The 526,148-nt window shown below is 46.1% G+C and overlaps 3 protein-coding genes and 3 long non-coding RNA genes across 24 annotated transcripts; 3 read left to right on the top strand and 3 right to left on the bottom strand.

Moving 5' to 3' along the window:
• Positions 1-13,327: 13,327 nt before the first annotated feature.
• On the bottom strand, positions 13,328-62,740 carry MALT1 (MALT1 paracaspase). Of its 4 annotated transcripts, none has more exons than XM_077346887.1 (17): positions 62,404-62,740; positions 57,477-57,643; positions 56,240-56,361; positions 52,137-52,287; positions 45,305-45,483; positions 43,628-43,724; positions 41,263-41,295; positions 40,890-40,916; positions 39,335-39,370; positions 33,315-33,518; positions 30,339-30,516; positions 25,662-25,736; positions 25,008-25,135; positions 21,990-22,139; positions 20,607-20,764; positions 19,083-19,208; positions 13,328-17,718 (listed from the first exon to the last, which is right to left on the bottom strand). In XM_077346887.1, the coding sequence occupies exons 1-17, from the start codon at positions 62,556-62,558 to the stop codon at positions 17,260-17,262; spliced, it is 2,445 nt and encodes an 814-aa protein (XP_077203002.1). In that variant the 5' UTR covers positions 62,559-62,740; the 3' UTR covers positions 13,328-17,259. The 4 variants fall into 4 exon arrangements, with proteins under 4 accessions (XP_077203002.1, XP_077203003.1, XP_077203004.1 ...); XM_077346888.1 differs by having other exon boundaries at positions 39,335-39,367; positions 62,404-62,725; XM_077346889.1 differs by lacking the exon at positions 41,263-41,295.
• Positions 62,741-82,842: 20,102 nt separating this feature from the next.
• On the top strand, positions 82,843-133,059 carry ALPK2 (alpha kinase 2). 2 transcript variants are annotated; one of them, XM_077346885.1, is made up of 10 exons: positions 82,846-84,964; positions 106,814-109,676; positions 110,815-110,962; positions 113,031-113,158; positions 113,360-113,395; positions 117,032-117,306; positions 117,852-117,940; positions 120,034-120,251; positions 121,903-121,951; positions 131,512-133,059. In XM_077346885.1, the coding sequence occupies exons 1-10, from the start codon at positions 83,552-83,554 to the stop codon at positions 131,729-131,731; spliced, it is 5,439 nt and encodes a 1,812-aa protein (XP_077203000.1). In that variant the 5' UTR covers positions 82,846-83,551; the 3' UTR covers positions 131,732-133,059. The 2 variants fall into 2 exon arrangements, 1 of the variants encoding a protein (XP_077203000.1); XR_013232989.1 differs by lacking the exons at positions 117,852-117,940; positions 120,034-120,251; positions 121,903-121,951; positions 131,512-133,059 and having other exon boundaries at positions 82,843-84,964; positions 113,036-113,158; positions 117,032-117,127.
• A 10,263-nt stretch (positions 133,060-143,322) lies between these two features.
• LOC143842127 (uncharacterized) lies at positions 143,323-156,700 on the bottom strand. 2 transcript variants are annotated; one of them, XR_013232991.1, is made up of 3 exons: positions 156,166-156,700; positions 147,676-147,873; positions 143,323-146,053 (listed from the first exon to the last, which is right to left on the bottom strand). It is a non-coding gene; the product is annotated as an uncharacterized LOC143842127 (long non-coding RNA). The 2 variants fall into 2 exon arrangements; XR_013232990.1 differs by lacking the exon at positions 156,166-156,700 and adding an exon at positions 148,847-151,465.
• Positions 154,720-177,827, top strand: LOC143842128 (uncharacterized). Its single transcript, XR_013232992.1, has 3 exons — positions 154,720-154,842; positions 157,600-157,669; positions 177,180-177,827. It is a non-coding gene; the product is annotated as an uncharacterized LOC143842128 (long non-coding RNA).
• A 6,491-nt stretch (positions 177,828-184,318) lies between these two features.
• Positions 184,319-496,570, bottom strand: NEDD4L (NEDD4 like E3 ubiquitin protein ligase). Of its 14 annotated transcripts, none has more exons than XM_077346870.1 (32): positions 496,130-496,570; positions 403,809-403,882; positions 364,523-364,604; positions 360,550-360,588; positions 352,216-352,269; positions 284,334-284,384; positions 272,243-272,304; positions 271,998-272,097; positions 268,850-269,016; positions 263,418-263,550; positions 261,435-261,611; positions 254,390-254,464; positions 251,407-251,466; positions 244,495-244,626; positions 241,286-241,405; positions 236,992-237,189; positions 233,482-233,559; positions 229,422-229,476; positions 229,272-229,328; positions 225,492-225,550; positions 223,538-223,603; positions 221,732-221,961; positions 215,933-216,054; positions 213,719-213,789; positions 211,943-212,038; positions 205,915-205,988; positions 204,645-204,705; positions 204,256-204,315; positions 203,083-203,190; positions 202,153-202,249; positions 201,122-201,194; positions 184,319-199,303 (listed from the first exon to the last, which is right to left on the bottom strand). In XM_077346870.1, the coding sequence occupies exons 1-32, from the start codon at positions 496,175-496,177 to the stop codon at positions 199,201-199,203; spliced, it is 2,982 nt and encodes a 993-aa protein (XP_077202985.1). In that variant the 5' UTR covers positions 496,178-496,570; the 3' UTR covers positions 184,319-199,200. The 14 variants fall into 14 exon arrangements, with proteins under 14 accessions (XP_077202985.1, XP_077202990.1, XP_077202989.1 ...); XM_077346875.1 differs by lacking the exon at positions 496,130-496,570 and adding an exon at positions 472,436-472,631; XM_077346874.1 differs by lacking the exon at positions 496,130-496,570 and adding an exon at positions 415,770-415,858.
• On the top strand, positions 219,524-237,066 carry LOC143842124 (uncharacterized). The gene is made up of 3 exons (XR_013232988.1): positions 219,524-219,683; positions 232,537-232,652; positions 236,951-237,066. It is a non-coding gene; the product is annotated as an uncharacterized LOC143842124 (long non-coding RNA).
• Positions 496,571-526,148: the final 29,578 nt, after the last annotated feature.

The following is a 526,148-nucleotide window of genomic DNA, read 5'->3' as shown; positions in this document are numbered from 1 at the left end:
CCCTTGGTCTGCAGTTTACGGAGGGGCAAAAGTTAAGGCGTGTTCAAGTGTTTCGGCCAATCATTACACTTCTGTGGTAGCGTTATCTTGTGTTAAAATTGCAGTGTTAAAATTGCAGCATGATAAGGCTGTCTTTGTTTCAGGGACAATTCATGTGGTTGCATAAAGCCAAAGGCCTTTTAAACATTGTCTTCTGTTCATGCTGATATTTTATAACTCTGCTCTGTGGAGAGAACAGAACAGTTTTAACTTTCATTTTGCATTCCTCTCCCGGTTCAGTTACTCCTATGATAAACTTATCTTTTGAAAAGAATATTCCTGCATGCTAACGGACACAACTGCATTCATGTGTTCATTACAAACTCTCTCTGCATGGTTACTGTTAACTCAGACAACAAATCTTTTTGGACCAGAGATTACATTGCCAATTTTAGAATGCTCAATAGGCCACTGGAAAAATTGCATAGGCAATACTCTCATCCCATACCACACAAAGGCCTTTGTCCAGGATTCATCTGCATTCTTGTGGATTCACATTCTTAATTATTCCCCAACTGGTTCTCACCTGCAGGAAATGACGTGTCAGATTGCTGAGATGGCAGAGTGGATTTTATCTCCTTGGACTGCCAGCGTAGGATCACATTTTGCAATGCTCCTCTGTGTCCCCTGCCAGTAGACATCCAGCACATCAGGCAAGCAGAACTTATTTTCCTGCATTCTTGAGGGTCCATTGCACCACCTCAGAGCTCTGCCACCTCACTTTCTCTGCATATGTGAATCAGGCCTTACCCCTGGGTGCCTAATTTTGTCACCTTCATTTCATGCCATGTGATCAGACTTCTGATCATGTGCCAGGGAGGACAGGACAAAGATCTCATCAAGTTAGCCATTTTACAAATGTGCACATGGTTTGTGGTAAATTCTTCCATCTGATACAGCTGACCATGTTACTCAAAGCATGTTCTCTGTCGTTTGTATATAAGGATGAGTAACTGGCTTAATATTCAGGAATACATTGTGGTAATTCCTCACTTGATAAAAGAGCACATGTATTTATCCTCAGCCACAAAAGTATGCACAGTCTTGTTATCCTCGCATTAAAGATGTATACAGCCCTTGGATTACGGACACGTCCACAAGTGAATGTCTACCTTCAACGGGCAGCAACAGGCCGAACCATAAAAGGGCTTATATTTTTCAGAGAGGTGGAAAGGGAGTCTGGAGAATGAGAAGAAGCATTTCCCAGAAACTTCACTGTTGTCATGGCTTCCCTCTCCTTCATCTCAAGTCTGTTGTCCTGTGGCAAAAGCCAGGAGGTAAATATAGCCACAGGAGTAGCGACAAAACTCTTCAGCCGTATCCATTTCTGAACAGAACATCAATATAAGCCTTGTGTATGTTCCACAAAAGAGAGATATTTTCTTCACTCCCTCAGCTTGTTGAAAGCCTGTTCTCCATTTATTAGGCCTCCTCTTTCTCTTCCAAGACTTTCAAAACCCAGTTTGTTCGCAGATTTACTACGATAGCCTGATTTTACCTGTTTCTTGACAACTGCCAGATTATGCACAGTCTCAGTACTCTTGGAGAGCAAATCAGGGTACATGGCTGGCTTCTCCCATCTTGTGCCCAATCTGATGAAAAAGGAAATGTCTTGACTGTCTCCAAAACTAGCACATGCTTTTGAAAGTCGAAGATGTCTTATTACAAGAATATGTCAACTTTGCTGTTAGTATGTACGTTTATTTAAATTGGTTGACAGCCTTAGAAAGATCAGAAGCACATAATCCTTCAAATAGTGGCTTTTCTGCACCTTTGACGGTTGTTTCTCTCTTCTGCCACTTATAATTTTATTTTTTTTTAAGTACTGGCCTGCTTCTGTGCATTTAACATTTATTTTACCTGTGGAGATGAGAAGGGACTGATGTCCAGGGCCTAGCAATAGATCATGGGATCAAACTGTGGCTTCCCAGAGGTTAATGGACTACAATTCCCATGAGCCCCTCCCAGCATGGCAGGGGCTCATGGGAATTGTAGTCAATGGATCTCTGGACAGCCACAGTTTGGCCACCCCTGCAGAAATCAAGCCCTGGTTGAGGACCCAACTACAAGGCCCAGTTGCAACCTGACTCTCACCACAAACTGATGAATATGTGTTCATTTGTTTGTCTGGATAAGGTGCCATCAAGTCACAGCTGCCTAATGGTGACCCTGTAGCGAATGCTGGCAAGGGCTTCTGGGAATTGTAGTTCATGGACATCTGGAGGGCCGCAGTTTGACTACCCCTGCCCTGTAGGGTTTTCAAGGCTAGAGTCTAACACAGGTGATTTGCTGTGGCCTTCCTCTGCGTAGCAACCCTGGATTTCCGTGGTGGTCCCTGTGCAGTTACTAACTGGGCCCAACCATGCTTAGCATTAGAGGTCTGACGAGATGAGCCTAGCCTGGGCCATACAGATCAAGACATTCAATTGCATGCTAACCCCTTATTCCCAGGAAGTCGATATGCTTTATAAACATGGCCTGATTTGTTTCTATGCGTACATCCAGAGTTTGTGCACGGGCAGTATTGGAAAGTTCTTCTCTAAATGGAACCAGTAGCCACAGATATTTCCCTGTCGCCTGCCTGTCTGCCATTTCCGCGGAGTATGCTTTAAAATGTGCATTTACCTGTGTCTTAGTGGCTTTGTCCTGATTCTTCCTCTGCTTTCTTTCTCTCTAGCTATCTCCTTTGTTGTTTCATCACCCACAGCCCCTCATTAGTCCAAGGGGCCACCTGGGCTCAAACTCTTGGACATGTACTTACAAGCAACCAGGTTAGCTGCCCAGCTCACTTCCTCATTCCAGCCAAGAACACCAGGCATTTCAACAAGAATCCACGTAATTGAATCAATATTCATTCATTCATTCATCCATTCATCCATTCATCCATTTTCTATTTTTATACCACCGCTCTCGAAAATCAAACAGCGGTTTACAAGTATAAAATACTATCTCTCTATCTATCTACCTATCCCTTTCCCTATCCCTATACATCTATATACATCTCTCTCTCTCGTTTCTCTCTCTAATTTTACGGTCAATCTAAACACAAAATCAGCTTCATTACCCTTCCATTCCAGGCTTACCTTGCAGGACGAAGAAATACTTGCAGAATTACAGGTATCTGATTGACAGCAGATTCTCGGTATTAATTGTATTGCACAAAGATAGTTCCCCCCGCCACCACTATCCCATTGCTGGGCCGACTTAAAATTGTAAGTTTAATTAAAGATCTTCGACCTGGAAGTCAAAATTCATTTAAAGATCTGTCAACTTTAAAACTTTTATTAAAAAAGCAGGAGACTTCGGAAGGTTAATTGCTGTCTCTAGGCTTGTTCCCAAAGCAATTGGTATTGGGTTGTTTATTTACAAAGGATTTGGTACCTGTTTTGAGTTATTTTCTAAGATTTCAATATCTGTAAATAATAAGCTGAAAGTTGTTTGATGAGTATTCATTTCTGAATGTTCAAAGTTTGGATGGCCATCTTGAAGTCAACAGGAAGGGAAAGTACAGATGATTCCCTTTATCATATTTCAACCCAATGTGACCTCCAGGGCAGAATGTACATGGAGTATGAATGTTTGATGGTGGAGATGTGGGGCAACATCAACTGCATTGCTACATCATATAGTAACTCTAGGAATATCTGGAAACTCTATGGTTTTACCATAGAAGTGCTGTCATGATTGAGCCGATGTTTTTAAAGAAACAAATACAAAACAAATGTACATTAGCAGTTATCAACTGCTACTGAATATATTGTCTATATTGACAAACGTTGTACTATTGAAAGCAAATATTGATTAGCCCAGGAAATTGCCGAGAACTCTGGATGAGGAAGAAGGCCTTGTAGAAACATAAGCTAAACTCTGATGTTTCCCAGACCTTTGTTCCTTTGGGGAGGACCAAGGGCCCTGCCTAGGAAATGAGGGATACAGCTCCCGGACCTGTAAATTCAGGTTGTATCAAGGGAAGCATGATTTCTTAAGTCTGGTTGCTGCAGGCTGACCCTTAAAGACTTAGCAGTCTGTTGGTCCCATCATCTTACTAAATCCAAACATTTACAGTGAGAAGTAAGGAAAATGTGATAACTAACAAAACAATAGAGGAAGAAGAAGAGTTGGTTCTTATATGCCGCTTTTCCCTACCCGGAGGCTCAAAGCGGCTCACAGTCGCCTTCCCTTTCCTCTCCCCACAACAGACACCCTGTGAGGTGGGTGAGGCTGAGAGAGCCCTGATATCACTGTTCAGTCAGAACAGTTTTATCAGTGCCGTGGCAATCCCACGTTCACCTAGCTGTCTGCATGTGGGGGAGTGCAGAATCGAACCAGGCATGCCAGATGGGAAGTCTGCACTCCTAACCACTACACCAAACTAGCACTCCAAACCACTACACCAAATATGCCGTTTAAAAGTCTTGTTAGCCTTGATGCAGTCACCAGGAACAGTGTGCAGGGCTACCTGTAGGCTTACAAACTGACAGGGATCATAGTAGGGATGGGAACCCCCCAGGTGGGACTTGGGGATCCCCCAGAATTACAATTCATTACCAGTTTCTCTGGAAAAAACAGCTGCTTCAGAGGATGGGCACCAAGGCATTGTACCCCACTGAGGTCCCTGTCCCCCCCCCCCAAGCTCTATCTATCTCCAAATCTCCAGGTGTTTCTTAACCTGTATTTAGCAACCCTACCTCACATCCCCTCTCCAGTGGCTAGGGGGGACCCGGGAATTCCAGATCACAGTGGTGATGATAGATCTGTGTTTCCAGAAGAGGTTAAGACACCGTGTGTGCTCTTGGAACCAGCTTTGCTATTTGAAATGTAAGTTGGAGAAGTGGCTAGGAGAGCCTTCTGTATATTGTACCTGGTTCACCAACTTTCTAAGACGCCTGTGTTCCTTTTTTGTCCCCAGTGGACAGCAGTAAGGTACTCCATGTTGGGCTTCATGCCTGCTCTATTCAGACTGGTTTGGTTGGGAAAATAAAGTTTTAAATTCTGTTTAAAACTAAACAGAATAAACAAAACTAAACAGAATAAAACTAAACGAAAATAGAGTTTGAAACCCCCTCCCCGCACCCATGCCCCCTTTGTTATGGCAGATGTATGGTTTTGCCGCTCTTAATGTGTTTCAAAGATATGCCGATCATCGCTGAATTATTCATTGCACACAAGCCTGATTAGATAGCAGCTCGCACTGATTAATAAGCATATTGCTGGCGTTCTCCGGAAGGGGCTGTCAGCAGCTACTTAAGCATTGTATGCTCACCTGCATGGAAATGTCCATGTGGAAGGGCCTGGCATGGAATATCGCCTACAAGTTGCTATACAGATTATTAATTTAATGAGCTGTCACCTCTCCCCTGTCGGGCCTGCAAGGAAAGATGCATTGCTGGCAGTTTTGCTAGGACAGAATAATAGAAGACTAAAGTCCTCAGGCCAAAGTGACCCATATCCCTGTTTTTAAAATTGAGAAACCCCAGAAGTGGTGCAATTGTGCAGAATATGGTTGGCAAGCAGAGCTGTGTACACAATCACCCAGCCCCCCCTTCCCATCCCCTCCCCTCCAGGCCCATCATTGGCAATTTTGGGAGGGAGGGGAAGGTCAACATGACCATATATGGGTATATCACCGGATATAAATGTTTAACAAATTTTTAAAACATATATTAAAAAACTAACCCCCCACCCATTTGGGAAACCTTCCAGGGCCGTCAAGAAACCCCAGGGTTTCCCAAACTAGAATTAGACTGGAGATCCATTTGAACAGCCAGTGTAGCACACTGGTTAAGAGTGTCAGACTGGTATTTGGGAAACCCAGATTCAGATCCCCACTCCGCCATGGAAGCTCACTAGATGACTTTCAGCCATTCACACACACTCAGCCTCACCTACCTTACAGGGTTGTTGTGAGGACAAAATGGAGGAGAGAAGGATGATGTAATCTGTTTTGGTCTCCCATTTGGGGAGGAAGGTGGGATAAAAATAAACAGCCTACTTTTGTGCAAAGCAAAGGAGGGAGGAAACAGAGGTGGCTAGGAGGCATTTACGTATTTAATGTAGTAAGGATTCTCTCCAAATGGCTTAGAAAGCCCACAGTGAGTAAATATTTGAGAGTTCTGTTTCTATCCTCTTGGGCTTATGAGAGCAATAAGATGGAAGTTTATCAGAACAGGATGTTTATGGTAACTGGAAAAGGTCTTTGGAATGATGCAGAACAGTGCCATCTAGCAGAGAGAAACTTAACTACATTCAAGTTCAATGAGCATCTCCAATCTTTACCTGCAATGTATTGAATTGTTATTATCGGGCAAGGAAGCAATGATACATTCACTATTTTTAAGAGACCCTCTTACTGAAAAAGTCTTTTGATCTTTATAAAATGTTGGGAACACTTCAATCATTTGGAATGAGGAGAACCATGTAAAATTTCTCAAATACTGTTCCACAAATACTTGTGCAGAGCAAAGAACAGTGTGTATATCCCATTCTCCAACTAAAACACTCCCAAAATGTTTTACATTTTTTTTAAAATCTGCTAAAACTTCCTCAGACCTCCCCCCCCCTAAAAAAAAAAAGCTTACAATTTGAACCAAAATGATGCGCCAGTAAAATAGTAAAATGGGCTCCCACAAATATCGTTGAAGAAAACGTCTTCACCCATTTTGCACAAAAAAAGTCAAGTAAGATGGGAGGAGACTTCATGGAGCAAGGGCATTCTGCAACACTGAGGCTGCCACCCAAAAGACCCCGCTCTTAAATTGATGTTCCACACACCAACAAAACCAGTGAAAACCTGTCAGGCTAAGCAACACATAGTAGCAGAAACATTGGGTATAGTTTCAGGTACCAGGGCAAAATGTATATTTTTGTTCAGGCTTTTAATTAAGAGGTTCTGTCTTTTTGGCTTGGGGGGGGGGTCTGTTTCTGATCTGATGTCTGTTTTAGGCTGTTTTTATGTCCCTGTCTTATGTTTAATGGCTTGTTTTGTTTTTATACTGAAAATTTCGGATAATTTTAAATGATATTTTCACTCACAAGGCCCTTCAGCAGGCTTCTAGAAAGACGGTATAAACATTTCCTCAACCAACAACTTCATCAGCTACATATAGTTCATACATCCTGTATAGCCCTTTCATGGGGCTCTGCCACAATTTCATTTTTGTGGTTTGTATGCTCCTATTACTTTTTGGGGGGAGTGGGTCCTTTTCCACATGTGTTTTTGTGGGGAGGGGGTCCTTTTCCATGTGTTTTGCCCCCTCTAGTGGTCAACTTGATATTACATTTCTGTAATTTCAGCTCTTTGCTCTGGGCGTACTAATCCATTGGAGGTTCCTGGTCCTAAGGAAGTATGCCTCGCTTCGACTAGGGCTAGGGCTTTTCTGGTCCTGGCCACAACCTTGTGGAATGAGCTCCTGGGAGAGCTTAGGGCCCTGACGGAGCTATCACAGTTCTGGAGGGCCTGGAAAACAAAGCTCTTTCACCAGGTCCAGGGTGAGGCCAGAGCCAAGATCGACATGACCCCTCCTCACGCTGGGCATTTACATCTCTGCATCCCACCCTTGGGAAGTAGAGGATATTTTGGCTGCCAATCTTGGAGGGTTTGTTGAGAGTTTAAATTATGTTTTATTGATATATGAAATTTTATAATTGTAAGCCACGATAAAAGTGGTGGGATATAAATCTATAAACAAATAGTGATATAATATTGTCGACCACTAGAGGGGGCAAAACATGCGGAAAAGTATTTCCTCCCCCCTGGAAAGCAATTGGGACATACAAGCCACGAAAATGAAAGTGCAGAAATGCCCATACTCTCAGCATACACATTATCAATTTCCCTGCAAGGTAAAAAACTGCAATCACAAATTCCGATCTAGGAATGAAAGGTTGTAAACATTCCACTTGATATCCTTTACCTGATAAACCTGAGAGGCCTACAGAGTTTGACTTGCCACATAAACTATCGAAGACAGCTAATAGAATATGAACAAGTTTTGACAGCAGACTTGTTCTTTAGATGGGGCAAAATACTAACTCCCAAATGTGATTGTGGTGCAGCTCACCATACTATTTTCCATCTGTCACAGGAATGTGAGTGTTGTCCTTTCCAAGGAGATGTGACAGAGCTCTTTGTACTCTCCCCAGTTGCAATTGACTGGATCGAAAATTTAGACATTAGAATTTAGGGGGATTTCATAACCATTATTCCTACTTGGCTACATAATTTCATAGAATCATAGAATCATAGAGTTGGAAGGGGCCACACAGGCCATCTAGTCCAACCCCCTGCTCAACGCAGGATCAGCCCTAAGCATCCTAAAGCATCCAAGAAAAGTGTGTATCCAACCTTTGCTTGACGACTGCCAGTGAGGGGGAGCTCACCACCTCCTTAGGCAGCCTATTCCACTGCTGAACTACTCTGACTGTGAAAAACTTTTCCCTGATATCTAGCCTATATCGTTGTACTTGAAGTTTAAACCCATTACTGCGTGTCCTCTCCTCAACCCATTATGCACGGGGGTTTTAGCGCACATTCGGGGTGGAATGGCAGCGACTAAAATCACGGATAACGCACGGAGGCGGCTGCAATCGGCTGCAGCTTCGGTGCATGCCGCTGAAAAAGCCGTGTCAGTGAAACGCGGAAGAAAGCGCAGCTTCCGCGTGAGCGGGGCGCGACCAGAAGCGGCGCCCGGATCGGCGCATGCATAATCGGTTACTCTGGGTTTTGCCGCCGTCGCGCCCCGCCCCGTGTATAACCGGTATGCGTCGCGTCTTCCCCCTCCGCGTTTTCCATGTGACCCGAAATCGCCGTTTCGGCGGCCGTGCATAATGGGCCCTCTGCAGCCAGCAGAAACAGCCTCCTGCCCTCCTCCAACTGACAACCTTTCAAATACTTAAAGAGGGCTATCATGTCCCCTCTCAACCTCCTTTTCTCCAGGCTGAACATTCCCAAGTCCCTCAACCTATCTTCATAGGGCTTGGTCCCTTGGCCCCAGATCATCCTCGTCGCTCTCCTCTGTACCCTTTCAATTTTATCTACGTCCTTCTTGAAGTGAGGCCTCCAGAACTGCACACAGTACTCCAGGTGTGGTCTGACCAGTGCCGTATACAATGGGACTATGACATCTTGTGATTTTGATGTGATGCACCTGTTGTTGTTGTTGTTATGTGCGAAGTTGTGTGCGACCCATCGCGACCCCATGGACAATGATCCTCCAGGCCTTCCTGTCCTCTACCATTCCCCGGAGTCCATTTAAGTTTGCACCTACTGCTTCAGTGACTCCATCCAGCCACCTCATTCTCTGTCGTCCCCTTCTTCTTTTGCCCTCGATCGCTCCCAGCATTAGGCTCTTCTCCAGGGAGTCCTTCCTTCTCATGAGGTGGCCAAAGTATTTGAGTTTCATCTTCAGGATCTGGCCTTCTAAAGAGCCGTCAGGGTTGATCTCCTCTAGGACTGACCGGTTTGTTCGCCTTGCAGTCCAAGGGACTCACAAGAGTCTTCTCCAGCACCAGAGTTCAAAAGGTTCAATTCTTTGACGCTCGGCCTTCCTTATGGTCCAACTCTCGCAGCCATACATTGCAACTGGGAAGACCATAGCCTTGACTAAACGCACTTTTGTTGGCAGGGTGATGTCTCTGCTTTTTAGGATGCTGTCTAGATTTGCCATAGCTTTCCTCCCCAGGAGCAAGCGTCTTTTAATTTCTTTGCTGCAGTCCCCATCTGCAGTGATCTTGGAGCCCAGGAAAATAAAATCTGTCACTATCTCCATTTCTTCCCCATCTATTTGCCAGGAATTGAGAGGGCCGGATGCCATGATCTTTGTTTTCTTGATGTTGAGTTTCAAGCCAACTTTTGCACTCTCCTCCTTCACCCGCATCAACAGGCTCTTTAGTTCCTCTTCACTTTCTGCCATTAGAGTGGCACCTGTTGATACAGCTCAAAATGGCATTTACCTTTTTTACCGCTGCATCACACTGCCTGCTCATGTTATGAGCAGAAATTTATATGCTTTCTGTTTGATAAATAAATGTACTTAAAGGCACTTTTAAGCACAGTTTATAGTGATACTGTTCTTTAGTAAAAGTATACTTATCGTTTCAAAACATGAGAACCTTTAATTTATGGCTTTTGCAGTATATTTTTAAGAGTTTCGAAGGACAGGCATCAATTACTGCAGAAAGTTAGAATTGCCTGCCCTCTAGTGAAAGACTCAGGAAATGCAACTATCAATGACTATTTTGCTATACTGTGTCCAGAAATAGTATTCATTTTGTTTCATTCCTGTGCACAGATATATCCAAAGTTGTTTATTTAAAATGTTAGGGTTTTTAAAAAAAATTATACATATAACCCCCTGATACTTTCTCCAACATGCATATTGAGCCATGGATCTACTAAAGCTTGATCCATTCATCACCTCTGACATATCATTTTGTTCAGGACTGCACCCAAATAATCCATCTAGGTTTTAAATAGGCTATTTGACTAGGAAAAAAGAGCAATATAACAAAAAGTGATTGCTGTTCAATACTCATTAAAAACGAAGTGTTTATTTGCAGCAACTGTATCTTTACACACATCCAATGTTATACCAAAATCCAGGGCTAGTTCTGCACTTACTTCCCCCCCCCCCAAGGTAAATCCTACCAAATTCTGTTCAGTTTGAACCTGCATCCACAGCCTTCCCACGTGATTGGGGGTGGGGGGTCAGGTAAAGCTCCAGCCGCCATTAAAGGAGCACAAGGCTGGAGAGTGCTTTATTTCCTGCCTTTTGACTTCCACCGATATAGCCAGAGCAAGCTGGGGGAAGAGCAAGTGGAGCACGAGGCTGCTTGTTTATCTTTCTTCTCCTGCAGAAGCAGGGTGGGAAGGGGAGGCAGCAGCCTCTCAGAGAACGAGAAGGGGAAAGTAAATCCAAGAAGCAAAACTTCTCTGTTGCTATGCCTATGCATATAATCATAGATGCATAGTGCATAGTTTAGCCAGCCGGTTATGAAAGTTTGACACTTGCAGATAAATAGAAGTTAGTTTTTCCAGATCTTTTTTTTTGGGGGGGGGGGGGTGTTGAGAGGCATGCTTTGTGCGCCAACTGCTGGGTAAGAATTTTTTTTTGTTCTGCCTCTATGGACCAACACATATTCGTTGGTCCAGGCAGTTTACAAAAGCCCCGTTTGGGTAGAAGGGAGAGGGAGGCGGGCTTGGGGGACGGAGACTGCGCTACTTTGCCCACATTGGTTATGCACATGTCCTTAGTGTGTGGCTTGCTGCTTGCTCTCCTCCCGCTAGCGCTAGATGGTTGGGAGTAATCCACTTTTTGGGATCCCCCAACTATCACTTTAAAATGGAGGATTTAGCTGCCGGTTTGCTGCTGGGACGCGCTGGGTGCAGACGATGTCGTGTAAAACGTAAAACAAAATGCGGCTGCATAAGGTTAGGTTTTCACATTTTAACTCCGGTGTGGAATGGCCCTGAATGTTCCTCCCTACCAAACAATAATAAAACCCAGCACATAGAAAACTAGCCGCAGTCCTAGCCTGGCTTTCTCCCTGGCCTGATTTTCTAAGAAAAAGGATTTTTTGTGTGTGTGCTTGGAAATGTTTTCAGGCGTCTACCTGCAGCTTGACGTGTTGAAGGCCACGCAAGTTTACCAGCTCAGTGTACACTAAGCTTGAGACTGAACAGGCTTGGTATCCATGTTTTACTTTTGACAGTGGCCTGGGGAGGGGAAGGGGGATTGAATTCAGAAAGTTTTGGGCCACCAACCTGTTTCGAGAACAAGAAAGTAGAATGATGCCTTTATGTTCAGCTTGGCAAACCCATGAGCGATTTGAGCATCTTTCATATAACACACGGCAAACAGTGCGGCTTGTAGGATTCTTGGGGATCTCCCTCTCTTCACTTTAATCCCAATGGGCTTCATTTTGCCACGAGCTGAACAGTGCTCAGATATCTTAGATCTGATCTAATTGTAGGAGGCAGTCAAACAAAGGCTTCCCAAGCACCAAAGGTATGTAGGTAAAAGCACACAGGTTACCATGGCAATGCAAGCTCCACATTAATTGCTGCCCTTGCAAACCACACAGGTGGAAAAGCACTTGAAAAGCTACTGTATCGCCCTTAAGGGAAAGCACAGCATAACCAAAGGGATGCTGTGATATTACGTGGAAGCTTTCTAGCATCACACAGTCCATTTGCAATTAGAAAAGGACAAATATGATTTCCAGAATCACATTTCTCATTTCACCTCTCCTCACAAATAGGAATGACAAGAGGGTGCCCTTTTAAACTAATGACAACGAGATTTTTGTCATTCTGAAGACTTCAGGAGATTCGACGGCAGACCTTCAGAGCCCAGAATTGTAGCCGTGAATTCTCTGAGAAAGCTTAGGGCTAATTCACATCCCAAATATGTGTTCTGGAGCTCCCTGCCTATGAGGGATATGTTGGCTGATTTAGTTTGTGACCACAGCACTAGTTTGCTGTGTAAACTTTAGAATCATAGAATTGGAAGGGACCCCCAGGGTCATCTAGTCCAAACCCCCTGCACAGTGCAGGAACTTACAACTACCTGCTCACCCACAGTGGCCCCAACTTCATGCCCAAGAGATCCTTTGTACTGGACAGTCTGTGTACCACCTGGAGGTTGGCAACTCTCCCCCTGGGGGAATCACAGAATAATAGAGTTGGAAGGGACCTCATGGGTCATCTAGTCCAACCCCCTGCACTATGCAGGGCACTCACATCCCAATTGCTCATCTACTGTAATCTGCCACCCTTTTGCCTTCACAGAATCAGCCTCTCCGTCAGATAGCTGTGTAGACTCTGTTTAAAAATTTCCACCACCTCCCACCTCCCGAGGAAGCCTGTTCCACTGAGAAATCACTGTCAGGAACTTCTTCCGGATGTTTAGATAGAATTTCTGTTGAAATCTTACACCCCCCTTCTCCCCACATATTGTGGCCTGGAACCATATTGCTTCACATGTACCCCAGAGGAAGGGAACATGTCTTCGTAACACATCAATTGGCCCATTTTAAAATGTTCTCTATTCAAGTGCCTGAAAAACCCACACTCCTCATAATTTTGCGGGTTGCCAGGCCATGCAAATTCCATGGAACCTCTGGCGGTACCTTTTACTTGAACCAGTTACTGAAAGTGAAAAACAATTAGTGCTAATTGCAACTTGTTTGCCGCATGGACCCCTGACACAATAACCATTCTTTATGGCACACTAGTAGAAAGGAACAGGAGTTATATTTACCAAAGATGCTCGACTGGCATGACAAGATCTTAAGGATCACTGGAAAAATATCAAATTTATTCACAATCTGGTTGAACAGTATACCACTATTTACAAAGCTCTTTGATTGCACTGTGTGTGAAATGAACAAATGCTAATCCCCTTGGAGCGATGGAAAAAGACTAACATGTATTTGATTGCCCTCTGAGAGCAAAAGCTAGGGATAAATTCGTTTTCCATCTGGATTCTCTCAATTTTGATTCTGCTGAGTGGCGAGGTTTATTGCAACTTTGTTCTGATCATATAAGTTTCTCTGGTTTCTCCTCAGATTGCATGTAGGTTTTGGTTGCTGTTTTTTCTTTTTTTTTGTCAGCCCATGGGGCTTTTTAACAGAAGCAAAGAAAGGAAAAGACTAGCACCTAGCGAGTGGACCCCCAAGTGCAAAATTTTAAAGCCCACATGGAAGACTTGAACCCTACATGCTAAGAACACAGTTTCCCAGGTTCAGACATGATAAAAGGATTCTGAACAAAAATAGAAAAAGGATGGGCCTTAACAGACAGCATCATCTTCAGGGCTGCAGTTCCTGCCATATACTTAACCAGCCCTCTTATTTAACCCCACACAGAAGTCCACTTGTCACATAGCTACAGCTCCCCACAAAACTACTGAGGAAAGGAGGGCCAGAATTATGGCAAACAAATAAAGGTCCCTATAATGGTCACCTCTACACACTTCCCTCTCTGAGGTAAATTTCCCTCCAAAATGAAATGTTGTTCCCTCACAGACTGCGTAGCCCTTGTAGGGTGATTTCTTTACTATAAAATGATGCTGACTTTCCCCACCCTGTCACAGTTAGATCTTGTGGCTTTACTCAGTTCTGGAACTTCTGGGGAAGTTGTAGAGTCCCTTTTCTTATAAGACCTCTTGTCCGAATGGCACTGAGGCATTTTTAACAACAGACCTATAGAAGGTTTTTTTTTTGACAAAGAGGGAAGGGGTAGTTGGAATGAAGAATCCAGTTTTTCGTATGAATCAGTCCTTTTACAGTTTAAGATCTTAGTTACATGCTGAACTGCCCGCTGAACAGTCTGAAGCACTTTTTCCACACAAATATGTGGAAATGCACCAGATTTCCCCTTTCTAAATAGGCAGAAATTCTCCTTCTCTCCTCAGGATTCTCCTTTCAATTTGGCTGAATTTGGAAGTGAACCCCTCACTGCTCAAATTACCACTGCCAAATATCTGTCCAGACACCGTGTAGATTAGCTACCAGTAGTAACCTCAGCTTAGCTATCAGTAGTAACAAGGCAGCAGACATGCAGTCTGAAAGCTCTGCCCATGAGGCTGGGAGTTCGATCCCAGCAGTCGACTCAGCCTTCCATCCTTCCGAGGTCGGTAAAATGAGTACCCAGCTTGCTGGGGGGTAAACGGTAATGACTGGGGAAGGCACTGGCAAACCACCCCGTATTGAGTCTGCCATGAAAACGCTAGAGGGCGTCACCCCAAGGGTCAGACATGACCCAGTGCTTGCACAGAGGATACCTTTACCTTTACCTAGTAACCTCAGCAGTCTAACTAGAATTTCTCCTCAGAGTAGATGGTCAAATAAGGTTCCATCGGAATCGAACCAAAACGCATCTCTCCTCAGCATGCAGCCACGTATTAATCCCCCCTCAGCTGCTGGCCTGTTGCTCTGGCTTTATCTGCTTCGTGCAGATTTTTATTTGTTTATTTAGGGACTTTTATCCTACCCTGTTCCCTTCACTCTTATTGTTTTTACCTCACTGTCTTTACTTTTTTTTTAGTCTGAGGAAGAGTGCATGCCCTCAAAAGCTCACGCCTTGAATAACTTTTTGTTGGTCTCAAAGGTGCTATTGGACTCAATTTTTGTTGTACTTTTACCTCAGCACTTTGAACATTATATTTTTAATGTTATCCACCAGGAGAGGGAGAAAGCCTTTGGCTCCCTGCTTATTCACTCCTCTTGACAGTATCTCTAGGTGCCTTGTTTCTCTTCCCTCCCTCAGTGGCAGTGACTGCTTAAACCAGGGGTAGTCAAACTGCGGCCCTCCAGATGTCCAAGGACTACAATTCCCATGAGCCCCTGCCAGCATTTGCTGGCAGGGGCTCAGGGGAATTGTAGTCCGTGGACATCTGGAGGGCCGCAGTTTGACTACCCCTGGCTTAAACTCTTGCTTCCTACTGTCCTTACACAACCTTATCCTGAATTCTTCCCCATGGCCCCCTCTCCCCCTTTGGACCCTCAGATTCCCTTGCCAGCTCTCCCTTTCACTTCCGGTGGACATGTCTGCCACTACCCCCTTGCTTCTCTTGGCTAGAGCACCTGAGGTCCCACATCAAATAGGCCCAGAAGTGCCAGAACTGAGATTTAAAGTTGGTTTGGGAGGTGTCTCTTTCCTCAAAAATGGAGACAGAAGAGAGATTAGGTTATAAATATAGAGAATAGAGTGCAGATCTGAAACCAGAGCCCCAGGTTGGGATCCCTAGGTTGAGAACCGCTGCTCTATATAAAAAAAAGTCTTCCACATTTTTAGGTCAGGATTGGCCTATAATTTAGCATGTGAAAATGGATCGAACTGATATTGTCATGATATTATCCACCGGTATCTATAGAAACTACAGGGGGTACAGGATCTACTCAAGTATAAATAGACCCTGATACATTCCACTTAGAGAGGGGCACCAAACAAGATGAATACTCCAACCACAAAAGGTCACCCAATCATTAGTACAAATGAAGAAGTGTGCCTGATGATATAAACTGAGATCAAATTCTTCACCTTTGGAGGCACCTTTGGATCCTAATTCAGGATGGTGGGTGCAACCACAAAATGGCTGCCACGGGAGGCGTACCCAGAGGAAGCTCAAGCCCAGGGGACAAGCAGAATAATTTTTTAAAATACATAGAAATAGGCAGTGAGAGGTAGAATAAAATGAACTCGGGGGGGGGGGGGCAACTCCCCCCAAAACAGTGAAGGTGAAAGCAGCTGTGCCCTTGCTAGCGATGAACCAGGTTCAGGTCCCCTGACCACACACACACAATCACCGCATGTGTCACTTGTGCAAGTCTGGATTCTGAGCAAACTATGGCTTTTGACTGATCACGTTTCCAAAGACGTTGTCCTTAACAGTGGATCGTTTGTCCGGCACCCAGTACAGGAAGACAGAAGGAAGATGCCAGCAGAACTAAAATCCTTGGTGAGCCAAGCAGAGGAACCATGTAGGGCAAGGGCCGTGGCTCAGTGGCAGAGCATCTGCTTGGCATGCCGGAGGTCCCAGGTTCAATCCCCAGCATCACTGGTTAAAAGGACCAATTAATGGGTGATGTGAAAGACCTTTGCCTGAAACCCTGGAAAGTAGCTGCCAGTCTGAGTTGACAAGACTGACTTTGGTGGACAAAGGGTCTGATTCCGTATAAGGAGCTTCATATCTTCATCTGATGAGCAATAGGGTTGTGAGTGTCCTGCATGGTGCAGGGGGTTGGACTAGATGACCAATGGGATCCCTTCCAACTCTATGATTCTATGATGTCCAGCGACCATTTCTGACATATTCCGTCCAGATGTTCAAACAGGTCAGCATGCTAAGCAACAGCTGGGCGTTCATCACCTGTATTTGGAACATATCCTCAAAATTTGAAAATGCTTATCTTCTACCTGTACTGCACCTAGGTTTGCTATGTTCCTCTTGCTAGATTCCTCCGTACGTTCTCAACAGATCATTCCTTATCAACGTCTTTCCAGGTGACCTTCTCCAACCCTCTGCCGGCAAGGGAGGTTATCTAGGAATGGCACCTAAGAGATTCATAGAAATGCTAATGCCCTTCTCTCAAGCCACGAGAGATATCCAAAGCAGAGCTGCCGTTCACTTCCTGAGTAGCGCTGGCCAGCAAAATCGTGGCTTTGTGCAAAGTTTGTGGCTACTGGGGCTGAGACAACCTAGAACCATAGAGTTGGACCTAGAACCTTAAACTTCCTGACAAATGGGAGCCTAGTTCTTCACTCATATCATCCGTCGTCTCCACAGGTACATTGCTTGGATATGAGCTGCAAGGATGCATCCAGGGTGACTGCCAAGCCATTAACCGGTCCGGAGTTACACCACAGTGGCATTTCAGTGGCTGCTTAGTATTTCCTGTCTGAGCAGGGCTGAGTTGGCAAAAGCCCATGTAAGGGTGTGGCAGAAGGTGCTGACTGGAAGGGGGGCAGTGTTTGGCCGCCCCTGCAACGGGGGCCTGGGAAAGACAAGGCCCGTAGGGGGCGCAACATCTCTGAAAGCAGCTGTCCTTCCGGAACCCTTGATGTATGCGCAGTTTGGCAATCAGCGGCTTGCCGATGTTCACCAACTTCCTCTCGTCCACGACGTCGTCTATCCCAGTGTATTCGTAGTGTAGGCACACCGTAAACGTTAAGTCTTCCTGTGAAATTAGGTGAGGGTGGGGAAGGGAGAGGAAGAAATGGGTATAAATAAATGGCCATTCTTCCTGCCCAGCCAAACTAAAGCAGCCAATCAAGTCAAAAATGTGGTATTAATTGTGGCCAAATAGGTTTTGTTTTTAGCCCTGGTAGAATACTCTCGCCCGGCAAGAACAGGGCCCTGCAGGATCTTAAGAAGTTCCGCAGAGCCTGCAAGACAGAGCCCTTCCGCCAAGCCTATAGCAGAAGTGCGGAAATGACATCAAATGCCTGCTGACCTCCCTGTCCAATATTTATTTGTTTGTTTCTTGCATTTATCCACCTTATTTCACCATCATATTACAAGCCCCTCTTTTTTTTCTCCCGGAAGAAGGAGGCAGTGGCATTGAGTAAATTAGCTCTTAATTTTCAGATTTTTAGAATTTCAAAATGTAAATGTAATATTTTCTAAATCCTTTTTTTCTTTCAGATTTTATTTGAAATCTAATTCAAGTTGTCAAAGCTACAAAAAAAAAAGCAAAGGGGGAGAACAGTTGTGTTGTTGGGTTTTTTTGCTAAGTCACGACATCCTAACACAAAATACCACTACTGCCAGCAGATACCTAAAACAAAATACCACTACTGCCAGCAACAAGTCACACACATTCCTGATGAATTTTCTAAACACAAATTTTCATCATGGGAAGTAGCCACAATGATGGTAGCCACAATGAAGGTATTTTCTAAATTCTTACTGTGTATATTTATGTTGTACTAGCTTCAAAGCCCGTTCCTAAGAACTGGCTTTGAAAGGGCCCCCTCCCCTGGCCAGGCAGCTTAAGGTGGCTTTGGGCTGCAGCTCACAGCCAGATCAAGTGGGGTGGGTGGGGGCTGGGCAGCTTGTTAGCAATAAGCTAGTCAGCTGACTATGTCCTTAGCAGTCCATAACAAGCAGTCAGCAGGCCGGGAGGCCCTCGTTAGCAGGCCCAGAGGCCCTCGTTAGGGGGCCCTCCACCACGATCCTTTGCCCAGGGCCTTACCTGCCCTTATCTGCTGCTGGCTCCAGGCACTAAAGTGTCTGAGAGCAAAGAGGCGAGATTCCAGGGATGGAGAGTGGGAGCTGCAGGGGCAGTGCCAATCAGGGCAATGCTGGCTGCACCCTGATTGGCCCTATTCCAACTTGGACAGCCGGACACGTCCCACCCCCTAGGCTGTTTCATAAATATATAGAGGAACAACAATGGATAAGGATGTTTGTAATTCATGTGATCTGCCCTCAGCCTCCAGGGAAGAGTGGGAAATAAACAAACAAATGTTTTGTATTGTTCCTTCGGTGGAGGTAACAAACGACATGAAGTGATTCTGCCAGACAAAAACACAAAGTAACCTTTAGCTTCTGTAGTGAAGTTATTCTTGTATAAAGGCAATGTTGGGGCAAGTCTTTGGAAAGCAAATAGCTGCCTGTTTCCTCAGGGGTCCCCTTGTTTGACTCCTTAGGATCCACATCCAAGTCCTGTCAAATTAAAGCAAGGAAAACATTCCACTGTGGGTTCAACAGTCATAAGAGCTATGAAGGGTTAAAATCAGTATTTTCACAACATGGCCTGTACAAACACAGACTCATTAAAATACAAAGAAGAGGAACCTTTTGAAAGAGCAACAGTATTTTTAAAGAGTCATTCCAGTTTATCATGGTGCTGATTCACATAGGTTCACATGGTGCTGATTCACATATGCAAGATGTGTAACATATAATATATGTGAACTTGGTTGGGCAATGTAATAATTAATAGCCATTCATGGACCTTAACTCTATATCTTTATCCAATCCCCTCTTGAAGTTTTCTATGCTCATAGCTGCCATAATACTAATGTAATATGTAAATTGCTCTTTGCCATCATGGGAGGGCTGCATAGAAATATAATAGTTCAGCCAAGAGCTTGCAAGGAGAACTTGCTCAAGTCACTCTCAAGTCGCTGAGGTGTAAACATGGTTCTTCTAACAAGCTTCCTTCTGCACTGCTGGAGATATGAATGACCTAAGCTGTGAGTGGCCAAACTGTGACTCTCCAGGTGTCCACAGACTACAATTCCCATGAGCCCCTGCCAGCCTGTTCTCATGGGAACTGTAGTCCATGGACATCTGGACAGCCACAGTTTGGTCAACCCTGACCTAAGCCTTTTAAGTAACTGAACTGCATCTTGAAGAAGAGGCACCAAAAATCTGCAAGGCTTCACATGTGCAGAAGTTACCCAACTCCCCACAACCCAAATCAGAGTTCAAGCAGCATTTTAGGTTGCTAAAGAAACTTTAAAATGCCACCTGAAGACATTGCCAGAAGCAAATGAAGAAGGGGAAACACATCTCATGATCCTGGAGAAGGAGAGGTAAGCAAACATGTAGGAGAGGGTCTGAAAACCTAAATACAGGGAGAAAGGGAAGAGTAGGTCATGGGGGGAGGAGACATAGACAAAGGGAAGCCAGAACCGGTAGCAAAGGCAAGGAGAAGACTCTTCCCCTGCAAGTCTTTGAAGTTCTTTGGGTTTTTCCACATATCTTATTTTCGTCATTTGTGTACCTGTTACATTTTATTTCCTGTATGTGTTTTGTCTCCTCTTGCGGCTGCTTCAGTATTTCATTGCTATATTGCCAGTTGATTTGCACACATTTGCATACTTGTAAACAAACCAGAGATAAGCAATGAAATATCGAAGCGACCACCAGAGGGAGCAAAACACGCACAGAAAAGCCTCCTCTCTCGCATAATGAATTATTTTTAAACTATGTAAGTACATCATTTCATGAGAGATGCTAGCCATCAGATCATACCATTTGCGATTAACAGGGAACACGCACAGGTCAAACTGTTAGCCAAGTGCCAGCCCCAGCCCACTGCACACGTGAACTTACAAGTGGAAAATCTGTGACGTAGGCTTTGCAGACTGTTATTTCAGGAGGTTTCTTTACTATCCTTGTGTAGACAATCATGACGTTGGAAAATTCGGCAGCAAAACCAAGCTGAATCTGAACACCACATGTAAACTCAAGGCACATGCTTTCTGGAAGCTCTAGAAATAAACATATTTAAAAAAAAATCAATAGCAAGTTAACAGACCTCCCTTACACATGACTAATCACTAGAATGTCAGGATTTATTTCAGTAAACCAAGTGGATATTTGGCTTTCAGTCTGTCTTCAAGATTTCATTGACTGGCCCTTCCTGCAATTTAAGAACATTAAGAAGCACCCTACTTAATCAGACCAATGGTCCATCAAGTCCAGTATCCTGTCTCACACAACATCCAACCAGTTCCTCTGGAGGTCCAACAAGAGGGTGTAGGGACTGAAGCTTACTCCTGATGTTATCTCCTGGTTCTGGGATTCAGAGGTTGATTAACCTCTTGAAAGATGGTCCCATCTACGTTCACTACCCAAACTGCACTTCAAGTGAACAACGAAGTCTCATTAGCATAAGAGCAACAAGTAGTAAAGGTGAAGGTGAACAGAGAATTGTGGTGTTGTGTCTTCTTTTGAAACATCAATGTGGGTCATCCATCTTAATATTAGCTATGTTCCAGTGGCCCATCCCTGGAACCAGAAGGATAAAACTGGGATGAGAACGCCTGAAGCATTTGCAGCTGGTCCTCCCCCAATTTGGTACTTTCCTGTAACACAGCTGCAGAATCATCATTTGTTAGGGGAACTAAATATATACGTCACCACCCTTGGCAATGTTTAACCTTTGATGGCAAACATTCTGAGACAGAACAAGGCTGTTCAATGCAATTAATACTCATATATTTGTCAAGATATTTGTATCCCACTGTCCCCTTGATGAGGACTCAAAATTATAACATCTTTCTCCCCCTACTTTGTTTCATCCTGTGAAGTATCTCCAGTTTAAAAGGACCAGGAAGTAGATGGTGTAAAAGACCCTGAAGAGCTGCTGCCAAGTCTGAGTTGACGAGACTGACCTTGATGGATCAAAGATCTGATCCAGTATAACGCAGCTTTGTGGACAAGAGACCATTTTGAGAGCAGCCTAAGCTGTGGACGACCAGTGGCCATGTGCTAGAATACGTAAGGGAGTCGGATGAGCAGACAGTCGCATGTCCTCTTGGGTTTCTGTTCCCCTTTCTTCCTGCCACCATTTCTTCTATGCTGATCATGTGTTAAGCTAACGCTTGAGAACGCTAACGCAATAATTCAATGCAAGGGCAACATGGTTGTTCACTCCACGGAAAGGAAGGGGTTATACATTAACGAAACATAGAGTGCCCGCATTTACCATACCATGCGCCTTGGCCCACTGGAGATTCCTTGCCAGCGCCTCTGCGGAGGTCTCCGTTTGCTGAATGGGATCTGTTAGTGCTCTCTTCTCAGATAAACTGCTGCGGATCTCCAAGGCCTGCTTGCCTTTGGTAAGGTGGCACTTGCCCATATCTAAAAATAAGACACAAATCATTTTCTAGGAATCAAAGCTGCTGCAAATTCTAATTAAAGCACCCACGTTTCAATAGCGTCGCCACGATTCCAGTTGTGTCAGCATTCCTGTGATGGACACGATTCAAGGTTCAAGGGGGTGGCAGGTTACAATGGATGATTGATAGGGTTGTGAGTGTCCTGCATAGTGCAGGGGGTTGGACTAGATGACCCAGGAGGTCCCTTCCAGCTCTATGATTCTATGATTCAAAGGGACTTTCAGAGCCTGACTGTTCCAAAACTCAGTATCCAAAGGGACAGGCTGTGCAAGATCTCTCACTAAGAAGACCTTTACTACACTGGTGGTGGAAGCATCCAGTGTGACCCAAACACTCCTTCAACATGCCTTCATGCCTCTTATTCATTGTTTTTCATCTTCCCATGGGTAGATGCACTCTCTCTAGTTCTCATAAACCTTCTCAAGTTATACAGTCTGGTATTCCTGTTCTGCCCTTTCACTAGCAAGAATGCATATTCTCACTGCCTTGTATTACGGATAAACCAGGTTGTAATTCTTTCCAACAGAGAGCCAGTGGTTAAGAGCGGCAGACTCTAATCCAGAGAGCTGGGTTTGATTCCCCACTCTTTCTCCACGTGAAGCCTGCTGGGTGTCCTGGGGGCAGTCCCAGTTCTCTCAGAGCTTTCCCAGCCCCACCTGCCTCACAAGGTGCCTGTTGTAGAAAGAGGGGTATATGATTGTAAGCGGCTTTGAAACTCTTTGGTATAGGAAAAGTGGGATTAAAATACTCTTCTAAAAGTATCTCTTGAAATTTGGGGAAATCCATACACCTTTACAGTCTCAGAAATGGTTTTCTTTAATAATGCAGATTATTTTTTGTGATAAATTCTGCTCCTCAGATAGCTCTTACAAATTTACTGCAATATTTTGACACCAAACATCCTTATACAGCTGCCTTTTGTGTAAAAACAAAAGAGATGGCTATTTGGATGCACACTGACCAACTTTTTTCACTTGATACGTGAGAAGCTACCACAGACTGACCAATAACCCGCCTAGCTCAGCTTGCTCTAGCTGGACACACAACCGCTCCCCAGGTTAACAACTCTTTCTCCATGACACACAAGCTGTGCGTGAGTGGGCCAGCCATGGAATATGCCCTTTTGAGTCACAAGAGGAAGGGGGAAGATGTATCTCCGCTCCAATGATCCACCACAAGAGCCTCACTACTCCTGCGACAGAGATTTCAACACAAAAGGGAGACACGCAATATGTGGCAAAACCCCTGACGTCATTGCTGTGGCCTCTCCAATTCCACATGGGAGATTAGTCAGATCATTTGAACAGGCTCGTCCCCCTCTGCGTCTCTTCTAAGGCTGACACGTAATGACTGGGCAGATGTTCTCTCTCCTATCATTTACGACAGTCAAAAACGGATGTCTCCACTGGTTCTCTTTCACAAAACTGAGGGACAGTGTCTGTAGTGTTTAGAGTGCTGGATTAGGCTCTGGGAGACCTCCTCTGACTTACTGACATACCCAAAAGTCCCTGTTTGATACAGAAGGCTACAAGATTACGGTCCACGAGAGAGGAACTCAGAATACCATGCTTTGGATAGGAAGCAGATAACGTCAATGCCTAACGACAGCCATCCTTCTTTAGCGGCTCACTCAAAAGTCTCACATCCTCATTTGTGGACACCAGGATAAGGTCATCCCGTCTTAGCAACTGGAAGTGGTTCCAATGGGATTACTCAAACAGAAAGCCGGATCCGTTCGGTTCCTTGGTCTGAGCCTCTGCCCTGCCCTGCAACAGGATAATCGACTTCCCTTTTCTTTATCTTCTTGTAGATTTCTCGGTAGCTTTAGAGATATGGTTTGGTGATTGTTTCTTGAATTTGTTTTAGATGTATTTTCTGGACCATTCTAGGAAACACTGTGCGTGTGTGTGGCAGGCAGAGGCTGCCTCTGTAATTCAGTCTTTGCTGTAGGTTAAGCCAGGGATAGTCAACCTGTGGTCCTCCAGATGTTCATGAACTGCAATTCCCATGAGTGTCTGCTGGCAGGGGCTCATAGGAATTGTAGTCCATGAACATCTGGAGGACCACAGGTTGACTACCCCTGATCTATGGGACCGCCTCTTCTCTTACACCCCCCCCACGAGTGTTAGGACTGATGGACCAAAATCTGCTTAGGATCCCCAGCCCCAAAAGAGGCGAAATTGGCTTTTTTTGGCCTTGTCCCCAGCCTGGTGGAATTGTCTGTCAAAAAAGATCAAGGCCCTCCAGGAGTTTAACCAGTTCTGCAGGGCCTGCAAGACAGAGCTGTTCCACCAAGCCCTGAGGGGCCATCAAGAAGTTCTGGCATCACGGCTGGAATGGAGGAAAGACTGCTCCAAAAACTCTGACTCCCCAACCTGGTCAAAACTACTGAGGGAATTAAAATGGTTTTATGATTTTATTGACTGTTATGTTGTTACCTGCCCTGAGCTGCATAGGGAGGGCGGGTCTCTAAGAATAAAGATGTATTTATTTTATTTATTTAGTTTACACCTGCCAGACAAGTGCTCTGTTCTCAAGTTATCGCCCCTTGCTGGTTTAGCTCTACTTCTGTTTCAGAGAAGATCTTGCGTGACCCCTTAGTTTTTATCAGGAAAATTTTTTTCACAGTCAATAGTAGTTCAGCAGTGGAATAGGCTGCCTAAGGAGGTGGTGAGCTCCCCCTCACTGGCAGTCTTCAAGCAAAGGTTGGATACACACTATTTTCCTGGATGCTTTAGGATGCTTTGGGCTGATCCTGCGTTGAGCAGGGGGTTGGACTAGATGGCCTGTATGGCCCCTTCCAACTCTATGATTCTATGATTTTTCTCACCTTCTGCCACCCCGTCCAGCAACACAGTGATCTTCTTGTCTTCCAATAAGCGTTCTTTCAAAAACTTCATGAAGATTCCATTGGCCAGCTCAGATTGTTGGATTTCAAAAGCTTCTGCACCTTGACAACTTTAAAACACAGGACAGTAAGTATGAGAAAAAGCAAACAAACATGAAAGAGGCAAGAACGTGTATTGGAAAAGAAGGAAATATGAAAATGCAGCATTCTGAAAAGAGTACAGCAGTGGTCCCCAATGGGTGCAACATGGAACCGTAGAAAAATGAAACATTAACTCATACAGATAGCAGTAACTCATACTGATAGCCCAGTGGGAAGCAATGGTTTAGGTCGACCTCAACCAAATGCCTGGTGGAGGAGCTCCCTTTTGCAGGCCCTGCCGAACTGTCCGAGTTCCGTCAGGGCCCTAATCTCCTCTGGGAGCTCGTTCCATCAGGTGGGGACCAGCATGGAGAAAGCTCTGGCCCTGGGGGAGGCCAAGCAAGCTTTCCTGGGGCCAGGGATCACCAGGAAGTTGAAAGTTTAAAAAAGGTCGAGAGAATCTTGCTGCAGAAGTTTCGACCACATTACCCGTTATTTCTGATTCTTTTGAAGGTAACCAAATTAAATCTATGTGTTGAAAATAACGACCCTTACGTGGCATATCCAAAAACAATGTTAGCTGTGACCTTCAGGGCATCCAAGATGAGAATGGTGTTGTCATACTCGTTCCTTCAGTAAGCAAAAGAACACAAATGTTAGAAGAACAATCACCTGGAATCAGACCAAACCACCAACATTTTTTATCCCCATACAGTTTCAGCAACCCTGAACTGGTCAGCCCAGGCTAATCCAACCTCATCGGATCTGGGAATCAAAATAGGGTCGGCCACCAAGGAAGACCAGGGTTGCTACGCAGAGGCAGGCGATGGGGAAAGGCCTCTGTCTATCTGCTCCAACGTGTATGGCCCAGGCTAGCTGATCTTGTAAGCTAAGCAGGGTCAGACCTGGTTAGTACTCTAATACAGGGGTAGTCAACCTGTGGTCCTCCAGATGTTCACTGACTACAATTCCCATGAGCCCCTGCCATCGTTTGCTGGCAGGGACTCATAGGAATTGTAGTCCATGAACATCTGGAGGATCACAGGTTGACTACCCCTGCTCTAATGGAGACCACCAAGGCCCAGGGCTGCAGGTGAGATGCAGAGGCAACCAATGGCAAGCCACCTCTGCATGCCTGTATCTCTCTTGAAATCCCCACCAGGGGGCACCATAAGTGTTGTTCTTGCTGCATCCTTGAAGCATCAGCCAATAAACAGCTTAATAAGGCTAATTCGAGTATATTTATTACAAACCGCTTGCCTCCTGTGAAGCCAGGACAAGAGAGGCATCATGTAATGTTTGAAAGGGACCCCTCTGGTTCGTGCAGCCCAAGATTTTATTTGCTTGAAGCTTTCAGGGTTTCCTGGGTTAAGTTTCTATTGCATATTTTAAGTGCAGATTCAAATGGGTAGCCATGTTGGTCTGGAGTAGCACAATAAAACCAGACTCCAGGAGCACCTTTAAGACCAACAAAGATTTATTCAAGGCGTGAGCTTTTGAGTGCAAGCACTCGAGTGCAAGAGTGCTTGCACTCGAAAGCTCACGCCTTGAATAAATCTTTGTTGGTCTTAAAGATATTTTAAGCATGTTATTTTATTCTTTTTGAACTGCTTTTTTAAAAGCCTTAGGTGCTCCCAGGGAGCTGAAGTGCAATCAAATTCAAGGAGCAAGCTAAATGAATATCTGGCATGTAAAGTGGAGTCAACCTGGAGCCAATTTGCACTGCAGATAATAATGATCCAAGGCCTCCTTCCTTAAGAGGAGAGGCTGAGACACCTGGAACAATGAGTCAGCTTTAAGACCAAGAAAGTTTTACTCTCTTGTGTGCATGCACACTTCTTCAGAATAAGGATGGAAGCCACTTTGGGTTCCCATTGGAAAGAAATCCAGGATATAAATGAAGCAGCTAAAATCTTGCCACTTGCTCAGGCTTCTCTTGGCAGTACCCCCAAATTCCACCCTCTCACCTTGCTTGTGTCTTGCAATACTGATCACCAACCATCCTGAGTCATAGGAAGAGCAGTTCAGACCCCCTAGTCTGCCTTGTTCAACTCCTGACTATTCTTCCCTTCCTTGAAAGCTTCCGTGAACAACTCGCTCAGCTGCCCTTGCAAATTACGATGGGTGCTGTTGTTTTCTGCTGAAGTCTCACCAGCCTCACTGCAATTTAGCTCAGGATTCTCTCTTTAGAGCACGCATTTCTCCTCCTCTTCCCCTTCCCGTGCCCTTCTGGCATACATAAACAACTGTTAACATACCCCACCACTTCCCCCAGAGAGTTTAAAATGTTGCCACTTAATCTAGATGTATATTTAGTCCTGGAAAGGTTTTCACAAATAAAACCTGACCTTGTGGCAGAGGGGTTTGCCAGGGAATGTACCACAAACTGCCAAGGATGATGAGCCCTGGCAACCAGGGCATCTCTCCCATGGTGTCCCCTCCCTATCTGACTTCTTGGGACTTAGCAGGAAGACACCTGGAGCCCACCTTTAAAAAGCACTCCTGGAAGTCAGAACCCATTGACTCTAAGGGCAATGACCAGGACAGAGATTACTCCTTACTACAGTCTGAAACTCTCTTGTTGCTCTCTGTATTGTCTTCTACAGAAGCCCAGGCAAGCCCGATCATCCCGTCAGATCTTGGAAGCTAAGCAGGGCTGACCTGGGCTAGTACTTGGATGGGAGACCTCCGTGGATATGGATGGAGCTTTGGATTTCCTATAGACACCGTGTGATAAATAATATACAAGGTGCTGCTCAGTGTATTTCTAGAATACACAATAGAATCAGCAAGCGGTCCAGTGGGCCAGAACAAGGGACTGTGTAGTCCAGCACTAGGAGTAAAAAAGCTCAAGTACGACTGGGAATTGCTCTCTGTAGCGAGCTGCTTGGATTGCCTCTGGTACAGAGCCAGCTTGGTGTAATGGTTCGGAGCGCAGACTTCTAACCTGGCGAGCCGGGTTTGATTCCCCGCTCCTCCACATGCAAGCAGCTGGGTGACCTTCAGCTCACCACAGCACTGATAACTGTCCTGACCGAGCAGTGATATCAGGGCTCTCTCAGCCTCCCTCACAGGGGGTCTGTTGTGGGGAGAGGAAAGAGAAGGTGATTGGAAGCCGCTTTGAGACTCCTTCAGGTAGAGAAAAGCGGCATATAAGAACCAAATCTTCTTCTTCAGTAATCTCAGGGCTCTCTCAGCCTCACCTCCCTCACAGGGTGTCTGTTGTGGGGAGAGGAAAGGGAAGGTGATTGGAAGCCGCTTTGAGCCTCCTTTGGGTAAAGAAAAGCGGCGTATAAGAACCAACTCTTCTTCCTCTTCCTCTTCCTCTACAGTGATAAACAGCTAAGACCATCCAGTCCAGAGGCTTCACAATGAAGACTTCCTCCGAAACTCTTTCATTAAAATGTCACAAGGCTGGCAGGCTGCATGTTCCCACAGACCACTGTCTGAGTATGACCATTTCTTAATGTCCCTTATACACCCAGTCACTCCTGATCTGTCTGGCCCCTGTAAATGGCAGAAAGGAGCAGCTGACAGGGAGCGACAAAACAAACTGGCTGAGTTTGACAGCACCTTAAAGCTTCCTTCACTTTTCACGTATCTGTGGTTTGATTTTGAAATGCCAGGGGCAAAACTTTGGGGGAGGATGCTTGTTGGAAAGCAGCAATCAAAGGGACTGCTCTTTTGTCACTCCATCTCTGGGCCATTCCACACAACAGGCAATATTGCTAAATCTGAGCGCTATTGAAAAGCGCTGCAATCGGTAACACACACAGCCGTTTTTATTGGGAAAAAAGGCTCTCCCACTAGTGCTGCTCTCGTAATGCACAAGTTTCCAGTCTCACCGGAATCACAACAAAAGAGGTGATATTTTTCCGCGCTTTCTCCCGCCCCTGGCCATCAATCAACCAGAACAGCCAATTAATTAACCTTTAAAAACTGTCTTTTAAAAACCCGAAAACACCTGTAGCACACATATTTGTTCATTCGATGTATCAGAAAGTCCTTTTTCACTGGCATAGGAGCTGGCGCTTAAACGTTTACAGACTCTTAAAGTTTAAACCCACCCCCATGCAATTTCTGGCCAAAATTACGGGCAGTGTCGAAAAGGGGGCCAGGGCTGTATTGTGCTTGGAAACTTTACAGACAATTGCTTGTGGAGGGATTTCAGCCAAAGAAGCATCGCTTATTCATTGCTTTTGCCGTTTAAGGGGGAAAAAATGGTGATCGCAATGCCGGAAGCTCGAGTGCGAGAGCTTAGGGAGGGACATGCTTGCTACCACTACATTGAGAATGCACATGTCTTTTTCAGATGTGTTGCAGGTTGTTCTCAAGAGTCTAGCGTTTTTTTTAGGGGGAATGCACTTTTGTGGATTCCCAAAAAAGTGCTACAATGAAGCGATTTTTGCGGGAGTGTTGCAGGAGTGTTGCAGATTGTGTACGACGTCGTGTGTAACGTAAAATAAATTGTGTTACACAATGGTAAGACTTCTGCAACATTAATACTGTGCGGAATGGCCCTCAGGTTATTGTGCTGTTGCTCTGAACGCTCATTTGGCATAAACAGGCATTCTCCTTTCCCTTATTCTGTGTGGCTCCTCCCATGGAACCAACACAGCTATACATCTTGACCTGTCCTTTATTTATTCACTGCATTCATTTATGAAGTAGAAGAAGAGTTGGTTCTTATATGTCGCTTTTCTGTACCAGAAGGAGTCTCAAAGTGGCTTCCAATCCCCTTCCCTTTCCTCTCCCCACAACAGGCACCTTGTGAGGTGGGTGAGGCTGAGAGAGCCCTGATATTCCTGCTCGGTCAGAACAGCTTGATCAGTACTGTGCCAAGCCCAGGGTCCTGCCTCTTATGTCCTGCCTTTCTTCTCTGGGGACCCAAAGCAGCTTACATCGTTCTCCCCTCCTCCGTTTTATCCTCACAACAACCCTGAAAGGCAGGTTAGGCTGCGCAAATGTGACTGCCCCCAGCAAGCTCCTTAAATGGAATTTCAAGAAGAAGAGTTGGGGTTTGTGTCCTGCTTGTTACTCCCCAAAAAAGCGGCTTACAATCACCTTCCGTTCCTCGGCCCACAGCAGACACCGTTGTGACACAGGTGGGGCAGAGAGAGCTCTAACAGAACTGCTATGTGAGTACAGTTCCAACAGGACTGTGACTAGCCCAAGATCAAAGGAACCTTTTAACCCATACAGCTCTTAACAGAAGAAATTAGGATTAAATACCTTTTCCGGCACATATCCAGGAGAAACACGTTGAGGCCAGTCTCCTTCGCCTGCATCCGCTTGAGAATATTTTGCACGCAGAGACAGTTGGCGGCCCGGTAGGGATTTGGGGCGTCGATAGGAACCATGAAACTGTTGCCGTAGTTTTCATAGCCGTGGCCGGCATAATATAATAAGCCTGGGAGGATAAATGGGAAAGCTCAGTGAAACCGCGACATTTGGCAAAATCGCTCCTTTAATCGTAAACAACAAAATCCACATAGGCTGCGCTCTCCCTGCATTTATCTGCCTTGGCAGGGAAAGTGGAGGCAACATGAACAGCTAAAGATGCTCCCATCAAAAAGTACCACCGAAGGAAAAACGTTTGTCTGTGGGGAATCACTTTTCTGCCTTCTTCCACCTACTCCCTCCTAAAACGGCCACTGATGGGCCTGGAGGGGGTGGGAAGGGCAGGGTCCTGGGTGGGCCGGGACACGGCCACTGATGGGCCTGGAGGGGGTGGGAAGGGCAGGGTCCTGGGTGGGCCGGGACACAGCTCTGCTTCCCAACCATATTCTGCATGATCACACCACTTCCGGGGTTTCTGGAAGGCTGAAGAGGGTTTCAGGGGTTTCTAAACAGCAAAAAAGTTGAGAAAGGCTGGTCTGCTCTCTACTCCATGCATATTTTTTATTACGAACAATGGAAATTTCCAGGAAAAGATAGCATGCCAGTTTTAGAAAAAATCATGGACATAGCTTGACTTATGCAATTTTAGCTGCAGGGGGAGCATTGGGATTCCGATGACTCCTCATCAGTTGTTAACCACAGACAGATTTTTAATGGCAGAAAGGTTGGGCACTGCACGCAGTTCGACACAGCTATTCAATTTGATTCCCTGGCCACAGCAAGGACATTGCAGCCATGGGTTTAAATGCAGCTAGCAGCAGCAGCCAAGAAAAGGGAACGAGGAAGCATGAAGTCAGAAGGTCTGTGTGCACTCTTCCTGCCCCAATAAATCTCCCTGTCATGGTGACCCTTGGCTCAATAGTGGGAAGGGCAAGCCCTTCTGAAAGTCACATCACCCACCATTAAAAAACCGAAGGTACTTAATCAAAGGGAAAGTCCTATTGTGTGATAACTTGACCCTGGCACCTCTTGCAAAAGAGGCAATCACTACAGGAATATTGCTTGAACGCCCTGCCCCCTCCCCACTTAACCTCTTGAAACATTGTAGGAAGTTGCCTTGTACCAAATCAGACCTGTGGTCCATCACTGCATTGATCAGACCCCACATGGAGTCCTGTGTGTGACTCGGGAGGCCTCACTTCAAAAAGGATGTGAACAAAACTGAGAGCGATGAGGATGGTCCAGGGCCTGGGGACCGAGCCCTAGGAGGAAAGGCTGAGGGACTTGGGAATGTTCAGCCTGGAGAATAGGAGGTGGAGAGGGGACAGGTCTATGGTTGAGGCCAGCACGCTAAGGGAGATCTGGACCTCCCTCCTGGACCATTCTACTGGCGACTGGAGATCTTTCTCCTATGTCCACTCCCAGAGGCGTTATTTTAAGGGGGGGTTCTTAGTTGTTTTTACACTACCGTATTACATATCATATATTATATATGCTATTATATCTTGGACTGTATAGGAGATTTTGGATTGCATATCTTAAGGGAATTTTATCCGGGGTTTTTATCAGTTGTAACCCGCCATGAGCCTTGTGGGAGTGGCGGGCTAAAAATCAAATAAACTAAACTAAACTCTCTTTAGGTATTTGAAAGGTTGTGACTTGGAGGAGTGCAGGAAAGGTTTCCTGTTAGCTGTAGAGGAGAGGACGCAAAGTAATGGCTTTAAACTACATGCAGGATGATAGTGGCCAGACATCTGGGGGAAAAGTTTCATAGTCAGAGTAGTTCAGCAGTGGCATTAGCTTCGAAGGAACCCTCTCACTGGCGGTCATTAAGCAGCAGCTGGACAGATACTTATCCTGGGCTAGTTCTGCATTTACTTTTTTTTCCCTGTTGTCAATCCTGCTGAATTCAGATCAATTCGAACCCGGGACTTCCTCCTTCCGGAATTGAAACAGACTGTGTTCTACACTTAATTGTGTGGCTGCTCTCTCCTTCCCGCTTGATTGGGGAAGCTAAGAGGGGAGAGGGGAGCAGTGGTCGTGAAGCTCCTGGCAGCACTGAAGGAGCACAAGGCTGGAGAGGGGTTTATTTCCTGCCGTTCTACAGCCAAAGCAAGCGGGGGTGGTGGGGGGGGGAATGGAGCACGAGGCTGCTTGTTTATTTTTCTTTTCCTGAGCAAGTGAGGTGGGGGGGAAGAATGGGAAGAAAAGACAATCTGAAAGGCAAATCTCGGCATATAGACTTGCGGGCTTGAAGCACAGTCACTTTAGAGATGAGGGCAAAAATAAGTTTTTTACTATTTGCACAGGATAGAGTTCAATTAAGTGGAATTTGTGGAGGCTGTTGAGAACAGACAGTTGGCACTGCCACAAAATGGCTGCCATGGGAGTGGAGGCCAATCCCAAAATGTCCTATGCCAAGCATCCTCCTAGGATGGAGTCTGCTATTGATGAATGGGTACGCCCTACACACCAACGTATGACACTTCCTGGGGTCTTCTGAAGCACTTCCTGTTCCAGTGAAATGAAGAAAAGACAGGATTGGCTCTGTGCTTTAGGGAAGAAATGTTTTGGGGAAGCAGGTGCCGCGAAACTCAGTGGAAGGTGTCACCTTGGGAATCACTAATGCAAAACAAGGCCATTCCTCACAACAGGGGTGAGCAAACATTTGGCTCTCCAGATGTCCATGGACTACAATTCCCATGAGCCCCTAGCAGGGGCTCATGGGAATTGTAGTCCATGGACATCTGGAGGGCCACAGTTTACCCACCCCTGCCTCACAACAAGCCCCCCCCCCAAAAAAACAGCAGGGTATACAAGGCAGTAAATGTTACCAAACAGATCTACTTTTGCGTCATTTGTTCTTACCGTATACTCCTTTGTCCAGAAGCAGCAAGAATTCATCAACTGCGTTCCGCATCTCTGGTTCAGTGAGGTCCAGGAGGGAAACCACTTTGAAGTCCAGCTGCCTCAGGAGGTTGGTTAATTCGTAGACATCCATCAAAGGAGCCTTCAGCTTCGGGTGTCTACAGTAACTCATGTTGCCCATCAGCAAGGCCACCTTGTCTACCGCTGGAAAAGCAAAGAACACGTTGGCAGAGATGTCCATCTCCAGGCATTGGCCTTGGGGAAATAAACATGGTGCCCCATTTCCTGCCGCTGGGAATTCTGGGGGAAATGCAAATTAGATCAAGTGCCCCACCCTGAACATGGAGGGATTACGAGAGATTATGGACGCCATTCTGACTGTTATTTTAATGGAGATTTTATTGGGATTTTATTGTTCTAGAATTTCATGTGTAAACCGCCGCGAGGCTACGGCAAGCGGTGGTATAGAAATCGAATGAATGAATGAATGAATGAATGAATGAATGAATGAATGAATGAATGAATGAATGAATGAATGAATAAATAAAAAATGTATGTCCTTCTTGGTTTTCAAGTTTATCATTATTTTAAAATTTTAATTCATTCGTTTGTATGCCACCCCTTTCAGACTCGTCTTGGGACGGTTAGCCTCATAATCAAGATTACCATTCATAATAGTCTAAAATCCATGAGGTTGTTGAAAAAGTGCACTTAAAATAGCTGTCAGCATCACTGATACATAGTATTTGCATTATCGCTATACAACGAGAAAGTATGAGGGGTCAGGAGGAAGGGGACAGGGGAGAAGAGGAGAGCCCCATGGTTGGTCTAATGTAGGTTCTAATGCCTTAAGGGTAGGCCTGGTGGAAGAACTCCATCTTGCAGGCCCTGCAACACTTGGCCAGTTATGTCAGGGCTCTGATCTCCCTGGAGAACTTGTTCCACCAGGCAGAAACCAGGGCCAAGAACGGCCCAGGCTCTAGTTGAGGTCAAACTGACTTTAGAGTCAGGGATCCTCAGCTGGTTGGTGTGACTAGATTGAAGTGCTCTCTGGAGAACATACTCAGAAAGGCAGTTCCTCAGATATGCAGGGACCAGACTGCGTAAGCCCTCTTACAACTTAGTTAACATGTGCTCTATTTGGCATATTTATGAAATTTAATCTATGAGTGGCTGTAAAAGTTAGACGATGAAAAAAGCTGACAGGAAGAAAGTTGATTCATTTGAAATGTGCTATTGGAGGAGAGTTTTCTAGATACCATGGATCACCAAGAAGACCAATAAGTGGACTCCAGATCAAATCAAGACTGAGCTCTCCCTCGAAGCTAAACTGAGGCTATTGTACTTAGTCTGTGTTATGAGAAAACAACAGTCACTGGAAATACCATAATGCTAGGAACAGCTAAAGGCAGCAGGAAAAGAAAACCCAGCACAAGATGGACTAATTTGATAAAGGAAGCCATGGCCTTCAGATTGCAAGATCTGGGCAAGGTTGTTAACGATATGTCATTTTGGAGGACATATGGACCACCAAAAGTCAGAAGCACCATGACAGCACCTGTCACACACAAGAAATTTACTCCTGTGAGTAAAACTGCATCCCCATCCAATATGAGTTCTGCAAACTGCTACATAATGTCTAAGTTTTTGTTAGCTTGAAGGCCATCTACTACACCATCAGTGGTGGCCAAACTGGTTCTCCAGATGTTCATAGACTACTATGCTGATAGGGTCTCATGGCAATTGTAATCCACTCCTCATAGTGAAACTTCCTAAACCACAGTCACGGATAGTATCTCAACTGAATTTTAGTGTTTATTCTTTAAAACATTTTCTCTCTGTAACTCCTCTGCTACTGTATAGTTTGCTCTTCTGTTCTAAAATACCAATAGAGAAATTTGTAAAAAGAATAAACAGGCTTCAGTTTCAAAAGCAGAATAAGGAGATCTGACAGGTTTCCCGGACGCAATCACGGCTGGACCTCTTTGCCTCGGACTTAATTCACTGCGTGCACTTGAGGCTTTAGAAATAAACAGATCATTTGTAGATGAAATACAATCTGCCAGGCTCCGCCACAATGAAAGCCATTTTACAGAGACAGTTACAAATGATTACAACACTCTCCCCGTTTCAATGGCCACCTGTTTAGATGGTTTGTGCAATAGAGTCATTAATACAGGCCTGTTTACACTGACAGCATAATATCTCTGAGCCCCGCTTATCCCAAGAGAAACTGTAAATTAGTAAGCACAATTTACAAACTCCCGGGCTTCATAGAAATGAAAGACAGCATGTATTCCATTTCACTTTTGAGAATTCAGTCCTGAAAAATACAAAGGCGTCAGATTTTTGCATCATTTATCAAACTCTTGGGTAGAAACTCCAATATCCAGACTCTGCTTTGGTCCAGGAAGGTCAAGGCCCTTTTTAATCTCCAAGATACCTGTCATATTAAAATGGATTGCAGATGTCCATGGGCTCTGACCTGACAGTATAAAACCTGCACTTTGAATGACGGCTACCTATGCCAACATGCTGGCTCACTAATTCAACACTAAATGGAATGAACGCCCTTCCAAGCCCATCGGCTTCCACACAGGGGACGTCATAATGGCTTACAAAATTAGGCATGGGGAAAGATAAGAAGCCCACCTCCAGTGAATCAACGGATCGAAAATCTTAGAATGTTAAGAGCCAGCATGGTTGCAGTGGTTAAGGTTCGTGGCCTCCAATCTGAAGGATCAGGTTTGATTCCTCATATCTCCACATGCAGCCAGCTGCGTGACCATAGGCCAGTATAGTTCTCTCAGAGCTCTCTCAGCCCCACCCACCTCACAGGGTTGTGAGGAGAGGAAATTAATTCAAAAGAAATTCCATCTAAACACCCAGAAGAAGTTCCTGACTGTTAGAGCAGTTTCTCAGTAGAACAGGCTTCCTCGGGAGGTGGTGGGTTCTCCATCTTTGGAGATTTTTAAACAAAGGCTGGATAGCCATCTGACGGAGAGGCTGATTCTGTGAAGGTTCAACGAGGTGGCAGGTTACAGTGGATGAGCGATAGGGTTGTGAGTGTCCTGCATAGTGCAGGGGGTTGGACTAGATGACCCAGGAGGTCCCTTCCAACTCTATTATTCTATGATTCTAGGGTACAATGTCATGGGAGGACAGGTATCTCAGTAGGGTACAATGTCATGTCCTCCATGGAAACTGATTTCATCTGTAGTCTGGAGATGAGCTGTAATTCCGGGGATCCCCAGGTCCCACCCGGAAGCTGGCTACCTTATAGGGAAGAAACAAATATCCTTGAATATAGTCAGAGAAAAGGCTAGGACGGAATCTTTCTCCTCCACGCTCTGGTGTTCTGGATGGGTTTTTATTTGATTTGTTCTTAAATATGGCGGGAAGTGTGATTATACCAGCACCTGCTAGTAGCAACACTGAAGTAACGCAATCCGCCCACAGTGCTGTCATCCGACAGGTTGGCTGCTTAGGATAGCCTCGAGAAGAAGGAGGAGTCTCAAAGCGGCTTATAATCGCCTTCCCTTCCTCGCCCCACAACAGTCACCCTAAGGGGTAGGTGGAGCTAAGAGATCTCTGACAGGGCAGCTTGCTCAAACCAGCACTATCAGGACTGTGACTAGCCCAAGTTCACCCAGCCGTTTGCATGTGGAGGAGCGGGGAATCTCAACCAGATGAGAAGCCACAACTCTTAACTACTATACCAAACTGCTCAATCTTCTGTTGCATACACACACACACACACACACACACACGCACACGCACACGCACCCCTTTCAGCACGCAAATAGCTTGTTCATGTCTGGCCACAGGGCTTAATTAGGAACACGGAAGTCAAAGCCGTTGTCCAGGAAGCTCTCTCTTCCCCTTTCCCCTTGAGCAGCAAAACAACCTGCAAAGACGATAATGCCAGTGCACAGCTCCTGGCTGGCCTTTGCAGCACCAAAAACCAGCTTGACGGTGGAACCCTAAACCGAGCGGCACCCTTCCAAGGCCACAAAGTCAATGGGATTGGGGAAGGGAGGGGGTCACTTTGCTCACGATTGCTGGGCGAAAGGTCATTTCCACACCCAGCTGACTGATCCAATCTGGACCTGAAGAAGTGTGCATGCACACAAAAGCTTATACCTTGCATATATATTTAAAATAAATCCTCTACTTCTTCTTAAGTCCGCCACTGCTTAGCTTTTCGGTAGCGCCTGTCAGCCGATGCAGTGGCTGCATGTAGCATCATTACTGCATTAACTTCATTTATTTCCAAAATTTATACGCCCTGCGTCAATCCAAGCAGCTCCAAGGCAGCTAATAACTAAGATGAAGAAGAAGAAGAAGAAGAAGAAGAAGAAGAAGAAGAAGAAGAAGAAGAAGAAGAAGAAGAAGAAGAAGAAGAAGAAGAGTTGGTTCTTATACGCCGCTTTTCCCTACCCGAAGGAGGCTCAAAGTGGCTTACAGTCGCCTTCCCATTCCTCTCCCCACAACAGACACCTTGTGCGTTGGGTGAGGCTGAGAGAGCCCTGATATCACTGCCCGGTCAGAACAGTTTTATCAGTGCTGTGATGAGCCCAAGGTCACCCAGCTGGTTGCATGTGGGGGAGCGCAGAATCGAACCTGGCATGCCAGATTAGAAGTCCGCACTCCTAACCACCAAACTGGCTCTCTTAAAAGTAGCAATTAAAAGTAAAACATTATAAAATATAAAACGTACCATGAAATCAATTAAAACCAAAATTAGACACCTATGAAAAAACAAAAATTAAAAGAAAGGGCAGGAAACAAAGGTCACTTCCTTCCTTTTCAACCCTGGCTCTGACCTATTGTAATGAGTTACCTGTTGAAATCAGGACTCTGAGAGAGCTGTCAAAGATTTGCAGGGCCTGCAAACCGATTCTCCTCCGCCTGGCTTATATTGAGGCCGTGGCTCTGAAGAAATTATATGGACTTCCTTCCCCTTGTCTCCCCCCACCCCCCTTATTTTGGACCATTCCCAATCTGATTAGCCCAGGGGAGGGGAGGGTATTTAAGAGTGTAAGGGGAGGGGGGACTGGTTTTAATTTTATTACTATTACTGTAAACCACCCTGAGCCCACTTGTAGGGACGGATGGTTCAGAAACCAATCAACCAAATAAAAGCCCACCAGACCCAGGATGTCCCATAAAAGCTTTCTGGCCCATAAAACATGCATAATAAAAAAACTTGCTAATCTTAGTTAATTTAGAATGTCTATAGCCAGGCTATTTAAAATAAATTCTACTTCTTTTTAAGGTGCTGAACGTTCTTTTAAAAAATGTATTTCAGTTATTGTTACATTATTTTGTAATGTGCTATGTAGCCTTTTTTTAATCAACAAATAACACAAATAGCAGCATACAATAATTTAAAAACCCATTGTGGCATACAGTATTTTTTTTAATCAATGTAAAAAAATCAGTAAAACCAAAACCCATAAATAATCAGAAAAGGAAAGACCACAAAATCACAAAGGCAAAGAACTCCAGCACTGCTCTTTAAGAACTGTTTTATTCACAGAGATGTCCAACTTCCTTAAACAGCACAAGTTTAAGTCCAATGACAAGACCTGCGCATGCACATGAAAGCTTAAACCCCAAATTAAACTTTGTTGGTCTTTAATCTTGTACTGCTGCTTCCTTAAACAGCATTTAAAGAACAGCATTCTCTCTCCCTACAGACCAAATACACTAGGGATCAAAAGCCAAGACTACAAGGAAACTATGGTGATGGGAAAATCTAAAGAAAATCAAATCCTACAAACATCTATACCAGCTTATATACAATATGAAACAAGCTCCACTGATTTAAAAAGGGCACGAAGACGATCTAAAACCAAAGGGCATATAGCCATGTACCTAATCTTGTGTGTTAATTGTTAATGACTTTTATGCAATTTTATGTTCTTAGCATGGTTTACTACCTAAGCCACCTCCAGCAGGTTCTCTAGAGAAGGCAGTGCAAGCACTTTTTTAAACGATGCAAATAAAATACTCACCAAAATGCCGTTCAGTCGACTGTTCCATAAGACCTGCTTTTTTTGGGGGGAAAGAGGGGGTTACAAATGTGGATTCACTACTGCCAACAACATCTACAAATTTTCAAAGATTGTTTTCGACCTTCACTGGTTCTGATGCTCCTCACATTTCAGTTTCATTAAGGCCGTGCTGTACCTTTAGGGAACCATGTCTACAAACCAAGTTTGTCACGAGCTCACTTCTCACGTCTCTCACCAAGAATTTTTGTCAAACACAGGATGTTATCAATGCACGCACGTAGGTTAAACAGAGTTTTCACACTAACTAGGATCTCTAACCTAGATTACACTACACAGAAGTTTAGTGGCTCCTTGAGGAATAACAATAGTATTTATTTCAGCATGAACTTTTGTGAGGCAGAATTCGCTTCTTTTCGGGTACAGTATTCTCACAAAACAACCTGGTATAATATTAGTGGGTAGTCGTGTTGGTCTGAAGTGGCACAACAAAAACTGAGTCCAATAGCACCTTTAAGACCAACATAGATTAATTCAAGGCGTGAGCTTTCGTGTGAAGGCATACTTCCCCAGACAAAATGGGACAAGAATCAAGAGAGTACAGATATATAGAAAAGGTAAATCAGAGGCAAATTACTAAACTGCATCATAGCATCCAAATTATGCCATCTGGTGCCATATAATTCTTTGCTAAAACAGCTAATCAGTCCTTTTGAGCTCAGTTGTAGTTCACAAAAAGATTGGAGAAATAAAACTATCCCTGTTAGTAATGTGCCTGCCATTAATTACTAACATAGTTTGATACCTGGACCTGATACACCTCCTAGCAGCAGCTACTGAGCAATTGAAAATTCTGCGCAGATTAGGAAATAACTCACCATCCAGTGTCACTGCATCTTAGGAAAACAACATAGAGGGAAGGAGGGAGCCCTCCACCCCCCCACCCCCCCACCCCCCCCAGCTGCAGTTCAGAGCCAACGGGCTATCTCTGATTTTTAAAGAGACGTTCCCTGCAGCTGCTGTGAGTCAACTGTTGTTGATTTAAATGCAGCATCTCATTGGGCCCTGTGCAAAGACCCAAGGCAGGCTGTTCAGGAACACAGAAGATTCGCTATCCAAAAAAATTCCATTACTATAAACATACTGCTTGCATCGCCAAGGCCCAGATAACATCTGTTCTCTGCTGAGAAGGTACATGACATTTTTTTTTTATTTTCACCACTACGTGTGCAGCGGTCCACAGGACAGGATATTTTGGACCCCACAGTTGCACTTGTCAGAAAAGCAAACATTAACTGCTGCAGCCAGGGAAGGATTGGCGTGACCTTCAGGCAGGCATTTTGGGGAATAAATTGTCTGGCATAAACCCCAATGAAGTAATTGTTTGATGCCACGGCTCTTCCAGACTCAGAATATCCAATCTGTTTCCCTCCTGGAATTATCATCTCTTTTACATGCAGCCACTGATGTTTATAACTGCGCTTTCTTTGCAATAAAGCACTGGAGACTCAATTCTGTATTATGCAAAGACGGTTTTATGAACTGATGCGGTGCTTACCGGGCCCTCCAATGCTGGTTAAATCTTCTGAAAGGGAAAACAGAAAACTGAGTAACCGTGCATTTGACAGACACATTTAAAAGGACGTTCATAAACAGATCTGAGAGAAAGCTAAAGAGGGAAAGAAGGTTGTGTTTAACGATTGTGGTTTACGATGGCGTGTTAGATATGGCACATTCAGTGGCAAAGGAAAGTGACATTTTAAAATCATTAATAGTAAGTACAAATGGAGGAAAAAGAACGTGAGGTTGTAGATGGACACAGTACACAGCACAAAGGCCCAAGACAACCTACAGATCCTGTTGTAATTAATTGTAATTCCCAGCATGCAGAATTCACCAAAGAGGTCTACCACATCAAAGGCTAACTTTACCTTCAGTGCATTCTACTGCAATAGACTTTCCACCTTGGGTTTCAAGAAAACAAAAAGAAAAGTTCTTGATTTCAGTCGGACATAGATTAAATCAGCCTCTCTCAACTTGTTTGCCACTGAGAAACCCCTGAAACATTCTTCAGGCTCCGAGAAGCCCTACAAGTGGCGTGATCGTGCAGAAGATGGTTGGGAAGCAGAGCTATGTACATGTTCCCTTCCCACCCCCTCCAGGCCAATCTCTGGCCATTTTGGGAGGGGAAAGGGGTCAACATGAACATATATGGTTATCACCTGATACATTTAGAATCATAGAATCATAGAGTTGGAAGGGGCCATACAGGCCATCTAGTCCAACCCCCTGCTCAAGTCAGGATCAGCCCTAAGCACCCTAAAGCATCCAAGAAAAGTGTGCATCCAACCTTTGCTTGAAGACTGCCAGTGAGGGGGAGCTCACCACCTCCTTAGGCAGCCTATTCCACTGCTGAACTACTCTGACTGTGAAACATTTTTTCCTAATATCAAGCCTATATCGTTGTACTTGAAGTTTAAACCCATTACTGCGTGTCCTCTCAAATACAAATATTAAATATATATATATATTTAATTAATTAATTCCCACCCATTAATTAATTCCCACCCATTTGGGAAACCCTTCCAGGGCCATTAAGATACCCTGGTTGAGAAAGCCTGGATTAAATAAAAGTAGAAGATAATCTAGGGAAATTTCACTTCTTAAAAAGTTGATTATGAGCTGGTAGTGAGTGTGTCGTGGAGTGGTCAGACGAAAGACAAGTGATGCTTTTCATCCGGAAGTGTGCCCTACTTATTTTGGCTTCTTCACCTGAACCATTTGCTGATTATCTGACTGCTACCTTTCTGCAATGCCTCCTCTTACAGAGGATTGTCTGACCTTGTCGGGACTGTTCAACGCTCGCTCACCTCTGCAGTACTTAGACTCCCCGGCAGCATCATGCGCATAAGAGAAACCTGACCCCAGACATCAGCAGATAAGCCCTCTGAATCACTGAGCAAATTTCTAAATATGCTCCTGTATAATGAGAACTCCCCGGTTCCCATATTGAAGAAGAAGAGGAGTTGGTTCTTACATGCCGCTTTTCTCTACCCAAAGGAGTCTCAAAGCGGCTTACAGTTTCCTTCCCATTCCTCTCCCCACAACAGACACCCTGTGAGGGAGGGGAGGCTGAGAGAGCCCTGAGATTACTGAAGAAGAGTTGGTTCTTATATGCCGCTTTTCTCTACCCGAAGGAGTCTCAAAGCAGCTTACAATTGCCTTCCCTTTCCTCTCCCCAGACACCCTGTGAGGGAGGTGAGGCGGAGAGAGCCCTGATATTACTGAAGAAGACAAAGAGTTGGCTCTTCTATGCTGCTTTTCTGTACCTGAAGGAGTCTCACAGGGGCTTACAGTCGCCTTCCCATTCCTCTCCCCACAACAGACACCCTGTGAGGTGGGTGAGGCTGAGAGACCCCTGAATTACTGCTTGGTCAGAACAGTTTTATCAGTGCTGTGGCAAAACCAAGGTCACCATGTGAAGGAACAGGGAATCGGACCTGGCATGCCAGATTAGAAGTCTGCACTCCTAACCACTACACCAAATTGGTAGGTGTAGCTTCCCCCCCCCCCATGGTGTTTTGACCCCGAGTAATCAAAAGGCTAATTCTGAATTAATTTTCTCTGCAGAAGATGCATACATGGAACATCACTTACAATGTGACATTAAGAGCTAGATTCGAGTCTAGTCCCATTTTAGAGACCCACAAGACTTTCGGGGCATAAGGTGCGATCGTGCACGAGAGTCACAGTTCCCTTCGTTAGGTGAAATTAAGTGAGACTAAAGTCTGGGGAGGGGAAGAAATATAACCAGAACAGGGGGAGGGAGGAAGGAACAAAAAGAGGAACAAGATGGTAGGGGACAGGAGAAAAGGCCTGAAGGGGGGTATAAATGGAATAAATAGAATTCCCCTCCCCTGCAAGCTTCTGTGGGTGCCTTGCTAGTTTGATATAGGCCGGATTGGGAACGTGAAGCTCTCTGTTGCAGGGAAAACTCTTCTTTAAAGGTTCTCCATAACCAGTGATTGCACCTTATTGGCTTCTGATGGATTTAGTGAATGAAATTATTTACTGAACTCCTGAAGGTCTTATGGGCTGAAACGTTTTCTTCCATGCACTCTTAGAATCTTCATGTAATAAATAAGAAATGGAGAACTCAACTAGTTGTTTTATAATAATCTTCAATTGCCTTACACATTTCCCCCCTCCCCCATTGTTTGTGACCTAATTTCCCAGCAGTCATTGCTGTTTTTCATATGCAGGATTCTCCTTATTACACCGACTACGGTTTCTTACCTACAGTCACTTCTGCCTTCTTACTTGCTTGAACCTCTTGGTCGTTGTATACCCGGCACCAGTATGCGCCTTGATGTTCAACGTCCACATAGGAAATCTAGGAAAACACCAGAGCATCTCCGAATATGAAACAGGCAGCTTCAAGAGGGGATTGGATGAACATAAAGAGCAGAGGTCCTTGAGTGGCTATTAGCCACCAGGGCTCATTCTGCATGTGTAGGATAATGCACTTTTAGTGTGCTTTTGCAGCTGGGTTTTCCAGTGCATAACAGGAAAATCTACTTCTAAAGTGCACTGAAAGTGCATTATCTATTGTGTGCGGAATGGGCCAAGGTATAGGTGGGACACTCTGTCTGGGGCAGTGATGCTCTGTATTCATAGCACTTGGGGGGGGCAACAAAGGGAGCGCTTCTAGAGTTCTGGCCTCACAGGGGGACCTCCAGATGGCACCTGAAATTTGACTACTCTCCAACACCGAGTTGGACTGATTGGCTCACTGGCCTGATCTAACATGGCTTCTCTTATGTTTTGAATTATCATTTTTTTTAAAAAAACACACCTAAAAACAGAGATACTCAAAATTTCACTAAACAGACTGATTTTAATTTTTAAAATTCTTGACCCAAGGATCTTGGGGTTCTCCTCTCTTCCATTTAACCCTGTGAGGTAGGTAAAGCCGAAAAAGACAGGGAGAGGACTGGATCAAGGTCGTCCAGAGAACTTCATAGCCGAATTGGAACTTTAATCCAGGTCTCTCTGCTCCTAATCTGAGGGACTCTATTTCATCCCTCTGGCTCTCATACCTATGCAGATTTTTCCTCTTTATGGAACTTAATATGGGCTGCCCTGAGGCTCCGTCAGGTTCTGGAAAAACCGGTTCACTGATTTTGTCAACCCGAGGTGTAGAAATGCACCATTTCATGAAAATAAGACATCAGTACCCCGGAACAGACAAACATTTCCCGAACCTCCTTGATGGCTTTCAATAGGCTGACGTGTGAGAGAGAAGCATCTAGCTCTACATCCTGCTTCCGGGAACAATTAAAAACCTTTTGCACCACCTCCACCCGCCCATCTCAAGCATTTGGAAACAGGACACAACGCCATTAAACTCACTTCAGAGTTCGGTCTTCTGAAGGGATCCAAGCAAGTTTCACCAGCGTGCGAAAGACCGAGCGCCAGGAAGTTAAAGGAACATGTCACTTTATAGAGCAGTGGTTCTCAACGTTCCTAATGCCGCGACCCTTTAATGCAGTTCCCCATGTTGTGGTGACCCCCGGTCATAAAACTATGCAAGGGTTCTTTCGCAGAAATTAAACTGAAACTGGCCAATGGTGTGAAGATCCATGGTTCATGATTGTATATAAATTGTTTTTTTCCTGGGGTTTCTCAGTTCAGTTCTGCCTCTTGTCCCACCATGCCGATCTCGCTCTTTTCCGCTGCTCCAGAGAGACCCCTGCAGGAGAAGCAGCAACAGTGGCAGCACCCCCCCCCCCCCCGGCCAAGCTGCTCGCCATGCTGCAACCCCTGTGAAAGGGTCAATCGACCCCCAAAGGGGTCCCGACCCCCAGGTTGAGAACCACTGTTATAAATGCAAGGCTTTCAGGAATACAGTTGAAAATAATTCTCGGGAGGCTTGGGATTTACATTTGATGGAATAAAAATAAGAACACTCACCACATAGGCCTTTTTATCCCCATTAGCTAGTGGGGATTCATTCTTGAACCACTGGTATTTTGGTGCGGGAGTCCCAACAGCTCCACACTGAAGCACCAGCGTTTCCCCGACGATCAGATTTTGGGACTGCGGATGGGTGCAAATATAAAGCGTTTTTTCAGGCAGGTCAAGAGAGCTTCCTGAAATGGGCAGCAGGGGAGACAAAGAGAAAGAATCGAGATTTTAGCCACTTGCTCCCACCAGTCCTCTCAAACTCCGTACAGTTTACTGGAAGGAACACACCCAAGTCTTTCCCACCCCCTACTTCCTGATGCATTTAGCAGGAGATGTTAGGGATTGAACCAGGGACCTTCCACTTGCAAAGCAGATGCTTTGCCACTGAGCCACACGTAGTCCGGGAATGCAGGTGCTCTTTCTCTGCTGCCTGTCTTTCTCATTTATATGTATGAACACAGAGGTGTTTCCAAGGATGTGTTGTTGTCACGCCGAGTGGGGAAAGTGTTGATGGGGGCAGACACACAGTATTTTTCCAGGATAGATTCCAGTGGGTAGCCATGTTGGTCTGAAGTAGCACACAAAAAAATCAGAGCCCAATTGCACCTTTAAGTCTAACAAAAGATTTATTCAAGATGTGAGATTTCAAGTGCATGCCCTCGAAAGCTCACGCCTTGAATAAATCTTTGTTGGTCTTAAAGGTGCTAGTAATATTTTCCAGGGGAAAGCTCCAGATTGGGGTAAATAACCTGCCCCTCCCTCCTATATCTGAGGGACCGTTTCTCCCATCATAGAACCATCAGGGGCCATCCAGGCCTTCTAGTCCAACCCTTGCTCAATGCAGGATCGGCCTAAAGCATCCATGTCCAGCTGCTGCTTAAAGACCACCAATGAGAGGGAGCTTGCCAGCTCCTTAGAACTGACTGGAGTTTCCCCCCTGATATCTATCCGATACCTGTCTACATGTAGTTTAAAGCCATTACTGTTGGTCCGCTCCCTGCCCTCCTCCTCCTTCAAGTGTCAATTTGTCAGTAATCCCTGGCCTCAAAGATATCCACCTGGCCTTGACCTCAAGTCAATAGAAGTGGCTGGTTTCTTGCCTTCACGGCAATGCCGAAACAGCTTGTGGCCGAGTCCATTAAGACAAGATACAGGGAAGGCCAGGAAGCCCCTGGGGTGCTCTCACAGAGCCCCAGGACTCCAGGGAGCCCTGGATGGGAATCTCTGCTGTAGGGTTTCCAAGTCTAGGGACATTCAGAGGTGGCTTGCCATTGCCTGCCTCTGCACAGCAAGCCCACGACAGCCTTGGTGGTCTCCCATCCACATACAAACCAGGATCAACCCTGCTTAGCTTCCAAGCTCTAGCCCAGGGGTAGTCAAACTGCGGCCCTCCAGATGTCCATGGACTACAATTCCCAGGAGCCCCTGCCAGCGCCATCATTCCCTCCCCCCCCCTTGAGTGCGCATGCCCTTCTAGATGCATACACGGGGAGAGCTGCTCCTGAGCGTCAGGAATGAGATTTATCACCAGCGTCACACAATAGGAACTGGATACGACCGACCTCCTTTACTGATACGAATGCCTGAGACATTTTAATTAAATAGGTGGGGCTATGGCCTTACAGTCATCGCTACAATGCTCCCCCCATACACCACAGCCAGCCAACCGTAACTCTTTGTATCTGTGATAAAACTGGACTCGTGCATACATTTCCCCCATAGGAATTAACGTAAAGAAGATATAATTGCAATGACAATGCCAAGCAAGTTCCCAAGAGAATTGCAAAGTACGCAGGAATAGTTGACACATAGGCGCACTCCTGGCCCCACTGTGTGAACAATTCCCCAAGGCAGAAATAGATTTACGGCCTAGGCTCGTGCCATTCCGCCTCCATATTTGTTTCCAGGCGGCACAAACTGACCTTACCCGAAAATGCATTTATCCCCCTGCAGCCGCATTTCCTTAGGGAGGGGGTCAGGACTATTTTCCACCCTGAGAATCCCGTTTTACAAGACTCCAAGCGCTTCTAGAATGTCTGGAACCGGAGCGCGCTTGGTCTCACCTGCTACGTAATATTTAAAATCAATTAATTCACGCTCTTAACTGCATTTAAAATAAAAACAACTACGCCACCGGGGCTGAACATTTCCAATGCACACGCTACATTAGCAGGGCTTCAGGCTTGCCTGGAATGTGCGAGGAGCGCATTGAACAATTACGGGTGGGAAGGACCCATGGCGAGTTTTAAACTCAGCTGGTGCGGTCAATCACCTCAACGGCCTGGGGATTAGAAGGCTAAGACAATCCAGACGCATACAGCCGATGGCACCCAGCCCTGCCAGGGACCTGGGGATTAAAGGTTTGACAATGGACATGTACTGTGTGCTTGGACACCTTCCAGTCTCCCCCCTGTCCCAGATCCTCTTGTTTTATAGGTCACGTACAAGCCGGAGCCTACATTGTAGAGAGACCAACAACAGATGCCTCTCACTCCTGGGCCCATTCTACACACGTTGGATAATGCTCTTTCAATGTTTTTGCAGCTGTCTTGTCCTGTGGAGACCAGGGCCCATTCTGCACACGTTGGATAATGCACTTCCAATGCACTTTAGAAGTAGATTATCCTGGGCCCATTCCGCACACATAGGATAATGCACTTTCAATGTGCTTTGGCAGCTGGATTGCAGAACAGCGAAATCTACTTCTAAAGTGCATCGAAAGTGCATTATCCAATGTGTGCAGAATAGGGGGAAATCGACTTCCAAAGTGCATTGAAAGTGCATTATCTAATGTGAACGGAATGGGCCCTAGATTAGTTTTGCTGGTGGCAGAAAGAGCCTTCCAGTCACAGCCAACTAATGGCAGCCCCATAGAATTTTCAAGGCAAGAGATGCACAGAGGTGGACTTCCTTGGGGGTCTCCCATCCAAGTACTAACCAGGACTAACCCTGCATAGCTTCTGAGATCTGATGATCTTAGGCTAGCTTGGCCCATCCAGGTGTCAACGTTTACTCTCCTGGTTCTCTCTGTAATGGGTTCGTTGTGTGCTCTGTTCAAGCATTCATGTTTGGAAATTTCATGGCTGTTATTCTCTAGAAGAAGAGTTGGTTTTTAACCGCTGCTTTTCACTGTCCAAAGGAATCTCAAAGCAGTTTACAATTGCCTTCCCTTCCTCGCCCCACAATGAGCCTCTTGTGGCGCAGAGTGGTAAGGCAGCGATATGCTGTCTGAATCTGTCTGCCCATGAGGTTGGGAGTTCAATCCCAGCAGCCGGCTCGAGGTTGACTCAGCCTTCCATCCTTCCGAGGTCGGTAAAATGAGTACCCAGCTTGCTGGGGGGTAAACGGTAATGACTGGGGAAGGCACTGGCAAACCACCCCGTATTGAGTCTGCCAAGAAAACGCTAGAGGGCGTCACCCCAAGGGTCAGACATGACTCGGTGCTTGCACAGGGGATACCTTTACCTTTACCTTTACCTCGCCCCACAAAAGACACCCTGTAACAGTGGGGGGGGGGTGAGCACAAAATGGCGGCTGCAAGAGGCGGAGCCAGCCAAAAAATGGGTGCTGCAGCAAAGACCTTTGTGCTTGTTGTGGGAGCTGCTGGCAAAGTAACATCATTAAAAATCTGCACATCCAATCTAATCTCCAATGGCCAATCAGAAGCCCTACTTGGCCCCACCCGCATTCTAAAAACGCTTGGTGGGTGCCAGGCACCATGTCCAAAACCTGTTTTAGGTAGATCGCAGACGTGAAGAGCAAGCGTTTACAAAAGACCTGCCTCTCCAGTCTGCGTAAGTGAAGAGACAAGAATAATATACACTGCTTTATTTCTGCTAACCAAAAGATATGACGATCACACAGAACCTTTCAGGTGTTTTCGATTTTTCCCATGTAACCTTATAATATTAATCCGTTTTCCCTGCATGCTTACCTCCCTGGTGTCAATTTACCCAGAGAACATTACCGTTGCATTCTGCAAGTACTTTGCTGAACGGTCATATGATTATATATAGTTTTCTCTTTGGGGATTCAGAATTGCTTAGTGGCTCACGCCTGCTCAGAGTTCTATTATGTCTCATTAAAATTCCAAACCACAACGAGTCGAGAGTTACAAAACAGTTGACGTTTGGTGTTATCAGTATGATGGCATGCCAACAAATTAAAGCGGAAGATTTCTAGAATTCTGCGAATTAGGAAGTCGCTCAGCGGGGGGCCAGGGGAGAATTACGAAATCAAGCATCGTCTGTGAAAAAGAGGATGCTGGCCGAAGGTAATGCAAGCAGCTTCTATGAGTATTACTCACCATCTTTAGGAAAACCTAGAAATTGCTCACAAAAAGGCTCCCTACAGGTTCTTCCCCCCTTCAAGAATCGCTGCCTTGCCGTGGCAAGGGGGCTTGTGTAGCTCAGTGAAGCTATGAGCTATGCCGTGCAGGGCCACCCAAGACGGACCGGTCATAGCTGAGAGCTCTGACAAAAGGTGATCCACTGGAGAAGGAAATGTCCTTCCAAACAGTTTTTCTTCAGCCATTAATGCCACTTTGCTGTTCTTTCGGTAAAGAAATAACATAACGCTTACAGTCCAGGGACTTCTGCTGCGGATGAGCTGTATTTTCCTGTCTGTACATTTTGCTCCAGGGAAATGCAATTCTCTCCAACCACCTGGGTAGCACTCACTGGCTGCTGGAATTGTCATGTGAACGTGGCTTCCAAGCACTGTGGACTTTTCTTTGTCTATGAGGACACCATCACTCCACCGTTGGCAGGGGTATGAAATACCATCAAATCACACCGGACAATGCAACCCTGTAGGGCAGGCTTTCTCATCCAGGGTTTCATGAAGCCCTGGGGTTTCTTGATGGCCTTGGAAGGCTATATTTTTATACATTTAAATTGGTTAAACATTTATCAGTAATTTGAGGTCAAGGGAGGGAGAAATTTTGGTGAAAACTCGCATATCTGCACCACTTTTCCTTCACAACCCTAGTTGGCTGCTTTAATAATATCAAATGCACTACTTATAGAATCGTACTATAGTGACTTGTACTATTTTGGCATATTTACAAATGCAGTACGCTACAATCCTAAACAGAATTGTCCCCTTTCTATGTGCATTGATTATCAATATACCCAGTACTTGAGGATGATATACCCAGTACCTGGGCATTGGATTAGATGACCCTGAAGGTCCCTTCCAACTCTATGATTTTATAACGCAACTACTATGCCTTATATTATATTTTAGCAATTGCATCTTAGGCTTGTTTTTTAGGGGAGAGAGGGTTCTTTGACAAGACAGAGAAGAAATGGAATGGAAAGGAAAACACAAAATTTTGTTTCTGTAGGATATTACTAGTAGAGAGTCAGCCTCATACGCTGTCAACAGCGGATTTCAGGATCAAGTTCAACGTCATCTGTGAAAAACCTGAACTTTTCAATCGTCTTTTATCATCAAGCAAATGTTAGCACGTTTACTGTGGACAAAATAAGTCACATTTCACCAATGCAGAGATTTCTGAAAATACATTGCACCTCTAGGGAGTCAGGGAACGCCCCTCACGGGCAGTCTTCAAGCAGTAGCCAGACAAATACTTGTCAGGGCTACTTTAGGCTGATCCTGCATTGAGTAGGGAGGTTGGACTAGATGGCTTCTATGACCCCTTCTATAGATTCTACCCCAGGCTTTCTCAACCAGGGTCTCATGAAACCCTGGGTTTTCCTGAAGGCCCTGGAAGAGTTTCCTGAATGAATGAGCTCCCCAAAGAGATCAGGGCCCTGCCGGAACTTCCACAATTCCACCGCGACTGCAAAAGGGAGCTCCTCCACCAGGAATTTGGTGGGGCCGACTGACCCATAACATCTACAGGTCCTCCCCGCCCCGGACTGAGAGATCGAACCTGCCGAGGGAGTGTCAAAGTTATTGGTGAAGTGTTGTTCTAGTTGGTGTGTTGTTGTTATTGTTATACTGCTATATTGATTTTGATAGTGTTCTAGGTAAATGCTCCAAAATGTGTTATGTAAACCGCCCAGAGCCATAGGGAAGGGGGGGGGGATAAATAAATAAATAAATAAATAAATAAATAAATAAGTTAAGCATTTATTAAGTGATATGACCATATATGTCAAGTGCCCAGTGATGGGTCTGAAGGGGGTGGGAAGGGGCCCCAGATGGGCATGTACAGAGCTATGCTTCTCAACTAAATTTAGTTATTTTATTTATTCATTCAATTTATATACCGCCCTTCAGTCTACGTGATCCTGCCACTTCAGGGGTTTCTTGAAGCTTGAAGAATGTTTCAGGGGGTTTTCTCAACAGTAGAAAAGCTGAGAAAGGCTGTTCTACCCTATATACAAAAACCCTTGTTCTCTAGTTTTGTAAGCAGCCTGGAACAAAAAAAAAAAAAAGCATGCCAACAATGTCTTTAAAAGCATTCCAAAAGTGAAAACATTTCAATCGCTAGAGTCCTCCCACGTTGTTTCATGGGAAACTTCCGTGGGGGGCAGGGGGAAGTGTGTGAAGAAGAACGTGTCCTGTGCTTATCTACATACCTGTGTCTGTGGGTGGCCCATTGAACAAAAGACAAAGAGAGCCCGAACGTCCTGGAAGCGAATTCCGTTCGTTCAACAGTGGCTGTCGCCTGAGCCACTGACGTTTCTCACCTAGCAACGTGCTACATAAATCAAGGCTCACCATAGCACCACCGCAAACTGTGTTCCCCTATGTACTACACCGTGTCCAATGGAAGCTTCTCCTGACACTCTTGGCTCCGAAGCACTTCCTGACCCCGATCACAATGGTGATCCCTCGCTGTTATGCGCACTGCTTTGGGACTCACCCGGGCAAGCTGTTTGGAGATCGCAAACCGTCAGCTGTGCCCACTGGCTGAAGGAGAAGGAAAAGCCGCTGTTCACTCGGCATATGTAGAAGCCAGAATCGTCTGGATTTATTGGGTCAAACACCAGCTCTGGAGAATTCCCGTGTGAAATCTATGTTGCGTGGGACAGAGAAGAAGAGAAAAAGAGTTCAGTGCAAACAATATAATACTAAATAAAGCACAAAGACTTTTCTGTATGAAGAAGAGGAATTGGTTTTCTTTTTGATAACCCTCTTTTCTACAACCCGAAGGAGTCTCAAAGTGGCTTACAATCGCCTTCAATTCCTCTCCCCACAACGGACAGGTCAGTCTGACAGAGTTCTGAGGGAACGCCGACTGGCCCAAGGTCACCCAGCAAGCCTCATGTGGCTCAAAGCATTTTACCCTTCCCCTCCTCTCCCCACAACACTCTGTGAGGTAGGTGAGGCTGAGAGAGCTCTGAGAGAACTGTGGATAACCCCAGGTCACCCAGCAAGCCTCGTATGTCTCAAAACAGCTTCCAATCACCTTCTCTTCATCTCCTCACAACAGACACCCTGTGGGGTAGGTAAGGCTGAGAGAGCTCCGAGAGAACTGGGACTGGCCAAGGCTGGCTGCATGTGGAGGAGTAGGGAATCAAACCCAGTTCTCCAGATTAGAGGTCGCTGTTCTTAACCACTGTCTCAAGGTGGCTCTCTGAGAGCTGTAGTCAAATCCTCTCTGAGAGCTGTAGTTACTCCGTCTTGGGGGTAGGTCTGTGGTTCACTAGCACAGCATCCATTTCAAATGCAGAACGTACCAGGTTCAATCCCTGATATCTCCAGATAAGAATCCGCTAGTAGGTGATGTGTAAGTCTTCTTAGACATGAGACCCTGGAGAGCTGCTTTCAGTCAAGGTACACAATACAGGCCTTGACAGACCAAGGATTTGGTTTGGGCCAGGGGTAGTTAAACTGCGGCCCTCCAGATGTCCATGGACTACAATCCCCATGTGCCCCTGCCAGCATATGAGTGTGCAGGTAAGTTTATGCTGTGAGACACTGCTTTGATGCAGGTCATCCACTGAAATTCGAGGCTGAGAAGAGTTTTGAAACAATTTGGATGTTGTAGGCATGAGAAGGTGGGGGGGCAGCTAAGAAATTTCTAAAACAAGTTCTCTGACTTAATGTAGTTTAGTACACATTTTTGTATTACCATTGCTCAGTACTTGTGATTACTTAAACCTGGGCCTGACCTCTCTGTGCTACCAGCTTTACCCCATTTTGTGAGATTGTAGTGGCATAACTGCTGAGGTTCTTCATCCTGCATACCAGCATAGCCTTTCTTGCCAGATTTTTTAAAATGCTGCAGTAATGATAATCTCTAAAGCCCCTAAATAAAACTGAGCTCAGGGTATCGAGGGAAACGGCTGTGACTCAGTAAAAGAACTCTGCTTTCCTTGCAGAATGTCCCGGGTTCGGTTCCTGGCATCTACAGTTTAAAGTCTTTTAAGTCTTTTACTGGGATTTTAAGTCTTTAATGGGAGTTTTAATGGGGTTTTAAGACATTGTGACCTGCCACGAGCCGCTTAGGGAGTAGTGGGAAATAAATCAAAATCATCATCATCATAATCATCAAAGGAGCAGGAAGGTAAAAGGTAAAGGTATCCCCTGTGCAAGCACCGAGTCATGTCTGACCCTTGGGGTGACGCCCTCCAGCGTTTTCATGGCAGACTCAATACGGGGTGGTTTACCAGTGCCTTCCCCAGTCATGACCGTTTACCCCCCAGCAAGCTGGGTACTCATTTTACCGACCTCGGAAGGATGGAAGGCTGAGTCAACCTTGAGCTGGCTGCTGGGATTGAACTCCCAGCCTCATGGGCAAAGCTTTCAGACGGCTGCCTTACCACTCTGCGCCACAAGAGGCTCAAGCAGGAAGGGGGTTATGGTAAAAGACTTTCACCAGAGACCCTGGAAAGCAGCTGCCAGCCTGAGCAGACAATTCCAATCTTGTTGGAATTCTGTGTAAAGGTAAAGGTAAAGGTATCCCCTGTGCAAGCACCGGGTCATGTCTGACCCTTGGGGTGACGCCCTCTAGCGTTTTCTTGGCAGACTCAATACGGGGTGGTTTGCCAGTGCCTTCCCCAGTCATTGCCGTTTACCCCCCCCCCCCAACAAGCTGGGTACTCATTTTACCGACCTCGGAAGGATGGAAGGCTGAGTCAACCTTGAGCCGGCTGCTGGGATCGAACTCCCAGTCTCATGGGCAAAGCTTCAGACTGCATGTCACTGCCTTACCACTCTGCGCCACAAGAGGCTCTTAGGAATTCTGTATAAGGTAGCTAAATGGGTATATTTCAGGACATTCTCCACAATTCCCCTCCCTCAGCAATAAATTATTCCCGCAGGTTTCTAATACTGATGATTAATAAAGGGGGAGAAATAGCGACTGTGTTGCATCTTTTGTAAAGGACTCCACACGGCCAGTCTACTTGTTCAGGAACTGTCCCCTCGTTGACTGATCCTTGTAAAGATTTCCTGGACATTTTATTAGAAACACAGCCAGAAAAGTAATTCAGCATGTTGACTGAAGGTTAACACCCAGTTAAACTCATCTGTAAAAACTGCTCTAAACAATAGCTACGGTCATCATTTTCTAAGAAAGGGATAATCACGTTTCAGCACAACAGGCCTTGGAAAAAGCAAGGCAGAAATGCCAGCAGAGCTGGGAACAGAAGAGCGATTGACTTAGATCTTAAAGCAAATCAGGTTTCGGGAGGGCAGGCTGCAGAAAATTGCTTTTTAAAAGCCTTAACTAACTAGAGGACACATTCCAATCTCTGGATCTGCCAAAACATCTGGATGTTAGTGATTTATAGCCCACGTTCGGATGGCCTTCTATTCGGTCGCAATTTACCAGCCAGAAAGCCGCTCGCCCCCGAGTAAAAACGGATAAGCACATTTTTAATACTTACTCTCTCCTTGGAAAGCAGACCATAAGCTGCCAAAACGACGGAGGGAAGTGATTTCAAAAAGAAATTTGTGAGCACTCTCTGTTTAAAGAGACAAAGTACATTTTCGAAGTGGCCTATTCTGAGTTTTCAGCCAAAAGCAGCTATAGGAAACAAGGCAGGGGGGAAAAAACGCATTACACTGTTTGGAGGAGAGTTTGGCAGATCCCATGGATCACAAAAAACAGGGATAGTCAACCTGTGGTCCTCCAGATGTCCATGGACTACAATTCCCATGAGCCCCTGACTACCTCTGACATAAAAGACAAATCAGTGGGTCCCAGACCAAATGAAGCCTGAACTCCTTCTAGAACAGGAATTCCCAACCAGGGGTCCACAGGAGTTACGAAGGGATCTACGGGAGTCTGCTGGGGGAGTCTGGGCTGTCTTCTCAGCTCCTGCTCTTCTTTCTGGCCTACATGAGGCAGAGACGCCATGGCAGTAGCAAAGGCAGGGGGAAGGAGGAAAAGGAGGGCAAAGGGTACAGGTAGTGATGTCACTTCTGGGGGTGGGGCAGGGGGGCGAGGCCAGCTGACATCACTTCCGGGGCACCTCAAAGTCTGAAAAATTATTTCAGGCCCCCCCCATGGTAAAAATGTTGGAAAAGGCTACTCTAGAAGCTAAGCAGACTAAACTGAGGCCATTGTACTTTGGTCTGAACGACTGTAATAAAGTTTGAAGCTTGAAGGCCATATTATGAGAGGACAAGAGTCCCTGGAAAAGGCAATAATGCTAGGAAAGCAGGAAGACCCAACATGAGATGGGTCGATGCAATTGAGGAAGCCACGGTTTGCAAGACCTGAACAATATTTTTAATAACAGGGCATTCTGGAGGTCCTTAATTCATAGGGCCACCATTAGCTAGCAGCAGAACCCGCACACAGAACCCACACACTCTTCTCATGCAGAATGTTGCCAGCAATTCTCCTCAATCAAAGGAACTGCTATGGTTCAGAAGATGGACATCTCAGAACGTCCATACGCTTTCAGAAGCATCTTCCTCCCTCTGGGTTTAGTCCCCATTCTGAAAGGTACAAGTCTGCTTCAGCCTTGATCAGCACATCAAGGCCGCTTCGAGAACTCTTGCTGTGATTACCTCTTTTTCTTGCTTAAACCACTGATAATGTAGAGCCGGGTGCCCGATCGCCAGGCAGTTCAGCTTCACTGCCTGCCCAGAAAACGCCGCCTGAGATTCTGGTTCGACCACTATCCTTATGCCTGCAAAAGAAGGGAAGGGAGAAAAGGAGCTGGGTCATAACGAACGATGAAAGCCTGCGTACTTGGGGGTTCTTTGCTATTAGAAGAAGAGCTGGTTCTTATATGCCGCTTTTCTCTGCCCAAAGGAGACTCAAAGCGGCTTACAATCACCTTCTCTTCCTCTCCCCACAACAGACACCCTGTAAGGGAGGTGAGGCTGAGAGAGCCCTGATATTACTGCTCGGTCAGAACAGCTTCCTCAGTGCTGTGGCAAGCCCAAGGTCACCCAGCTGGCTGCATGTGGGGAGCGGGCAATCAAACCCGGCTCGCCAGATTAGAAGTCCACACTCCTAACCGTTAGAATGACATGTCAATGTGACGTATTCAATACTTGAGTTCGATGGCAATAAGCAAAGAAGAAGGGAGGCTTCCAAATATATTTTCAATAAATAAAAATATAAAAGATGGTTTCAGACGGTCGCTGTGTGCCTATGGGCAGTGAATGTCTGGACGTCAGTATTGCTAATGCAGCCAATTCATTACTCATGTTTTTATTTTGTCTTACACTGTCAATATTGACATACTGGTTTTTAATTCACTGTTACTTTTAACCCATTTGGACACTGCCCTGAGCCATGATAGGGCAATATAAAAATTTATTTAATGAATTAGATGATGATGATAAATCTAGCTTTTCTTTCAGTCCTTGGAACCTCCTAGGCCCCATAAATCAACTCATGGAATGAAGAATCCCAATATACCTGCCTTGGAACCTCTCATTCCATGTTTACTTTCTATAAACTTTTGCAGTTTATAGTGCAGGGGGTTGAACTAGATGACCCAGGAGGCCCCTTCCTACTCTTGATTCTATGGTTCAAATTCGTCACATCATTATGCCCTGCTTCTCTATATGATCCTCACAACAACCACCCTGTGAGGTAGGCTAGGCTCAGAGCACGTGGCTGGCCCAAGGTCACCCAACAAACATCTGTGGCAGAGCGGGGATTCGATCCTGGCTCTCCCAGAATCTAGTTGACTGCTTCACCCACTATACCAAGCGTAGCACAGCCCACCATAAAGAGAAAGTTCCGCCCAAGACACAGCGAAGTGGTTTATTCCGAAAAGTCAAAACTTACTTGGAGGACTGAGGCACTGGAGAGCCTCCTTGTGTTCAAGCGCCTGTAGCAGCTCTCTGAGGTCCAGCACAGAACAGCCCCTTTCAGCCAAGAGCTGAAGGAGGCTCCTGCTGGGACTTCCGTCAGGTTCCAGCACTTGCAAGGAACATTGCTCCAGCTCCATGCGGCTGCAAAAACAGCATAATTCTTCAGGTCGGAATAAAGAAAACTTGAGAAGTACGTTTTGATATCAAGATAAACACCGATGAATGAGCCTCTTGTGGCGCAGAGTGGTAAGGCAGCAGACATGCAGTCTGAAAGCTCTGCCCATGAGGCTGGGAGTTCGACCCCAGCAGCCGGCTTAAGGTTGACTCAGCCTTCCATCCTTCCGAGGTCGGTAAAATGGGTACCCAGCTTGCTTACTGGGGGGTGAAACGGTAATGACTGGGGAAAGCACTGGCAAACCACCCCGTATTGAGTCTGCCATGAAAACGCTGGAGGGCATCACCCCAAGGGTCAGACATGACTCGGTGCTTGCACAGGGGATACCTTTATCTTTAAACACCAATAAATTACGGAAATAAAAAACAATTCTCTTTGAGCAACAGACTTCCCAAAAAAGTGCTCCTTTGCCAAGAAATACCACCGAAGGAAGCACACCACTGTGGGTTTCAGGGCTATTTATACCAAAAATTTCCTCCGTGCAACTTCTTGTTTCCTTTTAACAGCACGATAATTGAACAAGGGGGGGGGGGGGTCTCTGGAATTAATGAATCACAGGGAATAAGAAAACCTCTGCCCCTGGACCCTGATGGAGTACTGGAGAACGCAAAAGGTTACACCCTGTATTCTGTAACTCGCTCTACGCAGGCCTGCCCTTAACCTTGATCCAGAAACTACAGCTGGTCCAGAATGCAGTGGCCATGGTCCTTACAGCAACACCATGGAGGTCCCACGTTTGGCCCATCCTCCAACAGCTTGACCTCAACCAGGGCCAGAGCTTTCTCCATGCTGGCCCCCACCTGGTGGAACGAGCTCCCAGAGGAGATCAGGGCCCTGACGGAACAGTTTGGCAGGGCCTGCAAAAGGGAGCTCTTCCACCAGGTATTTGATTGAGGTCGACCTAAACCAATCACCTTCCATTGGCCCCCAAGTCTCCCTCCTATGGGAACCACTGCCAATTCGTCCAAACCTACTGGGGTGTCAGTATGCAATAGTTGATTTAATGTTCTACTGTTCTATTATACTGTCTGTTATTACCTCTGTATTATTATTGTTTGGCATCCGGCCCTCTCAATTCCTGGCAAATAGATGGGGAAGAAATGGAGATAGTGACAGATTTTATTTTCCTGGGCTCAAAGATCACTGTAGATGAGGACTGCAGCAAAGAAATTAAAAGACGCTTGCTCCTGGGGAGGAAAGCTATGGCAAATCTAGACAGCATCCTAAAAAGCAGAGACATCACCCTGCCAACAAAAGTGCGTCTAGTCAAGGCTATGGTCTTCCCAGTTGCAATGTATGGCTGTGAAAGTTGGACCATAAGGAAGGCCGAGCATCAAAGAATTGAGGCTTTTGAACTTTGGTGCTGGAGAAGACTCTTGCGAGTCCCTTGGACTGCAAGGCGAACAAACCGGTCAGTCCTAGAGGAGATCAGCCCGGACTGCTCCTTAGAAGGCCAGATCCTGAAGATGAAACTCAAATACTTTGGCCACCTCATGAGAAGGAAGGACTCCCTTGAGAAGAGCCTAATGCTGGGAGCGACTGAGGGCAAAAGAAGAAGGGGACGACAGAGAATGAGGTGGCTGGATGGGGTCACTGAAGCAGTAGGTGCAAACTTAAATGGACTCCGGGGAATGGTAGAGGACAGGAAGGCCTGGAGAATCATTGTCCATGGGGTCGCGATGGGTCGGACACGACTTCGCACCTAACAACAACACATTATTATTGTTTCAACTGCTGAGTGTATTGTTCCCTGTCTTATGTAAACCAACCTGAGCCTTAGGGGAGGACGATATATAAACTGAATGAATGAATGAATGAATGAATGAATGAATGAATGAATGAATGAATGAATGAATGAATGAATGAATGAATGAATGAGGTTTTCAGTTGGTTTTCGTAAATATTATTGCAAGGATTTCGTGACAGATAAATGCATTCGTCCTCAGGGCAGTTCCAGTGAGTCATCGCCCCCATCTATTTACCAGCCTATTTTCCTGCTCCACCACCAAATACCCCCCACCACAGCAGCATTAGTCACTATTATAGGGAGGGTAACTTTGCAATCCCACCTACGCACCTACTCAGAAGGATGCTCTGCTGGATCTTCCCAGGTTAAAACGGGATTGATCCAGAAGACAACTGGAAACGCTGCATGGGCTGAAGAGAGTCAACAAAGATAACTTTTTCGCTCTCTCCCAAAATGCTAGAACTCAAGGGCATCCAATGGAACGGATGGGCAGTAGGATCAGGAAAAGTTTCCCAAAGCTGCCTTCAGAAAGGATTTGCTGGCAGGGGCTCATGGGAATTGTAGTCCATGGACATCTGGAGGACCACAGGTTGACTAACCCTGACCTAGGGAATCGTTGCCTGTTTCACCGTTGATACTCACTTTCATTGAGCTAACCGCTACAAGATCTTTTCCCCTCTCAGTCTCAAAAAATCCAAATCCCATGAGCCAGCCAGCTTATTCTAGCATAAATTTTTGTGGGCTTGTCCAGATACAATAAGCAAATCTTCACTGAGCCACTGCTTCATTTAAGGGGGCATGGAATTAAAAATAAGGATCCACAGAAAGCAAGAAAGTGAGTGTGAAACACAACGGCATACGTTAACCATCTAACAACAAAAGAAAATGCCGAAGCCATTCACAACTTGAACAAAATTGAAACCCAGTGGCACTTTTAAGAACAACTAAGTTTGTGTGCCTGCACACAAAAGTTTAGACCAGCGGTTCTCAACCTGGGGGTCGGCACCCCTTTGGGGGTCGAACGACCCTTTCACAGGGGTCGTGGCAGTGCAAGCAGACAACAGCCTTGCAGGGTAGATCAAGATACAGTGTTCGTTTGTCTGGAGCAACAGAAAAGAATAAGATCGGCATGGTGGGACAAGAGGCAGAACTGAACTGAGAACCCCCGGGAAAAAAACAATTTATATACAATCATGAACCATGGATCTTCACGCCATTGGTCAGTTTTGGTTTAATTTCTGTGAAAAAACACTTGCATAATTCTATGGTTGGGGGTCACCACAGCATGAGGAACTGTATTAAAGGGTCGCAGCATTAGGAAGGTTGAGAACCACTGGCTTAGACCCTGAATAAAACTTTGTTGGTCTTAAAACTTTCCCCACCTGAATCTTGCTTAGACTCAAACTTTATCCGCCTGAATCTGTAATAGTTAACCTCTGTAATAGGTGGGAAGTGCAGGTGTGTTAAGATAGTATCTGCTATGAATGAGAAACCACAAGCCCTTGTTAAAGATAGAAGGGTGGTTGTGGGGAATTGACCGCCTTGGTCAGACCCCAGCTGGAGTGCTGTGTGCAGTTCTGGAGGCCTCACTTCAAAAAGGACGTGGACAAAATCAAAGAAGGGGCAGAGGAGAGCAACGAGGGTGATCCGGGGCCTGGGGACCAAGCCCTAGGAGGAAAGGCTGAGGGACTTGGGAACGTTCAGCTTGGAGAAGAGGAGGCTGAGAGGGGGCGGATGGCTCTCTTGAAGGATTTGAAAGGTTGTCACTTGGAGGAGGGCAGGGAGCGGTTACTGTTGGCAGCAGAGGATAAGACCTGCAGAAACGGGTTTAAACTACATGTAGAACAGTACCGGCTAGATAGCAGGGGGGAAAGTTTCATAGTCAGAGAGGTTCAGCAATGGAATAGGCTGCCTAAGGAGGTGGTGAGCTCCCCCTCACTGGCAGTCTTCAAGCAGTGGCTGAACCTTATCCTGGATACTTTAGGCTGATCCTGCACTGAACAGGGGGTTGGACTAGATGGCCTTCATGATCCCTTCCAATTCTGTTATTCTAATTAAATTGATCCTTCCTGGCGGGATTTTTATTTTGCTTTATTAAGAACAGAGCTGCCACCTTGTTTCTCTGGCAAGCCTCTTGTGCCTCTGGATCATCAGCAAAATCCCTCACCCCAGGTAGATAAAGCTTCACCTGTGGAATTTCTGCCTTGTAAGGCAGAAGAATCCTGGCCTAGTAGAATCAAAAGTTTCTTAACCAATCCTAATTTAATAGATTCCTTCTGTTTGTTTGTTTTTTAAAGAACAACAGGGTTTCCACCTTGTTTTCCGCCACAGCTCTCGTGGCTCCAGGCAAATTCCTTCGCCTCAGGCAGATGAAGCTTCGCCTGTTGAATTTCTGCTCTACAACTGTTCCAGAGGGAGAGGAAACCACGGCCAAGTGAAGTTGAAGGCATCGAATTTAAACCTTCCAATGAATACTTTAAACTTACTCATGGCCATGCAAGTTTTCACTGCTACAGACGTGGTTGCCAACTTCCAGATGGGGCCTGGAGAGCTCCTGGATTTACAACTGACCTTCAGGCATCGTAGAAAAAAATTACTTCGACCGGTCGGTTTCACTGCATTAAACTCTGGCAAGGTTTCCCCCTTCTCCAATCCAGAGTTGGCAATGAGGTTGCCACCTCCCTCCTGGCCACCGGCGGGGGATGGGGAGGTGGAGGTTGCCAGATTCCGGTTGTCAATCTCCTGGAGATTTGGGGATGGAGCCCGGGGGAAAGACAGGCACCCCAATGGGGCATAAAGCCATACAGCTCCCCCATAGAGCCTGGGAAGGAGCCTTAATCCCAGGCAGGCCCCAGGGCCCAACTGGAAGCTGCCACCTGCAGATGCCGCGACGGCGGCGAAGAACCCTGCGGCGCCCGAAAGACGCCCGCGTCCCGCCCGGGAGCCCCCAGCCAGCCAGCCAGCCTGCCGGCCGCTCACCTCAGCCTGACCCTGCCGTGGCTCACGGCCAGATCCGCCAAGGCGCGCCAGCCCCGGCCCGGCACCGCCCGGTCCAACAGGTCGCTCAGCTTGCGCAGCAGGGGCTCGCCCAGGCGGCCGATCGGCGACGGGGCGCCCGCCTGCACCCCCGCCATGCTGCCCAAGGCCGGCTCGCCGCTCACGGCCGCGGAAGAGGCGCTGCTCCGCGCGGCGGGGGCGGGACGGGGCGGCCGGCAGCTCCAGGAAGCCGAGCGGGCGGGGAGAGCCCCGGCTTGCAGGGCGGGCCCCGGCGAGGAGCCGCGCCCCGCGGAGGAGGAGTGCCCGTCGCCCGCGGGGAGACGCCTCTGCACCCCTTTGCAAGGGGACGCCTTTGCCAGGCTCAGGGCTGGGGCTTGCCTACCTCCAGGTGGCGCCTGGAGACCTCCCGGGGCCGTAGGGCTGCCAGCCCTGGGCATGCAGTCTACGGGAAGCATTCTTAGGGCCGGGATTAGGGCAGGACATTGGGGGGGGGGGTGGATCTCCGCAGGGATTAATGCCATACAGTTCTCCCTCCAAGAGAGCCAGCTTGGTGTGGTGGTAAAGAGCCACTGGCTGTGATCTGGAGAGCTGGATTTGATGCCCTGCTCCTCCACCTGCAGCCACTGGGTGACCTTGGGCTCGCCACAGCCCTGATAGAGCTGGTTTTTCAGAGCAGTTCTATCAGAGCTCTCTCAGCCCCACCTACCTCACAGGGTTTCTGTTGTGGGGAGAGGAAGGGAAGGCGAATGTAAGTGTCTTTGAGACTCCTTTGAGTAGTGAAAAGCACTCCTTCTTCAAAGCTGCCGTTATCTCCAGGGAAACTGTGCTAGGTCAGGCCTGGAGTTTGACAACCTTAGCCAGGGGGTTAAAATTCTCAGGCGTCCCAAAGTCCTCTCCCACCGAATAGGTTTTAAGGAGCTATACAAGGAGTAAGCCTTAACCAGTCTATTCAAGAGTAACTCTTATATTATTCAACAGAAATCCCCACAAGAAAAAGGGATAACTGGATAGGTCTCAAAGGATCATCCAAGTTGTGGGGTGAGGGGTAGGTTTTAAGTAGAGAATTTAGAAGCTTGACCGAGCTCCTCTCTAATTAAGAGAATGTCTTAATTAGAAACTTGCTTTCTCAAAGGTAGCTAAGAAAGGACCAGAGGGAATATCCAAGTAGCTGTGTTGTTTTTTTCGTAGTGTAGTTTCTAAGTCTGAATCATATATCATGCTGAGATATTGCTAACCCCTTTTAGGTAAAGGTAAAGGTATCCCCTGTGCAAGCACTGGGTCTTATCTGACCCTTGGGGTGACGCCCTCTAGCGTTTTCATGGCAGACTCAATACGGGGTGGTTTGCCAGTGCCTTCCCCCATTTACCCCCCAGCAGCAAGCTGGGTACTCATTTTACCGACCTCGGAAGGATGGAAGGCTGAGTCAACCTTGAGCCGGCTGCTGGGATCGAACTCCCAGCCTCATGGGCAGAGCTTTCAGACTGCATGTCTGCTGCCTTACCACTCTGCGCCACAAGAGGCCCCTTTTGTCTAACCCTAAATAGTCAACTTTTTTCACTTAACCACCCTTTGGTTATTTGTACATGCGAGCCCGTGGAACTCTGGAGGCCTAGATGTCCAGCTCCCTGACAGAACTAAACAAACAAATATCCTATTTGGTGCATTTTTACTCCACTCCTCCTCCGAGGAGCGCCTGGCACAATATTTACCTCCTCCCTTTTATCCTCTCAACAACCCTGCAAGGTAGGTTAAACAGGGGGAGGGGAGAATGACTGGCTCAAGAACACCCCCCAGGTTCCATGGCTACCAAGGACCTGAACCTGGGCCTAATCCGACACTAATCACCGCTTTAAGCCAGTTCTCGTGTTTCTTCTCCTTCCACCTACTCCTGCTCCCCGGCAAGCTTTAAAGCCCTTTCCCTTCTACTCAGAGGATCACATATATAAAATTACCACACTGCCTACTGCTCAATGGCACATATGTGCAAATATCCTCACAGGCTCTGTTCCATCTTACACTTATTCACGGCCCACGCATACAGGCAATGTATACTGTCAAGCTGGAATTGTCATGTGGCTTTCTGTCACCTGTTTGCAAAGACATTTGGTACCACCCCAGCTGATTCCATCCCCCCCCCCCACACACAACTTGGTCCTCCTTCAGGTCTAAATTTAGAAATGCTGTGTCTTAGGCTGGCCTACATCCAGTCTTCTGACCTGGGAGACCTTTAAGCTGTCCTAGAAGGGGTGTGTGCTGGATTAGGGACTCGGCCGTGAAGGAAAAGCACTTTTTGCGGGCTCAGAGACACTGGCTTCTTATTTCATATGTTCCAATGCTGAGAGAGGTAGAGAGATTCGCTCCTAAGCTGTCTCCTCAGAGATGGTCTTCAGCTGTCTTCATTTTTCACAGACTCTGTTCAAATCTCCATCTCCGCTCCCTTCAGCTGTTCCTAAAAGTTCTGATATGATTTAGCAGCTCCAGTTTTCCTTTTATCGACCTCATTAGCTGAGTAGTAATGGTGTGCTGTCATTGTAGCTGATTCATGTGGTTTTGGCTAGAAGAGTTGGTTTTTATACTCTGCTGTAATAATCAAAACAGCTTAAAATCGCCTTTCCTTCCACAACAGACACCCTGTGAGGTGGGTGAGGCTGAGAGAGCCCTGATATCACTGCTCGGTCAGGACAGCTTTATCAGTGCCGTGGCGAGTCCAAGGTCACCCAGCTGGCTGCATGTGGGGGAGCACAGAATCGAACCCGGCTTGCCAAATTAGAAGTCTGCACTCCTACCCACTACAACAAACTGATGTTTCATAAATTTCTGATTGGTGGTTTGATATTTGGTGCAGCGGTTAAGAGCAGCAGCTTCCTATCTGGCAAGCTGGGTTTGATTCCCCACTCCTCCCCATGTAGTCAGCTGGGTGACCTTGAGCTTGTCCTAGTCCTAGAGATGTTCTCGCAGAGCAGTTCTGTCAAGGCTCTCTCAGCCCCACTTACCTCACAGGGTGTCTGTTGTGGGGAGAGGAAGGGAAGGTGATTGTAAGCTGCTTTGAGACCCTTTCAGATAGTAAAAAGTGGGTTATAAAAACCAATTCTTCATAGTTATTAACTGCCTGGAAAGTTTTTTTTTTTTTTTTAGCTCTAATGTGGAATGCAAATATTTCAATACATAAGGCTGCTCTGATGTCCTTAGAAGAAGGGTGGGAGGAAAATATAATGAAAGTTCCTTGATAAGGGAGAGGAAACGGAAGGCGAATGTAAGCCACTTTCAGACTCCTTCAGGTAGAGAAAAGCGGCATATAAGAACCAACTCTTCTTCTTCTTCTTCTTCTTCTTCTTCTTCCATTTAACGATCTACACAATACAGTCTTGACACATGCCTACGCTCATGTATATCCCATTGAGTTTGAGAGAGGCTTATTCCACAGTAAGTGCACTTGCTTCACCAGCTGCAGACAGAGGGTTTTGTCAGTTATAGACGTCTTTGTGACATTTGCTTTCTGTTGTGCAATAAAAGGTACAATAAAGGATTCCTAGAGATGCATCTGCACGCTCACCACATGCCAGCACAGAAAGAGTGTGTGACATGTGCTGGGAGACAGTCTAGCTCCCTAAGCCCCTCTCACCCAGAAACGCCCCCCATCCCAGCATAAAGTTACGCCACCCAAAAATGTGACATGATAGGATCGCCTGTATCCTACTCTTTTAATAAAGGTAAAGTAAAGGTATCCCCTGTGCAAGCACCGAGTCATGTCTGACCCTTGGGGTGACGCCCTCTAGCGTTTTCTTGGCAGACTCAATACGGGGTGGTTTGCCAGTGCCTTCCCCAGTCATTTCCGTTTACCCCCCCAGCAAGCTGGGTACTCATTTTACCGACATCGGAAGGATGGAAGGCTGAGTCAACCTTGAGCCGGCTGCTGGGATTGAACTCCCAGCCTTATGGGCAAAGCTGTCAGACGGCTGCCTTACCACTCTGCGCCACAAGAGGCTCTTTTAATAGAGGCTTCAAATGCAGAGATGGGCATGGAGGTAAAGAGCTTCACATGGTAAGTAATAATTGTTAGATCTGTGGGTTCAGGAGCACACAGACACTGGAATCTTTGCAGCTCTTTATTGCTGAAGACACATGATACAAGCAGTACTGGCAGTCACTGGCAGTCTTCAAGCAAAGGTTGGATACACACTTTTCTTGGATGCTTTAGGATGCTTAGGGCTGATCCTGCGTTGAGCAGGGGGTTGGTCTAGATGGCCTGTGTGGCCCCTTCCAACTCTATGATTCTATGATTCTCCAGAATAATTGCTGATAACCCTCCCAATTTATGCAATAGTGGAACCATCAATCTACCTGCAGCTGCAGGTGATTGGACACCCTAGTTTGAATTGATTGGATCACTGGAGGAACCTGCCATGGGCTGACCAACCAGGCTTCGACTAACTCGTTTGAATCCACTGGTTTCCACAGGGAAGCCAACTAGCTGGGAGCCAATCAGAGGCTGCGAAACTCGATCCTGCCTTGGATCTCAGTCTTTGTTCTGTTGCTTCAGACCAACACAACTACCTGCCTGAATCTATCTTGATCCCCCCCCAAAGATTAATTGGAACCATAGGTCCTATTAATATGCAATAGCTTGAAACATGTATGACTGAATGAAAAACACGTTGTTTGAGACATTCATTCATTCATTCATTCATTCATTCATTCATTCATTCATTCATTCATTCATTCATTCATTCACTGCTTTTCCTTGCAGCTCCGTTTACAATGAAGATTCGTAGTACAAATACAGAACAAGCATTATAATTATGAACTTATAACCTCTCTAACATTATAACTTGGAACTTCGTAACTGCATAACTGTGGTTCACTTTTCTGAACATGTTGCCGGGTCAGGACGGAGCTACTGCTGGGCGCAGTTGAAGAAGAGCTGGTTCTTATATGCCGCTTTTCTCTACCCGAAGTCTCAAAGCGGCTTACAGTCGTCTTCCCTTTCCTCTTGTAGTCTATGGCCACCTGGAGAGCCACAGTCTGGCCTATGGTGAAGATATGCTACAGCCTGTGTGTTCTTGCATTTGAACCGGCATCTGTCTAATGTCTTACATTAATAATATTTCCTCACTTGTTCCCATCTGTCTCAAATGGGAGCCTCTGCTGAGCTACTAAGGACAACTGGGGACGTTGAGGGAATTAATCACTTGTGGATTTCACTCAAGAAAGTGGGTCTACAGTTAAATACATGCCTAGGAGTTAAAACTGCACTATTTGCCTCAAAGTCTCAAAGCAGCTTACAGTTGCCTTCCCTTTCCTCTCCCCACAACGGTCATCCTGTGAGGCATTGTAGTCCCATTGTATACGGCACTGATCAGACCACACCTGGAGTACTGTGTGCAGTTCTGGAGGCCTCACTTCAAGAAGGACGTGGATAAAATTGAAAGGGTACAGAGGAGAGCGACGAAGATGATCTGGGGCCAAGGGACCAAGCCCTATGAAGATAGGTTGAGGGACTTGGGAATGTTCAGCCTGGAGAAAAGGAGGTTGAGAGGGGACATGATAGCCCTCTTTAAGTATTTGAAAGGTTGTCACTTGGAGGAGGGCAAGATGCTGTTTCTGTTGGTTGCAGAGGAAAGGACACGCAGTAATGGGTTTAAACTTCAAGTACAACGATATAGGCTAGATATCAGGAAAAAATGTTCACAGTCAGAGTAGTTCAGCAGTGGAATAGGCTGCCTAAGGAGGTGGTGAGCTCCCCCTCACTGGCAGTCTTCAAGCAAAGGTTGGATGCACACTTTTCTTGGATGCTTTAGGATGCTTTGGGCTGATCCTGCGTTGAGCAGGGGGTTGGGCTAGATGGCCTGTATGGCCCCTTCCAATTCTATGTTCCTATGATTCTTAAATAGAACCGCCTTCGCACCAGAAGATTTTTCTCAATCAGAAGAAAAAGAGCTGTTCTTTTAGACCTCACTTTTCACTACCTGAAAGAGTCCCAAGGCAGTTTACAAACGCTTTCCTCGTCCTCTCCCCACAAAAGACAACCACGACAGAGATAGATAGCCTTCTAAGAGAACTGTTCTGCAAGAACCGCTCTAAGAGGACTAGCCCAAGGTCACCTAGCTGGCTGCATGCGGAGGAGGAGGAGTGGGGAATCACACCCAGTTATCCCGATTCGAATCTGCTGTCCTTTAATCACTGCCTCTCTGGGTGATGTGATCTGAAAGCCAGGCCCAGACGTTTCCCATCGCGCTGTCCTTGGGAAGAGGCACCTGCTACGGCGTGATGAAATAACTATCCTTACCAGAGATACAGTGATACCCTGAGCCCCTGCAAAACAACACCGATCTTGTCAGCCACGCCGGCCACAAGTGGGTAGACCTCTTTTGCCAAAGAGCCACACTACAAAAAGCCATCACCCTTTTCTACGTCAAAGCAGCCAGCTGTTCCATTAAGAGCATTCCACTGTGAGTATATTTATATATGTATCTACAAGCGTTCCAAGAAAAGTTTTTGTTCCGCTTTCTTAAGATGGCATGTAAACAGGCCTCTCTCTGTCTCTCTCTGTCTCTCTCCCTCTCTCTCTCTGTCTCTCTCTCTCATCTTTTCTAGAGTACTTTAAACAGCATGATGAACAAATACAGTTATTCATTATTTAAGCTGCACCAGTGATCAATCATGCATATTTATGAATACTAAAGCTTTGCTAGCATCCTTGTTTTGGGTAGTATTCAAAACTGCCTTTGATGTCCCTTAGTTTTTTTTTTACATGAATGTGTCATATGAAGCAGATAACAAGCCAGGTCCCTACATGAAAGACATCTCTGATCTATATAATCGGTATTCCTAAGGGCACCCAGGCCTTAAAGCATAGTTTATCTGCCTGTTTATAGGAAATGTCTGAGAAATGAGCATATTTCCCTGCTGATATGCACTGCTGGTCTAAAATATATCAATAATATAGAATGCATACATACCCAAAACACAGGCTGGAGAAACTGCGCACGTTGAATAGATCTGTTACTTGATGAACATTTAAAAATAGATTATGTCAAGATCAGCATGTGCCCAGTTTTCATTAGCTCCACTTTTTAATTAAAAGCAACAGCCACGGAATACCTTTCTTTAGACTCTGCAAAGTGAGCAAATGGTCCTCCGAGTTTCTCAACAGAATTATTGGGGGAGAGGGGGGATGCAAAGGTTATTAGCTTGTGATCCTTTTTGCTAGTTCTAATAGAAGTCTTATATGGCTGATACATTTAGATCTCCCCCTCTCAAACCAGCATGGTAAGCAACTGCTGTGTTGTAAAAGTGTGCGTAGTTTTTACTCAAGACTTAATCGTTACCTTTCATCATGACTGGGCAGGGGGAGGATAATTGTATTTAGTTTAAACCATACTGAGCAATAAGGGATTGTAGTAAAATTCCACTGGCCTGGCTAATGCACAGAGAGATACCCTTGTAACTTCAATGGGCTTAGAATGGTATGACTGAGTTTATGATTGTAAAACCGGGAGTACTGTGTGCAGTTCTGGAGGCCTCACTTCAAGAAGGACGTAGATAAAATTGAAAGGGTACAGAGGAGAGCGACGAAGATGATCTGGGGCCAAGGGACCAAGCCCTATGAAGAGAGGTTGAGGGACTTGGGAATGTTCAGCCTGGAGAAAAGGAGGTTGAGAGGGGACATGATAGCCCTCTTTAATTATTTGAAAGGTTGTCACTTGGAGGAGGGCAGGATGCTGTTTCTGCTGGCTGCAGAGGAGAGGACACTCAGTAATGGGTTTAAACTTCAAGTACAACGATATAGGCTAGATATCAGGAAAAAAATGTTCACAGTCAGAGTAGTTCAGCAGTGGAATAGGCTGCCTAAGGAGGTGGTGAGCTCCCCCTCACTGGCAGTCTTCAAGCAAAGGTTGGATGCACACTTTTCTTGGATGCTTTAGGATGCTTAGGGCTGATCCTGCATTGAGCAGGGGGTTGGACTAGATGGCCTGTGTGGCCCCTTCCAACTCTATGATTCTATGATTCTAAAACACCTTCACATCCCATTTCTGTCTACCACCAAGAGCCGAGGGAATCTAGAGAGGAGAGAGGACTCCAGAAGGGGGTTGCCCTCTAAAATGTAGCCTTGCAGAGCAGTTGTATTGCTGGTTTTAGGGCTTTTATTGTTTTAATTGAGCATGATTTATCACCTTATGCATGTTCTGAAGAACAGCCTCTAACTCCATGAAACAAATAAATTAAGGGGTGGCGTGAATTTGATTGAAGCAGCCTGCAATCACTTTTCTGATCAAAACCCCTCTACTCCCCAGCTTCTGTATGGGAAAATCCCAAACTAGACCCAACAGTGCTCATTGCTGCAAGAGATAAGTATGTGTTTGCCTCTGACTCGAAGAGGCCCCTATTGGACAGCGCTCGTGGCACCATGTTCAGCGCAGGTTTGACCTGACTTTAAATAGCTTTTAAAAGTAATTTTGTAATTACAAAGTAATGGCATGACTGAGTATCTTTATAAGTCTCCCTTTAAAAAAACAGAAGGGGTAATCTCAACAATGCCTTATTATTCAAGGAAGCAGTTTCAAGCACTACCCTCCATTGGTAGCACAAGAAGAATGTCTGCTTTATAACAAAATTTGAATCCATTGGCACCGTTAAGACCAACAAAGATCTATTCGAGGCGTGAGCTTTTGTGTGCATGCACACTTCCTCAGACAACGGAACAGGGGTTGTAAGAGCACAGATATAAGGAGAAAGTAAATTAGTAGCAATGTATTTATTTATTTTTGGTTTTATATCCCGCCATTCCCAGAGAGCTCATGGCGGGTCACGAAACCCGTCACTAAATTCCAATATAACCCAATAATAACCCTGCAGTGGTGATAATAACCTCTTCCTTCACCCTCTAGCCAGCCCCAAGATGGTGGTGCCTTGAGGACATGGGGGTGGACCAGATGTTAAAGGTCAGCCTTGGGGGGAGGGGCCCTGAAATCTTCCTGGCCCTGGCCTCAACCAAAGACCTGGTGGAAGAGCTCCATTTTACAGACTCTACAGAAATGTGAAAGCGCCTTTAGGGCCCGAAGTTCTCCTGGGAGCTCATTCCACCAAGTCGGGGCCAGGACCAAAGAGGCCCTAGCCCTGGTCGAGGCCAGGCACGCTTTTCTAGGGCACTTCAAATACATTCACACCTGCAGAGTGCAATGCCATGTGGGGAGCATAAGGAGACAAGAGGTCTCTTAGGCCACCTATAGCCTTAAAGATTAATACCAAAACCTTGAACCTGATCTGGGCTGCAACTGGCAACCAATGCAGCTGCCTCAGGACTGTCTGGATATGGGTCCTCCAGGATGTAGAAGAAGAAGAAGAAGAAGAAGAAGAGTTGGTTCTTATATGCTGCTTTTCCCTACCCGAAGGAGGCTCAAAGCGGCTTACAGTCGCCTTCCCTTTCCTCTCCCCACAACAGACACCCTGTGAGGGAGGTGAGGCTGAGAGAGCCCTGATATCGCTGCTCAGTCAGAACAGTTTTATCAGCGCTGTCGTGAGCCCAAGGCCACCCAGCTGGTTGCATGTGGGGGAGCGCAGAATCAAACCGGCTCTCCAGATTAGAAGTTCATGCTCCTAACCGCTACACCAAGCTGGCTCTCGCCAAGGTGCTCCTGGATTCATATTATATAGACCAAGAGAGCTATTCACCTGAAACAATCCTCTGAAGTAGATTAAGCTGAGAGTTCCCAGCCAAAGACTACTTGAAAACCGAGAATTATATAGAATCATAGAATCTTGGAGTTGGAAGGGACCTCCAGGGTCATCTAGTCCAACACCTTGCACAATGCAGGAAACTCACAACTACCTGCTCACCCACAGTGACCCCATATCTGTGTAAACCTTTTAACAGGACCCGCCAAATCGACCTCAGAACATTCTGCAAGATTTGGAGACGAACACGACTTTTCATCAGGCTGGTTGTTACAAAATTTAAAATGATAGAAAGGTGGGAAAGTCTGAACTGGGGATGTTCAATTCTATTATTAGCAGTTTTATCAGTGCCCTAGAGAGGCCAAGGTCACCCAGCTGGTTGCATGTGGGGGAGCGCAGAATCGAACCTGGCATGCCAGATTAGAAGTCTGCGCTCCTAACCACTACACCAAACTGGCTCTCATCCATCACTCATAGAGTGATGTACTAGTGAGGACCCTAGCTGCTGCATTTTGCACCTGCTGCAGTTTCCGGGTCAGGGACAAGGATAGGCGCATGTAGAACGAGTTACAGAAGTCTAGCCTAGAGGTGACAGTTGCATGGATCACTGTGGCCAGGCAGTCCCATGGCAGGTAGGACGCTAGCAGCCTGGCTTGGCGCAGATGGAAAAACACCATACAGGCAGCTCCTAGGACCTGGGCCTCCAACAACAAGGAGGTATCCAAGGTCACATCCATGTTCCTGGCTGAGGCCAAGATGTTAAGTTGCACTCCGGCCAGGGTGGGCAGGTGCACTTCCTCTGCCCTGCTGCTTTTCTACCTAGCCAACAGGCCTCCATCTTAGAGGGGTTGAGTTTCAGGTAACTCTGCTCTAACCATGCAGCTACAGTTTCCAAACAAGAGGCAAATGGATCTGGGGGGGAGTCTAGCCAGCCTATAGCTCCGGATCAGCTGGGCCAGAGGGCGCATAAAGATAATGTAGTGGAAAGCACTGCCCCCTGTGGGGCTCCACAGGAAGTTGGCGGAGACGTTACAGCTATTCCCCTACAGCAACCCCGATTCCAGAGAAAGGATTGCAACCACTGAATGGCTGTCCCCCAAATCCCGGCCCCAGCGAGACGGCAGGCCAACAGCTCGTGGTCGACCACATCAAATGTGGCCGAATTAGTAAACAGCACCACAACATCTATCAAGAGCCTCTTGTGGTGCAGAATGGTAAGGCAGCCGTCTGAAAGCTCTGCCCATAAGGCTGGGAGTTCGATCCCAGCAGCCGGCTCAAGGTTGACTCAGCCTTCCATCCTTCCGAGGTCGGTAAAATGAGTACCCAGCTTGCTTGCTGGGGGGTAAACGGTAATGACTGGGGAAGGCACTGGCAAACCACCCCGTATTGAGTCTGCCATGAAAACGCTGGAGGGCGTCACCCCAAGGGTCAGGCATTACTCGGTGCTTGCACAGGGGATACCTTTTCCTTTACCTTTTACCTTTACCACAACATCCAAAATACGCAGCATGATCATTCTTTGCTAGATAAGCAAATCAGTCCTCAGCGTTCAGTTGTCGTTCACAAAAACACTGGGGCAATAAAAATGCTAAGGTTAGCTCTATCAGGACTGTGACCAGCCCAAGGTCACCCAGTGCTGAATGTGGAGGAACGGAGAATGTTAAATGTTTCTTAATACATAAATGAAATGTACAAAGCATCTATCTTTATCATTAGTCTGGAAGTTCAAAAGCAGCCAGAATTTGATTAAAACAGCAGCCCAAAACCTGGTGAGAACAAAGTAGCAGCTGGCGCAAACACATATATCCAAAATATGGCCTTATTGTCTCCCCCTTGCAGGTACTATGGCTATTATATAGCTGTGTTATCATGGCCCCTGCCTCCTACTTCAAAGGACAGTGGTTGCCTGGGTTACTGTGATCATTCCCTCTGTTAAATATGGAGTTTGCCATTCTTCTGTTACAGAAGCTGCCACAGATGGTTCTCCCTCTTGCAGTTTTAGTGCTTGGCTCCTTCGGCATTTCCCAGATGGGAATGTTTCCTGATTTGAACGTTCTTTCGGTGCCAGGCGTGGCAATTCTGACTGCCATGCATTCATTTGCATTAATGGCGCCATCTGATCTCCTTGGCTGTGCTGATTACCAGCCACTCGAATGCTGCAAAGGGAGGAAGTAGCTTCATTGAGTAATCGGGAACCTAATTTAAGCAACTGAGGCAGTGACTTGCATATGGCATGCAAAGACGTGAAGCCCTGGCTAGTTTTCGTTTTCAAACGGAGAGCAACCATGAGAAGGCGAGACTTTTAAATGGAAAAGTGCCATGTTTATTTTAATTTCTGCCCAATGGAGACCCAAAGCAGCTTGGATCATCCTCCTGTTCTCCACAGTCACCCATTGAACTTCCATGGCACAAATGGGGATTCGAACCCTTGTATGGTCTGCACTCACTTTCTCCCCCTGCTCTCGATCCTGCCGAATTCTGATTCATCTGAATCTGGCTCTTGCGATGCATCTATTGTTCCTTTTTTTCTGACTCAAAGCAGCTTTCACTAAGATGCTGTCTTCTGCACTTAAATCGTTCCGATTGTCCGTCTCCTCTCTCTTTCCTGCTTGACTGGGTAGGGGGTGGCCATGTGCCAGTACCCATAGGCCCCTTTTCCATGTCCAGATGATGCCCCCCAGAATCCCAGGCCTAGAAGAAATTTGCCTTCTGATCCCAAAGTGGTGATGGGCATTTCCCTGGGCATACAAGCAAGGACCACAAGAGCCAAGCACCGACACAATCCCTTCTGCCCACCCACTCACCATCTGCCTAAGTTCAAACCACTTCCTGCTCCTTTGAGCACACTGCCTCCCTGCTTGCCTCCAGAACAGACAGAATGAATGACAGAACAGGTCAGATAGACCAGGGGTAGTCAAGCTGTGGTCCTCCAGATGTCCATGGACTACAATTCCCATGAGCCCCTGCCAGCATTTGCTGGTAGGGGCTCATGGGAATTGTAGTCCATGAACATCTGGAGGACCACAGGTTGACTACCCCTGAGATAGACAATTAGGAATCTCTTTCTTTCTTGATACAAAGTTGTTTCTGTTTGATTATTTTTAGCAGCCAGTGCTTTAACCCTCTTTGCATATTTAAACTCTACCTAAAGTTTATTCCTTTACCTTATGGCGTTTTTTTCCCCTGCTCTAAATTGCTCCCCCTTGAGGGGGGGAGGGAGTGGTCCAGTACGATGAAATGGCTTGCAGCCTTTTTGGCTTGACAGATGAGAGGCTTGCAAAGACAGGTTTATTATATTCTTAAATTCTTAAAGCTTTAGGGGGTTTTCTGAACAATGCCGAACTCAGGACCGTCTGCCGAGAAGAGCTCTCCTTACTTCCTGTCCAGTTTGTCTTCAGAATCTGTGCCGGAACATGGAGATGCCACATTCACGTGCAAGATAACTGGTACGTGTAACTATCTCATGTTCCAATCTATGTGTTTTTCATAGGTTTTAATGTTTTTAGCCATTATCTGATTGGTTTAGGGCAGGGGTGGTCAACCTGTGGTCCTCCAGATATTCATGGACTACAATTCCCATGAGAACCTGCCAGCAAACGCTGGCAGGGGCTCATGGGAATTGCAGTCCATGGACATCTGGAGGACCACAGGTTGACTACCCTTAGTTTAGGGAACACAAATCTGGCCCTCTAGTGGGCAGTCTTGACCTGGCTAGCCCAGGCTAGCACAATCCCATCTAATCCTGGAAGCTAAGATGGGTCGGTCCTGACTGGCATTTGGATGGGAGACTTCGAAAGAAGACCAGAGTGGTAATGCGTTGGCAGGCCATGGCAAACCCCCTCTGAAGGTCTCTTGCCTTGACAACCCTCTGAGGTCACCATAAACCATCTGTGACTTGAGGGTGCTTTCCATCACCAGTTTGGATTATACCAAACTAGCTCAGAAAGGCAATGAAACCTAGGAATTATAGAACTGAAAGGTCCTCTACTCCAACCCCCTAGAATCATAGAATCGTAGACCAGCCTGAAGCATTCAGGATAAGCATCTGTCCAGCTGCTGTTTAGAATAAGAGAAGACTAGAGTTGGAAGGGGCCAGACTGGCCATCTAGTCCCACCCCATGCTCAATGCAGGACCAGCCTAAAGCATCCAGGATAAGGATCTGTCCAGCTGCTGCTTAGAATCCTAGAGTTGGAAGGGGCCAGACAGGCCATCTAGCTCAATGCAGGATCAGCCTAACATCCAGGATAAGTCTCTCCAACTTCTGCTTGAAGACTGTCAGTGAGGGGAGCTCACCACCTCTAAAAGTAAGTCACAAAGTCTTTGAAGATGGGCCACAGACCACCTGATCTCTAATGGCTGCTCCAGACTTTTGGATTGGTCTTTCTTTTCCTTCCTAGCAGCTTCTTACATTCTCATTTCCCCCTCAGTTTGTTTCTTTTTGCAATAAAACTCTCTTATTCTTTTAAGCCTCTGGTGTTTTGCCCTCTTTCATATTTAAACTCTATCAACGCATCATCACCCATGTGTTTAGCTTCCTAGTGTCAATGGGGTAGTGCATACAGGTATTTCTCATAGGCAGTTCTTCTGGACTGCTACAGCAGTTGTGCAAACAGCCATTGCTGTTGGAGAATGGGCATGAATGTGGTGCACGTGGAGAAAAGGTTTGCGAGAAGGAGATGGGATCACAGTCAGGTGAAAACACACTCATGTGGTGGGATGGAAAGGAAGATGTTATTGCTCCTAAAGATATAGCAGGAGTGATAATGGGAAATGTCGTAAATGCCGGGATATAAATGCATAATTTTATCATTTGTGGTGGACTTGTCAAATGGAAAAGAAATATTGGATTATGATTCATTATTCAAAATATATTGAAAATTAAACTTGTATTAGATCCAAGATGTATGTTATTAAATATGGTGCCAAATAGTATTAGAATATATATGTACTAGTAAAAAAGCCCATTGTATGAAGAAGACAATGGGCGCTAGCAGGTGGGGACCAGAGCGAGCGGCAGGCGAGGGACAGAGCGAGGGACAGGCTACCTGAAAGAGGAGGCGGGAGTCCCAGGTGTGGTGCGCTGGGCTGTGGCGGCTCCTCTGCATTTTTTTGTTCTTCTGCGGCTTTCCCGGCGGCTCCATTGTGTTCTGGGGCCATGAGGGCAGGGAGCACCCAGCAGCTGTGCTGTGGGCGGCTGCCGGGGCTCCCAGGGCGCCGGCTTGAAGCGGCGAAAGGCTCCTACAGGGTTTTTTTCCTGCTGGCTCTCGGCTTGGAGCTGCGAAAGGCTCCTACAGGGTTTTTTTTTCTGCTGGCTCTCGGCTTGGGGCTGCGAAAGGCTCCTACAGGGTTTTTTTTTCTGCTGGCTCTCGGCTTGGAGCTGCGAAAGGCTCCTACAGGGTTAATGTTTTTCTGCTGGCTCTCGTGGGCGTGGCGGCTTGGGGCTGCGAAAGGCTCCTACAGGGTTTTTTTTCTGCTGGCTCTCGGCTTGGAGCTGCGAAAGGCTCCTACAGGGTTTTTTTTCTGCTGGCTCTCGGCTTGGAGCTGCGAAAGGCTCCTACAGGGTTTTTTTTTTCTGCTGGCTCTCGGCTTGGGGCTGCGAAAGGCTCCTACAGGGTTTTTTTTTCTGCTGGCTCTCGGCTTGGGGCTGCGAAAGGCTCCTACAGGGTTTTTTTTTCTGCTGGCTCTCGGCTTGGGGCTGCGAAAGGCTCCTACAGGGTTTTTTTCCTGCTGGCTCTCGGCTTGGGGCTGCGAAAGGCTCCTACAGGGTTTTTTTTCTGCTGGCTCTCGGCTTGGGGCTGCGAAAGGCTCCTACAGGATTGTTTTTTCTGCTGGCTCTCGGCTTGGGGCTGCGAAAGGCTCCTACAGGGTTTTTTTTTCTGCTGGCTCTCGGCTTGGGGCTGCGAAAGGCTCCTACAGGGTTTTTTTTTCTGCTGGCTCTCTGCTTGGGGCTGCGAAAGGCTCCTACAGGGTTTTTTTCCTGCTGGCTCTCGGCTTGGGGCTGCGAAAGGCTCCTACAGGGTTTTTTTTCTGCTGGCTCTCGGCTTGGAGCTACGAAAGGCTCCTACAGGGTTTTTTTTCTGCTGGCTCTCGGCTTGGGGCTGCGAAAGGCTCCTACAGGGTTTTTTTTCTGCTGGCTCTCGGCTTGGAGCTGCGAAAGGCTCCTACAGGGTTTTTTTTCTGCTGGCTCTCGGCTTGGGGCTGCGAAAGGCTCCTACAGGGTTAATGTTTTTCTGCTGGCTCTCGTGGGCGTGCCAGCTTGGAGCTGCGAAAGGCTCCTACAGGGTTTTTTTCTCTGCTGGCTCTCGGCTTGGGGCTGCGAAAGGCTCCTACAGGGTTTTTTTCTCTGCTGGCTCTCGGCTTGGGGCTGCGAAAGGCTCCTACAGGGTTTTTTTCTCTGCTGGGTCTCGGCTTGGAGCTGCGAAAGGCTCCTACAGGGGTGTTTTTTTTTTCTCTTCAGCTTCTCGCCGGCTGGAGTCTCGTCAGGCCGGGAGCAACTGCGAGCCGCGCTGCGCGCGGCTCGCAGTTGCTGGGGCTGGGAATCCGAGGCTTCCCTTCCCCCCCCCCCACCCATCCACCCCCCCGAGACTCTCTGGAGCCTTCTGCCGCCGGCCGCAGCGGGCTCACAGCGTCTACGACGCTGTGAGCCCGCTGCGGCCGGCGGCAGAAGGCTTCCCTTCCCCCCCACCACCCATCCACCCCCCCGAGGCTCTCTGGAGCCTTCTCTCGGCCGGCGGAGCGGGCTCGCAGCGTCCACAACGCTGCGAGGCCGCTCCGCCGGCCGAGAGAAGGCTTCCCGGCCCACCCCCCAGCCGAGGCTCTCACCAGGCGGGCCGCCATTTTCCGAGCGAGTGAAGCAGGCAATGGGGAGCCGCGCTTCGCGCGGCTCCCCATTGTCTGCTTGGGGCGGGATTGACACTCGGAAAGGGGCCAATCAGTAAAATGATTGGAAAGAAACAACTGAGTTATAAACTATATAAAGTGTAAATGTATATGTTGGAAAACATGTAGAATGTAATATGTGATGTGATATTATGAGGATGTAATTTTATTGGTCTTCCGTCTTCTTTTTTCTTAAAAGTTATGTTCCAGAAAAAGATTATTATTTTTTCTTTCTTGTATTATAAAATAGCAGCTTAATGCTTTTAAGAATAGGATTTCTATACCACTCCTCTTGGCATTTCTGGCTCAGGACGATTTGCAACATTTATAAATATAACTTATAATAAGATTATAAACAATTTAAAAAGTACCCCTATCAGCCACCATCCCCCATAGGTTTTGCCTTCTGCCTTCCCTTCTTTCATTCAGGGGGGAGGGTTATGTAGAGAGGGCCCATTCTAATGATGTCATTGTCAGTCGTTCACTGACCCCAACAAAAAACCTGGCGGAAGAGCTTTGTCTTGTAGGCTCTTTGGAACTGGGGAAGTCCCTGTAGTTCCTGCAGTTCTTCTGGGAGCTTGTCCCACCAGGCAGGGGCCAGAACCAAAAAGGCCCTGGCCCTAGTGGAGGCCATACGTATATCTCTATGGCCAGGGATCACCAGCTGGTTGTTGCTTGAGCCTCTTTAGTATGTCAGTGCCTTGTTTTTCAGTGTACAAGAATCATATACTAGTGTACAATAATAATTTTCTTCTCTATGTGCTTCTAGGTAACCCCAAACCAGAGATCACCTGGCGTAGGAATGGACGAGATATAAAAGAACTGGAGGACTTTTCCAACCATGAAATAACAGATGAGGACCCGATCCATACTTTGCGTCTGTTTGGGTAAGCCTTTATCGCCTGCTTTGTAATGCACAGCCTATTCCGCGCCACTTCTTCAATTCCTCAGACACTTCCAGGGAGAGCAGGGTTTGCAGGCCGTGACCCTGTGGCTAGCAGTACCATCCTCAGCAGGGTTACAGCTTTCTAAGGGCCTAACGGCACGTTTGAGTTTTGAATGAGTTGGGTCACAGTTCCCCAGACACAAATCAGGTTCTTCATAGTCACACAACAGCTACGGATAATGGCCTTTTTAAAATAAGGTGCCCAGAGCAACTTGGAACACCATGGGGGAGAAATAAGCTCTTACCCCCACATAGTATCATAGAGTTGGAAGGAGCCATCCAGGCCATCTAGTCCAACTCCCTGCTCAATGCAGGATCAGCCTCAAACACCCAGGATAATTCACTGCCAGAGAGGGGGAGCTCACCACCTCCTTAGGCGATTCCACTGCTGAACTACTCTGACAATTCCCCCCCCCCCCCCCGGTATCTAGTACCAGTCTACACGCAATTTAAAGCCATGACTGCAGGTCCTATCCTCTGGTGCCCTCCTCCGAATGACGACCGTTCAAATACTTCAAGACAGCAATCCTGTCCCCTCTCAACCTCTTCTTCTCTAGGCGGAACATTCCCAACATTCTCTCAGTTGCTCCCCGTGTAGAGACAGTGCCGGAGGAGGTTACATCATTGCTTTTGCTGGCCCAGGTGCACAGAATATTCCACAGGGAGAAGAAAAGGGAGAAGATAACTCCCCCCGATGGTGTTTCCATGCAGGGAACAGTCGAGTGTGCAGGGAAGCCCTTCCCCTCTCCCACTTGATTTTGTTCCGTGTCCTTTGGAGTTCTCTATTATTTTGAAAAGCATTCCCTGCATGGCTTTGGAGAACCACTAGATGGATTCAGGCAACCCCCAACCCAACTCATTAGTTTGGGCCTAAATCCACTGAAGCTAAGGGTCTAACTCTGTTTAGGATGGCACGATACATAGGAACATAAGAAGGAATAGTGGTCTATCTAGTCCACCATTCTGTCTCACACAGAGGTCCAACCAGTTCCTCTGGAGGTCATAGAGACTGAGGACTTCATAGCATGCGTGCTGAAAGAGCCTGCACAATCTTTGTTATAAGAACATAAGAGAAGCCATAAAGAATCAGACCAATGGCCCATCCAGTCCAACACACAGTGGCCCTAACCCAGGTGCCATCAGGAGGTTCACCAGCAGGGCCAGAACTGCAGAAGCCCTCCCACTGTTGCCCTCCAAGCACTAAGAATACAGAACTTCACTGCCCCAGACAGAATATCATAAGAGAAGCCATGCAGGATTAGACCAATGGCCCACCCAGTCCAACACTCTGTGTCATACAATGGCCAAAACCCAGGTGCCACCAGGAGGTCCATCAGCAGGGCCAAAAAATAGAATTGTTAGGATCACACTGATAACGTGAGGGAAAGTTCTGAGCCAAAGATATGACATACGGTTAAGAGTATCTCTCTACTTGGATTTTTTCCTTGTCCTGTGTGATTTGGATTCCTTGCCATGCTGAAAACCTTTCCTTCACAAATAGCAGTCATGCAGTTCCAGGAACTTGGTAATTATGGTGTTCTGTTGTGTTAAGTGGGAAGGAAGGCCGCATGGCGTAGTCCAGGGATGGCCAAATTGACCAGATATCCATGGACTACAATTACCATGAGCCCCTGCCTGCTTTTGGTGGAATCTCAGAAGCCAATTAACCAAAAAAGGAAACTGCAACCAAGGAATCAAAGGGAGATTGAGCTAGACAAGAGACTTACATGTAGGGACGTGATGCCGAAGAACAAAACATTACTACCTAGGGATGTGAAAGCTAAACAGTGAAGAAACCTGGCAGGAAGAAAGTTGGTTCATTTTAATGTGGTATCGGAGGAGAGTTTTACAGGGACCGTAGATCACCAAAAAGACAAATAAGTGGATTTGAGATCAAGCCTGAACTCTTCTTAAAAGCTAAAAACATTTCACTGAGGCTGTTGTACTTTGGTCACATTATGAGGAGACAAGAGTCACCGGAAAAGATAATAATGCTAGGAAAAGTTGAAAGCGGCAGGAAAAGAGGAAGCTCCAATATGAGAAAGACCTACTGAATCAAGGAAGCCACATGGGTTTGCAAGAACTGAGCAAGGCTGTGAAGGATAGGACATTTTGGAGGTCATTAATTCATAGGACCACCGTGAAGAAGAAGAAGAAGAAGCAGAAGAAGAAGAAGAAGAAGAAGCAGAAGAAGAAGAAGCAGAAGAAGAAGAAGAAGAAGAAGCAGAAGAAGAGTTGGTTCTTATATGCCGCTTTTCCCTACCCAAAGGAGGCTCAAAGCGGCTTACAATCGCCTTCCCATTCCTCTCCCCACAACAGACAGCCTGTGGGGTGGGTGAGGCTGAGAGAGCCCTGATATCACTGCCCCCGTCAGAACAGTTTTATCAGTGCCGTGGCGAGCCCAAGGTCACCCAGCTGGTTTCATGTGGGGGAGCGCAGAATCGAACCTGGCATGCCAGATTAGAAGTCCGCACTCGTAACCACTACACCAAAAGTCAGAAGCAGCTTGACATCAATTCTCACATACACAAACACAGACAAGCTGGGCTGGTATTTAGGATGGGAGACTCCCGAGGAAAGCTCTGCAGAGGAAGACCATGACAAACTTTCTCCGCTTCTCCCTTGCCTTGGAAACCTCATGCTAGGGATGCCATAGACAGGGTACAACTTCCCAGCATGTATGTTCATATGTTGTATTGACTAGTTTTGGAACTCAAAAGTTGAGCTGAACAATAAAAATAATGCAAAACTTGTTGGTTGTTTATTATGGGGCACAATTAAAAACAGAATAAAAACTTCTTAAAAACTATACCGAACTAGCAGCAACCAAGGACCAAACGCATTTCGACCCTTCCGGGTCTTCCTCAGTGGTCAAGATTATGATAATACACTCTCTATATAAATATAGAACTCTCTATAATGTATAGCTCAATGGTTGAGTGGGATCTGTAATGTGTAAATTTTATCCTTTTTGGAGACAAATTCCTAAAGTCACCACTCTTCGCTATCATTAAGTTCAGTACTCAGAGTGTAATCTCATGTGCGTCCGAAAGACCATTTATGCACTGGGAACATCATTGCCCCAGCTCCCGTGCAGGAGCACAAATAGGAGGCGGATGAGGTGCACCAGGCCAAATGCTCCCCCATGTGGGTGCAGGAAGAGGTGGGGCAACCTGCCACAACTAAAACTCCAGCCTGCAGCACAGCGTGAAACCTCCAGTGCATAAACGGTCAAAAAGCTTTGTAAAGGTTTAATAGGAGTGTCTCTTTGTTTTTAATTTCACAGATGTTCAGAGGGACAAGCTGGGGTTTATCGAATTGTCGCTAGTAATTGCTTTGGAAGAGTCCAGTCTTCAGCTTTCCTTAAAGTGACACCCGGTGCAAAATCTGAAGTGTATAATTCATGGCACTATAATTCTAAAAACACCGTAAGAACTCGCAGAGCAAATGACATTACTGCGTGTCATTTGGAAAGTTCTAATCAGGCTACAGAGAATAAAGATTTAGTGGACAAGAATGATTCAACCCAGGAGTGTTTTTTACCTTTAGAATCACCAGAACCTCTAGCATCAGAATTCAATCGTTTGCCCTCGAAGCAAGCCCAAACGGAGCATGGCGTTTGCCCTCCAATGGAAAATCAGTGCAAAAAACCCCATTGTTTGGGAGACAGTACGTGTGCTACAAATGTGCTCAGTCCAGAGGCAAATAATAGTAGCATTTTGGACATGACTCAAAATACAGCTGATCTCTGTATTTACGAAGGCCTTGAAATGCCTGGGGAGTGTACCGAGGGAGAAATGTCTGGGGATCACGCTGAGAGAGAGGTGGATACAGCCAACAGCTCTCAAGTGGATTCCAAACCAGCAAGTCAAATCGATGATCCTATAAGCAGCTGTTCCCTTAATGCTGAAGACTTAGCTGCTTGTCAGGCAAGCGAAGACGCCAAGGCCCGTGAAGAGATTTGCCTCAGTGAAGTTCTGAGCAATGAGGCACTGTCCCTGAGTCATATAACTGCACCTCTAGAAAGCCAGACCTGCGGTCTCAAGGATTCTTCTGAAAATGCCAACAATGATTCTGAGATTCTTCCGGGCAGAACTTTCATTACAGCGGATGACTCTTACGTCGATGATTGTCTTCAAGTCCTTGAATGTTCCGACGTGATGACAGAGGAGTCGTATCAACAGCGGCAAAGGGAGCTGAAGTTTCTTCTGGAAAGCGATGATGATGATGAGTTAACTCTGGGCAAAGTTTGTGACGGGTGTGCTTACTTCCTCGGCGAAATGCCTCGCCTGTGTCCAGTGTCAGATAACACCCAGCCTATGGATGCCTCTATTGGCTTCTGTGGTCATCCGTCAAAACCCAAAGAGGTAGCTGTCAGGAGCAGCCTCGCCGCATGCAATCCATCACTCTTACCAACAGGCATGACCCTGACTGTTGGGCACCAGCAAAGTGAAGCTCCCACCCTGAAAGACAAAGAGAAGCGCCAGCAGCCCGTGGCTTCCATGGCTATCGAAAATGATTACCCCAGAATCAAAGAGGAAAACAAGAGCCACGGTCAATCCGCTGAAGATTCTCCTGTCGACGGATCGCGAGGCATGGAAAGTCAGCTCTTGGGGATGGAGCCCTCTTCTTGCAGCTTAAGCGGTTCTTCTGTAGTCGCAGAGAAACCGAAAACGGAGAGAAACTCCTCGAGGACAAAGTCGCACAAATTTGCAAAGGGAAGGGAGAAAGGGACCAAAGGAGGAGGCAGAGATGATGCCGCTGGTCCAGCAAAGGCATCAAAGAGCCTTCTAAATAAGCTGCACTCCCGAGACCGTCATGTTGATGAAAGGCGCACAATCCACGGGGAAAGAAGTTGCTTGGATTCGGCTGAGCTGCTTCGTGGATGTAACTGCAGCGATCCGAATGGAGTGGGCCAGGATACCTCCAAGTCTCCAACCCATTATGGCTCATCGCATGGCAAAACCAGCTTGCGGCGAGGCGAACGGATTAGCAGTCTGTCTGGGGGAAACCAGTTGCCAAACGAAAATGGGGCACTTACGGTAAGGGACATTATTTTACCATTAAGTTACAGGCTCGAATGTACCCGATTCCTGCTTGCCATGAGAGAATGCGAATCCTAAAAGACGTTTTTCATTCAGGCCTTCGTGATTGACGGCTACTGCTGTTAAGGAAGTCTGGTTTTGAAAAAAGGCCCAGATAAACCTTAAGCCAACCTAATTATAGAGAGAGAGAAAGAGGTGGGGTGTGTGCGTATGGGGGGGAGGTCCTGATAATAGTAAATAGTGCTAACGGGACAGCTGGAAAAAGAAATCTGATCCCGAATTTGCTCCATGCTTCTTAGTCAAGCAGTGCCTGGCTTTCTTCTTGGTGCTGGTCAAAGATTCACAAGCTCAGATGGATCAAAGGAGGAGATGGTTGGAGAATATTGGAGATAGAGGAGCAATTTGGGAAAGGGTTTTTTTTTCAGATCTCAGGTTATCCTGATTGCATATCTGTGGGACACTAATCTTCTCCTTATGTCCCCGTGTTTGATGTATTTATCGTCTCTATGCCTCACTCTTGTTTTTAAGTGTCTGTAATTACATAATTGTAGCACAGGGTGGTAAGGCAGCCAACATGCAGTCTGAAGCTCTGACCATGAGGCTGGGAGTTTGATCCCAGCAGCCGGCTCAAGGTTGACTCAGTCCTCCATCCTGAGGTCAGAGCTTGCTTGCTTGAGGGTAAAACGGTAATGACTGGAGAAGGGAATGACAAACCACCCTGTATTGAGTCTGCCAAGAGGGCGTCACCCCAAGGGTCAGACATAACTCGGTGCTTGCACAAGGGATACCTTTACCTTTACCTTTAATGACATAATGGGCTCCCAATCATCTACCTGCACACTGATTTTTTATACCATCCTAGTTTCACCATGGTTATAAAAATTCAGTGCTTATAGACCAATCAACTGAACTATGTGCTATTTTCTCTTTGATTTATTCTCTGACTTTCCTAACCCTGAAAAGTTTTATCTCCCTCCGCTTTTACACATTTATACAGATATCACTGGACTGCATTTGGCATGCATTTTTTTGGGGGGGGGGGTGGTTCTGTTTCAGTGACAGAGCATCAGCTTTGCATGGAGAAGGTTGCGGGTTCAATCCCCGACATCTCCAATTAGAAGAATCACGTTGCAAGGAATGTGAAAGACCCTCTGCCTAAGACTTTGGAGAATCACTGTGCAACAAGAAGTTCCAATCCCACATCCAATTAGAGAATCGGCAGGACTTGCCCATATTAGCTGTATGGGGACAGCAGGTCAGGATATCGTATCTGTTATGCTTTAGTTAGTTTTAGCGTACAGCAACTAATAAAGGAAATGACTTATCAACCCACTGCAATTATATTGCTTCTTCTGAGACTTCCATCCAGAGAAATCTGATTTGCTTAACACAATGGTGTCTATTTCCGGAAAAAATATCGATACTATCAATATTTATCTCTAAATCTTTTCTATCAATCATGTGACTTATCTCGATGCGACTGATCCTTAGCTAAATTCGAGAGGATCAACACAAGGATGGACTAGCCAATCAGCATGCGCATATGAGTTACATCCGATGGAGCAAGATAAGAAGGCCAATCTCAACACTTAACCTCTGTTAAAAAGCAATTAATCAGACTTTTCTGTAACTGTTTCAATTAAGTGTCCAAATAACTTTGAGCAGAGTTCACTGACAGCTGAAGAGTGCTTTGTTAGCTTGCGATTACAGCAGGAAAAAATGATGTCAGAGCTACCGCTACAGCTGTCTCTCACAATAGACAAGACTAGATTTAAATGGGTAGCCGTGTTGGTCTGAAGTAGCACAATAAAATCAGGGTCCAGTAGCACCTTTAAGACCAACAAAGATTTATTTGAGGCGTGAGCTTTCGAGTGCAAGCACTCTTCGTCAGCCTGGGGAAGAGTGCTTGCACTCGAAGGCTCACGCCTTGAATAAATAGACGAGACTGTCCTTGATAAAGCAATGGGAGATGACGACTTTATGTGTTTTATGTTTAAAAGGGTAAAGGTAAAGGTATCCCCTGTGCAAGCACCGAGTCATGTCTGACCCTTGGGGTGACGCCCTCCAGCGTTTTCATGGCAGACTCAATACGGGGTGGTTTGCCAGTGCCTTCCCCAGTCGTGACCGTTTACCCCCCCAGCAAGCAAGCTGGGTACTCATTTTACTGACCTCGGAAGGATGGAAGGCTGAGTCAACCTTGAGCCGGCTGCTGGGATTGAACTCCCAGCCTCATGGGCAAAGCTTTCAGACAGCTGCCTTACCACTCTGCGCCACAAGAGGCTCTTCTATGTTTAATCCACTACAAAAGTGTCCTGGTCTGATTCAGGGTGCTTTCCATACTTTACAAACAGAAAGTTCTTCATTAAGGAGATCCTTTATTCCCTTGGTGGTGATTTGAAGTTGACTTTACTAATAGGTGTAATGATAGCTGTCATCTCTCTTGGGCTGATCCTGCTCTTCTGCGTGGAGGAACATCAGTGAGAAAGGGCAATTGCTCCTTTTCCTTCTCCTGAAAGCGTCACTGGTGAGAGACCGGCATCCTAACCCAGTCCCGCAATCACTCAAGCATGGCACTATGACATCTGGAAACAACTTGGCTGACATGTTCTCTTGCATGGCACACTTAGGATTCACTCATACTGTTGTGTATCTGATGCTGTTGGATCTTAAGAACTGCTAACGAAGTGTTCTCCAAGGACCAGTTCAAACAAAATCTTCTGTGGCCATAAAGTTTCGGAATTATTTCCATGGAGACAGATAGTAGTAAAAATGTTTTCTTGAAACATGCGAATTGAGGGGCTCTGTCTCAGTGATAGAGCATCAGCTTGGCATGCAGAAGGTCTCGGGTTCGGTCCCTGCCATGTTCAGTTTGGCTGGTGGTAGGTGATGCGGAAGATTTCATCAAGACTCTGGAGAGCTGCTACCAGTCTGAGTATCCAGTACAGATTTCAGTGGACTAATAGTCCATTTCAGTATAAGGCAGCTACATGTATTCATGTGCGCTCAGCTGACTCAAAGGAAACATCATGTTGTGAATGACAGGGGCAGTTTGAATGCTATACCATCTCTCCATAGTGAGGATTGGGGAGGGGGGCACCTTATTCCCTCCTCACCTGGTGAACTTCCTCCCCATCTAATGATGTAATATCCCCCTTGGTCAAATCCAGTCCTCTGGTTCTGGGTAATAGTAGAAACCATAGATTATATACAGAACTTGGGCAAGTTTCAGAGGGTATGTAGTAGAAACACTAGATTTGAGTCCAGTAGGGAGATGGACAAGATTTTTCAGCACAGGAACTTTTGAAAGTCTAAGATCTTCTTGTCAGAGCTTGTGCAGTGGCATTCTTCCCTCTTGTGCTGATTTTAGATAGGATTGGTATATCATCCAAATAGATTCTGTTTTTTTAATTCATCCTAACTCCCATAGTCATCTTACATGGATGAGCCATTCCGTTCAAATGCTTTTGTGAGTAGGCATTCCTTTAAAAGTATTTTGGCATTCCATTAACACCCAGTCGTTGCGGTTGTGACAGAAATGATAAGGCTACGGAGAAGCAATTGGTGAAATGGCTACAATGGACCATCCACTTACGCAGGTTGTCAGCTGACTGGAGAAAAACTGTCCTGTCTTTTAAGAGATGCTTGGTGTGTATAAACAGGCAGGTGAAGCTTTTCATGGCACAGAGTTCAATTCATCACCTTGCAAAATACTAGGGATAGGCACGGATTGGCTCACAAACAAAAGTTCGTGGTGAATTTTGTCCAGCCTGTGGTTCACCAACTGAAGTTGATGGCAGCTCAACTGGTACGAACTTTGCATGAACTTTCAAGCAGTTTGTGGCAGTTCGGTTTGGGAATAGATACATTTCCAGACAAACTGGACTCAATGTTTACCAAATATCAAAGGCATTGTGCAGTCCCTTATGTGTTTGATGTGTGAAGTTAGCAGGGGGTCCGTTCTATACACTTTTGCGAGAATCACAGGAATTTTCTGTACACTGAAAATACAAGTGAAAAAAGAAGTCTGTTTACTATTGGAATTAGCTGCCAGAGAGCATTCAGGCCCAGACGGAACTAGCACAGTTCCGCAGGGCTTGTAAGACACCGCTCTTCCACCAGGCTTTTGGTTGGGGCCAGTGAATCAGATAACATCTATGCCCCCCCCCCCGAGAGCCAGCTTGGTGTAGTGGTTAGGAGTGTGGACTTCTAATCTGACGAGCCAAGTTTGAATCTGTGCTCCCCCACATGCAACCAGCTAGATGGCCTTGGGCTCGCCACGGCACTGAGAAAGCTGCTCTGACCAAGCAGGAATATCAGGGCTCTCTCAGCCTCACCCACCTCACAGGGTGTCTATTGTGGGGAGAGGAAAGGGACAGTGAGTGTAAGCCACTTTGAGACTCCTTTAGGTAGAGAAAAGCAGTATATAAGAACCAACTCTTTCTTCTTCTTCTTCTTCTTCTTCTTCTTCTTCTTCTTCTTCTTCTTCTTCTTCTTCTTCTTCTTCTTCTTCTTCTTCTTCTTCTTCTTCAAGAGCTGAGCAATGTAACATCCAATTGGTCAAAGTTAACACTGTTGCACACTTTAATTTTAGTTGAAATCTTCTTTTATTATATGTTTTTGATTAATGTCATTATGCTTACATGTTGTACACTGCCCTGAGCTAGCCTGCTTTAGGAATATAATAATAATAATAATAATAATAATAATAATAATAATAATAATAATAATAATAATAATAAATTCAGTGCAGCTCTCATCTGAGACAGATTGTGGGAATAGTGACAAATAAATAGCCAGTCTTTCTACTTCCTTCCACATTGTTCAAAACCTAACCGTTGGGGGCAAGCTTGCTATAATAACGCTGGTTCCCATTGCTACGGGAAATAAATGTTTTCGCAAAGCTTTTTCCCAGAACATTGAGTATAATCAGCTTTGTTTATCCCCAGCACAGCAAACTTTCCTGAGCCTCAGGGGAGGGTGGTATATAAATACAAGAAATAAATAATAAATAAAATCTAGCAGTATGGTCTGATTCCCCTCTTGCTCTAATCCCGTTTTGGCATCCCACGCTGAGATTTAAACGGCAAGCTATAGAACGCACCGAGTGGAACACGAGAGGGAAGACCGAACGAATTCACAGCAGCAACAAAAACGATTTTTTAAACGCTCTTCAGAAGCACGTCAGTCAGTCAGTCAGTCGGAGCTCTTAAAAGTCAATTGGGCTGGAGGCCGGCAAGTCCGTAGCACTTCTAAAGCGAGCGTGCTTCAGAATCATAACATATTTGCACGGAGGGTTGAGAGGCAGCTGTAGGCCCACTTGGCGTTGCCACAGCAACTTTGGTGACAGGCCCAACATGACCAATTGCCATTTTTCAAGCTTGTCAGAAGGTCAGGGATGTCAGTGAAGTTCAGCTTCAGCTGGTTAGGGTCATTCCGCCATAGCAAGCTCCCAGTTGTCTTGGGGAAGACTACTGCATAAGTGATTTGAGGACCTGATGAGATCAGGATGCTTGTTAATTTAGGCAGGGCTGCGTTTAATGCACTTGTATTGCGCTAGAGGGGGGAAATGCAAGTATATTTAGGTTTTGATCTTCAGAAGATGTATATCAGGAATATTTCCAGCGAAGAAGGTTTGATAAGTACTTAGCAAGCCTCCCAAGGAGAGCAGATGGCATGGTTTAGTGCTGGGGTAGGCAAACTGTGGCCCTCCAGATGTCCGTGGAGGGGCTCATGGGAATTGTAGTCCATGGACATCTGGAGGGCCACAGTTTGCCTACCCCTGGTTTAGTTAGATCTCATCAGATCTCAAGAAGAAGAAGAATTGGTTATTATACCCCACTTTTCACTACCTGAAGGAGTCGCAAAAGCAGCTTGCAATCGGCTTCCCTTCCTTTCCCCTCAACAGGCACCCTATGACGTAAACGAGGCCGAGAGAGCCCTGACAGAACTGTTCTGTGAGAACAGCTCTGTCAGGACTGTGTCTAACCCAAGGTCACCCAGCTAGCTGCATTTGGAGGAGTAGGGAATCGAACTCGTCTCACCAGATTAGAAGCTGCTGCTCTTAACCCCTACGTCAAGCTAGCTCAGCGGCTAAAGTAGGGTTGGTACTAGGGATGCCAGCCTCCAAGTGGGATCTGGGGATGCCCTGGAATCACAGCTCATCTGCAAGCTACATTGATCGCTTCTGCTGAAAGAAATGGACACTATGGAATTGGACCCCTCTGAGATTGGTTTTCCCCAGGCTCCAACCCCAAATCTGCAGGAGTTTCCCAACCTGGAGTTGGCAGCCCTTCTCCCCTGGCCCTCAGCAGTCGTCAGGGAGATTTGGCAACCCTAGTTGGTACTAGGATGGGAGACCACCAAGGAAGACTCTGCAGAAGAAGGCGAGCTCGGAGTTCTCTGAGCCCCACCTACCCCACAAGGTGCCTCTTATGGGAGAGAGAGAGGGAAGGGAATTGTAATAGTGACTTCTTCAGAATGTTTCACATTGGTATGGAGACAGATGGGGCCAGCAGCAAACGGTGTGGTGGGAGCCATTGATCATCTCCTATGTTTTTGTTAACTACAACTGAATTCGAAGGGATTGATTGGCTGTTTTGGCAAAGAATTATCCTATGGCTGTATTTGGATGCGTGACACAGTTTACTAATTTAGCAGAATTGATTTTCGCTTCACATTGCCACTGTCATGATGGAAGTTCATAGTCTGAGGAAGAGTACTTGCACGCGAAAGCTCACGCCTTAAATAAATCTTTGTTGGTCTTAAAGGTGCTACTGGACTCTAATTTTATCCTTCAGATAGTGAACAGTAGGGTATAAAAAACAACTCTTCTTCTTCTTCTTCTTCTTCTTCTTCTTGCCCTCAACAATGGAAATGTTTAAACAGAGGCTAGATAGCCATCTGACAGAGAGGAGGCAAAGGGGTGGCAGGTTACAGTAGATGAGTGATAGGGATGTGACTGTCCTGCATAGTGCAGCGGGCTGGACTAGATGACCCATGAGGTCCCTTCCAACTCTGTTATTCTATAATTCTATGATACTATGATTCAACAGTACACCTTCCCAAAAACATTTGTTTGTTTCTCCGTGTGGTTCCATGTCCCTGGGAGTGGTCCTTGGTCATTCCAGTGGTTCAAGAAATCTTGTGTGTGTAATCTGCTCTAGAGCTGCAGAATGCCGATGAAGGGATTCTAGTGCAACCAATGAGTGACTTGTCTTAGGACACTGTTATGGGCCAATCAGAAGGCTCCATCAAGGGCCAATCGAATGTCTTGGTGGTCCAGCTCAAATGTATATAAGTTCCAAGAGTTCACGTGTTTGCTGTTCAGTGTTCCAGTTGGCCTTGGTGTTGACTAAAGAGCTGTCCGATTTGAAGTAACTGCATCTGTGTCTTGCCGAACCCAGAGCCTTAATCAGAAATGTTCAGCGATTCAAGTGGTTTGCCCGTTTCACGGTTCATTCCCAGCCATCGTGTGGAAAGATGGCTGGCTCAGGGCAGAGAGGAATAACTTCAATTTTCAAACAGAGACCACAGTGAATGTGGCATCTGCTTGGAAGGAAAACAAGCCACCTGACCCCCAGGGAGTCAAATGCAAACTAATTAATCATTTTGTGCAGCTGAACGAACAACTGGAAAAGGCAGCCGTGTCATATTAATTTAGCCCCCTTGAATCAAGAAATTATTATGCAAGGCGAATTCGAGGTCTCTTAGCTCAGGTTTTCCTGAAAGGATGTCGTTGGTTTTTCTTGAGGAACGCATTCCACGCTCCTGAAACGGATTGTGTGATCTTTTCAGGGGGCTTTCAGATACCCTTTGAAGAGTCTGCAGTTGTCTGGGCACAGCTGACAAACAGCTGGTCATGTTGTATGAGAAAAGGGTTACAAAACAGTGAAAAACTTGACCACACACTCAGGATGAAAAGCCTGTTATTTTTCTTTTCTTTCATTGCAAAGAATGTTTACCTTGCTCTCCTACGCTATTCACTTGAAATGTTACATCCCATTTAGTTTTTTCATTGTTTGGAGGCGCATCCTTTCCCACAGTTTAAATTTATAAGAAGAATCATAGAATCGTAGAGTTGGAAGGGACCTCCAGGGTCATCTAGCCCAACCCCCTGCAGAATGCAGGAAATTCACAACTACCTGCCCACCTACAGTGATGCCCTCCCCCCAAAAAAACAGAGAGCCTGGAAGGTCTTCCTGTCTATGGATAAATTTTCAAGTGGGAGGCCAGTATCTCACAACATCCCTGTGAGGTAGGCGAGGTTGAGAGAGCTATGAGAGAACTGCGACTGGCCCAAGGTCACCCAGCAGGCTTCAGGAGGAGTAGGGAATCAAACTTGGTTCTCCAGTTAGAGGCTGCTGCTCTTAATCACTACACCAAGCTGGCTCTCATAATAAATTAGAAGAACTGATTTTTGGATCCCGATATTTATTATTTTGAGGAGTTTCCTTCCCCTCCCCACAACCTGTGAGGTAAGTGAGGCTGAGAGAGCTCTGAGAGAACTGACTGGCCCAAGGTCACCCAGCTGGCTGCATGTGATAAATCGTGTCATGAAACAGCTTTGTGAGATGACTTGATTGAGGTGGAATGTGCTGTCAAGTCTAGGGTTGCCAACTCAAGGTTCAGAAATACCTGGAGATTTGAGGGTGAAGCCAGGGAGAGTTGCTTATAGGGAGAGTTTGGTAGGGTCGAGTGCCATGCAGACCCGTTTCCAAAGCAGCCGTATCTCCAGGAGAAGTGGAACAAATGTTTTAAATAAATAAGTTACAAATGATGCACGTAGCCTGGGGTTCCGTTGAAATTCCTTGAGATCTCCAGCCCCACATGGACTTTGGCAGGCCTGGGGACTACAGCCAATTTATGGTGACCCAGTAGGGTTTCCAAGTCCAGAGACAACCAGAGGTGTTTTGACATTACCTGCTTCTGCGTGGCAACCCTGGACTTTTCTCGGTGTTTTCCCATTCAGGCACTAACAAGGGTGGACCCTGCTTAGCACTTGACAGCCATACACCTGAAGCCAACAAACACCGTCAAATACCTAAACAGTTCTATTTGGCAGGAAAATAATCAGTCACACTGTATCGAGAGCCAGTTTGGTGAGAGAGCCAGTTTGGTGTAGTGGTAAGGAGTGTGGACTTCTAATCTGGCATGCCAGATTCGATGCTGCACTCCCCCACATGCAACCAGCTGGGTGACATTGGGCTCGCCACAGCACTGATAAAGCAGGAATCTGTTCTGACCAAGCAGGAATCTCAGGGCTCTCTCAGCCTCACCCATCTCACAGGGTGTCTGTTGTGGGGAGAGGAATGGGAAGGTGACTGTAAGCCGCTTTGAGCCTCCTTCAGGTAGAGAAAAGCAGCATATAAGAACCAACTCTTCTTCTTCTTCAGTGATATCAGGGCTCTCTCAGCCTCACCCACCTCACAGGGTGTCTTTTGTGGGGAGAGGAAAGGGAAGGTGAATGTAAGCCGCTTTGAGACTCCTTCAGGTACAGAAAAGCAGCATATAAGAACCAACTCTTCTTCTTCTTCAGTAATCTCAGGGCTCTCTCAGCCTCACCCACCTCACAGGGTGTCTTTTGTGGGGAGAGGAAAGGGAAGGCGACTGTAAGCCACTTTGAGCCTCCTTCGGGTAGGGAAAAGTGGCATATAAGAACCAACTCTTCTTCTTCTTCTTCTTCTTCTTCTTCTTCTTCTTCTTCTTCTTCTTCTTCTTCTTCTTCTTCTTCTTCTTCGTTATCAAATGCACCGAGCGCCTCTTAATTTTCCTACATGGGCTCCCCAATTATATCCTCAAGTCCCAAAAGATTATTAAAGTGCGCCGTGCATCAAACGGAATTGGAAAGTTCGCAGAGGGTTAAAAAAAAAAAAAGGCAAGCAGCAAAGTTATCCTGCTAAGTCAACTCTTATCAATATTTTCATCCTTAATTTTTTTTATTTTAAATGATAAGCAAACAGATAAAGAAGTAAGAAAAGGGGGGGGGGGAAATCAAAATATTTTCAAAACACTTCCCGTTGGGTAGGTTTTCCTTTTGACGGCGGACAAGATTGGGGTGGAAAGATTTACGTACACCAGTTTAACATCTGGGCTAGAGCAAGGCTATAGGAAATTCATGAACTCAGAATGACTGTAGAGCAGGGGTAGTCAAACTGCGGCCCTCCAGATGTCCATGGACTACAATTCCCAGGAGCCCCTGCCAGCATTTGCTGGCAGGGGCTCCTGGGAATTGTAGTCCATGGACATCTGGAGGGCCGCAGTTTGACTACCCCTGCTCTACAGTCTCTTTGTTATGGTTTCGGTTATTTTGCAGTCCTGACGACCGGAGAAAGCCCTTTAATGATTTAACCAGCATTTCTCCTTCATCCCTGCAGAGAAACGGTGGTGTGTACAGATACTGATTTATTATAGCTAATCCTGGACAGGTGTTCCATTAGAAGCAGAGTTTTATTTTAAGGGCCATTTAAGCTGCAGGGGGCTTGGCTGGTATTGAAGGAGGTTGGAAGCCAGAGATGGGTGTGCAGGCCCTAGTAATGGGCTTTTACTGGACATACGGATCCTTTCTAATGGAGCGAATTTTTCGTTCTCCCATCTCACACAAACACCCCGGGGCCCTGAAGTTTCTCATCAAGCTCTGATTTTGGGTGAGAGGCCATTCAAGAGTTATTTGTTTGAGTTAGGCATTATCACTCACTCGGCCAGTGTCTGACCAAACAACAGCTGAAGTGTTAGAGCCGGACCAAGGAGGCTGGGGTTCAAATCCCAAGTCAGCTGTACAAATTACAAGCCAAAGAGTGGAGGGAGAAGTTTGCCTTGCTTTCCCTTGCAGCCTCATCAGGATGCAAAAGGCCATGATGTGACAGAGGGAAAACGTGGGAGGGGTCTCCCGTGAGGAGGGCTGCAAACGTGAGGCTTATCATCCTGCGTTTGCTAGCAGGAAGCCACTCATGTTTTACCCCTCAGTGCGGAAACGGTCTAAGAATTTTAAAGGTTCTCACTTGGAGGGCAAGGAGCAGTCCTTGTTGGCAGCAGCGGACAGAACCAGCAGTAATGGCTTTAAACTACATGTAGAACAGTACTGGCTAGATATCAGGAAAAAAATTGTTCACAGAGTAGTTCAGCAATGGAACTGGCTGCCTAAGGAGGTGGTTGTTAAGTGCTGACAAAACTCACAACAAAACTTCTATGGAAAGAAAGCTTTAATGGAAGTTAGCTCTAGTCACTATAACTCAAGAAGTCAAATCTGCCAAACAGCAAAACAGCAAGCACTTATCAATACAATTCTTCTGCCCAAAACTTGAGTGTTCCCAGGGGAGGGGTGCCCCCTCTCCCAGGTGCCATCCCAGACTTCCTGCCAGAGGTGTTGAAATTCGTGCGGCCTTGAGCCAGCCGGCGCCAGCTAGTTTGCAGGCACCGCAGGGTCCTTGTTACAATGTTTCTCAGAGAGGGGGGAAAATATGCAAAGTGAACAGCTAGAGATCAAAGCAAACAAATCAAAGCAGGCAACTACAAAGCATGGTTACATGGGAACATGGGTTACAAGGACGAGGCACAATATGCAATAGGCAAGATGGAGTCACCCCGGCCCATTGAACAGTGATCTTGGCAGAGAACAGGAACTGATCCTGACAGTGGTGAGCTCTCCCTCACTGGAGGTCTTCAAGCAACGGTCGGACAGATCCTTCTCCGGAATGCTTTAGGCTGATCCTACATTGAGCAAGGGTTTGGACTAGATAGCCTGTCTGGCCCCTTCCAACTCTAGGATTATGTGATTCTAAGCAGCAGCTGGACAGATCCTTATCCTGGGCCCATTCTGCACACATAGGATAATGCACTTTCAATGTTCTTTGGCAGCTGGATTTTCCTGTGCGGAACAGGAAAATCTACTTCTAAAGTGCATTGAAAGTGCATTATCTATTGTGTGCAGACTAGGCCCTGTATGCTTGAGGCTGATCCTGTATGGCCCTTTCCAACTCTATGATTGTGCGTGGGAATGGTGGTAAAGCTGTTCTGACCAAGCAGGAATATCAGGGCTCACTCAGCCCTCCCCTCTCTCACAGGGTGTCTGTTGTGGGGAGAGGGAAAGGAACTAGAAGCCGCTTTGAGACTCCTTCGGGTAGAGAAAAGTGGCATATAAGAACCAACTCTTCTTCAGTAATCTCAGGGCTCTCTCAGCCTCACCTCCCTCACAGGAGAGGAAAGGGAAGGCGGATATAAGCCTCTTTGAGACTCATTCGGGTAGAGAAAAGCGGCATATAAAAACCAACTCTTCTTCTTCTTCCTACAATGGTGAGAGGAAGTCTCCTTAGGCTAGAAGAAGACTTCAAACCTGAACCCAAAGGAAAGGTAGGGCGTACATATTTTCATGAACTTCGAGTCCAGTTGCACCTTTAAAACCAACAGTGTATTGTATACACTGTATTTATTCAGTGTATAAGCTTTTATTCCCATGAGAGATTATATACCCAGAATAAATTGTGTGGGTCCATAAAGGTGTCACTGGAAAGACACTTTGTCTTGTTCAGACCAACACAGCTACCAACTGAAATATCTGTTCCACACAATATATGGAGGAATATATTATGGGTTGGGTCCAATGGAAGAGTTCAAAGGGCACAACAGCCTTTGCCCAAGAGGAACTTCTAAATCGACTCCTCGCTGCCCAGTGGCGCGGAGTAAAAGCAGTTGTCTCTCCGCTAACTTTTCTGTGCCGCAACACAGAGCCCAAGGGATTCCTCCTGATACAATTTCAAAACCAAATTAAAAGAAATCACACAGGCCATCTGTTGTACATCCCATTGCTCTGCAGGCACATTGTTATTCGTTGAAAAATTATATTAAAGCATATTGAGTTGCTGTGTCTGTTGTGCTACTGCTGCCACAAGCAGAAATGTGCTATGTACCATGTGCTTTCAGCTATTGCATCACCACATCCAACCCTCTTGTTAGAGTGCCTGAAGAAGAGTTGGTTTCTATACCCCTCCTCCTCCTCCTTCCTCTTCTCCTTCTTCTCCTTCTCCTCCTTCTCCTCCTTCTCCTCCTTCTCCTTCTCCTTCTCCTTCTCCTTCTCCTTCTCCTTCTCCTTCTCCTTCTCCTTCTTCCAGCTCCAATGCCAAACCAGAGCAAAAACCTCTTTGCAGAACCGCTGCACGCTGCCCATATTGTGGTCCTCACACAGTCTATACCTGCCTCTTCATTCCGCTGTCTTGCTCGACATTTCTGATCTTCATTGCCCTTCCCTTTCCCTTAAGTCTTCCTGATCTTTGCTGAATTTATTGCTCCAGCCCCTCCCCTCCTTGCTCTTCCCTCATGGCTGATGCACTTTCTTCAACCTGTCCTTCCACACCCTTGATATTTAAGTTGTACCAACTTACACGGGCTTAGCAGCGTGTATCGCATGCCGCTATGCACGTCACTCTTGAGCGTGGGCCAGAGTTTATATTGGGACGTTCTGTGTGGTGTTCAAGTGGCTACTGTAAGAAAAATAACGGTGCTGTATTGAGAATTCTGGTGGACACCAATGGGTCGACCAAGCATCTCCCTAGATACGGAGTTTAATTTGTTGTGTCCATTGGATATAGCTGAAGGAAGACGGTCAGCTGATCTCATGCACACCGTTACCTAGCAAGTAGTAAACATCACAAGGATTGTAAAGTAGGTCAAAGGCTAAGCCAAGCCAAGAGGTTGAGCCAAGACAGGCCATCCTTCTTCTTCCTTCTTCTGGCACTTCTTCTTTCCTGAAGTCCAGTCAAGGTTCACCAATACAAACAGTTGATACATAGAACCATAAAGTTGAAAGAGGCCGTTCAGGTCAACTAGTCCAACCCCAACTCAGGATCAGCCTAAAGCAACTTTGATAAGTATCTGACCAGCCCCTGCTTAAAGACTGCCAGTGAGGGGAGCTCACCACCTCCCTTGGCAGCCAATTCCACTGCTGAGCTACTCTGACTGTGAATCTCCCCCCCCCCCCCCGTTATCTAGCCAGTACTGTTATATACCAAATTTAAACCTATCACTGCGATTCCTGTCTTCTGGTGCCAACAGAAACCATTCCCTGCTCTCTCCCAGGTGATACCCTTCTAAATACTTAGACAGCGATCCTGTCCCCTTTCAACCTGCCCTTCTCCAGGTTGAACACTCCCAAGTCCCTCAGCCTTTCCTCCTAGGGCTTGGTCTATTCTATTTGATGCACCCAAGCTAATCTCCCCCTGCCAAGGAAATCCTGGCAAAATATAGGCATTGTTTTCATTGTATATCATTCGTTCTCCCAGCTGCTGCTTCTCAGCTCCATTTTTGTCGTCTTTGCCCTCACACAGTCCTCATTTGCCCTCACTGCATTTTAATCCAATTGGTTGTGTCCTGTGAGGTGGATTATGGGTGCCCATGACAAAATCATATGAGGCAAAATCATATGAGGCAAGAATTATGTGTTCTAAGACAGGGAGGAAAAGGCTGATTCCTACCCTAATAGTGAGTCCATGTTGGCTCTCAGGTGTCCCCTAGACCAGGGGTAGTCAACCTGTGGTCCTCCAGATGTCCATGGATTACAATTCCCATGAGTCCCTTCCAGAAAATTCTGGCAGGGGCTCATGGGAATTGTAGTCCATGGACATCTGGAGGACCACAGGTTGACTACCCCTGCCCTAGACATTTGAATGAGCAGAAATTCCTCAAGAACAGTAAGGTCTCCTTTTAAAAACACCATCAAGCCTTCTCTTCCTACGCTCTTCTTCTGATTGCATTGAGATGAAGATGTTATTGGAGTGAGTAATTCAATTTCCCCACAGAGCAGCCTCCCAGATTAACTCCGGATCACTGAGTGTTGTTGAAAGCTGCTTGCAATGATGGAAAAAGTCATGCCGCAAACATGTTCGGTCCAGAGGACACGTTTCCAGAATGATTAAGCTGTAACAGGATAGTCTGTTTTCTTCTGGACTCCGTCTGGTAGAGCAAGGCCTTAAAGCCTTTTTGGTTAATCCTCAGAGGAGCTAACTGGGCAGCAATAGGAGGCTAGAAAAGAAATGGATAGGGTTTTGTTCATGTACCAGCTTATGGAGATTTTGGAGCACATTTAGGGAAAAAGAAGCTGCTTTTGAAACTAATTTTCACAGTTTGCATCCCCAGCCTCACAATACAGTCTTGGAATTATAATCATATGCGAGCATAAGAAAATAAGAAGAGCCTGATTGGATAAGACAAATGGTCTATCTGGTCTAATATCATGCCTCACACAGTGGTCAACCACTTCCTCTGTAGGGTGAAATCTGCACAGGGCTTTTTACCCACCCCCAGTTCGAATGAATCCCTCCTGTCTACACTGAATTCAGTTTCCATTTTGATTTTGGGCGCTTTAAATTTTCCCTCTGCAACATGCATGATTGATCCAGAGTGACCCTACCTATCCCATGCAATATCTAGAAGTTGATATAACCCTCAATATTTGAAAAATTGCCATCAATAAGAGTACAGATTTTTGCTTTTTTCGAATTAACTCTCTTTTCTGTGCCTCATAACAGAGCAGTCTTCCCTGATTTGCCAAGACGTCAGTTCAAAGACTTTCTCCTTCCCGACTGCAAGACTTGTTTTAAAGTGACTGCGCTCCAGAAGCCCTAACTTTTCTCAGCAGAGATTTGCCTCTTGTTATTTCCCTCTCCTCTGCTGTCTCCAATCCTCTCCCCGCCCCCTCGTTCAAGAAAAGATAGAGACTCCTACTGTGCTTGGCTCCCCTCCCCGCACTGAGCTTCCCCAATCAAGCACAGAACACTTTCTGTTTCAATTGGAGGGGGGGAGTAGAGGAAGACCTGAGTTCAAATCGATCTGAATTCAGCAGGATCCACGCTGGAAAAAACACAGTAAATGGGGAATCATTCCAGGTCCAGCAAAAAAAAAAACCCTCTCCAGTGAGTGAGATCATGCAATAAGACCTTGCAAGATCTTTTGGTGCCATTTTGGATTGCCAAGACAACGGGGAGGGAGAGCTGTGGAGTAGGTGGGGAGAAAGGAGGGGAAGGGAAATCGATCCAACCATGGAATGGTGTCAGTGGGAGGGAATGGGATTTCCTCACCCTGTGGGTTTGGTAGGAAGGAAAGCAAAGCCAGGGGGTGACCACAAACAGCACAGGAAGCAGGGATGTTCTCCAAGGCTGAAACATGAGAGTCCCATAGGCCTGTCTGTGGTATTACGGCATTGCCATCCTTCTGTCTGTCTACTAGATCTTTAGCCTGACTTTCCTCCATTGAGCTCATCGGCTCCCTTGTTGCTAAAGTTGACCCCTCCCAGCTTGCAGCGTTACTCACTTTAACAGGAGTTATGCTTGACTCCTTTCCATGAACATCAAAAAAACCCAGCTCATGTGTACAAAACTATGCGTAATAATATAATAATATGTAAATTAAAAATGATGAGTCTTGTTTATTTTCCAGTTCCTGGAAGCCAAGTGAGGAATTCTCTATAGTGCACGCTGAACAGGATTCTGATAACAGGTTTGTTTCATAACTTTCTTCAGTAACATTAGCCAAATATCAGGACACAAGCTCTCAATGGCATTTGGCTCACAGTGGCTTGGGTCTCACCTCTTAACTGAGTGACTGCAGGAGGTGTTTTCCTTGTATCTACTGATCATAGAATCATAGAGTTGGAAGGGACCTTCAGGGTCATCTAGTCTGACCCCCTGCAGAATGCAGGAAATTCACAGCTATGCAGGAAATTCACAGTGACTGCAATTCCATGCCCAGATGATGCCTCTCTCAAACCAGAATCCCTGGCCAGTCTGGTCTGGAGGTAATTTGCCTCTCGACCCCAAGTGGTGATCCCCATTAGCTTGGGCACGCAAGGAAGGGCCGCAAGAGCCAAGCATGGACAGATCCTCCTTGTAGATACAAGAAAAATACCTCCTGCAGTCTCTCAACTAAGAGGTGAGCTAAGTCCCATTGACAGTTTATGCCCTGATATATGGCTAATGCTGCTGAAGAAAGTTATGAAACAGGCTTTTTTGTACCAGAATTCTGTTCAGCATGCATTAAAGAGAATGTTTGGTTTCCAAGGACTGGAAAATAAACAGTACTCATAATTTTGATTTACACATTATTGTATTATTGCACATATTTTTGTACACACAAACTGTTTTTTTTTTGCTGTTGTCATCTTTGTGTGCTCCTGTTGTTTGAGGCAGTTACTTTCCATGGGCACCCTTCTCACCAGAAACGACAGACTGCCTGCACAACCACTGTTCTATTATGTTGCTTCGGACCAGTACGACCAACCTCCGGCATCTTTCCAGCTAGATGTTAACAGAGTTCACTTTCTGCCTTGCCCTCTTTCCAAGCTCTGGGCCCATTCCGCTGGAACCTTAATCATTAAGATCCTAAAGACCCTCCTGGTTGTCCAGTGCTGATGGTTATACCCTCCCCATGCACCCACCTTCCGTCTGCTGAGTAGGATACAATGTCGGTACAGTACAAATCAGGCAGGCGGAACAGAGCGTGTGGTTCTTTCTCACCACATCCTTCCTGCTTACACAGGAACCTCAGCTTTAACATGACAAGCACACCTCCGACACTGTACAGGCCTCCAAAAAAAAGAAGCTAAGTACTGCTAGAAGCGCATAACTCAACATAGACTGTAACCTCTCCTAATAATCGGTTGTTTGATTTAACAGTTTGTTTTATCAGCTGTCTGCCTTCAGGTTTCATGCTACTCCTTCATGCGATATAGGGAGCCTGATCATATGATATTTGTTTAGTAAAAGGTTAGGGTGTAATTTAGGTACAGGTTGCAGTGAGCAAGCAGAAAGGAAGCTGACTTTTCAGAAGGCTAACCTTAAAATCAAGACGAATAGGGCAGTGATCTCGTTTCTTTTACATATTTCTTTTCACAACTGGGAAAGTGTCTGCCATTAATTACTATCCTTGACATTTTATTCTTCCAATCTTTTTGTGAACTACAACTGAACCCAAAAGACTGATTCGTTTTTAGCAAAGAATTGTCATACTGCATTTGGGTGTGACACAGTTTACACATTTGCCACTAATTTACTTTCGCCTTATATCTGTACTCTTATAATTTTTGTTCTATTATCTGAGGAAGCGTGCTTGTGCTTGAAAGCTCACGCCTTGAATAAATCTTTGTTGGTCTTCAAGATGCCATTGGACTCAATTTTTGTGGTGCTGCTTCAGACCAACAGGTCTACCCACTTGAATCTTAAAATGGAAGTGGCGGTCGATGGTGGGGCTTTTTCTCAGTCCCTCCTGGCAGCCGAAATTGTTTGGACTTCAATGACTTGTAAGCAAGCACAAGTTTTTGAAATGAATTTTGCTTACTGGAATATATGTAAATGGATGACTTGGAGCTATACTCAGTTTTTGCATTGTTTTCTGTAATCAAATAGGAAAATCCCTTGCAGCTACCAATCAGTCACATTCACAAGCTTCCCAATTCCTCTTTTGCTTTTCATCACATTATGGCCTTTCTATGTCGATACAGAAAAAGAAATTGATGTATGTCTTTAAATTTTGCTTTGTACTTCAAAAAACCCAGCATAAATTATCTTCAAGGTAGAGGCCTTCTTCTTCTTCCTCTTCCTCTTCTTCTTCCTCTTCTTCTTCTTCTTCTTCTTCTTCCTCTTCTTCTTCTTCGGTATTTCTTGTCCATTTTAATGAGTTTTTAATGGGAGTTTTAACTGGACTTCTGTAACCTGCCACATACCTGCTGGGGAGTGGTGGGAAACAAATTTAATAATAATAATAATAATAATAATAATAATAATAATAATAATAATAATAATAATAATAATAATAATAATAATAATAATAAAACAGTGCAGGAATTTAATAGTAGATTCATACATATAGTGACAGATAGTACTAAGGATGCCAGCCCCCCAGGTGGGGCCTGGGGATCCCCCAAAATTACAGCTCCTCTCCAGTCTACAGAGTTCAATTCCTCTGGAGAAAATGGTTCAGAAGGAGGTGCTGGTGGCATATTTTGAATGAAGGTTGGCTCATGATTATAAGATACTCAACACTGGAAGGGCTTTCCTTGACCAGGGCCTGCTTTTGAAACATCAGAGGCCTCAAATAGTGTTATCTGGCCTTCTGGTCCACAGAACTGACTATAAGTCCATAGTCTGGAATATATCTTTTTATGTACAGGATCCAATTGGCTATAACAATTCTTGTATGTATTGTATTTTATGTATGCTGGTTTTATTTGATGCCCGGCCATTGATAAAGTTGGTAATGTCGAAACGTGTCTGATTAGAGGGGGCATCAGTATGCATTGATTTTATTGAGGCTATGCTATAAGCCTTGGGTTTTTAACTTGATTCATAAATATTAGTACTATATTTTAAAAATTGTGTTCAACCCTACATAGGCTTAAATTCATTTCCTTCCTTTTGACCTTTTTAGGTTCAAGATAACAGAGTTGCCAGCCTAGGGTTGGGAAATACCAGGAAATTTTGAGGCAGGAGATTGAGAAGGGACCTTAGTAGGGTCCAATGTTACAGAGTCCTCCCTACAATGCAGCCATTTTATCCAGGGAATCTCCATTGTCTGGAAAGAAGATGTAACAGTGGGAGATCTCCAGGCCCCGCCTGGAGGTTGGCAACCCTAGCAAGCTATTATGTGATACTTATGATGATGGAAGGGTGCATTGAGCAGAGTATGGGAAAGATGAACTTCTCTGCATAGCTAGATTCAAGTCCTGTAGTGCCTTCGCAACCAACAAGATCCTCAGTGTACAGATTTGCAGATCAAAGCTCCTGTCATCAGGTATCCTGGATAAAGAGGTTCTTTTGCAATCTAGTTCTTTGATGATTTAACACCTCTTGACTGGACATGTTCTGGTGGGCTTGAACCTCAGGCTGGCCAAGGCCCTAGGAACCCCCATGGGGAGGGGTCTGAAAAGAAGAGCGATTCCTTTGTTGGGTGGTTGCATTTTTGGTTGAGGGTGTTGGGGGAGCATGCTCATTTCTGTGCCTGTCACGGTGAGGGATAATGGAGGGGAACTGGCAGTCTTCAAGCAAAGGTTGGATGCACACTTTTCTTGGATGCTTTAGGATGCTTTGGGCTGATCCTTTGTTGAGCAGGGGGTTGGACTAGATGGCCTGTATGGCCCCTTCCAACTCTATGATTCTATGATTCACAATGCAAAGAGATGCAGAGACCAGATGCTGAAAGTCTGTAAGCATATGGCCAGTAACTTTTCTTTCTATTGGCTCACCTGAGGTTGTGCCTTGTATAAGAAGGTTGCCCTGACCTGCATGGCTCAGGTTAACCCAATCTCGTAGGGACAGGTTTTACCCCGAGGCAGTGGCGTGCTATCAGAGAGGGGCAATTATTGACATTCTGTCCCAGCTACCTGACTGGGCCATGACCTGGCAGGGGAAGTGTGGGGAGAAAGTTCCTTGGCATGTATAGGGCGGTAAGCTTGCCCCGCCACAGAGAATCTGCTCTCTCTGCCCCCTCCACAACCCCAGAAGCGATTTGTCCTCTTCTATATTGGAAAAATTGGTGATATGCTTCAGCTGTCCCCCTGGTAGATATACCCAATTATCTGCTTCCATTAATGGGCTTCTCTGTTCGCCTTGGAGGAAAACTTCCTTTTGTGCACGTGGAACATCCTCCTTAAGCTTAGGGGAACTCCACGGGTGCATTGAAGGTCCTGCTGTCACTCGTTTGGAATGAATGAGTTGAATGACTCACCCTGGATGTTAAGGACTCACTCGGATTCCAGCCCTCATTACAAAACATGGCAAGATGAGCAGCTTATCTATACCCGTTCCCTAGTAGAATCATGGAATCAGAGAGTTGGAAGGTACCATAGAGGCCATCTAGTCCAACCCCCTGCTCAATGCAGGATCAGCCCAAAGCATCCAGGATAAGGATCTGTCCAGCCGCTGCTTGAAGACTGCCAGGGAGGGGGAGCTCACCACCTCTTTAGGTAGCCTGTTCCACTGCTGAACTAGTCTGACTGTGAATTTCCCCCCTGATATCTAGGCAGATGTATTTCATGGAAACATAGAATCATAGAGTTGGAAGGGACCTCCAGGGTCATCTAGTCCAACCCCCTGCTTGCTTTCTTGGTTTTTCTTTTCCTCATTGAAATTATTGGATTAAAAAGTGCTTACCTTTGTTTGGATGATCCCTTGTATTCACCCTGTTAAACTAAATTCGCGCAAAGGCCTCCGTGTCTTGAAACAGTGGTTAAGTATTGGACTAGTACCTGGGAGTTCAAAGTTTGACCCCCCAGTCATGCCATGGAAATTTAGTGGGTGACTTTGGGCCATTCGCATTCTCTTGGCCTTACCTACATCACAGGGTTGTTGTGAGGAAAAAGTGGAGGAGAGGAAATTGATGTAAGTCGCCTTGGGTCTCCGCTGGGGAGAAAGGTGGGGTATAAATGAATTAATTAAGCTGTTTCTCGTTAGACTTTGAAGGAATGTCTATGGGTGCTTTCCTTCATCCCGAGACAGCATTCTTGGTGTATTAGTTAAGAGGAACAGTCTTTAATCTGGTGAGCCAGGTTTGATTCCCCCACTCCTCCACATGTCGCCATCTGGGTGACCTTGGGCTAGTCATAGCCCTGATAGCGCTGTTCTCACAGTGCAGTCCTGTCAGGGCTCTTCCAGCCCCACCTACCTCACAGGTTGTCGGTTATGGGGAGAGGAAGGGAAGGTGCTTGTAAGCGGCTTTGAGACTCCATTGGGTAGTATAAAGTGGGGTATAAAAAACAAGTCTTCTTTCATACCATAGGAACCATCACAAACAGTGAATTCAGTCATAAACATTTTTGTGTCTAACACACTGGCCTCTGACTTATTTCTTTCTCTCTGCCCTCCCTTCTAGGCGAAGCGACAAGAAATGGAGGCTGAAACCTCAGTGCATATGGACAATGAACTGTTTATAGCAGAACCCAAGACAGAGGATGGATTAGTTCCCGCGTCTTCTTCCCCTGCAAAGAATCTCTTAGAGCTTGCTGAAATCCCCGCTCTGGAGGAAGCCACTGGCGAAAAAGACCTTCAAGCCAACTGTGAAGTGTTGGAAAACTCCATAAACCTTTATCTACCAACTCACGCGCCTGACAAAGGGGAGCCAAACTGGACTGAAACACACCAAGCCACTATTATGGACAATACTGTAAGTCCTGATGTATTTCTTCCTCGCCTAGATCACACTCCTTCCATTTCTCATCCAGAAGCCTTCTGTGACATTCTGACTCCTGAGGCTGTTCCTGACAGGCCAATGGAAAGAGGGACAGTGTGCAGCGTTAAGCCCCATGAGATCAACGAGGTAAAAACAACCGATGACTCCCTCTGCGCGGAACATCTATCCAAAGTGGCTTTCCAGACCGCCTTGGAATGCTCCGAACCTGCGGCTAAAGAAGCGGATTTATCCCTGGTGCATGAGCAGTTGCAGAGGCTTCTTTATGACGAAGGGTGGGGCTATGACTTCACTCCTGCCGGCGGGGAGGTTAAGAGTTTAGCGGCTGGTTCTGACCCTGCCAAGGAGCCCGAAGGACTGAACGTTACTGGAGATGCAAGCGCTGGCCGGCTGCCCGTGCCAGGACATTTGACAGAAGATAATCAGCTTGTCACCGAATTGGCAACTGCACTCGGCACGGTAACAGAAGCCTACAGGGACAGCGACGGCCTGCTGGGAACAGATGAAACGTGCAGCAGTGCATCTTTGAGCACGAGCTCTCTTGCGCTACCTGTAGAAGCAGATGTCTCTGGTCCTATTGCTGTCTTTGGACACAGCTCAGAAGAGCCATCTGGCCGTCGTTTACGCAGCAGTCTCTCTGGCACAGAAGTATACCTGGACGATGACCAGCGGCAGGCACAGTCAGGCGACAGGGGACCTGTTCAAACATCTGCCTCTCTGGAAGGGAAGATTACGACGGAGAATGCATCCGCATCTCTCGTTGCAGAATCTCCATTTGGGCTTGCAGAAGCCCAGAGAAGCCCTTTGAAACGTGGCCAAGTCGTACAGGTAGAGGGATTTGCTCTTTACCTTGGCCAGTCACTTTACACCAAACCGGATATTCATGGCGAAGGTGATGCCATGGCAAAGCAAGCGGACGAGACCCCTGCTAAAAACTCTCACGTCAGGCTGTGCCAATCGAGGATAAAAGACGGCGCTAATCTCCCCGAGCTTTCGCCGAAAGAAGAGCCGTCCAATAATTTTTCTGGCAAAAACGCGGATCAGTTTACATGTGAAGGACGTTCTTCAGTTACGGGAGTCGATGAGAAATGTCCGGAGAAAGGAACGGAGTTAGACGTGGATCCCCAAAGTGATATTTATTGTGGCAGCGATCATGTTTTGACAGGAGGTAGTAGCGTTGATTTCCACACTACACCTGATGCAGGGAATTATACCTATCATATGCAGGAACATAATTCAATGACAGTCATTGCCTCTATAGCCAACTGGGATGGGCCGGAAGATGCTGAGATCAAGGAGGTGGTGTTCAAAGCATCGCACAAAAGTAAACACCTTTCCCAAGTCCCATTAGGAAGCGACAAGAACGAGGAAAGCCCTGTAAACCATGAAAGAACGGATTGTAGTGTGATTGCAGAATTAAATGTTCCAAAATCAGAATCAGAGATACCATTGCCAGACTCCCAACAAAGGATATCAGGGGGGAAGTCTAAAATCACTGCTGGTGTTTGTGCGATTGAGAAAGAAGTCGAAATGCACATTACGGGCTTGACACCAGATTCTGGGACTACAGCAGCCAGTATGATGGGAAATGAGCGTAGCAACTCAGGCCAGGACAGTCAAGGTGCTGGCAGAATAGTAGGCATGGTAGAGAGGAATCAAGAAGATCTAGGGGTAGAGTACAGTACAAAAGCCATGGTGGTAGGATCTTTTAGGACTGAATCCGTGCACAGCAAGGCTGAGAAGGACTTGAGTGAACAAACATCTCAGCAGAGGCCAGATCTGTACCAAAGGCTGGAAGAAGACGAAAAGGGAGGCCATATCCCCCAGTATGAGGGCGATCCAGGTCAAAGAGAAATACCTGTTGCTCATGAGTATGAATATGCTGAAGTGGAGACTTACATGAGAGCCCTACTAGATTTCAGGGAACCAATACATTCTTGGCTCGAGAGCAGTGAACCGGAGACGAAAGAGCACCGAAAACCGAAAGGAGAAAAGCAGACCCAGGTATCCTCCTGTGAGGAAAGGGATAACAGGGAACATCAAGCGGCCCTCAAGTGTCACCTAGAGGAAGTGGAAGTTGAGCCTTATATGAGGGCACTCATGACTTCAGAAGAGAATCATTCCTGGCATGAAAGCATAAACTATGTATATCCTTCCAGGGGGGAAACTGGGGTGATTATAAGGGCATGCACAGGGGCATCTGCAAGCCACAGTCGATCCAGCATATTTACAGCAGAGGAGAGTAAAAATCTAAAGAGGTTGGAGAACAATATGGAGGCCTCGGTCAACGTTGTATCCTACTCCTCGGAGAAATCCAAACTCTCCAGGGCAGCCTGGGCTCCCAGCAGCCCCGAGGACGTGAAGCATAAGCAAGAAACCGTGAAGAAGAAGATGGTGTCAAAGGGGCAGGTGAAGAAGCCACGCCTTGAAACCAAAGAAAAGGCTCTCAACAGCACCAGTAGTCTTAAAAAAGCCTCCAAAGTGGAGACAGGCCAGAAGGAAGAGAAGAGAGTGCAAAGGAAACCACCTTCAGAAAAAGACAGCAAAGGTACGCTCAGAAATAGTTATTCCAGTTAGAAACTTGTCCGGAGGCACAGGACTCCCCAGCCTTGCTGGAGAGCTGTTCCAAGGCAGAAGAGTTTTAAGACCAACCAAGTTTTATTCAAGGTATAAGCTTTAGTGGGCATGCACCCTTCCTCAGATACAATGATACCAGTCCATGCGTGAGCAGCACATTTACCTAAGAGCATAATGAAATTGTTGAACAGATTCCAGAATCGAACAGGGATAACAAACAAGAAAGTTACCATTTGTTTGGGTTTAATCCCAGGGGGAAACACAGTGAAGGAAATAAATATGCCAAAATGGGAGAGTTACAGGCAGACATCTTTTTAATTGTGCAACGCGGAGAGCTTTCCCCCAGCAAGGATTCTTCCTGGCTATTGGAGATTTGATTGGTCCTGCAGATTAAAAAAAAAAAAAGATTAGCAGCTGTCTCCACAACACAACGGTCTTCATTGTAACTGAACATAAGCTGCAGCAGCCATTTTGTAGCTGTTTCCCGCCTCCTGAAGCAGCCATTTTGTGCTGGATCAACAATGTGGCATTGATATTCCAAAGGTCCATACAGGCTCAACAAGGTTGGAGAACGCTGGCATAGAGAAAGGACAGAGAAACCAATGAATAAAGGGGGGGTGGGACATGAGGAAACAGGGTAAAAAACGGATGCAAATTGGCACAAAGACCATGGGGGAAAATTTGGGGGTGGCAGGCATCCCTTAAGGCAGAGGTAATCAACCTGTGGTCCTCCAGATGTCCATGGACTACAATTCCCATGAGCCCCTGCCAGCAAATGCTAGCAGGGGATCATGGGAATTGTAGTCCATGGACGTCTGGAGGACCACAGGTTGACTACCCCTGCCTTAAGCCCCCTGTTCCTTCTTCAGTCTAAGAAAAAGTGAAGAGCTGGCTTATTTTTAATCAACACAATTAACACCACCACTGAAACCTGAACATCCTCATGTTTCACAGTGATGACAAGGAACGTGCATCGTTCCTCATTTCCAAATTTAAGATTTATCAATTGGCCTACCGGAGCAACTCCTTTAAAAATGCCATCTCTAAATTGCTCTTGAGGATCCGCTGTGTTCTCACTAAATTGCGTGTGTGTTTGTTTTCATTTCAAGCCCCCAAGCTGCTGAAAAAAATCCAAGCAGAATTGTTCCCTGATTTCTCCGGAAATATCAAATTATGCTGTCAGTTCATTGAAATTCACGAAGACGCAATTATTACATGGACTAAAGACTCTCAGCTACTTGCACGAGTGCAAAGAAGGTAACAATAAATGCAAGAAACTTTAAAAAAAAATTATTTGCCAACAGGTTGCATTTACCAAGCAACAATGTTCCCCTTATGCCTGGAGGCAAAGGAGGGCAGAGATTAAAAGAGAGAGTATGTTTTTTAAAAGGGAGAGGAAGGTCACAAGAGCCTCTTGTGGCGCAGAGTGGTAAGCGGCAGAAGTGCTGTCTGAAGCTGTCTGCCCATGAGGTTGGGAGTTCGATCCCAGCAACCGGCTCAAGGTTGACTCAGCCTTCCATCCTTCTGAGGTCGGTAAAATGAGTACCCAGCTTGCTTGCTGGGGGGTAAACGGTAATGACTGGGGAAGGCACTGGCAAACCACCCCGTATTGAGTCTGCCATGAAAACGCTACAGGGCGTCACCCCAAGGGTCAGACATGACTCGGTGCTTGCACAGGGGATACCTTTACCTTTACCTTCAGGTCATATATTCTTCGGTCATTTTTTTAACGGAGAGAGATTGTATATATTCTGCATTCAGAAGCCTGTGATGTGAATGATGTCTTAAGAATCCCAGAAGCATGAAGGTAGTTCGGTTAGTTTTATTACGGTCATAGACCAGCATAAGATGATACAGAAACATCCATTAAAACCAGGAATTAAAACATCTTAAAATATAGCAATAGGAAATAGAAAAGGTAGATAAACACAGCTGTCCAGTTCACTTAAAACAGACCATTCTATTACGAATTTTGATCGCTGCTGCGCAGAACTTGGCAACTCTATAAGTTGTGTTATTTTCTATATCTGCAAGCGGCAGAGAAATGTAAAATTCTCCTGAGCGCCCTGGGAATCTGCCTAGCAGCGGAAGAATTAGGCATGAAGGTATATTATCCACATCCTGAAAATTCTCCTGACTTATTGGAAGACAAGTTGAATGGAAACGGAAACATGGAAACTGGGGATGCTTGCTCCTGGGGAGGAAAGCTATGGCAAATCTAGACAGCATCCTAAAAAGCAGAGACATCACCCTGCCAACAGAAGTGTGTCTGGTCAAGGCTATGGTATTCCCAGTTGCAATGTATGGCTACGAAAGTTGGACCATAAGGAAGGCCGAGCGTCAAAGAATTGAGGCTTTTGAACTCTGGTGCTGGAGAAGACTCTTGCGAGTCCCTTGGACTGCAAGGCGAACAAACCGGTCAGTCCTAGAGGAGATCAGCCCTGACTGCTCCTTAGAAGGCCAGATCCTGAAGATGAAACTCAAATACTTTGGCCACCTCATGAGAAGGAAGGACTCCCTGGAGAAGAGCCTAATGCTGGGAGCGATCGAGGGCAGAAGAAGAAGGGGACGACAGAGAATGAGGTGGCTGGATGGAGTCACTGAAGCAGTCGGTGTAAACTTAAATGGACTCCGGGGAATGGTAGAGGACAGGAAGGCCTGGAGGATCATTGTCCATGGGGTTGCGATGGGTCGGACACGACTTCGCACCTAACAACAACAACATTCAGCCATTGGTGGGTTGAGGTTACTTTATGACCAGTGTGTTTGGATGCCAGCCATGCTGTCAGTCAGTTGATCAATCAATCAATCAATCATCAATCAATCATTTACCATTTTGATTGGGGAAAAAGAGACGAGACCTGCGGTTCAACAGGGGAAAAGGGCTCAAGTGACATCTAGTGATGTCAGCAGCCACCTGAACTTCTGGGAAAGGCCAAGTAATTCTGGCTGGAAATCCCTGCTCTAAAACATCCATTTTCTCCAGGGGATCTGATCTCTGCAGTCTGGAGATGAGCTCTAATTCCAGGGCCTCCCCAAGGCCCCTCTGCAGGCTGGCATCCCTCTTGCCGTCTCATGCGAATTGGACAATATGTGGATTTTCCCTGAGCATAGAGTTTCCAGTTGCATGAACCGAACATCTGAAAAATCAGGGTTCGGGTTCGTGTGAATGGAACGCGAATGAGCACAAGGCCTGATTCACATGAGAACCACCTGCTAACAGGTGCCTGGTTCACGTGGACAGAATGGGTTGTGCAATGTCTTCAGGGGGCTGTGTCCTTTCTAACGCTTCACAGACCTTTCCAAATGCAAACTTCTCTTCTAGTGCAGGAGACGAGTTTCCTGTATCCTTGGCAATAGTCCAAGCTGGTAAGAAAGATCAAGGGCTGTATTGCTGCTGCGTGAAGAACAGGTTTGGGAAGGCCACCGCGGATTTCAACCTGACCCCAGAAGGTAATGGCTAATGTCTTGTCTCTTCACTGCCAAGAGCTACTGGGCATGCTCGTTACAATGGATGAATGATTGGATTGTGAGTGTCCTGCATTGAGCAGGGGGTTGGACTCGATGACCCAGGAGGTCCCTTCCAACTCTATGATTCTATGATTCTATGCTGTTGACTGAATCGTTACCATATTGCTTTCCATCTCTTCACAGTCCTGGAACATCTTGCAAGTTTTCAAGACGTTGAGGGTAAGTCCGTTCAGCATTTCCCAAGGTGGATTGTGCAAAGTCATAATCACACCAAAAGAAGCCACGAAAAGTGAGCTATTAGAGACATGCCATTAAAACAAGTCTCGGAGAACGAGCCACAAAACAGCCCTGTGGGTTGGAAACGGATTGTGAAGCAGCTTTTAAGACGAAGGAATCCCTTAGTATGAAGCCTGGGTAAAATGAAATGTTTTGGCCTGGAGAATCAGAGAGACACCAAGCGACCTTCAAAGGAGAGAAGGGAGGGCACTGGAGTGGGGTATAAGACCATAAAGTCCACCTTCCGAAGCAGCCATTTTCTCCAGCAGAACTGATCTCAGTCATCTGCAGATCGGTTGAAATCCCAGGAGATCTCCAGCAACTTGGGACTCATAGTAGAGCTGTGGTGTGTAGAGATTCCATCTGCTATTGTGGGCCATTCATGCACATTCCATCTATCCTGCAATGCTTCTGAAACTTACTGTGCATTAGTGTTTTTGGAAAGATGGCAGTCAAACTGGGGCAAATGCTGTGTGGGCAGGAAAACACAGATTCCTCCCCCCCAGTCCTGGCAACGTTGCTAACATTTTCCTTACCCCAGTCCCCCACATGGCTGCCATTTCCCCAGGATCTTGGAGGGCCTTTTCAGGGTCCCGCTCCTTTATTTGGTAGTTGACATATTCCTATAGCATTATAATGCTACAGCAAATGTCTGTGAAGACCCTCTGGTGGCCCAGGGGAGAATGGTAGTCATAAAAAGAAGAATTGTTTTTTATACTCTGAATTTCTCTACCCGAAGGAGACTCCAAGTGCCTTACATTCACCTTCGTTTTCCTCTCCCCACAACAGATACCCTGTGAGGTGGGTGAGGCTGAGAGAGCCCTGATATTACTGAAGAAGAAGAAGAGTTGGTTCTTATATGCTGCTTTTCTCTACCCAAAGGAGTCTCAAAGTGGCTTCCAATCGCCTTCCCTTTCCTCTCCCCACAACAGACACCCTGTGAGGGAGGTGAGGCTGAGAGAGCCCTGATATTACTGCTCAGCCCGAACAGCTTTATCAGTGCTATGGTGAGCCCAAGCTCACCCAGCTGGTTGCATGTGGAGGAGCAGGAGATCAAATCCATCTCAGCAAATCAGAAGTCCACACTCCTAACCACCACACCAAGCTGGCTCTTTAAATAATTAGAATCACAGATATTGATGGACAGTTTCTTCTAATGGATTAAGGCAGTGGTCCCCAACCTGCGGGCCGCGGCCCGGTGCCGGGCCGCAAAGGCCATGGCACCGGGCCGCGGCTCCCTCTCCCCGCCCCGCCCCCGCAGTAAAAAACTTCCCAGGCCGCAAGCTTGCGGCCCGGGAAGCTTCTTACTGCGGGAGGCGGGGAGAGGGAATCAGGGCCGGGCCGCGCCTGTGCGGGCCACGCCCGCTCGGCCCGATCCGTGGGCGCGGCCCGGGCGCGGCTCGCGGGCGCGGCTCGGGTGCGGCCCGATCCGCGGGCGCGGCGTGGGCGCGGCCCGCGGGCGCGGCCCGATCCGCGGGCGTGGCCTGCACGGGCGCGGTCCGCGGGGGCGCGGCCCGATGCCCTGCCGGTCCCCAGCCTCGGAAAGGTTGGGGACCACTGGATTAAGGGGTGACCCAGTGTGGTTTTTACCGTACGGTTTTGTTCTGGTTGCTCTAATGCAACATCGCAGCATAAATTAAGTAGGGGCGAGTGGGGAAGGAGTGCTGAAGAAGAGGTTGTCATTTCCTTCACAGCCTTGAGCCTTAAACCAGTAAGAGCTTCATGCCTCAAATGACAATCCGGGTTTTCTGTTTTGTGAAATATTTATTTCACGGCCATTAATCAGCAATTGCTTTTAATGACAAAATCCCGACAGATTAGCCGCTGAGCTCCCTGAGGTTTTTAAGACACCCTCAACCCCACCCCCCTTCCCTGGCCCAGCATGCTTTTAGGCAGATTACACGCCCCGTTTCTCCTGTCATTTAGTTACGCTGGTATTTGATACACTCAGCTGAACAACAATGGTCTAAATAGCAGAATTACCATTATCTTCCTCTGCTTATGAGAGGTGCGGGAACAATCTAGCTACCGGGACCTCCTCTAATCATTGTACTAGCTTCGCAAACAACTGTGTCTCTGAATATAATTTGCTCCTCAAGGAACACTGGAGGGTTTAATATGAATAACAAAGCCAGCAAAAGAGAGCTCTGGTTCATGACTACAGTTGGGGTTACCCACTCCAGGGCCCATTCTGCACATGTTGGATACTGCACTTTCAATGCACTTTAGAAGTAGACTATCCTGTTCCGCACTGGAAAATTCAGCAGCAAAAGCACATTGAAAGTGCATTATCTGACATGTGCAGAATGGGCCCAGGTTGGGAAATACGTGGAGATTTGGGGGGAGGAACCTGAGGATGGCAGGGTCAGGGGAGAGGAGGGGCTTCAATGGATGTAATACCATAGAGCCTACCTTCCATAGTGGCTAGTTATCCAGGTGAACAGCTCTCTGTCACCTGGAGATCAGTTAGAACTCCAGGCACCACCAACTGGAGACTGGCAACCATAACTGAGGGTAGTGATGCTAGACTACTGCCAGGGCTAGGGGAACCCCCACTTTGATCCCTAGAGAAAATGGCTACTTTGGAGGGTTGGTTCTGGCGTTATATCCTGCTGAGGTTTCCATACACCACAAGCGCTGCCTCCAAAATTCTCAGGTATTTCCCAACTCAGATCTGGTAGTGTTATTGAATATGAAGGTTCTCAGTCACCATGACTTGTAGGCCATTGATAGAGCAGTGCTCCCATGTACTGGGAATGTTCAGCCTTGAGAAGAGGAAGTTGAGTGGGTCCTGATTGTTCTTTTTAAATATTTGAAAGGTTGTCACTTAGAGGAAGGCAGGAAATGGTTCCTGTTAGCAGTAGAGGAAAGGACCCAAAGTAATGGCTAGGACAGTAGAAGAAGAGGAAGAAGAGTTGGTTCTTATATGCCGCTTTTCCCTACCCGAAGGAGGCTCAAAGCGGTTTACAGTCGCCTTCCCTTTCCTCTCCCCACAACAGACACCCTGTGGGGTGGGTGAGGCTGAGAGAGCTCTGATATCACTGCTCGGTCAGAACAGTTTTATCAGTGCCATGGCGAGCCCAAGGTCACCCAGCTGGTTGCATGTGGGGGAGCGCAGAATCGAACCCGGCATGCCAGATTAGAAGTCCGCACTCCTAACCACTACACCAAACTGGCTCTCCAGTACCAGCTAGATAGCAGAAGAATGTTTTTCACAGAGTATTTCAGCAGTGGAATGGGCTGCCTAAGGAGGTGGTGAGCTCCTCTCACTGCCTGTCTTTAAGCAGCGGATGGACAAATACTTATCAAGGGTGCTTTAGGCTGATCCTGCATATTCTCCCTTTCCAACTTCATGATTCTACGATTCCATCTAATCCCCCTTTTAAAGCTGTTTATTCCTGTGACCATCACTACATCCTCCGGCAGCAAATTCCATATCACAACGTAGTTTGTTGCTTCCCTCCCCCTTTTCTTCCGCTTTATAACAGATCTAATTCAGGTATGCCTATTTTTACCAAACCTCCCCTGAGCAGAATGTTGTCCCTTTGGGATTTTTATATATATAACACATCTTTGTAGGGTTGGAAGAAATTGAATTCTTGCAGCTGATGTTCCGAGAAGACTTCATCTGCGATAGCTACTTCGGGAGCAGCCTGCAGGGGAGGATCACAACGGAAGAGTTGCATTTTGGGGAAGGCGTGCACCGGAAGGCGTTTCGGAGCAAAGTCATGCAGGGCTTGGTGCCAGTGTTCAGCCCCGGTCACCCCTGTGTCCTGAAAGTGCACAACGCCATCGCCTATGGGACCAAGAACAACGACGAACTCGTCAAAAAGAATTACAAATTGGCGATGCAGGTAAAGGCAGGCTGGACCGCTTGCTGAACAAGACTCAGGGGGAGCTTGGTCTGTTTAGCTTGGAGAGGAGACGACTGAGAGGGGATCTGATAACCATCTTCACGTATTTAAAAGGGTGCCATATGGAGGATGGAGCAGAATTGTTCTCTCTTGCCCCGGAGGGACGGACCAGAACCAATGGGAGGAAATTAATTCAAAAGAAATTCCGTCTAAACATCCGGAAGAGGTTCCTGACAGTTAGAGCGGTTCCTCAGTGGAACAGGCTTCCTCGGGAGTTGGTGGGTTCTCCATCTTTGGAGATTTCTAAGCAGAGGCTGGATAGCCATCTGACGGAGAGGCTGATTCTGTGAAGGCTCAAGGGGGTGGCAGGTTACAGTGGAGGAGCGAGAGGGTTGTGAGTGTCCTGCACAGTGCAGGGGGTTGGACTATATGACCCAGGAGGTCCCTTCCAATTATGATTCTATAATTCTATGGGTGCAAGCTGCCTTTTGAACACTGATACCACCTGCAGTGGTTTTTCATTTCTTGCCGTTCCTTTTATACAGGAGTGTTGCATTCAGAACACGGCAAGAGAATATGCCAAGATATATGCGTCTGAAGCCGAACAATTCGAAGGCTTCGGGGAGGTGCCGGAGTGAGTGGATGTTTTAATTTTGTGATGCGGAGGCTGTCAGGCTAGTGTGGTGACGATGTTTGAAACTTAGTGCCGCCAAACTGTGCTGCAAGGGGGGGTATTGAACATTAAGTTCTTGGGGGGCGGGGGGTTCAGCATTCCTCCAAGAAGCTCGAAGGCAGCATAGATTGTTCTCCCAACTTCAAGAGTGGATTGGCCATTATGGCCAACAGGAAAAGTTCAAGTTGGCTTATGGTCTGGCAGTAGGGTTGCCAACTTCCAGGTAGTAACGCAACAATCCAAAAATCCCTGAATTCTGCGGAGCAGTACCCGTAAAGTTACAAAATTGTCGTTCTAGAATTTACCCCAGGCCATTCCTACATATCTAGGAGAATATTTAATCTAATATTTTGTACAAGAATTTTGTTTGTGTATGGATTCAGCATATAGGGCTTCCTTGCACAGGAAGACAGGGAAACCCCACAGTTTAGAACATCTCTCTCTGGCTGATGAACCATATCTACGGTTTAGTACACCTGCTCCATAACTGTGTGTCTCTTGTTACTAGATGGCGTCAACTGCATTATAGAGTTTGTTCATATCAACATACAAAGCTGCCTTATACTGAACCAGCCATTGTTCCCATTCATGATAGTCGTCCATGACTGACAAGGGCTTTCTGTATCTTAGTCAGATAAAAGATTTTCCTTTCCTCTGCTACCCTAAGATCCTTAACTGAACAGTTCCACAGCAAGAGGAATGGGAAGGCGACTGTAAGCCGCTTTGAGCCTCCTTCGGGTAGGGAAAAGCGGCATATAAGAACCAACTCTTCTTCTTCTTCTTCTTCTTCTTCTTCTTCTTCTTCTTCTTCTTCTTCTTCTTCTTCTTCTTCTTCTTCTTCTTCTTCTTCTTCTTCTTCTTCTTCTTCAACTGAGGGACAGCTGAGGGGTTGTAACAGTGCTTCCCCCCCACAGGGAAACTCAAAATACAAAATTGCCCAGCTCTACCTGCTTACCTGTGACTCTCTCTCCTCCAAGGTTTTACTTCACATCTCACAAACAATTCATGCTTCCAGGCTATAGAGGTGTGCTGATTGGGCTTGCCCACCTGGTCTTCCTTGCTGCTTCAGCTGCGGTGGCTTCTTCACTGGAGAGTGTCTCTCCTGCCTGGGCACTCACTTGATATCTTGCCTGGGCACCCTTTTGGTATTTTTGCTGCCTCAATGATAGCAAAGGGAGAGACTCAACTGCTCAGCCACCTGTTTTGCCTTCCCAATGGTGGCCTCAGTTCCCCTTCCTGCGAGGTATGGTGGAGCTTTGTCTGCACTTGCACAAACAACACTGCTCTAGTGAGGGATTTAAATCAGCCCTCCACTAAAAAAAAAAAAAAGCTTTAGGATCTTTATGCAAACCTGGTGGGTTCCCCAAGTTTTCAGAAAAATCTGTTTAGTGTCAGCGTGACTCCAATCTGTGGGTTTAGATATCCGCAGATGGAGACTAGGCTTTGCTGTTAAATACAGAGATAAAAAGTTAATAGGGAAAAACTCCTTCAGAATTTCTATTTGTTCTCTCCCCCCCCAGTTTAAAACTAGTTCAGCACATGAAGGGTGAATTTAAAGGACTGTATCCCCCCCCCCCAAAGGGCTTTGTATAAAAGCTGAACTCCTGTCTGTGAAGAAGTTTCCAGAAAACCCTTGGTGGTGCCACAGAACTGACAGTTGCTGTGGGAATTTGTTAAAAACATTGTGAGTAACTGGTTGAATAAAATGCCGTAGGGTTCCCAGGTCCAGGTTGGGGACTTCCTAGAGACTTGGGAGTGGGAGGGCCGAGTTTGATGAAAGGGGGGACATCACCTGGGTACAATCTCCAAGCGTCCTGTCTCCAAAGGAGCTATTCCCCCAGAAACACTGATCTCTGCCATCTAAAGACCAGTTGTCGTTCCAGGAGATCTCTGGGCTCTGCAGGGAGGTTAGCAACCCTAGTTCCACCACTACACCCGCTTGGAAACCTCCCCCCCCCAGCCACAAATCTTTCCACTAGAGTCTATTTATTATATATATCTTCAGATTATTAAGGCTTTAGGACACTCTTTTGTTGTTGTTTTTTTAATTTCAGAATCATCCCAATTTTCCTGATCCATCGGCCCAAGAGTAACATCCCTTACGCTACCGTGGAAGAGGAGCTCATCGGAGAATTTGTGAAGTACTCTGTCAGGGATGGGAAAGAAATCAACTTCACGAGGAAAGACTCGGAAGCCGGCCAGAAGTGCTGCACTTTCCAGCACTGGGTGTTCGAAAGAACCAGCGGCAGCCTGCTCATCACCGACATGCAAGGTGTGTCGCCGTTGGTTTCGCGGCATGTGATACTAGCCCAAGGTCACCTGACTGGCTGCATGTGGATAAGCAGGGAATCAAATCTGCCCAGCCAGATTAGAAGCCACTGCTCTTATCCACTGCGCCAGGGGTAGTCAAACTGCGGCCCTCCAGATGTCCATGGACTACAATTCCCAGAAGCCCAGAAAGCTTCTGGGAATTGTAGTCCATGGACATCTGGAGGGCCGCAGTTTGACTACCCCTGCACTACGCCATGCCGGCTCCTTGTCCAGTTCCAGCTGCAAAGAAGTGAAAAGAAAACCCAAGCTAGAAAGCAGGTGAGGTAAATTGGATGTTTAAGAAACCCCACCCCCCACCCCCCAAAAAAGATTGTCCTAATAAAAACATAAATAAAACCTCAAAAATTCAATTTTCATTAATCTCTCTGTAAAACACGTCAAAAATAATATAATTCGGTATGTCCTCTAAAACAGGGGTAGTCAACCTGTGGTCCTCCAGATGTCCATGGACTACAATTCCCATGAGCCCCTGCCAGCAAATGCTGGCAGGAGCTCATGGGAATTGTAGTCCATGGACATCTGGAGGACCACGGGTTGACTACCCCTGCTCTAAAACCTGGGACCCAGTGTTAGCCAGCAGTAGCAGAATGAGATTCAAGATATCTGACAGGGGGAGCTTTGACTGGCCTTCTGCTCCGGAAATCTTGTTAGTCCTCAAGGCGCTCTTAGACTCTGTACTTATTCTGATTTGCCTTAGGTCTTATCTAAGCCACAAAATGATCAGATAATAAGGGGCTGACTCGGGGATTCCCAATCCTGGGTTCCAGGAAACCCTGTGCTTATGCAAGAGCTTGGTAGGTGTTACTCAGCCTTCCCAAGAATTTCGGGTGGCTGCTAACATTTCATTTCATTTATCTATTATATTTTTATACTGCCACTCCCAGCACAACTGGCTTGTGGTGACTTACAACCAATAAAATACAACCCATCTGCAAAACATCATAAAACCATCATAAAACATACTATAAGCCCAACATTTCAAGATGACAATAAAAATTCAACACTCCTCCCCAACGAGTCAATGCCCCGGCATCAACATATTATGTCCTCACTATCATCTGATGTCACCCAGGGGAGTAGATTACCCAATAGTCCTGGTTCAGGAAAACCAAAGGGAAAACCCAAAAGAGGGGACAGCAACCCGATCTTATAACTCCGAACACTTCACCCGACCTCAATCAAACACCTGGTAGAAGAGTTCCATCTTGCAGGCCCTGAGGAGCCCAGAAAGCTTCACTAGAAGTCACTGGAGTCCAGTTCTCCTATTGCTCTACAGGCCTAGGCTGATTCTGCACTTACTTTGTTTATTCCATTGTGGATCCTGCTGAATTCAGATCGATTTGAACTGGGATCCTCCTCTATCCCCCCCCTTCCCATTGAAACAGAAAAGTGCTCTGCACTTGATTAGGGAAGCTCAGAAGGGGGAGGAGCAAAATGCAGCAGGAGTCTATTTCTTTCTTTTTGGATGATTGTTGGATGATATCTGTTCCAAGCAGCGACATGGATGAAAACTGCTTTGATATTAGCTATCCGTCTTTCCTATACCTGAATATTTGTGTGTAACATTGCCTTATTGTTTTTTTTTTAAATAGGTGTTGGAATGAAATTAACTGATGTCGGCATAGCAACGCTGGCCAAAGGGTGAGTGAAAAACATGTTTCTTATTGGGCTAAATGATTTTTTTAAAACATCCTTTACCTTAGAAGCACAGAAGCTTTACCTAGTATTCCCAATCCTTCACATTTCTCAGTTAAGGGACAAATGCTGTTCAAACAAATTACAAAGGTGATCTGACTCCAATGGTGACAAGAGAAAGAAATTTTACTTTTCAAAAATAGAAGCATATCTTACATGATAGATTTATATAGGTACATTTAGCTCCTTGTAAACAGATTAACTTCAGAAAAGGTTACCTTGCTACAGCTCCAAGACCATTATGAGAGAAGTGAAGTCCTATATAAGATGAAGCAGAAGGGCCACAGAAAGGGCCGGATTTACATGAAAAGAGGCCCTAGGCTATTCCACTTATGTGGCCCTTTCACCTCCCATTTTTAAGTTTGTACATGATAATAAAATACATCATTACTGTGATATATATCAACTAGAAATTAAGCCCATTTTATATGTGAATAAAATGGGCGCTAGGCTTCCTGGGGGCTGGGACGCTGCGGCCAGCGGGGCGTGACCACGGGCTGCTCCTGGAACCGGGAGAAGGCTGCTTCCCCCCCTCCGGGCCCCAGGAGCAGCCTCGCCACGTCTGCGACGCGGCGAGGCTGCTCCTGGGGCCGGGAGAAGTCCCCCACCTACTGCGGCCCCCCCAGTGACAAGGGACCCGGGGCGGGAAAGGAGCAGGGACTCCCCTTCTTCAACGTAGCGTCCCTGCTCGTTTCCGGAGGTGGAGGAGAACCCTGACTGGAGGACTCAGCATGCGGGCTGGCTGGTCTGTCTGCGCGGCGAGTCCCCAGCCGGGCCAGGCGAGGCCGGGCCAAGCAACCAATGGGTGCAAGGCAAAGGACTCCTCTGTAGGAATAGAAGACACCGAATAATAATTTTATTTATGCATTCATTTACATTACAGTCTGCCTTTCTCACTGGGATTCAAGGCAGATTACACAAAGCTGAGTCAATGCGGTAATAAGATTAGGGTTACAGAATCAAGCAGAAGTCTAAAGCCAGTTTGGTGCAGTGGTTAGGATTGCGGACTTCTAATCTGGCGAGCTGGGTTCGATTCTGTGCTCCCTCACATGCATCCAGCTGGGTGACCTTGGGCTCTGATAAAGCTGTTCTGACTGAGCAGTGATGTCAGGGCTCTCTCAGCCTCACCCACTTCACAGTGTCTGTTGTGGAGAAAGGAAGGGAGGATGAATATAAGCCACTTTGAGACTCCTCCTCCTTCTAAAAGTAGAACTGAAGCAAGGTATAAATGCTAACATGACACATTAAATGATGCAACATTCCACAGCAAAATTCTCATTTCAATGTTATTAATTTATCACCTTTCCACATAATAATGCTCGGTATGCTTGTTCCTGATGCGCTTGCCACCTGATTGGCCCTCGGGGACATCATTTGCCCACAGGGGGACAAATAAAGCAGGGGACACCCCGCCCCCCAACATCCTCCACCCAACCAGTTTTGACCTAATGGCAGTTGGCCCCAATGTCAAGGTAGGCATGATGTTGGCACTATGGTTAGCATGGGAAAGGGAAGAGATGAGGAATTTGGAGAGCACAAGGATGATAAAGGGAGGAAGAAAGACAGGGAAAGGAACACATGAAGCCAGAGGGCCTTCTTAGTCTCCTAACCATAGTGAAGTTCTTTGTAACCCGCTATGACCCGTTCTTGGAAGTGGCGGGAAATAAAATTTAATATTATTGATATTGATATTGATATTGTATCAATATCAATATTGATGATGATAATAATAATTATGATGATGATGATGATAATGATGATGATGATGATGATGATGATAATAATAATAATAATAATAATTCTGACACTCTATGTCAGGGCCAAACTGTGGCTCTCCAGATGTCCATGTACTACAATTCCCATGTGCCCCCGCCACCCGTGCTCTTTGTTAAGAACAGATTCAGCATCTTTAAAAAGAAATTAATCCCATAAAGCCTGGTGAGTTGACATCCTTGGGCTGTTCTTGCAGCTCTTGGCTGCCCTCTGTTCTTGTCTAACAGTCAGCCGTGGAGCAGCGGTGGAATTCCCCTGAGCATTGAGACAACAGATCTAGAGATGATCAATCAAAGAGATATGAAAAGAAAATGGGTGGGAGTAATTTCCTTTTAAATTGTTCAAACATGCTCGCTGGTCTAGGGTGAGAAATGTTTGGAGACCACATTTCTCAACAAAGTTCATTTTAGAACTGATCTGCAGGCAACAGAATCCATTTCCCTCGAGTAAATAGCTACTCTGGCAGGTAGAGTCTGGTAGGACACCCTGCAGACGTCTGTCCCCTCCTCAAACCCTGCTCTCCCCAGGCTCCATTCCCAAAAACTACATGTATTTCCCAACTTGGAGTTAGCTATTCTGCTCTAAAGCTTTGCACAATCATCATTCGCCAACGAACATCCTTCAGGGGTGAATATTTGTAATATACGCATTATTACATTTCCTAGCCGTCTAGCGCAGAGACTTTAAGACAGTGATTAGTGAATTTTAATAGCTCGCCTCCAACTCTTGCTCTAATTGAGTGAGCAGAAAGGATACCCAAATGCCTTGCTGCAAGTCATTATTCGCAGGCTTATAAAAAGCCGCAAAGGCAAAGCGATATGAATAATTCATGACCCTGAATCCCTCCCCTGATATTATATGTTTTTAATGAGGATACCAAGGCACGTTGCAAAAGGTTGTTCTGATCACTGTTCTGCATAGCATTACCAGCGGTGGCAAAAATCCATTAATTTTTTTTTCTCCCTTAAGCTAGCGTCGGGCTGGGAGGGAAAGCGGCACGGCACGGCCCGATCTCATCAGATCTCAGAAGCTGTGCAGGGCCGGTCCTTGGAAAGGAGACATCCAAGAAAGAGTCTGCTGAGGAAGGCCATAGCAAGCCGCCTCTGCTCCACACTGGCCTCAAAATCCATTTCCTGGTTTTAGCAGAAGTCAGTAATGCGACTTGATGGCACAGTGCATATTTCCATTGCAATAGAAACAAACGGGAAAATAGTGCTGCTCAGGAGTCATAATTCTTATGATTTCTCTGTAGTTTCTTTTCTCTTTCACGTGTTGACATAAAACAAGATCCAGCAGAACTCCCAAAGAATAAATTGTCCAGAGTTGGAGGAGGGTGGAGCTTGCATTTCTGATGTGGAAACATCGTACATGACAGCCATAGGGAAAATCTTTAAGATATGCAACGGAAATGCAACAGAAAACTGTTACAGAAGTCATTGTCAGCCAGCAAAAGGTAAAGGACATGGAGGCATTCAGTATAAACAGCCAGGACACCAGGCATGAGTTGCACACGTCACTAGGACTCTGTGCAGTATGGCCACAGGTAGCAAGCATAATGCTCCAGCGTTGTGTAGTAATATTCATGCTTTAGGATGCTCTTGGCTGATCCTGCGTTGAGCAGGGGGTTGGACTAGATGGCCTGTGTGGCCCCTTCCAACTCTAAGATTCTATGATTCTAATATCTCCATTATTTTTCAGATATTTCAAAACTTTAAAAACCAATGGTTCTGTCTCATCAACCTCTATAATTTGACATAAAAGTGATGCGACATATGAAAAAAAAAATGAAAAACAGAAATTCTGTGAAATAATGTTTGATGTTTTCCTATACATCTTATGTGGCAATCCGATTCTTGCAACTTTTTGAAATACTTTATATTTTCCCTCACTAGAGGGCACACTTTATCCTTTAAAGGGGGGCGGAAGGAGCCTTCCGTCCTTTGGAGAAAATCGGGAAATTAACCTCTGTAAACAAAATATTTAATCAACTCCACTCTGCTAAACCCAAACAACAAAAAAAGCACGGCCATTGGGCAGCTCTGCAAGAGCTGAACCCAAACAGGCTGAACATGAAAAGAACCAGATCCATCGAATAACATTTCCCTCGTAAAAAACAGGAACAGAAAGGACGCATGTTCGCCTTTGAGGCTTTTGGTGACTCCATCACTATGTGGCTCTGCTGGTTTCGGGTGGTGTTTTCAAAGCGTCATGGCTTATGGACGGCCTCTTCTCACATTTCACTGGTGAGATTTTTCTGAAAACCAAGAATGGGATCTGCTCTCATAGAATCATAGAATCATAGAGTTGGAAGGGGCCATACAGGCCATCTAGTCCAACCCCCTGCTCAACGCAGCTAATCCTACCTCCTACCTACCAGGGCTCCCTTTTCACAGGGCATTCGCAGCATGGGAGAACTGTAGCCTGACTTTCTCGTGCACTGTGGAGGGAATACCAGTAGCCTACAAAATGGAGCCGACATGGTGCTGCAGCCAAAATCGCATCAGATGCAGAGATATTCCCATGGCCTGGAGCCCTGGTGGTGCCTTCAAGGTCCGGGGTATGCAGAGACAGAGGCTTTGAGCAGCCCCACGAGCCAGTCCACGAATGGTGTCTGTGGGGCCAGAGGAGTTCGGCAGCTAGGACTCTGGAAACAGGCACAGGAAGGAATGGTCTGCAGTGTCCGTCATACTGTGGATATGCCAGAATTGTGTGTGAATACAGATAGGTTTGTTTCTCAGGTTGGCAAAAGTTCAGCTAATGATTAAGGCTACAGTGTGTGTGTGTGTGTGTGTGTGTGTGGAAAGTGCCATCAAGTGGCAGCCAACTTATGGCAACCCCATGGGGTTTTCACGGCAAGAGACTAACAGAGGTGGTTTGCCATTGCCTGCCTCCGTGTCGTGACTGGTCCTCCATCCTAATACCAACCAGGATCAACCTTGATTAGTCACCTTTGAATCCTCATGTTTGGAGGCAACATCAGGGGAAGACCTTGGCCTCTATGCCCTGTTATGGGCGTTCCAGAGGAACTGGTTGCTGAGCTAGATGGACCATTGATCTGATCTAGCAGGGCTCTTCTTATGTTCTTTGAAGGCCTCAACCTCTGTGCCCAGTTGTTGTCCTTCCAGAGGAACTGGTTGACCACTGTGTGAGACAGGATGCTGGACTAGATGGGCCACTGGTCTGATCCAGCAGATCATGTTTTTATAATCTGACGAGACTGGGTTAGCTTAGGTCATCCAGGTGAGGGCTAAAAGTAGGAAGATACAAGTAAAGGTAAAGGTATCCCCTGTGCAAGCACCGAGTCATGTCTGACCCTTGGGGTGATGCCCTCTAGCGTTTTCATGGCAGACTCAATATGGGGTGGTTTGCCAGTGCCTTCCCCAGTCATTTCCGTTTACCCCCTAGCAAGCTGGGTACTCATTTTACCGACCTCGGAAGGATGGAAGGCTGAGTCAACCTTGAGCCGGCTGCTGGGATCGAACTCCCAGCCTCATGGTCAGAGCTTCAGACAGCATGTCGCTGCCTTACCACTCTGCGCCACAAGAGGCTCTTAGATACAAGTAGGGTGACCCTTAATTTCTCCGCAATTTGCGGATGTGATGTCCAGACTTTGTCCCCTCTAGTTGCGGTAACAACAGAAGAATCAAAGTTCACAACCCATGTGCATATGTTCAGGAAGAGATACTCCCATCGGCGTTCAAGATAGAACAATGCCTTCTAAAACAAATTGCCTGGAAAGGCCCTTCGAAAAAACATTTGGATTTCTGTGATTCATCACAGGGCCACTTTCAATTCCAAAAGTGGAATTGCATGTTCCATCACGATCTGGCATCAGGAAGGTGGCTCTTTATCGCCCGATATTATCGATGCTCCCCAAGCAGTGCCTGATACTGCGGCCTTTCTATCAGCCTGCGTCTGGCAGAAGGAGAGTGGAAGAAATGCAGAATCACGCACTGCTTCAGAGCTGGAAATAAAGTTTAAAGAGGCTGGCTGTTGGAATTGGGTCTCTCGCTCCCTGTATGTGTGTGTGTGTCTGGTTCTTACATCCCTGGCTTACCTACTGGAGAGAATTTCTGCACAGAATATTCAGAATGATAGCAATGTCCCTTTGACAGAGCAATGTAGTTGCTTTTTTTCTTGGAAAAAGATGGATTTTGCACAGCCGTTGATAGCAGGCAAAGCCAGTAATTTGAGTGGGGGACTTCAGTCATGCTATACAGATCCCTCCACATTGCTTCATTTGATTATCTAGGACAGTGGTCCCCAACCTTTTTATCACCGGGGACCACTCAACGCCTTTTATTCAGGCCCGGTGGGGGGGGGGTGTAGTTTACTCATCTACTCTCAACCACTGCCCTAACGCTCTCTGATCGCTATGGTAATGTTTAAACATCCCTTCAAAATAAGATACAGACACGTCACAACAATGAACATAAGGAACATTTTATTTTCATGGAAATTTTAACTCATGACAATGACAAATCAATGGGAACCCTGAGCTTGTTTCTCTGCAACGAGATAGTCCCATCTGGGAGTGATGGGAGACAATGACACCCAAAGTGTGTTGTAAAGGGCTGGGGGGGGGGGGAGAGAAGGCGTCCTTCGGGACCCACCTCCAATTAGTCGAAGGACCACATGTGGTCCGCAGCCCACAGGTTGGGGATCGCTAATCTAGGAGAGATGGGGAACAAAACAAGAAGATGGGGACTAATATTGAAGACTGTTGAGAGGAGGATTTGTGATCAAATTTGTGGGTGCGTATTTTCCTTGCAAATAGCAGCCAGGGGGGGAAGATGTTCCCTCTCCATACACAGCCTCCACAGCATCCTTGAATTCCTCCCAGTTATCTGGACTTAAGGAGAAATATTGAAGCCACGTAAGTGTCGGAGCCATATAAGTTAAGCCTGGATTCATCGAATCGCATTGCTGAAAGGGACCAACCTCTCTCTAGGCAGCCGATTCCACTAGTATGACGGTAATACTCTGACTGTAATTTAAACCCATTATTGCTAGTCCCATCCCCCGCTGCCCACAGGAGCCGCTCCCTGCCCTGCTGTAAGTGACGATCTTTCAGATCCTTAAAGTAGCGACCCCCAACCTGTGAGCCGCGGACCACATGTGGTCCTTCGACTAATTGGAGGTAGGCCCCGAAGAACGCCTTCTCCCCCCCCCTGGCCCTTTACTTCATCCCCCCCAGCCCTTTACAACAGGGATCCTCAACCTGTGGTCCTCCAGATGTTCATGGACTACAATTCCCATGAGCCCATGCCAGCATTTGCTGGCAGGGGCTCATGGGAATTGTAGTCCATGAACATCTGGTGGACCACAGGTTGAGGATCCCTGCTTTACAACACACTTCATTGTTGTGGCGTGTCTGTATCTTATTTTGAAGGGATGTTTAAACATTACCATAGCGATCAGAGAGCGTTAGGGCAGTGGTTGAGAGTAGAGGAGTAAACTACCCCCCCCACCAGGCCTCGGTAAAAGGCGTTGAGTGGTCCCTGGTGAGTGGTCCCCGGCGTTGAGTGGTCCCCGGTGATAAAAAGGTTGGGGACCACCACCTTAAAGAAAGCAATCATGTTCCCCCCTTAGCCTCCTCTTCTACAGACTGAACATTCCCAAGTGCCTCAGCCTTTCCTCCTAGGGCCAGGAAAACTACCTAGATCCTCTGTTTACAAAGGTGGGAACATGCTGGATGGTTTTCCGCTGTCTCCTCTGGACTGGCCCTTAATCATTTCATGCTTCTATTAATTCCACGGTGACCTTTTTCTCCCTACCAGGTACGGATTTAAAAGCATACTGTCTATTTTGATTTCTTTTACTACCAGTGCAATCCTAAGCAGAGCTACACTGTTCTAAGGCCACCAACTGTGACCATAGAAAAATGCATTTCTGCTTAGCATTACACTGTACGTACTGCTTCGTTTTCTTGGGAACTGTGCTTGGAAAATGGTTTTGCTGGAGTTGTTTGGTGAAGAAAGCTGAGTCAATTCACACATGACAAAGAACGTAGGCTGAGTCCAGGATCTCTACCCTGTGTCTCGTGTAACAGACAGTTTTCTGGTCCTTTCTTTCTCTAAAACATTTCAAAGCTATCTTTCCACCCAGCGTAGGGCGCCCAAGACAACAAACACTGATTAGGAAAATTTATATCAACACAAGATCAGCTCTGAAGAATAAGCAAACAATAAATCGTGACAATGTGACAAGAATAAAACAATGAAGAGAGAGAAAGAGGTGGGGGACAATACAAGTAAAAAGCTCCTCCAGCAGGCACTCAATTGTTATTGGGACTCAATCAATGACAAGTAGGGGTATGCAATTTTTTTCTTTGTGCTTTTCAATTCAGGCTTACTGGACCTGAACAAATTTTGGGCTGCTTGGGGCGGGGGGGCAGCAGATCCTAATACGGTAAAGTATTTGGATCCACAATTTTAAAGAAATACTGACATTTTTTGTTTTCAATAGGCCCGAACTTAAAAATACACAAAGAAACAGCTGCAAAGCTGCAAAAAACAGCTGAGATGCGGCTCAGCCGGCACTTTTGGGGGCAGTCTCTTTAAACTAGGCAACTCATCTGAGCCTGCCAAACAGCTGATCTTGCAGAGAGAACACTTCAGGGGCTCTGTTCAGCAGTCAGTGGAATAGCCCAAAATAACCCCTGCTGAGCCAGCTGGGAGAGAACCATCCTTGGCTGTTTTGTGGGCTGTCTTCTACAGTCCCTTTAAACACCCCCTGTTTAAAGAGACTGCAGAAGAAAACTTACAAAACAGCTCCTCAGTTGTTTTTCAGGTTTGCCAATGATTCATGAATATATCAGGGATTTTTTCTGTTTTTTTCTTCAGTTCGGAAAAATCCTAGAAACATTTGGGATGCCAAAATATATCTCAGAATACTGATAAGGTGTTTTTCGGGTATATTTTTTGTTTGGGTAGACCCAGCAGCACACCTTTAGTGACGATAAACATTAAAACGAGCAAAAACACACGCACACATAATTCAAAACAATCATTTCAACAGTTTATTATGGTAGACCAGCAGAGTAAAACATCCACTCGTGTAAGATATATATGTATATATAACCTTGCATTAAGAAGTATAAAAATAGCATATATATTACTAAATCAGCACATTACCTCGGTAGACTATGGCAGCTACACAGAATCTTTCCAAGGTCCCAGATTCAAGGTCTACTTGTAGAAAGGAGAGATACTAATAAATATGTAACTAAGAATGAAAAGCAATGAAAACAAATCATAAATACATAAACCCATGAATGGGAAGTACGATTAATGAGAATCACTAGACAAAACAAGTCTTTACTTTGATGGTGGAAGACCATGATTAGAAAGGGACAGATGAATCTCATTGTGGAGGGAATTCCATGATTTTGGTGCCACAACCAAGAAGACCCTTTTGTAGGTTGCCACTTGCCACAGAAGGCCGGGCCACTGGGAGCACAACCTCCAAAGAGGACGGTAGTGATAAGGAAGGGTCATATGAAAGTGACGGTTCTTAAGATAGGTTGTAAATTGCAGGTATATGGTATAAATTGTAGGTTTCCTGCAGGCTGTGTATCTGGTAGGTATCTGGTAGGTATCTACTTCCCCTTCCATGCCATTTTCCCAAGTCAAAACTGTCCTGCATGTCTCACTGGGAAAAGGCATCTTCCCCAAAAATGTGTTTTGGTTTCTCAACCAAACAGCTGTTTCTGTCCTTCTGTTCTTCTGCAGGTACAAAGGTTTCAAAGGCAACTGCTCTATCTCCTTTATTGATCAATTTAAGGCTCTCCACCAGTGTAATAAATACTGTGAGATGCTAGGACTGAGAGCCCTTCAATCCAGTGGCCAGAAACTGAGAAAACCGCCAGTGCCCAAACCCAAGACACAACAGCCAAGTTCAAGTACTGTAAAGAAAACTGGAGTTGTTGCACAGGTTGCAAAGAAAACATAGGAGATTTCTTACCTTCTGAAAAAAAGAAAGGATATATGATCATCGTAACCCCTGCAGTACACTCTGTGGTCTCCCTAATACCAATCACGCAGTTGTCTGCCCAGCATTCAACATTATACGAGCAGCCACAACTCTCGCAAAGGAAGTTGCAGAGTGGGTAGATTAGTAGGGCCAAACAGACTGCCCAAAATGGAACATTGGGGGGGAGGGGGGAATCAACATCTCAATGCCAAGTGTGGTCAACAGAGTCTTGTGTGTAAGATGAGGAGGGTTTTTTTTTTTTTTTTTTACCCAGTGTCACTCGGAGATCATGCAGAATCAGGGTCTTTTGGGAGATCATATTGCCCATATTGTTCAGCTGCTGAACGGATACATAGAAGTGAGCAGACACATCCCACATCTTAATCTGTCCAGAGGACGGTGTGTGAATCTGCTACGCCTGCACCTATACTCAAAAGGAAAAGATTACTCCTGCTCCTTCTAGAAGTTTCCGAATGTTCGCTTCTCCAGCCGGCGCGCGAGATAACGGATGGGACGAGTCAACGAGAGACTCGCTGGAAATGGGAACTATTGTGCACCATAAATCAGCCTTCTGTGCAGTACTGCACTGATATTCAAGACTGACATTGATCGTTGAAGATGTGGTAGAGCATAGAACACTGGAATTGCCAGATTATCTGGGGGCTGGGGGCCTTGCGTGTGACCCTCTATCCTTTCGTGGTCCCGTCTTTACAATATTGTCACCACCACTTGTAGAAAAGCAAGGCTTGCCTTAGTCCCGTACGCATCGCTGTTCTTGGATGCTAATCTCATCTAAAGCTTGTGGAAGAGAGGTAGATCGGCATGGGGATTGGGGCACCCCTTGGCATCAGCCTCAAGAGAAAGGGATGCCGATGGGTGGATTGAGCGTAGTATTGATGACATCATGGCCAGAAGGGTTGGGTTTAGCTCTTTGGGACAGATTGTCTCATGTGGGACCCTGCAGGGGCATGTGGCTGTTAGAAATTTGACACTGCTTTTCAAGGAGAACGCTGACTAGCAAGAGCCACTGTTTTGTATGCACTTCCACCCCTGCTAGACATTTCCTATATCTCAATTACCCCTTAACAGTCTCCAGGTCAAGAACACTGTAATGGTTTTCGATCTTCATTATTTGCACAGTATTAATAATCTTTATTTTATGCACTTCTTGTAGCACCCCCCCCCCTTTTTTTTTGTATTCTTGCAGAAAACAAGATGTAGAAGGGTGAACCTTTAGATATTTTCTGTGGAGCCATAAAGAGGAGTAGCTTCCCTCTCTGGTTTTCCCCATAATAGGCATTAATGCAGCACTGTCAGTTTGCCTTTGTATTTATAGCAGTCACTTCCTCTCCAAGGTCTGGCTTCTGTTAAGGAAAATGTTCAACCTCTTTAAAAAAACGTCAGGCACATTATGCTGTTGGATTCGTGCCTTATGAAGCTGGAGATGGACAGTAGTTTTTAAGGGAGCAGACAGGGTATTGTTACCTGCTTGGACATCCTGTATTTCTTTATTGTGTCCCATGGTCATCTATGTTGAAACAGGTTTTTCAGGTTTGGGGAAACCTGTCGAACTTGTTTATCAGAGACAACAGTGGGCAGAGTTTACATATCATGTGTACAGAACATTCCCCCCCCCCCCAACCGCAGCCTTGAACTTTCTACAACAGCCTTTCTCAGTCTTTCGACCATGGAGGCACACCTGAAAATGTTTTCAAGCTTTGAGGCATACAGAACGTGTATACTGGCCACACCTCCCTGCTGACCCCACACCCCAGAAGTGACATGTCCTCCGGAAGTGATGTCACACAAATGGAACCATTGCTTCATAAGCAAGTTTTTACTCTGCTCTGGTTCGGCCTCACTTGGAGTTCTGTGTTCAGTTTTGGGCACCCTAGTTGAAAAGGGATGTTGACAAACTGGAGCATGTCCAGAGGAGGGCAACAAAGATGGTGAGGGGTTTTGAGACCAAGGCATACGAAGAAAGATTGGGGAAGCTTGGTCTGTTTAGCCTAGAGAGGAGATGACTGAGAGGGCATCTGATAACCATCTTCAAGTATTTAAAAGGGTGCCATATGGAGGATGGAGCAGAATTGTTCTCTCTTGCCTCAGAGGGACAGACCAGAATGAATGGGATGAAATTAATTCAACAGAAATTCCATCTAAACATCCGGAAGAAGTTCCTGACAGTCACAGCAGTTTCTCAGTGGAACAGGCTTCCTCAGGAGGTGGTGGGTTCTCCATCATAGGAAATTTTTAAACAGAGGCTGGATAGCCATCTGACGGAGAGGGTGATTCTGTGAAGGCTCAAGGGGGTGGCAGGTTACAGTGGATGAGCGATAGGGTTGTGTGTGTCCTGCATGGTGCAGGGGGTTGGACTAGATGACCCAGTAAGTCCCTTCCAACTCTATGATTCTATGATATGATTCTATAGGTTTTCTGCCGCAGATGAAGCACAACAGAATAGGACACCTGAGATCACCAGTCCATGTGAAACCCACTGATAAGTAGCTTTCATTATAAAGACAGGCGTTTTTGGAGTCTTCGAAGACCCCTCTTCCCACCACCCTAGCCTAGGGGCCTTCTGCTGCAGGCAGGTGCTAGGTCACACAAGGCCCCTCTACCTGCCACCCAAGGTCCAGAGCTCATAGAAGACTCCTCTGCCACCCCCTCATGTCGAACCACCACCCTCTGAGATACCCACAATAGAGGCAAGGAGGGAGCATCTCCAGGGCAGACCCTGATGCTGTGAGTGGTCATCCTTGTGGAGCACGAGGGTAGACAGGACTGCCACATTGCACTCGAGAGATGATTTGCCTCCCCCACAGATAATTTTTAAGGTGAATCCCAGGTAACACACTCAATGCCCCATCACCATGGATGTCATAGGCAACCATCTAGTACTGCTTAGTTGGTGGGCTGACCCTGTTTAGTATTGTCTGCTCTGACTTGGAGTAGTTCTCTCTGACCACAACTTTCAACACAATATACACCCATCACGCACGAAGGCCAGCAAGAGAATACTGCATTAAAAGTCAGCAGGCAGCATATGGAGGCTTGCCTCCCTGTGCTCTGGCATCTCTCCTGAAGTCCTCTGGTATCTCGCTTCTGTTATGAGCCCATAAATTCTCCATATCCACTGCCTCCGCTTTCTCCTCCTCATGCTCACCTTCTGTGGGCTGTGGGAGTGAAAATATTGTGTATAAGCAAGGAACCGTTTGCAGAGCGCCGATTATTCATCGCTGCTCAGGTGGCCATCTTGTGTATGTACCACAAGCTGTTTCGGTTTTCCATCGGAGAGAAAACTGGGATTCCTCTGGAGCAGGGGTAGTCAAACTGCGGCCCTCCAGATGTCCATGGACTACAATTCCCAGGAGCCCCCTGCCAGCAAATGCTGGCAGGGGGCTCCTGGGAATTGTAGTTCATGGACATCTGGAGGGCTGCAGTTTGACTACCCCTGCTCTGGAGGGTACCGATGTTCCTGAGGTACTACTAGCACCAGGGTGGCCAAACTGTGGCTCTCCAAATGTCTGTGGACTACAGTTCCCATGAGCCCCTGCCAGCATGTGCTGGCAGGGGCTCATGGGAACTGTAGTCCTTAGACATCTGGAGATGTGGACTGCAATTCCCACGAGCCCCTGCCAGCATGTGCTGGCAGGGGCTTGTGGGTATTGTAGTCCTTAGACATCTGGATAGATGGCCACCCCTGTGCCATTCAATTGGCTATAACATGAAATGAATATAGACTGAGTGTATGCATACCTGACCGAGAAACGATCTCCAAGGCTGACGATGAAACCTCCTGCGTTATGGCAGGATCTCCCATTGTACCAAGCCCTATGAAGAGAGGTTGAGGGACTTGGGAATGTTCAGCCTGGAGAAAAGGAGGTTGAGAGGGGACATGATAGCCCTCTTTAAGTATTTAAAGCCCTCTTTAAGTATTTAAGTATTTGAAAGGTTGTCATTTGGAGGAGGGCAGGATGCTGTTCCCATTGGCTGCAGAAGAAAGGACGCGCAGTAATGGGTTTAAACTTCAAGTACAACGATATAGGCTAGATATCAGGAAAAAAAATTCACAGTCAGAGTAGTTCAGCAGTGGAATAGGCTGCCTAAGGAGGTGGTGAGCTCCCCCTCACTGGCAGTCTTCAAGCAAAGGTTGGATACACACTTTTCTTGGATGCTTTAGGATGCTTTGGGCTGATCCTGCGTAGAGCAGGGGGTTGGACTAGATGGCCTGTATGGCCCCTTCCAACTCTATGATTCTATGATTCTACCCAAGACATCCCTACCAGATATACCATGAGGGTTGGTCTGTGGTTGTTTGTAAAATGAGACTTTTCATAGTTTGTCTCTTTATGATGGATCCCGACAACACCTGAGCCTGACCAGATCCTTTGCTGGAACAGGAGCCCCTGTGGGTGGGGGTCAGTTGCAGAAAGAGGGCAAATTTGGGTTCGCGAATCCCAATCTTAGCGAGTGTCATTATCGACAAGCGCCGCAATCAGTTGCCATGGCAGTAGGCAGAACGATAACGATTATCCAGGCACAGCAATAATAATTCTTTTTAAGAAGCAGACACACACACACAGCTGCAAGAACTCACTGGCCTGGATCAGGCTGCCTCGCATCTTGGGAGGGAGCCATGCAAATTCCAAACAAACTTCCAGAGCAAAATGGAAATTGCATTTTTCATCCTCCTGAGATGTGTCGCACTTCTGTGAGGGTACACATGGCTCCGGAGCTCTGTGTGGGTCTTTGGAAAGTATCCAGAATGATTCAGCCTGGGGACGGGGCTCACTGGCGGAGCATCTGCTTGGCATGCAGAAGGCCCAAGGCCTGATCCCCAGCCAGATAGAAGGATCAGGTAGGAGTGGCTAGGAAGGACCTCAGCCTGAGACCTTGGAGAGCTGCTGCTGGTCTCAGTAGGTGATATTGACTTTGACCAAATTAGATTCAGGAAGAAGTCTGCCAGTGGCTAGCAGCTATGGTTACTACGATTAGCTATGAAGAAGAGTAGAATTTTCTCTATCCTAAGGAGTCCCATGAAGCTCAAATACTTTGGCCACCTCATGAGAAGGAAGGACTCCCTGGAGAAGAGCCTAATGCTGGGAGCGATCAAGGGCAAAAGAAGAAGGGGACGACAGAGAATGAGGTGGCTGGATGGAGTCACTGAAGCAGTCGGTGTGAACTTAAATGGACTTTGAGGAATGGTAGAGGACAGGAAGGCCTGGAAGATCATTGTCCATGGGGTCGCGATGGGTCAGACACGACTTCGCACCTAACAACAACAACAAGGAGTCCCAAAGTGGCATACAATTGTATTTGCTTCCTCTCCCCACCACAGGCAGGTGGAGCTGAGGCAGTTTTGAGGGAACTGACTGGCCGAAAGTCATCTCATGTGGAGAAGGGGTGGAGAAACAAACCCAGGTTTGGTCTGCCATTTTTAACCACTACAACACACTGGCTGAGATAACTGAAGGGAGCTTCCACGTGCAAATTCCTGGATATTTGGGAGTGAAGTCCGGGAGGGTGGGGTTTGGAGAAGGGAAAGACCTTGGCTTGGTATAATCCCCATTCCTTCTCCACATGCAGCCAGCTCCGTGAATTTGGGCCAGTCACAATTCCCTCAGAACTCTGTGTGTTTCCTTGGGCAACACTCATCAAGCTCTGTGGAATTTAATCTCTTTCAGCCTCACCTGCCTCACAAGGTGTCTGTTATTGGGGGGGGGGGGGGAGAGAGAGAAAAGAGAATGGGATTGTAAGCCACTTTGAAACTCCTTGAAAAAAGTGGGGTATAAAAGCCTCTTCTTCTTCATAGAATCATAGAATCATAGAGTTGGATATAGCTAGGTAGGGTTTGGAGAACAGAGATCAGTTCCTGAGGTGAAAGTGGCCACTTTGCAAAGTGGATCTGCATGGTGTCGTGGTTAAGAGCAGTGGAGTTTAATCTGGAGAACTTCTGTTTGATTCCCCACTATTTCACATGGAGCCGGATGGGGGACCTTGGGCCATTCACAGTTCTCCCAGAACTCTCTAACCCCACCTTCTTCATAAGCTGCCTGTTGTGCAGAGAGGAAGGGAAGGCGATTGTAAATTGCTTTGAGATTCTTTAAGGAAGAGAAAATCAGGGTATAAAAACCAGCCCTTCTTCTTAGTCTCTTGGCTGTTATCCTGTGGTAATTCCCAAGTACTCATACTTTAGGGATACAGCAGCAGTGAAGGTTTAGCCTTACATATTTTATTTTATACCTGAATAAGCAGAGAATGCAATTGTATCTCATCCTTAAAGAATAAGGAAATGGTTATGGAATGCTTTGTCAATTAAGGCCTAGGTTGGTTTAGGATACCAGTTAGCAGCTGCAGAGGTGATGAGCCAGCTCGGTGTAGTGGCTAAGAGCAGCAGATTCTAACCTAGCAAGCCAGGTTTGATTCCCGCTCCTCCACATGGAGCCAGCTGGGTGACCCTGGGCTCATCACAGTCCTGTTAGAGCTGATCTCACAGAGCAGTCCTGTCAGAGCTCTCTCAGCCCCACCTACCTCACAGGGTGTCTGTTGTGGGGAGAAGAAGGGAAGGCAGTTGTCAGCTGCTTTGAGATTCTCTCAAGTAGTGAAAAGCAGGGTGCAAAGACCAACACTACTTCTTTATGATATTTAGTGCAATAATATGCAGGATTCCTCTGGTAAGCCTCCTTGCAAGATCTCATGCCTTGAAAACCATATGGAGGTCATCATAAGTTGGCAGCAACTTAATGGCATAAAAGGGGGGGGTGTTTAAATAAAGTTCTGGCGAAACGGATGGACAAGCTGAACAAGGAAAAGGCAAGGAGAAAGACGTGAAGTTAATGATAATAGTTACGTGCAGTATCTCTCCAAAAAGGTTTTTCTTCTTTCAAATCCCCTTTAAAACTTAGCAGCTGTCATAACAGCTGTAGTTTGCAGTCCACCTACTCCAAAGCGCTTAGAAACCACAAACTCCAAAGCGCTTAGAAACCACAAACAACCAGAACGACAAAATACAGATTCTTGCTTCTCCGCACAGCCCTTATTCCATAGTGCCAGCAAAAAAAGGGCATTTCTCTTTTCCCTTTTATTAGCTGTTGAGTGTGGTAGGAGCTTCAGAGAAAGAGAATTCTCCCAGGAGTCAACAGCTCTGTTCTCTAAAGGGGTAATTAGCAAAAACAAAGTCCCGTCCCTGGATCGCTTTTTGCAAAATCTTGACAAATCTCTTAACATATTCCCCGTATGTATTCTGGCAGGGCACGGCAAGACGCTGAACGTATTATGCAACACCCCCTCCCCAGTCCCTTCACCTTATGCATCGAAGCAGGCCTAACTCTTGTGTGGGTGCCGCAAAGATTACCCTGCAGTTCAAGAAAAAGCCACAATAAATTAGCGTTCATTCCAAGAAGGCACAATAGTCTTATTTTGTTTCTAAACAAGCTTTTAGAGGAGGTGGAAATTAACCTATGCTACAAGAATGGAATCCTGCTTTGCCTTCAAGCTGCCTTGAAGTATTTTTAAAACAGCTTTCCTTTCCCTTCTGAGGGACCACCTCTCCCAATATTAATTAATTAATTACAGTTCTATTCCTCCCTGCCCCTATATGCTCCCCGGAGAACCTCGCTCTTTCAATTTGTTGATAATCTCTGGCTCCAACATTGTTCCTCTGGTCTTGACCAGAGGCAGGGCCTTTTCAACCCTGGCCCCAGCCAGAAGGAAGGAGTTGCCAGCTCAGATCCATGCCCTGACGGAGCTGTCAAAGTTCTGCAGGGCCTGCAAAACAGCACTCTTCCATCAGGCCTGCAGTTGAGGCCGTGGCTGCCTGAAGTTATACGGACCTCCCTCCTTCTCCTTAGCCCTCCCTCCTATTTTAGACCCTCTCCTGTTTTATACCGTCCCAATCCAGGTAACCGATGGAGGGTTTAAGAAGGTAAACCGGCTCAAGCCCGCTTGCAGGGAGGGGTGGTAAAGCGGTTGGTTGGTTGGTTGGTTGGTTGGTTGGTTGGTTGGTTGGTTGGTTGGTTGAATGAATGAATGAATGAATGAATGAATGAATGAATGAATGATACAGATCTGAATGGAAAGTGAACAGACATCTGTCATTTCTAGTGGCCAATCACAGCCTTCCAAAAGGGGAACCAGTGGTCTGGTTTCAGCGTCTCCGTGGCAACAGCACCCCTAACCACAAAGGACCACTGGACCTGGCTGGAGGAATTGTGGCTCAGTGGCAGAGCATTTGCTTGGCCCGCAGAAGCTCCCGGGTTCGATCCCTAGCATCTCCAGTTTAAAGGTCCATGATGTAAATTACGTGAGAGACCTCTGCAGAGCCCCTGCCCATCAGAGTAAATAAATAAATTGATGGACAAATGACCTGATTCACTATAAGGCGGCTTCCCATGAGATTTGCAGAGTGAAATTTGAGCGCCACCAAAAAAATAGAAAGTAATAGGGGTGAAGAGGTGGAGAGCCAGCATGCTGTAGTGGTTAACATGGAGGACTTTACACTGGAGAGCCAGGTTTGATTCCCCACTCCTCCATATACAGCCAGCTGCCTGACCTTGTACCTAGTCATAGTTCTCTTAGGGCTCTTTTCACAGAGCAGTTCTCTTAGAGCTCTCTCAGCTCCACCTATCTCACAGGATGTCTGTTGTGGGGGAGAGGAAAGGAAAGATACTTGTAAGCTCCTTTGGGGATTGAAAAGCAGGGTACAAAAAAAAAACGAGTTCTTCCTCTTTCTCTTATTCCTTCTGGCAGTTTATTTCTCCCTCTGACTCTACCCATCTGTACATTTCTGCGAAATGTTTGTTTCCAAGTATTAAAACATCATTGGGATAGCCCACAGTCTTGTTGTTCATCCCATTCGCTTCTAGGAAAAAAAGCCTTTTTGAAACGCATACCCTACATTTTCTGCCGCTATAGTGAATTAAGCTTTTAGATTTCTTTTCATTATGTACAATATTGTAGGTTGATAATCATTGTGATTAGAGAGATTGGGGAGATGGTGGTGGAACGTACAGTGGCTCAGAGAACCTACCACTTCCCTAACTGCTTGTTACTGTTGAACGAGAAATAATTGCAGCGGGATGGAGCCAAGCTTGATTTCTGTGCAGTAGCTGGAGCCAGGAAGTCATTATGGGTTGCAACGCAAAATGTGGGGGGGGAAGCAGCCCTGTAATGTAAGCTTGTTTTCTGTGCTTGGGTTCCCTAGAGAGTGCAAAGGGGACCTCTGAGCATATGCCAAGAACGAGACAATGTAAAAATAAGCCGACATTTTTAATTAAAACACAAACAAACAAATCAAGGAATATTAAACGGCCCTGAAAAGAACCCAGTTGACGATTGTGTCTGAAAGTAATTAATTAATTCGAACATGTGGAGTTGTGGTTAGAGAAAGCTTGGGTTTCATGAAATGCTAAGGTTTCTTGATGGCCCTGGAAGGGTTTCCCAAATGGGGGGGAGAGTTAATTTTTAACATATTTTTAAAATATGTCAAACATTTATCAGATGATGTGACCGTTTATGGTCATGTTGACCTGCCCCACCCCTACTCAAATGGCCAATGATGGGCCTGGAGGGGGCAGGAAGGGGAGGGCCCCCAGGTAAGCGTGTTCCCAGCTCTGCTTCCCAACCATATTCTGCATGATCGCATCAGTTCTGGAGTTTCTTGAAGCCTGTAGAATGTTTCAGGGGTTTCTCAATGGTAAAAAAAAAAGTTGAGAAAAGCTGATCTCTGCAAAGCTCTCCTTTTCATGCTGGCCCTTCTACATGATTAGGCTCTCTGCAAAAAGCAGCATTTTGAAGTCTTAGCTTATCTTCAGTTAAAGACACAGAAGGCAGGGGTAGGGGCCTTTGGGTATGATCCATCCCCCCTCGACGTACTCATGACTGAACACCTGTCCAGGCTGAAGCCTGTCTGTCTTTGTACAAGAATGAACTGGGGCAAAGTTTGTATTCCAGGCCTGTTGGGATAAAGCTATTCTTCCCAATTGATTTTCATGTATCTTTCATTTTATGAAGCTGCCTAGAGTCAGGCTGCCAAGTTGCCCTCTGTTGCAAGAGACCTGTAGGCAGGCCATGTTGCCCCATCGCCACCAGAGATGCAGCAGGAGAACACTAAAACAGCCACATCGCAAGTGTATGACATCACTTCCAGGAAAAACTGGAAGTGACATCATGGCACTTGTGACACCAGCTGTCAGCCCAGGAACCTGCCCCTAAGCTCCTGCTGGTCACTAGGTATGGACCGGCAACCCTAGCTTAGAGTCCCAGTATAGGAGGGGGGAAAAGGATAAAAATTTAAATAAAAATTTAAATAAATAAATGACACCATGCGAATAATAAACCTTTAGACTTCGTCAGGCAGTTAGTTTCCATGTCACACTGTCCTCCTGCCCAGAAAGAACATTCCGGAATGTTTTGGCCATTTCAGTTATCAGCCAAGTGAGCTGTGACCTTATGTGCATATTGACTGGCCAAACAGAAATCCTTCATTTCACAAGCCCCCGCCCCCCATGCCCCCGGGGAAAATGCCTGTTCTGCAATTGTCAAAGGAAGGGTGGGGGGTCTCCTCGACTAGAATCTCTGGATTATTTCACTAGACAGCAAAAACGGTTCCTTTTAGACTTCTTTCTGTTGTTATAGCAACCGATGCACGTTGTGCATTAAGACGCTGGAAACCGGATTTAAATCTGCCACTGAACATCGGCTCTTTTCGTTCATGGATATCGTACTGTGACAAGACTGAAGTTTCTACTAACCACAACGCCACCCTGCTCCCCCCATAAGAAAGAAGACTTGACCCACAGCACCGATTATATCAGAAATAAACTGCCGTAAGTGTTGTGCTTTTGAGGGGAGTGTCCCAGTCTAGGTATGCCCAGTACTGTACTGCAGTGGCCCCCAACCTTTTTATCACCAGGGACCACTCAGCACCGGGGACCACTCAACACCTTTTACTGAGGCCTGGTGGGGGGGGGTAGTTTACTCCTCTACTCTCAACCACTGCCCTAGCGCTGTCTGATCGCTATGGTAATGTTTAAACATCCCTTCAAAATAAGATGCAGACACACCACAACAATGAAGTGTGTTGTAAAGGGCCGGGGGGGGGGGGGATGAAGTAAAGGGCTGGGGGGGGGGGAGAAGGCGTCCTTCGGGGCCCACCTCCAATTAGTCGAAGGACCACACGTGGTCCTCAGCCCACAGGTTGGGGATCGCTACTGTACTGGATTCCCTCAGTTGGGTTCCAAGTCAATCAAGATGGACGCAAGAACAGCACTACGAGCTGTAACTGAATAGAAGTGCTGTCAAGATGTAGCCAACCTATGGCTGTTTACAAGGCAAGAGGCTTCTGGGGTGGCTGGCCATTGGCATAGCAGCCCTGGACTGACTTGGTGGTCTCCCCTCCAAACGCTAACCTTGGCTTCTGATGAGACTGGGATTGCTTGAGCCATTCACAAGAAGGAAAACCTGCCAATAAAGGCAAAAGCCTCCTTTCCTGCTTCCCCCCCTGAGGACTTGGCATGGGTTTCTGTATTTCATCAAGGGGGTTTCTTTGTGGAGGAAAGCAGAATCAATCCAATCCAATATCTTTATTTACGGTCATTTAGACCAACATTTTAGAAGCACTACTATACAATAGCAGTTTGTAAAAAGGAAAGTAATACATTAAAAGGTTAAAAATGCATCAACAATAAAACTTAAAAACTTCTCCACCGTAAAAGTCAATGCAGGATCAACGCATGTGCTATTTAAATGGTTTTCAGAGTGTTATCCTCCACGTATCCTGTTCTAGACCACCCTTGCATGGATTAGGGTTGCCAACTTCCAAATCTCCTCCAAGACTGCCAGGACCTGGTCCACAGTGGCCCTTTCAACTACCTTTCCCAGGGACACAAGATGAGATACTGGGCAGTAGATGGCAGGGTCCCAGTGTTGTTTTTTTCAGTAAGGGATGAACCATCGCCTCCTTCAGTGCCTCTGGGAAGTCCCTGGTAGGCAGGGAGAGATTGACAATATCCCTCAGAGGGCTTCTGGTCACTTGTCTTGAGCAGCCAAGATGGATTGGGGGCAAGGGGGCAAGTGGTCATCCCCACTATCTCCAGCAACTTATCCACTTTCGTTTCTGAGAGCCCAAATCCATCAAACATATCCCCTCCCTCCAGACTGCCAAGGAGCCTCCAGTTCCCTTTCTGTACCAATCGTGTCTGGAAGGTGGAGGCAAAGAGAGAAGACTTAATGAGTCAATCCACTTCACACTTCAGTTAGACCGTTTATGCACTGGGAACTTCACTGCCCCAGCTCCCATGCAGGAGCACAGATTGGGGGAGGATGAGGCACACCAGGCCAAATGCTCCCCCATGTGGGTGCAGGAAGAGGTGGAGCAACCTGCTATGACTAAAATTCCAGCCTGTAGCCTGGCATGAAACCTCCAGTGCGTAAATGGTCTTATTGAGTCAATCCTCTTTTCCTGCTGTCTTCAGCTATTCATCCACAAGGGATTAAGGTTGTCCTCCACTTTGAAGAGGACAATAGGTTCTTGGACCCCCAGCTCATTTCCTATTTATTTGTAGGGTCTGAGATCTACAGGGTTGCACCATTTACACCTAATCTCAGTGTAGACCTCTGTTCTATGAACCTCGATTTCCCAACTTTCTTTTGCTCTGATGATCAGCTTTGTCTTCCGTGGACTCCAAAACCACGTTCTTGAAGCTTGCCAAGAGTGGAGTGCGGTGGACTTACCACAATTCTCCTGGGAGCTTATTGAAACTATTGGTGTGCTTGGGTTGAATGTGACATATCACCCTAGTTGGCTCTCTCTACTCTGTTAGGAGTGGACCAGATGGGCCCAATCATGGGAATTTCCATGTGGCCTGGCAACTCATGCTGAAACTATACACCAGGGGTAGTCAAACTGCGGCCCTCCAGATGTCCATGGACTACAATTCCCACGAGCCCCTGCCAGCAAATGCTGGCAGGGGCTTGTGGGAATTGTAGTCCATGGACATCTGGAGGGCCGCAGTTTGACTACCCCTGCTATACACTAAGTATTTTATGGCCCAAAGCACTTCCTGGATCTAAAAACATCAGCCTAGGAACTATATACAACTTCACACACAATCCCCAAGTCAGAACCTTAAAGAACACAAAATATACAGCAAGCACTACAGTCTAAAGAACTGCGATTTTTTTTTGCTTTCATGCCAAACGTTCATTTAATTAAGGCAAATATTAAGATACTTTAAGAACCATTTCACACATTGAGCTTTACATACCGTGAAAAGCATAAAGTGTGAATATGATAAATTCATATTTGCAAACACACCTCCTGTACAGGTACACTCATCCCTGCACAGCCATGCCCACTACTCAGTGGAAAACTTTGCAGCTGCAGAACAGAGGAAAAACTGATCTGTAATGAAGTAGGTAAGTAATGAAGAGGTAAGCTATTGGTTGGGAACGGAGATCTATAATGCCCTCTCAAGAAGAAACTGGAAGCTTCACAGATTCCCAGCCCCCAAAGTCAAGTTTTCCGTGTTGATTTTTCATCTGATCTCCATACCTATGGAATATTTATATAGCAATTATGGAAACGGATCATGATTGCTTTTCTTGCCAATAGCCAGGCAGCATGACAGGTTGGCAGAAATTTCTCTCGGTCTTTGGCGGAATGATGAATGTATACACAGCTGAGCTGTACACAGCAGAGAGCCAAGAATGGAATTTTGCCTGGGTTCTCAAACTCATTCGTCAAAAGTCAACACAACCAAGGAGCACCAGTTCCAGATTAAAATAGATGTGATTATTAACTTGTTAATAACCTGAATACGTACTTGCCATTCTGGGTTTTTTTTTTTAGACGGCTGTGTAGGCCGATGGTTGTAATGCAATATCAAATCGGCATAATTGCTCGAGTTGATCACTGAAACATCTTTGCAATGCATTGAACACAAACGTGACTCATGCGCATCTCAGGAAAACAAGCAGGATCATAATGTGCACTTTTGAGAAAGGCCTTTGCGCAAGCCATTTTATTTATCGCATGATGCACGAAGGATGAGAAGCAAGGAGTCGTTTTGACATGTTGTTCTGTCGCTCCCTCCTGTCTTGCCGGGAAATGTACTGCGGGACTCATTTGCCTCCCGTCCTTTGCTCAACTGACGAGTTATCGAACAGGAGCTATTTAGTGTGATAATGGCGTTTTACAGATCAGATACAAACACCATTGTCACACTCCATGGCTCCAGCAGGAAAAAGGCCTTCGGGGAAAGAGTGAGGTTCCGTTCCAGGAGTGACAACCACAGAGACCTGAAATGAGCAGAGAAGAAATCACAACATTGACCTAGAATTAAAGAAGGAATTTGTATAATGCTGCAGGGACAAATTGCATTCTCAGTGCAAACAGAAGCTGTTACCTGAGGACCATCTAGAGTTGCTCTTCAGCCACAACCTTCGGGCTGGTATCATTTTAGCTACTCCGGCTTCACGGACTCCCAAATTCTAGCAGTTCCCACACAAAGGATCAGACAAAGGGACTAGGCATGCTAGTCAACTAGAGTCACCCACCCCTAGGAGCACCATTCCAGTTCCTAAATAGGCATAAGAATTGAGGCATTCATTCTCAAAATTTTCCCAAGAATTCCCAATGGAAAGTTTCCATAAGAATTCTGGTAGATGTTTGCACAGTATCCCGTATTACCTGTTTTCAAGAAAATTCTTCACCAGAATCAACATCCAAAAGCTCATTGGGAAACATTGTTCTTCCACAGTGCTCAGTTCTTGTGCCTATTTAGAAGCAGGGGTGATACTCCAGGATGAGTCTCTGCTAGTTCTGTTGATTACGATTTTTGACTTTGGTTGGTGTTTTTGGAAAGGAGAGCATTAAATATTCATTATTACTTTTTTCCTCTCACAGTTTGCCATATCTTTCACCCACACCATGTGGCCCATCCTTTCTGCACCTCTAGGTGGGGCCTGAAGATCTCCCGTAATGTCAACCAACCTCTAGAGTGACAAGATTAGTTTTCCTAGAGAAAATGGCTGCTTTGACAGGTAGACCCTGCTGAAGTATCTCCCCTGCCCAAACACCACCCTCTCTAGAGTCCACCCCCAAATGTCCAGGAATTTCCAAACTCGGATCTGACAACCCTACATCAACAGTACAGCTCAGATGAGTGTTCATTTAGTCTACCTTTCTCACTGAAACTCAAGGCCAATGTCAGGGTAAAGCAGAGCAGTCAAAACAGCATAAGACAACCGATGAATGCTTATAAATTGAAACCAGAGCTACCATTAAGGATGAAAACTGATGCCCTGAATTGGCTGGCCTTCTGCACACATTGGATAATGCACTTTCAATATGCTTTTGCATCTGGATTTTCCAGTGCAGAACAGGATAATCTACTTCTAAAGTGCACTGAAAGTGCATTATCCAATGTGTGCGGAATGGGCCCAGGTTGGGCCAATCTCGCAGCTCTTGGAAGCTGAGCAGGGTCATCTCTGGTTAGTATTTGAAAGGGAGACCTCCAAGAAAGTCAAGTCATTACACAGAGGCAGGCAATGGTTAACTACTTCTTGCTCTGAGCAGGATAGCCCAGGCTAGCCTGATCTCATCAGATGTTGGAAGCTAAGTAGGTTTGGTATTTGGATGGGAGACCACACAGGAAGTCAAGGGTTGTGATGCAGAACCATGCAATAGCAAACCACCTCTGAACATCTCTTGCCTTAAAGCCCCACAAAGTTGTAATAATTCAGCTGTCACTTAATGGTGGGGAAATCAACCTCATCTCTGAGGCCCTAAGAGCCAATCCAGCTCTGGTTTCATGCCAGAAGAGTATTCAGTTTTTAGCCACTGTTTTTGGGAAGAGCTAAGGAGGGGAACACAAAAATAATGAGTGTTAACACAAGCCTGTATCTCCTTCTACAATTACCTTGAAGAGCAGATGTCTGGATGTAGGACTTTTGTAGAGGAGGACAACTAGACGGGAAGTACTGCTTGTTGAGTGTTGGATCTTAGTAGCCATGCATATATGATGCATAAATCACAGGGGCATTGTGCGATTTCTCTTGGCTTTCCTAGTCGATTGGTCTCAGGAAACCATCCTAGGTTGGTGTCCAATTAATGCTGTCTTGAAACAAGGGAAGGGAATGAAGATTGCAGGTTAGAGATATGAACTCTAGGCATTTCCCTCCCTTCTATTCCTCTTCAAACTAATTTCAAAAGGCTCCTTTTTTAGAGAGAGAGAGAGAGAGAGAGAGAGAGAGAGAGAGAGAGAGAGAGAGAGAGAAGGGAGCGGAGAACAACCTTCAGCCAGGCTCATCCGAGAAGCATTGTGGATTCAGGCCATTTTGCAATATGATTAGTTTTTAGCAGGAACAGCCATTTCATTTTACTAAGTGCACACTTTATATTGCTTAATGAAAGAAAGCAATAAAAAGAGAGCTTTGTCAGCCCTTTGATTAATGAAATGGAGAAAGCTGTTGAGGAAGTGGAAGGTAATATGGTGATATGGTGTTAATATATAGTATGATTGGCCCACAGGGGGAAGACATTTCAAGTTCTCAGTGTCGTTTTTTTAATGGCATTCGGAATGAGAGAAGGGAATAGAGTTGTGCCATGGGTGCATTCAATAGGCCTTCCTTTGGTGATAGAATTAGAACAGAAGAACAAAAGGAAAGCCATGTTGGATCAGGCCAATGGCCCATCCAGTCCAACACTCTGTGTCACACAGTGCCCCAAACCCAGGGGCCATCAGGAGGTCAAACAGTGGGGCCAAACCCCCCCACCCCAGGCACCAAAAATAAACAGACCATCCCTGTCCGAGACACTGTTCCATCTATATCTGGTGGCTAAGAACCACTCATGGACCTCTGCTCTTAAGAACATAAGAGAAGCCATGTTGCGTCAAGCCAATGGCCCATCTACTCCAATACACTGTGTTGCTGACTGGCCAAAACCCAGGTCCCAATACAAACTTTGGTTTGCTTGCAAGGTTTGAGCTTCTGTGCAAGCCCATGCACAGTTACTCCCTTCTACATCCACTAAGGCATGGAGGTTCTGTTTGACCATCATGGATCTGATGATGCAGAATGGGGAGGTACCGGGGTGGAGGAGGTGGTTGAATTCTCTCTGCACCCATCCTTTACTGTGAACATTAGACTTGAACAAGGCAAATACATGAAAAGCGAACCCGGCTGCCTCTTCTGTAGCTAGTTTGGTCTTGCTGGTTTGCTGAAATTCATTTTTATGAATTCAGATGATCGGAATAAAGGCCAAAATAAACTCTGAAGTTTTAAAAGACTGGGTCTGAATTACTGCTGGTCACCCCTGCTGCCTGCCATTGCTCAACTGGCCAACAAGAGAAAACTAACTAGGAAATTGACCATCAGCATGACATTGTGACATCACTTCTGGGAGGAACCTGGAAGTGACATCACTCAACTCTGGGTTGCTGTAAACTCTGTGGTTTTGCCATTGATTCCAGTGATACAAAGAGCAGCATGATGATACTTCTGTGTTTTCCCTGGAAGTGACATAACACTGTTGCACTGACAGCATTCCCCCATGTCCTGCTTCCCCCTGGCTGGCAACTCTAGGCATTCACATTGTTTCAGCCTACCCTGTTGGGATATGCAAGGTCTATAGTGTGCATGATTCCAAAGGATATGAAGAATATCCTACAGGGGGCATCAGGGGAGATATGTAATTGGCATATTGGCTCTTCCTCATATTTTATTTCAAATAATATCCTCCTGTGTCCTGATTGGCTCAATTGGAAACCTCCATATATCCTGCCGAGACCCCCAAACCCATCCTCCCCAGGCTCTGCCCCCCAACTCTCCAGATGGTTCCTCACCCAGAGATGGCAACCTCAGGTATGCCTCTTAGTGATTTATTTCCAGGAGGCAACATCCAAAGGTGCTCTTGGTGGACTTTTGGAAAAACCAGGTGATACTGACTGGGGACTTGGAGTAGTTCTGGCTACTCACAAGTAAGGCTGCCCACAAGGTAGGGGACAAAATGCCCTGCTTATTTGCCAGGTGGTGTTTACCTTCAGGAAAGGCATCAGCTGCCCATACTCTAGGGTTGCCAGTAGGCTTGTAGACTGGGATTTGGGGAGAGACTATACCACCAGCTACAGCATCACGTCCCTTCAGGTAAAAAACCATAGATTCCTAGTGTGACCATAGATTCCTAGATTCTCTAGATTCCCAGAGTGATCATAGAGTTTCTGGTGATTCCTAGAGCTACCTTATGGCACTTCTGCTTTTTTATCAGAAGTGTCATGGTATTGCCAATTAGGTGGGTTTAAAAATTTTTTCTCTCCCAGTAGCAAGCAATGGAAGCAGGTGGTAGGGCATCCCTCATTCCCACTGGGGGAACGGGATCCTTACCATTTCCATGCAATCTGCCTCTATTAAAGGGCAGGCCAATATATACATCAGTTTGTTGGTAAGGTTGGGTTTTTTTAAAACTTGTGTTTTTTAAAAGTGATATCTTCAATGGTTTTAAGTCGCTGGCAGTCTTCAAGCAGCAGCTGGACAGATCCTTCTCCTGGATGCTTTAGGCTGATCCTGCACTGAGCAGGGGGTTGGACTAGATGGCCTGGAGGGCCCCTTCCCACTCTAGAATTCTATGATTCTAAGCAGAAGCTGGACAGATCCTTCTCCTGGATACTTTAGGTTAATCCTGCACTGAGCAGGGGGTTGGGCTAGATGGCCTGGATGGCCCCTTCCCACTCTAGAATTCTATGATTCTAAGCAGTAGCTGGACAGATCCTTATCCTGGATACTTTAGGTTAATCCTGCACTGAGCAGGGGGTTGGACTAGATGGCCTGGAGGGCCCCTTCCCACTCTAGAATTCTATGATTCTAAGCAGAAGCTGGACAGATCCTTCTCCTGGATACTTTAGGTTAATCCTGCACTGAGCAGGGGGTTGGGCTAGATGGCCTGGATGGCCCCTTCCCACTCTAGAATTCTATGATTCTAAGCAGTAGCTGGACAGATCCTTATCCTGGATACTTTAGGTTAATCCTGCACTGAGCAGGGGGTTGGGCTAGATGGCCTGGAGGGCCCCTTCCCACTCTAGAATTCTATGATTCTAAGCAGAAGCTGGACAGATCCTTCTCCTGGATACTTTAGGTTAATCCTGCACTGAGCAGGGGGTTGGGCTAGATGGCCTGGATGGCCCCTTCCCACTCTAGAATTCTATGATTCTAAGCAGAAGCTGGACAGATCCTTCTCCTGGATACTTTAGGTTAATCCTGCACTGAGCAGGGGGTTGGGCTAGATGGCCTGGATGGCCCCTTCCCACTCTAGAATTCTATGATTCTAAGCAGAAGCTGGACAGATCCTTCTCCTGGATACTTTAGGTTAATCCTGCACTGAGCAGGGGGTTGGGCTAGATGGCCTGGATGGCCCCTTCCCACTCTAGAATTCTATGATTCTAAGCAGAAGCTGGACAGATCCTTCTCCTGGATGCTTTAGGTTAATCCTGCACTGAGCAGGGGGTTGGACTAGATGGCCTGGATGGCCCCTTCCCACTCTAGAATTCTATGATTCTAAGCAGAAGCTGGACAGATCCTTATCCTGGATACTTTAGGTTAATCCTGCACTGAGCAGGGGGTTGGACTAGATGGCCTGGATGGCCCCTTCCCACTCTAGAATTCTATGATTCTAAGCAGAAGCTGGACAGAGCCTCATCCTGGATAGGTAAAGGTAAAGGTATCCCCTGTGCAAGCACCGAGTCATGTCTGACCCTTGGGGTGATGCCCTCTAGCGTTTTCATGGCAGACTCAATATGGGGTGGTTTGCCAGTGCCTTCCACAGTCATGACCGTTTACCCCCCAGCAAGCTGGGTACTCATTTTACCGACCTCGGAAGGATGGAAGGCTGAGTCAACCTTGAGCCGGCTGCTGGGATAGAACTCCCAGCCTCATGGGCAAAGTTTTCAGACGGCTGCCTTACCACTCTGCGCCACAAGAGGCTCTGTATTATCCTGGATACTTTAGGTTAATCCTGCACTGAGCAGGGGGTTGGACTAGATGGCCTGGATGGCCCCTTCCCACTCTAGAATTCTATGATTCTAAGCAGAAGCTGGACAGATCCTTCTCCTGGATACTTTAGGTTAATCCTGCACTGAGCAGGGGGTTGGACTAGATGGCCTGGATGGCCCCTTCCCACTCTAGAATTATATGATTCTAAGCAGAAGCTGGACAGAGCCTCATCCTGGATAGGTAAAGGTAAAGGTATCCCCTGTGCAAGCACCGAGTCATGTCTGACCCTTGGGGTGACGCCCTCCAGTGTTTTCATGGCAGACTCAATACGGGGTGGTTTGCCAGTGCCTTCCCCAGTCATTACCGTTTACCCCCCAGCAAGCTGGGTACTCATTTTACCGACCTCGGAAGGATGGAAGGCTGAGTCAACCTTGAGCCGGCTGCTGGGATAGAACTCCCAGCCTCATGGGCAAAGTTTTCAGACGGCTGCCTTACCACTCTGCGCCACAAGAGGCTCTGTATTATCCTGGATACTTTAGGTTAATCCTGCACTGAGCAGGGGGTTGGACTAGATGGCCTGGATGGCCCCTTCCCACACTGGGAGTCTATGATTCTAAGCAACCTTGTTGCTAGCCTCTTGCATGGATGCTGAAGCAAGATGTTCTTTGCAAAATAAGTCCCGTAAACACAGGGGAATCAACAATGAAAGATGACTAAGAGCCAGAGAATGAAGACATATGAAGGAAACTGACAGAACTCTAAATGAAATTCAAAGGAAACGATCGGGTGATCAGTGGAGATAAATCAGATAATTATTTTTTTATTGGTGGAACAGGCTGACTTCAGTGCCTTCAAGCAAAGTGCCTAAAAGCAAAGAAGAGGATGTATTTATCGACAGACTAATTCAGCCAACTGATTACTGTGACAAGCCCCATTTTAAATATCCCCTGCTAGTTAAGGCTGAAGCTTGCCTCCCCTGGGGGAATCAAGGCCAAAACAGACTCAGCCTCCCAGCCCCAAAAGAGGACATATTCATCAGTATTTTAAAAAAGAGCCCAAAAGAGGTCAAAGACCAAAAAAAAAGAAGGAATGTCCTCTAAAACAGGGGTAGTCAACCTGTGGTCCTCCAGATGTTCATGGACTACAATTCCCATGAGCCCCTGCCAGCGTTTGCTGGCAGGGGCTCATGGGAATTGTAGTCCATGAACATCTGGAGGACCACAGGTTGACTACCCCTGCTCTAAAAAGAGAACATCTGATAACCCTGAGTAAGTCTTCCTAATGCATGAGAAGGTCAAAGAGGCAGGAGATTCATTTCCCAAGGCAGCCATGATTTGAACAACTGAACTGGGACTCCTTGAAGCCTGACAAATCTATTGGAAAAGAACCTTTAATGAGCCAGAATCTCTGAAGGGTGGAGATCCGTTGTAATTTTGGGTGCTCTCCAGGCCCCACCTGGAGGCTGGCATCTTGCTAAAATTGAAGGTGCTGCTCTTCACCTGCTTAAATTCCGTGAAACAGGTTGCCCTGGCTGGCACTCAAGAATACATGCATAGAATCATAGAATCATAGAGTTGGAAGGGGCCATACAGGCCATCTAGTCCAACCCCCTGCTCAACGCAGGATCAGCCCTAAGCAGAACACAGATATCTAAGTTCCTGGACCAAAGTGGTTACGAGTTTCCTAAGAGTAGAAAGTAAAGTTGCCAAGCTCCAGATGTGGCCTGTAGATCTCCTGGATTTACAGCTGATCTCCAGCTAATAGCGATCAATTCCCCTGGAGAAAATAGCTGCCCTGGAGAATGGGTTTTATGGTCTTATACTTTGCTGAGACCCCCGCCCTCCCCAAATTTCCAGGACTGTTTCCAACCTGGAATTGGCAACAGGGATGCCAGATTCCCCCTGGACACCAGCAGGAGACAGGGGGTAGTAAAGTTGCCAGCTGCAGGTTGGGAAACTCCTGAAGATTTGAGGATGGAGACTGGGGAAGACAGGGACCTCAGTGGGATACAATGCCATAGATTTCACCCTTCAACGCATCTCTTTTCTCCGGGGGGAATTAATTGCTGCAGTCTGGAGGTAAGCTGTTATTCCTGGGGGTCCCCAGACTGGCATCCTGGGTTGGCAGCCCTAAAGTTCAAACACAGTTGCACGGAAAGAGTCAGGATTTCACAGTCAACAAGGGGGTCCTTATGTTCCCAGTAATAAAACAGCAATCCACAGTCCATATCAAACATGCCCTGGTCCTCTGTGCACCCACTGAGCATATACATTTATCATCCTTGTTAAGCAGGTACCACTGGGCGTTATCCAGCTGTGTGCTGCTGGCTGCTGCTAGTCATCTCAATAAAAAATGCTAATCCTATACATGAGAGAGGGGAGAGAGAGACAGAAAATGAAAGGGATTGAGGAATATTAGTTCCCCTGAAATGGAGTCCTTTCCAAATTGACTGATTATGAGATCTGCTGGAAGAGAGAAGAGGGTTTCACGCTAGCCGAAGGGAGCAGAGGACTGCTAATTGCTGCAGGTTACCCCCTAGCACAGGGGTAGTCAAACTGCGGCCCTCCAGATGTCCATGGACTACAATTCCCAGGAGCCTCCTGCCAGTTCGCTGGCAGGAGGCTCCTGGGAATTGTAGTCCATGGACATCTGGAGGGCCGCAGTTTGACTACCCCTGCCCTAGCAATTCAACCCCTTCTTCCCGTATTCCGGGCTTCCCTGCAGGTGGCTTTTTGGATGAAAGAAATGTGTAGGGGGGAAATATACGGTATTATTAGAACCAGCACGGGAAAATATCAATGAACAGCACTTGGGTAGTTGTGTTCCACAGAGAGAAATGTGGTTTTTTTAAAAAGTCTGCTTTCATTTTATATAAATCTAATACGCTCCCTGATAAAAATCCAATCAAGTGTACATTTACCGTTATTTTCTCAATTAGCTTATCGCTTTGCTCCCACAGTCTGCTGCCGTTAACTACAGTAACGACTCCTTCATACGAATTGTACACAGAAAATTTGTGTCAACAATATGCTGGCAGCCAGTTTGAAGAGTTAATTCCCACAAAACCATGTCCTCTACCCTGAACCGGGAAACCCACAATGGTGAGTTTCAAGTTGGCATGAAAGGATTTGCAACCTAGCTTTCAGTGGTGGCTCTGGATGTTACATTTCTTTTCTCTGGTGCATTAGAACATAAGAATACGCAAAGAGCCGTGCTGGATCAGACCAGTGGTCCATCTAGTCCAGTATCCTGTCTCACCCAGTGGCCAACCACTTCTTCTGGAGGTGCAACAACAAGGCTCAGAGGCTGAGGCCTTCCCCTGATGTTGCCTCCTGACCCTGGGATTCAGAGATTTAGTGCTTCTAAATGTGGAGGTTCTAGTAGCCAAGGATAGACTCTAATGCTCCTTTAAAGCTCTCTGTGCCTATGGCCACTAGTACATTCTCTGGCAGCAAATTCCATGTTTTAGTCACTCGCTGTGTAAAGAGAGAGCCTCTTGTGACGCAGAGTGGTAAGGCAGCAGACATGCGGTCTGAAAACTCTGCCCATGAGGCTGGGAATTCAATCCTAGCAGCTGGCTCAGGGTTGACTCAGCCTTCCATCCTTCCGAGGTCGGTAAAATGAGTACCCAGCTTGCTGCTGGGGGGTAAACGGTAATGACTAGGGAAGGGAATGGCAAACCACCCCATATTGAGTCTGCCAAGAAAAACGCTAGAGGGCGTCACCCCAAGGGTCAGACATGACTCGGTGCTTGCACAAGGGATACCTTTACCTTTACCCGTGTAAAGAGATTGTGGCAACAATATGCTAAGGGCCAGTCGGAGGTGTCAGCAACCCATGAAGTCCCAGAGAACTATATTCTCTTCCCAGCCAAGCCCAACAGACTGGGCAAGACCGTGGAGAACTGCCGCTACCTCTGCGTGAGCTGAACTCAGAGCCACTTAGCTTTGACCAGGCCTGCAGGGATAAGACAGGGTCTCCAACTGCAGACTGGGAAATCCCTAGAGATTTGGGAGGACTGTTGGTGGAGAGAGTCTGACCTCAGGTCTTTCCCTGAGGTCTATCATATACCATAGAGTCTGCCCTCCAAACCTGCCACTCCCTCCAGGGGAGCTGGCCACTGTTATCTGGAGATCACTTGTAGTCCCAAGAAAACTCCAACCCTGTGATAAGCGTATTGCTTGCTGGTGTAGCCATTGTGGCCCAGGTTTGCATATTATGGCCCTAGGGGGAAGCTGGCATTACTTGACTCCACGGTAGTGTTAACATCCCAGTTTGCCCATGCTACTAACCCAAACGTAGGCCTGCAGAGAAGCTTTGCCAAATATTTGAGACTATGGCCATTGTGTCTGCTAATAACATGCACGTTGGAGGGTATAATTCCCCACCCATGTATTTTCCTTCCCCTCATGCCTTTTACCTACCCACTGCGACCGCTCACAGGGTGCTCCGGTGTTCCACTTTGTCCTTGTCCTGCTCTGTTGCCGTAATTCTTCTGTCTTTAGTGTCGAGTGAGATTCTCTCTTCTAGGTTTAGTTTTGCTCCTACTGAACTTGCCTTTCGGTCAGGTAGCTGCTCGACGTGTCCGTTTCCAAGCCCCGCTTTCCCCCCTTGGCCTTTATGCGGTCCAGAGTTTATAAGTAAACAAGCTCTTCTGATAAGTCTCATTAAAATATTGATTGGGGGGTGAGTGGCTCTGAGCCTGCGAAATGGCCAAGGGCTATTGGTCAGGCACCCTCCATTGGGGGTGGGGGAAAGAGAAAAGTACCCACCCCATTTTCCCCTTCTCTTGGAACTGATTTTATTAAGCAAGGAATGCTAGGAGATAAGCTGCTGGGTAGAGGGGGAATTATTCAGTCATCTCATCCAAAATGAAGCTGTGATGAGAAGATACACCTGGGGCAGGGATGGACCACTGCTGAGTTCAATTCACAGTTCCCCTGGTTGGCTTCTACACAAGAGCTGTAGAAAATCCAGTTCTTCAGGAAACAGGACTCTCCCCTGACAGGCTACCTTTCCAAATGCAAGTCCCTCACTTGCAATCTGAACTGGTGCAACCCTGATATGTTTTTCAAAGAAAATCTTAATTTATACCTTGCCTTCTGTCCCTGAAGGGAACCCAAAGCAGTTTACCCGATTCTCCTCTCCTCTGTTTAATATTCACAACAGCCATGAACGGTAGGATAAGCTGAGTGTGTGTGATTGGCCCAAGGTCACAGTGGGGATTTGAACTTGGGTCTTCTGTATCTTAGTCTGACAGTCTAACTCTTATCATCTGTTTTGGGGAGGTGGGCCTAAATTTCATTGAAACCTATGGCTAAATAATTTCTAGGGATGGGTACAAACCACATTTTTGCAGTTCATTTTGGTTCATGGTTTGTAGCAGAACCGTGAACCTGAATCACAAACTAGTACAAACTGGGATGTTGGTTTGTGAACTGAACCAATTTGTAGCAGTTTGTGACCCCTGCTTTGTTCTCACTGTCTTTCAGTTTGTTTTATGAAGAGTAAAAAGCAGGGGTTTAAATGGCTTGCATTTAAACCCCTGCCTTCTGCTCTTCGTGAATCACCACGAACATCCTTAAAATTCATAGAAAATCATGACCCCTGTTTTTTCCCCTCACTGTTGCTCAGCTGTTTTTGTGAACAGCAGAAAACAGGGATTTAAATGGCTTGCGTTTAAAGGATTAAAATAGCTTGCATTTAAATTCCTGCCTTCTGCTCTTCGTGAACAGCTCTTCAGTTCACAAACTTCAGTTTGCAAACCACAAACCGGTCAAAATTCCCCATGAACTTATATTTGCGAGCTAGTTTGTGCCCACCCCTAATAATATGTGCCCATCCTCTTGTTTTCACAGGAAATGATTGGAAGCAAAAGCCACGTCGTTGTTCAGTGGGACTGACACCGAAAGTACTCTGAAGCAAGAGGTGCAACTGTGTGTGTGTTTGTGTAAAGCGTCTTCAAGCTGCAGTCAGTTTATGGCAACCCTGTAAAGTTTTAAAGGCAAGAGACAAACAGAGGTGATTTGCCATTGCTTGCCTCAGCAGAGTAGCTCTTGGTGGCTTCTCATCAAAATACTAACCAGATCGATCCTGTTTAGCTTCCAAGATCCAATGAGATCCTTAGGCCAGCTCCCAAGTTGGGAAACACCTGAAGACTTTGGGAATAGATTCCGAGGAGGGTGAGGTTTAAGGAGGGGAGGAGTTTCAGTGGAGTATAATGAAGAAGAAGAAGAAGAAGAGTTGGTTCTTATATGCCGCTTTTCCCTACCCGAAGGAGGCTCAAAGCGGCTTACAGTCACCTTCCCATTCCTCTCCCCACAACAGACACCTGTGGGGTGGGTGAGGCTGAGAGAGCCCTGATATCACTGCTCGGTCAGAACAGTTTTATCAGTGCTGTGGCGAGCCCAAGGTCACCCAGCTGGTTGCATGTGGGGGAGTGCAGAATCGAACCCGGCTTGACAGATTAGAAGTCTGCACTCCTAACCACTACACCAAACTGGCTCTCTAATGTCATCAAGTCCACCTCTCAAAGCAACCATTTTCTCCAGATGGACCGATGTCTGTGGCCTGGAGATAAATTGTAACCTCAGGAGACCCCCAAGCACTACCTGGGGGCTGGAAACCCTAGAGATCAGGCTCTCTTGGGCCCTCCAGGTCACACGTACAAGCATTCTCATTTGGAAAACCACATGTGATAGGACAAAATGTGGGATGTTGCACCATACAGTGAGCCATAATTGGGCAAAATTAAGATGTGCAAGGAAATTATGCCCAATCATGGCCTAGCTGCATAGCATGACTTTACGCATTCCATTGCATCACGTGGTTTTCCAGGCTATAATCTATTTCTTACTTATTCACGTTTTCAGATTGCCTGCACCAGCTGAGTTTTTCTAAGTAGATGCTTAACCTATTTTAGTCCTATCTCATGCCCAGATGTAGAAGAAGAAGAAGAGTTGGTTCTTATATGACGCTTTTCCCTACCCGAAGGAGGCTCAAAACGGCTTACAATCGCCTTCCCATTCCTCTCCCCACAACAGACACCCTTTGGGGTGGGTGAGGCTGAGAGAGCCCTGATATTCCTGCTCGGTCAGAACAGCTTTATCAGTGCTGTGGGGAGCCCAAGGTCACCCAGCTGGCTGCATGTGGGGGAGCGCAGAATCGAACCCGGCTTGCCAGATTAGAAGTCCACATTCCTAACCACTACACCAAACTGGCTCTTAGAAAATGTAATGTTCTTAGTTACAAAAGTTACAAAAGTTTTTGAGTTACAGTCAAGCCACAGGAACCTCTTGAATCTCTCAAAAGAGAGCAGCTTGGTACAGCCAACGAAATCCCCCTAATATGTACAAGACCTCTTCGACCTTTGATAAGTGAATCTTGTGCAAAGCTGATGATTCAGAATTTTGCTGAAGGCTAGATTTAATTATTTGCAGACTGACTTGCCTTTAGGTAACTTTTTGTTTCCTTCCCACCCCTGTCCCCAAAGCATACTGGAAAAAAATGCAGGATATTCCTATTTTGCGAAATCCCCTTGCAGCAGCCCCCTTCAACCCAGGCGTGGTCTCCTACAGGCGGGCTGAGTGGAACAGGCTTCCTTGGGAGCTGGTGGGTTCTCCATCTTTTGGAAATGTTTAAACAGAGGCTGGAGAACCATCTGACGGAGAGGCTGATTCTGTGAAGGTTCAAGGGGGTGGCAGGTTACAGTGGATGAGCGATAGGGTTGTGAGCGTCTTGCATAGGGCAGGGGGTTGGACTAGATGACCCAGGAGATCCCTTCCAACTCTGTGATTCTATGAGAGCCTCTGAAAATCTACCACATTCTATGCTGTGTTTTAGAAGGACCTGCCATGCAAAGGCACTGCGGACGCTGCACCTCGTGCTTCTCTTTGCACACGTGCTAAGCAAAACCTCAGGATGGCTGGTCCGGGTTGTTCAGCAATAGAGAGGGCTCGTTTAAAAACACTGATGGTTCGGAGACCCCACCCTCACCCCCAAGCCAAACGCTTTGCTCTCTCTCTCGTCCTCTCCCTCCCCTTGCCAGTCCACACATTGGCATGCAGCCCCTCTCCCCACGAAAGCTCCCTCTTGCCTTTGCTTCCTCCCCCCCCCAAAGTCCAGGCCATGGCCCACCCCAGCAATCAGGTCTTGAATGCTCCATGAGTGTTTCTGCAGCATAGAGCCCCGTATTCCTGAGACAGCCCATTTAAGGGGGGGGGGGTTCTTCTCACTACAAGGACAGGAATGGACAAGGGCAGTGAGTGTCTTATGGGGAGAGCAATGACTGTGTTGAAGGCAGCAGGAAAGGAAGAAGACCCAGCATGAGATGGATTGACTCAGTTAAGGATGCCACAAGGGCCCTCAGTTTGTGAGACTAGAGCAAGGCTGTTTGCAAAGGGATGTTTTAGAGCAGCTGTCCCCAACCCCCGGTCCGGAGACCGGTACCAGTCCGTGGATCAGTCGGTATCGGACTGCGGCTCCTTCTCATCCTCCTCCCCGGCTGCTGCCTTGGGGGCTGCCCTGCCACTCTGCTCACCTTTAGTGCTCTCTGGTGGCTGCCATGGCTGGGGCTCCCCCTCAGTGTGGCACTGCGCAGCTGCTGCTGGCAGCGCCCCCTAGTGGGCGGCAGGAAGTCAAGGGTGCTGGCGGGAAAGCAAGTGGAGCAGGGGCTCAGGTGGTGGCGGTGATGTTAATCGGCCAAAGACTAACCCTCCCCCCGGGTTAGAATGCATAGAATGCAAAAATAGTATTGTAAAAATTTTCATAGAATGCATAGAATGCAAAAATAGTATTGTAATATATATATATTTAAATTTCAACATAAGTACAATTTGCCAGGTGCCCCAAGATGTCCCTCCAAAAGTGGGACAATCTGGTCACCTTAATATAATCCAAACCCGAAACTGAATTTGAAGATATGATGAAGCTCTGATTTAGTTTGATCCTATGTTGAGCAGGGGATTGGACTAGATGGCCTGTATGGCCCCTTCCAACTCTAGGATTCTCCAGAATTAGGGCACTTTGTCATTAGCAAACTTTTTGTCCCCCCCCCCCCACACACACACACACTGTCCCCTCCTCTTTCTCGCTGTCTCTTTTTCGTGTTAATCATTTCCCTTTGCAAGTTCACTTTGATACTCAACAGCACATTTGACATCCCTCCCATCTGATTACTACGGATAGAATTTTGAGTCAGCTATGCAAGCAAACGTTTTCAGGAAGAAAAAGGACTTCTGTGCCACGACGCACGCAGCCATTGGTTAGAAACTTCCATTGCACTATGTGTGCGTGGATATATGTTTTCCCGTTCTTTGGAAGTCCCAGATCTTTGCGTGTAAATGCCAAATGGTTTCGAAAGAAGAGGTTTCTGGTCAAAATCAGCAAGACATTACTCAAAGGTGAACCACAAGTGATAAGGCCTGGTCATGGAATTTCAGGACTGCAGGGACTTAGGGTTGTTCATCTTCCCTCGGTTAGAAGAGATTATCCTTAAAATGTCTAGCCAGTTCTTGAGCAGTGAGTCACAGAGATGTCTTTCACTATCCATGCTGTCAACTTTGACACAAGCACAATTCCCTGGCCAATTTAACTTGTATAAACTCCTTCAGTGGCCTGTGAACTCTTGATCCAGTGGCTTTGATGTTCCCCAGCATAGCCTTGAGTTGGCCTTGAGCGTAGCCTCATGCCAAGCAGCTTTGGGCGTGTGCAATATCCACTTTGCAGCTGCTTTTGCCCAGAAGAAAACTTCATTGCATTTATTAGAGAAGAAGCAGGGTCCCCCGTTGTTCAGGTCAACAAACTGACTTGCATAAATCCTGAGATTAATTAATTCCTTCCTCCCTTCCTCCCTTCCTCCCTTCCTCCCCTCCCCCCATCCTTCCTTCCTTCCTTCCTTCCTTCCTTCCTTCCTTCCTTCCTTCCTTCATTCATTCATTCATTCATTCATTCATTCATTGTTTGATTTCTAGACTGCTGCTCCTAGCCAGCTAGCTTGCAGCGGCTTACAATGGTGGGTCGTTAAAATACATTCAGTCAGTAATAATAAAACAACCAATAAAAAAACCTTCCCCCCTCACTACGCCTCGCCCTTGTCCACCACTACCCAGGGAATGAAGCTGATATCATTGCACCGGAGGAGGGGCTAAGATCTTTCTCTGCCTGGCCTCAACCAAATGCCCGGCGGAACAGCTCTGTCTTACAGGCCCTGCAGAACTGAGGCAGCTCCATCAAGGCACTCAGTTCTTCCGGGAGCTCATACCAGCAGGCAAGGCCAGGTGCACTTTCAATGGGGTGCAGGTCTCCGACCTATTCATATCTGCAGAGCGTAATGCCCTGCAAGGGGCAAAGGGGTAACTCATGCAACTGCCTTGGGTGTGCCTGTTATCCTGCGCACTAAAAGCCTATCAGAAGAAGAAGAAGAGAAGAAGAAGAAGAAGAAGAAGAAGAAGAAGAAGAAGAAGAAGAAGAAGAAGAAGAAGAAGAAGAAGAAGAAGAAGAAGAGTTGGTTCTTATATGCGGCTTTTCTCTACCCGAAGGAGGCTCAAAGCGGCTTACAATCACCTTATCTTTCCTCTCCCCACAACAGACACCCTGTGAGGGAGGTGAGACTGAGAGAGCCCTGATATCACTGCTCGGTCAGAACAGCTTTATCAGTGCTGTGGCGAGTCCAAGGTCACCCAGCTGGCTGCATGTGGGGAAGTGCGGAATTGAACCTGGCTCACCAGATTAGAAGTCCACACTCCTAACCACTACACCAAACTGGCTCTGACAAACCACCCCGTATTGAGTCTGCCATGAAAACACTAGAGGGCGTCACCCCAAGGGTCAGACATGACTCGGTCCTTGCACAGGGGATACCTTTACCTTTACCTTTAAAACAATATTTAAACCTGCCCTTTGTATGGCTCCTAGTAGCAGACCTATATGACTTCGTGGTCTTTTCATAACCCTCCAGAGAGCTTTTTGCGTAAAACGGTCTCCACACATTTCACAGAGAGGAAAGTTGGTGTCTTGACTGAACTAAAACTCAGTGATCAAATATGCTTATATCACACTGTGAAATCTACTTGTGACGGGTGTCATTCTTGCTATGTTTCTCCCTGATGGAAGAGAAGTTTCAAAATAGCAGACTTGAGATTATATAAGCACTGAGTAATAAATTGGATGCCTTTGGATTCCGTCAGTGGGAAAGGCTTTTGAAAAGGCAGAAATTTGCAAACAATTAATGCTATTGACTGCGGCGGTTTTGTCATCTTACATTTCCCCTGTTTTCCAACTCAGTTATATATAAGTGTGTGTGTGTGTGTGTGTGTGTGTGTGTGTGTGTGTGTGTAAATGGATTGGATTTTGATGAAGGCAGAGTGAAAACTAGTGGAAGGAACATTAACAATTTGCGATGTGCAGATGATACCCGATTACTGGCAGGAAGTAGCGAAGACTTGAAATGACTAATAATGAAGGTTCAAGTAGAATTTGTCAGAGCAGGATGACAGCTGAATATCAAGAAGACAAAAAGTAATGACTACAGGGGAAATCACACAGCTTCAATGTTGATGTAACAAAGAGACTGAAATGGCTCTAGATTTTCTATTCTTTGGCTCCATCGTCAACCAAAAGGGAGGCTTCAGCCAACAAATCAGAAGGCGATTAAGACTGGGCAGGGCTAGAAAGAGCTAGAAACGATTCTGAAGTGAGAGGATGGGTAATTGAATAACAGAATCCTAGGGCCTTTTCGCACGGGGATCTTTGTTGCAAATTGTTTGCGGAATGAAAAATCGCCATTTAAAATAGTGGAATTCGTCGTTTTGCACACCTGGCTTTGTAGTGGAATCAGTTGCGTTTTTTAGCGTTTCCCACAGGCTTCCGGTCTCGGCAGAAATCGCTAGAAAGGAAGCGCTATTGCCAAGCTCGTCCCGCCCCTGGCCGTCAAGCAGCCAATGGGCAGCCGTTAGCATGCTCCCAAACAGCCCCTTTCCCTTTAAGAAAGGTTTAAAAAAAAAAAAAACAGACCCATAGCAACGAATCTAGGTAGATTCGTTGCTACGGAGAGACCCATCCAGCTGCCTAATGTGAGCTGTCGTTTGATTGTATGATCGTTTGCACGCTGCCTCGAGTGATAAAAAAAAAATCCCCCCCCCTTCTCACGGGCCCGATTTTCGGCTGAATTTATGTGTAAAAAATAAAGGGACTTTATTTCAGCAAACGGGCTTTTAAGTGGTTTGTGCTTAGTGACTAAAGGTGAAGGACTGAAGCCAGGGAAGCCTCTAAACAGAAAGAGGCTCGCCGGTGCGTTTATCCCCGCTCGCTCCGAGAAAAAAAAATGGCGATCGCTTCGCCGGAAGTTTGGAGGAGAGAGCCAGGGGGAGGGACTTTGAAGAACCAGCAACAATGGTAACGCACAGGTCTTTAGCGCTAGTGTTGCAGATTGGTTGCAGGAGTGTATCGCTATCCGGAGGGTGAATCCACTTTTCTGGATTCCCCTGAAAGCGCCACAACGAAGCGCTTTTGGCGGGTCGGTTTCAGGATTGTTGCAGATTGTCTACGACGTCGTGGGTTATGGCAAATTAGTAGCGTTTCCAATTAGCAACCATCGTGCTATTTTGAAGCCGTGCGAAATGGCCCCTAGAATTGGAAGGGGCCAGACAGGCCATCTAGTCCAACCCCCTGCTCAACGCAGGATCAGCCCTAAGCATCCTCAAGCATCCAAGAAAAGTGTGTATCAAACCTTTGCTTGAAGACCAAGATCAAAATAATTCCTGCCATGGAATTCCCCATTACTGTGTACGGCTGTGAAAGTTCCATAGGGAACTGTAAGATGGAGCTTTTCCGCTAGGCCTATATTTGGAGCCAGTCCGGACAATAAGATAACATCAGTACTAAAATACTGGACCCCGCCCCTTCCTGTCCCTCCCTTTGCCTCTCTCTTCCCCTCCAGTTTGCTCCTGGAAGTCATTTTATTCACCGCTGCGCTCTATGTTGGTGCTAATATTCTTAACATTGCTAGTTGTGATTTTACTGTCAATCGGTTTTATGTATTTTAGCTGTTTTATTGTGTCGTTTTACTTGATTATTGTTTATTAATTGGTGGTACATCATTCCGAGATGGCAAAGCCTGAGAGGAATGGCTTAAAAAGAAAGGAAGGAAGGAAGGAAGGAAGGAAGGAAGGAAGGAAGGAAGGAAGGAAGGAAGGAAGGAAGGAAGGAAGGAAGGAAGGAAGGAAGGAAGGAAGGAAGGAAGAAAGAAAGAAAGAAAGAAAGAAAGAAAGAAAGAAAGAAAGAAAGAAAGAAAGAAAGAAAGAAAGAAAGAAAGAAAGAAAGAAAGAGATTCCTTTGAAATGTGGTATTGGAGGAGAGTCTTACAGATATTGTAGGCTGCCCAAAAGACCATGAAGTGGGGTTCTAGACAAAATCAAGCCTGAACTCTCCCTAGAAGCTAAAATGACCAAACTATTTTAAATGTAGGGGGTTTTCATCTTGTATGTAAACCGCCATGAGCCAGTACTCCTGGCAGTGGCGTTATATAAATATGATTAGAATGAATGAATGAATGAATGAATGAATGAATGAATGAATGAATGAATGAACTGCCAGTTATCATGAATGCTGAAAGAAACTTCCCCCAGAATAATAGGGACTGGATTGTGATCATTTTTATCAATGTTGATCCACTTGTCTTTCTACTCTGTTCCTATCCATGCTGGGATCAAAACTGCCAAGGAGGATCTGTGTTCGGTTAATCTTTGAGGGAGGGAAGGAGGCAGAGGCAGGGATTCCATTCTGATGGTGCAAAGGTCTAGAAGAAGAAAAGGAAAGTGTTACTACAACACTGCATCACTGGACGCCACTTATGCAGAAGGAATCCCGGCCTCTTTCTCTGTCCTTCCCTTGGCCATTAACCAGTCATGCTTTCTTCTTAGCTTCTTGCCATTTGGCAGCCCTGAAAAGAAAAAGGTTTGGGTGTATTGCAGGATTGTCTTTTATTTCCTAAAACAGAGGAGATGAGAAAGATGTAAGTTGTGGGGTCCCCATTTCGGAGACAAGCAAGCAAATATTTTTCAAAATTATTTAATGGACTTCTTTGGTTGCCACACTCCCAGAGATCCTTGCAGCAACTTGCAATGTTAAAAACATTTAAATAAGAAGAACATGAAACAGGAAACAAATATACAATACTAGAAGTGACATCACAGAATCACCAATGCTAATTTTGACCCTTGTTTTTTAATATTTATTTATTTATTTATTTATTTATTTATTGTTGTGTTTCTATACCGTCACTCCCAGAAACTAGCTCGCAGCGGTTCACAAAACAAAAAACAGTATCAATTAAAAGTACTCCCAATAAAATAGTAAAACAATCTAAAGTATAAATACAAATACAAGAGGGTGGTATACTAATAACTTTAAAAATCACTCTTCATATTCCGAACATCGGTCCTAAGATATATATGTGCATGTTTGCTCCCCTTTTTCTGCCTACCATAGAGGGCCACCTGACACACCCTACAAGTACACGAGGTTTGTAGCTAAAGAAGATGAGAATCTGGACTGGGCCTCTTCAATACTCTTCTGCTTTCCCAGCAGAGATCATTTACTGTTTCCATTGTGAAAAAAGGGACTAGGTCTGTAGAACAACAGGGGAAGTGGACTCCACTGAGGGCTGGTGATGTCAGCAGCCATCTAAACTTTTTTGGGAAGGCTGTCTAACCCCTGGGGAGCTCTCGTTTAACACCCAGGGTCCACCAAAACCCTGGTTGGGAATCCCTGCCCTAAATCATGGTTTCCTGTCCTATTGTGTTCTTACAGAGCCTAGGGAAATTGGAACAGTGTTTTGCAGAGCATCCACAAATTCATGTATAATTGGCTGTAATGTGAGTCTAGTTTTTGAGCAGAGCTTTCCAGAACCAGAAATGAGTTCCCGTTTTCAGAACCATGACCTATAAAATGGCCCAGAAAGGGAAGAAAGCCAAGCATTTTACTGAAGGAATTGATGTGTCAAAGGTTCTCCCGGCAGTTTCAATTCCACTAGTCTAAGCTAACAAAAATCAAATGCAATCCAGTCCCCCCAAAGAGCAAGTTCATGCATGGGAGAACATGCTGTGCATTGTATTTCATTTCAATTGCCCTGGAGCAAGTAAGAAGATTTCAAATTGCAAGGAAGTGAGCATCTCATGACAAACCTGTGAGCAGGATGATAGAACAGCACGGCAAACTGTCAGATGCAATAACACAACAGAGAATCGAGAATCACCTAGGAATGAACTCTGCCAGTGGAGCCCTATAGAGACCTACCCCCATCTAAAGGTAAAGGTATCCCCTGTGCAAGCACTGGGTCATGTCTGACCCTTGGGGTGACGCCCTCTAGCGTTTTCATGGCAGACTTAATACAGGGTGGTTTGCCAGTGCCTTCCCCAGTCATTACCGTTTACCCCCCAGCAAGCTGGGTACTCGTTTTACTGACCTCGGAAGGATGGAAGGCTGAGTCAACCTTGAGCCGGCTGCTGAGATCAAACTCCCAACCTCATGGACAGAGCTTCAGACAGCATGTCGGCTGCCTTACCACCCTGCGCCACAAGAGGCTCTACCCCCATCTAAGCCCCCCTGAAATCAAACCAGCTCAAAGGAAATGATAAGGATAACCCATAAAACAACATATAAATTGTTTACCATTGTTGCTTACCATTCATAAGTCATTTAAAACTTGGGCACTAAAAACCCAGATTGAGCAAAAAAAATAACCCTAAGCCATTTAAAATGAGTCTTGTAAAATGCTGCTCCACTAGAAGCAATGTATCCAAGTGAGGTTCAAAGATCAACCCCCTCAATTAAAAAGGATTTTCTTTCTGGTGAACCGGAGGGGGGATTTAACATCGGCCAGGGTGTGTGTGTTGTTCCTCTTGGGCATGGGCAGGTGGTGAGGGGAAGAGAGAGATTGGATTTTGCTGCCAGCATTTGGCATTATGTATCTCGTATTTTATGTGGGCCTTATGAGAAGGGGACGACAGAGAATGAGGTGGCTGGATGGAGTCACTGAAGCAGTCGGTGCAAACTTAAATGGACTCCGGGGAATGGTAGAGGACAGGAAGGCCTGGAGGATCATTGTCCATGGGGTTGCGATGGGTCGGACACGACTTCGCACCTAACAACAACATGTTTTACTCAAATGAGTAGCCGTGTTGGTCTGAAGTAGCACAATAAAATCAGAGCCCAGTAGCACCTTTAAGACCAACAAAGATTTATTCAAGGTGTGAGCTTTCGAGGGCAAGCACTCTTCGTGGAGTGCAAGCTCATGCCTTGAATAAATCTTTGTTGGTCTTACTCGACTCTGATTTTATTATGTTTTACTGTTTTCTACTGTAAACTGCCATGAGGCAACAGGGCTCGGGAGAAGTGGTCAATAAATACAAATATAAATAAATAAACTAAGATGAGTTGGTTTTTATACCCTGCTTTTAACTACCCAAAGGAGTCTCAAAGTGGTTTACAATCTCCTTCCTTTCCTTTCCCCACAACAGGCACCCTGTGAGGTAGGTGAGGCTGAGAGAGCTTTGACAGGCCTGCTCTGTAAGAACAGCACTATCAGGGCTGTGACAAGCCCAAGGTCACCCAGCCAGCTGCATGTGGAGGAGCAGGAAATCAAGCCCCACTCACCAGATTAGAAACTCCTGCTCTTAACCAGTATACTATGCTGGATAGATAGAGACAATAGAGAAAGAATGAAGGTTCAATTAATGTTTCTCTGCTTCAGGGAAGACCACCTTGTGGAGTTTGTGAACTCATGGTGTGGAACACGGTCCACTGAACGCTCCAGCAGAGCCTCACTTGTACCTGGTTCAAAACACCTGCCAGAAATCTAAATGTGCATTTTTTTTCTTGCTTCCTAATTTATTAAATGGCTTTAATTCAGTTATTTCTTAGAGAAATCATCCGTTTTCCTGCCAAGGAATCCGTATGCATCAGCTGAAGAAGAAACAAACTTAGGGCAACCTGTAGAGTTTTCAAGGCAAGAGAAAATGCAGAAGTGGGTCACATTTGCCTGCTTCCATGTCATGACCGTGGGCTTCCCTGGTGGTCCTCCCATCCAAATGTGGACCAGGGCCTAGCATGCTTAGCTTCTGAGAGCTGAAAATATTAGGCTAGCCCGGGCTCTCCAAAACTGGGCATGGGAAAACAGAGAGTCAACTTTCATCACTAGCTTTTGAAGGAGAGTTTTTAACCTTCTGTGACATCAGGACAGGTCACCTACTGCCTTGGAGGTGTAGACCAGGGGTGGTCAAACTGTGGTCCTCCAGATGTCCATGGACTACAATTCCCAGGAGCCCCTGCCAGCATTCGCTGGCAGGGGCTCCTGGGAATTGTAGTCCATGGACATCTGGAGGGCTGCAGTTTGACCACCCCTGGCGTAGACTGTGTTTCTATCTCCTCTGACTTAAATCTCTGCCTTCTTTTTTCCTCAGCAGTCTCTGTTCCCTATCCATCTCTCTCTCTCCCCCCTTGAAGGATTTATTTTGCCCGCTTTGTGTGATAAAATGATTAGCTGCTCTTTCATTTTTCTTCTTTCTCTGTGCGTCTCTGCGGCGCCCGGCTAGGGAACTAGGGCAAGTGAGTAACCAGAGTCCTTGGACTGATGAAGCTACCTCGGTCAAGGCGTTTTAAAATTAATTTATTTGCCAGCGTGATGACTCATTGAAAGCGCTCGCTAGGTCTAGAGAAGGGCACCATTTTCGCTCTGGTACGGCCGCTTCTTCTCTCATCCTCGGAAGCATTTCTCATTTCTCGCTTCAACTCATTTGGGAGATAAATTAAAATGTCCTCAGATTTCCCCCCCCCCCCCGTCTTAGAGAGCTCTGACAGCCTGGCAGGAGTAATTTAGTTTCCCCCCCCCCTCCTCTCTCTCCACCACAACTTGCTTAGAATTGACAACTATTTTTCACAGCCTTCAGACGCTAATTATCCAACTTACAAGCCATTAGTGGTTGGAATTATTTAAAATCTCACTTAACGGGGGTAGGGGGAAGTGTAGACTTGTAATTATTCCTTTCAAGAGCCAAATGATTAGTCTTTCCATTCCGTGCTGGAAACTTGAGTCAAGAGACGGGTTAACAAGGCGGGAAAGGAAGGGAAAGCGTTACTCAAAACCAAGAGCTAAGAAAGAATTTAGAATTATCAGTGTCACCATGACAAAAGTCTGCATGATGGTGAACTCACCTAATCTAACATCTGCAGAGCGGATTCTAAGGTGGTATCTCCATCTACCTTTGTGAAGCCAGAGTAGTTCAGCAGTGGAATAGGCTGCCTAAGGAGGTGGTGAGCTCCCCCTCACTGGCAGTCTTCAAGCAAAGGCTGGATACACATTTTTCTTGGATGCTTTAGGATGCTTAGGGCTGATCCTGCGTTGAGCAGGGGGTTGGACTAGATGGCCTGTATGGCCCCTTCCAACTCTATGATTCTATGATTCTATAAGCCGGGTGGAAATATGCCTTTCTAAAGGTTGGAGGGATGATGACATTCAAAATCTATCTTCCACTAAGAGGACACCCTGGATTCCTGATGCAACCACAGAAGGTGTGATGGTTGAACTGGTCCACATGGCTATCTGATAAGGCTGCCAGCATCCAGGTGGGGCCTGGAGTTTCCCCAGAATTACAATTTATTGCCAAACCATAGAGCAGGGACCTGGGGATCCCCCGGTTTTACAGCTCATCTCATCTCCACGCTAAAAAGAAGAGTTGGTTTTATACTCCACTTTTCACTTCCCGAAGAAGTCCCAAAGTGGCTTACAATTGCCTTTCCTTCCTCTCCCCATAATATACATCCTGTGAGGCTGGTGTGGCTGAGAGACTCCTGACAACACTGCTCTATGAGAACAGCTCTGACAGGACTGTGACTGGGCCAAGGTCACTCAGCTGACTGCATGTGGAGGAGTTGTGAATCAAATCTGTCTCTCCAGATTAGAAGCCACCGCTCTGTACCATGACACCAAACAGGTTAGTGTTCTACTCCATGGAGGTCCCTCCCTGCCCCAAATCCTGCTCATTCCCAAGTTTGCCCTCAAAGTCTCTAAGTATTTATTTATTTAATTTGTAGACCTCCCTACCCAGAGCTGGCAACCCTTTTCAAAGGATTACCTGGAGATTTTGGGGGTGGAGAGGGCAGGGTTTTTGCAGAACAGAATGGCATATAGTCATTTTCTTTTGGGGAATAGATTTCTGTAACATGAAGATCAGTTTGTAGAACTTACCTGTAGGACAGAAACCCTACAGATCATGTCCACCACATGCAAGGGGAAATAATGCTTTATTGAGCACTGCAAGATTGGTTCTAGAGTAGGTGTGTTTAGGGTTGCAATATCTCTTTCCCCCTCCCTATAATGATGCTGTTTTAATGGCTTTAAACTTTTAAACTCCCTGAGGCCTGCTGCCACCCTACTGAGTTAACTACCTTATACGAGCACAAGAGTGAACAATCACATGGTTCTTTCCCATTTGATGTGTTACTTTGGCAAGGAGGTGGGGGACTATTAAGTAGAAATGGCCCTGCTGTGGGCCATGCTCAATTAGGAGGGCTGCCAACCTCCAGGTAATAGCCAGAGATCACTTGCTATTACAACTCATCTCCAGGCAAGGGAGATCAGTTGCCCTGGAGGAAAATGGCCACTTTGGAAGGTGGACTCTGTGGCTTTATACACCATTTAAGCCCCTCCCCTTCACAAACCCCACCCTCTCCAGGCCCCACCCTCAAAATCCCCAGGTGTTTTGCAACCCGGAGCTGGAAACCCTCCCAGTTAGATTTGGATCGTGCTTTACGTTGGCCCAAAGATTCTATCCAACACACCACCAGAACGTCTAACATTTGCAAACTGGTTTCTGTTGCCCCTAGACAACTCAGGGACATTTTTCCATCAAGAAGTACAAATCAGTCTTCTGTATGATTCCCTTTCCATTCCCCATAGCGTGGCATTGCGCAAGAGGCCCAAACGCTGCTCACGCACCATGTCGTAAGAGATGAAGAAAGCCCTTTTATTTGCCCAAGACTGATAGTCAAAGGGGCTGAAGCTACCCAGTTCCTAAATCAAGGGTTGACCAAATGCACCGACCCCTCGGTCATCAGACCTCAGACTTCTGAGGCCGTGCTAGTCAAACAATGCTATCCAAACAGATACCAAGGGTGTAAGTACAATATGCCACAGAAACAAACACACACACACAGACTGGGACGGGGTGATCCCAGATTGTTTTCCTTACCTGTAAGGGCCCACCTGGCCAAAAGGGAAAGGTCCTTTCGATAATTGCGTGTGGTCCTTCACGTTCTGAGGCTTTCCCTCCCTGGTGGGTTTTATATCCCAGCCTGGCATGCAGCAGTTGCAAAAGAACCAGGTCGCAGCAGGAGGCAAGTAGGCCAAGGAGAAAAGTGGGGTCGAGTTCTGAAAACCAAGTTTTGACAACAAAGCCGCCCCTGGCCCCTTTCCAAGCGAACGTTTCTCTTGTCGCTTTATATAAGGCCTCCGTCAAAGGACTTGTATAATCTTATTGACCTGGGGCTTCTCCTTGTTGAGTGAATGGCCTCAATGCTTTCAATGGATTTGAAGCGGTCGCTGTAATTTCCAAGGGGAAAGCATGAATGGCCAGAAAGACGTTTCAAAGATTCAGGTTGATTTGTTGTTGTTGTTGTTGCTGTGTTTTTTTTTTTTAAGGTTGCAATTGTGTGAGCTCTGTGGAAGCCCTTCCAATTCCTAGACGAACCCAACACATTTCTAGAAATCTAGATGGCCTGAGATTTTCGTTCCAGGCCTTTCCCATTCAGAAGGCTGAAGCTGGTGACTTATCCCTCTTCCTTATTCGTTCTTATTCACGAATTCATTCAACCAACGATATTTAAAAGAGTTCTGCACTCCAAAATCAGGTTTGGACCACCACATGTCATACACCCCCACATTCAGGGGACTTCCCCCTTCGAGATCGCATGTGCTGTTTCCTGGTCCCAAGCCCAGTCCGTGCGCCGGCTGCTCCAAAGTGGGGTGCCCCCAGGACAATCACACAACTGGACACTGGGCCAGGCTGCACCCCAAAGCAAACTTTTGACCACTCCAAAAGGCACATCCAGAGACTGTCCCTGCAAGCAGATATATGGTGGTGCCCAGTCCAAACATTGATTGCCACAAGAAAAATTATTTGGACCACCCCCAAAAGGCCTGTATTATGGGGGAGCTTTGAGTAAGGAAATAAGCATTTGACCCTGTTTCCTTGCAATCTGCATAATGCCACATCAAGGCACAGGATGCATTAAAAACTCTAGTTTTTACTAGAGTCCTTGGCCCAAGGAAGTCTGTTTGGCCTCAACTAGGGCCAGGACGTTTTCATTCCTGGCCCCTACTTGGTGGAATGAGCTCCTGGAGGAGATCCGGGCTCTGTCAGAGCTGGCACAGTTCTGCAGGGCCTGCAAGATGGAGGTCTTCCACCAAACGTTTGGTGGTGGCCAATGACTTAATAACACCTGTGGTCCCTCCCCTATAAAACACCCCCACTGAGTGACACCTGGTCTGGAGACCTATGGGCAGTGAATATCTGGAGGCTGTTATTGCTTAAGTCTGCTAATGTATTCCTTGTGTTTTTATTTTGTTTTATATCGTTAATGCTTTATGCTGTTTTGAATTTATTGTTAATTGTAACCCACGTTGTACACCGCCCTGTGCGCCATATTGGGAGGGCAGTACAGAAATTTCATAAATAATAATACTAATATAATATTAATAAGAGGTTTCATCCCTGCACAGACTGCAAAAGCAGAGGTTCCTCGCCCCAAAGGACTTCCAGATTTCATTAGATGGACCAGACAGAGCAGGAGGCTGGTAACAGACCTCAGGACCTGCCAGAGAACGTAATCCCCCTTGCCTCCAATTGATTCCCACAACAGCCCTGCAAACTAGAGTGTATGTGCCGGGCCTCAATGTGAGGGGTCCTGTAGGGAGCTGTTCTACATACACCCCCCTGCCCGGCTGGACCAAAGTTTCAGGCTAGGATACCATCAGTACGGCCAAGAAGCCCAGGTTTTCCCCTGATGCTGGTGCCTGGCCTTGGTGTTTGAAGTTTGCTGCCCTTTTACCACAAACAATGGACCTCTATGAATCCATCTATTCCCGCTTCAAAGGTTGTCTATGCTCAGGACCATCGCTCCATCCCTGGGCAGTGAGTTCCACAGTTCCATTATTCGTTGAAGAAAGAAGATACAGCATTGGCAGTTCTCCTCCCTCCCCCCAGTCTCTTTCATCACCTTGGTTTGGATTGAACAGGCTTTATGAAAGGGTCTCTCAGGAAATAGTGACCCACTTGTAGAATCATAGAGTTGGAAGGGACCTCTTAGGTCATCTAGTCCAACCCCCTGCACTATGCAGGACACTCACAACCCTATCGCTCATCCACTGTAACCTGTCACCCCTTGAGCCTTCGCAGAATCAGCCTCTCCATCAGATGGCTCTCCAACCTCTGTTAAAAAATTTCCAAAGATGGAGAACCCACCACCTCCCGAGGAAGCCTGTTCCACTGAGGAACTGCTCTGACTGTCAGGAACTTCTTCCGGATGTTGAGACGGAATTTCTTTTGAATTAATTTCATCCCATTGGTTCTGGTCCATCCCTCCAGGGCAAGAGAGAACAACTCTGATCCATCCTCTATATGCCACCCTTTTAAATACTTGAAGATGGTCATCAGATGCCCTCTCAGTCATCTCCTCTCTAGGCTAAACAGACCAAGCTCCCCCAACCTTTCTTCATACGTCTGGGTCTCCAAACCCGTCACCATCTTTGTTGCCCTCCTGTGTAGCTTTGTGTCGCTGTGTGTTGTCTGTGCTATATGTAGTTCACCATTCATGGGTTTCAGCTGTTCCCCTTCATTTCCCATGTTCTTGATTTCTTCAGCGTTCATAGGAACATTTACCCCACAGAATGAGGAATACAAATTATAGGGTAGTTTCCAATTGTACATTTTCCACAAGGTATAAAGATTATTAAACACAACACCTCCTGTCTTCACAAAACTGCCTTAGTGTGTGTGTGTGTGTGAGAGAGAGAGAGAATGTTTGTCTTAAAGTAATTCTCTGTATCTGGAAAAGTTAGTGTATCTGACACAAAGCTATGCTGGAAGATTCTCACAGAAATATCGGCCTGGGACACGTTAAATGTACAATCCCCAACATTCATCCTGAACTGCCTCTCTCCCATGATGACTGTACCATATATTCTCTAAATATTTGTGTCATTTCTCAAGTCATTCCCCAAGCATAAGTAAGAAAATGTCTCTTGAATGCTTGTGTTCTTGTGTCTAGTGTTTGGAAGAAGTAGAAGAAGGGCTGGCTTTTTGTACCCTGCTTTATACTACCCAAAGGAGTCTCAAAATTGCCCACCATTCCTCTCCTCACAACAGACACCTGTGAGGTAGATGAGGCTGAGAGAGCCCTGAGAGAACTGTGACTGGCCCAAGGTCACTGAGCTGGCTGCATGTAGAGGAGTGGGGAATCAAGCCTAGTTCTCCAGATTAGAGGGCACCGCTCTTAACCACTATACCAAGACTAGCTAATGACCACACAAATATGCAGAATCACAATACATATAAAGCCAGGTGTGTTCTACCACTGGCTTCCTTATTTGTCATAGAATATCATGATTAAAATGTGCTTTTGTTTAAAAGGGGTGACCTTTGATAAAAGGGACAGGACGCTTTTTCACCACTTCAAAAGATGTGTCCTTTCTTCCCAGGTTTTCTTTGGGGGGCTTGTAGGGGCATCAGGGGGGGAAAGTAACATTTTAAAATTACACGTCCATGGCTCAAACACCGCCAATATTTGCCCACCATTGATCTGGCTTCCCTTGCGGTTACTCATTAATTTCTGCCTGAGGTTCAAAGTTCTGTCTTTTGTTTAAAAACTGATTTCACGGCTAGGGCATGTCCTCGACTAATCTAACAAGCCGTTGAGAGCCAACAGGTTGGGTGGGTGGGGGTCAGGGAGGGAGGAGGAATGATTGGAGCTTCCTGATATTCAGGTAGCAAAATGTTTTGCTTTAATCCATTTTAAAGCCATCGAAATGTCTATTATTTTCTTACCTACTAACTAAATTATTCTTTTGTATTTATTTATGGAATTGGCATCTTGCTTTTCTGGCCCCCCAAAGGGACCACAAGAATTCTGTGAAGTCATAAATCAGCCAGGATCATCTAAAGAGTAAATGATGCATGAAGCTAAGGACATCAGTTTGCCCTGACCTGGATGGAGCAACCTAACCTGATTTGGGCCTAGTCTGCACACACAGGATAATGCACTTTCAATGTTCTTTGGCAGCTGGATTTTCCTGTGCGGAACATGAAAATCTACTTCAAAAGTGCATTGAAAGTGCATTATCTATTGTGTGCAGAATAGGCCTTGGTCAGATCTCTGAAGCTAAGTGAGGCTGGTCCTGGTTTCTGCTTGGATGGGAATTCAGGGGTTGCTACGCTGAGGCAAGCAATGCCAAAACACCTAAATTCGTCTCCTGCCTTGAAAGCCCTACAGCTGGCATCTCCGATGTTTCCCAGAATGGGGGTACCTTTGGAATCCTGGCACAATGTGATGGTCTCCACAGGAGGTGGAGGTAGCCACAAAAGGGGGGGCCCCATGGGGGACCTTAAGATGAGGGGGAAACTTCAGTCAAAGCAACAGCCAGTCAAATCTCCCTTGGCCAATTAGAAGCCTTGCTGGGCAAAAGGTCCTCATGGCCCCGCCTCCTTTCTAAATAACATTTCATGGGCACCCATGTTGGAGACTTGATGGCACTTTCCACCATCAAAGAGCTGGAAACAAAGAAGAGAGGAGGCCTGTTACCTTCTCGGCCTGAAGGCGGGCCTAGGCGGGTCTTGGTTTGATCCAGTGGGGGAATTGTTACCTTCCTTCTCCATCTTACCAACACCATCCTTCTACAGACAAGGGCAGCCGGCTGTCCCCCAACAGTTTTGTCCGGTCCTTCTGGGCGCAGTCAGATATTAATTTCTATGTTCCTCTTGCATGCTGCTCACAGTTGCTTTAAGTATATGGGTATATCTCATATAAATGTCTGGGTATCCCTTCCTCTCATTTGCACTCCCTAGGACAAAGGACCTCTGCCAATCATGAATGCACATTGGGTCCCAGCTGCTAGGGGAAGAAGGAAGGGGATCCAAAAAGGCTTTGTGAAACTCCATAAGGCCTGCATGGACAAAAGCCATGTGGGAAACATTTTCATTACTCATTAAGAAGAGTCTTTTTTCGCCATTTTCTTACTCACCGATGTGTCCAAGACACTATTTCTTGGTTCCTAGATGGGGCTTTCTCCCCCCACCCAGACATCTACTCTTGATTTTTTGTTTTCACCCGACGTTTAACTAATTTCCCCCCTGCCCTTTCTCTTTCCTTTAATTTTTTTAAATTACAGACTTATCTTGAAATGTTCTGCCTCAGGTTGCCAAACCCAAGGGAATTCCTGGAGATTTGGGTGTGTAGCCAGGAGAGTGATCTGATTGGGATATAATGCGATAGAGTCAGCCTTCCAAAGCAGTCATTTTCTTCCGGGTAAATGGCCTCTGTCATCTGGAGAGGAGCTGCAGTTCCAGTCCCATCCGGAGTCCAGAAACCCTCGTTGTGCCTATAATGTTTTGGGCACTTTTAGAAAGACTAAATGATGATGATTTTTAATCACTTAGCTCCCCCCTACCTACAATAACATTATTTGTTCCCATCCATACATTGTTTTTAACATTGTTTTAATATTTTTATGTACCAATACTTTTGTATTTTTACTACACGTACCGATTAATTTTTATCATTGATTGCAGTTTGTATTGATGCATTATTTATATGGGTCAATTGACCGAATAAACATACTGAACTGAAATGAATCACTTAGCACACTTCTCAGAAAAGAAATAATCCCATTTTTGATGGGTCTTTCCCTAAAAGAACCACCTTTGGCCAACCTCAATTGAAGCTTGGCCTTTTTAGCAATTAATCAGTTAAACTTTGTGCACCCTGCATGAAACTGATTTTGGTTTTGTTTTGTTTTGAAGCTCCTGAAAGACAGAAAGGGAAGGCAGTCTTTTCAATGCAAAAACACCGTTTTTTCAACTACTTTGAAGATAAAATGGTGATGGATTTTTAAAATTGTTATTACAGTTTTTATAGCATTTTTACTGGAATTGTAAAGTTGTAAGCTGCCCTGAGTCTGTCCCCAGAGAGGAACAGTTTGTAATTTTAATAAATAGATAAATAAAAATAATTCCAGCATGTAACAAATTTGGCTGAAGGACGTTCTCTTTTCCTTGATATTATTGATGATACAATGTCAGGATTGTAGAATCTCTGTCATAAATTAGCCTGAGTTCCTCCATGTCAGTTATATTGCTTGATTGGGCCTGGCGCCTCCTTGCCCAGGCCTTGTAGTTTGCTAGCTATAAAATTGAATAGTGATGTTATGTTAACCTTATCTTGTTGTGGGCTTGCGGGGTTGTTGTCACCTCTTCAAGGCTGGGAGAGCGAAATCCTGTTTATGTAACACATATGTCTTTTCTCTCCTGCCCCCTCCCTTGGGAACTGTCAAGTTTTGGGCGGGAGAAATGTATTGATAAGCTGGGGCAAATCTGGCCTCTGGCAGATTTGACTTCTCAGTCTCTTGCGTATAGTGCTTTTCAATAAAACTCTTTTTATTAAGAAGTTTGTTGTGAGTTTCCTGTACGTTTGACATTAAGTCAAATCTCACAACTCCTTTCACCTGCCAATATGCAGGGCGAAGGACATACTTTTACTGAGCAAGGAGAGGGCCTGGATTGGGACCTCTCCCAGGGCGACGGTGCCAGTGGAGGGCCGTACAGCTCGGGCATGCTCAGGGCCGTGTCAGGAACAACTCCTGGGCCCGAGGATTTTTTGGAGCGGCACGTCACCGAACGCAGGCGATTGTCGAAGTATGACCGCCCCACTGGGGATGAACAGTGGCCGGAGCATCTTGGAATGCCTAGCTACGGGTTGGAGCCCGTCGGTGAGACACAGGACCTGCAGTACAAGCTGGACAGGGTGACCAACTGGTTGCAGGATCTATCGGGTCGGTTGGATCCGGAGGAGCAACGCCGAACCCAACGCCTCCTGAAGGAGGTGCTCGGTGGTGGTGCGCACGACACCAGTGGACGGAGGTCGGGTGGTCTGCTCGCCCTGCGGGAACGTGAGATGGCGGCCATGCAAGCAGCGGCGGAGGCCGAGGCGGCGGCCCGGGCGAGAGCACAGAGGGAGATCGAGGCCGAAGCTGCGGCTCGGGTGAGAGCGCAGAGGGAGAACGAAGAAGAGGAGCGCGAGGACGCCGGCGGTGGTGGCGAGGGCGATGGAGCTGGAGCTGACGGCGCGGGCGGAGAGGACACAGCAGCGGCGGCGGCGGCGAACGTTGCGGGAGCCGAAGCAGCAGCGGCGGCGGCAGCATGAGAGGCAGCGGCGGCGGCCGCACGAGCGGCGGAGGCAGCAAGGGCGGCAGCGGATGCGAGAGCGGCAGCAGGAATGGGACGAGGCATCGGCCGTGGTGCGAGAATCCCGGCCCCGGCCCCGGCGGATTGGGGCCAGGGACGCCTGCCTCCTCACCTCCGGGGAGTGGAAATGCGGAACACCTATAAATTCAAGGCTAAATTTTCGGGGGACCACGCAGCTTTCCCTACGTTCCTGGTGCATCTCCAGGCCTACATGATGGACATGGGGTTCACTTTTCATGACGACGCTGAGCGTGTGAGGTTTGTGGGGGAAGCCCTGGAGGGCAAGGCTGCAAAGTGGTTCCTGGACTTGTACCGTTACAACCCACGAGCCATCCGCAACTACAACCACTTCCTGCGCTCTATGCGCCAGATGTACGTGGAACCGTTTGAAAGGGAGACTGCGGAGAAGAAACTTAGAGCTCACCGGCAAGGAAAATTATCAGTGGTCGAGTACGCCAGAGAATTTAAAGAGCTGTCCTCCTCGGTGCCGGACTGGACCGAGCCCCAACGCGTGCTTGCATTCGTGGGGGGTCTCTCACCTGACCTGGCCAACAAATGCCTCCTGTTAGACGACCCGCTTACAGTCGACGGGTGGGTCCAACTGGCGGGTGAGATGGAGAATCGTCTGGAAAGGGCCTCAATGGTCCAGGTGTTGGCAGGAAAGGCTGGGGCAAAAACCTCCACCCCAGCTAAAGTCAAGCCGAAAGCGAAGTTGGAGCCAACTGAGCGCACTCGCCGCATGGAGAAAGGGCTGTGCTTGGGATGCGGCCAAGCTGGGCACTTCCTTGCACATTGCCCATCGAAAGCGGTGGCCGGGGCGAGAGCTGTCAGCAGCCCCCCAATGAAAGCCCAACCCGCAAAGAAACCCACTCCGAAGAAAAGTGCCAAGTCTCTACTGGTGCCGGTCGGTGCCGTTCCGGTGGTGGATGACTCGGAGGAGGGCAGTGGTCAGGATGACGAGGATCAAGCTGAGGAGCAGTCGGGAAACGAAGACGGTCTGCTGTAAAGGCGCCCCGCCAGCAGGCCGCCAACAGGGGCAAACGCGCGGTGAGTGATTCCCCCTTACTGCTCCTACCCGCCAACCTCTCCAACCCCAGTTCTGGGAAAACGGTGGGAGTCCGTTGCATCGTGGACTCAGGGTGTACCCAATCCCTGGTGAGCCCAGCACTTGCCGAAACTCTGGGGGTGGGGAAGGTGCCGTTGGGGGAGCCTTTGCCGATCACCCAACTAGATGGGAAATGCGCTCCCGGTGGGGAAGCCACAGTGAAGACGCGCCCCATGGACTTGGACATAAAAAAACATTGGGAGCAGATTCAACCCTTGGTAGCGCCTCACTCTGCTTTCCCATGCGTGTTGGGGCTGGATTGGCTAAGGGAGCATGACCCCCTGGTGAAGTGGAAAGAAGGGACTGTGGAATTCACCTCCCCTGCTTGCGAGCAACACGCTCGGCCACCGTGTCTCCCGGGCAAGGTGGTAAAGGCAGCGTTAGGGACCGTAGGGGTGGGGGCTGTCCCTCCGGAGTATCGGGACTTTGCAGACGTATTTGCGGAGGCGGAGTGCAACCAGCTTCCCCCTCACCGTAAGACTGACTGTGCCATCGAGTTAAAGAAAGGGGAACCCCTCCCCAAAGCCAAACTTTATTCTATGAGTCCGAGATAAATGGCTGAGCTCAGGGAATTCTTGGATAAGAATCTGGCGAGGGGTTTTATTAGGCCAGCCACCTCGCCCTTGGCGGCCCCGGTTCTTTTTGTGAAAAAGAAAGACGGTTCGCTGCGCCTTTGCACTGACTACCGGGGCTTGAATGCTGTTTCTACTTGCAACGCCTACCCGCTGCCTCTGATAAAGGACTTATTGGGTCACTTGGGGAAGGCGCGGATTTTCACGAAACTGGACTTGAGAGAGGCCTATTACCGGGTCCGGATAAAGAAAGGACATGAATATCTGACTGCTTTTAACACCCCCCTGGGGCAATTTGAGTACACCGTAATGCCGTTCGGCCTCGCCGGCGCTCCGGGCGTGTTCATGAATATGATCAATGAGATTATGCATGATTTATTGTATCAGGGGGTGTTGGTGTACATTGATGATATTTTGGTGTATTCTGAAAATGTTGAGAGTCATGCTAAATTGGTCCGTGAAGTGCTCCGCCGTTTACGGAAGCACCAATTGTTCGCCAAACTTTCGAAATGTGAATTCCACCGGGATGCGGTGGAGTTTCTGGGTTTTCGAGTTTCCCTGGCAGGAATTGAAATGGACCCAGGCAAAGTGCGGGATCTGTTAGCTTGGGAACCCCCCCGTACTAGGCGGCAACTGCAAAGTTTCCTGGGGTTCGCTAACTTCTACAGAACGTTCATCCCTAGTTTTGCCAAAGTGGCATTGCCTCTCACCGACCTGCTAAAAACGAAACAGGGGGGAAAAGCAGCAAGCCGCCCTGGGGCGCCACTCCAGTGGACCGCCCAATGCCAGGAAGCTTTTGACAGGCTGAAGTTATTATTCACCTCCGAACCGGTGCTGGCCCATGCCGACCCCACTAGACAATTCACCGTGCAAGTAGATTCCTCGGACGTGGCAATGGGGGCCGTGATCCTACAAGAGGGGGAGGACGGGAAGTTACACCCGTTGGCCTATTTGTCTAAAAAATTCTCAGGGGCTGAGCGGAACTGGGCAATTTGGGAGAAAGAGGCGGCTGCAGTGAAATTAGCTTTGTCCACTTGGAGGCATTGGTTGGAGGGGTCCGCAGTCCCTTTCGTAGTATGGACGGACCACAAAAACCTCCAAGCGCTCAAGCAGCCCCGCTCGCTCTCAGCGAAGCAGATGAGGTGGGCGGAGTTTTTCGCTCGGTTCAACTTCTCCCTCAAGCATCTGCCGGGCAAAATGAACTTTTTGGCGGACGCCCTGTCGCGCCTGCCCCAGTATAACAGCAAACGCGACCCATTGGTGGATACAGTGTTTACCCCCGCCCAACTGGGGATGACCGCGGTGACGCGCAGCCAAACAAAGTCTGGAACGTCCATCCCAGGGGGTTGGGTCCAAAAAGAGGTGTCACAGGACTCTGAATTCCACTCCCTCCGCCCAGACCTTGTTGAGAAAGGGGGGTTGTTTTTCAAAGGCGAGCGGCTTTTTGTCCCAGCAGCGGCGCGCGGGGACGTTTTAAAACTTTGCCACGATGCGAAAACCGCTGGACATTTTGGGTTTGTGAAAACCCTGCACCTGGTCAGGAGACATTATTGGTGGCCCACTCTGCGTAAGGATGTGGAAAAATACGTGCAGGGGTGCCCCATTTGCATCGCCTCCAAACCGGCTGGTGGGAAGAAAAAAGGACTCTTGCAGCCCCAGCCCACCCCCTCCCGACCGTGGACGGATGTCACAATGGACTTTATCACTGACTTACCCCCCAGCCAAGGGAAAACCGTCATTTGGGTGGTGGTGGACGCCTTTTCCAAGCAGGCTCATTTTATCCCGTGTGCAAGCCTGCCCTCAGCAGCTAAATTGGCTTCGTTATTTGTAACCCACGTGATACGGCTGCATGGGATCCCGGGATGTGTACTGACGGATCGGGGCCCCCAGTTCGTTGCCAAGTTCTGGCGGGAGCTCCTGAGACTGCTGGGTGTGGAGCAAGCCCTTACTTCGGGCTACCACCCGGAGTCGAATGGCCAGACCGAAAGGGTTAACCAGATCTTGGAACAATACTTGCGCTGCTTCATCAACCATCAGCAGGACGATTGGGTTGCCCTATTGCCACTAGCTGAATTTGCCTACAATAATGGGGCCCATGCCTCGACAGGCGTATCTCCCTTTAAGGTAGTGTACGGGACTGATTTAGTGGCAGCGCCCACCTGGGAGCTTAATTAGTCCGAGGCTCCTGAAGTCAATAAGTGGGCAGAGACGGTCAGTGCAGGTTGGCCAGTAATAGTTGCTAGCCTCAGGGAGGCAAAACAAGCCTATAAGACCCAGGCAGACAAGAAACGGGCACCTGCGCCCGTGTGGAAAGTGGGAGACCTGGCCTATTTGTCCACCAAGAACCTGCGGTGCCAACAGAAATCCAAGAAGCTTGGCCCAAAGTATGTGGGGCCATTTAAGGTGGTAAAACTGATTAATGCTGTAACCGTGGAGTTAGCCTTGCCAAAAACTTACAGGAATGTGCATCCGGTTTTTCATTCCAGCCTGCTGCGGAGAGCTCCTGATCCGGATGAGTGGCACCCCCCTCCAGCTACGCCTGTGCCAATTTACATCGATAAAGACACCCATTATGAGGTCAACCAGATCTTAGACTCTCGTGTGCACAAGGGTCGTCTCCAGTATTTGGTTGATTGGAAGGATTTCCCCTCAGGAGACAAAGAGTGGGTTGAGGCTGGGAACGTGAAGGCGCCCCGCCTTCTCCGGGCTTTCCATCGAGCGTTCCCTGATTGCCCTCGCCCGGTTGATGCAGGCTAGGTGGGGGAGGGAAGTTTGTTTTAATGCGGAGGGATGTCAGGATTGTAGAATCTCTGTCATAAATTAGCCTGAGTTCCTCCATGTCAGTTATATTGCTTGATTGGGCCTGGCGCCTCCTTGCCCAGGCCTTGTAGTTTGCTAGCTATAAAATTGAATAGTGATGTTATGTTAACCTTATCTTGTTGTGGGCTCGCGGGGTTGTTGTCACCTCTTCAAGGCTGGGAGAGCGAAATCCTGTTTATGTAACACATATGTCTTTTCTCTCCTGCCCCCTCCCTTGGGAACTGTCAAGTTTTGGGCGGGAGAAATGTATTGATAAGCTGGGGCAAATCTGGCCTCTGGCAGATTTGACTTCTCAGTCCCTTGCGTATAGTGCTTTTCAATAAAACTCTTTTTATTAAGAAGTTTGTTGTGAGTTTCCTGTACGTTTGACATACAATGGCCTGTTTTAATGAGCAATGAAAATGCCAGTTGGTTAGCTGTAGCAATTAAATCAAGTAAAACCTGAAGCTCCTAGACCTTTTTTTTTTAACTTTGTAAAATTAATAAATGGCGTATTTTAAAAGAGAGGCATTTGAACACCAAAGATGAACTTCCCAGGAGACAAAACCACATATCTGAAATGCGAAGGGTATCAACTTCCATAATTGTTTGTTTATTAAATATTTAACAAGTCGAATAGTTCATTACAACAACTTCATTTCCTCACATGGATCTTCTGCTCTCAGGAAAACAAAAACCAATCATTTCCTTCATGTCTCTTAAGAAAATAAGTGGAAAATGATTATGTTGTTAATCAAAAGCAGCTTCCCCCCCCTTCCGCAAATTAAATACAGGCATATTTTGAAAGCAACTGGGATCATGAAAATTAGTATAATGTCTAAGGCAGGGGTAGTCAAACTGTGGCCTTCCAGATGTCCATGGACTACAATTCCCAGGAGTCCCTGCCAGCATTTGCTGGCAGGGGCTTCTGGGAATTGTAGTCCATGGACATCTGGAGGGCCACAGTTTGACTACCCCTGGTCTAAGGTAATCATCTGATTGTTAGAAATCGACCTCTCTTTCCTTTAAAGCAACAATAATTGATTCAGACAGCTTCCAGAAACAGTTTCTAGAAACGATTACGAAACACAGCAAATGGGATCTGGAATGTTTGAAACCTTTTCCCTTTTTTTGGAAGCTGTCCTATTTCAGACGGCGGGATCAATGGAAAGAAAGTTCCAGAAACGGACAATGCCGCAGCCTCCTTTTCGAACGGTTTCAAGTAAAGCAAGAGAAATTACAAAATTGATCACATTCCCTTTTAGGATCACAAAAGTACAGACATTAAAGAGGGATACATTTCAATGGATGTATGCAGACCTTGTCTACTTAAAGCAAGTACCATGAGGGAGGGGGACATGGCGGCCTAACAGGACAGTTAAGGTTGATGAAGCTGAAAGTCGTAGTCTTCCCTTTGAGAAAACACGAAATCCTTACTTGTCCCCCCAAGAGGACAGGAGATCCTAAGTGAATTCATTGCTTCCAGGTACCTCTTCTAATGTTCCCATGGTTGAAACCAATGGGGTTTAAAAATACTGAACTGTACTGTTAAATTTCACAAGCTGATGGTCTGAATGATGTTCATGGAACTGATTTACTGCCAAAAAAGTATTCAGCTGAGCCAAGGGTGCCAAATATCACCTAAGCAATGGGTGGGAGATTGGTAGGGTCTGTGTGTGCCTGGAGAGGGTGAATTTTGGGGAGGATGTGAGGCCACTTATGGTCAATGCTTAAGGAACCTCTAATAACTGTCGTGAAGATCACAGAGACAAGGGGTAATTCCTAGAGCTTCACTACAGAGGCCGTCCCCCCCAGCCTACACCTCAGTTTCTTGAGGGTGGCAGACTAGATCTGGGAACAGGGAATTCCCTGCCAGGCCTAAGGCAACTGAGCTGAGGTTTAAGCCCAAAGAACCTCATTTTATGGGGCAGGTTTCTCTTGTGACTCTTGCTTTGGCCCTAAAGGTGGTCTGAGTTTGTTTCCTCACTGGCTGAACTGGTCTTTACCTCATGAGATTAAAGGTCAAACTGAAACACAGAGCTAAAACGAGTTCATCTTATCCTTTATTCCATCGTTTCCATTGAGAAGAGGAGCTGATACGATTTTCTGCTCTGAGGCATCCCAGAGAGAAAACATGGGCACCGCCTTGACGGTGAAAAAGCCCTTACAGTTGAACACCACATCCTGCCTTTCTGGCTGGTCATCTTATTTATGATACATGGAGTTAAAGCAAGGGTCTTGAAGGCACCTAAAACCTCCTCACCTAGGTTTTGAGAGATCATGGAGACCTTCAAGACCATTTGGAGGTCCATTATGGAGACTACTTATTTGATACATTTTTATCTAACCCTTCCTCCAAGGGTGCATGGTTCTTCCCCTCTATTTTATCCTCACAACAGCAACCTTGTGAGGTAGGTAGGTTAGGCTGAGAGAGAGTATGGCTGACCCAAGGTCACCCAGTAAGCTTCAAGGCAAGCAGGAATTTGAACCTCGGTCATCCCAATCCTAGCTAAACACTGTATCCACTACACCAGGGATAGTCAACCTGTGGTCCATTGGAATTGTAGTCCATGAACATCTGGAGGACTACAGGTTGACTACCCCTGAACTACACCACTCTGGCTGGCCAAGAGCAGCATCCTATAAATGTTACAAAATAAATAAAATTTATTTAAGGCATTGTAAACCTTGGATGATCTTTGCCTATTAGTTTGCAAGACTTGCTGGACATTCTAGAGGCTCAAACAATGTTGCCTGAACTTCCCTTCACCAAATATGACAGAATCAACGCTTTTAATCTAGCTGAAATAGCCTTCCATGGACAGGCACTTCAGAGACTACAGGAGCCTTAAATCCAGGCACAAAAGTTCTCTTTCTGAGCAATGAGAGCTACAGTCCTGTTCAGCAAGAATTTCAGGAGACAAGCTCTTGAAAGGGAAAGTTCCCCTCTGCGAGAGGGTCTCTCAAAACCTCTTAAAATCGTAGTACTCCAAAAATATTGTGGGTCTCTGGTACTATTGGACTCAACTCTAGTTCTTCTACCACAGACTAAAACAGCCTGAAACTACCTTTTTGAGCAGTGGTACGCTATTTTGGTGTTGCATCATATTCAAACCACTATGGGGAATTGTAAGGATACCTGAGAACTTGCTTACCTGTGAATAAGAACTGTCAAAACTAGGATCAGACTATGGTCCTCTCAGACTCCTCTTCCTAACTCCTAAAATCATTGAAGGAAACAGTACTGTAGTCTATAAAGCAGGAGTGGCCACACTGTGTCCAGATGTCCATGGACTACAATTCCCATGAGCTTCTGCCAGCACCCCTGTTATAAAGGCACAGAGCCCCCTTGGCCAAATTGATTGCGGGGCCAGGAGAGTGGACTGAAGCAGGAAGGTCACTGATTTAGAACAAGATAGATTCAGGTGGGTAGCCATACTCATCTGAAGCATCAGAACAAAGCATGAGGCCATTGTCACCTTGAAGTTTTATACTAGGTATAAGCTTTTGTGTGCGTGTACCCTTCTTCATATACATGCAGAATGACATTTTGTTGGTCTTAAAGGTGCCACCAGACTCAAACTTAGTTCTGATTTAAATCAACCTTTTGGGAAATTACGTATTTCCATCACAAGTGTGTGTACTAAAATCGTTTTACAACTTCATACACCCTTGTTGCCTTCTAGCGAAAAAAATTCCAGAACCAAAGGTCATGCAGTTCACTAGCCTTTTTGTTCTACAAATCTGTAACTACATGACAAAGAGGCAGTTTTCTGTTTGTGTTTTTATACCTTTGCAAAAATACCAGGCCATCCCTTAACTAAAAGCAATCTGGCAGCAATCCGATACAAGTTCCCTTTGAACAAAGTTAAACTTGCTTCCAAGTCAATGTCTACAGGTAGGTTGATAAATGTACAGAACGTCCCAGAAACAAAGTCAGGTGGGGCAAAATAGGGTTCACCCCCCCCCCACACACACACACTTTCTCTCCACAAGATGGAAAGATGCTCCTGCAGTTTAGTCAATGAAGTTACGAACATTTGTAATCTAAGAAGGGAACAACCATCCATGGGTTGGCCCTCTATGCTCAGTGAATGGCCCCAGGGATGGACCAGAACCAATGGGATGAAATTAATTCAAAAGAAATCCCATCTAAACATCCGGAAGAAGCTCCTGATAGTTAGAACGGTTTCTCAGTGGAATAGGCTTCCTCGGGAGGTGGTGGGTTCTCCATCTTTGGAAATTTTTAAACAGAGGCTAGATAGCCATCGGATGGAGAATCAAAGGGGTGGCAGGTTACAGTGGATGAGCGATAGGGTTATGAGTGTCCTGCATAGTGCAGGGGGTTGGACTAGATGACCCTTCCAACTCTATGATTCTAGTGATGGTAACTCCTGCCCTCTTGGATGAATTCCCAGACCCAGGCTCCAGACTCAGATGACATTAGTAATAAGTGAGACACACAGATTGATGGAGCCGTTTTCATGTTTGGCCTCAGATATTTCTCTCTCTTTCTCCCCCATTCTCTTTTACATAGAAAAGAAGCCTGCAGTTCCAGTGTTTTCAGACAGGGGGACATCATTCAGTTTGACAGTACAATGCTACACACACTTACCTGAGAGTAAGTCTCATTGAACTCAGTGGAACTTACTTCTGAGTAAAGAGGTGTAGGATTGGACTGCCTTCTGCCAGGGTTCCACATTTATATTAAGTTCAGCTTTTAAAACAAGCTCTTTAAAAAAGAAAAAAAACCCTAATCATTTAAATCACAACGATGGATTTAAATCACAAAAATGGATTTTTATAGACTGTGCAAGATACTATTTAGGGGTGCAAATGAACCACCTGGGAGATCCCTGGCAGCTGCCAGAAATCAAAATCCCAGAGGTCTCTGTACCATCATAAGGACCTCTATGACCTCATTCTAACCATAGATTGCTGGATTAGAAACAATAGAATCCAGAATGGAATCCAGAGAGAGCTGGAATCCAGAGAGAGCTACCATTAGGCATAGTTCTAGAGTTTAAAAGATATAACCAAAGTACATAAACGAAGATGACTTCTGATATGGTTCAACTACTGTGCAATGAAGTTTGGTTTGGAGCTGAACAGGCTACCGTTAGATAATACAGAGTGTTTGGATTAAACACAAGATGGGATTCCTGTGCCTTTAAGCACCGTGTCCATTCTCTTGTAGGAGAAGCTGCATGGCCTCTGTCTGGGCCGGAAAGCACAGGGGCTCTGCTCTCTGTCACCTGTCAACTTTAGATGCACCAGATCCAATTTGTTCAAAGGCAACCCTATTTCTCCCAAACATTTCCCACAATGCACAGTCAAGCATATATGTTCCCCCAGGAAGTTCTTTTAAGTACACAACTAAAGTTTCTTAAACTTCTCATTTTACCCCTGTACTTGATGCAGCCTTTCCACTTTCCATTTGTTTTCATTTTACTTAACTGGAAACGAAAGTGATACAGAGATGGGTCGAATCCCTGTTTAACAGTGCCATCCTGAGTTTCAATAGGGCTATCCAAAGCGTGCTTCTAAGTCCACAGAAATCAATGAGCTCAGAAGGGTATCCCTCTTGTTAGGATTGTGCTGTTAGTCATCGCTGTTCCCAAAGAAATCTCACTTTTACAGACCAAATGTAAACTTGGTGCCACAAGCCAGGAAGCCACCAGAGAGGAAAGGTTGGAAATGGAATTTCTGCAAACCTGCTCCAAACAGGTTTGGAGCATCAAAGCCAGACACAAAACAGGGGCCAGGTCAGCTCATTTGCCCTGATGTGCCGTGGTGTGCAAATGTGTGAGTGGGTGGGTGGAGGGTAGGTATGGATGGGGTTAGTCTGCACAACAGCACCCTCTATGGCAGGAATGGCCGAATTGTGGCTCTCCATATGTCTATGAACTGGAGGAAGAAGAAGAGTTGGTTCTTCTATGCCGCTTTTCCCTACCTGAAGGAGTCTCAAAGCGGCTTACAGTCGCCTTCCCTTTCCTCTCCCCACAACAGACACCCTGTGAGGGAGGCGAGGCTGAGAGAGCCCTGAGATTACTGAAGAAGATTTGGTTCTTATATGCCGCTTTTCCCTACCAGAAGGAGTCTCAAAGCATCTTACATTCACCTTCCCTTTCCTCTCCCCACAACAGACACCCTGTGAGGGAGGCGAGGCTGAGAGAGCCCTGAGATTACTGAAGAATTGGTTCTTCTATGCCGCTTTTCTCTACCTGAAGGAGTCTCAAAGCGGCTTACATTTGCCTTCCCTTTCCTCTCCCCACAACAGACACCCTGTGAGGGAGGTGAGGCTGAGAGAGCCCTGATAGTACTGCTCTGACAGAACAACTCTATCAGGGCTGTGACTGGCCCAAGGTCACTCACTGGCTGCGTGAGAAGGAGTGGGGAATCAAACCCAACTCGCCAGATTAGAAGCCACTACTTTTAACCACTATACCACGCTGGTATGCTGCTGGCAGGGGTTTGTGGGAATTGTAGTCCATGGACATCTGGAGAGCCACAGTTCAGCCACCCCTGCTCTACTGGTCTGCATATGATAGCAACCTAAAACAATAAAGACATCCAGAATGGAACCTCATCCCTGAAGCATCAACTGGGAAGTGAGACTTCCCTTGGTTACTTTCCCTATCAGGACACTTCCCAAATGTCATTTCCTTCAGATCATGTGAGAGGAACCGACATGAGCATTGTCCCAGCTCCTCAAATAAGGGTTAAGGGCCAAGTTAAAGGTTCCTTTTATAGGATCTGGAATCCCTGATGTGACCAGAGCGAAGTGATAAAGGATGTCCAGGGCAGTGGATCCCTCTCCACTAATGGGCACTGTGGGTGACCATTAATGGTCAAGGGACCAGCCACCGCATATGTCCTCCACCATGCTCCTTTGGACCTGCACCTCACTCCTGTGTCCTCCTCCAATACTCATGATGACATCCTAAACTGTCTTATAACCTTCTAAACCTGCTAACTCCTATAACACTTTGCTGTGACTCATGCAGGGACCGTGAAGTACATCTGTTTCCAGAGTTTAGGTGGCCATATCAAGCTTCCCGGGCTTTTTTCAAGAACAGACTTTCTTCCTATAACTATTACCACATTCCGAGACATATGCAGGAAAAAGTTTAAAGCAAGTCTACTCAGAAGTAAGCCCAGTCATATTAAGTAGGCCTTGCTCCAAGGGAAGGACCTTTAGGATTGCAGCCTGGGTCACATAAACATAATACAGGAAGCTGCCTTTCTGGATGTACCCAGGTCCTTTATTATCGGATATCACTAAAAGGTACTTTTAGACAGGTATGGTGAGTAAGCTTGAACTACTACCATGTATTCCTGCTTCTGTGATCCAGCTTTTATTTTACTGGGGGGGAAACGTAGAAACTGGCTATTTTTAATCAGCTAACGAGGATTGATTTTTAAAAAATGGTTGAGGGAAATGTAACAATAAGTTTATGTGGCCAGATCTAAAAGCTACCTATTCATGTTCCATTAAGGACATATAATAATAACCTTTATTTTTGTATCCCACCTTTCCTGATAGCGCAGGTTGGATAACATTGTGTTAAAACACATTTCTTAAGAACCAGTATAAATATTAAATGTTACCACTGCCTCCAGACACTTGGTTAGGCAGTCTGGTGGTGTCAACAGGGGGCCGTCCATTAACAGGAAGATTTGGGTGTAGTTGAAGTGATGCTGAGAGATGCTCCCCCTAACATGACCATCCCTGACCTGGAAGAAAGGACTGCAGCCATTTGAGGGCTGTGCCTCTAATTCATGTGTGAGCTAGGCAGTGGGTCAGAAGCTTGTGGTCATCTGTGTGGAATGCAACTGTCAAGTCTAGCAAGAACAGCAGCACTGATCTTCTCAGATCCAGTTTCCTCTGAAGGTTATCTGTCAAGGTGACCAGAGATGTCTCCACCCTGTGGCCAGGCCAGAAGCCAGATTCTCTTCCAAGAACCCCTGCGCTGACATGCAACTGCCCATTCAACTACCTGACCCAGAAATGCTGGATGCGAAACCAGGTGGTAGCTGGCTGGGTCAGAAGGATACAGCTTTTTTTTTTTCCAACAGTGGTCTAACCACGGCTTCTTTCAGGCTCTCTGGGAAGGTCCCAGAATCCAGTGACAGGTTAAAAATATCCTGCAGGTTTTCACCAGCCATGAGGGGCATGGGTCAAGAGGACACATGGTTGGCCAGAGAGATGCAAGGGTAGTCCATGTAATTCACACAGTGGCCAACCAGTTCTGGAGGACCAACAACAAATGACATAGAGACCAAGCCTTCTCTGGATGCTGTCTCCTAGCACTGACATTCAAAGGTTTACTACTTCTGGATGTGGAACTTCGCTTCATGCCTCATGGCTAATAGCCATTGATGGACTTATCTTTCATAGATCTGTCCAGTCATTTCTAGGTCATTTCTACATATGCTGGGCATGGGTATACGAGCTGAAATTTCATAATTTATATGAGTTATATTTTTGATGTGGAAACACATCTGCTGGTGTGCTCTCTGTAGCGGAAATGATAGCGGATGTGACATCTGTTTGTCCAACCCCTGCCTATGCCAGACAGGCAGGGGAAAGAGGGAGCGCACCATTCAATGTGAAAGGAGAGAGCTGTGGGGTGGGTGTCAGAGGCTGAGGATCGAGCATGGTGGAAGAGGAGTGATGGAGGCAGCAGCTGGCCACAGCTGGCAATGAGCCCTACTTGCTGCACTGCTGCCACCTCCAGCTGCTGCACCCATTCATCTTCTACCCACGCCTGTTCTCTAACTTAGTCAGAGTGCCCCACTCTCCTCTGGCCTTTAGGCTTGGATGAAGGAGTCTGCTGCGGCAGCAAGGCTGGGCATGGAAGATGGGCAGCAGCAGCACGAGTGGAGCTTAGTATTGGCCCTGCCCAGCTGCTGCTGCATTCTTCATCTTCCAGCTACGCCAACTTCCGCCAGAGCTGAGGGCCCTGGTCTCCTCCTGGCTTCATGCCAGGATGAGGGGGCCAGAACTGGGCCCAGAAGACAGGCAGCAGCGGGTTGCACCCATTATGTGGAATGGGCAAGAATCTGCTTGTCGCTAGATTTTTTTAAATTTTTTTAGGAGGGCTGCATAATTCTCTTACCATAACAGTGAATTGCTCATAAGATGGGAGAAATACAAAAATAGGCAATCATAAAGCAAGACATCAAAGGCACAATGAAGGTCTGAAAAGGCACATTCCACAGGTGCTAAATAGCAAATACCTGGGGAAATCATGGCAGCCCTGTCTTCATCTCTGTTACCATGGAGACAGGATCGCCGTCTCCACTGAAGCAGAGAAAGGTCGGTGACAATTCCCTTATGCTAAGGCATCACCCCTATAAAGGTTTCCTACTTCACAAAGTCAAGTTCTACAGCAAGATCTGTGGGGTTCTGATTTGGAGCCCAGGAGGTGAATGAGCCAGTTGTTTCATGCAGGTGCATTAAGTGGACATGTTGAGACTTGGAGGACAGCCCGCAGAGAGTCCCAAACTGGACGATCCTGGTCACGTCCTTAACAATTAGTCTCAGTTCTGATGGTTTTGTCGGCCATCCAGTTTCATTTACTTAAAAGTACTTCCCGAAGGAGTCTTATAGTTATCTGGCCTTTGGGCTGATCCTGCGTAGAGCAGGGGGTTGGACTAGATGGCCTGTCTGGCCCCTTCCAACTCTATGATTCTATGATTCTATGTAGTTCATCCCTCTGGGCTCAGGGCACTTATATGAGCTTACTGGTGATGTATGATTCCTCTTAGTAATTGGGCCTCACAATCTAGGAGAGAACAGGATATTTCAGTGATTCTTTCATAGAATCATAGAATCATAGAACCATAGAAGAAGAAGAAGAAGAAGAGTTGGTTCTTATATGCCGCTTTTCCCTACCCGAAGGAGGCTCAAAGCGGCTTACAGTCACCTTCCCATTCCTCTCCTCACAACAGACACCCTGTGGGGTGGGTGAGGCTGAGAGAGCCCTGATATCACTGCTCGGTCAGAACAGTTTTATCAGTGCCGTGGCGAGCCCAAGGTCACCCAGCTGGTTGCATGTGGGGGAGCGCAGAATCGAACCTGGCATGCCAGATTAGAAGTCCGCACTCCTAACCACTACACCAAACTGGCTCTCTGTGTTGAGCATAGAGTTCTATGCTCAACACAGGATCAGCCCAAAGCATCCTAAAGCATCCAAGAAAAGTGTGTATCCAACCTTTGCTTGAAGACTTCCAGTGAGAGGGAGCTCCCCACCTCCTTAGGCAGCCTATTCCACTGCTGAACTACTCTGACTGTGATATTTCCCCCCCCTGATATCTAGCCTTTCGAAGTGGGATAAATGTCTCTCTCAAGTTGCCCTTTCAAAGGTGATAGTCTCCTCACCTGGCCATCAAGGCTGCTGCTTCTCCTGTTTATGACAACGAGAATTTTTCTCTAGCCATTCTCTTCCCCCACCACCTGTTTGTTTATGATTCTGTAGATGCATGTGTAAATGGGGCCACCACCAAGAAGGAATGGCAGTCAAAACTGGGGAGCCGGCAGGCATCAGAAGTGGCATGTGAAGAGTGCAGAGTGATTTGGAGCAAGGGATGTGTGGGCATTAGCTGACCCCCACATAAAAAGGACTGACAATACTATACCAACATATTCCAGTCTTTATGTCCCTCAAAACCAACAGCCTCACTGGATTAATTCTACGTAGGACTGCACTAACAACTTTTCCATAGAGAATAGAGGGGGGGGGAGAAAGCTAGCATAGGTATGATCACCCCCCCCCCAATTTCTCCCATGTCTCTTTTCTCATTTTAGATTATTATTCAACTGCCTTTCCACCTGAAGGTGCTTGAGATGGTATATGGAATTTAAATCAGACTAAAAAATCTCACTACAGCCCTGACCCCCCTGACAACAAATGGCACCTCTTTTCAAGCCAATGGCAATCCCAGCGGGCCTGGGATTTCAAGAAATGGCAATCCCAGCAGGCCTGCAGGGATGAGTGGCAGCCTCCCGTGGGAGGAAGTTCCACAGTCTAGATCAGGGGTAGTCAAACTGCGGCCCTCCAGATGTCCATGGACTACATTTCCCATGAGCCCCTGCCAGCATTCACTGGCAGGGGCTCATGGGAAATGTAGTCCATGGACATCTGGAGGGCCACCGTTTGACTGTCCCTGGTCTAGATGCAGAAACAGGACAAGCCTCCCCACAATTCCCAGAGGACCAACTGCAGTTCATGCTTCTTTCCGTAGGAGAGGGCAGTCATGGATTATGGAAACTGAGCAAGTTCATAGCACGGATCCAGCCTTCCCCCAAGAAGCCTTCTTCCAATTTAAAAGGCTCTGCTTATAATCTGGAGGAAGCCTTCGAAACTGGCTCAGTGGAATGGAGGCGAGGGCTAGAATGCAACCATTTTTATTGGTTTGCTCCCCGCCCCCCCAGCACAAAATTAGTCCCTCTTAGTCTCAGGATGATTTGAGCTTTTTTGGTGGGGGGGGGTACAATAAATCCCTAAGCCATTTTTATTGTTTTGCTGTTGCCTTTAGAAGACTCTCAAAAGCCTTTTAAAGATCTGTCAGGGAGGTTGTCCCGTGAGAACCTGCTTTGGTGAGGTTAGCAGTGGCCCTATGAGAGGGCCCTGGGAGCTCCTGGCTCCCCTCAAGATGTGAGGCTGGTACCATCTTTGCGGGCTGATGTTCCCAAAGGATTTAAATTGTGGGCAGATACACCTCTCTTTCATTTTTTAAAAATTTATTTTTCAATTTATATCCCGCTGCTCCCAGATCCTCCATCAGTTTGAAGAGTTTTAAAACTTCATCATTATTATTAGCATATGCTGTGGAGGGCTTGTTTGTTGCCACAAGGAGGTGCAAAAAAGAAAGAAATCTACCAAATACATTATAGTTATCAATTTTTAGTTCTGGGGAGGTCTTCTCTTCCCCACTGGTTGATTCCTCCTACCGTGCCCACCACAAATCTGGATTTTGTCCCTCAGCCCATGTGGTTGATTGAACAAAACAGCCACATACTGAGGAACCAAGGCACGTTGAATTTTTATAGGCTGCATAACTAGACACAGCAGTATAGGGATGTCAGCCCCCAGGTGGGACCTGGAGATGTCCTGGAATGATAGCTCATCTCCAGACTACAGAGATCAGTTCCACTGGAGAAAATTGATGTTTTGGAGGGTGGGCACTGTGCCCCCCCCACTGAGGTCCCTGTCTCCCCCCAGGCTCCTCCATCACCATGAGTTTCCAAACCTGTACTTGGTAACTCTAAACCCCCACCCCTATGACCCACCAGTGACCAGTGGGGACCTGGCAACCTTACAACACTTAGATACTGCCATTAAACTCCTATAAAAGGCAGGAGGAGAGGGCAATTTAACATGTATTATGGGTAGACAGGAGGGAAGAGTTTAATCCTGATGAGGACCTCACAGTGTGATGGGGAGGATTTCCCCATAATGGGAACCTGGCCATGGGGATACCAAACCCTGCATAACTACAGGGTGTGACTAGCTCTAAGGCAGATTAGCTGCTGTATCTACCCCTGATCCAAAACACAATACACAAAACTTCAGACACCAGAAACCTGGCCAACACAATAACTTGGCTCACAGCTTGTGGCAGATATCAACACATACGTCAAATGGAAGCCAACCAGTATGCGCTTCCAAAAATACCAGGAAGAGTGTGACACGCAGAGCCTTGAAATAATGTTTGGCAAATGGGATCCAGATCCTTTGGTCTGGCCTCCATATTTGTTCTCCATTTGGTACTGTTAGGAATGGGGGCCAGACATTCATAGACTTAGAATATGGTAGGCTCTTAATTTCTCTTTTGTGCAGCTTGCTACCCAGTATCTTTCAGTAAGTAAGGCACAGATTCACCATTACTACTACTGACTGAAATACTGAGAGATCTATGTTAAATCTCGGATGCAAGGAGACAGAATGCAAAACAGAAATTGGATGCGTGTTCCAATCCGTTGACTTTCCACTGGTGGGTTTGTGATCCAGAAACGGGTCATTCCAAAACCAACTTGCCCTGAGCTGGATGTCTCAGGTTAGCCCAAGCTAACACTTTAAAAACATCAATTATATCATGCTCCACTGCACATTTTGACACGTCTTTTGGATTTGTGCAACGGAGCAGGATATACATTGACGTTTTTAAGTTTGATATGAGCACGAGTATTGCAATAAATATTTGCGTTTTAATTTTTTATATACTTATACCTATTCTGCTGCTGTTCAGCCTTTTAGGCTCCTAACTAGGGCTTGAGGGGAGATCGCCAACAAACCCAGGGTTGCTACACAAAGGCAGGCAATGGTGAACCACCTCTGCCTGTCTCTTGAAAACCCTACAGCAGGGGTAGTCAACCTGTGGTCCCCCAGATGTTCATGGACTACAATTCCCATGAGCCCCTGCCAGCAAACGCTGGCAGGGGCTCATGGGAATTGTAGTCCATGAACATCTGGAGGACCACAGGTTGACTACCCCTGCCCTACAGGGCACGCAAGTCAGCTGCGATTTTTTTTTTAAGAAAGAGAGAATGGGAAACAGAACAAAGCAAAGAGCTTGAGGAATACAGAAAAGGTGAATTTGAAGAACAGTAGGCAATTTCAAAGAACGGTGGACTCATGAACGGTGGACAAAGAATGAGCATTTAAAAATGAAAACTAAAGAAGGCCCTGGGTCAATAGCGAAGATTAAAGGCGAGACAGCAAATGCTCAGGATCACTCTGTGGTAAACAGATCTGAGCCATTTAAGAAAATGTCAATTAAGCCTTACCTATGAAAATACCTTCAGTTGGTTGTGGTGAGCCTGATAAGTTTACGTGCTGGGAGAAGACAAAGAAACAAACATGCCAAGCTGAATTTAAAGCCAGCTTCTCCATTTATCCACCGGGCCCGGCTACACGTGGCCTTCAAGTAGATGACATATACCGAATCCTTCCCCGTTAATCTATCACATGACAGGTACAAGTCAAGCATAGTTGTTGAAGCATGCAACATCTCAAGAGGTTACAGAAGTGGCTAGATAACTGCATATTAATTAAACCTCGGTTGGGGAGGTGGGGGGGGGGAAGGAAACCCGCAGTCTCACCAAATACAGGTAGCTCTTTGCAGGTTCAACACTAAGCCTGGTTTTCTTTTCTTGTATCAGCAGCCGCCAAATTCACAACAGAAAGATCTTGCGCCAAAAAGACATGTTGCAGGGAGGACGTATATCATCACATTAATATTTATGATTTTTTTTTTGCAGGGAGGGGGGGGAAGAGATATGTGGTACATAAAGTGCTTTTCGATTCGGTGCAATTAGAAATAAAGGTGAACAAATCCTTCAAAAAATCATTGAATGCGTACAAAGGAGATCTGGCTTCTGCCCCTTCCAGCTCAGGTGGTGCTAGGATTCGTTCAAAATGCCTCCACTGCAAAGAGTAAAGTACTAGTAGAACAGATACTGTACAAAAGGTTAGCAACAGGATTAAGTAGTCTTGCCCTTCCCCTCCCCGTGACAAAAATGCCAACCCCATCACCAAAAGAGCTATAATACATATAAATATTACTAAAGAATCATGAGGCAATTTCTTTATTGAATGCGAGATTCGGCATGCTGTGTTATGATGTCCTTGTAACTTGTAAATATTCTGTTGATTGGGTGTAAAAGTACTTTATACAAATCAGTGATTCTCTTTTCTCTCCGGCATCTGTGAAAGCTCAATGCAGATGATTAAAAGGCATTCCGTATTTTCTGGTGATCTATCGAATCTGCAGAATTTTCTTTTTTTTATTCTTTCTGGTTTTTTTTTTCTTTTTTCTACAAAAAAATGTTTCCAAAAAGATCAGTGGCATGAGGCTGGAGAGGGGGGGGGAAAGTAATTTTGCAAGTAAAAAATGCCATTGAAACCAAGTCTCAATTGAAGCTAAGAATGAGGTGAAAAATGCTAATTTCCCCGCTCCCCCGGGTATAAGATTTTTGCTTGTTACGAAATAAAATCAGGGGAGGGAGGGAGGGAAATGTCTAAATCATTCTTTAAACAGTAAACATGAGCTGTAATACTATACCTGTAAAATGATTAATTCCATTCATTGTCATTAGAAAGTATGTAAAACGTTTATTAAGGGCTTTTGCCTACAGAGGCGAGACATAAATAGGACAAGTCCTGCTGAAATGTCATCAGAGTACACATCAACCTTGTTGGCAATTGGCCGTGGAACCTTCAAGAAACACTCTCCACAGGTGCGATTAAAAAGTCACTCCCAACTGCTGGATTTAGTCATCCGCACTGTACAAGCCGTCGCTCCGTGAACCAACCACGTAGGGCCGCCGCGGCTCCGCCAGGGTCGCTTGCAAACGTCTGTCAGGCAAAATCGAAAAGTGCACGCAGAACAAGCTCCGTGAACAGAATCTGTTTCCCCCCCTCCCGTTTTTGTTTTCTTTTTTTAAAAATAAGAGCAGGCGCCATCTTAATCCACTCCTTCAAATCCTTGAGCGTTCTCCACCGCCATGAGGAGCTTTTCTCGTAATTCTTCGAAAGATTCATAGGGAGGTAAGTCAAGGCGGTTAAAGCTGAAATCGAAGAGGGGAGAAGTGTGGAGTTTCAGCGGTAAGGTGGATGGATCTGCTGTATTTATTAACATTCTTTATAAACGGCCTTTCTCCCGGGGACTGAAGGTGGAGGACACAGGCCGAGGCAGGACAATCAACAAGATGGGCATTCAGTAACAGGAATGAAACAGGACTGGGGTTGTAGAACCGGCCAGAAGTCTCGAAACAGAACTGAAGCCAAATGGTATGTGTTAACACGACATTTTAAATCAGGGATTCCCAACCAGGGGTCCATGAACTCCTGGGGCTCCAGAGGGGGTCTGCAGCCTGTCCCCATCGGCCTTAATGGATTCGGCCACAAGCTAGGGAACCAGCCGCTTCCATTGCTCCCCCTTCTCCTGAGCGTGAGTGAGGTCTCTCGTGGCTTCAGTGTCTGGGAAGGGGTGGGGCCTGCGTGCCTATTCCCACGTTAAACTGCCTCCTGTCTCTCCCCCCTGAGTCCTCCTTGAACCTGCCTGTCAACGTGGATGGTGATGTCACTTCTGGCGACGTTTCATTTCCGGGGTAGGGGGGCAAGGGGGTGTGGCTAGCTAACCTCTGGGCCTCCCCAAAGCCTGAAAAGTTATTTCAAGGGCTCCTCCATGGCCAAAAGGTTGGAAAAGGCTGCTTTAAATGAGGCAGAATTACACAACAAGATCCAGCCCGTAGACCATAGTCCCCAATCAATTTCCTGATAACTGAGTGAAACCTTTTTGTAGTACATGGAAGTAAAGATGGACTTTCACAGTTTCAGCCATAAGATTAAGAAGTGATAAGGGTATATTCCCTTTTTTGTTGCACAAAACCTGTCTCTCTCAAGATTACTGCTACACCATGCCAGGAATTAGTAAGGTAAATACCTCCCTGCCCCCTGCTTTTCTATCCAGAATGCCCCCCCCTCTGGGGGGGTTGCCATTAGGCAGCCAAAGAAGCCAGGGTAACTTTTTAATAGCTGGCTGCAGCACCTGTGCTGGACCTAGCCTGCCTCTATTCTACTTAGAAAGGGAGGGATGCTGGTGGGTACATCCACAGGGAGACTTTCTTTTAAAAAGCAATGTTAAAAACATTTTTGGGTTGATAACAGAGAGAGGAGCACGCATGCATTCCACACTGCATCTCATAAAGGATGGGATCATGACAGGCATCTCTTTCTAAAAGAGGGGTGGGCCAAACTGTGGCTTTCTAAATGCCCATGGACTACAGTGACCATGAGCCTCTGCCAACATTGGCAAGGGCTCATGGGAATTGTAGTCCATGGACATCTGGAGAGCGACAATTTGACTATCCCTCTTCTAAAGTGTAATCAACAATCAGAACATTCCAGCTTTAAATGCTGCAGAACAAACTGGATCACCAAAAACCCCCCAGGACTGACTCATTGTAATTTAAATCTTCTCTGCCTGGGGATGTTTGACATCACCACGAGCCATATGGAACTTGAGTTAGAACAGAGAACAAAGAGCAATATCAACTTTAGCACCACAGCTCTTCAGTATATCGCAGCACCAGTGGGGTTGCACACGTATTCTGCTCTTAACTACAAACTTGCAACTTCCAGATATTCCAAATCAATCCTCAAATAGCTGGGTGGCAAACTAACCCGATGCTCACGAATCTTTCCGTGACCTTTTGGCATGCAAGAATATAGGACACGGTGATTAATCCGACATATTAAAAACATCGTGTTCAGCTAGAAGTGGCCTCCAAAGACTGAACGGGGATAAATGTCAGCCTTAATCACTGGGGGAGGCATTCTTCTGTAGCAGCACAAGCATCACAAGATCTGTATTTATTTCTTACCATGTGTGAGCTCTGGGTAACTTCTCAGGGCTTCCCCATTGCTCTATTGTAAACAGCTGAGGACCATTTGAACCTGGATCAAATCAGAAGTATGTGAATGGACATGTCTGTGAAGAGTCACCCCTGCCACTGCGGGATTACAGAAATGAGACATTCCCTCCCCTTTAGTCCCAATGCCCTGACCTAGATAACCCGAGGCCAGCCCAATGTCATCGGATATCAGAAGTGAAGTAGGGCTGGCCGTGGTCAGTACTTAGATGAGAGACCACCAAAGAATACCAGGATCATAATACTGAGGCAGGCAATGCCAAACCTTGACCCAGAGGGTTGAACCAGAGCCAATGGGTTGAAAGGACATCAAAAGAATTCTCAGCTAAACATCCGGAAGAAGTTCCTGACAGTTAGAGCGGTTCCTCAATGGAACAGGCTTCTTCAGGAGGTGGTGGGTTCTCCTTCTCTGGAAGTTTTTAACCAGAGGCTGGATAGCCATCTGATGGAGAGGCTGATTCTGTGGACTTAGGCAGATTGTGAGTGGGTGTTTGTCTCTTGTGGCCCTTCCTTGCATACCCAGGTAATTGCTGATTGCCACTGTGGGATTGGGAGGTGAATTTCCTCCAGGCCATACTGGCAAGGGATTCTGGGGTTTTTTTTGGGGGGGGGAGATGACATCATATGGGCATGGAATTGGGGTTACTGTAGTTGGGCAGGTAGTTGTGAGTTTCCTGCATTGTGCAGGAGGTTGGACTAGTTGACCCTAGAGGTTCCAAATCTATGTTCTGTGACCTCTGAACATCTCTTCACTTGAAAACCCTACTGGGATCCTTGTCTCTTGATGTGACTTGATTTGGGGGGGGGGGGGAAGCCCCAGTCCAAACTGCGACCTCAAATACGTGTCATTTAAAGTTGGATCTCCTGTTTTTATATCTGCTCTGGTCCAGTGGTGAAACCGGGGATCTACTCAAGTTTTTGTTTTAAATACAGATTTGCAGCCACTCCTGCCCGACCCCCTCAGACATCCCAGGGAGACTCACCGTAAAGTTCAGCAAATCCGTTCATAGGCACGCGTGATGTCCCAGTTACAAACTGCAACAGACGGATGCGTTTCTCAGCATCCATCAATAGAACAGCCTAGGGAACAAGGAGGTCCCCGTTAAGGAGGTTCGCTGGTCAGAGCTACTGACAAGACACTGTGTGGAGATGGCCTTCATGATGGGGCAACTTACTTCCTCTCTTCTCCGGTTGAAACCATGCCCAAGCGGTGGGCCCCGGGAACAATGTAAGAGGTGAAGTGTGTGTGTGTGTGTGTGTGTGTAGGGTACGGATTCCCAACCATGGATCTGAGGGAGCTATGGAGGCATGCACCCCTCCTGCTTTAATGGACTCGGTCACAAGCTAGGGAACTGGCTGATTCCAGTGCTCCCCCTCTCCCCCCTTGCAAGTGTGATTCCTCTTGTGGTTTCTGTGCCTGGGAGGGTGAGGAGTGCATGCCTATCCCCACCTTAAACCACCTCCTGTCTCTCCCCCCCCCTTGACATCCCACTTCTGGGGGTGTGGAGGAGCATGGCAGGGAGACGTGGCCATGTGACGTCACTTCCGGGACTCCTCAAAGCCTGAAAAGATTATTTCAGGGGCTCCTCCATGGTCAATAGGTTGAAAAAGGCTGGCACAGAGTATGTGTGTCTACAGTGGAAGGGGAGAACTGTCCCCCCTTCCATGAACAGAAGTGCCTCCTGAAAGCTGGATCAAGCCTTTGGTATTACATTTGGGGCATCAGGCAACAGACACCTTTCTAAGAACTGCCACAGATCAAGGCTTGGGTTAGTATAGCTAGATTTGAGTCCAACATCACCTTGGAGACCAAAAAGATTTAGGGTATGAGCTTTCCAAAGCTCTTGTGATCGAGAGTCTGGGTTAGAATGGTAGCAAGGCAGTGATGGGGACGCAGAGACTGACAGAGTTACCTTCCAGAACCACTGGATGACGGGATGGTTCGGACAGTATCCATTCTTGTAGATTGTGTGTTGTCTCCAGTCATTGACGTCAACGTCGCCAAGGCCACACATAAGTAACTGTGAAGAAATGCCATTTTTTAAAGAACTATGAAGGGTCTTTTCACCATCTGACCTTCTCATGTTCCTCTTCAACTTTAAACAGGCTTTTTTTAAAAAAAAGGATACACACAAGGGGATTAAGGACCTTCCTTCTTGATGGCTAAAAGTATCTGAAGGAAGTTCTTCTAGTTAGATACATTCTAAGCCAGGCTTTGTCAACCAGGGTGGGCAGAAGGGATTGTGTTGGCACTTGGCTTCTGTGGCCCTTCCTTGCATGCCCAGGTTAATGCTGGGGTCGGAAGGTGAACTTTGGGGTCGGAAGGTGAATTTCCTCCAAGCCAGGCTGGCCAGGGATTCTGTTTTTCTTTGGGGGGGGAGGGCGAGGGGGCATCATCTGGGGATAGAATTGGAGTCAATGTGCGTGGGTAGGTAGTTGTGACTTTCCTGCATTCTTCAGGGGGTTGGACTAGATGACCCTGGAGGTACCTTCAAACTCTATGATTCTATTATATGATTCCAGGGTTTCATGAAACTCTGGAAGGGTTTCCTGAATGGGTGGGAGTTAATTATTTTTGTATATATTTTTCAAAATTTTTAAAACATTTATTGGATGATATGACTATATATATGGTCATGTTGGTCAGCCCCCCCCCCCCCCCCAAATGGCCAATGATGGGCCGGGAGAGGGTGGGAAGGGGAGTGGCCCTGAGTAAGCATGGACCCCGGGATGCTTCCCAACCATATTTTGCACTATCATGTCACTTCTGGGGTTTCTTGAAGCCTGAATAATGTTTTAGGGGTTTCTCAACAGTAATAAAGTTGAGAAAAAGCTGCTCTTATCCCTCATGTATCCCTCATGCCTATATGCATATTAATCCCTCTCAACCCTATCTTGACTCTACCAAATGTGGCATAGCTGAGTTCTTACCCCCCACCCCTCCCCATGTTGGCCAATTTGACGAAACACAAGAATTCGGTAAGTGTTCGGCTGGTCCGAAAATTCAGTTTCTATGTATGAATGCAAAGCCATTTCAGCCAACAGAATTCTCCCTCCCCGCAAAAGATAACTAAAAGGCAACTCACCTCCAGCTCATTTTCGTCAAAAATTTTAATTAAGTCAGTTGGCAGAAGTTCTGTGAAACCCTGGAAAGAGGGAAAGCAAAGACATATAAAATGACACACATTCCCAGTGAGTTTTAATTTATCAACAATAAATTAAAAAGCCCCCGTTCTAGCTTGAAGGGTAGGGGCAACCAAACAGGAGATGTTCCGTAATGGAAACTGTACTCTACCACTGTTTCGCAAACCTTAGAAGAATGCCAGCAAAATTCTTAACTATTTACTGCCACAGCTGACCACCCTGGTCATCTGCCCGGCCTTAACCAACATGATCAGCAACAAAAAATGGCAAAATCTAGCTGTGCCCCCAATAAACGCCGCGAATGTAGCCAAGAACTGGTGGAGTTGCTTACCTCTAGAAACGCATTCATCTGCTTTTGGACCCTATTAACAAACCTCCACTGGATAACTAAGCTGTAGTAAAGAAGGGGGACAAAAGAATTTGGTTAGGAGACATCAAAGAGAGATTGTTGATCTCAACCCCCCACCCCACCCCCCTGGCATTCCCAGCTTCTTTTTTGCAGCTTCTGAGATCCTTCATTGAATTCTCATAAAATCAAGCAAACCGTTCAAACAAGGGGAAAAAAAATCGATCCCTCCCATTTCTACCCAGCAGTTCTGAGGGCCACTGAATGTGCCAATATGCACGGCTTTGTAATTTAATTCCTCGGTTTCCCTGTGGGAGACTAATGTGACAGTGAGGGGAAAGTACCAATGGGCACAAAACTGTAACTCGAAAAGGAAACCCTTCCCCAGTTTACAGTATGACATTCAAGTCACTTTTGCACATATATTTTAAATGCTCCAGAGATGACCTTTCCACGCTAGGCTGCTACGCGACAATGAAGTGAAATTAATCTTGCTGTTCCTAGGGAGGCCGTAGTCAGTTCTACCGTGGCGGCTTCAAGAAAAATTAAACTCTTGCTTTACGACAGGGGTAGTCGAACTGCGGCCCTCCAGATGTCCATGGACTACAATTCCCATGAGCCCCTGCCAGCAAATGCTAGTTGCAAGTTTCTCTCGACAAATTCTGCCACAGCCTTGAGGACAGACGATGTATGTAGATTTCAACTGGGGTGAAATCTGTCAGATTTCTGCTTTGCCCTCTTGCGGTCTCTGTGCTGAAACGCCAGTCTCCTCTTCTGCACCAGCTTGGTGTAGTGGTTAAAAGTGGCAGCCTCTAATCTGGAGAATTGTGTTTGATTCCCCCACTCCTCCACATGCAGCCATTTGGGTAACTTTGGGCCAGTCACAGTTCTTTGAGAGCTCTCCAAGCCCCACCTACCTCACAGGGTGTCTGTTGTGGGAAGAGGAAAGGAAGGCAACTGCAAGGTGCTGTGAGACTCCTTTGGGCAGTAAAAAGCAGGGAACAAAAACCCAGCTCTTCTTCTGCACTTGTTAAAAAATTGATCGTGCTATTTATCTTTTACTTTATTCTTCTTTCCTTTTATGGGAAGTGTACTTTTGGAACTGAGGATTCTAAAATGGCTTTCAGTCGTTTGCAAAGAACTGAAACCAGGAATGGCTTTTTGGTGCAATTCTGCTGAATCTACGTTAGCGCCCAAATTGGCACAACAGAGGATGCCTTAAAATGAACAAAGGAAGTAAGACAGATAAACATACTCAATATATTCCCTTTTGTTTTCATTCGTGACCATGATTTCTGATCCGTTTGGCTTCAAGTCAACTTGATATGTCTGGAAAGACAAAAGAAAGCAAAAACAACAAAAAAGTTACGTGTTTTATCATCTATCTATCTATCTATCTATCTATCTATCTATCTATCTATCTATCTATCTATCTATCTATCTATCTATCTATCTATCTATCTATCTATCTATCTATCTATCTATCTATCTATCTATCTATCTATCTATCTACCTACCTACCTACCTACCTACCTACCTACCTACCTACCTACCTACCTACCTACCTACCTACCTACCTACCTATCTCCATCCATCCATCCATCCATCCATCCATCCATCCATCCATCCATCCATCCATCCATCCATCCATCCATCCATCCATCATACTTATATACCGCCCTCACCAGAGGCTCAGGGTGGTTTACATAATAACAAGGAACAATACATAAAACGGTCTATAAAAACATGTGAATAACCTTATAATAATAACTAATAGTTGTAACCAGATAACAGTGTAACAGTACAATATAACAATAGCACTATAAAAACACAACAATGTAACAGTACAAACAGGTCCAGTTCTTATTGGTGGAATTCTGAGGGGGGGGGGCGGGAAGAGGGGAGCAGGTTTCATTTGAGTACTCCGAAAATCTCTGGCTGCAGCAGCCAAGATGCTCGCAATCTTATTTTCCTAACGAGCAAGTTCTTGCCCATTTCGATGTCTCTTATGTAACTGCATCAAAACGTCTATGGGGGAACTTCAAAATATTTCATGCTCAAAGGTGACCTTCAGAAGGGCAAGCAGCTGCCAAGTAATTGACAAATTAGAATCAGACATCACGACTCATTAGCAAGTTAAAGGCATAGTGAGGATTTGTGAGGCGGCTGCTCGGCGATAACGGATTTAACCGTGTTCAGAAGGGACATCACAGGCTGCTTTTAAATTACCTCTTGTGCGATATTTGGCGACTCCTCTGCTCTGCAAGGGCCCAACGGTGAAAAGCCTCAGTGCTACCAATTTCACCGGCTCTCGTGAGATACCTTGAGTGTGCCCAGAAAGAAGTCTCCAAGCTGGCCTTTCAGACACATGGACTGCCAGGCACGAGCCAGACATTTGTTGACTTATGCACAGGAAGAATGTGTTGAGAGCCAGTTTGGTGTAGTGGTTAGGAGTGCGGACTTCTAATCTGGCATGCCAGGTTCGATTTTGCGCTCTCCCGCATGCAACCAGCTGGGTGACCTTGGGCTCACCACGGCACTGATAAAGCTGTTCTGACCAAGCAGTGATATCAGGGCTCTCTCATCCTCACCTCCCTCACAGGGTGTCTGTTGTGGGGAGAGGAATGGGAAGGTGACTGTAAGCCACTTTGAGCCTCCTTCAGGGAGAGAAAAGCGGCATATAAGAACCAACTCTTCTTCTTCTTCAGTAATATCAGGGCTCTGTCAGCCTCACCCACCTCACAGGGTGTATGTTGTGGGGAGAGGAAAGGGAAGGCGCTTTGAGACTCCTTCGGGTAGAGAAAAGTGGCATATAAGAACCAACTCTTCTTGTTCTTCTTCTTATTATTATTATTAAGCATTACTAATGTGGCATTGGACAGACTCAAGCCAACCAATTAAAAAGGCAGGTTGCCTGCCGGGACCATGCTGAAGACCCAAGATCACTTGTGCTTGTTAGCTATGTCTCCTAAAAACCATGAAGTATGAAGGCACGGAAAACCAGGTGGCAGGGTGGGAATGCGCTTTTGAACACTAGGGTTGCCAGCCTCCAGGTGGCACCTGGATCTAGCCTGCTATTACACCTCCAGATGATGAAGATGAATTCCCCAGGAGCACATGACTGCTCTGGAGGGTGGTCTCTATGGTTTGGTGGCCCACTCTCCCCTCTCTAAACTCCGCCCTCCTCGGTCTGCACAATCAGACCTCCAGGTATTTCCCCACCTAGAGGTGGCCGCCCTAAAGGTAAAGGTAAAGGTATCCCCTGTGCAAGCACTGAGTCATGTGTGACCCTTGGGGTGACGCCCTCTAGCGTTTTCATGGCAGACTCAATACGGGGTGGTTTGCCAGTGCCTTCCACAGTCATGACCGTTTACCCCCCAGCAAGCTGGGTCCTCATTTTACCGACCTCGGAAGGATGGAAGGCTGAGTCAACCTTGAGCCGGCTGCTGGGATCGAACTCCCAGCCTCATGGGCAAAGCTTTCAGACGGCTGCCTTACCACTCTGCGCCACAAGAGGCTCTAGGTGGCCGCCCTATAGAATACATATTCCCGACAGGGTTTGTTGATAGGTGGCTGAGATGAGCTAAAGCTTCCCGCTGAGGCTATCTGTGTGGCTTTGCCTCTGTAATGTGTAAAATAGTCCCTAAGGGTGTCTCCAGCAAGAACAACCAAAAAAAACCCCCTCTTCTTTATATTTTATGGTTTGGAATGATGATTCTCAGGGAAAACATCGACATAAATAAGCCATGACGGATGCTATAGCCAAGATCCATTAACAGAACTGGCTTCTGCTCATGTAAATATTTGTGCAAAATCAATGTGGACCTTTCAATTGGATGGGTGTAAGAATTCCAAAGTGCTCTCTGCATCAAAACGCCTACGTAAGATGAGTTTTTCTACTGGGTGTGGGCCAGGAATCATTCCTCCGTTATACGAAGGATGGGGACGTGAACGAGAAGGCGATGGGTTCAGAAGCAGTCGTGCTGGATCACAGTTGAACAGCTTGGTTTCAATCCAGTAGCTGCTCAGTGACCCACAAGATTTTCAGGACGTGAGCTCTCTAGAGTCCAAACTCCCTTTTCAGACAAAGGGAGTGTTAATTTTCAAAAGCAGCAGCGGCCAAACAGCGGCTGCCTGGGTGCTCCTGGAATACAATTCCCATGAGCCCATGGCAGCACGCAGGGGCTCATGGGAATTGTAGTCCAGGGACATTCATAGAATCATGGAGTTGGAAGGGGCCACACAGGCCATCTAGTCCAACCCCATGCTCAATGCAGGATCAGCCCAAAGCATCCTAAAGCATCCAAGAAAACTCAAATCAATGTGAAAAGACCATGCAGGTCAGGGGGTAGGCAGGTCAGGGGTTTTCATCTGAAGGGACAAATGTGGGGTTTGAAAGCTCCAAGTTGGACGCCCACCCAGCCAGCTTGGTACAGTGGTCAAGAGTGGCGGCCTCTAAGCTGGAGAGCCGGGTTTGATTCCCTACTCCTCCTCCGCATGCAGCTGGCCGGCTGACCTTGGACCAGTCACGGTTCTTTCAGAGCTTTCTCAGCCCCCACCTACCTCACAGGATGTCTGCTGCAGGGGGAGGAAGGGAAGGAGATTGTAAGCCGCTCTAAGACCCCTCCAGGTGGTGAAAACCAGGGTACGAAACCCTGCTTTTCTTCTTCCTGTTTCTAGCACCAGCACTCAACTGCACCTGCTTCCCCTGTATGCAATTTATTTTCACAGGAAGAATATATCTGGGAACCGTGGCTAGAGAGAAGCTGCTGAGATGCACTGCTCCTGGATGGGACAGGTATTCGGGGCAGAAGGACTGCAACCCTTTCCCATCTACCCACTGAAAACTGTCCCTTCTGCTTTACAACCAAGATGCTGGCACTCCGAGATCCCTCTTAGCCACCAAATGAGTCTTTTGGCTCTTATCTGACTTGGAGGAAAAATCCTCCTCAATTTCTAACAAGGGCAGGCAATCCATTAGGAAGAGTGAGCACAGCCAGGGTAAAGGGCTTCTGGACTCCACTTTGTACCAACTAAATGCTGGCTGGGGCTCATGGGAATTGTAGTCCATGGGCATCTGGAAGGCCGCAGTTTGACTACCCCTGGTCAAAAGGTTGAAAAAGGCTGCTCGGGACTAACCATCAAGCCCACGCCACTGAAAGCAAGACAGATTGCAAACATACAGCAGACACTCAAAACCCGGACAAGGATTCTGGGTCGGAAGGGAGGTGGAAGATTTACTATCCTCGATTCCCAACATGCAGTCCTAATATCCGAGAACAAACGAATGCTAAACATATTAAGGAGTTAGTAACATACGGAGCGGTTTCTAAAAAAAAAGATCCAAATGCAGAAAGCCAGAAAAACAGGAGTCGAGTATGGCGTACTGCCTCTACGAACACTTTCTACCAGGACACATTCTGTTTGGAGGAGGAAGAGCTCCACATGGCAGAATAAAACGGCGACAAATGCCATTCGCTGCTTACTCCTGGCCCATTTTTTAAATGTGACTGCAGGAATACAAGGGGCTCTTAAGAGCAAAAGGGTCAGAGAAGACGAAAGCAGAAGCTACAGACTCAGGAAGGGGATGGAATAAAGATCTAGCATGAAAGAATTCAGTGAGGGTTAACCCAGCGAAGCTGTGTGCTCACACAGAAAGTGTAGAGACATGTCCCGAAAACCCATAGCAGCTTTGACGGGAAGCAAACGGGCCTCCTGAAATACCATTCTTCAAAGCAGAAGAAAAAAGTCTGCTGTGCAGGGGAACTGAGGACGAATTCTGGAGTCTTCCCATCCTCCCAGAGCCCTGGGGGAATTTGGGGCCAAAGGAAACAGGCAGGAGGTACGGGGAAACTAGCAAGTAATGAGGAAGCAGCGGAACAGATGGCATTTGTAAACCATCTTCATGCTTCTGTGTTACTGTCTCTCCCCCACCGTTGGTGGCAAGACTTTGGAGATCGCCTGTCATGTAACCACCGGGTCTGGCCCCAAGCTAGCGATCAGCAGTGCTTTTAGTCATCAGTTTTACAGCTTAATTTGGTATATGGTGCACTCTGCTGCAGTAATGTGTTTATCTGGGGTCTAGTGGCACATTTGCAACCTTGCAACCCCCCTAAAAGAGGCATAAATTGCAGAGGCATAAATTGCACTCCTGTCCTGATTCTAAATGTATAAAATTTCCACCAGAGTTAAAAAAAAAAATTATAGGAAGACTAATCCACGCTCCACACAATCCACGTACCTTGAACCATTATGGGGAAACTCAAATTAGATACAAACTTAAAACTAGCATGGCGGTGGAAGGTACTGTCAAGTCAAAGCTGATTTATGATGGCCCTGTAGGCTTTTCAAGGCAAGCAATGAATGTGGTTGGCCATACTCTGCCTCTGAGTGTGAAAGGGTCATTTGACCCCCAAAGGGGTCCTGACTCCCAGGTTGAGAACTGTGGCTCTAGAAGGTATTCCCCAAACCTTGGTCTTCCATCCAAGTAGAATTGGTGGTAGAAATTGGTAGCCATTGAGTCATGGCCAACTTATGGAGGCCCCAGGGGGAGTTTTCGACAAGCAGATGTGGTTTGCCGTTGCCTGCCTCTGCATAATGACCCTAGATGCCCTTGGTGGTCCTCCAACCAAGTAAACCAGGGATAAAAGCCCAAATAGTTTCTGAGATTCTGATCTGGGGTATTGCAGGAAAACTCTTTGATATTGCATACAGCAGTGGTCCCCAACCTTTTTATCACTGGGGACCGGTCAACGCTTGACAATTTTACTGAGGCCCGGGGGGGGGGGGTAGTCTTTTGCCGAGGGACATCGCCGCCACCTGAGCCCCTGCTCCACTTGCTTTCCCAACGGTGCCCTTGACTTCCCGCCACCTGCTGGGGGGGGGGGCGCTGCCAGCAGCAGCTGCGCAGTGCCACGCTGAGGGGGAGCCCCAGCCATGGCGGCCACCGGAGAGCACCAAAGGCGAGCCGGCGGCAGAGTGGCAGGGCAGCCCCCGAGGTAGCAGCCGGGGAGGAGGACAAGGAGGAGCCACGGCCCGATATTGACTGATCCACAGACCGGTCCTGGTCCCCGGACCGGGGGTTGGGGACCACTGGCATACAGGATATATAATCACACGTACAGCTAAAATACCATTAACTCAAACAACATCTCAGAAATCGATCCTAAGGCTTGGTACACAGGAGGATATAGAACTGGAATAGATCAAAAGAGCTTAAAATGTGTCCTGGTAGAGATCATGGAGGCCTTGGACCTGTGCATTTTGGCATCCTTCCTACTTACCTGTCCAAAGTTTTCTTCATCTATGCAAAACATGAGATCCAGCTCCGTAGGGTCGTTTTCCAAGATCCATTTCAAGGAGTTGTAATATTCACTGTCCTGCAGGAAAAGCATTGCTTCCAGTTAATAATTTAAATAACAAAGCAACATATTAACAACATATTTGTTTAAAAATTATACCCAGCATTATGATCCAGAGTTTGATGGAGATCATAGCCAATCACAGGTAAAAGCTAAGAAGACTTAGTTTTTATACCCCACTTTTCGCTGCCCAAGGGAGCCTCAAAGCGGCTTACAATTGCCAACCCTTCCCCTTTCCTGTGAGGTAGGTGGGGCTGAGAGAGCTCTGAGAGAACTGTGACTAGCTCAAGGTCACCCAGCTGTTCTTGTGGGGAGGTGTGGGAATCAATCTCACTTCATCCAAACTCACCCCAGCCCCTTCCAGACTATCAGCCTTCTCCAGCTGAATCCCCTTTGTTTTGTCTGGATTCCACTTTGGCATGCTCCCTCCTCATCCGTTTGAGTCCCACACCAGGGCACAATTCCAGACGGTGGAAGCCACATATAGATGCTTAATTAAAGCTGCTTAGCTGAGCGCCGTCAGCATATCAATGGAGGCATGTGCCACTTAATTTCACTTGGCTCGGTGGTTCTTGGCATGCAATCTCTTCAATGTGTCTTGTAGACAGGCAAAGATGAATGCTTGGTTACTCATCGGGGAGGGTGGGGGGATTGTTTTCTTTTTAATGACTATCACAGCACGGTAGACTGAAGCTCAGCTGGCATAGAAGGGGTGATTTTTTTTTTGATCAAGATTTATCCATGGGCAAAGTCACCTGTGATAAGATCACCTCACCCCTATGAAGATGTTACAGGAGGCTCTTCTAGTACAGGGGTAGTCAAACTGCGGCCCTCCAGATGTCCATGGACTACAATTCCCAGAAGCCCCTGCCAGCATTTGCTGGCAGGGGCTTCTGGGAATTGTGGTCCATGGACATCTGGAGGGCCGCGGTTTGACTACCCCTGCTCTAGGATAATGATAGCTTTTTAAAAGAAACGCGCACACTTTTGTTAATCATATTACGTAATTTTTTAAAAGTCAAAATTCACATGAGCAATGTTTGAACGGTATGCTAACTAACAGGACCAGTTTGATATAGAGGTTAAAAGCGTCAGCTTCTAAGCTGGCAAGCTGGGTTTGATGCACTGTTCTTCCTCTACATGCAGCCAGCTGGGGTGACCTTGGGCTAGTCACAGTCCTGCTAGAACTGGCGAGCCCAAGGTCACCCAGCTGGCTTCACGTGGGGGAGTGTAGAATTGAACCCGGCTCACCAGACTGGAAGCCCGCACTTCTAACCACGACACCAAACTGGCTCAGCAAAACTTTGCTTGCTTACCTCTCGTCCCTGCCCCAGGAGAGAGATGCATCAGGAATAATACTGCTGGAAACCACAGCCAATTGGACAAGTCAGAATGAAGAAGCATCTCAAATATTGTATCAATTGTCCCCTCCCCACTCAATGCAATTTAATTGCCTTTGGGAATTTGTGAAGAGCTATACTAATAGGCAAAAACCAACAAGGAGAGTCGAAGCACATTAAAAAGAGGGAGAATAAGAATCTAATGCTTGTCTCAAATCTCCGGGTGCTAGCCTTGGGTTTGAAATGGAGAAACTTCCTGGAAGACTCAGCACTGAGTAATTTCCCCAGAGAAGGAACGCACGTAATTGAAAAACACACACAAACACACACACACAAGCCTTTCCCAGTGTTCACTTACCACCGACTCCATGTCTTTCAGGGTTATTGGTTTACCCAGCATCATCTTGTAAAAAGGCCTAATGAAGAAACCTGCAGGTAAGCACAAAGAACAAAAAAATCAGCTTTGTTTCCCCCGAGGGTGACAGAGGAAAAGGGTGGTGTCACAAACACCTAGGACAGGGGTAGTCAAACTGCGGCCCTCTAGATGTCCCTGGACTACAATTCCCATGAGCCCCTGCCAGCGAACGCTGGCAGGGGCTCATGGGAATTGTAGTCCATGGACATCTGGAGGGCCGCAGTTTGACTACCCCTGTCCTAGCAGGTTGGTACGGCAGAGGGAAAAACTGTGTCCGGTGGAAGGAGGCAAGACAAAAAACAAAGCCAAAACCACGTTCGGCTACTGAGCGAAACCCAAGAAAGGCCGTCGCCAGCTGCTGTTGTTGTCGGGGATAATATAATCAAGCCACAATATGGGGACGAGGCGCTGGACGTTTTGGAGGGATTAACAACCCGCTGAGTGAGCCGACACCCTGAAGCGAAGCCAAGGCCTATTAAACACAGACACTCGTACTAATCCGCAGGAAGCGTCCTGTTGAAGAGTATTATCATTTTGGAAACGGAACCGCTCTGTCCTCCCAGACTCTTCACGGCCTCGGCCTCATCGGTTAGGGTGTCCACCTCTTCTCTCCCCCAGGTTGGCCTTAGCCGAGTTTAAGCGCTGCCTTCTTCTCCAGTGTCAAAAGGAAAGATCCCGATTTCAGCACCATGACACAGCTTAGAGCATTGTGTGCTTGTAAAATCTAAAGTGGAGTAGGGTTTCGTCTCAAATATTCTCCTTGTGAGTGGAGATTGGGCTCAAATATTCTCTTTAAATTCTTTAGCTGCAAACATGGCTTTATTCTCAGGGGTTCAGCAGTCTCCTTCCCTTTCTGGGGACAATGGTATTCCATAATTTAGCCCAGGCATTTAAGAGGCTTCTGGAAATTTCCCAGTTTCTCCAGGCAATAATACCATGAGGTAGACCAGGCCCAGAAAACGTAACTCAGTTAAATGGTCAACCAGGGATTTGAACCCTGGGTGTCCCTGATCGAAAGACTGACCTCACGTTCAGCAGAATCAGGTGGCCATGAGCTACCCAAGTACTGAGGGGGGTAGGGTTGTCACTTCCGAGCTGGCGAATTCCTAGAGATTTGGGGGCACGGCCTAAGGAGGGACTTCGCTGGGATATGATGGAGAAGAGGATTTTTAATTCTCTGCTTTTTACTACCCGAAGGAGTCTCAAAGCAGCATACAACACCCTAACTGTCCTCTCCCCACAACACATACCCTGTGAGGTAGGTGAGGCTGAGAGAGGTCTGAGAGAACTGTGACTGCCCCAAGGTCACCCAGCGGGCTGCAAGTGGAGGACTGGGGAATCAAAGAGTAGAGGCTGCTAAACCTCAGAGTCCACCATCCGAAGAAGCTAACATCTCCAGGGGAATTGATCTCTAGTGTCTCAATCAGTTTTAATTCCAGAGGATCACCGGGCCCCACCTAGAGGCTGGCGATCCTACAAGGGGGTATAGATGACGGAACAATTTCAGATTGTTAGTGAGGGACTACCTTTTTCAAAGTACCTGTGCATTAATAATTCCTGGCAGACTGGAAAACGGGATGCACTAGAGCAGGGGTAGTCAAACTGCGGCCCTCCAGACGTCCATGGACTACAATTCCCATGAGCCCCTGCCAGCGAACGCTGGCAGGGGCTCATGGGAATTGTAGTCCATGGACATCTGGAGGGCCGCAGTTTGACTACCCCTGCACTAGAGGATGCAACTTAATTTTCAGCAAAACGATTGCATTCACATGGCCCAGACTTTAAAGAAAAGAGAAAATTCAGTGAGAGAATTGAACACGGGCAAAGGAGAGGCATTGAACCCAGCCCGTTTTCAATTGTGCAGCATGAATAAATCGCAGGTTTTAGTGCTCGAGCGAGGGCGCTTTCACAGCGGCCACTTTGGAAGCTGCAACATCGGCTTCTCGGGGCACCGAGAGGAAGAAGACGGATTGCCAGTCATCAAACTCCAAATGAGTGATCTCAGTTCTTTTATTCCCCGCCGGGGGAACGTGGGCATTGAGCAACACAATTGTAAAACAGGAAGAGAGAACATGACAGGGGAGGGAGCCGCATTAGAACTTTTGGACACTGTTACGACGCTCGATGAAAAAGTGACACGCTCGTAAGGCAACTCACCGTCTAAGAGCTTCCCGTGATACACGGCCAGGCCTGCAACTCGGCCAATAAAGGTGAAGTAAGACAGATGGTCCTCGTTACAAAGGCCTGAGTTTGGATTGATCTGTAGAGTGTAGTTATCCCTTGAAGGGGGGAAAAAAAGCAACAAAGCAAAATAATGGGCATCACGTAAATCTGAGTTACTGCCAGACGATCGGACCGTATCCCTCCAGCTTCCTCCAGAGCGAATGTTTATACGGCAGGAATGCATCTGTGATGGAGATGAGCTAAGCAGGAGGAATCATAGAATCCTAGAGTTGGAAGGGGCCACACAGGCCATCTAGTCCAACCCCCTGCTCAATGCAGGATCAGCCCAAAGCATCCTAGAATCATAGAATCAAAGAGTTGGAAGGGGCCAGACAGGCCATCTAGTCCAACCCCCTGCTCAACGCAGGATCAGCCCAAAGCATCCTAGAATCATAGAATCCTAGAGTTGGAAGGGGCCACACAGGCCATCTAGTCCAACCCCCTGCTCAACGCAGGATCAGCCCAAAGCATCCTAAAGCAAGAAGGCCCTTGGGTCAGGATCCCTGATTGAGAAATGCTCACAGGGGCATCATAAAGGAAAAATAGGGATGCAGGAAAGTGTAATTTAGGAGAAGTGGCAAGGCTGATTTTTAATCCAATGTCTGGAGCAGCCTTTATCCATGGTTGAGAAACCCCTGAAACATTCTTCAAGCTTTGAGAAACCCCAGTCGTGGTGCAGCTGTGCAGAATGTGGTTGGGAAACAGAGCTGTGGACACGGCCACCCTCTCCGGGACCACCACTGGCCATAAATGTTTTAAAAATGATTCACGACTTCCTGCCCACTCACAGTGACCCCAATTTCATGCCCAAGTGATCCTCCCCCCCCCATCTCCAGAATCCAGCCTGGCCGAGAGGAAATTCACCTACCATCCCACAGTGGCAATCAGCAATTCCCTGGGTATGCAAGGAAGGGCCACAAGAGACCAACACTGGCACATCCCTTCCTGCCCACCCACTCATCATCTTCCTAAGTTCACAAAATCAGCATTTCTGTCAGTTCACTATCTAGCCTTTGGTTAAAAACTTCCAGAAAAGGAGAACCCACCACCTCCTGAGGAAGCCTGTTCCACTGAGGAACCACTCTGTCAGGAACGCCTTCTGGATGTTTAGCTGAAAGTTCTTTTGAATTAATTTCGACCCACTGAGGCAACAGAAAACAACTCTGCTCCATCTTCTATATGACAGCCCTTCAAGTTCTTGAAGATGGTTATCATATCACCTCTTAGTAGCCTTCTCTCCAGACTAAACACACCAAGCTCCCTCAACCTTTCCTCATACGACTTGCCAGACTGCCTGCAGCTACGTATCCGTGACAAAACCAGATCTGCAGTATAGTACTAGGCAGCCATTCCAGATGGCTGTGGTTTCATTCCTAATAGCTTTTGGTGCTTTGGCCTTCATTCACTGCCCACACAAGCTCTGAAAGGAAATCAGTGCCGCATTGAACCGGCCAGGCTATTTTTTAAAAATCCATTGTCTCCAGCATAAATTCCAGCTCGCCGAACGCTGAAATGGAAAGTGATATAGGTATTGACGCCCTGCATTGGCACCCTCGGCCAATAATAAATAAATCACGCTTTTAACAAACTTGCTCTAAGTTAATTGCCAGGCAGAAAGGGCAATTAAGTTGGTTTAAATAATAACTCCTGCACCCAGGGGAGAGCTAGTTATAATTAAGGCTTCTTTATGCAGGTGTTTTTTTTTTTGTCTTTTTCTCTTTGAAAAGGGCAGTTGTAATGGGGAGAAATGTAATTTACTCCTGGCTTTAATGACAAGAAGTGATTGAGAGGCTGGGACAAATGAGAAACCTCCCCAAAGTAGTGGGGTGAAAAATGTAGTTACAAAGCGCCTGTCAATCACCAACTCACACATATGAAACTGCCTTACACAGAATCAGTTCCTTGGTCTATCAAGGTCAGTGCGGTCCAAAGGAAAGCTAGAGGCAAAAAACATAGAAAATGACTCTACAATGGATCAGTTAATTAGCCTACTTACCACCTTCCAAAAGGATAAAATTTTGGGGAAGTTGTAGCAAAGATTTAGCAAGGTAGTGATGGAAATTAAAAGATGTGAAAAAAAGAGAAATTAAAACAGAATTCAAATCAATTGGAGAAAGACTGTGAGGAGGATAGATGGGAAAAGGCTGAAAATGATTTAGAAAAAGTTATTGATCTTTCAACGTTGTTAGGACTTCATCAAAAAGAGACAATACTGAGATTTACAGGAGTTAAATTTTTGAACTGGATGCAATGGAGGTTGAAGTACATCCAGTCTTCAAGGTTTACTCTAAAGTTGCATAGAGTTATCTTGACCTTTTAAAATTAGGAAACGTACTAGAGATGCTATTCTTAAATTACACTCTACAAATAGATTCTCAGAAGAAGGATTGGAAGTAGCAGTGTTAAAAGAAATCCCAGTGAGAATTCTAAAGAGGAAAGAGTATATGTTTTTGGTTTCCCGCCTCAAGAAAAAAGATATTCCATTTAAATAGGAAGAACTGGAAGGACTTTCATTTCTATTTAAATCCAAAAAGATTAGACTCACGTCTCTAAAGCGAGCAAAAGAATTCTTTCAACAAAATAAGCAACTATTAATAGATGAATACGAAGAAAAAATTTAAACATCTTTCACATGTAACAGTTATTTGTTGCCTTTTTTTACTTTACTTTCTTTTATTTCTTAAAAAATAACTAATAGAGATTATGGATTATAAAGTCTGATCTTGCAATGTGAACAGCCTCAATAGTACTCAAAAGAGGAGGAAAGTATTTCATGTAATGAAAAAACACAAACCTGATATAGTGGTTCTTCAGGAAACTCATGTAAGAACAAAGGATGTAAGATTACTAGTCCCAAAATAGGTAAAGAATTTGTTTCTTCCAATGAAAAAAAAATTAATGGAACTATCTTATATGTGAACCCGAAATCAGAACCTATGTTAATTATATATGACAATTTGGGAAGATTTGTGGGAGTGGATGTAATGTGGTTGGGTATTAAAACATTAATTTTGGCTGTCTATGTTCCAAATGTGAATAAGTCTGAATTTTATTTAGACTTGAAAAACAGGATATCTAAATTAGACTATACTAGCTAAGGGATTTTATTAAGGGATTTTAATGGTATTGTTTCCCCATCACTAGCCAGGAAAAAACCCAAGACAACAAGGTCTAGTGCAGTGGTTCTCAACCCTGGGGTCCCTACTTACCTCCTTCCAAAAGGATACTACAGATAATTTTAAAATTTTGGAGAAGTTGGAGAAGGTGGAGCAAAGATTTAGCAAGGTAGCGATGGAAATTAAAGATGTGAAAAAAGAAATCTATCACTTGAAGAAGCTGGAAAATACAGTGGGAGAAAATACAACAGACTTAAAATAAATTGGAGAAAGATTCGATGGTGAGGAGGATAGATGGGAAAAAGCTGTCAGGTTGGTGGCCGGGGTGACGATGGCGCCATGGCGCCTGCCACCTCCAGATTGTTGTGCGTGTGCAACTGCATGTACATGTGCATGCCTGTGCGCGCCGCCCCCGCTGCCATAGTTGGGGTTGCAGCGTTACAGCAGTTGAGAACCACTAGTCTAGTGGGAGACTACCATCAGTTTTTTTTATTTAGTCAGTATTCTGAAACTCACTGATGCATGGAGACTGAAAAATCCAGATGAAATTGATTTTACATATTTTCCAGGTAGACACAAATCTTTATCCAGACTTGATATGATTCCGGTGTCTAAAGACTTATTGACTAGAGTAATTAAAGTAGATATTGAACCTAAAATCTTTTCCTACCATAATGCTGGTGTTGCTAAGTTAAAAATGTTAACAAATCAGGGATATGGAGACTGACTGATCAGTTACTTTACAAGCAAGACATACTACAGAAATATAAAAAAGAAATAAAGGTTTTTCTTAACAAAAACTGGGGGAGAGAAGTGAAAGATAGAACAGTATGGGATACAATAAAAGCTGTGATGAAAGGATTTTTTATTCAGATAAATACCTTTATTAATAAAGAATAGGAAAAGACTGAGGAAAATATCTGTGAAGAAATCAGGGAAACGGGGGGGGGGGCAGTTAAGATTTAGATAATAAGGATTTGTTAAATAAGTTAAAAGCTTTGAATAAACCATTCTCAATACTATATGTGAGTGAATTAGAAACAAAATTAAAATCTACAAAATTGAGATTTTTTGAACAGGCAAACAAATCCAGTAGATGGTTAGCAGGAAAATAAAGAGAAGAAAAAGAAAAAAATTGTAACACAACACAAAGTAGAGAATAAAATAGTTACAGATGCAAAAAAAAATACAAAAGACTTTTTGTGACTATTTTTCTAATCTGTAAAAGAAAGAACAGGGAGAGGAAACTAAAATAGAGGAATTTTTGAGTAAGAATTGGAATATATTTCTGAAGTATTTAAGAATTTGAAACATGGCAAAACTCCAGATGCAGATGGTTTATCAAATTTATTTTTAAACTATGTAGGGAAGAGCTTTTAACACCTTTCCAGGAATTAGTATATAAGAATATCTTAGAATCTGAATCACTTCCAGATTCCTGGAATGAAGCATATATTACGGTTATTCTCAAAGGTGAAAATGAAAAGTTCATAATTTTATTCCAATATCTTTACTAAATGGAGATTATAAAATGTTTGCTTTGATTCTAGAAAATAGATTGAAGAGAGTATTAAAAGAGATTATTGGTAAAGAACAGTGTGGGTTTTTACCAAAATGTCATCGACAGAATGTGAGAATTGTGTTAGACATCATTGAATACCTGAATCTATATATAGAAAAACAAGCCTCCCATGTATTTATTGAGATAGAAAAGGCCTTTGACAATGTGTATTGGAATTTTATGTTGAAGAGCTTGCAACATTAGGAATAGGTGAGAAGTTTTTAAGTTGGGTTAAAGCCATCTATACTAATCAGGAAGCCAGAATCAAGCTTAATAACCAGATCTCCCCAAAATATGCCATCCATAAAGGAACAGGGCAAGGTTGTATAGAGAGCTTGATTAAAAGAATTCTAAATGATGTGGAAGTTAAGGGATTGAAAGGAAATTTGGAGGAATATAAAAATCCGTGCATTTGCCGACGACTTGGTGGTGTGTATAGAAAACCCTCTAAATTGATGCCTCCTTTATTTGCAGAGGCTGTACCCTTTATCTCACAAAGGATGTCATCATAACTGCCCTCCTGTTGAATGAAATCAGCCCCTAGGCTGATCCTGCATTGAGTGGGGGGTTAAGCTAGATGGACTGTATGGGCCCTTAAAACTCTATGATTCCATGAACATGGAATCATGTTAGCTTACTCAGACAGGTAAGGGTGCAATTTCTTATCCAAATCTAAATATATTAATCTGTCTTGCAGTGGCTGAATCAGGCCATTGGTCTATCCGGAATAGCGCCAAAAAGTAATAGGTCCCTGTCAGAGACAGCCCTACAATTCTATTTATGCTGAGTTCAAGCTGAGTTGTAATTCTAGTTTTTCATCAGAAGGTGTCACTCTAGTACTGCGTTTCTCTACCAGTGCTAGAATGGACAAATTAAAATAGGAAACCGATGAACACAGCAAACTATCAAACAGCCAATCTGAAACAAAATGAACAATGGGCTTAATTGTATTTAGAATTTTTTTAAAACCCTTCAAAGTGAAGCAGATAAGTTATTATTGAACACATGCATTCTTATGGATCTGAATACAAACCAATAAAAGCATAATTCACTTACGTTGCTGAATATTCGAAGAGACCATAATATGGGTTGAACATTTCCTTGGACAACAGGAAGAACCATTCCCTGGCCACGCCTCCATAATCAAGTCCCTTTTCTGACTCAAACTCTATCCAAAGTCTGGCTTTTAATACATCCGGTCTCTTCACCGACATGATTCTTCTATACGATTCTTCAAAAATATTATTTCTGTGGAGTTTCATCTCAAATCTGTTTGGTATATCAGCCTTGACGGTAGGAAGAGAAACAGATTTCATACAATGGCCTCTGTACATTTCAGTGTTTCATTAGATGCTTTTATAGAAAAGGAAGCAGAAAAGATTATTCCAGCTGAGTTACATTTTTTTACCCTTACTATAGAACAAACATTTAAAATATTCTATTGCCAACAAGACCAGTTCATGATGGTGACTCTAAAAAAAACCCTAAAGCTTACTGTTTCCTGAATAAAATCATTTTCTTGGCAAAGGAAGAAAAGAGACAAGTAAAATTGTTTTTCAGGCATATTTAGGGTATTCTTATTTTAAAGTAGAGAGGGGGAGGGAGGAAGAGAGAGAGAGAGGTATTAATTCCAAGCAACCAGGGCAACCAGGGCAATTTAGTTCATGGTGTATACTGATGTATAGTCATAGAATTGGAGCTGGGGAAAAGGCCATGTGTACCACCTCCCTGAACTAGATAGACATTGTCCTAATAATCTTATTCTTGCTAAAACATCTGGGTCCCAAATATGTAGCTTAGATGTAGGGCCTATTGATTTCAATGGAATTTCGAGCCAAGGCGTGACAAAGGGTGGAATTCTCTGACCTGAATGCTTGAGGTATAACAATTTAGTTCCACAATGCAGCAGCAGAGAGGCCCCATTTCGATTGGCTCTGTGGGAAAGGGCAATAACCTTCCTGCTGGAATTCTTCCCTCAATTGCCTGGTTTATTCCTCGTAAATGTTCCACAATCTCAGGGACAATCCCCCCTCACGTTCATTCCACTTTTAATAGGTTTTCTAATCAGTATTTCTCGCCGTGCTTGCAACTTTCAAAAAACTAGAGTTCCTGCGGGAGAACATGGCTCACACAGCTATGGAGTTATCCACCAGTTCTTCTAGGATGCTGATCTCATTGGGGGTGGGGTGTGTGTGGGGAGACAAAGTTGTGGATCTGTTGAATCTGAGCCTGTGAACCCCTTCAGTGAGAGAGAAGCAGCGGTCAGCATCCTGGCTGAACGGGTGGGTTGGAGGATCAAAGCAGCTATCCCCCCAAAAAAAGAGAGAAGAGGGGGAGAGTTCTGTATAATCATGAATAGCAAAAAGGTACGGAGAGACAGATTCCAGTCTAGTAGCACCTTACACACCAACAAGATTTTCAGGGTACAGGCTTTCGAGAGTCAGATCTAACGGAGGGAGCTTTTGGCTCTCAAACGATTACACCAGAGGATGTCAAACTGTGGCTCTCCAGATGTCTATGGACTACAATTCCCATGAGCCCCTGCCATGCCCTTGCTGACAGGGGCTCATGGAAATTGTAGCCCATGGACATAGTTTGGCCACCTGTGGATTACACCTGGAACACTTTCTTTGTCTTTAAGGGGCTACCGGACTTGAATCTCCTCTTTATGTTGTTACCTGCTGACCTGAGTGTAGGAAGGGCGGGATATAATTTTTTAAAAAAAAGATGACACAGCTACCTTGTTGAAACAAAAAGGTATGGGGAAAAGGCATTCCTACAAAACACCAGGGTACCCAAAAGTGCTTTCCCCTATCAACAAGCCACTCGGTTTCCGATACTAAATAAACCAAAATAACTTACCGGTTTCTTTAACTTCTTCCTGAAGTAGTCATACTTCTGTTTAAACTCTCTGGAATAGGGGACGGCCTGAAAGAGGTGAGGGCTTGGTTGTTAGTGGGAAAGGTCAATTGGGGACAGATGACTTGCAAACAGACTCTCGCCTGGGTGCTCCCTCCCTCCCCGCTTCATTGACTACAAAAACTATCATCCAAACAGGCTGTTAACACCCAAGGGAATCTTTTTCCTTGGCCCCCAGGCCAATTCTATTCAAAATGAACGTCAGGGCAGGTGACGGAAGTGGGAACTAAGACAGGTGAAATGGTGTGGGTGAGATGGTTTCCTTTTATATATGTGGGTCACTAACTAGGAGCTCAGAGAGAGAGAGTCCCTAGCACTATGACAGTCTTGGGGACAACCCCTTCTGTGCTCCTCATTCTTCAAAAACAGCTTTGGGAAGAACAACAGCCAGAACACATAGTCCTGTGGCATGCATCTGATCTTACTTTTTGAGCTTTCCAGCTAGAGAATTTCTCACTTGGGGTCCCAGAAGGCCCGGCTTGTGACAATACAGCATGTAAATAAATGTGCTCTGCCTCTCAGTTAGTTTCTAATAGCAAAATAATTGCCCTCATTTATCAGGGATGCCAAATAAAGATATATAGTTTATCCACTTCAGGGTTTTTTTAAAAAACCTCTAATCACCAGGGTGGACTGCTAAACATACTATTTCTTCCCCTCTTGGAACCACATCACTTTCGGGTAGGGGCTGGGGCAGAATCTCAGTAACCGATGCCTACTTGGCAGCAAACAATGATCTTGGTTGGAGAAAAGAAGCCACCTGACACAGCTCCAGAACAACAGACGGAAGGGCAGATGAACCTGGTGCCAGAATACAGGAGAGGGAAACACTTCTCTGCCCCATAAATGCAGTTGCTCAGCAGTTGGGATGGGTTCACAAGAGGAGGCTTCCATGCAAAAGGATGGACCTTTCTCTGCCCCCTTTCTGCAAGGAGCCCATACCTGGTTCCCCCCTGCCTTATTTTATCCTCAAGTACAACCTAGCTCCCCTAGCTTAATGTGGTAATGCTAAACAATTCCATAGTTCAAACACATTACCTTGACACACATCACCCTTACAACTAGGGATGGGAAATTCCTGGAGGTTTGGGAGTGGAGCCTGGGGAGGACGGGTTTTGGGGAGGAAAGAGACTTCAGCAAGATATCCTGCCATGAAGTCCACTGTACAAAGCCATTTTCTCCAGGGGAACCGACCTCCACAGTCGGCAGATGAGTTGCAATTTTGGAAGATTGCCAGACCCCAATGGATTAGCAGGCTAGGAAGCTGTTATAATGATACAGCCTGTATCACTATCGTCATATATTGCAGATAGGGCTAAGGTTGTGAAGCTTTCTGCAGGCCATCTACTAAGTGTGGGAAGAGGCAGGATTTGAACCAATGGGCATCTTTGCTCGCCATGCAGCCTCCTAGCAACTCTGTCCCACTTGCCAGTTCCCAACAGCCACGAATAATAACAATATAGGCAACATATCAGGAAAATTTTTTTGACAGTCAGAGTAGTTCAGCAGTGGAATAGGCTGCCTAAGGAGGTGGTGAGCTCCCCCTCACTGGCAGTCTTCAAGCAAAGGTTGGATACACACTTTTCTTGGATGCTTTAGGATGCTTAGGGCTGATCCTGCGTAGAGCAGGGGGTTGGACTAGATGGCCTGTCGGGCCCCTTCCAACTCTATGATTCTATGATTCTATAATAATCGCGCTGTCGAGATGCAACTGCCTTATGGAGATCCCTCATGTGGTTTTCAAGGCAAGAGAGAACCAGAGGTGATGGTGGATCTACTCCTCAAGGTAAGCTGCTGTCTTCTACCAGCTGTGGTCAGAAGGGAGACAGAGGCCAAGCACGACAAGGAAGTCGTCACCCTGCCTCCAAAGTATCCCAACAGGACATGCAGTACTTACTGGGCCAGTAATAGCTGGATTCTGCAACCTTGGATCTTCCCACTGGGTAATTTTGTTATCTGTAATTAAAAACAGAAAAATCACAATTTGAGTTCTCTTCCAACACTCTTCTAACATTCTTCCAACACTCCAGGCTTAGGTTTCCCAAGATACATTTATGGTTTTTGCCTGTCTCTTTGTCATTACATACTTCATGGTTAGAGGGGGAAATTACATAGACCCCATTCATTAACACCCCATCACACTGTTTAGTGAGAAACATCCATTCAAAAGAAGATCCGTTCCATTACCAGAGTACTGCCTGGCATTCCACGGGTGCTACCTGATTTCACAATATATTAGGAACGTAACTCAGGTGAAATAAAAGAATGAGATAGGAGCCCTAGTGGATGGGGAAGGCTAGAAATCTCGGTATAATGCAGTTAAAGGAAGAAGCCTGTATCAGAACTATGGAGAAATCCATCTTTTTCTTTCCATTTTCTTTAGTTGAGGGTTTTCTTCCCAAGGGGATCCAAAATGGCATGTAGAACTCTCCCTGCCACCATTTTGTAGCTGGATGTGACTTTTGGTTCCTCTCCCAAGCAGGTTTAGGTCTTTGTGCGGCTGAAGGCACAAGACTTTCACACAGGGTCTTGGCCATCAGTCCCTTACCGAACCCCGAGTGAGCCAGGTCAGCAAACCTAAGTTTAACTCTGGATGTTGGATTATCTTATTGAATATTTCTCTGCTTAAGCTGTGGTTTTGCAACTAGCTTGTAAGACGATTTTGAGTCACCAGAGTGGTAGAAAAGTTGAGCTTAAATGTCTTTAATTAATTCACCAGGGCCTGAGAGATATTAAGTTCCTACCAGGGTGTGTCTCCAGAGGCAAGCGCTAGGTGAAGAGAGAGGGATCCATATATGTCTCTCAAAAGCAAAGTATGCCATGGAGATACAAGCAAATCACTGTTGTTGTTAGGTGCGAAGACGTATCCGACCCATCGTGACCCCATGGACAATGATCCTCCAGGCCTTCCTGTCCTCTACCATTCCCTGGAGTCCATTTAAGTTTGCACCGACTGCTTCAGTGTCTCCATCCAGCCACCTCATTCTCTGTCGTCCCCTTCTTCTTTTGCCCTCAATCGCAATGGGAAGCTCTTCCACTTTGGGAGGGGTCTAGGATCCGCTACTCTATGATAACAGGAAATAATATACACAATAGAGATTCCTGGGGGGAAGCAACACGTGGGCAGTTATTTGGGCCTCCTTTAAGCAGATCCTCAAACTACCATAATGGTGGCTTCCATGCATATCAGAGAGGTTTTAGAAGTGATTAAGATCAAATATCAAAGGTATTTAAGAGATAAAGGAGGGCAGAGTATGGTCTTGGGCTCTTAAGTTGGGGCAGAATCATGGTAGGGGGTTGAAATGATTTGTCTATCAATCCACTGGTACTGATTCTGAAGTATAAATGGAAGTTTTAATAAAATACTGTTTTGGGGTTTTTTTTACAAGCAATTGGGTAAAGAGTGCCACAGCATTTTGGGAAAGGTGCTTTGCATGAAAGAGGACACTTTTCCTTTAAAGCACTGTGAACAGACTGTCGCAAATTTTAATGAAGTCAGCATTTGGCTCAGAACTGCTTTTAAAATTCAGGCTGGCTTTATCAAAGGGTACGTAATTTGCTCCGACGCTATCAGATTTCCCTTTGTGGTATGCAGAGTGGTTTAGCAGTCAGCAGAATGGTTTTGGTAATCCTAAGGACGGTTATGCCCTTCCAAGCTCGTGGACATCAATGAACATAGGAGGACACTACATGGGGTAACAGGAGCAAGTGCAGTTTAAGCAAACTAAGTCTTATTAAAAGAAAGGATGGCAAAGGATGCCAGTAGTTCATTGGATCAGGTAGTGGTGGGCCAGCATGGCTAGCTGCCCCCTTGCGCCAGGGATAGAGCTCAGAACCAACCTACTTTCCATGCTGATATGCAAGACCACTCCCCTCTTATCCTACCCAGCACAACTGTGCCATGCAACAGACTCGTCTGCTGGCAGAGTTGCTCAACCGGTCTTGTGTACTGGCTGCCTGACAGCTTGGACTTTTGAGTGCGTTTGTGGTCCTTTTTAATGGCAAGTAAGGCTGGAAGCCACTGGGCATGCTCCCTCTTGCTTGGAACAAACAAGCCACACAGCTCGTGTGGCTGTGACAGAAACGGCATCTACAGATGTGCGGTGGCAGCAGCAATTGAATGCATCGGATCCAGCACCTTCTGCCCACACAACGCCATGTGCTGCAAGCCTACACCAACTTGGTGAAGGGGTCAAGAGAGGCAGCTTCTAAACTGGTGAGCCGGGTTTGATCCCGCGCTCCTCCACATGCAGCCAGCTGGGGGACCTTGGGCTCACAGAAGCTGTTCTGACCAGTATCAGGGCTCTCTCAGCCTCACCTGCCTCACGGGGTGTCTGTTGTGGGGAGAGGAAAGGGAAGGCGCTTTGAGACTCCTTCAAGTAGAGAAAAGCGGCATATAAGAACCAACTCTTCTTCTTCTTCAGTAATATCGGGGCTCTCTCAGCCTCACCTCCCTCACAGGGTGTCTGTTGTGGGGAGAGGAAAGGGAAGACGATTCTAAGCTGCTTTGAGACTTTTTTGGGCAGTGAGAAGTGGGGCATTAAAAGCAACTCTTCTTCTCGATGCCCAGGCTCACTCTTTTAAGCCTGGAGAACAGAGCGTGGGAACAGCGATGCAGCCAACAAAAGGGCTTGAACTCCTAGCTATTGTACTCTATTGGCAGGGGTAGTCAACCTGTGGTCCTCCAGATTTTCATGGACTACTATTCCCATGAGCCCCTGCCAGCGTTTACACCAGTGGTGTATTTCGGGTATTTCTTTGTTAATTCCTTGAACTATTCCTTTATAGTTCAAGCTGACACTCACCAGAGAATTATCATCTGTTCCGTTCCTGACTTCAAAGACACGATGCTACTTAAAAGCTAGCCAAACCCATAAATTACTTCACGCCGGCAAGGGTTTCCTCCCCTCTCATAACCCTCTGCTATATTAATGCCACTGATGAGGGTTCTAAAGGTTAATTCGACAGAGATTCCAGGAAAGGAGAGGCTATGTCATTGGTGCATTGATTTCTGTAAGGTTAATTTCACGGGCTCAATACATGTCCTTCCTCTCGCTCGCCCTAAATTTCTCTGGTTTAATGAGGAATGTGTATATTTATGACAACCCACAAACACTCCCAGCTCAACAAACCATGTTCTACCGCCACTGGATAGTCAAAACACGACAAAAAGACCCACACACTTGCTCAGAGGTGCTGTCAAAGGACATGTCTACAATGAAACACCATTTACACTGGAACTCCAAGGGACAGAAGTGGATAGAGATTAACAGGGTGGGGTGCAAGAGAAACATGCCACAAATAGAAAATAAGGTCAGAACTGGCATTGCCCCAAGCCCTTTCTTTTCTTTCCTCCTTTTATTTTTGGAATCATTTCAGGGGGGGGGGGAAACGGTTCTATCGAAAATTTCTTCTCCCGCTGCCTTGCACAGAGAGACTCGTGGCTGCATCCATTTGATTTCTCATCTTATTTTCTATTCCTAGGGTGTGCTTTCGTTTATTAATAGAAGTGCATAGAAGCCATGGGATCCATCCACAACACCAAATAAATAAATAAATAAATAAAAGCTCAACGTAAAACAACCACAAAGAAGAAATGTTAATGCTTCACAAGATCAAATCGGGACAAATCTTGATGAGCCAATTAAAAGCAAGCTTTCGGTGAATTATACAGTACCGTAAGAGGGCACTAAGTCTCGCGTATGAATGTCGCCACAAATCAACACCTGGCTTCCTAAATGAAGAGTAAAATTACAAAGCTTTCACTTCAATATTGCATTTACCTCCCTTCACCTACTGGCTGCGGAAACCTGCGGGGCCTACTTACTATGATCTATGTAAAACGTTCTTCCGTCCAAATGTATCCTTTCCTCCCAACCGGGCTGCAATGAAAAGAAGAACAGAAAACAAACATCACAAGCGGGAAATACTGTTTTCAAAGCAGGAAATGGACCTTCTTGCCCTCCCTTTCTGTATTACCCTTGTCTTAAAATGGAACAGTCTTAGAGGGCTGCCTTTTCCCTTATACCAGTGGTTCTCAACCTTCCTAATGCTGCGACCCTTTAATACAGTCCCTCATGCTGTGGTGACCCCCAACCATAAAATTATGCAACCATAAAATTATCCTTCACAGAAATTAAACCGAAACTGACTGATGGCGTGAAGATCCATTGTTCATGATTGTATATAAATTGGGTTTTTTCCCCGGGGTTTCTCAGTTCAGTTCTGCCTCTTGTCCCACCATGCCGATCTCACTCTTTTCTGCCTGCAGCAGGAGCAGCAACAGTGGTGGTGCCCCTGCCCCGGCCAAGCTGCTTGGCCTGCCGTGACCCCTGTGAAAGGGTCATTCGATCCCCAGGTTGAGAACCACTACCTTATACCCCAGAGATGGTCGAGCAACCAAAATCTGCTCAAGGTCCTTGACCCTAAAGGGATAAAACTCGTCTCAACCAGGGCCAGGGTGTTTTTGGTCCCGACCCTGGCCCGGTGGAATGCTGTACCTGAGGAGATCAGGGACCTTAAACAGTTCCAGAGGGCCTACTAAACTGAGCTGTTCCACCAGGCCTATGGTTGAGGCCAGGTATAAACATCAAGATATTGGCCTCCCTGCTTGAGAACCCGTCCACCAGCAGAAGCCCCTCCAAGCTCTGACCGACCTCAGATCATTAGGAGGAGGCAGTTCAATTGTTTTAATGTCTTCAGTAATATTTTTTTATTAACTTAGTATGATTGTTTTAAAGTTGGTTGTTACTTGCCCTGAGCTGATCAAAAATTTTACAAAAAAACCAACCTCAGATCATTAGGAGGAGGCAGTTCAATTGTTTTAATGTCTTCAGTAATATTTTTATTAACTTAGTATGATTGTTTTAAAGTTGGTTGTTACTTGCCCTGAGCTGATCAAAAATTTTACAAAAACCCCCCCAAAATTTTATTATCTAAAACAACAACAAGCAGAGTTCTGTACTTCTTGGTAAGAGGTCCCCCGTGTGGCACCCACTGTCCCCTTCTCTGGTGCTTTAGCGTTTTTAGGAAGTGACTGGGATCAGCTTGAGCTTTTGCCCAACAAGGCTTCTGATTGGTCACTGGAGATTTGATTGGCAGTGCAGATTTTTTAAAATGTTGATTTGGCACCAGCTGCCACCACAGTACAAGGATCCACACCTTGTGACTCAAGTTAAGCTGCGGCAACCATTTTGTGGCTGTTTCTGCCTCCTCTGGCAGCCATTTTGTGGCTGCGCCCATCATGCCGTGTCAACATTCCAAATGTTCCTGCAAACTCAAACATGTGACCTCTGTTCCAGGTCCACTGATGCCAACGGGCCCAGGAGGCTGTATTTCGGCTTAGGATGCTGCTTTAAGACAGTGGTCCCCAACCTTTCTATCACCGGGGACCACTCAACACTGGTGACCACTCACCAGGGACCACTCAATGCCTTTTACTGAGGCCTTGCTGAGGGGGGGTAGTTTACTCCTCTACTCTCAACCACTGCCCTAGTGCTCTCTTGGCCCAGACTACCCAACAATGTGGTATGCTCATGGGGCTTCTGCTATTCCAAAGAGGACTCTTAGAGAAGAAAAAGGCAGCCAATCTGTTTCCTTTCACTGAATGCACTGAGAGACAACTACAAGTAGGGAAGTTTCAATGCATAAATGGGATTTCTATGCCAGCAAACAAAAATAACCTGCTGGATCGGGAAATTATCCTGGAACCAATTATGAGAAATGTGCTTGCAGCATTCAGAAAGAATACAGAAGGCACTCACAGAGAACTGTACTCTGTGTCCAAAGAGAAGGAACAATGTCATTTGTTCAGGAGTCTACAAACTGCTTTCCATGTGACAATTTCCATTCATAGGAACTCTCACACGAGGCGCTTTCTTCCACAGAAAAACATGAGCATAAATAGAATTTATTCCCAGAACTACTCAATGGGTGTGGAGATTCTGAGCTGTAGCTGAAGTCTTGGTTTTCCAATTAATCATTTAATATTTAGCACGGCTCGTCAAGATGTGAGAAGTGGAGAACTGGGGGGGAAACAGGACCAGCCCTGGGCTCTGTGTCTGTATCAGCAATATTGGAATAGCCAAAGGTAAGTCAAGACTACGTCTCCTACCAAGTTGGATTCAGTTTTGCCTAGTCTACACTTGCCACAGTGATTTGGCTAGAAATACCAGGTTGCCCATTTGGGCAAGCAACCACTCACTCTCAGACCCTGGCCCCTCCCGGGGGTACAGTCATGGTAGAGAAAGGGCCAGGCAGAAATGAGTTACTTCTGGTTATGAAGCCAGAACTTCATTGCAGTTTCAAGAAATGCCATATACAGAAATCTCACTGCCGAAGTCTTCTGGAGACATCAGATGATAATCATAGAGGTGACATATCAGGTTTCACAGTTATGCCTGGCAACCAGGGAGTGGGGTTGGGGAGGTATAAGGACATGGGTAGGGTAGATGTTGATTGTACTGCTATGTCACTTCTCATAGAGAAGCTCTAGGAATTGCCAGAATGTATATGGTAAAACCATAGAGGTTCCCAGTGATCTTCTTCTCCCAAATGTCCTATTTTTAGCAGTTTTGCTCAGGCCTTGCAAACTGAAGGCCCTGGATTCCTTAAATCACTCCATCTCACAATGGGTTCTCAAATGCTCTTAACATCACTGGTGTCAGGGTTTAGAGCGACGGGCGTCTAATCTGGGGAACCGTATTTGATTCCCCACTGCTTCTCCACATGCAGCCAGCTGGGTGACTTCAGGCCAGTCATAGTCCTGTTAGAGCTGTTCTCGCAGAACTGTTCTGTCAGAACTCTCTCAGCCCCACCTACCTCACAGGATGTCTGCTGTGGGGAAGGGAAGGCGATTGTAAGCTGCTTTGAGACTCCTTTGGGTTGCGAAAAGCAGGGTATAAAAACCAACTCTTTTTCTTTGTCTTCTTTTTCTTCCTCAGGGAGCCTTCTCTTCTCAGGATGTGGCCATTATCTCATGGGTTCTTACAGACCCCATAAACCACAGTTGCATACCAACGGATGACCGCACTGAAATGTCCCTTTGTTTTCCCACAAGGTAAGCATAATGTGCGAGAGCGGCCTCCGAACTGTGTGCAGCAGCAAGAACGGGCTCGTTGTTTACCCTGATGAGAATACACAGCAAACAGGGCCTTTCGGCTCCCCAAATACAACTCTCCTAGCCTGCCCTGCCTCTCAGAGGGAATTTGCTTTCCGCCCCGAGATGCAAAGCCGTCATTTACATATGTAAATCAGCCCACAAAGCGGGCAATCCACTTATGCTGCAAAAGGGAGCTCGACGGTTAAGCCGGATTTGTGAAGGCCTAGAAAACAAACACAAAACAACATCCACACACACAATCTGCGGGCTGATAATACATTACAAAATTAGCCGTGTTCCCTATTGACCTGTGGCTGTTCCTTCTCAGCTCTGATTAAACCTTGTTGCTCGGTTCTGTTTCGAGAGCAACTATCTGCGAGCGTCCAAGATCCACAGCATGTCCTGTGGTTTAACCTTCAGCTCTGTTGTAGCTTGTGGACCACAGCTAAACTGGAGGGGGGGGGGAGGGCTTCATGGCCAAGCTGCGCAGTAGAGGTCCACTCCAGAAGGGTGGCTGGAGCAGGGGTAAGCAAACTGTAGCCCTCCAGATGTCCATGGACTACAATTCCCATGAGCCCCTGCCATGCTGGCAGGGACTCATGGGAATTGTAGTCCATGGACATCTGGAGGGCCACAGTTTGCCTACCCGTGGGCTAGAGGCTCAAAGGGATTTTCATCCCCATTCACTGTGAGGCAAACATGTTTCGATCGGCACACAAAAAAACTCCCGTGCATGAAGCCAGCCTAGAGCTTGCATGGATACGAACGTAGAAATGTGAATTCTTACAGGAAGAGGGCCCAGGTCGTTGGGATTTAAAGCTGCTTTCGATCTCAGGTGGACTGGGAACTTTAGTCGCGGGTCTTCCTGTAATGAAAAACACACGGCCATAAGAACAGGGCTCCCAAAGTGGCAAAAGCATGAGCCGTATTGACGTCAATGCCATCATAACCAATGTCATGTGACTACCCCCGGTCTTCATTTCTAGGAACCAGTTGAACTTTGTGGCAAAAGAGCTACATCTCCTGCTCTTGCTGCTTAATAGAAACTAGGTGCACAATGATTTTTAGAGGGTTTTTTCCCCCACAAGGGTGGGGGAGTTGTGCACAGCAGATGCAACGCTCTCAAGCGATATGTAAGTGATTGAATGTTCCTGCAACATTAAACCAATATCCAGGCTTAGGAGATAGCTTTACATTCAAGCAATCCCCCTAAAGCCCTGGTTAGTACTTAGATGGAAGACCACCAAGGGAGTCCAGGGTCGCGACACAGAGCAAGGAATGGAAAAACAGCTATTGTTGGTTGTGAACTGCCCCGAGCCCATATGGCAGTATACAAATTAAATATTATTATTATCATTATTTTTGTCGCTGTTGTCTCCTGCCTTGAAAACCCTACAGGATGCACTTTCCTCTACCACCAAATGGTTTTGTGTGATGTTTGAGCAGAGCCAGAGACAGGGCAATGAGGAGAGATTCAGGCTTCTAGTTTGGACTGTCTCAAAGGACAGCAGGTTCATGGCCACAGCACAACTGCATCAGTCCCAAAATCTTGCTGCTAAAGGCACACAGAATGGTGTGGGTATCCTCAAATTCCTGGGGGCTGAAAAGCCTTGAACGATGGCTTGTGGACGAGTCAAACCCGGTTCCCCTCTTCGCCTGCCTCCCTTTCCCTCTCCGTGCCTTGCTGAAGCTGTGTGCAACAGCATTAAACCGGATTTAATATGAAGTTCCTGCGAGGCATGACAAATGTACACTCCTCTCTGCTTCACAAACATCTGGGGAAATAAACAAGGCCAGGAAAGCCAAATAGCTCAAGAATATTTGGAAGAATGAGGATGAATCGCTTTCTTAGCCGTGATCTCTAAAGAGATTACGTAAAAGAACAACACGGGAGAAGCAACCTTTGAGAAGTGCAACCTGTCAAGAGGTGGTGAGGTTATTGGCCTGGGTTTACCTATATCCTTTCCAGCCATTCGAGAGCTAAGCTTACAGCCGCCGTCTGAGATTTCCAATAAATATCTAGATACATCGGGTCAGCGTAGACTTTTCCTTGTCAGCAATAAAGACTTTTGCTGGCTAGATTTGTAGGTGTATCACTAACAGCCAAACCCGAAGTACACTGATTTTGCCGGGCAAAGATGTGCCACGGGGATTGGGCTGCCTTCATCACTCTGTGCCAGCTTCAAACCCTTAGATCATCATCATCATCTCGCTTGATTTTCAGGCTGCCCCTCTCCAATACTGGTTTTCGTGCAGCTAATATCATTAAGACCATATACACACTTTCTTAAAATTATTTAAAACCATTTGCAAATTACTTAAAACACTCCCGATAAACCTGCTTCGTCACAAATTCCCCAAGAACGTGGGGTCAAATGGATTTCAGATTATATTCCCCAGGATTCAGATGGGGTAAGATGCAGGTAGGCAGGCTCATTACTGATGCTACCTGCTGGCAGAGCACTGTTTTACAGGCCCTTTGGAACCCTGGCAGCTCCAAAAGGGCCCGGATCTCTGCTTGCAGCTCATCCCACCAGGATGGAGCCATGGCTGAAAAAGCCCTGGCTCTGGTTGAGGCCAGCTGTACTTTCTTGGGTGCCGGGGATCACTAGCAAGTGATCTGGTTCATGCCACAAGTAACATTCTTCAGGTTTTGAGAATCCCCAGAAGTGGTGCAACTGTGCAGAATGTGGTTGGGAAGCTTAGCTGTGTACACATCCACCCAGGGACCCTCCCCTTCCCACCCCCTCCAGGCCCACCACTGACCATTTGGGAGGGGTCAGCACAACCATATATGGTCATATCACCTGATAAATGTTTAACCCATTAAAATAATAATTAACTTCCGCCCATTAAGGAAACTCCATCAAGAAACCCCTTGGTTTCACAAAATCCTGGTTGAGAAAGCCTGATATTATAGAACAACCATATCGGTCTGAAGGAGAACAGATAGATTCAAGTCCAGTAGCACCTTAGGGGGGGAAACAAGATTACAGGGGTGTCATGTTCTGTGATTAATATCCCCGTAATTTTGTCATAACTGCCCTGTCTCTGGACTTGAATCAAGCTGTATAACAAAATTAAATTATTCTTGAGCAAATTACCTAACAATTGTATGCAAGTACTCTCTATATAAGAGCCTCTTGTGGCACAGAACGGTAAGGCAGCAACATGCTGTCTGAAGCTGTCTGCCCATGAGGTTGGGAGTTCGATCCCAGCAGCCGGTTCATGGTTGACTCAGCCTTCCATCCTTCCGAGGTCGGTAAAATGAATACCCAGTTTGCTGGGGGTAAACGGTAATGACTGGGGAAGGCACTGGCAAACCTCCCCGTATTGAGTCTGCCATGAAAACACTGGAGGGCGTCACCCCAAGGGTTAGACATGATTTGGTGCTTCACAGGGAATACCTTTACCATTACCTTTTACTCTCCATTGTGAAGGATGTTAGTGAAGGATGATTCAGGCTCATGTTGCTTTGATTTAACTTAAAATTACAACCACTTGGGCAGCTTCTTCAAGATGGAGAATGTGAGAGAGTGGCTCTTTATCACTTTACTCCCCTGCCATTTTCTTCTGTGTGGGTGGGCAGGGGGGGGGCGAGGAAGAAACCTCTCACCGCTTAAATGCTTGCTGGAGGAAAAAAAACAGAGTAGCTGTGCATTTTCTCCAGCAAGGGCACATAGCAATTGGGGGGGGGGGGGGCTTTTCCAACAGGACAAAAGGGTGGGAGGAGGTAAAAGCCCTCCTCCCTTTGCACCATCCACCCACTCCTTGCAAAGGCATCCCCAGAAGCTGCACTCGGAAAATAAATCTCTGAAAAATGATCATAGAGGTTGAAAGGGGACATGATTGCTCTCTTTAAGTCTTTGAAAGGTTTTCACTTACAGGAGGGGAGACAGTGGTTCCTGTTGGCAGCAGAAGAGAGGACTCACAGTAACGGGTTTAAACTACGTGTAGAACGGTACTGGCTAGATATCAAGGGAAAAAAATTCAGACTGGTTCAGCAGTGGAACAAGCTGCCTAAGGAGGTGGGGAGCTCCCCCTCACTGGCGGTCTTCAAGCAGCAGCTGGACAGACCCTTATCCTGGATGCTTTAGGCTGGTCCTGTATTGAGCAGCGGGTGGGACTAGATGGCCTGTATGACCCCTTCCATCTCTATGGTTCTATGAATCTTATTTGAGCCCCCGTTATGCAGAAATGTTCCTCAATGCATAAAAACTGCAATCTGTGGTCTTTGAACACTTTCCCACTTTCAGATCCACAATTCTATAAAGCAAGAGGGGAGAATTCTGCTTACCCATGTGGTTGTCTTTGTGTTATGATCAATGAAGAAAGGTCTGCCGTTAGGTGCTATTCGCATCTCCCAGCCAGGAGGTAAGAAGCTTTGTGTCAGTTTGTGCTGTGGTTTTGGAGAATTGTATGGTGAAGGTTGTGGAGATTGTGGGTTGGAAAGGGTGTCCTTCACGGCTCTTCGCACAGGAGAGTCCTTGGCGCCCTGTGGAAAGGAGTGGTGCATTAACAATCACAAATGTCACCTTATCTCAAGATGCAAGCGGTAAAAGTTATATACCCTGCTCTACACAAATCTTCAAGTGGGATACAGGCGTCAATGACAAACATCTGTTCTAATTTGTTTGCTTGGAAATTAGCTATTGGTTTTTATGATGCATTTATGATGCATACATCACATGCACACATGTACATCAGCCTTTTCCAATTTTTTTCCTATTGAGACACCCCTGTAACATTCTTCAGTCTTTGAGAAACCCCAGAAGTGGCGTGATCATGCTGAATATGGTTGGAAAGCATAGCTGTGTGAACACCCACTTGGGGCCCCTCCCCTTCTGATTGTCTCCAGGCCCTCATTGGTCATTTTGAGGGGTGGGTGGGTTGATGTGACCATGTAAGATCACATCACCCAATAATCACATGTATGATCACATCACTCCCGCCCATTTCCAGAACCCTTCCAGGGCTGTCCAGAAACTCCAGGGATCTCACGAAACCCTGGTTTAGAACACCTGGTGTACATGCTCACTCAGTATGTGGCCATGATGGTCCCTAGATTCAATACAGTTGGGTAGCCTGCTTCCCAAACACAGCAGAAAACAAATTGGCCACACAACACCTTTTGCACAGCCTAGGAAGTGGTATTCTCACTAGCACCCATCATGGCCCACCTACTTCTTCCGTAGATGAAATCCCATCTTCTGGAAACTCATCACATAGAGATTTCAAACAACACGGCACCAGATGGTCTTTCCTTAAATACGATAAAGCTTCAGTTGGTGAATCCAATTTTAACCAACAGAGGAAACAGCAAAAGGGGGATGTAGCTTAAAGGTTAGGTAGAGGAGCCCATGGCAGGAATCCTTCCTGGAACCCAGAATCCTCTATGCCATCCTCTCCACCCATCCTCAGGATCCACACAATGAACCATCCACAGACTTTAAAAACACTTGGTAGAGTAATCAAGAGGACAGATATGTTAGAGAAGTAAGAGGCGGGGAGAAGAGTATGAGATGTAAGCAGGGATAGGGAGCAGGGAGACCTATCAACAGCAATAAGAAAGGACATATGGGAGCGTACGCATTACAAATATGGGTGAGAAACGTAGCATCCGCTTCTGTGTGTGCATCTAAAGCAAGAACCACATGTGTCATGCGTCTCTGATGACTTTTTACGGATGTGCAAAGGACTGTGTCCACTCTGGGATGGTCTGAAAGATTTCCCCAACAGATCGCTATTTGTGTGTGTGTGTCAAAAGTCATCAAGTGGTTTCCAACCTACAGTGTCCATGTGAACTTATTGTTGTTAGGTGCGAAGTCGTGTCCGACCCATCACGACCCTATGGACAATGATCCTCCAGGCCTTCCTGTCCTCTACCAATGTGAACTAATGACTCTTAAAATAGCGATCCCCAACCTGTGGGCTGTGGACCACATGTGGTCCGTCGACTAATTGGAGGTGGGCCCCAAAGGATGCCTTCTCTCCCCCCCCCCAGCCCTTTACAACACACTTTGGGTGTCATTGTCTCCCATCACTCCCAGATGGGACTATCTCGTTGCAGAGAAACAAGCTCAGGGTTCCCACTGATTTGTCATTGTCATGAGTTAAAATTTCCATGAAAATAAAATGTTCCTTATGTTCATTGTTATGGTGTATCTGTATCTTATTTTGAAGGGATGTTTAAACATGACCATAGCGATCAGAGAGTGTTAGGGCAGTGGTTGAGAGTAGAGGAGTAAACTATCCCCCCCCCCCACCACTAGGCCTCAGTAAAATTGTCAAGCGTTGAGTGGTCCCCGGTGATAAAAAGGTTGGGGACTACTGTCTTAAAACATCCCATCACTGACAGCCTTGCTCAGATCTTGCAAACTGAGGGCCGAGGTTTCGTTTCTTGAGCCAATCCTGGTTTTCCTTCCATGTTTGTCTTTCCCAGTGATGTCTTCTCATAACACGACTAAAGTTCAGCGTCAAATATACCAGCAAGTTCCTTTGTTTAATATTCCAATTACTTGAATTAATTATTGCTGTACACGTAATAATTGATTCAAGTCATTGATATATTAAATAGTGGAGTTTGCTGGTATATTTCACATTGGTATGTTTGATTTTGACACTATTGGCTGACGTATCTTTTCCGTTTCGATTCACCGCATTGATCTGAAACTCAACGTTGGGTTTTCAATTAATATTTAGTTTCAGTGTCTGGTGACCTGCCTCTCTGTTCTCATGCTGCTTTGCCGGCCGGTACTTCCAGTTTCCATTTCTGCTTCAATTGTGGCGATTATTAATTTACCCCAGGTTCAGATGTTTCATAACTGAGAGCTAATCAATATTCTCCCTCTCTCATGAGCCATCACTGATTTTATTTAGTGAAAATCCAATGGCTGCAGTCCCAAAATACAATTTCTAGAGTTCCTATGCAACTCAGTGGGAATAATCTTTGTGTCTAAATATGCTTAGGATCACAACTGGAAGAACATTTTCTTCAGCTGCTAAGCAGAACAAATGTAAACAAAGGTCATCAGATGGATTAGGAGGTTATCTTGTTTTTCTCCTATGCATTTAGGTTTTAGAGCTTCGTGATATGTAGGATGATACAAACAATACGCCCATGATGATCTCTCTGAACTGAATGCACATAATGCGAGAAGAAAACAGAGCAGAGCAGCGGAAGGGGGACTTCCGGGAAAGGGCTGAGCTCAATAGTGGCACGGCTCCCTAAGGGGCATCAAACAAATCCAAAGAACGTTCTCATATGCATTGCTGCTGGGGGACTTCACTGCATACTCTTAAGAGGGCCTCTTTTCATTGGGGAAATTTCTCCCCTCACAGCAAAGATTTTCCACAAGGTAGACCCTTCGATTGTGCAGAAACAGAAGCCGTTCACGGTGGAGATACCTAGCTTGCCGTTTCTATCCGAGAGTCTGAAGTTTATACATAGCTGGGCTTGAAATATTCAGTTTCCTTCGTTCAAGTTTTACAAACACACAAATCCAAGTAAGATGTTTGCAGTGAATATTATAGACCCCACAGACCTGATTTTAGCATCACACATGAAAGTAAAAGAAATTCTACTGCAAATATAAAACTCTTTGAATATAGAAACCCGTCAAATTTGAAAGGTGTTGTTCGCTACCCTCTCGGTGGTGCATGTGCCGCCCCACCAAAAGTGCAACTCCAGCTTTATGGATATTTCCAAATTAATGCCGTTACAAGATCTGAAATAACCACAGTGACAAATGTTTAGTACAAAGGCACGTAGGGTTGCCAGTCCCTAGTTGGGGCCTGGGGATCCCCCAGTTTGGAGCGTCTCCCTCTGTTTTGGGGCTCCAGCATGGGAAGGGAAGAACCAGGAAGTAAATGTGATGTGCTGATGTTACCCAAAACCAACACAGACACATCAATGATGTGTGTGTGTGTTTGTGGGGGAAGAATACTCTGAGTTTTGGGCAAAACTCTATGGTAAGAAGCTAATTCACGTTTGATTTTTTTGTTACTATTCAGTGCTCATACCTGCTCCCGGAATGCATACCCCCCCCTCCCCATCCCCTGACGACCACAATGAGGGATCTGGCAACCCCAAATGCACATGGACAGTGAAAGATAAGAAATAGGAAAGAGGATAGGATTACAATCTCACAAGCTCTTAAATGCGACAGCTGGACAGAACAACAAAAGCATCGCCATGGGTCAAAATAAAGATAACTGAGCATAATTATCGAGAGAGGCATGATTTTTACAAAGCAAGAAGGAGTGATTGCAAACAGAGCTGGTTCCCAAGATTTTGTCAGCTTGCCTGGACCCAGCTGGTGGTGGACGACACCCAAGAGGGGACGCCAGCCACCAACCATGCAACCACCAACTAGAATGAGGCAATTGCTAGCGGGGCATTGGCACCCTCTTCTTTGTGGTGCACCGAGCCCTTGTTTGCAAGTGTTGGACTGAGAACCAGACCCTGCTTGCAGAGACAATATGCCAGTCAGAAAAAATAGAAGGAAAGATGCAGAGGACCAGAAAGAAGAAAGCAATGGAAATCCAGGAAGAAGGTGAGCCTCGCTTGTCAGGAGGAGAACTTTTCTCACCTCAAGTGGCGCAGATAAGGTTACTGTGGGAGTACTGAGGCTACGAGGGCGTCTTATCTGAGGCTCGCTTAGGTGGTTGCTACTGTTTGACGTTGACCCCGTGGCACCGTCTTCGGCAAGCTATTTGAGGCAAAGACAAATTAGCTATGCGCTTTTAGGTGGCTGTGCTCCGTCACGGTAATATAAATCCAAGCGGGTAAAGTTCAGTGCATTACAAAGGAAGCTAAACGTTTTCAATATCATGTTCATGCCTAGAAACAACATTCAGTGTCACATAGCCAAAGCCCTGCTTTTTAACTACCTTTTCAAAACATCTAAAAATGTTTGTTTTAGCATTTTTTTTTAAGTTGCTGGTGAAGCATCTAGGAGGCTGGGGGATCCATCTTTTGTCAAGATTCACATAGGGAGAATTGGAACCAGTTTATATGTCACCAAGGAGGAAAAGAAAAACACACACGTGATCCATGCCTCTTTTGTAATGGGTCTACTGAGTCTCAGTAGTTTATTAGAAGCCAGGACGTTTGGGCGCAGTATACTCTTAGGTAGCCAGGTGGCATTTGGGGTGCTTCCTGGCTACCTAAGAGTGCAGCTGAACCAACTTCTGCAGGAGTCATTTTAATATTGGCTAAACTTCACTTCCTGGCAGAGCCTAACTATTTATTGTTGCACTGTCAAAGAAGAAAGCCCTCTAAGCTACTGGTAGAAGTGACCAGGTCCTTCTACAAGTGAGTGCTATGGCCTCCCAGAGATTTTGCAACACAACCACTCAATCACAAGCTCTTGTGTCAACCCTCTTGGGAGATATCCCCCCCCCCCCCAGGGACTGAACCCCTAACAGCCAATTGCCTAAAAACCATTGTAGGATACAGGAAGCTGCCTTCCTCTTAAGCCAATCCACTGATTCTTCAGTACTATCTACTCATATCAACTGCTCTATAGAGGTGGCCAGGCTGTGGCTCTCTAGATGTCCATGGACTACGACTCCCATGAGCCCCTGCTGGCACCATCTGGAGAGCCACTGTCTGGCTACCGCTGCTCTAGGGTCTCATGCAGGGAAAAGTCTACCCTAGCTCCAACAATCTGAGATTCTTTTCACTAGGAATGCCAGGCATTTAACCTGGTGTCTTCTGTATGCAAAGCACATGTTTGTTCCCTGAGCTACAGCCCTTTACCTTGATTAATCCAGCATGCTTCCTGATCCCTCCATGGGGAGCTGCCCCTTCATGCTCCTCATTATCATGTTGCTGCTTTCTTACTTGCAGTCTAATCAGCTCACACATCCCTCTTCAGTTGGTTCCTGCTTGCTGACTTTTGGCTTAATTGTTCACCGGTGCTCAAGCTAAGTACCCATGGGCACAGGTGAAGCTGCCTTAGACTGGATCAGACCCATGGCCCATCAAGGCCAGTACTGGCTTCTCACACGGGCAGCGGCTCTCCAGTGTCTTGGGTCTTTTATGTTGTCTACTGCCTCGTCCTTCTAACTGGAGATGCTGGGGATTGAACCAGGGACCTTCTGCATGCCAAGCAGAGACTCTTACACTAAGCCATGGCCCTTTCCCTCTGAAATCTTCTTCAAAATGTGATTTTAGATCCTGGCTTACAGGGAATACTGATTATGCTAAAGCAGGGTGCTGCTGAACCAGAGTGCCAGGGCATGTTGATCAGGGAGGAAAGCCCAGCATGGAAAATGCAAACATTCCTATTTCTTTAGGAATTTATATCACCCAAAGGTCCCAGGGCAGGTCACAACAAAACAGCATTTTTAAAAATCTGAAATATATTAAAAACATTTAAAGCATAACCCACCTTCCCTGTCAGCACAGCACAAGGGGAAACTAAATTATCAAAGGCCTGGCTGAAGAAGTGTGTTTTCACCAGGTACCAAAAACCATCTAATATAGGTGCCTGGAAAATCACCAGAGGGAGAATGTTCTGAAGTCTGGGGGCCACCATAGAAAAGAGCCTCCTGAACTACAAGAAGGCTGTTTCCTTGAGATCTCAGTGCTCAGCCAGGTCTATATGGGAGAAGGCGTTCCTTCAAATAACAGGGGCCCAAACCATTTAGGACTTCATATATATATTAACCTTGAATTGGGCTTGGTAGTGAATAGGGAGCCAGTGCAGGTCTTTCTAGACCACTGTGATGTGCGTCCAGCCAGTCAAATTGTTGCATTCTGCAGCCAGTTTCTGGACTGTCATCAAGAGTAGCCCCATGTAGAGTGCATTACAATAGTCCACTCTAGAGGCTGCCAGTGAATGGATCACTGTGGCCAAGTTATCCTTATCCAAGAAAGGCCAAAGCTGGTGACCCCGCCAGAGATGGAGGTAGGCGCCCCTGACCACTGTTACCATAAGAATCTCAAATGACAGTGATGAATCCAGGAGAAGATCCAAATTCTGCACCCATTCTTTCTGGGGTGGAACAACCCCACCCAGAGCCAGGTGCCCACTAATTTCCTGGACTTGGAACCCCTTGACACAGAGTACTTCTGTCTTGTCTGGATTCAGCCTCAATTTATTGATACTCATCTAGTCCATTGCTGCCTCTAAGCATCTCCACTGCCTCACCTGACTAATCACAGTCAAGGATATGCTTGTATGGATCGGCAGAGTAAAATACATGATTTCCTACCAACTGGAGCTTCTTTCTGGGGTGGAACAACCCCACCCAGAGCCAGGTGCCCACTAATTTCCTGGACTTGGAACCCCTTGACACAGAGTACTTCTGTCTTGTCTGGATTCAGCCTCAATTTATTGATACTCATCTAGTCCATTGCTGCCTCTAAGCATCTCCACTGCCTCACCTGACTAATCACAGTCAAGGATATGCTTGTATGGATCGGCAGAGTAAAATACATGATTTCCTACCAACTGGAGCTTCAGGGAGGGAAATGGAAAGGGCCAACTGTGTCCTCCTTCCTCTGGTTACCTCTTAGCAAGCCACTTAATTGCATTAAAAATAAGGCAACGAAGGGCAGATGCAGGTTACCACACAAGTTCGGGAAGCAGAGTGAAACGGATCTAGGCATGTGCCAAGCAGCTAGGGCTGACCCTGCATTGGTTAACAGGCATCTTTTCAATGAAAATAAATAATTCCCCCACCAAAAGTCTTTCCCCAAGAAAGATTTTGCTTCTGAAACCCAACAGACAACTGTGCAATGGAAGACTCAAAAGGTTCTAAAGTTTTCTCTGAATAGCAAGCACCGTACCTGCATGATGGGCCGAGTCCAAGTGGTGGTCCGATTGTTATGATTGACGTAATAAGTACGCCCCTTTGCATCTTTCCTTTCTTCCCAGCCCGAAGGTAAGCCCGGTGTAGTGTGTACATAGGCCACTGATGGCTGTTTATGCAAGAAATTACCAGAGCGTTATTTTGGTGCCAGCTTGTCATTTTTACAAAGCAAATACTTGCAGCAGTACAGGGGGGCTCAGATGCATTCAATTTGGTTTCATCCTCTAGAGCGTGGCTGCAAAGCTAAAGCCTCCTGGTGTCAAACCTTGGGTAAATCGCAAAGCAACTCACTCAACAGCGACTAGAAATGATGAAAGGACCTTTTGTTGAGAACGTAAGAGAAGCCATGTTAGGTCAGGGCCATGGCTCATCCAGGTCAACGCTCTACATCACACAGTGGCCAAAACCCAGGGGTCCTCAGGAGGCCCACAAGTGGGGCCAGAACTTCAGGCACCCTCCCACTGTTGCCCCATAAGCACCAAGAATACAGAGCATCGCTGCTCCAGACATAAAGAACAGAAGAAAAGCCATGTTGGATCAGGCCAATGGTTCATCCAGTCCAACAGTGGGCCAAACCCAGGTGCCAACAGGAAGTCCACCAGCAGGGCCAGAACTCCAGAAGCCCTCCCACTCTTGCCCCCCAAGATCCAAGAATACAGAGCATCACTTCCCCAGACAAAGGGGTCAGTCTAGACCAGTTTGACTACTCCTGGTCTAGACCTTGTGGCTAACAGCCACTGATGAACCTCTGCTCCATATATTTATCCAACCCACTCTTGAAGCTGTATGTGCTTGTGGTCACCACCACGTCCTGCGGCTGTACTAATTATTCTTTGGGTGAAGAAGTACTTTTATCCGTACTCAATTTCATTGAGTGTCCACAAAATTCTTGTATCGTGAGAAAAGGAGCTCTTTCTGTACCTATCTCATGCATAACACTGAAATTGCTGAGCCCATGTGTGGTTACTGAGCTTTTCAGTGGATGCTGCCCATACTGCTAAAGTATCTCTCATTGACCGTTTATGCACTGGGAACTTCACTGCCCCAGCTCCCGTGCAGGAGCAAAAATAGGGGGCGGATGAGCTGCACCAGGCCAAATGCTCCCCCATGTGGGCACAGGAAGAGGTGGGGCAACCTGCCACGACTAAAACTCCAGCCTGCAGCCTAGCATGAAACCTCCAGTGCAGAAACGGTCATTCAGCAGCAAACCTACAATGCAGTTCTAAGGACAGTCACACTCTTCTAACCATAGCCTTACAAGGGGGAACCTTAACTTTCAGTTGCATTGTTAGATACTGGATACTGAATTGGACCCTCAGTTCATAAAGGTCAGTATCCTGGACTCAGAGTGACAGGAGCTATCCAAGGTCTTCGGCAGAGGTCTTTCACATTGCCTAACGCCAGATCCTTTTATATTGGAGATGTCAAGGATGGAACCAGGGACCTTCTGCATGAAAAGCAGAGGTTCTTCTACTGAGCCACAACCCATCCCCAGAATTGTCTGGGCATTATATGGGGAGAACATTCAGGGGTAAGCATTTGCATAGTGAACCTGGAAACAGCTAAAATGCTCATGAGGCAAAATGCTTAGAATGCTGCTAAAAATTACCATACCCTATGAGAGTTTTGCTGCCAAAACAAAGATGTCTGGATTAAATATATCCCTTCATGGTAGAGGGAAGATACAAAAGGGCCTATCATCTCTACCCCATGACAGTGCCTATGGCAGGGGTAGTCAAACTGCGGCCCGCCAGATGTCCATGGACTACAATTCCCATTTTATATTGGAAAAACTTGTTCGATAACAGTGGGTTGGATCCAGCCAGCTTTTTAGCTCAGTCTAGTCCAATTCTCCTTAGGACAGCCCTTGGCCCACGTGGCTTTTATCCATGTTGGTCACATGATCTCCGGAACCACCCTTAGGGGAAGGGCAAAATGATCCTCCTCTTTTTGCAAGCAGAAAGATCTGGTTGGAGCCAACCCAAAATCCGAAGGATGTATGTTTTCTTCGAAGCAAATGTCAAGTTCTTAATTAAAAAAATTTTTTTTTTAAGTACGTTGTGAGAATGACATTTGCTTCATACGAAAGACAGAAGAGAGGCGGAAGGAGAAAGCGAGGCTGAGAAACAAAATCACATTTATAAATTAAGCCACGCAGCTTTGAATGAAATCAGTCTGAAAACCAAGACACGTCATGTGCTTCAATGGCATCTTTACTGCGGTCGTAAAATTTTGTTTGGAAGACGTTTTCACTGATCTAAGCTTTTTAAAAGAAGAAGCTCCGCTAATATCAGATTTATGGGGGAGGTTAAAATATTAATGGGAAATACTATTTTGCCAGACTTCAAGGTAAAATTAAAATGTTTGAGACATCAAAAGTGTTTTGCTCCTGTGTTACTGTCAGCCGTTTGCTGTTTGAAGACCATCCCTCTGAACGGATTCCGCCTGTAAAACACAATCCTTGTGAAATAGCTCTCTGGCTTTCTTTGCCCAGTGTTGGCTCAACTGGGGAAATGGTTTTGATAACTGGGGAGTTTTTGCATCACAACCATCCAAAATACAAGCCTCAGTCTGGCAAGTGAAAAAAGATGAGTAGCAAAACTATAAATCATCAAGTTTTGGCTAGAAGATCAGCACTCAAAGTTTTTTTTTGGGGGGGGGAAGGGACATAACTTACTAAAATTAGTAAAACAAATCCCTGCCTATCTCAGATGCCTGGATTAATTTTGAAAACAAAAGTTAGTCAGGAGGCTCCGCCTCTCAGCCACCTTCTCCTGCCAACGCCGTCCGCAGCAAAAGTGCAAAGATTACTGAGAGGAGAACTTCTTATTGGCTGTTGTTTTTGTGGAAAATCGACACATCTAAATGGTCCAATCAGTGAGTTACATTTGAAGAAGAAGAAGAAGAGTTGGTTCTTATATGCCGCTTTTCCCTGCCCAAAGGAGGCTCAAAGCGGCTTACATTCACCTTCCCTTTCCTCTCCCCACAACAGACATCCTGTGAGGTGGGTGAGGCTGAGAGAGCCCTGATATTATTGAAGAAGAAGAAGAGTTGGTTCTTATATGCCACTTTTCTCTACCCGAAGGAGTCTCCAATGGCCTCCCTTTCCTCTCCCCACAACAGACACCCTGTGGGGTGGGTGAGGCTGAGAGAGCCCTGATATCACTGCCCGGTCAGAACAGCTTTATCAGTGCTGTGGCAAGCCCAAGGTCACCCAGCTGGCTGCATGTGGGGGAGTGCAGATTCGAACCTGGCATGCCAGATTAGAAGTCCGCACTCCTAACCACTACACCAAACTGGCTCTCTAGAGGTCCACTAGGTCCATTTGGTCCACTAGATCCCTAGAGCAAAGAAACTGCCAACATACCTTGAAAGACGTTTGTTTTTATATGCTGCTTTTCTCTACCCGAAGGAGTCTCAAAGTGGCTTACAGTTGCCTTCCCTTTCCTCTCCCCACAACAGACACTCTGTGAGGGAGGTGAGGCTGAGAGAGCCCTGCTATGACTGAAGAAGACAAAGAGTTGGCTCTTCTATGCCGCCTTTCTGTACCTGAAGGAGTCTCAAAGCGGCTTACATTTGCTTTCCTTTCCTCTCCCCACAACAGACACCCTGTGAGGTGGGTGAGGCTGAGAGAGCCCTGATATTACCGCTCGGTCAGAACAACTTTCTCAGTGCTGTGGCGAGACCAAAGTCACCCAGCTTGGCGACATGTGGAGGAGGAGTAGGGAATCAAACTCAGCTCACCAGATTAGAAGTCGGCGCTCCTAACCACTACAACCAAATTAACAACACATCAAGTCAACACACCTTACTGTTAACATCATTTTATTAGCTATGGTTATGTGGACTGTCTCACTATAGACCAATTCTCTATCCATGGCTAGTTAAGGTCTACCAAACCAGGGCCCATCCCGCACACATCATGGGTAGTCAAACTGCGCCCCCCCCAGATGTCCATTGATGCTGGCAGGGGCTCGTGGGAATTGTAGTCCATGGACATCTGGAGGGCCACAGTTTGACTACCCCTGTGTTAGATTATGCACTTCCAAGGCACTTTCGAAGCAGATTTTCCTGTCCCACACAGGAAAATCCAGCTGCAGAAACACACTGAAAGCGCATGATCCAATATGTGCAGAATGGGCGCAGGTTCTGAGGCTAGGGTCTGAAGTTCAATTAACAAGCAAAAATAAGTCTCGCGATGTAGAACTGTGGGCATGCTGCCTTAAATCTTGGCTTGCTCCACAGCAAGCCTCTTGCACATTCCTCATCTACAGTCACACCTGGGCAGAGAAAAGACCACAGCAAGCAGGGGGAAGTTGAGTGGCTGCCTGTGAGCCAAATACTGGATTCTTCAATTTTCTGTAGCTCCGACATACCAGGACTTCAGGATTTCGTGTCTGAAATTCTAGCTGCCAGATCTATACAGCCTAGAGAATGATAGAGACTCCCTGTGTAACCGCAGCGGCCAGAAATAACAAAACGGCTGAGGGAATAAATCAAAGCCGATGCTGGCTATTCAAATAACCGGAACCTTTTGTTTCTGATAAGGGCGTTTAAAAGTCTACGGGGACTGAAAACCAATAAAGCCGCATTTCTCACGGCTATGAAATGACCTCGTTCTATCATCACCCCTTCCTTCCCTCTCAATTATAAGGGTGTCTGTATGAATGGAAAGTTCTTCAGAAATCCAAAGCATGAACTGCAATGGACTATAGCAGGGGCAGTCAACCTGTGGTCCTCCAGATGTTCATGGATTACAATTCCCATGAGCCCCTGCCAGCATTTGCTGGCAGGGGCTCATGGGAATTGTAGTCCATGAACATCTGGAGGACCACAGGTTGACTACCCCTGGACTACAGAACAGAACATCCTTCAACCTCTGCTGCCCTTTGTGGAGTCCATACCCATTTTTCAGATTAAATACCGCTGACAGTGCTCAGAGAATTCTTAGCCTTGACTCCTAAAACGTGTAAGAATATTTTTCAGTGCTCAACTGACAGATGGGGGGGGGGGAAACCCATGCCCAAGTAGCTGTTGAAGCTGCTTGGGATCTGTCCAATTACAACTTGCAACAAAATGGCGCTGTGGAGTCCCACGGGGAGCAAGTTTCAGAAGATGTTAGAGAAAGAAAGTACAGCATGTTTCGGGTGATTTATGGAAGTGAGTAAGTCCGAAGGATCTACGGATGGACATGATACTCAACCCCTTTTTAATGATGCTGGGTCCTTGCTTGCCCCCTCCAATTTCTGCTTGTAATTAGGCCCATATTTGCCCAGGCTGCTTCTTCCAGATCTTTCCAATCATTTGCATGCATGGATCATGATAATGGACACTGGAGTACTTTCCCCTTCCAATGAGGGAGTCCCACTAGGCTTTCCCACTTGGTCAGCCTTTTACAGGCACTTTAGCTGTCCTCCGGCTGATGTTCCCACATATGCCCTATCTTAGCTTGCCAACTTCAGGCTGGGAAATGTCTTGGAACCTGAGGGGGCAGGCAGCCTGAGGAGGGTGGGAGGTGGAGCCTGGAGGGATATGATGACATCATTGGCAGGATATGATGACATCATTGGCAGGATATGATGTCATAGAATCCACCGTCCAAGGCAGCCATTCTCTCCAGGGAAACTAATCCCTGTAGTCCAAATAAGAGTTGTAATTACAGGAGCTCTCTGGGCCTCAACTGGAGGCTGCAAACCCTAACTCTGACTCAATTCACATCCCACCCAAGCTTTTTAAAGCTTCAGGCAGGCCTCAAGTGACACATGCATTCCAAGAAATCAAAGCCAGAGCATGCAGCAATCAACTTCACGCTGGAATGAATTATGAGTTGCAACGAGTACCTTCGGCCATGAATGCTTATTGTTCTGAAACAGAGTCTGCAGACCGATTTCCGTTGTTATTAGGGGTGGACTTCTAACTCAAGGAGAAGGTAGGTCTCCACATTCTGGAACCTGTTGTAGTCAGTCTACTGAAAAGATTGGCAAAGGGAGCCTTGACTCTCCAGAGTTCATGCTCTGAAAATCTTGTTGGGACTCTAAGGTGCTCCTGGATTGGAATCTAACAGCAGACCAACCTTCTGAAACTACTGAATAGGGTAGGGGTGGCCAAACTGTGGTTCTTCAGATGCCCATGGGTTACAGTGCCCGTGAGCCCCTGCCTGAAATAGTGAGTGTGTGTGTGTATAATTTTATTCAAATAAAATTGTAGGACGAACCCTGCTTAGCTTCCAAAACCTAACAAAATTGAGATAGCCTGGGCCAGGGATAGTCAACCTGTGGTCCTCCAGATGTTCATGGACTACAATTCCCGTGAGCCCCTGCCAGCAAATGCTGGCAGGGGCTCATGGGAATTGAAGTCCATGGACATCTGGAGGACCACAGGTTGACGACCTCTGGCCTGGGCCATCCAGGTAGGCCATGCTAACCAAAGTCCACCTCAACTAATTGTTTCTGTTGTTGTTGTTGTTTTCATAAGGAATGGGGGTGTTCCCAAGAACTAATTAATTTATTTAAATAGATCCTATATATTTTAAAGCTATCTGCAGAATTAGAAGGAGGTACTAGTAATATCATATAGGTACCCAAAGCAGTTCCCCTCAATGAGGGATCAAGGTTTTATCACTTAAGTGCAGGAGGTATGGTGGGGAGGAGAGAATATGGCTTGATTCATGGTTTAAATGCTGGGGGGGAAAGACGTTTATTTCATAACAGAGACACAACAGGGAAATAGTATGTATCTACAACACCCACAAGCAAACAGTTTCTAGCACAGAATAATGTTTCATCCAGGAAAAGGTTCAACTTTCTGAAAAGAAGACAAGAGAAGAGAAAAAGCACGAGATCTGAGTGACAGAGGAGGATACTTTTTGGCTCGATAAAAGCTTTATTACCGTTGACTCTTCACCACCTGTGACCGTTGAAGAACGTGCTCTCCTAGACGGACCGCTTTGCTGTCAAACAATAATGACTGTTAGAGTTATGGGGTGACCAGGAATGAAATTCATGGATTAGCGGCACGTCTTCAGCACAAGAGACAAAAAAAAAGACATTTTTTAACACTTTGGTAAAGCATTGGAGTCAACTTTGCAACCAAGGAAAGAAGCCATTGATCACTGATAACAAGGCCACGTTCCCTCTTACAGTAATTCAGCCTGATAGGACCAGAATCTTTATCTCAGACACATCTTACCAACTCATTTCCCAGATTACTTGCAATTTCAGAGCAGAGTTATGTTTCTGATCTCACACCAGTGTAAACTGTGTGTATACCTGCGCCCAAAGGACTAGTATACTGGGATAGATATGTAAAGGTTATATCCAAGACATTCATTAAAATCCATTCCTTTCCTTTGAGCAGAATACGTAGAAATTATATACCAAAAAGACGGTGAGATATACATAGATTCAGACCTAAGAGACTTTTTTTTGGTTGCTCGCAGGTGCAAAAGCATTGCAAAGAATATGGCTGGAAAGAAAGGTAACAAGTCTTCAATGTTTTCTGTTAATTGCGCTGGAATTAATGAATAGTGCACATTAGGAAAATGAAAAAGTGTGAGCAAGCATTTGCAAGAAAAAGAAGAGAACAGCACGATTGGTAACAGGAGAAAAAAATCACTGAGAGTTTGTTACAACAGTTTGATCATAACCAGTAGCCTCAAGATAATATTCCTGATTTGGTTTTGCCGAGTTCTGAAAGAGTACGAAGTAATTTACATTCAGGAAAAAAAAACCTGGTTTAGAACCAATTCTTGATCATGCAAGCCCTTATCCTTCTAGATTCCCATGCAAGCCAACCCTTTCTGAAAAGGAAAGAATGCTACAATACCACAAGCAGCCATTTCTGTGTGCTCTAGAACAGGAAAGAGCTGATACTGGGGCCATATTCCAGAGAACCACTAGCTCGTTATGACTTGATCTGTTTGTTTGCTTTTAAAAACACTCTTCAAAAGTCTCTGAGATTTCAAAAGCAGTCATCCGCTGAACCCAGCCACAAGCTTTTGATAGGTGTGTTTAGCGCAAACTGCATTGTTCGGGGTGTCCCCAACCTTTTTGTGATGCCACAGGTACCTTTGGGATTTCGGGAGAGTGGTGAACGCCCCTCTAAAATGGCCACTGCAGGAGGTGGAGACAAACACAATACCTCCTTTCCCTGTTTTGCAGCCATGAAAAATGCTTTCATTTAAATGAGGGGAGTCGACAGAAAGTTGCCCTTAATAAAATTATTCCTCTGGGTTTCTGAGAAGTTTGGCAGGCACAGGCCACCATAGGCTCCGTGTCGAGGAACTTGATTATAGTTCTTTGGGTTATGGCAGAATACATGACTTGAACAGGTAACACCATAGAAGAGTAAGAGTGCCAATCTATTGTTAGTATGCAAGAACAAAACAACACAATGCAACACAAAGCGCCCTCACCCAGGAACCAAAAACCTATCTGGGAAACTGGCACATTTTCCTATTTTCTAGGTGAATCATTCTCCACTGAACGGCACACTCCACATTCGTAATCATCGCTAAATATGCGACTCCCAGTCTTAATAGCTTAGGTTTCCAAAAACGAAGAAAAAAACTGATTCAGGGATTTCTGGCTTTTTGTTTTGAGTTCTGCTTTCAAGACTGTTCTTTGATGCATCCCTTATAATACACAAGTGTCCCCATTCGTCTCCTAGTCCCTCTGCCTGGGTTACATGCTCGCTTCTTCTGGGAATCCTTACTTTGGTTTTCTGGTGGCTGTTCGCCACTCTCCCCTCCCTGCTCCTGTCTTTGGTTCTCAGGTTGTTCTGCTTCTTTGTAGTATTATCGGTATCAACTTGTCTGTTTTGTCTGAAGGCCAAATGGCCATACAAGCTTATTGGCACCGGGATGTCAACTTTCTGCTCTGACTTTACTTTGAAGATAAGGACCTGTGTTCTGTAGTAAAGTATTTTGGTCTGCAAAATGTATTAATGGGGAAGGGGGATTGTCTATATCAGGGGTAGTCAAACTGCGGCCCTCCAGATGTCCATGGACTACAATTCCCAGGAGCCCCCTGCCAGCATTTGCTGGCAGGGGGCTCCTGGGAATTGTAGTCCATGGACATCTGGAGGGCCACAGTTTGACTACCCCTAGTCTATATGAATCCTAGATGTCTCTTAGCAACTCCTTCTTAGAACCGCCTAGCTATCATGAAGTAACCTGTTCTGTGCGGACTTTAATAAACAGCTTTTTGACTTTGTGCAAAGAAACGTCTCAGCTTGTTTTGTGTCCCTTGGAAGTGCATCCCGGGTTCATGATACGTACAGAGGACTAATATATCCCATGACTACAGGAGAATGCCCCAGTCTGAATCCCAGGATGCCTAAAAACTGCCAGTTTCATTGGGCCACCTTACACAACTGTCATTCTTTATAGGGTTTCGCACATCTTCAATCTATCCTCAGAGCCACCTCTCTCTACAACAAGGGTGGCCAAACTGTGGCTCTCCAGATGTCCATGGACTACAATTACTATGCTGGCAAGAGCTCATGGGAAATGTAGTTCATGGATGTATGGAGAGCCACAGTTTGGCTACCCCTGCTCTACGGGACCTACAAGCTATCCCTGCCACCTTTGATTAGGGCAGGGGTAGTCAACCTGTAGTCCTCCAGATGTCCATGGACTACAATTCCCATGAGCCCCTGCCAGCAAACGCTGGCAGGGGCTCATGGGAATTGTAGTCCATGGACATCTGGAGGACCACAGGTTGACTACCCCTGGATTAGGGGACATTGCCTCTAGTCAGTGTTTGTTACTGGAACGGGAACTGAAATAATTTCCACAGAAGAGGGTGACACTGAAGGGGGAGTTTTTAAAAATATAAAGCGAGGTGAGAGAGAAGTAAACGCATTCTACGTACCAGTGATAAGAGGGACTGCTCAGCAACTGCTTCGGTTACGCTGCAAGATCTTAACCTTGCCGAGGGATCTCTATGCTGCAGAAAACGAGACAAAACAATGAATAATTAATTTTTTAAAATTTATTTATTATATATTTATATACCACCCTCCCCGAAGCTTCAGGGCAGTTTACAGGAAACAGGAAAAAGATACAGATAACGTATGTTAACAACAGGTGATAATAACAGTAATAATATTATAACAACAATTTTGTGGAATTGCGTCCCTCCCCCTTGAAAAGATAACATGTGTAAAGTGCTTCTAATATTTAAGAGTTATGAATCAAGGATTCGAGCCAGCACAACAGCCATTGTGCAGGTAGAAGTGCATGGTAGATGGAACAGGTTTTACAGATTTCCCCTTTCACACAGCACCTCCTTGAGTTGCATTCCACCTGATAACCAAGGGTCTGCTTACCTGCCAGAGCAGGTTTTCAGTGGGAGCTGCAGTTAAGAGGGGCAGGTGACAAAAATCTGTGCCTGTGATTGTCTTGCTCTGGACCTAAGCCAGTATTTTTCCTCCTTAGACAAATTATTTATTTAGAACATTTATTTGACACCTCTCCTTATATAAATTCCAGTGCCCTCTGTGGTGTAACCACAGGAACTCATGGAATTCAGCTCTTAGCTGTGATCAAAAAGCAGAAACGTCTTACAGCCTCCTGCATGGTGAAGCTTCCATTTTATATCATTCATGCCACAAACAATGACAACAAAAAAAAAACATTCTTTCCTCTCCATACCTCTGTTACTTTCTCTTCTCTTTCATTTCTGGGCCAGTTTGGAGGCTATCCCCCCCCCCCCCAGGGAATGCCTCCAAGAGGAGACTTTAAAGCTTGCTCTTATTCAAGAGTAAGACTTCTCTCAAATTACAGTCTCGTGACATTTTCCTTGAGGGAAAAAGAAAGATGATTTGAGCTGGAATGGCACAGCGTCTACCAGGCAAATTGGCTGGAAAAATTATCTTTCTATTCTTTGCTCCCTTTTCTATGGATGATGGCTTGATTTCTTACGGGGGGGAGGGGACGAATCCCAACCCCAGATTCTGGAACGCCTAGGCATTTAAAGAGATTGCAGTCCCTTTAAATGCCTCAGACTCCACTCTAAACTCTGACAACTGACACATTTAAATAGGTCTCGGTCCCTCTAGAGCAGGGGTAGTCAACCTGTGGTCCTCCAGATGTTCATGGACTACAATTGCCATGAGCCCCTGCCAACATTTGCTGTCAGGGGCTCATGGTAATTGTAGTCCATGGACATCTGGAGGACCACAGGTTGACTACCCCTGATCTAGATGCCTCACACTGAAAAATATGCGGTTTTCCTGGATACTGGGAAATACCAATATTTTTCCAGTTCCGATATACCCAAAGCTGGAAAGTACCTTTTTTTGCACATGAACTGGGATGGGAAACCACCAAGGAAGACTCTGTAGAGGAAGGCAATAGTAGACCAACTCTGTACTTCTCACTTGGTTTGAAAGCCCTTTGCTGGGATCAGCATGCATTAGCTGCAACTTGACACTTTACACATATACATTACAGCGCTTTGACCACGGTTAATTGCAGCAGGGCTGATTTTTAAGTTATTCTAACTGAGAAAACCTACAGCAGGCTATCTCATGCAGGGTTTAGTGAAACCCTGGTGTTTCTTAGCAGCCCTGGAAGGGTTTCCTGACTAGGTGGGAGTTTGTTGTTTATGTCTTGAATGTGTTAAACATTTTTCAGGTGATATATACATATATGGTCATGTTGACCTGTCTTCCCCTCCCAAAATGGCCAATGATGGGCCTGGACGGGGTGGGAAAGGGAGGGCCCCAGGGTGAGCGTGTACCCTAGAACCTAGTTTTGTAATCCAGATGCCTTTAGCAAAGGTTGCTGGCCTCGTTTTCAGACTGAGAACATCTCAGGGGTCCTTGAATGCCGGCAAGATTCTTTCACACTAAACATCCTGAACACACTGTTCGCTCCTTTCTTTGGCCTCCTGATCTGGGATAAGGTGGGTTGGGCTCAGGAGAAATAGGATGATGTGTTCTAGATATGCCTTGACAGGTTTGCCAACCATCAGGTGGTACCTGGAGATCTACCACTATTGGAATTAAATTCCTGGTAATCAAGATCAATGGGAGAAAATGGCTGGGTTGGAACGTGGACGCTATGACACTGTTGAAGCCCTTCCCCACTTCAAACCCTGCTCTCCACAGGCTCCACCCCCAAAGCATTTCCAAATATTTGCTCTTCAAGTATTTCCCAAGCCACAGCTAGCACCCTATCTTAGGAACTATAAGCCCAATCCCTATATAGGTAAAGGTATCCCCTGTGCAAGCACCGAGTCATGTCTGACCCTTGGGGGGATACCCTCTAGCGTTTTCATGGCAGACTCAATACGGGGTGGTTTGCCAATGCCTTCCCCAGTCATTACCGTTTACCCCTCAGCAAGCTGGGTACTCATTATACCGACCTCAGAAGGCTGAGTCAACCTTGAGCCGGCTGCTGGGATCGAACTCCCAGCCTCATGGTCAGAGCTTCAGACATCATGTCGGCTGCCTTACCACCCTGCGCCACCTATATAGGTTGGAGTAATTACTCTTGATCAACCCTACGGAATTCTCTGACAGGTTGGAAAGGTCATTTACAATGTATGTGCAAACTAATTTAAAATTTCTGTATCCGAGACTCATGTAGTTGGACAGCTTGGATTACATTTTAGCAAAACCTTAAATATTTAACTTTTAAAAGAGAGATTTCATTCTCTGACAGAATATGATTAACGGGGCAATTATTATTTCTGACAGGTCTTAATGCTAATCAAAAACTGTGAAGTCTCTTTGAAAGGGCTACTAGATCAATTTGAGGAATAAAACACACCACCTGCATAAGAAACAGGAAACATGGGACACTCTTACCACAGCCCTGCTTATTCCTTTGAGGGATGCTCAAATGACTCTATTAGAATGCGGCAATTTCTAAGGGAGTTGCCACAACAACCTGGGATGTATTTTATCTCCCTTTATCAGGTGAGATGACCATATATGGTCAGGTCGACCTGCTCCACCCCCCAAATGGCCAAAGATGGACCCCGATAAATGTTTAATGAATTTAAGATATATATTAAAAATTAAGAGCCAGTTTGGTGTAGTGGTTTGGAATGTGGACTTCTAATCTGGCATGCCGGGTTTTATTCTGCACTCCCCCACATGCAGCCAGCTGGGTGACCTTGGGATCGCCAGGACACTTGATAAAACTGTTCTGACCGAGCAGTGAAATCAGGGCTCTCTCAGCCTCACCCACCTCACAGGACGTCTGTTGTGTGGAGAGGAATGGGAACGTGACTGTAAGCCGCTTTGAGCCTCTTTCAGATAGAGAAAAGTGGCATATGAGAACCAACTCTTCTTCTTCTAATTAACTCCCACCCATTCAAGATACCCTTCCAGGGCTGTCAAGAAACCTTAGGGTTTCATGAAACCCTGGTTGAGAAAGCCTGCTCAAACAGTATAATACTACTGTCATCTCTGACAATCCCAGTAACAGGTCAATGAAAACATTTTCTAGATCTAGGTCACTACTGTTTGGGACTAAAAAGAAAGTTGCAGCTCTTGTATCATTGGGCTGCAGTTCCACAAGGGGGTGTGAGATGGCCATAAAAGATGGGCCTCTTGGCTCAGCAAACCGTGAGCTTTCGAGAGACAGGAGGTCAGTCGCTGTGTGAAAAGAACGCTAGACTAGGCGGGCCCTTGGTCTGACCAAGCACGGCTTTTCTTGTGTTCTTAGTAGCACTGAGTTACTTTGCAAGTAGGTTCTAAAAATGCACAGTAACATTTCTAAATGGGTCCTGAAGGGCACAGTATGTTGAGAAAAGGGTCCCACTCCAAAAACCTCGAGAACCCCTGTCCAAGGTTATCATGAACAATTTCCTGCTCTCTCTTTATGGCGTTGTCTGGGACAATGGCCACTGAAACCTGGCAGTATGATTCAGGGATATTCAAGCAATCTAAGCATTTCGCCTGATGTTTGAAGCAATGAACGCATTTGCGCGACATCTTTAAAGTCTTATTCAGGCTCCCTGTCTCCTGGACTACAAAAGGCAAGGAGATAATGCGTCCCATGAAGCTGTGACATGCTTTGCTTCCTGTGTACCAGTCAATGTTTATGATGTTTTCCCCCAATTAAGAGTCTAGCGGAACTGTTACCCCAACTGATTTCATTCGCCTACCCACATTCATCATGGCCTACTAAACACGTGCGGAATTTAGAAAACACTGACAGACTGCTCCTAATTACTCAGTCCTGATCACCAATTATCTAGTTATGCTCTTGTGCAGTTGAGCCCCAACGGAAGTCAGCTGCAACCAGGATTTGGGAATTTAAGCAGTTAAAATGTCCATGAAGTAGAGAGACCCCTTTCATTGGATACTTGCATACCAGGACATAAAAAAGGAGACTTCCCACATGCGGTTTTTACATATTTATTTGAACGACGCGCTTTGAAAAAAGCCGCTGCAGCATTATGTGGAAAGCTTCTAGCAAATTGTACCTCAAACAGAATGAATTTATCACCCAGGCAACTGAGATTTACAAAAGAGGGAGATAATGCACCTGCAGGACAACATGATAACATTCACTCGGTGGTCAGTCTTATTCAGTGGATGCAGCTGGGATGCATTTAAATGGACCAATCCCAGGTATATATACAGGTCTCCCATCCAAGTATTGGCCAAGGTCGATCCTGCTTGGCTTCCATCATCTAACAAGATCAGGATATCCAGGTCAGGGCCTAGGCATATTCATTCAGATTAAATTGCCATGGGCCTGCACATAAGTTTGCACACATAAGATTGCGATCTTCATAGCCCACTTTCAGTGGGGAAAATGTGGGGAGCGGGTCATTTGGATATGTTCACATACACCAGCCTTTCTCAACTTTTTTATTGTTGAGACTCCCATGGAATGTTCTACAGGCTTTGAGAAGCCCCAGAAGTGGCGTGATCGTGCAGACTATGGTTGGGAAGCATAGCTGTGTACATGCCCACTCAGGGGCCCGCCGCTTCCCAGGCTCATCATTGGCCATGGGGGGGGGGGGGCAGGTCAACATGACCACATATATCACCCAATAAATGTTCAACACATTTTTTTAAAAATTGAAAAAAATGTATTAACTCCCACCCATTCGGTAAACACTTCCAGGGCTGTCAAAATCCCCCAGGGTTTCATGAAGCCCTGGTTGAGCAGGCCTGATATACACGCTGAGATCGACCCAACCCCATCCTACTACACCATTCTGCAAAAGTTGGAAACCTTCCTAAGGGCTAAGAAGTCCTCCGTCACTTGCTCTTTCTCCAGCAGAAAAACCACTTAAGCTGGAGAAGGACTCCTTTGCCCAGGGGAGTGGTAGGTTCGGGTAGGGATACACTCCACCTTGTGCAAAGCATTTCTCAAGCTTCAGCCCTACCATATATAAAGAAGACCATGCTCTCTGGAAAACACAATAACACCAGGAAAAGTGGAAGCCAACAGGAAAAGAGGAAGACACAACACGAGATATGTTGACTCAATCAAGGAAGTCATGGCCCTTAGTTTGCGAGACCTGAATAAGGCTTTCATGATAGTACATTCTGGAGGTCCTTAATTCATAGGGTTGATGTAAGTTGGAAGTTGTGTGTATGAGACTGAGTTAAATTTTTTTGGTAAAGATTCATGTTTCAATGCAGAAAAATAAAAAAATTAAGTTTCCTCTGTGTTCTAATTTTCTTAAATATGCCAGAGAACGTTTCTTCCATGCAACTACAGCTGCCAGGCTGACAGTGGCACAAAGATGAAATCACAAGACTTGCCTGGAGTGTATACATGGTTGGACAAAAGTAAACAACTTGCCACAATGGCAAAACTTACAAACTTGCTGAACAGAAGACCTCCAGAAGAATTTTATGATCACTGGAACTCCCTCTGGGAAGTCTTAAATAACTAATTTGCATGTTATGTATGATATACCAAATTAATGTTTCAATGTCTTTCCTCTTTAAACAATAGAAGTTGTGTATTTCCAAGAAGTTAAGAAAAAAAATCTGTTGGGGTGGGAGACTTATTGTACAGCTCCAAGAACTGTTACTTTATCAATATCTTATAAACCAATTAAAAATTCAGGAAAAAAAAAAGAACATCCAACAGATGATTCCAGTTATCTTCTGAAGGTCATTTTCAGGTAGGAAGCCATGCTGGTCTGAAACAGAAGGTCAAGATGTGAATCCAGCAGCATCTTAAAGACCAACAAGATTCCCAGTCAAAGCTTAGGTTGTTGAAGGGGGCATCTACTCACAAAAAGACTGGAAAATGTGTTGATAGGTAAGATATTACTGGATTCCAACCATGCTCTTCTGAAATTCAGATAAAACATCGGCTCTTTATAGAACAGCATTTTTAGGGACCCATTCACAATATTTCAATTCTGTGCTTAAGCCCGAGGACAACAATTCAGTGAAAACTGAGTAACTTAACCTCTAAGCATAAGAACTCCAGGAGAGTAGAGTAAATTAGCCACATGTAGCGAGGGTACCGTATTTGTCGGCGTACAAGGCGACTGGGCGTATAAGACGACCCCCCAACATTTCAACTCAAAATATTGAGTGAGCCCAGTGGGGGGGGGGAGCCGCTCGCCGCCTGCCGCTCGCCGCTCGCCGCTCGCCGCCGCTCGCGGCGCTGCTCACCCAGTGGGGGGGAGCCGCTCGCCGCCGCTCGCCGCCGCTCGCCGCCGCTCGCCGGCGTAGCTCACCCAGTGGGGGGGAGCCGCTCGCCGCCGCTCGCCACTTCCCGCCACCCGCCGCCGCTCGCCGCCCGCCGGCGCAGCTCACCCAGTGGGGGGAGCTGCTCGCCGCCGCTCGCTGCTCGCCGCCGCCCACCGCCGCTCGCCACTCGCCAGAAGAGCACCTGGCGTATAAGACGGCCCCCCCACTTGGAGGCATGTTTTTCAGAGGAAAAAAGCCGTCTTATACGCCGGCAAATACGGTACTTACAATCATGGAAGAGAGTTGTTCCCCATTCGAATCGGGAGTGATCTGAAGTCTTCTGCTCAGCTCGTCCGACAACTCCTGAGGACTGGTCCGAGAGATGGGTGAAGCAGGAGGCGGTGGCAAGGTCAGGCTCAGGGAATCGCTACCCGTGCTCACTTCTTCGGAAATTATTTCCCAAGGCTGACAAGAAGTAAAGCAACCAATTGGTAACAATGCCGAAAAACAACCGTCTCTGCCAGAAGCCTATAGCCCATGACACCCAAACACCATGTCGAGTCTCAACAAAACTGCTTATCAAATGAACTGGTGTTGGGGGGGGAAACCAACATGTACTTTATAAACACCCTTACTACAAAGTTAGCATTTGATCATCAGCTTTGCTTTCAACACATTGTACTGTAGACCTCTATGCAGGGAAGGGGTGAAACGTGCTGGCAGGTTGCAGTGGAAGGATACTTGGCATTTAAGAGCCAGAGCAAATGTGCGAAGGTTTTGGGGTAGGGTGCCATTGGAAATGGAAATGGCAAGAGTGATTATGAACTCTCAGAACAATGCCCCACATTAGAGGTTCTTCAGGACAACAAGAACAGGGAGCTGCTATGAACTTTCCCACCATCATTAGCAGGACTCTGTACTTGTTATTTATTGATTAATCAAATTGTAGCTTGCTTGCTCCCTTCCCTTCCCTTCCCTTCCCTTCCCTTCCCTTCCCTTCCCTTCCCTTCCCTTCCCTTCCCTTCCCTTCCCTTCCCTTCCCTTCCCTTCCCTTCCCTTCCCTTCCCTTCCCTTCCCTTCCCTTCCCTTCCCTTCCCTTCCCTTCCCTTCCCTTCCCTTCCCTTCCCTTCCCTTCCCTTCCCTTCCCTTCCCTTCCCTCCCTTCCCTTCCAGTAACCAATTTAACATCCCTGTAGCATACCATGTACTCATTTTTAAATTTTATTTCGCCCTCCTTTTTCAATTTAATTGGGCCCTTTGGGCTGGTAGTCATTTCTATCAGCCAACTAGTCTTCAGATGCTCAGAGGAAACTAGTAATCAAAAATAAAAAGGCAGAATCCAATAAGGTCCACTGTACAACAGAGACTGCACCAAAAGACCAGGGCCTTTACTGTCATAGCCCCAAAGTCATGAATGGCTTTCTTTGATACATTATCATGATTTCTGATTATACCAGCTTCAATCCAAATTAGGAGATCCATACAAGAAGAGGGCTTTCTAGGTATGCATTTCTTGCTGAAACAGGAATGTGGATATGTGTATCTACAGCTAAACATCAGAGTAAGGATGTGGTTTTTCTATATTATGCTGCTTTCAGTGGGCTGTGCCTTCACATGCGTGCTCAAGCTGCCAATCACATATAAATATCCCTTTAGAACACAGCTGGAGTTAGACAGGTGAGGAGAGAAAGCAAGCTCTAAAAATACTGTGGACAGTATGGATAATAGATGGAAATCAAGTCTAGTTTGGTGTAGTGGTTAGGAGTGCGGACTTCTAATCTGGCATGCTGGGTTCAATTCTGCACTCCCCCACATGCAGCCAGCTGGGTGACCTTGGGCTCGCCATAGCACTGATAAAACTGTTCTGACCGAGCAGTGATATCAGGGCTCTCTCAGCCTCACCCACCCCACACGGTGTCTGTTGTGGGGAGAGGAAGGGGAAGGCGACTGTAAGCTGCTTTGAGCCTCCTTTGGGTAGGGAAAAGCGGCATATAAGAAGCAACTCTTCTTCTTCTTCTATGCAGATTTACTTCTAAGTCCCACTGAGCTCAATAAGGTTGGACAAACATGCACAAGATTGTACCCTAAGTAAGTAAACAGATGGTCAGTCAACCTTCATGACGTTAAGCCTTATTTAAGCTTTCTACCACCCAATTATCAATATTAATTACTGGAAGCCATTGTTGTTACAGTGCTTTTCTTTGAAAACCACTGTATCTTTTGAACTTCGCCTTATAGTACATCCTCCTGGGAAGTTTAATTTGGGACGTACTTCTGGTGGCTCCACACTCTCCATGGGTTCTGGATCCAAATCCTCACTGATGTGTCTCCTGGATCGAAACCTTCGGTGGGCCGCTTCTTGGTTGATCTGTCTGATGTTGTTGTCTGATTCGGATGCCACATCCCTGAAAGGGTGAGTTAGCAAGAGAACAATGAGTTTGGGATCGGGGAGAATGGACATGATTCACGGCAGTGTTACTAAACTACTACGAAAATATAACCCATCATTTGATTGATTGGTTGGTTGTTTGATAGGGTCTTCCCTTGCACATCTGGACTGCAGCAACAATGGCGCCCACTGACAAATCAGGGCATCTCTAAATCTTCATGTCTCAGTAGCAGGGAAACTCCTACGCATGCAGAATGTCTAGGGTCTGACCTTGACTCTCCAGTTGAAGGATTTTAGCTAGTGGGGGGGGGGGAACTCTGGTCTGAGGACAGGAACGGGAGAACATGCACATATTCTTTTAAGAAGGGGATGCGATCGATGTTCTGCTCATTCTCCAGCACAAAACTATCGCTCTGCATTCAGGATCCTAAGCTTCAACATGCCCATTGCCCACCCACTCCATTTAATACATTAGCTTATCATTCTCTAATGCTGGGGTAGTCAACCTGTGGTCCTCCAGGTGTCCATGGACTACAATTCCCATGAGCCCCTGCCAGCAAATGCTCATGGGAATTGTAGTCCATGGACATCTGGAGGACCACAGGTTGAATACCCCTGCTCTAATGCACCTGTAAACAAGATTTTGTACAGGGTGTTCTCATAAACATTAGCAGAAGTGTCAAACCAGGATAAATCAAGAAGAGCCGGGCTTTAGAAACCACATAGATGGGCATGAATTCAGATTCAAAAAGAAAAAAGGGACTCTCCCGTCACATTTATATCAGCTTGGAAAGAACAAAAAATGACTGTCTAAGAAGCAAAGTGCCCTCCCTGCAATCTGGATATTAAAAAGATGTTACTAGATCTCTTCCCCCATTCAATTACATGTGACATTTGAAGTTACGGTAAGCCTCCCATCTTTTTAGAAGGATAATCATACAAAATGTGGAACTGTGAACACGAAAAGAGCTCTTATAGCGGAGATAAGAAGATTATACAAATTACAAGTTTGGGTATTTCAATTATAGCCACCTGGGAAGGCTGTCATAGCCCCAAAGCCATGGATGGCTTTCTTTTCCAATGTTCGATAGATAATAAATAATATTAATTAATTAATATATATATAAAGGTGGAAAATCTAGTTGTGACATCACTCAGGTTTAATGAGAAAGCTACCTGCTTCTCTTGGTTACCCATTTTGATAAGGTATGGGATGCAAGGAGCTAGTTGTCTTGGAGAGTCTCAGGATTGAAAGATGCTACTAGAAGCTACTAGATCTTGACCCACTAGAAGCTTCAGTCACATTTAGCATTGTCTTAATTTTATAAAACAGGCTAAGTCAATGATATTAGCTTAGTTGCTCAGGTGCAATTTGTGGCTCTTCTACATGTTACGTGTGGTTGTTCTGAGCACTGTTCCTCAATGTGGTACCTGCTCCATGTTTCAGGAAAGTGAGCAAAGCCATTACCTGGTGAAGCTTGTGGTGGCACGTTAGAAAGAGCTGGTGCTGAAGGAATTGATAAGCTGCAAGCATCCCTAAGGTACAGGACGTCTGCCAGAGGTGGTAATAAATGTGGCCCCTTGGGGCTAGTGGTATTTGTGAATGTGACTCCCCCGGAGCTGCAGAGTGAATACTAACTAGGGCAAGCTAATAATGGCATTCCACATCAGTCTCAGATTCAGTTCAGACACAAAGCCCAACTATGGTTTAAATAAACAAACTGTGGTTCATTTGAACATATGAACATGGGCTGTTCCATTCACTTCTGTTAGTTAGGGGCTGTCAAACCAGGATAAGAAACCATGGTTTTAAATGAGTTTATTAACCAGATAATTAATTAACTAAGTTTTCATGTGACACATGTGCTAACTCCTGCACTGCAGCCCAGCAACACTTGGACAGCACTTCCCAGACACCTGGACAGAGCAAAGGAAGTGAAACCAGCATTTGTTGCATCAAACAAGGATCTGTGTGATTCACCCGTGAACCAAATTCTGGTTTCACATATTAACCATATGTTAAAATACATGGTTTTGGAGGGCCCATATTCACCCTGTCCAGAAGCAGCTGCATTGATTACCAGTTGTGGCCCGGATCAGATTCCAAGTTTTGGTATTAACCTTTAAGGCCATCTGCAGCGTGGGCCTTGCCTATCTGAGGGACCGCTTGTCTGTTTAAGCCCCCTGCAGGATTCTTCGTTCTTGTGGTCCCCAGTCCCAGAGAAGCACGCCTGGTCTCGACCCGGGCCAGGGCTTTTTTGGTCTTGGCCCCAACCCAATGGAATGAGCTCCCAGAAGATCTGAGGGCCCTGATGGAGCTGTCTTAGTTCCACAGTGGAGCTCTTCTGCCAGGTCTTTGGTTGAGGCCGGGTTTCAGGGACAACTGGGGCCCCACCTTGCGCCAACACTATTCCACTCTGCAATCCTATACCTGTGATGGTTTGACTGTAGTTTGGGGAAGGATTGGGGATTATGCCACTGTTTTATGGTTTTTTATGGGTTTTAATGGTACTGGGAATTTATAATTGATTTTAATGGGGTTTTAATTTGACTTCATGTAACCCGCCATGAGTCTTCAGAAAGTGGCGGGATAAAAATCGAAATAATAAACAAACAAACAAACATTTACTAGGTGTGAATCAGAAGGCCTTACTCACTCCTGTAGAAGTCTTTAACACCCTCCCAATGGCAATACATGTAATGTTGGGCTATACAAACCAGTTAAGGGTCCATCGGTTAAGGTGACCCAGGGTCAAAGGATTCACCAGTAGGGCTGCCAGCTCAGGGTTGGGAAATACCTGTAGATTTTGGGGGTAGAGCCTGAGGATGGTGGGGTATGGAGAAGGGAGGAACTTCAGGGGGGGTATAATGCCATGGTGCCCACCTTCCAAAGTGACCATTTTCTCCAGCCAAATTGACCTTGGTTGATTAGAGAAGCAGCTGTAATACCAAGGTATCACCAGGTGCCAGCTGGAGGTTGGCAACCCTACTCACCAGCAAGCCTCCTCCAATGTCAACTAACATGGGTCTTTAACAAGAACAGATACCAAATGTGCTTCTTCCGGAACATACTGATCTTGGATGCTTTAGGATGCTTTGGGCTGATCCTGCGTTGAGCAGGGGGTTGGACTAGATGGCCTGTATGGACCCTTCCAACTCTATGATTCTACGATTCTACGATTCTACTAGTAAAGATGAGGGCAGGGGGAAGTTGCCTCTTATGGCACCGTTCCAAAGGAGAATAACACCCTCCTAAGACTGTTGAAGTATATGGGCTTGGAAAGTTGTACGCATGCACTCAAAACCTTGCTTTTGACTTGCATCATAGCTGAGCTCCTATGCACTTACACTGGAACAAGTCCTGCCGAACAAAATGAGACTTCTGAGTTAACGTGTACAGATTTGGGGAAGTAAATGGCTGCGAGGGCATTGTGGCGCTATGTTCTAGGGATATAAATTACAGATGCTTATGATATTGTTCTGCAGCGGCTAGGCGCCGTTGAGCCAAAGAGCCTTTGTGCATGGAGACAACGCCCAAACAAGAGAGAATGTGATGCGGCAAATCCCATTGTATAAATTCAATGGTTAAACAGTAAGAGAAAAAGAGAAAATGTCCTAAAGGGATAATCTCATTTCAGCTTCATACTACAGAGAAGAGAGAGAGAGAGAGAGAGAGAGAGAGAGAGAGAGAGAGAGAGAGAGAGAGAAAAAACCCCGAAACTAAATTTTGAAAGGATAATTGACAGAGTGAAATATTAAACAGACTGGGCAGGTTTCATTGCATAGAATTATATCGGAATGTTGTGAGAAAATCTGTCCTAATAAAACTCACCCTAAAATTAAATTAAGAATCAGAATCTTAAACTGCTAGTAAGCTTCAGAATTGGTTCTTATTCTAAGGGGTACAGAAATCTTAATTATACTGTGCCAAATCCAGTAAATTTAATCCACTTTATGCCAAAGTACATCCTCTTATGTATGTGGCGGTTGCATTGATTTCCAGAGAAAGAGTGTTCCTAAAGAGTTCCTAAAGAGTGTGCTTCATAGCCTGGAGGTTGGTCCATCTAATTAGCAGTCCAATTCTATGTTCACTAACTCTGCAGGAAACCCTTCCTTATTAACTGGGACTGACCTTTTGGGAAACACATTTACAGATTTCAGGCTGCCTTCCAGCTTAATGCAGAGATTCCCAAACAGGGGTCTGCGGGAGTTTTGATGGGAGTCTGCAAAAGCTCTGAAGTGGTGTGGTGTGTGTGTGTGTGTGTGTGTGTGTGTGTGTGTGTGTGTGTGTGTGTGTTTGGGAGTGGGATCTGGGCTGTCTTCTCAGCTCCTACTCTTCTTTCTGCCCTACATGAGGCAGAACTCTCATAGTAGCAGTAAAGGGGAGGGAGGGAACAAAAGGAAGGCTAAGGGTTCAGGTAGTGATGTCACTTCTGGGGGTGTGGCAGAAGGCATGGCTAGCTGACATCACTTCCAGGGCTCCTCAAAGTCTGAAAAATTATTTCAGAGGCTCCTCTATGGTCAAAAGGTTGAAAAAGGCTGCCCCAATGATTTCGTTGAAACCAAGTGGTGGACCAGGCTGTGAGTTTCACAGATGGAACATAAGGGGAAGAAGCAGGAGCTGGCACGAATGCAAGGGTGGGAAAAACATCCATAAAGTAATGTCCGAAAGACTTATAAGGGTGTAGCTCTGTTTACGACAGCGCTTTAAGACAACTGAGCATTAGAGGCCTACTAGAATGTATTAACGGGACACCATCACGACTTACAGTCAAAATTAAAGGATCAAAGTTTGCGGTAACAACCACGAGTTAAAGACGGAAACATTTTTATTCCCGTATAACAAATGCACCTGTTGCACAGTTACCCATAAAAAGCAGTAAAAGTATTGGTCACAGCAGACTGACTACAGAAGCACAACTTCTCGTCTTCTACAAAGAGCCCATAAAATTAGCTGAAAATACTGTGGAATAAAATGGCCTATATATTCCACGTCCCCCACAATGCAGTAATGATAGTACTCTGCATTACTCCCCAATGCAGTAATGATAGTATAATAGGCCACGTTATACAGTTGGAGCTCTGGACAACAAATCCCAAGCATGGGGAGATGAACAGCAAAGGATCCTAAGATGTGGGGCAAAACAGAGAAACTACTTAGAGGAGACCAGTCAGCCTATGATTCCTCTGGAACAATATGACCACAACGAATAGCAACTGATAGACCAACCTTCTAGGAATATGTTCAGTAGTCTTTCCTCCATTGCCATGTCTTATGGCTTATAATTATAGGTGGTGTAAAGAAGCACACTTACATTAAACTTGGACGGTGCCACTGTGTTGTCCTGTTGTTATGGTTGACATAGTAGGTACGCCCAAGATTGTCCACTTTTTCTTCCCATCCAGGAGGTAAGGGAGGGGGTGGTAACTCTTCCTGGCGCTGAGAGGCAGAATCATTGGAGTCCACCACCTCCCAGCCATGCTTTAAAGGGGTGGGGGAGAGAAATGGAAAATGCATGATTAATTCAAAAGCACAGCAGACTTAGTATCTTCAGGTCCATCATACATTTAAAACAAAGGTGCTTTCCAATGGTGAAATTACACACAACCAACTGTTGACATTGTCATACATTTATTTGTAGTGAGCTGTTCTCCTAGTACAAAAGTCCTTGGGGTTTGTATGGATAGACGAAAAAGGAGAAGAAGGAGAAGGAGAAGAGTTGGTTCTTATATGCCACTTCTTTCTACCAGGAGTCTCAAAGCACCTTACAATCACCTTCCCTTCCCTTGACAAGCTCACCTGGAAGACTAAAAATGGGGATGGGCCATTGCTCAGTAATTGAACATCTCCTCTGCATACAGAACAATCCAGGTTCAATCCACAGCAGGCTCAAGTCGTAAGCGATAGGAAAGACCTCCCACCTGAGAACCTGGAGAGCCACTGCAGTTCACAATAGACAATAGGCATCCTGATAGACCAATATCTTGATCCAGTGTATATAATGTATGTGGGTAACCAGTAAGTTGGTTAAGACAAAAAAAAAAGCTCAAAAAAAGACTTTGGACTCATCATACTCCTGTTCTTGACTTATATCAGAGTTGTTATGAGATAAAATGGTGGCAGGGAGAACCCCCCCCCCCCGAGTTCTTTGGAGGAACTGGCTTATTCTTCAACCATGTTGTTAACAAGCGCTGTATATTTGGAACCTAACAGAATAGTTCTGTTGTGAAACTCTGACGTGACAACCTAAGAGGGAATTCCATGTTTGCTTCGTATCCCGGAACCGATATTAACTGAATAGGTTGGATTGAATGCTCCATTCTAACGGCCATCCCGAAGAATAAAGGCCGAACTAGCTCATGGCTGATTCACTCGTCATTGTAGGGTAACAAGACACCGTTTCCAAAAGATGCATGCTCCAGTTCTCATGGTTGATTCACACACCACTTTGAAATGCATTACAGTGTGGGTTTATTTGGCTTGCAACATAGGATGAGCTGAAAAGAAAGAGGTCACTAATTCAGCTCACCATGCCCACAGTGGAGTTACAGGGAGTCAGCTGTGTCATGAACAAGAACAAGAAACACAGTAAAGTGATCAGATAAAAGGTTTTGCTGCAGAATCAGTGCTCTGAATGCCACGAGTGTATTAAGTTGCCTTTTGTTGAGTTGAGCTCCTGTGCAAGAACCTGCTTGGCTTAACGGGCCATTGTGTGAAAATGACCTTCTGAATTGACTGCATTCTCACTGCTGCACAGAGGTGATGATTTCTGACGCCCAGCACAGGTATTGTTCATTCATTAACAATATTTAGCCTGGATGCAAGCAGATGTGCCAGTGTAACAATCTCGACCTGACAGTGGATCAAGGATAATTATGCAGGTGATAAAGTAGAAATGGAAGCATTTTTTATTATTCAGAAAGCTGTATTATAAAAAAACTCTCTGGTTCAACATCTCTTTGAGGAATCTAGAAAAATTCTACACACTGTATTCTTGTGAGTGTTTGAGTGTGTGTGTGTGTGTGTGTGAGAAAGAGAGAGAGAGAAGGGAGAGAGAGGGGGGGGGAGAGAGAGAGAGAGAGCTACAGCAGCTTCCTTCTTTCTTGGCTAACTATCCTGCTGAAACACTTTTCTGTTACCCACGTTGAACTTGGCCAGTCAGAGATAATATTCATCAGTAGCCAGCTTGCTGTATCGGGATTCACAATTTTCTATGCAGCACAAGCACTCCTTCCTTCTGAATTTGGAATTGAGGAAACTTCGGCCATTCTCATCCTGTGGGAACTGTGGCTCAGCGGTAGAGCATCTGTTTGGCATGCCGAAGGTCTCAAGTTCAATCCCTGACATCTCCATGGATGAGGTAGTAGGCGATGGGAAAGACCTCTGCCTGGGAACTTGGAAAGCTGCTGCTATTCTGAGTAGGCAATACTGATTGTGGTGGAACAAGGGAATGATTCAGTATAAGGCAGCTTTGTGCATGCATGTAACTGTTGCTTGTAAGCTAACCCATCCTAAGAAATAGAGAGTTGCCTTGATGGACTCATCCATTTATTTCAGAAATCTCTTTCTAGCAATGGTTCTTTGCTGTTTGTTTTCCCCAGTTATGTGCTATGAAGAGTGGAGGAGACATTCTGCTTCCTCTAAGACAGGTATACATTGCTAAACAGTGGGAGTGTGGCTCAATGGCAGAAAATCTTGATGCACAGAAGGCCCCTGGTTCAATCCTTCTGTGTCAAGGTCGCTGGTTCAATCCTTGGCATTTCCAGTTAAAAGGAACAGGAAGTAGGTGATATAAAACAGGGATAGTCAACCTGTGGTCCTCCAGATGTTCATGGACTACAATTCCCAGCAAACGCTGGCAGGGGCTCATGGGAACTGTAGTCCATGAACATCTGGAGGACTACAGGTTGACTATCTAAAAGACCTCACTACCTGGGACCCTGGAGAGCCACTGCCAGTCTGAGCAGGCAATGCTGACTGTTACAGGTCAATGTGTATCCACCTGGACTGTGAGATCAACTCAATTTCATTTCTGAGCAATATGAGCTATCAAATTGCTAAATGCCTACTACACCTATCGCCATTACTTCAGGTAAGGAAGCTTCAGATTCAAGTCCAGTAGCAACTTCATGACCATCAAGGTTTTTCGGTCAAATATGAGGAAGGGAGCTTTGACTCTCAGAAGCTTATACCTCAAAAGTCTTGTTAGTCTCAAGAGAAGTTATTGGACTCAAAATCTAGCTATGCAGATAGACTCTTAGAATTCTAGAGTTGGAAGGGGCCATCCAGGCCATCTAGTCCAACCCCCTGCTCAAGGCAGGATCAGCCTAATAATATTTTTTTTAATTCTAACTCCCCCTTCCAAATTGCTCAGGGAGGGTAACAACAGTAAAGTCAACATACAGGTAAGAAGGAGCCATGAAAATGGTCAGCATTAATTAAATTAATTACAAGCTACTTACCTCAGAGTCCTCCCTCTGATCATTGTCATCATCTTGGCCACCGTTCTTTGGCATGTAGGCCATCTTCAGCCTCAAAAAACCTTTCACCCGAGATTTGTGGCTATCAGAAAGAAAACAATTGTAAAAACAGATGAGCTACAAAATGGGGTTGTACGCTAAAAAAGTAGTTTCTTAGAAAGATGGATGGATGGATGGATGGATGGATGGATGGATGGATGGATGGAAAGACAGTCAAACTGACTCACCTTCTTGGCCTGAGTAGGAAATCTTTAAAGGTGTAAGGCCGTTCCATAGTTGGGTCTTCTGTCTAGGAATACAATAATAAAATTAAGTCAGTAAAATACTGAAGAACACATTTCTGCATGCCTGGCAGGCAAAGTGGTATACAAATATAACAAATAAATAAATAATGTTCCAAGAGAGCTTTGAACAAGATTCCCATTCTGAAAAAGAACTCTGCTTTTATTGGCAAGTGGAGACCACTGTTGACTGAACTGTTCCACTAGGTGTCGCCCTCAACACCGTTATTCAAGCAAGCAACCAAACCCGGTCCTGGTGCAGAAAAACATGTGAGAGCCAGGGCAATCAGAAATGCAAGAAAAGGTTGTTTAAAAAACACCTTGCTACAAAAAAAAAATGGAACCCCAATGCCCAAGTTTCCTCTCTTTGCTTGTTTGCTTCACAAACAGAGTTCTAGTATGCACAGAAGAGTCAGGCCTTTTCATAGAATCATATTATAATAGAGTCAGAAGGGACCTCATGGGTCATCTAGTTCAACCCCCTGCACCATGCAGGACACTCACATCCCAATCGCTCATCTACTGTCACCTGCCACCCGTTTGCCTTCACAGAATTAGCCTTTTACTATGTACATTTACCTCCCTTCCCATATACACCCACAAGATAGCACAGTGAGAAGTAGGGGAAATGAAGAGGAAGAGGGAGTGGAATAGACCACCCAACCTTGCCTCCTCCCTGAACTCTTCAAGCAAGGAACTACTGTGATATAGAGCTGCCTACTCAGGACTTACACTGAGTTACACTGAGCTGCCTACTCAGGACTTAGCAGTGGAATAGGCTGCCTAAGGAGGTGGTGAGCTCCCCCTCATGGGTAGTCTTCAAGCAAAAGTTGGATACACACTTTTCTTGGATGATTTAGGATGCTAGGGCTAATCCTGCGTTGAGCAGGGGGTTGGACTAGATGGCCTGTATGGCCCCTTCCAACTCTATGATTCTATGATTCTAGGACTGGGAATTCCTGGACATTTGGGGGAGGTGGAGCCTAGGGAGGGCCCACAGCAGGCTATAATGCCATAGAGCAGGGGTAGTCAACCTGTGGTCCTCCAGATGTCCATGGACTACAATTCCCATGAGCCCCTGCCAGCATTTGCTGGCAGGGGCTCATGGGAATTGTACTCCATGGACATCTGGAGGACCACAGGTTGACTACCCCTGCCATAGAGTATAGCCTCCAAGGCCACTATTTTCTGCAGGGGAACGGATATCTGTCCCCTGGCAATCAATAAGTGTCCTGGGAAATCTCCCGGAGGTAAAAGTTAGAGACCTCCCCAACCCTTAGCTCGTTAACTAATGGCTGCCCATTACTCAGCAAGGACTCGGAGACAAAGCGCTGTACTGCTGCACGACTACTGCTCTCGGTGTAAGAATATCCGTACAATGACATTGCCTCTGGAAAGCTCAGAGTCAGACGCTGTAGCAAAGGGAGAGACGATCTAATCGGAGGAGTTACCTTTCCAGCAATGTGGGAACTCAGCTCTGAGAGGTGCCAATTAGCGCGATAATCACAGCCAGCCGCGCAATTGCTGCATCCACAAAATTCTGCACTGCTGGCAAATTACCAGGTCGATTAGGATATTTTAAATACTAGCTCGAGAGCCTTGTACCTTGCAACGTTCCGTGGCCTGAGAATTATCAGTTTGAACTGGCAAAGCACTTAAAAAAAAAAAAAAAGTCCTAAATGACATTACATGTCCTTTGCATTCATGGTTGCTTGTGAAAACAGGGGGGGGGGGGGGAGAGAAGTCGCAAGATTTAGGGTGGATCTCTTGCTTGGGGGCTTGATGTCTTCAGGTGTGGGCTGGCGTATCCAGCCATAGGCCAGGGGGTTGGGGCCTGCAAAACGGAGCTCTTCCGCCAGGTCTATGGTTGAGGCTGGGGGCAGTGAGAAAGATTGATTCTCTTCCCCCCCCCCCCAGTGTTAGCTGCAACCTGTGTTATCTTGACTCTCCTTCTTCCCCTTCCAGAGGCAGGGATGGGGAGGCGGTGGCATTTTTGTATGTTTTGTGTCCATTTTAATGGTTTTTTTAAAATGGATTTTTACTGGATGTTTGTAACCTGCCACGAGCTGGCCTATGGGAGTGGCAGGGAATAAATTAAATAGTAGTAGTAGTAGTAGTAGTAGTAGTAGTAGTAGTAGTAGTAGTAGTAGTAGTAGTAGTAGTAGTATGCTGGCCCTTTCTGAACCTATTGTCAGAGGTTTGGGTTTTGCCATTAGCTCCCGTTAGGCAAGCAGAAAACTCACTATGCAGCTCCTCCCTTACCTCTGCACCTACTTCATTCTAGACCACCCTTTTTCAACCTTTTGACCATGGACAAACCCCTGAAATATGGGCCCCCTGAACATAATCGCTTTGCACACATGAAAAAGTAGCAGAGCAAGCTGTTTGAGCTCTGCTTTTGCTCGATATTTTAATTCACTGGTGGGACCTACAACTTTTAAATTATTCTTATTGCATCCTTTTTAAAATACTGCAGTCTGCTTTGAGGCTCAGTGAGAAAGACAGACCGTAAGAAAGTAAATAAATCAATTTAAGGAGCTCCCAGCAATTTAACAATCCAAGAGACTGTTCAAGCTACAAAAGCAGTTTCAATGTTTCCTTTTCAACCTCAGCGTTCCTCTGATGCGATCAACACACTGTGAATACTCAGATCCCTTCAAGGATTCTTAGTTTGTAGATGAGATTCTGTAGATATATACCCTTGTTTACAGGGGATGACAGCTACAGGATTGTTATAGTCCATCACTGATCGGTATTTTCATCGATTTTAATGGTCCCTTTGAAAATGGTCCTATCAGGGAGGCAGATCTCATTGCCAAAACAATAACAACAACAACAACATCAACAACAACAAAACAGGCAACTGTAGAGACATCAAAGTTGACCAGGTTGATGTAGAGACATCAAAGTTGACCATGGGGAGCAATTTCCTAAGCATGGAGTGCTGAAGCCCTCAGGGAAGTGTTAAAGGCATAATTTTCAAAAGGACTGGTTCTGACTTATCCCTGTTATAAACAATATTACACTGAAATGTGGTTTAATCCTTTCAATTTTATTTCCAAAGAACCATGCTGTCAAAGAACTGTACTATATTCAAAAGGTGCTTCCTTTGCTTTGTTTCCATTGGATTTCTGTAATTTCCATCTTCTGCTGAAAATCAGTGTAAAGTATGCACTGGATGGGAACAATGGATTCGATGTAGCTATAATTTGCCCCAAGTAAAGGGATTTCCATCAGAGGAACAGGATTTTCTTGCATGCCCTCCCACTGCAGCAGGAATTGACCCACCCTAAACTCCTGGAGTGCCAATGGGTAGAAGTTGATAGATCCAGGTTGGGAAACTCCTGGTGATTTGAGTATGGAGCCTGGGGAGGTCAGAAGCATCTTCCCTCCATCTGAACTGGGCCAAAAATTGGAATTCCACTTGTCCTGATCCTAGGCGCATTGGGGTCAACAAAATGATGGTGCAAGTGATCAGTTTATATATTAAACTGATTAATGTTTAGGATTTTTATTGTATGGGGTTTTTATCTGTGAGATCATTTTGGAGAGTGGCAGCCTAGAAACCAAACAACCAAACAAAATAGTGTCACAGGTTCTACCCATTTTCTTCAGGGGGATCCTCAGGTCCCACCTGAAGGCTGGCTTCCCTACTTTTTTTTTTTGAGGGGGGGTGATCAGCTGAAAGGTAGAAAGAAAAAACTTGCAAACAAAAACATTTTTTTGCCTTTAACTAAATTATTTGTATTATCTGAATAAAAACATTCAAAATAAGAATAGAAGTATATTTCAATATTGAGTTCAACATTATAGCTTAGAACTCTTTGATAGCAGATCAACATATTCATCACCAGCGTATTCCTTGGGGAATGAAAATCTCCATATTATGCCTTCTGAGCAGGTAAAACCTTGTCTTAAACAAAAAGCATTTCACTCATCCCAAAACAGAATAGATTTCACAGGGATCCCACCTGCTGTGCTTTCCAGAATTTCCAAAAAAAGATAAACTCTGAATCAAGCAACATGCTCAGTTTGGCAAAACTATCTCCCGTCATCCCCAACTCAATGTGCACCTGGGAAGATGCAGGACTTCACTGAGGAGGGGGTTGGACTAGATGGCCTGTGTGGCCCCTTCCAGCTCTATGGTTCTATAACTGGATCATACAGAAGATCTTCACAATCACAACAGTCCTTTTGCAAGTGGGAGCGCTAAAATTACTTCTTCCTGTTTACTTGCACTACAACACAACAATTGTTTCTCTGTTATCTTTTTTGTATGCACAAGAAGCAAGGTCCCAGGTTCAAACCCCAGCATTTCCAGTTTACAGGGTCAGGTAGCAGATGATGTAAAATAGGGGCAGTCAACCTGTGGTCCTCCAGATGTTCATGGACTACAACTCCCATGAGGCCCTCATGGGAATTGTAGTCCATGAACATCTGGAGGACCACCGGTTGACTACCCCTGATGTAAAAGACCTCAGCCCAAGACCCTGAACAGCTACCAAAAGTCTGATTAAACATAAGGTAGCTCCATGTGTGCATTCATCAACTGTAAATTCCATTGCTCCACAAGGACAATGTTATTTAGTTAAAAATTACACCAAAACCAATTAAGCTGGAAAAAGATTCTTCCCGAAATTGGAAAAAGATTTCCTCTAGCTTATGATAGACTCACTATATTGTTAACAAGGAGACCACGGCGGCCCCTGCAAAGCCCACTCTGCTCCACCCCCCACCCACAGGCACACTGTTGACGACCCCTTTCCCTTCCTCCCCTTGTAAATAGATAAACCTCGGTCCAAATTAAGCTGCTCTTCATTTTTTACTATGATGAATACAACCACTTGCATACTTTACAGAGCAGGGCTTTCCTGTTTCCCCCCTGCCTTTTTGACCCTGGTGAAACGCGCTCTGGAGGGAGATCAGGGACCCACGAGACCTTAATAAGTTCCACAGGGCCTGTAAAATGGAGCTATTCCACCAGGCTTATGGTCAGGGACCAAAATATCCACCACCAATAAATACTGCCTTCACTTCTTGGAAAGAGAAAGATCAGCTCCTGATGCCAAACCCCCCTGTCGAGAAATATTCGTTGGGGGAGTTTAGATTAATAATGTTTTAAACTTATTTGTAAATTATGTTCTATGAATGCTGTCACCTGGCCTGAGTCGCATTGGAAGGACAGTCTAAAGATAAAATTTTATCGTATATTTATTGCCCTGCTACAGACCCTGCTGTTGATAGTGGGACATGCCAGGAGGGAGAAATAGGCAGAAATCACAGCCTTGCTTTCTGGAAATGGAAATGCCGTGTGGTCAGATTGCCTGCACGGCTGGGTGCATGCCATGATGAAAAACAATTAGCCTTTAAACTTTGGTGAGTACCATGGTAGGATGCAGTTCAGTGAGTTTAAATTTCAGAAAATTAGATTTGGGTTAGACATCGGGAAAACATTTCAATATAAGCGATGTTTAAGTGTGTTGCATAATCCACTTTCCTGGCAGTGTTCAAGGAAAGTCTATTAGGAAGTAATAGGTTGGATCCGACCAGAATTTCCACTCCATCTTGCTTGAGTCCCCTCTTCGCTGTAGTTTCCCCTCATGTGGCTTTTCTCCATACAAGTTCTATTAGACCAGACAAAATCCTCCCCAAATGGGCCCCTCCTCCCTTTTTAATTGCTAGAATAGACAGCAGGATCCAACTCGGTGTATGCACGACTTCACCGTTGCTCCACAGCGAAATGACAGACACTGATTCAAAGGTATACCCAAAAAATGAAACAACGTTTTATATATTTGACTACTGGTTTTCTATTCAGAACTGAATGCGTGCTTGCTGCTACTTGCAGGCATGATTACTTGAATACAACAGGTTAAGGCAGCCTTTCTCAACTTTTTTACCCTTAAGAAACCCCTGAAACATTCTTCTGGCTTTAAGAAACCCCCAAAGTGGTGTGATCATGCAGAATAAGGTTTCAGGGATAACTGTGTACATGCCCACCCAGAGCCCCTCCCCTTTCCACCCCTCCAGGCCCATCATTGGCCATTTTGGAAGGAGGGGCAGGTCGACATGATGATATACGGTCATATAACCCAGTGAAAGTTGAACAGATTTTTAAAAAATATTAAAAGTTCATTAACTCCCACCCATTCAGGAAATCCTACTAGGGCCGTCAAGAGTCCCAAGGGCATCACAAAACCCTACGTTAAGCGAACAAAGTCTTTGGTTCAAATATCACATCATCCATGGACTCCCTGGGTGGCCTCATGGAAACATTTCTTTGTCCCGAGACTGGTTCACCCAACAGCATTATGGAAAGCATTATGCATGTGGATGAAGCATGTAAAGTGCTCCGAGTACTATGTGAAAGCGTAATGATAATAAATTAACAAGCATAAATAATGTGACTTAACACTGAACTCGCTACACAAGCCTGCAAATTCAACTTTGCTCATATTTCTTTGGCAGTTTTGCTCTAAAACAAACGAACTGCAACAGATAGTGCTAATTACATTTATTGATTGCGATAAACATAATTAGCGGTTACTCCTCACATCCATGATAATAGCAAAATGATAGTCTGGTGAGATTCAGCCTCTTGACTTTCTCACAAAATGGAAAGAACTAAACACAAAAATCAGTTTAATGCATGGAAATAAGCATTTGGTAGAATTTCAGCAGCCACTAAAAGGGTGGCGGCGGGACTAGATTAAAGAGAGAGTATATAGCTCAAATGTTCTCTGTAAAACAGTTCAGATCCCCCTTCCCAACCTCTTTCATAAGGTGGTTGTGGGGATAATGGAGTTAAGAACTGTAATGCACTTTGTACGTCAAATTGAAATAATTAATTCAATTAATACAATGGCATACGCTGACAGAAGAAACTGGAAGGATTCCAACTATGCTGTAAATTTTTAATGCTGTTACTTAACCCGAGAATGAAGCTGCTCAGACATTTCTTTAAAACCTGTGCTACTTAAGCAAACAGACGAGGACAGCTGCACCCAAGACACATTAAAGCTTCCAGACAAAAATGAAGTTATAGTGTGCAGGACACCAACAAAGCCAAGAGAACAGGCTAGAAACAGTCTGGAATTGTTCCTCTTTTCCGTTCATTCCTAAAAGGGGGAACTCGATGACTGGTCTCATCTGACCCACTGCGGTGGTCTTGTCTCTCCCAAAACACTTGGCACCAGATCCCGCCCCATAAGAGCATAAATAATACCAAGACAGTTGTGTTTACAGGAAGACTGAAGAAAACTGGCTATTCACTTCAGGAATGACCACTTTCCTAGCATGCAACCTTTGACAAAATGTCTGGAAAACCATATAAGCAAACATATCATCTATGGAAGAAAAAAAATAGATGTTGACCCAGAAGCACTTTCTGTGGGACAAGCGGGTAACTTATGAAACCAGTTCTCAGGAATCTGGCATTTCTTTCCTCGGTGGCCCACCACAGACTTCCAGCCTCTTAGGGGCACTTATCCAAAGGTAAACACAAGCATCCTGGGGAAAAAAAAGAACAGCTGACGAAACTTAAGAGCAAGTCTTGTGGAAACAGCTGCCTGGCAAGCGGTGCGCCACCTCTGCACAGCCATAGGGCTGTTAGAGGCTTATGGGTATGCAACTGGGTACAACCCCTGGGGAACAGGCAGCATCGGAAGCCTATAGCCTACCACTGTTGCATTGCCCCCTCCCTTCATTGGGAATCCTTGCATAAGCTATAAAGCTCGTGGGGTGACCTCGGACTAGCAGTCTGTCTCTTTCAGTCTAAACTGCGGCTGTAAGGGGGAAATATGGGATAACCCCAACCATGCACACAAAACTGAGCTCTCTGGAGGAAACGTGGAATATAAATACAAAAGAATGAACAAATGGGGGGGGGAAGCAATAGACTTTTTTTTCTCCCCTCTCCCTGCTTTGCAATACAGAATCACAGAAGCATAGAGTTGGAAGGGATCTTCAGGGCTATCTAGTCCAACCCCCTGCAGAAGGCAGGAAATTCATAACTATCTGCCCACCCACAGTGACCCCAATTCCATGCCCAGATGAACCCCCCCTCCCGAAAAAAAAACAGAATCCCCGGCCAGTCTGGCCTGGAGGAAATTTGCCTCCTGACCCCAACGTAGCAATAGGCATTTCCCTCGGCATGCAAGAAAGGGCCACAGAGCCAAACACCGACACAGGCCCTTCTATTCAACCACTCTCAGTCTGCCTAAGTTCACAGAATCAACATTTCTGTAAGGTGGTTATCTAGTCTCTGCTTAAAAACTTCCAAGGAAGGAGAACCCACCACCTCCCAAGGAAGCCTGTACCACTGAGAAACCACTCTGTCAGGAACTTCTTCTGGATGTTTAGCTGAAAATTCTTTTGAATTAATTTCAACCCACTGGTTCTGGTCCAACCTTCTGGGGCAAGAGAAAACAACTCTACTCCATCCTCTGTCAGCCCTTCAAGTATTTGAAGATGGCTATCATATTACCTCTTAGTTGTCTTCCATCCAGGCTAAACAGACCAAGCTCCCTCAGCCTTTCCTTATACAGACCAAACTCCCTCAACCTTTCCTCAGAAGACTAAAAGCACAATTCTATGCAAAGCTATGCCAGTCTAAGCCAGTGGAAATAAATGAAATTAGAGGGGAGTAACTTTGCATTGGAGGAGTCTGTACACCTATGCTATTCCCACCCCTCCAGAAAAAGCAAAATAGTACTAATAGTCCACCAAATTCAAACAGCGAGAATAACAGGTGAGAAATGTTCAACAGAAAACCTCCATATTTATGGAACTCCCATTTCCAAGAAGGTTGAGGAACAATGCAGGACATGAGGATGCCATTCGGGCTGAAAGGTAGCCCCAATGTTTTAAATAAGCATTTCCATGTTTTAAATTAGCATTTATTCTGCAGAGTATTTGGTAGCTAAAATTAAGGAAACAGACAGGGCATTGTAGCGAACATGGGGCTCTCGTTCAGGGAGAGATAGATGCTCAGACCAGTAAAGGAAATAAATTCCTTGCTACACTAACATTCCATCTTGATCCCAAGAAAAGTGTTCCATGACATTTGTGTTTGTGTGACAACACAATCTCAACAGCCCTTGATGAACCTAACTACACATTTAGTGGTGCAACTATGCATAGGATATACAGCTTTTATCTAAAAATCTAGATAACTAGGGTTGCCAGCTCTAGGTTGATAAATGCCTGGAGAAGTTACTAGCTAAGGTTGACCGACTTCCGGTGGCACTTGTAAACCTCCAATAACAGCAGATCTCCAGGCAGAGTTCTGGCTCACTGAACAAATGGCTGCTCTGGAGGGTAGACTCTGTCATTATACCTGCTGACGGCCCCTCCCTCCCCAAGCTCCACCCTCCTGACCTCCAGAAGCTTCCAAACCCAAACTTATATATTAGCATGGTCAATTAGATATAGGAAGGTACCTTTTTCCTCTCCTTCCCAACAGGAACCAAGAAGTATGAAAATGTACCTTTAAACTAATTTAGCTCTTGAGACACTCTTAGCAGCACTTCAAGCTTTCCCTCTCTTTCTTTAAGGACATGACCACAAAGCCTTCCTACCCAGAAAGCTCCCACAGGGCCAAATTCTTAGCTAGCTTTCTTTAAAAGGCCTGCTCTACATGGAATCCCTTATTTGTCAGGAACACGGCCTAGCTTTCGTTTGGAACAATTTTAAGAAAGTACATTTCACATTGTGAAGTGAAAATGTTCCACAGAGCAACCAAAAAAAAAAAAAAAAACCCTGTCTTGCAAATGCTTTGAACAGAGACACTGAAAATATTCTCCTTTCAAGTCAATCTTAAATGTGTTTGTTCACTGATGTTTCATGCTTCCTTGTTCTGCCCAGTGAAGGAATCTGCTAAGCTTGAACACATATGTCTCACACATTAAAGAAGAAAAGGAAATTATGAACGGTGTGAATCTTGGGAACCGTTTTAGATTTCCACCCATTTTAACAACTGTCCACCATCTTAAACTTCACAGCTAGTCTGTTTCAGTGTAACAGAAGGTCAACACTGATAATGATACTGAAAATAAACATAGCTAGATGGTGCTTGACTTTTCGGCCTTTTAAAGACATTAAAAGGAGACTGAGTACCAAAGTAAAGATCCTAACAACATAACCATAGAATCATAGAATAGAATCTAAACACCGCCTGCGGCGCGGACTAAATAAAAGAGTAAGGGCTTTAGGGGTGGGATGTGTCCGGGATGAGGAAGGGTCCGGATTGGACCCTTCCTCCGGACAGACAATCGGAGGGACCAATCGGCAGGCGCGAAGCCTGCCTTGTAAAAGTGAACTTCAAAGGAAATTTCAACACATTTCCCTAGATCTGATCTACAGTATTTGCTGGCGTATAAGACTACTTTTCCCCCCTGAAAAACATGCCTCCAAGTGGGGGGGGGGGGTCGTCCTATACGCCGGGTGCACTTCAGTTGGGATAGCCCATAGTACTGTAATGTAATGTAACAAACTCTATATTTTGAGTGGAAATGTTGGGGGGGTCGTCTTATATGCCCAATTGTCTTATACGCCGGCAAATACGCTAATTTGGATTTATTGGGGTCTTATCTGCCCCTGAGAAGTAACTATGAGCACTTTCTCATAAGGCCTATGACCTTAAAGAGAAGTAGGAAGTATGAATGTTATTCCATTTTTCTCTAGTTATTACATGTGAATGAGGAAAGGGAGGAATGCCATTAAACATGGAGTGGGTGAGTAACGACAATGTGAAATCAAAGCAAAGCACCTGGTGAGAAATTCAAGGAAAGATTCTTGATTCATCATGGGAAAAAAATCACTCTAATTTCAAACCTGCTTGTCAGCCCTGAAACAGGCCCGATGACGCACTAGAATAAAGGAGGACTTTGCAAGATTTACAGAAAATAAACAGCACAGTTTTAGAAGTACAACAGATGCTGAAGATTAAGGCAATGAGCTAGGGATCACAGTTAATCAGCAATGAGTTGGGCTGGGGAAATAACTGATGACAACTTTATTGTCTCTACTTGTCCTGCTTAAAAACCACTTTTAAACCTTGTTGTCAACTGCCCAGAGCCCACTAGGAAAGGGCCGTGGAGAAATAAAATATTTATTTATTGTATTCTCTTTTGGAAGGCCCCATGGCTCCCAGAAGCAAAGTGAGGGGAGGGGGGCATCATGGGGTTAAAAGGACGGTTTGGACCCAACCCACTATCAACAGTCTGAACACATTCTGACTGGCATCTTGTGTCCAATTTTTTTTTTAAATCAGAGCAGCCGTAGAAATTAGAGAATATTAACAATAACAAAAGGGTTCCATCTCCCTCATATTGACCAAGCAAGTAATAACTTCTGAGAATCATTCTCCATCTCATAGATCGAATCAACCCTGATGTATACATGGTGTGTGATCTCACAGACTCCCAGAGCATTATGTTCATTCCCATCATTCCAGCATGCCATTCTGTCAACTTTGTTATCCTGAGCCATACTATAGCTTTCAAGCATCACCAGACAAATGGGAATGGATCAGGTATAGGGCTGCTAAAACCCTGACTCTCATAATCTAAAGATATCTCTATTGAGTGACGGTGTAATGTCACGATTGGGGAAACCCAGAACTTGACTGACAAAAACTCTAAGGTTTTACCACAGCATTTCTGGCAATTCCTAGAGAAACATGCTTTAGGATGCTTAGGGCTAATGCTGCGTTGAGCAGGGGGTTGGGCTAGATGGCCTGTATGGCCCCTTCCAACTCTAGGATTCTATGATTCTATGATGACATGACTTCCAGGATTCCCTGGAAGTAACATCATGCCATCACTGATAGGTCCCCCCTCGGTCTCCCAATAGTAGCCAGGCCACAACTGCCCTGGTTCTTTATTGCCTGTTTCTTGGCTTATTCCATGCTAAATCATGTAATAAACGAAGCATTTAAACAATCGCAATTCAAGCTTCTTCTATTATGCGTGAAAAGTAAAACATTCTCTCTTTAGCACTAGCAAAATAAAGAAGGCTGGTCACAAAAAAAGCTTACCGGAAGATGATTAAGTGGCACATCAACTTGACCGAGGAAATCGTCTCTGGTCTGTTAACAAAACAGGGAAGTATGTTATCAACTCAATCGCAATAGCTGAGGATCAAAACAAGGAGCAGATAAACAAATACAGCTATGTTGACCTGTCACCACTAGCAGCACTGTCAACTCCTGAAAGCCTCTAAATAGCTCTCCTATTAAAGATCATCGAAGCGTTGTTGAGGGAAAGTTGTAAGCAACACTCAGAAGTGAAATTCCACTTATATCTCATATTTCATCCGTCTTCTTGCATGTATACAGCAGTTCCCTGTAAATGTGCTATAGCGGGGGTCATCAACCCCAGGTCCGCGGTCCGAGATTCTCGGCAGCTGACCGTGGCTCCCTCTCCCCGCATCCCCCGGAGCAAGACGCTCACCAGGTTGCGAGCAAATCGGCCGCTAAAGCGGGATCGCACATGCGCGTTTGCGGAGGGCTGTCGCGCATGCACGGGGCCCCGGGTCGTCCTCTCCCCCCACCCCTTGGCAACGGGCCGCAACCTCAAAAAGGTTGCGGACCGCTGTGCTATAGTATAAGAAAGAAACTTCAGATATAGATAAAACACTTTATGTCCCTGACCCCATTTTAAAACATGCATATTAACACTTCATGGCCACTATGAAAACCAACAAGGTAAAAGGATAGGAAATAGCACTTTCTTGAACCATGCAGCCCCAAGGTGTTCCTAGTAAATGCTCATGTTAAGCATGTAGGAAAAGCAAGTTATCTTGTCTGTAGAATACAAATGGCCTAGTAAAATTTTAATGCGCTCCTTGATGGCCATATGTGCTCTTGCATCCATAAGCTTCCTTATTCATTGTAATGGACAGGCCTGAGCCACAGGTTCATAGACAGCCAGTGTAGAATAATGGCTAGAATGCTGGCTTCAGGTCTGGGTAAGGCTCCCAGCAGCCAGTATGGAAACTAGTGGAGAATTACCGGCAGAGCCTGGGGATGGAGGAGTTTTGGGGGAGAAGGAACCTCAGAAGGGTGCAAGCCTTTCCAAAGCAGCCATTTTCTAAGGGGGATCTGATCTCAATGGTCTGGTGATCAACTTTTAATTCCGGGAGATCTCCAGGCCCCAAAAGCAGGCTCACAAAACCTGGATCTGTGGGATCTAGATTTAATTCCCCACTGACCAATGAAGGTTGTGAGATGACAGTGCACCCTTCACATGTTCTCAGTCTAACCTACCTGACCAAGTTGTTGCAGGGATAAAAAAAGGGGAAAGGAGAACCACACTCGACACTCTGAATTATGTGGCCATTGAGGAAAACCAGGATGAAAATGTACTATATATTTTAAAAATATTTCTTTATAGTCTGTCTTGTTCACTGAGGTTCAAGGTAGATACTGGATAGATAAAAACATATATCCCATTCAGTGAGGTTCATTGTCACAAATGAGAACAATTACCACACCAGGGTAAGTGGTTATACAAATTGGATCTTCAATAGCCACAAACGAACACCAGATTGGGGCAAGGAGGCCAACCTCCAGGTGGGATCTGGGGATCCCCTGGAACTACTGTTCTTCTCCAGAATACTGAGATCAGTTCCCTTGGAGAAAATGAGAGCTTTGGAGGAAGGATTCTGTGCTTAGGGCTAATCCTGCATTGAGAAGGGGGTTGGACTAGATGGCCTGTATGGCCCCTTCCAACTCTATGATTCTATGATTCTGTGACACTGTACCCCACTGAAGGCCCTATCCTCTCCAGCCCTCATGCCTAAATCTCCCAAGAGCTTTTCAACTTGGATCTGCAACCCTACCTCCCTATCCCCTGCCAGTGTTCATAGGTGACCTGGGAACCCTAGACAAGGGGTTAGTCTGGAAAGCAGCCTACATTTGTTCTCCTCTCCTCCATTTTCAGCTTCATAGGAACCCTGTGAGTTCAGTTAGGCTGAAAGAGCCCAAGGTCACCCAGCAAGGGCCCAAACCTGGGCCTCCCCAGATCCCAGTTAAACACTCGAAGGTAAAGGTATCCCCTGTGCAAGCACCATGTCATGTCTGACCCTTGGGTGTTTTCTTGGCAGACTCAATACAGGGCCCTCTAGCGTTTTCTTGGCAGACTCAATACAGGGTGGTTTGCCATTCCCTTCCCCAGTCATTACCGTTTTACCCCCCAGCAAGCTGGGTACTCATTTTACCGACCTCGGAAGTCAAACTTGAGCCGGCTGCTGGGATCGAACTCCCAGCCTCATGGTCAGAGCTTCAGACAGCATGTTGGCTGCCTTACCACCCTGCGCCACAAGAGGCTCTACTCAAACACTCTAACCCAGGCTTTTTCAACTTTTTGACCATGTAGAAGCCCCTGAAAAATATTTCAGGCTTCAAGGAGCCCCAAATTAGATGTCAGCTGACCACACACCCCTGCCTTGCTCCCCAAAGTGACATTACTCTCAGCACCCTTTGCCCTTCTTTTGCTCCCTCTCCCTGCCTTTACTACTCCTATGGTGGCTCTGCCTCACGTAGGCCGGAAAGAAGGGCAGGAGCTGAGAAGGCAGCATGGACCCCCATACCAAACACCCATACCACTCCTGTGGACCTCCTTCAGAACTCTCACAGACCCCCCCCCCAGAGGTCCACAAACCCCTGGCTGGGAATCCCTGCTCTAACCACTATGCCACACTGGCTCTGATGGAGCTAGGCTTCTCATTTGACCACCAGGAAGAAAAGCAGCACCTGTGCAAATGGGTCAGCATCTTGGCATCCATCTTGGAACCACCAGCACAGAGCTGGGGTCCACATGGGATGAGGGAGGGGGCTGCAGGCAAGATCACAGTTGCCAAGGTGACAAGCCTACTTCCCAGCCAACATCCACGCAGCTTCCAGCTGTTGCCCTAGAAACCAGAGAATAAGATTCCAGTGCCCCAAGAGACAAGGTAGGAGGGATGGAGGGGGTGGGACCAGTTCAGGAGAGTTAAACCCCATCCAATCACAGCTGAGGAGGCAAGGATAAGAGCTAATGGGTTGGAAGAATGGGCTCACTTCCAGGTCTGAGGCATAGGGTGGCCTTGGGCCCTCACTGCATGGGCCCCATCACTGTGCCCCTCCAAGTAGAACCCTACTATAAGCAGATGACACCCTCCTGATTCTCCCCCAGAAGCTTTAGCCAGCTGTCTAGAAGCAGTGACGAAGTAGCTCAAGCATCCTCATCTGAAACTCAGTCATTCAAAGATGGAGGTCCTATGGCTAGACAGAAAGGGACCAGGTGAGGAAGCATGTTTACCCATCTTGGATGGTGTGCAGCTATCAGCGGCTCGCTCTGCCAGGAACCTGGGTACAATCCTGGATGCCTCCGTCTCAATGGAGGCCCAGGTCACAAGAGTAGCGCGGCTGGCATTCTACCACCTTTGCCAAGCCAAGCTACTAGCTCCCTACTTGGCCCTGGAACACCTAGCCCAGAGATCCATGCGATGGTCACCTCTAGACTGGACTTCTGCAACTCGCTCTATGCAGGCCTACCCTTAACTCTGATCCAGAAACTACAGCTGGTCCAGAATGCAGCAGTCAGGGTCCTCACAGCAACACCATGGAGGACCCACATTCAGCCCATTCCACAACAACTGCACTGGTTACCAGTCGAATTCCAGATCAGGCTTAAGGTTTTGGTAATTACTTTCAAGGCCATATGTGGCCTGGGCCGAGTGTACATGAAGGACCACCTTTCTGCCTACGTCCCTCAAAGAGCTCTGCACTCCGGAACCTCCAACCAGCTGTACCAACCAGTGATCCCTGGCCCCAAAGAAGTCCGCTTGACCTCAACCAGGACCAGAGCCTTTTCTGCCCTGGCCCCCACCTGGTGGAACGAGCTCCCAGAGAAGATCAGGGCCATATTGGAACTAAAACTGTTCCGCAGGGAGCTCCTCCACCAAGCATTCGGTTGAGGTAGATTGAAGCTAAACAGCATCTACTGGGCCCCCGAACCTCCCACCCTTGAACCCATACAACTGAACTGACCAACCACGTGTCTCCTAGATTGTTTACTGTTTAATGTTAGAATGTTATTTTCTATGTTTATTGCTATTACTATTACTGTTACCTTTATTTGATATAATCACAGCGTTCATTGTACTATTCTTTGTTTATGTTCCATTTGAATTGCCCTGAGTCTTAGGGGAGGGCAGTATACAAATTAAGTAAGTACATTTCTGCATATTCTTCCCCCATTGCCCTTGTCTCTGTATTTCCTCTGCCTCCTTCTGTAGTCTCTGCCTTCTTATCCTCAAACTTCAGATTGGAAATTGTCCAGGTGAGGGACTCGTTTTTTTTGTTGCTTTGCACAGCTTTGCCTCTATTGATGGTACCATGGAAATAAATAAAGACACAACTATGGGCTTATTATTTTAAAATAAGAACTGGGTTGATTTATATACATATTCCGCAAAAGCTGCCTTGGGAACAGATAGCCAAAAGTATGCAAAAGTAACATTAGAGAGGAAAACCTGAAATAAACGCTTGGCAAGCAATCTGGTTTCTTTGTGCAGTTCTCCCTAAATGCTAGTTGGCGGTTCAGAGAAATTGTTCTCTGTTGGGTTCCTCTGTCTGATATATTAATGGAGACTTGTGATCTAAATGCATCACAGGCTGCCCGATTTAAACCTCGCTATTTCACATCAGACAGAAACAAATTAGATCGAGGTTCCTGAAATGTCCAATTGTTTTGTCATCTGGGAAATTAACCATTAGCAACCAGCCAACAACAGCAGCAAAAAGAGAAACGACTTTGCGTATTCCAACAGTACAAAGGGGGAGAAGAGTAATGCCATTATAAGACGATCAACAATCAAGTTATGTCCTTCGAAGGCCAGATTTCGACAGACAAGAGAAGTGCAACTGTTATTGTGGTACAGCCTGCCATGAGCTGCATGAAATATACTCTCAGTTAACAGATGCAAAGACATGCACACAGGCTAGGGTTCCCATTTGCCTGCTTATTAGGGTTTAGTGTTGTCAACTTCTAGGTAGCACCAGGAAATCTCCTGCTATTACAGTTGATCTCCAGACAACGAAGATCGGTTCCCCTAGAGCAGGGGTAGTCAACCTGTGGTCCTCCAGATGTTCGTGCAAATGCTGGCAGGGGCTCATGGGAATTGTAGTCCATGGACATCTGGAGGACCACAGGTTGACTACCCCTGCCCTAGAGGAAATGGCTGCTTTGGAGGGTGGACTCTATGGTATTATACTCTAATGAGATCTCTGCCCCAAACCTTGCTTTCCTCAGGCCCCATCCCCAAAATCTCAATGTATTTCCCAACCAGAACCCTATTAGGGTTGCCAGCTTCCAGTTGAGGCCTGGACATCTTCCAGAATTATAACAGACGACTGAAATTAGTTTCACTGGTGGTTAAGAACCACTGTTTTAGAGGGTTTCATTCATACGAACAAAGACATGCGCTAGGGCTAATGAATTATCTTCCTAAACGGCATCTCGAGATAGCCACAGAACGAAAGGTCTGTTTTCTAAGCAAGTGTGTTCGACCACTTATCGTTCACTTATGAAAGAATCCGATAACGCAACGATGGAAACAGACCAAATGCTTCTAGAGTGGACGCCCTGCCATTTTTCTTGTTACAGATCGGCCTCCTGCACCTTCTTCCAGGATCCTAGGTTCTAGTTTTGTCACTGTCATTTCATTTTGGTTGTGCGCTGCCTTGAGTTCTGTAAGGCGACTAACAAACGTTTCAAATAAATAAATAACGAACAAATCAATAAGCCCCTGTTCAGTGACACAGAAGGGAATCTTATTAATCGGGAGGATTTCAAATAAATAAATAATAAACAAATCAATAAGCCCCTGTTAAGTGAAATGAAAGGGAATCTTCTTATTAATCAGAAATATTTGTCACCTGTGTCTCTCCACTACACAAATCCCGAGTCACCATAACCTCTGACAACTGACATTCCTTGTGGCTATTTTTAAGGTGGTAAAATCCTGCCAATTTCTCCTCACACGCTCACGCACGCACACACAGACACACAAGCACACTCTTCTCCCTTAAACAACTGTATCCACGTTTTGCTTTTTCGGTTGATTTTATCCTTGGATCTTTGATGCTCTTCTGCTGGGGCGACAATTTTAAATTAAAAGCTGCTTGCAATGAGGCTATGTCTTAACTATTATTGTATTATTATTGCAAACAGATCTGAGAACTATCATAGATGAAGGATCCTGTTGGTAAAAAGAAGTCATACTCCAGTCCAGGAGCACCTTAGAGACCAAAAAGACTTGCAGGGTATGAGAGTCAAATTCTCCTTTGTTAAATAATGAAGGTCTGCAACGCAGGGAGTTTTGACAACTCAAAATCCAGTTGGACTCAAAGGTGGTCCTGGTCTTGCATCTAGCTGTTCTATTAAAGACCAAGAAGACTATTCTCTGAAACTGTCTTGCAGGTTAAAAAAAAAATCAATCAATGCTGTATGAATGATAACAATGCATTGTTATCAATGCTGTATGGATCAATGCTAAAATTCCTAAGACTGCATTCACAAGGTTAAGCTTTCTTCATAATGCTGGAAGTTATCCCATATACACACACCAGTTTAAAGAGATCATCATAAGAACAACAATGACAACCACAACAACTTTATTTATAGCCCACCCTTCCTGGATGGCTCAGGGCCAGTAAAAACAGGGATTCATACAATTAACATTACAGTGATAAATGATTGATAAATGATTAATTTAGAGCCAGTTTGGTGTAGTGGTTAGGAGTGCGGACTTCTAATCTGGCATGCTGGGTTTGATTCTGCACTCCCCCACATGCAGCCAGCTGGGTGACCTTCGGCTTGCCACAGCACTGATAAAGCTGTTCTGACCGAGCAGTAATATCAGGGCACTCTCAGCCTCACCCACCTCACAGGGTGTCTGTTGTGGGGAGAGGAAAGAGAAGGCGACTGTAAGCCACTTTGAACCTCCTTTGGGTAGGGAAAAGCGGCATATAAGAACCAACTCTTCTTCTTCTTCTAAATTAGAAGAGTTGGTTCTTATATGCTGCATTTCTCTCCCTTAAGGAGTCTCACAGTGGCTTACAATGGCCTTCCCTTTCCTCTCCCCACAACAGACACCCTGTGAGGGAGTTGAGGCTGAGAGAGCCCTGATATTCCTGCTTGGTCAGAACAGCTTTATCAGTGGTGTGGCCATCCCAAGGTCACTCAGCTGGCTGCATGTCCACACTCCTAACCATTACACCAAGCTGGCTGGATTAATTACATTGCATTAATTAAATTGCATTAAATTGTATTCACAAACCACCTTATAGAGGGTGCCCGATTTTGTTGGGCAGTTGGTGGTTTTTGTTCCCAGTCACATATGGTTCCCAACCTCCATTTGGTACCTGCCAATCTCCTGTACCATAATTGATCTCCACATGATCAAGACTAATGTATTAAAATCTTATTTCTAATGGCAATATTTCCTTGAGAAAGCAGAGAGGCAGAAGCTGTACCAGGGAAGAGTGGAGAAACAACAGAGTCTGAGTAATTAAATTGATTCACCTGCAGGCTTTAAAAAAAAACATTAAAAATCTTTGTAATGTTTACAGACCACTGCAATTTGATAAGTCGAAGTACATTCCTCAACTAAGTGCTAGTCGGGGGGGGGGGGGAGACACATGGAAAGCAAGCCCTGTTTCAGAAGAAATCATTCTCCCAATAATTAAAAATGTACAGGAAAATATAGTCTAATCCCAACTACTTGAATGTAGCTTTGCAAGGATTTTTTTTAATCAACGCAATGAGGCTTGACAATATTTCCAGCTCTAATAGGTTCAGGAATGAATGTTTCCCACTAAAGCAATTTGCATGTTATTGAAAGGCCACAACTATTAAGTTGACCAGTTGAACCATTTCCTTTCCTTTTTAACTGTCTAGATAACAACGGCTCTGAAGCCTTTGTAGCAAGAAATTTTGTTTGGGGGGGGAAGTCTGATGACACAAATCAAAGGAAAGACTTTTTAAAAAGAGCCAGCATGACTCTCATTCATAAAGTGAGCTATTTTCCATTCACTGAAGGAATGGCAGAATTCTCTAGTTTGACTGCTTAGACCCAAACCAGGTTCTAGGCACAAAACATATGCCCCAGAAAATTCTCCCCTATAGAATTCCAGCCACTATCCACCTTAGTTGAAACATGCTCCCAAGACGACCCATATGACTTCTTCTATCCACCTATAGCAGCCTATGAAGCTTCTAGTTTTTTCAGCTCACTTCCATTTATGTCAGTCTGGCCCATTCTGCTCAACAGCGGCTGCCAGCCATGCATTGCTGCAGAACTGTATGCATTTTGCAAAATGCAAATTAATGCAAAGCCAACCTGGCCATTCTTTGCCCCCTCTGGGCCACCACAGGGGACACAGGCATGCTGCAGGACAGGCCCTATTGGCCCCCGCAGCGGCTAAGGGAAAACGGATTCCCCTGTGTTCCCTTAGACCGGGACAACTGAGGGCCTGATCCGTGGCAGGCCCAGGAAGGGTCCTGCCCAGCAGCTGCATCATGTAGAAGTGGGGACTTGCCCCATTTCCATATGACCACCCTCTCAGTCTTAACCGCCCATGCTGAATCGTCCACAGAAATTTGATGGCTGTTTCTATTCCCTTGATGACACTACAAAGTACAGCCCTGGGGTGCTCCCTACCCAAGAACAACCAGGCCAGCCTTCGGTCTAGCAGCAAGTATTGTGTGTATCCCTCTTGGGGAGAGGTTGTGGCTTGAAGACTCTTGGGGAGAGGTCACTGGCAGTCTTCAAGCAAAGGTTGGATACACACTTTTCTTGGATGCTTTAGGATGCTTAGGGCTGATCCTGCGTAGAGCAGGGGGTTGCACTAGATGGCCTGCATGGCCCCTTCCAACTCTATGATTCTATGATTCTAAATAGTAGAGAGTCAGCTTCCCCTGTGGAACGCCCATTGTTGAATCCCCAGCAAATCAAATTTAAAAGATCAGGTGACTAGCTGCCAGTCAGAAGAGACAATACTGACCTTGATAGGTCAATGGTCTGAGTCAGGATATGGCAGCTTTATGGGTGGTGTTCCCTGTCATATAGGGTTCCCATCTCCTGGTATAATTGATCTCCAGTTGATCAAGATCAATTCCCCTGGAGGAAAGTACTGCTTTGGAGGGTGGACTCTATAGCATTGTAGCATGCAGAGGTCCCTTCCCTCCCCAAACCCCACCCTCTCTTGGTGGGATGCCAGCCTCCAGGTGGGACCTGGGGATCCCCTGGAATTACAGCTCATCTCCAGACTACAGACTACAGTTCCACTGAAGGATATGGCTACTTTGGAGGGAGAACACTGTGGCACAGTACACCACTGAGGTCCCAGTCATCTTCAGGCTCCCCTCTCCAGGGGCTTCCTAACCTGGATCTGGCGACACCCAGTCCCCAGCCTGTGGCCAGGGGGTACTTGGCAATCCTAGCTCCACCCCCAAAATCTCCAGATTTTCTGCAACCCAGAGCTGGCAGCCTTCCAGCCACAAGATTGTGTAAAATTTCCCTTGTCACTAATGCAACTGGGCCCTGAACATTGCCTTAAAGGTGCTATTGGACTGAAATTTTGTACTGCCTTTCTTTATTCTGGAATAAGGACTAATGTCTCCCAGTCATTTTTTTAACACTAAAAAGCTCCTTATTTGTCAGCCTTTATGAACGTTCAATGAAAGACACCAGGAATGAGTTTAAACATCCTTTCTCTTTTATTACCGGAAAGGAATTGAACAATTTAACCTTCCTCGCTGCCCAAACAGCCATCAAACCAGTTCGGGCCTCTGTGAGGAGGATTCTATGGTTGTCCATGGCAACCCTGAGGCCTAGCAGCCCTGTTGTCAAGAATCCTGTTTCACTCAGGTTGTCAACTAGGTTGGTTTTCAACCTGCCTAGCTGGAATGTTGTCTGCACAGTTTGGGTTATTTCCCTTCCCCCCTAAACTGCTTTGCCTTAATATTTCTCAATGAGCAAATGTATTATCAGACAATTAGTCTAATTCAGGGATCGTCAAACTGCGGCCCTCCGGATGTCCATGGACTACACTTCCCATGAGCCCCTGCCAGCAAATGCTGGCAGGGGCTCATGGGAATTGTAATCCATGGACATCTGGAGGGCCGCATTTTGACTACCCCTGGTCTAATTTATAGATGCTACAGATCAACATCTTGTGTCAGTTTCTTCTGTATCCAATACAACGGCAACTTTTTAAATTTTTTGAAAGGAACATAATTGTCACTGGGTTTTCAATGTGTGCATAGGGTGCAAACATGCAGCCCACGATGCAATCCTGTGTGCATTTATGTTTTCAGGTCATACATACACCTGAGACACATGGCTGACTGTTCAGCTAATGACAATAATGTCCCTCCATAGGAAAATAAAAACCCCCGGTTGGATACGTGCCACTGAGTTCTATTGTCCAATACAATTAAATTTCACTGGGGGCAATTTGTGAACACAGATGGAAAATGAATCTAAGGTAATCAGCTATTCCCCGAGCAACAAAAGTGCTTTCTTCCCCTGTGTTTAAGTCAAGATTTAATAGGTAATTTACCTGCTGGATGAGGTTTGAAAGGAGTATTCTACTGGCTTGGGGGAAGCTAAAATGGAGGCTTCCCCCCCTTTACATTGTGTGTGTGGTGTGAGATAGAACGCAAGAGCACAGCGGATGGGATTTCCCCCCCACCACAGTTGGTTCAAAGAGAAGCAGCCACAGAGTGCTGGTTTTGGAATCAGATGCAACACTAGCAACTGTACTACCTGCTGTAGTAGTCCATTTGCCTGCAGCAGGAATACATATTTCATTGTCACTGAACAGATGTTACAAAAATTCCACAAATATTCAGTGCTCCTTACCATTCAAAGAACACCGGCAGTAACAAATCCAATGCAGACTTATTGCAATCTAAATTTTGGTGTAGTGGTTAGGAGTGCGGACTTCTGGCGACGGGTTCGATTCTGCATTCCCCACATGCAGCCAGCTGGGTGACCTTGGGCTCCCCACGGCACTGATAAAACTGTTCTGACCGAGCAGTGATATCAGGGCTCTTCTCAGCCTCACTCACCTCACAGGGTGTCTGTTGTGGGGAGAGGAAAGGGAAGGCGAATGTAAGCCACTTTGAGCCTCCTTCAGTTAGAGAAAAGCGGCATATAAGAAGCAACTCTTCTTCTTCTTCAGTCACATCAGGGCTCTCTCAGCCTCGCCTCCCTCACAGGGTGTCTGTTGTGGGGAGAGGAAAGGGAAGGCGAATGTAAGCCACTTTGAGCCTCCTTCAGTTAGAGAAAAGCGGCATATAAGAAGCAACTCTTCTTCTTCTTCAGTCACATCAGGGCTCTCTCAGCCTCACCTCCCTCACAGGGTGTCTGTTGTGGGGAGAGGAAAGGGAAGGTGACTCCTCCAGGTAGAGAAAAAGCGGCATATAAGAAGCAACTCTTCTTCTTCTTCTTCATTGTTTTCAATGTGCTCAGACTGGAGGGACTCCACAGAAGATTCTCCTCAGACAGTGTAGAAAGGGATAAGAGGAAGCCGAGGGATGAGTTTCAATCCTGGTATGAACCATGACACCTCCCTCAGCATGGAGCCCCCTGAACTTGCTTCAGTGCTTCTAAAAATGGAACATGTTCATGTCACTGCTAACGTTATGTAATGGAAGACGTGATAATGGCCACTAATTGGCTCTGAAAGGTGCTTAAGGAACTTTGTGGTCCCGCAATGGCTGCTAGCCATGGTGACTAAATGGAACTTCTATCTCGAGAGTCTTATCGTCCTCTGAATACCAGAGCTGGGAATGCAAGAGCAGCAGGAAGCTTTGACCTCCATACCCTGTTCTTAAGCTTTCTGGAGGCATCAAGCTGGGCACTGTATGAAAGAGCCTGTTCACCTAGTTGGACCACCGGTCTGAACCAAAATGTTCTTATGTTCAAGAACCACCCCAAATTTAAATGATTTATACAATATATCAACTCCCCTTTTGATGGGCTGTTTAAATCCCGTTTTATGTGACCCACACTGACTGAGTGCAGAATTTGGCAAACCTTGGTTTGATAAGTAGATGGCAAGAGCAGACACTGGATTAACTTAACGCTTTTAAGCAAATACCAAGTCAGACTACTGGTCTATCTAACACAATACTATCTAATCTGAAGGACAGAGGATATCCAGAGTCTCAGACAGAAGTTTGTCCTGGTTCTGATGCCTGTGACCTTTTAACTAGAGATGCCAGAGATTGAACATGGTCTGTTCAGCCTGGGGAGAAGACGACTGAGAGGGGATCTGATAACCATCTTCAAGTATTTAAAAAGCTGCTATACAGAGGATGAAGCAGAGTTGTTCTCTCTTGCCCCAGAGGGATAAACCAGAACCAATGGGATGAAATTAATTCAAATGAAATTCCGTCTAAACATCCTGAAGAAGTTCCTGACAGAGCGGTTTCTCAGTGGAACAAGTTTCCTCGGGAGGTGGTGGGTTTTCCATCTTTGGAAATTTTAAAACAGAGAGCCATCTGACAGAGACGCTGATTCTATAAAGGCTCAAGGGGGTGGCAGGTTACAGTGGATGAGCGATTGGGATGTGAGTGTCCTGCATAGTGCAGGGGGTTGGACTAGATGATCCAGTAGGTCCCTTCCAACTCTGTTATCCTATGATTCTATGAACCAGGAACATTTTGCATGCCAAACTGAGGCTCAAGCACTGAACCATGGCCTTCTTGCAAACTCTGTTTGGGGGAAATAGACAGTGCATTTTCCTCACTGGTTCATTGGTCCCTTTATCAGTGTGTTTCAGAAAACACTGAACTTTAGAATTACTTTCTCTTCAGAATTGGCTGGCATTTCCATCAGAGTTGGCAGCCCATGTACATTGCTATACTCAGCACACAGGCTGTTTCGTTCGCAATGCTTTAATTCACAGACACCTTACCCATGTTGTCAACTGCACCTACTGGCAAGTGCCCTGTACATGTTCAATCAGGCAACCAGAGGGGCTGAAAAGAAGGGGAAAAAAACCCTTATATATGGAATTATCACTGTCACTGAAAAGACCCTCAAAATATGTTTGCAAAAGTGTATGTGAAATCCCCTGGTGTATAAGCACAATTTTAACTAAGAACTATCATTTTACACAGGGGGAAGGTACCTATATAACCAAAGACTGATGAGTTTTGATGCAGAGTTTTGAATATTTATAATTTGATTAAAGGCTCATTTTAGTTTTTTCAACTGACACTGATAATTCCATCTATAATTGCCTTGTTCTGGCTTGAAAATTCCCACCCTCTCATTTTGTTGTTCGTTTCACTGTACATGTTCAATGCCACCTAGCCTGTTTTCATACTATACCTTAATAGGCTTTATTTTTTAAAAAAAATAAATTTCAGAACCATGTATTTGGAGGCTCTCTTTTTAAGACAGGAGGAAGAATTCTTTGGGTTTATGATATCCACGTGTATAGAAGAAGAATTGGGTTTTATATGCCGCTTTTCTCTACCAGGATTCTCAAAGCGGCTTATAATTGCCTTCCCCGACCTCTCCCCACAACAGACACCCTTGTGAGGGAGGCGAGGCTGAGAGAGCCATGAGATTACTGCTCTATCAGAGCTGTGACAAACTGTGGTTGAGTGGGGAATCAAACCTGGCTGGCCAGATCAGAAACCACCGCTTTTAACCACTACACCAAGCTGGCTCTCCAAATATAAGCTGGGAGATAGTTTTGGAGCTGGATCTCAACTAACTTATATATGGAATTCTAGCCACGAGATAAAAAGCTAAGGAACTTTTTGCTAAACAGCTGCTTTCTTACATGTTTTAAAATAAGGGTACTTAAATTCACCAGTCAAAATGACGGAAGGCATGAAACCCAGTCTCCAGTCCTCCAAGTACATCTTGTGCTCATCCCTCCAGGTTCCTCCTCCTTTGCCCTGGTCACATACTACAATTTAGATCTGATTACAGCCAGCGATTCCATGAAGCTTTCCAGATACGCATTCAGTTTTTCCATAGCTGTTCCCCCTCTTGCTGTTTCCCTTCAGCTGCAAGACGTAACAGCGGCAACCCATTCCACTTCACCCCACACACGGCAACCGGCCCTGTCTCACGCAGAGCACAAAACCTCTCTCCGTCCACCCACGCCCTTCCCAACAAAACCTTAGAGGGTGGTGAACAGTTGGAAGATGGAGGGCAAAACCCCAAATCTGTTCGCCAAAAGGAAACCGGAAGCCCAAAGATAACGCCAGCGGGAACCACCGTGATTACAGTGATTTCTATTTTGCTTTGAATTGCAATGAAAAGCCCACCCCCACCCCAATTTGAGCCAGTGAATAGACCCTGGCTGAGAAGGGCTATCAAGGGACTGGATGAAGCCATTAATAAAAGCCTTGGCAGTAAGACAGCCAACATATGTTGCCCTTTGGAAGGTCCAATCCTTGTGTAAATGTCACTGTCATTGTTCTCTTGGCATTTGTGTCTGCTCTGTGTCACTATCACGGGCCAACTGAGATAACACAACATATGGCTCTCAGGGTAGGAGGTGTTGACATTCCCAAGGCAGAGCTCTGAACGAAGAAGGAAGCAACACCTCAAGGTTACCAAAGTGGACCACCACGGTTGTTCGAGGCAATCCGAATGCTCAAATCACACAAGTGTTGTAGGACCTCCTCCCGTCTGCCTTGCTCCAAAACTATGCTCCACCACCATTGTAATCTTTGCATAGGAGAGGAATTTCCAAAGAAATGGCTGCAGGCTGAGACTCAGAGTGTAGAATTTGTGAGCACTGGTCATTGATGTGGCACCTTCCTTGTGTTTCAGGAAAGTGGGCAAGGTCCTTCCCCAGTGGGGCTTGTGCTTGCCAGCTGGCTTCCATTATGAAAGAGCTACAGCTGGAAAAAAGGTTGAGCTGCCAACTTCCGTGGGATGTATGTAGTGGGTGGAAGCAAATGTGGCTCTTTTGGTGGACGATCATTGCAAATATGAAAGCTGATGAGTGACTACTGCTGGCTCCATGATGGCCACTGTGTGACACATTGTTGGACTGAATGGCCCATTGGCCTGATCCAACATGGCTTCTCTTATGTTCTTATGTTCAGGGAGTTGGACTCAATGTAGCTAGGGACATTGTTATCTACTTTGATATTTTTCATCTTCATAACAACCTGGTGAGTAAGGCTGCCAGCTCCAGGTAGGGAAATAACGGGAAATTTTAAGGGTTGAGTTAAAGGAGGGTGCTATTTAGGGGGAGAGGAGGGACTTCCACCTTCCAACGCAGCCATTTTCTCCAAGTGAACCAGCAGCCCTACCTATGAGGTACTTTAAATTGAGAGTGAGTGATTTGCCAAAGGTCATCTGGCAAGCTTCCAGAACAGAGTAAGCATTTATACGTCTCTCAGATATTAGTGTGACACCATGTTTGCCCTCAAAATGAAATTGCTATGTTTTATAGGGGAGAATCATAACCGGGGAACACCCGTGGAGAATGCTCTGTTTGAGCAGCTCCCTTTAATTTAGAGAAGAATTAGAAAAGCTGTCTTGGACCCCCACTAGGTAGAAAGGTGGAATGTGACAACTGACTTAAAGCCATATTGCTAGTGTTTACCGCCCTGCCTATAAAAAACGACAACAATCAAAGCAGGAAATGCGCCAGCAGAAAAGAACAGAAGAAACGAATTGAGTGCAGTTTTGCAGACTGTAACAGTTGCAGCCATTTGACCTAAGAGAACCAGTCAAAACGACGGAAGGCAGCTACTTGGGAGCTGACTTAAAGCACTTAAATTGATTGGTCAATAAATATCGAAAATGCGAGGCAGAATTTCGGTGATAGAATTAGTTTTCATTTGTTCAATTAAATGGGAAAACAGCCAAAGACACGGGGATAATCTGGAGTCTGGATAGTGATGGGAGGTCATATGAGACATGCAAGAGGCCCGATCCAGAATCTAGATCTTTTATTTCCTATTTGGATTGCAACTGGCAGCTGGCAGCTGGGTTGCAGTGAAGCCTTTATTAGGTTCTGAGGGCTACCTACGCATTATTCACACGGCAGAAAAGAGCAAGGATCCAGCAGCACTTTAAAGCAGGGGTAGTCAAACTGCGGCCTCCAGATGTCCATGGACTACAATTCTCAGGAGCCCCTGCCAGCGAATGCTGGCAGGGGCTCCTGGGAATTGTTGTCCATGGACATCTGGAGGGCCGCAGTTTGACTACCCCTGCTTTAAAGACTAACAACATTTGTGACAGGGGATATGCTTTCTGAAGAACTGAGTAGTGAACCATGAAAGATCACCCCGTCACAAATTTTGTTAGTCTTCGAGGCAGCCTTTCTCAACTTTTTTACCATGGAGAAACCCCTGCGACATTCTTCAGGCTTCAAGAAATCTCAGAAGTGGCACGATCATGCGGAATATGGTTAGGAAACATAGCTGGGTACACGTTCACCTGGGCCCCCTCCCCTTCCCATCATTGGCTGGGGGGGCGGGTGGGTTGACATGACAATATATGGCCATATCACCCAACGTGGTCATGTAGTGGTTAGGAGTGCTGACTTCTCATCTGGCGAGCCGGGTTCGATTCTGCACTCCCCCACATGCAGCCAGCTGGGTGACCTTGGGCTCGCCACAGCACTGATAAAACTGTTCTGACCGAGCAGGAAGAACAGGGCTCTCTCAGCCTCACCTTCCTCACAGGGTGTCTGTTGTGGGGAGAGGAAAGGGAAGGCGAATGTAAGCCACTCTTTGACTCCTTTTGGTAGAAAAAAGTGGTATATAAGAAACAACACTTTTTCTAAATGTTTAACCAATTTTTAAATATATATATAACAAATTAATTAACTCCCACCCATTCAGGAAACTCTTCCAGGGCAATCAAGAATCCCCTGGGTTTCACAAAACCTTGGCTGAGAAAGCCTGCTTCAAGGTGCTCCTAGACTCTTTTCCGCTGTTAGAGACAGACTAACACAGCTGCCCATCTTGATTAACACGGAGGTTGCAGAAGATGCATCGTGATGTACACACGAATACATCTCTGTGCAGTTTTGTTCGTTTACAGTGAGGACACATCCAGAAACTGCCACGCCCCTAAAAGCTCATGGAGTCCATACCTATAAACAATCCTTTTATATAAGGCTGCTCCAAAACAAACACAGGGGGAACCCTGAATACCTTTTACATATTTATTATGCAACATCCAGCAAATATTAACATCTTGATTGCTGATAGATGCCATTCAGCGTTATTTGACATTCAACAGTATTTTGTGGTTGAGATGCCAAAGCAGTTAATATTTAGACAATATGTGCAAGTACACATCGGCCAATAGCTGTTAAACAAAAAAAATATATTAGTAAATGAAAGCTGTGGCAAATCTAGACAGCATCCTAAAAAGCAGAGACATCACCCTGCCAACTAAAGTGTGTCTAGTCAAGGCTATGGTCTTCCCAGTTGCAATGTATGGGTGTGAAAGTTATTATTATTATTATTATTATTATTATTATTATTATTATTATTATTATTTAATGTTTAGTTGGACCATAAGGAAGGTCGAGCGTCAAAGAATTGAGGCTTTTGAACTTCAGTGCTGGAGAAGACCCTTGTGAGTCCCTTGGACTGCAAGGCGAACAAACTGGTCAGTCCTAGAGGAGATCAGCCCTGCCTGCTCCTTAGAAGGCCAGATCCTGAAGATGAAACTCAAATACTTTGGCCACCTCATGAGAAGGAAGGACTCCCTGGAGAAGAGCCTGATGCTGGGAGCGATTGAGGGCAAAAGAAGAGGGGGACGACAGAGAATGAGGTGGCTGGATGGAGTCACTGAAGCAGTCAGTGTGAGCTTAAATGGATTCTGGTAGAGGACAGGAAGTCCTGGAGGATCATTGTCCATAGGGTCACGATGGGTCAGACACGACTTCGAAAACTAACAACAACAACGGGTGCCAGGGTATGAAATTCCGTATCTGACACCTGTCAAATCAACGACACCAAAAGATACTAGCATGATTACATACGTCAGTGCTGTCAAGTCGTGACTGATTAATGAGGACCCCTGTCAAGGAGCTTCCAAGGACAGTGAGAAGCAGAGCTGATTTGCCGTTGCCTTCCTGTCATGGTCTGGCATCCAAGTGCTGACCCAGCTTCTTTTCCAAGATCTGGCTAGATCCAACTATACAAGGCCACCTTCCGCCATGCTGAAATGCTTAAATGACTCCATTTAAAAAAAAAACCCAAAACATCTGAGATAAGTTTTCACCTATAAAAGTTAAATTTGAATTGACAAATATTGGTGAGAACACGAGTATATAAATAGAGCCGTATTGGATCTGACCAGTGGTCCATTTAGTCGAACATCCTGTAAGACATAGTAGCTGGCCCAAGTGGAGAGCCACAAAAGAAGGCATGGAGACCAAAGGCTTCCCTGATGTTGCCTTCAAGCACTGGTATTCAGAGATTTCATGAATGGAAAGGTTCTCTTTAGAGAACCTTTAGATCAATGCAATCCTGTGCAAAGTTAACTCCAGTCTAAGCCCTCTGAAATCAATGGTCTTTGACTATAGTAACTCAGCAGATGATTACTTTCGATGAAGTGTAGATTCAGGTGGGTAGCCATGTTGGCTTGAAGCAACAGAACAAAGTTGCTCCTTTGAGACCAACAAAGTTTAATTCTAGGTATAAGCTCAAGAAGACCTGAAGAAGTACGCATGCACCCAAAAACTCATACCAAAAATACCCTTATTTGTAAGAATAAGTCCAAGTCATATCTTTTAACAGCATTGGTATTATCACATCTTGGTGCAGTGGTTAAGAGTGACAGCCTCTATTCTGGAGAGCTGGGTCTGATTCCCTGCTCCTCCATATGCAGCTAGTTGGGTGACCTTGGACCAGTCACAGTCCTCTTAGAGCTGTTCTCACAGAGGAATTCTGTCAGAGCTCTCTCAGCCCCACCTACCTCACAGGGTGTCTGTTGCGGGGAGAGGAAGGGAAGGTGATGGTAAGTCACTTTGAAAATTCTTTGGGGAGTTAAAAGCGGGGTATGAAAACCAACTCTCCTTTTTTTTCTATCAAGATGACCCTGTTCGGTTTTCAATGCAAGATTCATTCATAGTTGGTTTGTCACTGCCTTCCTCTGCATATAGACCCTGGCCTTCCTTGGTGGTTTCTCATCCAAATAATAACCATGGCTAACCATGCTTAGCTTCCAAGATACAATGAAATCGAGCTAGCCTGGCCTGTCCAAGTGAGAGCATCACACCCATAAACATAGCAAGAACTGAACAATCAATCATAAGCATTTGAATGGTCAGGAAAGAGGTGAAAGGGTGATTTCTAATTATTTGAAGAAGAAGAAGAAGCAGAAGAAGAGTTGGTTCTTATATGCCACTTTTCCCTACCCGAAGGAGGCTCAAAGCGGCTTACAGTCGCCTTCCCATTCCTCTCCCCACAACAGACAACCTGTGGGGTGGATGTGGCTGAGAGAGCCCTGATATTTCTGCTCGGTCAGAACAGTTTTATCAGTGCTGTGGTGAGCCCAAGGACACCCAGCTGGCTGCATGTGGGGGAGTGCAGAATCAAACCTGGCATGCCAGATTAGAAGTCCGCACTCCTAACCACTACACCAAACTGGCTCTCACCAAACTGCATTTGCTTTTACAGGGGGATTATAATCTTGCAAGTAGGGCAGGGGTAGTCAACCTGTGGTCCTCCAGAGGTCCATGGACTACAATTCCCATGAGCCCCTGCCAGCATTTGCTGGCAGGGGCTCGCGGGAATTGTAGTCCATGGACCTCTGGAGGACCACAGGTTGACTACCCCTGAAGTAGGGAATCTGTGAAGAATTTTAGAAAAATGGGGGAGGGGAGGAAGGATAAACAATTCAGAAATCCCCCCTGATCCAGTTCCCACCTTTAGGTCACTACAAACTCTGAGGGGTTCAGGGAAGTCAATCTCTCTGTCTCCCTTTTGGTCCTCCCCCTTTTAAGTGACACTCAACTGCTTTGAACGTTGATTAAAAAGCAGAGAGTGTGTTCAGTTGTCATCAAGCTGATCTTGGGGGGGAGTGGGAGCAAGAGGCCCCCCTCTTGAATTTCACAGTGTCAAATTATTTCTGCTTAACTTGGGAGTCCATTGGGTATGCAGAAATTCCAGCTTGGTCTGTGATTGGACCTCTTTTGCTAACCAAAGACAGCAACTCACACACAAACACATGCAAGACTGCCTTATTCTGAATCAGACCGTCAGTTCAACAAGGTCAGTATTGTCCCCTTAAAACTAACAGTGGATCTCCAGGGTTTCAGACAAAAGTCTTTAACATCACCTATTACTTGGTCCTTTTAACTGGTGATGCTCTGGATGAAGGTTGGTTCCTGAATACGACACTAACTGAACACTGAAAGTGCTTGCCCTCACCCGTGCCTGCTTCTGAAACATTAAAGGTAAAAGTATCCCCTGTGCAAGCACCGAGTCATGTCTGACCCTTGGGGTGACGCCCTCCAGCGTTTTCATGGCAGACTCAATACAGGGTGGTTTGCCATTCCCTTCCCCAGTCATTACCATTTACCCCCCAGCAGCAAGCTGGGTACTCATTTTACCGACTTCGGAAGGATGGAAGGCTGAGTCAACCTTGAGCCGGCTGCTGGGATTGAACTCCCAGCCTCATGGTCACAGCTTCAGACAGCATGTCGGCTGCCTTACCACCCTGCGCCACAAGAGGCTCTTTTGAAACATTAGGAGCCTCAAATAGTTTTATCTAGCCTACCGCTCCACAGAATTGACTACAGGTCTGTAGTGTCCTAAGAGCCTCTCGTGGCGCAGAGTGGTAAGGCAGCCGTCTGAAAGCTTTGCCCATGAGGCTGGGAGTTCGATCCCAGCAGCCGGCTCAAGGTCGACTCAGCCTTCCATCCTTCTGAGGTCGGTAAAATGAGTACCCAGCTTGCTGGGGGGTAAACGGTCATGACTGGGGAAGGCACTGGCAAACCACCCCGTATTGAGTCTGCCATGAAAACGCTAGAGGGCGTCACCCCAAGGGTCAGATATGACTCGGTGCTTGTACAGGGGATACCTTTACCTTTACCTATAGTGTCCTGAATATATCATTTTATGTAAAGGAGCCAACTGGCTATGACAATCGTATATTTTACTATGCTGCTTTTATTTGATACTTGACCAGTGGTAAAGGCAGTAACACCGAAACATTTCTCGTCAGTGGAAGCATTAGTATGTTTGCATGTATTGATCTGACTGAGTCTATGCTAAAAGCCTTGGTTAATAAACACTGGTATTATCTTAACCCCGCCTGCAGCGCCGCGGGCGCCGTGGACTAAATAAAGCCGTAAGGGCTTGGGGGGAGGAGTTAGGGTGGGCTCTGTCCGGGACGAGGAAGGGTGCTGATTGGCCCCTTCCTCCGGACAGTCCATCGGCGGGGCCAATCGGCAGGCGCGAAGGGAGCAATTGGCACGTCAGACTGCCATGTCCCGCGTGCCGGCGGCCTGCCGACTCGCCGGCCGCGAGTTCCTGTTCTAGCGCCCGCTGTATTGTAAGTACAGCGGGCTTGATTACTAGTATTTTTATAATTGTGTTCCACCCTGTAATGGCTTAAGATCATTTCCCCTGATTCTGAAGATGGAACCTGGGACCTTCTGCATGCAAAGCAGAGACTCTCCCACTGACCCTTGCCCAAACTATGAACTTCACAACACAACTATGAATTTTACTACTTAGAATTTCATTGAGACAAAACTCTTAATATTACTTTGTTGTTCTTCTGACACGCCACCACCAGGCATCAAAGCAAAACTTGCCCGTTTGTTCCTTTTATTTTGGAAAGAAACACACATGCTCTCTTCCCCCCAGACACTAAATCTACATAACCTCCTACACAAAATGGGGCCGCTAAGCCAATTAACGTAACAAAATATTTACAGTAGTTTCAATTTGTCTTGGAAAGAAAAACAAAAGTATAACTTCTGAGTTTGCCCTGTGTTTTGTTATTACTTAGCACAAGTGGCAACCCATTTTGCTTCTGCTTGTAAACGGACTGCAGAGCATCGACTCGCTCAAATTTTGTTTTTCTGGATTGTATACATGTTCCTCACACACTGCCTTGTGATCAAAATGGGGGCAGTTTTAATTAGAACGCGTTGCCATTCCCCCCCAGTTTTTTGGTCTCCTCAAGTGCCGTGATCATGTTGCTAAACATTTCACGAGCAAGCCACTGTACTTGTGTCCGCTCTCCAATTACTCCAAGTTATTTTTAGCGTGAATGTTTAAAACAAACATTTTACCCTCCGCTGTCCTTTTGTTTGTAAACAGTAAGGCCGGCCGCGGAACGATTCCATTCTTTTGGCAATGCGCTGAATAGGGCACTGATTGAAAGGAATGGAAACCATGTCAAAAGAGAGCATTAACAGAGGACCGTTACCTACAATTTGCTTTGCCCAAACAGGGACCCCCGTTTATCCCACTTGACTGTAAACATAGTAATAGCTGGGCTATATTCAATGATAATCCTCTTTTAAAGAAAAAAAGGCAAAGGAAAACCGTTCAAGCCACTCTGGATATCTTTAAAGCTCAGTTCTTCTGGATTGCAGGAGAAGAGGAAATGCTACTTCTGTGCAAAACCATGCATGTGTGAACCACTCTGAATCCAGATAGCTTGGCAGCTATGAAGTGGCCTGATTCAGAATCAAAGCGATAGACAACCAAGAAGTGTAAAAAATATTTTGTTTCTTCAAAGTGTTTTGATGCTGCCTTTCCATCTGATGAGGTTCTCCGTGGGCGGCGTGCATAAAGGCATTTGAACAATTTTAACATTTTAAATCCAAAAAAAATGATTCAATAAAAACATATCAATGAACACCAGAACCAGGGAGGAGGGCCAATAACCATTATTAGGGGGTACGCCAAACGAAAACTGTTAATTTCCAAATGGCTTATATTTCTCATAAAATATTGAGTTTTGGGCAACTGGCAGTGATGCACGGGTGAAGATTCGTGCATTTCACAGGCAGGCGCGGATGTGGCAATTCACAGGCAGGTTTGTGTTGTCCGCACACAAATTGAATAACCCGGCAAATATTCGGCTTTTCCAATTGCAGAATGTGAAGAGATGAACCAGCAGGGACTCTTTCTTACAATGCTGCAGATCTATTCCTGTTACAGAAGAGGGTTATCTCCGTGGTTATGTCCATTTGAAATGCTGCAGGACACGTTTGGTCAGGAGGATGTGAAAAGTCATGCACATTCATGAAATTATCAGGACTTTCTTCCCTTCCCCCAGGGGCTGGAATGTCCTGAAGATAACGCCACAGCATTCATGCTTTGCATTGTGTTTGAATCTTTCCACCCACAATGCGCCAAAGAGTCACATGAATGTTGCCCAGGGTGAATGACAGTAATTGCTTTTCTTCTGAACAACTGCCCTGTGAGCACCATCATTTTATTGCAGGATCTCATTTAGGATAATACTGTATGCATACTATGATACTTTGACGCCAAGAATTCTTAACAGCAATCGCAAATGAAGCTCAAATTGGGGAGGAGAATGTCTACATGGAGAGAGGCAAGGAAAGATTTGAGAAAAAAAGAAGAAGAAAAAATTTTCCTGCATATTTTTCAAGGATCGACAAGGGGGGAGCGGGTGAATTCCAGTCTCCGCATATATATATGCAGTCCAAAAGCCATAAGGTGATATCCAACCAAGAAGTGTAAAAATTATTTTGTTTCTTCAAAGTGTTTTGATGCTGCTTTTCTACCTGATAAGGTTCTCTTTGGCAGTGGGCATAAAAGCATTTGAACAATTACATTAAAAAAAATAAATTATTCAATAAAAACACGTAAATGAACATGAGATCCAGGGAGGAGGGCCAAGGACAATTATTATGGGATATGCCAAACAAACACGGGTAAAGGTTCTTGCATTTCACAGGCATACGCAGATGTGGCAATTCACCACCGGGCAGGTTTGAGTTGTTCTCATGAATAAACAGACAAATATTTGGCTCATTAGTATTCTTCCTGCTAGTTTCATTGAACCAATTGTAGAGAATCGCCACAAACTAAGCTTCTTCACCTGCAGAGCCATACGACACAGCTCTTTCTGTACCATACCAGGGCCCTCCACACTGTGGCCCTCCAGATGTCCATGGACTACAATTCCCATGAGCCCCTGCCAGCAAATGCTGGCAGGGGCTCATGGGAATTGTAGTCCATGGACATCTGGACTACCCCTGTACTATACTGTTTCAGACTACAGGTGGGCAATTCTGTGGGCCCAGAAACTGAATGAGCCCAGATATTTAAACTCCTCCACCCTCCCTGAACTAGCACATCAGACTTATAGTTTCACCTTCTCTTTGAAGTGCTCGTTTTCTCAGTGCAGGAAAGTGGGTTTGCTTCTAATCAGGAGCCAAACACGCAATTGCTCAACTGCAGCTCAAACTGGCACAGCCTGAAAAGAACTGACGCTATAGCTTGGCTGCTCCTCCAACCTTTCCTCATACGTCTTGGTCTCCAAACCCCTCACCATCTTTGTTGCCCTCCTCTGGACACGCTCCAGTTTGTCTACATCCCTCTCCATTTGGGGTGCCCAAAACTGAACACAGTACTCCAAGTGAGGCTGAACCAGAGCAGAGTAAAGCGGTACCATCACCTCCCGTAACCTGGACACGATACTCTTTTTGATCACTGGAAGGCAAAATCAATACACTCAGGTTCACTTACTTTGGCCATATCATGCAATCCAATTAAGGGAGAGAGCAATTATGCTAAGATTGGTCAGTGGTAAAAGGAAACCAGGCCGACAAAGAACACGGTGGTTAGATACGATCAAAATGGACACTGGTCTGAACGTTACACAACTACAAGAAGCGGTGCAAGATCAAAAAATATGATGACAGTTGACATGCGATCACCAAGAGTTGGACACGGTTAAATGGCTAACATCATCAGTCTATTAACACCCATTCAACTCAGAACTTTAGGCTCTATCGTTAAAAGGCATAGCACACACTGAGAGCCAGGATACTGTGCCAGACCAGCATCTTGGAGAGCCAGGTTCAAATAACACTTCTGCTGCAGAAGCTTGCTGTAAGCCAGCTACCTGATGTAGTCCTGAGAGGACAAAATGGAGGAGAGGTTGGACACGAACACAGACAGCTTTAAAAGGCAGTCAAATTAATGATGGAGAAGTCCATCAATGGCTATCAGACATGGAGACTAAAGGGGAAGCAAACCTGGCCCTGTTCTGTCCCTCCAGGACAACTGCATGAAACAGGATCTTGGACTTGATGGTCTGATCCAGCAGGTTCTGATTATGTCCTTATGTTCAGTCCATCTTTCCTGATGAAAATTTTTAATTAAAAAAACCCACAAAAAGCAACATTGCAAAGGACAGGTTTCACAAACCTTCCGGTTCCTCTTCTCCTTTCCCTAAAACCTTCACGGGAAGCTGGATATATTATGCAAATTACAGAAATTATGCAAATTTGCTCAGTTTGCATTCCATGTCGTGGAATTTAGCACTGTAGTTATAAGTGGCACGGAGTGCAGAATTTTGAGCTTTAGAAAACATGCACACCTATCTTTTTTACTTTAAAAGACTTTCTCTCCATTATCTTGTCAGGGATTACAATAACAAGGTTTCACAATGGTTTTCTGCCACTCCATATTCAAAGCTTCTCCATCCTACACAATTCCGGGCTTTCGTGATAGCACAAAGTGCGTGATGCTTTTGTTTTCAACATGTTCCTTCCTAGGCCTAAGTTGCTCACTCCCAAGGAACAGTCTTGCAAGTTTAACTATTCCCTAGAAGAAACTGCTAACATTACCTGGATATCGGGTGAATTACAACTTGTAGCATCTTTTAATTTATTTTTGGTACTTATCGTCTGCCTTTCTCACCAAGACACAAGGTGGACTGCATCATGGCGGTCAATGCAATCAGTAAGATGTGGAGATATCTAATAAACCAGCGGTTCTCAAGCTGTGGGTCGGAAGACCCTTTCACAGGGGTCGCGGCAGGGCTAGCAGTTTAGACAGGGGAGGCGCCATCCACACAACAGCCTTGTGGGGTAGATCGAGACAGAGCGTTCGCCTGTCTGGAGCAGTGGAAAAGAGTGAGATCGGCATGGTGGGACAAGAGGCAGAACGGAACTGAGAAACCCCGGAAAAAAACTAATTTATATACAATCAAGAACAATGGATCTTCACGCCTTTGGCCAGTTTCGGTTTAATTTCTGTGAAAGAACCCTTGCATAGTTTTATGGTTGAGGGTCACCACAACATAAGGAACTGTATTAAAGGGCTGCATTAGGAAGGTTGAGAACCACTGTAATAAACAATGTGATAGGACGAGAATTGCAGAAAACTCAGACATGGCATAAATGTTAAATGTGATCAAACTTGGTTTTTCTAGGGCAGAGGCAGCCAACTGTGCTCTCCAGAGGTCCATGGACAACAATTACCATGAGCCCCTGCCAGGGACTTATGGTAATTGTAGACAATGGATCTCTGGAGAGCACGGTTTGGCCACCCAGAGAAAGGAGGGATTTATGGAAGTAATTTTAGGCTGCTGAATATTGTTCTCATGGCTTGTTTCAATTCTGATTTTAAGGGGGGGGGGGGAGCGGTTTGTCTTCCACACAATTTTGTGTCTATTTGATGCCAGCTTCTCATCTTATATGATTTCCCCCCAGCTGTTGTTTTTCTGATAGGCCTTCATTTGTTCTCCTCTATACAATTTTTTTATTTACTTGCCTCTGAACAAGACAGCAAACGGGTCATTAAAATCCACTTTCCACTCAATTTGAGTTTATTAGGCAATAGCCTTTTAGAAACCATAATATTACTGTTAATCACCTCCTCCTTCCCAAAGGTCAGGATTTGTACAGCAGAGAGCATTAAGGTTAATATAGATCTGTGTCCATTAGAAGAAGCCTGATCTGGGTTAATACAGTGGGTCCAAGACTAGAATTATTTTTACAAGATAACAATAAAGAGCAGAGATTACAGCCTACAGCTCAATCCGGATCAAATTAAATACAATTCAGTATGATCAGAAGCAATGGGACATGAATTCTTAGGGCTGTTCCCAGAAGAAGAAGAAGAAGAAGAAGAAGAAGAAGAAGAAGAAGAAGAAGAAGAAGAAGAAGAAGAAGAAGAAGAAGAAGAAGAAGAAGAAGAAGAGTTCATTCTTATATGCCGCTTTTCTCTACCTGAAGGAGTCTCAAAGCGGCTTACAGTGGCAGGGGCTCATGGGAATTCTAGTCCATGGACATCTGGAGGACCACAGGTTGACTACCCCTGCTTTAGAGACAGACAACCTGAGGATCAGGAAGCCTCTTTAGCTTGGATCCTTCCCGGTCCAGAAGGCAATGCTTGCCACTGCCTTGAAGGAAGAAGTATTAAGAATCACTAATCCAGTTCTCTGGCTTGCTGAACGACTGGATATGCCCTCAAACACTGTTGGAATGAGTCTGCTTGCCCTCGACCAGAAGCTATTATGTGAAAAGTCTTCATTACCGTAATCCTTTGGCATCGTATCTGCCCATTAAGGGCAGTTAATTATGAGCCGCTGTAGCATTGGCTCCCAAGATATTACGTACACTTGTGCATGCCTGATCAAGAGTAATGCCCGGCCATACTCTAGCAATGTGCAGCATGCAGACACTGGGCCCACACGGATTAAGCCAGGAATAAAAGACATGTTAAAGCTACTGTGACCAGGGGACTGGAGGTCCCAAAATAGCCACAGCGGAGTGAAAATAAACATGAAGAGGAGCAGAGCGGCCAGCACCAACAATTAGATCTATGCTAAAAAGGATTTGCTTCACCAAAATGCCCCAAGTATCAGACATCTGACATATATTTGTATTCTGCTCCAGAAAGGACCAAAAAAAAAAAATCCTGCACTGTGCTGGGAAGAAACCTACTCTAATGAAACCCACATGCTGGAATCTGTATACAGGACTGAAATTAAACAAATGTGTTTCTTTTTGCTTATTTCTTGCTAAGCTGTTTCCCTGCTAAAATTCATGTGTTTTGTTTTTTAAGGGATTTCTTCAGCAAGAACTTGGCACATGAGGAGATTGGAAGGAGAATATAGTCTCTGTCTAGTCCCACATCCAACTTCCCGGTCGAAAAGATTACTCATGTGTGAAGCTGTGATGCGTTCTCCATTTATACTCCAAGATATTTATTGAAAGGAGCTCTGACTCACGGAAGCTCATGTTGGGAAAAAGATCTGATTAGCCTTTAAGGTAGGGGTGGCCAAACTGTGGCTCTCTAGATGGCCGTGGACTACAATTCCCATGAGCCCCTGCCAGCACCTTTGCTGGCAGGGGCTCATGGGAATTGTAGTCCATCACAGTTTGCCCACCCCTTTCTTTAAGGTATCACTAAGACTCTTGATCTATTCTGCTGCTACCCCAACTCCATTACTCATGTCTGGAACTATTAAATTTGAGTCTCTCCACCTTATCCTTTTTTACCACTCACAACCAGCCTAGAAGTATCTGACATGACAGGAGATGACAAGAGTAACACGAAATATACCTACTAGCACTTGACGAGGGTATATTGTATGGCAGGACTGCTGGTCCCCCCCCCAACCCCGTCTGACTGCTTCACTGAACTCTTGAATTTGTAATCTCTGAAAACAAAATAGATCCTTCACAGTTCTTCCTCCCTTTCCTGTTTCACTGCTTTTAAATTTCCTTCAAGTGAAGCTGAAGTCTCCGAAAACGCATTCCTGCTCGATATGTTAGAAGGGGAAAGGAAAGGAGGGAGCACCGCGCCGACAACTGAACGCAGCAGCAAAAGGTTTTCTGCTGGTCCTTGCTCCCCACTTTGCATGCAGGAGGCTTAGAAGGGCAGGCCTCCTGAGCAAATTAGTATTTCCGCATTCAGAAATTGCAGCATACCTTATTTAGTACAGAATCCAAGCACAGACCATGGTTTATAGTCAGTGCTATCCTAGGAACGGTTAACATCCTCTAAAGCTCATTGATTTCAATAGACTTTCTAAAGGTTAACTCCGCTTAGGACAGCAGCGTTAGTATCCCGGTTTACTGATCCTCCCCAAGCCACAATATCTTCAGTTGCATTCAGATATCACACTAAATCAGTGTTAAGTCAAACCAGAGTTCTATGGTTTATTACAGGGGCTCATGGGAATTGTAGTCCATGGACAGCTTGGAGGGCCACAATTTGCCCACCTCTAGTTTGTGATATCCAACTGCTGGTTGTGTGAGAGTCAAAAGAATCCAAGGCCGTAATATCTGTTTCAGTCAACACATTCCACACTACCTTACCATGCATTTCATCACCCCCTCTTTTCTTCTCCATGCATACTTTGCAAACTATTTTCCTGCAGTAATTAGACCCAGAAGCAAACCTCTTCACCTACAGGAGATGACACCTGTTTTTGTGCTCATGCCCTGCTAATTCCTGATTTCATTATCAGTCTCAGACAAAATCTTTTTGCATCTGGCAAGCTCATTGTGTGACAAGCTGACGGGGAGGCCAGGCAATAACAAGATCCCAGGTGCAGTCTTTGACATCTCTAATTATTCAATCTCAAGTGACAGATACTTGGCTATAGACCTTGAAGACAGGTAAGTAGCTGTGAACACCCCTCTATGAAAGAACACAGATGCAGAGTTAGAATACCTTTACAAATAGTAATATTTGAAACTAACAAACTGTAGAGCAGGGGTAGTCAAACTGCGGCCCTCCAGATGTCCATGGACTACAATTCCCAGAAGCCCCTGCCAGGGGCTGGCAGGGGCTTCTGGGAATTGTAGTCCATGGATATCTGGAGGACCGCAGTTTGACTACCCCTGCTGCAGAGCAACCTGTCTCAACTTTTTTACCATTCAGAATCCCCTGGAACATTCTTCAAGCTTCAAGAAACCCCAGAAGTGGCATGATCATGCAGAATATGGCTGGGAAGCACAGCTGTGGACACGCCCACCCGGGGCCCCTCCCCTTTCCACCCCTCCCAGGCCCATCATTGGCCATTTTGGGAGGGAGCAGGTTGGTGGGTCAGAATGTATGGGTATATCACCCAATGAATGTTTAAAACTTATCTATTAAAATTTTTCTCATCCATTTGGGAAACCCTTCCAGGGCCTTCAAGAAAGTTTTACCCTGCTTGAGAAAGCCTGCAGTAGAGACGATGGATATGCAATTCCCCCTCCCCCAGTATTTCTGCCCCTGCCTCAAAATTTGGATTTCACCCAAAATTCCAGATTCCAACACCAATAACATATTCAGATCTGGGATTTATTTCATACCCTGTTTATATTTTTTATTTATGGGGGGTAGGGGGTCAAACAGACCTGAGAAGGAAAAATCAGGGGTGGGGAGATGAAACACAAAGAAGTTTTTGCAGCTTTACCAATATTCCCTGTTATTTGTGAATATATCCATGGTTTTTTAAAGAATTTCTTTCCCCCAAAAAACAATCTCTTTGTGAAAACAATCTCTTGAAGTGAAAAAAAAAATAGCTCACCTGCTTGCTCCTCTTGTTTATAAACTTGGGTTCAGGCCTGAAGTGTAAGCAGGCCTCAAACCAATCTCTTTGTAAAAGTATTTGCCTTCATTAAGCCCTAAAATGAATTGTCCTTGGGGAGTCTCGCACCTGTCAAGACTGTGGCTGTGAAGCTCAGTAGCTAGTGCTGTGTTGAAGGTCTGATAATAAGGCATTCTCTTCCCATCTTTCTCCAATTAACACCATGAGAATTTGAGCCAATGTTGGTGCAGGTCACAATGATGTCAGCTTTTTAACCTGAGGCCCTAATTGTCCATTGGCTTAGCTTACCACCTTGACACCAAGGATGCCATTGGCCTAACTATAAATTGGTACAGGAATTTGATTGGCCCTGTTTAGGAAGGTCCATGTGGGACCTCCCAGCTTCCCCCAATTGAGAACTTGACCCAAAGTTGGTGCAGGTCACAATGATGTCAGCCTTTTTAGCTAAAGCCCTGAGCGGCTGTTGCCTTAGCATACCGCCTTGACACCAAGGATGCCATTGGCCTAACTATTAATTGGTATTTGAATTTGATTGGCCTTCTCTAGAAAGGTCCAGGTGGGACTTTTACATGAAGAATCCAATTTTGTTTTACACCTTATTTTACCCTCTTGCCCAGCTTCCTAGATGTGCTGGTGCCTGACCCTTGGACCCCTGGGCTTGACCACCTGGAAACTGAAACTCAGCTCAGTAACCTCTTGCTTGTATAAGTTTTTATACAGAACTATCATACAATGTTTTTTTTGTTTTCATTCACTGCTAATATTAATGTGTTTTTAATACAAATTTGAACATGCCATAACGGGAGACCCTCAGTGTTTTATTTGTCACACTATCCCTGTATTTTGTTGAGGCTTCTCTGCCCTGGAAATGGATTGAGACACCTTGTGTATTTCCCTGATAGACTCCAGATAGACTCCCCCAACCTGAGGGAGGTGCGCCTGGCCAAGACCCAAGCCTGGGGCTTTTGGTGCCGGCCCTGACCTGGTGGAATGAGCTTACAGGTGAGCTGTGGGCCCTGAAGGAATTATCTCAGTTCCACAAGACCCGCAAAACGGAGCTCTTCCACCAGGTCTTTGGTTGAGGCCAGGCTGAGTGAGATATGGGCCCCTCCCTTAGTTAGCTGCAACATCAGCCTGCCTTAGCAGCCCCTCCGGAGGTGGGTGAACAAGTCTGTGAGCAGAGAGGGTGGGAGTTGGTCACTGCCTGGGGTGAGTTTAATAATTTTTAAGGAGATTGGGATTGTGTTTGTATGGGGGTTTTAGAAGATGATTTTTAGACTGTGAGCCGCCCTGAGCCTCTGTATGGAAGTGGCGGTATATAAACTGAACCATTAATAATAATCATAGTAATAATAATCATAGTAATAATTAATAATAATAATAATAAAATAAAAATAATGATGATTATGAACTGCCTCTGGGTTCTGCAGGGCTGGGGGTAAAGGGTTCAGAGGTGGTGGCTGTCCTATCTTAAAGCGAGAGCAGTTTACCCCAACTCCCTGCTATGTAATTGTATCTGCCTCACTAAAGAAGGACATTCCCCAGAGCGGTATCTGAGGACTCGACCCTCTTTGTGGGTAACATTGAAACACCTTTGTAATGCCAAAATATACCCCCAAACTACGGATAAGGTATTTTTGGAGGTATATTTTCAGCTTGGGAAGATCCAAATGCCCAGCAACAATGAGAGAACAGCAAGCTTTGAAGACGTTTGCCACCAGGATAATCAATGTTGAATATTTTGAGATAGACAGAATGAGAAGGAGGTAGTGGCTATAGTGCCGTACTAAGTTCTCGGGGATAATTTTAAATATATATTTTAAAATGTGTTAAACATTTATTGGGTGTTACGACCATATATGGTCAAGTCGACTCACTCCCCCCGCTCTCAAAATGGCCAATGAGGGGCCTGGAGGAGTGGTAAGGGGAGGGGCCCCAGGTGGGCGTGTCCACAGCTCTGCTTCCCAACCATATTCTGCATGATAATGCCCCTCCCGGGGTTTCTGGAAGCCTGAAGAATGTTTCAGGGGTTTCTCAAAGGTAAAAAAATTGAGAAAGGCTAACCTAGAGAGAGACTGGCTGATGATCACCTGGTGAGCTTCCAGGTGGGGATTCAACCCCAGGTATCCCAGATCCTAGTATGCCATACTTGATCATCTCTTACATACACATAGTGAGGCTACGATCACATGCACATGAAGTTAGAGACATTATTTACATGATGCACACAGCTAAGAATAAGATCCATTTCTTGGGGGGGGGAGGCGAGGGGGGGGGAGAGCAATCCAGTTATTATTCCTCTGCTTTCAGACAAAAATCCCGTATCTCAAGTGTTTTAAAATATAAAATGCTCTATTCCAAAGGGGTTACAGCACTTTCAGAAAATCCTATTAAATAATCCACACGCCGCTAATGTGTTTTAGCAGAACGTCTTTGACAGGGGAGAATTATAATTTCCATAATCCTCTGTTCATCTATCAAGCCCATTGAAAGAGACGTTACGAGAAATAACCTTCAACGTGCATTAGTAAGCAAGCACAACAAAATATCAGTTTGCACCACAGAAAAGAAAACAATTATTATCTTGCTTTGGAGTGTGAAATGAAAACTAGCCCTTAAGAAAGCTCTTCTCAGCTTGAGAGGGGAATCTTAAAATAGCATGGCCATCATCATCGCAGCCAATTTATAGAGATCCTAAAAGGCAGTGGTCCCCAACCCCCGGTCCAGGTACCGGTACCGGTCCGTAGATCAGTCGGTACTGGGCCGCAGCTCCTCCTCGTCCTCCTCCCCGGCTGCTGCCTTGGGGGCTGCCCTGCCACTCTGTTGCCGGTTCACCGTTGGTGCTTTCCGGCGGCCACCATAGCTGGGGCTCCCCCTTGGCGTGGCACTGCGCAGCTGCTGCTGGCAGCCCCCCCAGCGGGCGGCAGGAAGTCAGGGGCACCAGCGGGAAAGAAAGTAGAGCAGGGGCTCATGTGATGGCAATGTCCCACAACAAATTACCTTCCCCCCCCCCAGGCCTCAGTAAAATTGTCAAGCGTTGAACGGTCCCCGGTGATAAATAGGTTGGGGACCACTGTTGTAGGGTTTTTCCAGTGCATAAGTAGTTTACCAGTGCCTACCGCTACGCTGGAACCCTGGACTTTCTTGGCAGTATCCCATTCCAGTTACAACCAGGGCCAACCCTGCCTTGTTTCCATGATATGAAAACTCAGATAAAACCGGAACAGCTCTAAAAGGCTGTTATCTGTAGCAATGAGAGATTTCCAAGTCTCCAGTAGCACCACTGTCCAGGGCACAGGGTCAAAACATCATCCTCATGGACCACCTTCCGTTGTGAATTTAAGGAGCCTTTCAGCATATCAAATGTCGCTTAAAAAGCACCTACAGATAGTCCTGACTGAATATATTTGACAGCGCCATGCTAAAAACAGATTCCTGGGAGCAAGCCCCACTGAATCAAGTTACGTAAGATGCTGAGTAGACCTGCACCGGATTGCCCTGTGCGATCCTTCCTCATGGCTTTCATTCTTGATTTTGAGCCAGGTGGTTGTAATTAATATTTTAAGTGTTGGAAGTTGTTGGTTGTTTTCTAATGGTAGTTTTGAAGCTGTGAGCCAGGGACACGGGCCAGAAAAAGAAAAATGGATAATTAACGCCCCAGTTCATATAAGGAGATGAATATTAAAAAGCTACATTTGCTGGATTTACAACTGCGGCTATAAATTAGAAGTGCATGCCGTTATTAATACACTATCCATCTATACTACCTTGCTTTCAAGACATGGCTTTTGTTTCAGGCATGGCTTTATGGAGCACTATTGAGAAAAAAGAGCCACTTGTGGTGCAGAGTGGTAAGGCAGCAGACTTGCAATCTGAAGCTCTGCCCATGAGGCTGGGAGTTCGATCCCAGCAGCCGGCTCAAGGTTGACTCAGCCTTCCATCCTTCCGAGGTCGGTAAAATGAGTACCCAGCTTGCTGCTGGGGGGTAAAACGGTAATGACTGGGGAAGGCACTGGCAAACCACCCCGTATTGAGTCTGCCATGAAAACGCTAGAGGGCGTCACTCCAAGGATCAGACATGACCCAGTGCTTGCACAGGGGATACCTTTACCTTTTAAGCTATCTACATATTTTGGATTAACTAAAACATGGCAGATATTCACCTAAATTCGACTCAATGATCTCCCTTCAGCTCTCATGGAAGAACGATATACCCAAACTTTCTAAGCTCTACGCTTGTGCCTGTGCAGGAGTGGTAGAAACTTTAGAACATGTGAACTTAGACAAACTGTGAGTAGGTGGGCAGAAGGGACTGTGTCAGTGCTTGGCTTTTGTGGCCCTTTCTTGCTTGTCCAGGGAAATGCCAATTGCCACTTTGGGATTGGGAAGAAAATTTCTTCCAGGCCAGGGATTCTGGGTACTGGGGGGGGGGCATCATGTGGGCATAGAATTGGGGCCACTGTGGGAGGGCAGGTAGTTGTGGATTTCCTGTATTCTGCAGGGGATTGGACCAGATGACCCCGGAGGCCCCTTCCAACTCTAGGATTCTATGTGCTTTTACATTGTAAAACACCTGAACTCAATAGATAACACCAATCTTGGACAGACATCAAGGCAGAACTAACGGCTGCGATATTTCTATGCTTCTTGCTGATATTACTTGCTGATATTACTTGCATAGTAGCAAGATTCTGTTCCATTGCTTGCCTAATGAGACAGAGAAATGTACCCTTACCCGATTTTAAAAAGTGGTACACATTCTCATATCGACAGTATTTTAATCCAATTTTAACTGATCAGTAGTTTTGAATAATAATGACGCTTATTTTACTTGATGGCAGTCTATTTTATTTTAGCTTGATCCTTTATGATGGTAACAAAGGAAGCTGGTTTTTCAGAGCAGAGGCTTACCATTCTTAACCACTACACCAAGCTGGCTCTACCTGGAATATAAATATGGAAATTCATTTGTACAGCAGCTGTCCCTAACATATCACTCACTTGGGGGGGGGGGGGAGAGACCCATTCAGGTCATTTGGCCATTTGTTCTAAATTAATACAGCTGAGGTCAATTAGTTCACTCCAAATAAATTTTAAGGACTTTATTCAATAAATCTGATTCAACTTCATTGCTTATATATGTCTTGGGATCAATGCCCTCATTCACTAGGGTCTTGAATCAGTATGTGTTTCAATCAAGCTGGTTTCAAATTATTCAGAATCTTTTTGCCTATTATAGGATTAAAATATGAATGTTCCCACTGTAAATCCTCCTGTCAGGTTTATGATTTGTAGTGTGTATCAATTTAAACCATAAGCACAGTTTCTCATAATATATAGTTTCATTCCTGTTTTTTTTTTCAAATATAAATCCAGCTGCTTTTTGCCTAAGGGCACTCAAAAGTTGATTTTGTTTTTTTTTTAAAGCTGGAAGGAGGTTTCTGTACTCTTCCACTATATTTGAAGAATATCCAAACCGATGTATTGCCACAATCATTTTATAAGGAAGTTCTATAAACAGTCAAATTATATATATATTTATATATTTCCTTTTCTCCTGCTAGGAGCTGGTTAAACAGATGGAAGACGACAGCTTTCTGGAGAAATCGCATTAGTGTGAAATATTTCATCCCTTTTAACAAATATGAGACCATTAATCTCATTTTACAGATTGGAAAATAAGGGCAGGCGCCTGAGGACTTCCACCCATTTTCAGCTAGAATCGAAACTGAGTGGTTCTCCAGCTCTCCTCAAAGTTGTTATTTTCGCTGTATTGGCTTTTCGCGTTTCTCAGCTTCTTCTTGGGATTTTCCCCCTCCTGTCTCAATAGATTTATTCCCCCTCCCTTTTTAAGCAGTGCTCTGCTTGCCATTAATGGTAGCTGAAAGAAGCAGAATTCCAAGGGAGCAGAATAGACTGGCCAACTTCAGACTGTGGGGGAAGGCGAGATTACTCTCTCCCAAAACTACATTTAGAAAGACAACCAGTGTACTTAGGAGTTAGATCAGGGGTAGTCAACCTGTGGTCCTACAGATGTCCATGGACTTCAATTCCCATGAGCCCCTGCCAGCAAATGCTGGCAGGGGCTCATGGGAATTGTAGTCCATGGACATCTGGAGGGCCGCAGTTTGACCAGCCCTGGGTTAGATTGTCAGCCATGGTTCTGGTACTGAATCTCTTAGCTATTTGGAGGAATTTGGAGCAAGACTTTCCTATACGCTGAGAGCAACCTCCGTTCCATTCCCTTCCCGGCCTTAACTGTGCATTACCATAATATGTGCACTGTTGCTAACCAGGTTGTCTCCTAACTGGGGTTTGCAAACTAGCTTCAAGCACTCATACCAAAGGGAACCCTAGTCTCAATTCTGCTTCTGCGTTTCCCACCTCCTACCAATATAGTTATTTTTTTCATCGGGAACAAAACAAAACAATTGTCAGTCTTACTCTACGCATAATGCTAAGTCAAGGAAGAAAACTTTCTGACCGTATAGCACGAAAACATCACTATATCCTACAGTAAAGAAATATAAAGCTCTCCCCAGTTGTTAAAACAGACTAATTTCCTCTATTTCGTATCTTCCTCTAACGTGCCCCACGCTTGGGCATTTGCCACTCTGCCGTTCAGGGCACACTGAAGTGCTGGTAATCCCCAGGGTGCTTTGAAATCCACTGTAACATGACCACATAACACAACCGTTGTCCAGAGAGAGTTTTTGAAAAGCCATTAAATGTTTCTCTGACCCCCCGTGAACTGGCTTAATAAAACGCTTGGCCTTACAGGCCGACAGAAAATAGCTAGCATTTATGCAAGCTACAATTCCCACTGCAGAAGGATGAGCTATGCTCAGTTACCAGAACTGTGGGATCCTTTTGGCATGACCCACATTCTCCTGCTGGAGGGGGACACCGCCCTACGCTCAGAGAGCATTGCATCAGGTCTGGAAAACTGGGACGTAAGATCAGCAACATTTTAATAACCCCGTTCATGGAGTCCACATTTCCAAATGAAAATTCAAGGTGAAAGCTGTCAGTCTCTCAAAGAAGACAGAATGAAGGGGGGGGGGGCAAGCATGCGCAGCCCATAGCTTTGAGCATTAAGTGATTATCCACATATTTGTAAGCATTAAGCCACGCTAATTAACTTCCTTGGGAGTAAGCCCCGCTGAACAGATTTGGGTGGGATTCTCAACAAACCTGTTTAGGATTGCTTTCCATGTGCTTTACACATGTTTAGTGAATTGTGGCATTTGCAGAAGCAGTTGTGAGGTCAAGATATGCCAACCAACAGGCGGAAATAAGAAAAGGGAATCCTGGTAGCAAAGCAAGGAGTGTTTTGAATGGCCTGACCAAAAGAGCTGTTCAGACTAGTTGGCACCTGGGAAGGACATCTTGTCTCTCTGTAAGTAAACAGTCTAAGAGTTCGATCTGCTCCTTCTTTCACCCAAACTCTGTGGGGTACCCGAACATGAATCCTCTATTCAAGCAGAGCTTCCTTGCCGCTTCTTGTCTCTATGTTCCAGGCAATTTGGGTCAGTTACTCTCTCACAGTATCTCAGCCTAACCCACCTCAACAGAAGGTTGTTCCCTTAAGATACGTCCTGAACCATATGGTAGGGTGGTATATAAATTTAATAATAGTAATTCTGCTTCCTCACCTAGAATCATAGAGTTGGAAGGGACCTCCTGGGTCATCTAGTCCAGTGCACTATGCAGGACACTCACAACCCTATAACTCATCCACTGTAACCTGCCACCCCCTTGAACCTTCACAGAATCAGCCTCTCCGTCAGATGGCTCTCCAGCCTCTGTTTAAAAATCTCCAAGGATGGAGAACCCACCACCTCCTGAGGAAGCCTGTTCCCCTGAGGAACCGCTCTGACTGTCAGGAACTTCTTCCGGAGGTTTAGACGGAATTTCCTTTTGATTAATTTCATCCCATTGACTCTGGTCCACCCAACGTATTTCACGACTATTTCATTAATTATTTCATGACAGCTGCTGTCCATTTCAGAATGCCCTTGCCTTCTGAGATTAGGTGGGAAGCAACCTGGGTGTGGCATTCACGGTTGTGGCACCAAAACTCGGCAACTCTCTCCCCAGGGAGATTCACTTGTCCTCTTTTGTTGACATTCTCTGCCAGTTTGTGAAGGCTCTTTTTGTTTTGTTTGACATTTCTTTAAGGATCCCTCCTTCCCCCCTTCCAAATGTGTATTAACTGTCGGTCTTGTATGTATTCTAGATCTGGTTTTAATTTGTTTTAATGACGTGGAGGAGTGTTGTCAGTTTTAATGATTTTCAATGAGTGACTTTTCAATGCACGTTTTAATTTGTTAGTCCCCCCCTGGTGGCCCTTATGAAAGGGAATGGGCAGGATATAAGTTTTGAAAAATAACGGACTAAATAATATTTCTTTTAAAAAGCCACAGTTCGATACTGAGACATGTTCTGCTCTGCACGCCGTAGATTTGAACCCTGCTCTAGGGCAGGGGTAGTCAACCTGTGGTCCTCCGGATGTCCGTGGACTACAGTTCCCATGAGCCCCTGCCAGCAAACACTGGCAGGGTCTCATGGGAATTGTAGTCCATGGACATCTGGAGGACCACAGGTTGACTACCCCTGCTCTAGGGTAATAGGAGAGCCCATGATTCAGTGGGAGAGCTGAACACCCAAGAGTGTTCCAATTATTACTAAACTCCCCCAGGGGATCAGTCCAGAACCAATGGGCTGAAATTAATTCAAAAGAATTTTCGGCTAAACATCCGGAAGAAGTTCCTGACCATTGGAGCAGTTCCTCAGTGGAACAGGCTTCCTCGGGAAGTGGAGGGTTCTCCTTCTTCCAAAGTTTTTAAGCAGAGGTCAGGTAGTCATCTGACAAAAATGCTGATTTCATGAACTTAGGCAGATTGTGATTGGGTGGGCAGGAAGGGATGTGCCAGTGTTTGTCTCTTGTAGCCCTTCTTTGCATACCCAGGGAATTGCTGATCACCACTGTGGGATGGTAGGTGAATTTCCCCCAGGCCAGGCTGGATTCTGGAGATTTTGGGGGGGATCACTGGAACATAAAATTGGGGTCATTGTGGGTGGGCAGGTAGTAGTAAGTTCCTGCACTGAGCAAGAGGTTGGACTAGATGACCGTGAAGGCACCTTCCAACTCTATGATTCTATCACTCTAACAGGTGCAAACTACACAGACCCTGTATTCTGGATCAAGTGATATCCTCCGAGAACCACCATTAAGTAAAAAATGGACCCAAGACCCTACTTTCAGAGTAGAGCAACCGGAAAGGCACTTTCTTGCCTAACTTATCTCACTGAAGCACACTCCAAAAATTGGGGGGGGGGAGGGGAGGTCTCTCCAAAACAGTGTCAGGCGGCAAAGCAGGGTTGTCAGAAAAGGAAGCTGGTAAAAAACTATGCTTCCATCTTCTGCCAACAGAAATGCTGTCATGGTGCCAACCCACCGTTCCCAGTGTGGCTAGCTTACCATCAAGAACTGTGTTTATAGCGCTTTACTTTTATTACGGTGGTGCCAACGGAGACAGCTATACAATTGTCTCTGAAATACTAATTTCCTTCTCCTTCTTTAATCACATTTCCAGAATAATAAAATAATCCAGTACAATACCCCCCAGGGTCAGATGATACTTTAAAAAAGACTTAAATGTATTTCAGTAAATGTCAGCAATAAATTTTATGCAGAGCTGGATATTTTTTTGAAAAGGAGAAAGAAAGACTTGGCGCCTACCCAAAAAACATTGAAGCCAGTTCTCCACTCACAAATAACTGTTCACAGAAGTGATCTCTTGGCGCAAACGGTATAATAATACCAGGAAAAGGAACATCTGTGGGGTCTTGGCTTTAACTTTGCACTTAAGACAAATTTCATCTTGCAATTTTCTGGTTCACAGAGCACAGCTCTCATTCAATGGCCCCTTCACTGCTGATGAGGGTAAACCACTCATGTGAACAGGGAGAGCCAGGGTTGAGTGGTGGTTAAAGTATCTGGAACTAGGATGTGGAACACCCAAGTTCAAATCTCCACTCTGCCATAGAAGCTTGCTGGGTAATCTTGTGCCAGTTCCAAACACTGAACAGATCCTATTTCTTGGCGTTTTTTTGTGGTGAGGATAAAATGGAGCACTGGACCGCTGGGAGCCACCTTGGGTTCCCACAGAGAAGAAAACTGGGGCATAAATTAAGTAAATAAATAAAACATTACCCAGCAAGGATGGCCCCTCTGAAATATTTCCAGATCAAGCTGTCGGGAGTAGACCTTGGCTAGCAGCAGTAGAGGAAGAAGAGGAGTTGGTTTTAATACCCCACTTTGGCAAGACTCGGATGAGATGGCACCAAAATCTCTTAAACAAGCCAACCGACTCACGGGATCATTTACGCCCAAATCAAATGCCATTTGCGATGGAGCTAGAAACCCCAAGGAATCATGCTAGCACCTTCTAGATACAGCTCCTTAAGTTCCTTAGAACTATGGCTTCCTCCCTATCATCCACCGGCTTCTTCCCTATCATCCACCGTTGAATGGGTTAATGAGCTTGAAGACATGAAATCCATGGGCAATCTAATGGGAATAAGTCTCCCTGCCCCATATAGCCCAGCCTAAATCCACCACCTTTTCTTCAAACACGGAGGTTTACATTGATGTCAACAGTTGGGCGTGATTTTTTAAAGAACAGCACATAAATTTCTTTTTACAATGACAAACACAGTTGGCACGGTACCTGCTACTGAAGGGCAATCCTAAGGACTGAGTTTAGACATTTTTAGCTCTGGTTTTTTCCCACTCCACACTCAACAGATTTCTTTTCGTAACATTACCTAACCTCTCTGAACAGTTTGCAAACGAAAATCTAAACAGGGTTCAAAGTAGCAAAATGCATACGGAATTAGTATCCTGTATGTTGATGTCAAATACTTTGGCCACCTCATGAGAAGGAAGGAGTCCCTGGAGAAGAGCCTAATGCTGGGAGCGATCGAGGGCCAAAGAAGAAGGAGACGACAGAGAATGAGGTGGATGGATGGAGTCTGGGTCGGACACAACTTCGCAACTAACAACAACAAGGCTGATGTTTGACTGTTACAATACACAGAATGCTAACAGCAAATAAATAAGGTCTGGAAAGCATTACTGGGCAACACAGAATTTTTTTTAAGTCAAACTTTAACAGAAAAACATTCAGATGTTTTGTATATCATGGGATCATCTCCACCTATATGAACCTGCCTGCCACCAACAATCAGCAGCTGTTACCCTATCCCGTATGCTCATCTTACCTAAAATTATATCAATAGGAACCCTTAACAGTTGATCTTCAGAAATCATCTCCAGCCTCTTGAAATGCCTACTCCAGGCAATGCAGCTTGCTCCTTGCTCCTGGCCTCTGGTTTAAATCTATTGTGTCCCAAAAGGCATTTGATGGTTGCTTAGTAGTGCCGAATGACATTGTCCGATCCTCTCTGTTTTTATTGCTTTTTCATGAAGATTGTTGGGTTTTTTTAATTGTTTCTGCATTGCTGCTTTTATAACTCCTGTGACTATATGTTTTTGGTTCCTTTTATACTTTCACCCTGTGGTGCGGTTTTAAACTGTTTACTCCTAATCCACACTGAATGCCTTCTTCATAGAAATGTGAGCGACAGCCCCTTGTGGTAAATAAATTCAGCTCCTGTCATTGAGACAACCGCCGCTGCTTTGACTGACAAGATGAAATTTCAGGTTTGAGATTTTTAAAATCTCAAAGTGTGCGAATCAATCCTTTTGTATGAAGGAGTATGCCCCCCGTGTATCCAAGTGTTTTCCTTTATCCATAGGCATAAAATCAATTTCTTAGGTGTTCCTGCCTAGCTTAATCCATACTATAAGCCAGGGGTAGTCAAACTGTGGCCCTCTAGATGTCCGTGGACTACAATTCCCATGAGCCCCTGCCATGGACATCTGGAGGGCCGCAGTTTGACTACCCCTGCTATAAGCACTCTGGGGAAGAAATGTTCTTACTTGCTAACTGACGTAGCAGCACCAGCTAGTATCGAAGAAAATTCTCTTTCTCCCTGCAAAGCATAGGCCAAAATATACGTTGTCTGTGCATTTTTTAAAAACCACTGTAGACTTTCATAACACTGTTCTGTCTTGGCAGAGTATAAGAAGCTGTTCACAGCTTAGGGGTAGTTTCACATTGTTCTCCGTTGTATGTTTAAAACTGTGTTGTTTGATTAGGGCCTACCCACACATCCCTGCGAAGCGTACTCAAAACCATTTTCCTCTGAAGCCGACCAACTTGATGAGAATGATATTCCATCCAGGGTGGGCAGCTTTTCCTCACAAAATGGCCCACCCGGTGTGCATTCTGAACGTCCATTCTCCTTCGGTCTTACATTAAAGTTCGTGGAACTCATTTATTATTGTTGTTGTTGAATTTATTGCCCGCCACTTCCCGTAGGCTCACAGCAGGTTACAACCTCAGTTAAAAACCCAGTAAAAAACCCTTAACAATTAAAACCTTAAGACACGGGGGCAAACACGACCCAATACTAATAATATCCTAATCATCTAAAGGGGGGGATAGGGGGGAAAAGACCGAATTCGTTATTGCCACTTCTGTAGGAGGGGCCCCGATCTACCTGACCGCACAGCCTCATCCATATTTTGCATTTATTAAAATGCAATGGTGTTGGGGGCGGGGGGGGGGGAGTTCTGTGTGGCACCCTTAGCACAAATGAGCTCTCCATTAAAAAAAGAAATTTAAGTAGAACATGAGAAGCATGCTGTATGAGGATTTCAAACTTGTGGGAGTGGGGGGACATTTTTGTGATGGGGCAGTCAGTCAATGAGGACGGACCACGAGGCACCTATGCCACGTTCTCTGAAGAATGAGAAAACAGTGTTGGTCTGTAGCAGAGTTGTGCGCGGTGGCGTCCGAATTGGCCCCAGCGGCCAGCGCCTCACTGCGGCCACGCACACTCCCCCCCCCTGCGGTGAGGAGCTGGCTGCGGGGGCCTGGAGCAGCCGGTTTGGACGCCACCGCGCACAACCCTAGTCTGTAGTGGTAGTTTTAGCGCTATGGGTCGGAACCCAAAAGAGGGCTTATAACTAGGGTTGCCGGGAGAGCCTGCCCGCTGATAGGTTCAACCACAAAGTTTTGCCCAAATGCCAGACTGTTATTGATATCCCCAGAAATGAGCTGGGATCACTTCTGGGTGTACTGGTGTGTTGGGAAGAAGAGCTGTTTTTTAATACCCTACTTTTCACTAACTGAAGGAATCTCAATGCAGCTTATTTATTTACTTATTATTTATTCAATATTTAGGCCTTACGAAGACATTTCCCTTCCTCCCCCCTCACCTTGTGAGGTAGGTGGAGCTGAGAGAGCTCTGACAGAACTGCTCTGTGAGAACAACCTAAATAGAACTGTGACTAGTCCAAGGTCACCCAGCTGGCTGCCTGTGGAGGAATGGGGAACCAATCCAGTTTGATTCTCCACTGCACCACGGTGGCTCTGCTGCTGATCTCTCTCCATTTCCGGGTATTTTCTCCCAACCTCTCAGTTGAACAGGAGCGGAGAAGTGACCACTGGAGATGGGAGAGCAGCTGCCTTTGGCAGTGCAATCGCAACCGTAGATTTAACTTTCTCATGGGCCGCTGGCAGGGCCAGGAAGAGAAATAGGATGAACTGAGCGGAGGTTCTGGGAGGCAAATTCCAGTTCACGTCCCCATAATGCAGGGGTAGTCAAACTGCGGCCCTCCAGATGTCCATGGACTACCATTCCCAGGAGCCCCTGCCAGTGAATGCTGGCAGGGGCTTCTGGGAATGGTAGTCCATGGACATCTGGAGGGCCGCAGTTTGACTACCCCTGCCATAATGTATGAAATGACGCCCAAGCACAGCCTATTGCTCAGTATTGCAGTATGTTTATAAATACTAAAAATGACAAATAATTTCAGTGTGTGAACTGAAATGACACTACTGAATTTTACAAAGCGGGTTTTGGTTCCCAACCCTGAGCTAGAAATTCCTGGAGATCTGGGGATAAAGACTGAAGAGGCTTTGAGGAAGGAGAGACATCAGTGGAGGTATAATGCCACACAGCAACCATGTTCTCTAGGAGAACTGATCTCTGTAGTAATCAGAGATCTCCAGGCCTCACCTGGAGGCTGGCAACCCAATACGAGGGGGGAATTAACACGGAATTACTTAGCACTGGACATGTTCTGATACAAGCTCCGCTTCCAAAACTTTGTCTACAGATACCTATATTAGTATAAACAGTTCCAGCCACTCACAACACACCAAAGAAAATTCTATTATAGACGATGAAAATAAAGAATAAGACGACATATAGTCTGAAGTCACCCTGCATGAACACTCAACTTGAAACCATGTAAGGAATTCAACCTCCACAAAAAAAAATGCATAGCAAATTGCTAGTCTTCATTCAGAAATCAGGGTAGGATTTCCGGTAGTCAACAGACAAGAGTTTCAGTGCTTTGTGTTATATTTGTCCCTTCTCATAACTGCGTGAGAATAAATTCCACAAAACACAAATTCCACAAAAAAAAATTCCACAAAAAAAATTCCACAAAAAGCTCACTATGCACAATACATATAGACATACAGGTTCCATTTTCTTAGTGTAAAATGTTGAAGTATCCTTTTTTTTAAGGATATAAGCTTGATAAGAAGCTGTTGCAGCCTTACCAGGCCCCCCCCCCCACCGGTGGTGAGGGATTCCCCCACGAAGGCTTCCCCACGGCCCGTTCAGCTGGTGAGGAACTGGGAGAACATCCCAAATATGCTGACATCACTCCATTTGCTTGGAAACAACATCAGTGTGCTGCTGGGGGGCACGGGGGATGACCTGGCATTTGAGCAAAACTCCGTGTCCGTGCCCCCGGCGACATGTTGATGTCACTTCCAAGCACATGGGGTATGATGTCACACCATCATAGCTGATGTCAGTATATCACCAGCGAGCTCTGCCTGGGAAGATGAGTCACAGAATCATAGAGTTGGAGGGGGCCATACAGGCCATCTAGTCCAACCCCCTGCTCAACGCAGGATCAGCACAAAGCATTTGAGGAAGTCCCCTGCCAGTTGTTTGGAGGGGGGGGGGAACCTGGCAACATAAGACATTGTCAAAGCTAATGATCTGAAGTATGCCTATGTTTCTGTTCCAAGGGCATAGAACTGGCATAATTTACGTCAAAATAATGGGACTCTTAGATTTCATATTTGTCTATCACAGCAGAACTCTGCTCCTCAGGGCCACAGCAAGCTACCCCATGTGGTTTCCAGGGCCCATTCTGCACACATTAGATAATGCACTTTCAGTGTGCTTTTGCAGCTGGATTTTCCTGTGCAGAACAGCAAAATCTACTTCCAAGGAGCACTGAAAGTGCATCAACTAACATGTGTGGAACGGGCCCAGGTCAAGTGAAAAACGACAGTATTTATTTAATAATTATTTGATTTGTATCCCGCCCCCACCCCTACTTCCCACAAAGTCTTAGGGCAGCTAGCAAAGCAGGAGTTTACACTACAACTTGTAAATTGGAATCAAAATTATAAAATAAGGAATAAAAATACAAAGGCAGCTCCTTTATACGTTCAACAGTCGAAACCCCACCTTGTTGGTCCCAGTTTAGGTATTACTGGGCAACCTGGGGGAAAGAGGGTAAATTCCTACCCCAGAATATTTGCCAGCTCTACCATTAAGGGTTAAGGGTATCCCCTGTGCAAGCACCGGGTCATGTCTGACCCTTGGGGTGACGCCCTCTAGCGTTTTCATGGCAGACTCAATACGGGGAGGTTTGCCATTCCCTTCCCCAGTCATTACCATTTACCCCCCAGCAAGCAAGCTGGGTACTCATTTTACCGACCTCGGAAGGATGGAAGGCTGAGTCAACCTTGAGCCGGCTGCTGGGATCGAACTCCCAGCCTCATGGGCAGAGCTTTCAGACTGCATGTCTGCTGCCTTACCACTCTGTGCCTCAAGGGACTCATTATACAAGAGCCCTACCACACAGATCACAATAAGAGGCACGAGCATGTACCACCCTGACTGCAAAATTCTGAGTTTCTACTTATGTCCCGGGAACCACTATTTTGCATTTATAATATCCGTTTAACTAAGAGCAGATGGTCACATTCTGTGCGGTAAACCTCAGTCATCAGACGGCAGGGTTCCTCTGGAATTCTGGCCTGCCCAAATGAGTCCAACGAAGGAGGAACTCAGACACCAACCGCAGCTATGCAACGGATCCTTCGTCCTGAATTTCTTGCGGAATCTCACTGCAAGCAAAGAGTCTGCCTGCGATGAGGAGATAAATAAACCTCTGCCCGGATAATTTTGCTGCTGTTGTTGTTGATTTAAATACAAAGGAATATCCTCATCAGTAAGTCATGCCCACCACTGTGCATTAATAGTGAGACACTATTAGAACAACACTGTTAATAGTTTATATCAGGGGTAGTCAGGCTGCGGCCCTCCAGATGTCCGTGGACTACAATTCCCATGAGCCCCTGCCGGCAGGGGCTCATGGGAATTGTAGTCCACGGACATCTGGAGGGCTGCAGTTTGACTACCCCTGGTTTATATTGTTCCCAGGGAAGGGGAAAAAAATTAAAATAGTAATACGCGAGAAGCCACTGCAAGAACGCCGGCCCCATGGAAAATGAAGCTGGCAGCACAAATTGGGGACACAGAATTCTTTTACCCTGCCTTCTGTTCCAGCATCTGTTTCGGCTGGCGTCTGACGGAGGGATGCTGTCTCTTGTCACCTGGCCAAACCAGCACCGCTGTAAGTTTGCTAGTCAAGTGGGGGGGGGGGGGGAACCCACATACCAGAAAAGTCACACAAGAGCACAGAAGCTGCCGAAACAGTTTAAGTTCACAGCTTTCCAACACTGCTGCCGAGAACCTTACTGATTCGCACAATCCCTTCTTGTTCCTCTACACCCTCTCCCAAATTATAAACAGATTGGCTCTGGCTGGGAAAAGTTGCCTTTGGTTTGTTTCCTTCTAACAACTTAATGTTAGTGCGACAGACTGTGCCTGCCTGGAGAGGAAACGGTGAAGGAGGAATGGCTTTCCATGGAAGGTACAAGGTCCACCCTAAGCAGAGTTACACTTGTAACCCTGTGGGTTTGTCCGTCTGTCCATCCGTTCATCCATCCATTAGCTTTTTAGACCGCCCTCCCAGCAAGCCAGCTCAGTGTGGTTGCAGAGGTTAAAAGGGGTGGCCTCTAATCGGGAGAACCGGGTTCGAATCCCCACTCCTCCTCCACATGCAACCACCTGGGTGACCTTGGGTCAGTCACAGTTCTCTCAGAGCTCTCTCAACCCCACCTACCTCAAAGGGTGTGAGGAGAGGAAGGCAATTGTAAGCCGCTTTGAGACTCCTTTGGATAGGGTGAGTCAACATGATCATATATGGTTATATCACATGATAAATGTTAAAAATATATTAATTAACTCCCACCCATTCAGGAAACCCTTCCAAGGCCGTCAAGAAAACCCATGGTTTCAGGAAACCCTGGTTGAGAAAGCCGCTAGATGGCGGTGGCAGATCCTGGGAGCCTTCTGGACTCTGCCGCAACGGTGTCCGGGAGGCTCTCCAGGCCTGGCCTCAGCATCATCTCCAGCCCAAGCAGCTCCCAGATGCTGATGCTGCTGTGGACCTCAAGCAGTTTCTTGACATTGAAGGCGCCATGGCTGGTGAAGTAAGGAGAAGGGAGAAATAGAGGCAGTCAGGTAGACAGAGAAGGGGAGGGGTGGACTGATGGGGATGGGAGGAAGAGTTGAAGGTAGGGTGACAGATGAGGGGGAAAGGAGAAGGCGAAAGAGGGGAGAGACTGTCAGAGAGAGGGCGGCAGGAGAAAGAGAGAGGGGGAAGATTGTTAGAGAAGGAGGAAGAGGGAAGGAAGGAAACAAATTTCTTGCAGGTCCCTGCTTATACATCCTAACTGTATGGTCTGTATAGAAAAAAAAAGGTAAAGGTATCCCCTGTGCAAGCACTGGGTCATGTCTGACTCTTGGGGTGACGCCCTCTAGCGTTTTCATGGCAGACTCAATACGGGGTGGTTTGCCAGTGCCTTCCCCAGTCATTACCGTTTACCCCCCAGCAAGCTGGGTACTCATTTTACCGACCTCGGAAGGATGGAAGGCTGAGTCAACTTTGAGCCGGCTGCTGGGTTGAACTCCCAGCCTCATGGGCAGAGCTTCAGACTGCATGCCTGCTGCCTTACCACTCTGCGCCACAAGAGTCTCTTCTGTATAGAAAAGGGGTGGCCAAACTGGCTCTCCAAAGGTCCATGGGTTACAATTCCCACTAGCCAGTATGCTGGAGAGCTACAGTTTGGCCACCCCTGGTATTGAATTTATGGGCATATAAATTGAGGGATCTCTTTGTGCTAAAAGCAACGTGCTGTTCGAACTTTCCAGTATTGGAAAGAACCCACATTGGTATGTATGTAGGAGTTCCATAAGTCTGCACAGGCCACAGTGATCCTGCTCCTGGCTCTTATATCACCATCCTCCTTCTCTCTCTTGCTGTGGAGCTGCCTCCAATCCGTGGCTGGCTTAATCCAGAAAATCTCATCCGACTGGGTATTCACAGAAATATCCAGGCTCCACACCACGAGACCTTCCAGTTGTAGACCTTGAAAGCTTTAAAAAGGAACGGCTGGAAGTGTTAAGGACATGTGTCCGAACTAGTGGTGGTAGACCATGCTGTCAAGTCTCAGGCGACTTATGGTGAACACACAACATTTTCAAGTTGGCTTGCCACTGCCTTCCTTATGCATGGAGGTTCTGGACAATGCATATTGGAAGGCCCAGTAGCACCTTTAAGACCAATGAAGATTTATTCAAGGCGTGAGCTTTCGAGTGCAAGCACTCTTCCTCACACTATGATCTACCATCATTATTGTGCTACTTCAGACCGACACGGGCTACCCATTTGAATCTTTGCATATCGGTGGGGTTGGTGGAATGCTAGTAGAATGACTATTTAGGTGACGGGAACAGCGGACAAATGATTATTGTGAAATTAAAGTAGGGAAGGGGCTGGGGCTCCATAGCAGAACATTTGCTTGGCATTCCGAAAACCCAAGGTTCAAGACCCAGAATCCCCAGCTAACAGGATTAGATTGTAAGTGATGGAGAGCCACTACCAATCTAAGGAGACTACACTTTGAGGACATCAGAAGAACTTTGCTGGAGGAGGCCAATAGTCCATCTAGTCCACCATCCTGTCTTGCACAATGGCCAGTAGGGTTGAGCACCTTGGCTTGGTTTAGCCATCTCAGCAACCACTGAAACCCTAGGCAGTAAGTGTCGTGGAGAGGAGGGGCGGCAGCCAGCTGGCACTGCTCTCCACACCATGGCATTGGCTTCCTACACGCTACCTTGGGCTTTGGTGATTGCCGAGGCAGCCGAATTGAGCTGAAGCGCTCAACCCTAGTGGCCAACCAGTTCCTTTGGAGGGCTAACCCCTGATGTTTCCTCTTGGCCCTGGTGTTAAAAAGTTTACTGCCCCGGAATGTGCAGGTTTTCTTTAGTCACCATGGCTAATAGCCACCAATCATTCTATCCTCCTTGAGTCTGTCTAATCTCCTTTTAAAGCTGTCTATGCCTGAGGTTATCGTGGGGCTAATAGGCTATTGCTATAATTCAGTACGACAGCTGCTTGGGTGTGTGTTTAAACAGCTTCTTAGAGATGCTCTACAGCAGCAGTCCCCAACCTTTTGATGGTCGGGAACCACCTCCGGGGGTGGGGAAGAGCCGGTGGCCCGGGTGCGTGCATGCGTGTTAGCGCCCCTGGTGGTGAAAACGTGCATGTGCAGAGCTGCCGTGCATGCGTGTTTTCACCACCAGGGGGCGCTAACGCACATGCCCGGCAGCTGATTTGGCGGCCGCTTCTCTCGCGGCTTGGTGAGCTTCTCGCTGTGGGGGGGGGGGAGGCAGGCATAGCCGCGGGTGGCCTGCTACCGAGGACTTTGCGGCCCCTTATTGGGCCGCGGATTGGGGGTTGACGACCCCCGCTCTACAGGAAAAGACAAAGATGCAGAGCTACCAGGAATCTATGTGTGTGCAAGGCAGAAACTCATGCCACTGCCCTGTAAAGAATTATACAGGGTTCTCTTGAGTATATTTGTTACCTATTGTGTGGCCCTTTCCTAATAAAGGACTCACAACAACCTGTGTCTGGGGTGCAGAGATTTTATGAGCTATTAAACACCATCTCGGTTACCAATCATGTTCAGCTGTGCAGTTTTAGTTATGCTAATGCTTTCTTATAATGAGTCCTTGTTGCTCTCTTGCTCTGAATTTTGATGCACTTAGGCTGTTTAACTGTAAAAGACTGCAGACCCTTGGTTTATGATGTCTATTATGATGTAAACAACCAGATCATGAAACATGAGGCTTCGGGTGGGGAGGGGACACATCCCAAAGATCAGGTCACCATGCCCTTCTGGAAAAGTCGCTTGCTATTTCTTCTAGCCATTTCTTTTGCTCAGACAGAACGAACAAAATTGTCATATTATTTTCCTTCCTGTTAAGGTTCAAATTGCCCTGACCTGGATAGCTCAGGATAACCTGATGTTCTCAGACCTTGCAAGGGGGAACAGGGATGACCTTGTGTTAACATTCGGATGGGAGACACATGCCCCCTCCAAGGAATGCCAGGGATCCTCCAGAGAGGCAGGCAATGGCGAACCACCTCTGATATTTCCTGTTCAGAAAACCTCACAGGGTCTGCATAAGTCAGTTGCGTCTTGACAGCCGCAGAAAATGGACACGGATCAATCTTTCCGCAATGAAAAACTTCCTGGTAGCAGTGTGAAAACAGAGTATCTTGTTTTAAAAGGAATTTCTTAAAATCTGTTTTGGAGCACAACAGTGACAGGTTTATGGTTGAGGCTGGAGTGGGGAGGAAGAGTTGACGGCCCCCCAGCGTTAAAAGCGTGGCACCCACAATACGATCCTCCTTCCACTCCTCTTTCATTAGAGTTTTGAGGGGCTAAGCGGAGTAATAACCACCATGTTTTTTTTTAATTGTTAGGAGTCTGTTTTAGGAATTGTGTCAATGTATGCTCGGTTAGTTTTAATGGGGTTTTAACGGACTGTGTAACCCGCCATGAGTCTACTACCAGAGTGGCAGTTAATAAATTGGATGAATGAATAAATAAATGGCTGTAATGTGCCATTCGAAGGAAACATGGAATGAGCATGTTTTCCAGCTGAGAATGTAAGTCCATTGGGTTTATTTATACAGTTCTCCCTATTTAGTCTCGCTCTCCTCCATAGGGAGATAGGGTTTCTATTGCACTTAGAAATAGTCCTCTATACTGTTATTTAACTACTATTGCAAGCTACCTTGAACCACACAAAAAAAAAAGCAGGATAGAAATGTTTTAATAAACAAAGCAACTAATAAATGCACAGTGGGGCCGGGTGACAGAGGCATGTTGAACACTATGAGAAAATAAATCTGCAAGGCGGTTATGAAGAATAAATTCTCTCAAGTGACTGTCCCTAAGCAAGTTTTATGACTATTGGATTGGTTGCCTCAAAGTCAAATAAACAAATCTATTGAACTGCTTTATGATCCCCTGCCATCACTTAAAAGTACAATACGAAAAAAGGAAGAAAGGTTCAAAGTATAAACAGAGAAAAGCAGAACCTTTCCAAAGCAATTGGTACAATAAATTTTATATATTGATAATTTTTTATAATTTTTTATATTGATAATTTTTGATAAAATTGATAAAATTATCAATATATAAAATGTATTGTACCAATTGCCTTGGAAAGGCTCTGCTTTTCTCTGTTTATATCACTTAAAAGTAGGCTCATAGGTTTGGATCCAGCAATCTGCTCATGCCAGGACTGTGTATCTTCCCCACTTTCCCCTCTCCAAAACAATTTCTAATCATACGGACGTTAATTTCCAGGGTTGCAATCAACAGCTGCCCTGACCTGGATGTCTCTGGCTAGTTCAATTGCATAAAATCTCGGAAGCTAAGCAAGGCAGCCCTGGTTAGTATTTGAAATGGGATACCCCAAAGAATACCAGCGTTGCTACGCAGCAGCAGGCAATGACAGAACACCTCAAAACCCTAAATCTGGGGCTGCTATAAGTCACCTGCAACTTAATGGTACTTTCCAACACCAAGTAACAGGTTGGCAGACTGCAATTTAGGAGGAAGAAGAGGATGAAGGCAAAAGGGCCATTAGCCTGAATGGGGGTCCCACAATCCTTGGAATTTACTTTCTCAGGAACAAAAGCAGGAAGATCTCCAATCCTCAGTAACTTCCAGTAATCTCATTTTCTAACTGAGGTCTCAAAGATCTCAATAGCGCTTCCGGAAAGTTTTAAAAACAATCTGACCATCTTACTGAGCATGGCACTAGTTGCAATACAAAAATAAATCTATACTTTAAGAAGCATTTCCCTCCTTCTGTTTTCGCACTACTGGAATACATTAGCAGCAAAGAACCGGGAAGAAAATATAAAAATGTATTGTTTTGTCAATTTCATGCTATCTGCCAAATTCAGTTTCCCCTTTCAATGCTGCTGGGTAGGTAGAAATAACCCTAAAACACCAGTGGGTAGCATTTGGGGGATAGGAATCACAGAATGCCAACAGCTAATGAACTTCATCGAAGCTAAGACATACATCAAGTTGTATGGGACCGAAAGCAAAGTTCTATTCCTCTATTTCCCCATTTCTCGGGATCCATTTGACCCCCTTGCATTAAAATGTCTGCAAGAAGGAGCCTTGTGAATTAAAATTATTAATAAGGGAAAAAAAGGTTGAAGTAAAAGAGGACTGTCCAAGCAGCATGCCACAGACTGGGGGGGAGAGACCAAAATCAGCACTATATGGGGCGTCCCCATGGCACCCCCTCTATAAATACCGATCATGTAGAATCCTCGTTCCATGTATCCCCTATGATGTTGTATGTAAACCGCCCTGAGCCATATGAAAGGGCAGTATAGAAATCAAATCAAATAAAAAAGAAAATAAATAAATAAATAATTTAAAAAGTAGTAAGGTAAATGGGGCTATCACTATTGGTTATGCTGAATAAATTAGTTAAGACTAGGATGGAGTTAAGACTAAGAAGAGAGTTATTTTAAAGTGAAGATTTAACAGGTGAAAGAATGTATTTCATTGTTATATTTTTAAATTAAGGACTTATATTGAATGACCAATGAAAAATGTAATTGTGAAATTTTGATTTCTAATAACATTTTTTGTGCATGGGGTACTAGAAAAACTAAAGAACCTGATTTGTAGAGGGCCGGAGGTCTTTTCTAAATGTTTTTTTGTCGTTGTATGTTTTTGTTTATTGGGGGAGGTTATGGTGGGACTGATGGCGGGTAATATTTCATAGGTTTTGTGTCTTTTTTGCTGTGGTGTAAAATTTTCAATAATAATAAAAACAAATTAAAAATATATAAACACAGATCATGTGACAGGATTTCAGGGAAAGCTCTTTTTTTTTACAATCTGGCGCGACTGCCCTGAGGCAAATTAGGACAAGCCGCCCACTGAGTTACTGCTTAGGTTGCAAAGGGATTCCTTGCTTTTAAAAACAAACCAACCCTGCCCTTGCTTCCTCCATCACTGATATATGAAAACTTGACAAACTGGGGGCCAAAACGAGGGGGGTGGAAGGTCTTTGTGTAGAGATTTGGCATTGGCGCTGGCTATAACGGAGCGAGAGAAGGTCACTCCGTGGGAGCATGGGAACCTGCGTTCCAATGTTCCAGAGGGGTCCCCATCAGCAATTTCTTAAAAGAGTCTTAGATTCAATCGGGTATCCGTGTTGGTCTGAGGAAAAGTGTTTGCACTCGAAAGCTCACGCCTTGAATAAATCCTTGTTGGTCTTAAAGGTGCAACTGGACTCTGATTTAAAAGAGTCCGTGACAATATTTTATTTGCCGGGGCTCTCTGTGGATCTCTCCGATATACGCCAACAGTCAGAAACACAGGATTATTTGCTCACACCAGTTGCCTGTGGACCTTTTTTATTAAAAAAACCCCCTGAGAACGTTAGAACAGAACAGACAGACACAAATGCGCTGGTATCAAATTTTACTAAAATACGGCATAATCCTACTTTTAATTAGGCAGGCGCAAATCCGGGAGGATACCCCCCCTCCCCGACCAAACCAGTCAGTGGCTGGTAAAATATTCATCTTTGAGATCTGCAGCAGAGCTTCCAAATACATGTATTTAACAATTAAGACACATATGCTTCAAGTTAGGTCAACATGTTCTTCTTTTACTTCACATTCTACGAGGAGCCTTAATGAAATACATCCTGCCAGCCTGAAACCTCTGCTGACTGAAAGAGAAGATATTCGAAAGGTCATAAACACGCAGTAGCAGCAGGACTGCAGACGCCTGCATGAATGTTTTCACGCTAGATAAATAAGGCCTGAAGCAGCTGCTGCCCACAGACCAAATCCCATGTCCTATATCAATCAAATACATACAAACTAGCCGAACTGGAAGGGACTCGAAATTATTCTGCCCGAACAGCGTTTGGCTAATAAATGGAAACTGCAGAGAAAGCGCTTAAGAAAGAGGGGAGGGAAAATACCACCTTCACGAATGTTTCCCACCATTGCTAAGGAGACGATCCCAAACAAGATTTGAAGATGACTCAGATGGCAGGACCCTGTCCTCTACTAAGAGGCTTGCAAAATGGATCAGCGTGGGGGTCAGCAACCTTTCGTTAACGAAAGCACCGAACAGCACCAGAATTCAGAGCGAAAGGCCAACAAAGGGCCAGTACAAAAACGTTCATTTGCCTAAGTAAAAATGGATCCTTTAACTTTACCAGTAATTGTCATGTTGACTAATGATCCCTACAGTCTCCTCAGCCCAAACACAGGTTGTTGGGAGTCCTTTACTAGGAAAGGGCAGGCCCGAGGTCGCACAACGAGTAATAAATGCAGGAACACCACGCACCGCTATTTTAATGTACCTGCATAAAACTAAGCAGGGTTAGATGTGCCGTTCTGTAAAGCATTTCCAAGAAGCTCTTTGCACCCATAAAATATCGGCCCGCCATGCCCTTCGCACAGTGGTTCGAGGACAGCCGTTCTCAACTTTTTCCCTGCTGAGAAACCCCTGAAACGTTCTTCAGACTTCAAACACCGAACAGGTAGTGCAATCGTGCAGACTATGGTTGGGAAGCACAGCAATGTACTCACCCACCAGGGGACCCTCCCCTTCCCACCCCCTCCAGGCCCATCATTGGCAACTGGGGGGGGGGGGGGACAGACCAACATGACCACATACGGTCATATCACCCAATAAATGTTTAACGCATTTTAAACCTAAACAGTTCCGCAGGGCCTGCAAAAGGGAGCTCCTCCGGTAGGCATTTGCTTGAGGTCAACCCAAGCCACCCCCTCCTACTATGACTGCTGTGAATCTACACAACCCACTGGGTCTCAGTAAGAATGGAGCTGAGGCTCTTTGCAGTTCCGTTATTCTCTCATGTTATTGTTATTATCATGTTGTTATTGTCGTCATAATGTTATTGTTGTTATCACCTGTTGTTACCATATGTTACCATATGTTATCTGTATCTTTTTCCTGTAAACTGCCCTGAGCCTTCGGGGAGGGCGGTATATAAATATAAATAAATAACAATATAAATACATACATACTTAATTCATTAATTAACTACTACCCATTCACGAAACTCCAGGGCTTCACGAAACCCTGGTTGAGAAAGCTTGCTCTAGGACAGGGATAGTCAAACTGCGGCCCTCCAGATGTCCATGGACTACAATTCCCAGGAGCCCCTGCCAGCGAATGCTGGCAGTGGCTTCTGGGAATTGTAGTCCATGGACATCTGGAGGGCCGCAGTTTGACTACCCCTCCTCTAGGATCTCATCTACCCCCTCCAACATTGCCTTCACTTAAATGTCTTCTTTTTTTTAAATAAGCCATCTTTGGTTCTGTACTGAGTCACCAGCTTTGGCTCTACAGCTATAGACTACAGGCCTTTGGACAGGGTCACATGAAACACTATCTTGGATGGGTGCCAGAGTTGCCAGCTCTGTGTGGGAAAATACCTGGAGATTTTGGCGATGGAGACCAGGAAGGGGAAGGTTGGGGGAGGGACCTCAGCAAAATATAATGCCATAGAATCCGAAGCAGTCATTTTCTCCAGGGGAGCTGATCGTAGTGGTCTGGAAATCAACTATAATAATGGGACAACTCCAGGCACCACCTGGAGACTGGCAACCCTAATGGGTGCCATATAGCCTGTTACTGGAATTTTGCTTGGGAAAGTTACTTGAGGTTGCTCTGCACCATCCTAAAACAACCTACACTCCATGCTTCTCTTCTAGCTGCCCAACACAGAAAAGAGCCTTGGGGGGGAAATGACAGACGATGGCCTAACTTCTATCAGCCCCGTTCCACTAACAGGATGCTAATTTGAGCAGAGAAAACATCCTTGATAAGCACTGGTTAACTAAATAAAAGACACATTTCCACCGAAGCACTGCAACTCAGACAAGTAACTTTGCAAGGTGCCTAAGCTGTATTAACGCGATTCCTTCATTACCAGCAAGGTCGCGCTGAAAACAGTTTGAGAGTAATTAATCGCAACATTTAGAGCAGTGGTTCTCAACCTGGGAGGCGGGACAACTTTGGGGGTTGAATGACCCTTTCACAGGGGTTGTGGCAGGGTTGCCACTCCTCCTGAAGTTGCCCGCCAATTTATAACCAATCATGAACAATGGATCTTCATGCCATTGGTCAGTTTCGGTTTAATTTCTGTGAAAGAACACTTGTGTAATTTTATGGTTGGGGTCAACACAACATGAGGAACGGTATTAAAGGGCCGCGGCATTAGGAAGGTTAAGGACCACCGGTTTAGAGGGTCTCGCCCAATGAAGTGTATGAGACAACATTTGATAATTAAGTTTTCGCTTGTGTCCCGGTCCCTTTCCGTGTCTACAGAGCTTTGGGTGGGCAAAACTAACAGTGGAAAACAGCTTTCTAAGAAATATTATTGTGCAAGAATAACACGTGATGCTTTGTTTGGGGCTGATTTATATTCGATGTTCTGAACACAGAATCAAGGAGATCAAAGGGGGTCAAAGGCCATTGTGTCCTTTCCCTCGCAGTTCACTCCCCTGCTTTAGCCCAGCAGCAGATCACTATATTTCCGAAAAGGTATCCACAGAGCAAAAATAGGTCACCTTCTGAGTTACAGCCCTGCACTTTCCAAACTAGGACTTTTGCAGTAATTCCTCATGCCTGATCCTTCCAGCTCTGTTTCTATTAGAGGGTAATGGCTGCATAATTTTATACTTTTCAAAAAATAATACACTGTAAGTAATGTAATTTCATGCTTCTATTAAAAAAACAACAGTTTTATGTGTAGGGTTTTTGAAATAATGGTGCATGACTCTTAGACCTAGAGTTTTCCTAACTCGCTTGCTTTCTCTGAAAAGCTGACAAGTGTATTGTTGAGCAGAGAACTTTATGTACGTCTCAGTTTTAATCTTTTCCCCAAACTCTTCTGGTTGCAAGGATAGGACTGACTGTCAGGAAGAAATGCTGAAATACCCAGAAAGAAGAATCTTGCTGACTGGCCATCAGAATCCACAGCTTCTGCAACTCACAGAAACTAACAGGAGCAGATTTCAGTTGTTGTATTTTGTGAATCCATTCAACGATTGATTGAGCTTTCCCCGGTACAGGGAGCCCTCCCCGGATACAAGAAGTGACCCCCTGGTGCTTGGGAAGGCTCCTCGTTACTGGGGAAAGGGGTACTGCCATTATCGGAATAGGATCCAACGCTATACAATCAAGCTTGGTTTGCACAGTTTATACAGCATGACGTACACAGTGTAAAATTTGGATTTTTAAAATGTGTTACCCAAAGCCTAAACACTTCTTTTCTCCAATGTGTTCTGTTATCTATTATCCACTCATATATCATTTCCTTTCAGCCAACAGATACAAGAAGCAAGTTCATAGTTAAATGCATTCACTGGACAGCCTTCATTTCTAACCCACAGCTCTCCTGTGAGAATAAGAGCTACTTAAAAAGAAAAAAACAGCTATCTGGACTAAAAGCAGCACTTTTTAGAGGAACACCTGGAAAATATCTATTGAAAGAGTTTTATTGCCATGCTCACAGGCTCTGTCCAAACTTCTAAGTGTTAGCAAAGCATGGAGGGAAGGGAAAAAAATAAACTCCACACCATCCATCCTTATTTTCACCAGGGCCAAGTGCAGATCTGGGTCTTACGGACATCACAGCCACCACAATACATGGTTAATCTGTAGCAGGATTCAAGTGGAAAGATCCGCAGGCTTTTAAAATGAGCCGATCGAAAAGAAGCCTGAATGGGAACCCCACCAAGTCAAGGGCTGCAGAAGACACCAAGAGGTCCTTCCTTGCTACCATGTTGCTAAGATAGCGTAGCGAAGATTTCCCAGGTGTGTTACGGTCCACAGTTTTTCAGACTCACAATATGAGCCCCTAAAATATTCCACAAATGGGAGCAACAAACAGGGGTGAAAGTGACCCTTTGTTCTCAAGCAAACACCATCACACTGCACAATGTGGCCATTCTCCCCAAAAATAGAAAAACAAACCATGCACAAAGATATCCCCAGAGATCACAGATATTTTCCTGAATGTGTGCTCTGTATACGGACAGAGCAGGGAGCCGCTACATCAATAGCTCCATGAGCAGGAGAGGTGGATATTACTATTTTTATTATTATTATTTTAATTTATTGCCCGCAACTCTTGGCAGAGCCGGCTTGTGGTAGCTTACAATTCATTACAGCAAACAATGGAAAAGGGGGGGGGGATTCAACCCTAAATATGCCCGTTTTGTCCAAATAATTGTAAATATCAAATTATCAAAATAATTTTAAAATATTAAAAATCAGCATAATAATGCAAATTCCCATAATAATAATTAGGTTTTTCCTCTTCTTTATTTTAGTTTCATCAAGCACCTGGTTCTGATGAATATATAATATTCTCTGAATGCGTGTTCTGTATATTTAATGTATTTTTGACCACTGAGGAATGCTGGGAAGGCTGAAACATGCATGGTTTCATGCGGGTCATAGGACATATTACACATAGGAATGCTTATAATATATGTAAATTGTACAGTCTGATAATTTTACATACACGTACACTGTATAACATATACAGAGGTGTACACTATGTCAGTGGTCCCCAACCTTTTTATCACCGGGGATCGGTAAAATTTGAAGATTTTACTGAGGCCCGGGGGGGGGGGTGGACTTTTGCCGAGGGACGTCGCTCCCGCCGTCTGAGCCCCTGCTCCACTTGCTTTCCCACCGGCGCCCCTGACTTCCCACCGCCCACTGGCTACGCAGTGCCACACCAAGGGGGAGCCCCAGCCATGGCGGCCGCTGGAGAGCACCAAAGGTGAGCCGGCGGCAGAGTGGCAGGGCAGCCCCCGAGGCAGCAGCCGGGGAGGAGGATGTGGAGGAGCCACGGCCCGGTACCGACTGATCCATGGACCGGTCCCAGTCCCCGAACCAGGGGTTGGGGACCGTTGCACTATGTAACAAATCATTAAAGCCCATGTAATGCGGCACACCACGAAACACAGGTGAGAATTTGTATGCACACACATCCATAATAATCGGCTGCATCCATGTGTGCAAATTACCCAGTACTCATGCAAAGCTCATTTCCAAGAGGTGATAAACCAGGAGGAAAGGTGAGGCATAAATGTTTGAATAAATCATTCAACAAATTAAGTAAATGAGCCAGCTTGGTGTAGTGGCTAAGTGCGGCGGTATCTAATCTGTAGATCCGGGTTTGATTCCCCACTCCTTCCCAGGCAGCATGCTGGGTGACCTTGGCCTAGTCACAATCCTGTTAGAGCTGTTCTCACAAAGCAGTTCGGTCAGTGCTCTCTCAGCCCCACTCACCGCACAGGGTGTCTGTTGTGGGAAAGAGGAAGGGAAAGGTGTTTGTTAGCTGCTCTGACACTCCTTTGGGTAGTGAAAACTGGGGTATAAAAACCAACCAAGAAGTTCTAATGCCAGATACACTCCTGAGGTTGTCCCTAACCCCGAAGGGCACTGAAAAGGTCATGTACACTTCAGCCATGTCCTATACACAAGCATTCATGACATTGACTAATTTGTACCTAAGGACTGAGGCTCCCCTGGAGTGGTATTTACCTGACTTAGCACAATATCGCTAGAGTCACTGAGGTCTCCATTTAACAAACTTAAATTGTTTTAATTGTGGTTGAGGATGTTTTAATTGTTGATAGATTGGATAGTGTTTTTATTGATTTATTGTGAGCCGCCTTGCTGGGAGAGGAGAGATACAAATATAAAAATAAATAAACAAACTTCACCATCCTGGAAGTGATAAATGGGGTAATAACAAATATTCCTCCCTCCACTACGCTTACAAAATTTATTTTGCGCTATTTAAAATACTGCCGGGTTCTCCTCTTCCATAAGAAATCGGCATCCCTTGAATTGGTTTTTGTATGTAATTTTTAACTGCTTGCCCCAAGCAATGCCTATGCAATAACTTACCAACTTTCAGAGGGCATCATGAGTTTATAAATCTGAAGAATGAAGGCAAAGTGCCAATGCAAGGATGTGCCTATTTGGTTTTTAGAATTACGATTTGTAACCAGAAAAAAAAATGATTCAAAAAATGATTACCAGAAATGTTCATGAACATATATTGGGACACGGGCAAGGATTTTTGGAAATGTTACATTTCCATGAAAATCTGTATTTCAAAAGGCTGTTGATTCTCATCTACCCATGTTCCCCCTCCAGAACAGGGTAAGATATGCTCTTAAATGAAAAAATGAAATATGTATTCGCTTATTAAAAATATTCATCTTGAGACAAACATTTCCAAAACATTCTTTGAGTTAGTGTGTTACTAGTCCCTGTGAAAGACAGTTGTCTAGTGTCATGCTCATTATCACACTGCGAATTTCCCCCTTTTGTCCAATAAATGACAGCAGCAGTAAACCCTGAGGGCCTAATTTTCAGCACGGCATCTTTCTCTCTTAAATCACCCTCATTCAACTACAGGTACAGCCTATATCCACATTATACTAAGGAAACTCACAGAAAACTCACACAGTTAATATGGAGCTATAGGCAGGGACAGATAGCTTATAACAAATAAATGGAGGGTTAGACCTTGGAGAAAATCAAGCCAGCTTAAAGAAACCAAGATAATTGAGTCAGAATTTTGACATGGTAGCTAGCACTACCACCTGAAGATGCCTTCTACTCTAGGACTCCAGTTGGGCTTACTTTAGCATAAACAGCTAAGAAAAAAAACAGCAAATATTTCATAGAATCATATGATAAAATAGTTGGAAGGGACCTCATGGGTCATCTAGTCCAACCCCACTATGCAGGTGTCCTGCATCCCTATTGCTCATCCACTGTCACCGGCCACCCCCTTGAACCTTCACAGAATCAGCCTCCTCATCAGATGGCTATCCAGCCTCTGTTTAAAAAATCTCCAAAGATGGAGAACCCACCACCTCCCGAGGAAATCTGTTCCACTGAGAAACCGCTCTGACTCTCAGGAACTTCTTCCGGATGTATAGATTTATTTTATTTATTATGGGATTTCTGTACCAACCCCGCCAGCATAGCCAGTTTGGGGCGGTTTCCAACATATTGCATAAAACCAGTATATATAATAATCCTAATTCATAAAGCACAATGACATTCAAAGCATGTGACCACTTATTTAGAAACCCTCTCCAATGTATATATGCATTTAAAAAAAAAGCAAAATTAAGAGGGAACATTACTGGCATTGATAGCCACACTCTAATTAATGTTATTAATACTCTTTTTTACTAAGGCTGCCCAGTGATTCATTCTGCCCCTTCTAGTTGAGCACTGCCTTTTCACACTCATTTGCACAAAGAATCTCTGACCAATCAGTGTACACACATACATGGGAGCAATCTGGCCTGACAGCCTGTTCTAGCGTTTACTGTTTTTATATATTTGTTACTGGTTATATATACGAGGTCACCAGGTTTAGAAGCTCAAATGGTCTCAGTTCAATGGCAACACACGGCAATCGAGCCCCAGTTTCCTGTTTAATTGTTCCATATATTATTTGGCGGGGGGGGGGGAAGACAAGTACAGCTTGTTTCGGGTGCTGCATACAGAAAAGTGTTTCCTAAGGAGAGCAGATTTCCGCTCTGAAGATGTCACCACACAAACCGTAATGCTCCAGATTTCAATCCAGCTTACCACCCGTTGTTTCTCACTTTCAACTGGATGGAGAGCCATATAGCACAGGCAAAAAGCTGACACTGAATTAAAGTCAGCTTTAGTTGGCTTGATTAAACAATGGAGATGACCGTAACTCTTGGCATTATGAAGCTGTAATCTGGACTTTTAGAGCTAAAGACTGCTTCTTTAAAGAATATAACAAAGTTGGAGGCGAAACAAGGATATAAAAACTTCAAAATAAATAATTAGCAATGCTGTATTTTTGCTTTATTCACTGAAAACATTTTCTAGGCTACCTTTTCATCCAATTCAGGGTCCCCAAGGTGGGAGTTTTATAAACTGAGCACCGTATAATATTATAAATAAAGGCACTGGGTGAGATCCTACCATTCAGTTCAGTTGGCACCAGCGCATCCCTCTGGTACACGGTGCCTTCTACCAATTCAAGGTACCCCGGAGAGGGCATCTTCCACTAAAGAATGGTGTGTCTTGGGCCAGAAGACCAAGCAGGTGTCAACGCACCACAATGGTAGGATCCGACACGCAGCTGGGCTGATGTAACAATTGAGTAACAAGTGCGTCACTAGGATACCTCCAAATATTACTCTAGATGTCGTTATGACTGAAATCTATTTTAGCTTAACAAAAACACGGATGCGTTAAGATTGTTCCAGAAGCATACAGGCCTTTCTAGTATGGACAGTTGTGTTCCGCATGCCAAATCCAACATACACAATTAAAAAAAAAAAGTTGTCCTCTAAGAACACTGAGGGAAAATGAGTTCAGACATTAACTTACGGAGGCGTTGGTTGCCACAGAAACAGGAATACTAGAATTTTCCTGCCCAGACGCTTGACTTTTCTCATTAGTCCCACGAGTGACCAGAATTCTGAAGTGTTGCTGCCTTGAATTTTGATCCGGTCGGATTTTAAACGTGCACCCTTGCCCTGGAGAAACCCGCTCCACCGAATTGCTTCTCAATATTTCCGAAGCATTCCCCCGAATTGCGGTCGTTGCACCCTCACCTAGAGGGCTGCCGCGTTCCGACTGCGGCTGAACCGGGTACGAGGTACTTCTTTCCAGACGGATCCGGGGATACCGGACCAACCTATCCCCTTTTGTGCCGGTGAAACCAAAATTGCCGTCTGCCCCTGCCCCTGGACTGTTCAGATGTGGCTGCTGCAACTGGAAAACAAAGAATTTTTTGCCTGAATTGGCCGATCCATCTGGCAGGTGCTGTAGAGACCAGCGCCTGGGTTCTGAAGGAGAAGCGTGATCCGCAGTGTCCGGACCAAAGGGCATCAACGTCACCTGAGGAACATCGACACTTGAAGCACGATGCTGAATTCTTACCCCGCTAATGTTTAACCCAGGCGTGGCTTTGTTTGCTTCCTCGTCTTGAGCCGCAGCTGTGCCGTCATCGTTCCAGTTATTGGAAGGTATTGTACAGAATATTCGATGGTTGGAGGAGCTTCCATTCGCCTCTTGCCCCAAGATCTCAGGCTGCCTGGGTGTGGAATTCTCTGGAGTTACCTGTGGGCTGCTTCCTGAAGAATGGCTCCCGGACAGAGAAGCCCCGGGGTCCCCAAAGTCTGAAAGTTTACACGTCTCCTCCGGGGACTCTGGCGCCCCGCACTCGTCCGCGTGTCCGTTTACAGCCTTCCGCTGAAGGGAAATCTGCATGGATGAGCTCCTGGTTGGGCGCGCATCGAGGTTGTTCAGGAGCTGAGGAATAAACATGGAGGTGCTTCTTTTCAAAGCCCCCACTTCTCGCAGATCGCCCTCGCCGTCACTATAATCCATTCTGCGCCTGGAGAAAGGGTGAGGCCCGTTCCGTCTTGGCAGAGTGTGGAATGCCATGAAAAAGTCATCATCCTCTCTCTCACGGTCTAGGATCTCCGATTCGGGAGCTGTGTTGCTTCGCCCGGAGCCAAAATGAAACCGCAGCCGATGGGCCATGGTTTAAGGAGAACGGCGAGGGGGGGAGGGGGGGGAAAACTCGGCAACAAGTCCACAGGCACTGCCAGAAGTTAAGAACTAAAGACATAAACTCCAAGAAAAAGTGTCCCATCTGCCAAACTGTTAGCACTGCTACACTGATAGCGACAGATAGCAGAAATAGCCCAAGTGGCAAACAGCATTCCAGGCATGATTGGATAAGAGCAATCAGCGCTCCTCTCCACCGTGACATAGGGTAGGATGGCTGGCATCACGTGACCCGTTTCCCCCTCTCCAATGCAAGTGGCTAATTTTTTTTTTTTTAATACCAGCAAGAGCCTGAAACAGCACCTTCACAGCTGCTCCTTTTCCATCAGAAAGGAGCGGCCCCAGCGGGAGATCTCTCACAGCTGACTACGGCAGCCAACCCACTCAGCTCCGCTGTAAATCTAAACTGCATCGTATTCGCAGAACACTTTTGTACGAAGCAAAAATTGAAAGGAGGGGGAAAAAAATACGGCAGCAGCAACTGTGCACACACACACACACACACACACACACACACACACACACACACTTCCCACCCTCCAAACAAAACTATTTGATTTTGCACTGACGTTGTCGGTCAGATCAGAAGCCCCGAAAATGGCCGAAGGGGGGCATGCAGAGAAATTTCGTTTTTGCTTGAAGCCGGCTGCTTCGAGTAGCCCAAATAAATAGAAGAGACCGAACAGGAGTTAGCTCTTCCCTTCCTTGAAACGATGTTAATTTGGCTGCCCGTTCACTGCAGCAACAGATATCAGATTGCCACTGTAAGCCCACTAGAATACACCCGCTTCGGCTAGACACCGACTTTTCTTCTTTGCTGAAGCCGAGAGAAACAAAAAGAGAGTCTTACGCGAAAAGTCAAGCAGCAGCAAGCACTCAAGAAACAGTCTTCCTTTTCCAGATTTTTGTATCTTTGGCTTTGCGGCCGGGGGAGGCTGAGGAGGCAAGCGAAATCGAGAGAAGGGGTGCGCATGACGAGCGTCACGGATTCAGCTTCAACACCGTATGGAAAACGCTGCCCAACTCTGGCCAACTTCCAATGGGAAAGTGAGCGATATTAGTGGCTTGGATTGGCAGCACAGACTCCAGCTCCGCTTGTGAGAAGCCAAAAGCCTCCGAAGAACAAACAGACGGACTGAAACTTAACATTAAACAATGCCCGAATTCGGTTCTGCTATGTGCGGTGGCTTAAATCAAGGGGCGGAGGTAAGGAGAACGAGAGGGCCTGAAAACTCTCTTCCAGCATGGATTAGGAACCAGGGCTATGAAACTTATTAGAGAAGCAAACAGAACCATTTGATCTGCAAACGTTTCACAAGAGCAGGGGAAGCGGGTGTTGAGCCCACCACACCGAGATATTTAGGCTTTCGTTTTCTGACAGCTGGTTTTATGTGCAGAAGAGAGCAGCCCCCACGACAAGTGAAAATGGAAGCCTCTTCAAATTATAAATCTTGCCAAAGGCCAGTACAATCCTCTATTGTTTCAACCGGATCGCAAGCCAACAACAAAGACCAAAAAAAAATGATTATTTGCTAAACGGTGAAAATGTTCCATCTTGGGGGCCCGATGAGGGCAGAAAAGCGGGGTACAAATGTGTAAAATAAAACAATGAGATAAAACAAGCACAAGGCAGGGAGATTTAGCATTATGTTTAGGCCCTTTTGCATATGCCCGTTATATTCTTAATGCTAGTAAAGCAGGTCAAACTTCTTCAACAACAGCCCTTGTAAACATGAGTCTCGATCCATGGAATCTTTTGAGGGAGCAGAAGTTGTGGGGGTTTTTTGGGGGGTGGGGGAGGGGGAACCTTCTCCAAGGACATTGCCACAGGCTTCAATAGACAAACAGGCTGGTACGTATCCCATTTAGAGTTCAGGGAGATATAAGAAAGATACCCAAATAACTTTACAAACTAGCATTTTGAAACTCCATGTGTTGCTTGCTGAAAACAGGATGGTTCGGAACAAAGAAATAGCCAATTTGGAACAAAGAAATAGGAAAGGTGAGCTCCTTTCCCAAAAAGGAAGGTCAAAGACACTGTGATTCTTCAAATCAAAGATAACTCAAGAGGAAACATGACAAATGTTCATAATATTCTGTGTAGGGTTGAGAAAGTAGGCTGAGAGAACTTTTTCTCCCATAATACTAGAATACGGGGAGGCAACCGATGAGGTTGATGTGGAATAGATTCAGGACGGACAAATAAAATTTATTTTTACTCAACAATGAATTAAATTGTGTTAGTCCTTGCCACTGGATATAGTAATAGTCAAGAGCATAGATGTCTTGAAAAGGGGGCTAGACAGATTCCATCCATGGCTAATAGCCACGGTGAGTAACGAGAACTTCCACAGTCACAAGCTACATACCTCTGAACACCAGTGGCCAGGAGGCAACATCAGGGGAAGGCCTGGGCCTCTAGGACTCAATTGTTGGCATTCCGGAGTGACCAATTGTCCCTTGTGTGAAACAGGATGCTGTACTAAATGGGACCACTAGTCTGATCTTCTTAGATTCCATATACCTGAGCCCTGCCCCTCTCTTCTCCAAACTAATTATGGAAAACAGCAGTGGGCCTCTTATACCTTCAATCGCACGTGAGATGCAGTTTCTAATTCCTACATGCGAATCAACCTTTGATGTTGCAATAGGGAGATAATGACAAAGCGACGGGTACAAATCAGCTCAGGTATCTCAAGTCTTACAAAACTGTGCTCTCTACCTACACCTAGAAACTAGACTGGGTGTGTTGGAATGACCTCAGCTACAACTGAACGCAGGGTTGTTATTTCTTCTTCAGTTGCCTAGCTTCTACAACACGGTGCCCCCCCTCCCCATTTCAGGATGGGGGGCTTCCTTTGGGTACGGCAAGGCCCCATGCTTCCTTTTCAGCAACCTCAGTGGGCAGGTTTGGTCCAGAAGATATCCAACATTATTTCTACCTCCTCCTCTTCAAGGAACAGGAGACTATTTTTCCGGAACCGATGGGGTGAGGGAGAAGCTTTACAATTGCAGCAAAACGAGGAGCCAAAATGTATGTTTATACAAAGATGCAAAACTCACCAATCTATTTTCATCAAACACCTCAAAGAGCAGTCTATGGTTAGAGGGATTTACCTAAAAGAGAAAGAATATACGATTGTTAATGAAAGAGTAAAATAACTACCACTTCACAAGCATCGTGGTTATTTCATCAAGGGCTAGCTGATGTCAATTCATCTTGCCTATTTTAGAACATTTTCAGCAAACTAGGCAGGCAGAAAAGATTGTGTCAGTGCTTTCTGGCACGCCCAGGGAAATGCCAATTGCCTCTTTGGGATTGGGAGGCAAATTTCTTCCAGGCCAGACTGGCCAGGGGTTCTGTTTTCTTTTTTGGAGGGGGCATCATCTGGGCATAGAACTGGAATCACTGTGGGTGGGCAGGTAGTTGTGAGTTTCCTGAATTCTGCGGGGGGTTGGGCTAGATGACCCTGGAGGTCCATTTCAACTCTAGGATTCTATGAAAACAGCTATACTGGCTGCCAGGTTGTTTCTGAGTGCAGTTGAAGGTGTTGCTCATAACTTTTAAAACTTTCATTGATTACGACCATCTCTCCCGATACATCCCTCTGTACCGAACACAGTCTTCTAATTCAGAGACCCCCAACCTTTATGAGCCTGTGGGGACCTCTGAAATTCTGACACAGCGTGGTGAGTGCAGCCACAAAATGGCTGCCACAGGAGGTGGAACAAGCCACAAAATGGCTGCCACAGCTTACCTTCAGCTATACAGTGAAGATCCTTGTGCTTAGGGGCAGCTGCCACCAAAGCAATATTTTCAAAAATCTGAATGGCCAAACAGAAGCCTTGCTGGGTAAACGCCCCACTCACGTTCTAAAAGTACTTGGGGGGCACCAGAAAAGTTGTCAGCCTGTGCCATGACACGCCATGGTCTGGTCTTTTTTAGTTATGGTTCCCCTATTGTGGGACAGGCCATCTCAGCTCGAGAGGAAGACACGGTCCTCTGACGTTTTTAGGATACATTTTGAGGGCTTTTAAGGAGATTTGAGCTGCAAGCATTTTGGGTAGAGGGGGGATTATTTTTATTATATTATGTACAGTTTTCCTGAGCTGTAAATGGAAAAAAACAGGATATGTTAAAAAATGAAGGGCCCAACACCGCTCTTCTTGATGGGCCTGATCAACACTAAGGTTTATTGATTTACTTCATTTATATCCCACTTTTTCACCTAATGGGGATCCAAAGCAAGCCTACATCATTCTCCTCGCCTGCATTTTATGCTCACCACAACCCTGTGAGGAAGATCAGGTTAAATGTGTGCAGCTGGTCCAAGATCACCCAGCAACTGAGAGCCAGTTTGGTGTAGCGGTTAGGATTGTGGACTTCTAATCTGGCATGCCGGGTTCGATTCTGCGCTCCCCCACATGCAGCCAGTTGGGTGACCTAGGGCTCGCCACGGCACTGATAAAACTGTTCTGACCGAGCAGTGATATCAGGGCTCTCTCAGCCTCACCCACCTCACAGGGTGTCTGTTGTGGGGAGAGGAAAGGGAAGGCGACTGTAAGCCCCTTTGAGCCTCCTTTCGGGTAGAGAAAAGCGGCATATAACAACCAACTCTTCTTCTTCTTCTTCTTCAACTGCCTACGGCAGAGGGGGGATTTGAACCTGGGACTCCCAGATCACAGTCCAGCACTCTAACCAGTACACTATGCTGGCAGAATTCCTGTTTATGTACTAAGCTCCGGAAGGGGTGAGGACCCTGACAGAACTTCTTCAGTTCCGCAGGGCCTGTAAGACACAGCTCTTCTAGGAGGCGTTTGCTTATGGCCAGGATGCAGAAGATCTCACCCCTCCTTCAGTGCCTTCTGGCTCCCTGTCTTCTTGTTGGGTTGGTCAGGGGGTGGATCTGGGAGGCTGGAGTTTTTTTAATGTTATTTTATTGATTTTATTGTCTCTGAGTCATGTTATAAGCTGCCGCAGGCTAGCTTGCTAGGAGTGGCAGCATAGAAATAAAATAAATAGAATAATAAATAAATAATATTCTGGCCCTGATTCCTCCACCATATTCCTCACACCTTGGCCCCACTGTCCACCTGCTTTTACTGTGCAGCAAGCAGCAGAAGACACTTTATTTATTAGATTTATATACCACCACCCCCTTGCAGCTCAGGGCGGTTTACATAGAATATGAAGTCATAAAAACAGGTACAATGAAGGTTCTATAATTATATTGATTGACATTAACAGCAGTAGTAACAGCAGTAACAGTAACATAACTAGTAACTGGTAATGGGTGCTTACTAGTCTCTTGGATGCTTTAGGGCGCTTAGGGCTGATCGTGCATTGAGCAGGAGGTTGGACTAGATGGCCTGTATGGCCCCTTCCAACTCTATGATTCTATGATTCTATGGCCTGTGTGGCCCCTTCCAACTCTATGATTCTATGATTCTAATAGAACTGTAACAGACTGTCACCCTGCAGGTTTGTTAATGTAGGTTTGCCCCATATTGTACTTGGTGGGCATATCTTAGGGTAGGGGCATTCTGGGGGCCTGGTAGTTGTTGTTGCCAATTCAATTGGCCTCAACCCAATGCCTGGAAGAGCTCTATTCTGCAGGCCCTGACAGGGCCCAGATTTCCTCTGGGAACCCATTCCACTTCCTTGCTATGGGTCCCAAGTCCAGGTGGGGACATTCCTGGAGATTTCAGAGTAGAGCCTGTGGAAGGGAAGTACCTCAGCAGGATGCCACCCTCTTGAGCAGCCATTTTCAAGAGGAACTGATCTCTGGGTTATCTCTGGCAGGTTGGTAACCCTACTCCTTGCTCCAAGAAGCCAAGAAGGAAGGGCAGAGAAAAAACACCCATTTACAGGATTAGTATGGTCAGGCAAATTAGTTCAAGATCAACATTGGATTGGGTCAAGATGAGGTCAGAAAAGGCACGTATGAAGAAGTAGAAGAGCTCTGACAGAACTGCTCTGTGAGAAACAGCATGTAGAGGAGTGGAGAATCAACCCTGGCTCTCTACCGCTCTTAATCACCACACCAAGCTGATTCCCACTTGTATGTCATCCTCTTAAAAACTCTGCAAGGGCGCTTTCCCCGGTTAATGTTTCACAATAAGCCACCTCACTTTTGTGCTATTTTAATCCAGGGAATAAGCTTCTTATAAAGAATCAACCCCCCCCCCCCCCCACACACACACACACTTTTTATTAGCAGTACCTAGATTATCTCTAGCCCTGTCATGGAGAGAGGAAATGAGAAGCTATAAAAACCAACACAGCTTGTATGGATAATGAGTGTTGCACAGGAACATTGTTTGGCAAACTTGTCATGGTGTTAAAAAATAATATTGACGCACGGAGGGACCTGACTTTTTTTCTGAAGAAGGTAGAAATCAACTAGAATAAAAGAGGGTGGGAGCCAATGACTGTACAAGGCAGCCAGTTGCCCCAAGCAAGGCATGCCTCCTCCACCATCAAAGCTGTTAGACCATAATCAGAGCCAGCAAACCTCTGAAAAACCAATGCTAGGGCGTACCACAAGGCCTCGTCCTTTAGGTCCTGTTTGTTTGGCCTTCCAGGGCAACTGGTTGGCTGCCAGGCAAAACAGGATGCTGGACTAGAGAAACCACTAGCCTGATCCAGAAGGTTCAACTTAGGTTCTTGTGGCTCAAGGTAAGGCCTTGTGGCCCTATTACGTTGGCTCCAGTTTGGTGTAGTAGTTAGGAATGCGGTCTTCTAATCTGGCATGCCAGGTTCGATTCTGCACTACCCCAGATGCAACCAGCTGGGTGACCTTGGGCTCACCACGGCACTGATAAAACTGTTCTGACCAAGCAGTGATATCAGGGCTCTCTCAGCCTCACCTCCCTCACAGGGTGTCAGTTGTGGGGAGAGGAAAGCGAAGACGACTGTAAGCTGCTTTGAGCCTCCTTTGGGTAGGAAAAAGCGGCATATAAGAACCAACTCTTCTTCTTCTTCTTCCTTTGATGACGACGACGACGATGATGATAGGCATTCAGTTGAGTCGAACTCTTGGCGATCCTATGGCTCAAATGTCACCACGATTTCCAATCTTGCACAGCTTCTTTTAGTTTTGTAATGTTCTGGCCAGTGTCTAATCACTGCACTCTCTGTTGGCTTGGTTTCCTTTCCCCACTGACCAATCCTAGCTTAATGGCTTTCTTGGATCACTGGATATGGCCAAAGTAAGTGAGGGAGGCTCCTTCAGATACAGTCAGCTATAATGTGGATCCAGAAGGTGATGCATGTCACCTTCCAAAGAGCTGATGGGCCGGAACGAGCTGAGCCACCGTGGTCTTCTTGTTCCCTTCTGTGTCACCACAAGCAAGGGCTTGGGCTGATGACTTGTCCCCAGTGGACTGAATTCAGAGAGGACCCAACTCTGGCCCAAAGCATCCAATCTTGGCTTCTGAAGGTCTTCTCAACGATAAAAGCTAGTGAATGAACTATCAGGGGTCCAAATGTTTCCAACTGCATGGTTGTGCCTTCTCCAAGAGTCTTTTTCATCTATCTCTGTATCACCCAACTGGAATAAGCTGGAGATTTCAACAAGGTTCTAGAACTTTTCATTAAACTTTGTATTCGTTATATTTTCCCTAAGTCAAACAAGAAGCAGGTTCTGCTAAGTTCAATGGACTTACTCTTTCTTTCTTTCTTTCTTTCTTTCTTTCTTTCTTTCTTTCTTTCTTTCTTTCTTTCTTTCTTTCTTTCTTTCTTTCTTTCTTTCTTTCTTTCTTTCTTTCTCCCTTTCTATTTTTATGCAGTCCTAAGTGGAGTTACACCCTTTTAAATGGACTGAAATCAATGGGCTGATAAGGGTGTAACTCTGCTCTGGGAGGGTACAGCTAAGGACCTACAAGGACAACAGGACCAGACGGAAGTTCTGGTAGAAAGATTTCTACATATTAAACCTTGTTGAGACTAGAATGGAGAAAAACAGGGGCCAGACACTCAGAATTCATTGCCAAGATAATTCCTAGGGATTGTGCATTACTAATCAAAACAGGCATAGCCCAATATCCCCCTCCCCCTTGCAGAGTATATGAGAGGAATCCATGCAGTTAACTAGGACAGTAAAGATGACGGCTGGAATGAAACCGTCTCTGTTTTCACTGTTTAAACATGCTATAAAAATCAATTTGAAAACCATTTATGATCTCTCCAAATTGAGGCGCGACTAAAAATATCATTTCCAAATTGATCGTGGCGAGAAAAAAACCAAGTGCGTAGACACCATTCGAAAAAGATACCACGTTTTTTTTCAAAATTTACAGACGGCCGCTCCAAACGATTAAATTTAAACTGCTGAAATATTACCTTGCTTTCTTTTGCCTTTTGCTATTAAAGGAATACTTTCAGAGAAAGATTATATAGTAGCAAGACATCAGTGACGCAGAACTCAGGGCTCATATTATCACTTTTGGCTGGCTTCCTTCCTTCCTTCCTTCCTTCCTTCCTACCTTCCTTCCTACCTTCCTTCCTTCCTACCTTCCTACCTTCCTTCCTTCCTTCCTTCCTTCCTTCCTTCCTTCCTTCCTTCCTCCTTCCTTCCTTCCTTCCTTCCTTCCTTCCTTCCTTCCTTCCTTCCTTCCTTCCTTCCTTCCTTCCTTCCTTCATATTTTTATGCCGCCACTCTCCAAAAAGTCTCGCAGAGGTTTGCAACAACAAAGAAGGAGAACACTAAAAAGGCCCTTGCTTTGTGTAATTACTTTCTGAGTCTTTCTGAATCTCCAACACGTAGCTTTTGAAGACGCTCACTTGTAGAGCCGGCATGGAACAATGGTTTAGAACAGTGAACTCTGTACTGGAGACTTGGGTTTGATTCCCCAAGTCCTTCACATTCAGACAACTGGGTGACCTTAGGCTAGTTGCAGTTCTCTTAGAGCTGTTCTTGCAGAACAGTTCTCTTGGAACTCTCTCAGTCCGTCCGTCCCCACACACACGCACACAGTGTCTGTTGTGGGGAGAGGAAGGGAAAGGTGTGTCTAAGCAGCTTTAAGATCCCTTCTGGTAGTGAAAAGCAGGGCATTTAAAAACCTTCAAGTAATCTTGTTGGAAACAAAAGGAATACAGAAATGCCCCAGATTTTAGGGAAAATATAACGAATACAAAGTTTAATGAAAGTTCTAAAACCTTGTTTTGCATGATTTGTATTTAAAGTGGAAAATACAGCACACAAATAAGGCTTCGAAATTCCTAAGCTATAGATTTACTTTTGTCTAGAATCATAGAGTTGGAAGGGGCTATCCAGGACATCTAGTCCAAAAGCCTGCTCAACACAGGATCAGCCCAAAGCATCCTAGAATCATAGAATCATAGAGTTGGAAGGGGCTATTCAGGCCATCTAGTCCAAAAGCCTGCTCAACACAGGATCAGCCCAAAGCATCCTAAAGCAATATCATACAACCACACAGAAAAAAGTGTAGACTGGTTGTTTACTGGCACTTTACTGGTTAAACTGTGTAGCAGAACTTAGAACTTTTGATGTTGACATCTACGCATTCTTTTTGGATTGAAGCAGCGGTGGTCAAACTGCGGCCCTCCAGATGTCCATGGACTACAATTCCCATGAGCCCCTGCCAGCAAATGCTGGCAGGGGCTCATGGGAATTGTAGTCCATGGACATCTGGAGGGCCGCAGTTTGACTACACCTGGACTGAAGCCCTTTTTCACTGAAGTCCTTTTGCACTCCCTCCTGCATTCAATAAACATTGTGGTTCAAATCTCCACTCAACTCTTGCAATGGCCAAAAACACCCCCTCCCACAACTCCCGCTCAAAGATTTGAGAAAGTCACCTAGCAAGCAACAATTCCTAGAGATTGTCACAGGCTGACTTCCCACTGGTTTGTCTTTTTCTGGCTTAATGCAGGCCTTAGGGGCAGCCCTCAGTTTTGTTCTGCTGTCATTCAAGCTAAAGGGAAATTTTAAGGGAAAGGCAACGGGGGAGGGTTTTCTCCCAGAAGTGGGCAAAGGGAAGGCTGGGAGAACAGTGGAGGCCAAGCAAAGAAGCTTCTAGAATAAATAAATAAATGAAGCATAGAATCATAGATTTGGAAGGGGCCTTCAGGGTCATCTAGTTCAACCCCTTGCAGAATGAAATTCACAAGTACCTGTTCACCCACAGTGCCTGTTTATGCACTGGGAACTTCACTGCCCCAGCTCCCATGCAGGAGCACAAATAGGGGGTGGATGAGGTGCACCAGGCCAAGTGCTCCCCCATGTGGGTGCAGGAAGAGTTGGGGCAACCTACCATGACTAAAACTCCAGCCTGCAGCCCAGCATGAAACCTCCAGTGTGTAAACGGTTAGTGACACCAATTCCATGTCCAGATGATGCCCCCCCCCCCTTAAAAAAATACCCTGAATCCCTAGCCAGGCTGGCCGGGAAGTAATTCACTTCCTGATCTCAATGTGGTGACTGGCATTTCCCTGGGCATGCAAGAAAGGGCCACAAGAGCCAAGCACTGACACAGGCCCTTCTGCCCACCAACTTACAATGTGCCTGAATTCATCGAACCAGTATTTCTGTCAAATGGCTATTTAGCCTCTGCTTAAAAACTTCCAAAGAAAGAGAACCCACCACCTCCCGAGGAAGCCTATTCCACCGCAGAACTGCTCTGGCTGTTAGGAGTTTTTTTTGGATTAATTTCAACCCATTGGTTCTGGGACAACAGAAAGAAACTCTGCTCCATCCTCTATGTCAGTGGTCCCCAACCCCCGGTCCGGGGACCGGTACCATTCCATGGATTAGTTGGTACTGGGCTGCAGCTCCTCTTCGTCTTCCTCCCCGGCTGCTGCCTCAGAGGCTGCCCTGCCACTCTGCCGCAAGCTCACCTTTAGTGTTCTCCAGCGGCCACCATGGCTGGGGCTCCCCCTTGGTGTGGCACTGCGCAGCTGCTGCTGGCAGCGCCCCCTAGTGGGTAGCAGGAAGTCAGGGGCACCGGCGGGAAAGCAAGTGGAGCAGGGGATCAGGTGTCGGTTGCAACATCCCTTGGCAAAAGACTACCCTCCCCCTCCTGGGCCTCAGTAAAATTGTCAAGCGTTGACTGGTCCCCGGTGATAAAAAGGTTGGGGACCACTGCTCTACATGACAGTCCTTCAAGTAATTGAAGATGGCTATCATATCATCTCTTAGTTATCTTCTCATCAGGGTAAAACATGAGTAATAGTTATAAGAGTTGCTGGGGCCTAACACTGACAAACAAGTTCATCAACCTTGGATTTATCTATTTTAAGAATCGAGTTCCTTGCTACATCAGAACAAAAGTCCCCTAATCCAAAAATCTACCTTGGATTGCTCCCTGCCAGGTGCCAAGTGACTGTATACAAAGATGATCGGTCATTTAATTCTTTTTAAAAAGCCAACTTACTCTAAAATAGAATTCTTCATTCCATTTTGGATTCAGAGTCTGCAAAAGAGAGAGAGAGAGAAAAGGAAATCATTCACATTTAGCAAGAGCGACAAAATAATCTGCAGTGTTTTTCCAAAACTCTTCAAGACTCCCCGTGGGTACATTGCGCCACGATTTAAAAGAGGAAACAACGTTCTTTGTCAAGAGTCAGAAAGGCAAGGGAAAAAAGGAGAAAACGCATGGCAACCGCTTCCATCGATAATAAAGACACGGTCGTCAAGAAGCTACGAATTCAATCGCTCAGCGAAGTTTGTGTGGGAGGGTTATGCGAAATGGGATGAAGCAGAAATAGACATCGGCTATAAATAGGAACCTCACAGTGGGTGGCGGATCCTTGATGACCCGGGCAGAGATGTCTTAATGAAGGCCGTTAAATATTTCATTATTAAAATTCTTTAACATGTCGCTGGTGGCATGGGGAAGGGGTATGTGCGCAAATGACCACTGTGTGAGCAGAGGTATAAATTTAGAGCACTGAAGCGAAGTCGTTAATGTAATTCATTTCCCTGCGGAAATACAGTTTTTGCCCGCCTGAAATGTTTGGGGAAGGCAACTTTTGAATTGTAAACAAACAAAGAGAAATTGTGTAAAGGCACCAAAAAGAACTTCTCAGTCTCACATGCAACGGCGATTTTGATCTTGTTGTACAATGCTGTTAGTTGAGAAGTCATGTCTGACCCATCGTGACCCCATGGACAATGATCCTCCAGGACTTCCTGTCCTCCACCATTCCCTGGAGTCCATTTAAGCTCACTCCGACTGCTTCAGGGACTCCATCCAGGCACCTCATTCTCAGTCGTCCCCTTCTTCTTTTGCCCTCAATCGCTCCCAGCATTAGGCTCTTCTCAAGGGAGTCCTTCCTTCTCATGAGGTGGCCAAAGTATTTGAGTTTCATCTTCAGGATCTGACCTTCTTGTACAATATCACCAGGTATATAAACAATATTTGCATGGGGGAAAAATCACTTGATCATAGAGTCCTAGAGTTGGAAAGGGCCACACAGGCCATCTAGTCCAACCCCCTTCTCAATGCAGGATCACTCTCAATGCAGGTTAAACATTCCCAAATCCCTCAGGCTTTCCTCCTAGAGCTTGGTCCCCAGGCCCCAGTTCATCCTCATCGTTCTCCTCTGCACCCTCTCCATTTTGCCCATGTCCCTTTTGAAATCAACTAATGTGGCAAAAAGCAAAACAAAAGACGAATAAGCTGGATTTGCCATTTTGGACTCCAGGAGTCCTTACTTAGTTATGCAAGTGACGGGATCTTCTTACCACCAACTAGGGTCTGTAATGAAATCAAGGTTCCTGGGTTGAGACTGAGATATTCTTCTGGGGGGCATTATGTGGATTCTCTTTGTTTGTTTGTTTGTTTGCCCTACTACTTTTGAATTGGGACAAATCAAAAAAAGCATTTGTTGCTAATTTAGCTATCAGCAGGCCCTCGGGGTGGTTTTAAAAAGGTGAAAACAAGGCAGCATCTCTACTAACACCCTGTAAAATATCAACAATCACAACCATAGTATCCAAAGACTAGAATGCAACACAAAAACTAAAACCAGGCAAATCATCATTTCTTAAAGCCTCTCCGAAACCGCATAATTCAGCCATCTTTCTCAAAGCCATCAGCAAGTGGGTCTAATGTGCTGTGTTAAGTAACAAATATAATTTTCGGAGGGTGCCACCACTGGAAAGGCTATGTCCTTCATACTGGACACCCTGTACATGTGAGCCCAGCAAAGATGGCTGCAACTACTTCCATGCAGTGATGACTCTCCATGTACTTTTCAGTTCCGCTGCAAATCGCAAGCCACCAAGGGGCTTTTTCAGGCTTTAAAAAAGGGAAAAAACTCAGCAACTGACATATTGCGAAGACTTATCTCCTGGGTCTACAGCAGGGGTAGTCAACCTGTGGTCCTCCAGATGTCAATGGACTATAATTCCCATGAGCCCCTGCCAGCATTTGCTGGCAGGGGCTCATGGGAATTGAAGTCCATGAATATCTGGAGGACCACAGATTGACTACCCCTGGTCTATAGCATCCCTGGCTAAAAATCTGGCTTTTTCCCCTTTTGGTGCAGTGATATAAGGATAAAGGCATATCCCATGACCCCAAGTATAGTTTTTATGGCGGGCAAAAGGGTTTCCTCCTCCTCCTCCTTTCATTACTGGAAAATTTGGCTAGAAGCTACCCACTGCCAGCTTCCCAAAATATCCTTAAGCATCATTATCCTCGAACAGGACAAGTCCTACTGTTTACTTGATACTGGATCGATAGACCGGGGCTGCTCTGTGGTTCGACAAAACTCCCTAGAGCTCACAGACATGTCCTAGTGTCACCCAAGCTAACGTGGATAATGGGTATGACCCACGTTACGTCTGGTTTCTTCCTTCTCTTGTAGGAACAGATGACGACAGCCGTAGTTAAGTGGTGCTCGTGATGCATCAAGTATTGGGGGGCACATCAAAATACAAGCCATGTGCTCCAACTTCCCGGGGGAACACTTGGCGCCCACGTTCCAATGGCATGTCAGGAAAAAAGGAAAATAACAGGCTCTTGCCAATTTCAGGAGCTTACCCATTGATCAAAACACTGTGGGAGAAAGACCATTCAAGCCCAATTGCAGAGCTTCGATGCATTGTTCAGAACAAACCTGTTAGCCCATTAGCTGCTCACATGTCTGTAAAACTCATGTCGCTGAAAGGCCTTCCCTACAAAACTGACGCAGCCAGCTAGAAGGGTGACCTGAAGTGAATTATGCAAAAAAAACCCAACCCCATAGAGATCTGAATAAGCAACCTTTTCTTTGCATCTGAGGAAATGTGACAAACGTGACACCAAATACAAGATTACTAAGAATACAGACCTGGCAAAAGATCGTGAGGGTCTTTATGGAAATGGACAGAGCGAATGGGGTGGGCTGGGTTTCGTTTCCCATTGAGGCACGAAGCTGTCCAAGCGATCTCAGACCACTCACAATCGACTTGGCCTGATCGATCTCTCAGGACAGTTCCAAGAAGAAAATACACCGCTCGGGGAGTGGTATAAATAATTGGTTAAGAGGGGCGGGGTGTCCGGGATACAGAACCCCAAGGGGCCAATCAGAAGGGGTGCAGCACGCACCTTCCGATTGGCCCCTTGTCCCCGGGGGCCAATCGGGAGGCGCGAAGTGCCTTCCGATTGGCCCTTCCACTGACTGCCACCACTTCCAAACAGTCAGGAAGTGTTTTGCGCCTCCCGACTTGCCCACTCCCCCCCACTGCTGAACAAGCGGCGTGGAGCCAACCCAAAGGGAGGACGGTAAATCCGTGGGGGGGGAGGGAGGGATGGGGGAGGGCTGGGCAGATCTGCGGGGGGTGAAGGAGGGGGTCGCAGGCCAAATCTGCGGGGCGGGGTAGGAGGGTGGGGGCTGGGGAATCCGTCAAAGAGGCAGTGGGCAGAATCCGCGGGGCCTGGGGAGTGGGGCAGATCCACGGGGCGAGATACGCGGGGGCCAGGGGAGCGGGGCAGATCTCCGAGCACACCCGTGACCTCCCTGGGCCACTGGCTGTGCTTGGCGCAGGGGGGGACCTTCAAAGCCCGTCCTTAGGGATGGGCTTGGAATCTAGTGTACACACACACACACACACACTACCATGGACTTCTTACAGGACAGATAAGTTACTAGTGTGATATAGTCAAACTCTGCAGGGCAACAGGGAGAAAGGGTGTGGCCCTTGAAGGTGACAAAAACTTATTGCATGTGAATGTCCAAGTGCACAAAGAAGAAGAGTTGAGAATGGCTGTTCTATGGTATTAGATCCCATTGAAATCCCTCCCTTCCCCCAAACTCTGCCCTCCTCCATCCCCCCCCCCCCCCAATCTTCAGATATTTTCCAGTCCCTAGGCTCTTCTGCACCTCTCCCACTGTCTCTTTGGAGACCATGCCTTTTACCTTTTTAATTGTTTTCGTCTGCACCAGGGCGAGCTCTCTGTTTTCGTCCGCAACGTACAAAGAAAGCTTCACATAGGGGTCACTAGCAAAACAACAAAAAAAAAAGGTTGGGTTTAATCTCGACAGTTTAAAGCTCTGAAAAAGCACACAGTGAAGGAAATAGCGCCTATTGATGACTCAATTAGGTGAAATGATTGTTAATTAACATATGTTAGCATCAGCAGATTGCAATGACATATTATAAAGATTTGAGGGGGGGAACACCCTGTACACATGAGAGAAAAAGCCACGTGTTATCAGCAAATGAAATATACCTTTAATTTTAGTTCCACTATTTATATTTAAAAAAATACTATGCACTATATTAAATATAAGAAATACACTGGCAAGCTTTTTAAAAATTGTGCAACAGCTACTTTTCTAAATACATCTAGCATTTTAATTTCCCTCTGAAAAGGCAAAAATCTGCTGTTCAGTTCCCAAAGAAGGAAACTTGAAAACTGATAAATTCAGGTGTGCAGCCAGCGTGTTGGTCTGAATCAACAAAAGAAAAATTCGAGTTCAGTGGCATCTGGAAGACCAAAATAGTTGTATTCAAGGTATAACTTATGTCCATATACACTGAAGTTGACCTTAAAGGTGCTATTGTAGTCAAAATTTGTTCCATTGCAAATTAATGTAACTGAAACAGTCAAGTACCCTCTAGTGGTTACAACAAATGGTGCAAAAATAAAAGACAACCCAGAAAGTTGCGGCAGGTCATAAAGCTGATGGTCACTTGGGATTCATATACTTGACAGTGAAATCCTGTACATACCCCAGCCTAAGTCCTTTGATTTCAGCAGGTTTAGCTAGCAATAATTCTGCACAGATTTCTATTCTTCTCTATACTCAAGGGAACAATAGAAATTCACACCAGCATACAAATAAATACATGTAATTCATTTGTCTCCCCTTTGGGGTCAGAAGGCGAATTTCCTCCAGGTCAGACTGGCCAGGGATTCTGGGGGTGGGGGGGGTTGTGGGGGGCATCCTCTGGGCATGGAATTGGGGTCACTGTGGGTGGGCAGGTAGTTGTGAATTTCCTGCATTCTGCAGGGGTTGGATTAGATGACCCTGGAGGTCCCTTCTAACCCTATGAGTCTATCAAACCTTTAAGAAATTCAATTATTATACTTCAGATAATAAGCAAATAATATGAGCTTCTTTTACAGATAACCAATGGCCACGTTCATTACAAAGTTAAAAGTTATATATAGCGCCTTCAAACTAAAAACTGATAATGAAGCTTTTAAAGCAAGTCAGCTTTGCCACACTCTCCATAAACAAGGGGGTGTGATCCAGCCAGCTTTTTCACTCAGCCTTCCCAGTTCTCCTTCCTACACCTGCCCCCTTCTATTTCCACGTAGCTTTTGTCCATGCCAGTCCCACAATTTCCACTACGGGCATTTTGAGAGATCAGACAGATCCCATCTTCCCTTTCTTATCAGTGAAAAAAATACTCCAACTTTTCTGCCTCAGCCTCCCCACACTTTTTGGGGTAGCTTTCTATGACCCCTTAACTTGTAAGGGTTCCCTTGCAGTATACAAAGAAAAGCTGGACTAGGGGGAGGACATGGGAGGACAACAACCAAGAGTTCCCCTGGAACTGACATCAGTTCTCTATGGCTTAACCATTGAGTTTCTGGCGGTTCCTAGAGAGGTCGGTTCCCCCACCCCAGGAGGCTGGAGTGCCAGCAGGCCATGCACAAGCAGGATATCCCTCGACCCTCAGCAATCAAGTGGCAACCCTAGCTGAAGGCATCCAGTCCTCTGGCAAGCAGACCTCTGTAAACTAAGCTAAGCAAGAAAAGGATGAGAGAGTCGTAGAAGAGGGGGGAAATTGATTACATTTATAACACACCACAGTAGCAAATTCCAAAATAACATAAACCTTGAACGTGATTTCCTTTTCCTGTAAACAATATTTTCCCCCGTCGCTTTTCTGTAAACAATAATTAAAAACTGGATCTTTAAAAAAGAAAAAAATGATTGCAATTACATGTAGCAAGAAGGAACATGGAAACAATTGTTTGCCTGCACTGCTATACCCGGGAAGATGCTTTGTTGTTAGGATTGACAAGCCCGGCAACCAGCAGGAGGGTTGGGGGGGGGGGGATGGAACACTGGGAGGGGGGGGGGCTTTGTGATGTCACTATGTCACTCCTGAGGACAACACGGTCTGGGACCAGTGTATCTGAGAGACCACCTCCCTGCCTATACCCCCCAAAGAGCCTTAAGCTCTGCCACCTCCAACTGGCTGTGGATCCCTGGCCCCAAAGAAGTACGTCAGAGCTCAACAACTCTTTGATCCTGGCCCCCCCCCGGTGGAACGAGCTCCCTGAAGAGATCAGGGCCCTGTCAGAACTTCCACAATTCTGCAGGGCCTGCAAAACGGAGCTCTTCCACCAGGCATTTGCTTGAGCCCCCCCCCCCCCCCCGGTGGAACGAGCTCCCTGAAGAGATCAGGGCCCTGTCCGAACTTCCACAATTCTGCAGGGCCTGCAAAACGGAGCTCTTCCACCAGGCATTTGCTTGAGCCCCCCCCTCCCCCGGTGGAACGAGCTCCCTGAAGAGATCAGGGCCCTGTCCGAACTTCCACAATTCTGCAGGGCCTGCAAAACGGAGCTCTTCCACCAGGCATTTGCTTGAGCCCCCCCCCCCCCCGGTGGAACGAGCTCCCTGAAGAGATCAGGGCCCTGTCCGAACTTCCACAATTCTGCAGGGCCTGCAAAACGGAGCTCTTCCACCAGGCATTTGCTTGAGGCCAACCGACCCCAAAACATCTGCTGGTCCCCACTGAGACACCCTCTCCCATGACTGAGCTACAATCTGAGCTACCCAAGGATTTTGTCAATGTTCCTGTTCCTGTTAAAATATTGTTCTGGTTACGTTATGACTGCTACATTCGTTATAATGTTCTATGTAATTACCCTATGACATTTTATGTAAATCACCCAGAGCCATATGGAAGGGCGGTATAAAAAATAAATAACATGGAATGGGTATCTCAGAATTCACTGGAAACTCTATGGTAAAGTCACAGAGTTTCCTGCAATTCCTAGAGCTACCCATTGTGACTTATAGGTTGTATTCAGAAGTGATATAAGGGAACAGAGAATGGTAGCATTTTTCTTTTTCTCCTGCTGCCACACAGAGCCACAACAACATCTGTCCATAGGAGGCTACCCACCATCGCAAATGTACTGACGTACAGGGAGGATAGGATGCTTTAGGATGGTTAGGGCTGATCCTGCGTTGAGCAGGGGGTTGGACTAGATGGCCTGAATGGCCCCTTCCAACTCTATGATTCTATGATTCTATGATATAAGCATTTTTCTTAAGGAAGAGGGGACAGCATTTGTTCAAGGATACAGATAATGGTGCAATTAAAAAAAACAAAAGTCAAGGTTGTTTTCTCATGAGAAAGAAACAACATTAAAGTAGGAATATTCAAATCCAACCAGCAAGGGCGTGAAATTCGGTCTCATCCAGCCAAAGCTGTCAAGTTACCTCCACATAGACTGAATACACTGAATATCTTTCCTGGCCCAGACTGTCCTCACAGTTCATGTTTGACAGATCTGAGTTTGAGTCACCAACCACAGTTCCTAATTATCAGACATCAACCCTGCAAGTTAATTAGGCTGAGGTTGAAAGTGGCCACGTCGGCGGGAAATATCTAGAAATAAAAGCCGCATAATACCATCGGTTAAGATGAACCGGCAGTCTTCAAGCAAAGGTTGGATACACACTTTTCTTGGATGCTTTAGGATGCTTTGGGCTGATCCTGCATTGAGTAGGGGGTTGGACTAGATGGCCTCTATGGCCCCTTCCAACTCTATGATTCTATAACCAAAGGCACGCAGGAGAGACTGTGAAGATGTTGAGTTCTTCCAGAACACGTCACCAAGCTCTATACTGGGAGGGAGGGTGTTTCACGTCACGACCTGAAGCCTCCTTGCCTTTATTCCAGGTAGAATATCAGGCAGCTAATCATGAACGGGTAAAGTGGTGCAGCTTGGAGTTCGTGGCAGCCAGCTTCTGGGAAATAAGCAAGATGGGCAGCTCAAAGCTGAAAATATAAGTATGCAAGACTTACGAGGGGTTATTCCACACACCTAGGCCTAGCAGAACAGCAACTGAGTGATCAGAAGAAGAGTCGATTTTTATACACCACTTTTCCCTACCCGAAGGAATCTCAGAGCAACGTACAATCGCCTTGCCTTTTTCTTCCCACAACAGACACCCTGTGAAGGAGGTGAGGCTGAGAGAGCTCCGACAGGATTGCTCTGCGAGAACAGCTCTATCAGGACTGTGACTAGCCCGAGGTCACCCAGCTGGCTGCAGGTGGAGGAGCGGGGAATCAAACCCGGCTCGTCAGATTAGAAGCCGCTGCTCTTAAACACTATGCCAGCCTTTCTCAACCTTTTTACCACTGAGAAACCCCTGAAACATTCTTGAAGCTTTGAGAAACCCCAGAAGTGTTGTGATGATGCAGAACATGGTGGAGAAGCATAACTGTATACACGACCACCTGGGGCTCATCCCCCTTGCCACACCCTGCAGGCCCATCACTGGCCATTTTGGGAGGGGGGTCGACATGACCATATATGGTCATAACACCCGATAAACGTTCAACAAGTTTTACAAACATATAAAAATTAACTAACCCCCCCACCCATTTGTGAAACCCTTCCAGGGCTGTCAAGAAACGCCCCGGTTTCACGAAACCCAGGTTGAGAAAGCCTGCGCTATACCCGTGGACTGTTATGTTGCTTCTGTGGCTTTGCCTCTTGTTAGCTGCCTCAAGCCACCTAAGCAGGATATAAAACCTGAATGAGCACAAACTGGAGATTAATTTGAGATGATGCACTAAGTGAAGAATCAGTGGAAGCCAAATTAGGAAACACTGCCCAACGGCAGGTAGATGCCATAAGCATAGTTTTTCCCTAGATCATTTGCTTCTAGCTTCCTCCTCCTTCCTAGAAGAGCAGCCTGACATACCAGCTCCACCCAGCAACATGACAGTCATTCAAACTTGCTTGGGAATTCTGGCATACATCCTGTATAGCAGCCTAGAGACTGAGACCTGGAACAACTTTTTTTCCCTTTTCTTTTTTCCCCCCTCCTAAAGCTTACCTGCTCATTCTCATTTCTTTGGTTGGTCATAATAAAAAGGTATTGCGCAGGTTTTCATTACACGCTAATTAGCATGCTCGGTTCTCAACGACCCTCTCTTCCAAAATAATTGACGCTTATTGGCCGTTGTTGCCGACAGCCAGAAGCATGACCCAGGACACCACAACTATCTTGGTGTGGTGGTTAAGAGGAGTGGTGCCTTTTCGTCTGGTGAGCTGGGTTTGATTCCCCCCCCCCGTCCTCCACATGTAGCCAACTGGGTGACCTTGGGCTAGTCACAGTCCCGATAGAGCTGTTCTCACAGAGCAGTCCTGTCACAGAGCTCTCTCAGCCCCACCTACCTCGCAGGGTGCCTGTGGCGGGGAGAGGAAGGCAAGGCGATTGTGAGCCGGTTTGAGACTTCTTCAGTTGTGAAAAGCAGGGTATAAAAAAAGCCAATTCTTTTTCCAGAAGACTAGCAAAGGCTCCATCTTCCCAACAGGTTGCATAGATTCACTAGGAAAATTAATTCATGACCACATCAACCGGTTATGAAGCAACCATCTCACAAGTCTCTTGTACACAGTGCTCCTCTCTTGCAGAGAAAGTAGAGGCTACAGAGAGAAATATGCTACCTTCCCCCCCACCCACCCAATACACATGAATCGCCCTTTGGTTTCTTGACTTTTAAGAAACAAGCATCCAGATGCTCTCCTAACTATTTGTGAAGAGTTCCAGCTCTCTCTCCTCTCCTGTCTTTGCTTTTGGATGATAGAGGATGGATAATCTGGCATTAATGTGGTACCCTCTTCTCCCTTTCCCAGCATCACCAACTTCAATTCCAAGCAGTAGTCTAAAACAGGGGTAGTCAACCTGTGGTCCTCCAGATGTCCATGGACTACAATTCCCATGAGCCCCTGCCAGCAAATGCTGGCAGGGGCTCATGAGAACTGTAGTCCATGGACATCTGGAGGACCACAGGTTGACTACCCCTGGTCTACAAAGGACAATGAAAGGTGCTATCTTCCTCATTTCATGAAGATTGTTAGCGAGATCCTCCTGCCTCTTCTGTCAGCACAGGTACACTGATGAAAGGGGGGGTGTCTCCTGCTTCCCCCTCCCCAGTGCAGCAAGCATGACTGCGGGAGCTAGCATGGTGTTGTGGTTGGAAGGTCAGATTAGGCTCTGGGAGAACCAGGTTCAAATCCCCACTCTGCTATGGAAGCTCACTCGGTGACCATGGGCCAGTCATGCACTCTGACCTTGGCCTACCTCACAAAGTTGTTGTTATGAGAAAATGGGAGGGGGACAGAAAGTTCCATGTTCATTTCGGTCCCTCCTGGGGAGAAAGAGGGTGGAGTTAAAAATGATGTAAATAGCAGGTGCATGGTGACGTGGATGCAGATATCGTTTGATGTTTGGGAACAGCTTTGGCCCGAGAATGCGAAGCTGTCAACTATTGTGGAAGAATTGGTATAAGATGTGCTTTAGGTGATACTTATCACCCAAAGGTATAAGGAAAATGCCTACCCCATTTCATGGGAGTTGCTGGAGATGTTATGATGCTATAGGTTCCTTTTTTCAGACGTGGTGGTCTTGTAGGGGAGTTAAAAGGTTTTCCATAAAATTCATGAGAAATTGCAGAGGATGCTAAAAGATTCAGTGTGTTTGTTTGTTTGTTTATTATTTGATTTGTCCACCACCACTCACAGGCCAAGCTGGCTCATGGCGTTTTACAACAAAACCCCGATAATACATCAATAAAATTACAAAACTCCCCAGGCAGCATAGCCCCATTCTACTCCCTCCCAACTCATCAGTCCAGAGAGGGCCAAAATGGCCCTTCCCCTACATACACCACCCACCACCTTTGGGCGGAAGGAGCACCTCCTATGCTAGATGTTCAAGGCATCCTGAGGAGGGACCCCAGATCTTCCATAGCCTAGCCACAACCAAATGCCTGGGGGAAGAGCTCCGTCTTGCAGGCCCAGCGGAACTGTCATAGCCCCATCAGGGCCCTCAGCTCTTCTGGGAGCTCATTCCACCAGGTTGTCATTCCAGTGTCCAATGTGGCTCATCTTTCCAATCCCACATCCTACCTTGTCCATACTGCTAGCACCCCAAAATGAATCAACAGCACTATTCAAGGCATCTCTTCCCCTTTAGCAATTCCACAGTCATCGTGTTACAATCATAAATATGTCAGACTAGTTCAACTCTCCACTGAGACATGACACACACTGAGTGGACTTGGACCAGCCTTTTGTGCATACGTGTGCACACACACACATACACACACACACACACACACACAGAGCCAAATTAGACTTTACTCATAGAATCATAGAGTCGGAAGGGGCCACACAGGCCATCTAGTCCAACCCCCTGCTCAACGCTGGATCAGCCCTAAGCATCCTAAAGCATCCAAGAAAAGTGTGTATCCAACCCTTGCTTGAAGACATGAATTTGTCCATTCACATAGCTTTTGAAGTGTTTAACAGTCAATATTTCATTACTTGGGGGAAAAAATGGGGGGGGATAAATTTGCATGTTTGGGCACCAAAGCACCCAACCCTAATAAAACGTGAAGGAGAGAACATCTGGACTGGCTCCTTGAGAGCCAGTTTGGTGTTGTGGTGAGGAGTGCCGACTTCTAATCTGGCATGCTGGGTTCGATTCTGCACTCCCCCCACATGCAACCAGCTGGGTGACCTTGGGCTTGCCACAGCACTGATAAAACTGTTCTGACTGGGCAGTGATATCAGGGCTCTCTCAGCATCATCTACCTCACAGGGTGTCTGTTGTGGGGAGAGGAAAGGGAAGGTGATTGTTAGCCACTTTGAGCCTTCTTTGTGTAGAGAAAAGCAGCATATAAGAACCAACTCTTCTTCTTCTTCAGTAATATCAGGGCTCTCTCAGCCTCACCTCCCTCACAGGGTGTCTGTTGTGGGGAGAGGAAAGGGAAGGCGACTGTAAGCCGTTTTGAGCCTCCTTCGGGTAGAGAAAATCGGCATATAAGTACCAATTCTTCTTCTTCTTCCAGTGAGGAAGGAATGATTACAATATCATCTAAACCAATACTTCGTTGTGCAACTTTGGCAATCTGGAGTGTCACTGTTTATGCAGAGATTATTCGTAAGGAATATGTGCATATAGATACTCCTCTGTCAGAATCACACACCTGATTTGACTCCAGGCATTTCCCTCATTCCATTCCCCAATGTTCAAATGTGCTTTAACCAATGCCCAGTTCAGGTAACGGGCATTTTCGATTTAAATCAGAATTCCTATTCAAGCATAGCCGATGTGCTCCCCCTCTCCTGTTCCTCTGACCTTATTGTTTGCTACCCATCAGCATGATGAACAGAGACACATAGAGGCACCTGGGTGCTTTTTCTGGGGCACTGCCTGTCCCAGAATAGAAATTGTGGGGGAGGTTGTGTGTAAGGCGTAGATATATTAATACCTGCAATATGTGTTATGCAAACCTTCCATGCTGGCTACGGGCAAGGGGGGCTACGGATTAGGGCTCTGTCTAATTGGGAGCTGGAAACGACAATATTTGCCAGTGTACACATGAGCGGCAAGTGTGGCACAAACAGTGCAGGAAACAGGGCAAAAACACAGTAACCTCTGAAAGGTCTAAAGTGGTTGGAAGGGGCCTCCAGGTTCATCTAGTCCAACCTCCTGCAGAACGCAGGAAATTCACAACTACCTGCCCACCCACACTGACCCCAATTCCATGTCCAGATGATGCCCTCCCCGCAAGAAAACCAGAATGAACACACACACACACACATATATAAAGGATCAATGTCAGAAATTATTACCAAAGAGTTTAGTTAGATTTGAGTCCATTAGCACCTTAGAGACAGCGAGCATTTCCGGGTATAATAATCTCTAACTGGTCTACTACAGATTAACACAGTTCCTCTCTGAAACTACAATAAAATCAGAGTCCAGTAGCCCCTTTAAGACCAACAAAGATTCATTCAGGGTGTCAGCTTTCGAGTGCAAGTGTCTGAGGAAGAGTGTTACCCTCAAAAGCTCACGCCCTGAATAAATCTTTGTTGGTCTTAAAGGTGCTACTGGACTCTGATTTTATTGGGCTACTTCAGACCAACACGGCTACCCATTTGAATCTCTGAAACTACAAAAGGGAAGGGATTCAATTTTAGTGACGTCAAGAGCCCTTTAGAATGTCACACGCAGGCAACGTTCTTTCCCAAGATTGCAGAAGTCCAAGTTTGTAATGTTCAGAGGATTGGAATATCTTCCCTATAAAGAAAGCCTTAAAAAGTCGGGACGTCCTAGTTGGGAAGGGGAAAAACAAGCCATGGATGATGAAATCCTCATTTCTCGGTCTTCTTCCTCTCCTGCATGCACACTGAGAAAGACACATCGCGCTAGAGCGCAGTTTCCCGCAATGACACAGACTGGTTTCAGGGTAAACAAAACAACAACCTTCTGTGCCCAACACACACATCCACATAGCAGAACTCATTTCCGCCCTACCTGGGGCCTGCTTAATGGTTTCGGCTGTTTAAAAGCAACCCCCCCCCCCACAAGCATTCAATGACTCGGGGGGGGGGGGGAAGGGGCCTAGCCATGGCTTTTCTCCGGATCGCTAGGACAGAGACGAGTGCATAGGGTAACCAGACGCTGAAAAGACAGAGCTCTCGGCTCTTTGGATCTCCCCAGGAACGCCTGGATGTCAGAGAAGTCTTTTATTAGATCCTTAAAGAGGAAAACGGAAGGGGAGGAGTAATCAAGCAAGGCAGAGAACTGCAGCCACAAAGGGACAGCCGCATCTCCCAACCCTCCAACTCGGTGTAGCACTCAAACTAGAGGATGGGAAATAAGAAACACAAAACGCCTACTCTCCTTCCCTGCATAAGAGAGGCCCGAAGACAGATCCCCTTTCTGACCCAAGGACTGATCCGCGAACAAAGCACTATACGGCTAGTTAAAAGGAAGAAACAGGCTGACATTGCTGGGAGATTTTTATTAGGCCAGAAGTAAAACTCAAAACAGGCCCACGAAAGCTCACCCCTTGAAATAAAACTTTGGACTCAATTTTTGTTCAAAACAGGCATGAGATTCAGTACAGGGTGGGGGAGGAGACAAGGGTACCTTTTCTGCTTACCTTTTGCACCTTGGAGACAGACCCCCTTTAAGACTTGGTCTCCTGAAGCTGCCCAAAGCTCCTCTCTGCCTGCAGCAAATGAAGACCTGGGACAACTCCTTGATATTTCCCCCACCCACCCACCCTTCCCTCCCCTTCCCAATTCAGGTTCCCAAGGACAAAGGCATACCTCTGCCACACTCTTAGAGATCCTGCAAGCTTCTTGCAGCACGGCTGAGCTGGAATTCAAGAAGCTGCAAGCTGTAAAGATGACTCACTGGAAAGACAGCTATGCCTGGGTAGCATGCAAAGGGGAGCTTTAAAACACACACACACACACACAAAACATCCAGCACCAGACTCCACCTATGCTGCTTCCATCGTTCAAGGTAGTTATTTGGACACACACCCAACAACACTCCTCCCTAGCTAGCTCACGATATTCTTCCCACATCAGGACTGGAAGGAGGTGGACAGAAAAGGAAAGGAAAAAAAAAAAGCTATCATTTGTTTAGTGCTTTTGAGTGTGCCAGAGGCATTATCTTGTAATCCTTAGAACAAAACTTGAAAAGGAGGCGAGGGTTATTATATAATATACAATATACATATATACACACACACAGAGAAAGCCAGCATGGTATAGTGGTAAAGAGCAGCGAACTCTAATTGAAGAAACCAGGTTTGATTCCTCACTCCTCCTCTACAAGCAGCCAGCTGGGTGACCTTGGGCTAGTCGCAGTTCTCTTAGAGCTGTTCTCAAAGGGCAGTCCTCTGACAGCTCTCTGAGCCTCACCCACCTCACAAGGTGTCTGTTGTGAGGAGAGAAAGGGAAAGATGTTGTAAACCATCTTGGGTAGTGAAAAGTGGGGTATAAAAACCGAGCACTTCGACTCTTCTTCTAACAAGCACCTGTTGTGGGGAGAGGGAAGGGAAGGCAATTGGAAGCCGCTTTGAGACTCCTTTGGGTAGAGAAAAGCAGCATCTAAGAACCAACTCTTCTCCTTCTGTTCTTACAGAGCAGTCATATCAGGGCTCTCTTAACCCCACCCACCTCACAGGGTGTCTGTTGTGGGGAGAGGAAAGGGAAGGAGATTGGAAGCCACTTTGAGACTCCTTCGGGTAGAGAAAAGCAGCATATAAGAACCAGCTCTTCTTCTTCAGTAATATCAGGGCTCCCTTAGCCTAACCTCCCTCATAGGGAGTCTGTTGTGGAGAGAGGAAAGGGAAGGTGAATGTAAGCCGCTTTGAGAGTCCTTTGAGTAGAGAACCGACTCTTCTTCAGTTTCCATCTGGGACCTACGAATTCCCTGGGATTACAGCTCATCTCCAGACTATAGAGATCAGTTCCCCTGGAGAAAATGGCTACTTATAAGGAAAGGGAAGGCGATTGGAAGCTGCTTTGAGACTCCTTCAGGTAGAGAAAAGCGAAATATAAGAATCAACTCTTCTTCTTCTTCAGTAATATCAGGGCTCTCTCAGCCTCCCCTCCCTCACAGGGTGTCTGTTGTGGGGAGAGGAAAGGGAAGGCGACTGTAAGCCGCTTTGAGACTCCTTCGGGTAGGGAAAAGCAGCATCTAAGAACCAACTCTTCTTCTTCTTCAGTAATATCAGGGCTCTCTCAGTCTCACCTCCCTCACAGGGTGTCTGTTGAGGGGAGAGGAAAGGGAAGGTGAATGTAAGCCGCTTTGAGACTCCTTTGGGTAGAGAAAAGCGGCATATAAGAACCAATTCTTCTTCTTCTTCAGTAATATCAGGGCTCTCTCAGCCTCACCCACCTCACAGGGTGTCTGTTGTGGGTAAGAACCAACTCTTCTTCTTTTTCTTCCCTAGATGGCCAATCTAAAGCCATTCTCCTTTTGTCACGTCATGAGAAGGCAAAACTTTCCAGGGACAGATGACAAAAAAACGTGGTGGCAACAGGAGAAGCAGAAGACCCACATGAGGTGTGTTGACCCGATAAAGGAACCCACGGCCATCCGTTTGCAAAATCTGAACCAGTCTGTTAACAATAAGACATTGTAGAGCTCATTAATTCATAGCGTCAGCATGGGTCATGTACTGACTTCACAGCATGCGACATGCACACATGGGGTCCTTAAGATGCGACGACTTGTTACTTTTGCCACAACAGATTAACACGCATGGGGAATGATCCCACACTTTGCAAATGCAGGACTGAGGGCTTTCCTAAAGCCGTCAAGTGAGTCCATCTTCCTTGAATTCCGTCCTCTGTAAACATCAAACTTGCAAAATACTGGCAAGGGGCCAGCATGGTGTAATAGTTAAGAGCAGCAGCCTCTAATCTGGAGAACTGGGTTTGATTCCCCACTCCTCCTCCACATGCAGCCAGCTGGGTGACCTTGGGACACTCACAGTTCTCTCAGAGCTCTCTCAGCCCCATCTACCTCACAGGGTGTCTGTTGTGAGGAGACGAAGGGAAGGCGATTGTAAGCCACAGTGAGACTCCTTCGGGTAGTGAAAAGCAGGTATTAAAACCAACTTTCTTCTTCTTCTATTCATGTATATAAACAACTGTCTTCTGTCAGATTTTAACAAGAATTAGAACTCAGGAAGGGGATTTTCTAACAGGAAAAAGTTTGATTCTCACAAGGGTTCGGCAAAGGGTTTAGCCCTCAGCTCTAAGGGTAGCCCCAAGCACACACCTTCCCTTTCTCGGATACTGAGTCCTAAGTGGGAAAACAGATCACTTGGGAAAAACCAGTCAACAAGAAAAGATGTCCCAACACTGGGCATCCAGAGCTGGTATATTGGTTAGCACACTGGGTGACCTTGGGCAGGACTGGACACTCTCTCCCGCTTTGCCTAACTTACCTCACGGGGTCACCATGAAGAAAAAACGAAGGAAGGGAGAACTGTTGATGGCAACTGGAGGGCCTGAGATCCTGGCTCCCACTGAAAAGAATCCTGCAGCCACACAGTAGCACGAACAGAGCATGCCAGGAAGAGCCCGGACAAGCCCTGCTCCACTCGTATGTACACCGAGGAGCATGCTGGCGAATACATAACAAAGGATGGTGAAAGACCTTCAGCCATCAACGGCTTGAGCTGTGTTTCGTAAGAGGTTTAATTGCAGTATCGAGCAAGAGGCCAATATCACCGTGAACTGATAAGGCAAGAGAGATTGCATCGGGCAAGGAGGTCAGAAAAGCATTGCCTAACGCATTGTGCTGTCTTAGGGTTGCCAGCTCCAGGTGGGAAAATTTCTGGAGGTTTGGGGGTGGAGCCCAGGGAAGGCAGGAATTGAGGAAGCAAGAGACCCCAGTATGGTACAATATCATAGTCCACCCTTGAAATCAGCCATTTTCTCCAGAACGGGTCTGGGAATCAGCTGTGAGACCAGGAGATCTCCAGGCCCTTGAAGGAGGTTGGCAGCCTCCTGCTATCTCTACCATACAATGTTTATATTTTCGCCACCAGCCAGCTCAGAACTGTGCACGGAGCCATACAAATTCCAGGATTTCCCCAAAGGAGGGGGAAAGCGTATCCTTCATCGCGAAACCCACATCGTTTTCTATAATTAAGAAGCAGCAGCTGTGAGACGGAGACAGCTCCACCGAATGCGGCCGCACTTGAAGGCGCATGCAAGCTGTAGGCGGCGTTCACTGAAAACGTGCCTAATGCGAAGAACGCTAGGCCTTGCCTTACTAGCAGTTCTTCACGGAAGGATGCTAAGATACGGACAGAGGACAGAAAAGAAGAGACAAGGAGATCTGCGAAAATTCAATTACCAGAGACGTCAGCCGAAGCACATGGTACACTGTGGAGACATTTAGCAATTAAGAGAAAGGTTTTTTTTTTTAAATGCCTGCTCCCATGGTAACTTTGGCATGCACATACATCATGAGGAAGAGTGGGGGGGAAATACTGAGGCAATCCCATACGCTTCAGCTGCGTTTTAAGGAGCAGATGTTGCGTCTTAAGCAGACTGTTGACTGGAAGAACAGCCGTTCACGCCAAAGAAGGACCCCCACAGCTGAAGTTCTCAAAGCTGCTGCTGGATCACCCGGCGGCGAATAACAATTTCTAATTTAGACAGGGGCGGACTCAGATGTGAATCCTCGCTCTGCTATGAAACGCCGGGCCTTGTCTCTTTATGTAACCACGCAGGATTGTTATTGGGAGTCAAAGGACGGGGCAAATTAGCTTCCAGAGTTCGCAGGGCCCTGGGCAGGGACTTCCCGGGAGTCACAAGCCTCACTACTTCCTTATGAATCTTTCCTTGCCCTGCTCACAGCCCCCCTTCCCCTGATGGCATTAGGCAGTGTGCACGTGGGTCTCTTCAGGAGTTTCCACCAGCTGAGATTAGGAGAGTAGAAATTTGGAAGAGGGACTTCTTGGTTGGGGCACCAAAACTCGCACTCTCTCTCCTTAGAGAGACTGCCTTTTGGGCTGCCATCTCATGACTGAGCCGGCAGGGAAAGGGCTGGCAGTAGTAGGTCCCACTGCACGCCCTAGGGCCCAGCAGCTGCCCCACCTAGGGCTGATGGATGTGAGCTGGGAAAAGTCCAGAGAGTTTGGGGGCAGGGATGGACCTCAGTGTATAATGCTGTGGAGTCTACCCTCCAAAGCAGCCATTTTCTACAGGGGAACTGATCTTTTTTGTCTGGAGATGAGCTGTAATCCCAGGGAATTCCTGGGCCCCAGATGGAAACTGAAGAAGAGTTGGTTCTTTACCCAAAGGAGTCTCAAAGCGGCTTACATTCGCCTTCCCTTTCCTCTCCGCACAACAGACACCTTGTGAGGTGGGTGAGGCTGACAGAGCCCTGATATTACTGAAGAAGAGTTGGTTCTTCTATGCCACGTTTCTCTACCCGAAGGAGTCTCAAAGCGGCGTACATTCGCCTTCCCTTTCCTCTCCCCACAACAGACATCCTGTGAGGGAGGAGAGGCTGAGAGAGCCCTGATATTATTACATGGCCAAACAGCTTTATCAGTGCTGTGGTGAGCCTAAAGTCACCCAGCTGGCTGCATGTGGGGGAGCGCGGAATCAAACCCAGCTCGTCAGATTAGAAGTCCGCACTCCTAACCACTACACCAAGCTTGCTCACTTTACCAAGCTATAGGGTTGGCAATACATACCACTGGTGTCCCTAGCCCCACTTGATGGCATACTAATGCCCTCAAACAGGCCCTGCTGGAGCAATAGGGAGCTCTTCCACCAGGCTTTTGGTCAGGACAAGGGAACAAGACACCAACCAAAGCCGAGAGGCCCCTCCCCCTATCAACTGCACCCACAGATAAAAACCGGCGTCACAGTGCAGTTAAAAAACCAAGTTGTTGCATGCGGAATGTTGAACGTTCAATTATAAACTGCTTTATTCAATGCAAGTTCTCCTTGTTAAGGATGTGATATATTTAAGTCAAGATGTTTATGGCATTATTTTATGGAAGTTTCCATACCGTTCCAGGGAGAGCGGTATATGTGTGTATGCATGTCCTTATATATTCCATACCAAAGTTGTGAAATAAGAAATTTTACCGCAGCAGAATCAACTACTTCCGCAGTGAAGTAGCACTGCTTATTTTGGCTCAGCCCTCACATTTCTTTACAGGAATAACACCAAGCGGGAAGCTATAGGGTTGGTAAGACATACAGCATGCATTTCGTAAAGCGGACCAAACACTATGTCACCACGATCCTACGCAGAGTTGCTTCAAGTCTATATCCGCTGGTTTCAAATGCCTTCGACTGGAGTAATGCTGTACAGGATTGCATGGTGGAGTTGCTACAGAAGAGAACTGTGATCCAGGAAATCCCCTGACTCAAATGGCATTTCTATTTAGGCCAAGCAATGTCTACCACTTTTGACTTCCTATCTGCAAAAAAATAAAAAGTGACCCAAATTACAGAGCTGTCATAAGATTCTGGGATCACTCATGCCAAGTGTTCTGAGTGCATTAAAAAAAAGCTGTTTTGTGTGCATGCTACACACACACACACATATAAAAATAATACCAGGTATAGGCATGTGCATGTGCGGTTGCTATATATGTATTAATTACACACACACTGCATATATCTGATGCTATTATTCATTTCGCCCTAGTAACACAAAGCAAATGGTGAAAAGTTATCTTGGCTTTGAATCTACAATAGTTGCTTACTGTAACTCTGCCCTGAAACTGCTGCATATGTGATGCTATTGCATTGTTATATACCAAATAGGGCTGCTAAAACTCTAGTGGGGGTGGGCAAAACCCTTGCCCCCAGTTCCCATTGCCCATGAGCACTACAAGCAGAAGGAAGACAAGAATACATTTTAAAAAGGCAACATTTCCCATGGAGCTATGTCACTCCCACGGAAAACCTGAAAGTGACATGGGATAGCTCTAGGAATAACCAGAAACTCAGCACTTTTACTATAGAGCAGGGGTAGTCAAACCGCGGCCCTCCAGATGTCCATGGACTACAATTCCCAGGAGCCCCTGACAGTGAACACTGGCAGGGGCTCGTGGGAATTGTAGACCATGGACATCTGGAGGGCCGCAGTTTGACTACCCCTGCTATAGAGTCTCTGGCGATTCCTAGAACTACCCGTGTCATTTCTGTTGATGTTGTTTATTAACTGGAAGTGACATGACACTACAGCCAGCATCACAGTCCTTTTTACCCCCACCCACAACCCTACCAGTAAAACCCTAAAACAGACAGATTTAAAAACAAGCCAAGTAGGGTTTCATTGGAGCCTCAGGTTTCAAGAGGCTTCTAAATACAGAAATATAGCTAAAATTACAAAATTACTTCTTGCTATGGGGACTATTAAATGTGGCATAACTAAGGGCCTCAACTGGTATTAATATGGCCCAATGGTACAGAATGCTGCAGGCGAAAAAGAAGGGAAAGAACGAGATGACGCACGTAGCCCTCTCGGTACTGCCTGGAGATAAATGGGGTTGTGCAAAGAAATTTGTATGCAGAACTTTAACTCTTTGGCAAGAAATGGACCGCGCGCACACACAAAACAGGGCAGAACTATGACAGTATGCTCACGGCTGGCTCTTACTCGTCAAGAACGAGGGCTACAAAGGAGACCGTGTATGAAATATCTGTACCATTCACTACAGACTGTGCTATCTGGCTGCCATTCCCAATGTGGGAGAGTTCACCATAAACAAGGGGGGGTAAGAGGATTAACATGAAGCTTTCAAATGGGTAGGCACGTTGTCAAACAAAATTCAAATCCGGTAGCACCTACTTAAAACGTCCAACATACTGGCCCACAAGAACAACAATAGGAGATGAATACACTTTCGTCCCCTCTCTCGTTCTAAAGAGAAAGAGACAGCCTATCTGAAATTGAATTCTGGTTGCGATTTAATCATTTAAATGCTAACAATTGTAGGTTTCATACGGCTTTGTTGATTTTATAGAATGTTATATGTGTTATTTATTACTGTGGTTGTGGGCCGCCCAGAGCTCCTTGAGGAAGAGTGGCATACAACTGAAAGAATAAATAGATAAACAAAATAAATGACCAACAAAGATGATAAAAACTAGCAACACTTTCCAGGATATGAACTGTTGTGAGTCAAAACTTACTTCATTAGGTATGTATCTGAAAAATTCAAGTGGGTCGCCATGTTGGACTGAATCAAAGTTTTACTCAAAGTATAAGCTTTATTTATTCATGGAGGACAGATCTATCAGTGGATACTAGCCATGGTGACTGAGGAGAACCTCCATGTTCAGAGTCAGTGAACCTCTGAACTCCAAAGTCACAAGGCAGGATTAGGTGAAGGTTTTGACCTCGATGCCCTGTTGTTGGCCATCCAGAAGAACCTGTTGGCCCCTGTGCGAGATAGGATACTGGACTAGATGGACCACTGGAGTAGATGGAACACCAACACCTCACACATGATTCAAACCCAGTAGCCCTTTAAGGACCGACGGGATGTACGCTTCCTCAGATGCCACTCAGAAAGTGAGCTTGGACTCATGAAAGTTTTTTATAACAAAAACCATGTGCCCTCAAGGCGCAGGTGACTTATGACAACCCCTGATGATGTTTCCCAGACAAGAGCTGAGGAGAGGTGGCTTGCCATTGCCTTCCTCTGCACAGCAAGCCAGGCGTTCCTTGGTGGTATCCCATCCAAGTACTCACCACAGCCAACCCTGCTTACCTTCTGAACCTGGACAAACTCAGGGTAGTCTAGGTTGACAAGACCTTGGGAAATTTTGTTGGTCCTTAAGAGCAGGGGTAGTCAACCTGTGGTCCTCCAGACGTTCATGGACTACAATTCCCATGAGCCCCTGCCAGCAAATGCTGGCAGGGGCTCATGGGAATTGTAGTCCATGAACGTCTGGAGGACCACAGGTTGACTACCCCTGCTTAAGAGGCTACAGGATTTGATACATGTGTGAGGACTTAGTGATCCATCTAGTCCAGCTTCCTCTCTCACATTGTGGCCAAGCAGTTCTTCTGGAGGGCCAATAAGGCATCGAGGCCAAAACCTTCCCCTAACGTTGCCTCTGGGATTCAGAGGTTGACTCCCCCTCAGTCGCCATGGCTAGTAGCTACTGACAGATCTGTCCCCCGTGAATCTTTCTAATCCCCTGTTGAAGCTGTCTATTCCTGTGGCCATCACTACATCGTCTGGCAGCAAATGCCACGTTTTAATCACCCTCTTGCCATGTATTTCTTTTTGTCCCTCCTGCCCAAAATTTTGTTGAGCATCTGCTTTACATGCTCAAGGGTACCCCGTTCAAACCATGGCATGTGCAGTTAAAAGGACAAAACAGTAGGCGATGTGAAAGATCTCCACCAAAAACCCTGAAGAAATGCCAATGCTCAGAGTAAGCTGCCCTGACCTTGAGGCACCAATGGGTTTGACTTCGCACAAGACATGGTCGCATGGTCGTCAGCTGCCCTGTAGGCTGCAGAATGGCAGCATCCTCCCAAGAACATCCCCTGATCTCACACACGTACACACAGAAATCTGCGCTGCAAAGGATTCTGGGAAAGATATGGAGGTTAGGCTTTGAGGTACCTGAAGAGAATTGCAGAGGGTGACCTAGCTCATAGACATACAGTGCCTTGTTCCAGAGCTCCTTCAAGGCTATTTTTAACTGTACAGCTCATCTTTATCCATAAGATGAGATAAGCGAAGAAAGCAGGGAAGCAGAGAAGGACAGTTTATCTTCTCAGAGGTGCCTGCATCAGGGCTAAATATACCCCTACCTCCTTTTAAAAAAAACACACACACAACAATAATTTACGCCATTTGTAGTCTGTTGTGCTCGCCGGATTTCAAGGCAGATTGCACAGTGCGAGACAACTGAATCAACAGGAATCGGGGGTCCCACAAGCAACGCAGTAGGGTTTGAAAGGCAGAAACCTGAAAACTCAGATGGAATCAAGCTCAAACAGGGCACAAGGATTAGCATGGCACATTAAACGGTGTAGAAATTGCATGGTTGGCTCAGAAGAAGAGTTGGTTTGTATAACCCTGCTTTTCACTGCCCGAAGGAGTCTCAAAGCAGCTTACGATCGCCTTCCCTTCCTCTCTCCACAACAGACGCCCTATGAGGTAGGTGGGGGCTGAGAGAACTCTGACAGGACTGCTCTGTGAGAACAGAACTATCAGGACTATGACTAGTGAAAGGTCACCCAGCTGGCTGCATATGGAGGAGCGGGGAATCAAACTCGGCTCGCCAGATTAGAAGCCGCCGCCCTTAACCACTACGGCAGGCTGACTCATAGTTATAGGAACAGCCAGTACGTGCACTACACAGCAGCATATCTGCATAGTCCCTACAGAAACACACATGAAGCAACATTATACAGGATCAGGCCCTTGGTCCATCAAGGTCAGTATCGTCTACTCAGAATGACAGCGGTTCTCCAGGGTCTTATACCTTCCCTTCACCTGTTACTTGGTCCTTTTTACTGGAATTGCCAGGGACTGAACCTGGGACCTTCTGCCTACAAAGAAGAAACTATTCCACTCAGGCACAGCTCACCCTTATTCCTTTGCCAAAGCATCTTTTTGAAACACTTTTTGACGATATAATCCAACCACCTGTGCAAACAAAATATCTACATAAGACCTATACTGACAAGCGCCGGCCAGGTATGTGGTAAACAAATATATCACATTCTAATATGCATTTCCACCAACACGTTGTACTTGATCCGGAATTCAAATCTCCAGGTATTCTCCGGCTGATTGCTGATTATCCTAACTATGCTTCTATGGTCCAGCTGTCTTCGGAAGTCATCTGCCAAGGCGACCAAAGCTGTTTCCACTCTGTGGCCAGGTTGGAAGCCAGACTGGAATGGATCCAGTACTGATACATCATCTAGATATGCTTGTAATTGATTTGCAGCTGCCCTCTTCTTAACCACCTTTTCTAGAAATGCTAGATGCCAGACAGGACGGTAGATGGTGGGGGGCTGCAAATCAAGCGATATCTTTAGGGGATGAACCACTGCTTCCTTTAAGCTCCCTGGGAAAACAGGGACAAGTTTATTATCTCAGTAGGGACGTGGGGCTAATCCCTGTTTCCACATGATGTAGGGTACTATCCTGGCCCGCTCCAGGGCCTGCTGCAGATTAGGCCCTCTTTTGGCACGCACTAAGCGAACGCGGGAAAATCCGCGTTCCCTTTTCACACTGTGAGGGTCAATGGAGCCTGTCCTACAGCAGGACTGTGTGGACAGGAAGAGCCAGGCCTCCCATGCAACCCCACCTTCCTGTCAAATAAAAAACTCCCCCCACACACACACAGCATAGCGGAACCTGTCTTCCATGGCTGCGTCCCCCAGGAGGGCATATTTCAGCAGCGGACCTGGTGCCCCACTGAACTGTGTCCCTATGGGGGACAAAGAAAGCTACGGAGCTTACAGCTTTGTAGCTATGCATCGTTGGCAGCCTGGCATGGCCACTGCCATGCTGAATCAGGCCTAAAGAGGTTTCCCAATCCTCTCATTTCCCCCTTTAATGAGCCACAGTGGACAGGGATCCAGAGAGCAAATGACTGGCCTCACTGAATCCAGCACCTGCCTCTCCCAATCAGACTTCCCTTTGTTTATGTGGCAGTAGAAGGATAATTCTCCAACAGCTTACATCTACCAGCCACCTATAACCATTGGATAATGTCCGAGTCCATCTATCTAGAGAACAAATGGAAAGAGAGGGACCCAAACCCCAAACAGTTTAGGGGTGGGGGTTTCACCCCCCAAAAAAACTCTCAGCACCATTGGGCTCCATTTAATTTAATCCCCGCAGGGTAAGTGAGAAAACATCAGGGCTGCATAGCATTTGAAGCTACGCAGGTCAAGCGACACTGCGGAATGCGGCAATACTGGTATTTAGTAAGAGCCTCCACCTACGAGGGATCAAGATAAACCACAGCTTGGATGGTAAGCGCGGAAAAACAGTTCCCGGCAGTGTTTTTGGCCTAGGTCTCACTGAGGCAGTAAACCAGAGCCTAGGGTTGCCAGCTCCGAGTAAGGAAAAATCTGAGAAGAAGGAAAGAGCTGCGTTATTTGTACCCAGATTTTTACTATCCAAAGGAGTATCCAAGCAGCTTACAGTTGCCTTGGCTTCCTTTCCCTACAACAGACACCCTGTGAGGTAGAGGTGGGGCTGAGAGAACTCTGAGAGAACTGTGACAGGCCCAAGGTCACCCAGCTGGCTCCATGCGGAGGAGGAGTGGGGAATCAAACCTGGTTCTCCAAATTAGAGTCCAACACTCTTAACCACTACACCAAGCTGGCTCTGTGTGTGTGTGTGTGTGGAGGGCATGGTTTGAAGAGGAAAGTCACTTCAGCAAAGTATCATGCAAAATCCATCCTCCAAAACAGCTGTATTCTCCAGGAGAACTGATCTTGAGCACCTGGAATTCAATTGTAATAGTAAAAGATCTCCAGGTGCCACCTGAAGGTTGGCAACCCTACTCTCCTGGCATGTGAAAGGGGTGTGTGTGTGGCAGGGGGGAGGCATGCACAATTCTTTCCACATTCTGCTAAACTGGCTGGCAGCCAATGGATCTTCCTGAATTCATCAAACCTTTCAAAAAGCCATTTGTCCATAACAACATCCTGTGAGAACATATTCTCCAATTTTAAAGTGGGGCGTGAAGGGTCTTCTTTTTGTTTATCCTGGCTCTGCAGATAATAAGATTCACTGGCTGTCTGGAAAAAGCAGGAGACATGCAGTACTTTCACTAACATTATGTCCGGTACCAGTAATCCGTCTGTGTGCCTCCATGGGACCAAAGAAAACTATAAAGGATCTTTATGAGCTACCATTAATCTGAAAGTACAGGTCACTTGAGTGACCACTGCCCCCTTCCCCGGAAATGTGGTAATGTTGCTATAAACCAGCATAATTGGGCAGAGTATGGACAGACCCTAGGGACAGAAGACAATTAAATTGCATTTAATATCAAGGAAATCAAGATTTATGTGGTATTTAAAATGCAGAAAAATATCTGCAACTGGCAGAACGTATAAAATCAACACAATGCAGAGGGGAAGTATTCTAAAAGTGCAGTGCCTTTATTAGTGGTGCCAACATCTAAGTGAGGAATTAAAATTTCCTGGAATTACAACTAATCTTCACGCTACAAAAATCCATCCCCCCAGAGAAAATGGCTCCTTTGCAGGGTGGACTGCATGTCATTATAGCAGGCTTTCTCAACCAGGGTTTGTTGACGGCCCTGGAAGGGTTTCCCGAATGGGTGGGAGTTAATTAATTTTTATATATTTTTAAAATTTGTTAAACATTTATTGGGTGATATGACCCTATAAGGTCATGTCAACCCACCCACCCCCTCCCAAAATAGCCAATGAGGGGCCTGGAGGGGTGGGAAGTGGAGGGGTCCTGGGTGGGCATGTCCACAGCTCTGCTTCCCAACCATATTCTGCATGATTCTTCCACTTCTGGAGATTCTCAAAGCCTGAAGAATGTTTCAGGGGTTTCTCAATGGTAAAAAAAAGTTGAGAAAGGCTGCATTATACCTTGCTGATGATGTCTGTCTCTCCCCAAACCCCTATTTTCCCCAGGCTCCAACCCCCAAATTAGACCTGGTGTTTAGAAAAGCCCAATCACTGACCAAAATGGAAACCATTACGTAATGTGCTACTTCAGACTAAGAATGTGGAAGGTTTTTGGAAAAGAGGCATATAAATCTTCCAAATAAATGTTGACACGGGCCCTGACCCGGATAGCCCAATCTTGTCAGATCTCAGAAGCTAAGCAGGGTCGGCCCTGGCTAGTATTTCAGGGGGAGACCTTCAAGGAATGCCAACTGGGAAAGGAGAGGCAAGAGATAGAAAACCACTTCTGAACATCTGTTGACTTGGAAAACCCCTAAAGCAGGCTTTTTCCTGAATGCTGACTAGGTAGTTAATAATAATTATTGTTTTAATTATCAGATATTATGACCATATATTTCTGGCACGACAGGGGTGGAGGTGACAGATGGGCCCTATTTATGCAGGCTCCCTTTGGTGAAGAAGAGCAAACTGGTAGCGAGGACAGGTTCTTTTCACAAATCATCTGAAAATATTTATCGGCTGTTACTTTCTGGGCAGTGGGAGTGGCCTGGCGACGTCATATCTGATGGGAGTGTCTGGATGATGTCACTTCTTGGTGACTTCTGGGGGTGTGGCAGGAAGTTGTGGCCTGCTGACATCACTTCTGGGGGTTTCTCGAAGCCCGAAAAATATTTCAGGGGTTTCTCAATGATAAAAAGGTTAAGAAAGGCTGCCCTACAGGGTTGCCATAAGTCAACTGTGACATTACAGTATTTTCTACCATCACCACCAAGTTCACCTGGAGAACCCCCCCCCCCACAAACACACACACACACATACACAATTTCAAAAGAAGAAGCAACTAGAAGCAAGGCTACACTGGAATACCACATTTTCCTCCACTTGGAATCAATGTTCCCCCAAAAGGAGAGGCAGAAAGATGTCTTTATCCAATGTTCCAAGGAGAGAACATTAGCCAAACTTAGCAAGGGAACAAAGCCACACACCAAAGTCTGGACAGATTAACATTTTCAGATCAGATCTAAATACATAAAAGATCTGAGCTCAGCGGCTCTCAAACAGTCTCACAAGATTTTCGAGCGATGAGCTTTCAAGTGTCAAAGCTCTCTTTTTTCAAATGCCGGTTAAGAGTTTCGACTCTTGAAAGCACATATCCCAAAAATCTGAAGGTTGTCTTAGGTGCTACTGGAATTTAGCTGCTGTACTGCAGACCAAAATAGTTACCTTCTGAAACTAAGCAGAGCCCTGATCTTGCCTGATTACCCAATCGTCTGTAGCCCTGCTCACACATTACATGTATGTGCATACGTCAACAGATGTTTTCATCTGTTTCTAAGAAAAAGACAATGTGTATTTAGTTTACAAATAAGATACAGGACCATTATCTGGATAAATGCATAATTACAATCAAACATTCAACCGAACATGTGAATTACTCAAGATACACATAAAGAAATATCAAGCCTACACGTCTTTGAACAGAGAGTTATTAAAATGTAGAATTGGCTGCCAGAAGATGTAGTGATGGCCACAGAATTGCATCCAGTTTCAGGAGAAAAGTTGCTGTAACCTGATTAGATTATGATTTTTTTTTAAATGCTAGCAAACAAAATATTTTCCACAAAATCCTCACCTCTTTCTCAGGCTCATACATTTTGGAGAAATATATTTCTAGGGGATTGGGGGGATGCGCAATTCCATTCCAATGAGATCAAATCCACTGATAACAATATCCAGTTGGAGATTCAGTTACTTCTGCCGTGCTGGCTATGGAGACCAGCAGCCCAATCCACAAGTGAGCGATGTGAAAGCCAACTGAGCCCCGTGGATTTCAAAAATCGATTGACTGAGCTGTGAATAACCCAGCAAGCTACGCACAGCATTTCTCTCACAGAAGCGGCCGCCCAGTAACAGAATCTGCATTTAGTCTTCTGTAAGGTATTTGCTCACACTTTTTCAGACAAGTTGGCTGTTTCCTCTGTTGTCAGCAATAAAGGGAGAATATAAACTGCAAACCATCTTGACAAATGTCAAGATGAAAACATCCAATGAATGTTTTTCAAGCAGATGTTGCTAGGCCAAAAATCTTAAAGGCACAAAATTTCCTTAAAGTAGTGGTCCCCAACCCCTGGTCCGGAGACCGGTACCGGTCCGTGGATCAGTTGGTACCGGGCCGCGGCTCCTCCTCCCCGGCTGCTGCCTCGGGGGCTGCCCTGCCACTCTGCCATCGGCTCACCTTGGTGCTCTCCAGTGGCTACCATGGCTGGGGCTCCCCCTTGGCAAAGCACTGCGCAGCTACTGCTGGCAGCAGCCGCCAGTGGACAGCGGGAAGTCAGGGGCACCGGCGGGAAAGCAAGTGGACCAGGGAGGTCAGGCGGCGGCGACGTCCCTCGGCAAAAGACTACCCCCCCCCCTGGGCCTCAGTAAAACTGTCAAGCATTGATCGGTCCCCGGAGATAAAAAGGTTGGGGCCTTAAAGGAAAGCCCAAATCAGATTTTTGTTCCTTGAAATAGGTAGGTAGGTAGTAAGCTCTTTGACCAATTATGCTCAGGGTGGAAAAGGCTGGGAAGGCAGCAACAGGGCAGCAGGGCCAATCCCCCATTATGCACGACATCGCCGCCATCCAGGCCGCCTCCCAGCCCTGGCCCGACTTAGGACCTCGGATCTTGCTGCAGCCACCATCCACGACCCTGCCAGGCCAGCCCCAGGCATAATGGAAGAGGTGGTCCTTTGGGCCCAGTGCCTCCCCTAACCTGCGACATCCCTGCAGAGACACCAAACGTCCAGTTCAGCTTTGCGGTGCTGCGGAGCTAAACACTCCCACGACCGTGGGTTAGCAGCATGCTGCTCTCCTGCCATTGTGTGGTGGGGCGCCCATGCCCCCCCCAAACCCATTGCCACCATGGTGCAGCATAATAGGCGCTTCTAGCTCCAGCATTGTGCATACACACACATAACGTCGGGGCAGTCTGCGGGCGCCGGGGGATTCCTTCCCCGTGCATTCTCATGAAGTGGTAGTGAATGCCACCCCACCGCGAGGAACCAGCAACAGCCCAGCATAGCCGTTGGTGTGCATAAACAGTCCTTTAGAACAAATTTAGAGTCCAGTGGCACCCTTAAGACCAGCAAATGTTTATTATTCAAGGTACGAGCCTTCATGTGCACGCACACTTCCTCAGATACAATGTCCTATCTGATACATGCTTATACCTTGAATAAAACTTTGTTGGACTCTAAATTTGTTCTGCTGCTTCAGACCCACAAAGCGACTCATTTGGATCTACGCTCTTTGAACATACCTTATTGAAATTGTTCTGTTGTTGTTGTCCTATGGAATGTCAATAAAGAGAATGGATGGATGGATGGATGGATGGATGGATGGATGGATGGATGGATGGATGGATGGATGGATGGATGGATGGATGGATGGACGGATGGCAACAGGCAAATGGAACCAGCAGGAAATTCTGCAAGCTGCATTTCTGCAACCAGCGTGGAAATTCACCACACACAAGAAAGGCAAGGTTTCAAATAAGTGATATCTTCCTTTGGGGGGGGGGGGTCTGTCGATTCTAAAGCAGTAGCTTTTAAAGTTTTATTAGAATGCGGTGACATATTATTATACAGTCCCACCACGGACATGTGCTTCCAGTGTTATACAACTCTTCCATTCATTTTCTCTTTTGGGCTGTATCAACAGGGGCATCACATCAAAATCACAAGATGTCATAGTCCCATTGTATACGGCACTGGTCAGACCACACCTGGAGTACTGTGTTCAGTTCTGGAGGCCTCACTTCAAGAAGGACATAGATAAAATTGAAAGGGTACAGAGGAGAGCGACGAGGATGATCTGGGGCCAAGGGACCAAGCCCTATGAAGATAGGTTGAGGGACTTGGGAATGTTCAGCCTGGAGAAAAGGAGGCTGAGAGGGGACATGATAGCCCTCTTTAAGTATTTGAAAGGTTGTCACTTGGAGGAGGGCAGGATGCTGTTTCTGTTGGCTGCAGAGGAGAAGACACGCAGTAATGGGTTTAAACTTCAAGTACAACGATATAGGCTAGATATCAGGAAAAAATTTTTCACAGTCAGAGTAGTTCAGCAGTGGAATAGGCTGCCTAAGGAGGTGGTGAGCTCCCCCTCACTGGCAGTCTTCAAGCAAAGGCTGGATACACACTTTTCTTGGAGGCTTTAGGGTGCTTAGGGCTGATCCTGCGTAGAGCAGGGGGTTGGACTAGATGGCCTGTATGGCTCCTTCCAACTCTAGGATTCTATGATTCTAAACAGGGACTCAAACGCCACTAAAAAAAACTCAAACGCCACTAAAAGCAGTGATCACTGCAGCCTTCCTTATGAGCACTTTTACTTAGCACCTGTACACAAAGGGACACCACCCTTCCCCTCTTCATTGGCCGCCTCCTGTATTGAGCACTTTCTTGTATTACGCATGTGCTCTGATAAATTGCATGGCTGTAGAGAAAGATGTGGGGGGAAAGAAACCTTAAAGCAGTGGTTCTCAACCTGGGGGTCGGGACCCCTTTGGGGGTCGAACAACCCTTTCACAGGGGTCGTGGCAGGGCAAGCAGCTTGGCCATGGGGACACCATCCACACAACAGCCTTGTGGGGTAGATCGAGATAGAGCGTTTGTCTGTCTGGAGCAGCAGAAAAGAGCGAGATCAGCATGGTGGGAGAACTGAACTGAGAAACCCCAGGGGAAAACCAATTGATATACAATCATGAACCATGGATCTTCCCGCCATTGGTCGGTTTCGGTTTAATTTCTGTGAAAGAACCCTTGCATAATTTTATGGTTGGGGGTCACCACAACATGAGGAACTGTATTAAAGGGTTGCGGCATTAAGAAGGTCAAGAACCACTGCCTTAATGTTTGGATCCTGTTGGCTCCTTGGCAGCCCAAACAAAACCCAGCATTTGAAGGGCTGATACTTTATCAACACAACAGAGAAAGAGGCAGTTCACTACTACGGAACTTATCAGCGTCACACCCTGAAAGCAGCATTTACACATCTTTACAGGGTTTGTTTTTAAAGGAGGCTTATGATGCCTTGCACTGTTATCCCACGGGGAATTGAGCCACGTGACGCGAGAGGTTATAGCATGGCAGCCAAAGAGCTGTGCATTAAGGTAGAGTTTCATGCTTAAATGCACGAAACGGGCCCGAGATTAACATTAGCAGACATCTAGAGAAGAGGCAGATTTGAGCAGAGATACTTCAGGGTGCAAATTTCACCCTCCTCTCTGAGCTTCAATGAGTTCACGTGGCTGAAAGCAACATGTACCAGCTCTCGTTATGCAACCGGTTTCATTATGCACACAAGGAGAGGGAACACCACAATTCGGTTTCACCCAAGTTTACCGTCTACCAAAAGGCCACAGCCAGTTCTGGCTTGCTTTCACGTGTGCCTGGCACAAGGCTCACATTTGTAAACACACGGACTTCACCTTCATGTCCCTCATTCATATTTTATGGCTTACGCTAGCTACGTTGCATGAATGTTCTTTCTGGATTCGGTTCAAGGTTCTCGTGATAACACTGAAGACCATTCGTGGCCTGGTACGGGATTGCCTCTCTGCCTACACCCTCAAAGACCATTATGCTCTCCCACCTCCACCTTTCTGAGGGATCGCCTCTCTGCCTACACCCCTCAAAGAGCCTTACGTTCTACCACCTCCATCTGTCTGGTGATCCTTGGCCCCAGGGAAGCCCTCTTGATCTCAACCTTCTATGGGGAACAAACAAGTAAAGACTCTGCAGGGAGATAATGTTAGCTTTAAGTAATGTTAGTGTTTTTATGTATTTTTACTGGCTTTATTTATAACTAGAATCATAGAATCATAGAATTGGAAGGGGCTACACAGGCCATCTAGTCCAACCCCCTGCTCAACGCAGGATCAGCCCTAAGCATCCTAAAGCATCCAAGAAAAGTGTGTATCCAACCTTTGCTTGAAGACTGCCAGTGAGGGGGAGCTCACCACCTCCTTAGGTAGCCTATTCCACTGCTGAACTACTCTGACTGTGAATTTTTTTTCCTGATATCTAGCCTATATCGTTGTACTTGAAGTTTAAACCCATTACTGCGTGTCCTCTCCTCCTCAGCCAACAGAAACAGCATCCTGCCCTCCTCCAAGTGACAACCTTTCAAATACTTAGAGGGCTATCATGTCCCCTCTCAACCTCCTTTTCTCCAGGCTCAAAACTAGCTTCAAAGCCCGTTCCTAAAAACGGGCCTTGAAAGGGTCAAGCCAGGCAGCATAAGGCTCGAAGGAAACGCGCCTGGCCTCGACCAGGGCCAGGGCCTTTTCGGTCCTGGCCCCTACCTGGTGGAATGAGCTCCCGGGTGACCTGCGGGCCCTGCGGGATTTATCAGCTTTCCGCAGGGCCTGTAAAATGGAGCTCTTCCACCAGGTCTATGGTTGAGGCTGGGGTCAGCGAATCAGGGACATCGCTCTCCCCGCCCCCTAGGAGTTGGAGTATAACTGGGATTACAGCATAACTGGGATCACCTGCTCTCTAGCTGGTCACACAACGGGCAAGAACTGCAGTGGAGAAAACGTCCTTCCTTTTCCAGTAAGGATTTCCGACCCAGAATACACTGTATTTTCTCAGATATGCCAAAATGCACCTCAGCACATATAACAAACATACTCGGTGCATTCACACGCGCTAAATAATGCACTTCCAATGCATTCTGAATCCACTTTGCGACGGGATTTCACTGTGCAAAATTGCAAAATCGAGTTGCAAACAATTGCTTAAGTGCATCGGAAGTACATTATTCATCATGTGCCAAAACATGACAGCCATAGACAAAGACAACTTTCAAAGGGGATTATATAGATCAATGGAGGATAGGTCTATCAGTAACTTCTAGCCCTGGCAGCTAAAGGAAACCTCCACTTTCAGCCTCTGAATTCCAGCACCAGGAGGCAAGATCAGGGAAACACCTTGGCCTCTGTGTCTTGTTGCTGGCCCTCCAGGGGAACTGGTTGGCCATTGCATGGGACAGAATGCTGGACTAGATGGACCACAGGCCTGATCCCACAGATCTTCTCATGTTCTTTGAAGGCCTTGGCCTCTTTGCCCTGTTGTTGGAGTTCTAGAGCACGTGTAGTCCAACTGCGGCCCTCCAGATGTCCATGGACTACAACTCCCATGAGCCCCTGCCATCATTTGCTGGAAGGGGTTCATGGGAATTGTAGTCCATGGACATCTGGAGGGCCGCAGTTGGACAACTCTTCTTTTAGAGGAACTGGTTGGACACTGTGTGAGATGAGAACTATGACAGGCCCAAGGTCACTCAACTGGCTACAGGTAGAGGACTGGGAAATCAAACTCAGTTCTCCAGATTGGAGACCACTGCTCTGAGCCACTTCACCAAGCTGGCTCTCCACATTGAGACCGACAAGAGCTCTGTGGCGTTGTGGGCAAAGAAATATACTCTTCCAATACCTGAAATCCTTTTAATTGGAGAGGTCTGAAATGAACACCTTCATCCCTCAAAGCGTGAACTCGAACAATGAGCAATAATCTGTACTTGTAAACCACAAAGCACCACCCTCCTCCCCACCCTACATCCCACAGAATCACCTGCAAAGGTGCTCAAGGTGCATATCCAGACCACTGTGTGTAGATAAAGCCCTTCAAGTCTGAGGTTTTAAGAGGGGAAGGGACACATATATCAGGAGTCCAATTTCTTCCCCCACTTGGCTGGATCCTTGTGAAGATAAAAGAAGGGAGGGGAAAAAACCTTCTCTTTGCAGTGCCCCACCTTTCTCCCTATTAAAAATGTTGTGTAATACGCTGCTTATGGAAATATCTCAGGCTACATGCAAGTTCTTTATCAGGCACGTGCCACTATAAGAAGGAACGTTTTGGTGCATTGGGCTACACACTCTTAAAGCAAACGTAACCAAGAGTAAGAACATAGAGCTATTATTTTTAAGGCTGGTTAGGGTTGCTTCTAGATAGGCTAAAGCTTGAGAGATGAAGACAACAATGAATGTGTAGATCAGGTCCAAACGTACTCTTCCACTAATGTTCCGTCGCTAACACAACTAGTACAGAGGAAGTTTGCCGATTCCCTTTTCCACATGCAGCACAAGATATTTCCACAACAATTATATGGAAAGGATGCAAAAGAAAAGGAGGGCCTACATAGTAAATCACCTATATCAATGGTGGCCACAATTATAGATGGCTATGAAACAGTGCTAAGGGCACAGACTGGTAAGGCAGCAGACACGCAGTCTGAAAGCTCTGCCCATGAGGCTGGGAGTTCAATCCCAGCAGCCAGCTCAAGGTTGACTCAGCCTTCCATCCTTCCGAGGTCGGTAAAATGAGGACCCAGCTTGCTTGCTGGGGGGTAAATGGTAATGACTGGGGAAGGCACTGCCAAACCTCCCCGTATTGAGTCTGCCATGAAAACGCTAGAGGGCGTCACCCCAAGGGTCAGAAATGACCCGGTGCTTGCACACTGGATACCTTTACCTTATGAAACAGTGCTAGATTAATGAGGGACAGGTCCATTGGTGATTACTAGCTACGGTAATTCAATAGAGTCTCCATAGTTAGAGGAAAGAAATATGTGGATACCAGTGCTGGGAAGGATCCAAGAAGTCAATCATTCACACAGCAGCCTGCTCGAACTGGGTTGCAAAGCTGCCTAAACCCAAATCCTTGAGCTTCACTCTAGCATGCCTCTTTTCAGACATCTTACCCTCAAGGTCAAGGTCACAAGGACAAGGTGAGAGAAGAGCCATAAGCCTGGAAGCAAAACAATCCCATCTAACTTGGGCTGTTTTAACAGGCCTCATAAAACTCAGTAAATAGTCATCTTGTTCTCACTATGGATGGAAGCCGTGGATATGTCAACAAAACATGCACTCGTACCCCACTGTTATGGAAACGGCTACCGACTGAAGTGGAGAAAAGGGCAGTGAGGCCAAGGTGCAGAGAGAAAGACACAAAGAGAACTTGTTCTCCCACAATGCTAAAGGTCACATTACTTCCCAAAGATCTGGCCGGAGCAGGTTGAACGGCTGGCCTCCCCGGATGAGCCAACAATGCCCTGGAGTATCCAAACATTGGAGAAAGCAACAGTCCCCAAGGCACCTCTTGGCCAATTGCTTTGTTGTGCCTTCCACAGCTTTCAACAGCAACAGTCTGTCATTTCTCAAACATGAAAGCCCTTGGTTCTCTTTAGTGGGGCACTTTTGTTGTTGTTAGGTGCGAAGTCGTGTCCAACCCATCGCGATCCATGGACAATGATCCTCCAGGCCTTCCTGTCCTCTACCATTCCCCGGAGTCCATCCAGTCACCTCATTCTCTGTCGTCCCCTTCTTCTTTTGCCCTCAATTACTCCCAGCATTAGACTCTTCTCCAGGGAGTCCTTCCTTCTCATGAGGTGGCCAAAGTATTTGAGTTTCATCTTCAGGATCTGGCCTTCTAAGGAGCAGTCAGGGCTGATCTCCTCTAGGACTGACCGGTTTGTTCGCCTTGCAGTCCAAGGGACTCACAAGAGTCTTCTCCAGCACCAGAGTTCAAAAGCCTCAATTCTTTGACGCTCGGCCTTCTTTATGGTCCAACTTTCGCAGCTGGGAAAACCATAACCTTGACTAAACACACTTTTTTTGGCAGGGTGATTTCTCTGCTTTTTAGGATGCTGTCTAGATTTGTCATAGCTTTCCTCCCCAGGAGCAAGCGTCCTTTAATTTCTTTGCTGCAGTCCTCATCTGCAGTGATCTTGGAGCCTAGGAAAATAAAATCTGTCACTATCTCCATTTCTTCCCCATCTATTTGCCAGGAATTCAGAGGGCCGGATGTTAGTGGGGCATTGTATGTTGACAAATACAGGCTTCTTATTGGCTTAGGAAACTTTTATCCCGTCTTCCGTCCAAGGAACTTACAGCACATTCCTGGATCACCCCTCCTGCCATTTTAGTCTCACAACTGTGTGAGATACCCAAATCTGAGGGTAGTGACTGGTCTAGGGTTGCCAGCTATGGGCAGGGGTCATACCTGGAAATTCATTTGCCGGGATTGGGAAGGGGGTGGATCTCAGCAGGGTATAATGTCATGGCATCCACTTGCCAATTTTCTCCAGGGAACTGATCTTGGTTTTCTGTAACACTTGGAGAGCCACAGGAGGTGGGGAGCCCAAGATTGGCCATTCAGTCAGCTTCATGGCAGCATTCTGATCGGAATCTAGGTCTAAGGTTGGTAATTTAAGGCTTCCAAATTCATGGAGATTTCAGTGGAGGGGTTACAGCCTGGGGAGGGCAGGGTTTTGAGGGGCAGATGGACCTCAGCAGAATATAATGCAATACAGTCCCCCAGAAACATTAGCCAGATGCCTGGAAGTAGTGATGAGATGGCTCAAGCAGAGTCTGAAGCCCAATCCTTCAAAGACGGAGGTCCTGTGGCTGGGGAGGAAGGGTCCATGTGAGGAAGTGCATCTGCTTGTCCTGGATGGTGTGCAGCTCTCAATAGCTCACTCTGCCAGGAACCTAGGCGTGATCCTGGATGCTTCCCTCACAATGGAAGCCCAGGTCACAAAACTAGTGTGGCTGGCCTTCTACCACCTCCGCCAAGCCAAGTTACTAGCGCCCTACCTGGCCTCAGAACACTTGGCCACAGTGACCCAATCAAGGGTCACCTCTAGACTGGACTTCTGTAACTTACTCTACTCAGGCCTGCCCTTGGCCTTGATCCTGCGGGGGGGGGCAGGGAGAGGGAGCCGCGGTGGTTGGGGACCACTGCTCGAAAGGAATGTATCACTGAGAGAGCTCTGACAGGACTGCTCAGTGAGAACCGCACTATCAGGGCTGTGATGAGTCCAAAGTTAGCAGCTGGCTGCATGCAGAGGAGGAATCGGGAATCAAACCTGGCTCGCCAGATCAGAAGCTGCCACTCTTAACCACTTCACCACAAAGCTTCGTTTTTCTGATTGCCTTGTTCCGTGCAAAAGTCAAACAAACAAATAAGCAAAGAAACTTGGCACTGACCCTGATAAGCAAGAAAGCTTTCTTAGCAAGTAGTTGTCTAAGTTTGGGAGCTGCTACTGTCACCTGGAGGCTTCTCAGCACCCTGAGCCTTCTTCCTGGGCTTGGCTGGAGCAAATGCATCGTTTCAAGTAAGAGAAACCAAACAGAGAGCCCCAAGGCAATATGTAGCCCTTGGAGAGTACCATCTAGTCCACCATCTGCAAACCAGGAGTCAAGAAAGTTATAAGAGGAGACCTGCACCTTTGGCCTTGGGACTATTCAGTATTGGGGGCCAGAGGCAGATGAGATGGGCCCTTGAAACGGTCCCTGCCATCCTGTCCTTCATAGGACCTTGCTTGGAAGCTGTTCACCAGCCAAAGGTCTCCACTGAAAGCTGCTGAAGCCAGCCCCCGGGAGCTTTGCAAGGGCATGCCAAATTCTGATATATTGTGAACATTTGGGATTCCACTAAGATTCTAACATTTTACAGGCAATCAGCGCTCTCCCTGCTCTAATGAAAATTACCTGCAAAACAGGTTTGCAGCAATCTTGTGGAGTGTGACATCCCGATTCCCTTCATTAACCGGCACACGTTCTGATAAGCTAACACCTTTCAACTTCGTAAGTGTTGGTGAGTAAAAGTATTCACCCTGGGGTTTCTGGAGAAGGATCCAGGGATGACAGCTGGTCATATTACTCATAGTTTCTCTTTGTTTATTGTTTAAATACATTAAAGGGTTTTAGATTTCCTCGATGGCCATCGCCAAGTTTAAGTCCAGTGGATCTTTAAGACCAACAAAGTTTCATTCAAGGTGTAAGCTATGTCTTGGGAAGCGTGCATGCACTTGAAAGCTCGTACCTTGAAGGTGTCCGCAGACTCAACATTTGTTCTGTTGCTTCAGACCAATGTGGCGACCCACCTCCAAGTTGACACTCTTAAGACTTCTTTGTTTGCTTTGAAATCTGATCTACAAAAGGCTAAAGGGACTGAGATCCAAATGAGGCATCTCAGTTTTACTTCTCCAGGACTGCTTGATTAAGTTCCATAAGGCTTCCGCCAAGGGAGCAATTTGCATAGAGCATCCCTTATTTAATTAACAAACAACTGATTCAATTGAAACCCCGAGAATTCTCTAATGATTAGCCTTAGGTGACTTGCAGCAGTGTTCAATTAAAAACTACCCCAACTTATTTACATGAATATTTATCCTAGAACATATTTACGATATCCTTTCATCAGAAAAAAAAATATCAACAGGGTGTGCAAAGCTTAGCAGAAGATTTTTAAAAAGGCCAAGACTGATGCTGCAAAATCAGGTACAAATATATATGTTATCACTCAGTTAAATATCCTCAAAAGCCACTACACATTTTGCCAGGGGGTTTCTTCAGGGGGATCTGTTCGTCTTTCAATAGTTCTTCAAAAAAGAGTATTGGCTCAGTTAAGAAAGTCCATGTGTTGTGGAATGCTTAACAAAGTATTTCTTTAATTAAAATTAACCACTTTGTATAGCAACCACCAAATACTACACATATGCAACAGAGCTTGCAATTTTAAAAAAAAAAACTTAAAACATATAATTTAATTTAAAAGACAGCTTTTCATGGGGAGCAGAAAGCAGGGCCATTTAAGCCTGTTTTCCAGTCACCATGGGAAGCAACAGGGAGAAGAAGGCAGTGGTGGTTTAAATGGCTCCAAGCAATGGGAAGTTGAAAGTAGAGTTTAAACTAAACAGCTGAGCTGTCCAGAGCTCCCAGCTGCTCAGCTGTTTCTCGTGAAGAGCAGAACCCCTACTTTTTGCTCTTCATGAACTGACACCACCGCAAATTGCGCCAAAAATTTGTGGAAGATCATCCTGGTTCTGCAGCTCATGGACTTCAGTTTGCGAACATCCAAACATGTTAAAATTTGTTATGCACTTAAGTCTTCTCATAATACAAACAAAGTACAAACGTCTCAGTTTAGTCATTATAGCTTCTAGGGCAAGCTTTCTCAACCAGGGGTTCATGAAGGGTTTTCTGAATGGGTGGGAGTTAATTCATTTTTAATGTGTTTTTTAAATTTTGTTAAGCATTTATTGGGTGATGTGACCATATATGGTCATGTTGACACCCTCCCCCAAATAGCCAATGGTAGGTCTAGAGGGGGTGGGAAGGGGAGGGGCCTCAGGTACACAGCTCTGTACACAGCTCTGCTTCCCAACCACAATCATGGTGGTTGGGAAGCATAGCTCTACACAATCATGCCACGTCTGGGGCTTCTCAACACCTGAGGAATGTTTCAGGGGGTTCTCAATGGTAAAAAAGCTGAGAAAGGCTGTTCTAGGGAGAGTTCAGGTTTGATTGGATATAGAACCCACTGAATTTACTTTTAAACGGTTCACAGTAAAATGCCACATGTCAAATTAATCAACTTTCTTACTATCTGATTTCTAAGTCAAAACCTCAGATGGTCAACCGTTTGAAAGGGCATTCTGAAGAACAATGAAAAAGACAAAGAGATCCTTTTTTTTTTAAATTGCAAGTGTGAAATGTAAGAGAATCCTTTATCCTCAGTTCTATTCCAAGCTTCTGAAACAAGAGCCAGATTCTGTCTTGCTATTTTTACTCAGATCAAATTCCCCTGCACAAATTAATGGGTTTCTCATTAAGAATGAACTGGAATTGTTTATATCCGAAACGCACTTCCTTTTAGAGCAGTGACCAGGAAAAGATCAGTTCCCGCCTTCTAAACATTTTTAATGACACTCATCCCAAATTTGGCACATGTGTATCTCTCACACTTGGTTAGCGTGAGTATCCATCCCAAGGACAAAATGTACAGCAACAACTAATGAGAAACTTCAAATTGCTGCATTTTAAAATTTACCCACCTAGTTATTTTGAGCGCCTGACTCACCATCATGCTTGATAAGGTGCGCGTGGGGAGAAGAAAACCTTAAAACCGCCTCCGCATAAAAGCACTGAAATTCTGTGGCAGGGAAACCCAAGTTCCTTTGCTCAGCCAAAGAAATACGAAACATGTAAACACTTACTTGGCGTTTCGTAATTAAAGATCGGGATTTCATGACTGTGAAAAATTAGAATGCTTTGCCTTGGAGGGAGCCAGGGAAGACACAATAGGAAGGGAGACGTAGCTTACAGAAACCTGGATCTCGAAACCAACAAAAAAGCACTACAAGAGACAGCACGGTAGAGTGGTTATGACAGGAGAACTCTAATCTGGAGAACCAGCATTCCGCAAACATTGGATAATGCACTTAATATGCTTTTCCAGATGGACTTTCCTGTACAGAATCTAAAGTGCATTGAAAGTGCATTATCTAATTTGTGCGGAATGGGCAGGTTTGATTCCCCACTCAGCCTCCACGTGAAGCCTGCTGGGCCGGTCATGGATCTCTCTAACTCTCTCAGCCCCACCTCCCTCACAAGGTGCCTGTTGTGGGGAGAGGTGACTGTAAGATGCTTTGAGACTCCTTAAAGTAGAGAAAAGACCACATCTGGAGTGACTATGTATGAATGTAAACATGTATGTATGTATCTATGTATTAATTATTTGTTATGCTTATATTTATTTATTATGCTTATATATCACTGGCAGTCTTCAAGTAAAGGTTGGATACACACTTTTCTTGGATGCTTAGGGCTGATCCTGCGTTGAGCAGGGGGTTGGACTAGATGGCCTGTATGGCCCCTTCCAACTATATGATTCTATGATACCACGCTCTCCTGCAGCTCAGGGCAGGTTACATGGAACAAGGGAAAACATGGATACTGTGTGCAATTCTAGAGGCCTCCTTCAAAAAAGGATGTGGACACAACTGAGAGGGCGCAGAGGAGAGTGACAAGGATGATGTGGGACCTGGGGACCAAGCCCTATGAAGGAAGGCTGGGGAATGTTCAGCCTGGAGAAGAGGAGGCTGAGAGGGGTCAGGATTGTTCTCTTGGAGTATTTGAAAGGTTGTCACTTAGAGGTAGGGCAGGGAGCCATTCCTGTTGGCAGCAGAGGAGAAGACTCACAAAACTGGGTTTATAATCAGTTTAGAATGGTACTGGCTAGATATCAGGAAAAAATATTCACAGTCAGAGTAGTACAGCAGTGGAGGAGGACACTTAAGGAGGTGGTGAGCTCCCCCTCACTGGCAGTCTTCAAGCAGCAGCTGGACAGATACATCTCATGGATGCATTGAGGAGAGGATTGGACTCTATGGCCTGCATGGCCCCTTCCAAATCTATGATTCTATTCTGTGTAGAAAGAGAATATCCAGCCTCTTTTAGTTTGCATGCTTACTTGAGTAATCCACGTACCTCACACATCTCAGTTTCAGTTACAATCCTAGCAAAAAAAACAAATTCTGGGAAAGATGCACAACAAAATCCTCAGTCTAGTCTCCTTTTCATTAAATATAGTAATAATAATTTAAAAAGTCAACCCACTATATTGTAGCCAGCTTCCTAGTACAGATATCGCCTATGCCATCATCAGCCACCAGGGGGCACAGCCCATCCCATAACTATAAAGAAAGGTTTTTCTTTCTTTTTAAAATATTCATTATTTCAAGAATTGGGAGAAGGGACTCAAAGGACTGTTCTAGAGTAAGGGTCAATCCACATATTGCTGGATACTATGCTACTGCTGACACCGACCAATCATCTCTGGATTTTCCTACAAGGACAAAACAAATCCGGAAGATGATGCTCCTGAGAAGGTGGTATCTTCGGACATGGCACTACGAATTTTATTTAGTGACCACGTCAGCTGAAAGCCAGAACACAAAACAGAACATAGAACACCAACGTACAAAAATCCATCATGCAAAGTAATAAACCTTTTAATTGCGTATCGGTTGCTTTTCCCTCCAAAACATTCTCTCTGAATATCGTGGCAACCTATGCAAAAGCCACGCCAGGGCCCTGTTAACTTTACGGCCGATTGTTACGCAACGCGCATATATGACAATGTACATACCTAGCTCCGAAGATGTCCTTTTTGGCTAGATCTATCCCAGCAACAACTTTCACTCTGAGGATGCGAGATTCCTCCTGCAGGGAGGGAGGGAGGGGAAAAAGAACAGAAAGTACAGCCTTAAAATAGATCCACAAACTTGTGCAGACAAGCACAAGAAGAATTACAAATGTTCCAGCAAGAATATCTCCAACATGAAGGACGCATTTCTACAGAGAAGACTCTGCAAACAATTCTCCACCGTGTAACGAAGAAGGGGAGAACTGAAGAACAGGTCCAAGGCGGCCATGTTGACGCCAGGTTAATCAATCACTCTTTGACTAGCCGTCTGTTTTACATCAAACACCTGGAGGATGGGGGCTTTTATCTATCCCCACCATCAGTAAAATGCTGACCCAGGCCTCCCTATCCAAGGCGAAAATCTTTTCCGGCTCTGTTATTTACACGAAAAATGCTTTTTTTTTTCAGAATTCAAAGGGGCTAAATACACCTCTGGCATACCGGCTCTGCTTGGCACACAAAGGTGAGAAAGAGATTAATGGCTGAAACCTGAACCGCAAAAAATGCTTTTAGACCTAAATGGCCTGCTTCCATCAAAAGCCAACGGGCCTCTAAAAGGTGCAAAGCATTAGCAAAGGGATGCTTTCCACCCCTGTCCTTTTGTGAAGGATATTTGATATCACTTAACTCAGGGGAGGTAAGCTTCAAGATGTCATGCCTTTTAATACAGACAATCATTTCCCCACCCTGGGCACAAAACAGATGTGGACAGAGGATTGCCAATTTGACATGAGTTATTACCGATTTATTAGGAGGGGACAAACGGGAATCATCCTGACTACAGTGGGACCCCATGGAAATGGAATTCCAGTACTTCCTTTTTCTGAATCACCGTGTCGCCTCTGGCTCCCTTTCCCAATCTTCGGTCCTCTCTGCTGACCTTTGGAAGCTTCTCCTAGGGCAATCTGCATCTAGTCTAGTCAACTATAGGTTCGATACCAACACTTTGTGCAAGTAAGTTGTGCCTCTGAACATTTTGGGGTGCCAAAGGATCACCTTACTTGAGAGAGCATCCAGTTCTGACGTCCGGCCTTTCCCTCATCTGTCCCTCAATGTTTTATGCATGACAAAATGTAATTTTTACTAGGAGCCAAGCCCGTTGCATTCAGGAATACAACGGGTGCTAGATTGGGTGTGTGTGTGTAAGAACTCTGTGGATGGCCTCTCCTTCCCCCAAGGACCTGGAAAGGCTGCAGGCCCCTGGGGAAAGGAACTCACCGGCAAGGGCAGCTCTCACGTGGCAGGGTTCTGCAGCCTCCGAGCCTCGGAAAGAAGTGGAAGGAGGAAGAGGTGGGGGACAGAAGGCGATTGGCTAGCCGCTGGACAGACAGGCAAGCCAGTTGGAGGAGGAGGCACTCAGGGGCGGGATAGCCACCCTGAGTGGGTGTTAAGTGCTGAGTGGCACTTAAACCATGAGACAAGCTCCTCCTCCAAGGCCTTACCAGAAATATATTATGAGGAACAGATTTATAACTGGAACCAAGATGAAAGACAGGATAAAAATGCCGAGGACAGATCTTGAGGTCTGCGGCAGGTTCGTAACTTACAATGTAATTGACGGATTCGTGGCTAGATCCCCTTTGCCTGATCAAGTCAATTTAAACCGAAACTGACTAATGGTGCACACTGAGGGGAAGATCCATTGTTTGCTTGTGTATATATGTTGGGGTTTTTGGGAGAGGGTGTTGTTGGTTCAGTCCAATTGCTTCGTATAACATACTGAGGGTCCTAATAAAGAGCTCATATCACTTCCACTCTCCGTGTCCACCTATGAACCCATGGATTTATCAATGACACAAGGAAGGAAGGAAGGAATACCTGCAACAGAAGGCCAGATAAAGGGCCGGTTGGCTGGTGAATGGGAAGGAGAAAAGAAAGCAGGACAAGAAGAGAAGTGATGGGGACTTTCGGTGAAGGGAAAATAGGAAATAGTGGGAGAGGAATACAGGGAGGAATTATGTGATTTCCACCTGAGCCCATCCTCTGGAATCACAAGGATTTATTCAAACAATTTGAGCTTTACAGAATCAGTACGATCACTTGGGCATGAAATTGGGGTCAGTCTGGGTGGGTAGTTGTGAGTTCCTCCATTATGCAAGGAGCTGAACTAGATAACCCTGGAGGTCCCTTCCAACTCTTGGTTCTATGATCTCTCACAATAACTCCTTGTTGCATGTTAAGGGTAAAGTGAACTTCTGCATTGCACAGTATTGTTTGTTTCCTCCATAGCATCTTGTGGTCCTTGTTATCACGCATTTACAAGTTTGCGCCTGAAACAACAAGCTGCCACAAAGCTAAAATGCAGCCCAGCATGGGGTGGAAAGTGCCATTGTTCAACCACAGATTTTGTGTGACAAAAGGATTGTTAATCACGGTCTGCAATTAACTTGGAGAGAGCAACAAGAAGTGACATCTGTCCCTCCCCGGTGTTTCCAAGGATGGGAGGGTTTTGCACAAGAATACAGCTAGCTGAAATTTGTTTTTCTTTTCCAGCCAGCTATCAGAAAAACAAGTGCAAAAGGCAATTTTCCCAATCCTTCAATCGTATTTTTTTTAAGTGCACACTTCAGGAAATAGACAGCTTTTGTGTGGGGCTGTGCCCCCAGACCCGCCCCAAATCAAAGTTTGTAAGCCCTAGTATATTTTTGTCCTCTGGTTCCCTCAAGGCACTCGGTGTAGCATACATAAGAAAGTTTGGTTTCTGGCTGATGAAACCTATTCAGCAGGGGTAGTCAACCTGTAGTCCTCCAGATGTTCATGGACTGCAAATCCCATGATGCTGGCAGGGGCAGGGGATCCCAAATGCTGGCAGGAGCTCATGGGAATTGTAGTCCATGGATATCTGGAGGACCACAGGTTGACTACCCCTGCTATACAGCAAAACATGTAAGGACTTTGTAAAATAAACCTCTTTCATATCACCTGACATTTTCCCTTGTTGTTTCATGACACACAGATGGGTCTACTTTTTCTTTATCAGCAGCGACCAACCCCATCAAATATTTGGAAATAAACGTGATTGGGCAAAACGGTAATCTTTTCAAAACTAATTACCAGGAAATTTGGAAGTTGATACGAACAGATTTATCTAGATGGAAACAAATTTTAAAATCTTGTGGCTGGGAAGAATCTCTGGAATCAAAATGAATGTGCTGCCAAAACTACATTTTATGTTCCAAATGTTACCATCTGCATGGAAGAGACCATACTGAAAGATAACCCAATTTATTTGAAATGGCAAGAAGCCAAGAATACATTTCAAAATACTACGAGTTGGGAAAAACGACAAGGATTAGCAGTTCCAAATATAAAATTATATTTCCAAGCAGTGGGCTTGGTCTGGATCGTGGCAAATACCCAGGGGGAAATAAAGCCATGGCAAGGGATCAAAGTCGGAGATATTAACAGTCAGGGGGTTCTATATTATCAATCAGTCTCTAGTTCATGAACATTGAGGGTGGAGCATCTAAGAAATGTAGCTGAATTTGAGTGGCTGATTATAAAAAAGAACATTTTTCTACAACAGACATATGAGATATTAGCCCAGCTAGAAACAAAAGAAGTGAAAAATGTAGGATTAAATGGATGCAAGATTTTAAAGATTAGATATCTATGCAACAAAGAAAAGATATCAAATTTATAGCCCGACAGACATTAAGAGCAAATTGGTATAAGATGTTTCTAGATAGGGTAGAACTCCAAAGGATATTGAGAAAGCAGATAAAAACTATAAAGGAAAATATTGGAAATTTCAAGACACAGATGGAACCTTTTTTCAAACATGGTGGATGTTTGAAAAATATCTTTTTTCAAGATATTGGTGAGACTGAACAGCATGCTTTAAAATATTCTTAAGCAAAGCTGTGGTCCTTTAGACTAATATGAAGATGAGACAATGTTTTTGTGAGTTCTAATGGACCCTGGATAAAGATATACAAATCAGAAAAATATACCTGGGACTTCAGTCCTTTGTTTAGACTGAATTAGGACTCTTATCTTGTGGCATGGTTGTTCCAACTGCAATTGGCATTGTGACTCCATGGAAACTTTCCATCTGGTGGGGGAAAGATAATCTACAGGGAGAGTGAATCTGGTGAAGACCACCTCCTTAGGCATTCAGATTCACTGCTGAACTACTCTGACAGCAAAATCCCCCCACCCCATACCTAGCTGGTGGAATGAGCTCCCGGGAGAGCTGCGGGCTCTGTGGGATTTACCAGCTTTCCGCAGGGCCTGCAAAATGGAGCTCTTCCACCAGGCTTATGGTTGAGGTGTGATCAGGTCCCCCTCTTCTGCAGTCCTTCAGGCTATTCCTGGTCTCCTCCTTCGGTAATGTCGCCGTGTTGGGTTGGTTGACGTATTATGTATTAGGGTGGTTTTTATGTATTAGGCGTTTTTATTGGGGGGGGGGGTTATATGCTGTTACCCGCCATGAGCCTTGGAGGAGTGGTGGGCTAATAATAATAATAATAATAATAATAATAATAATAATAATAATAATAATAATAATAATGCCACCGTTCTACGTGTAGTTTAAAGCCCTTAGAACCTTGCTTTCTAAATGGCAGTGCAAATTTTCAGCTTAAGGCCATTGCTCTAGCTCTCCCTAATAGCAGGACTAGCCCTGAATCTTCTGTTATCCTTCTCCGTTTTTTCATTCAGCAAAGTTAACTTAAATAGTTCTAGTTCTAGCTTTAACAGCTTTATTAGTTTTATTGCTTTTATGGCTCACTTTATCCGTGTAGAATAGTCAACGGCAGTTAATGCTTCTAAATGTTGGCTTTTATGGTGGAGAAGTTTTAAGTTTTATTGTTGATGCATTTTTAACCTTTTAATGTATTACCTTCCCTTTACAAACTGCTATTGTATAGTAGTGCTTCTAAAATTTTGGTCTAAATGACCGTAAATAAATAAATGAATAGTTCTAGTGTGATAATCCACACTTTTGCTTCGAACTGCAGAGAGCGCTCCTTGCTATCTCAGTTCTGTGCTGCCAACATATTTGAGTGGCTAAAAGATTAAGAATGAGCTTACTCTAGGTTTTTCCTCCCCAATCCGCCCAGTGTACTGAGTGGCATGATGGCAGCCAATCGACAGAAAAGTAGGATCAAACGGAAACGATACCTCATTTTCTCCATCAGTTACTTTACTTATGGTTTATGACACGTCAATGCTACCAGGTGCTGGTGTAAGTGCCCCTTGCAGCTCTCCATCTCCCACAATCAACAACTTGTAATCTCCAACGGCAACACCTGACTCCAGGAGGACAAGGGCAGGCAAGATCAATCTATAATTTTGCAAGAGCAACTGCTCAGATCCCGAATCTTCTTGGCTGGTTTTCCTGCACTTACCACCTAGGCCAGAGCCAAAGGGCAAAGCTTGAAGGGACATCTCACCAGAGTGGTGTAGCAGTTAGACATCTGGAGGGCTGCAGGTTGACTACCCCTGAGTTAGAGTGTTGGACTATGCCCTGAATGAACCTAACTAGGATGGGCAGTGACTCAGTGGTAAAGCATCTGCTCAGTGTGCAGAAGGTCCTAGGTTCAATCCCCAGCATCTCCAGTTGAAATATCTGGCAGTGGTGGACATAAAAAAACTCTGACCAAGACCCTGGAGAGCCACTGGCTGTCTGAGTAGACAAATACTGACTTTGATGGACCGTTTCAGTATCAGCCAGTTCCAGGTGTCCATGTGACCTTGAGCCAATCATATCTTTTCAGCCTAAATTAGCTCACAAGGTTCTTGTGAAGATAAACTGAAGGACAGTAAGCCTCTTTGGAGAACGGAAGGCATAATGAAGTAAAGAAATTCACTCCACCTGTGCCCCTCCCTCTCACCAGTTCAAAACATAAAGTTCTGAAGTGCATAGGTGATTTCCAGGAGCACAGGGAAAAGGGGGAGCGGATGGGAGGGAAGCCTGGTGTTTTGGTATTGATGAATCTTGCTGGTGGTCCCCAGGCCACGAGAAGTATGCCTGGCCTTGGCCAGGGCCTTTTCAATCCTGGCCCTAACCTGGTGGAATGAGCTCCTGGAAGAGCTGAGGGCCCCAACGGAGTTTGTGCAGTTCTGCAGGGCCTGCAAGACAGAGCTCTTCCACTGGGCATTTGGTTGAGGTCAGGTGACAATAAGACAGAAGAAGAAGAAGAAGAAGAAGAAGAAGAAGAAGAAGAAGAAGAAGAAGAAGAAGAAGAAGAAGTTGATTCTTATATGCCGCTTTTCAAAGGCTCAAAGCGGCTTACATTCACCTTCCCATTCCTCTCCCCACAACAGACACCCTGTGAAGGGAGGTGAGGCTGAGAGAGCCCTGATATCACTGCTCGGTCAGAACAGCTTTATCATTGCTGTGGCAAGCCCAAGGTCACCCAGCTGGCTGCATGTGGGGGAGTGCAGAATCGAACCTGGCATGCCAGATTAGAAATCCGCACTCGTAACCACTACACCAAACTGGCTCTCAGTTCAGCCAGTTCATCAGGCTCTCCTCCCGTCACATCTTTTCCCCTGAGGCATCAGACGGGCCCAATAAATCCATTACTACTACTACTACTACTACTACTACTACTACTACTACTACTACTACTACTACTAGAGAGCCAGTTTGGTGTAGTGGTTAGGAGTGTGGAGTTCTAATTTGACGAGCCAGGTTCAATTCTGCACTCCCCCACCTGAAGCCAGCTGGGTGACCTTGGGCTCACCACAGCACTGATAAAGCTGTTCTGACCGAGCAGGAATATCAGGGCTCTCTCAGCCTCACCTCAATCACAGGGTGTCTGTTGTGGGGAGAGGAAAGGGAAGGCAAGGTAGAGAAAAGTGGCGTATAAGAACCAACTCTTCGTAGTAGCAGTAGCAGTAGCAGTAGTAGTGGTAAGATGATGATGATGATGATGATCATGATGATGATGATGATGATGATGATGATGATGGGGTTATTCACACCACGGATCCCTACTGGAGCCCCAACCCCTTACCCAGGTTGCTGAAGGCAACTCTTCAGCCGGACTCTGTATTCACTTATTCTGCAACAGCCAATCCTGCCCCAAGGCAGCCTTTACTTCGGTTGCTCAACCTGCTCGGATACGCAATCAGCTGTTTAAGGAGAAGCCAACACCCCCGGCAGCCTGCAAAATGGCAGCCTGCAAGCTACAGAGTGAATTCACCTGCACGCTTTCACATGCAAATGCTCCCGAAGTCACACCACCACACCCTTCTGAGATCCCGGAAATCTGGGAACAGCGGCTGAAACCAGAGCTATGGCAACAGCAACAAGTTTCAGAAGGAGAAGAAGAGCTGGTTTTTAATGCCACGCTTTTCACGACCCAAAGGAGTCCAAAGCGGCATACAAAAACCTTCCTGTCCCTGCAATAGACACCCTATGAAGTAGGTTGCGCTGAGAGAGCTCTAAGAGAACTGTCACTAGCCCAAGGACACCCGACTGACTGCATGTGGAGGATGAGTGGGGAATCAAAGCCAGTTTTCCAGATTAGAGTCCACTGCTCTTAACTACAGCACCATACATACATATAAGTTCACTGGAAACAGCTTCCAGGAGGATATATAGTTCCAGAGAGCAGCCATACTAGTCTACAGTAGAACAACTAGATTCAAGTCCAGTAGCACCTTTGAGAACAAAATTTGCGGGGTATGTGCTTTCAAGAGTCTGAAAGAGAAAGCTTTAACTGTCAAAAGCGCATACCCTGAACATTTAAGGCAGGGGTAGTCAAACTGCGGCCCTCCAGATGTCCATGGACTACAATTCCCAGGAGCCCCTGCCAGCATTCGCTGGCAGGGGCTCCTGGAAATTGTAGTCCATAGACATCTGGAGGGCCGCAGTTTGACTACCCCTGATTTAAGGTATTACTGAATCTTGGTGCCCAGGAGGTCCCTATTTAACTGCATAAGCTCCCACCTGCATGTCCTCTAGCAGACGTAGGGCTATTCCCCAAGGCGGCATTCACAGGGTGACAGCTGCATCTTAAGGAGGATTAGCCCAGTTAGTGCAAGAGCAATTTCCACACCAGTGTCACACCTTCCAGAGAGGGGGAGCGGCATGAAGCTAACTGCACAAAGTTTCATGCGATACGAATTTCCTGTGTGCTGAGTCAACAGACGAAGGCAGCCACAGAGAACCCCTTCAGCATGAAAACAACAACAACAACAACAAAACCTATTTTCAACAGAACACAGGAAATCTACCAGACCAAACCTTTGGGCCATCTTTCTCAGAACTGTCTCTACCAGGAGTCCCCTACATGGCAACACATATCTGCCAACATTTAGAAAACACATGGGCCACATGCAGCTTTTGCCCAGGAAAGGTTCTGTTTGGCCACTGGAGGGTTGATTTTTTTTTTATGCTGCTTTGGCAACAGCTGCCACAACTCACAAAGATCTTCACCGCACCACTGAATGGAAGCTGCAGCACAATATCCGACAACTGAGGGCTGCAGCCTGGCGTTGGAGAAGTGAGAACCTGCAACACAGGAAGCTACAGCCGTGCGAGGATGGAAGCGGTTCTAGCAAAAAAAAAACAGGCGGAAACCGAAATGCTATTGCCTTGGTTATGCGGCCAACCACTTTGTGTTTTTTTTTCCAGAAGCATTCAAGGACACTCTGAATCAGCCAGGCCACCTTCTGACCCCCATCCTTTGTCATTAATATCAGATAATGGTGAACTCTGCTCTTTCCATGAAAAGCATTCTGCAGGGATGAGCTCTCTCAGAGCCCACTGAACTGAAATGCTCATCCTCTAATGGAGAGGATATTCCTATCCTCATTTTCTATACCTGGATCATTTCTCCTCACTCACTTTCATTGTACACCCAATGCGGACCGCTCTTGGTAAAGGCACACAGTGGTGCTGGGGAGGGGAAAGCCATGCAACCCAAAATTTGGTGAAAGCCAGTTAACTCTGCAATAAGACTGACACCTCTGTAACCCCTACACTAGCCTTTTTCAACCTTTTGAACATGGAAGAGCCCCTGAAATAAATCCTCAGGCTTCAAGGACCCCCGGAAGTGATGTCAGCTGGTCACACCTCCCTGCCACACCCCCAGAAGTGACAACCACCTGCAGCTTTCACCCTCCTTTTGTTACCTCTCTCTGCTTTACTACTACTATGGTAGTTCCCTGCTGAACGGCAGACCCTAAATCGTCTCTCAGTAGCTTGTGAAATGGCCCTTTATTTCTACCCACACCAGAGCAGTCAAGGCATGCCACAAAGGAATGGTGTAAAAATAAAGTTAAACAGCTGCAATACAAATACACAATTTACAAATTCCGAACAGTGGACCCCCCAGGGCTGAATAGGGACATTGGATTCTTAGTTTACACCAGGTGCTAGTTTTGTATCTCCAACCTTTCTCCTTGGTTCTTATCAAATGTGCACGGTACCTTTGCTCCCTTCACATGCATTCTTTACAACGTCCCACCCACCTTCGGACTTCGATAGAAGGATCCAGAGCCCTCCGTTTCTACCTGTGTCTGACAAAGGGAACATTGATTCACCAGATTTTATAGCCTGAAAGTTGATTTCGTCTCAAAAGTACTACTGGATTTGAATCTTAACTTTCTTTTATTGTAGACCAACACGGCTATCCTCTGAAATTAAAATACAAAGACGGCAGAGCAAAAAAGTAGAATAACAACAGTCGATTATTTGTCTGATTCAGGGTTCCTTGATGGCCCTGGAAGGGTTTCCTGAATGGGTGGGAGTTAATTAATTTTTATATATTTTTTAAAAATTTTAAATGTTTATCAGGTGATATGACCATATATGGTCATCGACAACCCCCCCATTGGCCAGTGATGGGCCTAGAGGGGATGTGGAGGGAAGGGGCCCCAGGTGTGTGTGGACACAGCTATATTTCCCAACCATATTCTGCACGATTATGCCACTTCTGGGATTTCTCAAAGCCTGAAGAATGCTTGAGGGGTTTCTCAACGGTAAAAACATTGAGAAAGGCTGCTTTCATGTATAGTAGTTTATGTACTTTATCTATGTTGTAAGTCCCCTTGCATTGCGTTAGGAAGAAAGGTAGCTATTAAATGTTTTTAACGTATTAATTCATTTGAAACAAAGAATCTCCAACACTGAGGTTAAAAAAACAACAGTGAAACCAGCAGCTACTAGTCAAGAGCAATAGAAAGATAAATCAACACACATCGGGGGGAATCAATTCAGCCGTCATATAACGCCCTCTGGAACAACAACTAGTCTAGCTTTGAAGAAGACCAAAAGTGTGTGGGGGGGGCAATATATCCTGGAACATGCAGTCCCAAAGACTGACCGTTCTGCCTGCCCGCCGATCTGACCTCTGCCAGTATGGGCCACACCAAACAGGGCAGCCACCGTGGATTGCAGATTGTGGATAAGCCCGTATCTATCTCCCTGGATCTAGAGGAACGTACATAGCAACACACACAACCTCTCTGAGAATGCAATGCACGTACAAAGCAAAATTTCACCCAGGCATACAAGTTATGCAAGTCCTTGAAGCCAATAGAACAAATGCCCCAGTTTGCCAAGTCATATAAAATTCCATCCACGAAAAGGACAGGGCAATTTCCCCGTAGTTAAAGACATGCAACTGGGAACATCCCATCAACGTAAATACTTGTTTTACCTATGAAGAATGAAAGCAGTGGAAAACATTTCGGGACAATACGAGATGGTTCCTGTGGGCAGGTGACACTCCCCCCCCCCCCTCCGCTGGCAAGAATATCCAAAAGAGCCGACAAAAACGACTGTTGTGTTGAACAATTTCAGTGAAGCGAGCCACGGTTGTGCCAGCCAAAGTATATTAGGGTTTTGAAACAATAATCGGAAGAACAATATGGATAAATCCCTGCATTGGTAAGGAAACCACAAGGAAACCACAAGAAATTTTTTTTTATGTTGATTGACTTCATTTACCACCACCACCACCCTCTCCTCAAAGCCGTTTACATCCTTCTCTTCTCCTCGGTTTTAGGCTCACTACAGGTAGATCAGGTTGAGTGTACACAATTTGACCAAGACCACTTGGCAGCATGAAGAACTGAACGGGGGTCTCCCCAATCCCAGTCTGACACTCTCATAGCCCCTAATCAGAAGAAGAGCTGGTTCTTATATGCCACTTTTCTCTACCCAAAGCAAAGCGGCTTACATTCACATTCGCTTTCCTCTGACCACAACAGACACCCTGTGAGGGAAGGAAGGCTGAGAGAGCCCTGATATTACTGAAGAAGTTTGGTTCTTATATGCCGCTTTTCTCTACCTGAAGGAGTCTCAAAGCGGCTAATAATCGCCTTCCCTTTCCTCTCCCCACAACAGACACCCTGTGAGGGAGGTGAGGCTGAGAGAGCCCTGATATTGCTGCTCAGTCAGAACAGCTTTATCAGTGCTGCAGTGAGCCCAAGATCACCCAGCTGGTTGCAAGTGGAGGAACAGGGAATCAAACCCGGCTCGCCAGATTAGAACTCTGCACTCCTAAGTACTATACCAAAACATTGGGTAAAACATTGTTTCAGATTAGGCTGTTTTTAACCTACTTCTCAAGGTTGACTCAGCCTTCCATCCTTCCGAGGTCGGTAAAATGAGTACCCAGCTTGCTGGGGGGTAAACGGTAATGACTGGGGAAGGCACTGGCAAACCACCCCGTATTGAGTCTGCCATGAAAACGCTGGAGGGCGTCACCCCAAGAGTCAGACATGACTCGGTGCTTGCACAGGGGATACCTTTACCTTTACCTTTAACCTACTTCTACAACCCAGTTTTAAGAAGAAGGGATCAAAACTTTCCCACCGATTTTCTGCTTGCCACAAAGACACACAACCCCCCTAAGACCTCTCCCAAACTTTCTTGCTAGGGGAGCTTTCCTTACACGGCTCCTGCCTCCACTGCCACCCTCCTTAAATCTCTCAGCTTACCTGCTCCGGTGTGTACAGCAGTCACGTCTCCTGGCCGGCTGCACACGGAAGACTGAAGACTCACCTGCAACTGCCAACTGGTGCCACTCCCGAATCACATTGCAAGCTCGAGTTGAGCAATACAAACCACTCCTTCTCTGGACTGGGTGCGCCTCCATCACTAGGAGACTTGAAAACCCTGGAACCTGTCCTGTCAGGCGCCAAACACACAGGGCCACTGTGCTTTGGGAGAACACCTGCTTCCGAATTATGAGTAAACAGGCCGCTGACCGACAGCGAGAGTCAATCTCTTCCCCCCCCCCAGCCCTGATTCTGTGTCTGAACCACAGCCAAATCCCACGCAAGTCTACTCAGAAGTATGCCCCACTTTAGTTACTCCTTTTAAGTATAAGAATTAAGTTGGTGAAGCATTTCCTTCACAGTCTCCCTGATGGAAAATTTCCCCTGCTTCATTTCCCCTTGTTGGGGTATTTGATTGACTGACTGATTGATTAAATTTCTATACCGCCAGTTACCGGACCGGTTGGCTCGTGGCGGTTCACAACAGAATAAAAAGATAAAAACACGGGATGGCAAGATCACCACCTCTCGGATAATACAATACAATAGTCACAGTTTAAACATAGGCAAAGATGGCAGACCCATATTCCTCGTTCCCCTATTCCCGGCAGTGTCAAACAGATGGAAAGCTGGGGTGGTGGATGACCCTAGGGGGATCCAGAGGCCACAAGGGTGGGGGGGGACCCGATCTTATAGCCCAATATTCAGCCTGGCCTCAACCAAAAGCCTGGCGGAAGTGCTCCGTCTTACAGGCCCTGCAGAACCAAGAGAGCTCCAACAGGGCCCTCAGCTCTTCCGGGAGTTCATTCCACCAGGTAGGGGCCAGGATGAAAAAAGTCCTGGCCCTGATCGAGGCCAAGCGTGCTTCCCAGAAACCTGAGATCCTCAACAAATTCGTACCGGCAGAGGTCAATGCCCTACGGCAGGGGTAGTCAACCTGTGGTCCTCCAAATGTTCATGGACTACAATTCCCATGAGCCCCTGCCAGCGTTTGTAGTCCATGGACATCTGGAGGACCACAGGTTGACTACCCCTGCCCTACGGGACGCATTAGGAGATAAGTGGACCTGCAGGTAGGCTGGACCCAGGCCACATATAGTCTTAAAGGTCAGAACCAATACCTTAGATTCGGAAGCAAACGGGCAAACAATGAAGCTGTCTTTTCTTAAAACTGGGTTGTAGAAGTACGTTCGAAAAAGGTCTCATCTGAAACAGTGTTTTATCCTAATTAGGAGTCATTAAGGTGTCAGACAGGGATTGGGGAGACTCCAGTTCAGGTCGTACTGATGCAAGTCACCCTGAACCCACTTCTGGGGAGAGGCAGCTAATAACAACAACTCTAAAGATACCTTAGTATTTTTGGTCACTCTTGTTGGTCCTAAAATAAGGAATGATATTGTTTGGCTTTCTTTGTTTTTTCCCTAAACAGACCAAAGTTTATTTCACTCTTAAGCTATTTTCTTCTTCTTCAGAGGCTCATGCTACCTCAAAAATAGCTGACACCATAAGCAACTAAATTTCACAGGGATTTAAGATAGCAGGAACACTCTCCTTTGCTAACAAAAATCTGTAGCAATTTAAAAATCAAGATTTGCACTTTATCTCTAGGCCTGCTCCTTGGACAGCAACTTGATACACAGAAATCAGACGTGCTTGGTGCTGCAGGGAACATAAACCAACATGGAGTTTAACTCGGGTTGCCACTCTCCAGGTGGTGCCTGGAGATCTCCTAGGATTACAACGGATCTCCAGATCAGTGGTCCCCAACCTGCGGGCCGCGGCCCGGCGCCGGGCCGCAAAGGCCAAGGCGCCGGGCCGCCGCTCCCTCTCCCCGCCCCCCCCCGCAGTAAAAAAACCCCGCAGTAAAAAACCCGGGAAGCTACTTACTGCGGGGAGGGCCGGCCACGCCCGCGCGGCCCGCGGGTGTGGCCCGATCAACGGGCGCGGCCGGGCGCGGCTCGCGGGCGCGGCCCGATCCGCGGGTACGGCCCACGGGCGCGGCCGGGCGCGGCTCGCGGGCGCGGCCCGATCCGCGGGTGCGGCCCACGGGCGCGGCTCGCGGGTGCGGCCCGCGGGTGCGGCCAGGCGCGGCCCGCAGGCGCGGCCCGAAGCGTGGGCGTGGCCGCGGGCCCTGCGGGCGCGGCCCGATGCCCTGCCGGTCCCCAGCCTAATAAAGGTTGGGGACCACTGCTCCAGATGAAAGTTCTCCTGATGAAAATGTTCGCTTTGGAAGGTGATCACTGTGGCACTAGACCCCAATAAAGTCCCTCCCCCATCCTCCCAAAACTCAGAGATTTTGTCTAGGAATTTCCCACTCTGGAACTGGCAACCCCAAATTCAGAACATGCCCCCAGCAGAAGTAGGGCAATGCAATATGGATTAACACCCCTAAATCATCTCCCTTTTTCTGAAATTGAAAGCAAATGCTGGCAGGGGCTCAAGGGAATTGTAGTCCATGGACATCTGGAGGGCCGCAGTTCGACTACCCCTGGAGTAAAGTCAACTCCTTCTCCAGCTTAGCTTCCGAGATCTGATGAGATCAAGCTAGTCTGGGCCATCCTGGTCAGGGCATATTTTGCTATAAGGTGTAAAAATAGGTGCGTGAAGTTCTTCTCATTTCTTGTTTATATGTAAACATGACATTATGCCCTTCTGTGCTGGTGGAGGAATTTAGTTTTTAACCAGTTGCCTTCTGGGCTGGCTCATGCACTCCAACCATCTGGTGATGCCTGGCCCCACACAAATCCGCCTGGCCTCATCTGCAGTCCCAACCAGGTGGAACGAGCTCCTCAAAAAGATCTAGGCCCTATTGGAACCCAAACAGGGCCTGCAAAACAGAGCTCTTCCATCCAGGTTTTTGGGTAAGACCAGTGATGATCTTACCCCATAATTGACCCAATCTTTTAACACCAGCGCTCAAGACATCCCTATTCATCCGTTATATGCTGTTCATTTGTTATATGCTATTCATCGGTTATCTATGATTTATAGTTCTTTGTTTTCAAATGGTTGCAAACGTTTATTTTCTTGTTCTCTGCCATAAGGAGTCTCATAGTAACTTAAAGTCATATTCCTTTCCTCTCCCCACAACAGGCACCTTGTGAGGCAGGTGGGGCTGAGGGAGTTTTGGAAGAACTGTGACAGTAGACTTGGAAGGAACCTCCTGGGTCATCTAGTCCAACCCCCTGCACTATGCAGGGCGCTCACAACTCAAAACTGGAGAATCCACCACCTCCCGAGGAAGCCTGTTCTACTGAGAAACCACTCTGTCAGGAACTTCAGAAGTCCAAGGTCACATTACCCAGCAGGCTTCATGTACAGCGGGGACTCAAACCCAGCTCTCCAGATTATAGTCTGCTGCTCCTAACAACTACACCATGCTTCCTCTCTACAAATATGCATTGTAAACTTGTTTCCCTCTGTGTACATTGTCATATGTGTGAGAGACCAGTGGGATCGATGCCAGATATTCAGCTTTAATACCTAACCAGCACTGTGCATTTTCATATAAATGCACAGCTGTCTTTGCTTCAGTTTCAGCCAATGATTAACCTCACTTCTTAATTAATCTCTGTTCAGCTTTGGCAGCCCGGTTATAAAGTCCCGATATCGGTAGCTGTTTTGCTCTGAATAAGATTAATTCTTTGTGGGTGTTTTTCGGAGACAGTACGATACTTTGTGGGATGCAGAAAGACGGACAAGTGTTCAGGACGAGATGCCGGGTTTTATTAACACAACTGTGGTGCAATTAGGACAGCTAGAGTCTGACCAACTAGAACAGGGGTAGTCAAACTGCGGCCCTCCAGATGTCCATGGACTACAATTCTCAGGAGCCCCTGCCAGCGAATGCTGGCAGGGGCTCCTGGGAATTGTAGTCCATGGACATCTGGAGGGCCGCAGTTTGACTACCCCTGAACTAGAACAATTGTTCTGCATTTTTTTACTGCTGAGAAACTCCTGGAACATTATTCAGGCTTTGAGAAACCCCAGAAGTGGCATGATCGTGCAGAATATGGTTAGGAAACATAGTTGTGTACATGTCCACCCAGGGCTTCTCCCCTTCCCACCCCCCTCCATTCCCATCACTGGCCATTTTGCGAGGGGAGGCAGGTCCATATGATCAATAAATGTTTAACAATTTTTTTAAAAATATATTAAAAATTAATTAACTCCCACCCATTTGGGAAACCCTTCAAGGGCCATCAAGAAACCCCAGGGTTTCACAAAACCCTGATTGCAAAAGCCTGAGCTAGAATCTTTAATGTCTGCTAGGTCAGGCCCAGCCTGCGGAAAGACTGAGTAACTAGTACAAGCCTGTGAGTAGAGCTTTGGACTCTGGTACACAAAAGATACTACAAGTCAGGATTGGAGAAGAAAGCTCCCAGACGTGAGGACATAACAGCTAGTGTAGTGTAGTGGTAAAGAGTTTCAGACTAGCATCTGTAGGACCCAAGTATGAATACCCAACTCATGTCATAGAAGCTCCCTGGGTGACCTTGGGCCTGGCACATTCTCTGAGTCTCCCCTACCTCACAGGGTTGTTGTGAGGATAAAATGAAGGAGAGGAGAACCGTGTAAGCCTCTGGGTCCTCAATGGGGAGAAAAGCAGGTGTACAAATGAATCAAATAAACTTTAGCCAGTGTAATACTGCCCAAGTGATGGCCTAGCCATTTTTAGGCACCTTTACGAGGCAAGATAAAATAGTTTTATTAAGAGCCACATTTGGTTAAGTATACAAGGAGCCCTGAGTTGTGATTTAAAATAATGTTTAAAAATACTTTCAACGTATTTTATTTTCTGTGTTTTGTTCTTACGCTGTAAGCAACCTTACGCTTTATATCTAAGAATGGAGGCTAATATATGTTTGAAATAAATTAATCGAACAGAAAAGGCTTGTTACAGCACCCTATACTATCCTCATTAAAAGGCTGGATTCTATTTATTACCCTGTCCAACTGCAAAAACAAGACTTAAAAAAAAACAAAAAACAAAAAACAGAATAGCCCGTAATTCATCTCACCTCTATTCAACAGTCCCTTCATTTCTCCAGAGCAAACAAAAGAAGTCTTTTACGTGGATCAAAATGGTCTTAATTGTTCTTTTTCGAAACCCTCTCAGCTACATTATATAAACATGCATAAAAGCAATAAGGAAAAAATGTCCCCGTCTCGCACACATTGAGTAAGAGAAGCACTTCTATGGTCAGGATTTTCAAGGCGGAGCACTTTCTGGCAGAGAGTTTTATTATCTTGCGATTACAAGTAGGTATGATTTGTTTAAAGTCAAAGCCAGCTGGCTTGTCAGGAGACGGAACTGCTCAAGCACATCTTAATGAAATGTTAGCAAAAGATTATCCAGTGCTAAAATCCAACTCCACATGATATCCTTCATGGAAACTGTAACCGGGTTTACTCAGGAGTCTCAAGGGTCATCCATCTTATTTACGCTTCACATGAATAGCATGAGAGCCACTTCTGCAAGATGAGCCCACAACAGTATAGGGATCAGGTAGATCAGCCTTTCTCAATGTTTTTACCGTTGAGAAACCCCTGAAACATACTTCAGGCTTCAAAAAACCCTGGAAGTGATGTCAGCAGACCTCAACTTCCTGCCATGCCCTCAGAAGTCACATGTCACCAGAAGTAACATCACGCAGGTGCCTGAGGCCCCTCCCCTTCCCACCCTCTCCAGGCCCATCGCTGGCCATTTTGGGAGGGGGGGGGTGGGTTGACATGAACACATATGGTCATATCACCTGATTTAACCCTTCCAGGGCCACTGCAAAACCCCAGGGTTTCATAAAACCCTGGTAGAGAAAACTGGAGCTAGATAGTGCCAATCCTTCAGGCCCTTCTACGTAAATGAGAGCCCTGATTTGGTGGTTAGAGTGTAGGACAAGCATCCGTGAAACCCAGGCTGGAATCCTCAGTTTACCATGGAAGCTCCCTGGGTAACCCTGGGGCAATCACACACTCTCAGCCCAGCCTACCACACAGGGTTGTTGTGAGGATAAAACTGAGGAGAGGTGAATGATACAAGTTGCTCTGGGCCTCTACTGGGGAGAGAGGTGGAATATGGAACAAAGTAAAGGAGATTTAAAAGTGATCACTCAGCTAGAGGAATGCCAACAAGGCAGGAATTCCCCCAGCAGATTGCACCTGACTAGGAAGTTCTGATATATGAACATCTGTTCCCTTGATTCTGGTGGCAGAAAGACATAGCAAGTACATGCCAACGGATCTGGCTCCAAAACTTCTGTTCAACCAAACCAGAGTGCTACCTGTGTGATTAGAGATTGTAGCTAAACTGTTAAATTTATGTCGACCCTTATAGGAGTCTTGCAGTGGTAAAAGTCTTGTCTGTGGCATCTAATACTGATAGCCTATAACGTAGGACAAAATTTGAGTCCAATGGCACCTTTAAGACCAACAAAGTTTTATTCTAGGTGTGAGCTTTCGTGTGCATGCACACTTCCTCACACCAAGAATAAAACTTGTGTTGGACTGCCACTAGACTCCAATTTTGTTCTGCTACTTCAGACCAACACAGCTGCGCACCTGGATCTATCCTATAATGTAAATACTGTATTTATAATCATATATTTCGTCTTTATTGTATTTACTTATGATCAATTGGTCTGTGAGCATTAATAAACTGAATGGAATGAAACTTCTTATACCTGCTCTGTCTTCCTCCATTCACAGAATCATCGAATCATAGAGTTGGAAGGGACCTCATGGGTCATCCAGTCCAACCCCCTGCACTATGCAGGACACTCACAACCCTGTCTCTCATCCACTGTAACCTGCCACCCCATTAAGCCTTCACAGAATCAGCCTCTCCGTCAGATGGCTATCCAGCCTCTGTTTAAAGATTTCCAAAGATGGAGAACCCACCACCTCCCGAGGAAGCCTGTTCCACCGAGAAGCCGCTCTAACTGTCAGGAACTTCTTCCGGATATTTAGATGGAATTTATTTTGAATTAATTTCATCCCATTGGTTCTAGTCCATTGTCTGAGATAAGACAGCAAGTGAAGATACAAGATGCTCTGCCATGAAGCACATGAAGCTTTTAAGGTCAGTATTGTCTGCTCAGATGGGCAGCGGGTCTCCAAGGTCTCAGACGGAGGTCTTTCGCATCCCTCACTACCTGGTCCATTGAAGTGGAGATGCCAGGGAGTGAACTCGGGACCTTCTGGTTCAGCCACAGAGACGCAACCCCTAGTTCTAGCACCATATCTGTTTATCAAGGAACCCTATTTTGTTTGTTTCTTCTGGCTTTCAGGAAATGAGTTTATAATGGAGAGATTTTTAAAAAAAACCTACTAAATAAGCTACTATATTTTTTCCCTAGTGTTTTCACTAACCTGCTGGTCTTATATGGTTTGAAAGACATTGTTCTTGCTGCTTGCTTTATTGTCTAAGTGCTGATGATAATGTCTATTTGCCACCATTTTAACCTGAATTCAATACTGCTTTTATTAATTTTTATGGCTCATTTGCAGAGCCCCGAAAGCCCATTTGGCAATGAGCCTGCAGCACTTAAATGTTTAAAATAAACAAAGCCAGTACAAGTGTGAAGTCCCAGAACAAGTGCGTAAATTTGTATTAAAGGAATAATAGCAGCTCTGTGGGGGGGTTGGAATGGTTGTCTCTAAACAGGGAAAGGAAAGCACGGGGAAAGGGTGATATAAGGCAGGGGTAGTCAACCTGTGGTCCTCCAGATGTCCATGGACTACAATTACCATGAGCCCCTGCTGGCAGGGGCTCATGGGAATTGTAGTCCATGGACATCTGGAGGACCACAGGTTGACTATCCCTGATATAAGGGACTTTGTATCCCGGGGAAAGGAGCAGGATATAAATAACATGGTTTTTTTTTAATGTCCTTTCTAGAGTTCTAAGTTCTAAGTCCACTTTTTCTTTCCTTTTCCCATTAGATTTTGGAAGCTAAAGAGGATAGGGCCTGCTTAGCATTTGGAGGGGGTAATTCCAGGGGTCATGAGGCAGAGGCAAGCCAATGGCAAAACACCTCCAAGCATCTCTTACCTTGAAACCCCTACCAGGCCACCATAATTCCACTGTGACTTGTAATTGTGATATTGTGAGTCATTCTCCATCAGGTTTGTCGGATTCGTTTTTGAAAAATTAAAACGTCTAGCACTCCTGTGGGAGAGGGGTGTTCAATATGGCTGTGGTGTGGAATTCTACTTCAGTTGCGCGTACATGCGCACACACACACAAACACAAATTGTCAATTTGTTTGCTCCCTGCAGATTTGCACACCATCCCACAATCCACCCTCCTGTACATCTTTTCTGGAAAAACAGGCAAAGAGTAGCTTTAGGATGCTTTGGGCTGATCCTGCGTTGAGCAGGGGGTTGGACTAGATGGCCTGTATGGCCCCTTCCAACTCTATGATTCTATGATTCTATGATTCTATGGCCTGTATGGCCCCTTCCAACTCTATGATTCTATGATTCTAGCAAGAAAGCAAGAGAGAGAGAGAGAGAGAGAGAGAGAGAGAGAGATTCCATCAACCAGGCCTCCTCCACTTTGGTCTCGCAGGACCTGCCAAGTTCTCATTTTGAAGTCTAAGCAAGCAAGCAAGCAGAGAGCACAGCGGCCAGTCAGGGCCTTTCACGGTCCTTCCCGAAGGGTCACAAGCCGTCGGGCTGGAATGGAACCAACACACACATTTGCAGTGCGGCCCGCTTTCCCCGCTGCAAGAACCGCATATTAAACACTTCTCCTGAAGAGCGCGGCAAAGCACCCTGACGGTTAACAAGTGCCTCGACCGCTTGGTATGCGGAAAGGAAAGCCAGCAAAAGCAGTAAGTTTCCACTGCTGGGAAGATCCGGGTGAGAAGCCAGCAACTTTCACATATTTCACCCCAAGAAACATTAACGCGCACGGGAAAGAATGGGTCCATTCATCGCGAAAAGCAGTTTGAACCGCAGGGTGGCAAGGAAATAACAGAGGGGGACAAACGGGAGGAAACGGCAGGTGATTGTTTTTATGCCCCTCTTTCATGTGCATACGTGCAACACAAGCCGTGCAAAACGTACACCAAGCGGCACAGACAGGGCTTCTCATAGCTGTGCTGTTCACTGTCCTTCCGAGGAATTGTTCAGCTTGGAGGTCCATTCGTGCCCCCCCCCCATCCAAGGCCCCACTGAGGGACCTGTTGCACTAGGAACTTGGCTTTCTTCAGAAAGAAGTGTTACTGGTAAGGGTGCCAACTTCCACGGGGTGGATTGAGATCTCCTGGGATGACAGCTGTAACTCGGAAGAAAAACTGGTTTTCCTGCACCCCACTTTATACTACTTGAAGGAGTCTCAAAGCGGCTTACAATCACCTTCCCTTCCTCTCCGTACAACAGACACCCTGTGAGGCAAGTGGGGCTGAGCGAGCTCAGAGAGAACTGTGACTGGCCCAAGGTCACCCGGCTGGAGGAGTGGGGAATCAAACCTGGTTCTCCAGACTACAAGCTGCCACTTTTAACTACTACACAGCTGGATTCGTAGGCTGAAGGTCTCTGGGGAGAGATCTTTCTCTGCCTGGGACCATGGAGGACAGCTACCAATGGCAGTATACCTCTGCTTAGCTAGATGGGGCAGTATGGGGTTCAGTCACGGGTAAACACCTGTTCTGGGGTGGTATGCATGAAGTGGGCACCACATAGTTAGAACTGTGCATCCCCACAATAGCTTATCCCCAGAATTCAACTCCGTTCGTCTTCAAGATGCCACTGGACTCAAACTTTGTTCGATCTTCACTTGCAACTTATTGCCATAGTGTTGTGTGCCCAGGGGGTGAGGGTGGGGGAGCTCTGGCAACTGGCACAAATGAAAGTGTGCCCCCAAAGTGCTGAAAACCCACTTTTACAGATTCCTCAGCAGTTGAAAAAATCCCTTAAAACACCAGTTTAAAAGCTGTCGTTCCATCATTGCTGGACAAAAGGCAAAACTCGCGTTCATAGTATTCTGCAATTCACGTTAGGGTGGGCATCTTCCCTATGGCAAACCAATGATCACTGCGGGGTTATAAAAATGTCTAACCAGCTAGCACAGGTAAATGAATGACACCAGCAGGACACCACAGATGTGATCCTGCTGGCTCTCCTGAGGAGAAAGTCAACAACTGCAATTTCGGGCAGATGCCGTTCTTTTTCCGGAGAGAAATACAAAACTAATGCTACAAGGAAGATGCTGCTGCATGTAAGATGATGCCGTGTGCACCTGGATGCAGGCCTAGTTCCCTGGAAACAAGGGGAAACCCGCCTCTTGTCACCTGGGGAAATGGGGTTTCAGGGATTAAATTGATCCGCTTATCGCCTGTCAAATTAGTTTCGGGAAGAATAATAATGAGATTTGTATTGCTTTCTCAATAAACTGCTTTTGCTGCTAATGCCAAGTGTGTTCGATGCAGAAAGTCAACAGGAGTCTGACAGAAAATTACCAACAGAGTAGGAAGGCCTACCAATATGGCAACATCACTTCCAGCTAGGCCACCCCTAGCTGCTACTCAGTGACCATATTGTGAGCGGCAGCTGGAGCCGGGGAATCCCCTGTCTCTGTCAGGGCCTTGACACCCCTGACATGAAGCAATTTTTACTCACTGGAGCTACCACCTACAGTCCAACGTGGCACTAGCCAGTCAGAAATCCATTCCCCCAGCAAGCACTGGGCCGAAATAGCCTGTGTCCAAAATTTCCTTCTGACAAGAGCTCCTTGTCCTCGAGGACTTTAAAACAGCATAGCAGGTCAACCGTGTTAAAATAAATGTCACAGAGCAGTGATAATCACTGAGAAAGCCACTGCCTTAACAGTGGGAGAGAAAGTGACCCTGACAGTAATTTCATTTATAAAAGGTTTCTTATATATCCCAAAGGAAATAGAGCTTGTGTTTAGCATTGCCAGCTTTTGAACCGGTACAGAAAATAGCAGGTGATGTTATTTACCTCCATGCCACAAACACTTTCTGTTGCTTCTTTCTGCAAAGCAGATCTTGATTAAAAGGACTTTTTTTTTGCCAGTGGCAAACTGACATGTTCTTCCCCAGGTCGCGAGAGAGGTTAAAATTACAAAATATTCACATATTCTTTGAGGGGATTTAAACTGTATTGTGTATTCTGTATTATGATTTAGATAGGACAAGTGTTAATAAACATCCAACACCAGTGGAGACAAACCCTCTCAAGGCCCAGGGTTCACAGAAAACTTCAGGGTCAGGTAATACCAAAACTGTCCCACAGCAAGACCATCTGATGGAGCCAAACTCTACCTCAGCTCCAGACTCCACTTCCACCTCCAGCCTCCACCTCACCAAAGATGGTGAGGGGTTTGGAGACCAAATGGTATGAGGAAAGGTTGAGGGAGTTTTAGCCTGGAGAGAAGATGACTGGTGATATGATGTTGTTGTTAGGTGCGAAGTCGTGTCCGACTCATCGTGACCCCATGGACAATGATCCTCCAGGCCTTCCTGACCTCTACCATGATATGATAACCATCTTTAAATACTTGAAGGGCTGTCATAGAGAAGATGGAGCAGAGTAGTTTTCTGTTGCCTCAGAGGGTCCGGCCAAAATCAATGGGTTGAAATTAATTCCAAAGAATTTTCAGCTAAACATCCGGAAGAAGTTCCTGACAGTTAGAGTGGTTCCTCAGTGGAACAGGCTTCCTCAGGAGGAGGTGGGTTCTCCTTCTTTGGACATTTTTAAGCAAAGGTTACATAGTCATCTGATAGAAATGCTGATTTTAGGAATGTAGGCAGATTGTGAGTTGGTGGGCAGGAAGAGATATGCCAGTGTTTGTCTCTTGTGGCCCTTCCTTGCATACCCAGGGAATTGCTGATTACCACTGTGGGATGGTAGGTGAATTTCCTCCAGGCTAGACTCGATTCTGGAGATTTTTGGTGGTGGTAGTGGCAGTGGTGGAGAATCACTTGGATATGAAATTGGAGTCACTGTGGGTAGGCAGGTATGTGTGAATTTCCTGCATTGTGCAGGGGGGTGGACTAGATGACCCTGGCAGTCCCTCTCAACTCTCTGATTCTATGATTTGAAGAACAAGAACTGTTTTTTGTATCCCGCTTTTTACTACCCAAAGGAGTCTCAAAGTGGCTTCCAATCGCTTTCCCTTTCCTCTCCCCACAACAGACACCCTGTGAAATTGGTAAGGCTGAGAGAGCTCTGACCATGTGTCAGTCACATTTCCCTCCGAGCTCTCTCAGCAGTCGATCCTTTGTTGATCCTGCTTAGCTTCCGAGATCGGACAAGATCGGGCATGCCTGGGCTATCCAGGTCAGGGCCTAAGAGAGAGGACCAGCTGGGCCTGAAGATCCTCATATTTACTAGAAACATTGGGTGTGTAAATTGCCATCAAGCTGCAGCCAACGTATCCAAACCCCTCAAGGGGTGGTTTATCACCGCGTAGCAACTTGGAGCTTCCTAGGTGGTCTCCCATCGAAGTACTAATTAGGGCTCACCCTATTTACCTTCTGAGATCCAACAAGATAGAGCTAGCCTGGATCATCCATAGCTTAGGGCAGGGGTAGTCAAACTGCGGCCCTCCAGATGTCCATGGACTACAATTCCCAGGGGCTCATGGGAATTGTAATCCATGGACATCTGGAGGGCCGCAGTTTGACTACCCCTGGCTCAGGGCCTCCGAATTGTTAGGCCATCTTCTTCCAGAGAAGGACAGGAGAACAGAGTGGCAAGAAATGATGAGAGCAAGAACTGGAGGTAGAATTTGCAGCTGTCTCAGCTTCTTGTCGTCTAGCAGTTAAGTTTCTGGCTGGCAAGGTTTATTTTCCACACACCTAAAAATAGGTTTAATCTCCCCTGGAAAATAATTTTGAAACCTGGAGTGCATAGCAGGTGTGCGTATTGTTATGGAAATGACTCGGCTGACAGAGTACAGGAAAACAGGACACCCGTGTTTTGCCAGGAAAAGAGACCTCTGTGAAAACTACTTATTGCTGTTACTGTTTCTTAATTGTTTTTAACATCCTTAATTGTTCACTTCCTTTAGGACCTTAATTGGGTAGAAAGGTGGGGTCATTTTCTTAAAGAAACCATCTGAGGTCTCATGTTGTGCAGAAATGAGAACAGTTTCTGGAAAGGCCAATGTGGGGCCATGGCTCAGTAGCAGAGCATCCGCTTGGCATGCAGAAGGTCACAGGTTCAATCCCCAACACCTCCAGTGAAAGGGATCAAACAAACAGATGTCTGAGGACCCAAAGAGCAGCTGCCAATCCGTGTTGGCAATTTTGATTTTGACGAACCATGGGGGGTCTGATTCAGAGTAAGGCAATTTCATGCATATATTCCAACTGAATGGGGACTCACATTTTCCAAATGCGGTTGCCCAAGCACCTCCAGCCTCAATATACATTATTTTACCTTTCTCCTTGTATCTTCACAACAGCCCTGCGAGGTTGCCAGTAAGCACCATAGCAGAGTATGCATTCGAACTCGGGATTCTGAGATCCTAGGCCAATACTCTAACCACAGTGACACATTTGTAGAATGCCCAGCTTGGCCTAGCCATGTCCTCGCTTATCATATCAAGCAAAGGTCAATCTCCATATGGGGCAAAGTACCGAGCGGAGACGACGGCGACAATCTTTTCATTTAGAGCAAAGTCTTACTGGAAAAACTTTTTATCACCAACAGTGATGTAAGATTCCGGAGGAGGAAAATCAGGCGGATTCAGATGCAGCGGATGCATGTAAGCCGCGCTACAATACAAAGAACTTCCCAGTTCAAATTATTAGCCATTGAAAGCCGATGTTTTCTGCTGTCCAGAGAGCTCAACTATGGTCAGAGAGATCCAGGTTCAAATTCCGCATGCCGTGAAAATGATTTGGCAGAAAAGCGCAAACAGGAATCAGCGATGCAAATGTTGTGCAGAGAAGTCTTCTTTGTATATTTAATGATAACACAAATTCCAGAGTCAACCACAACGGGCTCCTAGGTTAAATTACCCGCTTTCTGCCTTGCTTCATCAGTGGTTGCTCTTCAATACGTAATACGGTGATATTACAGCATATCATCGTGGCTGATGCCCATCACAGTATGGGGTTCTTTTCTGAAAGTGCCAGTGAAAGTGACTGGGCCTAACCTATCTCCACGGGTTTTGAAAAAAGATAAAATGAAAGAGAGAACGCACTGCTCCAAGGTCCAAGTGGGATAAAAATGAATTAAAACATATAAACTCATGATAAGAATGGTTCTCCTCAGATAAAGGCAAGCTTCAGCGATGGGCTCAAAACAGTTTTGTCACTGTCAGCTCACAGCTGATTTTATGGCAACCCCGAAGGGCTTTCAGGACAAGAGAAATTCAGAAGTGGCTTGCAGTTGCCTGACTCTTAATAAAGAACCCGGTATACCTCTGTGGTCTCTCTGACATTTTCACTATTTAGGACAGGGGTAGTCAAACTGCGGCCCTCCAGATGTCCATGGACTACAATTCCCATGAGCCCCTGGCAGGGGCTCATGGGAATTGTAGTCCACGGACATCTGGAGGGCCGCAGTTGGACTACCCCTGATTCAGGAAATATATTTTCCCAATCTGTTTGTGTGCGCTTCTCACTCCCCTCGCTTCAAATTATTATCTCTGAGGAGAAAGGACTTTGGCCACTTTCCACAGTAGCTTCTTAATAAAAAGGTTTAAAGTGTTCACCATAATAAAGATTTAGAAATCCATTCATCTATCTCTCATGAGGATTGAGGCTTTTGAACTCTGGTGCTGGAGAAGACTCTTGCGAGTCCCTTGGACTGCAAGGCGAACAAACCGGTCAGTCCTCGAGGAGATCAGCCCTGACTGCTCTTTAGAAGGCCAGATCCTGAAGATGAAACTCAAATACTTTGGCCACCTCATGAGAAGGAAGGATTCCCTGGAGAAGAGCCTAATGCTGGGAGCGATCGAGGGCAAAAGAAGAAGGGGACGACAGAGAATGAGGTGGCTGGATGGAGTCACTGAAGCAGTCGGTGCAAACTTAAATGGACTCCGGGGAATGGTAGAGGACAGGAAGGCCTGGAGGATCATTGTCCATGGGGTCGCGATGGGTCGGACACAACTTCGCACCTAACAACAACAAAAACATCTCTCATGAGCTGCTACTTTGTACAATGTGTATATTCACACTGCGTGCTTGTGTCACTTCACACTAAACGCAAGCATTCAGCTGGGCTCTCCTTCAGCCCCTGAGTAGCCTGCTTTCCTGTGAGTCCTGAGGCAGCAGTATTCACTGTCTACCTGGGGCATGCAAGCTTGTTTGGGCCGGAAGATCTCCTATATCCTCTTCTCTGTAAGCTAAAATGGTGTAGTGGTTAGGAGTGTGGACCTCTAACTTATGGACCAATGAACTTGCTCAGCTCTCCACTGTAAGGATAATACTAATAGCAACCGGCTAGTGACCCCTGGCCCCAAGGAAGCACGGTTGGCCCCGACCAAGGAACAGAGCTTTCTGCCTCCTGGCTCCCACCTGTGGAACAAACTCCCAGAGGAGATTTGGGCCCTATCCGAACTAGCACAGCTCCACAGGGCCTGCAAAATAGAGCTCTTCCGCCAGATATTTGTTCGAGGCCACTGATGACATCTACTAGGCTCCCACCCCTCCTCCTAACCAGACGAGCACGTTCTATGGGTCTGTAGAAGAAATATCACGCGAAACATGTTGTTGACATTAAGTTTGTTGATACTGTTATCGAACACGCTGTTTGTTATGGTATGATTGCTGTTAAAATTGTTGTTAAAATTGATGTTAAAAATGCTGGCAATGACCAAATTTACCTGTAATCTGTTACCCATCTACCGTTCTCTGTAAACTGCCCAGAGCTATAAGGGAATGTGGTATATAAATGCAAATATGAATAAAATAATAAATAAAAATAAAATAGCATCTGCAAGGTAGGTCTGGGACTGGCTTTCTCTCTTTCCCTGCTCCCGCTTGCAGTCCGAGCTGGGGGAAGAATGATGAAAATAATACTTCAAAATTTTCAGGACTCCCCGCCACCACCAAAAAAATCCTTCAATAGTTACAACACTTAAACAGGCTAATGAAAACAGTGCCCTACCTGAGTTACAGACCCAAAATGATTTCAAAATGTTTTGAAACAGATATCCCAACAGCAGGGGAAGGGGGGAGAAACCAACTGTTCTCTCACAAGGCTTAAGCCAGGGGTAGTCAAACTGCGGCCCTCCAGATGTCCATGGACTACAATTCCCAGAAGCCCCTGCCAGCAAATGATTTTAAATGCAAATGCTGGCAGGGGCTTCTGGAAATTGTAGTCCATGGACATCTGGAGGGCCGCAGTTTGACTACCCCTAGCTTAAGCAATGAACAGCCAAAACTTAAGGCAAATACATAACTCCCATTAGCAAATTTTAGCTGTAGAGCATCATTGATCTAGAGGTGAGTCTCCAACCTTTGTGGGTCAATAGCAAACATCCTACCCATAACTCACTGAATATTTGGCTACGTGGGTTTTGACAAACACCAAACAAAAAAAGGCTCCTGGCAAACATCTGTCAATAGTCCTGCTTTCAGAATGATAAACTTAAAAATTCCAGTGGACGAACAAATTCAGCGTATTGGAAAAACGTTCTGCCGCCAGGATTGCTGAAAAGAATCAAAGCAAACGCCCGACTGCGGTATTAACACTGATCCCAGAACAATCTAGACAGCAGAGTCCTCCTCTCGTGGGTGCCTGCCAAACAGTGACCTCTTTTGGACAAAATCTGCAAACACAAGAATATTCGACATTAAGAATCCTAGAATCATAGAGTTGGAAGGGGCCATACAGGCCATCTAGTCCAACCCCCTGCTCAGCACAGGATCAGCCCTAAGCATCCTAAAGCAATTGATTTCCCCTTGCTTCAGAAGATGAGACTGGACCCAAAAGAATTTGCCTCTAGCCGGCTAAAGGATTAAATTCGAGTTTGCAGTTCAGAAGAACCACCATAGTAAAAACTGAAGATGTGACAGGGCATGCAGAAAATGTTATTTTGTCCCCCCCAACAGAAAAAAGGGAACATTTGAGGGAATATTGATTTTAAATGCTGCTTTAACTTTCCCAGTCAGTCATTCAGCAGTGGAATGGGCTGCCCAAGGAGGTGGGGAGCTCCCCCTTACTGGCAGTCTTCAAGCAGCGGCTGGACAGATCCTTCTCCTGGATGCTTGAGGCTGATCCTGCATTGAGCAGGGGGTGGGACTAGATGGCCTGGATGGCCTTTTCCAGCTCTTTGATTCTAAGAGTCTTCTATGAGTTTTAATGCCTGATATCTACTGCCGTTGTGACCTACTTGGGTGGAATAGTGACATCTAAATATTTTAAATAAATACATTACTAACACCACCTCTTTCATCTCTTGATCACCACCTCTTTGATAAATTCAGATTTTTCACACAGTGGTTCAGTGGTAGAATATCAGCTTTGCAGTTGTCTAGTTTCATTTCCAGCATAAATAAAAGGATGAGGCAAACCGTCTTGCAAAAAGACCACTGACACAGACCCTGGAGAACTGTTCTCAGTCAGAATAGAAATGTTGTTGTTGTTAGTTGCGAAGTCGTGTCCGACCCATCGCGCCCCCATGGACAATGATCCTCCAGGCCTTCCTGTCTTCTACCATTCCTCAAAGTCCATTTAAGTTTGTACCGACTGCTTCAGTGACTCCATCGATCCACCTCATTCTCTGTCGTCCCCTTCTTCTTTTGCCCTCGATCGCTCCCAGCATTAGGCTCTTCTCCATGGAGTCCTTCCTTCTCATGAGGTGGCCAAAGTATTTGAGTTTCATCTTCAGGATCTGGCCTTCTAAGGAGCAGTCAGGGCTGATCTCCTCTAGGACTGACCCGTTTGTTCGCCTTGCAGTCCAAGGGACTCGCAAGAGTCTTCTCCAGCACCAGAGTTCAAAAGCCTCAATTCTCTGGTGCTTGGCCTTCCTCATGGTCCAACTATTGACCATAATAGATCAATGGTCAGTATTGATATGGGGCAGTTTTCTGTGTTCACAACTGGGATAAGTTTACAGGAAATAACCAAAACAGCTGAGGAATGGCTAGGGACAGGAGAGCGTCACCCGAAATAGCTGTTTCAAAACCACAAGACCTTAAGGAAGGAATTGTTTTGCTAAGGCCTCCTGTAAAGAGCCTGGCATATTTCTCTCATTCGCTCTCTGTTGGTTACATTTACACAATACAGAAGTGTTTATTCAAGGAGCTGGACACCTCTGGAATAGGGCAGAGGAGATTAAGGAGCTGCTTATCTCCAGCTGTTAGCAGAAGTTGGTCGCACGCAAAAACAGAAATGAAAGGGCCTGAAAAGGCTATCGCTTGCACTCTGCGGAAGCACTGATACACATCTGGAATACATTTGCTGTAAGTGGTAAAAATGTACTTGTTGTACTTGTTGCAGTTCGGCATCACTTCCATGATTCCACGCATCACCTCAACTGCAGTCTGATAACTGGTCAGCATCCAGGATAGGGGTGGATTAAAAAGAAAAATAAGGACCCATCTTAAAAGGCCCAATTTTTTAATGGAAGACATCATGGGGAGGGCAGGGAGATGTTCCTGTTGGCAGCAGAGGAGAGGACTTGCAGTAATGGGTTTAAATTATATGTAGATATCAGGGGGGAAATTTTCTGTCTGAATTGTTCAACAGTGGGATAAACTTCCTAAGGAGTAATCTTCCCCTCATTGGCAGTCTTTAAGCAGCAGCTGGACAGACCCTTATCCTGGATGCTTTAGGCCAGGGGTAGTCAACCTGTGGTCCTCCAGATGTCCATGGACTACAGTTCCCATGAGCCCCTGCCAGCGTTCGCTGGCAGGGGCTCATGGGAATTGTAGTCCATGGACATCTGGAGGACCACAGGTTGACTACCCCTGCTTTAGGCTGATCCTGCATTGAGCAGGGGGTTGGATGAGATGGCCTCTATGGACACTTCCAACTCTAGGATTCTATTCCAACCAACTAGAAGATCCTTAGCAATTTAGTAGGGGGGAGAGATATCAGTGCATGGGGGGGGCATCTTCTAGTCAATTTACAGGCAGCCTTATTAGCCCAGATTACCCCAAGCTTGCCAGAGCTCAGAAGCTATATAGGGCTGGCCATGGTCGATATTTGGACTGCCAAGGAAGCCAAGGGGTTACTATGTAGAGGAAGCACTGGCAAACCACCCATGCTCATCTCTTGCCTTGAAAACCCATGAGGGGTTGCCATAAATCGATTGTGACTTCACAACAATTACAGCTGTTTTTATACCACGCTTTTCACTGCGCAAAGGAGTCCCAGAGTTTACAAACACCATTCCCTTCCTCTCCACACAGTAGACACCCTGTGAGATACGTGGGGCTGAGGGAGCTCTAAGAGAACTGTTCTTTAACAGCTCTAAGAGAACTGTGACTAGCCCAAGGTCACCTAGCTGGCTGCAGGTGGAGAAGTAGGGAATCAAGCCCAGTTCTCCAAATTAGAGTCCACTGCTCTTTAACCACTTTAACCATTCTGGCTCTCTAACATTATTATATCTGTAAGCCCTCCTTCATTTGTGGATAGCTTACTTTTTGCCGCTAGAGGTGACCCAGGTTTTAAAATATTTTTCTACAGACGTCTGCTTTCAGAAATGGTAACGGCAAATATTTTTTACCTGCTGGAATGCACTGAAACCAGGGTTATCATCCTCAAAAAAAGCAGAAATAAAACAGAGACCCTGGGATTCTTATGGGGTGTGGAGCTAAGGTTTGTAATCAGAATCTCAACACAGAAATCTCCCCCCTCCCACCCCCCATGTTTAGATATAACGGAATAACAACTTGGAATTTAAGGAGACGATTCATTCAATACATCGATCAGGATCTAAGAAGGGGTCTAACAAAAGAGGGAGCTGTGACCAACGGCAGGTGTGTGTACTGGTCAAAGTGGTGAGTTCAAATGCTGCACACCTTTAAATTCTTAGGCCAGGGGTAGTCAACCTGCAGTCCTCCAGATGTTCATGGACTACAATTCCCATGAGCCCCTGCCAGCATTGCTGGCAGGGGCTCATGGGAATTGTAGTCCATGAACATCTGGAGGACCGCAGGTTGACTAACCCTGTCTTAGGCGACCGTGGGCCAGTCTTTCACCCCATCCCAGAAATGCACAGTTCTGTTACGAGACACAGAAAAATTTATCTACGCTGCTCTAGAGTTCCTTGAAGGAAGGGTGAGGTGCAAAAAAATGTTTCTGTAAGAGCTCATTATTTATTTAAGAGGCATTTCCTACTTTTTCTTAATGCCACGGAGACAGTTACTTATTTCTTTTGGGATTTATGGGCTACCCTGTGTTCAGAAACTCACGGTTTCATCTCAACGCAGCTCCCTTGGAAGTGAGGGGACTAGGAATGCCAGCTTCCAGATTGGACCTACGTATCCCCTGGAATTACAGCTCATCACCAGGCTAGATAAATCAGTTTCCCTGGAGAAAATAAATGCTAAAGCAGCTGTCCCCAACTCCCGGTCCGGTGACCAGTACCAGTCCGTGGATCCTCCTCGTCCTCCTCCCCGGCTGCTGCCTTGGGGGCTGCCCTGCCACTCTGCTGCCGGCTCACCTTTGGTGCTCTCCGGCGGCCGCCATGGCTGGGGCTCCCCCTTGGTGTGGCACTGCGCAGCTGCTGCTGGCAGCGCCCCCTAGTGGGCGGCAGGAAGTCAGGGGCGCCGGCGGGAAAGCAAGTGGAGCAGGGGCTCAGGTGGCGGCAACATCCCTCGGCAAACGACTACCCCCCCCCCCTGGGCCTCAGCAAAATTGTCAGGCATTGACCGGTCCCTGGAGATAAAAAGGTTGGGGACCACTGCCTTAAAGGGTGGACTCTATGGAATTGTGTCCCAGTGAGGTCCTTGTCCTCCCCACCCTCTATCCCCAAACCTCCAGGAGTTTCTCAACCGGGGTCTGGTAACCCTACCCACCCCATCCCCTCATCAGTGACCAGCAGTCTCCCCTCCAAATACTGGCCAACCCTGATTATCTTCTAAATTCTCGGTCCGATCCATGAAGGTCAGTATTGTCTACTCCGGGGGTCCCCAGGGGTTTTGTGAAAGTGGGTGGGTCTGGGGAGGGGGTTGCCAAACAAGGCTTCTGATTGGCCACTGATGATTTGATTGGTTGCGTTGTATATACCATCTTGCTTTTGCTGTACTCTTCTATACCATTATTTATGGTACATCAAGCTTTAGCCAATTTTCTGTTTGCATTGTTTCCTAGTTTCTGTAAGCCTAGTCTTATTGCATTCTTATGGGATGTCTCATTCGGTCCAATTTGTTTTTCTTTCTATGTACTCCGATATTTATTGAGTCTCATTGAGAAAGGTAAGCTATGGGAATAAAGTAAAACAGAGGTGGGCAAACTGTGGCTGTCCAGAGGTCCATGGGCTACAATTCCCATGAGCCCCTGCCAGCATTTGTTCACCCCCGATCTAGTATGTGTGTGTGTGTGTGTGTGTGTATTCTTTAGACAGGCCATCACATTTTTACTGTTTTTCTCCATTGTGTGTGTTTCATTTCAATTATATTAAATTGCTGTTTGGCTGTACACACGGTAACGGTGAAACATATCTAAAAATATGTCCACAATCTAAAAATAATGGATGAAAAATATAAATTTCGGGCAAGCAGCCATGCTCAAAAGCAACAAGGAATAGCCCAATAGCACACACAAGACTTAACTGTGGTTTGTTTTTCCTGGTTAAGTACATTTAATTACCTAGATCATGGCTTATAGACTGGGCAGGATCTGAAGGCAGTCACTGTTGTAGAGTAGCAATCCCCAACCTGTGGGCCGCGGACCACATATGGTCCTTCGACTAATTGGAGGTGGGCCCCGAAGGACGCCTTCTCCCCCCCCCCTCGGCCCTTTACTTCATCCCCCCCAGCCCTTTACAACACACTTCATTGTTGTGGCATGTCTGTATCTTATTTTGAAGGGATGTTTAAACATTACTATAGTGATCAAAGAGCGTTAGGGCAGTGGTTGAGAGTAGAGGAGTAAACTACACCCCCCACTGGGCCTCAGTAAAAGGCGTTGAGTAGTCCCCGGTGATAAAAAGGTTGAGGACCACTGTTGTAGAGGATTTGAAATCCATGGCTGGCTTTCACCAAGGTTAAGTGTGACACTTGGCCACAGCAAATTTGGTAGGGGGAGAGATATTGACCATGACCACCAAGCTAGATCCCCACTTCTCCGTCATCTCTGCTTGTGAAATTAAAGTCTTCTTGGTGCCTCTTTAATATATACCCATAGGGGGCTCACCTGAGCTTTATTTCAGCATGACACCTAGGATTTTAATGGTGGTTAGTGCTACTCATGGCCTGTTCTCATATTTTAACATGTCTGTGGCCTGCCTTTTTTCCTAAGAGTCCAAGGCGCCAGCAATTCAAATTTCTTTAATTCACTTTCCCCTCCAATGGAGACCCAAAACAGCTTATGCCGTTATCTCTTTGGAACAACCCTGTGGGATAGGCTACGTCAAGAGTCACAGTCAGAGTAGTTCAGCAGTGGAATAGGCTGCCTAAGGAGGTGGTGAGCCCCCCCCCCCTTCACTTGCAGTCTTCAAGCCAAGGTTGGATGCACACTTTTCTTGGATGCTTTAGGATGCTTTGGGCTGATCCTGCGTTGAGCAGGGGGTTGGACTAGATGGCCTCTATGGCCCTTCCAACTCTATGTTTCTATGATTCTAAGAGTGAGTAACTGGCCCAAAGTCACCCAGCAAGCTTCCATGGTGGACAGTGAACTGTCTCTGCCAGTTCCTAGTCCGACGCTCTGATGACTACACCAAACTATGGTAAAAATTAAAAAATGCATGAGATATAAATTCCATAACCCAACACATCGAAGACTGCAATGTAACACAGCCCTGATAAAAGTGCCAGCTTGGTGCAGTGGTTAGGAGTGGCAGCTTCTAATCTGGCGAAACAGGTTTGATTCCTTGCTCTTCCGTGCAGCCAACTGGGTGGCCTTGGGCTAGTCACAGTCCTGCTAGAAGCTGTTCTCGCAGAGCGGTTTCTCTCACTCTCGGCCTCACCTACCTCCCAGGGTGTCTGTTGTGGGGAGAGGAAGGGAAGGTGATTGTAAGCCACTCTGAGATTCCTTCAGGCAGTGAAAAGCTGAGCATAAAAACCAACTCTTCTTTGGTGGTCTCCTATCCAATCAGCAAATCTGCTTAGCTTTCAAGACCGGGCTATACCATGGCCCCTTCTCTCCCTAGGACCGAGTATCCCAGCATTATCTACCAAGGTATTTGCTAGTTCTGCTGCTACAGGGAGTATTTTAACTGGTGGTGTGTGGGGACCAAGCCTAGGAACGTCTGCACGGAAAATATGCATTTTTTTGCTGCAGTTATGGGCCATGCTCCCCTGATTAAATCTTGGCAGGCCCCGTTTACCTTATTTTGGAGAGGAGCCAGCGACATGTTCTCTTAAAAGCTAAATCTGTCAGTAAATTCTAAATACGGAAAGCCTACTGCATTGTGCCAGAGTAAGCAAATGGAGCATGTTATCTAAGGAAACCCGGGGATTTGGCATCAAAGATACGCCCAGCAAGATTTCTATTTGTTGACAAGATTCCCAGAGACTTAAAAAAAAAAATTGATTCCAGCAAGCTGATATTTCTCTCTTCAAGTGAAACAAAATATACCTTCAGGGAGTATTGCAGCCTCTGGACTACAAATGCAGTCAAAGAATTTCTTATGCAGCATCTTTTTTTTTTAAAGATATACTTTAAAACATTTTTAGAAAACAAAGATGTGAAGGAGGTTACAGAAATGAAAAAGGGGTTGCATATCACAATTATATATAATTAAAAATCATTATGTAACACAGGGTGTATGAAATAAAAAATATTTCTCCCCAACACCTCCTTCATTGTATGTTTTTAAATCATCTATAAAATACAATTAATGTTTACTTAGAATCATAGAATCATAGAGTTGGAAGGGGTCGTACAGGCCATCTAATCCAACCCCCTGCTCAACGCAGGATTAGCCCAGAGCATCCTAAAGCATCCAAGAAAAGTGTGTATCCAACCTTTGCTTGAAGACTGCCAGTGAGGGGGAGCTCACCACCTCCTTAGGCAGCCTATTCCACTGCTGAACTACTCTGACTGTGAAAAACTTTTTCCTGATATCTAGCCTATATCGTTATAGTTTAAACCCATTACTGCGTGTCCTCTCCTCTGCAGCCAACAGAAACAGCATCCTGCCCTCCTCCAAGTGACAACCTTTCAAATACTTAAAGAGGGCTATCATGTCCCCTCTCAACCCCCTTTTCTCTAGGCTGAACATTCCCAAGTCCCTCAACCTATCTTCATAGGGCTTCTGTTGGGGTACATATATTCAACATTGTAGATTTCAAGTTCCATAACTGTTTTACATCTAAATTATTGATTTCGATTTTACTACATACTCGGCATTATATAGATTGCTACCACTACCTCCTCAGTATAACTTTTAACAATAAATAAAACATCAGGATGCTAAAGGAAACTCGTGATAAGAAGGTAGAGGATATTTCTCCTCAGGATCCACTTCTTTATACATTTATACCTTATTCTCATTCACCATCTATATTTCAATAAATTTGTGCACAACTTCTCATTCTAAATTTGTCTCTTGTTTGCGTAGTACACACACCATCTTTCCTCAGATTTTGACTGAGCTATTTCTCAGATAAGTTGTTAGTTTTACCATTAGTGCATATTCAGTGAGTTTATTTTCCCATTCTTCTAGGCAAGGGGAGACATCTAGTGTAGACAATTCTAGGCACTTTTACCGTGTATTCTAGAATTTCTGGTTTATTAGGCAGTATACTTAGTATATTCTTAGATTCCATAGAGAATTTAAATTTTAATATTTTTCCATGAATTTCCTTCAATTTCTCTTTTTTACAAGTCCACCACATATGAAAAAAATTCCATCTGTCTTGGCATTTTTGTTTTTGTACGTTTTCATCTTCTAATTTTAGCACTTCCAAATAGTGGAATACATTTTTAGGTAATCTCCCACATTTAGCATTTCTGAATCTGTCTTTCACTGGTCCTAGTACTCTGTTCTTGTCTCCAAAACCTATTATATCTTAATCTTTCATCATTTGGAAAAAGAAGAACGTCTTACGCAGCATCTTCTTGTAAATGCAAGTTCCAGATACGGACTTCAGAGCAAAGGAGAAAACATTTCTCCCACCACTGGGGAGTGCCATCCAACCAGACCCATACAGCTATAGGAAGTAAGTATGCTGTTTATCCAGTTATATGGAAAGCACAGGAAATGGTCAAACATAAGTGGGGAAAATGAGATCCAAAAAACATTAGATTTACAAATGCCCATTTTCAGTTGGCTTTCTAAAATAAAAATACATGTACTTTCATGTCACATTTTATTTATACTGTCAAGAGTCTCCGAACTAAAAAACAAACCACACGGTATACCTGTTTGGCATTAGGTGCTCAGAAGCCCTTTATCATTTTGATATATATTTTAAAAAATTAAAGATTTTTATTTTCAGACTGAACAAATTTGCTTTGGAAACCTAAGTGATCTAACCCCGTCTTTCTGGGGGGAGAAATCTAATCAGAATTTTAAAACTTTTCCTATCATCCCGCTGATTAAATATAACTGTGCCTGTGAGTAATTATAAATTCCAACCGTGAGACATTACCGCTGGATTACTCCATTTAAAGTAATGTATTCCAGTAGCATCTTTCTCAGCATCGTTATGAAATGCCACCATGCAGGGAAAACGTGGGTGTAGCATTATTAGGAAGCTCAGCACATCAGGTCCCATGCGCAATTCAGATCTAAACAAAGCCATGAATGAGGAAAAGATGCCCTCTTCGGATCAATCACAGCTTCTGCAAATTTGTCCATCCAACTGAATTAATTCCCAGGCAACACAAGATGTGAACCCAAATAAAATTTCTAAATACGTTTACCAGCTCCAGAACCATAGCCTAGGGAGCTACCCTGGTGACATGCAGTTCTTCCATTAAAAGTTACCCAGGCTCAGAAATAGCTGCTCACCTAGTCACCTATACAGATTAAAAACTGCCACTAGGCAACCAGAGAAAGAAAGAGTTTCTGTAAATCAGTGGTCCGCAACCTTCTTGAGGTTGCAGACCGCCGCCGGCGGGGAGGGCGATCGCCCGGCCGTGCATGCGCGTTTGCACCATGCGCGGGCGCAAACACACATGCGCAGCCCTGCTTCCCTGTACCCCCCCCCAAAAAAAGAAGCTTGCCGGGCCACAAAAAGAAAACAAAAGGAAGCTTGCCGGGTCTTCTAGGCCAAATGAGGCTCAAATTATTTCATACCCAAATCTTTGGTCTCACCTTCTTGCCTAACCATGCTAAAAAAACTTTCCCTAACAACTTTCGACAGCATAAATTACTTATGCATAGCGCGCGCATGTGGGGAAGGGGGGGGTGTCTTTGATGATTCCCCTCAGGTACCAGAATCTAACTTGTGAACTACACTCTGCTAACACCTTCTAATTATTCATCGGCAAGCCACAACTTCTAAAAGGGGGCATTTGTCATCCTTGCCACATGCGCATGCATCTGTGAAGAATTTTAAAAATCTTTCTCGATCCAAGAAACGGCAGAGTTCATAACAGAATCGAGAGATGTCCGAGGGATGCTTTTCCTCAGCACCTAGGTACTAAATAAGCCAAAGGTGCTTATTGCCAAGAAGATAATAACCCTCATCTTCAGGTGACAACTCTTGTCCTTGCAAATAAAGAATAAGTCCCCCCTTTTCTGAGAAGACACTTTTTCTTTCAGGGGAAGGGAGTGGAGTCCATGATCTCTACAGATTCTCCTCTCAAAACTCAAGGGGTGGGGGGGTTGACCACCACCACCATCATTGTATTTTTAAACAAGCTCTCCCCACCATCACCTGGGGCTCACATTCCACATTGTTCTCAAAGGTCCCTTCCCCTGAGAAGCAACATTTTGGGCCAGTCAGTCAAAATGTTATTACATGTGGCCACAGGCCATTACAAATAAAATATTGTTAAAACGAGGAAAAAGAGTAGAGTTACAAGAGCACATTACAGACTGAGTTTAATTAGTATCTTCTTTGCTCTCCGCTAATTTGACCCTTATCTTTTTTGCAGCCAAAGCAAAGCACGATACATCATAAGTCATTAAAGACTCCGTATCAGACAAAAGCTTAACCATTTTATCAGGAATGGTTGTTAAGATTCAAGTGCGTAGCCGTGTTGGTCTGAAGCAGCAGAACAAATTTAGAGTCCGGTGGCACCTTTAAGACTGACCCAGTTTTACTCAAGGGGTGAGCTTTCGTGTGCATGCACACTTCCTTGTATACAATGTTGTGGAATGGAAATAAGCATCTCAGACATAGGTAAAGAGTGGGAGTAAATACATGCAGCATAATGAAAAGGGTTAACAGAGCTAAATAGGAATTAAATAGCAATTTGGATTTGTTTGCGTTCACTTGAGACTGAATTATAGAATCATAGAAACATAGAATCATAGAGTTGGAAGGGGCCATACAGGCCATCTAGTCCAACCCCCTGCTCAACGCAGGATCAGCCCTAAGCATCCTAAAGCATCCAAGAAAAGTGTGTATCCAACCTTTGCTTGAAGACTTCCAGTGAGGGGGAGCTCACCACCTCCTTAGGCAGCCTATTCCACTGCTGAACTACTCTGACTGTGAAAAACTTTTTCCTGATATCTAGCCTATATCGTTGTACTTGAAGTTTAAACCCATTACTGCGTGTCCTCTCCTCTGCAGCCAGCAGAAACAGCATCCTGCCCTCCTCCAAGTGACAACCTTTCAAATACTTAGAGGGCTATCATGTCCCCTCTCAACCTCCTTTTCTCCAGGCTGAACATTCCCAAGTCCCTCAACCTATCTTCATAGGGCTTGGTCCCTTGGCCCCAGATCATCTTCGTCGCTCTCCTCTGTACCCTTTCAATTTTATCTATGTCCTTCTTGAAGTGAGGCCTCCAGAACTGCACACAGTACTCCAGGTGTGGTCTGACCAGTGCCGTATACAATGGGACTATGACATCTTGTGATTTTGATGTGATGCCTCTGTTGATACAGCCCAAAATGGCATTTGCCTTTTTTACTGCTGCATCACACTGCCTGCTCATGTTTAGTTTACAATCCACAAGTACCCCAAGGTCTCGTTCACACACAGTGCTACCTAGAAGCGTATCCCCCATCCAGTAGGCATGCTTTTCATTTTTCTGACCCAGATGCAGAACTTTACACTTATCTTTATTAAATTGCATCTTGTTCTCATTTGCCCATTTTTCCATTGTGTTCAGATCTCGTTGAACTCTGTCTCTATCTTCCGGAGTATTTGCCAGTCCTCCCAATTTGGTGTCATCTGCAAATTTGTTGAGTAGTCCCTCCACCCCCTCATCTAGATCATTAATAAATATGTTAAAAAGTACCGGGCCGAGCACCGAGCCCTGAGGTACCCCGCTACTCACCTCTCTCCAGTCTGATGAAACACCATTGACAACAACTCTTTGAGTGCGGTTCTCCAACCAATTCCCTATGCACCTGACTATCTGAAAATCCAGATTGCAGTCCTTCAACTTATCCATCAAAACATCATGGGGAACCTTGTCAATTACATGGGAAGCCCAGAAATTTAACCCATGGTTCTGCACATAAAGGACTTAAGAGGATATAATGAACTGTATCCTCAGCAACAGATTCTCCACAACCAATACCACAAGTATGCAGTTGTATGTATAAAACGATCAGTTAGATGGGGCTTTGGTCAGAAAACACACAGCTGTAAAGCCCATTCTGAGGTTAGGGAGAATAACAATATTCTGGGGGGTGCTGCAGAATTTAGGGGGAAGTGCGAAGATCCATCCCATGAGCAATGTGTAGTCACAATTTCTTTATTTGTTGGAGCCTCTGTTGGGCCAAGATCGGAAAACACCCTTGTTGTGGACATTCAGGCTTGTTTCTTGGAGCTGTTCTTGTACAGCCCCCAGCTACAGAGGGTCATGGCCAAAGTAAAGGCAATGAAACCAGCAACTGTCAAAGCGAGTCAGGCTTAAGAGTGACTGTTTTTCAGCCAAACCCCAGTTTTCAAATCTGTTCCACTACATATTTCTGGTAAAGCCTTGGAGGAGCAAGTCTCATGGCTTAAGTGCTACTTAACACCCAGTCAGGGCGGCTGTCCCGCCCCTGAGTGCCTCCTCCTCCAACCTGCTTAACTGTCTGTCCAGCAGCCAGCCAATCACCTTCCATCCCCCACCCCTGACCATCCCCTCCTCCTTCCACTTCCCCCTGAGGCTTGGAGGCTGCAGATCCTGCCGTGTGAGAGCTGCCCCTGCTGGTGAGTTCACTAACAGCTGCCTGCAGCCGTTCAAGGCCCGGGAGGGAGGGGAAAGCCGTCCAACAGAGTTCTTCTACTCCAACCCCCCCTAATCTAGCGCCCGTTGTATTCCTGAATACAACAGGCTTGGCCCCCAGTTAACTATAAAATATGTTTCATAGAATCCTAGAGCTGGAAGGGGCCACACAGGTCATCTAGTCCAACCCCCTGCTCAGTGCAGGATCAGCCTAAGGCAACCATGAGAAGTCTTTGTCCAGCCGCTGCTTGAAGACCGCCACAGAGGGAGAGCTCACCACCTCTTTTGGCAGCTGATTCCATTGCTGAACTACCCTGACTGTGAGCTTTCCCGCCCGGGTTTTTCACACTATGACGCTTTCCAAACATTCTTTGTAAACCTTTTTAGCAGTTATGCAAAGGGGGAAAGCAGCACAGCTTGAAATGACTGTATTCATGCTTCAGTGATGGCTCATTAATTTGCTGAATGAACCCCCCCCCCCCCCGGTCCCTGCATCACATGACTCAAAAACAGATAACATCCAGTTTCGAATGGTGATGTGAGAGGAGCCTCTTTCTGTTAGGTGTGGTCAAATCATCTCTGTCCTATGGTGACCCCACGAATTAATGACCTCCCAAACTTCCTATTTCTAAAAGCCTTGTTCTGCTCTTACAGAGGGCTGTGGCTTCCTTCACTGAGTCATTCTGTCTCAGATGGATTTGTTTTGCTCTGTTGTGCAAGTCCAATGAAAACGTGCCTAGAATTCTTAGGTATGAGTCGCCTGAGGGGCGGGGCTTCTTTGACTGAGTCACTCCCTCTCTGGTTGGGTCTTCCATCTTTATTTGCAGTGTCGTCTTTCCCAGCGACTCTTGTACTCTTATGTGACCAAAGCACAATAGCTCCAGTTTGGTCATCTTAACTTCTAGAGAGAGAGAATCTTGATCTGATCTAGAACCCACTGCTCACTATTAGAGTAACTGTCTTTTTTCTGTGTAAAACACTTGGTAATTCTGAACAGAACTTAGGGGATTTTCATCAGTTTAGCACAGGGGTAGTCAAACTGGGGCCCTCCAGATGTCCATGGACTACAATTCCCATGAGCCCCTGCCAGCATTCACTCATGGGAATTGTAGTCCGTGAACATCTGGAGGGCCCCAGTTTGACTACCCCTGGTTCAACCCATCAGTGGGTCTCAGCTAGCATGGTATAGTGGTTAAGGGTGGTAGATTCTAAACTGGAGAGGCAGGTTGGATTCCCCGCTCCTCCATATGCAGCCACCTGCGTGACCTTGGGCTAGTCACAGTCCTGTTAGAACTGTTCTCAGAGAGCAGTTCTGACAGAGCTCTTGCAGCCCCTACCACCTACCTCACTGGGTAGAGGAAGGGAAGGCAATTATAATCTACTTTGACTCCTTTGGGTAGTGAAAAGCAGGGTATAAAAAGAAGAAGAGTTGGTTCTTATATGCCGCTTTTCTCTACCCAAAGGAGTCTCAAAGTGGCTTACAGTCACCTTCCCTTTCCTCTCCCCACAACAGACTTCCTGTGAGGGAGGTGAGCCTGAGAGAGCCCTAATATTACTGCTTGGTCAGAACAGCTTTATCAATGGCTTTGGTGAGCCCAACGTCACCCAGCTGGCTGCATGTGGAGGATTGGGGAATCAAACCTGGCTCGCCAGATTAGAAGTCCGCACTCCTAACCACTACACCAAGCTGACTCCATCTTAACGCGATTTTCTCTTCTCCATTTTAATGCCATGTTCATTGTTGATGCGTTGCTCTTTTAATAGTGCTGCTTTTTTATTTTTATCAGCTAGTTTACATATAAAATCTGAAAACGGTAGCTGCCATTAGTAACCTTGTAGTGTTTCATGTATTAACCTGTTTGCATCCTTGAGTACTTGTGCAGAAGATTGATTTAATACAATACATAATCCTAATAACGAGGAATATTAAGAGCTGTCATTTTCCCTTCCAGTCTTTTTCCCCTCCCTTTTCACATGTCTGTCTTAGTCTTTATTCACAGAATGGCAGAGGCGGATACATATCGTACTTCCTTTTTTCTCATCCCTGTAGAGCATTTAGGTATGAAAACTGAAAGTGCTAAAAATAAAATTGTCATCTCGGATGGTATTTTTTATTGTGAACATTCTTCCGTTCCGCAGAAGATCTGCAAATTCAAATAACTCTCTCCTAATCATTCCAATTAATCTTTCATAATTATTCTTGAGTGGTTCTAAAGGCCTCTCATAATGCTACACCCTACTAAATATTTTATATTCACTTTCGTCCACAGTATGTGATAAAACACTTTCCATCTCCTCTTCTTCCTCCTGCTCCATATGAGATCCTAACAATTGGGATTCCATTCACTTGACTTTATAACAATAAAACTTTCTGAAATAACATACAGTCAAATGTCCTTAATAGATATTAGCAATTCCTTCTTTGCCAATTAAGCATAACATATAATTTATGTTCCAAAGGCAAGATGGGAGTTAAGACAATAGGCTGGTCTCATCATCTCTCTCTCTCTGTCTCTCTGTCTCTCTCTCTGTCTCTCTCTCTCTCTATCTATCCAAGAAGTGAGACAATTCCTGCCTCTCATGGCAACCTTTCATCTCTCCACTCCTATTGTTCCCGTCCTCCAATAACAATTTCAGGCAGCATTCAGGGCACCTTCAAGAGAAGCAAGGCCAGCTACATCCCACCAATCTACAGAAAAATATAGCATGAACATTTCCACAATGGGCAAGAGTTGTATATATGCAACAGGACAATATGCAAACGTAGGCAAGAAGGCCAGCCAATAGCTATCTGACTAAGATTTTAACAATGAACCAATCCGAACTAATTAGGTTCCTCCGTTAAGAGCCAATCAGATTTCTTGGGCTGCCTGAACCGTAAGTTCTAGGACAGGGGTAGTCCAACTGCAGCCCTCCAGATGTCCATGGACTACAATTCCCATGAGCCCCTGCCAGCATTTGCTGGCAGGGGCTCATGGGAATTGTAGCCCATGGACATCTGGAGGGTCGCAGTTGGACTACCCCTGTTCTAGGAGTTCTAGTGTTTACCATTCGGTGTTTGGAGTTGTTGTTGGAGTAATAAGGAATTGACTGTTTTTCACATCTGTGTCTACCGAACCTGCAGATCCAACCACAAGACCCATGAGATCAGACACCCAGCCTGATGTTTAACGAGGACCAAGCGCTGGTGTGTAATGCAAAAATCGGCCCCAACACATTTCGACAGTGGAGCAATTGGGAACCATTTGCACATCTCATAAATGAATCCTGAGAGGGACGTACCAATTAGCACACCAGCCTCTGTTCTTCCCATCTAAGCAAACACTTGGATGTGCGTCCCGGCTATCAGCAAATTAGAGAACTGCCATTAGACTAGAGAACTGCCATGCATCCGTCTCCCCTCACAAACGCCGCCCTTTTCCCCAAGGGCACAGGCATCCCAGCGTCTTCCTTCCATGAAAAAGAACCTTTCTTTGACTGAGAAGAATTACGAATAGAAATGAGCCTCGTTTGCAATGAAACGGCCTCTTTGCGATCTGTGAAACGCGGCAGCCCCAACCGGGATCCCCCTTTGGCGAGCAATTCAGCAGAGGTGAAAAACGGGCAGTCATTGATAAAACGGTACTTGACACAGACTAGACTGGAAACCACTCATTAGAGAAACCAGCCCTTGTTGCTAAAGACAAAGCATCAGCTCTGTGCGGGGCCCGGCGTTCTGGTTACAAAATGCAGATCGTCCAAACCGAAGAAAAACCACATTCAGAACCGGCGTGCTGGGGAGGGTGGCTGCAAGTTCAATCATTCATCAGCAAAGAGCAGGACTTTGTCCTCCCAGAACCACAGATGTATCGGCTCTTGTTTTTGCAAATGCAGCCTGCGGGGAGAGAAAGTGATCAACAAGCAGGGGGGGGGGGGGAGGAGAGAGACACACAAACAGAGATTCAGTCTCTCTCTCCCTCTCTCCCCTCATTCATCTACTCATCAGCTTTTAAAATTTAATCACTCGCAGCCCATGATGCCCACTGGGCATGGATGGCAATCTGCCAAAGACCCAAGAATTTCAACCCTGTTTCTGCAGTCCCAGACAGGCGGTTCTGTTGAGTCGCTGGCAAGCTTCCAAAGGGAAAGCCAACATTTCCCAACCAGGGTTACACGTAACCCCAGGGTTACAGGAGAGCCCCAGAGGGGTTACTCCAGTTGGAAGAGGATTGGACTAGATGGCCTGTATGGCCCCTTCCAACTCTATGATTCTATGAAAATAGATGCTTTCACATTATGGTGTTGGAGACGAATGCTGCGAATACCATGGACAGCTAAAGTTACCAACAAGATAGTTTTAGAGAGGAGTAAACCAACTGTGTCATTAGGAGGGAAGATATTACGGCTAAAGCTCACTTACTTTGGACACATCATGCGATCAAACTCGCTAGAAAAATCATTAATGCTCGGCATGGTCAGCGGCAAAAGGAAACGTGGTCGCCAAAGGATCCGCTGGCTCGACACGATCAAAGCCGGTACAGGGATGACCATGAACCAACTAAGAGAAGCAGTCAGAGACAGGGGCGCATGGCGAAGACTTTCCTATAGAATCCCAGAGGGTCGGACACGACTGAACAGATGACATCATCACCTTCCCAAAATGGCCAGTGATGGGCCTGGAGGTGGGAAGAGGAGGGACCTCAGTCATATAAACCAGGGGTAGTCAACCTGTGGTCCTTCAGATGTTCATGGACTACAATTCCCATGAGCCCCTGCCGACTTATGTTCATCTGGAGGACCACAGGTTGACTACCCCTGATATAAACCTTTGCTGGCTGAGGCCCCTCTCACCTGGTTGACCGGCTGGTGGCACGGGCATCCAGGGGTCTAACCCCTGCCATGGCCTAAACAGGTTGCTGGACAGCTTTGGAGCATAGGTGGTGAGGGACAGAGGTTTAGCTCTCGCCACAGCCTGGATTTTGGTGACCTTGGTGGGTGGAGCAGGTCGCTGCTTTCCCACAGGGGGTGTGTTGGGTGGGGGGAGGGAGAGGGGGGGTACTCTGGCTTAGCCCCAGTGAGCAGGCTGCTAGACTGCTTAGGGTGGGGGAGAGTCAGGGGTGGGAGGGACAGGGAGGGGCACGGAGGCCCTGGAGCATCTGGGTGATGTCACTTCTGGGGGTGTGGCAGGGAGGTGTGACCAACTGACATCACTTCAGGGTTACCTCAAAGCCTGCAAAACGTTTTAGGGGTTACTCCACAGTCAAAGGTGGCTGGATGGAGTCACTGAAGCAGTAGGTGCAAACTTAAATGGACTCTGGGGAATGGTAGAGGACAGGAAGGCCTGGAGGATCATTGTCCATGGGGTCGCGATGGGTCGGACACGACTTCGCACCTAACAACCACAGTCAAAAGGTTGAAAAGAGCAGTACTAAGCAGTAGTAAACATGGTGGGTTGTAGGATGTGCTGGTTTATGCTATGATCTGCATCAGAACAAAAACTTAACTCTCTCACGGTACAAGGATAGGACACAGATGGCCAGCCCAGAATTCCAGCCTAAGACATTAAGTATCAGTGCCTATACATTTCTGTCTGCTATTAGTTGTGGTCCAAAAGAAGCCCATATGGGAAACATAGTGGTGAAAATTGCCATCATCAAATCACAAGTGCAAACCAAGGATGACCCTGCTTAACCTTCCAAGACCTGAAGAGGTCAGGCTAGCAGAATCCTTGATACTCCTGTTTTGGTGTTGTTATTCCCCTAACATGATTGAACTGAGGCTTTGGTCACATTACGAGATCATTCAAGACACCGGAAACAGTGACACAAGAATGCTAAGAAAAGGTAGCAGTAAAAGAGGAAGACCCAACATGAGATGGATTAACTCAGTTTAGGTCCTTAGGAAATCCAGAACGAAGAATTCTAGCTATGTTTTTCATCTGACATGCACAGCCAATCAACCAAATTAATAACTTGAATTTTTAAAATGGATTATTATATGTATTTATGGTCCCCCCTCCCCTTTACAAAGTAAAGAACATATCTGTAAGCTTTTACCCAGTTTTTAGGGACAATCATGTGAAAACATTAAATTACAACTTCAAAACTGCTGAGTTTGAATAATATCATATGGCCAAAGGGAACCAGTACACACAATGCAGTTCTTCCACCAAGCTTACAGTCACGGCCAAAGTATTCTCAGAATATCTGATCGGGGCCTCCCCCTCACCTTTCCTTCCCCTCCCTCTCCCCCCCTCCCATGGGACTGGTGATCTTTTTATATTTATATTTTTTAAGTTGTTAGCTGAGCTGCAAGTGATTATTTACGTATCTTGATTTTTATATCAATTGTTTTGCCCGGTCAATGTTCTACACTGACCTGAGATGACCAGTTGTGAGGGGACGGTATTGAAGCCTCAACATGAATAAATAAAAATAAATAAATATCCTAAAGGGCCTGTGTTGGGCCAAACATGAAGCAATCTCAAGACAGCAAATGCATCTCAGCAGGTAGCAAGTGACTCACTCGCTAGGCGAAGACAGCCTGCATTTGCCAAGTTATTAACCACGCAGAACACCTCAGCTGGACGACGCTTTGCAGAAGCGAACGCAGCAGAGAGGAAACATTTATTTGCTGTTTCTGAAGGATTGCTGCCACCACGGACTCCTTGGGGTACAAAGTGAGCACCACCCCTGTTCCGTTCACCTCCCTTCCTATTCCATCGGTCCACAGCTGCCTTTCTCAACTCTTTTATCGTTGAGAAACCCCTGAAACATTCTTCAGGCTTCAAGGAACCCGAGAAGTTGTGCGATCGTGCAGAATATGGTTGGGAGGACCAAGCCCTATGAAGATAGGATGAGGGACTTGGGAATGTTCAGCCTGGAGAAAAGGAGGTTGAGAGGGGACATGATAGCCCTGTTTAAGTATTTGAAAGGTTGTCACTTGGAGGAGGGCAGGATGCTGTTTCTGTTGGCTGCAGAGGAGAGGACATGCAGTAATGGGTTTAAACTTCAAGTACAACGATATAGGCTAGATATCAGGAAAAAAATGTTCACAGTCAGAGTAGTTCAGCAGTGGAATAGGCTGCCTAAGGAGGTGGTGAGCTCCCCCTCACTGGCAGTCTTCAAGCAAAGGTTGGATACACACTTTTCTTGGATGCTTTGGGCTGATCCTGTGTTGAGCAGGGGGTTGGACTAGATGGCCTGCATGGCCCCTTCCAACTCGATGGTTCTATGATTCTATGATATATAGACACCCACCTGGGGCCCCTCCCCTTCCCACCCCCTCCATGCCCATCATTGGCCATTTGGGGAGGGGAGGTGGGTTGACATGACCATACATGGTCATATCACCCCAATAAATGGCTAACAAATTTAAAATATATATAAAAGTCAATTAACTCCCACCCATTTAGAAAACCTTTCCAGGACCATCAAGAAACACTATGGTTTCACAAAAGTCTGGTTGAGAAACCCTGGTCTATGGACCTCCAAGCAGAGCATCAAAACGGTCAAAGCCGCAGAGGGAGCGCTAGCTTGGTACAGTGGTTAGGAGTGTGGACTTCTAACCTGGTGAGCCGGGTTTGATTCCCCGCTCCCCCACATGCAGCCAGCTGGGTGACCTTGGGCTCACCAAAGCACTGATAAATCTGTTCTGACAGAGCAGTAATATCAGGGCTCTCTCAGCCTCACCTCCCTCACAGGGAGTCTGTGGTGGGGAGAGGAAGAGGAAGTCGAATGTAGGCCGTTTTGAGACTCCTTCAGGTACAAAAAAGCAACACATAAGAACCAACTCTTCTTCAGTAATATCAGGGCTCTCTCAGTCTCACTTCCCTCACAGGGTGTCTGTGGTGGGGAGAGGAAAGGGAAGGTGTCTGTAAGCTGCTTTGAGAATCCTTCGGGTAGAGAAAAGCAGCATCTAAGAACCAATCTTCTTCTAAACTGAGAGCCAGTTTTGACCAGCACCAGCCTGTTACTGTCCTGACAGAAATGATCATCGATGGAACTATCATGCCCTGACCAGGAGGGTCCAGGCTAGCCCAACCTTATCATATCTCAAACGCTGTGTAGGGTCAGCCCTGATTAGGATTTGGATGGGAGACCACCAAGGAAATACCAGGGTCATGGCACAGAGGCAAGCAATGGCAAACCAACTCTGAAAGTCTCTCGCCTCAAACGCACCACCAGGGGTCGCCATAAGCCAGCTGCCACCTGATGGGAGATCAACCACTAAAGTGACGATTGAGAAGAAACGGGAAAAATCCTGAGACTTCTTCCATCTGCTTGGCACCATGGTTCTCTGAAAGCAGTTTAAACCCGTTACCTACAATGTCTGAAAATATGCGCACATTAAAAAACTTGGTTTTTCCTGTGCAATTGACACCTGCTGAAATACTGAGAGAAACCTATCATTCAAAGAATGAAGCCCTCCCCTGTGTTTAAACCAATTGGCGGACGTACTGTGCTAATTGTAAAAATGCTATGTAAATATTCTTGCTAACATTTTATATTTTCATCTGATCTTTCTCCAGCAAAGCTGGAAGAACTGATTACCCATTTAGGAGAAAAGAACTGAATACAGGTGCTCAACACCAACAGGTTAAAAGTAAAGGTGTCCCCTGTGCAAGCACCGAGTCATGTCTGACCCTCTAGCGTTTTCTTGGGGTGACGCCCACTAGCGTTTTCTTGGCAGACTCAATACGGGGTGGCTTGCCATTCCCTTCCCCAGTCATTACCATTTACCCCCCAGCAAGCTGGGTACTCATTTTACCGACCTCGGAAGGATGGAAGGCCTAGTCAACCTTGAGCCAGCTGCTGGGATCGAACTCCCAGCCTCATGGGCAGAGCTTCAGACTACATGTCGGCTGCCTTACCACCCTGCGCCACAAGCCGCTTATACCAACAGGTTACAGGATACTATATTAGCTGTAAGACTGGTAAGCTGACTAATAGATGATCAAAGGCCCTTTTTCCTCTTAACCCTTATTAATATTTGACTATCTAAATATCCGCCATTGACAAACCTGTTTTGCCTTATGAATTCCAAGCAGTTCTCCCTGATATCTCACCTTCCTGAAGCAGCCCTCAATAGGGAAAACTAAATTATGATTTCAGTGACTTGGTTCAGACATCACAAACAACCATGGTCCAAACTCAAGTGACTCCATTAACTGTGCTTAGTTGGGGAAAGTAAACCAGGATCTGAAACCCTATGAAGATGGTTTATCGACCACCGTTTCACATAATACATAAAAGAGTACACACTAACTTAATACATAAAAGAGTACACACTAACTTAACTACCCTAGCCTCAAGCTTAGCACATTCCCAGGGCTTTGGAGGCACCTGGCCAAGCAGCTCAAAGTCCCTGACCTCTTACGTCTCTCATTGGCTGAATGAGGCCAGCATCTGTTGATGCAACTCAACATCTACAAAACGTTGGCAAAAGATGGAGAATTGGCACAATCATTGCCCGGAGATGAGGAGAGGCAGGGACTTGTTGGTGGAGGTAATCATGGATGCTTTGGGCTGATCCTGCATTGAGCCTGTATTATTCCATCATCCCCATGCAAGAACACATCTTTCAGTGCAGTTGTATCATTGTGTCTAAGAGATGCTCTAACAGAGGTGGCCAACTGTGGCTCTCCAGATGTTCATAGACTACAGTTCCTATGACCCCCTGCTAGCACCATTCTGGCAGGGGCTCATGGGACTTGTAGCCCGTGGAGAGCCACAGTTTGGCCACCCCTACTCTAACTGTCCAAGTTTTGTCCCCAATGTGATGATGTCACTTCTAGGTCATGCCAGAAGTTGTGTAGTCATGCAGGGTCAGCACTCACATTCTGCCTGCCCGATTGGCCAGTTTCCTCCCAGCAGCAGAGGTGGACAGCAAGAAGGCAAATGGGAACACTATCATCTTCAAGCCAAAATTGTTGCTGTTGTTATTATTATTATCTGTTCTACTTAATATTTCTGGTAAGGCCTTGGAGGAGGAGTGTGTCTCATGGCTTAAGTGCCACTCAGCGCTTAACACCCACTCAGAGTGGCTGTCCCGCCCCTGCCTCCTCCTCCAAATGGCTTGCCTGTCTGTCCAGCAGCCAGCCAATCACCTTCCGTTTCCCACCCCTTCCCACCTTCTCCTCCTTCCACTTCTCTCGGAGGCTGCAGATCCATGTTGCGTGAGAGCTGCCCCTGCCAGTGAGTTCCCTTCTTGGGGGCCTCCAGCTTTCAGCCTTTCCAGTTCTTGGGGGGGGGGGGCGTTCTTCCACTCCACCCCCCTAATCTAGCACCCATTGTCTTCCTGAATGCAACGGGCTTAGCCCCTAGTTTATTATATTTCTAAACCGCCCACCAGTTAATTGTAGTTACTCATATTTATTTTATGCTTAAATTTTGACAACATAATTTCACAACATAGTTAATAATAGTTCCACAGTTAAAAGAATAAGAAACACAATTAAAACATTATATTAGTTGACGCTTATAGATCATAACACACCATAACAGTTTACCACCATGGTTTTGCATGATGTCCATTCCTGAACCATTAAGTTTTGGAGTAGCACAAAGTGTTAAATATCTACTATGCCAGAGCACCAGCAACACTGTCTACTCCGTACACAAACCTTTCGGAACTGGCCCAGACTTCAGCCAAATCCCAAACACCTTCAGCAGAGCAGTTCTATCTAAAGTGGGTTTTGAGAGCTGAAAGGAAGAAAGAAAGGGTTAACCCTGCAGGAATCAGGTCTCCACAGCAACAGGTTCAAGGTTGGATTACAATGGTTAATGAAAAGCTAGTCTCAACACAGAGGCCCCTTGAAGCCGCCTTAGCATTGCATCGGGGACTTCTTCATCTTCCTGCGCCTAAATTGTGCAACTCCAGTAATGAAATCTTGGAAGACGGAAGGCAGGCAGGCTGCCTCCGAAATAAATTGCCCTTCAAGAGGAGTCACTGCGTTCCTAGTGATTGATTCATTTTTGTATTAAGCCCTAGCAATACATAAAGGAGAAATTAACTCTCCATCGCGATTTAACCAGAATGATGGATTGGTTTTTACTTAAGTGATGCGAAGGCTTTACAGGGGAGGAGGAGGAGGAGGGGGAATTCTCAACTGGACTTTATTCATGTTTTTCTGTACTGGTAGGATAGCCAGCCCCCAGGCAGGGCCTGGATATCTCATGGAATTACAATCCATCTCCAGACTAAACGTTCAGTTTAACTGGAGAAAAGGGCTGTTTCGGGAGGTGCAGCAATATGGCATTGTGCCATATCCTCCCCAAGCCCCCTCTTTCCCCAGGCTGCAGCCCCAAAATCTCCAGAAATTTCCCAACCTAAAACCGGTAATCTTAACACCAGGGAAGCGCTACAAAAGACCCTTATGAATTATTTATCTCTGAGAATGAATGAAATGCTTTCTGAAAGACACATTTCTACTCACCCAGACTATGTACCGTGAACATCTTTATGCAACAGAAACGACAGAATTAGATAATTACCTAGGCAACAATTGCAAATGCTTGTTTTAAATACAAGCAAGTTTGACCATAGTGAATATTCGGAAATGCATAATACACTTCGGAACAGTTAAATATTTTCCTACATGGGCTGCAAGCCCTGTTATGACTATACGATCTCATTTGTAGCACAATAACACAGTTTTCCTTTGCAACAAAGTCTGCCATCATTCAACTTTTCAAAGGAAAAAAAAACTTTACAAACATGTTACATCTCTACTGTGAACACAATAAAAACCCAAGTGTGTGACAGATGCACCCAGTAGAGCCCAAATTCTTAAGCAGAAGATGCCTGAACAATTGTATGCCTATGTGAGTCATTTTTTAAACAACTGTTTATATTTTGCAGTGCCCCCAATGCAACTTGTACTTCAGGTTTTCATAAGCAGATCCCTAAATACTGTATTCCCCCTAAAGAGAAGCCAGTTCTGTGATGATAGATTACGTCTCCCCAGAAAAATGAATAGCTGCCACTCACTTTGAGAGGAACCAAGTCGTGTACTCAGAGGCTGCACGGAGACACCTGTTGTAGCAAGACATTGCACCAGGATAAGGTCTTGGGTACTGCCTGATCCCACATGAGCCAGTGGAGCCCATCCACCAACCAGATTTATCTCAATACTGAACTGCCAACCTTGAGATGAGACCCAGAATTACAGCAGATCTCAAGACTGCAGAGGATCAGTGCCCCTTGAGAAAAAAGGAGGGCAGACCCTATGACATTATACTCTGCAGAGGACCCACATGGCCTCCCCAGGTGCGGCCCTCAAATCTACAGGAATTCCCCAACCCAGAATTGGCAACAGCCTCTCCTTTGTATTTCTTCCCACAGGGAGGCCCAAGCCTTTGGCAACTCCTTCCGGGGCCTTTTTGGTGGTGGCTACAATCCTCTGGAACATGCTTCCAGGGAAGGTGTGATCTGACCCCTTCTTGACATTTCAGAAGGTGTTCAATGCTGTGTAATTTCAAAGGTCTTTGTTACCGTTCTATCACCATGATATGGCTGTCGATTTGGATTGATGCGGTGTTTTATTGCAATGCTCGGATGTTTTTGTGGTTTTATCGTTTATTTATTTATTCTACATCTTGTAAAAGAAGAAGAGTTGGTTCTTATATGCCGCTTTTCTCTACCTGAAGGAGTCTCAACACATCTTACATTTGCCTTCCCTTTCCTCTCCCCACAACAGACACCCGGTGGGGTGGGTGAGGCTGAGAGAGCCCTGATATCAATGAAGAAGAAGAGTTGGTTCTTATATACTGCTTTTCTGTACCTGAAAGAGTCTCAAAACGGCTTACATTCGCCTTCCCTTTCCTCTCCCCACAACAGACACCCTGTGAGGGAGGTGAGGCTGAGAGTGCCCTGATATTACTGCACCGTCAGAACAATTCTCAGCAGCCCGAGCAGGCAGGCAGATTTCTCCTTCCCTCACCTTCCTCCTCCACTATTTCCCCCCTTTCCTCAGCATTCCATCCTTTCGAGAGCACAGTTGGTCCTCAAATGATATATTTCCCCCCCTGTTGCTTAATTCATATAATGGTTTTCTCCCCCCGCTCCCTAACTCCTTGGGAAAATCGGCAAGTATGTGCGGAACCCTGGCTTGTCCGTGGATAGCCTGGTTCTGTAGCTTTTATAAACTCACCTCAGGAGGCGGCCAATTTACTATAATCTACGGTGGTTATAGATGCTGATACACATCCCACCGGCAACCTATTTTTACTGTTTCTCTGTGGCTTGCCATGTTAGAACATACAGAGAGCCCTGCTGGATCATACTATTGATCCATCTAGTCCAGCATCCTGTTTCTTATGGTTCCCTGGAGAGCCCACAAACTAACTACAAAGGCCAAGTGCTGTCTCCTAGCACTGGTGTGAAGGTGTGTGAAGGTCCCTTTTAGTCACCATGGATAGCAGCTAGGCTGGCCAGCTCTACGTGGAGATTTTGGAGGTAGAGCCCAGGGGATGCCAAGTTCAAGGAGGGGAGGGACCTAACCAGGACCAAATGCCATAATCCAGGGGTAGTCAACCTGTGGTCCTCCACATGCCCATGGACTACAATCCCCATGAGCCCCTGCCAGCATTTGCTGGCAGGGGCTCATGGGAATTGTAGTCCATGGACATCTAGAGGACCACAGGTTGACTACCCCTGCCATAGTCCACCTTCCAAAGAGGCTATTTTCTGCAGGGCAACTGATTTCTTTTCATCTGGACATCAATTGCAAAAGCAGGAGATATCCAGGCCCAACTCCACCAGCAACCATTGATCTCCTCCATGAATCTAACTCCCACTTAAAGCCATTTGTCTACCTTGAGGGTGTTGCTAAAACAAGTCATAGATAGCTGAATGGCTGATTCTGGACTCTCACATGCAGGCTTATAAGGACAAATATACACAAAGCTAGTGGGGGGGGGGGCCCGGTGCGTCATACTCGCCACTGAAATTCAAGGCAAGCTGCCAATGGCCATTAAGCAATTGGCAACCAATGAGCCGTTCAACTTTCAAATTGTCATATAAATTAATGTTGGGGAAAAGGATCCATGGAAGTTATTTCACAGTCCTGGCGGGAGAGGCCTAACGGAGCGAGAGAGGCCTAACGGAGGCAAACCGAAACAGGCCCAACGTCTCAAAGAAAGCGAACCACGAGGCTGCCCTCGGTATTTCTGCTGTCCTTGGCAAAGGCCAATTTTGTCTCAGAGGAACAGAAATATGTGCTGTCAAGAGCAGGCCAAGTTCACCAGAAGCTTCCAAGAATGGGGAAGGCTGATAAGAAACCACACCCGCAGAGAGAAAATAAAAATTCCTGATTTTTATTTTAAATTAAATTTAAATTAAATTTTTAAAAAAATATTCCTCTATTCTTTCTAAAGAATCGAGGAATAAACTGAATAAATAATTTATTTTTCTGTCATGTATCTTTGTGGTTGATTTATTGTATGTGATTTTATTCTGGGATTTTAATTGGGGTTTTAAAGGGATTTTTGCCCAGCTGTTGTAACCCACCACGAGCCATTAGGGAATGGCAGGGAATAAATCAAAACAATAGTAATAGTAATAGTAATAGTAATAGTAATAGTAATAGTAATAGTAATAGTAATAGTAATAGTAATAGTAATAGTAATAGTAATAGTAATAGTAATAGTAATAGTAATAGTAATAGTAATAGTAATAGTAATGACAGAGATTGCACAACATATGCATCTAAGTGTAAATCGTTCACAGGATGTAGGCTAAAATGAAATACTGAAACATTTCAATATTCTTGTTTTACCACAGAAATCTAAGCAACTGGCCTTCCAAAACTCAATGTGGGGGGAAACAAGCCAGTGTCAAAAAAACAGAGATATCCTCAATCTTCTATGGCGACTTAAAAACGTACACAAACCGATTAAAAAGTTTACCACCCATGGGCTCAACAGCAATGACAAGTGGGCTCTCCTGAATATTTTTCCATATAAAATGTTACATGATGACATATCCTTCCAAGAGGGAGGAAATCCCAGCTACAATCCAAGACTCAGGAATCATCCCATGATTTCTATCTCTGCAAATACTGATTTCTATCTCTGCAAAGACAGATTTCTTTCTCTGCAAATAGGCATTAAAGTTGCTGGCCTACCTTACAGGAAGAATTTCTGGCCATAAAATCTATACCGTTATTTGAACCACTGAAGTGCTATTTAAAAAATAGTCTTTATTACTGCTATACCAAACCTCAAGGGTCTCCATGGTTGATGGAAAGCCAGGAGAGTAATGCTTCATGAAACAAATAGCGAGTATTGTACAGTGTACCGACAGTTCTCCAACCTCCTGCTGGGATCAAATGAATAAATCCGATGGGGAGATTTCTCTGTCATTTATGCTATGGTTCCAACCCTCTGCAACGGCCTTCCCCAATGATCAAGACAGTACCTAGATATCAGCCTGTTTGAGGAAAAGCTGTCCTATTTAAAAGAGTTTCTGAGATTGCAATTCATATTGGAAATCAGCCAGACAAGCTTCATTTCACGGTTGGTATGTGTGGTTTAATTTTGCTGCTGCCAGCTCCAGTATAGATCTATGGCATGGCCTCATTTGCTGAGCACAGTTCTGGTCATTGTATCTCAAAAGAGAGAGAGAGAGAGAGAGAGAGAGAAGATGATAATATGGCAGAGCTGGAAGAAGTTCTAAAGAGACCCATTCACCTTTCCTAAAGCAGCCTTTCTCAACTTCTTTAGCATTGAGAAACCCCTGAAGCATTCTTCAAGCTTTGAGAAACCCCAGAAGTGGTGTGATCATGCAGAATAGGGCTGCAAAGCATAGGACGGCGGAATTCACCAGCTTTCCACAAGGCCTGCAAAACGGAGCTCTTCCGCCAGGCTTATGGGTGAGGCCGGCGCCTCCTTTTTTAAGATCAGGCCCCCTGTTTTGTTTTGTTGCGTTTATATCTGCAGTTCCCCTGGTTGTCTTTCCCTGGGAGTGCCACCGCCATCGGATCGGAGGGGGGAGGTTGGGATGGGTTGGGTTTGTGTATTTATAGGAGTTTTTATTATGTATGAGAGGTTTTTATCATTTATATGTTGTTACCCGCCAGAAGCCTCATGGGAGTGGTGGGCTATAAATTTAATAATAATAATAATAATAATAATAATAATAATAATAATAATAATAATAATATAGCTGTGGACACACCTACCTGGGCCCCTCCAGGCCCATCACAGGCCATTTTGGGAGGTGGGGGGCAGTCCACATGACCATATGTGGCAGGGATAGACATTGGTTTCTTTTAAGCAGCTTTTAGTACAAGTCTATACTGAGCTGATGAGCCTCTTGTGGCACAGAGTGGTAAGCGGCAGAAATGCTGTCTGAAGTTGTCTGTCCATGAGGTTGTGAGTTCAATCCCAGCCAGCTCAAGGTTGACTCAGCCTTCCATCTTTCTGAGGTCGGTAAAATGAGTACCCAGCTTGCTGGGGGGTAAACGGTAATGACTGGGGAAGGCACTGGCAAATCACCCCGTATTGAGTCTGCCATGAAAACGCTAAAGGGTGTCACCCCAAGGGTCAGACATGACTCGGTGTTTGCACAGAGGATACCTTTACTTTTTATACTGAGCTGAGCTAGTTAACTCTTCATGGGTGATAAGTTTAACTAACTCGCACCCATTTGGGAAACCCTTCCAGGGCCATCTGGAAAACCTCAGTGTTTCACAAAACCCTGGTTGAGAAAGCCTGAGCTAAAGAGTCTGGGATTTTTCAGTTCAGAAAAAGACATCTAAGATGAGCATGATAGAGGTTTATAAAAATATACAGAGTGGCAAACATGAACATGAATACCGATGACTTTTTCTCCCTTTCCCATAAAATCCAGGGTTGCACAATAAAGCTATAGAATTCCACGGACATCAGGAGAGCCACACTTTGGCCACTCCTGCCGAAGAATTCTATACAATCTGCAGGGATTCCACAGTCAGCACACTGAAAACCAATCCACTGAATGCCTCAGCTGGGATGGACATGCACAAAAACCTACCAGAGGAATGCCAATTCCAGTGCAAAGAAAAAACCACTTAATCCAGAAAAAGAGATTGTTTTTATACCCAAAGTGGTCTCAAAGAGGCTTTCAATCGCCTTCCCTTCCTCTCCCCACAACAGAAACCCTGTGAGGAAGATGAGGCTGATGTTACTGAAGAAGAAGAAGAGTTGGTTCTTATATGCCGCATTCTCTACCCGAAGGAGTCTCAAAGCGGCTTATAGTCGCCTTCCTTTTCCTCTCCCCACAACAGACACCCTTGGAGGTAGGTGAGGCTGAGAGAGCCATGATATCACTGCTCTGTCAGAACAGCTTTATCAGTGCCATGGCAAGCCCAAGGTCACCCAGCTGGCTGCATGTGGAGGAGTGCAGAATCAAACCCGGTTCACCAGATTAGAAATCCGCACTCCTAACCACTGGCTCACTTCTGTTAGGTGGATGGCATTTCTCCTTCCTAAAAACATACTTTCTCACACTGAAAACTTCTTTCCTCCATTTCTTGGCCACAAAAGGGCACGACCTTCAACTAATTAATTTTAGACTTGCTTGTAGTACTCAGCTGTAGTCCATTTTTCTCTGGCTCAATACAAGACCAGGAGAACTCCCTCAGAAACCTTTCCCTTATCAGCGCGTTCACGCGGAAAGAACACAGAGACAGATGCTGAGAGAAGCTATGCGGCCTTTCGCTCCGATGCCCAGTTATTACAGCCGCTTCAAATTTATACTAAAACAGATTCATAAATAACACAACGCTGTACTTCCTAGGACAGCAGCACTTCAGAATGTGAGCTGTATCCCTTGGGACTTCCCCATATCCAAAATGTATCTTGAAAGACAACAGAATCAAGAAAGGTCTTGGAGTTTCTATCCAAATTGCCTCCATAAACTCACATGAATCTATTGTGATTGGCAGCGATTCTCCAACAACTTCAGTAAAAGTCTTTCACATCACATGCTACCTGATGGCTTGTTTGGGGCTCTGGCCAGGTGCTCCAGGTTCATAGAAATCACAAGGAAACAAGATACAAGATCCAGGTTTGCTTACAAGGAGATTTTAAGAAGGAAGCTCAGAAATAGCAGGCTAAGCACCCATCCTCCAGACAGCAAAACTTAGCCACACCTCGAGACGAAATACATAGCTAAAACTAAGCATCTTAGACCGTAATTGCTGGCCATGAGTCAAAAAGTCTATCTCCCAAAATAGATGAACTAGGTCATCTTCTACCTGGTGTCTAGTGGTCAGAGAAACTGAATCAAGCTTGCTAGATAAGAGATGCCCACAAGCATGAGAGAGAAGAATATTCTCTTGGGAGCAACCTGAAAGAACAAGACAACTAAAGTTCAAACAACAGCTTGTAACAGATATGAAGTTACAAACGCTATGCATGGCTTTAAGTGGAGATGCCTGGGATTGAACCTGGTACCCTATGCATGCAAAGCAGATGCTCTGCCACACAGCCACAGACCACAGACGTTTGGATGATGTAATGGAAATGGAGAAGAGTTCCCCTTCCTTGGGTCACTATCACTCTGGTAAAAAGAGAATTTGGGTGTATGATGGAGATCAAACATACTTGTAGGACTTAGGAGCTCCCCAGATCATGTTTATCCCAGGGCTCTCTCTGGTCATGCCCTAAAACAGGGGTAGTCAAACTGTGGTCCTCCAGATGTTCATGGATTAAAATTCCCATGAGCCCCTGCCAGCGTTTGCCAGCAAACGCTGGCAGGAACTCATGGGAATTTTAATCCATGAACATCTGGAGGACCACAGGTTGACTAGGTAAAGGTAAAGGTATCCCCTGTGCAAGCACCCGGTCATGTCTGACCCTTGGGGTGATGCCCTCCAGCGTTTTCATGGCAGACTCAATACGGGGTGGTTTGCCAGTGCCTTCCCCAGTCATTACCGTTTACCCGCCAGCAAGCTGGGTACTCATTTTACCGACCTCGGAAGGATGGAAGGCTGAGTCAACCTTGAGCCGGCTGCTGGGATTGAACTCCCAACCTCATGGGCAGACAGCTTCAGACAACATGTCGCTGCCTTACCACTCTGCGCCACAAGAGGCTCTACAGGTTGACTACCCCTGTCCTAAAATATAGGCCACTGTGTTTCCTTTATTCTTCCAGCTGTGCTCCATGATTGATAGTTGGTGGCAGTGGTGTTGCTATGACATTAAAGCAATCAAGAGACTAAGAGTGAATTTTTGACCTCTTCTGAAAAGGTACAAGATAGCAATTTGCTGCACTCAAGCAGCATCTGGGGCTCAGGGTTGCCCTGTTATTGTGGCACAAAATAAAATAAATTTCAAATCCATTTGTTCTGTTATGCTGTCCATACGTCCTAAAGCCACTGACTCTGGATCAGATGGAGTACTGAAGCCAGGTTTCGGGTCTCTCGTTCTTAAGACTATTCTCCATCACTGGCTGGTAAAAGGGTATGGTGTAAAAATTCAGAAGGCATCTTATTTTGCTGAATTGCATCTCTAGTACAGGGTTTGTGGGCTTTATTGGTCTTATGAAACCTAGTGGAGGATTGAAGCCCCCTTAAAATAATGTTCTAAAATAAATTTCTTTTGAATATTTACTCCTTGGGGGACATCTTACAGCTAAGATTCATTGGCACAAGCTCTCCCATTGTACTAAGTGTAATTTGTACTCCTCCATCTTATCTTCATCCATCAAAAAAGCTGGATAAATTGCAGAATTTATTTATTGCAGATAAATTGCAGAATCCTAATTGTAGATGTCGTCTTTCTAAAGTTTCCCCGAAGAAGAGCCCTGAGATTACTGCTTGGTCAGAACAGTTTTATCAGTGCTGTGTTGAGCCCAAGGTCACCCAGCTGGCTGCATGTGGGGGAGCGCAGAATCGAACCTGGCATGCCAAATTAGAAGTCCGCACTCCTAACCACTACACCAAACTGGCTCTCAGGAATGCAGGATAAGATTTTTTAAAGCTAGGATATATGCTAGTATGTGTGATGAGATTAATATCCTAGATTAGGATATCCTAGGTCCTTTTTGGTGTAGTGGTTAAAGAGTGGCAGCCTCTCATTAAGACTGATTTTCCCACTCCTCCACATGCAGCCAGTTGGGTGGCCTTGGGCTAGTCACAGTCCTGATAAAGCTGTTCTCACAGAGTAGTTCTGTCACGACTCTCTCAGCCTCTATCACTTACCCTCACAGGGTGTCTGTTGCAGGGAGAGGAAGAGAAGGCCATTGAGACTCCTTTTGGTAGTGAAAAGTGGGGTATGAAAACCAACTTTTCTACTATATTTCCTCTACCATCAGAGTACCCAGTGAAAGATCATATAATATCTCAATCATTACTTGATTATACTGCAGGGGTAGTCAAACTGCGGCCCTCCAGATGTCCATGGACTACAATTCCCATGAGCCCCCTGCCAGCGTTTGCTGGCAGGGGCTCATGGGAATTGTAGTCCATGGACATCTGGAGGGCCGCAGTTTGACTACCCCTGTTATACTGTATAGACCAGAGATGCAAACATAAATCTTTGATCAAATACCACCGTATTTCCCAAGGGCTGTGTGCATCCAGATTCAAGAGCAATGGATTGAATCCAACTAGTTTTTCCACTGGTGAAAAACAGAAGAGTGACCAACAAAATGGCTATGCCAGAGATCATGGGATCTTTACAGACAAAAGACATGTGGGACAGAGGCTGTGGGTGAGGAACTGGGTAAGACTGTACGAAATGGCTAGCAAAATCCAACCCACTGGAAACAGCATTTGTTTATTTACGTTTACCCGCTGTCTTTCTCTCTTGAGGAACTCAAGGTGGCTTACAATTATAAATAATAAATAAAACATAATATAAACACAAAGGTAAGTCCAATAAACATCAGAATTTTAAAAATTACCATTAGGACCGCCAATAATAAAAGCTAAATCAATCAAAATGCTAAATAAAACTACCTCCCCACAATGAGGGGGCCAGCACACCTCCCTAGGAAGGTCATGCCATAATTTGGGGACCGCCACAAAAAATGGGTTGGGAATGGGCTTTTAATGAGTGTTTTAATTGGGATTTTAAAGAATGATGTAACCCGCCACAAGCCAGTCAGCCAGGGAGTGGCGGGGAATAAATCAAATAATAACACTGTCAAGAGGGCCTCTAGCTGTGCTCTTAATTCTCAGACAGGAACGTCTGGGAGAAAACAGTCCTGCTGATACCCAGATCCCAAGCATTGAGGGCTTTAAAGGACAAAACCAACACCTTGAATTGAGCTCAACAATGGATCAGTAACCAGTGTAACTACTGCAGTATTGTGGACATGTCCAGTACCTAGCCCTGACCAGCAGTCTAGCTCCAACATGCAGCACTAGCTGCAGCTTCCAAACACTCTCCAAGGGCCACCCCAAGTACAGCATGTTGCAGTAGTCCAGTCTAGATGTAGATGAAGCTGAAAACACTAGCCGGAGCTGGGCAAATGCATTCCAGTGCAGATACCTGATTTTCTAAGGTGTCCACTGTGTGACACAGCACTCCCAGGCTGTAAGTCTGCCTTTTCAAAGGGAACACAGCCCCATCCCAAGACAATGAAGATTTGAAATCCCTGGTCTGCCTTTTCTATTAACCCAGAGAACCCTTGCTTGTCAAGATTTACATTTCAGCCTGTTCACCCTCATGCCGCCCATAAATGACTCGAAGCATTCAGAATATCAACAGCCTCCTCGGAATCAGGTAGAGAAGAAAGGCAGAGCTAGGGGTCATTCGTATAATAGTGACACTGTAGCCCAAACCTCCTAATGGCCTTTCCCAACGGCTTCAGATAGGCACTAAAATAGCACAGGAGATAAGATGGAGCCCTGCAGCACCCCTATGGACCTTCATCGCGATTTAACCCTGGTACATTCCCCAGCAGCACCCTCCCAGACTAGGAACAAAACAGGCGATAAAACCCGCATCTGTCGGCGCAAACCAGGATGCAAGAAATCCTCTGGGGGCTGAATCCCGGTTTCACAAAGGAACCGTAGCTGAAATAAACCACGACTTCATCCTATGTCTGAATTGTCTACACAGAGATTGCCTACATGGAATGGGGGGGAGGGTTGGAAGGGAGAGGGAATCATTTTTATAGCAACCGGAATCTGTACAATGTTGGTTATACGGCAAATGCGCAGTAAACCAGAAAGTTAAAAGTACAATCACTCCTACTCAAAGTTTATGGCAAAGATTCCCAATCAGGGGTCCTTGGACTTCTGGGCGTTCGCAGGAGTTCTGAAAGGGCTCCATGGAAGCTCTGATGTGGCATGGTATTGGGGAGGGGAGGGAAATATGGGCTGTCTTCTCAGCTCCTACTCTTCTTTCCAGCCTCCGTGAGAGCGAGTTGCCATAGTAGCAGAAAAGATGAGGGAAGGGAGCAAAAGGAGGGCTAAGGGTGTGGGAGTGATGTCACTTCCAGGGGCACGGCAGGGGGCGTGGCCAGCTGAACATCACTTCTGGGGCTCCTCGTCGTCTGAAAAAATTATTTCAGGGGCTCCTCCACGGACAAAAGGTTGAAAAGGGAGATGTTTCAGGAAACCAGCCTTCGCCACCCCAATACAAAGGCTGTTAGGTTTTCATCCTATCCTACAAATAATATCTTGCCAAATTCAGTTTCCCGCACACCAGGAGAAGCTCCATTCTTGACCACGGGACACAAGTGAGTTTAACCTTTCATTCGTACTCTTCTTTTACTAAAAACAAAAATAAAAATCATTGCACTAATTTTTGGGGAGGCCGAAAATAGAACCGTATGTTTACCAAACGGCACCGTGGCATTTATCATCACAGATATGTATATATAACATTACGAGCCGGTTGCCTGGCAGCCGTCCCACTCAAAGCCACTGAGCACAGCAAGGACCCACAGCGGTGAAAACAAAGAGAGACAGCAAGAGTTGGCAAAGCGTAAGTAACTGGGAACAAAACTGTATAGACTTGCATCTCAAGCTTCCCCTTGTCAAAACCTAACCAAAGGTGTAAGATTAAGGAATGGGAAGCATGCTTCCTTATGCCACAAATTTAAACTCCTACCTCTGGTAGCCATAGGGGAAACACCCTTTCAAGACAACCCTTGAGAGCCAGTTTGGTGCAGTGGTTAGGAGTGCGGACTTCTAATCTGTCATGCCAGATTCGATTCTGCACTCCCCCACATGCAGCCAGCTGGGTGACCTTGGGCTCCCCACAGCACTGATAAAGCTGTCCTGACCGAGCAGTGATATCAGGGCTCTCTCAGCCTCACCCACCGCTTTGATCCTCCTTCGGGTAGGGAAAATTGGCATATAAGAACCAACTCTTCTTCTTCTTCTTGTCAATAAAATATTTAAAATGCACCTGAAATGACCATCTAGCAACTCACAGTATAGATTGCAATTTTTAAGATAGCTTTATCTACAAATGTGAATACAATCTTCCATGTACACTGGTTGCTCTCAGTTTTTGTTCTCTTTCTCCTCTGCTTTTTATGATTCATTTTAAATTAAATTAATACCTAATTGGACTTTCTTTACTTCTTACACAAGTCCTGAGTAGTGACTTAAAATTCATGATTTGTGTTTTTATGTATTTTATTCTATTCTATGTGTGTTATATCTAGGGTTACAAGTTACCTTGTGCTCCATAAAGAAGAAAGGCAGCTAATGACAGCTTTAAGTTAAATAAACCATAACGAAGACACAGTATGTTACTAGTTTAAATAAATTCACTCTTCCTCTGCCACCTCCAGAAACTTACCAAGGCATCCCACTGTCCAGCGGCAAAAGACTGTGATGATCCTGGATTTTCCTTGTATTCCTCTCCCTCCAGCAGCCCTTTCCAACCCAGAGGTACCTCCAGGACTGGAAGAGAGAGGCAAAGGAGGTTCCCACCCTCTTCTCCCACACCACTACAGACCATGCGGGTCCCATGACCTTCCTAGGGTTGTAAAGTACTAGGCAGATGGGAATACAGGAAAGATCTCAAGTTTTTGCAAGGGTAGATCACAGGATCCAACCCATGGAAAAAAACAGAAGCACTGAGTTTCACGAGAAAATATACAGACAAAAAAATTGTGTATATTTCATAATGGTGTTATTGCATTTAGGGCTGGTTCCAGGTTTGGGGCAGTGCCCAGGGCCCCCCTATGACTTCCTTTCTGCCCCCCCCCCAAGGCTTTGTATCCTTCTCTCATTGGAATCATAGAATCATAGAGTTGGAAGGGGCCATTCAGGCCATCTAGTCCAACCCCCTGCTCTACGCAGGATCAGCCCAAAGCATACTAAAGTATCCAAGAAAAGTGTGTATCCAACCTTTGCTTGAACACTGCCAGTGAGGGGGAGCTCACCACCTCCTTAGGCAGCCTATTCCACTGCTGAACTACTCTGACTGTGAAAACTTTTTCCTGATATCTAGCCTATATCGTTGTACTTGAAGTTTAAACCCATTACTGCGTGTCCTCTCCTCTGCAGCCAGCAGAAACAGCATCCTGCCCTCCTCCAAGTGACAACCTTTCAAATACTTAAAGAGGGCTATCATGTCCCCTCTCAACCTCCTTTTCTCCAGGCTGAACATTCCCAAGTCCCTCAACCTATCTTCATAGGGCTTAACCTTTAAGGTGCTACTGAACTCTTGTTCTTTTCTGCTGTGCGAATGACGTGTGAGATCTGCGTCCTTCAGAACCTCACAAAGGCTGGAAGGCATACATTGCAACCAAAACAGGAAGAAAATACCTGGATCAGGCCTACTGCATGTCCCTTATGACCTTACCTCACTATCCAGACTCCTGATTATCCCCATGTTTTTGCTCATTTTCCCATTTAATTGAATAAAGGCACTGGAGCACGAGTCCACCACGCCTGCAAAGTTCTTAATTACTCTGCAGATTGTCTAACCATGTTCTGATCCCCGGATAGCTTATCTGGAGACTATTGTGTTCCCCCAGACATCCCAAATGCTAGAATCAGCAGTGTGTGTGAATGAGATATTGGGGGTACTGAGCACACAGTATGATGCGAAGGTAAAGGAAGCGAGTGATGTTTTGGGGGTATATCGATGGAGGCATCACATCAAAAATACCAAGATGTCATAGTCCCACTCTGTTCAAGGCAGCCTTTTTTAAACCTTTTGACTGTGCAGGTGCCCCCCCAAAAAAATAATTTTTCAGGTTTCGAGAAGCCCAGGAAGTGATGTCAGCTGGCCACGCCTCCCTGACACCCCCCCCAAGTGTCATATCACAGGAAGTGATATCACCACTTGTGTTAACAGGCAGGCTTGGGGAGAACTGTGGGAGGGAGAGACAAGAGGTGGTTTAAGGTGGGAGTAGGCTCCTCATCCTCCCAGGAGCAGAAGCCACAAAAGATCTCACTCATATTCGGGGAAGAGGCAGAGCAGTGGAGGCAGCCAGTTCCCAAGCTTGTGCCTGAGACCGTTAAAGCAGGAGGGGAAAGCTGTTGACCTCTTCTGGAGATCTCAAGGATCCTTCGGGGTCCTTGGACCCCTAGCTGGGGATTCCTGCTTTAAGGATTTGAAAGGTTATTACCTGGAGGAGAACAGGGAGCAGTTCCTGTTAGCAGCAGAAAATAGGAGCCACAGTAATGGGTTTACCCATGTAGAACAGTATAGGCTAGATATCAGGGGTGGAATGGGCTGCCCAAGGAGGTGGGGAGCTCCCCCTCACTGGAGGTCTTCAAGCAGCGTCTGGACAGAGACTTATCCTGGATGCTTTGGGCTGATCTTGCATTGAGCAGGGTGTGGGACTAGATGGCCTCTATGGCCCTTTCCAACTCTGTGATTTTTATCTAATTGCAGTGCCGTTTCCTACTCATATCTAATTTCACATAACTAATTAATTAATATTTTATGGACCTACTTTTTAAAAGACCCGAAACTGGAATTTAGCCTTCTGCTTGATACCGGGCAGCGATTAACCCAAATTGGCAACGGACACATTTTTCACAGTACATCCTACAACCAGCAACAAGGAGAGTGTTGATTACTCATTAAAAGCAGCCTTAACAAAAAAAAAATAAAAGCAAGTCTTTGTTGTTGTTTAAAAATCCAAGATTACTGTACTACAGAGACAACAGCAAACCAGTAATTTTGTTATTATGACACAGCAAGAAAATAATCGGTATTATATACAGTCACTTACAATTTTGCCTTTTCCTGATTATAACACACAAGCAACTGGAATGGATGTTCTCTTCCCCAAGATGAGAATCTTGATCAAGAACCGAAACCCCCATCAATTTACTCTCTGCAAGCTAAGTCTTGGTTAATGGCCAAAACAGACACCAAAGAAGGCCACACCAGCCAGCAACGGAAGAGGCAGGACGGTGTAGTGGTTAGAAACAGCTTTTCTCAATTTTCTCACCGTTGAGAAATCCCTGAAACTTTCTTCAGGCTTCGAGAAACCTCAGAAGTGGTGTAATCATGCAGAATATGGTTGGGAAGCAGAGCTGTAGACATGCCCACCTGGGGCCTCTCCCTTTCCCTCCCCCTCTACGGCCCATCATTGGCCACTGGGGGGGGGGGCGCAGGCTGACATGATCATATATGTTCACATCATCCAATAAATTTTTAACAAATTTAAAAAATATATATACAAAATTAATTCCCACCCTTCAGGAAAACCTTCCAGGGCTATCAAGAAACCACAGGTTAGAGAGTAGTTAAGATTCTGAGTTCAGTAGCACATTAAAATCCAACAACATTTTTAGGGTATAGGTTTTTGAGAGCCCAATTTTCCTTCATCAGACAAGAGTAGAGTGGAAAGACAAAGAGATCTTTGGCTCTTGAAAAGCTTATATACCCCCCGAAAAAAATCTTGTTGGCATTTAAGGTACTACTGGACTCAAATCTAACTCCTCTCTGCAGACCAGCATAGCTACCCTCTGAAATTGGTTAAAGAGTGTGGATTAGGATCCAGGAGACCCCAGTTCAAACCCCTCTGCCCCAAACCATTCTGGGTGACTTTGGCCCAGTCTCTCAGCCTCACAGATCTATTGTTAAGAGCAGGGGTAGTCAACCTGTGGTCCTTCAGATGTTCATGGACTACAATCCCCATGAGCCCCTGCCAGCAAACACTGGCAGGGGTTCGTGGGAATTGTAGTCCATGAACATCTGGAGGACCACAGGTTGACTACCCCTGGTTAAGAGGACAGAATGAATGAGAGGAGGACAATGTTGTAAGCTGCTGGGAATTCCCATGGGGGAGCAATGCAGGGTATACATATAATCTGAATAAATGCGCTTACCAACAGCCTCCGAAGCCTGGATCTTCCTGGGGACTTCCAGTATTGCAGTCCCCTGGTCAGTAACCACTTTTTCCAGAGGATCTCTCAGAGAGAATTTCCGAAGAAACAAGTCAGCTCCGTCAGTTCTCCTTTGCTGGCTGCAAGTCCTAATCCCACACGCTCCGCTTTCTGTATCTCTCTTTAACCTCTGGCCTGACACACCAACTCCCTCGGGGGCGGAATTTCACACAAGGATCTCCAAATTATTGGCTCCTCCCCTCCCTACCGCAGTGCAATCACCGTAACACGTCCTCCTCTTGTGCCCCCAGTGTTTTCGAAAACACCATAACCCTTCTTCACTCGCCAAGGCTGAAAGAAAGTTACATCACTTTTGGATCTTAATCATCCTAACAGCCACGAGCTGGAGATATTTATTGTCCCAAGACCGAGAAGCTAGTTTTTATGGAGATATGCAACGTCTTTAGGCAGTTCTGCGAAACAAGTATTTCAATGTGTGTAGAAACCGGCACAGATTTTTCCACCCCTATTGTGTTCGGCAAAAATAATATCATAAATCAAGCACTAAAATGCCCTAAGTTGGCACAGATAGGGCCCTGGAAAGTCCCGAGCCTCTTTGTCTACTGAGCCATTGCCTTTATGACATGTGAAAGGTGTTGGTGTAAAATATACATTGTAAGAAAGAACAGTATGGACCAGTACATGAAACACTCCTGCAAATATGAACCGTTCTACTTATTTTATTTATTTATGTTTTAATTTATATCCCGCCACTCCCAGAGAGAGCTGGCTCACAGCGGGTCACACTAACCCCCCCAATAAAATATACAATTTGATCCCATTAAAATACCCATTAAAACCCCGCTACGGTGGTGACAATTCCAAATCCCATAGTGCTAGCCATCCTCTGGTCTCAGGCGCCAACCCACCAACTCAGCTGGTGGTAAGGACTTCCAAATTCAAGATCTTTCCTTCTCCTCTGCCAAGGGGGTATCAGTGCTTAGGAAGGCACTACAGGTCACTCAAATCTCTCTCCCGCATTATGGTATATATTTATTTATAATTATATTTACATACCACCTCTCCCAATCTAACCTGCTCGAGGCGATTCACAACATTAAAAGCAATAATGCAGAAATATACAGCAGTATAAAAATTAAGAACAGTTAAAATACATCATCTGCATCTGATAAAATTTGTTTCTGTATCCCCTCCATCTCCAGGTTAGTTTTGGGGAGGGCCCCACTTGATGGTACAGCCAATCGGTTACGGGCCCCAAGCAAAAGCCTGGTGGAAGAGCTCCGTTTTGCAGGGCCTTTGGAACTGGGGAAATTCCTGAAGGGCCCGCAGTTCTCCCGGGAGCTCATTCTAGCTATTGGGAGCCAGGACCAAATAGGCTCTGGTCCTGGTATAACACAACAAGACAGCCTGGTGCATTTTTCTAGGCCAGGGGTAGTCAAACTGCGGCCCGCCAGATGTCCATGGATTCGCTGGCAGAGGCTCATGGGAACTGTAGTCCATGGACATCTGGAGGGCCACGGTTTGACTACCCCTGCTCTAGGCATTCCGATGCAGTTCTTGAGGCTCCTTAAACACATGTGGACACACTGGCAAAACCATATAGGGGGAGGGGGAAAATCAACAGAATTGTACACATGTTTGGCAGTTAGATATGATTAGGAGTCCTAAATTTTAAAAGGTCGTAACCAGGAATTGGCAAGAGCCATTTTGACTCTGCTGAGCTAATCAGAGTAAACCGCAACGGAAGCAGAAATGTCAAAATACCAGATGTTGCTCCAGAGTTTTGACGCTTAAACTATTACAGGGGATGTTTTAAAGTTAAACAGACCCACATGTATGCTATGGGGGAATATCACCCAAATCCTTCTGATGACCACTTTCACGTTTCTATTAGCTGAAGAGGGCGACACCATGACGTTACCGGCAGTAGCACATTCTGGTCATGTTTTCAGGACAAGTATCTTTCCTCACTCTGGTGCTGGAGAAGACTCTTGCGAGTCCCTTGGACTGCAAGGCGAACAAACCGGTCAGTCCTAGAGGAGATCAGCCCTGACTGCTCCTTAGAAGGCCAGATCCTGAAGATGAAACTCAAATCCTTTGGCCACCTCATGAGAAGGAAGGACTCCCTGGAGAAGAGCCTAATGCTGGGAGCGATCGAGGGCAAAAGAAGAAGGGGACGACAGAGAATGAGGTGGATGGATGGAGTCACTGAAGCAGTCGGTGCAAACTTAAATGGACTCCGGGGAATGGTAGAGGACAGGAAGGCCTGGAGGATCATTGTCCATGGGGACGCGATGGGTCGGACACGACTTCGCACCTAACAACAACATCTTTCCTCATGTGTGGAAGCTAAGCTTAGTTTATCTAGACTAGACCCTTCCAAATCAACAGCTTTAGACTGGTATGACTCCAATTAAGACTGCCTTGGTGGAAAGGTGTGGAGTGAATCCAACTTAAGAGGAAGGGCTGTGGCTCAGCAGCTGGGCATCTGCTTGACATGCAGAAGGCCCCAGGGACAATCCCAGGCATCTCCAGTTCAAAAGGACCAGGCAGAAGGTGGCATGAGAGACCCAATCTTGAAACCCCAGAGAGCTCCTGGCCGTCAGGGTGCACAAAACTGACTTTAATGGTCCAAGACTGCTTCAGTAAAAGGCAGCTTCATGTGTGTTCATGTGCTCAGAAGCAAGTCCCGTTTTACTCTATTGGGGTTACTCCCAGGAAAGTGTTCACAGGATCTCACAATGTAGATGGGCAGAATATACATAGCTGCACCTTTCTTCTGGCACAGAAATGCCTCCAAAGTCGTCCCCCCACCCCCAAGCAAAAAAACTGACAAAAGCCACTGCCCCTATTTCTGTCTCATCTCTCTACAGCCCCATCTTTTTGCCCTTTGCATTGCTCTTCCCCCCAAACAGATACAATTTCCTTTCTTAGTTGACAGAGGGAAGAAGAGAGGGATGTAGACAAACTGGAGTGTGTCCAGAGGAGGGCAACAAAGATGGTGAGGGGTTTGGGGACCAAGACGTATGAGGAAAGGTTGGGGGAGCTTGGTCTGTTTAGCCTGGAGAGGAGACAACTGAGAGGGGATTTGATAGCCATCTTCAGGTATTCAAAAGGATGCCATGTAGAGAAGTGGTTCCTAACCCCCGGTCCGGGGACCGGGACCGGTCCGTGGATCAGTTGGTACCGGGCCGTGGCTCCTCCTCGTCATCCTCCCCAGCTGCTGCCTCAGGGGCTGCCCTGCCACTCTGACGCTGGCTCACCTTTGGTGCTCTCCAGCGGCTGCCATGGCTGGGGCTCCCCCTCAGCGTGGCACTGTGCAGCTGCTGCTGGCAGCGCCCCCCAGCGGGTGGTGGGAAGTCAGGGATGCCGGCAGGAATGCAAGTGGAGCAGGGGCAAAAGACTCCCCCCCCCCCGGGCCTCAGTAAAATTGTCAAGCGTTGACCGGTCCCCGGTGATAAAAAGGTTGGGGACCACTGATGTAGAGGATGGAGCAGAATTGTTCTCTTGCCCTGGAGGGACGGACCAGAACCAATGGGATAAAATTAATTCAAAAGAAATTCTGTCTAAACGTCAGGAAGAAGTTCCTAACAGTTAGAGCAGTTCCTCAGTGGAACAGGCTTCCTTGGGAGGTGGTGGGTTCTCCATCTTTGGAAATGTTTAAACAGAGGCTGGACAGCCATCTGACGGAGAGGCTGATTTCTGTGAAGGCTCAAGGGGGTGGCCGCTTACAGTGGATGATTGATAGGGTTGTGAGTGTCCTGCATAGTGCAGGGGGTTGGACTAGATGACCCAGGAGGTCCCTTCCAACTCTATGATTCTTATATCCTATTTTTCTCATAGCAACATTGCCGGAGGTTTTCACTCCCACAAAACCCTCCCAGTAAGTGACACACTGAAGATATACATAGGAGGACCTGGTTCCATTTGACCAGAAACACAGAGGGATGGGCATCAACTCTACCACCCCACCTTGAAATTCAGGAAGACAAAGGGCACTGCAGAAACAGGCATTCTCACAGCTCTCTTTTCACTGTTTGGGGCCTGGGCATGGTTCCACTAAAAAGCAGAAATGGAGCAGCGGACAATGAATATTTGGAATGGATCCAAGAAGGCCTCTAGTAGTCAGAAGGAGAGGAGGGCTACAGATTGCTTCACTGTGCTGCCAGTGTTACGTCATGCAGGGCTATTTGGGCTACGCTCACAGCGGGGTCTGGACGTTACTAATCAGGGGCAGATTATCAAGCAACGTTTTCTGCTTGTGCTGTAGTCAGGAATACTCTGATGCGCCAACAGCAGAACTTTGCATCTGCCAAATATCTCTGTGAGTGCTTAGGCTAGGTTGCATAACAAAGAAACCAAGAGCTACTGTAAACCAGCAGAACACATGTTAAACAAATGACCAAGCCCGGTGGTAGAGGTTTCCAGCAAGTGATTACAAGATACTGGTAGCTCCTCAGTAGCAGGTTGTGATTGATGAACCTGGACAACATGAGGGGCCGTCTGATGGGAAAGCACAGAGCTGCCAAATCCCAATGGGTGCAGGGAGTGCCCCGCTGCCAGCTATGTTCTATGATCCACTGCAGCTATGAGCAGCGCCAGGAGAAACATTAATGGGAAAACAGCAGCCTTGTGTATTTACTGGAAGTGGATGCAGGAAGTGACAAAGGGCAGCTCTAGGAATCACTGAATACTCCATGGTTTTACCATGGAGTTTCTGTTGATTCCTAGAGCTACCCGTGTCACTTCTTGTGTATAGTTCCAATAGTGAAGTTACATTTTATTTCATGAAGCCATAAGCCATTACAATATAAAAAGAGTTTTTAAAAAGATTTAAAACATTCCAAATCAGGGATATCCAGTTCCAATAAGTACATGAAGCTGCATTCTGCCCCCCAGGAAAGAGTCTCCCCCCCCCTAACAGCACTCAGCAGCTGATGGAGCCAAAGTGCATCTGGTGAACTACTGGTCTTTGAATTGGTCAGTCAGGTCCTGAATAGCCGGTGGGGTCAGGGCACACCTGGCCGGCTACAGAGTTGTTTGACCAGAAATGGCTCAAGATATTTTTCAATAATGAGATTTATTTTATTTATTATTTTGATTTATATACCACCGCATTTATTCAGCGGTTCGCAGAATAAAATATAAAAATACAATAAACCCCCATAAAACCCCAATTTACAATAAAACAAGCAAGTGGTCAAAAACACAAATAATCTATCCCATCCCACCTCGTTCGGACGGTTCGGATGGATCAGACGGAGGAAATACTCTCATGCGTGTAAAAGTTGGACAATGAAGAAAGCTAACAGGAAGATTCTTTTGAAATCTGGTTTTGGAGGAGAGTTTTACAGATTCTGCAGGCTGCCAAAGAAACCCACAAATCAGTATGTTCTAGATCCAATCAAGCCTGAACTCTCCCCTAGAAGCTAAAATGACGAAGCTGAGGCTATCCTACTTTGACCATATTGTGAGAAGACCAGAGTCACTGGAGCAGACAGTAATGCAAGGAAACATCAAAGGCAGCAAGAAAGAGGAAGACCCAACAGGAGATGGATCGATGCAATCAAGGAAGCCACTGTGTTTGCAAGACCTGAGCAAAGCTGTTATCAAGAGGACGTTGTGGAGGCTATTAATTCATAGGGTCACCATAAGCTGAAGTGACTTGACAGAACTTAACACACACACACACACAGCCTTTATTCAAGAAAAGGTTGACAACAAAGCACAAAATGGAATTAATCAGGTGCAGAGATCCTTTATGGTTGAGCAGGCTTTCTCAACCAGGGTTTCGTCAAACCCTGTTTCAAAAAATTATAAGTGATCTGACCATATATGGTCATGTCAACCCACCTAAAATGGCCAATGATGGACCTGGAGGAGATGGGAAGGGGAGCAGGCCCAGCCATACAAATATTGGGTACTGTTACTTCTGGTGAAGTGCCTTCTGGGGGGCGTGGCAGGGAGGTGTGGCCTGATGACATCACTTCCTGGGTTTCTTGAAGCCTGAAGTATGTTTCAGGGGTTTCTCAATGCTAAAGGCTGTGGTAGACCTATGCTTAATTGAATGCTCCACCAAAACACCCTGGCACCTCCAGAAACAGCACCAGTTCAGCTGCTAGTGATGTCACCCCATGGAAAGCTCTGGACGGAGCAACAGAAGAACATTTATAGACCTACCTCCCGAAGGAAACGGCTAGCGTGGGCCATGTTTTTCACCCAACAAAAAAATATCAGGACGTTACCACATGTTGTTTTTCTCCCTCGCTCAAACACACTTGCCAGCTGTAATAAAAAATTTAGAGATTAAATTGTAACAGCGTGGTTGCTGGCATTCACTTCCCGCTGCAAGTGAGGGAGAGAACCGGACTTCCCTTTCTTTTCTCTCACTTATACTTAAAACGCCGTCTCTGGCAGGCACAGCCTATAATGCTGGGTTCCACGGCCAACAAAAATAGTTTCGCCTTCTCATTTCTCAGTTTTGAAGCACATAAATAAAAACTGCAAATCCACCTCCCTCCTGATGTCTACAAACAGCCCTTCAAATCAGACTCAGCCGCAGAGCTCTTCCGGAAAATGCCACAGTCCGTGGAGACAGGAAGCAAGAAACAAGCACTACAGCTGCCCATCACATTCACAACGTGGAAGGCCACGTAAAGAGGACACAACAGTAAAATGTTGACAGTGAGATAGAGTGCCTAGATTCAGATGATTTTACCCTATAAGAAATAGCTGAAGACTCTAGGGGTTTTCAGTTTAGAAAAATAAAAATATGTAGGAAGAGCAGGTAGAAAAAGAACTTTTTGTTCCTGTCTCAAAATTGTGAGGCAACCAATAAACAAGAGATTCAGGATTTTTTTTTGGGGGGGGGGGGAGAGTACCGCACCTAGAGTCCTGTTTGCAGTTCTGGAGGCCTTACTTTGAAAAGAACGTGGACAAAATTGAGAGGGTGCAGAGGAGAGTGACAAGAATGACCCGGGAACAAACTTGAGGAGGAAATGCTGATTTTATGAACTTAGATTGTGAGTGGGTGGGCAGGAAGGGATGTGCCAGTGTTTGTCGTTTGTGCCCCTTCCTAGCATACCCAGGGAATTGCTGATCGCCACTGTGGGATGGTAGGTGAATTTCCTCCAGGCCAGGCTGGATTTTGGGCATGAAATTGGGGTCACTCTGAGTAGGCAGGTAGTTGTGTGTTCCTGCATTGTACAGGGGAGGTTGGGACCAGATTAACCTGGAGTTCCCCTTCCAATTCTATGACTTGGGAATGTTCAGCTTGGAGCAGACAAGGTAGAGAGGGGCAGGATTGCTCTCTTGAAGTATTTGAAAGGCTGTCACTTAGAGCAGGGGTAGTCAACCTGTGGTCCTCCAGATGTCCATGGACTACAATTCCCATGAGCCCCTGCCAGCAAATGCTGGCAAGGGCTCATGGGAATTGTAGTCCATGGACATCTGGAGGACCACAGGTTGACTACCCCTGACTTAGAGGAGGTGCAGGGAGTCGTTCCTGTTGGCAGCAGAGGATAGGACACACAGTAATAGGGTTAAACTATGTATAGGGTTAAACTATGTGTAGAATCGTATCGACTAGATATCAGAACCGTATCAGCTAGATATCAGGAAACAAGTAGCTCAGTAGTGGAATCAACTGCCTAAGGAGATGGGCAAGCTCCCCTCAGTGGCGGTCTTCAAGCAGCAGTTGGACAAATACTTATGGATGCTTTGGGCTGATCCTGCGTTGAGCAGGGGGTTGGACTAGATGGCCTGTATGGCCCCTTCCAGCTCTATGATTCTATGATTGTGTCCACTGTGGCTCAATGGCAGAGCATCTGTTTAATATGCTGAAGGTCATCAAACAAACTTCCAAGGGACATGGAACATGCACTAAGCAAAGAGTTACCAAAATAAATAACAATACTGCGTATCTTGCCACAAGTATATATATTAACGAACAATACAATGAGTACACAGACCAATATGAACCATCAGCATAGGCTTTAACAAGCCAATAGAAATTTACGCAACAGATAATACCGTACTAAATAATCCAGAGACAGATAACATAATGAACACAGTTTGCCAGTCAAACGTAACATAAAGATTGGCTGTTTTATCTTCTCATAAACAAAACAGCATTCAAGGAGAATTCACGCCCAACACATATTTTGCCTCACAGCAAGCTTCCTCAAGGGGCAGACCTCCCAAAACAATACCATAAATGTTACAAACGCAAAAAAAAAAAAATACCATGTTTAAATAAATCTGCAAAATGTTTTGACTCTGAGCAGAAGGTTGCAGGTTCAATCCCTGGCATCTCCATCTAAGAATTGGGTAGTAGTTGATACAGAACACCTAGGGGTAGTCAAACTGCGGCCCTCCAGATGTCCATGGACTACAATTCCCAGCAAATCTTGGCAGGGGCTCCTGAGAATTGTAGTCCATGGACATCTGGAGGGCCGCAGTTTGACTACCCCTGCCTGAGACCCTGCAGAATCAGGCAACATCATGTGTTCTTCACTCTACAAACAACTATATCCCTGAGGAATTCATCACCAGTGGATAACAGTGGCAACCACCAGCTTAGAAGATGTTCACGATTAGAACGTTATCTTGCATTTATTGTTATTACTATTGTTATCTTTATATATTATAATCAGTCAGTTTAACGTATTGTCCTGTTACGTTCTCTGGGAACTGCCCTGAGCCTTAGGGGAGGGCAGCATACAAATGTAATTAATTAAATAAGAGGGGATTGGACAGATTCATGGAGAAGAGATCCATTAGTGGCTACAAACCATGTTGAATAAAGAGACCCACTGCATGAAGACTACCATGAAAGAGAAGGTCTTTGCCACTATGACACCTTCTGATAGCAACCTGCCGCTCAATGTCTGAACCAGGATAGTGGACTCAATGGGCCACTGGTCTGCTCTTGTCTTTGCGTTCTTATGAAGGGAACAATATGTGGTTTGTTGCTGTGTAAATAAATTTGGGGGAGATCCTTAGACTGATCCCTAGGAATCGACTGTGATATATGAAATCTGCTTTGCAGGTCAAGAACAAACAAGATTTTGTTGCATCACTTTCCTGTTTTCTAGAAAGTGTGGCACAATGGCAAAGCACCTGTTTAGCATGCAGAAGAAGAAGAGTTGGTTTTTATACCCCCCTTTCACTGCCCAAAGGAGTCTCAAAGCAGCTTGCAATTGCCTTCCTTGTGAGGTAGGTGGGGCTTAGAGAGCTATGAAAGAACTGATCTAAGAGCAGCATTATAGGGCCGTGATGAGCCCAAAGTCATCCAGAGGGATGCATTTGGAGCAGGGGTAGTCAAACTACAGCCCTCCAGATGTCCATGGACTACAGTTTCCATGAGCCCCTGCCAGCAAATGCCTCAGTAAATGCTGGCAGGAGCTCATGGGAACTGTAGTCCATGGACATCTGGAGGGCCGCAGTTTGACTACCCCTGATTTGGAAGAACGGAGAAATCAAACCCTGCTCGCCAGATTAGGAGCTGCTGCTCGTAACCATTACACCAAGAAGGTCCCAGGTTCAAACCCCAGCAGCTGCAGATAAATAGACAGGTGGTAGGGGATGGGAAAGATCTCCATGTAAGAGAGTTGCTGGCAGCCACAGTGGACAATACTGAGTGAGTTGGACCAGACTCTGAGTGAGTTGGACCAGACAGAGACCTCTGCTAGGGCCTTCTGACATGAACACGCTCCGGGTTCCTGGATTCCGCTTCAAGCTCTGCAGGAACGTGAAAGCCCAAGGCCTCGGCCACTATGGAAACAAAACAACGCATCACAGGAATGTTCTCCCAGAGCCTTTCACAGTTTGCAAAGCGAAGGCATACAGGTTAAATGAACTGCTGAAAAGACTACAGACGCGTTTCAACTTACTCACGGTCCGCCACCCCAAGAGACCGTTGCTGGCGGATCACCAGATTACTGTGTACTTACTGCATACTGTTCTAGGCAAGATGGAATGAGATGTTGTCAAAAGTATGCTGCAAGAAATACCATCCTGCGGTGGAAGACACTGCCCCTTGTGTCCGTTTACGCCTACCGCAACCAGATGTGCACCTCCAAATATTGCAGGGCATTTCCTGCCTGCACCAGCTATGGCCTATGGCAGGCGTTCTCAACCAGGGTTCCGTGAAACCTTGGGGTTTCTTGACAGCCCTGGAGGGGTCCTCCCACATGGGTAGGAGTTAATTAATGTTTTATATATTTTTAAAATTGGTTAACCATTCATTCGGTGATTCGACCATATATGTGTTGGCCTGCCCTTCCCAAATGGCCAATGGAATAGAGATAGGAGGGGCCCGGGTGGGCGTGTCCACAGCTCTGCTTCCAAACCATATTCTACATGATCACACATCTGGGGTTTCTCAAAGCCTGAAGAATGTTTCTCAACGGTAAAAAAGTTGAGAAAGACTGGCCAATGATATGGGTCCAAAATGCATGGCATACCGTTATCAGGATTGTAAACTGAACTGTGTGGGCTGGAACAGTGTGCTTGGGAGGGGCTCAGTGGAAGAACCTCTGCCTTGATTGATTCAAACCCCAGCAAATCCAGATAAAGGGGACCACGCAACGGGAAAGGCCTCAGCCCAAGACCCTGGAGCACCATTCCTGACACTGATGGACTGCTTGTCTCAATCAGCAGAAGGCTGCTTCATGGGTGAGCCGGATTTATAAGAGTTGCGTTCTACTTGGAGCTGCTGCTCTCAGTCTTATAACCCCTGCTTCCACCCGCAGAGGTAGCAAAGATTGCACATGGAATAAGAGCCTACAGAAGCCATCAAATCCCGGGCTCATCTCCTCTGCATTGTGGTTTTGCAAGCACGCCCACCGACACCCTGCCACGGCCTTGTGCATGATAATGTTTCATCCAAAAAAGAAAAAAAAGCCACCGTATTCTGGGAATCATAAACCGAGCGACTTCCACACCCCGCCTACACACACGCAAGCTTTCAATCTGGCCAGGACGAAACAGCTCAGCTGCTAGAACCGCAATGAACATTAAGCCAATCGCTGAAATGTGCGCCTTGAATGCGTCTGTCTGCCAGGACTCTCATTACGGCAATTTTAGTGCTGATAAAATCATCTTTTTTTGGACATGATCTGGTCTTTTCAGAGGACAGGCAGTATCGGCGCATACTATTGACCCATCAAACTGCCTGTCCTTCAAGGAGTATCCAGATTACATATCCAGGGGGCATTGCATTTTCACAACCACTCAGGTCACTCAGTCTGCTTTTTGATGACCGGGGATCTGAATTCGGTCTTCTAGCCCCTGTATTAGGGTTCCCCAACGTGGCTCCCAACAGTGTTTCCCTCGGTATGCTCCAAGCCTTTCAGAAACCAGGCTGGGCCACTGCAAGGAAGGGCTCGGTATTGGCTGCTCTCATTCCAATGAAATGGGCTTCCATGGCTGCCACAAGAACTGTAGATACTGGAGAATCAGGGAGACTGTTAAGAAGAAGAGTTGGTTCTTATATGCTGCTTTTCTCTACCCGAAGGAGTCTCAAAGCGGCTTACAGTCGCCTTCCCTTTCCTCTCCCCACAACAGACACCCTGTGAGGTGGGTGAGGCTGAGAGAGCCCTGATATTACTGAAGAAGAAGAGTTGGTTCTTATATGCTGCTTTTCTCTACCCAAAGGAGTCTCAGAGTGGCTTAGAATCACCTTCCCTTTCCTCTCCCCACAACAGGCACCCTGTGAGGTAGGTGGGACTGAGAGAGTTCTGAAAGAACTGTGACTGGCCCAAGGTCACCCAGCTAGCTGCATGTGGAGGAGTTGGAAATCAAACCCGATTCTCCAGATCAGAGGCTGCAGTTCTTAACCACTATATCATGCTGGAGGTGGTTACGGCATTTGTTTCTGGCTTTTATAGCAGCCGGTTTGGGGGGGGGGGGATATTCACCATCCCCTATAAAATTCCAAAGCTGTCCACAGGCTCAAAAGGGATGAGGAGCCCTGCACTACACTGAGTAGCCAGCAAGTTACTGCTCATAACAGAGAGAGGAGGAGGGAGGAAGACTTCAGCATAACTACTGTACTAACTGCAGAAGGACCTTAGTAGATATGTCCGGGGGGGGGGGGGAGAAAAACTGTATTTTTTTAGGTTCAGGTATAATGGACTCCCCAAAATATTGTTATCTGCTGATATTCATGAATATCAATACCGGTATTAGTATTCGGCAAACTTCAGGAATAAAGAATATTTTTGGCTCCCTTATATCCTATGGAGCAATTACACTCAATGTCACGTCTAGGCAGAGTCTATTCAGTGGTTTGGTGGAGGAAGGGTTTGAACTACAGGTTCCAAATTTGGTTCATAGTTTCTGGGCCCTCTCCTCAAAAGAACCCCCAGGTGTCAAAATGATTGGACCAGGGGGCCCAATTATATGTTCACCCAAAGAAGACGCCCCTATAATCTACTGTTTCCACACATACAGAAATAGACTAGAGTTGCAGGATACCTCCTAGCAACCAGCAAGGGATGGGGAGACTTATAAGGAGGAAAAGGCCTCATTTCTGGTGTTGCATAGAAAAAGACGTCATCAAGTCAGTGATGTTCAAGTGACACTCTGGTACTTGGGACAAAACTCTATGGCAGAACTGGCTTCTACCATAGAGTTTTTGCCCAAATATCAAAGTGTCGCCCAGAGGACACTGGTGTGATGGCATCACTTCCCATAAAACACCGGGGAGAAGGCTTAATCTTTGTACCCCGCCCCGCCCGTTGGCCACTTGATCAGCAGCTGGGGATATGGCCTGGCAGTGGGGACCCCCCACCTAATATGTCAACCCTCACTGACACTTTATTTTTGGCCCAGAATACACAAACATGGCAACCCAGGATGTGTTAACCAACAGAGACCTCCGACTCTGAAGACTGCATCCAGGGGTGGCCAAACTGTGGCTCTCCATATGCCCTTGCTGACAGGGGCTCATGGGAAATGTAGTCCATGGACATCTGGAGAGCCAGTTTGGCCACCCTTGGTACATCTGAAAAACCTTGTCTCTAAGGTGCTACAGGATTCCAATCTCATTCTTCCGATGCAGAGAGGCACTGAATAATTTTTCTTCATCCTTGCAGCCCCAGCAACCAGACCCCAAATACAAGTTCGGCGCAGATAAGAAAACAGGTCCCAAGCTGTCTTCCACTATCATCCGTGCCTCCTCCCTCACCTAGGCCTGTGGCTTCACCTTTGCCATCTCCACCCCTGTCCCGGACAAATGCCAGATTCCAGCCGGGCAGCCATGTCCGTCTGTTGCAGCAGAACAACGAGTTTTTGTGACTGTTGTTTGCCTTTCAAGCACACACAAGTCTTTGCTGTTCCTAGGAAGGGCAGTGTACACCTATTGTACAGAGCTAGCCAAGCAAAGTCCGATAAGAAAGGGAGTCTGTTGCGGCCAGTACCAATTTGACTCCTGGCACATGCTCCAAAATGTAAACGCATCCAATTTCTTCTGGAAAAATACTGAGAAATCCGTAGTCCCCAAAAGCTCACCTGTAAACTACCGCTGGTTCAACCTGCCTTTTCTTCACACAAAATAGATTTAGTTGGAAATTTATACCTCACTTTTTCTCCCCGTAGAGACACTAAGCTGCATACAACATTGTTTTCCCCTCCTCTGTTTCGATGTTTTGACACCAGCTGCTTCAGGGTCATTGTTTGGGTGGAAAGGCAGCATAAAAATATATTTAAAATAAACCAAATAAGCAACATATGGTAGGTTAGGTGGATATGCTGGAACGAGCCAAAGGTCGCTCATCAATCTTTCACGGCAGAGTGAGGATTTGAACCTGCACCTCCTGATCTATTTCAACACCACTACACCACACTGACACCCAAGTTTCCTTGGAGGTTAGTAGGACTTCCTAGGTGGTGAAATCTCCAATAGTGGTTGAGGTGTCCTCTACACAGCACAGCCTTCAAAGATTCACAGGTGGATTGTAAGGTCTCTATCTATAGGCCTGGCGAGAATCCTGAAGCTCCCTGCAGCGCATGGGGATTCTATTTCAGATGCGCAGGTTCCTCCTCAGGCAAAACAAACGTGGCAAGGCTTCACCTGATGACAGGAAGAGTGAAAAACCACACGTTTACATCACCGGGCTTTCCCTGAAGAGAAGCCCATGAATTCACCTCAGCTGTATGTCCTTCACACCTTGTCTGGGTGTTTTTGCTTTGGCTCGACAATCAAGAAGTGGAATGTGGCAGAAACACTTTGGAATGTCTTGTTTATACACAAGTAGGATTAAGAAATGGTTCTCCGAGGGAGGTTCTTATCTCAGAAAACACACCCTTATCAACAGGAGCAAAGAATTCTGGGTCTCTAACAGGGAAACCCTGAGGAGAATTACAGCCTTCCAAATCCATGAGCTTAGGAGGGTGTAACTTTGCTCAGGACGACATTGCTAGGAACTTGAGGCACCACCCACCTTGCCACAGCAGAGAAAAAACTGTTCTGCTTCTGCTGGTCACCAGTTTTCCAAACGAAAAATATTGGAACTCACATCTATCTGGTGAAAGACAGTGCGGTGCTGCGGTTAGAGCAGTGGACTCTAATCTGGGGAACCGGGTTTGGTGCCTCACTCCTCCTCCACATCGTGAAGATGCATCATGAAGATATCTAACTGATCCCAAAGGACTTAGGAACTCTGTTATTCCAGCAAGGCATTTTTTGTTGGTGACTAACATCTTCATTATTATACCACATATTTGCTGGATACCGTCATGATGCCATTGACTGATTTCCTGCTCTCCTTTTTCTTGGATGATCCCCATCTCATTGTCTGAGGAACCATGCATGCACACAAAAGCTCACACCTAGAAGAAAACTTGGTTGGGCTTAATAGTGGTCCTGGACTCAAATTTTGTCCAGCTTAGCTTTATTCACTGCTCGGTTATGTATGCAACTTTGTTCTAATCAGCCACTCCTAGCAACCCCCCCACACCTCTATGTAAAATTTAAGGAAATCTGTTCCCACCTGAAGGAGGGTACGTCTGGACATATCCCGTTTCTGCTCATGCGTTGTGCTTTGTTGACCTTTGGGCTGACATCGGATGTGTGTTTGTTAACTCCTGCATTTATATGCTGCTTTAAGGCAATTCACAGGTCTCGAGTACTGCCTTAGTCCAATCTCAGCTATTTACTCTTAGGCATCTTCACTCTAACCTGCCCTTCCTTAACACCCCCTTCCCAACGAACTGCCCTCTCTCTACCTATATGTAACGATTGAGGATATTCCACTTCACTGTATCAGAGTCAGAGTCCCTTTATTGGCATAACATAGTTAACAAAAGAGGATTTTAAGTAGACGGTTGGATAAAGAAACAGGATGTAAACAAAAAACAGTAAGAAGAAGAAGAGTTGGTTCTTATATGCCGCTTTTCCCTACCCGAAGGAGGCTCAAAGCGGCTTACAGTCGCCTTCCCATTCCTCTCCCCACAACAGACACCCTGTGGGGTGGGTGAGGCTGAGAGAGCCCTGATATCACTGCTCGGTCAGAACAGTTTTATCAGTGCCGTGGCGAGCCCAAGGTCACCCAGCTGGCTGCATGTGGGGGGAGCGCAGAATCGAACCCGGCATGCCAGATTAGAAGTCCGCACTCCTAACCACTACACCAAACTAGCTCTCTGTAGCTGTTATTTAAAAAGGTTGGATCCCTGTCATCCAATATGACATTTATCCAGTGTTTCTCATCTGCAAAGAAACATTTTGATTTCATCAAGTAGTTACCTAAGGAGTGGCAAAATTGTGCAAACCTGGGCCGTTCTGCAAGTACGTGAGATAACATATTTGGTGCATTACGGTGTACCTGACAAAGCATGCATGCTGCTCTTAAAGATGCCACTGAACTCTGCTTCAGAGGACCACAGCGACCCACCTGAATCTTCTTTTTGTGTTAGTTAATAATCCTTTATTAGGGAATGGCATCTACAAGATCTCAAAAACAAGGTCTCAAAATGAGTAATAAACATGCATTTAGTATGCTGGTGTAAGGCTGGCCAAGGTTTGCCAAAGGGTTAGTAGCAGCTGTTTGTGATGGAGCTCTTTGTATTCTCCCCAGCTGCAACTGAATGGGAGGAAAACATAGGAATGTAGGGGGTTGCCCATTCTGTCTGCACAATTATTGTACCTACTGCTTCCGGTGTATAATTCTACCATACGATAAATGCTGTTCACCTCCGTCATTTCCCTTTCTATAACGCAACTTTAAGAAGGCCTTCAACCCTGACATGGGCTACTTTGATCTTGTCAAATCTTGGAAGTTAGCAGAGATGGCTCTGGTTAGTATTTGACCAAGTGACCACTGAAGGAAGCCCAAGGTCTAAATACTGGAGAAGGCAACGTCAAGCTACCTCTCAGGATCTTTTGCTGAAAACCTTACTTTTATTTATTTTATTATTTATTATTATTATACTTATATACTGTGAACCACAGCCGATTCGGGGTGGTTCATTTTCTCAGTCAGGATTTCCTGAAACCCTGGGGTTTTTTGACGGCCCTGGAAGGGTTTCCTGAATGGGTGGGAATTAATTTTTAATAGATAGTTTCAAACTTTGTAAACTTTTATCGGGTGATATGACCCTATATGGTCATGCTGAACCACCACCACCACCCCGGCCAATAATGGGCCGGGAGGGGGAGAGGGCATGTCCACAGCTCTGCTTCCCAACCATATTCTGCTCAATTGCACCACTTCTGGGGGTTCTCGGAGCCTGAAGGATGTAGCTGGAGATCCCTGAGCCAATTCAGGTTCTTTCCCTCTTCCCACCCCATTGCCAAACTAGAAACCGCTTGTTTGCCATCTCCCAAGTGGTACAATTAAGAAGCCATTCCAGATCTAACCAGGAAAAGTCCTCCTATCTCTTGAGGTTCCCCAAAACAAACGAACTCGAAATGTGTGAAAGCCACGTTTTCCCCACAGGCTTCTCTGAAGGAACGGAGCCACCATCTCAACTGCAGTTCCATAAAACTACCTACTGAAAAGAGCAGCTGCCCAGATGTTGCTCATTCCAATCTTCTTTCTCTTCTAGGTTGGCAGCTAGGTGAAGTCACTGACTTGTACCTGGCGTAAACAAGCTTTCGGCAAAAATAGTTTTACCTGAAATTCTATGGTTGTGTAAATCCTGGAGTGACGCTAAGTGTCATGATGCAATTTCAGGCTTTTGTTGTTGGAAGTGACATTGCACAGTGAGGTGATGCTGGTGTACATGCCCCCAAATGTTTTGGATGGGGGGAAATTCCAGGAAATGCCTGGCAATTGGTTCCGGGACGGACCAGAACCAATGGGATGAAATGAATCCAAAAGAAATTCCATCTAAACATCAGGAAGAATTTCCTGACAGAGTGGTTTCTCAGTGGAACAGGCTTCCTCGGGACATGATGGGTTCTCCATCTTTGGAAATTTTTAAACAGAGGCTGGATAGCCATCTGACGGAAAGGCTGATTCTGTGAAGGCTCAAGGGGGTGGCAGGTTACAGTGGATGAGCGATAGGGATGTGAGTGTCCTGTATAGTGCAGGGGGTTGGACTAGATGACCCAGGAGGTCCCTTCCAACTCTATGATTCAATCCTAAATATGCCATATTTTTCAGTCTCACAATATACCCCTGGCTTGGGAGCTCTCCCAGAGCCAATGTGATAGAGCAGTTAAGAGTTTCAAATTAGGATTTGGCAAAACCAGGTTTCCATCCCAGCTCTGGCAGGAAAGCTTGCTGAGACCTTGGGCCTGTCACTCACACCCAACCTAGCCTACCTCACAGGGTCATTGTTGTGAGGACAACATGGAGGAGAAGAGAACTACATGAGCCACCCTGGGTTCCCAGCAAGGAGAGAGGCCGACTACAAAGGAAGTAAATATACAGACCCTTCCTGAGATGTGCTGCATATTAAACATCTGTACTGTGCTTTAAGAGGACAAAGTGTTTCACAAACATTATTGTGTAACCATCATTAAGTGTGATTTTACAATGGTTGTATATGTTTAAATGCCGCCCGTGAACGACTCTGAGCCTGCAGACAGGGAGGAGCAGTCTATAAAGCTAACAATAAAACAAGTAAATAATGTAAATATATAGGTCAACAAGTAATTGCTCCTTATCGCTATTCATATTCAGAGTGGCTTCCTGAAGGTATCCATGGCAGAGGCAAGATTCGAACCGAGGGCTTCCCAAGCCTTAAGTCACGATACTGTCCATGCTCGGTTTTTGGCCATGCTCCAGCTCCATTTGTTCTTTTAATCTACTGCTGTTTTCATTACAGCTAATAATGAAAGTCACAGAATCTGGAACAGCTAATAAAAAAGTCACAGAATCTGGCCGAGGCCTTACAATGGGATTCTCAGGTACAGCAGCAACACCTGAAGCTAACTTGGCCCAAGGGACACGAGACATAAGAAGCTGATGAAAGGAATTTATGCACAGAGCAAGGCTCCAGAGGCAGAAGAGCACAGAGTGGAATTTTATGTAAGCAAAAAAGCTCTGGCTGAGTTTCACATCTGTCTTCAAGGGACTGGGGAAGGGGGAGGAGACCAAGTTTCTCCAGTCTCGTGCTAGCTGGCTGCAATTTCAGGAGCTTGAAAGGTTTGCACTTTGACAGCCTGCACGCTGGAGCTGAAAATGCAGCAGCATGGAGTCTTTCCAAGCCCGGACAACGTTCATTGCCTGCTCTCTAGGAAGGAAGTTCTGCACAACTGGAGAACAATCCTAAACAAATCTATACCAAATCTTATTCACATCTAGGTAATGGGGCTTGGTTCCTGGAATGCACGATTAGGGTTGTACTGTTTGACCGAGCACACCTGCAGCAGCTCAGGGGGAGAATAAGAAGTTTTTACCACTTTTGTTTCGGCCCCTGAAATGCTTTCTGTCACCACAGCAAGCACAATTTGTTCCCCACTGTTTTGCTCACACGGAAGTTGAAAAATAACAAGCAATCAGTTACCGACGTCTCTCAAAAATGTTTATCTACAATTCTACTAGGCTCAAGCCAAGAATAGTCTATCTAAAGGGTTCTGGTCCCTAAAATAACCCAATACAAGATTTTTAAATATATTCTTAACAAGAGAGACAGACTTTAAATTCCATGCATGTTATTTGAAAATGAACTCACTCATCTCTGGGGGAAAAAAGAGCAAAATTAGCTACGCTTGTTATCAAAAACTTCGTTTTATCTACTGTTACCATGCCTCTATCCTGCCTTTCTGGTGAAGCTTAGGAAAGACCGCTAACAGTAAATAAAGGCCAGTCATAGTTTAAGCATTTGAAATTATGCTAACATTAAAACATAACCAAGCTCCAAATCATCAAAGATCATCAAAAATCATCAATCATCAAACATACCAACTGTTTAAAATACTTTTTAACCAACCCACCATTTTGTTAGTCCAATATCTACCCAAACACCAGTAAAATGTTCTCTGAAAAGAAAAAAAAAAGCTGGGGGTGGTGGTGGTTAAAAAGACAAGAATCTGTCAAACCGAGTCCAGAATGGTTCTTTTATTATACTGAAGCAGGAATTGAGAACATCAGACTACCCAAGATGACTAAAGAGCTAAAGGAAATTGGTTATATAGCAGCTGAAAGACACACCAGTATATTTTTTGAAATTCAGTCATTTAAAATAGGTCTATCTCTTTGGACTCAAGGTGCACAACAGGAAAGAGATTTCTTCAGATACATGTATCTCAGGCCATGAAGGACTTGAAGTGGTAATAGAAATTAAGTGGTAAGTCGATGCTTAAAATTCATCCTCAATGGCAGCCCCACATAAGTAGCATTCAATTTAAATTCAAATGGGTAGCCATGTTGGTCTGAAGCAGCAGAACGAAGTGTGAGTCCAGGGACTTCCTGGGTCATCTAGTCCAGTGGTCCCCAACCCCCGGTTTGGGGACCGGGACCAGTCCATAGATCAGTCAGCACCGGGCCGCAGCTCCTCCTCGTCTTCCTCCCCGGCTGCTGCCTCGGGGGCTGCCCTGCCACTCTGCCGTCGGCTCACCTTTGGTGCTCTCCAGCGGCCGCCATGGCTGGGGCTCCCCCTCGGTGTGGCACTGCGCAGCTGCTGCTGGCAGCGCCCCCAAGTGGGCAGCGGGGAGTCAGGGGTGCCGGTGAGAAAGCAAGAAGAGCAGGGGCTCAGGCAGCGGTGGTGACGTCCCTTGGCAAAAGACTACCCTCCCCCCCGGGCCTCAGTAAAATTGTAAAGCGTTGACCGGTCCCTGGTGATAAAAAGGTTGGGGACCACTGCCATAGACAGTTTTTAACGCCTCGTGGCAAAAACCCCAGAGATATATTCATTTATGCCAGTGGTTCTCAACCCCCTGCACTATACAGGAGTCCAACCCTCTGCACTATACAGGACACTCACAACCCTATCATCCACTGTAACCTGCCACCCCCTTGAATCTTCACAGAATCAGCCTCTCCGTCAGATGGCTATCCAGCTTCTGTTTTAAAAATTCCAAAGATGGAGAACTCACCACCTCCCGAGGAAGCCTGTTCCACTGAGAAGCCGCTCTGTCAGGAACTTCTTCCAGATGTGGAGATGGAATTTATTTTGAGTTAATTTCATCCCATTGGTTCTGGTCCATCCCTCCGGGGCAAGAAAGAACAACTCTGCTCCATCCTCTATATAGCATACTTGAGGATGGCTATCAGATCCCCTCTCACTCGTCTCCTCTCCAGCCTAAACAGACCAAGCTTCCCCAACCTTTCCTCATACGTCTTGGTCTCCAAACCCCTCGCCATCTTTGCTGCCCTTCTCTGGACACGCTCCAGTTTGACTACATCCCTCTTCAACTGCAGTGCCCAAAACTGGACTCCAAGTGAGGCCTAACCGGAGCAGAGCAAAGACCAAGAAAGTTTAATTGAAGGTGCAAGCTTTTGTGAACATGCACACCTGTTTCACAGTAAACTTCTTCAGAGACAAAGTTCCTGAGAAAGTGTGCATGCGCACAAAAATGTATACCTTGAATCGAACTCGGTTAGTCTTAACAATGTCATTGGACTCAGACTTCAATCTTTGCCACCTAACAGTAGCACAGATCAGTCTGACTCTAATAGGGAGGATCAAGATGGGAAAACCACCATGGCCTGAATTTGTTTCTCAAATAGCAATGGGCCACCCCCCCCCACCACCACCCAGATGTTTTTCGTGATTAGATTCCTTTTAAAACAGGAAGTTAGCCAGTCCCTTCTGGAACATGACCAACTGGTACCCACCTCCGCCATATCTGACTTGTTTCTGCTCTCTAGAACTTATTCAACTGCTGTATGCAGGGCAGAAACAGACATTCAAGTATTAAGCTTCGAGTATATTCACTTCCCGTATCACCCTCTTATCCTCTATCCATATATTACCTACCTACCATGGCCATAATAACCTGGTCCTGGTTATCCCTGACTCTAAAAGAAATTCACCTGATCTTGATTAGAGTTAGGGCCTTTTGAGGCCTGGCCCCAACCAGGTGGAAAGAGTTGCCAATTAAGATTTGGGTCCCAACAGAATTGTCATAGTTTTGCAGGGCGTCAAAACGAACTGGAAATAAACAGGCCTCCCCCTCCTTGCCCCCCCCCCGGTATTTTTTACTGCACTCTGGGTACCCTGGGGGGGGGGGGAAGAGGTGGGATTGGTTTTTAAATTGTGTTTTAACCTGACGTATTGCGGTATATTTCTGTGTGAACAGTATTTTTAATTGTTTTATTGTGTTACATATTATATGCTGTGAACTGCCCCGAGCGCACTTGCGAGGAGGGGTGGCATAATAATAATAATAATAATAGTAATAGTGATAATAATAATAGTGATAATAATAGTGATAATAATAGTGATAATAATAGTGATAATAATAGTGATAATAATAGTGATAATAGTGATAATAGTAGTAGTAGTAATAGTAATAATACTAGTAGTAGTAATAATAATAATATGCTCTTTTCAACAAAATCAGCTTCCCTAACTACACAACTGTCCAAGTGATCCTGAACCTATCAGGATAAATCCAGGGACATGTCACATGAAAAGATTCTGTCCCCCACGGTTACCAAACCTGCGAAATATCAGCATTTCAGTCTTCATACGAGTATTTGGAAACACCTTTACAAATCCGCTCCACAGTCCTGTCCTTCACAGGAAGAGCACCTCCACTGTCCAGTCCCTAACCCGAAGTATCTCCACCAGCTCTGTGACTGCATCGAACCATGAGCGGCATATGTTCTGCAGACAGCTGAGCCCGGGGAAACACCGACAGCTGTTTTGCCAATAACCAAGTCTCTCTTTTTTTTCCCCTCTCCACCAATACTACTGAAAAGGTAAGCCAGAAGGAGGCGTTCAAAGAAAGGTCTCTCAAAGTCTACTGTATTGATTAGCAAAGAGCCCCCTGAACTGGGCAATCGCTTCCATGTTTTCTGCACAAGCACAAATGGATGCAGGCGCACACTGTAGCAAGGATAACCTCTCCTACCCACTTGGCTCATGCTTCTTGCTTGCTGCCAGTTATGTTCTGGGCCTCTGGGCCGGCCTCCCCCCTCCTGGCACGCTGCTTGCTGAGCAGTGATTTAAGAAGCTTGCATCGGGGGCTCTCCGGGATCCAGCAAAGATCCTCCCTCCCCCTCTGGGGGAATAGCCAATCTGTCCCAGGGTGCATTTTTTAAAGCAAAAGCTTATAAACAGCAGACCGAAGTAACAGGACAGAGCGGGAGGAGGGGCTGCTGGTGGAGATGCTCGTATCTCATACACTTCCATCGCCAACCACTTTGCAGGCCAGTCCCCACAACCACAGCAGTGGGTGCTCCTTCCTCCCCAGGCTGGTCTCCACTTCAGAAAAGGATGGAGATGCGGGGAATTTGGCTCTCGATTCTCCGTGTCTCAAAAGCCAGACTCCGGCCTCCCGCTACCCCCATCCTTGGTCAGAAAAGAAAAAAAGACAGCAGGCGCTTCCGAACATCACGGGTCACAATCCTTCCAGGAACCTGGGTGGAGCGTCATGTTCTGAATGTGTTGTGCAGAGAGAGAGAGAGAGAGAGAAAGAGCCATGCCATTCGCTTCCCCCCCAGCGAGCCTCCCAACCAAGCCCATCCATCTTCCTGGGGCTGATGCCAACACCAGGGGGCCAATCCTCCCCCAGCCCCTCCCCGATGCCCAACTCCGTAGGAAGCATCCAGGGCCGTGCCTCTTTCTGCAGGCGAGGGCAGGAGAGGGGTCCCTCCGGCCATTCACTTGGGTGCCCCCCCAAACCCTGCTCACCTTCCCCCCACTTACCCCATCATTCCCCCTTGCGCAGCTCCCCTGGGTTCAAGCCCGGGCTTGGCACGGCAGGCAGGCAGGTAAACGGGGCGGGGTGGAAAGGACGGCCGGGGGTGAGGGCGAGACTCAGGCCCCCGGACCCAGCCCCAGCCCCGACGGAGCCCTCCCCGCCCCAAGGCGGAGGCGAGCAGCAAGAAGAAGGGGGCGCGGGAGGGAGTCTGGGCACAAAGGGGTCTGCACCGGGGCGGGGGCGGCCAGGGGCTTCCCACCTTGCCCCCCCCACACTCTGCGCCTAGCCACAGACGGAGCCCCCCGAATGACAGCGGGGGAGGCGGACAGACGGCGACTGACCTGCTCTGCAAAGCGGAACGCTCGAGAGGGACAAAGAGCCGCCCGCCCGCCCGCACAAAGAGCCCCACTTACTTCTTCCTCCGACAGCCCGTAGACCGGCTCCACCACCCCGGTCGCCATGGAGCCCGAGCCTGCGGAGAGGGCGTCCCTCGGGCCAGCAGCGGAAGGCGGCAGCGAGCAGCGGAGGCGTCCCAGGCAGCGCCGGAGCAGCAGCAGCAGCAGGAGGCGGCGACCCCCCTCCGGGGCAAGACCCGGCGCAAACGGCGCCTACAATCCAGGGGAGGAAGGCGGGGACCCCCTTCGCGCTTCGCCCCCCCCCCCCAGGAAGGAAACGACGGGGAGGCTTTGCACGGGCGCGGCTGCGGAAGCGCGTCCCTCCGGGCGGCGGCGGGGATTCGAACCTGCAGCCCCGCGGTGCCGAGCAGACGGCGTCTCTCTGCCAGCGGCGATGCCCACAGGCTGCCCCGCGCGGACTCTCGCGAGCCGCCCCTTCGGAGCCCAGCATTAGAGGGAGGGAGGGGCGGGGCAGGGGAGGTAAAGCCGCGGGCGGGACCAATTACCCGCCGCCAATCGCAATGGCTATCAGGGATGAGGGGCGGGGCTCGCCGGAAGGTAGCCGGTTAGGTTGACTTGCAGGAGTTCTCTTGCGCTCTCTCTCAACCCCGCAGCCCTCCTCTGATTTCTCTTTATTTCGGAAGCAAAGGGGGAAAGCGAGGAGGGGTCCCTGGAGGATGGTGCAAAAGAAAGACAGAAGCCCCTGGCTTGGAGGGAGGGAAGAGGGGAGAAGAGGGGGAGGAAAGAAACATGCTTGCAAAGAAATCAGGGTCCACTAGCCCCTTTAAGACCAACAAAGATTTATTCAAGGCGTGAGCTTTCGAGTGCAAGCACTTATGCCTTGAATAAATCTTTATTGGTCTTAAAGGGGCTACTAGACCCTGATTTTATTGTGCTACTTCAGACCAACACGGCTACTCATTTGAATCTATGTTTGCAAAGAGGCAAAGACTCTGGCTGCATTTTTGTCACCAGGTAGCAATGCCTGGACCTCGCCGGCCCCAGCGTGCCTTTGCAATCTGGGTGGTTTGAGCCACGGATGGGGCTTTTTCAATGAATAAAATCCGAGTCGACGAGTAGCCTTTATTTACTCACAGCCACCCACGAGTCGTGGGGCCCGCACAAAAGGATACAACCACATCCCCTCCGCCCATCCTTCTTTTACTAATCACTTTGCAGAGCTGCAGGCGCCTCTCAGCGGCCAACGCCTGGCATTTCTAGCAATCTTTTTCTTCCCCTAAAAAGGGCAAATTCACATGTTAATCATAAAAATCCAGATGGTGACCACCACCACCACCATCATCCCAAAAATTATAGATATAGGTTGCGGAGTGGATTAAGAGGATTTAGAAACGGCTCTTCCTTCAGTCTCTGCTCAGCTAATCTGATTTCGGCTCCATCCAGCCTTCCTCTTTTTCCCACGGGGGCTGTGGTGTTTAGATGAGAAACAACCCAGGCCGGGTGTTTCAAACACAAACAAGCCGCCGTGGTCCGGGAGTTGTTTTGCACTTGGTTAAAATAGTTTTATTCACGGGGATGCATTGTGCCAACAAAGCCTTTATTTTGGGCATAAGGACGGTGTACACTGCAAACATGGTTTTGCCAATAATTCCCAGCAACCTTGCTTTCGTGCTTTTTGTCCCTTTCCTGGGTTGACCTGAGAATATATTCGGGGGAGGCTATATTCTCAGGGGAGGGGCTGTGGCTCGTTGCTTGCTGTGCAGTGTGTTGGGTGTGTAGATCTGCCAAGGACTTGAGGTCCAAGGCAGGATCGTAATCCTGCAATCGCAATTGGCCAACACGTGGCTGGATCCAACTGCTGGATCCTCTCAGTTCAAAGTGAAACTGAACGACAGCACCTTTGGGCGGGAACCTCAGGTGTGTGTGTTTGGGGGTATTTGTGGGGTTTTCCACAGTTCAGTTTCGGACCTCGGTACCTTAGAGCTGGGGGCGATAAAGAGCTGACACGAACTCCCAGCGTCCTGGTCTCCAAAGACACAGATTTAACACAGTATGGCCCAGGGTCAGGACCCGGAAAATCCAGTTTAAATCCAGTTTAAAAGATGAGGTAGGAGAGCAAAACCTGTGAGAAGCTGGAGAGCCCAAGAGGGACCTTGATGGTCTGATTCATGATAAGGCCGACTGGTGTATCATATTACACATAAGGGAGGTCCATACAGGGACATTTGGTAACCAGGCTTCGGGACATGTCAAAGACAATCACCAGTGTTAATTCACCCCTGTTACGGAAATCCCTTTTCTAATTGACCTGTCTGGTCAATTTTTTTCTAGTCTGGCAGACCTCTGCAATTTCACAAACAAATGGTTGTCCAAACAGGGCCCAGAAGTATATATGTTACTAGGGTTACCAACTCTGGATTGGGAAATACATGGAGATTTGGGAGGGAGTGTGGAGCCTGTAGAGGGAGGGGTGGGGCCCCAATGGGGTAGGATGTCATGCCCCCGCAAATAGCCATTTTCTCCAGGGAAATTAATCTCTATCACCGGGAAATAAGTTCTAATTCCAGGAGGTCTCCAGGCCTCACCTGGAGGTTACGGCCAAAGAGAAGACACGACTGAACGGCAGTACAATAAAGTATATATTTATTATAAAGTTCCACTGATACTTTATTCGGGTCTACTACTTGAAAAAGAATTCTATCCGTAATATTGAAGAGTCTTTTGAAAAAAATTGGAGTTTTTGTTCTTGTTTTTGCTCTTGTTTTTAAAACACAGGTGCTTTCATCAGTGGCTAACTCCCAACTATCTTAAATCCTTTTGTAGAAGTCTATTAAAGTTGAATGGTCTTCATGTATCAATTGGCCACTGGCTCCCTTAAGTGTTGGAGAATCCCACATGGGAATAATCTATAAGAGAGGGATTCCAGGGAAACTAATCTCCGTCACCTGTGGGGCTAGCAAGAAGTCACTTTTAATTGCTTCTTTTCACAGCTGGGAAAGTGTCTGCCATTAATCACCAACTTTACATTTTTACTGCCCCAATTTGTTTGTGAATGGCAATTAAAACCACAGGACTGACTGGCTTTTCTAGCAAAGAATTATCACACTGCATATTTGGACTTATGATGCTGTTTACCAATTTGCTACTAATTTACTTCCTCATATCTGTACTCTTACAGTCCCTGTTCCACTGTCTGAGGAAGTGTGCATGCGCATAGAAACTCACAATTTGAATAAATCTTTGTTGGTCTTAAAGGTGCCATTGGACTCGAATTTTGTTGTACTACCTCTGACCAACATGGCTATCTACTTGACTCTGTCACCTAATTCCAAGATATCTCCAGGGTGACTTGGACCCTTAAAGCACTGATCTTGATAGCCCAGGCTTAGCTGTTCTCATCAGATCTGGGAAGCTAAGTAGAGTTGGCCTGGTAATTAGATACTTAGACAGGAGACCACAAGGAAAGTCGAAGATTGGTGAACACAGTCAGGTGACAGCAAACCTCTTTTGTTCATCTTTTGCCAGGTGACCCTTGCTATTCAAAGCTCAACCCTGCCAGCTTTGTTACAAACAAACTCTTTAAAGGAAAAACACTGTCAATGTGAGGGACTGTCGTGTGATGGTTCCCTTTGCAGAGGAACCAGAGAAACCACAGTCATGGTTTCTATATTTCCCAATAGGGGGAATAGTCTATAAACCTTTTCTCTCCCGCACAAGGTGCCTGTTCTGGGATGGGAATGTGATTGTAAGCTGCTTTGAGACTTAAGGCTGAGGAAAGCAGAGTATAAAAACTTCTCCTCCTCACAGGGTTGTTGTTGTGTGATAAAATGGAAGTGGGGAAACTATGCTGTAAGCCACTATGAGTACTTCAACGTACCACCTCAAAATAAACTGTTCTATGAAACATCTCACAATGCTGTGAGAGGGACATCCTGGCATTAAAGAATAATATATGTTCTTATCACACGCTTTCGTATTTTATGTTGCGTGTGTGTGACCCTGGCTTGATTTAACTGTTTGTCTTCATCTCGGTCAGTCATATGGCATTGTTTGATTGTTTGGTTTTACTAGTAAGCTGCCCCCAGCAGGGTACTAGAGAGACGACATATACATTCCCTCCAATAAATAATATTTGCTGCAGCTGTCAAAGAAATAAAGTTGCCCCATCAAGGCGTGAATGAAACATCTCTCTGCTGTATCAAAGGCGAGCCGTATTGGCAATGACTCACATCTTAAAGCAGCGGCTGCCAGGCCCAGGTGTGATGCACGGCAACCTCTGACGTGCTGACGGCTTTTCTGTGTGACATTAGCATGTCACAAGATGCTGCGCCTAGCACCCACGCCCCCTCACCTGTACGTTCCCCCTCCCTATTCTAGAGATGCCGTGCCTCACACCCGGTCACCTCATCTTTTTTCACACATGCCCGCTCCCTCCCTCAGTCCCTCTCACAAGCGAGATGGCAACCGTCACCCGCTCGAGCCAAAGGTCCCCCGTTTACCACAACCTGTTGCACCCACTCCCCCCCCCCACCCGTTTTCTAGAGCCTGTTGTATTTTTCCTCACAACGGTTTGATTACTAGTCTGGCCTGTATTGTTACTCTGAGCCTTCCTCCCTTTTCATAATTAATGGTATTTCAAACTTAATCTCTCTGCTTCTCCCCATTTCATTGTCTTTCCCACCCGGCCTGAACCTTCAGTCATGTTTGTTTTTTGTCCTATGCTGGCCCTGGTTAGTATTTGAACAGGAGACCAGTAAGGATTACCACGGTTGCCATGCGGAAGCAGTCTACGGCAAACCTCTGAATATCGCCTTGAAAAGCTTGTGGGTTACTCACTCCGGCATATCTGTTCTTTCCTCATCTTTGTTCTTTAAACCGCATGGTGGGTGGACGTGTCGGAGGGGAGAGAAGACGTTGGCTCAGATTTAAAGCATCTGCCTTGCATGGTTCAGAGTTTAGAAGAAAAAGAGCTTTTTTTTGTATCGCACTTTTTATTCCCTGAAGGAGTCTTTAGGCAGCTCATAATAGCCTTTCCTTCCGTTCCCCGCAACAGACACTTTGTGTTGGAGGTGAGACTGAGAGAGCTCTGAGAGAACTGTGACAAGCCCAAGGTCATTTCCCAACATGTCCAGGTAAAAGAAGCAGGAAGTGGGTGAGGTGAAAGACCTTGACCTGAGACCCCAGAGAACTTCTGCCAGTCAGCCTAGACCAGGCTTTTGCAACCAGGGTTTGGTGAAACCCTGGGGTTTCTTGATGACCCTGGTGGGGTTTCCCAGATTGGGAGTTAATTAATTTTAATATATTTTCAAATTTGTTAAAATTTATCAAGTAATATGACCATACACAGTCTCATTCATTCATTCATTCATTCATTCATTCATTCATTCATTCATTCATTCATTCATTCATTCATTCATTCATTCTCCCACCACTCCCAGACAAGCTGGCTCATGGTGGGTAACACATAACCCACCTCACCTCTCCAAATGGCCAGTGATGGGGCTGAGAAGGGTGGGAAGGGGAGAAAGCTAACCTTCCCATCCATATTCCGCACCATCACACCATTTCTGGGGCTTCTTGAAGTCTGAAGAATGTGTCAGGGGTTTCTCAATGGTAAAAACCTCGAGAAAGGCTTGTATAGACAATACAATTCTTGATAGATGGACAGTCTGACTCAGTAGCATAAGGCAGCTTCATCTGGGGGTGGTTCTGATTAGAGAACTTAAATATTATATATATAAACGACTTGTGTAAGTTGGGAGTTCCCGTCGTCGTCACAAACCTCAACCTTGTTTGGCCTCAACCTTTCACCTGCCCTGCTGATAAGCATTCAACCGGCAGCACGCTGTTAGAATGGCTGTTCTAAAAATAGCTTTGATTTCGCAAAGTCTGTTGCCACAATATTTTCCCTTAATTTCCAGTTCTCTGTTAGGTGCCGGTTAGGAAAGGAGGCGGAGAAACTTGCCCCCAAACAACGGGGTCTGTCCCCCGTAGCAGAAACCCTCATGGCTAATTGTTGCAAAACAAATCTGGTCAATTTTACAAATGCCCAGTTCGGATGAAACAGCTGTGGTTCTGGGAATCTTTCACGGATATTTTCTTCTGGATCTTTAAAAAAAGAAAACTCTGCAAGAAGACCAATTCTTTGACGAATGTATTTAATCACCAGGCAGTCGGGGATGTGAGAATGAAAAATGCAGACCCTTGAGGAAAAGGTTGGGATATGAACATGATCATGAGGATATGAATATGATCATTCTGCTATTGGCTTACCTGTTTGCTGCAGTGATTGAGAGTGTCAAAGAGCTGGAAGGCCTGGGTTCGAATCTCCTCTCATGCTATGGAGACTCACTGGGTGACTTTTGGCCCATCACACTTTCTCAGGCTAATTTCCCTCACCACACTCTTGTAAGGATAAGATGGAGGAAAGAAGAATAGAGTAAGATGCTTTGAGTCCCCATGAGGAGAGATAGGCACTGCATAAATGATTTAGAAGAAAAAGAAGAGTTGGGTTTTATACCCTGCTTTTCACTACCCAAAGACTCTAAAAGTGGCTTACAATTGCCTTCCCCCACAACAGACACCCTGTGTGTATTAGTATGGTGGGTAAATATTAGTGATATTTATGGTTTTATGGAGATTTTAGGGAGGCTTTATTGATGTTTGTTTTTACGCTGGGAACTGCCCCAAGCCCATTTGTGGGGAGGGGTGGTATACAAACAATTAATTAAAAAATAAAATTCTGAATCATGTTGAATTTGCCTTGGCCTTCCTGCCCTTTCCCTTTCCCTTCAGCTAAAAACAGAGGGTTCCAATATGCCTCTCAGATGGTAGATTCTCAAGCCATTGACAAAAGCTGTCAAAACAGGATAATCAGAGGATGCATCAGCCATTAAAAGCTCTTCAGATACAGATTCTGAAATGTCGCTCCAAAATGTCAGTCACAAGCTCAGAATAGGTGTAATGACTGAAATTACTCCTTATCCCTGTTTTTTCTCCCGTCTAATGACAGCAAAATTAGCCAGAGCTTCGGTGGTTTGTATCTTCCTGCTATTTGGTGGGAAATATTTTTCTCTTTTCCTAGAGAAGGCACATTTGATCAGGCAATTAGCCCAGGAGTTTTCCAGATAATTTTCGCAAATGAATGAGCACTCGTCAACTGCTTCTCCAGTTTTCCTTTAAAAGCCCCAACAACCACATTGGATATAAAATGAAAGGCAATTTGAAAGTTCGGCTTTGGTCTTCCCTTCTCTCCCAACCTGCTGGAGCCGCTTTCCCCCTTGCAGTTAAATTCTGCTTGGTCGTGAAGTTCAACTGCCCTGAAGTATCGATTTCTATGGCAATTAGGAATTGAGACAGTTTGGGAAATCCCACACCAAATGGCCTATGCTAGCTGCAAATTTGGAGTTGGCCCAATATTTCCTGATCGCATCAACTTTGGATTTCCATTTATCTGCATATTAGGCAACTTTCCATCCCTGTGAAAGCCACGAGACAAATGTGGCATTGCTAACTGCTTTGTCCTTAAAATGATAGCTCAATACAGAGGCCCACAACCTTCATTTCTACAGTAGCCAGGAAGAAGCAAAGTAGGTTTTTATACCCCACTTTTCACTCCCGGAAGAAGTCTCAAAGCGGCCTACAATTGCCTTCCCTTCCTCTCCCCTTTGAGCAGGGCCGGGTTTTCCTATAGGCTAACTAGGCTTCAGCCTAGGGCCTCAAGATCAAGAGGGGCCTATATTCCACAATTTTTATAAAGGTTAGTACCAATCACAACATGTTTCATTTAACATATTGATATATATCACAGTGATGATGTATACTACCCTTACTTTGGTAGTATGTTTGCCCCTGTGTAGAGCCTCTTGTGGCGCAGAGTGGTAAGGCAGCTGTCTGAAAGCTTTGCCCATGAGGCTGGGAGTTCAATCCCAGCAACCGGCTCAAGGTTGACTCAGCCTTCCATCCTTCCGCGGTCGGTAAAATGAGTACCCAGCTTGCTGGGGGGTAAACGGTAATGACTGGGGAAGGCACAGGCAAACCACCCCGTATTGAGTCTGCCATGAAAACACTAGAGGGCGTCACCCCAAGGGTCAGACATGACTCGGTGCTTGCACAGGGGATACCTTTACCTTTACCTTGCCCCTGTCAGGTGGCTGGCTGGCCCCACAACATGAGATAACAACAATAGTGTGTTCATTAGCCCTTTGGATTCTCAGCTGTGCCCCATCGGCTGATAGCCAAGAACCAAAAGCCCCATGGCTCTTGCCCTTTGGCTCACCCCAAAAGCGCATGTCTCCAGCTACAAACAGGATTCTTATTGTTTTCAACAGAATATGAACACCTCTGACAGGTTTTCCAGTGATTGCTGATTAAGGTTATAAATTTAAGAGTGCTTACTTACTTACGGAAGCCAATTCCACTGAAACTGAGATTTCTGAGCAAATGTAATGAGGATCAGGTTGTTATTTGTTTGTTTGTTTATTTATGCGTTTATTTATTTAGTTAATGCTTTGTTCTTTCCCAGCCACTCTTGAACAATGCTGTCTCGTGGTGGCTTACAATATAAAACCAGAATACAAAATACCCATAAAACGCCCCTTAAAACATCAAAACCAATAGAGTAAAATCCCGATATCAGTAATCTCAAGAGGGTGGTATAACTCTAATAGGCCCCTAGATGCAACTCTGCGATTCCAGCCAAGCCGATGGTGGCTCCAAAAGGATGTAACTCAAGGCTTCTAGCATCAATGCTAACCAGCAGCTTCAAAGTTGGGCAGGACCCACAGATTGTAACGCTGGTCAGCCTCAGCCACTCCGTCCACCATGAGATCAGATGGAATTTCCCACTGAAAGAAGGGGTACATTGAGCTGACAAATGAACCTGTAATATCAATGCAGGAAAAATAGCACTTCCTGAGCATCTCATGCATCACAGAGATTACTGGTTTACTCTCTTGTGACAATTACATGCATAATTCCTCTGGATACTATACTCTGGATAATGGATAGCCCCACAGCACATACAGACCCACTGTCCTCTTGTGAGGTGAATCTGACATCCACTCCAGTGAGTTATGACAAGTCTCCAAGCCCCTGGGGTGAATTACATCCTCCCCTACACCAAAAGCCCATTAATTATTCACAATTCCCGGTCATAAATTAGATGGAATATAGACTCCTGCGGAGATTTCACAATGAGAGCATGCCACAAAGCAGAGATAGCGGAGGTGAAAGTTCGGTTGTTCATCTGACCAAGAAGATGAGAGCCCAGGATTCTCTCTCTGGAGGACTTTGGAGGTACCATCACGTCCCAGTCCCCGAAAGGAGTGTTCGCCATGGGGCAATCCCTACCGAGCTAAACACATGAAGTTCAGAGGACACATCCCTGAAGCTGCCTTATACTGACTCAGACGCTTGATCTGTCAAGGTCAGGATTGTCATAGAATCATAGAATCATAGAGTTGGAAGGGACCTCCTGGGTCATCTAGTCCAACCCCTTGCACTATGGACACTCACATCCCAATCGCTCATCCACTGTAACCTTCCACCCCTTTGCCTTCACAGAATCAGCCTCTCCGTCAGATAGCTATCTAGCCTCTGTTTAAAAATTTCAAAACATGGAGAACCCACCACCTCCCGAGGAAGCCTGTTCCACTGGGAAACCACTCTGTCAGGAACTTCTTCCGGATGCTTAGATGGAATTTCTTTTGAATTAATTTCATCACATTCGTTCTGGTCTGTCCCTCTGGGGCAAGAGAGAACAATTCTGCTCCATCCTCCATATGTCACCCTTTTAAATACTTGAAGTCATTTCAACTTCATTGCCTTACAGCAGCCTCTGTCAACTCCCCCCCCTCCCCTGAAACCTCCTTCAGGCTTCAAGACACCCCAGAAGTGGCTTGATCGTGCGGAGTATGGTTGGGAAGCAGAGCACCGAGTCATGTCTGACCCTTGGGGTGACGCCCTGTAGTGTTTTCATGGCAGACTCAATACGTTTGCCAGTGCCTTCCCCAGTCATTACTGTTTACCCCCCAGCAAGCTGGGTACTCATTTTACCGACCTCGGAAGGATGGAAGGCTGAGTCAACCTTGATTGAACTCCCAGCCTCATGGGCAGAGATTTCAGACTGCATGTCTGCTGCCTTACCATATATATATATATATATCCATCTGGCAAACCCAAACGGCAAAAACAAAAACAAAACCCCATTTTATTGGCAGTTCTTTTACTGATAAATAAACAGATGTTCCCAATCTTCCTGTTTGCCAGACTTTCTCCCTGCTTCAGCCATGCAGGCCTAGGAGAACAATGTATTTGTAGCGCTAGATTCACAGAGGGGCAATCTTTGTTAAGTGCCAAACGGACGGCAGGCTGGAAACCGGCAATCTGTTATCTCTGAACAATATCCATGTTTAAAATGGTCCTAAACGTGGAGGAAGTTGCCAGCCCACACGTCGTTGCGTACGGGACTGCACCGGCCAGCTAGGAATGCCGGAGTCTGGTGGTTGAACCTGTAGGGAAAGGTTACTGAAACAGCAGTGGAAAAGTTTAGTCCTAGCTCTGAGCTTTTAAAGAGTTGCTGCCTCGTCCAGCATGTTTGCATAAGCTCAACAGTTTTTGGATTCAGATTCTGAGCTCATTGTCTGTGATGAGAGAGGCTATCTCACTGCCCCAGCTGAGATTATGGGCTAAGGGAGTAACGTTCCACCCTGCTATCTAACCGTGAAACATCCGGATCCCGTGCCAGCTGTGAAAACAGAAAACCAGACTACGTAGAGGCAAGGCAGGGGACCGTGCAAACCGATATGCAGAAAAGAGACATAAGGAAGTGCTGTCAAGTCTCACTCAACTCATCGTGACCCCCCATCATGACCCCTTGTGAAAAGCAGAAATAGTCTGCCATTGTCTTCCTCTACAGAGCTGCTCTTGGTGTCTTCCCCTCCAGGCACTCATTCTGTTGCTTATCTTTTGAGATCTGACTTCCGAGGTCTTCGTTTCTGAGAGGAAGATGAAAAGTCTGGCTTGGGAGTCTGGCTGGTAGGTCAAGGGGAACCTGATTCCAGACATATCATATTCCCAGAGAAGCACGCCTGACCTCGACCCGGGCCAGGGATTTTTCAGTCCTGGCCCTGACCTGGTGGAATGAGTTCCTGGAAGACCTGAGGGCTTTCTCAGTTCCACAGGGCCAACTCTTCCGCCAAGTCTTTGGTTGAGGCCACAACTAGGAACGACTGGGGCCCTTCTTCCGACCAACGTGATACCACTCTATGAATCTCCACCCTATGACGATTGACTGTAGAATGGGGAAAGAATGGGGCCTATGCCACCTCTTGTGTTTTAGGATATTAGGAGTTGCGACTCTTTTATTGGGGTCTATGAGGGGTATATTGGTTTTATGGAACCCACTCTACAGAGTGTGGTGGGATATAAATTCATAGAATCATAGAGTTGGAAGGGGCCATACAGGCCATCTAGTCCAACCCCCTGCTCTACACAGGATCAGCCCTAAGCATCCAAGAAAAGTGTGTATCCAACCTTTGCTTGAAGACTGCCAGTGAGGGGGAGCTCACCACCTCCTTAGGCAGCCTATTCCACTGCTGAACTACTCTGACTGTGAAAATGTTTTCCTGATATCTAGCCTATATCGTTGTACTTGAAGTTTAAACCCATTACTGCGTGTCCTCTCCTCTGCAGCCAACAGAAACAGCATCCTGCCCTCCTCCAAGTGACAACCTTTCAAATACTTAAAGAGGGCTATCATGTCCCCTCTCAACCTCCTTTTCTCCAAGCTGAACATTCCCAAGTCCCTCAACCTATCTTCATAGAGCTTGGTCCCTTGGCCCGAGATCATCCTCGTCGCTCTCCTCTGTACCCTTTCAATTTTATCTACGTCCTTCTTGAAGTGAGGCCTCCAGAACTGCACACAGTACTCCAGGTAAAATTGAAATAATAATAACAACAACAACAACAACAACAACAAAAATCCCTTCCTTAGTCATCTTTTCTCTGAACCTGAAAAGCTCCAGAATCTTTAGCCTAACCTCCTAGGAAACGTGATCTATTCCTTTGGTCATATTGGTTGTCCTCCTCTACAATATCTGCTCCCTTGACCTTGGTGATCTCCTGGAATTACAACTGCTATCTGGATTAGAATCACAGAATCCTAGAGTGGGAAGGGGCCATCCAGGCTGTCTAGTCCAACCCTCCGCTCAATGTGGGATCAGCCTAAAGCATACAGGTTGAGTCGCTGTCCAGCCGCTGCTTGAAGACTGCCAGTGAGATTACAGAGATCCATTTCAGTGCGTTACAAAGATCAATTTCCCTGGAGGAAATGGCTGCATTGGAGGGTAGATGGCATGGCACTCCACTGAGGTCCTTCCTGCCCTAAGCCAGCTTGGTGTAGTGGTTAGGGGTGCGGACTTCTAACCTGACGAGCCAGGTTTGATTCCCCACTCCTCCACATGCAGCCAGCTGGGTGACCCTGGGCTTGCTATAGCACTGATAAAGCTGTTCTGACCAAGCAGGAATATCAAGGCTCTCTCAGCCTCACCCACCTCACAGGGTGTCTTTTGTGTGCAGAGGAAAGGGAAGGTGTCTGTAAGCCGCTTTGAGCCTCCTTCGGGTAGAGAAAAGCGGCATATAAGAACCAACTCTTTGTCTTCAAGCCCCAACTTCTTCACGCTCCACCTCCAAAATCTCAATCCAGAGCTGTCAGACCTATCTTAAACAATATTACCATCTTGTGTCTTGGCTCCATGTTTGTCTTCCACAAGGAAGAACATTTGCATGAGCCTACTTTGTCACCACAGTAGCTCCACCAGCTGCAGAAAAAAGCGGGGAGAGCAATCTGTCATTGTAAAGATTCTGGGTGCATGATAAGCATTTCTTACCTTGGAAACTGTAATGCCTCGAATGTTTTCTTTTTGAAGCCATTTCATAAGGGCTTGCCAAGCCACAAGGGTGCTGTCCTTTATTCACCTGATTAACCTGCCAAGTCTCTGATCGGAAAAAAATAATTTAGCAGGGACATCTATGGAGCCAGGGTTCTGCTGGGTTACATCAGGGTTAAATCCAAGGATGTATGTATACGGAGGTAGAAAGGCGAGATGATCTGTGTGTTTGTGTGTGTGTGTGTGTGTGTGTGTGTGTGTGTGTGAGAGAGAGAGAGAGAGAGAGAGAGAGAGAGAGAGAGAGAGAGAGAGAGAGAGAGAGAGAGAGAGAGAGAGAGAGAGAGAGAGAGAGAGAGATCCAGAAAGGGAACTTTGATTCTACAGGGATACCTAGCTGGGTAGCAGGAAGACAGGAACAAGGTGTCAGATACAGAGACACGGAGGGCAATGTCCCCTGGGTGTCCTCGTCACTGTCAGCTGAGGCATCAATTAGAGGCAAAGTGCACATTATCTCAGAGATCTATGATCTACCCACGTTTTATTCAACATTAAAAAAAAACAGCTCTGGGAGGAGTAGGAATTGCCTGTTCATATCAGGGAAAAAATTTCCACTGTCAGAGTCGTTCAGCAGTGGAATAGGCTGCCTAAGGAGGTGCTGAGCTCCCTCTCACTGGCAGTCTTTAAGCAGCGGCTGGACAGATCCTTATCCTGGGTGTAAACTGCACAGAGCTTTTATTCCAACCCCAGATCGATTCAGTCCCTGCCCTCTACACAGAATGCGATTTCCGTTTGGATTTTGGGCAATTTAAATTTTCCTTCTGCAGCAAGAAGGATTGATCCGGAGTGACCCTACCTTTATTGTGCAATATCTCAGAGTGTTGTTAATCCTCAATATCCAGATTGGGAAAGAAAGCTCCGTGGTAGAGAACCTCTGATAGGCTACACCTGGTCATGTGACACGCTTGTCTTAAAGGAGAAGCCCCTAATTTCTCTCAATTTCTGTCGGTCCTGGAATTTCCTCTCTCCTCTGCCTTTTTCGATCCTCTCCCCCTCCCCTCCAAGAAAAGAAAGAGGCTCCCTGCCTTGCTCCTCTCCCCCCCCCCCCTTCAAGAAAAGAAAGAGGCTTGGCTCCCCCCCACCTTCTGAACTACCCTAACCACATGCAGAAGACTTTCCTGTTTCGATGGGGCGGGGGGGGGGGGAGTGAAGAAGACCCAAGTTCAAAGCGATCTGAATTCAACAGGATTGACAATGGAATAAAGAAAGTAAGTGCAGACTCTGCCCTGGATGCTTTACGCTGATCCTGCATTGACCAGGGGGTGGGACTAGATGGCCCGCATGGTCTCTTCCAACTGTCTGATCCTGCGATTCTATCCTTGCACAGTTTCCCTGATAGTTTCCTATTGCAGATCTTCTTGAAGAGAAAAGGTTTGTGTTGAGAGGGCTGAGTAGTAGGGGGGAAGTGGGTTTTTGTGGCTGAAGAATGCTGTAGCAGAAGGGGCTAGGTTTGATAGCTGAGGGTAAGGCTTACCCAAATGATGCCAGTTGACACTGCAATGTCAATTCCAGAGGCATAACCAGAAGTGATGTCATTGCATCATGGGACACTCTAGGATTCTCTCGAGGCCTAACGTTAAAATCCAAAGAGTTTGGGTTGAATTCTAAAGCATCTTACAACACACTGGCATAACTTCAGTAATATGGGGGTGGGGGCATTTGTTCCATCAAACAGACAAGATTCTGCTTCCCACCCAGCCCAGCTCCCCTCCTCTCTCTCTCACCTGCCATTCCCCATCCCCGCCCTCTAGAGGTACGTATGTGACCCTTCTACGAACCTGACATGGCATTCTGCAATCAATAAGCATTCCGCAGCCAACTGTTGCCACAATGCACAAGGAAAGGCCTTTTTGGTGGCGGCTCCATAACTAGAGCCTCTTGTGGTGCAGAGTGGTAAGGCAGCAGACATACAGTCTGAAAGCTTTGCCCATGAGGCTGGGGGTTCAATCCCAGCAGCCAGTTCATGGTTGACTCAGCCTTCCATCCTTCCGAGGTCGGTAAAATGAGTACCCAGCTTGCTGGGGGGTAAACGGTAATGACTAGGGAAGGGAATGGCAAACCACCCCATATTGAGTCTGCCATGAAAACGCTAGAGGGCGTCACTCCAAGGGTCAGACATGACCCGGTGCTTGCACAGGGGATACCTTTACCTTTACCATAAGGATAAGATAAGATGGCGGCGCGGTCAGTTGTGGAGTTTAATGCTCCACCCAACGCCTAAGGAAAATGGGTTTTAATGAGGCTTCAAGCATCCTTTTTTATCTGTATTTGGGGAGGATTTTAGAAAGAACCACCTGGTCCCCCTCACCCGACGGAACTGACTCGAAAAAGAACTGGAAAAAGAACTGGACAGAGCTGAGAACAGTGAGTGCGGTGAGAGCGACGAGGGAGGGGGATGGGCAGAACAGAAAGAACAGAGAGAACGCAGAGCTAGTAAAGGGAGTGACGACCCTGCGGCTTGATAAAGACACCCGGCTGGATTTATTGCAGCTGTGGAATGCAACTCAAGTCAGGGGTGTAGTGGAAACGCTACCGTTCACCCCCCCTCGCCCTCCCCCCCTCCTCACCTGCTCCTTATTCCTCACGTCTGCAAGCTCACCCTCCTCCCTCTGGGGAGCTGCCTTTAGGCTTGTTCCCCGATTAAGTCCACAGAGGGAGACAAAAGAAGAAGTCCCTACCAGCGTGGGAATCGTGGGTGAGGCCGCAGCAACTGAAACGCGCTCCTGCACGGCAAGGGACTGGAGAGAGACCGCGGAGCAGCGTCCAGGGTTTGGGCAGCCATTTGCTTGGCAAGTGCGTGGAACCAGCACCCCAAACTTAAGAAATCGAGCTGCGGAGGAAGATCTCCCTGCGTATTCCCTGCTGGCCCTGCCGCTGGGTGGGGCGTTCAAGGGCCTTTGGTCTATTGTGAGCTGCTGGCCTGGGAGGCCTTCGGAGCTGTGCTACCACTTTAAGCTACGAACCGGCATTACGAAGATCTACCATCCTGCGCTCTCTAGTGGCTTGACCTGGCAGGGTCGTGAAGATCATCCAGGAAACGCAGCCCTGGACCTCCAGGCGACCGACTAAAGTGGAAATTGGACTCAGCACCTGCACGAATCAGCTCATTAGGGGGTTGAGGGGGAGGGGCAAGATAAGGATAAGAATACGGGCATACTCAAGGCCATCTACGGGGAATTAGATAAGTTAAGGTGCCCTAGCAGGGATCTATTGGAACCAGTGGGGGGCAAGGTCGTGAGAACCCCCTCGAGGCGGGATCTGACTAGGCCCTAGCCTGCTGGTGAAATAGGACTGCTGGCTTGCAGAGATAAGGTTAGGGAGGGAGGTTAGGGTGGGTTTAGTGGGTGGAATTGGGTTGGGGGGGCTAGGGTGGGATATTCAGTGCAACCTAGGAGTATTAGTGCTAGGGTTCTAGGGCAGCTAGTTAGCTGAGGGTTTGTTCCCCTGGGAGTATGATTGGAGGGGTACCACCACGAGGGGGGGCCCAAGTTGGGGCCGGGATCTCGTCCATAATGGGTCAAGGGCGATATGGCTGGGGGAGGAGGTTAGACAAGAGAAGGTCAGAGAGCACTTGTGTTAGTCCTTGGGCCAAGCCGTGGTTACACGGCAGACGCCCGAGGCGTGCTCGCTGCCCTTCTAACCTCCGTCCCATCCCCAGATATACGGGGGAGGAGGCAAGGGTGGACCCGGTCTTGGTCCTGTGCAATGCAAGGTCAATCAACAACAAGGCCTCAACTCTGCAACAATTTTTCGCGGAGTCTGGGGCCGACCTTGCGTGTGTGACTGAGACCTGGGCGAGGGGTGGTGAAACAGTCGCCTTAAAGGAACTTGCCCCCCCAGGGTTTGCGGTCCTGCACCAATCCCGGGTCCATAGAAGGGGAGGGGGGGTGGCAATCTTGGTCCGGGAGGATTTCTCCTACAGGGCTCTCCCGGCCCCAGACATCAGGGGAGTGGAGTGCGTCGGTATTGGGTTGGACTCAGTCGAGAGTTTGGCCATCTGGTTGGTATACCGTCCGCCCAACGCCCAACCAGATGTCCTGCCGAGCCTGCTGGAGGCGGTGGCCGCCTGGGCCTTGCAGTACCCCAGGCTTATAATCTTGGGGGACTTCAATGTCCATGCGGACGCGCTGCCCCCAGGACTTGGCTCGGACCTAGTGTCGGCCATGGCGACGCTGGGGCTCTCGCAATTTGTTGCTGGGCCCACCCATCAGGCCGGCCACACCCTCGACCTGATCTTTGGGGCAGGGATAGAGGTGGTTCTGGATACAGCTTTGGCCGTACCATGGTCAGACCATTATGCCCTGCGGGCTCGGATCAAGACCCCACCCCCTCCCCAGTTGGGCGGCGGGCGCATTTTTGCCCGCCCAAGGAGACTCATGGATCCAATTGGTTTCCAGAATGCTCTGCGGGACCCGAAACCTCCCGGCATCTCGTTAGCGGCCATGGTGGAGGACTGGCAGTCCCGCCTGTCGGCTGCCATAGACGAGATTGCTCCTAGACGTCTTCTCTGCCCTCGACTCAAACGGGCACCCTGGTATACTGGGGAGCTCCGGGAGAAGAAGAGGGAATTGAGACGACTAGAGCGAGTGTGGCGGAAGGCCCGTGACGAGGCTACAAGAACATCTCATCGCACGTTTATGAGGGCGTATGAGATGGCAGTGAAAGCGGCTAAACGTGAATTCTTTGCCGCGGAAATTGCATCCGCTAGCTCTCGCCCAGCTCAACTATTTAGGGTTATTAGATCTCTTACCGCCCTGGAAGATGGGCGCCAAAATAGTAGGAATTTGACCATCAGCTGTGAGGCATTTGCGAGCCATTTCGCGGATAAAGTCTTGTCGCTCCGCCACTCCCTTCCAGCTACAGTTAATACAGTTAATGAACTAGAGGCCCGTTGGCCGCCTTTGGAGGTAACGTTTGATGGCTTCAGGCGGCTCTCTTTATCCGAAGTGGACGGGTTGCTGGGGAGGATGAGGGCAACCACCTGCCCCCTTGATCCCTGTCCGTCTTGGCTCCTTAAGGGGAGGGATGGACGGATAGGTGAGCAGCTCAGGGATATTGTTAACTGCTCTCTCCAGTTGGGGGAGTTTCCTGAGGTGCTGAAGGAGGCGATGGTGTGCCCTCTCCTCAAGAAGCCATCCCTGGACCCACATGACCCTGCAAGCTACCGCCCAGTAGCGCATCTAGCGTTCCTGGGTAAGGTGGTGGAAAGGGCTGCGGCGGACCAGCTCCTAGCGTTCCTGGAAGATACTTCGGCACTCGATCCATACCAGTCTGGCTTCCGCCCTGGTCATGGGGTGGAGACTGTGTTGGTCTCCTTGTTGGATGACCTTCGTCGGCAGCTTGACCGAGGTGGCTCTGCTGTGCTAGTTCTTTTAGATCTGTCGGCCGCGTTTGACGTGGTCGATCACGAGCTGCTAGCGAGCCGCCTTGCCGGTACGGGGATAAGGGGTACAGCGTTACGCTGGATACGCTCCTTCCTCCAAAACCGGACACAGAGGGTAGCCGTGGGAGAGGAAGTATCGGGCCCTTACCGGCTCCCTTGTGGGGTCCCACAGGGCTCGGTGCTCTCTCCTACATTATTTAACATCTTTATGCACCCTCTGGCTCAACTGGTACGGAGCTATGGGCTGGGTTGCCACCAGTACGCTGATGACACCCAGCTCTTTCTCCTCATGGATGGCCACCCGGACTCCCCCCCAGATCCATTTGCCAGATGTTTGGAAGCCGTAGCTGGATGGCTCGAGCAGAGTCGCCTGAAACTCAACCCCTCCAAGACGGAGGTTCTGTGGTTGGGCCGTAGGGGGGCAGATCAGGAAGCGCGCTTACCCTTTCTGGCCGGGACGCAACTTAATATCGCATCTCAGGCCAGGAATTTAGGGGTGACCATCGATGCCTCACTAACACTCGAGGCACAGGTTAAACAGGTAGCTAGCCGGGCATTTTTCCATCTTCGCCAGGCTCGGCTACTAGCGCCCTATCTGTCCTCTGAACACCTGGCCACAGTGATCCATGCGACGGTCACCTCTAGACTAGATTTCTGTAACTCGCTCTACACCGGCCTGCCTCTGGGCTTGATCCGGAAACTGCAACTCGTCCAAAATGCGGCTGCTAGAGTCCTCACAGCTACACCATGGAGGGCTCACATCCAGCCAGTTCTGAGGCAGCTGCATTGGTTACCGGTCGCCTTCCGGATCAGGTTCAAGGTTTTGGTTTTGACCTTCAAGGCCATCCGTGGTCTAGGCCCAGCATATATGAGGGACCGCCTTTTGCCCTATATCCCCCGCAGGGCTTTACGCTCTGCGGGGGCTAACCTACTGGTCGTTCCCGGCCCCAAGGAAGCCCGCCTGGCCTCGACTAGGGCCAGGGCCTTTTCGGTCCTGGCCCCAACCTGGTGGAATGAGCTCCCGGAAGAGCTGAGGGCCCTGCGAGAATTACCAGCATTCCGCAGGGCCTGTAAGACGGAGCTCTTCCGCCAGGCTTATAACTGAGGCCGGGCGGAAAGAAGATCAGCCCCCCCCTCACAAACTGGTGGTAGAGAGCGTCACCCCCCACCGTAGATGAGGATGCGGAGAGCAAATGAGTAGGCTACGCCATCGCTGTTACAATTATTGTAAATCATTGGGGTTTTTTTGTCATTTTATGGTTTTAGGGGACGGGTTTATGTAAGCCGCCTCGAGCCTTCGGGGGGAGGCGGGGTATAAATATAAATATAATAATAATAATAATAATAATAATAATAATAATAATAATAATAATAATAATAATAATAATAATAATAATAATAAAAACTACAGAATTAATTCCCCAGGGAGGAAATCTGGCCCCTTCATTTTTGATAATTAGAATGGGAACTGAAGAGAGTTTTATTTAGGACTGAATTTGAGCGAAGCAATTCCTAAATGGTGATTTGAAATGTTCAGCTTTCTGCATTTTTATGTATTCTGTTCTATGTACCTTATTTATATATGTGAGCTGCCTTGAGCTCTGCAAAGAAGAAAGGCAGCTAAAAATGTTTTTAAAAGCAGCTTCTCTGTTTGCGTGGAGGGGGTTTTCTTTTGTGCTTTTTTTTTAATGCAAAGTAATGTTCCAAGCTGGAATCCACCAGCTGCAGCAGTCTGGAAATTATATTCTGCAGTGATAAAAGTGGCAGGCAATAGTTCCTTTAAGACAGAGTCTCTTTAAGATGGTGCTTGTTCATGGAAACATGAAGACATACATCCTCTACATTGTTTGATAGAAAGAGCATTATTTCATCAGAACTTCAGTTGAATCAAATGTGCTGTTTCCTCTGTGACTGCATTAACTGCGCTTGCATAAGGACATAAGAAGAGCCCTGCTGGATAAGACCAATAGTCCATCTAGTCCAGCATCCTGTCTCTCACAGGGGCCAACCAGTTCCTCTGGAGGGCCAACAACAGGGCAGAGAGGCTGTGGCCTTCATAAGAACATAAGAAGAGCCATGCTGGATCAGACCAGTGGTCCCTCTAGTCCAGCATCCTGTCTCTCACAGGGGCCAACCAGTTCCTCTGGAGGGCCAACAACAGGGCGTAGAGATAGGACTGGTTTATCCATGTGCTACGGGCCCTGTGCTTTTAGGGGCGCCACACTGTGCCTTCCTCTCCATGGATCAGGGCTGCAGCCTCCCCTCCCTTTCCCTCTTTAAGGACACTTAGGGTGACACCCCTTTCCACTGTGGGGGTCCCCTCTGCCCCCAGCCTGACTGCTCCCAGCACAACTCTATTCTGCTAAGACCCTGCCGTTCCTTAAACTGGCACTGGTGCTATGGGCCCTGCGCATCCTTCAGCCACTCCTGCATAGAGGCCAATTTAACTGCAGCCTCTCTTATCTGGCCATTTGCCAACCTGGTCTGTGGTCCATTTCATCTAGCTGTCCCAAGGGTGATGTATCTAGAGCAGCATTTCTCGACTCTGTTACTTTTCAGAAACCCCTGAAGCATTCTTCAGGCTTCAAGAAACTTCGGAAGTGGTGCAATCGTGCAGAATATGGTGGGGAAGCAGAGTTGTGTCCCCGCCCACCTGGGGCTCCTCCCCACCCCACCCCACCCCACCCCACCCCACCCCACCCCACCCACTCACCCCCTCCAGGGCTATCATTGGCCATTTTGGGGAGGTCTATAAGTACAAGAATCGATAAGTAAGAAACCCCAGGGTTTCACAGAACCCTGGTTGAGAAAACCTGATATATGTTATATCAGGTTTTCTCAACCAGGGTTCTGTGAAACCCTGGGGTTTCTTACTTATCGATTCTTGTACTTATAGACCGCCACCCCCAAACTCAGCTGTCTCATGGCGGTTTACAATAAAAATGGCCCTAGAGGGGTTGACGGCCCTGGAGGGTTTTCCCGAATGGGTGGGAGTTAATTTATTTTTAATATATTTTTAAAATGTGTTAAACATTTATTGGGAGATATGACCATATATGGTCACATTGACTCCCCTCCCAAAATGGCCAATGGTGGGTCTGGAGGGGGTTGGAAGGGGAGGGGCCCCAGGTAGGCATGTCCACAGCTCTGCTTCCCAACCCTATTCTGTACTTCTGGGGTTTCTCGAAGACTGAAGCATGTTTCAGGGGTTTGCCATGGTAAAAAGTCGAGAAAGTCTGCCATATATGGTCATCTCACCCAATAAATATTTGACGATCTAAAAAAATATATTAAAAATGAACTCCCACCCATTCAGGAAACCGTCCCCAAAACTCAGGGTTTCACAAAACCCTGGTTGAGGAAGCCTAGATGAGAGGCTTTTTATTATTGATTTATTTGATTTATTTCCCGCCACTCTCTGCTAACCGGCTCGTGGTGGGTTACTTAGTACGGATCTTCAACCACGCGGATCCCTCTCTAAGCCGCTTCCCTTTGTGGGACTTTTGAAGCAGAATGATCGGCACCTCTCTATCAGCAGTGGAATAGGCTGCCTAAGGAGGTGGTGAGCTCCCCCTGACTGGCAGTCTTCAAGCAAAGGTTGGATACACACTTTTCTTGGATGCTTTAGGATGCTTTGGGCTGATCCTGCATTGAGCAGGGGGTTGGACTAGATGGCCTGTATGGCCCCTTCCAACTCTATGGTTCTATGATTCTGATTCTATGATTCTATCCTGGCTTACATAAGAAGCTGCTTGGGTGTTCACGTGCTTTCGGCCTTCCTGGACCAGAGGAAGACTCAAGAGAGAGTCTGAGATAACACCTACAATGACAATTACCCAGGAATGCATTGTGGCGCCGTATTGCTTAATTTAGCTGGTGATGTCAGGGGTTGACCCAAAGGAGGAAGTGGATGGGGGGGGGGACGGCCTTGTCCTTGGCTTGCGACACTTCAGGAAAAGTCTGCACAAAGGTCAGAGGACTCAAGGGCAGGACTCATTCATATTACTTCATGGAATCTTTTGGCTTTTTCATACACTGCTGGAAAAAAATGCATTTCAGACTGGAAACAATCTAGCTTTAAAAAAAAAAAACTCCCGGGTCTGTAAGAAGAAGAAGAGACGATTATTTGTAACCTGCTTTTTACTAGTCGGAGTCTCCAAGTGGCTTTTCATCGCCTACCCCTCCTCTCCCCACAACAGACACCCTCTGAGGTAGGTGGGGCTGAGAGAGCTCTGAGAGAACTGTGACAAGCCCAGGGTCACCCAGCTGGCTGCATGTGGAGGAAGAGTGGAGAATCAAACCTGGTCCTCCAGATTAGAGGCTGCGGCTCTGAGCCTTCGGGGAGGGCGGTATATAAATCTAAATAAATAAATAAATAAATAAATAACCATTACACCAAGAGAGTTTCCAGAGAAAATATTTTATTTTATTTTTGTTTATTTATTTGGGTTTTTATACAGCCCATTCTTTACAGCTCTGGGCTGTTTACATGGAACATCGCATAACTTTACATGAAACATTATAACAATCTATAACATTATACAAATTTCAATAGAACATCACAACAATCTATTCACAACACAACTTGAATAACAATGCGAGTGTTATTGGGATGTGAGTGTCCTGCATAGTGCAGGGGGTTGGACTAGATGACCCATGAGGTCCCTTCCAACTCTATTATTCTATGATTCTATGAACAACAACACCGTGGAGATCAAATTGTTCAGTCATGGGAGGGCGTCTGAGGGGGGGACCAGCAGATGTCAGTCGGCCTCAAGCAAATGCCTGGTGGAGGACATGGGAGATCTTTGCCTCAGTTTGAAGAGGGGCAGAGTAGAGCTTCTCCTTTGCCCACACAAGATCCTAGGTTCAATACCCAGCTTCTTCTACGAAAAGGATTGGGAAATAGATGATGTGAAAGATTTTTACTCGAGGTCCTAGAGAGCTGCTACCAGTCAGAGTAGACACAACTGACTCAGCAGGCAGCACCTACATGTGTCATAGGTGGGGTTGTGCTGAATCATGATTTGCCCTCAGCTGTAGCTCCATGACAGAGATGTAACTCAAGTTCATGGGAAAGGACTACGGCCTAGTGGTAGAACATCTGACCTGCACTAATAAGGCCTAGAGTTCAATTCTGGGCATCTCCAGATTTTTTTTAAAAAATCAGGTCATAGATGAACTAAACAACAAGCCTGAGATTTATTTATTTACATTTATAGACCACTTTCTCTGCCGAAGCAGGCTCAGGGCAGTGAAGAACAGATGTTCAATGTTACAATTAAAATCCCTACTGGGGAGTTTATTCATACCATACTGAGGAGTTTATTCATTTAATATTTATTAATTAGTTTTCTATCCCGCCGCTCCTGGCACAGCTGGCTCGCAGCAGCTCACAAACATAAAACCAGTACAGTCCCAATCAAACAATTCCAATAAAACATCTATTTACATTAAACAATAACGGCATTGGTTGCTCAAGGGAGACAAGACCAGCCTAGTCAGACAAATAGTCCGACTCAGCTTCATGTAGAAGGATACAGCCTTTAAGATTGCGGTTCCCTCTGCAGTGGAAAACACTAGAGATCCAGCATGGTGTCATGGTTAAGAGTGGCGGCCTCTAATTTGGAGAACCAGGTTTGATTCCCCACTTCCACATGAAGCCAGCTGGGTGACCTTGGGCTAGTCACAGTTCTCTCAGAGCTCTCCCAGCCTCATTTGGCTTACAGTTCTCTCAGAGCTCTCCCAGACGCACTTGACTCACAATTCTCTCAGAGCTCTCCAAGCCTCACTTGACTCAGTTCTCCCAGAGCTCTCCAATACTCACTTGACTCACAGTTCTCTCAGGGCTCTCCCAGCATCACTTGAGTCACGGAGTGCCTGTTATGGGGAGAGGAACCACTTTAAGACTCTTTCAGGTAGTCCTGGCCTGTGGTCCATTTCATCTAGCTATTCCAGGGGTGAGGTAAAGAACTCTTGCATGTTTTAGAGCGGTCATTCTCAGATTCTTTACCACTTAGAAACTCCTGAAAGATTCTTCAGGCTTCGAGAAACCCCACCATCAGGCAGAATATGGTTGGGGAGCAGAACTGTGGACACGCCCACCCGATGCTCCTCCCTTTCCCAACCCCCTCCAGGCCCATCCGTGGCCATTTGGGGAGGGGGGACATGGTTCGACATGATCACATATGCTCATATCACCTGATGAATGTTTAACAAGGTTTTTAAAAGTATTTTAAAAGTTAACTACTATCCATTCAGGAAGCTTCCCGGGTCATCAAGAAGCACCAGGGTTTCATGAAGCCTGGTGTAGACACATATATCTGCAGATCTGCATAAGGCAGGCTTTTGCTAGGTGCAGCCAGATGATGATGATGATGATGATGAAGAAGAAGAAGAAGAAGAAGAAGAAGAAGAAGAAGAAGAAGAAGAAGAAGAAGAAGAAGAAGAAGAAGAAGAAGAAGAAGAAGAAAAAGAAAAAGAAAAAGAAAAAGAAAAAGAAAAAGAAAAAGAAAAAGAAGAAGAAGAAGAAGAAGAAGAAGAAGAAGAAGAAGAAGAAGAAGAAGAAGAAGAAGAAGAAGAAGAAGAAGAAGAAGAAGAAGAAGAAGAAGAAGAAGAAGAAGAAGAAGAAGAAGAAGAAGAAGAAGAAGAAGAAGAAGAAGAAGAAGAAGAAGAAGAAGAGTTGGTTCTTATATGCTGCTTTTCTCTACCCGAAGGAGTCTCAAGGTGGCTTCCAATCCTTTTCCCTTTTCTCTCCCCACAACAGACACCCTGTGCGGGAGATAAAGCTGATATCACTGCTCGTCAGAACAGCTTTATCAGTGCTGTGGCGAGCCCAAGGCCACCCAGCTGGCTGCATGTGGGGGAGTGCAGAATCAAACCAGACTTGCCAGATTAGAAATCCGTGCTCCTAACCACTATACCAAGCTGGCTCCCAGGTGTCGTTGAATTCAAGTTCATCTTTGAGATTGTAGGGAGTGGGTGCCTGGCTCCTGAAGCAAGCATCCTTAGCCCCACATCCGCAAAAGCAACCCAAGCAAAATTGCAATCCTTGCCAGCATGTTGGGGCTACATGCCAACTCATAATGGGAGAGAATAATAAATTAGGATGGGTCAGCTGTGGATACCAATCCCATCCCCCAATAACTGTTCAAGCCAAAGAGAAAGAAAGAGAGAGATCCCCCCACGGCCATCTGTGGATAATGCCCCAGAATAAATTACAGGCTGGGCAGAGAAGGACGGCCCTTCCTTACTCCCATCCCACCCCCCTCCTTCATCTTGCTGATTTACCATTTTGCAGATTAAAGAGCATTGCATCCTCTGGCTTTGCATACCAGGCAGAGCCAAGCTCTAGCATCTCCAGGCCTCCTGTTCTTGGCCGGATCCAAGTTCTCATTATGGCAAAAAAATCTACCCTTTGTCTTCTCATCTGATCCTGGCTGATGGTGGGAGGAAGAGAAGGAGAAGGAGGAGGAGCAGACAAAGGTGATGTATTCATCACCCCTCTGTAATTAATTCTCTTTCATCAACTCAGGACCATTTAGCTCACAGTCAGAGGGGGGAGAATCACGTGCCAGGGATTGATTCCTTCTGCCATTTGGTTATTAAAGCCAGACCCAAACTCCAAAAGGGATTTGTTCTCAGTGTTATTGAATGTGGCTGGGCTTCCAGGATGGGGGTACCATTTCTTTGGGGGGGGGGGCAGCTGGGAGACACACTGGGAGTTTAGGCCGAGTGGCCTAAAACTGCTCTGGTGCCACAGTCTTTGCCAAAGAATTGGCTGTGATTTTGTGTAACAGATGCTCCCTTCCCCCTCTTAATAGGCTTTCCGGCCACCTGCTGCCCGACACCTCCTTCGGTGCCACAATCTCCATTCTGTTGAATCAGGGGCCCGAAAGTATGAGCTCATGCTGTCCAAATGTGGATCTCAGGCCTGATCAATCAAATCTATTGCATTCTGCTCTCGAGGGGCCGTATCGATAGGGCTTCGAAAGGGGTTGTGTGACAGGAATATCGAATCTAGCTCGGCTCAAGGTCTCATCCTGTGGGGGGAAAAGAAGAGGGCGAAAGAGCCGCTTAACGCAAAGCCGCTCAAGGCCCTAAACACGGCTGCTGAACTTCTTGACCTTCTTTGCGTTACACGTATCTGTGGCAAATTAGCCATGCGTTATTCAAAATGGTGCTCATTCCTTCTTCCTGATTATACATATAGCCTTCCTCTCCCCACAACAGACACCCTGTGAGGTGGGCGAGGCTGAGAGAGCCCTGATATTACTGAAGAAGAGGAAGAGTTGGTTCTTATATGCCGCTTTTCTCTAGCCTAAGGAGTCTCAAAGCGGCTTATATTCGCCTTCCCTTTCCTCTCCCCACAACAGACACCCTGTGAGGTGGGCGAGGCTGAGAGAGCCCTGATATTCCTGAAGAAGAAGAGTTGGTTCTTATATGCCGCTTTTCTCTAGCCTAAGGAGTCTCAAAGCGGCTTATATTCGCCTTCCCTTTCCTCTCCCCACAACAGTCACCCTGTGAGGTGGGTGAGGCTGAGAGAGCCCTGATATTACAGCTCGGTCAGAACAGCTTTATCAGCTCCTCGGCAAGCCCAAGGTCACCCAGCTGGCTGCATGTGGGAGAGCGGGGTATCAAACCCGGCTCGCCAGATTAGAAACTGCTGCTATTAACCTCTACACTACACTATATATATAATTTAATATATATAAAAATTTATTGGGTGATACTATCATTTATTTATTTATTTATTTATAATTCAATTTATATCCCCGCCCCTCCTGACACAGTCACCTGTTGTCCTGCACCCCCCCTCAAAATGGCCAATGATGGGCCTGGAGTGGGGGGGGGGAAGGGGCCCTGACCAAACAAATCTTTGCTAGCCTGGTAATGTCCTGTGGGAGTGTCTGAGTGATGTCACTTCTGGCAACCTGTGACCAGAAGTGGGGCGTGGCAGGAAGTTGTGTCCTGCTGACATCACTTCCATGTTTTCTCAAAACCTGAAGAATGTTTCAGGGGTTTCTCAATGGTCAATAGGTTGAGAAAGGCTGAGTTAGAGTGTCAGACTAGGATCTGGGAGACCCAAGCTTGAATAACAGCTCTGCCATGGAAACTTTCTGGGCCTACCTCAGAGGGCTGTTGTGAGGATAAAATGGAGGAGAGCCCAATGTAAATTACCCAGGGTTGAGAGAAAGATGGGATGTAAACAACATCAGTAATTAAATAAACAAGGAAGAGTTGACATATTGCCTTCCTCTGGGCACTGGGGAAGTGCTGGGGGAGTAACTCTGAATTTCCTGCTTTGTGCAAGGGGGTGGACTAGATGACCCTTGGGCATCCCTTCCAGCTCTATGTTCCTAGTCAGAGATCACCGCCCCTGTTGGTTGTACATTTCTCTCCAGTGTTTGGAACGTCGTCGCGTCCCTCTAATGACAGCTGCAGATAGACAGCTGCCGTTTCAAACCTGGACGTTGCACGGCGTGATTCGTGTAGCAGTTCGATGAAGCCGAAACGCCCTTGGGGGTGGATTAGCAGCAGCATCGCTTGATTGAGGACTCCGCCTGCCGCCGCCGTGTTTGAAGATTGCAAAATGCTCAGTTCATCACTACATTTTATCATCATATTTAAATAGGGCCGGTGCAGAGGCCACCCTTGATACATCCTGTTGCTCAGGAAGATGAGATGAGTCATCTCCCCCCCCCGACACATACACGTTTTGTCTAAAAACCACCCCACCATTGTGTGTTGCATATGCATAAATTCAGCATGGAAAAAACATGCTTCATGCCCCCCAATAGGAAGCTGTCCATCGTGGCATTTGTATTGTTTCATTCAAAAAGGGCTGCTTGTCAATTACAGAGTCTATGCTTGCCTTGTCAATGCCTGGAGGTTAATAAAAAGCAAACAGCATATGCTCTGTCGGTGGAATGATATCATTGTCATCGCAAGCGCTGAGCCAGAGCGCCACAATAGCGATCCCAGCTGCTCCAAAAGCAACGCGTTAAAATATCTTTTCCTTTTCCCACCCCAAAGTGAGAGTCCAGGATAGAACCCAGCTGGGCCTATTCTGCACACAATAGATAATGCACTTTCAATGCACTTTAGAAGTAGATTTTCCTGTTCCGCACAGGAGAATACAGCTGCTAAAGCACATTGAAAGTGCATTATCCTATGTGTGCGGAATGGTCCCAGGATAGAACCCTGGAAAGCTTTCTTGAAGTGCTCTTAGCAGGTTAACGCTATGGCAGTGCAAGCCTTGTTATGTAGACATGGGGTGGTTGCAGCCGGGGTGGGGAGGCAAAAGGACCAAGAAAGAAATCTTGGAGTGAAACGCACCCTCCAAGTGTGAGCGCCAGGTACTGTGGCAAAGATTTAAAAAAATGCAGGACTGGGAAGCATGGACAAAGGAGCGGAATATAACGCAACATGCACATCACTGTTCTTGTGTAAACTGATTACAACATGGCCTATTGACGTGCAGGGTGAGCTGAACCCGGGTGTGGCCCTGAAAGATCAGGCTGAGAGCACAGATAGTCACCCCCACGGACCTGGGAGGGTTACAGGGAATTGTGCCAGTTAATGAATCTAATTTTTAATTTGTTTGTTACCTATTTTAAATTTAAATTAAACGTAAATACAATTTTTTATTTGCTCACGTATTTTATCTATAATGTTGTACACTACACTGAACTGGATTACCAGGAGGGTGATCTAAAAATCAATCAATCACTCAATCAGTCATTCAACCAACCAATCAAATAAATGGATAAAAAAGAAAGAAAGAAAGAAAGAAAGAAAGAAAGAAAGAAAGAAAGAAAGAAAGAAAGAAAGAAAGAAAGAAAGAAAGAAAGAAAGAAAGAAAGAAAGAAAGAAAGAAAGAAAGAAAGAAAGAAAGAAAGAAAGAAAGAGCGTCTTTTTCAGGGCGAATGCTGCTAAAGTAAGGATGCAGTGCCAAAGCCAGAAAGGGGATCAGCAGGACCCTGGACAGCTCCAAGGTAGCAGATGAGTTGTTCTGATAGCAAGGCAACGCAATAAAATGGAGGGTCAGAGTGAGAAATACTGGATTAAGAGCTCCAGCAGGTTTCTATTTAACACTAGTTAGCAGCCCGTCATGGATCCTCAGAAGATTAGGAAAGGGTCATCTTTTCCTCTCTTCATGGGTTTAAATTGCCCCCTCCCCTAACTCTGCAATTTGCTCCATGCACGGTACATATCTTTCCCCTTCCCTAGGGAATTAATTGCAATTTCAGGGAGCAATTAAAGAGTTAAACACCTTCTACCCAGCAACCCTTCCCTCCACTTCAAAGCAACCATACGTGGGATGCTAATTAGCTTTATAAAACAGCAACAGTAAGAGCTCCCGATGACAGCTTTCTAGTACCATGTCTGCTTTGACCTTCAGATTCACTGGATCATGTTTTGTAGTAGTATCAACTCATCGGCTACTTTGGAGCTGCCTCTGGCTCTGGTGTCTAGTTCGGCCCTGATTGGTAATCATTCCAGGGCAAAGGGATCGTTTGTTTTGCTCAATACATAGTTAACTTCCACGGTTCACTGCTGCTATGTGTCCTAACACAATAGTCTTTAAAGAGACAAGAACCACAACTGGGTGAAATCTTAGTCCAGGCAGAGAAACAGCTGACACAACCGGATCTGTCTTGAAGCCAGAAGCATCATGCTTCAACGGCAGTGCAAATAAAAGAAGAAGAAAGCTGCAACAAGTCAAATGAAGAAAAAGAAGAAG

Source organism: Paroedura picta, chromosome 7 (assembly GCF_049243985.1).
Source record: "Paroedura picta isolate Pp20150507F chromosome 7, Ppicta_v3.0, whole genome shotgun sequence".
NCBI classification, from domain to species: Eukaryota; Metazoa; Chordata; class Lepidosauria; order Squamata; family Gekkonidae; genus Paroedura; species Paroedura picta.
Note: the sequence above shows the minus strand (reverse complement) of the source record. Positions and strands in the feature narration are given on the sequence as shown.

Bases quoted from the DNA above. Each gene is read 5' to 3' on its own strand.
- MALT1 (XM_077346887.1), bottom strand. From the start codon at position 62,558: ATGGCGGGGGTGCAGGCGGGCGCCCCGTCGCCGATCGGCCGCCTGGGC. The intron at 39,371-40,889 runs GTAAGCACCGCA...CCCCAAAAAAAG, and splicing joins AACCAGCATTGGAGGGCCCG to CAGGTCTTATGGAACAGTCG. The intron at 33,519-39,334 runs GTGAGTATTTTA...TTGCTTTTCCAG, and splicing joins GTCGACTGAACGGCATTTTG to CGGTAGACAAGGTGGCCTTG.
- ALPK2 (XM_077346885.1), top strand. From the start codon at position 83,552: ATGGAAAATCAGTGCAAAAAACCCCATTGTTTGGGAGACAGTACGTGT. The intron at 113,159-113,359 runs GTAATGGCTAAT...ATCTCTTCACAG, and splicing joins TTTCAACCTGACCCCAGAAG to TCCTGGAACATCTTGCAAGT. The intron at 121,952-131,511 runs GTGAGTGAAAAA...GTTCTTCTGCAG, and splicing joins ATAGCAACGCTGGCCAAAGG to GTACAAAGGTTTCAAAGGCA.
- NEDD4L (XM_077346863.1), bottom strand. From the start codon at position 349,125: ATGGCCCATCGGCTGCGGTTTCATTTTGGCTCCGGGCGAAGCAACACA. The intron at 254,465-261,434 runs GTAAGTACCGTA...CGTTTTCTGCAG, and splicing joins AACAACTCTCTTCCATGATT to CATAGAGATCCCTCGGCAAG. The intron at 204,706-205,914 runs GTATGTTTATCT...TCTTTACTACAG, and splicing joins AACAAAAGGGAATATATTGA to CTTAGTTATCCAGTGGAGGT.